The following is a 576,716-nucleotide window of genomic DNA, read 5'->3' as shown; positions in this document are numbered from 1 at the left end:
TGCCTTTATGCAAAGATTACACAAAATCAGATTATTTCTAGTTGTATGGGATCGGCCGCAACTTGATAACAGATTTCTAGAGTAGTGCAGGGTTTCTCAGCAGATTCTGGGGGACAACCACTGTTAACAAGCACATTACCCTCTGTACTGTTACATGAAGTTTTTGTTTTGTTTTGTGCCAGGTCTGAGGCTTGAATCAGGGCCTGGGTGCTGTGTCTGTTTTCTTCTTTGCGTTTCTTTTCTTGTTTCGTTTTCTTGTTTCTGTTGAACCCCAGTTTTTCTGGTACTTAACTGGAGTTAAAAGTCTCACAGACTTTGCTGCCTTGGGTGGCCTGGAACCGTGATCCTCAGACCTCAGCCACCTGAGCAGCAAGGATTCCAGGCTTGACTTGTGAAGCCTAAATTAATTTTGAAGTTCAATGAACTTCAGTAAAAGTTTATTTTTAACCAGACCCCACCAGAAAGTCACCCAGACCCCGAAAGTCACTCTGAACTAATTCTAAACCAGCAGAGATGGCAGCTTCAAAGAAAATAGCAAATTTCAGACAACTCCCTGTGTAAAAGCCACCCCTAGTGATTGAAGGCTCCAGGATAAGATAACCATTGTGATATCCCGACGAGCTGCCTTGCAGTTCTGCACGTATCCCCTAGCACAAGCCAATCAATTCATAGTACATCAACCCTTTCAGCTAGCCAATCACTTTCAGCTATTTGTCCCTGGTGTGTCATGACTTGCTCAAACTTGTGACTAAAGTTCCCAAAACCCTGTATGAAAGGTAGTCGGGACTCTCAACTTAGACCCACTGTGTTGGTGTCGGTTGTGAGTCCAGGCTCAAACTTGCAATAAAGACTCTTGTGCTCTTACATCAGATTCAGCTCCTTGGTGATCTTTGGGGACCCTGAAATCTGGGCACAACAGAGTCAGTTAGACAATGCGAAGGATGATGTAGCCAAGCAAAGAGAACTTTTGAGTGAGCATTCTCACACCACAGCCTTATGTTCAGGGACGTGGCTGTAAGGGACAATACAATTCTTACACTTAGTTCAGTTGTTTAATAAGGACTGCTAAAGTTCTATTTCTGCATCTCTACCAAGTAAGAATATTTCCAACAAAATCTATACTACAGGAATCTGTGACAAATTCAGTTGCTGTCAGTGCAGTTATGGTTGTAAAGCTTGCAGAGCTCTATCCTTGCTGGAGGTGTTGATGAGGTTGCCTGGTTTCCTTTTGTCCTGAGGGTGGAAACTCCACTGGTCCCAGCTCCATCTCTACTAGTGTAGACTCAGGCATGCTTTCCATGCCCTGGGCTCTCAGCAATTCTTAGTCCAAATAAATACTGGTACTGAAATGTCACTTCAACAACGTGTCATAAATCAGAGCTTTCAGAGAGACCTTTACAATGAAAAAAAAAAAAACCCAGAAGCCATAACATTGACTAGACTGAAGTTTCCTTATCAACATCCTTTCAATGGGAGTACTGACTGGCCTGGTTAAGTTAATAAGTGGGTAATGAGATGCGTAGATATCTGGTCAGTCATTCTTGGAGGTGGTGTGAGGGGATTCTGCATCATTTCAGCATTGCAGCAACTGATAGAGGAAAGCAGGTTTGTAGTCTCCAGCAAGTGTGAAACCCTGAGTTCAAACTCCAATACCTCAAAAAAATTGTACATAATCTAACTGGACATAATAACCATTACAGGACTCTAGGCATTCGCACACAGCAGACTAAGGGAGGGTACCCTTAGGGAGGAGCTCAGGTGTAACACAACCTCTGTGCACCTTGAAATATTATTTATCCATTGTTATTGATGGTGGTGGTGGTTAGTGATATTTCTTTTCTTTTTATTTTTTTTCCTTTAGCAGGGCAATGGAGGAGCAGAAAGGGAAGGAGGAAGTATGGTATCATACTATTCAGTAGACACTGTGGAAAATGACCTATATACTTGTGAGTAGAGATGGTAGGGGAAAACTGGGAGAAAGTGTAAGAGGGGATGACATTGCCCCCCCCAAAAAAGTAAACAAGAAATGTACTCATTACCTGACTTATGAAATTGTAGTCCTTCTGTATAATACCTTAACAATAAAATATTTTATATACATATAGAAAGCTCTGTTGTAAACCAAGCCCTAATTTGTTAATATCTGAAACTGATGACATACCAAGGATTAAAATTAATCTGATCTTACAAGTCAGGCATGGAATGGGAGTGATTTTCTTTGACAGTTGCAAAACCATCATAGCCCTCCAATCTCTGTCAGAAGAGGCTTGGATAGAAGCTGTTTTAATTTGGTGCTATGCTGTCTCCTCCCTCCCATTTAATTTTTCAAATTTGCTCAGTCATAAGTGGAATTTTAGACACATTCAAGATCTATAGATTATACTTATTCTTCCTCCTCTTACTTGTACTTCAGATAATTTTTTAAATGAATTTCATTAAAACTTTGACACGGTGTTGGGTACCACTGTACAAGTTAAACTCCAATCCCACAGAAGCGGAGTCCTCACTGATTGACAAATAAGACTGATACTTAAACATATGATCTTACAAATTCTAGGGCTTGTGTTTTGTAATGATCCATTCTGAAGTTGTAAAAATCCACTATTTGTAGTTAAGTGCTAAGATAATGTATGCTGACGCAGGCAGAAGAGTTAGAGATAGTCATGAAATAATTCCTTGTTTCTACACCTTTTTGAAATTTTTAAATATTTTTTGCCAGTCCTGGGCTTGAGCTCAGGGCCTGAACACTGTTCTTAGGCTTTCTCAAAGCTAGAGCTCTGCCACTTGAGCCACAGCACCACTTCTGGCTTTTTCTGTGTATGTGGTACCAAGGAACCAAACCCGCGTCTTTGTGCGTGGTAGGCAAGCACTCTACCACTAGGCCAAACTCCTGGCCTCTCAACACCTTTTAAATGAAAAAATTTTTCAGAGCATTGTCAATGATATTTCTGTCTACTTACAGACGTACACAAGTTATGAGGCTCAGCTATTTATCATTGTATAAAACATGACTCCCCTGATTTAGGTGGAGCAAACAATCTAGAGATGAATCCTGGATTATATATTCTGGTGGTTTAGCTTTGCATATTATTATCTGATATTTTATGACAATCCCATTTCCCTTCTGATCTCAGACTCCATCTTCTTCAAGAGAGAATGGTTAGGGGCTGGGAGTTTGGACTAGTGGTAGGGTGCTTGCCTAGCATGCACGAAGACCCTGATTTGATTCCTCGGTACCACATACATAGAAAAAAGCCAGAAATGGTGCTGAGGCTCAAGTGGTGGAGCTCTAACCTTGAGAAAGTCCAAGGACAGTGCTCAGGCCCTGAACTCAAGCCCACGACTGGCAAAAAAAAAAAGAGAGAGAGAGACAGAGAATGGTTAGTCTTCTATCTGCTCCCACCTTGGAAAAATGACCACTGGCCATGTAAACCGTTGCTGAGGGCACCCACCTATTGTGGGGATGGAGAAAACAGGATCCACCCAGGTCCATTAATTTCTGAAGTTCATTTTATAGACATGCTATGGGATAACATAAAAATAACTCCTCAAATTAGATTGTCAAGAGAGAACCTTGCTATGTTGTTCACCTCTCTTGCATTCCATGCATGAGTGGGTCCAGGGGCAAAGGAGAGTTGGTTATGGCCAAGAATACTCAATGACATTACAAGAATCTGCATGGCATATTAATGCCTGAGGAGGAACGTGGGGCACAAAGTGGAGGCTGTCTAGGGATTCATTATCTATGCAATGTACCCTGGAAATATCAAAGAGCAGAAAAATGCTGGTTAGGTGTTGGCCAATTCCCAACAAAAGGAAGGAAGGGGAAAAAGATCTATGAGCAGGGAGGTAGGCAGTGGGAAATGGGGGGACAGAGAGGGAGAGAGGAGAGAGAGAACACGGAAGAAAAGGAGGGGGAAACTGGGGAAGGAAGGGTGGAAGGAGGGAAGGAAGGGGGGAAGGAAGGAGAGAGGGAAGGAGCATTGGAAGAAGGAAGGAAAGCTATACATGGAGGAATATAGGACAAATAAATGGACCATTATTTAATTATTTAAAATTTAAATATGCCTGGTGAATATGCATGCCATATTCATTACACAAAATGTAGGTGAATTGTACTTGGATGCATTAGTATTTCTGAAAATTCATGTGATTATTAAAATCCCCATCAAAGTGAATATAAATAAAAGCATTTGCATTTGCAGCTTGTGTGGTAGAAACAAGAAGAAGATGTGGAGAAGGTCTCTTCTTCTGTTTTAATTGATGGGTTTTCTTTTTTGTTTTGATTAAATCATTTGTTTTACTTGTATTTTTTATTTTGGAGAAGATTTTTTTATTGCAATTAATAAAATTATACTTATATTCGCCAGATAGAAGGTGCATTACTTCACAAACATTTATACCCCTCCTCATGTTTTTGTCCCCATTTCCCTCCCCCTCCCCTTGATCATGTTTCCCCCTTCCCTATCCTATTTCACATAAACATATATACAAGGTAACAAGGTAAAAAAGGTAAGATACTGTAACAATATGAGAATAACCAAGGGATAACAAAAGAGATGAGAACTAACATAGTACATTAAGAACAACAATCACATTATATGGCTCTTGTTTCCATATCCTGCAAATCCTTTCATTTAGCCTCATCCTATTTGGCCTTATGTATCTAGGTTTTGCCCTGTTGTAAATCTCTGCTAGAAAAGGCCAAGGTTTCTACTGATTATGACAAATGAGGAAAACCATTGAGCCTATGTTCCTTTGAGTCTGCTTTACTTCACTTAATATGATTTTTTCCAATTCATTCCATTTCCTTACAAATGGGGCGATGTCATTCTTTCTGAATAGAATTCCATTGTGTATAAATACCACATCTTGTTGATCCACTCATCAACTGAGGGGCATCTGGGTTGGTTCCATATCTTTGCTATGGTAAGCAGTGCTGCAATGAGCATCGTTGTGCTAGTGGATTTAGTATGTCCTTGTTTCTGGATGGTTGGGTAAATGTCAAGTAGGGGAATTGCTGGGTCATAGGGGAGTTCTATGTTTAGCCTTTTGAGGCACTGCCACACTGCTTTCCATAGTGGTTGCACTCCCACCAACAGTGTAGTAGTGATCCCTCCTGGCCACATCCCCTCCAGCATATGTTGTTATTAGATTTCTTGATCCTGGCCATTCTAACTGGAGTGAGGTGGAATCTTAGAGTTGTTTTGATTTGCATGTCTTTTATCACTAGAGATATAGAGCATTTCTTTATGTGTTCATAGTCCATTCTTGTTTCTTCTTCAGAGAAGACTCTCTTTAAGTCTTTGGCCCATCTTTTAATGGGATGGTTGTTACTTTGGAGATTAGTTCTGGAGTGATTCAATTTTTTTGAGCTGTTGATATATTTTAGATATGAGGCCTTTGTGTGTTGCATGGTTAGTGAAGATCTTCTCACACTCTGTAGTCTTTCTAGTTAATTTGCTAGCTATGTCCTTTTCCATACAGAAGCTCTGCAGTTTAATGCAGTCCCACTTATCCAGACTTTCTTTGATTTGTTGTGTTTCTGGGTCCTTATTAAGAAAGTTTCGACCTGTGCCAAGGAGGTCTAGTGTATCTCCTATTCCTTCTTGTAAAGTTTTCAGAGTGTTGGCTTTTACCTTGAGGTCTTTGATCCATTTGGAGTTAATCCTGGCTCAGGGTGACAAAGAAGGATTCAATTTTAGTTCACTGCAGGTGCTTAACCAGTTCTGCCAGCACTACTTGTTGAAGAGGCTGTCTTTCTTCCATTCTATTTTTTGGCTCCCTTACGAACATTAGGTGGCCATAGGTCTGTGGGTTAATATCTGGGTCCTCAGTTCTATTCCACTGGTCTTTGGGTCTGTTTTTGTGCCAGTACCAAGCTGTTTTGGTCACTATAGCTCTGTAACAGAGTCTAAAGTTTGGTATTGAAATTCTTCCTGCGCTGTTTTTCTGCTAAGAATTGTTTTTGCTATACGGGGTCTTTTATTATTCCACAGGAAATTCTGGATTGCCTCTTCTATTTCTTTAAAGAATGACATTGGGATATTGATGGGTATTGCATTGAATTTTAGATAGCCCTGGACAAGCTTGCCATTTTCATGATGTTAAGGAGCATGGGAAGTTTTTCCATTTCCTCAGTTCTGTTTTAATTTCCTTTTCAGGGTTTTAAAGTTTTCATCACAAAGGTCCTTTACATTCTTAGTTGTTAATTCCTAGGTACTTTATTTTCTTTGAGGCTATTGCAAAAGGAGTTTGTTTCCTAATTGTTGCCTCGTTCCTCTCATTGTTGGCATATAGGAAGGTGGTTGATTTTTTGAGGGTTAATTTTATACCTTGTTACCTTGCCAAAGTTTTGGATCAGCTCAAGTAGCTTGGGAGTGGAGTTTATATGGTTCTTTAAATACAGAACCATGTCATCTGCAAAAAGGGAAAGTTTCACTTCCTCTTTCCCTATTTGGATCCCCTTTATGCTTGCTTCTTGCCTTATTGCTCTGGCTAGGAATTCTAATACTATGTTAAAGAGGAGTGGATAGAGTGGGCATCCTTGTCTCATTCCTGATTTTAGAGGAAATGGCTTTAGCTTTTCACCATTAAGTATAAAGCTAGCTGTGGGTTTGTCATACACAGCCTTTATTATACTGAGGAATGGTCCATGGATTCCTAGTTTCTCCAGTGCTTTTAGCATAAAGGGGTGTTGGATCCTGTCAAATGCCCTTTCTGCATCTACTGAGACAATCATGTGATTCTTGTCCTTGCTCCTGTTGATAGGTTGAATTATATTAATTGATTTGCGTATGTTGAACCAGCTTTGCCTCCCTGTGATGAATCCTGCTTTATCATAGTGTATAATTTTTTCATGAGTTGCTGAAGACGGTTGTCCATATTTTGTTGAGAATTTTTGCATCAATATTCATCAAAGAAATGGGTCTATAGTTCTCTTTCTTTGATGAATCTCTGGTTTGGGGATGAGGGTTATTGTGGCTTTGTAGAATGAGTTTGGCAAAGAGCCTTCGTTTTCAATTTCGTTGAAGAGCTTGAGGAGTATTGGTGTGAGCTCTGCTTTGAAGACCTTATAGAATTCAGCTGTGAATCCACCTGGCCCTGGGCTTTTCTTGGATGGAAGGTCTCTTATTGCCATTTCTATTTCAGTGCTTGAAATAGGTCTGTTTAGTTAGATTAGGTCTTCTTGGTTCAGTGTGTTAATATTGGCTAGAAATTCATCTATTTCTTCTAGATTCTCAAATTTGTTGGCATAAAGGTTTGAAAAGTATTCCCTCATGATGCTCTGGATCTTGGTAATTTCTATTGTGATATTAATTGATGTGTTTTTTTATCTTCTTTATGTAAGTGAAAATAATGCTTGATGAATCAAGACCCATGTTATAGATCAATTCTCTGACCTTACAAAACTTTCTGTGCAATTCGGATCTCATTGAATCAAAAATATATGTGACACATTTCAAGTTTTTCTTAGAGAAATCTAGGACAGTAGCCATCAAAGAGACAACTTCCAAATGTTTGATATATGTAGTTCTCTGCAAGAAATCTTAACTAAGTGTCCTGGTCACAAATATACAATTCAAAAATGTGGAGGCCAGGTGCCCATGGCACACTCCTAAACTCTTGCTCAGGAGGCTGAGCCCTGAAGAGTATAAATAATTCAAAGTTAGCCCAGCAAGAAAGTCTGCAAGACTCTTATCTCTAATGAACTGCCAAAAATCAGAAGTGTGGATCAAATGGTTGAATGCTAGGCTTGAGCCAAAAAGCTCAGGGACAGTACTCAGTCCCTGAGTTCAAGTCTCAGAACAGAGACAGACAGACAGACAGACAGACAGACACACACACAGACACAGACACACACACACACACACACACACACACACACACAAATCACGCAAATTTCATTCTTTCTAGCAACACTGAGAGCTGAGAGAAATTTATTGATGGGAATGTACTTCAAGACCCATGACACTTGATGACATTACAGTCCTGGATGGAGAGGAAACAGAAATAAGCTAGATAGGTTCCTTCCTTCCTTCTTTCCTTTCCCTTGTCTTTCCTTCCTTTTTCCTTCTCTCCTTCTCCTTCCTTCCTTCCTCTCTCTCTCTCTCTCTCTCTCTCCCTCTTTCTTCCTTTTTAAAACAATGCTTCAAACTTCAATTATTTGGGACAAAGACTGAGAGTAAGACTTGGAACCAGAGAACACTGCTTTTTGCAGTCACATTGCCCTAAGAAAAGCTAGGCCCAGATCCCATGTCTGACACTCAGTTGTCAGAAGCTATCTGGGATAAGTCCAACTCACAGAAATGAGGATTTAGTACAAATTTAGTGTATTTAGAAAAAGCCCAAGATTAAAGAGCAATCCTTTTTTTAATGAGCATATATGATGTGGTTATTCTGCACAAGGTACTGTCCAGGTACTTCCTGTTGATTAATTCAAATACACTTCACAATGGCCAAGACTAGGATTTTAAAGTTACCTGGACTACAATGCTTACAGTATATTATTGTACATATGCAATATGCACTACACACACAAAGTACAGCTTAATTCTCACTGCACTGATCTGCTAATTGCAAACAGCAGATGCTAATTTTGGTTTACTCAGTAAAACGGGGATTATATAAAAGATTTTTGTTGTTGTTGGTAAGAGAGATCATGGGGCTGAATGAACTGGGCGCTGTCCCTGAGCTATTTTGCTCTACCACTTTGAGCCACAGCTCCATTTCCACTTTTCTGGTGGTTAACTGGAGATAAGCATCTCCCTCCCAGGCTTTCCTGCCCTGGCTGGCTTCAAACTGTGACCCTTAGATTTGAGCCTCTTGAATAGCTAGGATTACAGGTGTGAGCCACCAGCACCTGGCTAAGATGGTTATCTCTGAGGTAAATGACAGAGGTATTTGGAAGGCTGGAGAATTGAACTTAAGTCTACAGTATCTGGAAAGATACTCATACCTTCTACAGTAATCTAATGAGATATGTTACTACTGTTGTCCTAAATTACATTTTGATCCACCACTATGTATATTAACGTTAGAAGCTTATAGGAGTGATTTCTACCATTCACAAAGTAATTGCACCTACAGTTACTAGCAGCGTACCACCAGTTCCAGAGAGAAGAGGGAGACACTGGGTGGTCTCTCTGTGCATTGCAAAGCTGGGTAGGAAGTCAGCGATCTAATCATTGTAGCACCCATCTGAGGAGATACTTCCTATTCTCTACTCATTTCTTAAATCACAAAGGAAGCCAAAGGTATGCATGATGCATTTCTATTCACAGCAAGACTGGTTTTCTTTTATTGAGTTCTTCCAACCATATTCTATTGTTTAAAATTGTGTGCCAGAGGTAGTGAGTACTCCGAGGAGATGCCTCTAAAATACCAGGATGTCAGGATGGGGCAGAAGAAGGTGACCTTGGATACAATGGAAACTGAGGGCTCAGTCCCTCCCATAGAGACTGCTGACGAAGGAAAAAGGGTTTCTCATAACAAGACAAAGGAATTCAGTCTTCCATCCTTTGACTATGGGCTGCCCTTGCACAGCAAAATCTTTGATAAATCAATTTCCTGTGGCCAAGAGGTAAGGAGTTACTATCATGTTTTTGTAAATGGCAAGGAAACTATCAATATATTGAAGACTAATTTCTAGTAAAATGTTACTAAGGAAGGATGACAGTAGCTCCTGGCTCTATCTGATATTATAAGAGTATGACATGAGGGCTGGGAGTTTGGCCTAGTGGTAGAGTGCTTGCCTAGCATGCACGAAGACCCGGGTTCGATTCCTCCGTACCACATACGTAGCAAAAAGCCAGAAGTGGTGCTGTGGCTCAAGTGGTAGAGCCCTAGCCTTGAAAAAAATCCAGGGACAGTGCTCAGGCCCTGAGCCCAAGCCCAGGACTGGCAAAAAAAAAAAAAGAGTATGACATGAGAAGGTATCAATGTGTGAGAAGTAATGTACCTACTATCTGGCAAATGTAACTGTAACCCCTCTATACATTACAAAAAAGAGACAGGAGTGTGGTTGTAGTCGTAGAGTATCCATATATCAAGAATAAGGTTTTAAGTTCAAACCCTTGTACTGACAAAAAAAAAAAACTTCTGATGTTATAAAACAAATGAATTTAGGTGCCAATATTTTGAATCAATAAATTCACAGAGAAGTCAGAAATTCTACCAGGTGCTTGCTCACTCAGGAGGCTGAGATCTAAGGATAGAGGTTTAGAGCCAACCTAAGGAGGAAAGTCTGTGAGACACTTATCTCAAATGAAGCATCAAAGGTGGGAAGTGGAGCTGTGGCTCAAGTGGTAGAGTACTATCCTTGAGCACAATATGCTCAAGGACAGCGCCAAGGTTCTGAGTTCAAACACCAAGACTGGAAAAAAAAATCATCTGAAATTCTTATTTCCCTGGGGGTGTAGAGAGGGTAAACCAGGAAATATGGTCGCAGAGTGGGCTCCGATTCCTTTGTGGAAATACTTTGTGCTTAGAACAGGTTTCTTCTTGTGGGCACAGGACCCAATTCTGCCAGCTGTTTTGGTAGTAGCTCCTATGTCTTATCTACAATACCTTTCTGGCATTTGAGTTTGTGCCTTATAAATCCCCCTGACCAAAGTTCTCTGACTCATGTCATGATTTAGTGTCCAGTTCAAACATTATCTCCATGAGGAACCTTTTCCTGCTCAAGCCAGGTAGATAGGATGATTTCTCCTCTAACACATCTGGATGATAAGGCACTCACCACACTTTCCTTATCTTTGCTGTTGAAACTTCTTCCTCACTCGGGGGAGGGGAGATTGAGAAGGCACAGAGAAGAATTATCTTTAGATATTTGTTCAATAAATGCCCTACATTGACTACTACTAATGCCCCTTGACAAGCTGATTTTTCACACTTGCTTGGAAATAGCTTTTTTCTACACAAGGGAAAAGCTTGCCTGCTTTTGGTTTAAACTGCAAAGTTTATTTTTGAAATTGGATTTCATTTCCTCCTGGAATTGTGGAATCTTTAACCTAGCAGAAAGGAATGATTGAAGTTTTCAATGGTAGAACTTCATAGTTGTTAGTGATTGTTACCAGGCATAAGTTGGAATGGACTTTTAGGTGCAAACTTACCAGTCAAGCTTTCCTTTGTTTAGAAATCAATGTTGTTGCGTTCTATAGTGCCTAAAGCTTACAACTTAAATTCTCATTGTAAATCAGTTTCAACACAACTGTTCTAGGCATTATTTTTTCAAATCACCTTGGAGGTAGATGTATTGTTTGCTTTCTTAGATTTAGTCTGGACTACTCAAAATAAGTGATAATTGAACATTTGGTAATAATCTTATTGTAGTGAACATAGTATTTATTTCAGGTTAACTTTTTCCAAAATATAGTCCCAGAATATTAGTTTCTTGAGATGTCTCCCAAAGAAGCCCATCTAGAAAACTGGATGAGAAACTTACAGGACACCATACTCAAACCGACTAAGCTTTGAAGCAAACTTAGTATCTGAATTGTTTCAAGGACATAAGACAGTCCTATTTCTTATGTCCTATGAATAGCATCATGAATGCAGTCTGTGAAGGAAGAAAATGGGAAGACCAACAGTCGATATGCAAAGTTTCCAAGTCAGCCTGCTCTAAGTCTCTAAATTTCTCAGAAGTCCTTTGTAGTGATTGCCATTTACTTCCTATTGGACAGAGCTGGGTTTCCTGATTTGGGGGGATGGGGTGGGGAAAGAAGAGTATAGCAGCAAAGACATTTGGGGAATGTAGTTTCTAGATAGATATGAATAGCCACTGTAGTTCAGTTTTGTTCCATAGAAATATAAAGAGTTATTGAGTTGGCAAATAGCTCTAGCTCATGCAACATCTGTTTCATTCAGACTGAACCTTGAGCCAGGAACATCATGTGAAATGGAAAAATTATAGCAAAAATAATTATATTAGGACAAAATAAATCCATTGGTTATTTCATTAATGGAATATGGAAATCACTGCCATCCTTTTGTGTTTGTTTAAATGAAATATTTAGGCTCAAGTTTTAGAAAATGGGCCTTGGAATGCTTCAAATTACCCAATTTTAAATGAATTCTGCTTTAGTAATGTTTAATAAAAGTGAATCTAAATCAGAAGAAAAACTTGTAGAGTGTAACAAGATTCACAATTCCTTTACAAAAACAGTAATGCACCAGTAACCACAAAGCAATAAAGAAAAATTAGAGAACTATATCACAGGGAAGAAATAATGGAAACCATTAAATACTCAAAAAGCAGAAAGCCACCAAGAAAAGATGGATGGCCTCACAAATTTTATCACAGTTTCCCAAAAAGATACAAGTAAAACCATTTATTGAAATTATTGATATAGACCCGTTATACCCCCCACCAGAAATGATAATCATTTCTCTCTTACTGAATCCAGAGAAAGCAAGAACACAGACAGTCTGCCAATAAAGTCTTTGGAAGGAGATTATAAATTACTTTCTGAAATGGAATGACGAGTCTACACATAACGCAGCACAAAGTCAAACTTAAATGACATTGTGGCTTTAGAAAAGCAGGGCAGAGCCTGTGACTATCAACAGTCCCTGTGCTAGGGTGAGGTAAAAGCAGAGCTGAATTCTCTAGTTTCTCAAAAGTAGATTAAGGGAGAAAAGATGACCAGCAGCAACAAGTTGTAGAGTTGTAGCTGGATAGATCACCAGCTACCATCATAAGCCCTTACAGTGAAGGGGAGAGTGCAGACTGCCTGGAATCGTACGTGTGGGATACTCCTTCTGTCTAAAGAAAAAAAAACTAATGAAAAGCTAATTAGTAGATCCTGTCTAGGGATGAAATGCCACTGGCATCTGATGATAGTCTATATTTTTCCCATTCAAAAAGGTGCACAGGTGCAAGGACATGCATACATGCTTCTCATGATGAAGTTTTGCTCCTTTTGGGTGGGGGGCATTTTTTGCCAGTCTTGCTGCCTGAACTCAGGTCCTGAGCTCTGTCCTTGAGCATTTTTTGCTCAAGGCTAGCATTCTACCACTTGAGCCACAGCACTACTTTTGGATTTTCTTTCTTTCTTTTTTTTTTTTGGCCAGTCCTGGGCTTGAGCTCAGGGCCTGAGCACTGTCCTTGGACTTTCTCAAGGCTAGAGATCTACCACTTGAGCCTCAGCACCATTTCTGGCTTTTTTCTATGAATGTGGTACTGAGGAATCAAACCTGGGTCTTCGTGCATGCTAGGCAAGCACTATACCACTAGGCCAAAGTCCCAGCCCTACTTTTGGATTTTCTGTGTATGTGGTACTGAGGCTGCCTCCTGAGTATCTATGATTACAGATATGAGCCATCTCTCCTGGCTTCTTGTTATATTCATTCATTTATTCTGTAATTTTTTTCTGTTTAAAAATTATACAAAATGTGAGTTTTGTCATTACATTTTCATACATGTATATTATGTGCTGTGATCACAGACTTTTTTTTCTTAAGGAATTACTAAGTCCAGGGCTCTGTCTAAACTTGGGAACAAAGACTCACACTTCTGCCATATAGTTAAAGATCTCCGAACCTAAAGGGAGAGAGAACCTAAGCAGCTAATTGCTCAGATGTTCAACGAAGAAAGAATTTCAGGGAGAGGCTGAAGAAAGGAGAGGGTGGAGTGCTCGGAGAACTATGAGGAGTTGGCCAGCTAGAACTTGAGATGGCCAGTTCCAGAGATGAGACCAGAGAGGGGAATGTGTTACAGGCAAGCATGGGTAAGGGTATAGACGAAGGATGTAAGTCTGCTCATTGTGGAGCCAGTGAAAAATCATACAGACAGAAGGGAATAAGTGGTTTTATCAACCAAAATAAATTCGTGTCCTAGACATGTTAGTTTCATGCCAATGCAGAGGAAAGACTGAGAGGGCAATTCGAGTAGAAAAGAAAAGCTAATGTGGGAATGACTGCAAGAACAGATGAGACTGAGGAAGAGGAGCTGGAGGGAGTAGGTATGAGGGGTTGGCAGGGGAGGACGTGGTGTGTGGGTAAGACAGAATGAAATGCCCTGGTTGAAGGAGAGAAGTTCCCATTTGGTGATGGAATTTGGTCTTCTGTCTCAGAAGAGAATTACAACAACAATCATCTTTTATATCCTCCCCCCCTCTCTTTCTCTCTTTTAATCATTCTGCATTTTGTCAAAGTGGAAAATGGAAGCACCGTCCAAGGCCAGGTTAACATTCCCTGTTGGGAGAACAGTAAATGCATTCTTGAACAAACTGTTTACAAGCCAAACAAACCCCATAATGGTTTGTTAGTAGAAGAAATTATGTGTTTATTTTAGGCCATTAGCATCTATTACTCAGTTAAATTGTGTTTGCTTTCTGTAAAACTGCAATGTTTCACTGGAGGAAAAGTTCAGCCTACATTTTTTACTTCAGTGTGCTCAGAACGGTTTACAGCATGAGCTAAGCAAACTAAAAATTAAAATTACCATAAGCAATGGGTTACTAAATGAATTTGACAGTTAAAGCTTCAGTTGCCAGCCAGAATTCAGTTTTTAGTAATATTTTGGGCTGTTTTTGCCCCTTTAAAATTGCTTTAAACAAGTTTTCATTCAAAGCCAGGCACTGGTGAATCACACCTATAATCCAAGCAGCTCAGGAGGATGAGATCTGAGGGCTGGGGTTTGAAGCCAGCCTAGGCAGGAAAGTCCAGAGACTCTTATCTCCCATTTATCCCCAGGAAACCAAAAGTGAAGCCATGGCTTAAAGTGGTAGAGCAAAAGAGCTCAGTGACAGCGTCTAGGTCCTGTGTTCAATTCACATAACAACAAAAGAAAGAACGAAAGAACAGGAAAGAAAAGAAGTTTTTGTTCAAAAGTTGTCTTTTTAGTCTCACTTTCTATGTGCTATTTCTCATCACGGACAGGGTTCTCTCAATTATACAACTACAAGAAAAATAGATTCTTTCTAACCTAATAACCTTTCCAGATACTAAGACAGGGAATAGGCAAATTGATACAGGCCCTTGAAACTAATATTTGAGACCAAATTTTAGAAGAAGCTGCCAATGAGGTCCTAAGTAGATGGGACCAGCTTCACCCAGTGTCTTTGCTGAGACTGAGACAGAAGAGGCCTAGTTTGAAACACTAGCAATTGCACCTAAAATCTCTTCTGGCCCAGCTATCCAACCCTGTGGTTTCTTCTGTGGAGATGGGCTATACATGCAAACATAAACTAAACTGCTCGAGATCCTTCAGCAGCCTGACAAAGATAGGGAGAGTAGACAAACAATTTCTAAAGTTTTATGATTGGATTTGGATATGGACCATGGGTGAAAGCAGCAAGAAGAAAGAAGAGCCAGAAATAGTAGACTGGCTATATTATTCCAGCTCACTGAAGGATTGAGAGGTAGAACATTATTCTAGCAAAGACAAAATGAACATTAAAATGTGCAAGCTGGGAATGGTGATACACAGCTAAGATTCCAATATCTTGAGAGGCTATGAGGATAAACTGTCTTCTATCAAAGAAGGTTGCTTTAAAGTTCCTGCTTTGGCTGGGTGGTTTGGCTCTTCTTAAGGAAAAGAGGCATACCTTTAGGATATCGAAGGATCTTTTGAAACATAGGGTTTTCTCTTACATTGGTTGCAAGATGAACTTAAGACACTCCTCAGAATGTACAAGAAATATGGGGGCAGGGAGTGTGGCCTGGTGGTACAGTGCTTGCCTAGCATGCATGAAACCCTGGGTTCAAGTCCTCTGTACCACATACACAGAAAAAGCCAGAAGTGGTGCTGTGGCTCAAGTCGTAGAGAACGAGCCTTGAGAAAGCTCAAAAACAGTGCCCAGGCCCTGAGTTCAAGCTCCAGGACTGGCAAAGAGAGAGAGGGGGGGAGACAGAAAAGAGAGAGAGAGGAGAGAGAGAGAGGAGAGAGAGCAAGAGAGAGAGAGAGAGGAGAGAGAGCAAGAGAGAGAGAGAGAGATTACAAGTTTAAGTGTTGTTAATGTTATTTCAAAGTCACCTTATGTAAAAACATCTTATCCTTTCCATACTAGCTAACCAGGGACAGATGGAGAACCTGAGCTCAACTAATTTGAGCAGAGGGTTGGCGCTGACTTGCCCTATCGTTGACTGGCTGCCCACCCTTCTGCAGAGGTAAACTTTGCCTTGCTGAGACAATTCTTCATTTTTTTGTCTATCATTGTGACTCCAGTGATTCTTGGAGAGTATATTTATAAGAGATGCTAAGATGAAATCATGAGTTTGGAACTAAGATGGGATGAGACCCTCCATCAAAATGATATTAGTGTTGTCCAGAGAAAAGGAACTAATAGCAGATAGATGGACTTGACCAAAACCCTTAGATTTAATGAGCTGCCAGAATGGGGAAGTGAGCATTCAAATTCCTCTCGGAAGGGATATCATCTGCCTATGTTTGTTTGTTTTTTTTTAACCAACATGCTGATCTGGTTTAAGATGACCTTAAAAGCCTTTCAAAGGACATAGCCAGGCTAGCTTCTCACAAGAATGAAAAAGACAATTTTTGAGCCTATGCATTGTTCCCAAGCTTATCCGTCCAGAATTATGCACTGGCTAATGATCATATTGCCTCACCAGTTACCATGATTCTGGGACGATCTCTCATCAGAGGGTGGCCGGAGGACACAGCACGTCACAGTGGGAAGCTCTTGACCTGCCTGCACTGGAGCCACTGGAGCCAGGACAGGCCCAGCAGGCAGGACGCAGAGTGGGAAGGTAATTATGGCTCCACAGTAGCTCAGCAGGATCCAGTGCCCAGCGCTGACTGGGTGGCGGGTGGCGGGGGAAGCCATGGCTTTTACTTTGCTACTCTGCCTGTGTGGCATTTCTCATCTTCCTGCTGTGTTCCTGAAAGGTCTCTCTGTCACACATCCCTCTCTGGTGGCTTTGATGATGCACACTCACAACTTAGGCCTTTGCTTCCAGTCAGCTTTGCCCTGCTTCTTGCAAGCGGGTATGCATCCTTTATCCCTGTGCCCTCGCTCTTCTCACTTTCTTGTGTGATGCCACACACGGCGGCAGATTACTTAAACTAGCCTGCCTTTTCCTCAGGCTGCAAAGCTCAGGCCTGACAGACCCCAGGCCAGCAACAGGGAGGCCACAAAGCCAGCCGAGCAGGGCTTTGAGGGCGATAATGAGACTCATTAGCATTCGCCAGTGGAAAATGGAACTCGCTTCATGTGTTCAGTTATCAAAGCATGGTGGAGGCTCCCTGAAAGAGAGGAAGAAGTGGCCTCCGGAATCATTTGCAGGTGTGAAAATGCTGCACACGGCATCTTTTCCTAATTAATATCAATTGTACATTCTGCAGTACCATCCCTCAGCTCTTCAGGGCTGCGCATGTATTTATTACCATCTTGTTTGAGAAGGAGGGCAGTGATTGACAACAGTTCTCTGTACAAATCCCAAGTGGTGTATAATTTGGTTTTCTAATTGTGCATGTTTGCGCAATCTGCTTCCTCCTCCAGTTAGACTGCTGAGTGGAAAGGCTTTGTCAGTGTGGGATTACATTTCTCAGGAAGGTCTTGGGTTGATATATGGCTCCAGTGAGAACCCTGGGGCATGTGCCACCTCGTGGGGGATCTCACACACATCAGCAGGTGGTTAGAAGCCACTGTAAATGCTGCAGTAGAAGGAACAATGGAAAGCTGGCAAAGAAAGGTGCCAGCCAAGAGTAGCTTCACAAACAAAGGTAACCCTCAAGGTGGGGCAGGAAGAATGAGTAAAAGTGTGGTAAACTAAGGTACTAGTGGAGAAATACAGCTAGAATGACATCTAGAAAACCTTGTAATATATATAATGAAGCGTACCAATGTGAAATCCAAGAACTGGAAATACGACGTTGTTATATTCTGCATGCAGTCATTTCTAATTTTTCCCATTTTTCTGTACCCTTTGTCATGTACATAAGCTTATTTGATTCATGGAAGGGAAAGAGAATCACAGAAGCAGCGAGAGAGAGAGAGGATGAACGAATGTAACAATGACACTCGACGTTATGTTGGAGATGAACTATACAGAGTGGGAAGGAGGGGAGTAGTGAGGAGTAAGCAGGAGAAAATGAGGGAGGGGGAACAGTGTTTAAAAAGAAATGTGCTCATTACCTTTCTGATATAACTGTAACCCCCCCCCCCCGTTCATCACCTTTACAATAAAGCAAGCAAGCAAACAAGCAAGCAAACCCTGGAATAGCAAAGCCTACTTGGGAAATGGTGGTCACACCATTATATCATCTTTATTATGTTATTTTCTCCATAGCCATTTCTTTTCTTTAAATCATATGGTACTTGATGTGTTAAATCTGAATGGTAAGTTTCCTGGTATTCATAGTGTCATCTAAGCCATGGCTTATAAGAAGATGTCACTTCTGGTTGGCGTTGAGTTTGGGGAAGATTTTTGTCTTTGAACTGTTAATCAGCTTTCCATTTCTAGAATGTCTGTTCACCATCATAAGGTAACAGATGAGTAAACTGACATCTTTGGGGCTCAGGAATGTCTCTGGGGGAATGGGAAGACAAAGAGATGTCACAGGGAGTTATTGTGCAGGTTCTTCTGCAATGTACATGGTGATAAGTAAGTTTGGAAAGCAAAAAATGTACCTCTCACAAAAATGTGGGGGAAAATGCCTGGAAGTTCTGGGAAGTTTAGCATATATACGTACCCTTACCTATTCCTTCAGAAGATTCACGGTAACAATCAGGAAAATACACACATGCCTTCATGACAAACTTTCAGACTGATCATCTGTGAGGCGCCAGGAGCACACATCATGTTGAAGACAAAGAACAATTAACCAGAGGGAAAGAACAGTTCACTGCTGGGTGGAAGAAGAGACTGAGCAGAGGGAAGAATGAATTTGGAAAATCTTACCTAAGGTCCAGCTTTGGATTTTCTGTGATACTAGTGCAGAGTTGGACATCTGAAACCTGTAATAGTACAGATCTCTACTTTTGCCATGATTTTTTTTTATCATAAGAAATTTAAGTATCATGGAAGCTCTAAAAAGTTAATCCTGACAGTTGTAACAGTCCTCCTCAGTAATTCTTAGGCCACAGATGTAAAGAATCAGCGTCTGAGTCTGCTGGCTAAACCTAGCCAGCAGGGCAATTAGTTCTTTCTGATCTGCTAAAGTCTCCAGGCCACCACAGAAGACAGTGGGAGACTCAGCCCTCTGAGGGGAGTCTTCCAAGTTTCTCTGGTTCCCCTGGTACCCTGGACAGTCCTGCTGAGGAACTCTCTATGTTGCCCAGCTACTGGCCGATGGGAAGGCGCCCCCTGGTGTCCATTACATTTTTTCTTGTATAGCGACAATAGGGCTTCTACTTCTTCCCTGGGGTGACAAGAAACATAAATTGATCATAAATTCGTTGAAGAAGAAAAATAGTAAGGGAAAAAAGTAACTAATTTATCTGATTTATGAGGATCATTAACAACCTACTAGGAATGTTCTGATTCAGTTGAGACAGTAAATTTTATGTGACAAGAATGACAACTGAGAAAAGTGAATGTTAGAACACACAGGAACAATGGCTTTGTTTCCTAGGCATTGTACATGTCGAAATTCTTGCCTTTCTCTCCCTTAACCTTCTCCCAGCGGAGAGCTCGAGTCCTACTCTTTTCCCCCTTCATTTCAACTGATGAGTGTCCCTCGATTGTTGAGGCTTTCTTTGGTTCCATTTTCTGTTTCCTTCCTCATCCAAAGCACTGACTGTGGGCTTGTGGGATTGGGTCTTCCATATTGGAGGACCACGATCTGCTTAGTTCTGGCTTCTCTTAGGTAAAAATGAGAAATCAATGAAAAAATCATGCAGAGGTTGCAAAGCTAAAGATTGTTTATTTGCATTCCATTTTTTTTGTTGTTGTTGGTGGTGGTGGTCATGGGACTTGAACTTGAGGCCTGGGCACTGTCCCTGAGCTCTCTTGCTCAAGTCTAGCACTCTACCACTTTGATTCACAGTGCCACATCTGGCTCCTTGATGCTTAATAGGAGATACGAGTCTCACAGTCTTTGCTTCCCTGGGTGGGCTTCAAATTCAGATCTCAGCCTTTTGAGGCGGATGGCATGAGCTATCAAGCCCTGATGTCCTTTCATTCCTATAGAGAACAGAACTGGACAGAAGCCTAAGGGATTTCAGTGATCAACTGTTCTAGCATTTCCCACAGAGAACACATGATGGTTCCCGAATGCCAAAAGAGGAACAATTTGTAATTTCAATAAGTAATGCTTTCATTAATTTGCAATATAAAGTTGTAAACAGTGCAAGGAAACCATCATTTCAAGGACAAGTGGGTGGCCTGGGAGTTTGGCCTAGTGGTAGCGTTCTTGCCTAGCATGCACGAAGACCCCGGTTCGATTCCTTGGTACCACATACATAGAAAAAAGCCGAAAATGGTGCTGAGGCTCAAGTGGTAGAGCTCTAGCCTTGAGAAAGTCCAAGGACAGTGCTCAGGCCCTGAGCTTAAACCCAGGACTGGCAAACAAAAAAAAAAAAAGAAAAAAGGATAACTGGGTAATCATGTACATGAATGTAACAATAATTCTAAGATTTGTGCACATTAGTCAAGTTTGGGAAAATGACTCCTATATTTTTCATTCAACAGCTAGGAAAACTGAAGCTTAGGAGATAAGAGACCAGGCCAGAGTCACACAGTGAATTCCTAGAAAACCCAAGGCTCAAATCCAGGCTAGTATACCGCAGTGTTATCTAAGTCATGACTGTTGACTCTATAACTTTAAAGTCTTATCTCAGCTACATGGGACCACTAACAGTAGAAACCATATTTACCACTCACTAAGTTCACTTTATATGTCAAAACACTGTTCTAAGTACTTTTTTTTTATTGTTGGGATAATGCATAGAGGGGTTACGTTATATTCACCAGATAGTAGGTGCATTACTTCTCACCCATTGATCCTCTTCTCGTGTTTTTGTACCCATTTCCCTCTCCATTCGCTCCCAATCATCTTGTTTTCCCCACTTCCCTTTCCTATTTCAAATAAACAAGTAAACATATATACAATATACCAGGTAGCAAAATCAGATACAGTAATAATATGAGATTAACCAAAGGGCAACAAAAGAGAAGAGAAATAACATAGTACTTTAAGAACAACAATCACACAAGATAAAGCTCTTGTCTAAGTACTTTTCATCCTGAGTGAACTGCTTTCCCTAATCAAATTATTTATGTATTTGTTTTGTTTTTAGTCAGTCATGGGACTTGAACTAGGGCTTGGGTACTGTTCCTGAGATTTGGTATTCAAGGCTAGGGCTCTACCACTTTGAGTCACACTGCCAATTCTCGTTTGGGGACGGTTAAGTGGACATGAGAATCTCATAGGCCCTGACACTGGAGACATTAGTAGTTCACACCTTTTCATCCTAGTTACTCAGGAGGCTGTGATCTGAGGATCAAGGGTCAAAGCTAGCCTAGGCAGGAAAGTCTGTGAAACTATCTTCACTTAACTACCAGAAAACCATAAGTGGAGCTATAGCTCAAATAGCAGAGTGCTAGCCTTGAGTAAAAAAGCTCAGAGATAGCACCCAGGCCCTGAGTTCAAGCCCCAGGACAGATCGACAGACCAATACACACATATACACATATGCATGTGTGCGCACACACAATTTTTTAATCAGTGCACATACCATGATGCCACTGAAATCTCAATGTAGTCTTTATATAATTTGATGCGTCAACTTATTTTAAAAGCAGCTTTATATTCTAATCTCCATGTTGCATATAAATATACTATCACACATAATTTGACAAAGTCCCTCAAAGAGGATTACATGGAGCTGGAAGTCAGTAGGGTAAATAAAATATGTTTTACACAAATGAATTTCTGAATTATGAAAAGCAGAGAGGATGAGATAGAGACATATGAAAAGTAAAAACAACCATACCATTAACAATGATAATAATGATGAGCAGTTATCTATGTGGGGGTTTAATATGACCTTATCTACCTTAAATATTTATGCACTGTGTAAATTTTCACAACAGTCCTTTGAGATTCTTTTTTTGGCTAGTCCTGGGGCTTGAACTCAGGGCCTGAGCACTGTCCTTGGGCTTTTTCAAGGCTAGAGCTCTACCACTTAAGCCACAGCACTATTGAGGAATCAAACCCAGATTTTCATGCACGCTAGGCAAGCACTCTACCACTAGGCCAAACTCCCAGTCTGATCCTTTGATATTCTTATTACCATTCTTATATAGGTGAAGACAGAGAGAGTCAGAAACATGACATAATGCATCTCCATAACCAGCTAATGGTCAGAGCCAGTGCATACCACCTTTCTCTTCCTGGGATCCCACAGAGCCTCTGGCATGTGAGGTTCTTTCATTCTGTTTTTGATTTGAGTCATGTTTGTTCATGACTCAACACACTGAAAGTGTTTCCTGCTTAGATGACCCTACATTCTTCAAGTTTGTTTGCCATGTCAAGAAACCCTCTGGGGGGCTCTCAACAGGAATATTTTTTAGAAACCTACAAAGAACAAGAAACAGCAACAGCAGCAATGGCAACAACAAAACTCCAACCAATCAACCCCCAAACACAAACCTAAGTGACAAGCCTGAAAGACTCTTCGCAGTAAAGGGCTCAGAAAGTGCCCTAGTCAAAGGGTAGAATCTCTGGAAAACATTAATAATCACCCACCATGATAACTTTGAAAGCAACCTACTAATTTTGATGTCTGACTCATTTGCTTAAAAATACCCAGCTTATATGTGTAAATCATAAGACCCCCCCAAACAGCCCTCTTGGTTAAAGCAATAATCCACTGTAGACTGAATTGAGAATTATTTCTTTGTAGTTCTGAAACTCCAGCCATGTTTTCCAGCATATGCTTTCAAAACAATAGAGATCAAGCTTGCTCTCGTTTCTACATGACAGTCCCTCACATCTAAAGCCAGCTTTCTTATTTTCTCTGTGTTATCTTTTTATAAGGTTAATCAAAGTTTTCTGCTGTTGTTGTTTAATGTCTCTCTTTCATGAACGATTAAGAGCATATTTCCTCCAGAGAGTTTTGGGGTCAGAGATAACTCCAGTCTAGTTCATTTCTGGCTTGAAAAACAAGGGCTGTGCAATGATAAAATACTATTTGGCCTGTTTTCTCTCTGCAAAGGCAGGCTTTAGGACGATGATAAATATTTGTCTAAACTCTGCAGCTGAGCCATATGCAAATTTGCATAATAGCACTCCAGGTGACGTGCTGCATAGTAATTACACATTACTTGTAACTTGACAAAGCTGGATTTTAGTAACACATTTAGGACCGAATGCCCTGTCAACAAGCCAGGGGCCCTCAGTTCATCTGCTTGTCACTTCAAATGGCATGAAAGAAGATGTCACAAGTGAGGGCAAAACTGAGCTGATTTATTATGTTTCTCCAAGGTCATAAAATGTGTCATTTCAAATAAAGACATGCTACTGATTCCTATGCCAGAGACTGTTTTAAACACTGTACATGTATGAACCCATTTAATGTATCTTAGCAAAGCAATTTCCAATGGATATTATTGCCTCCATTATACAGAGAAGGCAACTGAGACAGAGAAATTAAGACGTTCTTCTAGTCCTAAAACAAGTATAAATGTTGGATCTGAAGTTTCAATTTCAGGAGGCCTGGATTTTTTATTAACTACTGAGCCATATGGCCTCTGTGAGACTGAGATGTCAATTTCTTTCCTTTATTATAATTGAAGAAGTAGCATAAGCTTTACGCCCCAGTATAAGGAAGAAACTTGGGAACAGACTGTCTAAATTGGACAGCTTCTCCTCACACCCAGCTATTGGCCGCAACAGGTGTTTCTGGCCCAGAACTGCCAGCATTTGTCTTCAGTACAACAATAATCGTCTCCATTAAGCATCTGCCAAGACCAGAGCTCTGTGCAAAAAGCATGAACGTGGCTCTGAATCAGATGGTTTCCCAAAGGGTTCTGCCATGGTTTCAGTCATTAGTATACTGAGGAGTGACCCGGGCACCTTGTTGAAATACTAGTTCTTGTTTTGGCCCCGATGGTCTTGCTAATGCAGGTGTGAGTGTGGCCTATGTCTATATTTATGTGAACCAGTAAGCTACATGCTGCACTTTGAGAAATACTGATCTAATACAACAGATTAGAGGATTAGAAAATGGGGACCCTTTACTCAACTATGTTTCCTCCCCACTGACTTTTTTAATCCAAAGAAGCATCGAGTATTGTGAGCCTTTTCCAGTTCAAGGGATCAAGGGTGGGGAGCCAAGGTCTAGAGCTACGAAAGCCCAATTTATCATGGATGGTGGAAGATGGGAGACATGTGGTTTACTGGTCATTTAAAGTACCATTAATGACTAGAGATTTTGTTCTTTAAAATAACTAGCATACTTATGACATATGGTTTGTGTTTTTAGAGTGCTGTAAAAATTCACCATACATAGAATGGAGGACAGTAGTGATTATTATTTGCTCCAGGATAGGAGCTGCAGATGATATCTTTCATGACTGAGGCTACAAAATATTTGACCCAACTGCCAGTTGCTTTCTGTGGATGCCAATTCCATTCTGATTTGGCTCTAATGTGGAGGGAAAATTCCAGTGTATAAGGGTTTACTTCTGCTTAGAGACTCCTTCTATAAAGTTCTCCAAGAAAGAGGGCAAATCTTCAGATTGTGACCATCTGAGAACAAAGAGGTAGAAAACAGACTTTGCTTAGGGAGGCATTTTAAGCCTATAGGCTAAAAGCAGAATCTTTTAATTTGAAGTCTTGCAGTGTTGAAAAAGTTTGTTTCTGCCCCCTGAGCTAAAGCTAGTTTATGAAACAGCAGGGAAATAGAATTATCAGAAGATAAACTTAATAAGTTTGGCCTCAGGCCTCTTGCAAATACTCCCCCTTATTAATTACTTCGAAATGAAGTGGAGGCAGGTCTGTTTGCAGAGACTAAGTGAAAGTAGGCATGACCCCAACAAGGTCACTGCTTTGGAACGTCTTAGAGTGGAGGGCTTTGGATCACTGGAGAGGGAGATGGTCTGGGATAGAGGTCAAAGTTTATCTTGTACGTGGGTAGCTGGATTTCAGAATTAGGAATCATATCAAATCAAACATTTTAGCTGTGGTTACTAACCCATGAAATTGACTGGAAGTAAGCACACCAGACATCTGCCAGGTTCATGTGATTACTGTATTGTGAAAGAAATACCGATCCTGACTGAAAAGAGCCTGTGAATGTCAGTCCCTGAGGCCACTTGCAGTCTCACACCTAAAGCAACAGGAAGTAGATTATGTACATCTGTTTATCTTTTGGGAAATCTGATCCCCACCATTGGTCTTGAATCTGGTCAGGGAAGATGAATTTTCAGGGAACAGAACCAGGTCTACTACTACAGGCAGTGGCTATGAGCTGTCTTCCCAGGGGGCAGAATGTTGCTCTTTAGACAAACTGTGAAGACAGAATTGGCCACGGGGCAGAGGTATCTAATTCTCAGGGTTCTTGGCTTGGTAGGTGGGTAGGAATGACAGTCTTCACAAAATTCCTCATTTGCTCCGATGTGGATTTGTAGCAGCTATTTTCTTATTTTTCTTTCTAGTAAATACTGATTGGATATTTAAGACACTGAGTTTAAGCTATGGCAACATAGAATACAATGCCGTATCCTCTCGATGCCCAGCATCTGATATCCCTTTCAAGAAAGGGATGAATGACACCCACATGTTTGGGGCATGTGCTCAGTGAAAGGTGTAGATAGGAACTGAATAGCCAGAGCAGAAGATAATACATTTACTGGCTAGCCAGCATCTCTGTCTCCTCTCATTGTGGGCTTCTGTATTTAAATGCTTCCAGTCTTTTTCTGTTTGTTCTTGCATCCATTTGCTTCATGGAGAGTCTATCTCCAGAAGGATACAATTTGATAAAACTAAGCCAGTGCCAGCAAAGTCACGATCAGTGGCAATCATGAGTTCAGCACCAAGGCCAATTATGCAGCAAGAGCAGTAGCTTAGAGACTTCCAGAAAAACTCTTTCTCCCTGTAAAAGTGAAATGTGTAGACAAACCCTCCTCCTACATTGCCTAGCTTCTAGAAGTTTCTGTGGGAGAAGAGGCTCAGCTGCAGCATGCATCTGGCAATTCTCCTGGAACTGCAGGATGACGGGGCAGAAAGATGGATGAAGGGCGAGTCCCAGATGATGCAGTTTTGGAGTGAGGCTGGATCTGCCTTGTGTCTGGCTTCTTCCGGATAAGATATCGAATGGTGTTTAAGTTGCTAAGTGCGCTGTTACTGAAGGCATTCAGCATCTTACACAAATGACAGAGACAAGGTGCTCCTTGAAGACTAGGTATGGGGGAGGTGGTCTATATTTCTTCTGTGTTTAGCACTCCGTTTCCTAAGTCAAATAAACACGTGAATCTAAAGCTAGACTCTGTCCCTTAGAAGTTTAAACATGTTACTTAGCCTGCTTGTGTCAGCTTCTTGCTCTGTAAAAAGGCAGATAACAGAAACCTATTTGACAAGATTTCTCTATATACAAAAAGTATTCAACCAAAGCTTATTGCTCTTCACTATTGCTTCACTGCCGCATACCCCAGCACAGCCTGCAGTACAAGGGCTCAGGGAGCACACCAGCCCACTGATTTGAACATCGCTCTCCAGCACTAGACTAAAACACAAATGCTAATTCCTCCAGGATTTGCTGCGACAGAATCAGGCTGCTAAAGGGAAACAGGAGAAAGTTGTTGTTTTTTTTTTGTGACAGAGAACCTTCCCAAACAAGATATCTATCTATCTGGAGAGAGAGACAGAGAGAAAGACAGAGAGAAAGACAGAGAGGAGAGAGAGAGAGAGGAGAGAGAGGAGAGAGAGGAGAGAGAGAGAGAGAGGAGAGAGAGAGAGAGAGGAGAGAGACAGAGAGAGAGAGAGAGAGAGAGAGACAGAGAGAGAGACAGAGAGAGAGACAGAGAGAGAGGAGAGAGACAGAGAGAGAGACAGAGAGAGAGAGAGAGAGAGAGACAGAGAGAGAGAGAGAGAGAGAGAGAGAGAGGAGAGAGAGAGACAGAGAGAGAGACAGAGAGAAAGAGAGAGAGAGAGAGAGAGAGAGAGAGAGAGAGAGAGAGAGGGAGGGAGGGAGGGAGGGAGAGAGAGAGAGGAGAGAACAGCAGTTCCCAGGTAGCCCAATTGGAATGCACAGTTCTTGCTCGTCTGGCAGTTGAGAGAAGGCATGCCTGAACAGGGAGGCAGAGTTATTTTCATCAGGGGAACAGATCTAAATAAACAGCTGTGTTTATTTAGACCACCCAATCATTATTATTGCTATTCTGTCTGCTCAAGGGAACTGGCTATCTCTGCTTTTTTTCAGGATGGGATATGTTACGTGTTCATGGACCACACCAGGGATTCAAGTCCACTCAAGGATCAGAGATGAGATAGACAAAAGAGAAGATGGAAGCTGAGACAGAAGGGAAGGCGTGACCTTCTGAAAATATTATAAAATAAATCCTGATACAATAGGGGTGAAACAGGTGCTCTGGGTGAGGACCAGAGTTCTTTCTGGCCTAACACTTCTGGTGAGAAGGGAGGAACTGAGACCAGGCCACACCCCCTGGACAAAGCCACACCCCTTAGCCAGGTCAGGTCCTTTAGCCCACAAGTCTGGCTGGAAAGTTTGTAAATAAGACATGTTTTTTCTTCTTGTTGTTGTTTTAAATTGAGCCTAAAATAATATGAATTCTGTGTTCGCTTCACAGGGTGTTATCAGGAGATCTACTGCCAAGCCAGAAGGAAGGATTCATGTCTGCAGTAGTGGGGACATTGGTTTGAGAAATATCAAACTAGTTTGTGTTTCTAGACCACTGGTAACAAGCAACAGCAATCACCTCTAGTGGAGAGATTCTTCAGTCACACACTACAATGCAACCTAGGGAGCTTTGTGCACTGTTACCATGGAAGATCTTCTCTTCCCTTAAAAATGAACCCAGGAGTAATAGAAACAAGGATATCCTTACACCTTGTTTTGAGCATAATCTGTGAAGTGGCATTCAGTAAGGTCTGATAATATCAGGTATCTCCTTAGACTGGAACGTACTTCCTTTGCTATCAGCCATCCATGGCTTTGCAATGCCTTTTCGTATCTATAAAATAATTTAAGCACTATCTCTCTTCCCTGTTCCACTGCCATTTTCCCTTCTGTTTTTTGCATTTCAGGTGTGATATTACAATTTGCAATTCCTGGTAAGATAGGAACTCCCAGAGAGCAAACAGCAGAAAACTTGGTACCTGCTATCTTAAACAAATATGTTCTTTGGATAAGGAATAGTTAACTATCCCCTAAATCTCTCACTCTCCTCAGATTACTTTTAAAAACTCACCTGGTCCGGGGGCGGGGGGCTTACTCCCAGTCATCATGGGTTTTATAACCTCTTGGGAATTTAAATTTCCTCTGCTAAACCTGCATTCTTGTAAATAGACCCTTAGCTTTTACATCATTGCCAGGTTCTGGCTAAGGGTAATACTTCATTTTAATAAACTTTAATTGCTACATTAATCCAGTTCATTATCCGTGTGCATTGCCATTTACTGCTCTTTTAAAAATCTTTCCAGTGGAGTCTGTGTACACAGCTTGTAAACAAAGGCAGCTGTGGAATTTGTTCGGACTATTACCATTTGGGATGTGCCATCCAACTCTTGTTCCCAAATTAATTAGAGCAGATGAGACTGATTACTTTACAATTGACAGAGCTGGTGCCTATGCGATATGATACCAGAAAGTAGATCATTTCACTTTCAGAACAGCCTGTCTAATGCACCCTCATAAGTGTGCTTTCCAGGTCTGGGAGTGATCAATTATTCATAGCCAATTGTTTCCAGGGGATGATAGATCAAGTCCTGATAATATCACTCACATTAGAAATTCCCTTTCTCCTCCATGGAGCAACTTAAATCAGACACTGGGGACAGAGATTGCCAGGCAATTCTGCCTGGTTTCAAGCATCATCCAAGCTAGAAGCTACTATATGCATGCCTACCTTCAGGAGCAAGAACAGCAGAATTGTCTATTGAAGGTCAGTAAGGACAACCAACTCTTAAAAGGGATTGCAAAGTGTGTTTTGGACAGCAATCCTTATGAGAATACTCTTTAATGAAATTATTTAAAAAAAAATCAAAGAATCACAGAAATAAAACCTCCATAATAACAAATTTTCCTTCAGGCATGTTTAAATGATACTCTTAATAATAATTTAAACTAAAACTAGATTCAATATTTAGTGAGCATGTTTCTTCTTAACAATACACACACACACAAAATTCCCTAAACAGTACAGTATTCCCAGCCTTGAGTTTAATGTCAGACAGTTCTAGCCACATTCTAAATTCCTATGGGTACTTCTTAAAATATATTGAAAATGTCGTTTTATTGAATCATACTTCAGTTATTGAGATTGAACTGTCATTTGTTTCTCTTTCTTCCCTTTTTCTTTGATCAGATTATAGAGAGGGGGCTTGCTGAGCTGTAGTAGTAGGATTCTGAGCATGTGGGAGGCAGGAAGCAATGAGGAAAGCAGGACAGGGTTATTAAAAAGAAATATGGACTACTGGTTGTGCCATTTCAGAATCAAAATGATCCTTACTGGAGAAATGACAATACATACTGGTTCTGAGACTTTCACCTGGCCTCCAAGATGGCAGCCTGAGGTTCTCACATCGGCAATGCCTTGTGATTTTTGCTTTGCCTGCTGAATTGACTGTCTTCCTCTCTTCTTTCTGCCTCAAATATCATCACCTTGGCACTAAAGGAAATCAAGGAAAGTTTTATTTTTATGTGATTGGCTATTCGGTTGGTACTGATTAGTCAGTAACCAGGCAGTTGTTATAGATATTTTAAAGTACTAGAAATATGGAGAAGATGTAGATTGAAAAACTTTGAACATGTGTAATCAGTTCATACAGAAACAGCATACTTTCATGGCTTAGGAGAATCGCTTAAATGTAGAGGCTACCCCCAAAGAGGGTACAGAAGTCAAGTATGGGGACCAAAGAAGGTGAAGAGTTTCCCCCAAGTTTGATGCTGATGAAAGTAGGAAAGAAGGTTAACAACTAAGGAGAGATGTCCAAATGAAAGATTTTCAATGAGAAAAGAAACAAAAGTAAGTGGAATACATGAAAGAATGGGGGTTTGCTGAAAAATGTGCAAGGTGTGATGGGAAAACAAGATTTGATCTGGTTAGAAACAAAGGACATTTCCCTCATCTAATGGTAGCCATGTTTTATGAGACTTTTGTTCAATTCTTGCTAGCTGTACTTTAACAGATGACAACAGTCCCTAAAATAAACCCCATGTTATAAAGCTTTTAGAATCTCAGAATGTATTTTCCATTCACAGAGTGTTAATCGATATTGTTTATATCCATATTTATATGAAAAAATAACAGTGCTACAGAAGAAAAGTGTATGTCCAATTACAACGGCTTGTCTAAAGATTACACAACTGGTTTGCCTTGTAAATAAGCTGTATGCATTATGGCATCCAAGGTGTGTAAGATGCATCTTGAGAGATACTTTTCCAATTTTCCTTGCTAGCTATCCAGTTACTTGAAAACGTATTGGCTTACACTAGAGGCCTGTGCTCTACTCATGAACCTGCAGTTGGCTAGTGCTCTGGGGGGAAGCAGCTTGACTCTGCTGGAGTGAGCATGACCCTGCTGGGATCCAGCAGTAGCTGGAAACTGGAATTATCTTATGGTCTCCCACTCTGGGCCCAGTTGGGGATCTCATTCTGGGGCTGAGGCCAGAGCACCTGCACATGATTTCTCCATAAGGCTCCTTGGCTTTCTCAGAGTGTGCCAGTAGACTTCCAAGTACAAGCTTCTACTGCTACCAGAAAATGAGTTAGAAAAGGTTGAGGAATTTATTATGACTTGGCTTTGGAAGCTGGAGAGTGTTAAATTCTTCTATTTACAAAGATCTACTCAGATTCAAGAGGAAGATCTCATGGGAGAAATGTCAGAGATGGGCACTCTAGGGGTCTCAATCTTGGGAAAATAAAGTCTGCTGTCATATTAACTGTATATTACCCTCAAGAAGATGGAGAAAAGTAAGCATTTTGGGAATTTTTTCTACCTTTCAGCTCAGACATGGAATCTAAAATGAGAAAAGCAAAGCCCAGTGACTTGGACATTGGTGAAAAATGATGACAAAATGCCAAATGCTTACCAGTAGATCCCTCCCTGTCTCAGGTACCAAGTGATTAAGTCCTGCCATTTCTAGGCTTCTTACCAAAGAACCCCAAATAAATGTTAGTTCTGTTTTTAGAATTCACATTAATACATCCAAAAATCTCTCCTAACGTCATCTTTTTTATGTCTGGGAAATAATCAATTAAAGAATCAGATCTACTAGCATATGAGGTAGCACAGAGAGATCATCTTATGTTTTATAATTGACTAACAATAAATCCAATGTCTGTGAATGTGCCATGGCCCAAGGTATTGTTTGAGAGATAGCACAGAAAGACATGCACAGGAATTAAAACAAAAATGTTTCCAAGTTCTCACAGCTTATCATAGCGATATAATTAAATTGTATATAGGATTTATAATCTAAACAATCTATGTTCAGAACTTGACACATTCTAAGATGACATTAAAATGATCACAATTATGATAGTAGTAGTCAATAACTAATTGTATGCTAATAACTATAAATAACTGTTTTCATTATTCGCCATATTGATTTTGTATCAATAAAAATTTAAGACAGATTCTTTGCTGACTTTGCACATATGATTATATTTTTCCAGCAACTGAAAATTAGACATGGATGATCCTCTGTCAGTTCTGTTCCATAGTATGTAGTTGGGCTGTTATGAGAATCTGTTTGGTTTCATACAAATTCTTAGCTACTATACAAATTCCTCAAGTTTCCTTCATGTCCTCTATTTCATAGGGATATCGTCCTACCTTGAGGTAATATAAATGTGATCACCCATATGAAAACTTAGACCATCCCTGGTAGCACTCAACAAGGCCCATTTTACTTTCTCTTTAAGCATACAGGAACTCAGGCATAGTCGGAATGTTGCCGCACTCAAGCAACGCTTGAGCCTTACAGTTGTGTATCAGTGGAGTTAGCGAAGGCTGTCAGGGCCCTGGGTATTCATTTCCCCAGCTTGCTATTAGGCTGAAAAAACCAAAGAACTAGAAGACCAAACATCTTACCCAGAGTTACAGAGCTAGTAAGTGGCCGAGCTCAGATCTGAGACCAGTGATCTGCTAGCCCATGAGACTGCCCTGCCACTTCTTAAACAATGAATTGGATTGGGTATGGGGAGGAAGCTAATGGTTACCCTCAGAAAACTTGCCAACACTTCACGCTCTGTAATTGATACCAATAGAGCTTATATTGATAATTGAACCACTCAGTCATTTATTTAGTGATTATTAGTAGTGTGTATTTGTATGTATTTTCACAGGCCTGACCTTGAAATCTCATGGCCTCCGAGATGACTGTTAAGCTGGTAGGCAGTAACTCCCCCTGCGAGGGTTAATTATGACACCTAATAATACTCATGCTAGAAGCTCCTGCTTAGACTAATTACTCTCATCCATCTCTTTAGAGAAGTGTAAAATTCTCATTACTTAAATGATAAAACAACTAATCTTTCCTCCTTGTCCCTCTGAGATAATAAGATTGCCAAAACTGCTGCAGTTGAATGATGTTTGGAAGTAATTAATAATGCTACAAGAACCAACCACCTAGAATTCCAGTGATAGCCTGACACTGAGGGAGGATAGAACTTTCTAGAGTCAATGATAGGGAACACTGGGTGGGGGAGGGCGGTTACCTTGCTAACGGGATTCTTTTCTGCTTTGGCAGGACTTCACACTTAACTGCAGAAAGCCATGTTTGGTTACGTTACTAAATTCATGTCACCTGAAGCTGGCCTGTTTAATTTGATCATTTTATTCATTTATTTACAAATATACCTTAGCCCTGGGGATAAAATTATCATAGCAGATAGTAGATACCATTTCTCTTTCTCAGAGGCGAAGTCCAAAGGATGGACAACTAAAACAGGCAGTCCAGACATTTTAGGACTTGCAAAGCTTTCCTAAAGTGGCATGAGGGTCCAGTGGTGTGGCCGAGCAGTAGAGTACTCACGTAGCATGCATGAAGCCCTATGTTCAATTCCTCAGTACCACATACACAGAAAAAGCCAGAGTGATGCTGTAGTTCAAGTATTAGAATGCTAGCCTTGAGAAAGCCCAGGGATGATGCCCAGGCCCTGAGTTCAAGTCCAAGGACTAGCAAAAATAAATAAATTTTAAAAATGGCATGAGTTGTCCCATGACTTTCTTAAGTATCTGTTCCCAAACCATCACCCATAGATGCCATATGGCTTCGAGTCACTCAGCTTGCAGTTCCTGGGAAAGTGTTATTAATATGTGGTATATACCATGTCTGCTTGTTCATTGACATGACCATTTCAGGTCAGGATTCAGTTGACAGACACATCATACTTGTTACTTGAACAGAGAGATTTTAATATAAAGAATAGATTATACCAATCATTAGATATCAGTGAAGTATTGCTTGAAAAATACATCAAGAGCATGAGTGTATGGTATTCACTTGAATCTGGGAAGGTAGAAAGGGCAGAATATGTTAACTATCTTTCCAAGGTAGTGATTTAAATATAAGTTCCTTCTCTTGGTGATTATTCTCATAGATAAGTAGCCATGGAACTTAATTCTGATCAATGCAGTCAAATAACTGATGTCAAATATGGCAGAAATAGCTCAGTGATGAGATAATAGTTACGGGAACACTATTTAGAAATATGACTTTATTGAATAGTAAACCCACATTTTGTTTGTAAAATCCAAGGGCCTGGCCAGGTGAGGTGGTTCATACCTGTAATCCTAGCTACTCAGGAGGCTGAGATCTGAGGATTGCTGTTTAAAGCCAGCTGGGGCACTAAAATCTGTAAGACTCTTATCTCCAATTAACCCTTAGAAAACTGGAAGTGGCACTGTAGCTCAAGAGGTAGGGCAGTAGCCTTGAGCTGAAGAGCTCAGGGACAGCACCCAGGCCCAGAGTTCAATGACCGAAAAAAAAAAATCTGAGGGTCCTTTTCAAAAATGGACGAGGTCAAATTGATCACAAAGAGTAATCAAATGAGGGATGGCTCATGTATGGACATACTCATGTATGGACATACCTCAGTGGAACCCCTTTGGACAATTATGTTGTTAGTATATACTAACAATAGCAGTGGAAAAAACCAAACCAGAGATCATATTACATTCATGCTCCCTGCCCCATCCCACGCTGTCAACATCCTGTAAGCGGCAGAGGAGACCTGAGAGCTCAGATCTGTGTGCCTCTAACCAACACCTGCTAAAATGGAACTTGGAACAGCATGATTTTTTTTTTCATGCTCCATCTGCCTGTCCTAATTCGCCAATTCTTTTCTAGAGCTTCTAAGCAAGTTATATATATAAAAAAAGAGGCTTTACAAGTATTTGCACCCTTCCCTGAGGGTTAGAGCAGCAACTAACCAGGACTGCCCCCAAATCACAGAGACCAACCTGCTGAACTCACATGTGATGGCCCCAAGTTCCACAAAAGCTCACCTAGCACAGAGTCAGCATGGACAGTGCTGGTGTGATGCTGCCTCCGCCTTTGAAGCTCAGATCTTCAGTAGCAAGGACAGCCTGACAGGCCTTACAGCAAGTACCAGCTGTTTTGTGGATGGCTGCATGCTTTGGTAGCTCGCATTCTACTTTCCAATACTAAGGCCATTTTCATTTGATCCAGAATAAGACACCAAACCATTTTCTCTTAGGCACAAGGCTGTCATAAATGTCAAAATGAGTTAGAGGTTCTCAGTGTATTCTCTTACAAGCCTAAGATCTTTTTTTTTCCCTAGATTTTAAGCCCAGAATCCTACATGCATATTTCATAAAACATGATTTTTTTCTTTCTGACTTGCTTTTGAAAGTATGAACTCCTATACAATCGAACAGTTCAGCATTATCTACACAGTACATTTTTAAAATTTTTCTACTGAACTGTTTATATTATTCAATAGCCACCTGTTACCATTTAGGGAGCTTTGTGTAGGATACACACCAAGGGGTGGTGGTAGTAATGAAATGCATAAGTAAAATAATAAACTATAATTTGCATAAAAGCTAATTTGCTATACAGTAAATGCAATCTGCTTTGGTCCTATTGAAATATATTGTTCATTGTCTTGTGAAATCTTCTTGCAAAACTAATTTAAATTGTCTTGGAATAGAAATGACTTGAAGACTGTAAACAAGAATTAGCAATAAATGGGCAAATTGTAAGTAAGAGTGTTCAGCCACTGGAAATGAAAGCTGTCAGTTATCACTCTTGGAAGACTGGAGAAAGTGTTGTACAGTGAGAAAACAGAGAAGTCACATTTTGAGAGGTTGAATTTTGGAGTTCTTATTAAAAGGCTGGTGACTGTGTGGTGGACTCCTGTCTCAAACACCAGCAGCCAGCAAACACTGAGCCATGAAGGTCAGAGAGGAAAGAATGAGAACAATACCAATACACCAAATCATCTCCAATGCAGAGCTGATGTGGGATGCCATGGTGACTGAAGAGCCAGGAGACGCACTCATGGTGTACTAGTGCCTGAGCTTGTCCAAGCCTAAATAGGGTCAGATCAGGGGGCAAGGTCACAGGAAACTGAGTCCTATGCTCTGAATGGACAAGTTTAGTAACCTATTATCCAAGTCCCTACCCTCCTAGCTCATCTTGAGCTAGGCATCTACATTCAGTGAATGGTCCCTCTCACCTCTAGATCTTTTAGCACTGGAGAACTTCCTTCACTCAGCAAAAGGCACCAGGATGGCTGAAAGAGGTTTCATAGATTCAGCCTCCTTACTTCAAAGGTGGTAGGTTGAGACCAGGAAAGGAAGAAGTGTGTGTGTGTGTGTGTGTGTGTGTGTGTGTGTGTGTGTGTGTGTGTGTGTGTACTAGCAGTCACTGAAGCCAGTGGTTCTTAGCATTTTTCTTCCTCCATGCCCAGTTGAAATAAGGTTACTAAATCTAACCACTGTCAACTAGGCCATGTGATGGATGATAGGGAATTGGGGTTAACTGGTGCCATTTTGATTTTGTGGTAGAGGCAGGTGGTAGGTGTGCCTGAATTCCTAGAGGTGGGGGTGGGGACTTGGATGATAGGTTACTGAACTCCTCGGTCCTGTGCTTTGAACTCATGTGATTCTCAAGTGTCCTGTGACCCTGCTCCTATTTAGGCATGGAGCAGCTCAGGGTCAGTGTCTCATGTCTCCTGGCTCTTCTCTGGTCACCATGGAGTCTCACTTTAGCTCTTCGTTGGAGTTGATCTGGTTTGTTGGTATTCTTTTTCTGCTCTTTCTTTCCTCTTCTGCTCTCAAAGCTCAGTTTTCTGACTGTGTTAAGTGTATTTGAGGGGCTGCAGGTCATTGTGACAAGAATCCACCTATTGGCGCTGGCTTGCCACTAAAGACTCCCTATTCGACCTCTCAAAATGTGGCTTCTCTGTTTTCTGTGACTGAGTTCTCGTACAACACAACCACAAAGGTCATCGTTTTCTGTTTCCTTTTTAGAATACAGAATGAAAACCTTTTGCTCTGCCTGTCACATAGTCGGCTATAGACTTCCTCCACTCACACTAGCCTTACTCAACATCCAAAGCAGGCTTTGGTGCACCCTTCCTTTAGTGACCTGGCAGAAGAAAAGACATTCTATATTTCTAAATTATTCGTAAGTGGATACAACCCTCACCGGGAGACAATGAACTCAGAAGGCAGTCAGCAACCTATTTCAGGCGCTCAGGACTGTGATACGGACTGGAGGTCCAAACAAGGTATAACCAAAACTAAGACCAGGTTCATTGCAGCATCTGCCCTTGCCCTGACCTTCAAGAGAACTGTGGGTAGTGTCTGAACATTATAATTTTCAGAGCACTGACTCTCATTTTAGTAATTCAATGAAACCAATCAGGCAGCTCCGTGGTTAACAACTCTCCTTATAAACCCCAGCAGGGAATTTCCTGATCCTAGGCAGAATACAATGGCTATAAATTTGCACCATGAATTATAAAAGGCTGTAGAGATTTGAAACCAGCCTTTAACCACAGGAGAGCTAATTGTCTGCACACCTCTTTCTGCTTCCCTCTCCCCACCCCCTAGAGTATGGAAGCTAATTTAAATTGCTGATTAAAATGGCTATTTCTTTTCTAGTATTTGGGTGCTAATAACAACATCCTATAAGTTCCACCATTAGGAATGATGGAGTTGTCTAATCAAGGAAAGCCTTGTACTAGTACTGAAGACAGACCTTAATGATGAATCACTGAGACTGCCCAGGGCATGCTGGGAAGTCAGAGGCCAGAGGAGTGAGACCAGTTTCACCTTAAGAAAATAACCAACACTAGCCCAGGGAGAAATATGTTTATCTATTTTTCTTATTAACACCTGTTTTAAGAATAAAAGCCAGGAGCCTTCAAATACCTTTATGAATCTTGGAATATAATGAAAACGAAGTCTCAGATGCAAGAGTCCAGAAAGTCTGATGCTGTGTGCAGGTAACTTATTCAAAGTCAGATTATTCAATAAGACAAGTAGCAGCAACCCTTCAAACTCTATCTTTCTGTAACTCTCCCAGCAACAAGGTCAATCCAAAAGACCTTAACTGGTTCACATTTCTTTTTCTTCCTTTTCTTTTTTGCCAGTCCTGGGGTTTAACTTAGGGCCTGAGTACTGTCACAGTTTCTTTTGCTCAAGGCAAGCACTCTACCACTTGAGCCACAGTGCCACTTCTGCGTTTTTCTACATATGTGGTACTGAGAAATCAAACCCATGGTTTCAAGCATACTAGGCAAGTACTCTACCACTAAGCCACATTACCAATCCCTCATTTCTTTTTCCCTATGCAAGTAGAGTAACTTAAAGAGTTATCTTTATTTAAAGGCTTAAGTGTTCTTTAGGAATCCTGCCCACCCATTTGTAGTTTTTAGGCTAATAAAGTAGGAGAAGGAACACTGATTTCAATGACATGTCAATGGAATCATATTTCTAGCCTTTATTGTGCTAGATCACATCTCTTTTGGATGAATAAACAGCACCCATTTTTGTCACCCAGAACCATTGTGTCATGAGTAGGGGTCGCTAGACCCATGACTTCATGTATTCCCCAGGTCAGAAAGTTTAAGCCCACAGAGAGGAGCCACCATTTTGACTCCTAACTTCCATTTTGTGCACAGGGAACAGGAAATGCTTTTCTTCCTCTTTCTTTCTCTTCCCTCTCCTACTTCTCCCTATTTTATCCTGTTATACTAAAGCAATTCTTTGCTAAAACTCCCACCTTGTGAGACTCGTCTTGTGGAGAGACACCTTAAAATTCTTTTCATGTGTGGAATTCAAGTACCTGAGAGTCTGTAGGGGTAGTAGGAATCTCATCAACACCTCACCCCTCCCCTAGTGGCAATAGTAGCTACCTAAATCTTTTTTGACCAAAACCTGCTTTGTCACTTGAGACTAGCTGCAAGAGGTCAGAATGAAGAGGAACATTCCAGAGCAAAATTTAACCTTAGGGAAGATCTGGCCACACCAAGCCTTCTCCCTATCAATTTGTATAAAGGCTCTTCTCATTTGGTCATAATGGTGTTTTGTTCATTTTTCCTGGTGTTTCAAAGTATGTGGACCTAGAAGTTTAAGTCTAGAAAAGGCTTGTTTGCAGCATCTGAATAAGCAGGTCATGAAAGACAGAAAATATGGTCTCAGTGGGTCTCGGTCGGTCTCGGTCTCTCTCTCTCTCTCTCTCTCTCTCTCTCTCTCTCTCTCTCTCTCTCTTTTTCTCTCTCTCTCTCCTTCCTCTCTTTCCTCCTCTTTTCTTCCCCTCTCCCACAAAAACAACATTTAGATTTAATCTGCAGATCTCCACTATTCATGTCTAGCTGCTACCTATCAAAATGAACTTCACATTGATGATTTCTAGGTTTGTTTTAGTTCTAATACTTGTAAAATGAAAGAGGGTTCTATCAGAAAAGACAACCTAAAAATGTATTTAAGAAAAAAAGAAAGTCAAATGTCATGTATATATAAAAAAGATATAATGATCAGACATTAAAAATATCCTTGTAGGGAGAATGGGCTATAGGGGTAGAAGCTGCCAGGCGATAGAAGTGTGGAGTGGCACGCAGTGTGAAGGGAGCTGGGTGCTATCACTTCCATCTGGAATAGTGCCCAAGGGCCTACTGTTCCAGGCTTGGTCCCTGGCATGGGAAGTGGTGGTGCCTAGTGGAAGGAAGTTAAGTTATGTTGTTGGTGTGTGGGTGGGGGCAGGGCACCACCCTTGAAGGGGACAGTGGGGCTCATCATTTTTGTCACTACAGGGAATGGCTTACTCCATCACACAGGGCCACGATGAAGTGTGCCACAGGCCCTAGCGATGAGGCGTGTTGTCACAGATTGCAACCTCTTACTTGATTTATCTCAGGTTTTCATACAGTAATAGAACACATTGTTGTTTTTATCTTAAATGATAGCTTAGGGATAAAATCTTTCAAGGGTAACTTGGGACTTTGGCATACAATCTCTAATCTTACCAAGTCTATTTTCTTTTCAGTGCAGGGAATTGTACCCAATGCCTTACCAGTGCTAGGTAAGCACTTTACCACCAAGATACATCACAGCCCCCAAAGTCTTAATGGCCAAACACAAGAGCACATTAAAATGAAGCCAGAGCTGAAATGCACACCAGGAATCTGGACTTACCCCATATATGCTCCTTCCTTTCTTCCTATCTATCTATCTATCTAATCTATCTACATTATCTATCTATCTGTCTGTCTGTCTGTCTATCTAGTGCCCATCCTGAGCTTCAACTCAGGATCTGGGTGTTGTCCTTGAACATTTCTGTTCAAGGTTAATGCTCTACCACTTGAGAAACAGCTCCACTTCCAGGTTTTTTGGTGGTTAATTGAAGGTAAGAGTGCCACAAATTTCCCTGCCTCGGCTGACTTGTGATTCTCAGATTTCACACTCCTGTGTAGTTAGGAAAATAGGCATAAGCAACTGGTACCTCACTTGGCACCTGACCTGTGTTCTTAACCATATTTGTCTACTGAAAGTTGTGTAGTTGTCTAAGTTATAATAGTGGTTATGAAAGTTACAGACCCTGTTGAGCCCAATTATATGCCAAATGCTATAACTATCTTACAAAATTATGTATATTTAAACTCATAGAAATTCTAGAAAATAAATACCTACAATCAAAAGAAACAAAATTTTTAAGTCTTTCAAAATCTTTCTCAAGACACATCAGGTTTGATCATGCTTGAAGCCAAAGACCTCAGTGGTGCACTTTTTACTTTCTCTTCACTGCTGTCTTCAGTGACATGTGGAGGACAAGGAGCAGGTCTAGGAATAATTTAGATGCACCAGGTCCTTAAGAGAGCCTCATACATATCAGCTGACGAATCAATGCAGATTGACTTCACTGAAAAACAAGTCCTAAGAGAAATTTAAGGACCAGAATTTTCCTAGTGATTTAATGTAATACAAAATATTAGCACCATTTCCTACAATGATCAATGCATGGATGATGAGATTTAAAATTCCAAAATAGGGTCTAGGAGAACAGATGATGCCATTTCAAGCAGCATCTCCTTTTAGCAGATTGATTATTTAGAGATACTACAGAAGTAGAAGCTTTGAAAGGTTACTGGGCTGGCTTCAAACTATGGACTCTCCTCTCTCTGCACTCCAATTATCTGAGATTACAGATAAAAGTCACTGCACACCTGATCTCTGATAGAAACAATTTTAAACCATCTACATATAAGAATACAGTTTTAGAGTACATAAATAAGAGACTGACAGAACAATAAAGAGAAAAAGACATAGCTATTATCACAACAGGAAATTGTATACTTCTTACTCAGCATTTGGCGAATCAAACAAAGAGCACTCAGAAATTACTATTGGTTATTTGGTCAATGCAAAACTAACCTTGATCTCATGGTCTATAGTATATAAGCCACTACATTCAACAGAGGGTTTTATAGGAGTACTTCAGGATTTTGAAATATTTGGGCTTATTCTAATAACTTGTTATTGATTTCCAACTTAATTGCCTCATATTTAAAAAAGAATTAATCCTTTGAATTCATTGAGTTCCTTTATGGCTTAGCAGAAAGTCAATTTTCATAATTGCCCCATGTAAGCTTGAGAAGAATATCTGGAATAATTATACCCACCTCTAAGGAAAATTGAATAGTTCAGAAAGTTTTCCATAAGAGGCAAAGGAAAAATCTTAAATGTGCTGACATCATTTTAAGAAAGTAGAAAGGGAATAGAATAAAAAAATGTAGGAAGCATTTTCTTTCCTGCTAATGTCACAGATCAGAGGACTCCCATCATTCTTAGGCGAAATGTCTTCAAAGAAAAATTAACCTGAAAGAGCCTAATGCAATCATTTCCCTAATGTTTCTCCCACTCTCGACTGGTGGGTTAGATAATATAGCCTACTCATTCAGAAAGCTGAGGAAATGGGAGGGGATGGGAGGAGACTAATCTCATCCAGAGGTGAGTGGAAAGAATGGAGATTTAACACAAGCTCTGAAGGAAGATTGGGGATAATCTAGATAAAGAACCTGTGTCACACACCTGTGAATGTGTATATCTTCCCCAGGAAGAGACATTTGTTTCCTTATTTTTGGCTTCAGTGAAGTTGGAGGTTGGGTATGAGGAGACCCTGGTTCCTCATGGAACAACAGAACTGGCCAGCACTAACCTCTTTTCCTCAACAGCATGGCTTTACAAGACATTATTTTTTGCCTTTTACCAAGTCAAAAATATTTGTCTCATTAATCCCATGTTAGGGAGAAGAGGATGAAAATGAATAGATCAGTCAGGACTTTGTTTCCTAGCAGCTGATTATAATCATTCAGACACATACATCTGATTGAAACAGTCCTTGATTGTAGATGGGCCAGCTGAATCCTGCTGGCCTTGTAGAAATTAAATCAAATGTTTGATGCAGTGGAAAATGTAACCAACTAGGAAGCAGTGGACTTCAATTCTCCCTACCAATTCTTCTCTAATGAGCTACGGGACTTGAAGCATGTATTATGCATATATTTTTATGCATATGTTATAATGAAGGCTGTGATTGTTTAATCTATTAGTCCCTGGGGAAGTGGCCAACATTTCCATTTAATTCAAGCAGAGCTTCTTGTGCTTTGGGTATTGAGTAATTGAACAGCTAGTCTTGAACCCTAATTCTCACCATCTCTACCTTTGTAATCACTGGGTTTATACCAGGCTCAGCCTAATATAGATTTTTTTTTAAAATGGGGGGGGGGGAGGAATCCTATGGTGTATTACATGTGAACTAAGGCACATGTGACCTATGAATATCTGAGAGACAGAACTTTTTTCCCTGGGAGCTTGTGGTCAGATGGCCAGATATGAAGAACAGACATAATCACTGTTTTGTAGATGGATTCCATGGAAGAAAGGACTGTCCTTGGCTATCCTTTCTCTCAGGTCCACACCTAGGTCCCCAAATGATCAGATGCCTCTGTCTATGTCCCATCCACTCCTTAGACTGTCTTCTTCTGTCTTTTTTTTCCATCCCCACTCTTTCCTCTGCTGACTCCTCTTGCTTTCTTCTGCAACGTTAGAGTGATTGTGTTCATCCAATCACAAGCAAGCAAGGACTAGAAGATTTTGAACAGGCTTTGAATGACCTTGCAGAACAGAAGAGCACACAGCTGGAGAGGGTAAGAGGGGGAGAGGGGAGGAGAGGAGGTAGGGGAGGAGGGAGAGGGGGAAAAAGGGAGAGAGAATTGATGTGAGTCTTCATGTAGTCTTGAACTAACCATTTAACTTTGGACTTCATAAAAGGAATACCAAAATGGTAACTGTATCACATAATAACTCAAATCAGTCAATATGCAAATTACTTATTAGTTTAGATTTTATTTAAAAAATGAAAACAAAAATGACAAAATTTTAATGAGCTATCTCTACTGCCTGACCATTATTTTGGCTCTGTAGAGGGATGACTAAATTATGTTAGGCATTACCTTCAAATGAACAAATAGGGCTCTCTGTACTCTGTCTCTATTATAAATTCTTTTACAAGTCCTTTGTGCAAGCTCGATTCAAAGGTTGTAGTGATAATTTCTGCATCCCTGGTGTGACATATAGGTGATCTCAGAAGTTCCAGGAGAGGATACTATTTTTGTTCATGCATTTTAAATCCAGTAAGGTGGACAAAATCTTTCCCTTTTCCTTTCATATACTTGTAAATACATAGGAGAGAGGTTCTGGAATGAATTCCCCCACATCCCAGAGGGCTCTCTGGGCAAACATGACAGGGGCAATATGGCTTGAGTCTGGCTTAGCTGGCAACTGGGAGCTAAATCTCATCTCAGTTGTTCCTTAAATCAGTCTTCTATATCATTTCCTCAAAGGAATGAAATGGAGAAATGACGAGATTTCCAAGTTGACAATTGCATTAAGTGTGTTTTCATATTCTGCATGGTAAATGAGCATACAGATGGAGAAATAATCTATTTTTATATGAAAGTATCATTTCTATGCACTTTCACCTAAGGCACTACAATTGTTAAGCCAGAGGCATTCGTTGTGCAAACTCCCAAAGGAGGAACAGCCACTACAACGAATGTACTACGGCATCTGAAAACGTGCGGATCTTTAGAATTCAACCAATGTTCTCTGCTGGGCTATGATTATATGCATAATATTATTGCATTACATGGCTGGTAATCTTGCCTTTGGAAAATTGCCTTCATAGATTTCAGGAGGTAAATGAGTTTGTCTACAAAGTTCTATGGTTATTGAAAAGAACGCTGCCAGGCCCGCTTCCAAAGCCAATCCCACATTTAAGTGAGAGAAAATGACAACATCTTCCACAGCATAGAATAGCAATGAACAAGAAAAGGCTACAAAACTGTCGCTCCAAGGGACCTTCTTCTTTGGGGAAATTGCAGTGGCTCTTATGTATTAACAAGCCATCTCTTAGGAAGAGACACCCAGGATAAAACACCAATCCTTGCTGCCTAACAAAGGAAGGAAAAAAGTGTCATAGGACTTGAAAGGACTATCCTAGCAACTTCCCGTGGAATTGAATTTGAGATAAGATGGGTACGGCTCAGATCCAATGCACACATATTCTTTTTTCTACTGAACTCTCTTTGTATAAGTTAGTCTTAGAGCATAGAGTTCAAAGACAGCATTACACTACAGCCCAGTTTAGAAGAAGGGACTGTGCAAGAGACACTGAGATAACTTTATACACACACACACACACACACAATTATCCTATAGCTTTTGCCTTTTGCCAGACAAGGTTATATTTCTCAGTTTTGTCAGTTCACACCCAACGAGGCTTCCTGCATGATGAGCTAATGAGATCCCAGAAGAAATGAACACTGTAACTTCCTATGCAGTGTTGAAAATTGGTGGATTTTAAATTTCTTCCTTATCATATTGAACAATAACTTTGGGTGAATTGCTCACTCCATCTTAGGTGTCTTTCTGGAAATCTATTATAACGTAGATCCATGGCACCATCTGTGCCTATCCCTCCTCTTGCTTCCATACAAGGCTCTCCTCTGAGACCTCAGGGAAACTCTCCTATCAACAGAATTGTCCCTCGCCACTATTCTTAATACAGAGGAAAGAAAATGTGCATGGAACAGTCGTCAGTGCACATGTCTGCAATTCTCTAGGTCAGACATCTAACTTCCTTTTTTAAAAATTATATTTTATTGTTGGGATAATGTGTAGATGGGGTTACAGTTACATTTGTCAGGTGGTGGGTACATTATTTCCCAAACCTTGATACCCTTCTCATGTGTTTGTCCTCCTTTGCTGTTCCCCTCCCCCTCCTGACTTAGCTTCCCTGTAGATGACTTTGTGATTTATGAAATGACAAGGCTATAAAAAATGTGCCTACCATGCCACTGATAGGAGTCACTCAAAAGATAATGTCATACAACTCCTAGTGTTTTGACTCCTGTCTGTGAATGTTTCATCTAACAAATAGGAATTGGGAGCCTAACCTGCACAGGGCCCTGGACTTGGCATGGAAGCCACCCCTGGCACTATGGAACATGAGCCTATCCATACACTGGGGAACCTATTCAAACAATGTCACCTTCCCATGTGACATCTCCTCTGTGGTTGGTTTTATATGGTAGCCAGGCTAAGGCAAGGGAATCCAGGTATTTGTTCAAGCATTACTCTAGATGTTCCCATGAAGACATTATTTTTGGAAGGGGGGTGAGATTAACCTTCAAATCAGTAGACAATAAGTAGATTGTACTTCATAATATGGTTGGGCTTCCTCCAGTAGGTTGAAGTTCTTAAGAGAAGGCCCGACTCTGCCAACAGACCACAACATTTCTTCATCTCAGTAATTCCTTACATTGCCTACTCTGTAGGTTTTGGACCTGCCAGTTTCATCTGTCACATGACCGTGGTGGTTTAGGATGCTAGAAAAGGAGAAATTAGGGAGGGCTATCGAAGACATTTCTTTACTAAACTTGAAACTTTCTATATGTATTTGTTTTAAGGCAATTTTTTTCTCTAAATGAAATAAAGCGCATTTACATGAGCCACACAGAAATGTATTAAATACAGACAAAAGAATGGAACTTGGAAGTATGAGATGGTAATGTCGCATTACATCCAAATCCCTCTTGTTCTCTTTCTAGCCCTAGGGAATTGATGCTTCGGGAGGTAGTTGTTCTTAAGATTTCATGGATTATTCTGGGCATGGTAGCTCATACCTGTAATCCTAGCTACTTAGGAGGCTGAGATCTGAGGATCGAGGCTCAAAGCCAGCCCCAGCACTAAAGACTGTGAGACTCTTATGTCCAATTAATCACTAGAAAATGGGAAGTGAGGCTGATGCTCAATGGGTAGGGCGGTATGAGCTGAAGAGCTCAGGGACAGTGCCCAGGCCCAGAGTTCAAGCCCCATGATCCACAAAAAAAAATTCATAGATTATATATTTAAAGGTACTTTGTCAGACTTTATGTAAGAAATATAAAGTCCTTTATTTCAATTCTATTGTCAGGATTTTAACATCAAAAAAAGGTTAAACAACTCATATTATTGGTGATATTATTTCAGAATGTTCTTTTGAGAGAAAAGGAAAATTCAACAAGCCAAGATGATGTGTTATTTCAAAAAGTACCTGTGATTTTTTAAAAATTCAAAATAAGAGATGCTAATTCAACTTTCTCTGCATTTCATTTGAATATTACTCATCTATTGTGAATTTTGTGCTGAATTCCCAACCTGTTTTTCTATTAAGAATAAACTTTTTTTTTTTTGCCAGTCCTGGGGCTTGAACTCTGGGCCTCAGTGCTCTCCTTGGGCTTTCTCAAGGCTAGAGCTCTATCACTTGAGCCATAGCACCATTTCCCCACTTTTTTCTATGTATGTGGTACCGAGGAATTGAACCTGGGCCTTTGTGCATGGTAGACAAGCACTCTGCCACTAGGCCAAACTCCTGGCCCCTAAACTCTTTCTTTTGAGTCACTGAGTCTACACATTTTATAGTAGAAAAAGATCTTACTTACTTATATAGAGTAACTCAACTTTTTTCTCTAATGTTCCTTACTTAGTGTTGTTGATGACTGCATTAGTTTGTGTATGCAAATTGTGGTGATGTAATCCACAGCCTCTGGCTTAATATAATAATGGCTTCTTTCTCTTCAAGGAACATTCAGGATTGGTTGCTGGGGCTGGGGGTTTACTCTGCTCAGTCTTTCATCCAGTGTGTTCCTTCCCTCACACCCCCCTCACCATATAGGCATAAGGTGCTTGTCTTCTCTTAGCTTTAAGGAAAGCTGATAGATGGAGGATAGCTGGGTGACCAGGAAGAGAAGGGGACGATGTCTTCCTTGGGATGGAACTAGAGGGACAGACACAGAGAATAGTCCTGCAGGCTTGGGATGGCTGTGTATGTAAATGAGGAGATAAAATGCCTTTGGCTGAATGAGGGGGGGCACCAGGTCGTATAGTGTTCTAGACTGGCGGTACCAACAGGAAAGATTGCATTGCTAGGTTTGCTGAGGTTCTTCCCTGTTTTTTATGAAAAGAAAAGCAGGTAGAACCTATGCAGATTTAATAAACGGTTATAAATCTTGAATATCATTCTTTTTTCCATTAAGAAATTGCTTTTCTTCATGTCCTACCATCATTAGTATAGCCACTTTGGGGTTGATTAGATAATACTGGAAATGTGTGCAGTAGGTTCTTCAGCAGTGTGATGGAATTCTTCAGATGGCCTCTGAGTTTGCTGGGGATTAAGATGATATACCTGTTTCCTTTCTCTCAGAGGTGGTCAGCTGTCTTCTCTATGAAAGCTCTGCAATGTTTTGATATTCTATGAAGTATTGCTGGTTCTCGAATTGGGTTTGGGGTTGATGGAAATTCTTTGACATCCTTTCTTTTGCCAAGTCAGTCTGTCTGATAGATAAAGTTCCTTCCAGACAACTGATGTGAATTTACCTTTTTATCTGCTCTTTCCTACTATAACCCAAAAGGTCTGCTAGTTCATTATGGAGTCCAGTAGTATGCTGTAAATATTTAATGATCAGCAACCTGAAAGGGAAACAATGAAAAGCACTGATCTATGGAATTTGCTGGTCTCCAGGGCGTGAGTACTTCTTCTAAAGTGCATCTCAAGCTGTTAGCTGGACAGGGCAGAAAGCTGGGCTGGGAACACATTCTCATATTCTGTTCATACGGGCTGGAGCACACCACCAGTCCCTTTTCTTTTGCAAATGGACACTGCAGAAACTTTGGGACCCCCGCATCCCACAATTTAAGAGAGTTGCCACAGGCAATTATGAGGACAGAGCTCTGCCTAAGTCTAAACCAAGATGCACACCTGCTTTACCAGCACCCTCGATCTACCCAGCTATTCTGGCAGCCCAATTGAGGGATGAAGCTGTTTTGTCCCTCAGAGAAAGAGGAAAAGTGAGAAAAACAATTTCCTTCCTTCTTAAAGAAATACCTCTAAAATAAAAGAGAAATGAAATTCAAACAAAGGTTACCATTACTTTGGCTACTAGAATGACCATTAAAATACATTGCAAATTGTACCACTGTATATAAATGTTCAATTAAAAATAACTTTCTATGGACTAAGTTCCAAACCCTAATTATTTTCTTACAAGAAGTAGTTCATTTGAAATCTCCCATAAATTATCAGGTTTTAGCAGCAAGTCTATCATTAAGTCTGACCCAGACTTTACAGCTCCATTTGCTGGAAAACACCTTATAAATTAATTTCCTGACAACAATTTGTAGATGTAGGATGAACTTAAAATTTACATGCTGATTAGGGAATAATTAAATTGCAAATGCTGCAGAGAATGCAGAAATGAAAAGTCACAAATATGCTTAGTCTTCTTTAAAAAAATCCAGAATTACTCTTTTGTTCAAATAAACTTAGCTAAGGAGTTGAATATGTATGTTAATAGCAGGAATGATGCATGAAACCACAGCCATATCTTTGCCAGTCCAATCATTTTAGAGAAATAGGAATAAAGAATTGCAATTAATTGGCTCATATGTGATAGTGAAGTAGAGAAAATAATTCTTAGAAGCTAACTATAGTAATTTCTTTTCTAGGATTCCTTGGCTCTAAAAAGTTTGAATACCAATAAAGAACATTAAAGCTATGATCATTTCTATAGTTTGATGTTTAAATAACTCTTAATATTATTCTTTCTAGAATTTTTATATTCGGCTATATTGAAAAGCCTTTCACAAAGAGAAAAAGAAAGACTATTCATCTGTGTTCATTCCTTTGTGCTTTCATTTTCTTTTCAAAGCTTTAATTATTCTGTACTTAACGTTGATGTGATACTTAAGTTGATATGTCATTTTGATTGAGTCAGAGGCCAACTCTACTTGTCTGTGTGATGTTTTCCATGAGATTATTATTTGAATATGCAGACTAACTAAAGCAGATTGCCCTTCCTAAAGTGGATGAACCTCATCCAATCAGCTGAAAGTCTGAACAGGGCCAAAGGTTGACCCTTCTCTGAATAGGAGAGATACATTAAACAGAACTCTAAATATTCACACAGACACCAAAGGAGGATATTCTTAAGAAAGGATCACAAGGGCTCAATGGCCATGGGCATATAATAATATAAAATGATGCTCCAAGAAGCAGAAATAAGTTTTTTAGAAAATACTTTACTTTCTGTATTCCCTTTCCTTTCTGCCCCCACCCCAGTTATCATTAACTTTTATCCTACATGTAGCCACTAGGTTAAAAATGAACAATTTCACTTGAGAGAGAGAAGGGTCAGAAGGGGAAAAAATGGAGAAAAGGAAGGAAGAGTTGACACTGTCTGAAAAGATATATACTCATTACCTGATAGGTACTCATTACCTGACGTGGTAGCTGTAACCATTCTATAGATTGTCTTTATAAGAAAAATTAAATAAAAAGTAAAAAGAGTTTCTTCTTGTCTGGCTGCTTTGGAGTAGGGAATTGGACTTTTCTGCCTTTGGGCGTAGTTCTTCCTACGTCTCAATTTCACCAGCCTTCAAGTGTGGAATGATGTCAGAGGCTCTGAGTCTACAGCCTACTGCAAACCTGCGGTCCTTGGGACTGGTTAGCTTCTGTAATTATGTGGGCCAATCACCGTCAATCAGTTCCTCTCCCCACCTCTCTTTCACATACATACACTTCTTTTTCTAGAGAGCCTTGAGCCAGGTAATAATTCATAGGAAGTCTAATTAACTGCTCTTTCCATTCCCATGGTTTAACATACTTAATGTCATGACATTCCCCTTGATATCACATAAACTCTTATATGTATTGTAACTGATTTGCATATTCATATTATTCTATTCCATTAGTCATTATCTACCTATACTTGTATCTTAATTATCATTACTTAATATCTAGTAGTACACATTCATATCCATTTAAAAACTTCTCGTTTAGCATTCCTGGGGTTTGAACTAAAAACCAAATGCTTGCCGGGCAGTTGTTTTACAGCTCAGTCATGCCTTCAGGAATTTTTTTGTACTGCTTATTTCTAAGACTATATTGTTTAAGGTTTCTCATCATAACTAGGATGATAAGGGCTACTTACCATACCTTGTTTTTATTTGGGAAGGGGTTTCCTAAACTCTTCTGACCAGGCTGGCCTTGAAACACAATCCTCCCAATCTAACCATTCCAAGTAGCTCAAATTACAAAGGTAAGCCACCATTGTCCAGTTCAGTTTGAAAAGGTATATGGTACTACAATAAAGATTGGATCTGGGCTGTAGTTTGGCAAATATTATTCCTTGCTATCTAAAATAGGCAAAGACAGAAATCATGGGTTTTCCTTTTCCTTTTCTCTCCTTTCTTCCCTCCCTTCCTTTTTCCCCTCCCTTCCTCCCTTCTTCCCTCTCTCCTTCTCTGCCTTTTTTCTTCCTTGCCTGCTTCCTTGCTTGCTTGCCTGCCTGCCTGCCTGAGAATGTTTTTTTTTAATGAAATCTGTAGAAATAAAACACAAAATGAAGACACTGAAATTGGAGCTGCTTTGGCCAAGTAGGTGGATGGTAAAGATCCCATTTCCAGCCTCACCTAACCTTTGCCAGCTCTGAGATGGCAGTTTTGCTATTTCTCTTCTCTAAGTAGCCCCTGTAGAAAATCACCTTCCTTAGACTTTTACTTGTAGCCCCAAGGTATGATTTTATGCTGTGTTTTCACAAATCATGGCAATACTTTAAATGACATTGTTAATATCACAATTTACCTAATGCATTTTCAATGTCCTCTTTAATTCTTTCTAACCAGTGGAGAGGCACGATGAAAAGCCATTTATAAAACCTCCTAACTGAGTGGTTTATTTGCTTTCTAAATGATCTCGCATTTATAGTCAATCGTCATCAACAGATAACACATCAGAAGTAAACTTCAATTTCACATCGCAGAGGAGGTGATTCTGATGTGAATGCTGTTTATCATACAGAATATGATACTAAATCCAGTTTATGGAAAGATTATGCCATTTAATTTACTTTTAGAGAGAAAGATATGCTTTCCTGGGAAACTGCATTTGCTATTAGCAAAGTAATATCACTGTCGGGCTGTGTGGTTTCTAGGAAGTACGGATGTGCCGCATTGGCAAAAACATATCGGCTTCGGTTAGCATCTTTCTTTGTGGTAGACAAAGCATTGGGCTCATAAGTAGTTCAGGGCTAATTTCTGATGGTAGGTAGCTGTGTGGCTGTAAAGAGAGAGTCATGTAAACCTGCCAGGGGTTGCTAACATCTGGGAGCCATACCTAATAAAAGCCAGTGATGAAAGGGAGTTGCTTGCACTGTCCCTGGGAAGGTGAACATGGTGGCAGTTCGGCCATTCAACAGTGAGCAGGACACAGAGTGGTGTAAATGTGTGTACGTCTGTCTGGATGTCTGTGCATGACTGTACACGGCATGGGTGGTAGGGGTGCTAGATTCAAGATCCACTCAGTGAAACTTCATGATGCTTCAAGTAGGTGACAGAGGGCTCTCAGCTCTGAGAGCTCAGTGGAGTAGAACACCGCTCATGCCATCCTGACGCTGCGCGCTCCTGGGAACCAGGGATGAGACTTGTCCCTTCCTGCACCAGAGCTGTACACAGCAGCCCTTGTGAATTATCATCTCAAAGAGCTCACAGATTATCCAGGGCCATTGCAGGTCTCTCAGCTTTATCCGATTAAAATGACACGAAGTTCTGTGGCATGCAGTTAGCAGTGACCACCAGGGAGGAATTCTGTTGGCTACATGCAGGGAAATTTGTTTTTCTTTCAACTTTGAACCACTGTCTCTTGAGTATGGCAACATTTAATATCTGGCTGGTGAGATTATAAGGGTTATTATTCCTTTATATTAAAAGTAATAACTTTTGCCTGGGTGTTGATGGCCTATGCCTCTAATACTAGCTACTGAGTAGGGTGAGATCTGAGGATTAAATTTTGAAGCCAGCTCAGATAGGAAAGTCCATGAGACTCTTATCTGCAACTAGCCACCAAAAAGCTGGAAGTGGTACAGTGGCTCAAAATGTTAGAGGGCTAGCCTTGAGCAAGAGTTCAGAGGCAGTAGTATTCAGGCCCCGAGTTCAAACCCCACAACCAAAAACAGGTAATAACTTTAATATTGTATTTTAATAATCCCATTGTGTTGCCAAACCACAAAACTCTTGACATTTAGTTTTAGAAAATGACTACTACTTCTAAATATAAAATTCTCTGAATTTGTTATGGTTTGAATATGAAATGTCCCCCTGCCCAACTCAGGTGTTGAAGGTTTGGACCCCAATGCAATGTTTGGAAGTGGACTTCTGGGAAATGATTGGTTCTTGAGGGGTCTGACCCAATCAGTGGAATCCATTGATGGGCTCATAATTTCATGGCACTACTGGAAGGTGGTGCCAGCAGGTGGGTGCCATAGGTCACTGGGGGTGTGCCCTTGAAGGGTACACCTTTCCCAGGTCCTTTCCTCTCTCATTGCTTTTCTGGCTACATGGTCCCCACTCTGGTGCTCTGACTCACCAAAGCCTCAGAGCAATGAAGCCAGCTGACTACAGATGGAAACTCCTCCAGCTTTATGATAGCACTGAAACACTGTCTAACACAGCATTGAACCTGGGGCTGAAACAGCATTGCCACAGTGCAGAGAGTTTGTGCTGGGAGCCGTAGGAGAAGAAATGACAATGGCAAGCACTCATGTTTGGTCCAGAGGAAAGGCTATTGTTTCCATCTAGGAATCACTCAGTACTACCTTCCTTATCCTCCACCACAGGCCAAGCACTCTACAAGGCACTAAGGAGACAGAAAATGCATTTACAGATAAGCAAATTCAAGGATGTCATTCTCAGGAATGAGCTCAGGGACAACTCCCAGGCCCAGAGTTCAAGTCCTACGACGGACAAAACAACAACAACAACTAAGTTTCCTAGACTTGAGAAGGAGAGTTGACGAGAGGGCAAGACGGGAGGTGTGTCTTCGTATTTTCTTATTGGTTAGGATTTCAAAGGCAAGAGGGAGTTGGAGGTGTGGCTCAGTTAGTAAGAATGCTAGCCAATGAGCAAAAGAATCAGGTACTGAGTTTGAGTGCTGGTCTTAGACCACGGGGGGAAAAATAGGAAAGCCAGAAACTAGGACCCATGTCATTTCTGACTTCCTTTGAAAGATCCTTGGGGTAAGACAGCTGCGAAGTCCTCTCTCTGCCTACACTTTTCTTTATGTACGTGCTCAGAGTCTCAAAGCAGGGAAGTGCCTTGCCTAGAGCCCGCGTCCTCTGGAGAGATGCTCTGCTTTCCCGTGCTCTGGCTGGAGTCTGACTTCTTCTGTATTCTTTCATCAGCCTGTACCTCCAGCTTCTGGGCCATGCGTCCCCATGTGGCTTAAGAAAGCACTTAGGTCTCTTTGTTACCCAAACCCTCATCAGCTCTCTGACCACAGAAGCTATATCTGAGTCATAGCACATGAAGCCAAGATTCAGAGAGTCAAGGAAGGATATCTTTCAGTTCCTTGGAATGTCTTCAGAGAGCTTACAATAATGTCAACTTTAACTGAGACAAGGCTGGGGGGAAGTGGCTTAGGTAAGTCTCTAGGGAAAGAGTTGTACGTAAGTCACGGAGGCAGGCAACTCCATTCTCTTGCCTCATGCTTTTTGTTAGCTTGCAGATTTCCCCCATCCAGGAAGCATTCAGGCAATGATCATGGGGAGAATAGCTTATAATTGAATAGACATTTTTCATAAAGAAAGAGACAAAAAAAACCCTAGCGATGCTTATTGAGAAGTGAATAAAATAAGCCATCCCATTGTGTACACTGCTCTCTAATTTCAATAGCTCAGACCAAACAAAGCTCTTTGTCAGAATATAATAAAAACTGCAAATAAGCAACAGCAGTGTAGGAAGCCCTTGCAATGTCAGAAGGACACCGACTGCGAGGAAAAAAAATTCCAAGTTTCTTAGGCCATTCATCTAAATGACAACTCTAATCTCCTCTGAAAATCCTTACGCAAATAAAACCTTAAGTACACCAGTCTTCACATTTTATATGTGTTCTGAATCTCTGTAGGTCTATTCTCGATAGAAATGCTATTGAAATAAAATTTTCATATTAAGATTTATATATATAGTATTGGCAGCTCTCCTTTATCTGCGGTTTTTTTTTTTAACCTTCTGCAGTTTCAGTTGCCTGTAGTCAACGCTGGTCCAAAATATCTAGTGGGACATTTTAGGTCTCAACAATTCCTAGGTTTTTAAAACTGCAGGTTATTCTGAGTAGCACGACCTCTGTCTTGCCTGGGCACTGTTCACCTCTTGGTCACTTAGATTCTCCACTAACAGGTCAACTGTTGTGGTAACACAGGGCCTGTGTACAAGAAAATCTAGTCTCCTCAACAGTGGTCCTGAGATACAGCAGCAGTGATGCTTCTGCCAGAGGTGATTTGGATGCTCTGGAAAAGAATCTTTCTATACTTTCTATTTTTATTTAAAAAACCAAAAAACATTTCTATTATTATTATTATTATTATTATTATTATTATTATTATTATTGATTGGTCGGTTGTGGGGCTTGAACTTTGGTCCAAGGCACTGTCCCTGGGCTCCTTAGCTCAAGGCTAGTGCTCTACTACTTTGAGTCACAGGGCCACTGATGGTTTTCTGGGGTTAATTGGAGATAAGAGTTTCACAGACTTTCATGCCTAGGCTGGCTTTGAACCACAGTCTTCAGATCTCAGCCTCCTGAGTAGCTAGGTGTGAGCCACTGACACCTGGTTTATTATTTTTAATATTACTTTTATTTTATTTTATTATTGTTTATTTTTTATTATTGTTATGAAAGTCATATTTTTTTTGGCCAGTCCTGGGGCTTGAACTCAAGTCCTGGGCATTGTCCACGAGTTTCTTTTTTGTTTAAGGCTAGCACTGTGTACCACTTGAGCCACAACACCACTTCCTGCTTTTTTTTGTTTTTGCCAGTCCTGGGCTTGAGCTCAGAGCCTGAGCACTGTTCTGGACTTTCTCAAGGCTAGATCTCTACCACTTGAGCCTAAGCAGCACTTCCTGCTTTTTTCTATGCATGTGGTACCGAAGAATTGAACCTGGGTCTTCGTGCATGCTAGGCAAGCACTCTACCACTAGGCCAAACTCCCGGCCCCACTTCCTGCTTTTTCTATTTCTATGGTACTGAGGAATCAAACCTAGGGCTTCCTGCATGCTAGGCAAGCACTCTTACCCCACATTTTCTTTAAATGGAAAAGCCAAGGTTCTTCAACAAGGCTAGCTTAAAAAAATAGTATGCATACCTTGCTCCAGTTTATCAATAAGATAATCAAAAAGATATTTTAAGGAAGGGAGGAAGAGAGGTAAAAGGAAAGAGGGGGAAGGAAGAGGAAGAAAGTAAGACAGAGAGCTTATTCATGTATCTGTTATCATAATTTATTGTGAAGTTTGTTTTATTTCATGATTATTGTTGTGAATCCCTTATTGTATTGTGGTAAGTTAAACTTTACCACGGATATGGGTGACTGTGTGAGACAAAATAGTATGTGGGGTTCAGTGCAATCTGAAGCCATCTGCTGCTGACTTGGGGTCTAGGAAAACATTCCCTGTGTATAAGAGGGACTACTGGAGTAGTATATAATATTGTATCACTGAGAAGAGGTAAGCCTTATGGAAGATTCCCTATGTGTCAAGAACCTTCAGGGGCTAACTCACTAAATCCTCCCAACCCATTACCTCCATGCTAAGAACACCCCATTTTAAAGACTTAATATAAAACTTCCCATAACTTGTCAAGGAATATTGCTTATGTGTGCTAAAGACAGGATCTGAATTTAGGCCCAGCAGCAGACAATACAGCCATTTACATATTATGCTAAATTCTGAAATGTTCACATTGAAACAGACACATGATATTCCTCATGTTTTGTCAATATACCCAACATAGTATCAGTGTATAAGTGACACTGGAAAAACGAATGAGATATTTTCTGTGCTTTTTTACTCTAGTAAATCTTTGAAATCTAGTGCATTTACACCAGTAGAATGTCTTAATTTGGACTTGAAATATTTGACTTTTTGATTTTTAAGAATTTGTAATGGAAAATTTAGATTCAGAACCCAAATGGTTCCAAACATACTTGAATGTTTCTAATACTCTATTAGAATATTTATTTATAGATTATATTAAAAAATAGCTCCTCAGTCACACTAGCTATGTGTGTGTATGCATATGTGTATTTATTTTGGGGACCTAGTACAGTAGCTGAGTCCAAACTAGTGGCTTTGTGAGATTTTTACTTAATAGAGAAAACTACCATATGAATGGCTTGTTTTCAGCTAGATGGGGACTAAGCGTTGGATAGAAAGAATAATTTTGGGAATTTCTAGTGGAAGAATTGCTCTTGGAAGACTTGACCAAGATTTCTTACATATAATCAGGCTACAACCCTCTCCTCCTCAACCAGTCTGAATTTAGATAACCAGTTGGCTGGTTACCTGCTGGCTCACATTTGCAATCCTAGTTACTTAGGAGGCTGAGCTCTGAGGATCATGGTTGGAGGCTGGCTGGGGCAGGAAAGTGTGTGAGACTCTCATTTCTAGTAAACTACTAAAAAAAAAAATCAGAAGTGGCGCTGTGGCTCAAGTGACAGAGAGGTAGCCTTGAGCCAAGCAAGCTGAGGGACACTGCCCAAGATTGGCAAAAAGAAAAAGAAAAAGAAATATGTAAGAAAAAGATGACTCCAAGACATGTGAAAGGGTATCAATGTATGTGAATTAATGCACCTTCTATCTGGCAAATATCATGTAACCCTTTTATGAATTATAATAAAAATATATATATATAAAAGAAAAAGATGACTAAGTTGAAGACATCTTTATTCATTTCTATGTTGTTGGACACCTTGGATGATTCTACAGTTGACTACTGTACAGCACTGCAATAAATATGAGTGCAAGAAGAAGAAGGAGAAGGAGGATGAGGAGGAGGAAGAGGAAGAGGAAGAAAAGGACAAGAAGAAGAAGAAGGGGAAGAAGAAGAAAAAGTGCCGGGGCCAGCCGGCAGCAAACCAGGGTTCGCAGACTGGGATTCCTGAAATAGGGGCAAGGACTAGGAAAAATTAAGAGAGACAAACAGATGGAGTTCGGGAGGACTACAGCCCAAGTCAGCAGTCCAAGAAGGCTGTGAGCTCCAGACTGCCGCCTAAGACTGTCCTGTTTAAGTTCCGACCTTAAATACTCTTCTTAAAACTAGGGAACTGCCAGAGGCTACATTTGTGCGTTATTTGTGTACCCCCAACATACTATAAGTTTATAAGCTAAATCATATAAGGGGAAACAGGCATCTTTTGTCTTTCTGGGCCTTGCTTACTTCATTTAACATGGGAATTAGTTGTCTAATTCTTTCAAGCATTTATGTTCAGATTTGAATTCAAGAGTTTCTCTACCCAAAGACTGGGATTTAAAAAAAAAAAATCACTCCTCTTTTCCCAAGTGTTATCTGTTTAAAATCACTCCTCCTTTCTCTCATGTATGTGTTTGTTTGCTAATTTGGAGACAACAATTTTGACACCCTTCTCTTGGCCTCTTGTTGGCTGTGATTGAATTACAACTTGAATTTTGAGGCCTGATGCTAATTTGAAGCAACTCCATTGATACGCTTTTGATGTTAAATTAGCTTGTTTCAGCTTGTGGTTACGGTGATAGGGGCTTTTCTGCTGTGAGCTGCCTCTGGAATATGAATCAGGTATCTGAACTTTTATGAACTTATAGCAAGGTCATGTTTAACCACACCAGGAAAGAAACAACACATCAATTACCCTTGTGCAGTTTTTAAGCAAAGATGAATAGAGAACAGTTTTGTGGCATGAGTGACTTGAATCCCTGAATTGATCTCCATTACAACATTTGAAAGAGAGTTACAACTATGCATTCAGTAGAGGGACTACAAAATAACAGAGTGTTTGCCAATAACAGGCATTGTTTCGGGTTGAAGGGACCAGAATCAGTTCTGGAAAGGGAGATAGGATAAATTAGAGACATGGGAGATTTGCCTTGCCCTTGCCCTTGCCCTCTACAGCCCAGTCTGTCTCTACCTCTTGAAATAGGACACCACAGGCTCATCTCACGCCTATAATCCTAGCTACTCACGTTCAAAGCCAGCCTGGACAGGAGAGTCTGTGAGATAATTTTGTTTGTTTCTTTCTTTTTGTGCCAGTCCTGGGGCTTCAACTCAGGGCCTGCACATTGTCCTTCGGATTTTTCAAGGCTGGAGCTCAACCACTTGAGCCACAGCACCACTTGTGGCTTTTTCTATGTATGTGGGGCCTAGGAATTGAATCCTGGTCTTCGTGCATGCTAGGCAAGCACTCTACCACTCTTAACTCCAATTAATCACCAGAACACTGAAAGTATTAATGAAAACAGTTAAACCATTAAAGACAATTTTGTAAACATACTGGGTGGAGGATACCTGGAATAGAGCTTTTGTGAAAGAGGAAGAGGAGGAGACTGATAATTGCTTCCATCAGCATTTGGAGTAGATTCCTGACCCCGAGGCTCACTGGGGGCTCCAGGGAGATGCTACGGGAGCACTATGAACTAATAGAGTGGGTTTAGAGAGGACTGGTCTACCTCTGGCACTCCCTAGCTCTGGTTTTATAAATCTACTCATATTGCAAACTTGCATCTCCTATGCTAGTTCTGGTGCCTCCGGATGACCCAAGCACAGCCCAGCAGATCATGTCTTCTCTCATTGTAACATAAAGTGGCCATTGGTGACCTCTGCTTAGGTTCTCTGTTTATTATTGCCTTGCTTAAATGGCTACAGAGTTTCACATTGCATTTTTTGTGCTTAGTTTTTTATTTGTGGAGTTTACACTGGAGTTTACTCAGAGCCAAAGATTTGGTTCTGGGCACCATGGCTACAGAATATTGCTTTTACCAGCTGTTTTTTTCGATACTGGCTTCCTGTTTTTAGATTTATGTGAAACGAAAAACTCTCCAAATTATCTGAAAATAGCCACGATTTCTTTTGCAGACATTTATTGGCAATTGCACCTACACTATGAAAACAAAGTACCGAGAAATACTTCTATGATTCTTTTTATTGTTGACTTTGAGGTAAATGACTGCATTTGAAAATTATAATGGTACCAGTATAGTTAAACTGCAGAAATTATGTTTTTAAGAGTATCACTATCAGAAAGAAAGACATGGTAGAATAGAAGTCTTTCTATTTTTGTATGTTTTAATAATGGAGAGAACATTGGATTTTGAGTTAGATGACTTGAAATATTGATTCAGGACCTTGAACAAACAATTTGCTTTCTTTCAGTTTTAGTTTAGAGACTCGGTATGAAATTCAATAGAAAAAGCAGGTCGAATGTACTCTTTGAACTATAAACATATTTATGAGTAGACAGACATCCATCAGTTACTTTCACTGGTATGCACTGGTTGTGTTAGCATTCTCCGTTTAAAATTAGCAGGTCAGTTTTAGGAACGTGTGTGTGTGTGTGTGTGTGTGTGTGTGTGTGTGTGTGTACACTCTGGCTTCAACTCAGGCCTTGTGATCTCACTTGGCTTTTTCACTCAAAGCTGGAACTCAGCTATACCTCTATTTCTGGCAGTTAATTAGCAATAAGAATCTTACAGATTTTTCTGCCCAGGCAGGATAGAATTTTAATTGTGACCCTCAGATCTCAGCTTCCTGAGTATGAGGATTACAGGCGTGAACCACTATTGCCCAGTTAAAAATATATTTCTTTAACTCATGGTCTCAAATAATTTGCATACTGCCGGGGCCTACCGGCAGCAAATTGGGGTTCCTGAAATAGGGGGCAAGGACTGGAAAAAACAGAATAGAGACAAACACATCGGGTCCAGGAGGTCTGCAGCCCAGGCAAAAACTGCAGCGGCATTTATTATCAACTCAAAGCTTATATCCCTTCTTGAGACCAGGGCACTGCCAGGTGTTACATTCAGATGGTTAATCAGGGAACTGTTGGGGGTTACATTCATATGGTAAATCTCAGATCAATTGAACAGGAGAAGGCCAAAAAACAATAAGACAATCAAGCAATTATCTGATGCAAATCAAAGTACAGTTTGATTCCACTCTGGCTCCCAACAGCATACTAAGATGGACTCCAATCCCACATACTTAAATTACACAACTTGCTTCCTTGTTCCTGTTGCCCCCCATGTTCTCAGGTTTTGGAAGACTGTATTCAGTGATTTTCTAAATTGCATTACCTTATAATGTGTTTGATTTAATTCACCACAAATCAAACAGTGACATGTCTCCCCTCCCCAATGTCACAATAATTCATCCCTGCCTGACACAGGAGTTCCACACTATGAGCTGAATCCTTCTGTGTTAACAAAGATCTGGTGTCCTTCTCTCAAAGGACATTTAATAGCATATTATCGATGCTGAGAGTGTGAGGATATGAGACATATAGTCATATATTATTAGTTTATATTACATTATATAGGTTGTGTCAATTATATTCAAGCATATATATGTAGCCCCCGCCATGTGTTCCTAAAACTGACCTGCTAATTTTAAAGGGAGAATGCTAAGTAGTAATCTCAAAATCTCTGTTTGAAAGAAAAAGAGAAATGACAATTGGATAAAAGCAATACAAAAAATTTAGTAGCATTCAAAAAGTATTACTAAGGAAATTCTCTATTCCAGCATAGGTGGGAGCATAGAGTCTGGAGTTATTCAGATCTGGGTTTTATCAGAGTAATCCCAAGCAAATGATTAATTTCTTTTGTGAGCCTCAGCCTGTCATTTGTAAGATGGGCACACAAATAGCTTCTGAGTCGTAGGACTGCTGTGACAGTTACATTGATCTATACCTGTGGAGGAATAGCACAGAACATAGAACAACCATTTCTTTCCTGCTGTTGGGATGACACAATTATCATTGCAAAATGGTCTCTGCATAAGGTAAATACAGTTGCCTGTTCTGTCCTTGGGGCTCTACTGGCAACAAGGTAACATGAATAATTTCAGTCCTCAACTAGTTGACTCTTTGGAGGCAGAACCCCAGGGACACAAAAATTAAGTCACTTGCCTAAGAGACATAGGGCCAGCAAGGCATATTGAGACAATGCCAGGATGGCGACAGCTGTCCCCACTTTTGTAGTACTGGGTAGTATAGCCTGGGGGCTTTGCTTCTCCAGGTCATGCCCTTGAAGCAACTAGTGTGACATTATTCTTTTCCTCTTCCTCCTCCCCTCCTGGCTATGGGTGAATGGCTGATCCTTCACTGAGTTGGGGCACATAGTCATGCACTGACATCTCCATAGCTGTGAGCTAAGCCTTTTCTCTTTAAAAGGTTGTTTATCTCAGGTGTTTGCTAACAGAGATGGGAAGCTGACCAAGACGGCTTGACTCACGGAAAAATGTGTCTGTAAAGCATTTATTTGTGCCATGTCTGGTCTGATCAGCCTCCCTCCCTTTGGCCCATCACTTGCATGGTGATACAATAACTGTATCTCTTACATACAGCCTTCCAGATTGATCCCTTCACCTTTAGTTCGTAGGGATTTGCTTTGAAACCACACCAAGGTCAGATGTTATTGTCATTTCACAGACCAAACACCTGGGGGCGATCAAAGCACATCACACTAACTCCACTGATGCAATCAACACTCGAAGGAGCTGGGCTCACAGAAATTCTGATCCATATAACTCACATGTAGAGACCTTTCAATGGCATTGTGTGGCACACATATTTAGTATGATTATGAGAACATCAGCAGAGTTGCTGTTCAGTGCCAAAAGGCAGAAAAATGGCATCTCATAACTGTAAATTATTGCATAGGAAACAGAAGGTAGAGAATTGTCCTGCCAAGCGCCCTATGGTACTGGGTAATTCACAGGCTCCACTGAAGCCTGGCTTTCCTGCTCATGTAAAGCCTCGCGTGTTGCTCTGATGCATAAATCCCTATGACATCTCAAGTGCCAAGAATTCTTCTGGCCAGTGGTATTTGGGATTAGAAAACACTCTCATAGCAAAGCACTTATGAAAAGGAATAAACAAACGAGCAAGCAAACCAAGAAAGCAGTTTAGTTCATTCCTCCAGACACTGCTCAGAGACCCATCAAAGCCCGACTAGTAAGTAACTCTTCTTTGGGGATGTATTTTTCCATGAGCCCAAACCAATCTTCCTCCTTCTTTTACTCTAAAGCTTGGACCAAACATATCTCATTAATTTTCTGTGCTCCTCTGACTGTAAAGTATTCCTTACATCATCTCTTTTAGGTCTATAGTGTGTCCAAAGCAAGGGCATTTGGCTAAGTGTCTGGAGCTTAAGTTCATGGAAATGGATTCCTTCTCATCTTAGGTTAATAGAGCATCTGCCCTTGTCAATGGGGTTGCATGGATGGACCTTATTTTTTTTCTTGTTTTAAAGAGTAAACTTTTTTTCAGTTACAACAAGGCACATATATTCAATGAAATTTGATGAAGCGAACATCACCCACAGGAACAAATAACAAGCACGCCAGCAGACCAGGTTGAAGTGACACTTTATAATTTGTCGCACTGTCCTTGGGCTTTTTCAAGGCCAGCGCTCTATCACTTGAGCCACAGCACCATTTCCAGGTGTTTCTTTTTTTTGCGGGGGCGGGGGCTCTGTCAAGAGGCTTGGACTCTGGGCCTGGGCACTGTCTCTGAGCTCTTCAGCTCAAAGCTACTGCCCTACCCCTTGAGCCACAGCGCCACTTCCGATTTTCTGGAGGTTAACTGGAGATAAGAGTCTCACAGTCTTTCGTGCCCGGGCTGGCTTTAAACAGCAATCCTCAGATGTCAGCCTCCTGAGTAGCTAGCATTACAGGCGTGAGCCTCCACACCCAGCTATTTCAAGTTTTTTCTAGTTATATGGTACCAAGGAATCGAATCCAGGTCTTAGTGCATGCTAGAAAAGCACTCTACCACTAATCCAAACTCCCTGTGCCTATTTCTTATTTTTTAAATCTCTTATTATTCCAGTTATTTGTAGCCATTTCAAATCTCCATTGATTGGTGTTTGTGTGGGGAAATCTTTTTATAACCGTTCATAGCCCACATAGGAGTATCTTTGGATTTAAACAGAGTCTTTCATAGATTTGAACATGATTTTTTCCCCTATTTTCCAATCCCTACCTTTTTAATGGGGGGCTTAATCCATTTACATTTATAATTATCACTGATAAAATAAAAGGACCTTCTTCTAGCATTACTGTGCGTTTTCTGTATACCTCATGGTTTTTGTGGCTGGTGTAAATGAATTTGGGAGCTCAAAAAAGGAGAGCAAGATGAGTATTTACAAATTGTTGCCTACAAAATCATTATCTATAGTGTTCTATGCTTTGTCAATTATTATGAAAAAACCCTGACATTAATTTTTAAGCAAAATTACTTCAAAAGAATCCCGTGGCTCAGAACCCATAGATAACTCAGATACCTGAGCCTGTGGCTTCATACTTCATTATTCCTAGAAAAACTTAGGACTGAACCAGAGTATCTTCCATCCATGCACTCTCCAAGTATGTGATGTTACACACACACACACACACACACACACACACACACACACACACACACACGCTATTTCTATGGGGTTGAACAATAGACTCATTTTCTTATTTGGATGGAGACCTGTACTCTGCAGCAAGCATTCATTAATTATCTATTTTTGAGGATTCCTAATATGTTAGATTTTTTTCTATTACCTCCTCTACCTTTGGTCTTCATAATTTTTTCTGTAGTCATCTTTGATGTTTTTCAAAAGATCAAAAAGCCTTCCAATATTTCTGATCAAGTTTCTCTATTCTATTTCCAAAATCATTCCCCTTGTTAAAGGACCCTGAAGGATGTGAGGAAGAGTTTGCTTGAGCTATCCCAGAACACTACAGAGCCATCGCTCAGTTCTCCAGCCTCACACTGCATTTTCCTGATATAGTAAGAATACAACAACTGAAACACTTTTCTTTTTGATCATGGATATAAATCCTGCCCTGGAGAGGAGTAATGAGATCACATCAGTACATCTCTTGCATCAGAACAGCGGTTTCTAAACACACACACACACACACATGCACACACATACAAAATACGTATCTTAAAAATGTGTATAGACAGATGTACATATATATATATATATATATATATACATCCTTAAAAAGAAATGGGTAATCAGACTCCCAAAGCAGAACTATTCAGACTTAAGTTATAATAAATGGGAAGAATGTATGTCTGGAGTATAGTCTAGATCTTAAGTCTTCATTCCATAATTCTACCTACCAGGAGCCCTCCACTGTGAGCATACATTACTACAATAGTCAGAAGCTTAAAAAAATCCTGATTGTGGCCTGCAGACAACTAAAGTTGGATCCTTCTTTGTCACCCTGCATTAGGATTAACCCCAAATGGTCAAAGACCTCGAGGTAAAAGCAGATGCATTGAAAACCTTACAAGAAGGAAAAGGAGATACACTAGGTCTCCTTGGCACAGGTCGAAACTTCTCTTAATAAGGACCAAGAAACACAACAAATTAGAGAAAGTCTGGATAAATGGGACTGCATTAAACTGCAGAGCTTCTGTATAGAAAAGGACATAGCTAGCAAATTAACTAGGAAGCCTACAGAGTGGGAGAAGATCTTCACCAACCATACAACGGACAAAGGCCTCATAACTAAAATATATCAACAGCTCAAAAAATTGAATCACTCCAAAACTCATCTCTAAAGAAACAACCATCCCATTAAAAGATGGGCCAAAGACTTAGAGTCTTCTCTGAAGAAATACGAATGGCCTATAGACACATGAAGAAATGCTCGACATCTCTGGCCATAAAAGATATGCAAATCAAAACAACTCTAAGATTCCACCTCACTCCAGTTAGAATTTCCAGGATCAAGAAATCTAATAACAACAGATGCTGGAGGGGATGTGGCCAGGAGGGATCACTACTACACTGTTGGTGGGAGTGCAAACTCGTTCAACCACTATGGAAAGCAGTGTGGCAGTGCCTCAAAAGACTAAACATAGAACTCCCCTATGACCCAGCAATTCCACTACTTGGCATTTACCCAATCATCCAGAAACAAGGACATAATAAATCCACCAGCACAACAATGTTCATTGCAGCACTATTTACCATAGCAAAGATATGGAACCAACCTAGATGTCTCTCAATTGATGAGTGGATCAACAAGATGTGGTATTTGTACACAATGGAGTTCTATGCTGCTGTCAGAAAAAATGACATTGCCCCATTTGTAAGGAAATGTAAAGAATTGGAAAAAATCATATTAAGTGAAGTAAAGCAGACTCAAAGGAACATAGGCTCAATGATTTCCCTCATTTGTCATAATCAGTAGAAACCTTGGGCTCTCCTAGCAGAGATTTACAATAGAACAAAACCTAGATACACAAGGCCATATAATATGATGTTAAATGTAAGGACCTCCAGGATATAGAAACAAAAGCATATAATGAATGATTGTTGTCCTTAATGTACTATGTTATTTCTCATCTCTTGTGCTGTCCCTTGGCTATCTCATGTTGTTACAGTATTTCACCTTGCTATCTGATATATTGTATATATGCATATTTGGTTATTTGAAATCGGATAGGGAAGGGGGGAAAACAAGATGAAGGGCAGGGGTAGGAGGAAATAGGGACCAAGACATGAGAAAGGGTATCAATGTATGGGAAGTAATGCACCTTCTATCTGGTGAATATAATATAACACTTCTATTAATTACAATAAAAATATGGAGAAAAATCCTGATTGTGGGATTTCTGCAGACTAAGTTAGAACGTCTAGGGGACAGGACAGCGTTTTCACATTCCTCAAGTAAGTCCAAAGTGTAGACAGGATCTCTTATCCTCATAAAGAAGTGTGAGAAAGCCTGTGAGTCTGACTTTGATTTCCTGCTGTTGTAGACTTTCTCTACCATGTAGAAGAGCCAGAACTGACAGAAATACCTAGATGAGTATAATTCCTCTCCCTCTGCTGTTTGCCACAGATAATTGGGTTCAAACAATTAGTTTTCAAACCAGAAAAATATTTGCAGAGGTTAAAAATCATAAAAAAAATACAACATTCTATATGAATGTTTTGACCTTGACTGAATTATTTTTTTTTTCAGAGAGAACTACACTAGAGGTCAAAAGGAGGAGAAAAAAATAAAAACTATCTTTTGTTCTCTATTTTGAAAAGTTTAATGGTTAGAGGGGAAAAATCCATGGGGAATGCCTCATCCCTGTCATCATGTCTTTCTTCCAATGTATCAGGAAAGAACAAAGGGAATTAATTAACTGGCTCTCTGTAGCATCATTAGCAGAAAATGCTTCTTTGTCTGATTATGAGTCCTGAAGATCAAAATGTCACTCTTTCAAAAGATCAGAATTTAAAATACTTCTCTCTCCTCCCTTCACATACCTCATTTCAGAGATCTCTTTTCCTTGTTTGGTGTGTTTTTCAACAGGAACAATTTAATGGATTTAAATGGATTTAGATATTAAAAAAAAGAATCAACTGTGATGGAAAGTTGAAACATCGTAGAAACAGCCAAGGCACAAGCTAATAACAAACAAAACTTGGAAAGAAAAATAAAACAATTCCTACACAAAAGCAGAGTGAGTCTAGGAGATGAATAAACAGAAGAAAACAAAGATGGCATTATCCCAAAGGGAATTCAGTCCATTCTAATTGTCAAGCTCTTTTCCATATTTTGTTCTTTGGAATGAAATATTTTTCTCTTGTTTCTCTGTGTGTGATGCAAAGAAGCAATGGAGCTGGGAGGAGGCAGGGTGTGATTTTCATTCCTACTCAGTGGACTTGAATGATTGGTGACTGTTTCTCCCAGGTCATCCTTGGTACAGGCCATTCTGTGGATCTCATATCCACACTGGTGTGTTGAGGAAGAGAGGAATTAAGGAGAGATACTTAGTGTCCACATTCATATGAGAAAGTTTCTGTGAGAAAATTTTTTTCATGTGAAAGGTTCTCTGCTCCTCCCAATTCTAGCTTTTAGGTGCCATATAAAAATTGAAGTAAAAGTGACTTTTAAAAAAGTGCCTTGACTTTACACAACCGTTCTTCTTTTTAAACTTCAAGTGAACATATTGATGTCAATAATTAAATTTGCTTTCCAGTTGTCTTTACATTATTTTAGCCATTGGAGCTAATGTTGACATGTTAGAAATTTTGATCCTGAAAATGTTTCTACCTTGTGCTCTGAGGATGACTAAGAATCCCAACAATGAGCTCGTAGTTTAACAAAATAAATACTAGGAAGCTGAAGCATGTGTTGACTGGAAAGAGGACAATCAAAATGGGGAAGAGAGCAAGAGGACAGAGAGGGGATGGGTGAGTGAATATAATCATAAGTCAATGTATATGTGTGAAAATAGAAATAGGAAGCTTGGTAGGTTTGGGGGAAATGGAAAAACTAACATTGATCAAGATGCATTGTACACAGAAGAAAAAGTAACTTGATTTCTTCTTCTTCTTCTTCTTCTTCTTCTTCTTCTTCTTCTTCTTCTTCTTCTTCTTATTATTATTATTATTATTATTATTATTTAAGCTCTTTGCCTGACCATGGAAGCCTGCCTTCAGAATTTCACTAGATAAACTTCTCCTATCCACAGACCTAATATATCATCAGGTCAGGTACTAAACACACACACACACACACACACACACACACACACACACACACACACACACACGTGTTTAACTAAAAGCATGATTGCAAATTATGGCACAAGAAAAGCAAAAAAGTCTAATAAGAAATGTGAGATAATAAACACAAAAGTCCATGTGTTTGGGCTGTAGCAACTTGATCAATTTTTTTCCAATTCCATTTTTTTCTAAACTTATTCTTTTATTTAATTCAGCTCAATTTTAGTGTGAAGTACTTAAAACATCAGTATAAAGAAGACTTCTGTCTACTCAAGGTGGATGTTTTAATTTTAGTGGTATGAAGACAGCCCCCCCCCAAGATTTAATTTAGAATCATGCTATAGGGTTTGGGCGCACATCTAAATGTCTACACTGTTCCCCTATTCTTTCTTTTTTTCATATATTTTTTATTGTAATTAACAGAAGGTGCATTACTTCACAAACATTGATACCCTTTCTCATGTCATGGTCCCTATTTCCCGCACCCCTCCCCCCACTCATCTTGATTTCCCCCCTTCTGTATCCAATTTCAAATAACCAATTAAGCACATATAAAATATATCAGATAACAAGGTGAAATATTGTAACTATGAGATAACCAAGGGATGGCAAAAGAGATGAGAGATAACATAATACATTAAGGACAACAGTCACTCATTATATGGCTTTTGTTTCTATCTCCTGGAGGTCCTTTCATTTAGCCTCATCCTGTATGGACTTATGTATCTAGGTTTTGTTTATTGTAAATCTCTGCTAGGTCCAATTCCATTTTTAATGAAAACAAAGGAGATCAGAGTGTTCAACACATTCTGGTATTTGTCAGTACAACTTATCTGTGTTTGTTGCAGGTTTCCTATGGTCCATCCAAACAGTCCTACTTGAAACAACCAAAGATGTCCTTTCCTTTGCCCACTTTAGTGGTACTATGTTTCACCTGTCATGATGTAAGTTATTTATATTGTCAGGAAAATGACTTGTAAATATCCTCTCCCATTTTGAGGACTGTCGTTCTACTTTCTTGAGAGTATGGTATGAAGCAAAGTAGTGTCTAAGTTTGATAAAGTCCAATCTGTTAATTCTTTTCTCTTGGTTGTCCAGCTTTAGGTGTTATAGCTAAGAAATCACTATCTGATCTAAAGCCATAGATTTATACCTGCATTTTCATCTAGGAGCTATAAATATTAGCTGTTATATTTAGGTCTTCTTTTTCCTGCCAGTCTTGGGGCTTGAACTCAGGGCCTAGGCACTGTTCTTGGACACATTTTGCTCAAGACTTGAGCCAAAGTGCCACTTCTGGCTTTTTCTGTGTAGGTGAAATCAAGGAATTGAACCCAGGGATTTGTGTATACTAGGTGAGCACTCTACCACTAGGTTATACTCCAGCCCTAGGTTTTTTTTTTTAATCTATTTTGAATTAATTAATCTACATTCCTCTGTAAATAGTCATTTTCCCCAATACCATTTACTGAAGGTTTAGTCACTCTTGGTATTGTTATAGAAGAATATTTATTTCTACATCTCTGGCTTTATTTGCAAATCCTCAATTGTATTTCATTTATTTGTTTTTGCAGCAGTAACATACAATGATGATTATGATAATGAATTAGTAAAAGTTGGAAAGTGTGAGTTATCAGCTTTGTTTTCGTTGTTTTGTTTTCCCAAAGATTTCTGGTTACTCTTCATTCCTAAGACTGTTAGCATGAGTGGATCAACTTCTGCAAAAGAGTGATCAAGATTTTGGCTAGTTTTTCATCAAATCTGTAGATTAGTTTGGGGGAAAACGTCTGTCTTGCCAATGCCAGGTTTTTCAATCAATGGTTATGAGCTATCCTTCCATTCATTTACATTATCCTTGCACATATTCCCCCTAAGTATTTTGTTGTTTTGAAGCTATTATAAATGAAATTGCTTTTGTGATTTCATTTGCAGATTATACATTTCTAGTATATAGAATATTTTCTACATTGATTATGTATTCTGAACAGATGGCTGAAATTACCAGTTTTGACACTGTTGGTTTTTGTCATAATTTTCTGCGGTGTTGTCTCAAATGGAGGTCAGATTGCATTTCTTCCTTTCCAACTTGAATGGCTTATTTGATAAAACAGGCCACATAATGAAAATTCTCAGGAGTGAGGTCATAAAGGAGTTCCAACTTCATTCTACCATCTTCATGTCTATGAGACTGTTCACTTCTATCACTTGCTGTGGCCTCCTCCCCTCCCCCTGTCTCCCTCACCATTCACTGCTGGGACTGAACACAGGATGAGGAGCATGCTACTAATGCACATTGCAGGTAAGCTGTTTCACTAGCCCTGGGTTTTAAGGCTACTGTGGACTTGGAGACATTTTTTTTTTCTTTTAAAAAAGGAAACATGCTAAGCTAAAATGCCACAGATAATTCTGCTCTTTCTGATTCTGCTGCATTCTCTGTGGCTTGCAGAGAGCCTTTCTTAATTTGCAGTTTCCTGAAAAAGGAGATTCTCAGAATTTTTGTGAAGTTTCTCATTCTTTTATGAAGGAAAGAATTTTCAGGATAAGCACCGGCATTTTTATTAATGCTACCTTCCCTTAACAATTAAGCTTTCTCTGGAAACACTCATTCAAGCAAATTTATAAATATCTGTTAGTACATAGTATTTTCTCAACTGAGGAGGGTCAGAAATAATTCTCCCCCTTATCCTCAATAACACAGAATGCAGCCATAATGACAGATTATAATTTGAGAGGCACTGACAGTTTTTTCAGTGTTCAACCCTTTGTGCTATGGCCCCATCCCAATGAATTTCCTATAGGTAAACATACAGGAACCAACACTGGGCAGGGCCTAGATGTTAGTTAGAAATTCACAGTATCATAAAGCATTCCCTAAATCATTCATTCCTTCTTACATAAACCATTTGGTTCCTAAGATGATAAGACAGCAAATAAGGAAATGCAAGTGTGAATCACATCCTGCCTGATGCAGCCTTGGATAATAGCATCAATGGTGCAAAGATGAAACAGAAACAGTAAGGTGATAGTAAAGAAATAGATGAGTCTCGAAATTAAAAAAAAGTCCCAATTCTATGCCACGTAGTTTTGCCATCTTAATTACATTACATATTGTATTCTGGCTCATAGTCTTTCTTAGTCAGAAAGGATCAAATTGGGCCAAGGGTGTGACCTAGTGGTGGGGTGCTTGATTAGCATGCACAAAGCCCTGGGTTTGATTCTTTGGTTCCACATACACAGAAAAAGCCAGAAGTGGTGCTGTGGCTCAAGTGGTAAAGCACTAGCCTTGAGAAAGCTCAAGGACAGTGACCAGGCCCTGAGTTCAAGCTCCAGGACTGGCAAAAATAAAAATAAAAATAAAAGTAAAGAAGGATCAAGTAATGCTTGTACATGGGTTGCAATGTGTACAAGACATGCATGGTGCTAGCACACAGTTGGCATACAGGAAATGAGTGAATAGAAGAATCATGGAGGGCCTGAGAATGGGGGTCCACTAGGACTGAGGGAAGATGTGCCTTAGCTCTTCCAGCAATCTTAGCTTCCAGCTGGCTATCGCAGTGTTCAGTGAAGGAACTGACACCCAGTAGGTGTCTTTCAAAATATTTGGCCATTCTTGTTTCTCAAACCTTCAGCAAACAAGATCCTAGCCCCCTCCAACAGAAAGCGCTGAGGCATTTAACAGCGCTGTTGGGGACCTCTGCCTCATGCCTTGTCTAACTCCCTCTTGTTGAAGCTAGAAGCCATTTCCTCTGACTTGATTCCCCTCTGCACTGTGGCTGCTCCTACTGTGCTGGGCTGTTGTTAATTTCAAGTCCCTTTAATAATTAATATTAGATCTCACTCCAGCCAAGCTGACAGACAGGCTCCTCTGCCTCTTCTCTTGTTTTTTTAATTGGCTCCTTGTGAGCTAGAAACTGCACAGTGAAAATGACTTAAATACCAGGTTCCGGCTGGCATTTCCTTGTTGACTAAATTCAGCAAGCTTGGCTTTAGGAATGTTCCAGGAAGAACTGCAGAAGCAGTTTTGATTGAAGGGTCACAAACACTGCTAGTACCTGCGGCCTCCCCCCCCCACCCGCCAGATGTCTTTGTTATCACACCCACACAGGGATTAGCATAAGCAGGATAGAAGATAGCTGTTTCTAAGTGAAAAGATGGAGGGTTATTATTTGACAGTGGGAACTGCCAAAATTGTACCAACTTATAAATCAGGTCTAGCATTGCCTTCTCAGAAACAGCAAATAGTATAAAAATCAGTCTATCAGATCAGCTGAGTATTAATTTAATATCAATTTATATTTGGGTTTTGGCCATGGTACTATGGTCTAGAATCAAAGTTGGGGGATGATTGAACACAGTGAAGCAATGATGACAATCATATATCAACCATGAAATGCCATCCACATAGCTAAGAAGATGGGAGAGAATTAAAAGTAGAGAAAATTTTCATAAGCTAAAGCTTCTTCTTCGGGGTGTGTGTGTGTTAAACCATATTTCATCAACTCAGTGCTGAGAGAACTAGGTGCATGGTAAGAAAATGTTAAAAGTTCAAAGTTGAGGCTACACTTAAATGAATTTTTTGGAAGTCAGTTTAAATGTAACCTCGCCATCCATTTAAAAACAAACAAATATATTTTAGGTGATGGGGTTAAACATGGCTTTTCAAAAATGAAAAATATAAATTTTCCTGTGGCTTGAGTTAAAAGCAAATATCAATCAGACACGTGGGCTAATGTCTCATGATACAATGAAAGTAGCTGCAGAACATTTTTTTTTTTTTTTTGCCAGTCCTGGGCTTGAGCTCAGGGTCTGAGCACTGTCCTTGGACTTTCTCAAGGCTAGAGCTCTACCACTTGAGCCACAGCACCACTTCTGGCTTTTCTATGTATGTTGTACCAAGGAGTCAAACCCAGGTGCTTGTGCATGCTAGGCAAGCACTCTACCATTACACTGAACTTCAGGCCCACTGCAGAACGTTCTGATCTACCTTCAGACAACACATGTTATTCTATATTGATTCCCTGAATTAAGGTGGAAAGAAATAGGCTCCCACAGATGGCTCTACCACAAGAAAAAAAATGGAATAAAGTTTAGTCTATAATGAAAAGAGAAAGTCAATTGCCATAGTATGTGAAATATTACAAGTAGTAAAAGCTGTACTTCATATACATTTGCACAACTATAGTATAAATGTTCTCTGATCTCATTCCTGGCTTCTGTGTCAGTATGCTTTACTGAGACACTAACACTGTCTGGTAAAAAAGAAAAAAATCACAGAGGAAGACGTTCTTGGGGGAGGATCACAAAGGCACAATGCCTACGTGCCTCTCATCATTCAAAATAATAGTTACTGAAACGAACTCCAGGAAAATGGAAACAAGAGATTGCTTTTCTTGTTGCTGTTTTTGTTACTTTTGTAAAAAAAAAACTTTTGTCTTATTTACTCATTTTTCTGTCTTTAGGAGGAAAAAAGGTCACAGAAATGGAGGGGCCAAGGTGAACAAATGCGGCAGTGGCGCTCACCAGACACTACATTGAAAATGAAGTATACGACTTGTAGGTGGGAACAGGAAGGGAAACTGGGAGAGAATGAGGGAAGGGTGACATTGCCTGACTTATGTAACTAATTCCTCTAGATGTCACTTTTATAGTAACAATTAAAAATAATTTTTAAAACATGGCTCCCACACCTCCTCACTCCTCCATATCCTTTCCTCCCATGCACCATGCGGGTGGCTGCAGGTCAAGATGTCTCCTCGCAATGGAGCTTTATGACAGACAGAATTTTGTCTCTCAGTGATGTGCTACAGGAGACCCTGGAGGCTTTCAGGCCTCTCACTGCCACCCTCTTAGTCAGGATGTATCACACATCCAAGCCCAAAGCCACTGAGTGACAACACATTACTACTCCCAGGACTGGCACAGCAGCCCAGGGGTAGGATTTCAGACCACAGATAACATACTGGACATCTAGAGGTGGGGTATAGAACTGCAGAACATGGAGTCTGGGGAAACATGGTTTGAAGCTAGAAAAAAAAAAAAGAAAAGTTCATGAGATAATCTTCATCGAGAGCATAGCACATGTCTGCCATCCGAGCAATACAAGAAACTTAAACAGGAGGATGTCAGTCTAGGCTGGCATAAGCATCAATCATGACCCTTTGCTGGAAAGAAACCATCCGGTGCCCCCAAAGTCAGAGTCTCAAGTGGTAGAGCACCTGCCTAGCAAGCACGCAGCCCTGAGTGCAGACTCCAGTGCCACCCAGAAGAATGCAATACGAATGTGTTTCAATGAATATGTATTTAGTATGTAATGTGCCTGTAGTATATATTTAGTGCACAGTATGTTCATAATAAGCATTTAGTTTACAATATACATTCAGTATATGTCTTTCATATATAATATTTATTTAGCATGCAATATGATTCCATAACTATACTAAAATATTCATTGTGTATCTGAAAGATGCTATCTTTTGTTTGCTAAATTTGGTGATCTGATCAGGGATGGATAATCTTTCTGGAAAGAACTGGAAGGAAGTGGGGATTGTGAATCACCAGAAAATAACAATCTACTATTACCCTAGCTATTGCTCCACACTGTAATTACATAGCCCAGGGTGTCTGATTACTAGCTCTTCTCTGCCCCATGAATTTCCCTCCCTCTTAAACTAATCTAATCGAATGCCACCTGTCTTCATGTTCTTGCTGAAATTGCAATGGCTCCCAGGCCTCTACCTGACAATTTGGCTCCCCTAGAAATAATGCATACTTATAAACAAATAACCTGCATGACACCATAGAACATACAACCATATTTGTTTGTCACTTGGTCCCAAGCTGCAACTGGCTGACCTGCCATGTTCTCGAGCCCCTTTAAAAAGTTTGCCACTGACACTCTGGCCACTCTGGCAGGTATCCATTCTGAAAACAGCATGTGTGATGAGTGCTGGGTGCCAGGATCTGTCAGGCTGGGCTGGAGCCACAGGAAGAGAGAAGACTGTCCTCTCATGGTTGAGAGCAGGGACGGCTCTAAGTATACCCTAAGTCCCAAGAACCCTGCATGGGAATGTATGTCAGTTACTAGTCTTCACCTGTCTCACTGTGCTGGCTCAAATTCAGGACCAGGGACTTTATAAACACGTGCATTTGAGCAGATGCTGGACTAGACACTTTGTGGTAAACACAAAGTGCACAGTGATCTCGCTGCACCCATGTGGGACCCTACATTTTCAACATGCCGCCTGCTTCTTCATTGTACTCTTTGGCCAGTGTTTGTGTTTCCCATGCTCTCTTTTATCTCTGAAGCTCAAAAGATATTGATTCCATTTCCTGGCAGATTGTTTGCCAGCCCCAACCTTGTGGCAGACTTGGTGATCCATTCCCCAGAATTGATCGTCTTTGTTTCTCAGCGAGGAGCAGAGATGTGATGGAGAACTGACCTGAGGGTGATCTAATCACATGGTCTGTGGCTGGTTTCTGTGACCCACTTCTGGGAAATGTGACAGAGGAGAGGTTTTCTAAAAAGCTGCCAGGAAATGTTTTTTTTCTTTCTACTTAGAAAGACAAGTCATTGTTTCTATCTCAATCTGATTTTTTTTTTTTAAAGTACATAGTGGTGCCAGGAAGAGTGCTTGCCTAGCATGCACGAAGACCTGGGTTCTGTTCCTCGGTACCACATACATAGAAAAAGCCAGAAGTGGTGCTGTGGCTCAAGTGGTAGAGCTCTAGCCTTCAGAAAACCCAAGGACAGTGCCCTTCGCCCAAGCCTAGGACTGGCAAAAATATGTACTTAGTATGACAAATGCTATGGTCTCCGTAGCCAACTAGGAAGACTCAGAGATAGGACAAACCTGTGCTGTGCATAGTGGATAAGAGAAAAGTCAACAACCTTGTGTCCTTGTGATATCACGTGACCCATACATCAGTTGGCTCGGAGGCCCATCCTTGATTTTTGACACATAGTGAGTGACCTTTTTCCAGCCAGGTCAGTTTGTTTTCCTATTCCTTATGGAGGAAAGCATATCGCATGCCTAACTTTCCCACCTCTCCTTTCCTGTTTACTCCTGCTTAGTACTTCAGGATTGAGTCACAGTGTGAACTCCTTGGGGTTGTCTGAGTGTAGGCCAGGTGACCTATACTTCAGTTTTCACAGTCCTTAAGATGCTTTGTCATCGCTCATACTGAGCCTACTCCGGCTGTAGGAATTATTTTTGTATTTGTCCACCAGTAGTTTCTAGTTTTAAAACAGATACTTGCTAGAGTATTTTGCTGATGAGTCATCCATTCAGGCTCGGCTCGTCCTTGGCACCACGTTCATCCCTACAATTGGTTATGGTGATGGTAAGTACCATTGCTCTCTTTATCTACTCCATAGGCCACCCAACTGGGCCTTCTAAGTTCCCAGAGAATCTGCTGGCTTGCCTCTAACTGTACCTGAGACATTTATTTGGTTAGTCTAGCTTTCCCATCCGGCTTCCAGTTCTCATAGTTCTCTAACTTGTGTAGGCCTTCATCATTTTCGTTCTGCATGCCCCTTACCTCCAAAGAGTCAAGGCATCTGCTATTTGTATGACTGCTGAGGTGTTTGAAAAATAGAAAGTAACAAAATTCATATGGCTATTCCATTAAGCCTAATGCATATGAATGAGTTCAACCAGCTCAATTCCAGAGGATGGGAGCCCAGATGGAAAAACTGAAGACATAGTTGAACACACACACACACACACACACACACACACACACACACACACACACACACACACACACACACACGCCAGCCTGGATCTTTGTTACACGTAGAAATTAGAAGGCTCCTGTACGGTGACAGGCTGTCAGGCGGCAGTAGGTGAGATGAATGGCACGAAGAACTTTGCTCCGCTTCTCACAAGCTCTCTCTAGGATGACTATAATAGAGTTATCAGGATGGGATTGTGACAACAAATACCCACTGGGCTCCACTTCTGAATTTGTTTTAGTGAGGGAGAAAAATCACATGTGAAAACATTTGCAATTCCTGCAAAGCATGGAGGCTTAAGTACTAATACCACCCATGGCTTTACTCTCTCTCATAGGAAAACCAAAGCTTTTCTTTCTGCTTTGTGTTCTGCTTTGGTTCTACAAAAGACATATGCACAAAGAAGTTTATAATTTTGTGTTTTATCCTTTGATGAGGAGGGCAGGGCTATGATACAAGTAGGCTGTAGATCCAAAAGAGGTAAGCAGAAGAAAATGAAAAAGGAAAAGAACTCACGCACTTTTGTTCAGGTTAAATTCTGGGTGATGGTTTGACTCTATGTCCATCAGGAGGAGAAAACAGGTTTGTCCATATTGTGTACCTACGACCTGTAACACTCCAAATTCTCCCCTATTGCACAAAATATCCCTGTATGAGGATTTTCAAGTGAATTGGTTGATCACTGAAATGACTGTGGCAAACCTTTCAGACATTCCTGTGCTTAGCAAGAAGTTCTAAATGTCTGTTTTCATCTGTGTCCACTAGCCTTCACTAGTCTGCTTTGGCCAAGGTCATGTCCCTAAACCCTCTCTGAGTTTCAGTCCTACGGAATACTCTAAGTTGGAGGGAGTAAAGCAGCTTTCTTGGAGTTAAAGAACTCTTCCTCTATCTGTATCATCCAGCATGATAGCAGATGCTATGAAGAACCTCCTTCCCATACACAGTTGGCAACTCAAGGAGGCTTTTGTGGGTGACTGGTTATCTGGGCTCCTGAATTATTGGCCACAGGAGCAATGTCATTAGCCAGGAAAGGCCAGGTACCTAAGGAAGTTTCCAATGATACATTTGGAAATGGATAACTTGTGAACACCATTTTTCGGCCACAGTGACTTTTCTACTCATTGCTTTTACTTTTCTGTTTTTGAGCCAATATAATTTTGAGGATGAGTTTTTTTGTCGCCCCCTTTTCATTCTCAGCTTCTACAGTCTTGCCATGTAACCCAAAGTGACTGTAGGGTATAATGGGACAGAACATGCACTTGAGGGTTTAAAATCTGATTCCATAATCTATTTGTATGTGATCTGAGAGAAATTCCTCAGCCTGTGTTCAACCAGGACACCTACTCCCCAACTGTGACTATAAATGCCACAATAATAACAGTCGTGTTGGGTGCAGTCTCTTCCCTAGAGTACAGATACAACAAATAAAGTGATTAATATGTCACTACTGCATTAGTGATTTTTGCTCTTTTCATAAAGATAAGTGATATGGCAGGGTCCCCAATGTCCCACTCAGCATATAGGTGATGCCAAACAATTAATTTCAACTCATTTAAAAATACAAGAAAAATGATTGAAAGATGAAAAAGACATTTCTTGACCTGAAAAAGAGTAATTCTTTAATTTGAGATGGTCATGGTGGCACACATCTGAAATCTCAGCTACTTCGGAGGCAGAGATAGGAGGAGGTGCTTTGAGCCCAGCTCATATTAAGAAGTTAGCAAGAGTCCATCATAAAAAAGAAAAAAGCCAAGTATGGTATAGTCACAGATATTCAGGAATAGAGGTAAGAAGATCACAGTCCCAGGACATCCCAAGAAAAAGCACAAGCCCCTGTATGATAAACTATATGCAAAAGGGCTGAAGATGTAGCTCAGGTGGTAAAACACTTGCCTAGTGAGTACAAGCACCTGAGTTTCCAGCACCACAGAATCTGTGTATAAAACTTTGTGTTCCATACAGAAATCTGAAATTAGATCCTTATATATCACCCAGCACAAGAATAAATTACAATAATCTGAGTATATTACAGGAAAGGATAAAGAAAACATTAGGCTCCTTGGCTCAATACTTCCTATGTAAAGATCCAGGAACACAACAAATCAAAGACAGACTGGATAAATGGGATTGCATCATACTGAAGAGCTTCTGCATGGCAAAGGACATGGCTAGCAAGATAAATAGAAATCCCACTTATTGGAAGATTTTCACTAGCTATCCATCATTGGCCATATATCTAAAATATATTCAGAGTTCAAGAATTAACCTCTCCCCCCAAAACAAACCCTCAAAGAAACAACAGCCCCATTGATAAATGGGCTAAAAACTTAAAAAGAGACTCCTAGAAAAGAAATAAGAATGGCAACTAGACACATGATACATTCAACATCTGGCCATAAAAGAAATGCACTGAAAAACAACATTGAGGGTTCACCTCACCCCTTTTAGAATGGCCATTACCAACAGAACTAGTAACAGGTGTTGATGGTGATGTGTGTTGATGAAGCCAAACGGGAACCACCACACTGTTGGTGGGAATGCAAACTTGTTTACTCTAGAAAGCAGTATGGAAGTTTCTCAAAAGACTGTACATAGTGCCTCCCTTTGACCCAGCAATCCCACTCCTGGAAATTTACCAAAATGAACATAAACCAGTATGCACTAATGCCACTAGCACAACCATGTTCATTGCAGCATTATATACCATAGCTAAGATAGAGCATAAACCCAGATGCCCCTCAGTGAATGAATGGATCAGAAAATGTGGTATATATACACAATGGAATTCGCTGCATACATCAGAAAGAATAACATTGCCCCATTCATAAGGAAATGGAAAGACTTGGAAAAAATTAAGTGAAGCAAGTCAGACCCAAAGAAACATGGTTTCCCTCATTTGTAATAACTAGAATATGTCTGTAAATTGACAAATTAATCCAATGAATAGTAAAAGACAATTACACTTGGACATGATTAAACAGCACTGTAAGCATTCATACACTGAGAACTACGGAGAATATTCTTAGGAAAGGATCACAATGGCTCAATTACCTATGTGCAGATGACTATATAAAATGATGCTTATCGAAAAGTACCCCAAGAGGGTTTTTTTGGTGTTTTCTTTATTTGAAGTTATTTCTGTTTTTCCTTTGTTTTATTCCCTCTTGTTACTGTTTTTGATTTCTGTATTCATTGTCTAATATATAAGTTCATCTGATTTGGGGAAGGGAAAGGGAATCAGATTTGGTGGGATAAAGCATGAATCCATTCAACAGTGATACTCACTAAACACTACGTTGGAAATGAACTTTACCACTTGGGAGGAGGTATGGGAATTGGGGGAAGAGTGGGAGAAAGTGAGGGAGGAGGGAAATACAGTTCCAAAAGAAATGTACCCCTTACCCATGTAGCTGTTCATGTAGCTGTATACCTTTATAAAATTTAAATTAAAAAGAACTTCATGTGCAAGATGGATACTGTCATACCTAATTATCTTACTAATTACAATATCTTTTTACTTAGTCATTTTACTAATCAGAAAAAAATGTGCTGGTCTAGCATAATGACCCAGGAGCTTGTGAACAATGAAGCTTCCAAGGCCCTTTCTGAATAAGAACCTGCGTTTTAAGATCTCACTTGATTTCTAGACACAAATAATTTTGAGAAGCAATAGTCTGAAGTATGAATAGATACCTGGGTGATGCAAATACTGACTGAGGAACTCAGTCAATATTTATTTGGATAGTACAAAGTGGGGACTGACCAAAGCCTAAAGAACAGCCAGAAGCAGGCTGCATAGGCAATAATTGTAAGGGTCCAATAAACCAAGACAATCTAAACGACAGGAGCATCGGAAGATCTTCGTGAACTGGAAGTGGGTAGATGTGAGCAGTACTAGCACCTGAACATGGATGTCCCTGGTTGGCAGCTTGGATAAGGTGAAAGGCTAAGGCGTCAAATGGGACTGAATAAGAAGGACATAGATGACCAGGATCACAAGGGAATTATAGGGAAGTAATTGGGTTATCATTTCTGTCTGAGATCTACGTCGTCTCTGGAATTATCATGTACAGGTACACAGAAAGATTGTTTGGGCTGAGAGGAAAGAATATGGGACAGGCAGATTTCAGAAGACACAGCATGCTTTCAAACAAACAGATAGAGGGAGAGAAGAAATGAAGTCCTCTGAAACAGTGAAACATCTGTGGTGACACACGGACACTGAGGACATGCTCACCTCCACCCACAACATTACGTTTCCCCTCTAGAATTGCCCTTAACAATTGTGGAAAACTGCCTTAAAACCAATGGGGGTTTCTCCAGATGTTCACCACGACTACGAATGGCTCAAAGCCCCACACGGTTCTTCCAGGAAGAATATGGGATTACATCAGGCAAAATAGCCACAATAGCCTCCCACAACTCCCTCAGTGAACTGAGTTCACATGGTGCCACAATGAAGAACCCAGAATCTCAGTATTGATAAACATGCCTTTTTCTTTGTTGCATGGGTCTCACACCCTAGGCCTATCTCCTGAAAACTCAGAGAGGCCACATACCAACATCTACATAAAATACTTTGTGGTTCACAAGATTTCTTGTCAAAGATCTCCCTTATTTCTGAAAATAACAAAGCTTTGTCTTCACTATAAAGCAGCAGACACTCACAGTAAATTTCCTGAAGGTCCTATAATCCCATGCTGTTTTCCCTGCTCTTAGCTCCTGTTCAGAGACTCTTTCCACACATGCAAACTCAGGGTTATTTCCTCCAGCCCGAATGGAATGGCCTATATTAGGTTAAGTAATATGCTCTTTGTACAGAAATATTGCTTGTACTCACTTGCATGGAGCATCTAACAAAATTCAGAAATGGAGAGAAGAATTAAAGGTCTAGGGAAGGGGCTGGAGGTAGAGAAGATACTAGTCAAAGTCTATTAGGTTTTAGTTAAACTGGAGGAATGTTTGGAAGATTTTTGCATAGCGCAGTGGATATAGTTAATAGCGTCTATTTCAAAGAAGGCAAGGACAGCAGACTTTTTTTTAAAGGCTTGCACACCACCAAACAAAATAGGCATGTAAGGTGATAGATATGTTAAAGAGTTGGATTTAACCTTCTTTGAGTTATGCAGATACCAGAGCATCACATTGTACCACATAAATGCATTTGATTATTATTCCTCAATTAAGAAAAAAGAAAAAATATACAATGGTCATGTCATTTCTCCTACTTCAAAATAAATAATAAAGATACTAATATTTCTCCTGGAAACCATTGCTATTAGCTGTACTCTTTGTCCTTGAGGTTCTTTCAAGGGCATCCTGTATTGATTAGCATATGGCAACCACATAAGGTAAATTGCTAATTGAAAACAGCAATGCAGATAAAGTTTGTAACTCTTAAACTATATTATAGTAAATAAAATTTTTGCTTACCTGGAGTGATAGGACCACATTGTGCAGCCTCGGGGTGTCGGCAACTTAAACAGCAAGGCAATATCCACATACCTTGTATGACAATGAGAATCTCCATGCTAGTGGTGGACTGGCTGGAACCTGCTGATTAAGAGAAAAGAAGGATTCTCTTGAAAGTAACTTTTGAAACATACTATGCCATGAGACATTGTCTATTGTTGTTGGTGTTGGTGGTGGTGGCCATGGGGCTTGAAATCAAGGCCTGGGGGATATCCTTAAGGTCTATTACTTTGAACCACAGCTCTACTTATGGTTTTCTGGTGGTTAATTGGAGATGAGTCTCATGGACTTTCCTGCCTGGGTTGGCTTTGAAATAAGATCCTCAGATCTTAGCCTCCTGAGTAGATAGAATTACAAGTGCATGCTACCAGCACCTAGACTATAGTGTCTGTTTTTTTTTTAAATTCTCTTACCATACTTTGTACTAAAAGGAATTACTATGTGTGAATTAATAGCTGCCCATGTACTTAAAATATACACGAGAGGAATTTTATTAAAAACCACACAATTTTATGTAACCATCCACTGTATTCTTCACACCAAATGTTCTATAAGAAGTCAATTTTTAGTGGGGGATAAAACAGAATCAAACAAATATGCTTCAAGAACCTATTATGATTCAAAAGTTAGTTTAAGGGGCTAGGAGTGTAGACTAGTGGTAGAGTGCCTGCATAGCATGTACCAAGCCCTGGGTTCGATTCCTCAGTACCACATATGCAGAAAAAACCAGAAGTGGTGCTGTGGTAGAGCACTAGTCTTGAGAAAGGCTAAGGACAGTGCTCAGGCCCTGAGTTCAAGTCCCAGGACTAGCAAAAAAAATTTAGCCCCAAAAATAAAAATAGTAATATTCTTTCTTGACACAAGTGCTCCTAATATCATCATAAAATTTTGTTATATGTGATTATCACAGCATGCTATAAGCAGGCATTATCATGTCTCTGGGGAGGGGGAAGGTTCAGCTTTAACTGTGTAACTTACCTAAAACCAAAATTCAGGAAAGGGAAAATCGTACTGGGAAAAACAGCTACAATAAATTCTCCTTCCCAACTGAACTTTCTAAGATTCCACTGTGCCAGTCAGAACCAGGACGGGCAATAGGGGCCAATTCCTTTCCCAGATCTCTCTTCACTTTTGAATTTTGTTTTCAAACAGGTAAACTAAACTTAGTTAATATCTTACATTTTAGATACCTAAGCAAATGAGAAAAGTATTTTTCTCACCTTCAGGCTGGAGCTCCTGCATTCCCTCTGTTTGTCTCAATCATCATCAGACCATCAATGTCATGACAAGGTCAAGGTTGGGCTCAAGTAACCCAAAAATACCTATGACAAATCAGCTGACCAGCAGCTGGACACAATTCAGCAAAGGAAAACAAACTTCCTGGTGAGGAGACAGCTGGTAAGGACCAGTAAAGAAGCTGCTTCATTTCCCTCAATGTGTCTATCATGGAGTCTACTTCAGCTAAACAAAGACGCAGGGATAGGCCAGGTGCCTTTAGAACCTCTGGGCCACCCAAAGAAAGGAAGGGAGGTATTTGGAGAGTCCTAGAAAACCTGGTGGCTTAGATCCTGGCTCTGCAACCAGGGTCTTTATTTTTTAACCACATAGTAAATAAAAAATCCTAAAATAAGAATATGTGTGAGCTTTTGTATGGCAAAGGACATAGCTAGTAAACTAATTAGGAAGCCTACAGAGTGGGAGAAGATCTTCACCAACCAAACAACGGACAAAGGCCTCCTATCTCAAATATATCAACAGCTCAAAAAATTGAATCACTCCAAAACTAATCTCCAAAGTAACAACCATCCCATTAAAAGATGGGCCAAAGACTTAAAGAGAGTCTTCTCTGAAGAAGAAACAAAAATGGCCTATAGACACATGAAGAAATGCTCATCATCTCTGGTCATAAAAGAAATGCAAATCAAAACAACTCTAAGATTGTACCTCACTCCAGTTAGAATGGCCAGGATCAAGAAATCTAATAACAACAGATGCTGGAGGGGATGTGGCCAGGAGGGATCACTGCTACACTGCTGGTGGGAGTGCAAACTCATTCAGCCACTATGGAAAGCAGTATGGCAGTTCCTCAAAAGGCTAAACATAGAGCTCCCCTATGACCCAGCAATTCCATTACTTGGCATTTACCCAATCATCCAGAAACAAAGACGTACTAAATCCACCAGCACAACAATGTTCATTGCAGCATTATTCACCATAGCAAAGATATGGAACCAACCTAGATGTCCCTCAGTTGATGAGTGGATCAACAAGATGTGGTATTTATACACAATGGAATTCTATGCTGCTGTCAGAAAGAATGACATGGCCCCATTTGTTAGGAAATGGAAAGACTTAGATCATATTAAGTGAAGTAAGCCAGACTCAAAGGAACTTGGGCTCAATGGTTTCACTCACTTGTTATAATCAGTAGAAACCTTGGGCTCTCCTAGCAGAGATTTGCAATAGAGCAAAGCCTTGATACAAAAGGCCATATAGTAGGACGCTAAATGAAAGGATCTCTAGGATATAGAAACATAAGTCATATAATGAATGATTGTTGTTCTTAAGGTACTATGTTATTTCTCATCTCTTTTGCTGTCCCTTGGTTATCTCATATTGTTACAGTATCTCACTTTGTTACTTGATATATCGGATATATTTGTATTTGGTTATTTGAAATTGGATAGGGGAAAACAAGATGAGGGGTGGGGGTGGGGGGAAGGAAAATGGGACCAAGACATGTGAAATGGTATCAATGTATGGGAATTAATGCACCATCTATCTGGCAAATATCACAAATTTTAATTACAATAAAAATATATGAAAAAATAAAACGCTGATCATAAAAAAATAAAAAAGTAAGTGTATGTGTATGTTTGTATGTATAATATGAATTCTATGTCTTCAATGTGTTTATTATTATTTTTATTGTTGGGTTAATTCACAGAGGGGTTAAAGTTACATTTTATTTTTGTTTTATAATTTGTTTATTTGTATAGGAGTATATATTGTGAATAAATAACATAAACACACTCTAACACATTCACATATTTAGACATATCCATACTCACAGACAATCCTCAAGTAGAGAAAAATCTTAGTAATAGCTCATTTCTCCTATTTTACTCCTAAGTTAGCTAGATCCCCGAAAGCACAGCCCATTCACCAAGGTGGCATTGTTCGATGTAGATCTGGCGACAAGTAGGTTGGGTTTCTATAAGATAACTCACTTTATTTAACATTTATCCCAAGTTATTGTCAAAATGATTGATAGTGAATGGTTGGCTAGGAATGGATTTAGGGCCTCACAGAGGTACCAGTTGTAAGCTAGAATGAGCTCAGGCTTTCCGCTGTCTGAATCACTTTTAATCTCCCACATCCCCTAGGGCTGCAGTCTGTGGATAGGCCGTGTATTACCTAGGAAATTGCACCGATTTCCTAGTCCAGCCATCCAAAAATCAGTACTATAATGTGAAGAACAACTCAGAGAAGGCACCTCTCATTTGTTTCTTTGAAAGCTCATTTTCGGGATTTTGCTCTACTCAACTCAGACCTTGCAATCTACCCTGGTAACTGATCTTCATGTTTCCAAGACTATTAATAAGTGACTGTCTCCATCTATTGCACACGGTTACAAAATTGCTTAAAGGAAGAGGGTTAGAGTCTTTTTAAAACTGGTTTTTCTGATACTCATATAGGGAATTTAAAATCAGAAAAAAGATCTTCATAAAGATGTGTAAATGGTAAGTGGTTTGCTTCAGTACAAATTCCTGCGTGCAATGCTTACAATGTAAACACTGACTGACCCAAGGCACAGAGTGAGGACTTCCCTACGATGATGTTAACAAATGAGAAGGTGATAGAAAAGATGAATGGACAGGAATTTCAAATAGTTTTGGGGTTCAATCAGTCTTGTATTCCTCTTCTGAGTCACCAGTTACCAGACCTTAGTTAAATTTGTTTGTTCCCTTGGGCAAGTATGATGGTTTGTGTTCATATGTCCTTCCAAAATTCACACGTTAAAACATGGTACCATGACTGGAGGCATAGTTCAGGTAGTAGAGCACCATCCAATGGGTGAACGCATCAGATACCAACACCATGTCTGGGCCTCTCAAAACAAAACCACGCACAATAATATAAAAACACACACACACAGCTCCCCATCTGGTAGTATTGGAGTGGGACCTAAACAAGTTAACTTCAGTTCTGAGAGTCCCACCTCATTAGTAGGATCAGTTCCTTTATAAAAACAGGTACAGAAAACCCATCCCTCTTCCACCATCAGGTGAGGATAGCATAGAAAAAGAAAACAGCACTCAGCAGACACTTGATGTGGTCAGAATCCGATCTTGGTGCCATGTCTCAGAAATGTGAGAAAATTAGTTTCTGTTTTCTGTAAATTACCAAATCTAAGGTGTGTGTATATATATTTTACAGTAGCAAAACCAGAATGAAACAGCAACATGCTCTTAAAACAAATAGCTCTAACTAGATATAGCTCTAAATATCAGCTCCGCGGCTCTCCAATGTTTGACATACATCAAGCATTCTTGAGGACCTCAGACAACTTACCCTGTTCCTGGCCAGCTAGCACAGTGATACCAGAGGCTGGCCCCAGTCAATCACTGTGGGTATCTACTCTTGCTAGCTGGCCAGGAACAGAGTAAGTTGTCTGGGGTCCTCAAGAATGCTTGATGTAAGCCATGGAGGCAGAGGAAAAGAGTAAACATTTGGTGAGTTCCTACTTCGTTGCTTTAGTACTACTTCAAGACATGTTCACTGCTCCAGCATCATCCGTTTAGCAAGATGTAAGTCTGTAATTTGAATCTAGATACAACCCGGCTCAGTATATGGGGCTTGTGTACACTACTATCAGTGTATCAGTCAGTGTAAGACTCTTTAAGCCCTTTAGAATAGCATTTCTCCATGTACATATTCTGAGGAAATTACCAGAGATGCACACTGACATTACCGGTGTTCAGGGATGTGCCATTTACACTAACAGAAATTGGAAATGACAGTGGAAACCAGCAGAGAAACCACAAATTAATTATAATGTGGTTACCTGAAGGAATGTCACGCACAAAATAGAAACCTATGATAACTGGAAACATTTCATAATACTAAATATCAAAGCAGGACACAAAATTACAAAGCATAATAACTAATTTTAAAGTACACAGAGATGACCAGAAGGTGGTAAGTGCTCATTTTGGGTGATGAACTTAATTTTTTTGTGCATTTCAGTCATTTTCAGATTTTCTACTTAAAAAGCCAGCAATTACAGGACCTAGAGCTCACTCCATTTTTCCAAACAAAAGATAAGAAACACAGCCCCAGATTCTCCCCAAAGATGGAGCAGGGGAATTAAGAAAGTTCCAATTGAACCTTTTATTATGGCATAGTAATCTAAGGGCTGCAAGGGTTAAACAATTGTATCTTTTTAGCTTTAAATTCTACACCAAAAGCAGGAAGTAAAACTGAATCAACAGCTATTTTGGAAAATAATGCCATGAAATGTCTAAACTTTCCCCACCCATTTCCTTGGGAAATCAAAGCTTGTATGATACAATGGATTATTATTATTTTTTTTATAAATGGAATCAGTTAAGTTCAGACATCTCATTCTTGTGAAAAACTTTGGGGGAAAATGTCAAATATGAAATAGCTACATAAATGAGGGCCTTCTGGTTAAAATATATGGATTTTGTGAGGACTTGCATTTTGCTTAGTTACTATAATATTATAGACCATGGCTATATGGCTTAAACAATGATGTTCAAACTCAAGATTCTAGAAAGGTTTGACTTCCTGTGAGGTGTCTTTTCCTGGCTTGCCAATGGTCATTCTTTCTCTCCTCCCTCCTTCCCTCCTTCCCTCATTCTCTCCTCCTTCCTCCCTCCTCCCTCTCAAATTAGTAACTTCTGAGAAGGTCCCTGCTCTCGTTTTTCTAATCACATTCCAATTCCTTGCCAAAGTCCCTATTTATAACTATCACCACGCTGGAAGTCAGGGCTTCCATCTATGAATCCAGGGAAGAGTGAAATCGTTTGCTAGAGAACACCTGGGGTGGGTGATGAAAAGTGAGCCAGATTTGCAGGAAGAACGTTTCTTTCACTTGGATGGAGATGAAGGCAGCAATCTGTTCCTGCTCTTCCGCTAGCGACAAGGAAAGACTGTCCTCATTTTACAGAGAGAGTTATGTGCCGCCACAGTGCTCTGCAGCTCAGAGGTCCGCGTTCAGCTGAGCCCTGTGGCCTTTTGCACTTGTCAAAAGAGTACCTAGGGCCTGACGAAGAGGAACTGAGCACCTGGAAGGAGGACAACCGCAAAGTGAATTAATCAAGACCCGTTGTCAGTCCCACAACTAATTTGTAAGTGTCCTCTCTTCTTGAATAAATCATGAATGATATCCATTTGTATTCTAGGTAGCATCAGAGTTCTTCTATCCCCAAGAATTTGGAATAGACACTCTGAAGTTGATCATTTAAAAAGTGAAAAAAATATCATCTTTCTTCTTCCTGAAAGCAAATTGTAATTGTAATTAGCTAATACAGTTTTGCCTGTTTCCTTACCTAAAGCAACAATAATGAATGAGCAAATGACATCTCAGCTATTATCTCACATTTTATTTAGGAAGAAGAGAATTGAGTTTTACTTCTAGTTAGATGATTCAAGAGCTCACAAGACTTAAGTGTGTGTAACAATAGACTAAGGAAATACGTGTCCTCCTTGTATGAGTGGTGCCAAGGCCAAGATGCTTACACAGGGTCTGACATTAGCCACCATCTCATGCACCAGGATGCAGACATTGCCTGAGCCTGGAAGCAAGGCCTTAATGGGTTGTTCATGCAAATTCCATTTCTACCTTTATCTTTTATTGTGAATTACAGAACTTCTGTCTTTTTTATGATTTGTGTTTTCAATATTCAACTCTGAAAAATATCATAAGGAACAGGATGTGAATGACTGCACCAATATTTGAATTATGGTATTTGGGAAATGACCTTTCAGAATCTGTGCCTTCATTGAGCTTTCTATGGCTGCTCTTTTCTCTGTGACTGCCTGGCAGCCAGAGTTCCCCTGATGTCAAGACTCTGCCTTTTCTACATACCTACCTGCATGTGCACACCTGTGAATAGAACTGGGTGTCCTGCATTCTGACCACACAGAGTCAAATCCTGCCTCTGCCACTTAGCAGCTCTGTTACTCAGGATGATTTATTTCACTTGACTTTTCTAACTGGGGCTTCTTCTGTGGATGCTAGTGAGAGTGAACATCACCGAGTAAGGACTGAAGATGATTCTGTAGGCAAAGCACTTCCCACAGGTCACCTTCAAAAAATGCTCTTTGTGCTGGACTTCTGCCCAGACAGCCCTGACTTACACATACATATCTGACTTACTGTGCCCTAGATGTGTGAAAATGAGAAAGCTACTACCAAGATGTTCCAGTGCCTGCTGCCAAGGCCAGACATCCCACCAATCCCGCGGAGCCTTTAGCTGTCTCTAAGCCAATCACTGGCAGATGTATGACGTAGTTATATAACACCGCACTATTTGCCACTCCTAGATCTGCCTTGAATTCATACAATTGCAAACTGGAACAATCTAGGGCTTCTAGCGTTCCACACTTTGGTCAGTCTGCCTGAACATGATGCTCCTGGTGTATATGTCGGAAGAGAAATTATGCAAACTAGAAGAGGATAATAGACCACCTTTGGTGAGATATGCCACAGTGAACCACCATGTGTGGTCCAAGTTGATGAAAATCAGAAAACTCCAGTAAGTACCTGCTTCTCAAACCCAAAGACCATCATACAAGGCGAGATGCCTTGCCTTTATGTTGGGGTACAAGGTGAGATGCCTTGCTCTTTACATTGGGAAACAATCTGCCAGGGTTGTTTTGATCACACTCTCCTCTATCTTCTATTTATTTGGGAGGATAAAACACAACCTGAAAATATAGAAACCTTATGATTGTTTTTCTTTCCCCTGGCTCCCTGCCTTTACATAAACATGCCAAACACTTCAGGATCCTCTCTTTACAACTTTTTATCTGGCTGAAAGATAACGACTATGAAGAAAGCCTCTCTTCCCTTTTCCCAACCCTTACAGTCCGAGTGAGTTCCATGTCACAGCATTTGACTGTGGAATCTAATCCATTCTCGTTGTTTTCTCTTTGTAGTTCTAAAGCAGTGTCAGTTATAACAGCATTCCCTAGGCTTTCTACACAAATAATTCACATTTGCAACCAAACCCACAGACACTGCAGTGTGGTAATGCAAAGACTTCAATTTTGCAAGAGGCACTAAATTTAATCCCAGCCCATCAGGGGCCCGAAGCCTTTGCTTATAGTCCTTTGCAGAGAGACTGATTTAATTAAGATGTTTTATATCCCCTTTTCTACTTTAAAAAGAAGAAATTTAACATCTTTAATATTAAATAATTCTATCTTTCAGAAATGTATTTTTTTTTACCTGAAATAAAACAGATGGGCAGGTTTTAATTTACACAAAAATCAAGAGCATGCACCTTAGCTGCTAGGCTTGACTTTGTCTCAGAAAATTAGCAGAATGTAAATGAGCCAGCATCCGTGAAAAATCTCATTGATTGCTTCTCCCAGTTTTGCCTTAGACTCTTTAGGGCTCAGACATTCAACACTTTCAACCTCTGCATTATGTGCATGAAAATGACAGTGCCTTCTCCCCCCCCCCACCCAAATCACAATACCTAGAGAAGTTCACAAGGCATTTAATCAAGTCATGGGTCATTCTTTATTCAGGAGGCTTTGCCTTGACATGGTGAAAGCCAGAATGTGCTGTAAAGGTCCAAAATGAGGGTGGGTAACTGAGAATCTAAGGGACCAGGATAAGATTCCGGATTATGCAACCCCAAACAGCTTGGAGCCTTGAGACAGGTACTGAGAGGGGACAGTTTCTGTGACCAGAGCTCCTGATAGTCATTTTTAGTACCTGAGTTTTACGTCTAGATTTTCATGAGCTGGTGGAGATGCTTGCCTGTATCTCTAATACTTCCATGCCTTTGTTTCCTGAAATGTACCACGAGGAGAGGATGATAACAAAGATGATGATCCCCTTGTAAAGATTACTCAGCATGATTATGTATCAGTATGAACACATGGGCCTCAGCAAACTCACAATAAATATTAGCTGTCACCTTCTGACAGCACAGGATCACCGGCATGTGTTTGGTTTAGATCTCCATGCTGGTCAAATCCCCTATGTGGGGGCCGGTGGCGCTGTTGGAGGTGGTGGAAACTAGAATGTGGTCCTTGTTGGAGGAAGTTACATCACCAGAGACAGCTCTTGGGAGGGGGAAACCAGTCTTCTGCTCTTCCTCTCATGCCTGCCATGATAAGCAGCTTCCTCTACTGTGTGTTTTCCATTCTGATGACCTGCCCAAAGCTACAGGCCAAGCAGACATGGACTGAGCCCTCCGGAACTGGAAGTAGCATGAAACCTTTCTTCCTTTGAAGCTGTCTGCCTTAAGCGTTTTGTCATGGGGATGGGAGGTTACCAAAGACCTCCTTGTCTGCACTGTGCGTAGGGGCACATGTGCGCATGTGCCGGAGGACGTCTCTTCAAAATGTGTTCCAGGAATATGATCATCTTGTTAAGAGGATGAACTTTCAACCACATGAAGTTTATGGTATGCAAACCTCTCTACATACCTTTATATGCTTTCTGCTCTCCCAGCTTTAAGTCATTGTGCAAATATCACTTCAAAGTCTAGTTCTACTTCTGCTTGGAGTCTTCCCTGACATATGCTGATACAGAGTGATGGATTGATATCTAACCTTCTCCTCTATTACTCTCTCACTCATCTCTTTCTCCCTCCCCCTCCCTCCTGTCCCCTCTCCCTCCCTCTCTATTTTCTCTCCCTCCCTCTCTCCCTCCCTCTCTCCCTCCCTCCCTCTCTCTCTCTCTCCTTCCTTCCCTCCCTCCCTCCCTCCCTCTCTGTGTACTCAGGGACCCACACCCTCACTTAGTTTTAATTGCTCAAAACTGTTGCTCTACTACATAAACCACAACTCTTCATTTCTGGTTAATTGGAGATAATTTTCAGACTTTTCCGCCTGTGTTGGCTTGGAACTATGATCCTCAGATCTCAGCCTCTTAATTAACTAGGATTATGGGAATGAGTCACCAGGGCCTATCACTGTGCAAGCCTACATTACGTTTTACTTTTGTTTTCTATCTAACATTTATGGTGTCTTTATTTATTCTTACTTGGACTTGATATATTTTACCCAATAGTACAGAGTATGTAAATACCATCAAGGCAGAAATGTCATGATGTATTCCCTGTTATATCTTATAGCACCAACAAAAGTGTCCGAGAGACACAGTAGATAATAAATAATTGTGGAATGAATGAGAGCATGGTGCCATGGTCTCAGACTTTCAAGCTCATGTCCTTGGCATTCATATCCAGGAGACTGCTGTGAGGGGGGGTGGTAAATAGGCATTGCTCCCTCAGCTTTCTGGAGCACCAAATGGACAGCACATTACCTTTATCTTATTGTGCAGCTTGGCTGAAATGACTGAGTGGGGTTGTCATTCACTGATTAATAGTTCAAGCGTTCCTGGGGTGCAGACACACATTCAGTTTGTAAATTGTTCTGTGCTTACTCAAATTTTTCCTTAAACCATATAATCAGCAGCTACTTCATTCAAATGAAACAGTGGGAACTGTCAGCTTAATTATCCCCTGTAACCAATGGAACAAATTAACCCCCGTGATTCTGCTCCTTCCCACTGCATATTACTCTGCGTAATCTTCTAAAAATATGTAAGCCTGAACAACATGGGGTAACCCAGGGCCACAGGTTGCGATTTCCTACTCTCTCTGTCCCTGCAGTGTGGCATTCTTGGTCATCAGTCCTGAACACCGAGTGGGGTACAGGGTGGGTGTGAGCTGGTGCTGTCTAGAACACCATTTGCAGCATCTGGAGACGGCTTGGTGGGGGGGGGCAGGGAGGGCATCTCAAACACCCTAAGCCACAGATTCGTGCAGATGCAGCAGGCTAGCCTCATTGAAAGCAATCCATCCAGGTGTTAAAGGACATTCCAGCACTCTTTCCCACACAGCTCATCAGCTGTAGGGTAAGCAGCAGCAGAAGACTGGGAAGCAGAGAAAATGAATTTCCGGATCAACAGAGGACAGGAGAAAGCATAGTACCTATTTAGCAAAGATGATCTCCAGTGGTCAAAGAAAGGATTCCTGCTTCACTGGCTCACAAAAAAATTGTCTCAGAGGTGTCTGTACTGATGGGCTGGGGATGGATGGCTTGGAGTAGGGTTTAAAGAAGAACACTTTTCTGTCATGGATGGAGTGGGTGGAACCAGGTGAGTCAGGGGGTCATGAGAAGAGAGGCAGTGGTGGCAGTGATGGAAATGAGACGGTATGCAAAGGGACAGCACTCAGGTGATATTTACAGAACTGCATTTCCACTCCAGGAGCAGTGGTAAGGAAGCCGACGAGGCAAAGACAGGATGCCCAATTGGGAGCATTGAAGGACAGCGAGTGTTAAGATGTGATTAACCTCAGTTAATGCTCTACTTTGGCCTAGAACACTTAAAAAAATTCAGATACTGCTGGGCACGGTGGCTCATATCTCTAATCCTAGCTACTCAGGAGGCTGAGATGTGAGGACTGAGGTTCAAAGCCAGCTCAGGCACAAAAGACTGAGATTCTTTTTTTTTTTTTTTTTTTGGCCAGTCCTGGGCTTGAGCTCAGGGCCTGAGCACTGTCCTTGGACTTTCTCAAGGCTAGAGCTCTACTACTTGAGCCTCAGCACCACTTCTGGCTTTTATCTATGTATGTGGTACCGAGGAATCGAACCCGGGTCTTCATGCATGCTAGGCAAGCACTTTAACCAGTAGGCCAAACTCCCGGCCCCAAGACTGAGATTCTTATCTCCAAATAATCACTAGAAAATGGGAAGTGGGGCTGTGGCTCAGGGGTAGGGCTGTAGCCTTGAGCTGAAGAGCTCAGGGATAACACCCAGACCCAGGGGGTAAGGTGGAATCTTTGACCTGAAGAGCTCAGGGTCAGTGACCAGGCCGAGTTCAAGCCCCATGACCACCCTCCCCCATACACACAAAAATTCAGATACTAAAATGAAACTAGAAATTTGGGCCTCATACTAATGTTCCTGGAATTATGGGTTTAAGACCAGCCAAATTTCAAGATTCCATCTTGACCAATGACTGAGCACGGTAGTACATTGTATTGTCCTAGCAATGTGGTCAGGTATAAATAGGAACTAGAATTACAGTACAGTCTGGCCTGGGTATAAAGTAAGACCTTGTTTCAAAATGTAACTAATACAAAAAATGGCAGACAGAATGGTTCAAGTGGTAGAGTGGCTGCCTAGCCAAGTGCAAGGCACTGAGTTGAAACCACAGTAAAATAACAAAAAAGATGAGGGGAAGAAAAGAGCTTGTGAGACAGAAAGTTTCTAGTAGAAGGACAGATTCTGTTTTTCTTTTCTTTTTTTCTTCTGTTTTTAAACAGTCAGTGGGCTTGATCTCAGTGCCTGGGCACTGTCCCTGAACTCTTTTGCTCAAGGCTACTGCTCTACCACTTTGAACCATAGTGTTTTCTGATAGTTAATTGGATATTAATTTATAGACTTTTCTGCTTAGGCTGACTTTGAACCTCAATCCTCAGATCTCAGTCCCCTGAGTAGCTAGGATTACAGGTGTGAGCCACCAGCTCCTTGCTACAACAGATTCTTTTAAAGATGGTTGAAGAGTCACATGGACTCTCAAAGGCTGGGCTTAGGAGGGGGTCTGTGATGGAAACTCAGGATCAGAGCAGACAGTATCCTTCGTGATGAGGCCACATGAGGACATGGAGAAGAGAGATGACAGTAATAAGCTATAGGTGCTCGGGTTTGCCTGAGGCAGTGTACAGCAATGGTTTCTTCTAATGGGTGCCCTATCCACCACACTAAGCTAAGCAAGCTCCAGACTCCAACCTTGAAACCACCACATACCTGACCAAGGTCAAGACAAGTTTACCTCAGTTCATGTGAAATTTATATGGATGTCTTCACTTTCCAAAAATAATGAGAAGAGAAATAGGGCAAATATCATATAGGTAGGTGATTTCCTTCTATTGATTTTTGGAGATCTTGCTCTTTAAAATTACATGTCTCCCAAATGATTAAAATCAGCAGAAATGCTTATCATGCCTTTCTCACTTCATTTGAATTGCAATCATTATTAATATTAAATGGATTTAGATGCTCTTAGAACTCATAATTGACTTTTAATTAAGTGCCAAACTGTTTCCAACTGTCACACATCCCCTGAAGATTTCAGCACCACTTCTAATTCACTTCTGATCCTGGGAAGACCTGTGAAAGGATGCAGAATGCACCTGACTGCAGAACTGAAAGCAGGCTCTCCACCAACATTATTAAAGAAAACCAAAGTTCTTTTTGAAAAAGAATTTCTGTGGTATCTATTGGATTGTTATGCATGATATTTCTGGGAACCCAATAATTACTTTGGAGTCAAAGCTAAAGGTTTGGCTCAAAAGTCAGCTCTGAAGATAAAATTATTCATGGTGTTAAATGTTATTGTCCTGTATAGTAAGTCCTACGGACAAATATGAAGATATAATATACATTATACTCTATACACATATAACCAAGAATTATTTTGTAGTATACTTCTGGTTGCAAGAAGCTTGCACAATTGGTTGAGGAAATATAAAAGTGTGAGAACCAAGACAGCAGTGGGAACACAGATTTGCCTCTTCATGTCTTCAAAGACACTACACACTCCCCCTTTAGGCTGGGGTGCTGGGAAATCTCTTCACTTGAGTGTTCTCTTGATTTGCTTTTTCCTATTTCTGATCAATGTCCTCTTATTACAGAAGCCTTTCCTCTACTCCATATGGAATCAGTGGTTTCATTTTTCTTCATTAGTTGAAACGATTAATTGATGAGCACAATCTTTTTCTAAGTGTATAAATCAAGTTAGCATGCATTTGTGACTATTGTCTTCAATTTCAAATCTAAGCTCAGTATACTTATGATTTATGAATTTACACATTCCTTCATTCATTCAAGACATATTTATCACATTCCCACTCCGTCTTGGGCACTGAGGGACTACTGTTAAAAAGAATCTAAAATTCCCAAGATATCCTCATGAAACTAACTTGTAATGGGAAAAATGGGAAATACAGCAGAACAAACATGCCCATCACATTTATTAGATATTGTCAAGTAATGGTATAGCAAAGAACTTCAATACGTCTAAGCATCTATAGAGATGATGCATAATTCCTAGGGGTGAAGACAGCACCCACTTGACAGGATGCAGAATGGATGTAAGGATCCTGTCATGAAGATACCTGCAAGAACTGTGTTCCAGGAACAAGAACTACAGACCACAGTCCTTAAGTCTGGAGTACTATGAGGTGGGGGGAGGGAGGATGACAGAGGAGATGTCAGGTTTGTAGGTTTTTTAATTGCATATTTTATTTATTTTTCTTAAAATTATTCAATAATTTTTAAGTCTGACCCATTTTTGCCAGTCCCAGGGCTTGAACTCAGGGCCTAGGCACTATTTCTCGACATTTTGCTCAAGGCTAATGCACTAACACTTGAGCCACTGCTCCAGCTTTTTGCTGGTTAATTGGAGAAAACAGTCTCACAGATTTTATTGCCCAGGCTTACTGGAAACCATGATCCTCACATCTCAGCCTACTGAGCTGCTAGGATTTTGGCAAAAGATACCCATTCCTGGCCAAGTTTAAAGATTTTTAGCAGTTATAAAACCCCGTGTGAATTTTTTTTCTTTTTTTCATATACTTTTTATTGTGATTAATAGAAGGGTTACATTATATTTGCCAGATAGAAGGTGTATTGCTTCACATATATTGATACCCTTTCTCATGTCTTGGTCCCCAACTCCCCCCACCCCCTCCCCTCATCTTGTTTTCTCTCCTTCCCTATCCAATTTCAAGTAATCAAATACAAATATATCCAATATATCAGATAACAAAGTGAGATACTGTAACAATATGAGATAACCAAGGGACAGCAAAAGAGATGAAAGATAACATAGTACATTAAGAGCAACAATCACTCATTATATGGCTTTTGTTTCTATATCCTAGAGGTCCTTTCATTTAGCGTCATCCTATATGGCCTTATTTATCTAGGTTTTGCTCTATTGCAAATAGGCAACAATCAGGAAAGCAACTCCTTTTGCAATAACCTCAAAGAAAATAAAGTACCTAGGAATTAACTAAGAATGTAAAGGACCGTTTTGATGAAAACTTTAAAACCCTGAAAAAAAATTAAAGCAGAACTGAGGAAATGGGAAAACCTCCCATGTTCCTGGAAAGGAAGAATCAACATTGTGAAAATGACCATCTTGCCAAGGGCTATCTACAAATTCAACGCAATACCCAATGTCATTCTTTAAAGAAATAGAAGAGGCAATCCAAAATTTCATATGGAATAATAAAAGACCCTGTATAGCAAAAACACTTCTTAGCAGAAAGAACACCGCAGGAGGAATTGCAATACCAAACTTTAGACTCCATTACAGAGCTATAATTATCAAAACAGCTTGGTACTGGCACAAGAACAGGCCTGAAGACCAATGGAACTGAGGACCCAGATATTAAACTACAGACCTATCTAATCTTTGACAAGGGAGCCAAAAAAATAGAATGGAAGAAAGATAGCCTCTTCAACAAGTGGTGCTGGCAGAACTGGTTAAGCACCTGCAGAAAACTAAAATTGGATTCTTCTTTGTCACCCTGCACTAGAATTAACTCCAAATGGATCAAAGACCTCGAGGTAAAAACCAACACACTGAAAACTTTACAAGAAGGAATAGGAGATACACTAGGCCTCCTTGGCACAGGTCAAACTTTCTTAATAAGGACCAAGAATCACAACAAATCAGAGAAAGGCTGGATAAGTGGGACTGCATTAAACTGCAGAGCTTTTGTATGGCAAAGGACATAGCTAGTAAATTAATTAGGAAGCCTACAGAATGGGAGAAGATCTTCACCAACCACACAACGGACAAAGGCCTCATATCTAAAATATATCAACAACTCAAAAAATTGAATCACTCCAAAATTAATCTCCAAAGTAACAACCATCCCATTAAAAGATGGGTCAAAGACTTAAAGAGAGTCTTCTCTGAAGAAGAAATAAAAATGGCCTATAGACACATGAAGAAATGCTCAACATCTCTGGTCATAAAAGACATGCAAATCAAAACAACTCTAAGATTCCACCTCACTCCAGTTAGAATGGCCAGGATCAAGAAATCTAATAACAACAGATGCTGGAGGGGATGTGGCCAGGAGGGATCACTACTACACTGTTGGTGGGAGTGCAAACTCATTCAACCACTATGGAAAGCAGTATGGCAGTTCCTCAAAAGACTAAACATAGAGCTCCCCTATGACCCAGCAATTCCACTACTAGGCATTTACCCAATGTCCAGAAACAAGGACAGACTAAATCCACTAGCACAATGATGTTCATTGCAGCACTATTTACCATAGCAAAGATATGGAACCAACCTAGATGTCCCTCAGTTGATGAATGGATCAAGAAGATGTGGTGTTTATACACAATGGAATTCTATGCTGCTGTCAGAAAGAATGACATCGCCCCATTTGTTAGGAAATGTAAAGACTTAGAAAAAAATCATATTAAGTGAAGTAAGCCAGACTCAAAGGAACATAGGCTCAATGGTTTCCCTCATTTTTCATAATCAGGTTTGTAGGTTTTTGGTGAAGGCTATTTTCTTTTTGGTGCCTGTCCTGGGCTTGAACTCTGGGCCTGTGCTCTTTTGCTTAAGGCCGATGCTCTAGGACTTGAGTCACAGCTCCATTTCTGGCTTTAATTGGAAATAAGAGTCTCACAAACTTTCCTCCCCAGAGTAGCTTCAAACTATGACCCTCAGATCTCAGCCTCTTGAGTAGCTAGTATTACAGGTGTGAGCCAATGGCACCAGCAAGACTCTCTTTCTTCTAATTAAGATAGGAAAACATTAGAACCATTTTTCACAAGAAAAAAAGGTCCACATGTATGTAAAGAACTATGTTCATCTATTAAATTCTCTTCTAGAATGGTTCTATAGCAAATATTTTATCTGGAGCCTGTCAAATGCAGAAATGTTTTTTTTAGAAATTTCTAGGAATATTTTCCTTTAAACATTTGTTATCTCTAATTACTGAAGTTAATAGGAAAGGGGCAAGGAAAACACTGTTTTATGGATGCTTTTTTCCCGTGAGTTGTCATTGCATTGGGTGTCCTGGTATGAAAAGCACAGTGAGGGTTCACCTATTTGTCAAGTTTTAGTTTGGAGTAATTTTTTATATTAACAAAGTTGTAATTCTCTGCAATTTCCTACTTGAAACTTCTAAATAGAACAATAGCAATTTGGACAGATCAACTGTAAGCAGTTTGTACTTTACAATATATGTTTGAACTTTCACTTGCTGAGATGCATTATTTCCCAAACTAGCATTATTTCAGAATATTCTAAATTCCCTGAGATTTTGGTATTATTTTCTAATTGCACACAATGCACTCACTCATAGAGCTATATCTTGTTAAATCAGTATGGACCCAAACATTCTGTATCCCAGCTCAGTTTTGTTGTCTCTGCACCACTCCCTTCCCTCTAAACACAAGTAGGATTTATTTTTAGCTTACTTTTAAGTTTTTATGTTTTATTCTAGGGTCTGGATGCTGGCCCTCAGGTTTTTGCTCAAGGCTAGCACTCTACTAGTTGAGCCACAAGTTACACTTCCAGCATTTGGGTTGTTAACTGCAGATAAAAGTCATCTATCTGAGCTGGTTTCAGACCACAGTCCTCAGATCCCAGCCTCCTGAGACTAGAATGATGGGGTGTGAGCCACTGGTACCAGCCTAACTTACATTTAAATTTCCCTCCTCTATTTACATTTTAAAGATATTTGTAAAAATCAATTCATGAACCTGGTTAAGAGAGTCAAATTAGAAATGATATATAGTGACAAGGACGGGGGGGGGGGGTGGTCTCTTCTTTCCCAGGCCCAATATCTTTTCTGGGAAGAAACTCTACTGCAAAAATCTTTGTGTATGTTTCTATACACTTTAGGCCTTTATAAAAGAACAAATGAGTATTTTTTGTAAAGTTATTTTATGCAAGCAGTAAGGGTGTATACTTAGTATCGTTGAAATACTGTACATACCATTAGCCATCCCAATAACTTTTCTAAGTAGCCCTTGATGAATTGGTGGAACCTTGAGTTACCACGTAAGACAGTACTTGAGGGGACTCTTTTGGGTGTGACATCACCATTTGAAAAATGTATAAGGCAAATTTTGGCTTCACCTTTAAGTTTTGGTTTTTATTTGCTGTACATGCACTGACAAGTGCTATAAGGTTTGCTTTAAAAAGAAAAGAGGGGCTGGTAGTTTGCCCTACTGGCAGAGTGCTTGCCTAGCTGCACCAAGATCTGGGTTTGATTCCTTGGTACCACATACACAGAAAAAAGCTGGAAGTAGTGCTGTGGTCTAAGTGGCAGAGTGCTAGCCTTGAGGAAAAAACCTAAGGACTGTGCGCAGGCCCTGAGTTCAAGCCCCAGGACCAGGCGTGGTGGCAGGGGAAGCAAAAGAAAAAGAGCCCAACTCTCCATCTTTCATTTACATCTTCCCAGGGATAGTCATTTCTGTGAGATGATTTTATTTCTTGGAAAAACAATGTTTCGACTGCTACTTCATTTCCCTAATTTTTTTCCTTTTCCTTGGTGTTAATGATTTCTTTGCCTTTTTCAGCTATTTTTTACACAGTATTATTCCTTCAGCCAGAAACTGTTTGCCAGATATCTAATTCCTCCTCTCAAGATGTTCAGAAATGTCAGTTTTGTATTTTTTTTCCATTCCAAAAGAATCTCTCTTGACCTATTCCAATCTGACCTGGTTTCTTCCTGGGCTCCAGGCTCAACTGTCCTTCTGGTTTGTTTTTTTGTTTCTAAATAATAATCCAGAAGATTCTCTGCCTATGTGATATTCTTTTTCTCCTATAATTTATTTATATCTCTCATTTTATCATTTTCTTTTAATCGCTCAGTTTCTAGTACAGAATACATTTTGTGCTAACTTTCTATGAAAAAATTCAGGAAGACTTTTTTTCTTTGTTTTCTTTCATTTTGTGCTGGTCCTTGAGATTTAATATGCAAATCTAGTGCTTTACTACAGAGTTATTCTTCCACTTCTGGCTTTTTGGTAGCTAATTGGAGATAGGCGTCTCATGGACTTTCCTGCCCAGGCTGACTTTGAACCTGATCCTCCGCTCTCAGCCCCCTGAGTAGCTAGGATTAGAGGCATAACCACTGGTGCCCAATTCATTTTTTCACCTTAGTGTTCCTTAAAATTTTTGTATTCTATTCCCTATTCTGATTGTGTCTTTAGCTGGCTATTTCTAGATAGTAAAATATTTTCCTCAGAATTTAAAGGAATTTATCTATTGCTTTCTAGTGTTTACACATAATATTTACAAGTCTGAAGTCGTTCTGATTTTAATCTTTTATACGGAGTCTATGGTTTGATTTTAGGATGTTTGAGAGATTTTGCTATTTTCTTTGATGTTTGAGAACCCCATGGTCATAGGACTTGGTATCAATATATTTATCCATTAATCTAGGCAAAGAATAGATTCTTTCAACCTGAAAGCTCTTGTCCTTTGATATAGGAAGACAAACCCTTACATTTTAAATTTTTACATGGCATAAAACTATCTTACTGAACCAGGAACATGGCCTAGATAGTAGAGTGCTTGCCTAGCATGCATGAAGCCCTAGGTTTGATTTCTACATACCAGATACACAGAAAAACCTGGAAGTGGTGCTGTGGCTCAAGTGGTAGAATGCTAGCTTTGATAAAGCCCAGAGACAGTGCCCAGTCCCTGAGTTTAAGCCCCAGAACTGGCAAAGAAAGTATCTTATCTTCCTCTCTTCTGATACTCTTCCCTTTGTAGTTATTGTAGTAAGGATTTAGAAGGAAAATCAGAGGCCATATTCAATCTGTTTTCTGAATCTTGAAGATGCCATTCTACTTTTGCATAGTTTTTTCTCCCTACTCATAATATTTTATGGACAAATAATTCCAATATAATTTGACAAATATCATGCCTACTTATATTTTTGCTTTATGTTGCAGTTTCTCTTAAATATTAAAATGTGAGGTACAGATATAAAAGTGGTATTAAAAGATGATATTTTTCATATATTTTTATTGTAATTAATAGAAGGGTTACATTATATTCACCAGACAGAAGGTGCATTACTTCACAAACATTGATACCCTTTCTCATGTTTTGGCCCCCATTTCCCTCCCCCCACCCTACCCCTCCTTGTTCCCTCCCTTCCCTATCCGACTTCAACTAACCAAATAAGCATATATCCAATATATCCAATAACAATGTGAAATATTGTAACAATATGAGATAACCAAGGGACAGCAAAAGAGATGAAAGATAACATAGTACATTAAGGACAACAATCACTCATTATATGCCTTTTGTTTCTATATCCTGGAGGTCTTTTCATTTAGTGTCATCCTTTATAGCCTTATGTATCTAGGTTTTGCTCTATTGTAAATCTCTGCTAGGAGAGCCCAAGGTTTCTACTGGTTATGACAAATGAGGGAAACCATTGAGCCCATGTTCCTTTGAGTCTGGCTTACTTCATTTAATATGATTTTTTTCTAAGTCTTTCCATTTCCTTACAAGTGGGGCGATGTTGTTCTTTCTGACAGCAGCACAGAATTCCATTGTGTATAAATACCACGTCTTGTTGATCCACTCATCAACAGAGGGGCATCTGGGTTGGTACCATAAAAAGATGATAATTTGAAGCAACATTAATGAAATAATCATTTGAAAGGAGACTCAAAAATTTCCCAAATATTGCCTGGGTTTAACCATAACTCTTCCATAAAAAGTCTTTTGAATTAGACTCATGCATAGGAGAGGAAAATAAGGGGACGGTAATGGTTTACTACTGATTGAATATTTGAGCCCAACTATTCCAGTTGGATCTTAGCTAGTGGCTCACACCTGTAATTCTAACTACTCAGGAGGCTGAGATCTGAGGATTGCAGTTCAAAGCCAGAATGAGCAAGAAAGTCCATGACACTCTTATCTCCAGCAAAAAAAATGAGAGAAGTGGCACTAGGGCTCAAAATGGTAGAGTACTGGCCTTGAGCAAAAAAAAAAACCTCAGGACAGTGCCCAGGCCTTTTCAAGCTTCTTCATACAAATAGGTTGAACTTTAATAAGAGTCTAGGATACAGGGGAAATGTGGTCTTTCTCATTTAAGGGAGCTACTCCACTGACACTGATGGAAAGACACATCCTGACATACCACAATGGCAGAGGAGAGAAACAAGACAGACAAATGCTGAGAGATGCCAAGATCCACATCACTACCAGCTCTAAAAATAGTCCTAGGTTTATGGAGACACATGAAGGAATGCAGGAAAAGGCAGCAGAGTTGTTTCTCCTGCTTGGAGCTAGACCTGCACCCCTTTCCTTTACCTGAGCGAGACACAGCATGGAAATGCGAGCACTATTTGATTTTATCCCAATCAGAGCAGAAGTCGCTGTTCCTAGCCATGTCACCTCATCATAGCCCCACATATTTGGGCCACCACGTTTGCAGTCTTAGCATAGTGACAGTATAGACTTTTGGTTATGTCCCCATATGCCAAGTTTCTAAGTTTGATTAAGAATCAGGAAATTGCCTTCTGGGCCCTCTTTCTACTCAGTCATTCTTTATCATTCTCTCTCTCTCTCTCCCTTCCCTTTCTTTCTTTTTTTCTTTCTTTCTTTCTTTCTTTTATTGGTCATGCGGTTCAACAAGGCACTGTCCCTGAGCTCTTTTGCTCAAGTGCTTACTTTGATCCATCACAGTTCATTGGAGTTGAGTCTCATGCGCTTTGCTGCCAAGACTGTCTTGAAACCACACTCTTCCACTCTCAGCCTACTGAGTCACTAGGATTACAAGTATGAGCTACCAGCACGTGGCTCACTCAGTCATTTTCTTTTCCTATTTTTTTCCCTTTAAGCCTAATGAGACTCCTCCAATTTCTGGTCAGAGGCAAGAAGGCATGAGGGAAGAATGAACTTCATGTATGTATCTATCACAATGATATTTATACTTACAAGATGCTTTCAAAGGAGAAGGAAGAAGGTAGAAAGAAGAAAAGGTAGCAACTCTTTACTGAGCACCTAATTCATGCCAGGCACTGTGCATCTTGGTTTTGCAAAATGAAGTACTCAAAGGGACTTAAGTCATTCTGAACCTTGGCACGAATTAACCATTTTCTAGGAAAGAATCAATTTACTATTTGACAAAGATCAACCATCCCGAGCCCGAGGGAGAGAAAGTGGCAGAAGCGAGGGATGAACACCAAAGAAGCAGCTAACCAGTAGAGAATCTCTCCATATTATGTCCTATTGCCCTGACCTCCTCCTCCCAATAATTCTGTGGATACTCTTTCTAAAAGTAATAACACAAGTGAAAGGAAATCATTAGGCCAATATCAAAAGGAATCCCAATAGACAACTTCCAGAAAAAAACAAATGTAATTACCTAAATTGAAAAGAAAAGTTTCCTACCCTGAAATAATTACATGTGTACTTATAAATATCTACACTTAATTAGCTCCAATGTTCAACTCAAGTTTTATTATGTATTGTAGCTACTGAGTAAAACATTGTACTTCCTAATTAATTTTTTTCCCTTAAGAAATCTTGAAACTTATCTTGACATTTAAAAGCTGCCAAGCCAGAAAGAAGGATATTAATGGTGAAAACTGTCTTTTACCTTTAAAAGCTCACCCAACCTTAGACTGGATGCTGAGCTCAAAAACTGAATGCCTGAAAATATTCTTACAGCGAATGGGAATGACATGAAATTTTTCTTCAGCTAGAATCTTTTATTGGTTTGCATCTAGGGATGTGGGTAAGGGCTTAAGCGGAACCATCCCCGATTTCCATAGCTCCATTGATTTGCCTTCAGGCAGCAATTAGGACTCAATCACTTCATCTTAAAAAAAAAACCAAAACCAAAAAAACAGATCCAGTCTTTCCACCCCTTCAGGAAAGACAGCCCAATTCACCTTGAAAACAAAAATCCCAACAAACTCCCAAAACTCAGAAACCCTGGAAAGAAGCAGAACGCATGTTGTGAGAACACCCAGGAGGGCTAGCATCTCGTGGGCTCTCAAATAGTGTCCATTTCTTTCTTCTTTTCATCTGCAAGTTCACAAGCCATTTTTCATCATGTCACTGCTATAGACCTAAGCTAGGGAAAAACCCACCCATGTTATTAGGTTGAAGGTTAAGTTATTGTTTTCTTGAGACTTCCAAGTACAGTGACTTTATGCATACTGAAATGCAATTTGTGTGGCTGTGGCAGCTTGGATGCATGCAGTCTGAATTGGTGGAAAGTTCTCTTCCTTAATACCACTGCAACACAATAGCAGCTTGCCCAGGAGGCTTCTGGGAGCCCCTCTCTTACTCCATCTAATAACTTCAGGATTTCTCATGCTGCATTTAAAAGAATGATGGAAATTTGAAAAGGAGATTATAAATACATCTATCTAGCAAATTGAGCCCAAGTCTAGATGGTAGCATTTAATAGCAAGCATTTCTAATTTCTTCACTTGTCTTCACTAATATAGGTAACTCAACGGTAAGAGATAGGCATGTCCACTACATGCATACACACATGCATGTTCTTTCACTTTTCCCATCGAAGTCAACAGAGCTGACTTAATTGCAATTTAATAATATGTAATTCATGCATATTTTTCCTGAGATGTGGGCATTACACATAAAACTGCTGCTCTTTGCTATAGTACATTTCATTCATGGATAATTCCTGTTGTCAGAAAGTTCTATTCCAAATTAGGATATTCCTTCTTGTAATTTCTACCCAGTGAGCTTATCTTTGCCCTCAGAAATAAGAATAATCCTTTCGCTTCTGAGAATTAATCCTTTGCATAGACTAGCTCAGCATGTAAAACAAAAACATTCACAAGGACAGGCAAGGTCCTAGAAGAAACTCTTTGATACCAAAAGAAAAAGCTCAGGCAGGTGATCTCCTATGTGAATGGGACCAAAATAATAAAGGCTCTTCCAAAACCTACCTTACTAACCATTGAATCTACCATAATTCTTTAGTAAAAACCTTCCAGCCAGGTGGCTGCGGCTCATACCTGTAACTCTAGCTACTCAGGAGGCCGAGATCTGAGGATTCCAGTCAAGGCAAAGAAGTCTGTGAGACCTCTCTCCAATTAAGCTCTATACATGTTGGGAATGGAGCTATGGTTACAGTGTTAGAGCAACAGCTTTGAGCAAAAAAGCAGAGGAGCAGTGCTCAGGCCTTGAGTTCAAGTCCCAGGAATGAAACAAACAAACAAAAAAACCCAAGTTCAGTGAACTAAAAGCTTGGGCTCCTCTGAAAGAGTCCTTCTTCACTCCACTCAGTGGAGTTCAGTACATGTTTGACAGAATGGTCCTGTGCAGTGGAAGTGTCTGTGCCCTATGAGATAAGGTGTGTGAGTGCAGTATTCTTCCCGCCACAGAAGAGTTGTAACTGGTTGAAAGGTTCCCAAGTCTGAGGAGAATTACCTAAGAACTTATTTTTTTAATTCTGTCACTGGAGATGTACATATATGCTATATGCATAAATAAGAGTGCATATTCTTTCAGTTTCCCCATAGGACTATTTACAACAGACCCAAGGCTTTATAGCTTTCAAGGGTGATTCTCATGCACTTTGCCCATTTTAGGACCACAGCAAAGTTTGGATGTACCTAATGTCCTCCAGCTGAATGCATCAAAGGCGATGGAGAGAAAAGATCAGTAATAAGAAGATTTAACTGGCACCACCTTGGCCATGTTCTGGATTAAAGGAAATTGGGTTGAACTGGTGTCATCATGTATTTATGATAGAGAAAGGTGAAGTCATACCTCCCAGGTGATGGATGTGCCCGAATTCATACAGGCAGGGGCAGGAACTTGGACAAAGGGCTACTGGATCTGCCCATCTTGGATCAAGAACTCCCAAGCTCCCCGAGACACTGCCCCTTGACCTGACCCCTATTTAGGCCCAGACCAGCTTAGAAGCCATTGGTTAAGCCAGCTTAGAGCCATGTGCTATGCCTCCAGTCTCTTTTCTCCTGGCTCTCCCCTGGTCATTATGGCATCCTTTTTCAGCTCTCCGTTGGAACTTATCTGGTTTGTTAATATGGTTATTTCTTCTCCCTCAGTTTTCTAACAGTGTGAAGTGACCCAGAGGACCTGCTGGTATTCGAGACAAGAGTCCACCTGCAGCCCACAACTCTACAATGAAGGTTCCTGATTCCACCTCTCACAATATGACTTCTCTGTTTCCTACTGACTGAATGACAGTATAACAGAATGAGCCACGGACCTAATATTTGAATTCATGGGGGAAATCAATTAAGAGGTCAGCGACAGACATATAAAACAAGACTGAGAGGCTAGAATTTTGACTGGTCTTCATCAGTCTTGAAATGATGCTGATGATGGAGGCATGTAGAAGGCTGCAGACCCCAGCAGGCTTTTCCAAAGTAGACCTCAAGATTAGCAAGATGAGAACTTGAGTCTTTGCCTTTGCAAGGGCTGTGAAGGGAAACCAATTTCCTGGAGAGATGTGGAAGATGGTGAGAGGAAGCAATGTGAAGAACTCCTGTGACATAAATGAAGGAGGGAACCAAGAAGGAAGGCTGAGAAATGGGAATGAGCAGGAACAAGGCAGGCCACGGAAGGTGGGAGTGGATGAGTGGATCAGAGAAGTCTGCACTTTGGGGCCTAATTGGAGCAGTGAGTGGATGGAAGGGCACATTGGCAAGGATAGAACATTTGTTTTTGTCTGTGTTGTCTGAACTCTGAAAGCAGTCCCTCCCCTAAGCACTTAGTTCACACTTTCCCTTGATGAAGGCCCAGGAAGTGAAATGGGTTTCTCAGCTGTCCCACAAAGTCATTTGAAGGTATAAAGGACATCAGGCAGGTCTCTCTTGCTAGCACCAATCCCTAGTCCTGTCCCTGGATTTCAAAGGAAGTAGGTAATATTCCATTGAGCGGAATAATAAAGATGCCTTCAGCCCAGGTGTTTTGCATGGCCAAGATAAAAGGGAGACTGGAACACTGGTGTGAAAGATGCCAACTTTGCCTAGGGTTATTTAGCTGGTGATAACTCCAGACCTTTTGAGGAAAGGAGAAACTGTCTTTACATTCATTGAGCAATCACGGCAGTTAGCTCTTAAGGAGCCTTCATACAACCTGATCCTTTGGCAAACGAGGGAGCTGAGCATGAAGATGCTGCACAGCACATTGCATGAGGAGTTAACTGAATGTCATTTCTTTTCTTCTGCCTTAGCAGCTATAGGGTTGTTTAGGCAAATTCTTCCTGGGGGAGTCCACACGTTTCTCAAGGAGCTTTTGCTGTCTGACTGCTTGGCGCATGCCTCGTTATTCTTTCTGTAAGGTGATTAGCAGGCAGTGGGATTTCCATTACCTCCAAGGAGAAGTCTCATTTCCAGCCCTAGGTGGACCTGGTGAATTACAGTTGCTATTTACATCTCAAGATGGACTGACGGTTAAGGATGCGAGCTTGGGGTTGGAGCTGGTATTTAAGGTGTGCTGCTGGGAGCTATATTATCTGTATGAAGTTATCTACTCCCCTCTCTATAGTCAGTCTCACTCTATGAATTTGATGTGCTCTGATGTCTACATGCAAACGGAAGCAGCAGGGAAGGGTTCCAGGCTCTGGATTGAATAGGAGCCATGCGTCCACTCTACAGAGTTACAGTGAAAGTAGGGGAATGCAGGCACCATGCTCTCCCCCAGAGAAAGGGGTCCTGTAGCTGAAAGAACAGTGCACAACTGTGGTGCTCAGCCAGAGCTTGGTTCATACCAAGTACTACTGTTGCTTCCCTTAGAACTTACATAAGGCGTTACACATTAATTGATAGTTACCATTTTCCTAGAAATTGATGACTTTATCTGTAATTGTTTTCAAGCACTAATATTGAAACTGATTTCGATGGATAATGTGTATATATGTGCTGTGTATACATATATATATGAATGTGTATATATACGTATGTACACACATATATAAATATGTACATGCTGTGTGCAGCACCATCTAGCTATATAGCTTGTATACAATCAACAATGGAGAGAGAGACATACAAGTCAACAATTCCTTCCATGTACCCATTTCTCCCCTGAGAATGTTTTGATGACTCTGCAGAAAAGGATGAAAACCTGGGGGAAATCTAAATTGGGGAACAGGACCGAGGAGAGGCACCGCAGAGGTGGAGACAGAGTAACAGTTTTCCAGGGAGGGCAGAGGGGGCAATCATGTTCACAGCGAGCTCGGTGGCAAAGCGTTTGCCTTACACATTCCCAGGTTCCATTTGGTGGAGGCAGCCATGAGTGGTACTGGTTGTTCATTGTATATTTACAGAGATCATCAATCCCCTGGTGCCTTTAATCTTTACTGTGTAATGCAACCCTTTCTGCTATTTTTCACAGGATGGGAAAAGCATGCTAAATTATGCCAGCCTTCTGTGTAGGAATGAAGACAGTATTTTAACCAGCAGCAATCATTCTACCCTATTACTACTTGGCAAGAATCCTACTGAGGAACAGCCATTTGTATTTGTCTAATCAGGGCGGTGTGAACACACTGCAGACTGTGATGTGTTAAAATCACCTACGCCCTCTACCTTTCCCACTTAGACACTTAGCTTGAGATCAAGGTGAAGCCAGATTCAGAGACTGTCTGATCACATGAGGTATGTTTTGCAAAGTATAAAACAGCCAGACAGGAAATGGTGTTTGGTATTAGAAAGGCTTGTTTCAGTACTGCTGATATCTTTTACTAACTTGGGTGATGTGAGGATCGGTTTCTCATCTTGAAAGTGGAATACTATTTACAAGTTTCCCATTACTCAATTGTGAAGATTAACTGATATCATTAAAAATGAAGTAGTAAAGCAGTGGACATGTTACAGTTCCTCAGTACCTCCCTTGCAATCCTCTCTGTGCCCACGGACAGAACCGAGGAAGAATGAAGTCAACAGAAGCAGACACTGCATTGCTGTGTCTCATTTTGCTGTTCATCCACAGTGGTGGCAGCACTCAGGGTCCTCACAGGTTATCTTCATGCCTCTCTTGGCCATTGGCTTTTGGGTCTTGTTTCTATAAGCGGTATTGGGGTTTGAACACAGGGTTTCACAACTTCCCAGGTAGGTACACTACCACTGAGCCAAGCCTTCAGCTCCTTTTTTCTCCCTAGTGATTTCTAAGATAAGGTTCTTGCTTTCTTCCCAGTGTGAAAGTAGACCTTGATCTTCCTGTCTTCAGTGGATTGAGATTTCCTGTTCATAGTTAATGACAGTTGTCCATCATTGTTTCTAGCTATCAATTGAGAGTAGAAAGGTCGTGTCCAGGAGGCGGTGTGTGGGAGGAGCTGTTATGCTAGGAGTATACATTTCATTTACAAAAAATGATTTGAATTCTAAATACCCACTGTACATCATCATATCATTGCCAGTACTATATTGTACACTTTGCCATTTATTAAAAGACCTTATGTGGAATGTTCTTACCAGTTTCTCTCACTTCATTTTCTGTTGCCATAACAACAGTGACACACAAACTAGGAACTTAAAAAAAATAGAAGTCTATTTGGCTCAAGGTTCTGGAGAATGGGAAATCTGAGAAGATGGGGAGGGTTTGTGTTGTATTAAAGCAAGATAGAAGCAGAAGCAATCATGTACGAGGTAAAATAGAAAGCAGTCCTAACACATCCTTTTTACTGGGAACCACTTCCCATAACTAAACTGCTCCCACGGCAGGTCATTACCCCATTCACGAAGGCAGAGCTACTAACAGGACACCCTCATAACATCCTACCTTCCTCTCACCACTACCTTAAGATAAAAATTGCTCAGAGAAGTTGCCAGCGCTTAACAGTCAATAATCAAAAGAACAAATCTGTGCAAATGGCAGCACAACAGGCTGTTATGGAAGATCCTGAAGTCTCACAGAGACAGGCTTTTTGTTTATATTGCCAGTCCTGGGGCTTGAACTCAGGGCCCAAGCACTGTCCTAGGGCTTTCTCAAGGCCAGAGCTCTCCCATTTGAGCCACAGCAACATTTCTAGCTTTTTCTGTGTATATGGTATCAAATAACTGAACCCAGGTCTTTGTGCATACTAGGCAAGTACTTTACTACTAAGACACACTCCTGGCCCCTGCACATACTCTCAACAGTGAACTTCTTCCTTCTTGGAAAAACAAAACACAACTATTTCCTTCAGGGTGGTCATCTTAAAAAACAAAAAAACAAAAAAACCTTACAAAATGTATTGTACCCATCTAAATAAACAACTCTGCTTTAGTGTGCTTCTTAATGGCTCCTGGTCAAGTCTAATGAACACAATGGTCCCTGGTTTGGGGCCTAGCCAGGAATCTGCGGCTGCTGGCTTAAATGCTCAGTCCTTTATTATTGTTGGCTTCCAACCACTGTAACTGGTCCAGACATGTTGACCTAGGCTACCCATCATAGAACAGCCTATTACCAGCTCAGCCACTGCAGAAATTAGCATTGTCAGGAATGATTTAGTAACACATATATTTCTGTAGCCTTTGATTTTCATGAGAATACTCCATTCATTCTCTCAGGTACTTGCATAGTCAGCAGAAAGAAATCATTTAGAATTAGAGTAAAAATTAAAGAAATATTTCGAATGATTTACCTTTATGAAATAAATGTGATAATCCTTATAACAATTCAGTAACTTGACCAAAGTCATACAGTCATGAAAGGAAAGAAAGGCAAATTCCAGGTTTTGTGAATCTAGAGCTGACATCTCCATCCGAATCTTTAACATGGAGCAACGCTTTGTTAAAAGCGGAAAGAGGAAGAAAGTCATCAGAAAGGAGAGGAAGGAAGACACAATGTAGAGGCAGAAACAGCCACAGGAACAGCAGATAGAGGAGGAAGGTGAAAGACACAGAGAAAAGAAAGGAGAGAGGATAATATGAGTTCAGTGGCTTCAAATGGGCTGGAACATGGAAGAAGGAAGGAGGATTCACTGGCCAAAACCTTTTTCAGGGCTTTAAAGAGTGTCCCAACATAAACTGAGTTTCTTAAGTTAGCAAATTGATTACATTTTCCTGCATTGTATTTTTTTTTTCTTTTTGCCAGTTCTGAGACTTGATCTCAAGGCCTGATCACTGTCTCTGAGCTTCTTTTGCCCAAGGCTAGCACTCTACCACTTTTGGCCTTTTCTTTTTATGTGGTACTGAGGAACTCAAGGCTTCATGCATGCTAGGCAAGCACTCTATCACTAAGCCACATTCCCGGCCCTCCCCACATTTTTATGAGCATTAGTTGTACTAGGGGATTTCATTTTGATAATTGCGTATATGTGCACAATATACCTTGATCAGAATCCCTTCCTCCCATCATGTTCCTTCATTCTTCCCCTTACCAAACCAGTCTCTAACAACTTTCATTGTTATATTTGTTTTCCAGATGTACTTGAAATATTTCTACTACATTCTTCCTCCTTTACCACTCCATGTACTTTGTACCTTCCTACAACCCTCGCTAGTCCTGTCCAGCATTTATGTCATTCTCTTTCAGTATATGCTCTTTCAGTATATGTTAAGTGTCTAAAGCAGGTTCTGCACAGTATTTCACACTCCTATACTATACTTTATCAGATTGAGCCCTTCGCCTCCTCTCATTTTAAAGCACAAAACACAAAGATACAGATAATATAAGTAGCACAGAGTACATGGCAAGTACTTCTGGAAATATACAAGGAGCAGGTCATAGCAGTTTAAAGGAGATGTGCTGGATTTGAAGGGCCTTTTTGTCTTTGAAGGCCCACACCAGGATCCTGATGCATAGAGTAGTGTAGAACTAGACTTCCAGGATTCAAACATGGGCTCCATCATGTTCTTAGGCAACTTATCCTATCTCTGCATCCATTTACCGAGAGAGGATGATACCAAGAAAACCTCCATCCTAGGACTGCTAGGACTGCTTACAGCAACCAGGAGGGCACACAAGATAGTTAATCAATGCCCATCATGCAATAATCTTGAAATGAGCTGGTGGAAAAACAGTTCAGAGAAACATTCTAGGAATGTCACGGGAGATCATGATGCACAAGAACAGTGCACGGTATTGCTGAGAAGGTGACAATGGGCTGGGCTGTCCACAGAAGAGAAGACAGGCTGGGAGGAAGTCAAGATTTGAATGGCTGGCAGTGGAGGACCAAGTTCATCTAGAACGGAAATCAGACTGTGCAGAGCAGATAACCAGAATGACCAAGCATCTTCAGGATCATGGCTAGAGCTGTGAGCAGGCTCACCTGGGGCTGAAATACACTGGGAAGAGATATCAGGCACATAAACATCCGTGATATTACAGTCACTTGCCCTGGACTGTCAGTCCAAGCATTTTGTGTTGCATTTACTTAATCATGCCTGTGTAAGGGGAGGTGGGGGAAGAATAGAGAAGACCTTGTCAGAGGCCACTCACTGGAGAGAAAAATCAGGACTTTCAGGAGAGGACTGGTCCTGATTGAGAGGGAGAGGGAGAGAGAGGGAGAGAGAGGGAGAAAGAGGGAGGGAGAGGGAGAAAGAGGGAGGGGGAGAGGGAGAGGGAGGGGGAGAGGGAGAGGGAGAGGGAGAGGGAGAGGGAGAGGGAGAGGGAGAGGGAGAGGGAGAGAGAGAGAGAGAGAGAGAGAGAGAGAGAGAGAGAGAGAGAGAGAGAGAGAGAGAGAGAGAGAGAGACACATAGGGAGAGAGAGTGAGCAGTTCTGTTTGTATTTTTAGTTGGCAGGGGGTGGCTTATTATTGTTGGCCCCACAGATGTGCTTGGAAATTGTCAACCAATTAAAACTCACAACGTTAGCAAACCGGCGACTCATTTTCCCAAAAATGCACACTGACTGTGCTGTAAATGAGCTTGCTTTAGAGAGTTCAGTGAAGTATACAGATTCCAGTTACTGGTAATGACTTAAAATAAGGCAGTGAAAATGCCACAGCCACGTGTGGTTTTTACCCTTTGAGTTCTTGATGTGGCTCACTGAAAACTATAATTGAAATGATTGGTTGGGTTGCGACTGCCAAATTCTTTGTTCATGTGGAAAAAAGAGCAGGTACTGAGGTAGGAACTAGCTATGGGAAAGCTGGGACAGGGGACAGGCTGCTGAGGATGGGAAAGAGATTCTCTTGCTCCTGGATCCCTTATCACAATGAGGGGAGGGAAAATCCCTGAGGATTCTTCGCAGTCTGTTTCATAAAGACTAAATTTAGAGTCTTTGAAATTCAGCAAGTTTGTACTGTCACTGCATTCCATTATAAAATATGTTCACTTGAAGCCATGTTACCCAGCCCAACCTTGCAACACAATATTTACAATCACTGCAAGAAAAAGAAATCTAACTACTCCTCTATATCTATGCCAGTCCATAAATCCAAACCACAGCTGAAAGAGAAACTCAGCCCAGGAGATTTAAATAAAATTTCCAGAATAAAATAGAATATTGGAAGTGAAACAATAGAAAACTTAGATAAAAGATCATTCAAAAATATAGATATTGAGATGAATATCTTATCTATTTTTAATGTCCTCAGGTGTTAATTTGTTCAGGTACTGAAGTGGTTGTCATAGTTGAGAGGGGTGGCATTGCTGGCATCTGGCTTCTTGTGGGTAGAGGCAAGGGATAGAGATACCAAAAATTACGTCCTTCGAATTCAGGGCCCTTTCTCTAATAATGAGAGCAAGGTTTTAGAGAAAAGAAGATGAGGTTTATTCATTTTATCCATGCAAAATGAAGATTGTACACCGTTATTTTAGGGAAAAAAAAGTAGCCCAGCTGTCTAGTGTGAGGAGAGCATTACAGAAAGACCAGTGTGGACTACCTTGTATTCATGACGAGGCTGGATGTTAGCCTGATGGTAGCCTGGGGTTGCTTATGTCCCCAGTGCTGGCATTTGTGTCTGGAGTTGTAATCATTGCAATCCTGAGTATTTCTTCACTCCCATGGTCAGCAGGGGCAGGAGAGGATCTTGCTAAAATTTTGGCAAGGCTAGCCTTGAATCAGTCTTCCTACTCTCTATTTCCCAAATAACGTAGATTACAGTAAGAGTGCAACTTAAATTATTTGTGGTAAAAAGAAATGTGCACAGTTTTCTATGTCATTTAAGATGGGTTCACTGATGTATGCTATGAGGTGGAAATCAATCCAGGGATTCTTTCAGGTTAAAAAGTTTTACTGCTGGGCTGGGAATGTGGCTTAGTGGTATAGTGCTTGCCTCGCATGCACAAAGGCCTGGGTTCCATTCCTCAGTAGCACATACCCAGAAAGGCCAGAAGGGACACCATGGCTCAAGTGGTACTAGCACTTGCCAGTCTTGAGCAAAAGAAGGGACAGTGTCAAGGTCCTGAGTTCAAGCTCCAGAAAAAATACTACTAGTTGGTGGTGGTGGTTGTGCTGGTATTTGTTTTAACTTTGTGTTTTATTTTTTTTTAGGATGGGGAGAGAGAGAGAGAGAGAGAGAGAGAGAGAGAGAGAGAGAGAGAGAGAGAGAGAGAGAGAGAGAGAGAGACAGAGACAGAGACAGAGAGACAGAGACAGAGAGACAGAGAGAGAGAGACAGAGAGAGAGAGACAGAGAGAGAGAGAGAGAGCGAGCGCAAGAGTTAGGATGAACAAATGTAATCATGCTGTTCAGTATGTATTGTGGAAAATTAAACCATGCAACTTGTAGGCAGAGATAGATGAGGCAAACTGGGAGCAAGTGGAGGAGGGGGTGAATGGTCTGAAGAAAGTAATGTATTCATCACCTGACGTACGAAATAGTAATCCCTCTGTACAGCACCTTAATAATAACAGCAGTACAATTATATCAAAAATTGCTACTAACACTATTACAAGAATGACTCCCGTGTTTCCACTATTAGGCACCACTGACTGTTTCCTGAGAGTTCACATTATTGGCAAGCTTTCAAGGGGACTGACCTCAGTCATTTCTTTTTCTAGGCATCCCTAAAAGAGAAGGAATTGTTTATTAGCCTTCTGCTACCATTTTCCTATCATGTTTTCCTTAGATATCCTTTCAGCATTTTGTTTTAGTGCTGTTCTTTTTCTTTTAAAGTTATCTTTAAGTTGTACAATGGAGTTGCCGTTCAACAAAGCAGTTTATGAATGTGATGCATTCTGATCAATGTCATCTTCTAGCATTAGTGCTAATTTAAATGATGGAGCTCTACTAAATAACTCTTCTAATTATTTCATTGCTGGAGTATAGAAATACAATTTATTCTGAAATTGATTTTTTTCTTGGTAATCTGAAAAAAATTATTAATTTTAATAGCTTATCTATGGATTTTGTTAGATGCGCTGCTAACTTGTTATATGTACGAGAACATGCTTTTTTTCTCAGTTATTGTCTTTTCTTTTGCCAGTCCTGGGGACTGGACTCAGGGCCTGACCACTGTCCTTGGACATTCCTCAAGGCTAGCACTCTACCACTTGAGCCACAGCCCCACTTCTGGCTTTTTTGTGTGTGTACGTGATACCAAGGACTTGAACGTGGGCCTTTGTGCATGCTAGGCAAGCCCTCTACCACTAGGCCATGCTCCTGGTCCCTCAGTTATTCTTTCTTAAGTTTTATTTTTCTTGTCTCATTGGACTTGCTAGAGCCATCACAACAATTTTGAGTAGGTCAGATCAGTGTATGAATCCTTATGTCCTGATTGCAAAGAAAAATATTGCAGAATTGCACCATTGAAGTATGTATGATGTTTGCTCTGGGTCTTGTAGGTGGCATTTATTAGATTAAGGGAGTTATCTTCTTTTGCAAGTTGTGAGGCATTTTATAGTAAATGGATATTGAATTTTATTGAGTGACTTTTTGTATGCTTTTTCCCTCCTGTATTTCATTTATGTGGCACTAATACACTTCTGTGTACACGGATACATTTATTTTTTAATTTTTTTCCAGTTCTGGCTTGAACTCAGGGCCCAAGAACTGAGTTCTACAGCTAGAGATATACCACTTGAGCCACAGCACCACGTCCAGCTTTTTCTATGTATGTGGTACTGAGGAATGGAACCCAGGATTCTGGGTATGCTAGGCAAGCACTCTACCTCTAGGTCATGCTCCTGGCCCCTACATTGATACATTTTAAAACTGCATTGTTTAAAAAATGTTTGCCATTCAGTTTAAAATGCTGTAAACAACTTTACATTTAAGGAATCAATCCAGTAATCCAACTGCACTTCTGATATCATTTTTTTTTACATACTGGGCTCAACTTGCTAATATTTGGGTGTGTATATACATACATATATACATATATTTGTATCTGTCTTTATAAGTGAGTTTGGGCTGTGAATTTTCTCTCTTATATAATCCCTTATGAAGTTAATATAGCCTCATAAAATGAGTTGGGAAATATTCTTCCTGTTTAGTTTATGGTAGAATCTGTGCTCTAGTAGCAATTCCTTATTAAATGTTTACAACAAATATTTTGGCATGGTCTTAAATAAAACATTTGGGTTTCACAGACTCTTTTCCTAATGTAAAGTGAGTTTGGAGCTTCAGTGGAAATATGACTATACAAAGTGTCAGGAAGCAGATGATGATGATTACAGTAGCCCGTAGGAAAGCGTTTAGTGCACTGATGAAAAGAGGAAAGCATTCATATGCGAGTGCACACATTCTGAAATACCAGCCACATTTGACCATTGCATCATCTGCTATTTCCTATGCTAAGGTTGCGGCGTGAATTTGATGCTATAAAACACAGAGCCTTCAATAACCTCCAACTGACCCCAGAAACTTAAAGTACTTGTTTAACCTCAAAGAACCTAGCACAAGCCAACCCATTCTCAAGCCTAGAAACTTCCAAAGGAGTTCTACTCTGAGTGATGTTGGTGAGTATGACACCACTATGGGTTCTTTTCAGATGTCCTTCCTTCCTTTTCTTTCCTTGATGCTCCTGCTTGCCCTGCAGTAGCTGAGAAGGCTGGTGGGCATCACTACAAACCCAGATGTTGGTTAAGAATGGATCTTGCAAAATTATTTGCCCAGGCTGATCTGGCCCAAAAATCTTCCCATTCTTTACCTCCTAAGCAGCTCAGATTACAGGCATAAACCCTGGGAGTTTTTTTTTTTAATATTTATTGTTGCCAGTCCTGAGTTGAGCTCAGGCCCTGAGCACGGTCCTTGGCCTTTCCCAAGGTTGAGCTCTACCACTTGAGACTCAGCACCACTTCTGTTTTTTTCTCTGTATGTGGTACTGAGGAATCGAACTCCGGTTTTCATGCATGCTGGCTAGGCAAGCACTCTACCAGTAGGCCAAACTCCCAGCCCCAGTGGGATATTTAAAAAAAAATCTGGACTATCAGCTCAGTGGTTTCTTCTGATCATACTACTTTCAGTAAGCCATGATAGCACCCTTACTATACCAAGTATAGTGAAATTTAGCTATAATCCAAAGCATTAGACTCAACCCTTCTTTACAGGAGGGATTACTGCCTTGGTGACATTCTTCATATTTGTTATATATCCAGGAATCATCAATCAACCTAATAGAAAGCTGACCTTGACATGGGGCTCAAAGCAAGCGTGTACAGTGAGGTACAAGGGGAGAGGAACTCTCCAGTCTGTGTCTAAGGATGACAGTTTATATCTTCAATGGTATAAGAAAAAAAAATCCAAGTAAAGCAGTTCTTCTTCTTCTTCCCAGTTCTGAGGAATGCTCATTCCTACTGGCCTTGAGAAGAAAGGGGTTCATCACTTCTTCACTAGTGACAAAGTGAGAAACTCAAGAAAGCCAGTGACTTCCTGAGGGTTCCACAATAATCCTTTTTCATTTTGATATGCACCTAACCTTCGGCTGTACAATTTTGTGTTTTACCCTCTTATTAAACAAATTTTTCCAAATCACATTAGTTTAATAGGTGGGTTTGTTTGGTTCATCCTCCCTTTTGAGGGTCATGCCAGTAATTGGGAGAGGAAATAGAATGTAGAAGTAACTCGTCAATGTGCTGAGAGGTTCTCAGAAATGCTGGGGCCTTAAAGACTTACTCACAAAATATCAACCATGAAGACTTTAAAGAGTCTATGTGCAAATTTCAATTTTTCTCCACTAGACTTTCTTATCAAATGCTGCAGGAAACAACAAAAAGACAGTATTTATGGCTCATTAATAAAGATTGCTTTCTAAGAAGCAAGTCTTTTTTCACAGACGCATGAAGATGAGGAAATTTTTAATGAAACTATTGTACTGAATATGAGACTGATGTGCTCATCGGCAAGTGATTTCATTCTTAGCTGACATTTCTTTAAATCTGAATAATTCCTGAAGGTCTGTCTCCTCACAAATACATTTTCTGATTGGTAATAAATGACACTAGATATTTCCTTTTCAGCCCACAGACTGATCTGATCCTCTGTCTTATCTGTGACCTTGATTGGCATTACACAAATTCACATCTGGAGACTGCAAAAGAAATTGTCTGACACATCACCTGAGGAGATAAAGAGAAGAAACTGCTTGCTGTGGCTACAAGAGTCACTTGGGTAGTTTTAGGATAGGAGAAAAATAGGCTTCTCCCCAAAACCTATGTAACAGCTGTTAAAAACAAAACAAAATAAAACAAAACCTCCTGCTTACCAGTTTGTAAAATAGCCCAATTAAAAAAGGAAAGAAAACCAACTTTACTGGACTGGGGATGGAGTTCAGTGGTAGCACACCTGCCTTGTACGTAAAAAGCACTGAGTCCGATTTCCAGAAACACTTGTGCATGGGTGTGCACAGGCACACAAACATGCACAAGTACATACACTTTTAAAAATCTTTCAAAGATATTCAAATCGCTAAAGAAGAGTACATCCAGGCTAAAATCCACAACAGCAAAACCAAGGCTCACTGCAGCTGACATCTGACTACAGACCACCGGCTTGCTACCTGGAATACTTGAAGTTCTCCTCGTATTAGTGTCCTTTTCATGCGTTATCTCACTTAATCCTCACAGTCTTTACTATGTAAAGAAATCTGAGATTCTGATAAGTAACTCCATAGAACTGGGGCAGAAAATGGCAATACCAGAGCTTGAAGCCAGGCTTTCTGATTCCTTAAACCCAAGGCTTTTATCCACTGAGATATTCTTTGTTTGCTCCGGTAAAATCCAGGGACTCGAGCTTATGACAACTGTGCCTAAATGTAAAGTAAGTGTTGTTTTAGGTTTAAGGAATTCTGAAGGCAACATGGTGACACTTAGACCTGCAGTTTCCAGCCAGTGGTGCAGCAGTCAAAATTATTAGGCCTATGAAATTATATGAAAGTAGATTACAATGCATAGATGAGCACTTTTCAAGTGTATATGGTTCAAGATATCAGTTGATCTGAATATGATCATGACTCGATGGCGATGCTTAAGGAATGAAATCTAAATATAATGATTTAGTTATGTTCAGGCTCTCAAGGCAGACTGCCTAGGTTCAAATTCCAGGTCCGTCACTTTCTAGCTAACAGCCATGGTTAGATTATCCAGTTTCCATGTCTTATTCCTATTATGTGTCCAAGGAAGTTAACAGTAGAAAATCTATATCCTACTCAGGAGGCTGAGATATGGGGATCACAGTTTGAAACCAATCTAGGCAGGAAAGTCTATGAGACTGTTATCACCAATAAACTCAGAGAAAGCTGTGGCTCAAGTGGTAGAGTACTAGCCTTGAGCAAAAGAAGCTGAGGGAAGTGCCCAGGCCTGGAGTTCTAGCTCCAGGAATGGAGGGAAAAAGCAAAGAAGAAAATAAAATATCTATATCATAAAACTCTACTGAAGATACAGGAATTAAAATTTGGATAATAGTTAAAATACTTCCTAGTTTTTATAGGAAATACTATATATTTCCCAATAAAGTTTTCTATTTAAAAACAATACCAAATACATAAACTATCCTTAGGATATAGTAATTATACAAGCTACACATAGGAGATTTGCAATCCTTTTTTTGAATTACCCTGAAAATATTAATACTATCATAGGATAGATACACAGAGACATCTTGATAGATTGTTTCAGAGAACTGTTCCACACCCTTCTATAGTAACGTTTGTTTTTCACTATTCAGGTGTCTAGACATAGAGTAGACTCTAGATCTTCACGGGCAGGTGGATCCCAGGAGACTCCCACTGAGGAAAATCCACGCCTGCTCAGGACACAGTTTAGGACACTGTTCACTCATTGTTATACTGAAGATTTCGAGTCTTTTTTTTTTTTTTTGGCAATGCCACCAAAAAAATTTTACTTTATTTTTTTTCTTTTCTTTCTTTGTCTCTCTTGGAGCTTAAATTCAGGGCCTGAGCACTGTCTGTGAGCTTTTATGCTCTCAGTTGGTGCTCTACCCCTTGAACTATAGCTCCACTTCCAGCTTTTTGGTGGCTAGAGATAAGAGTCTCATGGACTCAGGCTGGGCTGCCCAGCCTGGCTTCAATCCTTGATTCTCAGATCTCAGCCTTTTCAGTAACAAGAATTACAGGCATGTGCCATCAGCGCCTGGCACACATTTGACTTTGCTTTGCTTTGTGGGTACCATTTGGAAGGGATTCTTTTTTCCTTCCAAAAGTTCAGGGGAGGAAGACACACAGCAGACCACAAGAGGATTTAAACACCAGTTGTAAAAAATGCAGGACTTAACACCAATGGAGCTGAGGAATGCGGGCAGGGATTTACATTTTCTGATTTGAAAATTCTTTTGACATTTATGGATTGATTGACTGTGCTTGGCCAAACAGCAAGTAATAAAGTTGCCAATGAATCAGGCTCTCTATGCAAAGTGAGCTCACACGCCACAGGAGTTTATATGCACACAAGGATCGAGCCTACAGTGCTGAATCAAATTCAATCATAAGCGACGCTACCTCCAGACGTGAGTGTTTCAGATAAAGGTAACACGATGGACAAAATTAAACATGATGGACCTACTTTAAACATAACTGAGAGTGAAAGAAGATTCAAGACATTGTATCTTTTTTACTGTTCCATTTTCATAATACAGAGAGTCAAAGACTTCTTTTAAAAATGTCATGAACCTGGTTAATATAATCTGATTCTTCCCTGCCACTACACATACACACACACACAAATAAATTGATCTTCTCACCAAGCAGATTGAACTCACATTCTACATTAATTGCTATTTTCTTTCTTTACATGGAAGCTGGTTTATGCTGAGAGGTCCTTGATAGGCCCCAGTATTTATTTGTATTCACAGCTTTTGCTGCAGTCTAGTAAAAGTCATGTCTTGGCAGGCTGAGGTAATTGCAGATGAAAAGGCTTTGAGAGTAATTCTTCCTTTGCTGGATAGAGAGGAAGGATACTGCTGGAGCTGGAGAGGTAGATTCCATTGTTGGCAATAAGGAAATAATTATGGGCTGGAAAAACAATTGGGTTGCTCCATGTCATGCAAGTTAGGGGACCTAGGATTTCCTAAGAAGTCTGCCACTTCTTACACTCATACACACACACACACACGCACACACACAACCTACATACACACCACACACATACACACACACACTCCCCACCTAAATTTGGTGAAGATCAAGGCAGCAGGTGGCTTAGATATTAGCATCCCCAAGCGTGAGAAGGCATCATTTTGCACAAGCCTGTCTTGGGCAGATGGAGAGTATCCTGTGGGATTGGCTTATGGCGCCCAGACAATAAGTGGGAACTCTATGAAGTGAGCCAAAGAAAATGCTAAGCATTTCCTACTTCCATTTCCTCTGACACCAAGGGACAATGCTCTCATCTTTGAGGCAGGAACGGAAAACAAAAACTCCATCTGACGTACTTTCTAGAAGAATGTCCTGTGTGTGTATGTGTGTGTGTTCGTGTGGGAGTGTGAAAGACTCCACAGGGAAGGTACCGCCAGATATGTTGATGTCCTTTAGGAGATTTATGTTACAGGCCTGCCATTTTCTGTGCCCAGAGAATGTTTACTTTTTCATAATTCATATACTACAAGGACATCAAAGACAGTGACTCTTTTCAAACAATTTCTTTAGGGTATCACCAGAGACCATCCTTTATTAGCACAGTGCTTTTCAGGACTGAGTGGGGCCCAGCATCTGGAGCCTTCGCTCTTGTGCAGTCGCTATAATTCCTCATTCCGCAGGCCTGGGTGGGGTCTGCCGCGAATGCCACAGCTGGGTGAAGCCATGGGAAACTCTGGTGCAGAGCGTTATGATGAAAGCACAGAGGTTTCATATATTTTTGCATGTTAGAACCACCCAAAATGCAGAATGTCTGGTGCCATCCTCAGAAACGCCAACTGTTTGGGTTAGCATCCATGGACAGGTAGTTACATATAATAATTACCACACCAGTGTCCCTTCTCTAAGTCTTCTAACACTTCTGGAAGCTAAAATATCCACACATGCGTGCTCATTGACTCATTTAGTATTGGAAAATACTTCTTCCTCTCTTTATGTAGAGAACTATGTAAAGTGCTTAGAATATAAAGCAGAACAAACTAGGCAGAGTCCTGCCCAAGTCATCTTAATGTCTAGTGGAAAACGCACAAGGGAGTATGCCTCACCCTTATCACTGCATTGTGATCAGCGGTGCCAAGCAAGTCTCTGGCTGGCGAGTTTGACCTAGCTCTGAGGGTCAGGAGAACCCTGAGAGGCTATGAGCTGTTGGCTGAACTTGACTCACTGCAACAGGGTATGCATGAGGAGGAAGACTCCCTCAGAGGGAACATAAGTGTGAAGGCCCTGAGTTCTGATGCTACAAGTCTAAAGCAGGGCCACTGGATGATATTAAAGAAAGCCAGGGCTACTAGGGAAGAGGCCATAAGCAAAAACATACTCTGATGGAATAAGACAGCAAGCCAGGAACCAGCTGTTTAGTTCATTCATTCATTCATTCAGTAAATTATGACAGAGTAACTTTTTTTTCTTTTTTTCTTTTTTGCCAGTCCTGGGTTTGAGCTCAGGGTCTGAGCACTGTCCTTGGACTTTATCAAGGCTAGAGCTCTACCACTTGAGCCTCAGCACCACTTTTGGCTTTTTCCTATGCATGTGGTACCGAGGAATTGAACCCAGGTCTTTGTGCATGCTAGGCTAGCACTCTACCACTAGGCCAAACTCCCGGCCCCGACAGAGTAATTCTTATGAACCAGCTCCTGCTTTAGGCACTGGGATTTGTCAGTGGAGTTTATAATCTTGTGGATAAAACAAGCAGAAAATATAAAGAAATAAGAAAAATGTGTGAATGTTTGATGGCTATCTCCACAGAGATAACACATAAATTAATTAGGTAAGTGGGGCAGGGAACATGTGTGAATTTTTATTTTTTTGTACTACATTCAGGCATTTGATTAACTATGTTGAGCAACAAGCAGAAGGTCCAGCAGAAGCACAGGAAACCCTGAGGGAAAGCATGCCTGATCCATTGGAGAAGAGCGTGCAAACTGCAGGCACTATGAGAAGGGGAAAGCAGCAGGAGGAAAGGTCAGGATGAGGGGAAAAGAGAAGTTGGCAGAGAAAAACTGAAAACATGACCCAACTACCTGCTGTCTACAAACTCACTACAAACACATTGATGGAGGAAGGTGCCTAATAAAAGAAAGAAAAACAACCCAAAATGCAAACACTGAAGGAAAGTATGACTGACTATATTCACATTAAATAAAGTCAACTTCAGAGCAAAGAAACCCACCAGAGACAAAAATGGATGCCATGAAATGACACTTGTCAACTCACAACAATAACAGAGGAATCCTACATTATGTATGCACTAAATAACAGCCATGTAAAACACACGAAGCAGAAAAGTAGTAGAATTAAAATCCTCTTATTCTATTAATTATGGATGGTTCAAGACAGATGTTTATTCACATTAACACAAATTAAGTGTGAGAAGACACAAATCAATGAAATCAGAGATACAAAGGGGATATTACAACAGATAACACTGAGGTTCAAAGGACAATTCAAGAGTGTTTTGAAAAATGATAGTCCAATAAACTGGAAAACCTTTAAAAATGGAATCAAAATAATCATACTAGCTCAAAAAAACCCCACAAAAGCCAGTCCCAGCAGAAAAGTCCCCGTAAGACTCTGATCTTTAATTAACCACTCAAAAACGAAGTGGAGCTGTGACTAAAAATGGTAGAGGGCTAGCCCTGAGCTAAAAGAGCTCAGGGCCCTAATTTCAAGCCCTGAAACTGCAAACAAAACCACCAAAGAACAGTACCAAAATAATTTACAACAAATAAAGTTGATTCAGTAATGTTGTAGGATTTTACAAAATCAATACACAAAAATCAGAAGCATTTTCACTCATAAGTAGTATATTACTTGCAAAGTATGAGAGTAATTTCAGTCTTAGTAAAAAATAGCAAAGTACAAAAATAACAAATTACCCCATAACAAATTGAATTAAGAAAGCAAAATACCTGTATAATAAAAAATGACACTAATGAAAAAAATTGAAGATACTAAAAATGTAAAGACCATATGGTCTTATAAATTCAATACAACTTCCAAATTCAATACAACCCTATGAAGAAACTAATGATGATTTTTACAGAAGTAGGAGAAAACAGGAACACATGACTCTAATAACTAAAGTAACTAACAAAAAAGGGAAAATCTAGAGCATCATAAAATCTGATATGAAGGCACTAACATCAAGGTACTATCATATAAATAGACAAATCAGTGAAACAGAATATAGGCTCTAGAAATAAACCCACACATTTATAGCCAATTGACTCATGACACAGGGGCCAAAAACACACAATAAAGAAAAGACAGTCTCTTCAATAAGAGCTACTGAGAAAACTGGGAATCTATACGTAGACAATTGAAACTTGACCCCTCTCACCTGGCACAAAAATCAACTCAAAATGGATCAAAGACCTAAATTTAAGGCCTGAAACTCTGTAATACTAGAAAAATAGAGAGGAGATACTTTAAGACAGCTGTGTAGGTGCCGATTTTTATATAATCCCGAAAGTACAAGAATCAAAAGCAAATAATACAATTACATCACACTGAAATGGTTCTGTACATCAAAGGTAATAATCAATAGAATGTAGACCTCAGATCTGGAGAAAATACTTTCCAAAGAACCTAATTATCAATGCTGAAACTATAAAATTACAAGAAAACAGTAGAAGTATTCTACTATATTAGTCTTAAAAACATTTCATGGTTATAGCCCCCTGAAAGCACAAGTGATTAAAGCAAAAAACAAGTAAATGCGATCAAATCAGGCTACAATACACTTTTCAACAATAAAGGGAAAAATGATGAAGCACCCAAAGACTGGGAGACAATATTTGCCAACTACTTATATGCTAGAGGGATTTTATAAAATTTACACAAAGAACTCAAGTATCTCAATAGCAAGGAAAAACTCAATAAAAATGCTATCATCGCTCTTCCTGTAAGCTGCCTGAGGTGACCTGTTGGCTAACTCTCTAGACCCAGAAAACACCACAAAATCATGCAAGTCAAGAGGCTCAGATCTTGGGTTCACTTTAAGAATACCAGAGAAACAGTCCAGGCCATCAAGGGTATGCATATCCAGAAAGCTACACAGTATCTGAAAGACATAATTCTGAAGAAGCAATGTGTGTTATTTCAGAGGTACAGTGGTGGAGCTGGCAGGTGTGTCCAGGACAAACAGTGGAGTTTGACACAGGGTTGGTGGCCCCAAAAGAGTGCTGAGTTTCTGCTACACATGCTTAAGAACGCAGAGAGTAAGGCTGACCTGAAGGGTTTAGATGCAGACTCCCTGGTCATTGAACACATCCAGGTGAGCAAAGCACCCAAGATGCGCCCGCCAAACTTACAGAGCCCGTGGTAGGATGAACCCATACATGAGCTTTCCTTGCCACACTGAGATGGTCCTTACTGAAAAGGAGCAAAGCGTTCCTCAACCAGAAGAGGAAACTGCACAGAAAAAGGTATCCCAAAAGAAACTGAAGAAACAAAAACTTATCGCATGAGAATAAATTTAGCATAAAATAAATGCAACTAAGTGGATGCTGGTTATTATTTTAAAATAAAACAAAAATGATATCAATACACAAGGTATGCATGCATAGAAAATATCACAATCTGATGCCCTTAATTTGAGCAATTAACATATTTATAATATTTCTTTTATTTGGAGAATTGATCTTTCAAAGAATAAAAGTAGAATGGTCATTGGCTACTAGTTTTGCTTTATGAAAAACTGGGTTGAGTGATGATACAGGAACAGCACTTCTGTTTATCTCTTCTTTCTTCTCTTCTTCCTCCTCTACCTTCTTCATCATCCTCTTCATCCTCCTTCTCCTCCTTCTCCCTCTCTTCCTTCTTCTTCTCTTCCTCCTCCCTCTCCCCCTCCTCCTCCTTCTCTTCCTCCTCCCCCTCCTCTCCCTCCTCCTCCTCCTCCTCCTTTTTCTTCATTATATCAGAGTTTAAACTCAGGGTCTCACAATTTCCCAGCTTGATGGCTTGGCTGGCATGGGTCATGGCTCCAACCTGGCTTTTTAATTTTCTCATCATTTGGAGACTGAGTTTTAGGAACTTCCCTTTGATCCTCTGAATCGCAGCCTCCTGAGTAGCAAGGATTACAGAGGCGAGCCACAGACACCTTGCTCGAACCATGTTCTCAATTACTTGTGAGAACAACAACACTTTGGGTCGTTATGGTCAGAGTTGATCATTATTAGAGATTAGTTGACCAGGGGATCACGGTTCTACACTAACATGGACAAAAAATTCCCAGGCTTCCTCTTGGCCCACTGGACAGGCTGGAGCATGCCTGGAATCCTGGCTACATGGGAGGCTGATAAGGAGAAGCTTGTAGTTCCAGGATAGCTCAGGAAACAAATAATGATGCTAAACTCGATTTTAAAGCCAAATCCAAAGGAACATAGGCCCCATGGTTTCCCTCATTTGTAATAATTAGTACACATCTAGGATTCTTCTAGCAGAGGATCACAATAGCTCAAAGGCTAAGTACCTATGGTCATATAGGATGAGACTAAACAAAATGAACTCTAGGATATGGAAACAAGAGGTTTATCTTTGTGATTGTTGTTCTCAATATACTATGTGCAGTTATTTCTTTTCTCTTTTTTCCCCATATGGTTATTCTCAGGACTTTGTTACCTGGTATATATATTTGAAATATAAAAGGGAAGAGGGGAAACAAGATCGGAAGGGGATGAGGGGAGATAAAGGAGGGCAAAAACATGAGAAGAGATATCAACGTAGGAGAAGGAATGCAGCCACTACCTGACTAATATAACTATAACCCCTCTATATCACCCTGACAATCAAATAAAATTTAAAAAAAATAAAGGAAGAAGTATGGTAATATACCCTGTCACCCGGCTATACTAGGAAGGCAGAAAACAGGAAGATTATGGATCAGGTGTGTACTTGAAGAAAAAGCAAGACCCTATATTAAAATAACCAGAAGACTGGGAATATGGCTCAGCAGAATATCTACCTACCAAGTGCAAGTCCCAAAGTTCAAACCCCAGTACTGCAGAAAACTTGTCCAGTAGGCATCTCTTAATAAAATATTTTTCAAAGAGTTACCAGAAGGGCTGGGAGTTTTGCCTAGTGGTAGAGTGCTTGCCTAGCATGCACCAATTGCTGGGTTTGATTCCTCAGTACCACATACATATAAAAAGGCTAGAAATGGTGCTGTGGCTCAAATGGTAGACCTCTAGCCTTGAGAAAGCCCAAGGACAGTGCTCATGCCTTGAGCCCAAGCCCAGGACTGGAAAAAAAAATAAGAGTTACCAGAAGTGATTGTAGCCAAGGACTTTTTTGGCCAATTCTGGGGCTTGAACTTAGGGCCTGGGCACTATCCCTGAGCTTTTCCTCAAGGCTAGCACAGCACCATTTCTGCCTTTTTCTGTTTATGTGGTGCTGAGGAATCAAACCCAAGGCTTCATGCATGTTAGGCAAGCACTTTACCACTAAGACACATTCCCAGCCAAGCCAGAGATTTTAATGGCATATAGAAAGTTATATTAAAGCTATAATCATAAACATGTCAGTTAACCTGAAATTGATTGAAAGTCAATTAATTTCTACAATCAACATTATTACTAGATAAAAGAAAAAAACACACTGTCCATAGTATACACAATCATAGTAAAAACAACATAGAAATCCAAAACAGCACATGATTTTGCTGTGGTTTCTGAAAGAATCAATAAAAGTAAGAAGCACTGAAACAGAAACCAAGTAATAGAAAGTCTTTTTTCTTGACTTTCTTCAGTTTGTAAAATGTACTTTACCATTCCTCACCTGGGAATTAAATCTGATGTCAAGCAGAATAGCTGTTAGGAAGAAGAAAGCACAGAAATGGTTTCTAAGAAAGAGCAAGTTTGTGTACACATGTGAAAACTATCTTGTAGGTGCCCAATTACAACAACTACAGCATATCAAAGTTACCAGACAACATGAACTTTCCCTATCTGTCTCAACAGGAGGGATTTGATTTGCTTGCCTAGTGATTACTGAAAACAACTTCTCCTTTCTCATGTTCTTTTCTCCTCTGTCCTCATCCATGCATATGCAAGAACACTCATCTACATACGTACATGCAGACACACATACACATACCCCCTATATCCCATATGGACAATTGCACCTTAGCAGTACATCAGTGAAAATTTCATTGCCTTAATGCTGCGTTGGTATAGCAGAGATAGGGATGGGTTTTCAGCTTCATCATAGTATTCATGACATTTACTCATTTATTAAAGTCAGAGAAGATTCAGACTTTCTCCAGCTGGGTTATAAAGAATTTATCCCAGGTGGGTGAATGCCTGCTGTAACCTAGCCAAGGTCAAAGAAAGAAAGAAATGTCACATCACTTAGGGCTGTGTAACATTAGACAGGTCTCAGACTGGAAGTCCCTCTAGTTCAACCTAAATTTACTTTTTTGTGGTGTTTAAGCTCAAATTTCCTCCTTTGCATCCTTTGGGGAGGTAGAGCAGCAGATGTTTATAAGCCACCAGACACAATGTCCCTTTATAGACTGAAGCCACAGCATTAAGTCATCTCTCGGTTGCTACTTCCTTGGGCTAAACAATGGAAGCTCCTTCTTGGATTTTATTCTTAGATCTGCTCTTTTAAAACTTTGTTTTCTTCTACTGACTGGCCATCACCTAATTGTTCATCCACAAACCGGATGGATTTGAGTTTTCAATACACTAAATAACATTGTAAAAGTGTCTTCTGGGATCTTGGAACCTCAAAGTATAGTCGAATTACCTTTAATTTGTTTTAAGGCAACATGGTGCCACTATTTGGGCCCCATGCATTTTCTACATACTTTCTGTAGGATTTGTACGGAGTTAATTTCCCATATTGTGTTTATCAATTCTGAGTTGGTCTTTCTTTTCTTTCCTTATTTCTAAAACACTTCAGTATTCTACTTCTCTATACCTTTCTCTGCCCCTTGTTATTGAATTTAGTTTATTTCTACACATTTTTCTTCTTCCTTGGCTTTGATAATTATTTCTAATTACAGTCAGAAATTGCTCAGATTTTTTGCACTTCTGCACATCTCAACATCTCACAACTCTTTTATTGGCCCTTTTGAAATCGTCATGGATTTGCCTGTGTGCTAGCCTTTCTTGGGGCAAGGCTTCTCATTTGGTGAGGGTTAACCACTGTCCTACACTCTCCCCTCCTACACTCACCTCTGCTCCCTAAAAGAAACCACGCAGATTAAGTAAGGGTATCCTTCCACTGAACATTCACCTTGGGCCAGGCACTGAGACAGGCATAATGTTAACTATGTTGAAGGGTTTGATTTCTAGTTTCTAGATGCTCAGAGCCTCTCCCTTATCCGAAGGGACTCATCTAGCTTGCTCTTCACAGAGGCTGAGCACAGCAGGGTTAACAGCTACAGATTAAAATTTAGATGATTATCTAAGATAGGATACTGTGAAACAAAAAAAGCTAGATTTTCACCTACTCCACCCCCTGGCAAATTTTAAATACATGCCTCTTTCCTGAGTCTGTTAACAACTACTACTGAAAAATAAACTTTGTAAGTTTCCTCCCCTTTACCCCCCCCAGGTCCTCCCTCCCGCCTTACGGGGGTGTTTAATAACATATTTTGAGTGGGAGGATAGTTCTAGGGGAAAAAACCAAATAATGCTAATAACAAATACTGGAGTCTCTATTTGATCATTAAGTATTGAAAAACAAAATGTAAGGGCCCGATAGTGTGGCCTAGTGGTAGAGTGCTTGCCTAACATGCACAAAGATCTGGGTTCAATTCCTCTGTACCACATACACAGTAAAAGCTGGAAGTGGTGCTGTGGCTCAAGTGGTAGAGCACTAGCCTAGAGAAAGTCCAAGGACAATGCTCTGGCCCTGTGTTCAAGCTCCAGGACTGGCAAAAAAGACAGACAATAGGATTAAAACCACACAGATACAATCATCTAATTTTCAATGAAGGAGCAAAAATCATACACTGAAGAAAACACAGCCATTTCACTTAAGGATGCTGTTCAAAGTGATTATCTACTTGCAGGAGAATAAAACTTGATCCCCTAAATTGCACAAAAATTCACTCTGATGGATCAAAATGTGCAAAATAAAGCTTGAAACTTTAAATCCTCGATGGGAAATCTCATGGAAGTTATAGACTCAGGTAATTGTTTTCTGAATAGGACTCCAATGGCCGGAAAACAAGAACAAGAATTGACAAATGGGATTACGTTAAATTAAAATGTTTCAATACAGCAAAAGAAACAATTATCATAACCAAGAAACAAACCCTAGGATGGGAGAAAATCTTCACCAGCTTTTCTACAGAAGCAGGATTAATATCCAGAATATCCAATCAGCTCAAAAAAAGATCAGACACAACAAATAATCCAATTAATAAATAGACTAGTGAATCAGACAGCTAGCAGAGTTTTTTGGGTTTTTTTCACTTATTTAGTTCCTTTCCTGTATCCTTCATTGTTCTCAGTAAAATCTTCCCCTTCTGCTCATTTATTCCAGAGTAATAAGTGCCTATGTCATTTCCTTCACTTCTCGCATGTCCTTTGGTTTGGGTTTTGCTTCTTTTTTTTTTTTGCCAGTCCTGCAGCTTGAACTCAGGGCCTGAGCACTGTCCTTGGGCTTTCTCAAGGCTAGAGCTCTACCACTTGAGCCACAGCACCACTTCTAGCTTTTTTCTATGTATGTGGTAATGAGGAATCGTGCATGTTAGGCAAGTACTCTACCACTGGGCCAAACTCCGGGGCCCTTGCTTCATTTTTATTTCACCTTTTTTTTTAATGTCTGGGGCACTAAACAGTGAAGATGTACAGATCTGCTACTAGAGGATTCAGGAATTTTGGTTATACAGTTGGCTAACAACAGAGGGAGCCAATTAAGAAAGTAGCCTATGTTTAATTCCTGAACCAAAATAGATACGTTTCTGCTACAACTGACCACGATTCTGCACACCCCAATACAAGAAAACAGATAGTCACATATCCCTTCATGCTCTGTGTATTTGGATTGCTCCTAATTCAAGTGTATTCTCTCTGGGTTAGTTTACATTCATGCTATGAGAGATGTGTGTGTGTGTTCTTTTTAGTAAAGGTCATATTTTAACAATGCAAGAATAACTTGAGGTTATTGATCCCTCACTCCAATTACTTTTCTAGTGTGCTTGCATTTTGCTTAACATTTTCAAAATATAAACTTAAATCATTTTCTCATTATAGAACTTACATTCATTTTGGGAGAACTAAAAAATCATAAAGACAAAATGACTACTTTTAACTTTACACTCAACTTAGCTACCATTTATTATCTATTGTCTTTCAATGTTTCCAATGTTTAGAAGGCACAGGAATGTATATTCGTAAAAACCAAAACACACACCCACACAACACACACACACACACACACACACACACACAAATAGTAAAATAATATGGGACAATTATGGAGCAAAATTTCCAGTTTTGCTTCAGTTTACTTGTTTTAACAGTAAAATATTAGGTATCTTAAGAATTTTACATGATTAAGGCTGCACCATGCCATTTCTTAAAGGCATATAATGTAACCAACCATACTTCACCCATTCTGTTATTTATCTTTTTTGCCAGTCCCAGGCTTAAGCTCAGGGTATGAGCACTGTCCTTGGGATTTCTCAAAGCTAGAGCTCTATCACTTGAGCCACAGCACCACTTCTGGATTTTTCTATGTATGTGGTACTGAGAAATCGAACCCAGGTCTTTGTGCATGCTAGCCAAACACTCTACCACTAGGCCAAACTCCCGGACCATGTTATTCTTTCTTATCACCCCTGAACATACCTACACCAACACATATACAAGCTCGCTCGCGCTCGCGCTCTCTCTCTCTCTCTCTCTCTCTCTCTCCTCTCTCCTTCTCTCTCTCTCCTCTCTCCTTCTCTCTCTCTCTCCTCTCTCTCTCCCCTCTCTTCCTCTCTCTCTTCCCCTCTCTTCCTCTCCCTCTCTCCTCTCTTCCTCTCCCTCTCTCCTCTCTTCCTCTCCCTCTCTCCTCTCGCCCCTCTCTTCCTCTCCCTCCCTCCCTCTCTCCCTCTCCCTCCCTATCTCCTTATCTCCCTCTCTCCCTTTCTCCCTCTCTCCCTAGCCCACCCTCCCTAGAAGATTTCTTTTCCATTGCCCAAGTCTTACAATAAGCCCATCTTTTCCAGTCTATGTCAAGAATCCAAGAATAAAATTGAACAGACCTCAGCACACAGATAGTTCCTGGGCTTTGTCTCCCTATGTACTGCAGGAACTCCTGTCTTTACCCATACCTACTAATCCATCTCCTTAGCTGCCTTTCAGGGGAGGCTGAGAAGGGTAAGACTCTCTTGATCTCAGAAATGAGTCCTGTATCAACTCAATTGGGTTGGGTACTGTGTACTTGAATCATGATTGAATTCCCTGAACTCTGTGAGGCCAACAGGGGCTTGAAGGAGAATCATCTTTCCCTTTAGGATAAATTCTTTCTCAGGAACCTCACTGAAGATGATTCCTTATGTAAACAGATCAAGTACCCTCTGTCCTCAAGAGTTCTACCTGGGCATTCTAGACATACCAGCCAATCCACACTCAATTTACCCCGGGGGCGGGGGGGGAAAGCTTTCAGAAGCAAAGTATTATGAAGCCAAAGAAAATAATTCCTTTTAAATTCCAGCAGATAAGTTTACCAAAAAAAATGGAGTGAAATCAGGCAGGGGCCCTGAAGCATTTTTACCAACTACAATGCATACAGTGCTCCTTCCCCACCCCGTTTTTAGAAATTAGTTGTTTGAACATCATCATAAATCATGAAAGGAAGAGGCACATTCACTAGGGGCACCTCAGGGAACAGTTCTTCCTTGAAGGATGCCTTTGCCTCTTCTTCCCGTGGTTTCTTCATTGCTTCAAACCCCTAAATCTCTCAAGCAGTGGTATTTGCCTGTCCTTTTACAAATATAGAAGGGGCTCTGATAATCAATCACTGTCCTTCCTGATTAATTACATTTTAGTTGGAATTCTCATCGTCCAGTCATCCCCTTGGCCTTATTGGTGAAAGAAAAACACATGTTGTTAAATCAAAAGAAGGCACTAGACAAGAGGTGTCATGTATAGCCTTGTGACTGAACTTTAAAATAACTTTGGTTCATGCAACTATCTTAAATCACAAGATCTAGTGCCTTGAACTGGTGCTTCCTGTGTTTTCCTAAGATTGGACTTAATTTCTACCTTGAGATCTATTTCTGTAGATCCTGTGCTTGTCTCTAGAGTAACCCAAGTCAAAGCAATGGTTTCTCTGTCATTTACAATTTAAATTTAGCCATGTTCAAGAATTCCTTTCTCTTTCCACAATAAACTTAGACTAAAATTTGACTACATTAGTAAGAGGAGGAAGAAAACTAGTTATCAAGTATCTTATCTTGGAATTTTAGTATAGCTGTATGGGTGTGTGGTAGTGCATGACTATGATCCTGGTGTTAGGGAGGTAGCAGTAAGAGGGTCATGAGTTCAAGTTCAGCTCCTCAAACTCTGCTTTGAATAATTATATTTTCCACTTTGATGAAAACTTTTAAGCTTAAAATTAAAAATAAGCTTAAAAACAGGAAGCTATGTGTTTTGTTTCCCCTTCTACTCACCACTGAACTATGTCTCCTAACCAACTACAGGGACTGGTGTAGGAGTAAGGCAAAGATAAATTCCACATTTTTGTGGTATTTATGTCATGTTAGTCTGATCAAAGCTTAGGAAGGCAACCTCCGTCAACGAGACTGCAATGTCTTTGGCTTTGCCCACAGCTTGCCCCAGATAGCATCTCAGAGGAAGGGATTGCTTGTCGTTTCTTCTTGGATAGCAAGGAAGCTTTTTAGAAAGGGGAAGGCTAGAATTCTTCTTTTGGGGACTTCCTTTAGGAGATGATGCTTTCATTGCATAGCACAGGCACAAGGGAGGGTCCCTGGACTTGTCTACAAGCCCTACCATTACCTATGCTCATGGGCCAGGTCCTATCCCTGTATTACTTCTGACTATAGGCCAAGGCTTTGCCTCACATCCTTCCACATTAAGATTCCCATATAACTTTGTCCTTTCTACATGTCATCATTTGGTAGATTTTTAAAAAATGGTCTAACTCTCCTCATCTGACTTTTAAGTATATTGCTCATATTCCTTCCATTATTTCTTCTGGTTATGGTAACTCTGACAAAGAATGATAATGGAAGGGGTACAGCAATTACATATTGATTTACATCTTTTGACTTACAGCAATTACATGTTGACTTATCTTCCTGTAGATGATGAATTCCTAGAGGCAGGGCCCATGTCTGAGTCTTCTAAGCATCCTATGTAGGGGGTCATACAGAACAGGTTTCAGTGACTGATAAGCAATGAATTATAAAAGCTAATGGCAATCTGCAATCATCTAAATAACTTAGCATTAATTACTAATTTGCTGCTAAATAGAAATATTGTTTAATCTTCTTCCAGATCAGGAATAAAAGACAGCACATCAAGAGACTTGAGACCCCTACAAAGATAAAAGCCAGATCCTTGCTTGAACTTGTCAAAACCTACAGACAGATGCAGTATTGTTTCCTAAGCTGCATTATTGTTTTTCTATAGCATATGAAATTGAAATACTGAATAGGTATTACGAATAAAATTCACTGTTTGTTGTGTATCTATTACTGAATTACACAGAATTCCAGGTAGAGACCAGAGCAATGAGTCAATTTGCTTGTGTTGTGATTTAATAAAAGAATTGTTAAGCATTTTGTAAATTTATGGATCTTTCTGAAGTCTGAGTTGTCTATTAACCTGAAGGTGAATAAACCAATACTTGCTTTATAAAGCCTTTATCTGATGCTATCTATATAGGGCAAGTTAGAGAAAGCACCTGATCGTTTCTAGGTAATGTAGAAACTATCTCTGACTGTGTTGTCTCTTCAATGGTTCCTGCGTTGATGATAAAGCTTGTGGCCACTGTGATCAGACTCAATTAAAAATAAGCCTAAGTTAAGGTTCTGTTCATAAGGCAGAATGACTAGCCTTTGACCCATTTTAAAATTGTAAAAACTGTGTTATTGAAAGTTCTTAGAAATCCTGACTCTTACTGTGCTATTTTTTACATTTAAATATTCATCACCTGTAATAATGAAAAGCTCAGGCTTGATGCCCAACAAGGCTAATGTCAATGTGAACTGATGAACTCCTTAAATAAACTCAGCAAAGTATCATTCATATTTCAAACGTTAATAAACACCACTGACCTTAACTAAGATGAAGTTAGATAATAATGTTACATATTAATGGCATTTCTCCACTAATGAAATTCGTTAGCATTATTCAGAGTTGGGATCCAAGTTCCACGTTTAATGATTTCAGTTCTACATAGCCAAGAAAATAAGCAGAAACAATGGATATTTGAGGGTATAATTGGTTTTGAAGTTTGTGCAAAAGTCAACCTTTGAAAATGAAGCCAAGTTATTCACAGCATCTGACTTGACTGACAGGATTTGTCTAATTTGACCTGCCAGCTGGCAATGACATTTAGATATTCCTGTCAGTATATCACATAGATGTTGTGGAGTCAGTGGCTTGAAGCCTGTGCTTTAATCCTAGCTCATCACTGTATCAGCTACTAGGCTTCAGCAATTAAGTATAATTTCTCTGTGCTATATTTTCCCGGTAGACTGGGAGGAATCTTCATTCTGTTGAAATTAAGATAACTGAAATGCTTTGTGTGTAGATAATCAATGCCCAATAAATAATTTGTAATAAGCATTTCTATTGAATATGAAAAAGCAAGAGTAGAGTTCACACAGGATCGATGATTCAAGGACAGTCATAGCTAAATGTGGAAGCTGGATAACATGATGAAATTAATCAAGATATATTGTATTCATAAACTGCTTTGTCAAAATGTTAACAAGTTTGGCAACTTCATTGTACACTATTTAAAGATAATTTAAAAAAATTAAAAAGAAATAAAAGAAGGGAATTTTTTAAGATCCAAGAAGATTTAATGTAAATATTTTCATGAAGGTAGCAGAAAAACAACCACTGATTGGGAATTACATATGCAAAAGAGAAAGAGTAATACCAAAATGTATTCTGTAAACATTTTCTGTGTCTAACACTATTCTGTCTGTAAATGGAAACATTCAGAGTCAGATTCTCTGTCTTCCCCCAACTGGCCTTCTTGTGCAAAGAATATACATTCCTTTCTTCAAAGCATTTCCTAATTTCTTAAGAATACATGAGCTTTTGCATGATAAAAGCATAAAACAGTAAAAACAAATAATTTCAACAAAGGACCTAAGATTTATTATCGCTAGGAGACTCAGTGGAGGAGGAGAAGGAATTCAGATTGGCCCCGTTAACATGTAGGACAATAAATCATAGGATAAGTCTCATATTCTTATCTAAAGAACAAGCATAAGTTACTTTAGCAGAGATGTTGTACTGTAGATGGAGGAAGCACCTTGGTGGCATGTATGAATTTGGAACTTCACAAGGAGAATGTGGAACAAAGTAAGTTGAACAATTTGGAGAAATCATGGAGTCCATGTAGATGACAGAGCAACAACTCAAATGAGAGGTGGTTCTTGAATGAGCCACAGAGGAATTTCTGAAAGTTAGAATACCTCTCATGCATTGAAACACAGCATAATTAGGTGAATTACCCAAGGTTATACCATTAACAATGAAAGCAGAATCCTGACATCCATCTGGTACTGTCTCCTTGATGGCCTGGCCAGTGGTTAAAACAATATCTTATCCTCCTCCTTTGTCAATTCTTATCTGAATGCTTGCAGTTGTTAGCCATTTTTCATATTCTACAGCAGATATCTTACCCGGTCCTCTAGTTTAAGTGTTACATTTATGGCAAGAAGCAGCAATTCTCAAGCATCCAAGGGGAATGAAAAACAAGGGGCTATTTCTCAAAAATGAGATGGTGCTTTGCAAAAATGAACTGACTTTATGATGCCATCTGGAAAATGCTTTTGTATTCCCGATACGGTGCACTGAGCATAACTTAAAGTTGACTAACCAGCTCTGAATTGCTCACTTCTGCGTCTTTACATATGGATGTAGCTTACAGGAATGAATGTTATTAGTCCTTGGACAAGACATCTGCTGTGGTTCCTCAGAAAAAAAGTATAATTCCTGAGTGAATTGCAACAGAGCATATTAGCTTTTGCATGAGCTTGATCAGGAACAAACTAGTATTTCCAAACTGACCTTTATCCATCCATCCACCCTTACTATCTCTTCTTCTTTTCAGTTGTTTCCAATGTTTAATATCAGTGATATGCAATGCACTGTGGTACACTCAGAAATAAGAATTTCAGATGGATTTGAACCCTAACACGTTCTATCATAATCAGACTACTTGCTGCTTGCAAAGGCAGATGGTCTCACAGTAACAACAGTCTTTTCACATAATTTACTGTAATTGGATATTCGAATTATGGATAGAGAAATTCTGTTCTTCAAATTTAGTAATAGACCCTGATTTTTCACATTACTAGACAAGATTTAGGGTCTCATAAATGGAAGAAACTTTCATTAATTTGGAGAGAAATTCAGCTGAACTTTGCTTTATAAAAAATGTTGCTAGTAAAATAGTCTCACACTTGCATGGAGGAACATTAATTTGGTGAAGAGAACAAATTGCTTTCAAACAATTAAAACCAGCAATTTATGGATAAACAACTGATAGGTTAAATACAAATCATTCTTCTCTATTTATTGAAGAAGCTTCCCAATTACTTTCCTTGACAACATTTAATTAACCGAACTTGAATTGCTTTATTTAATTGAAATTAATAGAACCAGGCTTTCTTTTAAAATTACTGTATTGAAATTGACTCTCTCATTTTGTTTCAAAATAGTGATAATTAGGAGCTTGATGCTGGTGTCTTATGTCTGCAATCTCAGCTACCTGAGAGGTGAAGACTGAGAGGATCATGGTGCAAGCCTAGCCGGGGTTAGACTCCTTCTCAACGAAGTGTTGTTCACTGTGATACTCCTCTGTTACCCTATCTATGACGAGAAGCCTGAAACAGACAGACTGTGGTCTAGGTGCACACGTGGGCAAGAAGGAAAACTAACCAACAAAAAGTAAGGCCACATGGATCAGTCACAGTACTTAACAATAAGTACTTAACAAATAAGTACTTGTAGTATTTAACAAGCACCAAGACCAGCACTCAAACCCCAGTATTGCCAAACAATAATTAACAAAAACTGCTATGAAAACCTAACATTTCCTTGACACTTGTAATGATAAACAGTCTGCTTTCGCATGAAGATTATTTGGCCTGTTACATAGACATTTTTCTCTCATTCTAATTCTATTTTGGGCATGGAGGAGTATCCCTAGCCATTCCACAGACAAGACAGAAAGTAAACACAGTGACTTTGGCTAAGAGTCAGCATTTCTTACAGAGAAGATTTGGTGGGGGAGAATAAAGGTTGAAATGCATATCTGAAATATTTGTTTTTCACACCGTGGGACTATGGCTGATAAAAAAAAATGACAGCCTGGTGATGAGTCAGTTTAGCATTATCTGAAAAGACCCAAATAAAGGGAAAACAGAATGTTTACAGTCTAAGATCTGCCTGGCTTCAGCATTCACAAATATACAAAACTTTTCCAAGCTTCACTTGTGGGTAAACTGCAGGTAATTATAGCTGTTTAGCAACTGTTAGATCACATTTATTGGGTGATTAATATGCACCAAACACTCTTCTAAGGACTTTATACAGATTATTTCATTTAATCCAATGGCTGAGCCTGTAAGGTAGTGTTATAACTCAATTTTACAAATGAAGAATCTAGATCACAAAGAAGTTAATTACTTTGCCTAAGGACATGTGCTACCAAGTAGAAAAGTTTGGGTTACTAAAGGGACAGCCAAATGCCAGACTTCACTTCCCAACTAGTACTGGAAATCAAAGAGAAGACTGAAGTGATTATATAAGAGCCAAGTAAGTGCCAGGGGGTGACAGTTCATGGATTTCTCCTAATTTCTTTATTTTTTTCCAGGCCTAGGACTTGAATTCAGGGCCTAGGCACTGTCCCTGAGCCTCTTTGTGCTCAAGACTAGTGTTTTACCACTTAAGCTTTAACACCACTTCTGAGTTGTTTATTGGAGATAAGAGTCTCATAGGAACTCTTCTACCTGGGCTGGCTTCAAATCATGATCCTCATATCTCAGCCTCCCGAGTAGCCAGGATTACAGGCATGAGTCACTTGTGCCTGGTTGATTTCTCCTTAATGTCTAATCTCTCTCAGCTTCCCTTCCTAACTCCTTTTCCCTAGTATAAAAGACTTGAGTGCTCTAGGGTCTCTCTCTCCTGACTCCTTGTCTTCTCCATCTGCACTTTCCCATCTGATTTCTTCTCCAAATCTATAATCATCCTCTCCTCTCTGGGTTGATGGCTTCTCCTGCCTACCCTATATCTAGCCCTGACAACTTTCAGGATTTTTGATTCATGTATATTGCTGCTTACCCATTTCTTTGAACTATGAACTTTGGGCTTTGTGCATGCTAGGCAAGTGTTCTACCCTTTTTTTTTAGTTTATTTTTAAGATAGTGTCTCGTATTCCACGCCTCCCAAAGCCTAGAATCATGATACTTTTATTTTCTCAGGTAGCTGGAATTAAAAGCGTGAACCACTGTGTCTTGTCATTTTATACCATGTTGTATTGCCATTTCAAAGTTATGGAGCCCAAAACAGCACAGTTGACTTTTCCCTCTCAAACCTGCTTTTCCCTATGATTTTATCTTCCCTATCCTCAATACTTAAGAGGAGTCTAAGATTTACCTTTCTTCAACAAACCCGCAAGTATTACAGGTCTGCTTTAGGGTGTTTTTTGTCACTGTGATAAAATAACTGATAAAAATAAAGGACAAAAGCTTTACTTTATTTTAGTGTTTTCAGTCCATGACTGGTTGGCTCTGTTTTGGCTGGACCATGATGAGACAGACAATCATAGTGGGAGAGCATGGTGGAGAGAAGATTCTCATCTTGTCACTGTCAATTACATGACATATCAGACACATACACACACACGCACACACACACACAAACACAAAACCACAGATGCTCCACAATAAAGTATTTGAATTTAGTGAATCTAAAAGACACAAAATTGATGTGCTAAAACAGTAATATTGCTATATGCCAATAGCCAAATGTCTAAATCAGAATTCAACAATCCCATGTACAATAGCTAAAGGGAAAGAAATAACTACTACAATGTTTTCACAGAGAGGTGAAAGATCTCAAAAAATTATTGATGTCTTAAAACATTGAAGAAATTGAAGTAGAAGATTGCCTAACTGTCCATCAGCTGATGGCTAAATAGAGAAAATTTATCTGGTGGAATGTTGTTAAGTTAGAAAAGGATAAAAAAAATTTTTTTTGCCAGTCCTGGGGTTTGAACTCAGAGCCTGGGCACTGTCCTTAAGCTTTTTCAAGGTTAGCACTTTGCCACTTGCTAGCACTTTGCCACTTGCACAACTTCTAGCTTTTTCTATGTATGTGGTACCAAGGAATTAAACCCAGGGCTTTGTGCATACTGGGTAAGCACTCTATTCCTAGGTCACACTCCCATCCTCAAATTCTTATCATTTTCAAACACACTGATGGAACTGGAGATCATTATATGGCACATAATAAGCCAGACACAAAAAGACAAAGGCTACATTTGTATGGAAATTTGATGTTGGCACAAAGACAGACACATGGACTGTGATTTAAGATTGCATTTTAATTTATAAGACTGGTGGAAGTTGAGAGTATAATGCTGATTATCAGTGGATGGGGTGGAATGGGCTGGGGAAGGAGGCAGAAAGACCCATTGATTAACTTTCCCCATCCTAAGTTATAGTTAGAGTGAAAACAAGAAGTTCTGTTGTGGTGCTAGTCAGTAGAACATCTATAGATAATAATTATATTACTTAAATGCCAAAAGAGCTAAAAGAGGATTTCAGACATGCTCACTTATCAAGAAATATGAACAAAGAAACAGTATATTCAATCTTATGTGAATACAATTTACACACATATCACTATATGATACTCCATTAGCATAAACTTATTTTTAATGTGTGCATTTTAGAGGTCAGTAGAATATATCTTGTGAGAATGGCAATCTTGTCATTTTTGTGGTTTCACTCTGATTCCAACACTTAGTATGTCGTGCTCAATAAAAGATATTCATTGAATTAACAAAGGCAGTAACTCATAGTGGCTGTCAGTAACAGTGTTTCTTAAGGTCAAGAGCCAGCTTGGATTTCCTGTATCTTTTGCCATGTTTATAACAGAACTGTCTGGACTTCTTCTGACTTCCCAGTTTCCAAAAGATACCCTAAGGGAAAAAAACACTGGATTTGCAGAAGCTGAATATCTAAACCTCTACATAGAAGACAGCAACCTTAGACTACAAGAGACACTGTGCAGATAATTATCATCAGAGGCAAGAAGGTGGTGATTAGCATCAAGTGACACTGGAAAGGCAAGCATGACAGCCTTTAGCCGACTCACAACCATAGTGGGCAATGGGAATGACAGACACCAACAGCAGATGAACTCTGCAGGCAAATATGAGAAACCAGAACTCAAGCAACAAGGGTCAACACCAACCTAGGCTCCATGCACAGGACAGTCAAGTCAGATGAGAGGCTTGATCCTTTTTGACTTTCACTGCATCATAATGCTGTCAGACATGAGAGCTGAGAGTCCATCTTTCTGCCTGCTGCTCCTGATCAATATGATAGATCTTTCCCTCAAAGGTCTGTCTGGATCCTATTATTCTGCCTCCAACACATGTGGAGTTAAATTAATGATGATGACTCACAGGCTTCAGAGCCTCTGTAAACTGTTCTCTCACCCTTCATATCAGAGCTCTATTGATTTCCTCCGTTAGGCACTGACTCAGTTATGACTATCCTTTTATAGGAAATAGATGAGTTAATCTCTCTTCCACCCACTGGATGAATGCAGTCAGAAAAAAACACTATTGTCCAACACCACACACCAATCCAAAATGGTCTGTCTGCCTGAGCACTAGACTCCTAACAGGGATATTTGTAGGATCATGTGGGTTTAGGTTTATGAATTCAGTCTCAGACTTCCTTGGTATTCGTTAGGTGAGGCTCAGGAAGTAACAGGAAATTTTGTTTGGACGTAACATCCATCAAGCAGGTATAAAAATTAAACTTACAGAACACTTAAACATAACCTGGTATAATTAACTGCAAATAAGCAAGAACCAGTTTAGCTTTGACAACTGATCCATCTTTGAATACACATGGCAGAAGATTCCTTAATCATGATTGGTCAAAAATGTTATTTCAGTCCTATTTTGAGCCACCAAAACCTGTAGTTTTGATGCTTCTTACGGGTGTGTCAGGGGACTGAATGGCTGTGTCTTGTCACTGTCATTTCAGTCATGCTGTTGGTGTCTTCTTTGTATACTTGTATCCCTCTTCCTCTGCCTGGGGATATTCTGGACCTTAATCAATACCTCACATAGTGAACACTGCTCATACTTCAGACTTTCACCTTCTCAGAGCCATGGCCTAATTCTTTGGAGTTTTATCGACTCAAGAAGTTTTTATGAATGCAACACGAGTGAACTTTTTGCCACACAGATCCTGAATCACCACTGAGTTAAGAATGCACTCAATTCTCCCAAGGCACACAGACGCACGCGTCATACGCCATCGAGGACGATCAATGGGGAACAATGATCCTCTTCACCTAAGTCTCATTTCTTCACATTTTAAAGCATGAGAACTCCAATTTATCCTCAAACACTTGGTATTTATGCAAAAAAAATTTTTTTAAAGATAGAGAACCAAAAGAATTAAAATCACATTTGGACGTGATAGAAAAAATCTTGAGTGCTTCCCCATTAAGGGAAATGACAGATTTGGAACTCATGAAGTGCCTTTGGAGATTGAGAGGCTGCGGTTAATACAATGCCATCTGCATATAAATTGGAATACATGGAAGAGAAAAGGTAGCTTTCCACTGAGGCCTGATGCAGTTATCAGAAAGTTTTAATGTCCTGTTTTCAGTGAGATATCACTTATAGTTAGGCATGGTGGCTCCAGCCTCTAATCCCAGCTATTTGGAAAATGAAGATGGAATTATGATGGTTTGTGACCATCCTGGGCATAAAATGTTGAGACTTCATCTCAAATAAAGACTGGGCATGGTGGCACATAATATCAAGCCGAGCCAAAGGGGAAGGACAATGGTTGACTGAATTGGGGCAGCTGAATATCACACTCCAGATAATTGGGAAGCATACATAGGAGAATCACAGGCTAGCCTGGCTCAGGGCAGAAAGCAAAGGCATATTTCAAAAATGACCAAGACTGGGCCGGGAGTTTGGCCTCGTGGTAGAGTGCTTGCCTAGCATGCACAAAGACCCGGGTTCAATTCCTCGGTACCACATGCATAGAAAAAAGCTGGAAGTGGTGCTGAGGCTCAAGTGGTAGAGCTCTAGCCTTGAGAAAGTTCAAGGACAGTGCTCAGGCTCTGAGCTCAAGCCCAGGACTGGCAAAAAAAAAAAAAGACCAAAACAAAAGGGGTTGATAGAGAGACTCAAGTGACAGAGTGCCTAGTTAGCAGCATTCTCCAAGGTCCCAAGTTCAAGACCCAGCAGTCCTCCCCATCCAAAAAAAGCCACACTCTATTTTAAAACTCCTTTAAATATTTAAGAAGAGAGTTTAATGTAAATGATTCTCATAGTGATTACATCATACCAAAATGTTCTTTTTCTCTGAAGGGTTTTTTTTTTAATGTTATGAATGGTAAGTAGGGACTTCAGAAGCTACCTCTATTTATACATCTGCTCAGCCAGTATGTGACTACACACTATAATCTGCTTCAACCACACTTGCCTCACCAGTAATTAAAAACCCCCAAATTCTGCCTTGCAAAATAGTTTCTCCGTGTGGTTTCCATAGTCTGAATCTAAGAAACCTATTTAAATGATTCTCAGGTGATTGGTCCTCACCATGGTTTTATTGTGGCATATCTATTTTATTAACAAAGAGAACTAATAATTACAAGATAGTGTAAAAAAATAACAGGGGAAGCTCAGAATTGAATAGTTTTAATACATGATTGATCTTCCTCTCTTATTCAATATGTTAAAAAATGAAGCTACTGCCTATAATCCTAGCTACTCAGGAGGCTGAGATCTAAGGATAGTGGATCAAAATCAGTCTAGGCAGGAAAGTCTATGAGACTCTTATGTCCAATTAACTACCAGACCACCAGAAGTGGAGCTGTATATCAAAGTGGTATACTTGCTATCCTTGAGGACAAAAGCTCAGGGACAGCACCTAGGCCCATGTTCAAACCCCACAAACAACAAAAAAACCGAACAAATAAAAAAAAGCTGCTACACTATCAGATTAACTATGTAAAACATGCAGAACACAATCCTTTCTTTTCCTGGTCACATATTGAATGTCATTTCCTGAAATCTATACACACTTTTAAAGTTTGTTTCTACTCTGTACTGTCTGGAAGAAAGGAACCTAGCAGTGTTCTCATCCATGCTATCTGTTGTGACTACTTACTATCTAATATCAGCATCAGCAAGGTCTCACACATCAACCCTCAGGAAAGGCTCCCCAGCCAGCCCCACCAGCCCTTTATCACTCCTAAGTCCCAAGGCAGTGCAATGGAGATGTTTTCCTATCACCTGAACTCGCTTCTTTGGTGAATTTCTAGGTATATCTCCTAGACTTTTCTTGTTACTCTCTGAATAGAGTTTCCTAGCTTCTTGCACAAGATAGGAATTATTTCATACCGGAATTCTCTGAGGACTCAGAGGAAGTGTGATAGTAAAATGGAAATGACAGCAGTGTGTCCGAGTGAGAGAACCCTTTAGGCTAGGAGTTCAAGCTGATGGGGAAAAGCGAATCCAAGCTCTTTCACAAAACAAAGAAACCTTAAAAGAAAAACAAACCAATGACCGAAAATCAGACTTGAGATAAACATTTTTATCCAACTTGCATTAAAGAATGATGTTTGCATATCTTCTTGCAGCACATTTTTAGTGACAAAACCCCCATGGCTTTTATTTCTAGTGACAATGATTGAAGATTTAAAGAGAAACTGTCTTCAGACTCAGTCCTTTCTTCTCTTCCTCACCTGTGGAAAAAGATAATGCTACATGCCAGGGAAAAGCCTCACAAGCTCTGCAAAGTTTCCTCAATTGAAGCTCAAATTGTCCAGCATTTGCTTTTAATCAAGGCTCACTTTATTTTCTCATTTAAAGAATCATTTTCCCATAAAAAGAAAATAAGTTGCACATAAAATTAATAAATAGTGCTCTTATCCCCAGCTCCTTCTTGCCTAAGGAACTATATAGTTTTTCAAGCATGATGCATGTTATTGATTAGTTCTCACTAACAAGGGGAAGGAATAAATGGATAGACATACCCCTTGGGCATCAACATTGAGGAATTGAGGATATTTTGATGAACATGTATAATCTACTTAATGAATAATCAAAATGTGCTCAGGTAGAAGCAGAGAGCAACTTTATTACTTTTCATAGTTCTTGTTCCATCATTATCTTCCCCTGGATGAAATTTTAGAAAGTTTCTATATTTCTATTAATAAATCATATTAAAAATCAAGGCAAAGGAAAAAATATTCCTACTTGAAGATTATAAATATGATTACCTGCTATTTCATCTAGTACTTCCTATCTTTATACTTGTGCATGTTGTGAATGGATATTGAATTTTCTCCTCTCTCTTTCCCTTTCTCTTCTACTCTCTTCTTCTTCACTTCTCCCCTTCCCTCTTCTCCTCCTCACTTCCCTTTCTCTTCTGTCTCTCTCTAGTACTAGGACCTCTAGCTCTTGGTTGGATTTCTCACTCAAGGTTGGCACTTTACCATTGAAGATATCCTCTATTTCCAGTTTTTTGCTGGTTAATTGCAGATAAGTATTTCAGAAACTTTTTAACCCAGGCTGGCTTTGGGCTGCAATCCTTAGATCTCAGCCTCCAGAGTAGTTAAGACTACAGGCATGAGCCACCAGTGCCCAGCTTTGGATTTTCTTATAATAAAACACCTCTCTCTAGACTATAAACTGTTTATTGGGTTTTAACTTCTTGCCTTTCCCATCTTGCACCTGACCAGGTAAAGGCATGGTCATCCCTGTCCTCTGATTGGTTCCTCCACTTCTGTCTTTTCACATCACCTCTGACTCCTTGGTATTGCAGGGAAAGGTGAGAGACAGCACATCAATCTTCCCTCTGGGAGTTTAGCTCTGGAGCACTGCACATATAGCAGAGGTACAAATACTTTGAGTCTTGAAGGTTTAGGGTGGATATCTGGCCTTTGAAGATCTTGTCCCTTGAGGTTTCTGAGGATGCAGCAGACTTCACATGATTTTTCCCATCAGCCTCTAGCCTTACCCAACATACCTGGGCCACATAGATGCCCTCTTCTGGGATCATCGATGCCTTTCGGTGTGGTGAAAACAAGACTGGAGAGGTGCAACAGCACTCCTGGATCTCTCTACTTTGTCCTCGCCTTGTCATTGTTTATGTCCTTGCAATGACTATTCCAGCATGGATTCATGATAGAGCTTTGATTCATGAGCTTCCGAACTAACTGACCATCCAGTGTTTGCTCCCTTAGCTTAGCTAGAACTTCATTTTGTAAGGCAGGATTACCTTAAATCTATGTTTTTGGCTTTGTATCTAAAAGAATCCATTTTTCTCTATGAGATATTCTTACATACTAGGTAATAAAAGGTAATTAACCTTTTTTTTGGTTTGGGGGTTCCAGTCTGGCATCCAGTTTTTCCACATTCTGATGTGCCATATGGCAGACATTGAAGGTGACTTCTGTAATTGATCTCTGCAGTAGATGATGGATCGTACGAGGTACGGCTACTTAGGATTCAGCTGAGGGTCACTGAGCTGTGCTCAAAGCATAGGTCCAGACAAATGAATGCTGGTGATTTCTGTTCTTTGTTGGAACTGATTAATGAGAAATGGGCCTGGGATAATATTTAATTTTGACCCAGAGCCTTACTTTTGGCTACAGACAATGCTGAGGCATTAGACTGGAGGCAATGAAGGCAGAAAGCATGAGAGAATTAGCTATCTATCTTCTTATATGTATATAAACACATATATGGTGTGTGTGTGAGAGAGAGAGAGCGCGACAAAGAGAGAGAGAGAGAGAGAGAGAGACAGAGAGAGAGACAGAGAGACAGAGAGAGACAGAGAGAGACAGAGAGAGAGACACAGAGAGAGAGAGACAGATAGAGACAGAGACAGAGACATAAAGACAGAGAGAGACACTCCATGAACCATAGAGGCTTGGAGAGAAGGGAGCTGTCTTCAGGAAGTCATAGCGAGATGTGAGGCCTAGGTCATTTTACTTTGACTCCAGATCACGTAACAGATTGAGGGGAAAAAAAACCCATGTCCCATTTATTCTTTAGATGGTAATTGTCTCCACACAAAGACAATGAAAGAGCCTGTACATAAACACACAGGGCAGTCACTTCCAGTCTTTGACAGGTGTGGAAACACATGGTGGAATCCCAACCTCCTGGCAGGAGTCAGGTTCTGATACAGAACCCAGAGGACAGAAGGAAGACATTATCTCGAGTCTCCAGGAAGACAGGGGCATCAATAAAACAGCATTTATTGGGAGAACACAAATAGGTGGCTTATGGCCAGGTACAATAAACACTTGAGGATTGAAAAGAGTCAATAAATGAGCAGAAGATCTGCCCTGGGTAGTGGGCAAGAAAAGCAAGGGAGGAAGTCCTGCATGAGATGGGTTGCCACAACAAAGCTGGAAATGTAGTATGCTCAGATGCAGGTCTCCATAACTGTGGACAACTCTGATTAAATGGATAAGGAAGACCTCATTGCTTAGTTTTCAAACTCCAAGAGTAGACTGATCCATTATTATGTATTGAGTAACTTACAGAATCATCTGGCTCAAATTTCCAGGATACCTGAACTTGCAGTGAGCCACGAAACTAGGAAGTAATGAGCCAAGAGTCATAGTTTTGCACGTCTTCTGATGGTGGCGTGCTGTGCCTGTTACTCAACTCAGCTTCAGATATAGCTACAAGCCTATGCCCCAGTGTGGTAGATGTTCAACAGTAAGGAAATCATCAGTATTAGTATTTGGCATCTGAGCCACTTTATCTGGGAAAGACACAATAGAATGAGGTTGAAATGGAGGCCTACACCTCCTTCTAAGAAAACCTTCTTTGTCTCCAATAGCACATAGTTTAATCATAGAACAAACACTGGAATGCCTAGAACATTTTAGACATATGTTGATTTTGTTCAACATATAAGATAGAATGATAGGAAAAAATAAACTTGGCTCCTCTTCCTATCTTTCTTAACTTGGATACTAAAACTTGAGGAGACACAACGTGAAACTGGGTATACCTCTAGATGTGCTTTTATCTCTGGAAAAGAAAGTCAGGTTGACAAGTGACCCAGGGGGGACCCAGAGGCTGGTGTTGGCTTGTTAATATTGGCTGTGTTCTTAGCTTTAAGTCAGGATGAAGCCAGGAATTGTGGGATCGTGAGATTGCTTAATTTGCCAGCTCTGTGTACCAGGGTGGAAAGTAGAAAAGGATTTGGACACAGCTCCATACAGGATAGAATTTATTTAACCATAGTGTCTGTTTCATTTTTATCAGAGAAACTAAGCTTAACTATAATATCTAAAGGGAAGAAGTTGGAACATCCAACTGAGCCAAAAATGCACACGCAAAGCTTCCCACAGCAGGGAGTGTATCTGCCACAGATGGACAGCCTTGAAGCGACTTCAAGCTGAGGTTGGGCAGTTTAGAACAGTGGAGAGAGGCAGAGAGAAAATGCACGGGTGCATGTAATCATCCAACAGAGGCAAAGGATAACAAGTGTTTCGTAAGTATGTTCTTCCCATAAATATTTCATTTTCCCAGGGTTTTGGCTTCGACTAGAAACACTGTAAAGAAAGCTAGCTACCATCCCCAGTAATATTACAAGGAAAAGTTTCACACAGAAACAGGCAAATGTTACCAGGGGTGTGTGGGGGCATACACCTGGGATCACAGTACTCAGGTGGGCAAAGTGGAGAATACTGATCTGAGGCTATCTTTGAACTGCACAGGGAGATGGACGTCTCAGAACCAAATGGCTGATTTTAACAGAATCCTGGGGGATCTATTTTTGCTACCTGTGAGACTGAGATGCAGGTGAAGAAAGATCTTGCATGGGAAGTAGCACTGTGGCTGAAGTGGTAGAGCACTAGCCTTGAGCTGAAAATCTCAGGGACAGCACCTCGGCTCAGAGTTCAATCCCCATGACCTACTCCTCCCCAAAAAAAGAAAAGAAAAAAAGATCTTGCATGGTGAAATGGCCTGAAGTTAAAGCAGAAATGTCCAATATCCTTATAAACTTTAAAGAGTCTGAATTGATTTTAAAGTCTTCTTACATACAGAGCACAGAGTATAAATAGCTTCAGTGAAAAACAATCTATCAAATGTTTACCAAATGACAAATTACAATTCTTAATTTTTCATTTTCTTGCTCCAGACTCATGGCTTGAATGCAGGGCCTGGGCACTGTCCCTGAGCTTCTTTTGCTCAAGGCCAGCACTGTAACACTTGAGCCACAGCTCCACTTCTGGCTTTTTCGGGGGGAGGGATAATTTATTGGTGATAAAGAGTCTCACAGACTGTCCTGCTCTGGCTGGCTTTAAACTGTGATTCCCCTCATCTCAGCCTACTGAGTGGCTAGGATTATATTCATGAACCACGGGTACCCAGCGCAAATTACCAAATTACAATTCCTAGCAATTTTTTTCAGTAGATAGGCATTAATGACTCTCAATCATTTCTAACCTCTGTATTTTAAACTTTGGCAGCTATTCTGAAGAGGTATCTGCATTCCTGAGTTTACTGTAACACTAATCATAAGAGCCAAGAAATGGAAACCATCTAAATGTCCGTCAGATGGTCAATGGATGAAGAAAACACTATGGATACTGAATGGGATGCTCTTCTGCTATAAACAGAATAAAACGTTGCCATTTGTGACAACATGGATTGGTGTGGAAATTATGCTAAGCAAAACAACCCAGATTCAAAAAGACAACTACTCATCTCACCTGTCTGTGTAATCTAAAAAGGTTGACCTCATAAAGGTTAAAGTAGAATGGTGGCTACAGCAGGCCAATAGAGGAGGAGTTGGGGGGGGAGGTGGAAAGGTTGATCAAGGAAAATCCAGTTATAGTTAAGTTGATGCAAAACAAATTTGGAATTACCTGATAGAGTAACTGCAGGTAACAATAATACTTTGTGCATTTGTAAAGACTGAAAGGATTTTGAAAGATTTCACCTACCTAAAATTCTTGAGGAAATAGATACATTTAACCTGATGGTTTCAGTTTTGTTTTTACAAATGTATAAATGTATTGAAATCCCATCTCCCTATTACACATTCCATTTTTATGTTATGGACTCCTCACAAATTTAATAAGCAATCCTATCCCTGAAACATTGGAAAATTATAAAGCAACAAGCAGTATATAATTCAAACGTGAGGTATAAATACAATATAGCATCTTAGGTCTTAGTTTTTCATAGTTGTGGCAATATACTTGACATGGACAATTAAAGGAAAGATTTATGTTGGACCCTCGTTGTGGTGATTTCTATAGATTGTCAGCTGACCCCATAGCTGTGGGCCTGAGGTTAGGGTAGGCATCACCTTAAGAGAATCAGGCAGAGCAAAGCAGCTCCCCTCATGGTGTATAGGAAGCAGAGAGAGACAGAGAGGAGCAAGGGACAAGATTCCCTTAAAGGCATAACCCTACTCATCTACTGACTCCAGAGAGGACCCCACTGGCCCTAAAATAGAGCCACCTCGGAGGTCCAAGTCTTCAGAAAAGCTTTAGGGACATTATTTAAAAAATAAGATATAGAATATTTTTTAAGAGAAGGGATTGATAGACAAGAAATAAAGGAAGATTTTTTATGCCAGGAGAGGGAACAGGGCCTTTCTGGACCTAAAGAAATCACAGCAACTGTTTGCATTCTTTTCCTTTTGTTGGTCAATATAAAAGTGTTTTGACTTTTCTTTTTAAACTGTACATGTGTTCTTATATATGCTGTTTTCTGTAGGAGTTATTTCAAACTCAAGAGAACCATCATAATAATTATAAAGATTAAGTATAGTTAATTTTCACAATAATGAGCAAATCTCCCAAAGAAAGAATTACATTATGAATTAGGGAAATGTCTGTCTCTATTGTCTCTTTATTTTATACCATTAAGATCATGATATATATTGTAAGGTTCTGTTTCTCATTTTTCTCTCTCAAATTTACCAATTCTTTCACATTATAACACTTTAATTATGGCCTATGATGTACTTAGTGTATAAATCATTATCCTTCTAAATCAAAATACATGGGCAAATTGTCTTCTAAATTGCTGTTCAGATTTTTTTCATAATTAACTTACTAATTTAGAAGCCAAAATTATTTTTTAACAGTCCTGGACCTTGAACTTAGGGCCTGAACACTGTCCTTGGGCTTTCTCAAGGCTAGAGCTCTACCACTTGAGCCACAGCACCACTTCCAGCTTTTTTCTATGTATGTGATATTAATGATTAGAACCTGGGTCTTCGTCCATGCTAGGCAAGCACTCTACCACTAGGCCAAACTCCCTGCCCAGAAGCTACAATATATTAGTTCCTTAAAGCCAAAGGAATTTATCTGAGGAAGTTTCTAATAATTAACGATTACTTCTTCAACAAGAACCATCACAAGTGCCAAGGTTCTAAGCATAACCAAATAAGTCTGTGGTTGTCATTGCTTGGCTTTCCATGTGATAATGTCCATGAGACAGTGGGTAGCCCCTGAGTGGTAAGCCTTCCCCAGCTTCCTTCTACATGACAAGCTTGCTCCTGTCCAAGGAAGGGGTGGTGGCAACAACTGCCTGTGCTTTTTTAGATTATGGAAGAGAATACATCACTGTCTCTAGTTGACTCAATGGTTTCTTTTGAGGCATAAAGATGGAAACAAATTTATAGCACTTTACTAAAATTGGATTTTAAGTTTTCTCAATGAGCTTGGAAAGGAAGCAATTAGAAAAACTCTTTGGAAATGTTTTTTATAAGAAGTTTTATAGAGCACATGAACATAAACATCAAGGTCCTGCCATATCCTGATTAGAAAGAGATCTGAGAGTTAAAGCCAGGAGGCAGACATCTCCACTACTGCTCTTCTACTGTCTGTCCTTTCCATACAAATTAACTGGTGAAATTTACACTGGCTGTAATACACCCACATTCAGCTGTTCAGACAGATACACGATGGTATTATACATCAGATATGAAAAGCCACAGAATAAACATGACTCATTATTTAAGAGTCTTAATGTTCTTCAGCCCCAAAATTTGGAGGTAGAAGTTTAGGAAGTTAAAATCTTTGTGGTAAAAGAAATAAAGATGTTATGAAAAGGTAGTCACAATTCCCAATAGTTATCCCTTCCTTCCTGCAGCAAAAAGTTGAGGCTTCATATCAATTTTACATTTGTAACCAACTTTCATTGGGCTGTCCGCAGACTCTATAAGATATTGTTTTTGGTTATGTCTTCCCATGCTTTGGTTAAAGAAGTTTGAGAAAAACTGTTCTTGCTTATTCCAGGACTAGAAGCGATCATTTCTTCAGCCAAGGCAAATATGGATTTGAAATAAAGCTAGAGCACTCCAGAGAGCTGGCTCTAATGGGAGGTTCACTAGCTAACTAACTACATTAGGAATCTTTCACTTCAGAAGTCTGTGCAGCCTGGGTGATAAATAATTAGGAGATAGAAGAGCAGCTTTTTACCGGCTATAAAAGCCATGGATGTGCTTCTATTAACTGAAGTGAGACCTTATCCTCAGGTATATATAATTCCATAGAGAGAAAATGAGTCTTTGAAGACAGCGCATAGCAAGCCAGGACATGTAATGTGTGAAGAGAGCAGTCAGCTTTATTTATATTGGGGAAATAGAAGAATTTAAGTGTCAAAGGTTATCACATGATAGGAGAGGGAAGATATAGCCAGCCAGCTATCCATCAGAAAACAGATAACAAAGTTGTTGATATCAATTGAACATTATATTGACTGAAAAGGCCCAGCTTCCTAAAATAGGAAAGCTGACAAAAGTGACTACCTACTTGTTCAAATTATTTAAGAAAAATGAAATATTCAATCTGCAACATCATAAAGGAGTTATGTAGAGAGATCGGTGGAAAATGGCGGTGGTTGAATGTGAGTCTTTCTGAGCTCTCGTCAAGATACCAGTTCTGGCATCGTAGGGGAAAGGTCATACCCAAAGATCAATCCTAAGCAAGCTTTAGCACCACAGAGATCTCAGTCGGAGAGGAACAAGGCAGAAAACCAGTGCAAGACAGTGTGGAGCCCCACCAGCCACTAGGAGCAGGCGTGGAGACAAAGCCTCTCTTCCTGACCTGAGCAGACAGCGCTTCTCGGCCGCACAGACCCGCCAGCTGCAGACAGACAGAGCCTGCGCGAGCCCAGAGCTGTCACCAGGCCATGGCGCGGACCTGCCAGCTTCAAGGAACCAAAAATCCAGCAATTTGTGCGTACCTACTAGGAGAAGTTTCCACGTCTGCTCGTGGAACGGCATTGGGAAGGAATCCCCTCTCCCACAAGCTGAGAGTAGCGCCATCTTGACTGCTGGCAAAGACCCGGCCAAACCACCTGGAGCCTGAGAAGTGGTGCTGGCAGCGCCGTCATTCAAAAGGGCAAAGGATTTCCCAGCGGCAGCTTACCCGGAAATCGGCCCAGCCAGCGGAAGTTCCCCCCCCCCCCCCCCCCCCCCCCCCCCCCCCCCCCCCCCCCCCCGCACTGGGCCACAGTCCTGGTAAACAAAGCCACTACTGACGCTCACTTTCTTTTTTTTTTTCTGGCCAATCAAGCAAACTGATCCAAAAAACCACAAAGCCAAATCACAAGAGAAAAAGATTTTTTCAAGTGTTTGGATCCCAAATTTAGTGGAGACACAAGTTTCCTATCCTGCCAACCCGCCCCCCCCCCCAAAAAAAAACCCTGAAGAATACCCCTTTTATTCCCTCTTTTTCTTTTTTCCTTTTTTTTCCATTTCTACCCTTTTTCATTGGCATTTTTATGTGTTTTTTTTTCATTTTACTTACACCTATTTTTTTTAATGTTATGATTCTTTTTTTTTCTTTTCCCGCATTACTTGTGTCATTGTGGCCATTCCTAGAAACATAATGACAGCACTGAGTACAGACTGGATACAAATGATACTTATATTGATAGTCACCTGCTTTTTAATCTGTTGGTTCTTAACCCTAGTATTTCTTGTCTAAGTTTTTTCTTTTTCTTTTTTTTCTTTGTTTTATTTTTACTTTCTAAAATTTTTATCACTGAACTCTTCTATATATACCTTCCTCTTTTCTCTATATATTCTTCTTATTACTCTTATTTTCGTAAGTTTTATCTTATTTTTTCTAAACTTTGTACTCAACTATTTAACCTTTCTATCACCTTAGGTCAGTAACCCCTATGTTATCCCTTTTCTGCATTACTATATTAATCTTACACTCCTACATTACTCTTTTCTTACCTCCCCTCTTGTCTTTCATACTATTTTTCTATCTCTGGTCCTCTGTTCATCCTTCAACTCTTATAATGCATGGATCTACAGTTGATGGTTGTTGAACAATACTGTATATCTAGGTGTTCAATTATACTCTAGGTTCAGGGGGACTTAAATACAATAGAGATTGGATTGAGGGGTTTATTGTTTTGGTCATAAAATGGTGATCAGTGGTGGTATTAGATTTGTCTGTAAGTGCACACAAAACAAGAGTGATTATACCAATCAAAAATTGTGAACATCTATTGTTAGGCCAGCTAAAGAGGTCTAGGTTGGTTGAATCTTAAAAATAGTATTTATGTTAGTATTAATCTTGCTCCCATTTTCAAATGGGAAGAACAGGAAACTCAAGAAAAATGTCAAATCAAGGAATAGCAATTGGAAGGAAAGGAGATGAAGAATAAAGTAGAAAGTTTTGATAGCAGGTTAGACAATGCAGAAGAGAGAATTTCTGGGGTTGAAGATAATTTAGTTGTTTAGAGAAAGATCAGAAAATGAGTCAAACCAAATCTAGGAAATATGAGAGAACGCTTCAGGAGGTCCAAAATACAATTAGGAAGCCTAATTTAAGGCTAATTGGTATTGAAGAGGGTCTGGAGAAAAGGTCAATGGTATTGGAAATATACTTCAGGGAATCATCTCAGAGAACTTCCCAAATATCCAAAAGGGCAGGCCCATCCAGATACAAGAAGCTTTTAAAACCCCAAACAGACCACTGCCACATTATAATCCATAAAGGATCAATAGAGACCAAAGAAAGGATGCTAAAAGCAGCCAGGGAGAAGAAAACAATCACCTACAAAGGAAAACCAATCACAGTAACCACAGATTTCTCAGCAGAGACAGTGCAAGCAAGAAGAGATTGGAAGGATATATGTCATGCCCTTAAGAGAAATAACTACCAACCAACAATACTGTACCCAGCTAAGCTCTCATTCATAACTGAGGGAACAATAAAAACCTTCCATTCCAAGGAAAAGTTGCAACATTACATAGCAACCAAACCAGCATTACAGAAAATTCTCAAAGGTGTTCTACACATTGAAAACCAACACAAATGAAATACTGACAAGGAAATGGCACCTAAAAATCATATCATCTAAGTACCACAAGAACTGTCAAGCCACAGGCCCTAATGAAAGCTTTTAAAAATGGCAGGAACTAATAATTTTCGATCCTAACTCTCAATATCAATGGATTTAACTCTCCAATTAAATGGCATAGACTGTCCAGTTGGATCAAAAAGCAAGATCCATGATTCTTCTGTCTTCAAGAGACACATCTTGCCCCCCAAAACAAATGTTTTTTGAAAGTGAGAGGTTGGAATAAAGTTTATCAAGCTAATGGCTCCCATAAGCAGGCTGGAGTTGCCATCCTCATATCAGATAAAATAGACTTCAAACTAAAATTAGTGAGAAAAGACAATGAAGGTTATTACATGCGAATAAAGGGATCTCTCTTCCAGAAGGACATAACCATACTAAATATCTATACACCAAATCCCAGAGCACTAAACTTCAACAAGCAAACTTTACTTTCACTGAAACCATACATAGATCAAAACACACTGATTGTTGGTGACTTTAACACACCACTCTTACCTATGGACAGATCAACCAGGCAAAAACTCAACAGAGAAACCTCAGAATTGAACAACTGTATAGACCAACTAGATCTAACAGACATCTGCAGATTATTCCACCCAGCAACAACACAATATATGTTTTTTTCAGCAGCACATGGAACATTCTCCAAAATAGACCACATTTTAGTGCATAAAACCAACCTGTGCAGATTCAGAAACACTGAAAATATTCCCTGCACTCTCTCAGACCACAAGGGCATCAAACTGGAACTGAACACCAATCTCCACCAACGAAAACCCTGTAACTCATGGAGATTGAACAACACATTGTTGAATCACCAATGGGTCGTCAAAGAGATCAGAACAGAAATTCTACAGTTTATGAAATTTAACAAAAATTACACAAAACACCAGCTCCTTTGGGACACAGCAAAGGCAGTACTCAGAGGAAAATTTATAGCTCTGAGTGCCTACAGTAACAAATTGGAAAAATTGCAAACCAACAAGTTAATGTCTCACCTTAAGCTCCTGGAAAAAGAGGAACAAACCAACCCTAATCCCAGTAGCAGGAAGTAAATTATTAAAATCAAAGCAGAATTTAATGAATTGGAGTCCAAAAAAACTATACAAAGAATGAACAAAACAAGGGGTTGGTTCTTTGAAAAAATTAAAAAAATTGACAGACCCTTAGCAAATCTTACCAAAAAAACAAGGGAGTACACCCAAATAAAATCACAGACAAGAATGGTAATATCATGAGAGAAATTACCAAGATTCAGAGCATCCTGAGGGAATACTTTTCAAACCTTTATGCCAACAAATTTGAGAATCTAGAAGAAATGTATGAGTTTCTAGCCAATATTAACATACCCACACTGAACCAAGAAGACCTAATCCAACTAAACAGGCCTATTTCAAGCACTGAAATAGAAATGGCAATAAGAGACCTTCCACCTAAGAAAAGCACAGGGCCAGATGGATTCACAGCTGAATTCTATAAGGTCTTCAAAGCAGAGCTCACACCAATACTTCTCAAGCTCTGCAATAAAATTGAAAACGAAGGCTCTTGGCCAAACTCATTCTACGAAGCCAATATAACCCTCATCCCCAAACCAGACAGAGATTCATCAAAGAAAGAGAACTATAGATCCATTTTTTTGATGAATATTGATGTAAAACACCTCAACAAAATACTGGCTATCCATCTTCAACAACTCATCAAAAACATTACACACTATGATCAAATAGGATTCATCACAGGGATGAAAAGCTGGTTCAACATATGCAAATCAATTAATATAATTCAACCCTTCAACAGGAGCAAAACAAGAATCACATGATTGTCTCAATAGATGCAGAAAAGGCATTTGACAAGGTCCAACACCCCTTTATGACAAACCCATATACTTAATGGCAAAATGCTAAAGCCATTCCCTCTAAGATCAGGAACGAGACAAGGATGCCCTCTTTCTCCACTTCTCTTTAACATAGTATTAGAATTCCTAGCCAGAGCAATAAAGCAAGAAACAAGCATAAAGGGGATCCAAATAGTGAAAGTGGAAGTGAAACTTTCCCTCTTTGCAGATGACATGATTCTGTATTTAAACAACCCCATAGACTCCACCCCCAAGCTGCTTGAGTTGATTCAAAACGTTGTCAAGGTAGCAGAGTATAAAATTAACCCTCAAAAATCAACTGCCTTCCTATATGCCAGCAGTGAGAGGAACGACACAACAATCAGGAAAGAAACTCCTTTTGCAGTAGCCTCAAAGAAAATAAAATACCTAGGAATTAACTAAGAATGTAAAGGACCTTTTTGATGAAAACTTTAAAACCCTAAAAAAAGGAAATTAAAGCAGAACTGAGGAAATGGAAAAACCTCCCATGCTCCTGGATTGGAAGAATCAACATCTTGAAAATTGCAATCTTGAAAATTGCAATCTTGCCATGGGCTATCTACAAATTCAATGCAATACCCATCAATATCCCAGCATCATCCTTTAAAGAAATAGATGAGGCAACTCAAAATTTCATAAGGAATAATAAAAGACCCCGCATAGCAAAAACAATTCTTAGCAGAAAGAATAGCACAGGAAGAATTTCAATACCAAACTTTAGATTCTATTATGGAGCTATAGTGACCAAAACAGCTTGGTACTGGTACCAGAACAGACCCAAAGATGAATGGAATAGAACTGAGGACCCAGATATTAACTCTCAGGCCTATGGCCACCTAATCTTTGATAAGGGAGCTAAAAAAAATAGAATGGAAGAAAGACAGCCTCTTCAACAAGTGGTGCTGGCAGAACTGGTTAAGCACCTGCAGAACTGAAGTTGAATCCTTCTTTGTCACCCTGCACCAGGATTAAATCAAAATGGGTGAAAGACCTGAAGGTAAAAGCAGATACACTGAAAACTTTATGAGAAGGAATAGGAGACACACTAGGTCTCCTTGGTACAGGTCAAAACTTTCTTAATAAGGACCCAGAAACACAACAAATCAAATAAAGTCTGGATAAGTGGGACTGCATTGAACTGCAGAGCTTGTGCATGGAAAAGGACATAGCTAGCAAATTAACTAGAAAGCCTACAGAGTGGGAGATCTTCACTAACCATACAATAGACAAAGGTCTTCTATCTAAAATATATCAATAGCTAAAAAAATTGAATCACTCCAAAACTAATCTCCAAAGTAAGAACCATCCCATTAAAAAATGGGCCAAAGACTTAAAAAGAGTCTTCTCTGAAGAACAAATAAAAATGGCCTATAGACACATGAAGAAATGCTCAACATCTCTGGTCATAAAAGAAATGCAAATCAAAACAACTCTAAGATTCCACCTCACTCCAGTTAGAATGGCCAGGATGAAGAAATCTAACAACAACAGATGCTGGAGGGGATGTGGCCAGGAGGGATCACTATTACACTATTGGTGGGAAGGCAAACTCTTTCAACCACTTTGGAAGACAGTATGGCAGTTCCTCAAAAGACTAAACATAGAACTCCCCTATGACCCAGCAATTCCACTACTTGGCATTTACCCAATTGTCCAAAAACAAGGGCATACTAAATCCACTAGCACAACAATGTTCATTGCAGCACTGCTTACCATAGCAAAGATATGATGAGTTGATCAACAAAATGTGGTATTTATACACAATGGAATTCTTTGCTGCTTTCAGAAAGAACGACATCGCCCCATTTGGAAGGAAATGGAAAGACTTAGAAAAAATCCTATTAAGTGAAGTAAGCCAGACTCAAAGGAACATAGGCTCACTGGTTTCCCTCGTTTGTCATAATCAGTACAAACCTTGGGCTCTTCTAGCAAAGATTTACAATAGAACAAAATCTAGAGACAATAGGCCATATAGTATGAAATGAAAGGGCCTCCAGGATAAGGAAACAAAAGCCATATAATGAGTGACTGTTGTCCTTAATGTACTATGTTATCTCTCATCTATTTTGCTGTCCCTTGGTTATCTCATATTGTTACAGTATTTCACCTTGTTACCTGATGTATTTTATATATGCTTAATTGGTTATTTGAAATTGGATAGGGAAGGGGGGAAATCAAGATGAGCAGGGGTGGGGGGGAAGGAGGGGAGGGAAATGGGGATGATGACATGAGAAAACCTATCAATGTTTGTGAATTAATGCACCTTCTATCTGGTGAATATAATGTAACCCTCCTATTAATTACAATAAAATATATGAAAAAATGTTGTATTCTCTGTACAAGTGCTGGCACTAAGGGCCTTATAACTCTTCTGTAGCTTTTTCATCCAAGACAGGTGTTTTACTACTTTTAGTCATACCTACCCTTCTGCCTTTTTGGTCATTAATTGGACATAAAAGTCATACTGGGTTGTCTTCAAACTGTAATATTCAGATCTCAGCATATCAAGGAGTTTGGATTACCTATGAGCCACAGGTACCTGGTACTGTCTTCATTTCTTCATTCATTAAATAACTATGCCTCCTTTTCCTGGGTATGCGAGCTTAAAGAACTTATCCTCCTTAGAGACTGCCCTCAATAAAGCAGCTATTACATTAATGTCAATAAGTATCATTGCTATTACTATTGTAAAAGGCAGAGAATACTGCTGCATGCCAAGTAACCTCAAAGGCTCACTGATCTGTGCAGAGAAAGCAGAAACTGTCAACATCCAAAAAGATACTAGGTGCCTGGAACAGATGCTTGGCTAGGACCCATCGAGACCATTCTCTAAAATCCCCCACAGTGGCCCATATACCATTGCACATGGGCCCACCGACAGCACAAACAACATGGTAGGTGCTCTCTTCTTGCCTTCTCAGTTCCCAAGCATCTGTCAAGAATCCCTTCTTTCTGCTGACCCTCAGAGAATTAGATATTCTTCCTCAAAGTTCCTGGATGTCTATCTCACAGTGGTTTCTCTTGACAAATTTTCCTTTACCAAACATACCTACTTGCCACCTGCAGCAGCCCCTATCCACTTCCTCCTAAGCAACATGGCTGGCCTTGTGGCACCTGAATGGAGAAAGCTAGGGCCAGCCATTCACTGCCTACAGACTTCTTGCATTTCATTTTCAATGATCCACTCAACAAAGGGCCCTTCATTGGCTCCCAAGAGTACTACTCAATCTAATGCCTAATGAGTATCTCTAGACCAAAGGGCCCAGCTCACTCGTGGCGCTGGGAGTTGGGGATGCACACTGGGTCAAATAAACTAGTGACCATGGGGATTTTGCTAATGGAGGAGGGAAGTTTCCATACCTGCTTGCTAGAAAAATGGCCTGCATATTTTATGAAAAGCATATTGAATTATGTATCCCTGATTACATAAGATTAAGGAGAAAGTCAGCTCCAAAGAAAATTCTGTTTATTAGCTATTAAGAATTTAGCTGACTAGATTCTTCATTTTTCTCTTTTATCTTTCCACATTCCCCCACCCCTGCCATAAAATGGCTCAGGGGTGTTCAGCTCTCAGCAGCTCAGCAAGACAGCAGCCATTCTCCTCTGTACAAAGAGGCCCTGTCTCTCAGAAGTGTTCATTTGCGATCTCTTTTTTGCTGTTTTCACATCAACCCTGAAGTTATCTTCCAGAAGAGTTTATATCCATTTTAATCTGCATCCTCTCTAGAGGAATCCCTGTGCTCTAATTAATGGCTCAAGCAATTGTGCTAAGAATAACAACTGCCTATCTGGCCAAGCTTTGTATTAACTATATAATGGCTGCTTGGGCTCTGTGTATTCACACATCAAGCTCTCTCTTCCAGATAATCAATATTCTGAGTCCAAGTGGGGTGGTGCCACACAGCCTGGCAATTTTGCTATAGTTATCATGCTGCAGTTATGTCAGCTCCCAGAGCGGGCAATCCAGGTCAAGCCTGCTGCCTCCAATTCTAACGGAGATTAAGATAGTGCCAAGTGACATTTTGAATGGCTGCAGGGAATTGGAACCAATTAAAGGAAAATCATGGCAAACCCAACATACTCCATAAGGCATATACTGGATCTACCTGTGTTCTCATTCTTTCTATACTTCAGCTTCCTGTAAGGAAATTCAACCACTTCCCACTTGTACAAATACAGGACATGCAGAAAGGAGATGAAGAACAAACCCTCAGAAGATAACAGGATTGACCAATGCTGTGCTAAGTGATATGGAAATACCCATAGTACCGATACAGCTACATCCTTTATTTAAAATTGTGATATTTTATTAAAGGTTTTCCTGGCATTTTGATACTTAAAAATAATATAAAGCTATGCTCTGTATCTTTGTCTCTACCAGTATTAAATGAACTCAATGTTTTTCACTTGTTCAGCTTCCTTTTTTGTTACTCTTTCAGCTTCCTTTTTTGGTTACTCATCTATCACTTGAGTCATGACTCCAGTTAGACATTTTTGCTAGTTAATTGGCAGTTGAACCTTACTTTTTCCTTCTGCCCTGCCTGGCTTTGAACCATAACCTATGTGATACTCAGCCTCTTAAGAAGCTAGGATTACAAACATGAGCCACCAATGCTAGGTTTAAAATATTATTTAATCCTGATCACAGATGTTTAATATCTGCTGGAATTGTTTGCCTACTATAAGGGCCTCAGCAATATTGGCCTTCTCATTAGAGGAGAAATTACCTTACATTTAATAGTGAGGGGAGAAAAAAGAACAAAGAAAATGCTGAAAGATTAAAAAATGACAAGCTTGGTTTCCATGAATTGGAAATCAAAGCTAATCAGATGTGATGTTTCCGCTGATTCGCACTTCTGCAGGGAGAGTCAGAATCATGCCAAGCTCGTCCTCAAGGCTCTTTAGTGTTTTCACCCAGAACTGTATTAGAAAGGCCTTCACCGTGATTTATTTGGGTCTCTTGCCATCTTGTTATGTCTTCTATAGAGCTATTTGAAACTTACCAGTTATTATTTTTGGGGTGTGGGGAAGTGGTCAGTACTCGCGTTTGAGCACAGGTAGTCACTCTAACGTTGGGCCTCATCTCAAGCATTTTTATTGCCTTGGATATTTTTGAAATAGAATCTCTCTTTCTGCTCAGACTGCACTTAAATCACAACCCTATTTTTTATTTCCCACTGTTTAGCTGAGGTGACAGGAGTGTGCCACTGAGATGGAGTTAGCAGACTTCACTGCTCCAGCTGGCTTGGAACTGTGATCCTCCTGATCTCAGCCTTCCACACCGGGGTGACGGGCAGGCACCGCTGTTGGTTGAGAAGGGATCTTATATATGCTGGACTCGTTTTGACTCCCCCCACCTGCATTTTGTTGTTGATCATGGGGCTTGAACTCTGGGCCTGGGTGCTGGCCCTGAGCTCTTCAGCTCAAGGCTAACACTCTACCGCTTGTGCCACAGCACTACTTCCTGCCTGGACTGGTTTTGACAAGCATTTCTCCTGATTTCTACTTTCCAGAGAGCTGAGATGACAGGTATGAGCCACTGGTGCTAGGGAAAATATGCATGCTATGAATGTATATGTTATGAATGGGGAGAACCAGCCAGACACCAGTGAATGGATGGCTTTATACTTACTTTCTGAACAAAGTCTTTATCCGAGAAGTTGTACGTTTTCCAGTTTTATCTTGAGATGCATGTTGGTTCAATGTTATGAAGCTATGTTTGGCAGGGAAATCACAGGCTTCTAACTAATGGGTCATGTGATATCAGACCAGTGAATCTCTAAACTCCATGAGCCTCTGATTTCTCTGGTGTAAATTGTAGGGTTAAGCATGTGCCATGCACATTTGGCTGGGATGTTCTCAAGGTAATGCACAGGCAGTTGCTTTGTTACATATCTACTACCCTATTCAGTGTATCAGTTCCTCCACTGATTTCCTGAAATGTACATCAGAATAGTCATCAAAAAGTACTAGTAGTATGTACTACATACATTATAATTAAGAAATACACTTGGGGATAGGAGTGTGGCCTAGTGGTAGAGTGCTTGCCTAGCATGAATGGACCCCTGGATTTTATTCCTTGGTACCACATACATAGAAAAAGCCAGAAATGGTACTAAAGCTCAAGTGGTAGAGCACTAGCCTTGAGAAAGCTCAAGGATAGTGTTCAGACTCTGAATTCAAGCACCAGGACTGGCAAAAATAAGAAAGTAATAGAAATGTACTTAGTAGCAGCAAATGTGTAAAACCATAAGTACTAGTTCTCACTAGCCTTCCCCTCTATTTAACAGAGCTATTTTTAGATCCAGGTGTCAACCAGTATCTGGCATCAACTCATTAACCTTGCCTTGCCCTTCTCAAATGTAGATTTTCATGAGGACCTTCAACCTAATCTGCCTGTCTCCACCTTTGATATAAATTCTCCCAGATCTCAACTCTACTTACTATTTCTCCACCTAGAAGACACACGACATATTTACAAATATAAATCCAACCTGGGACTAGCGGCTCATACATAGAATCCTAGTTATTCAGGAGGTTGAGATCTGCAGCTCAAGATTCAAAGCCAGCCTGGGCAGGAAAGTCTGTGAAACTTGTATGTCAAACTACTCAAAGATGCTGAAAGTAGAAGCTGTGTGCAAGTAGTACAGCACTGGCCTTGAGCTTTAGGCCCCTGTGTTCAAGCTCCAGGACTGGCACACATACACACACATACATACACACATAATATATATATATATATACACACACACGCACACACGCATATATGCAATCACCACCAATCTTCTGCTGAAAACCTTCCAAGTAACAACTCATTTTACATAAAAACCAAAGTTCTTAGGAAGACTCAAAGAGCTCCCCAAACCACTTCTACTTACTCCTCATCTGTCATCCATTTGCTTTCTACCTTTCTGCCCTGCTGTATCCTCCATGGTTCCTTGCCACTGTTTCACCTTTGCACAAATGACTTCAATTCTCAGTGCCTTGGTTTATTCATGTGTAAGATCACACATTAGTAACAACAATTCAAAAGATCCTTTGTAAGTCGATTCAACATGGCAAATCCTGAACCCTGTTTTCTGGAGACAGCTCTCAGCTCCTACTGGTCATTCTCAAGTCGTACTTGGTCCCTTTATATTTAAAACAGAAACAAGTGATCCTCTCACATACTGAATCCCTCTTATTTTTAATCTCTTTGGTATCAGAAAGGACACTGCTGATGAGGTCTCTCCATTTTTGCCAGCTCAAAGTCAACTGATTTCCATGCTAAATCTCTCAGCTGATGTCTCATCCCATGTATAAATCTGCCTGCACTAAACAAAGGGGATGATAAATAACATCAGGCTTGTGCCATGTGGCTGTAAGGCTCCTTGCTACCTTCTTAGAATTTTGCCTGCAAAAGTTTCGATGACATGATTATGGCTGTTGGCAGGTTATAAAATAGAATTCTCTAGGAGGAAATACTTCTAGCCCATAAAAAATTAAATAGGAGCCAGGCACTACAGAGGAGGCTGAGATAGGAGGATGGTGGTTCAAAGCTAGCCTGGGCAGAAAAGTCTGTGAAACTCTTCTCTCCAATTAACCACCAGAAAACTGGAAGTAGAACTGTGACCCCAAGTGGTAGCGCACTAGCCTTGAACAAAAGAGCTCAGGGACAGCGCTTAGACTCTGAATTTAAGCCTCAGAACCAACAGGAAAAAAAATTGATAAAATAAAATTGAAAAAGGATTTTGAGGCATTCCATGGAAGTAAAATACAATACATGTTCATAGCTTAGGGCACCTGGGAAAGGTAGGGGCAGGTCCTGAAAGGACTTCAATGACCCAACAGCCAAATGTGGAGAAGCATTTTGTTTTACTGCACTGTAATCAGAAAAGGAGAAAAACTTTTAAGCCAGACCACACAGTACTAGAACTATCTGCAGGGAAAGATCAAGCTCCTACAACAATTTGTTAAAACTGAAATCAGTTGCCAAAGGGCCTGTTCAGTCTCTGTGTCTGCAAGTTGTCTGAACTGGGATAAATGATCCTGTCTTTGAGGTGGCTTAGGCCAGGGTCCTGCAGGAAGCCAGATGGGAGAGAGAGAAGAGGTGGCATTCCTTTCTGCTTGCCCTGGGGATTCCGTGCCCAGGGAGGCAACCCACCTATTAAAGTTAGTGTTCACCACATGATCCTTGAGGAGGAAAAATAAAAGGTTAAACCAAGAGTCCTTGATTAAATCCAGTTAATATAAACACAGAAAAGCCTATGTGCTGCCAGCATTGCTTCTGGCAGTACCATCAGAAGGGCGGGGGAAGAAAAGAACTGTAATAGAATAGCAGCAGCAAAATGCTTCTGGGCCTCTCTTGTCCTCTCCTCCCCTACTAAATTGCATTTGGGAGAACTGCACAGTCCAGGAATGCTTTGCCCTGGACTGGAAAGGCATGTGCAGAGCTCAGTGCTCAGGAGATTAACGTTCCTGGATCAAAATGCTTGGCCAACTTGAAATCAATCTGTGGAGTTTGTTGTTTTCATTGCTGAACTGTGAAAAATAAGTTTAACAAATAGACTCCTAATTCTCCTGCTAACCATGATATTACAAAATTCTAGAGCTGTTTCAGGAAGCAGGGAGAAGTATTATGTTAGTCTATTTACATATTATTTTACATTTTTATATATGGGTTTTAACACTTTTTAATTTAATGTTTTATTATTTATTGCCAGTCCTGGGGCTTGAACTTAGGACTTGGGCATTGTCTGAGCATATTTTGCGCAAGGCTAGTAGTCTACCACTTGAGCCATAGTACCACTTCTGGCCTTTTCTGTGTATATGGTACTGAGGAATCAAAATGAGGGCTTCATGCATGTTAGGCAAGCATTCTGCCACTAAGCCACATTCCCAGCCCCCCTTTTTTTTAATGACTTGCTTTTGTGGTGGTTGTACTTGCTCAGCTTGCTTGTGGTGCTGGCACTCTAACACTTGAGCCATGCCTCCAGCCCAGCTTTTTGCTGGTATTTTCTTTTGGAGATGAAGTCTCACAGACTATTCTCCCTAGAGTGGCTTTTGGCCAGGACTCCGGAGAATTCAAACTTGTGAGGAGTTAGAATTACAGATGTGTGCTACCAGCACCTGGCTATTTCTGGGATTTTGAAAGAAGAGTTGTGTTTACTACCAACTTTTGCAAACATGATTTTCTCATCACAAGTCTTGAATAAATGCTTCTCCTTTTAGTGTGATAGTGAAAAAATGTTTGATAGCTCTGGATAACAGAAGAGGAGTTATTTTACTCAGCTTTTAGAGAGAATGGTATTGGACCATTAAGGAAATGGGAAAAACTTGGAAAAAATTATATTAAGTGAAGTCAGACCCAGAGAATCAAAGGTTGCATGGCTTTCTTAATTTGTGGCAAATAATGTACCCATAAATCTATAAGTAAACACACTGGGCAGTATGCAAATGGTTACAAATGTGTCATTCATAAACTGCCTTGCTATGTGGCACCTCTGCTGTACAACTATTTAAAGATAATAAAGTGTTAGGAGGGGGGAGGGTAATGGGTACCAAGACATGTGAAAGGGTATCAATGTATGTGAATTAATGCACCTTCTATCTGGCAAATATCATGTAACCCTTTTATTAATTACAATAAAAATATATTTTTAAAAAAGAGTAAAAATGAAAAAAAAATAAAGTGTTAGGAGACAGTTGGTTTGATATTCTGGGACTGTAATGTTTTAGACAAGGGGTCCTGAAAAAATAATCAGGATATCTTAATGTCTATAAAAATGTTTACATAGATCATCTCACTTGGGGGGAGATGGAGTGAGGAGTGGTTGAGAGTTGGTGCCCACCAAAGGCGCAACAGAAGGCACCTTTCAGTTGTCATCTCAGTTTCTCACCTTAGCTCTGCCGAGATGTTGTCTACATTACATAGATGATTACATAGACAATTTCAAGGAGCTTAATGCCTTCCAATGTCTGATCAATCTGTATAAGAAATTTAGGATATTTACCCAACCTTCTTTCCCTCAGATATTTTGGTTGGGAATAAAAAAAAAAAGGTATAATTGTGCAGTTGTCATCTAGTGGTCAATCCTACTTGAGTTATATAGGAAGAAAAATTAATATTAGGAAGACTGAGATGGGCTCAGTATGGGAAGAGAAGGAGTAACATATGGTCCTAGGAGCATATATAATGAACAGTGCATTCATTCACTCCTTCATTCAGTGCGTCCTTTTGTGGATTCTTTCTGAAAGTCTTGCACAGGAAGGAACTAAGTCTTCATCAGTCAGGGCCAGGCATCAGTGGCTCATGTCTGTAATTCTAGCTACTCCAGTGACTGAGATCTGATGATGTGGTTAAAAGCCAGCCTGGATAGGAAGTCCAGAAGTCTCTTATCTCCAATTAATCACAGAAAAAGCCCTAAATGGCCCTGTGGCTTAAGTGGTAGTATACTAGCCTTGAACAAAAGGAGCCCAGGGACAGCATCCAGGCCCAGAGTTCAAGCCCCAGGAATAGCAAAAACAAACAACACAACAATAAAAAGAAGCAGAAAACCTTTTGTTTTCTCTGAAGGAATGAATGAAGGGCTATTTGACTTAGCTGATAGAATAATGGGCCAGAATTTAGAGCAGGTAGACACACCTTCAGTGAGGTTGCTTCTCAACTATGTTGATAGGAGCATTTCCTTAGCAACAACTAAGTGCCTCAGGACAAATTTCATTTCCATTGTGCAGATAAGAAATCAGAGACTTGAGAAAGTCTGAGTGATTTACTCCAGTCACGGGAGATGAGGACTTCAATTCAGAGCCAGCACAAATTTCTCCATCACAGCTTCTCGCTATGTATGCCAGGCCTCCATCTACTTGATGGCTTGATGGATGGGGAAGGTCCCATTTACTGGCAGGTTCACTAAATGAAGCCTGCCATTTTGTGGATGAGGCTTGTCAAAGTAAATTTCTCTCGCCAAGATTACCCTTCGCAAACGTGATATCCTCTTCCCCAGACCCTGCTGAGGGCTCCTGGTCCCAGTCCAATCTTCCCAGTGAGGTTTATAAAGCCTTTCATCATGTCATCACCACCAATGGCTAAGTTTGTGCTCAGCCTTATGAAACTCCCTTTGATAGACCAGGTACCTGGTCTAACCACACCGGGGGATGGCCAGGATTTTCCTACTTTACCTTATCCGCCTCTGCTTACCTCCTACCTCTGGCCCTGGAGTGGCTGGGATTGCAGGTGTAATAGAATGAAGGATTTTTGGTCCAAGAGAATCTATGATTCCAGACTCTCAAATAACCTCAGTGCAGAATCTACTACAAAAAACACACCCCTCTTTACACATATGACTAGTGAATATTTGCTAAATATATGAATCAACAAATATGAAATGCATAAAATGCACCAGCTTTTAACTTTTCTTCATGTGGTTCTCAAATGTCACAGCTTTTCTGAGTTGTATTTCACAGCAAGGTTATGTCTTGACCTTGAGCAGACTTCACAAGTTGACTTCAGTTCCACAATTCCTAAATGGCTTCAAGGCCATTTAAAAAGTCCTCAAATCTTTGGTCTTAATTTTCAAAGTTCAAACTGGGAAACAGGCTCTGCAAACACAATTTACTTACAAAAATACAATGAGCAGACTATGTTGCATATACATGTAGGCAAGTATCAGAGTGAAATCTCACCTGTACAACTGACAAAAGCTAATAAAATTATAAAAACATAATACCAAACAACAACAAAAACCAGCTCAAAAACAAAGAATAGTTGGTGCTTATGGCTCACAACTATAATCCTAGCAACTCATGAGGCTGAGATCTGAGGATCACAGTTCAAAGCCAATCCAGGCCTGAAAAGTCTTTTCTCCAATAAACTCCCCTCCCCCAGCCAAAAAATAAAATAAAACCCAGAAGCTCAAAGTAGAGCTATTGTTCAAATAGTAGAGTACTAGAATTGAGCAAAAAATAGCTCAGGGACAGTACCCAGGCACTGAGTTCAAGTCTCAGGACAGGCAACAAACAAAACCAACAAAACAACACAAAAAAGAAGAAAACAATGAAGAGGATAGATAACCAGCTTTGTTTCCACCATGTAATTCAGCTTCTGCATTGCTTTGCTTTTAGAAATTTTCTTTAAGAAATTTGTAGCTGATGGTAATTCATATAAGTACTTCTGCCACTGAGTTCTTTAGTGAAAGTTATTTTGTTTTTCAATTCCAGGATGCTAAGTTTGGCTTTGGTGAACATAAGACAAACTGGGAAGTATTTAAAGGTCTTAAAGTTTCTAAATCCAAGCCTCCTTTGCTTTGTCCACTTGCCTTCACCTATCACTCCAATTTCATTCTTCCACTCAATGGCAGAATCCATGATGGTAGTGGTTTATTATTTGTGGTTACTGGTTGCTCCTGATGTCAGGCTAGGCTGTACATGCAGTATTCTCCTCTACTCTGAAATTGGCACTACAAGTTCCCTGTTTTACAAGAGATAAAACTCATACTTTCCTGAAGATATAACTGGCAAAAAATGTCCCACAGTGAATGGAATGGTAGAGCTGCAGGTCAGTCAATTTGCTGGATTCACAAAGGTGCTTTGTTATCCCAATTAATGTAACAGTAGACAGGTAAGCCAGTGTATTAATTGCCCTCGTGATATTTTTGTGTTAAAAGAAGACAAGTGGTAGGAAGCAGTGTAAATAGGAAATAAAGAATTTGTACTGATGTAGTTCCCAGTGTGAGTAACGCACTAGAGCAGAGAATATTTTCAAGTCCTAGGGAAGGCCTACCTAGAATCTTCCAAGTCACAAATCACACCATGTAAGGCATTTTCTGTGCTTTCTGTGACTGAAATGGGAATTAGGAGAGCCATATAAAAGCAGCCTTTATGTTATTATATAATTCTAGGCTTTCAGTTTCTCATCTGTAAAATGAATGGAGATAAGAACATCCCAGGAATTATCCCAGCCCATTTTTGAAGGTTCCCTTACGTTCTGAATGTGTCTAGTGAATGGATCTGAAGGTTATTTGGGAAACTCAAAGTATTAGTCCTTTCCCTTCAGAATTCCAGGAGCTTTTTGTTTGAGCCTCGTGTAAGTTTTCTCTGAAGTGAAAGCTAACCTGTAAAACATAATGTAGGTAATTTTTCAGTGAGAGTCATTACAACATTATAGCCCTGACACTAATAATTCATCATCCAACCTATTTTCCTAGGACTTGGTAAAGACTTGCGCTGTCTCCAGCCCTTTTCATCTTCAAAGCTCTTGCTAAAGCATCCAATTAATCTCCAAAACATCACTAAGGTAGGCACAATCTCAGTGCTGTCACTCCTGCTCTATCCCTCCATCTTTCCTTGTCAGTCATATTCTTAGAATGATGGGATTAGGGGAGACTGGGAAGGTTGGGCAGTTGAAAATCACTTCCCATGCTTGATTATCCCCAGGATTCTCCCCAAGCATTCATCAAGTCTTGGGGATAACTATAAGGTATCACCTCAGCCTAAGGGTGAAGAATTATGTACCCATGGAAATTGCTACCCTATAAAATCAGAATCCCAAGAAGCTAGGATGCAACATGAAGCCATACTTCCTCACACAACTGCTGACGGAACGCCTCAGCACTCTGGGCCCACAGAGCCTCTTCTGCAATGGGGAATTGGAAGGAAGTCAGTACAGTTTTAGGCCATGCTATTTCTTGGATGCAATGGGGTTCCTTGAAAGTAGTAATGAATTTGTTTTTCTTTTTGTGAGCCAGTCATCAAACACAAAAATATGAAGTAGTTATACAACAAGGAAGACATGAATAAAAAAAAGTACTCCCCTCCCTGAACGTCTATCTACTTTCCACTCCCTGGTCCTCATCACTGGCAGAACTTTTGCGTTTGTGTAAAATCACCATCCTTACCCAGTCTTTCCACCCGATTCCTGGACATATCTAGCAATGAACAACCCAGTTTGTTTGCCTACCATCTCCTACAATCCCCTACAACGCTCTCATTTCTTTATAAGATTCTAATTCCAAAGAAAGATTTAGGACTAAGGGCTTTGTTTCTCTTCTACCAATTGGGATTTTGTGGAAGGGGAGGTGAAGAAATAATTATTTTCCTATCTTATTGCTGGATTCTTTTGTATTTATTTCTTGCCAATAGCATGCTGGCTTTCCCTTCTTTCCAAGATGACTGTTAAAGAGTTATAACAAGTGCTTGAAGAACTGAAATAGAAAAGAAGTAACTACATAAACCCGTAGCTTGATTTCTGTGTTTTCACATAAGTAGAAATATTGGAAGTAGCAATGGATACTAATTTTTCCTCAGGTTTGCAAAATTGTGGCATCTGCTCAGTTGCATTAATTTTTTAGGTTTTTAGGTTGCATTAAGACATGCCCAAAATCCTGGGCTGCCAGGATAAATCAAAACAACATTATCTTCAAGTTTATGACACTGTAAATAATCCTTTCAAGAGTCTCTGGACAGATGCAATTTGGAAATGGCTGTCAATAAAGTCTGAAGAACAGATTTTTAAATTGGTAACAATGATACCCTAATAGAGTCTGGAGAGGTTGTGATCACAGTCAGAATAAACAAGCCATCACCGCTTGGTGGGTACTCTGTCCTGGGAAGGTTCTATTGCTCTTTAGAGATTGTTGCAGGCCCTTGCATTACTCCTGTCCCTCCTGGATTCCAAAGTAACTGAAGTGACTTTAGACAGAATAGCTTAGAACAGACCCACACACAAAATGGAGGCAACCATGCCAAACCTCCAAGAAGTAGGAGCGTTTACTGAAAGAGTCAAAATGGGCACGTAGAAATCTTACCTTCCAGTTTAATGGAAACACCATTGTGTTCTGCAGTGGAAATTTAATTATTCAGGCATTAAGAAATTCTGTGAGAGAACTTGGAAGGATAATACTGAAAAGATGTATCTGTGTATTTTTGTTCCTTCGATGATGTATTTTGGCTGAGGTCAGGAAGGCAAACAGAGCCCAATCAAGATCTTATCTGAAGCAAAACTGTCAAGCTACAGTGATATTTTGGCTTCCCTGAAGTTAGTCTGTCAACTCATAAACATGGTCTGATAAATGCCCCATATGTCTGAGAATCTCCTGTCTACTATCACATCGTCGCTCTAACATGGTCCATTCTCTAAGTTACCTCTCATGCAACATGGGACTTGGCATCTGTGAATGGACTAAGGTCAGGAAGCAGTGAGAAGCTAAGGGGTTGCTGTATGTCATTCACTACAAATTCACTCCTGAACGTTTTCTCCAAGTTCCTGCTTCTATCTAAAATGAGTAGAAATACGCATATCTGCCATGGCAATGTCTTACAATTCTTTTTCTGTATAAGCAGGTTGCTTTCAACTTGTGCTGTGTCCTGGGCGCGTGGTGAAAGTTGACTTTGTTGGTCTAGTGGCAGCAGGGTGTGGTTGTGGTATGTCTTGAGGGGAATAAATATCCATTTTTCAAGTCTACTGCTTTTTCTGTTTATGTAGTACTGAGGAATTTAACCCAGGTCTTCATGCATGGCAGGCAAGCACTCTCCCATCAAGCCACATTCACAGCCCCTTCCATAAAGATTTTCAAGCCAAGTTGGCTATCCCTTAGATAGAGAAAAATCTAATTCCTTTGGTGGGAAAAGCTCAATGTGACATGAGAATTCAAAACTCTCATCTTTATCTAAGTCCAACCAGATGTCCCCATTCTAAGCCTTATGAATCCATTCTTTTGAACCCAGGTCTTCATACATGCTAGGCAAGCACTCTACCACTAGGCCCCTCTCTGGCCCCAGTGAGTACCTTTCTAGTTGAAGATTGGATCCAGCTTCATCTAAGTTCAACCAGGTGTCCCCATTCTAAGCTTTATAAATCCATTCTTTCCTAATATAGGCTAAATTCCACATGCTTGTCTCATCAAGACTAACTGCTTAATTTAGCAACCATACCATTAAACATTTGCATTTTATTTTCAGTGGTTATAAGGAAGGTCCTTTGGAGACTATCATGGAAGCTCTTGGGTTCTTCGATAGTGACTTAATCTATGGATGAAAGGACCTGAGCATGCCATCATCTTTCTTAAGAACTCAAGTGTATTACAGCAAATCAATTCCAAATCATAGTCTTTGTAAGTCACTTCTGTAAGAGCTGAGACATTCATTCTACTTAGCACTACATCACAGTCAATTTCAAATTAGTGTTTGGTTAGCTATAATGCCCTGGATAACTGCTATTTAATTGCCCAATGTCAAGAAACTCAACACAGTGGGCACCGGTGGCCCACGCCCATAATCGCAGCTACTCAGGAGGCTGAGATCTGAGGTCTGTGGTTCACAGCCAGCTCAGGCAGGAAACCCTGAGATGCTCTCCAACTAACTACCAAAAATCCTGAAATAGAGCTGTGACTCAAAGAAATAGAGTGCTAGCCTTGAGCACAATAGCTCAGGAATGGTGCCCAGACACTGAGTTTAAGCCCAGGACTAGGGAAAAAGAAGAAAAAAAAAAAAGCTCAGCACTGCACCTCAGCCCAAGGGCATGATCAATTTCCCAAAGTCATCTTTATGGAACTATTTCCACAACCAATTCTTCATCATTTGACTTCTAAGTAGGGAGAAGAGTAATAGAAAACATTATCCACTCTAATAGGATAATTATAACACCATGAATAATAAATAAATATATAAAGGGATCGCCGAGGAATTCTTGAGGACTAAAAAGAGAGTACCTGAAGAAAGGAACACACTGGAAGACAGGTTCCCTTGCTGGCTAGGATTTCCACCTCATTGGAAATGTGTATCAGCTGACTTGTGAACAAGAGAACCTAATGGGGCAAGCAAGAGACTCTGCCACTACAGTCCAGTGGCTGAGGACAGGAGGCCAGTAATATGAGACCAGAGTGTCTGAGGTACACACTCAGAGGGGCAGCCAGGGTGGGTCTGGCTCAGTGACTGACAGCTCCTGCTGGAAAAGCAAGTCACTGAAGTTCCCACATGCAAATTGCTGGGAACTATGTGGGAGGAAGAGAAAGAAGCCAAAAAGCAATGCTGTAATACTCCTCTCCTATCAATTCCTCCCACCAGCAATGTTTAATTTATACTCTTCATAAAGGAAATGTTACTGAAGAATTTAGTTTCCATTATCACTGAATCAAGGAATAAATGGTGGATTTGGCATGGAGGAGCGATGAATTAATAACTGTCACAAATCTAGGTCTCAAACCTTTCTTACTTTAAGTCTGACAGAGCTCTCTCCTCCACTGTGACCCTGGTACAGGCCACAGACAACTCTAGACAATGACTGCTCTGGTCTTCTGAGCTTGATAACAAAAACATCTGGAAGGGGAGGTTGGTGAGAGAAGGTCCAACATATTAGCTTTTAATCTCTGTGTGTATGTGTGTATGTGTATGTGTGTGTGTGTGTGTGTAATTTCAGTAAATGATATGGAGACAAAAGCTGGTAACAGTTTGACTGCAATCTTAATTCTTTTTTCCAACTCTTGTATTATAACATAGATAATATAATCTGGGGAAAAAAAAACAACCTGAAGACATCTTTCCCATTTCTTCTGATTTGCAGGAGCAATAATTGGAATTTAGCCAGAAATATTGTTAAAATTACTTCATTCCCGGGTGGCCCATGGAAGCGTTATCAATTTAAAAAGAGGGATTTTCCTAATATTGGCTGTCTCTTTATGTAGGTCCCGTAGGACTGATGGGGTGTTTGCCCACACAAAATCTGCACTTGAGCTTGCTCTAACTCAAATTACTCATTAAAATGTAAAGGCATTGTTTGTGGTAGGTCATCCCTGACTCTGGGAAGTTGCTGCTGCTAAATTGGGTACTCATTTCAATTGCACACACACACATTTTCCCATTTCTGAGTCAATAAGCAATAGTATTTTGTAGTGATGGAAATCCTGGTTTTGGATTTCCAAGCTGAGCCCCTGCCATTTCAGTGAGTGAATTGTATAATTCTAGTGTGTGCCTGTTTAGTAGAGGGTGTCTGGCAGAGGTACTGCTGAAGATTAAAAAGCAAAACAACATATTGGATTCTTGGCTTTGCAGTGTGGCTTTATGATTGCAGTACCAATGTGGTTTAAACACATAGTCCTTCCCCTCACTTTTAACTTGTTCTAAATGACTCACATGATTGGTGTCAGTCAGGGTTCTTGATTTCAACCAGAAGGGAAGTGTTCACTAAGACCCAGAGTGATAAAGGATTCATGTTTTCTATTATAAGTGGAAGCTAGCATTTATACAAATGTACGAATACACTTTAGGGTGGCATGCAAGGGTACAAAAATGTATTAACCGAAATATGACAGATTCAGGAGAGGACTCAAATGGTGTAATTCCTTAGAAAGGCTAACTTATGGTCCAACAAAATAAACCAGGAAATGGGTACTCAAAATATGTGTGTGGGGAGGTGGGTGGAGGGGAACAAAAGGAGGAGAGCAGAGGAATAAAAAGAGGAAGGGAGGAAGACTGCAGCCATAAAATCCAATGCATATCCTGCAAAATAAGAAAGCCAGCGAAGGGTTAGGGCTTGGAGGGATGGGGGAGAATGATTAAAATGCATTGTATTCATAATCCACTTTGTTGAATGGCAGTTCTTTGGTATACCTACTTAACAATAATAAAAATGCATGAGAGAGAAACAGGGAGATAGAGAGGTAGGGAGGGAGATGAAGAGGAGAGGGAAGGAGAGAGATAGAGAGAGTGAGCGAGCTCTGGAAGCTGGCAGCAGACATTATAGCAAAGAGCACATAGCAAACATAGGTTGATCTGCTAGTGCAAAGACGATTCTGCCCGTTGGTGGGCGCCATGCCACCCACAGTGACAGGAAAGGAGTGTGCGTGGCTCAGTGAGGGCACGATCCCTTAGCAAGAAGCCATGTGTGCATTCCAAGACTGCAGGTGGTGTGGGCTACTAGGTTCTATCAGGTGCTAGCTAATGACAGTGGAGAATCAGCTGCTGACTGGACTGTCGCATCAACCCTGTTCATTCTACCACTCTATTAATGACTCAGAAGTAGAGAGGTTCCAGGAATTTTCCACTTAAATATATGTACAAAAGATCAGTTGAGATAAAAATGCAATTTCTAATCATTTATTCAGTCACGTATGCATCAAGCATGTACCTCATAATAAAGCCCAGATGTCTGCTTTGAGTCAAATGAATCCCTTGGTTCTCCTGTACATCCACACACAACCTTACCTCTTCATCGGTCTCATTCTTGCTTTCAGATTTATTTTTGGTCAGTCATGGGGCTTGAACTCTGGGCTGGGCTCTGTCCTTGAGCTCCTCAACTCAAGGCCAGTGCTCTACCACTTGATCCACAGCATCACTTTGCTTTCAGATTTTTTAAACAATTGTATAATAGGAGCAATAAATTCTCATGGACTTGAACTCAGGCCCTACAGCATACTAGGTCAAGCATTCCCCACTGAGCCAGAACTCCAGCCTTAAATCCAGCTCCTCAGCCTCTTGTGGATGTGGTTAGGGTTCCTCTTCCCCAGTTCCTTCTCTGTATCCTCTCCTGCTGCCCCCGCCATGGTCCCTTCATAGTTGACTTGAACCTGCATCCCAGGAATGGAGGGGAGGGGAGGGAAACAAGGTTGATCCAGACACACCGCCAGGACGACGTGGAGCAGCTCTGGCAGGAGATTTTAAATACAGGATGTTGCAGAAAGTATGTTTCATGAATTTATTTTTTGATCTCACTGGCTCCCTGGCCTCCATCATCGCAGCTGACTGAAACTCATGTTGGTTTAAGGAGCCTGTTGCTTCAAAGTGGCAACTGAAAGCCATCAACAAGGCAGTCATTGTATAGTAATAAGGACAGGGCTTCAGGTCAACATCCCTGAACTTTAACGACGTGAGCTGCTTTATTGCTATCTGGATCATGGGAACGTGTAATGGGCACACGTAAGCATTCACATGTTATGTGGCCACCCCTCTAGCTCCAGGATCAATAAAGGATGGATAATACCAGCATGTGTACTCTACACTCAAGTGCAGCTAACGTTGAAATCTGGCCCCACTACTTAAATAGCTATGCAACTCTTGGCAAATTATTTTATGAAAGCATTAATTTTTATAGATATCAATGGGACTATAGATCCCCCCATCAGTTTGTTCTAAGAATTAAAAGGTATGCACGCAAAGCTCAGGACAAGTGCTTGGCACAGAACAAGCACATGATTACAAAAAGTAGCTATTACACAGACACACATACCTAAAGCCTTGAATTATTAGCTTTGTTATCTTGACCACCCCGTATAATCTCTCTGAGCTATTACATCCTAGCTTTGTTTTCATGATTCAAGAGTATGTATCTAATACTTATGGAGCCATTATTTCCATATGGGAACTGGCATCATACAATGTTTAGTAGCATCTGGCATGTGGACTGGCATGTGGCATGTGGACTGGATGCAGTCATGCATATTTGAAATGCCAGCAGTTGGGAAGTCGAGGCAGGATTGTGAGTTCAAGGCGAGGCTGGACTATATTCTGAGACATTATCTCAAAAGGCAAAAAACAGAGATCACGGTTCACAGCAGCTGGTTAGAGAATTCTCAGAAGCAATGAAATTCACATTCATTTCACAAGCACATCTGATTAAAATGCCATTGGGGAAGTGGAGACCTTTCATTCTGAAATGATCCACACTCAAAACAAAAGGTTAAACAGCAAGTCACCACGCTGACTTTGCAATCAAAGGTAAGTTCAACCTGTCAGCCCATATTTATGAGGAAGAGAGGCAGCCGTGGCAGTTCTCTGACGGGAAGTTCATCTTGATCAAGAGACACTTTTCTATGGAACATTGAAAACCAGTACTTCAGAGCCTCTGGCACAGTTGAGCTCTTCCTCTAGGTGAGAGACGGCCCTCATCTTACCTAGATGTGCATGTTTGTACACACACACATACATACATACATACATATACATACACACACACACATATGCACATACACTGTGAGGGGGTCTGACAAGATGTTATGTTTCAGTCTCGAGGCCAAATTCCTTCTTTAGGAAACCTCCCTCAGTCTTTGCTTTGAAAACCTTTCAGCAAGGCCTGTGCCTTGCCGGGGCGTGGGTGTGGGTGTGGGTGTGGGTGGGGGGGGTCTTCTTTGGGTCAAGTCAGCTGTTTGTGCATGTTAATCCTATCCAGTTTCCTTTAGAGCCACAGGCTGCCAGAAATCCTGGTTTCCATTGGCTAGCCAAGGTCACACAAAATTGACCCTCACCATGAGACAAGAAGTGTCAAATGTTACTTAATTGGGGGTTCATAAAATGTAAAGGGAACAAGGAATATGACTTTTAACACTGGAAGTTTGTTTTTTAGGAAAACCAAGTAAAAACTCCTACCAGGATGAAGTGGGAACCTATAGAGGTTCTTGCGTCTAAGTGATTCCTGTGTGGGTGGTTCGGAGACTTCTGTTTTGAGAAGAGTGGAATTGCCTGTGGGCAGAGGAATGGCAGGCCGTTTCTAGTAAGCATGCTTCCTGATGGGCCCAGCTGTAGGCTCCTGTGCCACCAGCAGGGGCAAAAGCCTGAGATACTTCTTTCCCTTTTAGGTATTAATTTTATTATGACAATACAAGGTGGTGGCTCATTTTTTTCAATCTGCTTTTGTTTTAAAAAAAATTCAAATTGATGTCTTGCCTTCACCCTAACCCAAACAGGGAGAGAAATCAAAGCAACTGAGACCACAGAGGGCAAATCCTATATTCCCTACATCTGGATAAGGCAGATCTGAGGTTAGCACCCAGAGCTTGCCAAGAAAGCTCTCTACCACTTGAACCATGCCCACAGTGCCTCGATTTTCTTTTTAGATAGAATTGTTAATGTTTGGCCGAGACTGGTTTTAGACCCCATCCTCCTACCCATGCAACTGAGATCTAAGGCAAGAACTATCACACCAGGATTGCTGGTTGAGGGGACTTGAGGTTTTTATGCTAGACTGGCCTTAAACCATGATCCTCCCTTTTAGCTCCCTGATGCCTCTCAAATAGCTGGGATTAAAGGTATGGGTGATATACATTTGGCATCGATTCTCTAGAATGATTTGCTCCCAAGATTTCTTGGCTCTAGATACAAATAAGTTCCTGACAGTCTTTTTTTCCTACCAATTCTTCCAAATTGACAAAGCGTTTTTGAATCCCAGTGGGATTCTGGTGAGAACCCTCCGTCCACAGAAATCACAGTAATTCATCACAATGTCAGATGAATGCATCTGTCCTGTCATCACCTATAGAGTTCTGAGGGCTGGTCCACTTCAAGCACAGATCTCAAGTTTCAAGTGACAGAGTTGCTTTTGCTGCTGATAGTGCCAGTTTAGGTCCTCAGTTCAAGTTTACTGACCACATCTTAGGATCTGATCACCATTCTTGCACAGCATTGTATAGGCCTTGGTTTGCTGAAAACCAAGGAAAACTTGGCACTACAGATTTTCCTTAGATACTCAAGTTTACCCTGAAGCGTACCCACTAACATGGGGCCCTGGGTCACTGGTGCATCTTTCCTGCTCTCTCGCTGACTGGCTGGATCGCCACCTGTCTTATTGTCTGCCAGTATTGTGCTTGGCACCTAATTAGAGCTCAGGCTAGCAATACTGGCCTGGGTACCATTCATTTTACTCTGGGTTATTCTAATCTCTTCTCCAAGATCATATTAGTTCCAAGTCCAACTCTGTCTTTTCTCAGCTCAATCCTTTACAGAGCTTCTAAATCCAAAGAGAACGTGGCATTGCATAAATAATCAAATTCTGTGATAGTTCAACAAGATCAAAGTGTTAGATTATAAATTAAATATACTGAAAAGTCATATAAAATTTCAGTGAATGACCTGAGGAAAGGCAAATTTGCATAGTATTTTCTTGGAACATGGCAGCTCCTTCTTACTTCTCCCTCTGAAACAGAAAGGCAGAGATTGCTCCACACATCCTGGCTCTTAATTTTAAGGACTACTAGGTCCCTTCACACAGATCGCCCCGTCTAGACTATTCCATCTGCACAGATTTTGATAGTAAAATGGCATTTTGCTTTCCTGTGTGTTCATCATACTGGGCTAGTATCCTAGTGTGAGCTGCACTGTGAACTGCAAAACATTCTCCAATGTGTGATGTCATTATCATTTTGATTTCACATAAAAGAACCGAGTAGGGTCAATTTGCCCTTGATAATGGCCACTTGTCTCTCAGCAGTGTTTTGGCTGAGCCCCTGAACTCAATCCTCAGAGGGGAGGTGATAAAGTAACTTTCTACAGAGTTCTGGAGAGAGCACAGACTAAGGACACAGACAAGAGGTACCAAGAAAGGGGGCATTGTTAGAAATGCTATGAACTCTTTGGCAGGAAGCTATCACTTGAACACCGAGTTTCATTATCGCTTTACAATGTGCACCGAGGGAACACATTTGTACTGTCACCTTTGGGGGCAGAGAATAAGCGACCATTTTATCAGCACCTGTGATGCTCCACTGCAGAACTCTTCCCCCAGAAAAGCTGTTGCGTTTTGATAGACTATCAATCTTAGCTCTTGGGCAATTGGCTTCCACCTATGCTGATGTGGAAAATCAATCTTGATTCCCAGAAGGCAGAGCAACTGTTACCAAAGGTCGCACACAACAAAGGTAGGTGCTTATCCTCAGGAGTGCAGAGAGGACTTCTGCTGGCCTTGCGTGAATTTATCTCTCTGAGATGCCTGCAGCCTCTCTTCTGGCTAATTCAGGAGAGGAAAACTGGACTCCAGCCCACAGATGGTGGGGGCATCAAGCAGAAGGATTATCATTTTTTAAAGACTATAGCAGCGGCTAACTTGAACTTCAAAATATGCAAAATGAGGCTACCCCAAGTTTCTTATATATGTCATGGGTTCCCCTACAGCCAAATTCAGTACATTTCAGCTCTCTGGCTCATGCTGATTTCCAACAATAAGAGCCCACCATTGTATCACAGTACTTATATTAAACCAAGCCTCATCTTTCATTCCATCTAATTTCTGTCATTTCTCCTAACAGAACACTTCTCCCTATTTTTCTAGTTTTGCTTTCTCCTTGCTGAAATCTTAATCCAGTATTATACTTAGGATCATTGAAATAACTTACATAAATGATTAAAACATCAAAGGCAGGTGCCTGTGGCTGTCATCTCTAATCTTACCTACTCAGAAGCTGAGGTATGAGGATTGCAGTTCAAAGCCAGCCCAGGCTCGAAAGTCTGTGAACTCTTATCTCTAAGTATCAAAGAAACCCCAAAACGCCAGAAGTGGAGTTGTGGCTTAAATGGTAGAACACTAGCCTTATGCACAAAAAGCTCAAGGACAGTGCCCTAGCCCTAAGTTCTAGCCTCAGAATTAGTATGGACACATGCACATGCACACACACATACATACATTCACACACTCACACACACACACACACACACACACACATCTGATACCAAGGCTTGCTTGATGCCCATCAAAGTCCTATTTTTGTGCCAGGTATTTCCTCTTACATATCAAGAGGGATATATATATATATATTTGAGAAACTTTTCAAGGCTCAGAAAGGTCAATTACATTGTTCAAAGTGACACAGCTAACACTTGGCAGGTCAGAAGTTGATCTATAGAGACCAAAAGTCATTGTTATCCATCCTACAACAAGGATGTCCCTTCCTGGCTTCCCTATCGCTCTTTCCAACAAGTGCCACAAAATCTCTACCAGCTCCCCTACCCTCAAACTCTAAATTCTCGGTCTTCCATTAATATACACTCACACTAAAGTCTATGACTGTCTGATCAGGTTTCTTTAACAAAACATCTGCACATTGGGTGTCTTAACCAAGGGAACTTCATCTCTTCATAGTGGGGGGGGGGGAAGCAGGGTGATTTGGTGAGGGCTTTCCTCTTTCTTCCTCAATGCTTGCACACAGAGAGACTAGCTCTGTGTTCCTCTTTACTCGGACACTGATTCTATCAGATCACAGCTCAATCTCCTGATCTCATATCACAGTAACAAACTGCCATACAGATCCAATTTCCAACTATAGCACTGTCAGGAGATCAGACTTGGATGTTTGAGGTTCTAGAAGCCAAAAACCTTGAACCCAGAACATGAAGTAACATGAACAGCTGTATCCCTCTCCTCCCAGTAAAGATGCTTTCCAGCTGGGAAGCTGATCTACACACTCCCAGGACCTTGTCATGTTTCATGCATTTCGCTACTTCTCTAGCATTGTTTTCTTATCATCCTGCAGTTCTGGAAATAATTTCCCAGTGGTGTCCTATTCTGTAAACTCATTCTGTAAAGCCAAGCTTAGCCCCGCCTTTCTCTTAAGAGTTTTCTTTTTTCATGGTTCTCTCAATTCCCAGTGACTTTTTCTTACTCAGCACTATGGGAGCCTCTACTATCTACACACGTAGCTGGATACAGAGCACACAGATGGGCTCTCACCTTGGAGCCTTTCTAGGGCACGTCTTGCCCACCAAACTGCACTGCCCATAAAACATCTGTCTGGAAAACTCCATGCTTGCTGAGACAGTGTGGACTAGTGATTCCCTAAATGATGCATTTTGTATTCTTATGACTTTGCTCTTTCTGTGAAGGCATGTATTTCACAGACTATCATGAGGGCTCATGTATATCCAGTCTCTTGGCATTCTCTTTCCCAAACCTAATGCATCTTGACATTGCTCCTTTTCCTTCTATAAAAACCGCCTTCTTAGTTTATATCCTCTTTACCTCACATGTACACAGCATCTGGTATACAATCTCTCTCTTATTCACATCTCTCCGTGATGCTTTAATGCATGGTTTAGCTCTTTGTTTCAGACTGTCTGGTTCACAAACCGGGAAGTATGGAAGCCAATAGATGTTTTTTTTTTTTACCAGATTATGAATTCCTCATAACCTTTTGTGTGTTCACTGTCATATGAGCTGTGCTTCACAGAGATGTGTCACCTGGTTGCACAGCATTCCTGTCATTTCACTCTTCATCTCTAAGTTCTGTGATGTGCACATTGCTCATTTTAGCATCACATTTCTACTTGTCTGACTCATTGCTAAGATTAAGCTCAATTGTCAAGTTCTAAGTCTCAGTCATGCTTTGCTAAGCTCTTTCACACTTTGATTTTCTACTACAACCTCACTGTTTCAAGCAACCCTGATTCTATCTCTTACTTAAGAGACCCCACTCTGCCTCCTCATCTGGCTGTTCAAATCTCTGTTGTTTCAAGCATAAGGGTTGCATATGTGTGCAAAGCCAAAAACAATTCTAAACTATAGTGAAATGTGACAAGACAACACAGCAGTAAGAACCAAACAAAGAGGGCATGTTTTCTGTATGTTTCCTGATAACTCAATTAGGAAATGTCCTGATTGAGATTTGGCTTATAAATCCAGTCCTCACACCAGCCAGAGCAGTTATATTTTACATAAAGGTGCAGACACAAAGCAAGCACGTAGGACAGAAAGTATGCAGAACATTCCTTAGGCTATGCTGGAAAAATACACAACTTCCACTCCCCCCACCCATCAAGTTTCTCCTGTTTTGTTTTGTAATTGATAACCAGATGAAGTCATTGGCTTGAGTGTGGAACATTTTGTTTTATAAAGTAAATTAAAATAACTAGCATCATCTCACTCAGAAAATTCTCAAAGGATGACAGCCAGGTAAGCCATTAGCCAGGATCTAGCCAAATGAGAGGGCTGATTGGTGTCTGGAATGGTGGGCTTGTTCTACATTACAAGTGGCTCAAAGACTTGATTACTCCTTTTTTCCAGGGCACAGCATAGACCATGATGTGAGTCCCAACCAATACTCATGGTTCAATTCATGTGTGTCACCCAGGTGGTTGAGAAATCAAACCTCTCTGTGGTCCCTCCCTCTTTTCCCACCCCCACATCTCCAGGCACCTGCTTGGGGAGAGGGAGGAGGGGGACTCTCAGTCCTTGCTCACACTGTGTTCCTGATCACAGCAGGCAGGAGTTGCTGGGTAGTCAGGATGAGGGGTGTATTTGTTCTCATTTTCTGCCTTCAAATCCAGGATAAAGAACTAAAGGCTCATCCAATTAGACTCCTTAGAAAAGTGCTTGCTAAGGACAGAGGAATTCATGGAAACATTGTGCATGATAAAGCTCTTTAATAGCACCATTATTTTGTTGGTCTTGGTAAAAGCATATTACCCTCAGATGATAGATTAAAAGCCCATGGAATCTTTAAACTGCCAAATGCTGAGCAGTGTTCATGTTACAAACTTCCCCTTCAATTTCCATTTAGGTAATAATAAACATACATTTTTATCTGACCTCTATAAAGCTATCTCAAATTCACCAGCCAGGAATTCCCCTAAATTGACTTGGAAGCCATTTCTTTGGAATTTGGAACCATTTCTCTGTAGACATGGGGTAGGTCAGGGCAATTTGTCTCAGAAGCTCACACGGCCTTCATAAGCTGGAGAGATTAAAACTGAAAACCTCAAGCAGTACTAGACCTGGCCTTAATTTGAACAAAGACATGGTGTATAAGCTCCAAACCTTTATGTCTGAACCAGAAATTATGAAGAAACTGAGCTTAGGGGCAGGTGAGAGGATCTTTTAGGTCTAAACGACAGAACTAGAAAAGGCTTAAAAAGAAGCAGATGGAGTCAGGATCGTAGACTAGTGGTAGATTGCTCACCTAGCATGCATGAAATCCTGGGTTCCATTCCTCGGTGCCATGTACTCAGAAAAAGCCAGCAGTGGCACTGTGACTCAAGTGGCAGAGCACTAGCCTTGAGCAAAAAATGTTTAAGGACATTGCCCAGGTGCTGAGTTAAAAAACAACAAAAAACAAGAAGCAGCTGTGTTGCAGAGACACTATTACATAATAATATGTCAGGTGCTTAAAATTTCACCCTGAGAAGCATTCTCTTATTTCTTCTCTCTTCCTGCTTTCCCAAGTGTTTCCCCCATCCCCCCCCCTTTTTCTTTTTTTTAAAAAAATAGAGGATTTGAAAATTTCTCTCTGTGAATGAACGTAGCTATCTTTCTGGTATATTCTCTTTGATTTTATACAGAAATATTCTAATCTGCAAGTCATAATAAATTAAGTGGGCAGAGTAATATTTTAGTATTTAGAAGCTAACGTGAGTATTACAATTCTGCTTTCACTCACTAAAATGAGGAAGAATCTGGAGACATAGGCAGTTTTTACAGCAGCCCCTATTGCTGGAATATTTCTTTAAGCTAAATGCATTGGATACTAAATGAAAGTATAGGCAGTCCTGGGTAAACAACCAAAAGTCACATGCAGTGCCAAATGCTGCAGTGCCCACAGCAAAGGCAACTTGGCTGACTTGTTTTGAGGAACACTAGAGTTCCAGTAGAGCACACTGGGGATATGGAGGGGACTCTCAAATATTGCCTGTTCAATTCACAGGCTACCCCCTCTTTCTTTTATCACCTGGGTGATGGCGTAATGCCTGGTCATCTGCCTAGGTCGGGAAGTCCTAGGTGGGGAGTCCCTCATATTGAAAAACTTGTTTATACTGACAAGTGCCCTGTTGGTTGGGGCTCTTATGTGACCCACCTCCCGGATTTGCGGAGAGACCATTACTCTGGTGCTAGGAGCCCAGCTTTCTCCTCTGCACAGGAGTGGAGTGTGGTCTAGGCCCACGGAGAATCACAAATGCAATGTCCCTCCACAGCCCAAAACACATTTGAAGACTCACTCACCGACTCTGTGCAGGGACGCGATCACGGTTCAGGAGCGCATGTCTCCATCCCAGCTCCTGCCACGCAGAAAGATGAGTCCGGCAGCGAGAACCTAGGTGCGGCCTCTCGCAGGCAGGGGTGAGACTGAAGGAGCAAGAGCAAGACAGGAGACTGAGCGGAGGAGGCGGGCGCGGGAAACACTCTAATTTGAAGTGCCAACACCTGAATAGCTCATTTAAAGGAAAGCAGCTGGAAACCCGGAGCGCAGTCAGCTGGGCTCCAAGTTCTTTCCTCTGACCACAAGTTTGGACCTCCTGACACCCTGGCTTGGGGTGTCGAACCAGAAACCTGTGAAGGGTCACTGAGCCTCTCTGGCTGTTTTCAAATAGGATGCAAATCTCAAGAATTGCCTGCACCTGAGTAACGATGGGCAGGTGCGTCCAATCAGAGGCTCCGCGGGCCTGGCACTGTTCAGAATCCTCATCCTCCTGGAACGCCCATCGCTGAGACCTTGTGTAAAATGGAGATGGAACCCACAGCCTTGTCTACTTGTCTTTCCCATGATCTCACCTGTCCCTTCGGCCCCTGGCAGCGCTGTTCAGGGCATTCTTCTACAGGCCAAATCCAGTCTCATAGACATTTCAGCTTACTCTGCCTGGTAGGCTGGACAAAGCTCTCCTATGAATAAAGCCCTCTGTTCCTGACTGGCATGCACAAAGGAATTCTGGGAAAAGATTACTATTTTCATGACATGGTCCCCATTTCCCTCCCACTCTCCCCCCCGGCTTATCTTGATTTCCCCCCTTCTCTATCTAATTTCAAATAACCAATTAAGCACATATAAAATATATCAGATAACAAGGTGAAATATGTCATGAGAAAGAGTATCAGTGTTTGTGAAGTTATGCACCTTTTATCTGGTGAATATAATGTAACCCTTCTATTAATCACAATAAAAAATAGAAAAATTAAAAAAAATTACTATTTTCTGTCTTGCTCTGTGTCCACTGCTCAATTTTTTCTTTTTATCTTTTTATTTTTCTGGTGCCAATCCTGGGGCTTGAATTAATGAATTCATGACCTGAGTGCTGGCTGTCCCTGAGGATTTTGTTTGTTTGTTTCCCCCTCATTGCTGGGGCTCTATTACCTGAGCTACAGCTCCATTTCTGGCTTTGTATTTTTTTGGTAGACAATTGGAGATAAAAGTCTCAAGGACTTTCCAGCCCAGGCAGGCACCTGGCTTAAATAATATTTTAAAAAGTGCATATCCATTGGTTGTTTATACTGACCTACTCAGGTATGGAGTGGGAATGATTGGTAACTGCAAGAGATGTTGTAAGTCTCTCTCTCCTTTCCTCTTCCTCTCTCTTTTTCCTTCTTTTGTTCCCTCTCTCCCTCTTTCTCCCTCCCTTCCTTCTTCCCCTTAACCACATTCTCTCCTATTTTTTTCTTATGAAATCCCTACCAGTAAGTCCTCTACACTTGGGCCTTTGCTTTTAATTCTTCAAGAAATGTCTCACTAATCACCACAAATGACGGAAATACACCTGGCACATCTGATGACCATGGCAATAGACAGCCTATTGCCTTGGGGGAAAGACAGCTAGCCTGGGCTTCTGAGTAGAACAACTCTGATCTAATTCTGCCATTACTTAATGTGTGGCTTGAAACAAGTACCTAATCTCAGTTCCATTATCTGATATAGGGGTCCCAGTACCTTCTCCAACTATCTCTGTGTTATCTCCTGGATCCCATTAAACAACAGGTAAGGCTATGTCCTGAAAGCAAAAGCAAATAAGGAATTATAGTGTTGGCCATCAATATAAAATTATTCTGTGGTTTCTTGGCTTGTCCTGATGACAACTGCCATGTTGACTTTCAATATATGTTAGTGCCTTCTTCAAAGGCTACACTGACCTTTTGGATACACTTTTCTATTTCTTGGTTGACTGCATTCTCTGTGTCTTGCCCTACCAACAGTGATCATCTTCAGTCATAGTGTATGAACTCGACATCACATATCTTTGTTGAGTATATATTGTCATCAATTAATCAATGTTTGCTGACAACCCCCGATATGTACTAGACATCTAATTCTTGAGAATGCAAAGATGACCAAGTCTCAGTCCCTAAACTCCAGAAAGATTACAAGGTCCACAAAGTATTTTCTTCAGAGCTATAGCTGGGAATAGCTTCTTTATTTCCATGCACACTCTATTGGGTAGAAGCCAGAACACCATCCCAATGTTGCCATAAAGAGCTCTTCCCCTATGTCTAGAAGAAAGAAAAATGAGACACTGTGGTGAGCACTTAGCATTGTCTGTGTCAGATGACGGTCTAATAAAACTTCATATTGACTCTGGTATGAATAAAATATAAAGAAAGCAGATGGGCTGCAGCGATTTAACTATGTGGAGGGCTGGTGGTGGAGCTTGGGAGACTTCTGCATAGATGGACAGAGGAGAGCTAAGGGCACAGATGGATTGAGGAGTGGAAGGACATGTTCCATGGGAACCAGTGAGTACCGCTAGCTTAGTTATTGAAACTGCTGGGAACAGAGCAAATTTGAATTCTATAGTTCTACTATAAATGGCAAAGGATCAAACTTGAAAGGTTGATCTGGGGGCTGATTTCTAAGGTCCATACCACACTTTGAACCCATGTTTTCCCATGCCATGGGAAGCTAGTTAAGATTTTTTTCCATATATTTTTATTGTAATTAATAGAAGGGTTACATTATATTCACCAGATAGAAGGTGCATTACTTCACAAACACTGATACCCTTTCTCATGTCTTGGTCCCCATTTCCCTTCCCCCACCCCGCCCCCCATCTTATTTCCCTCTCTTCCCTATCCAATTTCAAATAACTAAATACACATATATACAATATATCAGATAGCTAGTTAAGATTTTTAATGAGGAACTTTGGAATTCAAGAACAAAGAAACTCCCTCTGGTGACTGAACACAGAAGAAATTGTAGAATGGAAGAGTAATTAAGAAATGAGCTGTACCCACAGGTTTCCAACGTAACTGCATGCTAGAATTTCACGAGAGGATTCATGTATTTTATTTGCAGTACAGGGTTTTGACTTCATCTTCCTCATTAGGAGGAAGCACAATTACTAATGTTCCCTCTGGAAGAGCTGACATGCACTTTCCTTTAATGGGGTCATCCAAGATGGGGGGATGATCTGGAAATTCCAGGAGCAGATGGGATCCAGATATTCTTGCAGTGTACTTTCCCTCTTGGATAACCCTAACCATTTTGTACTTGTACCCTTGTGCTTGTTCCTGCTAACCTGTTCTACTGACTGCACCATCACAGCCCTGGAGCTCACTGTTGGCTCCAAATGATTCCCAATATCCACGTTTACCATCTGGTCTGGAAGGTCTCTTCTCAGCAGCTACATCCAGCTATGAGTTGAGGGCATTCTGTCCTCCCAAGGGCAATGTCTCCAGTGACTTCACCAGCTTTAAAATGACAAAATCGCCTAAGTCATTATTATCTCATTCGGGAATCCAGCCTGCATGGGGCCACATGGTGTCATGTTTTGCCCTGTCCCCTTGGTACCAGGCTGATGATGCACCTGGCTGAGGGAATAGAAGACTTTGTTTTCTCCCTATGCAGTGCAGGGCACACAGTGTCCGCCTGGAACACCGGAAGGCATCTGAGAGTAAATATGCAAATGACCATTCGATCATGTCTAGGTCACAGATGTAGTTCTCTACCAACACAACAGTCTTTTGCCACTGTCTTTTCGGCTTTGCACACTCATTGCAAGTATGCTAGCTTGTGATTGTGTTTCTGTGGTGCATTTCCCATCTTGGAAACAGGAGAGGCTAGGGGAGAATTGCAGCCATAATATGGCCTGAGCTCAGGGCTCAGCTAGCTCAAGGCTGCTGCTGCATGCGGTGCGGGGAGATCAGCTGCAGTGCGGAGCCGCTGGGAAGGAGACTGCTGGCATTTTGATTCTGGTGATCCAGCATGTTATGGGTCTTCAAGTCCTGAGTCTTGAGAAAACATGAGTGGAATACAAAGAGGTGACATCACATTTAACATCTCTCACAATCTTTCAACATGGTTTTCAAGGCAAACACATTTCCATTTCACAGGAACACGAAGCTGTCAAGTGTGAAGTCTGGTGTTCTCATTTGCATATCAGTGTCAGCAAGCTTTCCCAGCCTCAGCTCTTCTGAACTCTGCAGTTTGGGGTAGAATAAAGAAAAGGCTGAGGGAGCTCTGTGCTTTTCCAGCTTTGTATACATTGTACTTGAAAGGTGCTGGCAAGTAGAGATTTTTTTTCCCCTTGGCCCTAAGCTTGGTATGACTGGAAATGAAATAGTAAGAGTTTACAGCAAGCACAACTATGGCTGTGGTTCACTTAGCACCCTTCCAAATCGCATTGGATTGTTTGATGGTAGTTGCCTCTAATTACTTTTTTGCTCTCATTTCAAATGCATATGTTACAGATTCAGTGATGTTAACTGCAAGAGACTTCCCAGATCCCCTAATTTAGGGTGTCTCCATTAATGACTCACCACCATCTGTGTGGCCAGGAAGCCAGTTTCCGCTGCCAACTCCTCCCTCCTCCCAGTGCCCTGGCTGACATTTGCCTCCTCTGCCAGCTGGAGGGGGGACTGGGTCAGCAGGGCCACGTCTCACCATCACATCTACCATGGCTGCCTGCCTCATGAATGAATAGCTCTGGGGACATGGGATGTCCACAGCTTTGATTACCAAAGCCCCATTGTCTTCTGATTGCTATTTTAAAGGGAAGAAAACTGAGGCCATAATGGGTTAGGCTCCCTTGAAGTTTTAGGAAAAGCTGGCAATAGAGTCAAGAGGGGTGTGTGTGTGTGTGTGTGTGTGTGTGTGTGTGTGTGTGTGTGTGTGTACACACATGCTCGTGCACATACGTCATTCCTGGGGCTTAAACTCAGGACCTGGGCACACAGCTGGGAACCACAGCTCCACTTTTGGCTTTTTGGTGGTTAACTGGAGATAGGAATCGCACGGGTCTCCTTGCCAGAACTGTCTTTGATCCATAATCATCAGATTTCAGAATTTCAGCCCCTAGAGTAGCTAGGGTTACCAGTGTGAGGCCCCAGAACCAGGCAGGTCTTTCACTTTTGACTGAGTGCTCACCCTGCATTCCACATAAAGTGGCCTTGGGCACTAAATGGGTTAGTCATTGCTCCAAGCCTGATGATACAGCAGTAACTGGGAAAGAGACGCATGGAGAAGTCTGCCTTCAGAGAACTTACACTCCTGTGACAAATGTGGATTGGAGACTTACCAGAAATGGTAAAGAGTGTTTTCCTCGTTGAAACAACTTTGTCCTCAAGTGTTCAATTAGACAAAAGAAAACAGGCCAGTATATGCTCTTCTATGGACACGCAAAATATCCAGTTAATGAGATTCAGTCTTAGAAACTCAAGTGTCAAGCTAGACCATGCTTTGATTCATTGCTTACCTAACTCTGTTGACTGAACCTGTTCTATTTACCACACAGTATATTAAACATTAGGAACTCAAAGATAAGAAAAGTCCCCTGCTGGAGAAGATGCAGAGAGGACTGGGTCATGTGAAAGAATGGGCTCTGAGGGTGGAGTGCTAAGACAGCACTATTGAAAGATCTGTCTAGTAGGTGGGGACAGAGCTGACCAAGAGGACTTCATGAGATATGGCATTCAGCGGGATGTTTTAAGCTATGGAGAGGCACTGTGTGTGTGAATCTCACTTCAAACCAGAAGAACAACATGATCAAACTCTGGGTGTCTTCACGGCCTTCAATGTGGATGTGAATTCTATTGTCCTACAATCACTGTATGTCTTCCTCAACTAAGGAACGTCTTCTCAAAAGTTCGAGTGATAGTGTGGCATGAGATTCAAAGGCGCAGGTCCCCCAATCAGATTCAGTTTCAGTTGCTGCACCTTTTTAGCTGTGGGGGTCTAAACTATTCTCTCTTCATTTTTCTCCTCTTTAAAATGAACACAGTGAAAGAACTGGTACAGAGCTAAGCGAATTCATGCTACAAAGTATTTGAACTGTTCCTCCTCAAGACATTGTAGCTATTATTGCTGGGTCATGGTGAGAGTTGTATTAAATGTTTTGTACTCTCATTCATACACTGTATTCACCACTGTGTCTTTTCCCTGATGCCTTGAAGGACAAGGCTCTATATGGAAGTCCTGGGTGGGTCAGTCTACTCTGTGGAGTAAAGGGAACACATGTTCTTTGTTGTTTGAAAATTGTGTATATCTACCTGCCACGGCAGGGGGGGGCTAAGGAATTATTCCCCTTCCCCTTTTCCACTTCGATTCACTATTTTGTCCAGCATCTACTTATGTCTAAAATCTCCTACTAAGATTAGGGTCATTGTCGGCTGTGGTCCTTAAAAGGAGGTCTGGGAAATGGTCTCCACTACTTCTTTTCCTCCCCAACCCTTCCAAAATGGGTTTTTGTTTGGTTTGATTTGGGCTTTGTTGTTGTTTTTTAAATCATTGAAAACAGCTTTCCAGAGAACCTAAAAATTAAGGTATTGTCTGTCTACTAGAACTCAGTTTTTTTCTTTTTTCTTTTGAAGTGAATTTGACCTCGATTTTATTGTCTTCATAACAAAAGATGGAACTTAGACATCATGATGGTACTGTCTTCATAATAAAAGTTGGAACTTAGAACAGGATCCCCTCCCCTTTCTCTTTTTATCTCCACCCAGTTCAAAGTGTTTGCATCTCTTAATAGCTAACATTCTCTTAGATCTGCAGTTGGGCTCAACACATTCAAGCCTGAGTATAAGCTTTGTAAGTCCTAGCTTTCTTCGGGAAAATTGGTTTAGTCTGACTGCTATAGCCACTCTCTTTTCTATCATAACGATGCTTTCTGTGGGCATATAGAGAATCCTTGCCCTTCTTGTACTGTGTTGCTTTGTTCGGCTGGTGCTTGCCACACTTCTTACAGAAAGTCCGGGGGGGGAGGGGGTTGGGAATGTTAACCATGATAACAGGAAGCCTACAGCGCCAAAGGAAGGAGGCCAGGCTCCAGCTCAGTTTTCTGACATGGCTCTACAACAAAACTCTGCTAATTGCTGGGTATGTCTTAGTTCAGGCTACTATGCTGGAATATCACAGAGAGGGTTGAAGACAGTTAAAAAATTATACTTCTCATGACAATGAAGGCTGAGAAGTTTCATTTCTTCAGACACATCCTGTCCTTCCTCAGAGGTCTCCCCAGTATTGCCATCCACCGTACCAGCTTAAGTTTTCATATGGCAACGTCTACCCCCACATATAAAATTATATAGTATTGACAATGTCTACTTCATATCTTATAGTTTTTATTAAGTAGAGCTACTTTTTCCTTAATTTTTAAGTTTTTCATAAGCCATCTACTTTTTTTTCCTTTTTAAAGGTATACATATTCACTTTTTTTTTTGCCAGTGAATTCCTTTTCCAGACAGCATTCTGAAACATCTGACAATGGGATTCTCTTTCTCTGGGCTATCCACTTCCTTGTATCCTAGGTGTTGAACCTTCAGATACTGATTCTTTTCAAATAAATTGAACATAATCATTGCCTCTCTATCAATTAAAGATTAGTTCTAGCTATATGAGGGGTAATACCAAATAAATTCAGAATTTGGGAAAGATTTAATAGCCTTTCATGAGGATTTTAAGTTCAATGTAAAAAAAGATTGGCTGGCTGTAAAAATACTGACAGTTAAACACAGTCATATTTCAACAGCAACACAGAAATTATATTCTTAAAGGAAACACTTTAACTGAAGAGATAACCTTGCTTTGTGCTTTCCTGAAAGTAACTAGTTTATTTTCCTTAAAAATAGTGAGTACTATCTCACAAAAGGATCGCAACTCTGTTTACAGGATGATTTTCAAGAGGGACCTTGTTTGAAACAGGGATGAATCACATTAACAGGTAGTAAAAATGATTAAAGGACTCACACATATTGTTTTATACTCCATAAGCCTAGTGGTTCTGGAGAGAGGTTTAAAATCATGTTTCATTGAACAGATAAACAACTTCAGTATTCAGCACACTTCTCCCATTTTCTAAGCTGTTCTTCCAGTTTTTAAGGGTGACCTTGAACACAAGTAGTTTAACAAAGAGATGATAAAATCAGATCTTCGCCTGTCTTACCCCATCCCTCTCCTTCCATCCCCCACAGGTGGAGGGATGTTGACATGGAATTACCTAGCAAGTGCAATGTCCTGGGTTTGATCCCCAAAACCAAAAAAAAGACAAAAAAAAATGTTAAGCTGGGTGCTGGTGGCTCAGTCCTGTAATCCTAGATATTCAGAAGGCTGAGATTTGAGGATCAGAACCCAGACCAGGTAGAAAACACCCCACGAAACTTTTTTATTTTTATTTTTGTTGGTTGTGGGGCTTGAACTCTAAACTCTTCAACTCTTCAGTGCCAATCCCCCTCCCCCTCCCCTTTCCCCTCCCCCTCCATCCCAGTGAAACTCAGCTTCAATTAACCACTAGAAAACCAGAAGTGGTGCTGTGGCTTAAAGTAGTAGAGCGCTAGTCTTGGGCTAAAGAGCTCAGGGATAGCACTCAGGCCATGAGTTCAAGTGCCATGATCACTATTATCAACAACAAAAAACACAGGTAAAAAATCCAAACAGAAAACAAAATGAAATTAAAAAGTCTAGCCACTGGGACTCCTAAGGTTTGATTTTTTTCATATATTTTTTTATTGTAATGAATAGAAGGGTTACATGATATTTGCCAGATAGAAGTTGCATTAATTAACTCCTATGTTTCAAGCCCCATTTTCTGATCTATTCGTGGGGTCACTGACACAAGATTTTTCATAAGCTCTTTGGCTTCTTTGCCTCCCAGTTCTGGGAGATGTTCAGGTGATTAATTCACCTTATGAATTTTAAAGTCTAGAGAGTAAAGATGGACCGTGGTGACAGGAGGAAGGCAGCTGCTAAGGAAGAGGCCACACAGGAAGAACCTCAGGTCCCCCGAGCCTCTGAGGCTACCTTATCTCTTGGTTCACTTCCTAGTCATCAATTAATCTCTCTTTAAAAATGATCTTTTTTCTATACAAAGGAGAGAAAATATAAGTATTCCTGCCAATTCAGTGGCATCTCAGAGTAGCTGAGAATCCAACTTCTAGAAGTTGTTAGAGACTATAATAGGGCTGGTATTTTTTTGAAGTATACAATACATATCCAGTACATATTCTGATGTGTGTTTGTATATAAATATGATGTATTATTTGGTATCAGGAATTTTTTAGCTTATTAGATTCAGAGAGTAAAACCTAATCATATTTATCTCAAAGTGTTTGAAATATGAAAAGAAAAAAATGCTCAAGAAATTATATCATAGAATTTATGAGTTTAGTCAAATTGAATCTGGAATGTATCAAATCTATATTAATTTTGAACAGCCTGCTATGGAGGATTTGCAAAGTTTAGAGTAATAAGCTGGGTTTATCCACACCTCCTTAATTTTTATCACTTTAATGACATTATTAGCTCACTGAAATATCAATTAATCAGGGAATATATTATGATGGTTCACTGGATTTTCTGGTTAATTACAGGTTAAGTAGAAAATGGTTTGTGCTTCAAGACTTACTGAAATCATTACTAAACTTTCTACTTTTTATTTTTGTCAGTTCTGGAGCTTGAACTTGGGCCCTGGGCACTATCCTTGAGCTTTCTCAAAGCTAGTACTCTACCACTTGAGCCATACTTCCCATGTATGTGGCATTGAAGAATTGCTAGGCAAGCATTATACCACTAGGCTGCAGTCCCAGCCTAAACTTTTTACTTTGTATGATATAATATATTCATTATTCAACCAATAAGGTTGAGAGAATGTTCTCCTGGGAGCTAGGCATGATACTGTATACTGGGGATACACACCCAGAAAGCTTCCTACCTTAAAGTCAGATATAACTCTGTTTTGTGATGCAGGGGGTAGGATGTTGGATGGAGTGGCTTATAGAATATGTTGGGGGAGTCCAATCCACAGGCCCCTGCTCAGCTCATAAATGAGGAAATGACTTTTTTCATATATTTTTATTGTAATTAATAGAAGAGTTACATTATATTCACCAGATAGAAGGTGCATTACTTCACAAACATCGATACCATAAGAAAGTACTTTTCAAAGAAAAAGAAATGCCATGCTTGAAGCAAAATTGTATTCAGGGACCTTGAAATAATTCAGCCTATCTGAAGCTGAAGGAAGACTAAGAATTGATAAGAGGTGAAAGGAAAAAGCTACATAATGTGGTGTTTGTCTTAATGACTGCAGGCCTTCTGTGGGTTAAGGAAGTGATCTAATCAAATGTATATCTTTGAGCAATGTTATAGGTAGTTTTGCAGGTGAAGGATGAGGGAAGGATAAAAACTGGAGGGAGAAGAAGATTGGAAGGATGTGGTAGTAAACTGGATAAAAGTCAAGAGGGCCTGGACTGGTAGGGATGAAAAGGTAGGACAGGAGAAATCTCTTAGAGATCAACAGTTTCCAAAGTGTGTCTAAGAAATAGGAATTCAAATGACCTGGTAACATCTCAGAAGCACTGAGTCAGAACACAGATGGGGTAGCTGCATCTTAAAGTCTAGGAATTAGAGCAACAAATTGGGTTGTAGGATTTCTAGTTGACTTCGTATTAGAAGAAAAGAAAATAGGTGCCTTGAGTATCTGGTTTCAAATGGAACCACCAGTGGCTGAGTCACTTCATTAAATATTTCTTAGGATCTCTACAGAAGCCTAGATAATTAGGAGACTGTGTATAATATAAAATACATTTACCAATAATCTCCTATTGAACGTATCAATTAGCCCCTATCCACAACATTCTACCAATGATCTCCAAAACATTGAATCCTGTGGTAATCTTTACATGGTACCACATGTCTGTAAGAGCTATGGAACGATGGAAGAGGTGATACAGTTTAGGATGCATTGTACTAATAAACTGACTGAATTGAAACATCTTTGAACAACTATTGAAAGATAATAAAAAGTTAAGAAAGGGAAGAATCAATACCCTTGGGGATAGAGCCCTGCAGTCTGTGTGCATCCATGTGATTATCTTCTTGGATAGATTTGTGCAGTCCGTGTGATTATCTTCATGGATGGATTTGATAGATTCTATTTGATAGATACTAACCTTTGGGAGCCTTGGATCTGATCTCACTACCCTCTTTCCAATCTACCCAGGCTCTTTCCATTGGCCAAACAAATTTGACACTGGAGGGAACAGGAACTACTTTCATTAAGATCAGCCTCCTAGGACCGAGAGTCAGGGAGAGGATGAGGGAGAAAGCATCTAGTAACCCAAAGGCAAACAAGACACTCAGCACAATCCCATCCTAATCAGTGTTCTGCAATCTCACTGCCCATCATGTTGGTTTCATGTTATCCACTGAGTTCTTCATAACAGCTGCCCTTGAGCCTCTTTTCTATCCTTATTATCTTTTTGGTTTACTCTCATCTCCTGACTTTAAAGACAATCTCCATGAACCACCAATCTGTCAAAACAGAGCTCATCAATGAGCCACAGCTTCTGTATTTGCAAACTTGCCTATGTTTACAGTAGGTATTACACAAATCAATAAGCAATGTCTTTGCACTCATTCAGAGTCATGTGTAAGGCTCTGAAAAGAGAAACATGCATTCTCAACAAAAGTCAAACACTATATTTTATTTCATCTTTTGTACAACAAACAAGGGTTGTAAGTAGAGATATTTAGTACTATTCTATTTATGTTTCTGTACCCTATTAGTTGCTCGATGAGGAAAGTATGCATTTGATCTCAAGTGATTCCCAAATTTACCAACTGGTAGGTAGATCTGGTGGGAAAGAGGAGTGTGGCAGCCACAGGGGAAACAGAAAACGCTACAAGACTAGAAGGAAGAAAAAGCATATGTGATTTCAACCAGAACAAGGCTGTGAAACATGAAGAGCCTTTGTAATGCACATGTTAGTGGAAAGGCAAGTTGTATCCAACAATGACATTGACATTTGATTTCTTGTCACTAAGTCTAACAGACAGTATCTAACATTTAAAATAATTAAAAAGTCAGATGATTCAGTAAAAAGTGAAAATTTCTTCTTTATAGACTAAGCCCCATTCTCCTTAAATATGATATCCTCTAGAGATTGGAAACTCTTCTATAGAAATGATATTTATTTTTAAAAGATACTGATTAATTTATACAAGTTAGAAATATAAGTTTACTAGCAAGAAAAACATCTTAAATTAAGCAGTAAGCTACATCTCCAGTGAGGTCTACTTTATTTGCAATTTCCCAATAGGCTATGTTAATTTTAAAGGCCAGTAGAATCTTTAACTTGAATATGAGCAAATGTCAACAATACCAGGGAATAAGTATCAATGTATGTGAATTAATGCACCTTCTATCTGGCAAATATCATGTAACCCTTTTACTAATTACAATAAAAAAATTAAAAAAAAGAAACATTTTTATCTTAAGCCATATAAGGTGTGATTATTGTCCTTAATATGCTTTGTTATCTCTCATCTCTTTTGCTGTTCCTTGGTTATCTCATATTGTTACAGTATTTTACCTTGTCATCTGATATATTATATATAGGTTTATTTGGTTATTTGAAATAGGATAGGGAAGGGGGGAAAACAAGATGAGGGGTGTGGGGGGGAGGGAGGGAAATGGGGACCAAAACATGAGACAGGGTATCAATATATGTGAACTAATACGCCTTCTGTTTGGTGAATATAATGTAGCCCTTCTATTAATTACAATAAAAATATATGAAAAAAGAATATTTTTATCTTTTAGCATATTTGACCAGGCCTATCAAACAAAAATGTGTTTCCTAGGATTTTAGGCATGAATACTAATCTATGAATTTTAATTTAATATTCTACCAGAGGCCCCTAGGAACATATGAACCATTTGGACATATGTTGATTTATTCTAAGAGTGAAACTAGACACATGCATACAAACACACATACATACATACACACTCAAATGAAGTAAAATTCATAATAGATTTGCACTAACATTCTGTTTATATATAGTTACTATGTTTTTCACAAAAAACTAAGTTTAGAAAATTACCTATTATGCACAAAATAATTCCATCTCTCCCCTATCTTATTCACTCACACGAGTGAATATTTCTCCTGGCAAAACTGATTTTTGTCACAGAATGCATAGAACTCTACTCCTGTTTCCTTAACAACTCGGTTCAAGTGGCAGAAATTCACTTAACACTTTACAATCAATCTCTATTAATGTCTAACCTTTTTATTCAATGTGCTATGCTAAGTTTTAAAGTCCATATTGACTATATTCTTCCGTTAAAAATATATTATTAAAATATTTTAAGCAGTTGTACATAGGAGATAGCATTTAACAAATCATTTCATGAACACAATTCATCTTCATTGATGTCCCCCCTTTTATCCTTGTCCCCAGCCCTCCCAACCCAAACTCTTCCCTCAATTTTCTTAATTTCATAAGGATATGCATGGACTGTTGTGACTGCATGCGAATCCCTTTCCTTTCATTTGTCTACCCCTTCCTTTGACTTCCCCCCAAAACCTTTCAAGTAGTCATTGTTCTTGATCTTTAAAAACAACAGAAGTTGAGCAAATGTCAATACAACACGTAAATTAAGAACAGTCATTCTGATACGTAAGCATCTCTAGTAGGATGATAATAATGATTCAACTAAAAGCAGCAGCAACATTTGTGGCAGCTAGAAGACCTCTCTTGTGTTCTGTACGCATTCACAAAAGGTAAGTTAAATGGTACAGAGTAGATGTGGTCCCATCATAGTCTCCCTGACCTAGCATTACCTGAGGTGTCAATCTGAAGGGAAGAAGGAGGAGGAAGGGCAAGTGGAAATGAGCCTAATGTTGATTTCAGATCCAAAAGAAAGGAGAGCATGGTAACACTGTGACATGGGAAGCATCAGAGGTGAATGCAATTCATTCAAAGTCCTGCAGGGAAAAATACAAATGCAGAAGTCAAAGGCAGAAACAAAATCACAAACATCCCATATCGCTGCATGCCTCCGAGAAACGAAGAGGCAGGAGTCCCCTCACTGGTAGCAGGTGTTCAGTTTCTCAGCTCTTAGGAAATGAAGCTCAGAAATCATCAGATCTTGGCATCCCCAAAGACTTGGAAGTATTTGTGAAAGTACTTTTATAATATTGTACACCTTTTACAATCACAATTGAGTATTAAATAATGGAGTCATTTTGTTCAAAAGCAATATTTATTTTTCATGAAGATAAGCGGCATATTACATTTGTTATAGAAAGAGCTACGAGAGGAAAAGGCTGCATGTTACTGATATGACGAAAAACATAAAAACTTTACTTCTGAAAGTGTTCTTCCCTGTAAGGACGCATTGCAAAAACACATTATTCCAGAGCTGTGCGCTGATGTGGATTTATTAGGGTTTGTTTTGAAATAAAATTTGTACAATGGCTTTTTTATGTCTTTGATGGCAATGAAACAAATTTATTAGCTACATGTGAGAAGTATGATAGATAACTGATAACCAAGGGAGAAGTTTTAATAAAACACCCAGAAAAGGAATGCAAAAGTGAGTGGATAATGTCTGCCTATTTTTCAGCTAATAAATACAAAATAAAGAGAGGGCTTCAACTGAGAACCACTCTGGTCATTGAAGTCTGGAAGCCTTATTGAAAGTTGGGTAGAACACTATTTTTTTCATATTTAGAGCCGTGGTGTGAACTGTACAAACCAGTCAGTGATGATGTGGTTCAGGAAATGATATTTTCACAGGAAACTTACAAGTGACCAGGAAGAGGAAGAGTGGTTTCTGATTACTAGCGTCTGCTGGGCTATTTCTGAGTGTGCTCCATCATTCTGGAGAATTAAACAATGGAGTATTTAATTTGAACACTCATCCTGAGTAAAAACACCAGATACTTTTAGAGAGGCTTTAGAAGGTACACATCACTAAGCACAAACATCTCATCTCTAAGAGCTGAGAAGCAATATGCTACTCAAGTGAAGTTAGCTTTGGATCTGAGAACATCAAACCTAGTCATTTAAGTGGTTTTGGGGCTGCACATCTGAACATCAAGAATTTTCCCAGCCCAGGTGAATACATCAGGCAAACAAACATGTTGTGGTTAGTAGAATCCCAGAAAGGGCAGAAATGTAGTTCCCACTGAACCCCAATGCTCTGCTGGTTTCCGTATTCCTCTTAAGCTTCTTGCTACGGAGAATGATGAATCACTTCCTACTTCACAGGAGTCAGTCTCTTTACGATAGACATGAAGGAGCCGGAGAGGAAAATTTCCTCTAAGTAACAATCATTAATGCAAACAATTTTCTAGAGGGAGATCATGGCCCAGCCTGGATTTCTAACTCAGAAGCTGAAAACTCTACATATTTGGAAAAGAGACCCCTGATATGAGTTCACCTGCTTTAGAAACAGGAATTCTGGATGGTGAGTGAGTATGTGATGAAGGACTTTACATCACTAAAATTTTGATCTATTACTGCACAAAAGCTGTCAGGCTATAAATAATCTCTTGTGACTTGCCAAATATAAAATGCTATTGTAAGTTCATGGATACATATGGAGGACACAGGAACACAAAGGCAAAATGCATGAAATGACCAGCACAGTTTGAAGAATTCAAACCCATTATTAAGTATGGACCCTACCAAATATCCCATCTAATTTCCAGTTACGTTACTATTTTAATGCTTTCTTCTTCTTTCTTGTTTTGTCTTTCTACTGTCCAAAAGCTTCTAGTGAATATCACCTTCAAAGACATATCCACAATCTCTAGAACATTCCTGAAAGGATTTGCTTTTGTGGAGAAATTTTTGGAAAGAAAAACCAAACACACACAATTCTGTTCCAATACATATATCATCTCTTAAAGGATCATAATAATGAGTCTTCTGAGGACTTTTTTAGAGATGACTATTAAATGAATTAGGATACATAAGAAGAAAACTTAAGTGACTTCAAAATTTCTATTATGTTATGGTGGCACCATTTTAGATAGACAATTGGTGATCCATGCTGGTAGGTACATAGTGCATCTTATGGGGAAAATGGCTGTGTATTTGTCTTTTTCCCAGAAACCATGCTTTTCCTTTTCTTTTTTATAATTAAGGCATATGCATAAGAGAAGCTCATCTTTTGATTTCTTATGTGCAAGATAGTCTCTCTAAGAGATCAAGATCCAAAGTGTTTTATGATTGAAAATTTTAAAAATAAACTTATCTTCTGAATTTCCTAATGATTCCTAATGATTGGTGTATTTGACACATTCCTTATTTTAGCAAAATATCAAAGGTGTAAATAATTGAACTCTTTGGTGTACCTAGTTATACATACTAAACAAACCATTGGATGTATTTACACACAGACATGGATATATAGAGGTATTTTGCATATCCTCATATACTATCATGAAATGCAATGCTATATTCTTGGATACAGAAGTTAATATACCTTTCTGCTTGCCATGACACTAACAAAGCTAGGTTGCCTTGGCAACCACTTGTACTTCATTGTATTGCAGGCAACTAACAAGTTTCAGCTGTTGAGAGAAAAAGGGTCCTTTACTGCATCCTCTTTAGACTGAAGTTTCTTTCATGCTTAATGTAAGGATGTTGGTGTTCTATTATCGAGGCGGTCTTGAGCTGCAGATGCAATCACATCGTTCATGGTGATCCAACTGGATGTCCACCAGAGACATGTTCTTAGCTCTGCCCCTCCTCTTGAAAGGGCCAGGCTCAAACCTCAAAACCTAAGACAAGAAGCAGAATTCCTGTTAGAAAACTCTTGGAATTTAATTCAGCTAGGTTATACCTACTCACTCCTTCCCTGGTAACTTTTTCTTAACCCTCTGACAGACTTGGTATCTCAGCAGGTTTTCTCAAAGGGTCTGATTCTCAATAGTCTTGATTTTTACCAAGAGCTGTGCCACATTATTACTCTTTTGATCAAAGCATGGCTTATAAATCATATTGTCTCCTAGACAAGGCAATTACATCAGTAGGAAGCCAGCACTGGATCCCAGTAAAGATTTTTGCCCTGTGTACAACCATATACAACCATTTTCCCCATAAGATGCACTATATACCTACCAGCATGGATCACCAATTGTCTATCTAAAATGGTGCCACCATAACATAATAGAAATTTTGAAGTCACTTAAGTTTTCTTCTTATGTATCCTAAATCATTTAATAGTCATCTCTAAAAAAGTCCCCAGAAGACTCATTATTATGATCATTAAGAGATGATGTATATATTGGAACAGAATTGTGTGTGTTTGCTTTTCCTTTCCAAAAATTTCTCCACAAAAGTAAATCCTTTCAGGAATGTTCTAGAGATTGTGGATATGTCTTTGAAGGTGATATTCACTGGAAGCTTTTGGACAGTAGAAAGACAAAATGAAAAAGAAGAGGTCATGAGTGGCCTTAAATAAATGACAATATATTCATTCCTGTTCTTACTTGTTTGTGAAAGTATATAATATCTTTGGAAATTCAAAACAGATTAAGCTTCCTACCATCTTTGCTTATAAGACCTCTGTGTCAATATCATTTCTTTGGTCAGTAAATATATCCTTCATTTAAAAACATTAGTAGTTCAACACCATTTATTAAATTTAAAGTACTGAGAGCAGAGTGACATTGGATTCTTCTGGCTCCTGTATTCTTTTCTGCTGGCTATCTGTAGAAAATATTAAAGGGTATTGTTCAACGAAGGCCTAAGTAACCAAGGCAATAAATAGTGTATTACATTTAGAGATTTCAAATAACCTTGTTCATGGCAGCTACAAAATCCCTACACAGGTAGTAGATCCCTTACCTATATCTTTGCTAGGAACTATATAAAATATAAAAAATATATAAAATATAAATTAGCCACTATTGTACAAGACAACCTGCACATCACCAGATTTAGAAAGGAGAAAGATTTCTAAGAAGCTGAGCATGGGATAAATCTGCTTTGTTTAAATAAGTCCATCATCAAGGCCTAACAGTTTCCGTGACTGGCATCTATAAAATCAGCACCCAGTGGATTTGCTTCTGCATTTGATGGCAAACAAAAGCATGTGCTTTGGAGGTGAAAGCAAAAGCCTGAACAGGTCCTGTAACTGGTTTGATTGTTCAGGGATTTTCCCTGTGTTTTATATTAAGCAATGTGAGCACAGTATATATGTGCTTTGCTGATAAGAAGAGAAAAATGAATTGGCAGACACTTTTCCCAGACAAGACAGGAAAGCACTATTGGAACGAAGTGGAAATTGGACTGCTTTACTGGTTGATCACAGCACTGATGTTCAAAGCTTTCAGACCATGTAATAGTCTTAGGTTCAGGTACACAACGTTGAAAGGAGGAAGAAAGCCAGGCTGACTTGAGGGAGCATGGGAAGTTAAAAGAAAAATGAAAAGCTTTTTATCAGAGGAAGCAAACTGGTGGGTTATAGGTTATCTGGTCAGCTTTAAAGGGAAGGAACCAATGAATTAATTATAATAGCTGAAAGAAACTTGCTAATAGGTACCATCAAAAAAAATCCTTTCTTATTTGCCAAGCTATGATTCACAGCTGCAAACACACATGGAAAGATAAAGGTACTGAGAAGAGGCAGTCAGCCATTTCTTAGCACCCTATGGGTGAAAAATGGAATTCAGTCTCCACCCTGAAAAAGTCATGTAAAGTTAGACAAAGTTGACTTCTACCACTGGGAGTGACTGAACCACTGGTGTCTTTTATACCACTCTACAAAACCAGAGATACTCAGTTCTGCAAATTACCATATCACCAAAGATATTTAACTACAGTTACTTGCCTTGTTGCCAATAAACCACTGAATGAATCCCTGACATAAGCTATTATACTAATAAAACAATCCCAAGCAGAAAAGCTATCTGCTGAATCGGTCTCTTGTTTATTGTGAATATAAAAAAGGTTGTTAAGGCCTTGTAACAGTTCCCAAATTAACGGTTGACACAGGAACACAAGTAGGTACTTGCACTGTATAAACCTGAATCACTAAGTGTTTATTTAAGACACTATCCAACCTCTAAAATAGGCGGCATTCATTGCATACACACAGGGTCTTCAGGGAAAAAAAAGAAACATGCTTCCTGCTTTTGCCTCTATTCACATTTCTTTTATGTGTAAAGACTTTACAAAAAAGAAACACAGAGTCAAGATTTTAAAGGGATGGCAGTGAATTCTTCTGCAACTTAAAGCATTTACTACAATTAAAAGCATTTGGGGAAGGGATAACCTATTTTCTACCTGGGTCACAATCCAGCCTGCAGTCTAAGCAGAGGCTGAGCACCATGACCAAAGGGGCGGATCCCAAGTCATAAGACACAGCACTCCTGGAGTAGCCGCTAGCCGTGCATGGCAGTTTCCATCTCCATAAGTTGAGATGAAATAAAATAGAAAAATTCAGTTTTCCCTTGTATTATGTGTATTTCCCTCAGTCAGCAGTCACAGTGAAGGTATGGAACATTCATTGTGTTACTGCAGGAAGTTCCACTGGATAGTGTAGGTGGCTAAAACATTGTGACAAAATTCTTGAGTGGAAGGACAGGAAAAATTCACTCCTATTTTTTTCTCTCTGCCACCTCCTAATTTTTTTTTTACCAGTCCTTGGCCTTGAACTCAGAGCCTGAGCACAGTTCTTGCACTTTCTCAAGACTAGAGCTCTAATACTTGAGCAATAGCACCACTTCTGGCTTTTTCTATGTATGTTATATCGAGGAATTGAACCTGGGGTCTTTGTGCATGCTAGGCAAGTACTCTACCACTAGGCCTAACTCCCCACCTTGCCTCCTAAGTTTTAATTGTTGACTAAGACTATGTCTGTACCCTGGGGAACTGAAGGGAAAATATTGATATAATTTGAAAAGGTTACCATACTTCCAGGGAATATCCATTTCCCTCTCCACTACTCATTGCCAAGAGAAGAAGAGAACTAAAATAACAGTATCCCATTAATAGTCTACAAGATATATTTTCTGAAGCCTGCCTAAAAAAATTCATTACCCAAAGGACCTTTCAAAATGGTGGAAGCTGCTCCATACACTTCTCTCCATCCAGCGCCTTGCTCCTCTGAAGTTGTAGGATTTTTTCACTTTCCCCTGAAGCAGGATAAACTATCCTTCTGTGATGGTGCCCTCCCTGCACCCAGAGGAAGGAAGCCCTTCTGTCTTCAAGGACCCTGGGATATGAAAGACGCCTGTGCATTGGCCTTGTGGTATTTCCTGTCTTACCTGCGGTTTGCATTCTGTCCTATCATATTTCTACCCATCAAATCATCAAACCTACCACAGAGAAAACACTCAGGATGAACTTTATTTCCTGAGGAAAAGCCTTGTGTCCTAGTAAATGTTTGAGCAAATTTAGATATTATTCTCTTATGAATCTGACTTTTGTTGTGGTGGCTTTAGAAATGAATCTACAGAAAAGATGTTTTCCCACAATTTTACCTAGATAGAACAATGGTTGAAAATGAGAAAAATGGGTTAAGAGGGAACTTACAAACCTTTGAGAACAGGAAGTAATAATGCATAGTGCTATTGCATTATCAAACCAGTCCCTGGCAGGAGAAGATGCCTGACCTGTAAAAGGGCATGGCATTAGCTTCATTCGGAGCTCTCTGATTTTCCAGATTTTAATTCCTCCCCATCACAGAGAAATATGTGTAGCAAAGCACGCAGGCTTGTTATGCGACAGGTTCTTGCTATTCCCTTAAGGGTGTCATCTCTCCTAGAAACTCATTTCACATATCATCAACTGCAACCGGGGGGCTGGAAAACTGCTTTTTCATCTTTCAGAGGTAAAGAGACAGAAACAGAAAGAAGAGAATAAAGGACCAGAAATTTTTCCTCATGAGATTAAGCTCAAGCAATGCTTCCCCCTTCCCCCACAGCTACACCCTGATGCTGTAGGTGGGCTACCAGGTGCAGCTGACTATGATAAGTTGATGCATTTCAAGGGAGTTTCAGGAGTCTAGGGAACTCTGGCTGGAGTGCTTGTGGCAGGTGTGCAGTGACTGACTGAGTAATCGATGCTGCTCTGTCTTCAATCTAGCATTCAGTAGAATGATTTTGTATAGAGCTTTGCATAGGCCTAAGATTAAAAATATTATGACATATATTTTAAAGAGATGCCTCAGGGTGTACTTTCCAGAGGATGGCAACATTTTAGACCCACTCACAACTGAACAAAGAGCTCAAGGTTTTCCCTTCTAGATACTAATTTTGAACAGAAACTTAGAAGCAGCGCTATTGTGCACAGAGACAAGAAAGGAACTAAAAGAAGAAAACTGGCTGGGTCCTTTGCTCTCCCTCAGAGGTAATTGAGAGGCAAGTTTAAGGCATATGATGAACTTTGCTATTTCCACTATAAGGAATTTAAAAACAAGCTGAAACTTCTGTCTGAGTGAAGAGTCAAGATAAAAATAAAGCACAAACACATCAAAGGCCTGCTCTCGGAGGTTATTCCCCAGTTAGTACCGGGTTGAGATCTTGGCATTTCCTGATTATTGCATTTTGCATTCATCCTTAGGGTACGACTCCATATTACAAAACTGAGGTTCTTCCAATCTAGAGTTCATCAGTTCATGCAAAAATAAAACACAATGAACATAGACGACAGCATTCTCTAGATATGGGAACAGCCTTCTTCCTTTGAAAACAGTGGGCCAGTGTAAGCAATTCTCATGGAGGTTTAAAAGATTATGTCCCAACATCTAAGGTGGGGGCATAGCAATCGTGGCGTGGCATGACCTTCGACCTTTCTCAGATCGAAAACATCAGTTTTGATGGACCATTTTCGATTATCCCCCAAGTTGCCTCTTATTAATGTTGCACTGTTTTCAGGAGAAAAAGAAACATTTTTGTCTCCTTTTGTGTTTTGGCAAGACCCAAAAGCCCTCCCCAAAGGTCAGTTTTACAGTGGTGGAGAATGTAATTTAGAACTATCTGGCTATTCCTTTGTTTTACTGGATATTGATAGGAAAGCAACTTGAACAATAGTTCCTAACAATAATGTTTTTGTGTGATGACATACATTTTTAAAAACTTTTTCTTGTCTTTTCCTTTTGGGTACTGGGGATTGAACCCTGGAAATTGCACTTGCTAGGCAAGTGCTTTGCCACTAAGCTACATCCCAACCTTATGACACATTTTTTTTGCCAGTCCTGGGGCTTGAACTCAGGACCTGAGCATTATCCTTGGGCTTTCTCAAGGCTAGTGATCTACCACTTGAGCCACTGCACCACTTCTGGCTTTTTCTGCTGCTGTGGTACCAAGGAATCAAACCCAGGGCTTCGTGCATGCTAGGCAAGCACTCTACCACTAGGCCACATTCACAGCCATATGACATACATTTAAAAAGGTATTTCTATATATTTCATGTTGTACAAGGCACATTTGGGATTCTTCACTGGGATTATTCTGTCAGATGCTTATTCAGAGCATCCCGGGAAGGGGTTACCCAGTGTATAATTCCTTAGCCTCGTTTGGCATATGTGAAAACTGAGTCTCTAACTTGAATGGCTGGCATCATTTACTTCTAAAATCAGCAAGAAATGGCAATGTCAGAAGTAGCAGCAACTCCTCTAAATCCTGTACTTTATCTTATATTCAACAAGCTGGTATAGATATCAACAGAAAAAGCACAGTATGCCTAATGATTAGAACACATAATCTGGAAGCAGCTGTAGCAAGTTCTAGCCCTGGCTCTGTCACCTACTGACAAGGTCGCGCTGTCACATCACACTGATGCTTTCGGAAAGTGACTGGTTCATGGATGGAGAGAAGCAGAAGAGGAAACATCCCTTAGACCACTGCTAAGTGAGGTACCGGTACTTACCACCAAGTGCAGCACCTAGTACACATTCGCATAAGTTGGCTTTCATTATTCTTCAAGCCTACTGTTTTTAAGTTTTGTCCCTTTATCTTCATATTTATTTATTTTTGCATAATAACAGCTAAAGTATTCAGGTGGCTTTATTTAGGAAAAGTAAATTCCCAAATTCTGAATTAAAGCAAACCCAAACCTTCTTTTTTAGGGACCATTTAAAGGTCTCTGATAGTTTTTATTCTGGTATCTTCACTATAGTTACTTTTACAAGAATGATTTCAGTGAATTAAAATTTGGCCCTTAGCAACTTTTTATAGTAATATAGACTTTCCTTCATATCCTATAAATAAATCCTACTGCGGGGCACAGGCGGCTCATACTTATAATCCCAGCCTCGCAGAAGGCTTAGATGTGAGCATTGTGGCTCAGGGCGAAGCCAGCCCAGGCAGGAAAGTCCACAAAACTCTTATCTCCAATTACACACACACACACACACACACACACACACACACACACACACACACACACACGAAGGAAGTTTAAAAAATGACTGCATTTTTCCTAAGAGCCTATATTCCAATGTTTCCTTACTTGGTATCCTGTGAGGAAGAAAACAAGGACCTTCTTCTTCAGGGTGGAATTACCCTTTCACCAGAACACTTCCCTTGAGGAGAATTCTAGTTTCCCAGTCATCCTACTGGCAAGGTGTCCTTGTGAAGCAGAGATATGGACACGCACACCCAATGGGACTGTGTCTACAGACTTCCACATAGACAACCGAGCTGACCCCCACCTCGGGAGAGTGGATACGGGGCACGGGATCTCAGGGTGACGTACCTCATGATACTTCTTCACAGTCTTCCCTGAATTGCACGTGCAGGACTTCCAGTTGCTGGCGCCTGTTCCACAGCCACAGTTTCCTCCACAGCGCTGCACGAGCAGGCAGCGTGGGAAGAAGACCACGTTGGTCAGCTTCAGCTCCTCTCTGAGGTTGACGGAGTAATTCCTGGGGGTGCAGCTGTAACGCTTGACGTCATCATTGAGCCTGTCCAGGTCCACTGTAGATACACACACACACACACACACACACACACACACACACACACACACACACAGCTGTGTCAGCAGATGCCACTGTGAGCAGTGATGCCCAGCCTGTGATCTCTGGGGTGCAGTGGGAAGAGTCTTGTTGGGACAATCTCAGCCCAACAGTGACATGGCAGCATCTCATGACTGCACCCCAAAGGTGAGAAATCTAATTTCTCTTTATACCTTACCTACCCTTCAAAAAGAACAATAAAAATCTTTGGTCAAAATTAATACCTTGGCTTACATTTTTCTGGTACCTATTTTTATTTTTCCACCGGGGGAAAATGTCTTAAGACAAGAAAATGAAACAGTTGGTAACTTAGAATAATTGTCTTTCATCTTAAAATACCACATAAATGGCTGCTTTATTCTAAATTAACCCTGAATCTAAGCCATTAAAAATACAACTTGGATTATATCAGAGATACATTAAAGACACTCACGCTAATCAGCAGACTTGACAATGGGATTATTTTGACAATATTGGGACTTGAACTCAGGGCTTGGGTACTGTCCCTGAGCTCTCTTGCTCAAGGCTAGTGTATCACTTTAAGCCACTACAGCACTACTTCCAGGTTTTGAGTGGCTAATTGGAAGTAATAGTCTCACAGGGATTTCTATACCCATGCTGGCTTTGAACCACAACCCTTAGATCTCAGTCTCTTGTGTAACTCGGATTTCAGGTATGAGCAACAATGGTAAATATTAAGAAGTCAGTTTCACTTAACTCTAAAGGCCACCAAAGCCTTCCTGGAAATGGGAGTGTCATGAGCACGGTGCACATCTGTGTGTCAGGTCCTAGGTGGCAGTATTTCACAGTGGCTAGATGCTTGACCTCGCTAAGAGCTAGAGATTTCTTATTGTGGCTTTGTCTCCATTCTGTTGCGAAGCTATTTAACAGCTCGGACTGTCTGTGGCCTCATGTATAACATAAATATTTGAAATGTTGAAAGAGTGTGGGGGGGGTACTCAATTAATGCTGGTTACTTTTACTCGTCTTGACTCTTGGGTCCCTCCACCTTCATTTTCCTTCCTTTTAAAGTTAATTGTTAATCTATATACATAATGTCAGTTTTTTTTTGGCTAAGTCCGATGTGAAAGATTATCAAGGAATGTGGTTAATGAGACCATTATGAGTTAATGACATATTCAAGTGGCAATTCTAAGATGTATTTACTTGAATGAAATTTGTATTGTTGTTATATAAATTATGTTTTAAAATAATGTTATCAAATCTACCCAACCATTCAGCCTATTTGACATGGGAAGCTTCTGGCTGGTGCCTACTTACAGGGATATGGTCTCACTAGATTACAGTGACAAGAATGCCCCGGGTCTGCATAGCTTCTACCACCAAGCAATTCCCTACACGCCACTCCAGGCCACTCCAGGAGGAATGCCACAGACACCAGGTCACTGTCATCCTATTTACCGTGGCTCTCATAAGTGCCATAGTCTTTTTTTCCCATATATTTTTATTGTAATTAATACAAGGATTACATTATATTCACCAGATAGAAGGTGCATTACTTCACAAACATTGATACCCTTTCTCATGTCTTGGTCCCCATTTCCCTCCCCCCATCCCCACCCCTCATCTTGTTTCCCCTCTTCCCTATCTGATTTCAAATAACCAAATACGCATATATCCAATATATTAGATAACAAGGTGAAATACTGTAACAATCTGAGATAACCAAGGGACAGCAAAAGAGATGAGAGATAACATAGTACATTAAGGACAACAATCACTCATTAAATGGCTTTTGTTTCTATATCCTGGAGGTCCTTTCATTTAGCATCATTCTACATGGCCTTATTATGACAAATGAGGGAAACCACTGAGACTATGTATGTTCCTTTGAGTCTGGCTTACTTCACTTAATATGATGTTTTCTAAGTCTTTCCATTTCCTTACAAATGGGGCAAGGTCATTCTTTCTGACATTGTGTATAAATACTACACCTTGTTGATCCACTCATCAACTGAGGGGCGTCTGGGTTGGTTCCATATCTTTGCTATGGTAAATAGTGCTGCAATGAACATCGTTGTGCTAGTGGATTTAGTTTGTCCTTGTTTCTGGACAATTGGGTAAATGCCAAGTAGTGGAATTGCTGGGTCATAGGGGAGCTCTATGTTTAGTCTTTTGAGGAACAGCCATACAGCTTTCCATAGTGTTTGAATGAGTTTGTACTCCCACCAACAGTGTAGTAGTGATCCCTTCTGGCCACATCCCTACCAGCATCTGTTGTTATTAGATTTTCTGATCCTGGCCATTCTAATTGGAATGAGGTGGAATCTTAGAGTTGTTTTGATTTGCATTTCTTTTATAAGTGCCATAGTCTTAAATCAAAGCTTTTTCAGAGCAAGGAATGGTCTCTGTTGACTCTGGTCAAAGGGCAGAAATCTCCCGAGTAAAATGCACAGAGGAAAACAATGGCAGGAAAAGGCACAAGTGTGGGATGAGCCCATTCATCTCTGATCATCAGAAAATAGCAGTGAGAGTAAGAAAGAGACCAGCCATAAGACCAGATGACCCCCTTCAGGAGAGCAGCCACTTAATAGCAGCCACACTAAGTGCCTCTTCACAAGTGTGGCTGTGTTTTGATTCTCAAGGGCAGAAGGTTTGTACCTATCTGTTATATGCTAAACCCGGGCCACTGTACAGACTGAATAAATGCTAAATAACCACTGCACATAATATATTGCTGTTTTTTTCTTCCTTTGTAAAGGCATGTCATAAGTTTAGCTATAATCAATCCAGATTTAAATTGAATGAACTCTGTCTTGGGAAAGGAACCATTTTATTGCTGCTAAAGCCCTGGAAAATAACTGCAAGCCAAGCAGGAAGGCTTACATAAATGGATTAAGAAGTGCAGCCATCATCTATTACAAGTGTCACCTTGAGATAAATACTGATGCTGGCCTGTGCATTACTGGGCTGGTGGACAGGGCTGAAGCAGCACGCCAGATCTGCTGCTTGTGATAAGGAGAAAGCATTTATTTAGCTCAGAGGCATTAAAAGGTAAAATTAGCAAGAAGGCACAGTGGTGCATGCATGCGGAGGCAGAGTGGGACGGAAGGATGTACCAGGACAAAGTTTCTGCTTCAATCAGCCCTCTGCTAGGCACTTTCATCTGTCACTATAGTTAATGATTCCTCTGCCTTTTAAGAGACTAGCCCAGGAGAAGAATGAATAGCCAGACAAGGATTATAATCTTTCTATCCTATCAAACAGAACAGGAGTGATGGGACTCGTACTGGTTAAAGAAATGCCAGTATCACAAGGTGCAGTTGGCTTTGCTATCGTGTATTGAACTGATGCTAGATTTTGAATGCTCACATTTGGCTTAGATAAAGCCAAATGAGAATATGTCTTTCCTACAGAAACTGTGTTAAACTACAAGGTTCTTCAATAAACCAAACAGGGCAAATATGCCTTTACTTAGTTATCCTTGAAACCAATTTCCTCACACTGTGTAAGTAGCTTCCTGACAAGCTCTGCTTGCTTCTGCTTCTTAGCTACCACAAAGAGATTCACAATACTGTCAGTTTTCTGCATCAATTCACCAGCTGGACGAAGGACTGCTGTGGATTCCAGCTGCCCCGCTGATCAGGGGATTGAACCACCAAGGCACTCCATTTAGAACTTGAACCAAAAGGTTCCTCAGACTGGAGGCAAGTGAATTCAAAGCACAATCACAGATATTCTGCAAGGGACTTTGGGTTTCCAGTCAGAGAAGAATGACTAGACAGCTCAGCAGAGCGGGGAGTCAGACGGGCTGAACAGCAATTAAGGCTTCTGGTGTTCTGGTTGGAAAGTGTCTGGTGTGAGGCTTCAGTGAAGGAGGCAGGCCAAGTCCAGCGGACTAAGGCTGAATATTACAGTTTCATCTCCAGTGTCCTTTTGGGGTTGTCTTGTTTCTTTTCCTAGACCTCTGATTGCACAATTAATCTTCTGTGGAGAACTGACTTCTTCTGGACACACTGGTCCAGTGTGAGATGCACACAGGTACACAGGAAGCAGCATTCTTTCTGCGGCCCTCCCTTGGTGTGTAAGCCCATCTTCAGGTTGTTTGGTCTGTGCTAATAACTCTGGGATTGAAGAGCCAGGGATCCAAGTAAAGAAAATATCTTGGATAAGAGCACAGGTGTGAGGACCTGAATGCATCCCCTATCTCAGTTTCTAGTTGATTGGGTCTTTGGTCTGGGAGGCACAGCCAGCTTAGTCTTCTTGATCCGCTCTATGAGATTACCAGTACTGGAACTGTGGAAAGTTCTTCTCCTGTAAGGACTGCATGAAATCTCATGAATTCTCTGAGCTGCTCTGATTTTTATACTTGAAGAAATGGAGCCTTTGGGAAGTTTAGGGAAAAAGTGGTCCACAGCTTCTCTTCTACTAATCTGTACAGTCCTTAATCATCTTTATCTCCCTTCACATAGTGCCTGACCTCCCAGCAAAGGACCGAATGAAGCTTAAGACCCTTTTGACTAAAACCATTTATCTTCAATAATTTGAGGCAGATATTAACAAAATAAACACATCATCATCTCAGTGTCAGATTTCTTAGAAAATATTAAGAACTCTGCCTCAATGCATCAAATAAAATGACTGATTTTTTCAGATCATAAAGAGGGAGAAACAGTTCTGACTAGTTCTGACTAGCAATGAGGAAATGGAAATTATCTGAGCATCTACTATGTACCCAGAGCGGTGGTGCGAAGTTTTCAAACAGTCAAGTCTCATTGGTCTTAACAACAAACCTTCATTTCAGCTATTACTGTTCTTGTCTTGCAAATGTGGAAATTGAGAGGTAAAGGTTCAAATAACTTAAAGTCACTTGACATGTAGATATTCAACAAGTATATGCTAGAAACCAGTGGATGACTGAATGAATATCTGGAGAGGGATTAGATCTGAAGGGAGGTGACACGTCAGGAGACAAGAGTTTCAAGAACTCTTGGAACTCCAGCCCTGGGGCAATGGGGGAAGGAAAAGAAGAAAACAAGTCAGAGGACTGTGAAGTTTTTCTCTCTCTCCTTTAAGATTAGTGTTTGAACACTGAGTTCCTTGCACATAGGCTTTGCAAAGCACAAAGAGAGCTATGGCTCACTCCTTCTGAAACAAATTCAGAATTTGCTGCTTCTTCTGTAAAAATGAGAACTAGAGTGCTCTGCTGCCAAGAAATCTATCAAGTTTACATGAGGTTAAGAATGTTTGAAACACAGGTCCACATCCTGGACTGGGAAGTTATATACCATATTATTGTTGCCTTGGGTAAGACAGAGAGTGCGGATAGCTTGCAAGAAGTAGCTGAGATTGGGAGGGCGTAGGGGAGGGATATGGGAACAAAAACATGAGAAGGGGTATAAATGTGTGAGATGTAATACACCTACTATCTGGTGAATGTAAATTTAACCCCTTTAATACATTACCCCGACAACAAAAAAATTAAATTAAAAAAAAAAAAAAGAAGTAGCTGGGAGTCTACAATGGATCATCATCAAGGAAAAAGAGATCAGAACCTTACTGACCTGAATACCAGAAGGCAATGGGTCATGAGTTCTCAGTATGGTTTCATTGGACTTAATATTATCCTTTGCAAATAAAGTCATTTCAGTATCAGCAGTTCCTGTATGAATGCATGCTGTAGGACCAGGGCAGTATCTTCTCAAATCCAACGGGGCAGAAGACACAGGAAGCACAATACTATTCCAAGCTGTGGAAAATTCATGTTCCTTTGCCTAGACACTAATAGCACTAAGAGACACTGTGTCTTTCCATTGCCAACTGGGTTTTTCTTGTTGACTTATATTCATGATATGCCTAGACCCGGATGGGAGGAATCATGTTGAGGCTGAGAGGGGTCTTCATACACACCTAACCTCATCTAGGAAAGTACAGGTGGCATCAACACCTGGAGAATGAAAAAGCAACTGAATGTATCCTTATCTCTTAGTGGAACTATTTCTCCAAATGTTGCTTGTGTCCTCATAGACATGTGTTTTCAGTAATGCATCCTTGCAGAGAGAGTTACAGGGTCATGAACAGTGGCTAGAGTCTTAAGGAAAAGAAAAAAAAAAGCAACAAAAAAACCCGAGATTAGTTGTGGGAACATTCAGTGAGCAAGATGGTGCCAGAGAGTTTAAGGGAAAAGAGGGTTCTAGAGAAGTTTTAGAACTTAGCAATTACTTTGTAAACTGTTAATAAGTGTACTGATTATGCAGATACTTACATATGACAGTATTTGGATGCTGCATATGAGGCTCTCCAGATTCTCGATTATTATCTCAAAACCTCATAGGGAGGAGGGTGGAGGAGCTAATCTTACCTTGGTGCAGAGCTTTGTAGGCAGCTCAAGTAATAGTACTAGCTATTACGCATTAAGATTCTACTAGGTATTAGAAACTCTGCTACTATTTAATCCTAACACATCTATGCAATATCGATATAATTATAGTCATTTTACAAAATGCAAAAAGATCGAGTATGTGACTTCTCCAAAGCTCCTGTTCTAATATTTGAGCCATAATTTTATCACAAGTTCACTTGACTATAGTCTGTGGGCTTTCCCCAATAATGTCTCTGTCTGAGTGTGTGTGTGTCTGCCTGCCTGCCTACCTGCCTGTCTGTCTGTCTTCCTACCTTTCCTCCCTCACTTCCTTGCTTTCTCTCTTCCTTCCTCTGTTCCTCCCTTCTTCTCTTCCTGTCTCCCTTCCAGCAGTACTGGAGTTTGAACTCAGGGCTTGCCACTCTACCACTCTCCACCACTCTCCCTATCAATCCTTGTTTGCATGTGTTGTTTTCCTGTTATTCTTTAGGCCTTGTCTATATTAGGGTGAGCTCCTTCTAACTGTGCTTTTCTCTGTTGCTGGGGAGTGATGGAAAGAATACATGAATGTAGCTGGCAATTGTGCTTTCCATTATAGTGGGCATGACAGGTGTGTGCCATCATTGTGCCCAGTCATTGATTAAGACAGAATCTCGTGAACTTTTATATCCCAAATCACTATCTCAGAATCACTGTCTCCTAACGAGTTCAGATTATAGGCAACCAATAACATTCTTCTTTCTTTGTATTTTCTTATCAAATTTATGGCGACCAATTTTAATACTGCTAAATCTTTGACTTGGTGCATACTACATGGTTCAGAAAACCCAATGACGCTGATTCTCTTCTAATAATAGAAATTAGAGAAGCAAATCCACTGTGATTTGATGTCCCCAATACTGTTTGTTTAATTTACTGAGAGGTAGCTGCAGTGGGCTGACCTAATTCATCGCTTCTGTCAGTCAAGCGCTTTTGGAAAATTCTCACCAATGTATCAAATAAGCAGATAGAGAAAGTTTGAAAGCCCTCAGTTTCCAAATAATGTTTATGCCTTAACACATTCAGATATTACTTCCTGAATTCTAAATCATTCTCATAAGAGGAAAAGTACACAATGCAGTGGCATGACAAAGGATCAGTAATACATGACTGATTTTTAAAAGAAGGTATTCTGAGCTAAAAGAATAATTCAAATATCTTGGTAAGAAACAATACTTCATTTGTTCTTCAGTTTTTTTATGTCAAATATTTACCTATAAATAATTTGCAAGCTAGAGTTAAGTGTTAATCTCCTACAGCAAAATAGGAGAGAAAGAGGATTGACCGAAGAGTCAGAATTGGATGAACAACTGTCTTATCTATGCATTAGAGGCTGCACATTATTATTAATTTCAAAGCTTATCATTGGTAATTAGTGTCAAGATATTTATTGCATTCAATAGTAAAACGTTGAATTTTAGAAAAGATGTTAATTTGGGCATTATCTAAAATTTTGTGGGGTCTTGTTTCATGGTACTGAGGTCTGAACTCAAGGCCTCACATTTGCTCAACAGGTTCCCTATCACTTGAGCCATAGCCTGTCAACTTTTGGGCTTTAGTTATTATTATTATTATTTTACTGTTGGGATAATGTATAGACAGGTTACAGTTACATTAGTCAGGTAGTAGTAGGTGTATTACTTCTTGCACGTTCATAGCCCTTCTTATGCTCTTATTATTATTTTAAAAGAGTCTCATGTTTATGTCCTGGTTGGCCTGGATTGGACTACAATCCGCCTGTTTATACTTCCCACATGTCTGGAATATACTCACACACCCCAGCTCCTAGCTTTTTATTGATTGAAATAAAATCTCACAAACTTTTTGCCTGGGCTGATTTCCAACTCCAAGCCTCCCAGCCTCAGCCTCATTAGAAGCCAGGATCACATACATATTTTTTTATTAATAGTTTAAGGTGATTAGTGTGACTCAATAATTTTGGTTTTTTTTTTCTTGCTGGTCTTGGAGCTTAAACTCAGGACCTGGGCACTGTCCCAGAGCCTCTTTGTGCTCAAAGCTACCACTCTTAACATTTGAGCCACAGAACCACTTCTGGCTTTTTCTGAGTAGTTTACTGGAGATAAGCATCCCACACAATTTTCTGCGTGGGCTGGCTTCGAACTGTGATCCTATTACAGGGGTGAACTATAGGCATCTAGAAATTTTGCTCATGGAACTTAAACTGTGAAATCAGCCTTTCTCTCCCTTTGTGTTGGATTTTTCTATGGCAAATGCACAATCATCTTTAGCCAAGTTCTCTTTGAATAAGCAAAGTACTGCATCTCCATTACATTGTTAATCTCCATAAAATTCTCAGTTAATGTTCAGGCTGGTCGTGCTCAGGGGTGATCACTTCTCTAGTATAAGTGTTGAGTTATGTGTTATGAACTTGATGAACTGTATGTTCTCCAAGTTCATTCTATACACTTTCAATGAGTTATAGCTTAAACTTGGTTAAACTATAGTGGCCACACAATGATTAGGTGGTAATTGTGCAACTTCTAGCAAGAACATCCACATAATTTTACCTAATTTTGTACAAATTTGTCATATCGATTATTATACCCATTAAAATTGCAATGGAAACTGAGTTGAAAGGATGTTTTCTTTTACTATGAATCTTTGATGTTTAAAGCATGAAGTTGAAATGAATGTAGAAGGTGGGTTAAGGAACTGTTATCTACAGATTTCGATTGGACACATGCTCCTCTCTTACTCCTCAGGAAACTGACAGGTAGAAATACTCATTTGTCACATTATCTTTAACTCAGAAGCTTTTACAGACAAGTTTGAGCTTATCTGCTACTTCTGAATTTCAAAAAGGGACTATCTCTATGGCCTTGAATAATCTGTCTTTCTCTCACCTCCCAATCTTCTACTCTCCACTTGCTTGTCATTTTTTACTTTCCTCTTGAATAGGACTAAAAACTTACTACCACCTATTCTCCCTTGCACCAAGGAAAAAGCAGAAGCATATTTCTGGCTTGTTATGTAAGCTTTTCAGCCAGTGTGTCTGTGCTACACAATTAATAAAACCATGTGATTGTATATTTACATTTAACTTTATTCTTTGAATTTTGACCCTTGGAATCATAAGAAATGTTCCCTTTTGATCTACCTGAGGAAAGTGTGTTCGATAGATTAACAAAGATAAGTTTTCTATACAGAATCATTCACATATCATCATACAGATGGTGCACTAGGGAGAATTTATTTAGAGATCCTATAAAGTTTATGTTTATCTGATGCCCAACAGTTTCCATTATCCCTAACTGATTTTCTGTTTTCAGTCTTTAGTCACTGGTACCTTCCTTCTACATCAGGCTACGAGCCATATGTCCATGTTTTCAAGTTCTAGAAGAGAAAACAGTAGCTGAAATATCAAACCTGATTTATCTTGCTTTGTGAAATACCCAGGCGGCTCGTCCTCAGTGAAGAGACAATTAAACCAGTGCACTGATACAAGTACAAGGACAGTGGGGATGTGGCAGTGTTAATAGAAATGGTACAAATCTGCTTCTGGACCATTTTAAACAAGATATTAAGAAATAAAACCTAAGCCAACAAAGGGGAGATATGATGTTTACTTTGCCACAAACATCAAGTAGAATGGTACCTTGAACGCTTTTGAAAGATTAAGTTTTCTCTCCCCCCTCCCCCCCTTTCTTTCTTTGTTGGCTATGGAGCTGGAACTCAGGGATGCTGTCCTTGAGCATTCCTGCTCAAGTCTAACACTCTACTACTTTGAGCTACAGCTCTGCTTCTTGTTTTCTGGTGATGACTGGAGAATGTGACTTATGGACTTTCCTGCCAGGGCTGGCTTTGAGCCCTGATCCTCAGAGCTCAGCCTTCTGAGTAGCTAGGATTAAAGGCATGAGCCACTAGTGCCCTGCCAAAGATATTCTCAACATAGCTACAGTCCTTGGTCATGTAGTAGGTTTCTGTAAACTTTAGAAATATACTAAACTTAGGGAGGTTAGCTCAGTGGCATATACAAGACCCTGGGTTTGATCCTGAGTACTACAAGAAAGACAGAATGAAGATTTAAAATTGCAGGATTAATATCTTGCTGAACATTCAAACTGTATTTCAAATGGTGTCAAATGCTAGAGACACAGGATGAACAATCTAACCCAGATGCTTTCAACTTTGGGTACTTCAAAAAAATCCATAAATAACATTACTATCTCAGCCCTACTTTCCAAAGATCCTGAACCAATACATCTAGTGATTTGTAGCTTTTCAGTATTTTCATGTCATTAAATATCTAGCTATAGTCAAGGCCCAACTTAGGATGTCCTGGAGCACATGCTTCTTAAGAGAAAATACAGGGCTAGAAGAACAGTGCAGCTAGACACAGAGTGTCGTGGTGTCTCTACTGGCCCTAACACTGCCTGAGCTGTGGGCATGCTGTGGAGACAGCACAAGGCACCAGGAAGTTCAAGCACAGAATCCACACTAGGGTATTTCAGAACTGTAGACTGACACAGATTGGGGTACCATGAACAACCCCCAGAGCGAATGCACATACATACATACATACACTCATACATACATACATACATACATACATACATACATACATACATACATACATAAACACACAAAATGAGGAGACAAAGACTTAGGATCAACTGACTTTCAAAACACAAAACTTGAAAGGGTTAGGATATGAATAGACTTCCTGTTTCTAACACAACATCATTTCTGGTATGGAAAACGGACTTCAGTGATTTTTTAAGTTTTAGTATTTCTAGAAAAGAGATATCAAGAAGAGCCGCTGTCATGACTAATATTAATGTGAGGAGTTACACTTTGCTCCTTGTTTGTCCTGTATCATTCTTAATATTATTTTCCTGGAGTTTATACAACATGTGAATATTTGACTTTCTTTCAAGTTGACCTGGTAGAGACCCAAATTCAGCAATGCCTTACAGAAAAGCAATTTCTTCATTGAACTGAATCCAGTTTGGGCCCTGGGGAGGTTAATTTTCAGTGTTGGTGACCTGGAGATGGCTGATCTCAGTAATGTCATGGCTTCTGTGACTCCTTTGTCCTCCCTTAGCTGGCCATTCTAAGTGTACAAGATTTATGACCTAAGCCATAAGCAGGAGGCCCAGGGAGAAGTTCATTAATTAGTTATTTGAGCTCAAACATTTTCACTGCTTGTGCTAAAGCAGCATATTTTCAGTTATTTTTAAGGTACTCTTGATATTACAAAGTGTACAAATTAGGCATAACTTAGCTAAACACCTTAACACATACGTGATGCGAGCCAGTCTTGGAGACTTGCTAAAAGCAAAGCTTAGTCAATAATTTGAGTTCCACGTTCATAAAAGCACTCTTATCCTAAGAACATTTTGTTCTGAATTATTCCTCTGATATTTTTAAGAGTTTCAGTCTTACTGCTTTTCATCAGTTGTTCTCTCTGCCTGACACTTTCCTCTCATTGTATTTTCTCCCAAGCTTTCAGTTAAACATACACTCTTGCATACTTCACACTATTCCATATCCTCCTTTCCTCTCCTTCAGGTCATGTGCCTTCTAAGCACATGAACCATCCAGAAACCAAGAGCATAAAAGATTGGGAATAAAAGATAATGTAAAATGAACAACAAATGGAGCAATTTGAATTCTTTCCAGAGTCTTATAACTACTAACAGAGGTCAGCAATGACAGTCATGGACTTAGCCAACTGTTATGTCTGTCAGAGGCATAGCAGATATTGCACAAGCACAAGGGCTGTAGGCCAAGGATATAGATGCTCATTTCTCTCCACTGTTAACGAGCCAGGCAGTATTTAGCATGTTAGTTATCCTGTGACTTTGGTTCCCTCTGTTGTCGGGGTTCATGATGCTTTGTCGGCCAAGAAGTAAGGAGCTGGTCCAGGTGCTTTCATAACATCTCCAGACTATGACAGATTGGACCAATCTTTTATTGATCATATACAAATGGCAAAGTCTGGGTTACATACAGAGCTGAATTTGAAAGTGATGTGGAAATAATGTGATAAAAGAGATCGACAGTAATGATCTGATTTGAGTAAGTCAAAAATATTAATAATCTTTATTATTCCTGTTGAGACTACCTATATAGAATCACCACACCTCTGTTTCTTACCTTTTGACTTGCGCCCATAGTAGAGTCTGCCTCGATATTGAGGAATGTCCACATACAAGTTTTCAAGATCGTCTTGCCATGACTCTGGATTGAAGTACTTGAGCAGATCTTCCACAGTGTCAAACTGTGCGACTGTTTTGTCCAGAGCATCCGCAGACAGAGTGGGATCCGTCACTGATGGAGAGTGATAGGATACCCCCTAAGAGTGACATACAGCTCAGTGTACTCAGAAAAAGCAATAGTCACACAATTCTATGCAGGCTTCTGATTACATCACCTGGGTAAATACCATGCAAAAGCAAATCTGATATCGTCTGCCCATATTCTTAAATGGGAGCAATTAATTAATAAAAGATCAGATAACCTATTTTAGAAATGAATGCCATGCCGACCATCAAACTTGCAGTCCATCTGAACTGCAAGAGATAGGCTGAGTAGAAATAGGAAAATGAACTCCACTCATTTCCTGGTTCAAGGTTCCAGATCATTCATATATCCACTGATAAAGGTGGGAATTAAAATTCTGAACTTCTTCCAAGCATGTTTTGAGAATTCAATCCATTCTTTCGCATAGCCTCTGTGTTCCCATTTACAGGTCACCTCGCATTGCAGATGTTGTTTGAACAGTGTTTAACTCTACTCTGGAGACATTTTGATCAAATTTGGCACTTTAACCAACTTATTTACTGTCAACAAGGATAATTAGCCATGAAACTGGCTCTCTTGACTTAAGAGTGCATGATTCACATGGGAAGCATACTAAAAGAAAAAAGCCTGCCTGTTGCTAGTGATCCCAGTTGCCATTAAAACAGTCTTAGAACATTTTTTCAGTGAGGAGCATGGCACCATTGATATATTGGAAAGGATTATATATTTTGCCATGGAAATAAAAATCTCCCCAGTAACGTTTCCAAGCACTTACCTCACTAACCCTTGCACAATCTAGAAGTAAATGAGCCATGATTCAAACATCTCTGTAAAAATTCATGACCCATTAACAAGGAAATAGAGAGCACACAGTCTCAAATGATTTCTAAATGCCATTAAAAGAAACTGCCAAACAAATAAGAGTTCCCCCACCCAAGGGCAAATATCTCCTGTCACTAGGAAAAGAGTGGAAATAAATGAAAACTTGCTTTTCTGAAACCTAATTGCAGAATCCTATTGAGAAAGAATATGCCTTTGTAGAGCCTCAGATAGCAAAGCTCACAAGTGAGAGTGTCACTCATGGGCCATGCTTTCTCCATTTAACCAATCATGGTCCAGAGGTAATTAAGCGATTCCGTGATTGCTTGTTCTCAGAGGACTGTTTCCTCTTCAGCAAGATGAAGGGACCTACAAGCATTAATTGACCACTGGTATAACTTACAGACAGTATTCAAATAAGCTCCGTAGAGTAAAGAAGAAAGAAAGATAGGAGATGGGGAGTAGGATGGGAGGCACAAGTAGAATGATGAATGGATCTCACCAGGTGTCCCTTTCCCTTTTCCCTTTCCTCTCTCCCCTCTCCTAGAAAACATATATCTAAAATTTAGCCAACCTTCTTAGAATAAGTAAACATGCTCTTCCTGACTACTTTCCTTCCATGCTCCCTGCACAGCACAAGTCTATGTTATGTTCTATATTCTGCATAGTTGTTACCAGATAATTATTTATCTCCTCATGTGTTCTTTGTTGGATATTTCTGAAGAGTTAGGGATTTGATTACAGTACAAGCCATGATAAATACATCCTCTACAGTCATCTTGGTGATAATGATATAGCTGCAGCCATATTTGTTCCTCTTGTTCTTAATAGGCCAGCTCTGTGATCTGTCTCTCTCACTCATGCTATCTTCCTCTATATGCTGACATTTTCCAAGTCCTCAAAGTCCTTTGAAACTTCAAAAATTAACAGCTTTTTGTGGAATATTCAGAAAGCTATCTTCAATTTGTCCACTTGAACTAGGACCAATGAATCAGTTCCATATGTTGTAAAGTCTTTTTGTGGGAATGATCTGCTGTGTCATTGACAAATATGTAAGTCTCTGTTTAGCTCAAGTTCCTACAATAGGCTTCTAGAAATTCCTGAAAACTGTTCTAAAAGAGAGGCTGTGTCATCTATTCCACCAAAAACATGAAAGAAATGAACGAACTCATCATGCCTGAGGTCTGGTCCTTCAGGGGTGGATCTTAGCTATTCTGTCAGTTTGATTCACTGGTAATCAAATCATACATTACTTACTGAGATAGGGCTTGTGACTGATTCCCAGTTGTTTTCTGAGGCCAATACAGGTTGGAAATCTTTCTAGAAGGAAAAGAAATATCCATAGGAGTTAGTCAATCATCTGTTCAACTTGTCATGCAGTTTCACCCAAATAAGCAACAGCAGACATTGGGCTTTCTTTCTGAACAGGTCACCAGTTGTCTTAAGCATCTTTCTTTAAGAACCATGCTCATTTCATTCCAGGTCTAGACCATTGCACTAGCATTTCTCTGTAAGTAAAGGCGAAGAGAGAATTTCAAATTTTAACTTGGCCTGCTACTGGTGTGTGACCTCAGGTAACCTCCTTATCTGTTCAAAATCATTGCCTTCCTCAACTGTCACAGGCTAGGATGTTTAAATTACGGAGCTGTTTCAAGAACTGAATGCAGTAATTATGTAATTATAACTGGTACTTAATACAGAACTTCGTACAGAGTAATAATAATAATTATCATTATTGATGTTCTTTGGTTTTAAAGTAGGTTTTATATCATGTTCAATGCTGCCTTTGGTTACTCCACAATATATCGGCAATCTTTTCAAAGATAAAACTAACTTCCAAAGGTTGTTCCTGATTCTATCAAAAAATGTCAAGAAGACTGGCAGGAAGAAGCAAGTGCCTGCGGTAGTGACAGTCTAGCCATTTGATACATCCAGTGAAGAATTGACCTGGCAAAGTCATCTCCGATGAGCTCAGAGCTGAAAGGATTGTGATAGTGGACCTCACAGAAAGACGTTTCTTCCTAAAGGCAAACCTGTCTAACATGTATGTGACTTTCATGATAATCACTCCAGTCAAAAAAAAAAAACTTAATGAGGAGAGCTGATTCTACCATTTTTTTTACAGGCCACAGATGGCTTCTTGTCCTTGCTAAAAAAATTACCTTGGTCATTTCTTGCAGCCTGACCAGTGAGTTGCAGATATTTTGCAATGATACAGAGAAATAATGAGCACTCAAGTCTGACAGCTTATTTACCCAAGTATACTCATGAAATGTGAACTAAGTATCAGCTCTACATTTCATTACCATTCTGAGGAGCTAGAAGAGTATTCGTTAATTGCTTGTGATGAGACTGGTTTTTATATAAATGTTTGAAGAAAATTGGAGCTATTTGCCAAGAGAGAACAGAGTGGGGTTCAAAAAATGAACCTGCATTTAAAACCAGCTACATGCCATTACTCTTATCTCATTCTCAGGAAGTTACAAGTCTTTGTACTCTGCAAGATGAAAAGGACTGTACTCTGTACATGAAAAGGGCTGATATTTATGTGGATCTTCAAAGCAGGTAAACAGGTGAGACTGGGGAAGAGGTGAAACACATGAGCCCATGTGTTTCACATAGAATAAACAAAAATCACTATATCTGATAGCAAAATGACATAAGAAACTCCTAGGTCATACAATTTGCATTTCACTTGTTCATGTACAATTTGTTAATTACCTATAATTTCAGAGCCTACTTTCTAAGCTGAGGTTGAATCATAAGGAAATAAGAAGCTATGTCTTCTTCAAGGAGTTCAAAATACAAACCAATTATTAAAAACTAGATTCAATAAATACATGCAGATGCCCTGATACCAGTCTTACCAGTATCATGGAAAGTGGCAGACAACTTAACCTGGGGAAGTTAAGAGGAGGGGTGGGGCTGGGAAATTTTCATATAAAAAAATAACATTATTTGAGTGAAGTCATGTAAGTAAATGTTTACTTCCAAGAAAAATGGAGTAAGAGAAAATTGCTCAGAAAATGCGAGAAGAAACAAGTCCCCAAAGATGATAATGAATCCTGTGAAATGTATCGGTACCAAGTGCCTACATAGCACATAGTTACAAATGCTCAGGAAGAAGTCCCCTGTATGAGAATGGCTCATGAGAAAGACTGGAACTGCGGCCCTCATATCATTGCAGCTGGCTTGGAGAAGGTTTGCCTAGGAAGAAAAGACAGAACTGTGTCCAAGGTGGGAGTCAGCACAACCATGGACAAGGCGTGGAGAAGGCCCTCCGAAGGACATCGTTATTTCAATATTATATTACAACTCATTAAATCCAGACCTTTTTATGCATAGACATGTAACAAAAGATCTATCAATCTACCTATCTCTATAGTATTAAAAACTCATATGTAAGTACCTAGAAAAACCCTACACAAAGCAATTCTAGTTTCTTCAGCGACTAGCTACCATAATACTATCCAGGAACAATAACAGAAATAAATGATGAAGGGCATCATTAAATCCCAAACAAAAAATTCTTTATCTTCTCTTCGTAACATGAATATTAGACTTTGAAAGAAGCCATCATTTGTTACTTCACATCTTGCCATCCTTCTAAATGACACATTTAAAAATGGTCTTATACATACAATATTCCCTACGACAATAGATACCAAACTCCCGAGGTTTTAGCCCTGAAAGAACTCAACAAGAAAGGAAATGTAACCATTTAGATTCTAAATATATCTTGTGCATGATCACCTCTCAGTCTTTCTACTGTAACTTTCCAAGTCAAAAATAGCTGCAATTTCTCCAGTTGCCCATTAGCTTTCATCCTAAAGTCCACATGCCTCTCAGCAGCCAGAATCATCTTTTGTAGCCTTAAATGAAATCATTTTTGGCTTCTGCTTAAAATTCTCCAATAACTTCCCATTGTTCTTTGTCTCTCTTTGTAAGGGCTGAATACTGCCTGCCTCTGTAGCTTCATGGTCTGCTTGCTATCAGGCTTTCATTTGATGTTCTGCATTTCTACCAGTTCCATTATGGCTGCACTGGTCTCGTTCCCTCAGATCCTGTGCTGCCCTTTTCCTCACCTTAGGGTTAATTCTAAGCTATTCCCTTGATTAGGATAAGTTTTCCTCAAATTTTCTAAGGATTGGCTCCTCCTGATTTAGTTGTTCCTTTAAATGGTAAGTATCTAGAGAATTTCCCTTGAGCATTCCACTTGAAATAGGCACACAGTTGATCAGTTTATCTCCTTAACTGCTTACTTTTATAAAGTTATTCCCTGAAAGGATCTTTTGTTTCTCTGGTTATTTTTTCTCCAGTTAGGAGGCAGAGACTTTGTTCCCTTGTTTTCTTCTCTAATTCAAGTTCCCAGCTAGGTTTTGGAACATCCTCTAAATTTTCTAGTTTCCAGTGTACACTCAGGAATGGCCCGAGTCCATTCTGATCAATTGATGTCTATGTCCTATTGTATCATGTAATTTAAAAATCACCCTGGGTAGACATTTACCCCATAATTTTTTTTGTCATATAAAAAGGTGAATTTATTGGGGAAGTAGATGGTGAACTGACCGGCCAGGGACACAGTGCAGACTCGGGAGCTGACGCTGTGACCCTGAGCAGCGCTCATGCTGGGTTTTTAAGGGCAAAACCCATGCGGTCGAACCTGGCCACACACAGGTGGCCAGTGGGATAGTTACATACACAGAGGGACCATAGCCAGTTCCAGCCACACACAGGTAGCCAATAGGCTTACAGCCCAGGGTTTGAATTTACCTATCACCTTAGTTGGAGTTGGAGCGCAAATTGGGAAGGTCTCCACACAAAGCAGGCCCACCCCCACTCAAGCGGATATCCCTCCTCATGGGGGGTGGGGAGAAGGTCAAGGTTGCCCCTCCCTGGAAGGGCAAAGGTGGCTGAGCGGTACCATTGTGGACCTTCCACAATGGGGCGGGGAACTCTTAGGAGCCAGTCCCTGCTCCCCTTAACACTCCCTGCTCCCCTTAACACTCCCCGCTTTTCTTTTAGCTTAGTCAAATCCTTGACTAGTTTGCCTTGGTACAAATGGTTACCCCATAATTTTTAAAGCTCCATGCTTGTGAAAGTCAAGAGTTCCTTTTTCATGGGTGCTTTTTTTTTTTTTTCTGCCAGTCTTGGGCTTTAGCTCAGGGCCTGAGCACCGTCCTTGGACTTTCTCAAGATAAGAGCTCTACCACTTGAGCCTCAGCACCACTTCCAGCCTTTTTTTTTTTTTTTTTAATGCAGGTGGTACTAAGGAATCGAACCCGGGTCTTCGTGCATGCTAGGCAAGCACTCTACCACTAGGCCAAACTCCCGCCCCTCATGGGTGCTTTTAACAAAAAAAGCTGCCTTTACCACTGCTTTAAGACATGTTAAAACAGAACAATGAATAATCATTTAAAATATATGAAAACATTCCAGTGTATGGAAAACACATTCACATGCTCGGTAATCCATGTCTAGTTTTTCTGAGGAGAGAACTCTTGGCTACCCCTAAGAATTTGGTATGTGCTTAGTTCTGGATTTCCTTATCTGCTGCTCTAGTACTACAGAACCGTCCATGCTGATGACTGATAACTTACATGTAGAGGATCCTAAAAATGCAGTGTTGGCACTGTACCTTATAGATGGCACCATGGGAGTTCAGTGATTTTCCTAGGTGAGCCATCTGAAACGCAGAGAGGCAAGTGAATTTGTCCAGCACTACAGCTCAATTAGCTTCTGGGCATCTTGTAGTCCTCTGCTCTTTATAACCCAGCAAATAATGCAACATGCCATTATCCAGTTGTAGGCATTTTAATCCACATTGCTTCACTCTAACTAATTTGTATCATTAAGCAAAATAATTTTTTAACTTACACGTTCACATTAACATAGCCACATTTTGGCATTAAAATCCTTATTTGATACGTTAAAATGAAATCCATTCCCTCATTCTCTGCATTTTACTATTTGGAATAGTTTTGAACCTATAGGAAAGATTCTCAGGTTATATAGTTTGGTTTATAAGAGAAGAGTCTTATTGACTAGAAAATTAGGGAGGTAAAATAAAATCTTGAAGTACTGCATGAAAATAAAAATAAATATTTATATGAGTGTAGTGAACATTTTAAGCATGAATTGTGTCAGAAAAAATTTAAAAATTTAAAAAGTCAGAATACCTCACATATATAAACATGTTGCATAAATCCTAAGGATACAAAAGCCAAAACTTAAAAATACCCTTTAACAGATATAACAGGTAATAAATAACATGACTAAATAAAATGAGATCAAAAGGCAATGAAAGTGCTCCATATCATATAGTTTTACTAGAAAAGTGCATGTATGTATGTATGTTTGAATACATATATATGTATGTATCTATCTTTCAAAATTAATACTAGCCCTGAATAACTTTATTTTCTTTTTGTTTCTATGCCCTAAAAATTTCATAATATGTAGTTTAATATGAAAATTTTAAAATTTTAAAACAGCAATAAAAACTATGTTATCATATTTTTTAAAAAAAATATTATTGGGATATGTATAGAGGGGTTACAGTTACATTTATAAGGTAGAAGGTGTAATACTTCTTGCATATTGATACCCCTTCTCATTGTTATCATGTTTAAAGCCTTATGCTTTGTTCTATTATATTATGAATTAAATGGTATTATCCATGTATTATCTATTAGAAAATTAAAGCCTCCTCATAAAAATGCGAGTCATCAATTACCCGAAGAAAGAACATAAAATACTCTAGAACAATGACCCTTGGCTCCATCAAATGCACCAAAGAATTTTACTGTCTTTAAAAACCACCATAAACTCTGGGTTACACAGGCACCAGTTTGTTAGGCTCTGTTTGACACAGACTGAAAAGATACACCAAGCAGAATTTTAATACATTGGTAATGAATGTTTTCAATAATCATCTTTGCTATGAAAGATTAAGATACAACTGAGAATTTCCATTTTCATAAAGGAAATTTCCAGCCATGCCTTTCTTGCCATTGGCTCCTTGGGCCTCGCTCCGAGAGAACATGTGGAACAGACAAACATGGCGAGCGCAAGTCAGTGCATGTTCAGCCAAGTGCCTCAATGGATGTCCAATGGCAAGTGATCCCTCTCTTGTTCTTCGACAGCAGATCCAGGGTTTGCTGTCTCCGGAGACAGCTGTTGTGGGGGCCATACTCCGAACATTTGGGATGATTAGCTGTACCACCTGCTCGTGGCTCTCACAGAGGATGGCTGTTCATTTTTATCCTAAGTGATTATGAAGAGATGAGCCATAAACTATTTATTGCTAGGGGATGTATTTTAATTTTACCATCACTTAAAACGTAGACATTACTTGAAAAAACCCTTTAAACCTTTAAACAAAATTATCTAAGCTCATGCTTAGAGGTGTTTCTTTTGCAATTTGAAATACAGAGGTGATTTGTTTGTATTCATAGGACAATATGTAACAAATACTCTGGTGACATTATTCTTCAGTGATTTCTTGGTCTGTTCACTCAAGGAAATTCAAGTAACTATATATGTATGCCTGTGCCCCGAGATCATTTCACGGGGGAGGTTCGTTAGAACAAGTCTCAGTCTCTGAATTTGTAGTACGAAATCCAAACAATACAGATAGAAATAAAAATACAACATACTGTCATACCGGTAGAATAAAGCCAGTGTTTAGAAACACAAGATCAAACTCTGATGTAACCAAACTCTTATTTGTTGTTGGTACACCATCAATCAAGCTTTTCTACTAATAATATTAGAATGGCCTTGGCAAGAGGCCAAATAGTTCTTCCAAAATATTTAACAAAAAAGAGACTAGATAAATCAGTAATTAACCAAAATCAAATATCACATTTCAAGTTGAAAGAATCTGCCAGTAAAATGTAATGAATTGTATTTCTTATACTTAGATCTGAGTCTTATGTTACTGGGAAAATATCATTAAATAAATATATCTTAAATGACAATGTCTTTCATAAATAAGATATGCTTATAGATTTTCACTGGTTTGAGGTAATTTTATCATGTCTATATCATAATTTTATCATGTACGGTTAAACAATAAAGTACAATGTTTTAATCTAGAACTCCTGATGCTAATGTTGTTGTTCTTATTTTTGTTTAACAAACTCATTTTTTGTGGTACTGGGGTTTGAATTTAGGGCTTTGTGCTTGCCAAGCACACCTCTTACGCCATCCCTCCAGCCCTTTTTCTTTATCTATTATTTACACAGGCCTCAAATGTATTCCTCTATCAGCCAGTACTATGGTCCTCCTATATGACCTTCCAATCTAGCTGGAGCAACAGTCTTTTACTACAAGGGCCAACTTTTCTTGGTTGAGATAGGATCTCCGGAATGTATTTCTTAGGCTGGCTCCTGATCTCTGCCTCCTGGGTAGCTGGAATAACTGTATGAGCCACTGTGCCTAGCCTAAGATATTGTTGGAAATATGCTACTGCAACTTTTAGCTGACAGAAACATTTGATACCTTAATCATTGGCAAAGATTATGGCGAATGCTAGCTACTTGGGTAAAGAAGAAAATTTCTTCCAGAAATCTGAGAAGAGATCATTAGAAGGAGGCCACAAGAATAATACTTGACAGGGCATTTATTTAAATAAGAAAATAAGCTGGGTGCAGTAGCTCACACCTGTAATCCTAGCTACGCAGGAGGCTGAGATCTGAGGATCATGATTCAAAGCCAGCCCAGGCACTAAAAATATTCCATGAGACTCTTATCTCCAATTTACCACCAGAAAACCAGAAGTGATGCTAGGGCTCAAGAGGTAGGGTGGTAGCCTTGAGCTGAAGAGCTCAGGGGCAACGCCAAAGCTCAGAGTTCTGATAGAAAGAAAGAAAAATACCCTGCAATTATTGTTTGTGTGACACATAAGAAAACAAAGATCCTAGTGAGGAGATGTGGATGGATATAAAGTTTGGTTAACATCTATATTTGCCGTATGTTGAGGTCCTATCATGGGTTGTGTAGGGAAATTAGCAAAATATAATAGCTTCTATTATGGTTTTGTTTTTGTTTAATTTACATCTAGGAAGTGCTATCACACATCTCTATAATATTGAGATGGTTGGTCAGATGTCAAGACTTACAAGAACCCTGATTATTTTGCAGTAATGGCTTCTACAGACAATGAATTTTTGTTGGGCTCTGTATGAAAACCTTTCTGTAGGTTTGCTTACTCATCATTTCCTATGGTAGCTTTAAAAAAAATAACAATTTATAGAGACACAATGCTTAAATGATTTTTCCTCAGTGAGCCTGGTTATTAAGAATCTCCACAGATACCTGAGCCTGAGGCTGAATCCACTCTGTCAGCTTTGCTGAGCTCTTATCCTTGTCATTTATAAGGAATCTATTTTATAGGACAAACAAATCACCCTTGATTTGTGTTAAGTACATGCTTTCATAAATTCCTTAACCGAATTTCAAAAAGAACATGTGGTTCAGTTCACCAGAAGCCTGAAAATGATTCAAGATTGTACTTTTGATATGAAGAAGCTAATCTTAAAGCCTATTTACACTAGCAAGCTAAAATGGATGGCTGGGGAAATTATTCTGCTAACTTAGGAAAACTGCAAATTTATAATGGAAAGAAGATGAAATACTGGCCTGGGTTAGTCATGCTTTCATTTCCTTGAAATTTTATTTCCTAAGCATAATGCCTAGTACTTAGTAAGCACTCTTTCTTTTCCTTTGTGTGCTTAATTTTTATTATTGGATTTGAGAAAACAAATGTTATTTTCTTCTTTTTTTGGTGGGGGTAGGGATACAGTAGAGGGGACTGAACTTGGGGTCTTTGCTTGTGTTAGGTAAGTGCTGTACTCTCAGCCCCAGGAAATCTTGTTTCATGCTCAAATTCAACAAACCTTGTTGTGACTGTGCTGAAATTCATACTCCTAAGAATTGTTAAAATTTTCTGGACTTGAGTGACATTATATAAAGAGATTATCTTTGCCATGGTCAAAAGCTAGTTGCATTATTAAAACTAATATTAGGGAAAATAGAAATTACAAACAACATGAAGATTAAAGCCAGTTACCAAAATCCCTTAGCTAAAATCATTATCTTCATAAACTCAAACCATTCCATTGCTAATTAAAAATTTTAAGATTTGACCTTAAAGAGAAAATACTATTTGTAGTCCAAAAAACACAAAAAACCCTAATAAACATAGCTTGCATAGGACCCAGAAGAAAAGGATTCATTAAATGCTATTCTCAATAAATGATGTTGCTAAGGTAAAAGGAAAAATCTTGTAAGCCAGTCATGGCTGGAGTCAACCAGAATGTATTCCAGTAGGTTTCCATTCTCTACACAATCAAATGTTGAAGAAGCAGAGGACTTGTGTTTCTTGACAAACTCCTTTCTACACATTCATTGTTTTCCTCCCACGCATTTATCTGAGCTAGCACTCAGTACAGCTGTCACTAGCACCAGAGGCTGTACTGAATGTGGAATATTCATCAGACCTGATAATATTCTAGAACTGCAAAAATGAAATTAACAATTGATTTAAAACTCCTTTGCTTGATCTGGTCATTTTTCCTTAGGAGATTTCTAGAATTATTTATGCGGTTAAACTAGAAACACTGAATATAAAGTTTGAAACAAAAATAATACACAGAATCCTGAAAATTAGTCCTCTGGTCAAAAAATGAGACTACTGTGTTTGTGGCCTTGATATTTTGGGGTCAATTTCCCTCTCAACTAGCAAGGAACATTCCCAGTTTCAGATCTCCAAAGCAGGCTTGGTGTCTGGTCCATTAACTTGAGCTTGATGGAGCTGAGTACCAAACACAGCTCAGGTCTCACAAATTCTCAAGTAACTTGCTTGACTGGTACTGTATCACTTAAGCCATGACTCTAGCCTTTTTGCTGATTGTTTTTGAGATGATTCTGTGATCATCATTCATGATCTCAGCCTCTGGAGTAGCAAGGCTTATGAGCCATGAAACTTTGCTTTTGTCCATTTCTATATGTTCAGCACAGTCTAGTCACTGGAAGAGGTCATACAGATCATAAGTTAAAAAGTTCTGTTCACTATTTGACTAAGATTCTTGAGTGACCAAAGTATGTCTCAACCAAAGTACTGGATTATCTAAATTAGTTCTGCTTCCCCATCAGCCATTCTCTTTTACCTGCACAATTTTCATGTCCCTTGATAGTTTATCATGGTCTCAATGACCTCATGTACATATAAAGAATCAAAATTTATGTCTCCAGTTCTGGTGACCGGGAAGTCGAAGATCAGAGTGCCTATACAATTGAGTTTGGTTGAGGATCCTCTTTCTGTTTGTGGATAGATAACTTGCATGAGAGGGAGAAATTATTTCTCTGGGTCTTCTCTCATAAGGGCACATCCTAACATGGGGGCTCCCTCTTCATGCTTCTAAGCCCCATTAGTAAATACCATCATATTCATCTATTTCTTTACTTGTTTCCATGTTTGTGTCAGTCCATTAGAATACAAGTTCCTTGAGAGTGGGGTGTTTTCTAGCTTTCTCACAGCTACAACAGGATCTGCTACCAAAAGTACAATTAAGTTCCGGTCAGTGATATAATGACAGTTCATTGGGTTACTTACTATAAAGACCAGATGAAATGATTCATTTAAAGCCATAGCTCATTAACTGCTACATTGCTGGTGTGCATAAATACCTGTGCAATTATAAATAATTCAGACTTATAGACAAAAGCACTTTGTCGGGGCCATAAGCAAAGTACTGTAGATCTGCTTAGGGAATAAGGACTTAATCCACTAACATAGGCTGGAGGGAAAGGATCAGAAATAGTTTTGGTATTGACCTCTGAATAATAGATAAGGGTAAGAAGGTGAGGAGGAGAATGTGTCATGTGAGGTATATGTGTGTGTCATGTGCTCAAAGGACAAAGAGAAACTGAGGCTGACCAGGAAGGAGTAGGGCAAATTAGAGGGTCTCTAATAAGCTTGGCTTTGTTGTTCCTATTTCTTTCCATTCATTTAGTGGATATTTATGGACTTGTACTATTTCTAGCTACATGTTCAAGGTGCTACAGAGAAAGGAAACAGTGTCAAGGTCACTGATGTCATGGCACTTCCTCCCAACAATCCTTTTTTTGCACATAGGAAATCAATCACCCCAAGTGTTGTCAGTGTCACCGGAAGATCCCATGCTTGTAGCCCAGGTTTCCGGACATATAATACAGCAGTGCATGAACACATTGGGGAACTGGTTATTTAATACAGCTATGTTGTCCACCTGTGCCTTGATTTGTTGCATAAAAAAACATACCAAAAGTTACGGCAAGAAGGAAGGAAGAGAAGGAGGAATAGACAGGGGGATGAAGGGAGAAAAGGAAGGGGGGAAGGAGAAAGAGAGGGAAGAAAGAGTGAGGAAGGAAGGAAAACTAGACATTTTTACTATTTGATTGTCTTGAACTTAAATTGGGTGATGGATTTTCTAGAAAACAAACAGTAAACCACAGATAGCTATCCTGAGGAATTAGAGTAGGAGGAAAGAAAAAGTGAAGACAACAAATGTAGTAGTACCTTTGGTTTGAGAAAATGTTTTTGAAATGTCCATAATCTTCTCAGGCAATGGGAGATAGTCTTCATTTTGGTAATCAAACCTTTGAAATGATAATAGCATTTCCCACTCAAGTATATTTAGTCCTATCTATCCCTCAGCAGGCTACAAAATTACCTTTTTTTTCTTCAGAGAAGAGTGAAAATACCTGGTCAGAGGATGCAATAGATGAGAATTCCTTAAGTACTTTATGATGACCCCTGAGGTTGGTCAGCAGGAACTGATTTGGTAGGATTACTAAAAGCTATCTCTCAACCTAGCAGGGATCATAAAGATGCTTGAATACATAAGGCCCTGGATAGTTTTCATCAGAAGATCTCTAAGTACAAGTCAATAAAAGCAAATCCCGTGCCTCCAAATGAAAAGCAGAGAAGCTAGGAATGCCCCAGGATTGGCTTGGTAGAAGGCATTGATAACCAAGGAGTTAAAGCATGTTTTAAAAAGTGGTTTGGAAGGTGGATATGGGGGATGGAAATGGGGACAAAAACATAAGAAGGGGTATCAATTTGTGAGAAGTAATGCACTTACTACCTGGCAAATATAACTGTAACCCCTCCAGCCGGGAGTTTGGTCTAGTGGTAGAGTATTTGCCTAGCATGCATGAAGACCCAGGTTCAATTCTTCGGTACCATATACATAGAAAAAAACTGGAAGTGGTGCTGGGACTCAAGTAGTATAGCTCTAGCCTTGAGAAAGTCCAAGGACAGTGCTCAGACTCTGAGCTCAAGCCCACGACTGGCAAAAAAACCAAAAAACAAAAAACCCAAAGAATATAATGATAAGAGCTCAAGCCCACGACTGGCAAAAAAACCAAAAAACAAAAAACCCAAAGAATATAATGATAAAAATAAAGATATAATGTTTTATTTCATAGATTAGTATGTATCCATGATATACAAACCCTTAGCCTAATTTTGATTATGTTCTAAAAACTAAGTGCCAGTGATTATATATAGAGATTCCCTTCTTGAACACTTGTTTGTTAAACATGTCATTTGAAATATGATGTAAAAATTAATGTTAATAAATTCTTTAATAAAAACAGTTAAAAAATGTAACCCCTCTATACATTACAATAAAAAAAATCTATGTACCTTGGCGAGTTTGCTGCCATCAGAAAGAATGCCATTGCCCTATTTGTAAGGAAATGGAAAGACTTAGAAAAAATCATATTAAGTGAAGTAAGCCAGACAGGCTCAATGGTTTCCCTCATTTGTCATAATTGGTATAAATCTTGGACACTACTAGCAGAGGTTTACAATAGGGCAAAACGTAGATATATAAAGCCATATAGGATGAGGCTAAATGAAAGGACTTCCAGGATATAGAAACAAAAGCCATATAAGGTGTGACTGTTGTTCTTAATGTACTATGTTATTTATCATCTCTTTTGTTGTCCCTTGGTTATTTCATATTGTTACAGTATCTTACCTTGTTATCTGATATATTGTATATGTTTGTTTATTTGAAATAGTATAGGAAAGGGGGAAAACATGATGATGGGAGGAGAGAAATGGGGACAAAAACATGAGAAGGGGTAGCAATGATTGTTAAGTAATGCACCTTCTATCTGGCAAATATAATGTAACCCTTCTATTAATTATAATAAAGAAAAAAGAGCTAGAAAAAATAAAAAAATACAATTTTTAAAAATTTCAAATATAACTGTAACCTCTCTATACATTACAATAAAAAATCTATATACCTTGGCAATTTTAAAAAACATATCAAATCCATGATGATGAATCATTATGGAAGAATCACTGATAGAAATTTTTCAGTCGATGACTTCTATTTTAAGGGTAAATTCTATATACAAGAGTGCCTTGGCTAACTAAAAAGAGCAGTGTGGAAAGAGCTGACATTTATCAAGATGTATTTTATTAACTGGCAACTGAACAACTACTTAAAGATAATAAAAATATTAATTTGATTTTTAATATTAATTTCAATGACATGAACTTGTTTTTCACTCAGTATAGAAAGTAATCATTTCTATTTTGACATATATGTTCTATAAAGAGGCGTGCATTTTCAGTATTAAGTTAACATTTATGAACTGGTTAAGTCTGCTATGGTCTTCAGAAATTTTCACTGAAAAATATCAGAACATTTATTCTAATGGCATGTAATAAAAACAAAGCCATGCCTTACCTTTGAACTTCTATAAATATAATCTTAATGTGTGTATATTTGATCAAATTATGTATATACATATATGATACAAACACATATGCAAGTATGTGTATAAGTATGTAGGTATATATCTGTATATCAATTTCAGTATTTTATTATACAATAATTTAAGTAGACTAAAATCCTTATACGGCACATTAAAAAAAGTGGTTTGGCCCAGATGCCCTTCAGTAGATGACTGGATCAAAAAGATGTAGTACTTATACACAATGGAATTCTATGCTGCCATCAGCAAGAATGAAATCGTCCCATTTGTAAGAAAATTGAAAGACTTGAAAAAAATCATATTAGGTGAAGTAAGCTGGACCCAAAGGATCATAGGCTCAATATTTTCCCTCATTTGTAATCATTGGTACACATCTAGGACTCTCCTAGCAGAGGAAGGATTGCAATAGCTTAAAGCCTAAGTGTATGAGGTCATATAGGATGAGATAAATGAAAGGATCTCTAGGATATGGAAACAAGAGCTTTAGCTTGGGGGATTGTTATTCTTAATGTACTATGTTATTCCTCTTCTCTTTTGTTGCCCTTTGGTTAATCTCATATTGTTACTGTATCTGACTTTGTTACCTGGTATATTGGATATATGTTTATTTATTTATTTGAAATAGAAAAAGGAAGGGGAGGGAAATAAGATGATTGGGAGGGGGTTGGGGAAGGCAAATGGGGACAAAAACATGAGACAGGGTATCCATGTGTGAGAAGTAATGCACCTACTACCCAGCGAATGTTACTGTATCCCCTCTATACATTTCCCTGACAATTAAAAAAAAAGTGGTTTGGGGACAGAATGTTCAGAAACAAATTCCACTGACCATGACTTTAGACATGCTTGAGACTTCTGGTGTGTAAATGGGAAAAACAGAAGAAAAGTCCACAAGACTCCATTTAAGGGAAGAAACAGCAACAGACTGCCTGCTTAACAAGCATAAGATCCTGAGCTCCAACATTATACTGCTAATAAAAAAATCTACCACCCCACCACCACCAAAACAACCCACCTACATCAGAAGTCTCAATCCAGACTAGTGTCTGGATTCCATTCCTGAGCTCTGCCTGCATTGATCTGAGGAAGTCGGGGGAATAGCCTAACGATTAAGATGACTCTTTACCAGCCATGTTCAAAGCATTATTTTAAAGCAATAATGAACACATGATACAGTACTACATTATATTTCCGTTTCCATAAAAGACTAAGTTAAAGTTCACACAAGAGTGGTTTATGATTATCAGAAGTGGTCAGCCAGGCAGCACTAGAAACTCTTAAATCCAACTGCTGTATAATCCTCTCTTGAATTGTATTCAAATTAGATGCCAAATTTTGAACAACATACTAGGCATTTCCATTTAAATGGAACACTTATATACAGTTATAATAATATAATCAGAATCAGAAACACTTGTCCACATGCAGAAAAGAATTTAGCAGCCATAAAGTAGAGGTTGTAGAGTCAGTGGCCTAGCTCCTACCTTTCTCTGCTCCAATTCTTACCTCAGGCCTCTCCATCTTTATGTGACAGTCCATGTGCCCTGGAGAGGTCTTCAGTGACCTCCTGTCAGTATGACTGACAGGCTCATAGGAAGCCCCTTCAGCCTTACAAACACCTGCACTGAGCAAAATGAAAAAAATGACCCTTCATTGGATTCTTGACATCCAGCTCAGGGGTTAGGATGTTCCCTCAGTGAGCAGACTACACAGGAAGCAGTGCGAGCATCTGTGGCTGTCTCAGGTTCCCCAGCTACAGCTTGACTAAGCAGGTAGACACCCTAAGTCTCCTTGCCATGTGCATCTCCCCCATCCTCAGAGAGAGAGCCAGGAAAACAAGGGCACAGATTTTATATCTCATTGTGAATGAGGCAGACAACTACACTATACCACTGAGTGTAAGAAAAGCAAAAAACTATGTAATTTAGCTCAAAATCTTCTAATTAGAATCATTTTATCTCCAGCTCTGTTTAGGAAGCTTCCTGATGTGTTATAGAGGAAAGAACCAGGGGCTGAATGGAAAAGGAGAGAGGAAGATAGTTCAAAAGATTAGCATGTATCTATGACAAAAAACCCTCAGCCTAATTATGTTCTAAAATCTAAGTGCCAGTGATTGTATATATAGATTCCCTTTTTGAATACTTGTTTGTTAAACATGTCATTTGCAGTATGATGTAAAAATCAATGTTAATAAATTTTTTTTGCCAGTCCTGGGCTTGAGCTCAGGGCCTGAGCACTGTCCTTGGACTTTCTCAAGGCTAGAGCTCTACCACTTGAGCCTCAGTACCACTTCTGGCTTTTTTCTATGTATGTGGTACCAAGGAATCAAACCCGGTCTTTGTGCATGCTAGGCAAGCACTCTACCACTAGGCCAAACTCCCAGCCCTGTTAATAAATTCTTTAAAAAAAATAGTGAATTTAACCAGTGTTAAGTGATGCTGACTAAGGATAGGTACACTTGGCACTTCCTGTGGTTTTATTTCTTTTTCCTCAGATGGGTTCGGTCAACCTCTACAGATATGTTCAATGCATATATTAGATTTTATCAGCATAAATAAAAGAAAAATATCCCCAATAATACTGTGTGTAGAGTGGAAGATACTATCTTATTTTAAGAGCAACAGTAGCAACAAAACACTATAAACTTTAAAAGAAGATAAGAATATAAGGTAACAAGAATCTCTGCTCTCAAGAGAACACTGCGTTATCTTCTGCCGACTTGGTAGTTTACTGATGGAATCTGAAGCTCATGATTTATTGTAAATGGTAAAGAATATTGCTTTTGGGAGCTCTTTTATCCTGGACTCCATATTCTCCTAAAAAATAAACAGGAAACTTTAAATTGGATTTCTGACAGTGCTTGAGTGTTTGCAGTCTGAAATCTATTAAGTAGATTAATTTTAAAATGGGGCACCATAACCACAGTATTACTTCTGAGATGCTACTGATTTGTTTTGTGATGCCTTTTCTCCCCCCTGAATCATTGCAGTCATAACCCCAACACACTTGCAGCCTTCACTGATGGATGGCTCTCCCTTTTCTGCTAGAACTAAGGTTTAACTCCCATCAGAAAAAAAAGGAAAGTAAGACTTCTCTCCAAGATACTAAATGAGAGTCCATTCTCTGCTAGGCAGAGCAAACATGGAAGTAAGAAACCTTTCAGTTTCTTTCTTGTGCTTGTAAACCTTGGAGATTTTTAATATGTGATCCATTCATATTCTCCCCAATCCAAAAGTTATAAAAAGGAATGCCACTCAGAGTTGGCCAGCATTATTGTTTCATAGGCATTCTTTTAGAAATATTGCAGGCATCACAGGCAATCTCATAGGTAGTCACTTCTGAAACTGAGGCTACTCACCTAACATTCATGCATTAGCTCTGCAGGGTTTCTTCCCTGTGTTCAAAAAAAAAAACCTATGACATCTGGGCACCTGCATTTGTCTCTGACTCTTGTCATTAATTTGGATGGCTACATGCCTTTGGTTTGTAGATTCTCTTTTGACTCTAATGTGCTCCCTCATATACTCTAGTTCAAGCCTTTCATGTGCCTGTGTGCTTGTGACTTCTGGGTCTGCCATTCCATCTCCCATCAATCCCACCAAATCCTTCAGATACTTGATCCCTCGGTGATGCACACTTGGAGATCTCATAGTCTGTCCCTAGAGCCCTCTCTTAACAATATTCTCCTGATGCCTAGCTCTGCTGTGGACTCCACCCTGCAGAATCCCTGGAGCAATCTCAATGTCAGCATGCCAACTCCTTCATCTCAGCTCCTTGGAAGGAAGTTACAAGCTCAGCACATTATGTTGCCTTTCTTTCCTGAGTCTTTGCCTCTCCTTTTGCTTGTTTGTCTCTTTCAATTTACAGAAAAATGTTTTTCTTTAGACACTAAAAAATATTTCCTTGATTCTAACCTCCTGTCTAGGCAGCATTTAAAAAAATGGTGGTCCCTTCATGTATAAGTTTTGAAACACCTTACTCTTCTCTTTGGTTGCAATTTTGATTCAGTCTTTATTCCCTAGCCGCATGGAATTTACTCTAGTCTGATGAAATGCCACTAAGATCTGTAACAGTCTCTGAATGGCCAAAGCCAGTGAACCCTCCTAGCCATTGCTTCATGTAACCTTTGTCTCAAATTTTACATCCTTGATGATTCTCTGGTTGACCATCTCTCCTCTTGGCTTTTGTGACGCTCTACTCTGCCTCTCTCTCTCTCCCTCTCTCTCTCTCTCTCTCTCTCTCTCTCTCTCTCTCTCTCTCTCTCTCTCTCTCTCTCTCATTTTCAACTATTTCTTCTCTGTATTCTTTGTTTTAATGCCTCTTCAAATAATGTTGACTAGGAATTCTGAGACTCTATACTTGGCACCTAAGTAGATTCATTGAGTTCTTTGGCTTGTACAATTATTTATACATGAATTATTCATGAGTGAATGCTCACTCTACATTCCGGACCAGGAAATCTTTATTGAGAAGCACATTAATCTGCCAAATTCCCTCTGGCTGCTTTTTCCCACTGAATGTCTTACAAGCTCCTCAAACCCAGAGTGTCCAAAATGTTACTCATCAATTTCCCAGCCAGACCTACTCCTTTCCTTGTGTCTCCTTTCCTAGAGAAATTCCATCACATTTACCTATGAGTCTGGGATACATCAGAAGTCATGCAGAAATATCCACCATTAGTCACTAAATCCATTCTATTATCCTTTCTTAAACCTTAACATCCAAGTTCTCAAACTTACATTTTGACTTGAGTTTATCACATCTCTTCTGGATTGCTCTGAAAGTCTCTTAAATGGTCGGTGTCCATTCTTGACTCACTGCTATCTTTTCTTCATTGACTTGCTATTGATCTTCAAGAGCCAAAGTAAAGCAGAAAACAATAAACTACCCATAACCCTTTGAAGACTCAGATCCCTCAGAGGATCTGAACAGTCTCAGTCCTTTGATAAATACATAAAAATATTTATAATTTGGCTCTTATCTTCTTCCTCAATACCATTTCCATGTAGACACTTAGTCCAGGGGATTCCAGAATGATTTCATAGGTTAATAGCACTCTTACATTTGCACAGGCTGTTTTCTTTTGCTGGGCACTTTCTCCTAGCTCTTTCCCATTCTGCTTCTAATTCTTTCTTATCATTTAGAACACAAATGCAATCACTTGCTCTGATGAGCATGATTAGATATGATAAAAATGTTCCCTTCCTCTATAGCACATAGGTTTTTTTTAACCTTTTTTCTTTTTCAGAGAGAAGCAAGAACAATACTCTGGTATGAACTCAAGGCTTTGTGCTTACTAGGTGGGTTCTCTGCTATTTCAGTGACACTTCAAGCCATCTTTACTCTGATTTTAAGATTAAGTATATATATATACATATATATGTGTATATATATGTGTGTGTGTGCATGTGTGAGTGTGTGTGGTATGTGTTTATATTGGCCTGGGTCATCCTGCACTCAACCTCCTATTTAAGTTTCCTACATAGCTAGGCTGAAAACTCTGTACCATAGAGATCTGATTTTCCTGTTGATTTAGGGCCCTATAAGTTTTTGTGCCTGGCTTGGAATCATGATTCTCATGATCTTAACCTCCTAAGAATCTGGGACTTAGTATGAGCCACTGGTGCCCAGACAAGACTTTTTACAAATTTACATTAAGTTTTAAGCTTCATTTTTTGTTTTGGTAACATTTTTTATTAGTATAAATTAGCTATATGGGAGATTCATGGTAATATTTTCTATACACATGCAATTTATCCTGATAAAATGTACCCCTACTATCACTTATCCTCATTATCTATCACCCATTTCTTAAAGTAACTTTAACTTTATACATATGCTTTTAAAACATAGAAAGTACTTGACTGTATGTGCTCTCATTTGTCCTTTCTATTGCTCTTACTCCCTTAACACCATACCCAATCCCCTTAAGATGCCTGCTGTACATTTATGTCATTCAATAACTTCAGTGTATATTAACCACATAAAGGGTTATACCATGGTGTTTAACACGCAGACACCAATACAGTATGTGGGATATAACAGATTCTCAATAATGCCTTGAAGAATAAATGGGGCTCTTGGGAAACACTGTGACACCTGTCATCCTTAATAAAATTCTTAATAAAAACCCACCATTGCCAGGTGCCAGTGGCTCATGCCCATAATCCTAGCTACTCACGAGGTTTAGAACTGATGTCACAGTTTAATGACAGCTTAGGTACAAAAGTTGGTGAGACGCTTAGCTCAAAAGACTATGCAGAAAAAGCAAGAAGTGGTGCTATTGCTCAAGTGGTAGAGCCCTAGACTTGAGCTCAAAGAAGCTGAAGGGACAGCACCCAGGCCCTGAGTTAAAACCCAGGACCAGCAGAAAACAAAAAAAACACACACAAAAATTTATCATCTGGGAATTTAATTAGTAATTTTAATTTATTTCCATGTGGCTAACTGAATTTATTTCATATCATTGAGTTCATGTGGGTTAATATTGTTTTTTATTCTCACACATTTCTAAATGTGTGACAATGGAAGGTTCTGTGAAACCACTCTCTTGTCAAAAAAAGAGACACAGCATTTTGTTTTATCTCAAAGGTATTTTACTTCCTGATAAACTGTTGAGATATCACCCTAACATGAACTCCAAGAAGGTCATGTAGCAGGTGACTAATGTGATCATTTCTTTATGATCATGTTCTTTGCTATATCACATATATATATACACGTATATACATATATATATTCCTTTGGGGGACTATGATATTGAAATTTAGATGCTGTAATGATCCTCTCCATCTCAGCTCTATTAACAGGATCAATATCTTTTAGTTTATGATAAAAATATAGTCTCTAATAGAAATTAAATCCCCCCACAAAATGACATGCTGTTGATAATCATATTAGTTCTAGGGATAGAGAAAAGTAAAACATAAATGATATTAAAATAGAAGGTCATCTTAGCAGATAGAGAATACAATTTTATTCACAAATAAAGACTTAGGAAAATGAAGAAACAATATGGAGAAGAATCTAATGTATATCCTACAAAAATAAGAAAAGGCTGGGCTCAGTGGCTCATATCTGTAATCCTAGCTACTTAGGAGGTTGAGATCTGTGGATCATGGTTCAAAGACAGCCCAAGCACTAAAGTCCCTGAGACTGTGATCTCCAATTAAGAACTAGAAAACCAGACGTATTGCTGTGGCTCAAGAGGTAGGGGGGTAGTCTTGAGCTGAATTGCTCAGGGACAACACCCAAGCCCATAGTTCATGTCCCACTACTGACAAAAAAAAAATCCTAAGAAGAGTGAGAGGAAGAGAAAGTAGGGCAAGAATGAGTGATAATGTTGACACAGAGACATTGATCAAGGTGTATTCTATTTATAAATTGCTTTGTTAAATGTCAACTCCATTGTACAACTACTTACAGAAAATAAAAAACGACTTAGGAATTAGAAAGTAGAGTTTCCTTGACATGGGTGATCATGTTGAGTCAGGGGGAAGATACAGAACTATTCAGAAAGGGTAAAATACTTGCCTTACAAAGTTTTTTTAAATAACTTGTGTAATGTATATGTATGGGGTACTTTTGGGAATAGATTTTCTGGAATATTCTAGAAAGCCTTTATATGAAAATGTAGTTATTAGAGTAGATATAGACCATCTGAAAGTTGAGAGATCACAGAAATTAGTGACACAGCTTCTGTAACAATCAATAATAGACATAAAGTGGCTATTATAAGCATATATACTGTGGTAGGGAGCAAATGAAACTTATAAAAAGATGTCTTGACTTTCTTGGTATCACTGAATTTAGAAATGTAACTGCTCTTTTAGAAATCTCAAAAGAAAAAAGTTCTGCTTTGAAATACAGCAAGTCATTAAAAGCTACAAGGGAAATGTTATGGTACCTCAGAGGCATCAAAAAAGGCACTGTAGTTTGAAAGTAGAAATCAATTGTTGACCAGTGCAATGCACTGATAAGATAAAAATCAGATTACCAAATCCTCCTGCAAGTACTTTAATATCAGATGTTGACAAATTTAAGAGATGTTACAGAAGAGTTGATTGATTAACAGGCTTGGTAGAAATGACTGAGTAGACAAGATTATAAAAGCTCATTGACTAAAAAATTAAGTTCTTGATGTACAAGTCAATGTAACATGTTTTTTGTTGTTGTCGTTGTTTTTTTAGAATGTGACTTTATGGATGTGATACAAATGTCTCAGATTTCAAAATACATCACCATGAAAGGGAAAGGATTGTTTATTATACTCCCTGGGGGCATCACTAAGAGTCAGGGCATGAAATTGAATAAGAGAAAATGTAGACTCCATATCTACAAAGTTTTCTCAAGAGTGCTATCTATTAAACTGTGGAATGGCCTTGCAAGGAAAGAAGTGGAAAAGTCATCCTCTAAGTCATTTCACACAAGAGTGGACAAAGTATTCAAAGATACACCTGTGGAAAGAAACCTATATGGTGGCTGAAAAGATGAGCATAACGAATGAACCCACAGGGCTTTCCGTCTTGGCCGTTAGCATCTATCTCTACTGTGCACATATAGTCATGTTACAGCTCGGAGTGTATACTAATCATTTTAATATTTCTTTTATTTTTATAAAAGACTTTAGAAGAGTGGAAAGGGGACACTGTTTAAAAAGAAATGTATTCATATGAAGCTATAACTCCTCTGTATATCATCTTTACAACAACAACAACAAAAACAATAACAACAACAAAAGAAGCTCAGAGACAATGCCCAGGCCCAGAGTTCAATGCCCAGGACCTGCACAAAAAACAAAACAATAACATAGTGTTTCAGTTTGTCCAGGAGGATTTTCAGTTCCAGTGGCTCACACCTATAATCTTTGTTACTCATGAGTCTAAGATCTGAGGATCTTAGTTCAAAGCCAGATAGGGCAGAAAAAGTCCAATCTTCAATTAATAACTCAAAAACTGGAAGTGGTGCTATGACTCAAAGTGGTAGAGTACTGGCTTTGAGCAAAAGAACTCAGGGACAACATCTAGGCCCTGAGTTCAAGCCCCATGGCCCAAGCGGAGTGGGATGGGGAGAACAATTATGTTTTGAATTGTAAGTCCAAAATGGGAGAGGAAGGATGTTAAAATTTATATTCACTAGGTTAAAATAATATCACAAATAAGGTAATCTATTTTAAGACCAGGAAAAAACCAGTTATAAAACACTAATGATGACCATAGCCAATAGAAAGGAATACATCTCCCTCTTTCTAAACGCAAAATATTTTATTTCCTAGCAACTAGTTTAGAGATTACGAAATAGGAAAATAATAATGTAGAAATTCAACTCTGAAGTTCTAAAGTATGGAATAAAGAGCTTTTACTGTTGTTGAAAAAAGAATTCATTTAGTTTGTAAATCTTTTGATTTTTGCCTAAAATATATTTTGTGAAGATCACATTCTAGTTTGTATTCTGAGTTCTAAAGGTAACTACTATGAGAAAAGGCAAAGAACAGAGTTAATATTTTATTCATCTTTATAATATTTCTTAAAATGTAAATATCTAGTTTCAAACTGGTAGCCTTTGAATGGTGATGAGAGAACTGAAACTTTCAGATTTTATTTTTGCTATAATTAAGAAATTTATTTTGCTATGTATTTATTTTTGCTAGGAATCTTTCCTTTAACCCTCACCATTACACAATTTCTTCAGACTTTATTGAAAATCATTATTTTACTTATGAGCATTTATTAATACCAATTTGCTTTTATATGACAGTTTATGAGAAATGAATTAAAGACAATGTTCATTAAAGGAACTTACACTTGGGGCTCTGTACACTGAAAACAGCTGCTTGATGGCATATTAAGCTTAGAAATAATGGATATATATAAAACAAAAACAAATAGCTAGATAAAAATTTATTTTAGATTTCAACTTCTGCTAGAGCACGAGAATCTAGCATTTTCTCTGTATACATTTTAATATTTCAGCCCATGTATAAGATTCACTTACCCCTAATAAAGAGTTCTCACATGGTAAAGTTTCCTACTCCAAAATGACCACATCAACAAACACTTTACTTGCAATATGGACCACACTCCAGATAATCATATCAACTTCACATGGTCTAGCCCACTTAAGTGACTGTTCACTATCGGCTAATAAGCACAGTACATGTTTACAGTGAAACCTGAGGAAGGACTAAAAGAGCAAAAAGTGGTGGAATGGGGGAAGGATTGTGGTTTGTACAGATTTCTCTCTACGTTGCCCTACTTTGAGGTTTTTCAAATTCCACCCAATTGACTCTTTGGGTGGCACAGTTTGCTGAGGTGGGGCAGCAGTGACCTGACCTACTCTGAATGTTGACTACAATTCCTCATCTCCACCCCGCAATGGATGCCAAGAACATCACTCTTTCTAGTCATCACAATCAAAAGGATATTTCTCGATATTATTCATTATCCTGGGGTGAGGAAGGAGAAAAATCACTAGTGGTACATGAGACTCTTACCTTCAACTAACCACTAAAAAGCTGTGGCTCAGGGGGTGAGCACTAGCCTCAAGAGAAAAAAGCTCAGAAACAGAGCCCTGGCCCTCAGTTCAAAGTTCAAACCCTAGGATTGTCATTGTCATGCACACACACAGATAGACACAGACAGACACAGACACAGATACACACACACACACACACACACACACACACACACACACACACACACACGCATGCACGCACGCACGCACGCACGCACACATAGTGGCTAAGGCCCAGTCCAAACAATAGAAGGCAGTCATCACCCAAACTGTGTGTGCTGAGGGGCCATTACTCCAAAGGTTATTCCATTAGTCTGATGTGACAAAATAGGTTGATACCGTATTGCATGTGCTTGGAGAAAAATCCCAAATCTCATCCCACTGCATGCTTCACAGAGAGAGACTTGTTGATGGCACTGAAAGTGAACCTTTTCTAAATAATGAAATTTAATTAATTAAAGGAAGGAACAATGATGTCTCTGGAATAACATTTAGTTTATTGAGGGAAGAAAATGGACAAGCTGTAAGGACACTACTGTTTTATTTTCCTTATTCCATGGACACAGCAAAGCATGAATATTGTCTTTCACATTGGACACCTGAGTACTTCCTCTCCTGATGGCCCTATACAGGCACTGTCTGATTTGAAGATGTTGCAGAATATAGAGCCTTAATTCAGAGGTCTTTTTTCCATAGGACTTAAATATGTTTAATAGACATAGAAGTGGCCACTGTACTGAACCACTTTGCGTTACTGAGATGTTGAGGAACTTAAGAAACAACACCCTGTTCACAGGGTGTTCACAGCCTGTTGGAACAAACACATGAAGTCATGTAGGAATTTAGACTGAGTAACTCTCCTTGCTCCCATCCTAAGTGATATCATTGTTTTTTAAGTGAGCCTAGTCTAGTGACAAAGTATTAACTGTTACAAAAACAGGTCCTTAGTGTCATGGAAGCCATGAAATGTGTAGCAAACACAGACTCGGGAATAGTACTGTGAGAGAAGCGGATGAACTCCAGGGCAATGCCTTCTGTATGAAGAATTCCTATCAAGGAAGTGCACTCTTAATGTTGGCATATCCAAATCAGCTCACATGCTTTTTAATACAATAGAATTCTCCACATGCTTTATCCGAAGACTGTCTGATTCAGTAATCTAGGCTCAGTTTTGCCATATAGAATTAAAATTATTGTAGATGATTGTTAAAAAAAATAGAATCCCGGGCTGGGAGTTTAGCCTAGAGGTAGAGTGCTTGCCTAGCATGCACGAAGACCAAGGTTCTATTCCTTGGTACCATATACATAGAAAAAAGCCAGAAATGTTGCTGTGGCTCAGGTGGTAGAGCTCTAGCCTTGAGAAAGCCCAAGGACAGTGCCCTGAGGTCAAGGCCCAAGACTGGCAAAAAAAATAAAAATAAAAAAATAGAATCCCTTTGATTATCACACCACTTTCCTGGAATTGTACAATCTGATGTCAACTATAGTCTGCAGTTGGGAGCCAAATTTCTCTTTAGTTCTGGGTTTTATTGCTTTGAAATAATTTTAATGCAAGTAGCTGAGAGATGAGTGCTACTCGAAACTGGTCTCAGCCAATGACATCTTGTTCCCTCTACTTGGAATGAAGTATTTTCCCACAAATCTGTTGGGTTTCTATCCTCAGCCCACTTCAGCTTTTCCTCAATACACCTCTTTCACCAACTCTCTTTGCTTTTCCAATCTAGATTATCCCACCTCTGTCTTCCTGACTGTCTAGAGGCAAGAAGATTTTAAGTCTTATCTGTATGCTCAGGATACAGGGTAGAACCTGGCAAAAATGTTTGCCAAGCAAGTGACTGGATTATTAGAGAACAAATTAGTAGTCCAGTGGACATGCAAGATCTGCTGTCCTTTTAATTTGAGTGAAGAACTTCTGGGCATTAGGGGAGGTGACATACAGGAGTGAAGGGCAAGTCTACAGATGATTGCCAGAGAAAACTAGTCATAGAAACCTGATCTGCCCCATTGTTTTGCCTGTGACTGATTTTCATAATGATTCCATGCATGCACAGACCTATATTTACACATATATTTCTTACACAAGGACCAGGCTTAGAAAAGGATCAGAAGAAAAATGGAATTATTACAGTTGCTCTTTATAACAATAACTTTAACTCAAAGCTAGGTAGTGGCCTTCAGAAATGTCTTGGCTAGCACTTTGTATTTATATTTTTTAACAATTAAAAATAACCTCTCATGGCTAAGTAAAATCATTCATGTTAATTATATTCATATTTCCTTTTTACTTTTATAAACATTTTTATTGTAGAGATTAAGATCCTAAGGAGTTTTAAGTATCTTTTTTTATTGTAAAAAATTCCTGGGAGTCCTTGAGACCTTAACAACTATACACATCAGAGATCTAGTTTATCTTTGAGCCAAATGAGTCTATTAACGTTTGTTTGCCTAGGGAATTTTTTTCATTTTAGAATGATATGGACACTGAACATCTTTGTGTGTCAGTGACACCAAGGAATTTTTCAAGTCCAAACTTAACTGTGAACACTGGAATCTTAAAATGTCATTAGTAGTTCAAAAGAGACTCATGGAAGAAAAGTACATTTAAGGTAGCAGAGCTGAATGAGCTATGATTTTAGCTTCCAGTCTGTTATACTTCTATCTAGTTAAGATTTTAGCTTCTGGTCTTCCTAGTATTGCCTCAGGGTTCTGTGTTTCTGACTGGGAGCTGGATTCACCCTGACTAGCTGTGCTTAGCTACAGGATCTTATTCTAAGGGTGTCCCTATTGTTCATCTGGATCCATGTAGTCTTTGGAGGATGTTAGATAGGTACACTGAAATCCTACCCTTCATGTAACAGTGTTAGGACATGGGATATCACACAAAGGGAGTTTTTGTGAATGGGATTAGTGCCCCTGAAAGAGCCACCCTCTTTCACCCTCTATCACCCTTTTTCCCACCCGAAGTCTGCCAATTGTAACTCAGATAAAAGTCCTCACCAGAGGCATGGTCAAACCTAGATCTCAGATTTCTAGACTCAAGAAATGTAAATCATTTTGATCACTTACAAGCTACTCATTATATGGTACTTTGTTACAATAGCCAGAACTAAGAAAGATACTTCATTGATTTGAATCATCCCAAAATTCTAATGTTATTTGTGATAATAGTCCTATCTTGCATTTACAGATTGTGTACCTAACCTATTATATAGTTTATAGGCAATCTTAAAGCAGCTTTATGATGCAGGGGGATCCTTCACAAATGAACAGCAGCTAGATCTGGGAAGAAATCGGTGGGAATATTCAAGAGAGGAATTATAGGTGGTCATTTCCCCCTTGTCCTTTCCTGTATATTTTAAGAAGCATCTGGCATGTGCGTATCTTATTTTTGCTTTGTAAATACTTAAAATTTATGAGAGATAGCAATCTGGATGCTCAACAGAAGAGCATTTATATATTTGAAGTATTAAGTACAACAGTATTTCTGGCATAAATATGACACTGGCAGGCAGAGGAAGACTTAGATTCTTGAAGAAATATATTTGGGATCTGCCAGGGACTACAGGTGGGGAGTCCGGAGGTGGTAGAGCCGTGAGGAAGAAGATTGGACTGAAGAATATACAGGGAAAGAAAGGAGGCCTGCATATCAATACTGGTCTGGGTTCCGAACATGAAAAATTCTGAGTATCAGACTAAGGTATTTGAAGAGTTTTCCTTAGGAAACTAGAAGTCATTCACTGTGTTTGTTGTTCAGCTGGAAAATGTAGTCACTGCTCTAACTTTAGTTGGCAGACATGTGCAGGACAGACTGCAATAAAAGTAAGGGAGATAGGAGGTGGATCAGTCAGGACATGATTAGCAGGATCCAGTCAGGCAGCAATGATTACTTGGTTATTTATTTATATAGTTTTCCCCTACACAAGTGCACACACACACACACACACACACACACACACACACAATTCCAACCCTTTCAATATCCCTTTTTGACGTATGTATGCATATAGTATGTATATATGTATATATATTGTATGTGTGTGTGGCGGGTCTGGGCCCAATTTTCAATCACAAGCAAAGGGTCACTTTGAATCTGTAGCTCAATTTTCTCATAGGTGAAAGCAAGTATCCTGAATAGGGGCCAGCCTTAATCTGTCACGTTCTTTTTGATAAAGAGAACATTAAGGACAGTTGTTTTCAAGGCTGGAGGAGTTCCAGCTACAGGATTGATTTCTGCTTCCTGATTGGCATCTCTCCAAAGTTCAAGGGATCTTTGACTTCCAGTCTATACAGGTGATTTCCCCAGAGCACACAGCAGGTAAGCTAGGTCTCTAAAGAACCAGAGTAGAGAGGACTGAGCTGCCAAGGAATGCTACGAAACGTGACTGCGAGAACACTATGATACAAAATCACTGTGCCCTAGGTCCATTTGGGCACCCAGTCCTGTGTTTGCATTCCCATTCAGAAAACTCTTCTTTCTGTATCACTGCCTCAACCCACAGGTAATTGCCATGTCAATTTGCTATTTCTCTATTCCCATCTTCATCTATCCTTGTCCTGTTTTCCATGTTTTCCTTCGACTGCCAGCTGCTGGCACTGATCATGGGAAGGGTCACATTTCTCACTTCCTCGGTTCACCAACAAAGCACTACTGCGTTTGGCACCAGCTTTTCTGCTTGTTTGTGTGGTGATTTTTGATCAAACCTGTGATCTTCCACACAGGCAGGGGAAAGCAGTATGTGCGGGTGACCTCAAGTCCTCTGGTCTGAATCTGCATTAGAGGAAGCACATCCCTACTCACTTTGGCTTTTTGTACTGGCTGAATTTCATTTCTAGTTTTACTAGGGAGTCCTGAGCTTTGGTGTCTCTTGGACCCACATTGATACAACTGTTTTTCTCCCTTTATGATCCTGCTTGAGTCAGTATTGCCATATGATCCAGCTGACCTTGAGCTCATGACTCTTCCATGTCAGCATCCCAACAGCTGGGATTAGAGGGCTGCATGACCACACCCATCTCACTATTTTGGTGTTCTTTTAGTTTCTTGTATTTGTCTTCTACAGGTTGGAATTTAAAAAATGGCAAATGGTTAGCACCCTCAACCTGCTCTTGCATTTTGTCTTTATTTAGGCAACACTCCTTGTGGGAGTGCTCCCCCCTTTCCCTGACTCAGCCCAAGAGCCCTCTTCTTGGTGAGGTTTGGTGTCTCTCTTCCTTTTGCTAGAAATACTCTACAAGCATTTTGTAATTGTGGACCTTTCTCCTACTTTTCAATTCTTACTATATTAAATGAATTGTAAACAACATTTGTTCAGTTAATAGCATGAAGGAGAATTTTTACTGAGAATCACTTGCAGTACTGGCTTGTCATTGGCCTATCTTAAATATGCAAGCCATTTTCTAATATAGGTAAACAGCTTAAATCTCCTTCATATTTCTCACTGGCTTTATCGACCACAAGATTAATACCTCCAAAAGTACATGTATAGATTATATGGAGGTAACATCTAACATTAGGTTATCTCACATCACCAATCTTTCTGATTCTCAAGGACAAAAGTTTACTTGTAACATGTCCATATAATTAAATGCTAGATAAACAGGATACTGGGTTTTCCAAGTGTCATTAAACACATCCCTCTCAAAGCTGGAAATGTGCTTACTCAGCACGTGGGAGTCATTTGCTCATGTGATTAGCAAATGGGGTTTATGAGGAAATTTAATTACAATAGTAAAGTACTATTTCAAACACTGCTGTGTTAGAAAGGACTTAGTCTACACACAAGGACACATTCCCATGCATAGGTAAGGTGCGTGTGGTTCTGACTCCATCTGTGGACCCACAGGCGCCTTTTTTTTTTTAATAATTTTTTATTGTAATTAATAAAAGGGTTACATGATATTTGCCAGATAGAAGGTGCATTAATTCACATACATTGATACCCTTTCACATATCTTGGTACCCATCACCCTCCCCCCTACCCACCACCCACCCCCCGTCCTGGTTTTTCCCCCTTCCCTATCAAATTTCAAATAACCAAATACAAATAAATTCAATATATCAGATGACAAAGTGAGATACTGTAACAATATGAGATACCCAAGAGACAGCAAAGGAGATGAAAGATAACATAGTACATTAAGGACAACAATCATTCATTATATGGCTTTTGTTTCAGTATCCTGGAGGTCCTTTCAATTAGCATCATACTATATGGCCTTATATATCAAGGTTTTGCTCTATTGCAGATCTCTGCTAGTAGAGCCTAAGGTTTCTACTGGTTATGACAAATGAAGGAAACCATTGAGCCTAAGTTCCTTTGAGTCTGGCTTACTTCACTTAATATGATTTTTTCTAAGTCCTTCCATTTCCTAACAAATGGGTCGATGTCATTTTTTCTGACAGCAGCATAGAATTCCATTGTGTACAAATACCACATCTTGTTGATCCACTCATCAACTGAGGGACATCTAGGTTGGTTCCATATCTTTGCTATGGTGAATAATGCTGCAATGAACATTGTTGTGCTAGTGGATTTAGTATGCCCTAGATTTTGGATGGTTGGGTAAATGCCAAGTAGTGGAATTGCTGGGGCATAGGGGAGTTCTATGTTTAGCCTTTTGAGGCACTGCCACACTGCTTTCCATAGTGGTTGAACGAGTTTGCACTCCCACCAACAGTGTAGTAGTGATCCCTCCTGGCCACATCCCCTCCAGCATCTGTTGTCATTCGTTTTCCTGATCCTGGCCATTCTAATTGGAGTGAGGTGGAATCTTAAGAGTTGTTTTGGTTTGCATTTCTTTTATGACCAGAGATGTTGAGCATTTCTTCATGTGTCTATAGGCCATTTTTGTTTCTTCTTCAGAGAAGACTCTTGAAGTCTTTGGCCCATTTTTTAATGGGATGGTTGTTACTTTTAGTTTTGGAGTGATTCAATTGTTTGAGTTGTTGATATATTTTAGATATGAGGCCTTTGTCTGTTGTTTGGTTGGTGAAGATCTTCTCCCACTCTGTAGGCTTCCTATTTAATTTACTAGCTATGTCCTTTGCCATACAAAAGCTCTGCAGTTTAATGCAGTCCCACTTATCCAGCCTTTCTCTGATTTGTTGTGATTCTTGGTCCTTATTAAGAAAGTTTGACCTGTGCCAAGGAGGCCTAGTGTGTCTCCTATTCCTTCTTGTAAAATTTTCAGAGTGTCGGGTTTTACCTCGAGGTCTTTGATCCATTTGGAGTTAATTCTAGTGACAAAGAGGGATCCAACTTTAGTTTTCTGCAGGTGCTTAACCAGTTCTGCCAGCACAACTTGTTGAAGAGGCTATCTTTCTTCCATTCTATTTTTTTTGGCTCCCTTGTCAAAGATTAGGTGGCCATAGGTCTGTGGTTTAATATCTGGGTCCTCAGTTCTATTGCATTGGTCTTCAGGCCTGTTCTTGTGCCAGTACCAAGCTGTTTTGATAATTATAGCCCTGTAATAGAGTCTAAAGTTTGGAATTGAAATTCCTCCAGAGCTGTTCTTTGTGCTAAGAAGTGTTTTTGCTATACGGGGTCTTTTATTATTCCATATGAAATTTTGGATTGTCTCTTCTATTTCTTGAAAGAATGCCATTGGGACATTGATGGGTATTGCGTTGAATTTGTAGATAGCCCTTGGTAAGATTGTCATTTTCACAATGTTGATTCTTCCAATCCAGGAGCATGGGAGCTTTTTCCATTTCCTTAGTTCTGCTTTAATTTCCTTTTTTAGGGTTTTAAAGTTTTCATCAAAAAGGTCCTTTACATTCTTAGTTAAGCTAATTCCTAGGTACTTTATTTCTTTGAGGCTATTGTGAAAGGAGTTTCTTTCCTGATTATTGCCTTGTTCCTCTCACTTTTGGCTTAAAGGAAGGCAGTTGATTTTTGAGGGTTAATTTTATAGCCTGCTACTCTTCCAAAGTTTTGAATCAGCTCAAGGAGCTTGGGGGTAGAGTCTATAGGATTCTTTAAATACAGAATCATGTCATCTGCAAAGAGGGATAGTTTTACTTCCTCTTTCCCTACTTGGACCCCCTTTATACTTGCTTCTTTCCTTATTGCACTGGCTAGGAATTCTAGTACTATGTTAAAGAGTAATGGAGAGAGTGGGCATCCTTGTCTCGTTTCTGATTTTAGAGGGAATGGCTTTAGATTTTCACCATTAAGTGTAATACTAGCAGTGGGTTTGTCATACACAGCCTTTATTATATTGAGGAATGTTCCATGGATTCCTAGTTTCTCCAGAGCTTTTAACATAAAGGGTTGTTGGATCTTGTCAAATGCCTTTTCCGCATCTATTGAGACAATCATGTGATTTTTGTCCTTGCTCCTGTTGATGTGTTGAATTATATTAATTGATTTGCGTATGTTGAACCAGCTTTGCCTCCCTGTGATGAATCCAGTTTGATCATATTGTATAATTTTTTTGATGAGTTGTTGTAGACGGTTGGCTAGTATTTTGTTGAGAAGTTTTGCATCAATGTTCATCAAATAAATAGTTCTATAGTTCTCTTTCTTTGATAAATCTCCCACAGGCGCCTTTCATAAGATGGAGAGGGAGGCTTCCCGGAATGCTATTGCCATGTAGACCTTCATGGTCATAATTTTCTTTGAAGGTGCGATGGTGACTTGCAGTTTTTAGTTTTCAGGGATGGCACATTGTGTAGGAGCTCTGTGGCCAAGGCTACCACTACCCCCTTTAAAAAATTACCTGAGGTTTACTGTCTCCCTTGGAGACAGAGGGTCAGCATAGCGACTGAATCTCTATGATATCGCAGCTCCCAATTCCCTCTTTTTCCTTTGCCAGTTTGCATGGGACACTTAGTTCAGCAGTAGAAGATTGAGCGACATTAAGCCTACTTAAATACCTTACACATTGTGCCTCATAATCTAATCCTAGCACTGATTCAAAGAATTAGGTTTTATTATTATTACTTCATCATTGTTCCTTTAAGCTGGATTTAAATTATCATCATTATCAGGGCTGTACCTACCAAATCCTAAATTCTACAATGTACATTTGTTCTTTTGCACAAAGTGCTTCCCTCAGCTATCACATATGCGGCAGATGCAAAGTAAAAAGCATGATACACTGCCACAAATGCATGACTAGACAGAGCAAAGCAGTATTATGGTCACTTCATCTACATAATTACTTTGTTTTAAGTACAGATTATTGACCCCAGGGCCGTGTTACATGCTAGATAAGTATTCTACCCCACAAGCTGTATCTCTGCCTTTTTTTTTTGTCAGTCCTGGGCTTGAGCTCAGGGCCTGAGCGCTGTCCTTGGACTTTCTCAAGGCTAGAGCTCTACCACTTGAGCCTCAGCACCACTTCCAGCTTTTTTCTATGTATGTGGTACCGAGGAGTTGAACCCGGTCTTCGTGCATGCTAAGCAAGCACTCTACCACTAGGCCAAACTCCTGGCCCCTGTATCTCTGCTTTTATTTTTGTTTTGAGACAGGGTCTTGCTGCCTTTGTTTAGAGTGGCTTCCATTTGTGATCCTCCTGCCTCAGCCTCCCTGAATTGATGGGATTACAGGTATGTAACATCTGGCCCAAACTACCTAACTTTTTTGTTTCTCCCTAGTCTCCTAACACTTTCTCACCTACACATTCTCCTCCACTGCTGCCCATCCCCACCAAAGAAGTCCAACTTCCTCTTAATTCCCCTCACTCATTTGCTTGGGAACCTAGCTAGTTCAAATAGGTGTGTGTTCACACACACACATGCACACACACACACACACGTATGTTTCAAAAAGAACAATCTGATGAAATAAACACATTCACTCTATCTCCCCAATGAGTGTACTAATCCATAAAGATAGTCCTAGTAATGAGTTACATTTTAGACTACTAAAGAAATGTTACATAAAAGCCATGTAACGAATGATTGTTGTCCTTAATGTACTATGTTATCTCTCATCTCTTTTGCTGTCCCTTGGGTATCTCATATTGTTACAGTATCTCACTTTATTATCTGATATATTGAATTTATTTGTATTTGGTTATTTGAAATTTGATAGGGAAGGGGGGAAAACCAAGATGGGTGGGGGGTGGGGGGGAGGGAAATGGGTACCAAGACATGTGAAAGGGTATCAATGTATGTGAATTAATGCACCTTCTATATGGCAAATATCATGTAACCCTTTTATTAATTACAATAAAAAAGAATAACTTTCTATCCTTTCTTATATAATACTATGAGACTGATTATAAGAAAGCATGCACTTAATAATATCTAAGTTTCCAGGCTTGCCAGACTGCCACACCTTCCACTCGGGGATATCAGAACTTATAATTCCCCATCTTGTCCTGCAGTATTATCGAGTGGCTGAGTGTTTCTCCATGCCCCTGTTTTTCTATCAACCTATTGTTTAATGTCTACGCGCACGTGTGTGCATGTGCGCGAACACTCACACACACACACACACAGCATCAAGACTGATTTTAGCTATGTTTACCGAAGTATTGAGCACTTAAAAAATAATGGATTGAGAAAAGGATAAGAAAACTTCTTCACACTCTCCAAAGAGTTGGCTGAGGTTCTGTTTCGCCCCCTTCTATCTCCCGCTCAACATCTGTATGCCAAGGCTAGAGTAACACTAATACAGAGAGGGTATCTTCTAATTTAGCTTTCTCTGTTATAGCCTTTTCTGTTTCTCAGCACTTCCTGTCTTTTGCTTAATACACTCATCTCTCCTCAGTTTGCATGGTGGTTCTTTCTAATATATCAAGTCTCAGTTACAATTTGCATCTGCTGATCTCGCTTCTTTTAGGGATTGCAGTGGGATGTTTTCTGGTCACTCTTCATCATGTTGCTCTCTTTTATCAGCCATCAGTGAGTTTCACATAATCTATGTTTGTGTAAACTCTGTACATCCCTCCTGCATGTTTCTGTTTCCTTGCATTACTATGAGGGTTTCTGAGGGCAGATTTGTGTATCTTCTGCCTGTCTTCCTCAGTGTTGTATCTTTGGAGTGATGGACATGCCTTGTCTGGTGAACAGGAGGCATTATGAAATAGCTCATACAGCTCCCTAGCTTCTCAGGATAATCTGCAGTGGGAATCAGCACACACACCTTGACAGTCACTGCTTTTTATTTAGGTCTGGCTGAAGTGGCCAGAATACTAGAGTATTCAGAATGTTCAATAACTTTCTGGTGAATGTGAAAAGCTGGATTGAGTTTTCACACATCTCATAGGAAAGTGAAGGAGTTCTTCTTTGCTATACTTTGCTGAGAATTCAACTGGGAAAATGAGAATGAATTGCCCACGCTTAAATTTGTTGGTGATAATTTTGTTCCCTCTCCCTCCAATTGGGAAGTTTTAAATGAGCAGAATTAGAATCTGAAAAACTATGCTCAACTCCTAGAATGTCTTAAGCCCATTCTCCTCTTCTTTCTCCCTCCATTTACTTCCTCTTCTACTTCCTCCTTTTTCTATTTTTTTGTCAGTTCTGGGTCTTGAGCTCAGGGCTTGAGTACTGTCCTTGGGCTTTCTCAAGGCTACAACTTTACCATTTGAGCCACAGCACTACATCTGGCTTTTTTCTATGTATATGTTACCAAGGAATCAAACCCGGGTCTTCGTGCATACTAGGCAAGTACTCTACCACTGGGCAAAATTCCTGGTCCCCCCTTTTCTATTTTTAAGTAGCTAATTTTATGCAAAACCATATATGTGAGCTTTAATCTCAATGGAAATCTTAACTGTACTATTTTAATTCTGCAGACATAGTTAAGCAATCTGTCTAATAAATTGTTTTTTTTTCTAAACAAAAATCAGGAAGTCTTAATATAAGGCATAAGAAAACTTTAATTTGCAAAATAAACCTGATCTTACTAATATGAGGATGTTTTTGAGTGGTTTTCAAGTTCCTTGGTTTATTTTTGTATTTTATAAAATTTACCTATTAAGAAAATACATATAATGGACCTAAGTACTAACTTTCATCTATTATGATGTATAATAAAATGTTTCGTACCCAAAAAATATTGAATTATGGGCAGGGTATGTGCATATGTGTATATACACACATACAACAAAAACTGGGTTATCTTCAGAAGCCCACCACATTTACTATCATTTGGAATATTGACAATCATACCAGTGACAATGATAACAATGATGGCAGAATGTATTTTTAGTAATCAGTACACTCTGGGCTTTAGCTTATAAAATGTATCTAGTTTAATTCTCAAAGCTATCTCATGTCAGATAGTACTGCCCTCATTTCATAGAAGAGAAAAAAGCCAGCAAAATGTAGAACTAAAATGCATGATGAAATCTGTTCTCTGTTTTCATTAGCTATTGGGTGGAGATTTCCCTGATAATATAGTTAGCGGTCTTCAAAACAAAGAAGAAGAAATATTTTCTAATCATAAAATCTTTCTTTTATTCCCCAACAAACAGTATCTCCAATAGTAGGACCTAATTTATTTAGATAATCACATCTAGCCAGTCTTTGGTAACATTATCCATCCTACTTAATTATGCATCCTGAAACTATCTATTCTCCCCAATGATGTGAAATTAGAAAAGAGGGCTTAGCAGGGGAGCAAGACAATGAAATTAGGCAATTCTTCTTAATAGTAATATTTTTTCAGAAAAGGGTCAATTCAACAAACAAAGTCAGGTGGAAGGCATTGTGCAGACTATATAAAGGAACAAGATACTTGTCCTACCCCTGTCCTCAAGAAAGTTATTACCATATATCTGGGGAAGATAGATGCATACATAATTGCTGATGGCATAAGGAGGATAATTACTATTATTTATTAAAGTAAGTACTGTGCTAAGAAAAAAAATCAACACCAATTCAAATAGTAAAGTGAAGGGTAAGAAATTTGTTCAGTTGCCTACTGTTAGTGGCTGGTGAGACCCATCTCTGATCTGAAGTATGCTTTATGTACAGGTCTGTCTATGTACCCATGTTGTTGTTCTGGGACAATACCATGACAGTTGCTAGGAGGAGGTAGATGATGGAATTTCAAGTTCATCAAACCCTGTTGAAGCATAAGAATCATTCCTAGCCAAACTGAACTATTTTAAATTATCCATCAGGTTCCCACAGTTTGTCATTGTAAGAATCAACTGGAAAATACACACTATGCTTTTCCAAAACCATATGATCATGGACATGTAGATTTAATTCCAGCATATGGCCCTGATACCTACTCCATCCGCCTTGAAGACACACTTGTGCCCCTCATGGTCACTAAGGCTGGAAGAGCGGGGATGTTCAATGAGAGATATGGAAGTGAAGAAAGGAGGTGAACTTGGCCTCTCCTAACCTGCTATTTTCCAAAGGCACTTTGACTCTCTGGAAACTATTCTTCAGCCCAATTTTCCCCAAAAGCCACCACTCCTTAAATAAGGGGGTTAAAAAACAGCTGCATCTGGCCTCCATAAATTAGTGGCATTCTCAAAATCACTATTTAAGTATATTCTACAAGGGTTTACCATTTTAATGCCTTTGCCTTCCTGCAATTTATCTATCCTACTTTTACTTTCAAGCTGCGTCTGCTGAATTTATAAATCTTTCACTAAAGTCTCCACATAAAGTAGAGAAATGAACAAAATAATTTTCTAAACACCATAGTCAAGACATACATGATAATCTATAACTATTAAGCAAGAGGAATAATTTTGCCAAAAAAACCCTCAATCTATATAACCTAAGCTCATTTTACCTCTTGACTAAAACCCCTTGGTCATAGTTGATCACAGTCAATGCCAGAAACCTAAGGGTGATTGTGGTGATGTGGATGCAATGTCATTTTTTTTTGCAGGTCCTGGGACTTGAACTCAGGGTCTATGCACTGTCCAAGATTGGACATTTTTTGCTCAAGGATAGTGCTCTGCCATTTGAGCCACAGAGCCACTTCTGGCCTTTTCTGTATGTGGTACGGAGGAATCGCACCTAGGGTTTTGTGCATGCTAGGTAAGCATTCCACCACTAGGCGACACTCCCAGCCCCTGCAATGTCTTTTGATTGAAGAGTAAAGACCAGTAGGAAAATATACAAACTTATTATGAATATGGCAATTCTTTAAGGCACAATGGAATGTACAGGTAGAGGTGAAATGTGTGTGTGTATGGCAGAGGCATAAGGTCAAAATAGTTCATATCCAGACTACAGGAACTAATAGACTACTTCACAATGAGTAGACTCACTGCTGTAAGTGCACCACAGTCCCTAATGCCTGAAGTTTTCTACCAAAGGAGTTACTTTGCTTTAATGACATTGTGCTACTGTTAAAGTGCTTCTGACGGACTTATGGGCCATTCTACTTAGTCATAACCAAAGCATCACAGAAAGCATATAAATTCATATCAATAGTGTTTGATAGTTCAAGGTTAAAAGATCTTTCACTTAGCCATTCATCACCATGCTAAGATGTCAAGACTGCTTTGTCCATGAACAACTGAGAACAGATGCATCACTGAACACAATGAAAGGTAAAGAAATGTGAAAAGCAAATGTTCACACTTCAGTTTCAGTATTGAGCATGAATGCATGAGTTTGCAATAATATAAATCATGCTTGATGGATTGTTTTCAAATTAAAACTGGAACCAATGTTACCATATATTATTTTCTTTTCATTTGCAATGTTCTGATGCAGAGCCCACTTAGTGTTTATAGTTCATTGTATGAAAAAAAATAAAAAAGAAGCATGATTTTTCCTATTCTACATGGAATTCTTAAGAAGAAAGTAAACAAAATATAACAATACAAGAGATTTATGCCATTTACTGTTCTGTGCTTGACCTTGGCATTGATACATGACATTAAGTGAATGACTGAGCTTTACTTCAGTAGAAATAAAGCTAAGAAATGGATGTAGCAAACGGGAAGCTTGCTCCTGCCTCTGTTGTGGGTCCTTATGATCTGAAGATACTGGCTAATCACAGGGCTCTATGATCACAACTTCAACAAAAACCATCAGGTCATTTCCCTGTGATGAAGTTTATTTTTATTTTTATTTTTTTGCCAGTCCTAGGGACCAAACTCAGGGCCTTGAGCACTGTCCTTGGGCTTTCCTCAAGGTTAGTGTTCTACCACTTGAGCCACAGAACCAATTAATTCTGGCCTTTTCTATGTATGTGGTACCAAGGAATCGAACCCAGGTCTTTGTGCATGCTAGACAAGCACTCTACTGCTAAGCCAAACTCCCGGCCCTGTGATGAAGTTTATAAGCAACATTTTTGAAACAAAACAGGGACTATTCATTTTTAGCTTCAATTCTAAAAAACTTTTTTCACTCACATACCTTCTGTTTGACTGTACCTGGCTTCAGTAGGATCCAAGTCATTTTGTAAATGCCTCAATATTTAATATTGAATATTCTGTCTTTCGAGATACATAGTCCAAAGACTGACTTATTAGATCCAAAGTGGTATTCATTGCGAACAAATCCTTTAATATTTTGTCCATAGGATAGGACTGAAAGAATTAATGGCCTTTGTTTACCCTCACACCAATGTATTTAATCCTAGAGAATGACATCTTTGTTTCATGGAACCAGTGTCTGCTTTTAATTATATGGTGGTTTTGCTACTTACCACAAAAGAATAATATATCTTGAATCCAGGTTTTGCCACAAAGTAGTCATCCGACTTGAATGTTATTTTAATTTGGTTTGTCCTCGATGTGATCCTTGGAGGAATTTCTTTGTGTCCACACCACCGACCTCTAACGACTGTACTGGTTTCTGATACATCTTCAACTTCCACAAAATCATATCTAGAGTAAGTTGGGTGCAAAGAAACATGCTTTAATTAAAGTCTAATATTCAGAATCTTACTGAGGTAAGTTAAAACATGATGTCTCATGACTTATCAACTGAAAACTACAGAAATGTTAGGAGTTTAGGATTATGGTATCCAAACTCAACTGTCAATCATCTAGTCTGAGAAAGCCCTCCTATACCCTCAATTAGGATGATTCTCAGATCATTAATAATCAAAATGGGTGACTTCTTGAGCATCTGGTATAGGATGTTATCATAGAAGAATTAGTAACTGCAATCTGTCTGGCATATTTTAGATACAGAACAAGTTACATACCCCCAAATTTTTCTTCATAAAGTTTTCAAACAAAATCCCATTTTGAGTTAATATAGCATACTCAGGGCTTCATAAGACAAACATGATTATATCCATTACAATCAGGATGAAAATCCTCATCAGAGGGAATACATGTCTTTTGGTGTGATTTGTTATATTCTCTTTTCAGTAACTGCATTTGGAAGGATTACATAAAAATATGACAGTTTTCATAAAGGAAAGCATATAACCTTTAAGGAGAGTTATCTGCTAACTGATATCCCAAATGTCTTGGGTAGTTACAAGGGGTGTGAGTATACTCAAGACCATCACCTCACTCAGCACTGGTCAGAGAAACAGACTCCCAGCAATGAAGAAAACAGAAAATGCATATGTATTCTGTGTAAACATTTAATATTCAAGTTCCCTCATGCCACCCCATCCAAACTCCTCTCATCCCACCACACCCCCTCATCCCTTCACCCAGTAAGGCATCTTCAGTGACAGCTATTTATATCTCTCAGGAATCATTTATTCTTTTTTCAAACTACTAAGGTCTTGAGACTACTATCTGCCATTCTGTTTCGGTCTTCAGTATCTCACTATGCATCTCTTAATTTTCCCTAAATGACTTTAAATGTGAAAGTTACAAGCATTCTGGGTGAGCAGTAGGTTTGCTGATTGAGAAGTGACAGAAATCTCGTATCTATCTTATCATTTTCTGTCAAGATACTATAAAGAATAAGCATAAGAAACATCAAATCTGAATATGAAGATGGACCATTTTGGATTGGGTAATTTTACCCAGATGTCCCAGAGTCCTTACTGCATTGGGAAGGGTAATATAAGGAGGAGGTGAGAAATAAAGATATTGTGGTTAAATTTCTTTGACAGTGATTTATGTGAGACTCATGTCTTATGCCTCAGTTTCCTTATGGGTAAAATAAATAGGCTTATATAATTTTGCCAGCTAGATATCTCTGGGGTGTCATGTAAATTATTTTATATTTATATGATGCTTAGGAGGTGAAAAACACTAACAAAGACTAATTATTCAATCAATAAAATATTACAATGAAAACATCAAGGAGGCTTTAGAACAGGTGGTAGCAAATCAATTACATTTCATTTTATACATAATATATAAATCATATTTATAGCATAAAGCTGAATAGTGTTGAAACTTTGTTAACAATACAATAGGCTATTTTTATTAAAAATACACATCAGTGTAATTTTATTTCTTGAGTCCAAAGTCAAGAGCATACCAGATAGTGGCTCTGTTACTCAAGTGGTAAGGCATTAATCTTGAAGATAAAGAGATTTAATGACAGCACCTAAGACTTGAGTTCAAGCCCTAGGATTGGCCAAAAACCAACCAAACAAACAAAACAGTTTTAGCTGGGTACTGCTGGCTTACACCTGTAACCCTACCTGAGATCTGATGATTGTGTTTTGAAGCTGGCCTAGGCTGAAAAGTCTGTGAGAGTCTTTACTTCCAATTTACCATGAGTAAAATGGAAGTGGTATTGTAGCTCAAGGTGGAAGAGTACTAGACCTGAGCGAAAAAGCTCAGGGACAACACTTAGGCCCTGAGTTCGAGATGCATGACTCAAAAAAACCCAACACACACTATTTCTTTCTCCTGGCCTCATCCTCAAGGAGTTCTGAGGCAAGTCTCTGATATGTTTCTCTTCTTCTGCCCATTCCTCTACCTCACTCTATAAATTCTGGGAACCAATTACATTTAATGAACAATCCAGAAATTATCCTGTCCTAACACATGATCAGAATCCAGTACATTGATGCATTTACTCCTGTGATTCTGTCATATCGTAAGAAAAAAATATATATATTTGGTCTTTGCCTTTGGTCTTTTCCTAAGTTCATCTGAATTTCTGAGAGATGAGATAAGGCATGTTTTCTTTTGTTACTCCTAATACACAATTTATGCTGGTTTGATTGACTCTTGATAGGTCCTACATAGGTTCACAAGTTCAAGGTACCGTTAGAGGGTTGGGACCTTCAGCCTCACCCCTGGACTTCTGGGGAAAGGGAAGGGGCTGGAGATTGAATGATTCCATCAATAATGCTTACATAATAAAACATCCCTATGTACCCCCAACTATGAGGATCAGAGAAGCTCTGGGTTCAACCTTGATGGCTGGCCTGTGACATCTGGAGAACAGTGCCCTACCCACTTACTTTGCTTTATTTAGTCCTTCTGTTTGGCGCATTCAGAGTTGTAACCTCTATAATATATAAATTAGTCATAGCTGGGCGGCTGGTGGCTCACGCCTGTAATCCTAATTACACAGGAGACTGAGATCTGAGTATCAAGGTACAAAGCCAGCCCGGGTACAAAAGGACCTGATACTCTTATCTCCAATGAACCTCTAGAAAATGGGAAGTGGGGCTTGGCTCAAGGGTATGGTGGTAGTCTTGAGCTGAAGAGCACAGGGACAGTGCCCAGGCTGAGTTCAAGCCCCATGAGCCACAAAAATAAATAAATAAACAAATTTATTTATTTCATAATAAGTAGTGTGCCTCCTTGAATTTCAAGTATTGCTAGAGAAAATCATTGAAGAAAGAGAAGGGATTGTATGTCCCTTGATTTATCATTGGCTAGTCAGAAATGGGAAGCTTGGGGCATGAAATTGACAGTCCATGGTGGGGAGTGTTGTAGGACTGAGCCCTGGCTAACACCGTCTAGGTACATGGGATCAGAATTGAATGGCACAGCAAGCTTCCCAGCAGGTGTTAGAATTTGGTGCAGGGAGCTTTCCCCCATGTTAGGTGTCACAGCATTCTGTGAGGTCCTGACATTGATACTCCTATGTCATCATCTTAAACTGTCTTTAATAGTGTGTTTCTTTTAAACTATGTTTTCTTTTTTTTTAGCACAGAAAATTAGTTTTTCTTTTCAAGGTTGAAAAGATGTGAGATCAGCCTTAGTTTATTCTCTTTGTAAATATTAACTGGCTCTCTCTGTGCATTTATTTATCTCAGCTTTCTGGCATACATTACCCTCTATGGTCCTAGAAAGTAATAGTCACTGCTGTTATTCTCCAAAAAATAGCAACATAATAAAAACTGTCAGCATAATACACATGCAACAATGGACGATCAAATCTGAGGCCCTTTTTATTATTCAAAGGAAAATAAACCTGCTGGAAGGATTTAGCAGTTCAGTAGTTCATTGGCAATGCAGAACAAGTGCATGCAGTAAAGTACAAAAAGGGGGAAAAATCCTCCTCGAGTCTTATACATGATAATTAGGCACATAAAATGCTGGGCCTGGACAACGCAAAGAACAGCAGCCTGGGCTTCCTCTGACAAATACGCTAAGGGATAATCAGGCCCAGCTTTCATCTTCCAAAGTGACCCAGGAAAGACAGGAAATAGACAAGTAGGCAGCATGCACACTTCGGGCTTGCCTCCCCTTCCTTCTCATGCATACCTGAGGCATAAAGCCCAAGTGGTTCAATGTCATCCCCAGCATGGTGGAAGTGAGGATGGCTATGGTGGGGATAGAGCTGAGTTGGGTTGTGTTCCCTTGGGTCATGACAGGCTTTGGCCAGTGTGGTAAGGCACAGCTCAGTGTGATGGGAATGTTATATCTGTCTACCTGTCCACAGAGGCTGCTCTGGGCTTGGAGATGTCACAGATATATGTGCACATTCCGCCCCACTTATGGAGTCAGGCAAGGTTAGCAGGCCCTATGCAGTGCAGTCTATTTGTCTGCTGGGGTAAACACAGGGTTTCTGATAAAGAAGGGACACATCTTACGTAGGTCCAAAGGAATGTTAGGTGGAATGCTTAAAATTCATCTGTCTTTTTTTTCACTTTTGAACAAATATCCTTTAATGGAATCTTTTTCTCACTTACCTACAGATATCATTTTCTGCCTCCTCTAATCCGAACTGATGGTCAAAAGCGAGCTGTATCCTGGTTTTCTCCTGGGAGTGGAGCCGCCAGGTCAGAAGCAGGTTCCTGGGGTAGCTGCTGGGGAATCGAGGGCTCTGCACGTGGCCGTTGCCTGTCACCTGGATGGTTTCATCTCTTCGGTACAAGTCTGTGAGGTGATTGCCCTCTGTTAGTAGTCACAACTTGTAGAAATTAGTATGTTGCTCCAATTACAGGAAAGCAAAAAAAGAACAATTTATAACACATCACATCACAAAGGGCTTCTGGACTTTTGTTTACAAATTTAAGAACAAATGGTAGCCTTTGTGTTAACAAAATGAGTCATATTTGTTTTTATCACTTACTCAAGAATTTCAAGCTGGCCCTCTTCACAACTTTTTTTTTTTACCAGTCCTAGGGTTTGAACTCAGGACCTGAACACTGTCCTTGGACTTTCCTCAAGGCTAGCACTCTACCTCTAGAGCCACAGCATCACTTCCAGCTTTTCTTTGCATGTGGTACTGAGGAATCAAACCCAGGTCTTCGTGCATGCTAGGTAAACACTCTACCACTAGGCCAAACTCCCAGCTCCTCTTCACAACTTTTGATGTGTAACATTTCCTGTTTGGGAGAATTTTATAATCACTTCTTTTTTTGTTTTTATTTTTGGAGAGCTGAGACGGACGCTAGGGCTTCATTCGTGTTTGGATATGGTCTAGGGAGCCACACCTCCAACCCTCTCAATCAGTCTTAACAAACAAAATTGACAGTTATTTTAGACTTTAGGTACATTAGATGGAAATTAAAATCAGCAAAGAATTTCAAACAGTATGACCACTTTCCCCTGTGTAATATTAATAAGGAAAACAATATATTACTCAGAATGTGTAAAACTATATTTCTAGTGACAAGTACTGAAGGTAATCAATAATGTTAAATGAATGAATGATTGGAAAGCAAATGAACAGATGAGTAGTGTTCAATGGTCATTTGTGTGATAGTCAAATGGCATTTTTCCAGCTAGTTTCTTTTCCACAACAATGACATTGTTTGCTATGTTTTTTTTGTTTTTGTTTTTGTTTTGTTTCTTTAAACAGGCCCATTTATTTTGCATTTTCTTGCTGTTGTATAATAAAGAATTCATTAGATTTTTGTCCTGGGTTCTTGGGAACAGTAACACTGAGATTTCTCAAGTGGTAGGACTATCTGTTGTCACTGTAGATTCCTTGGGAACAGAGTTCAGTTTATGCTAATGAGGTGGTTTACCGTGCGCCCCTAAGTAGTTTCAGTCTAAGGGCAGTTCATGCCAGAAATAACAGCATATGCTTAGAGTTAGGGCTTCTGGCCATGTGAAATCACCCTGATCTGCCAACTCTAGGGAGGTGACTGGGACAGCATACGCACTCCATTTTGTTGCCAATGTTTCAGTCAATTATATCTACACAGGAAAACTCAATAAAAACTCTGGATACCATAACCTTGAAAAGCTACCTGGTTTGAGGTAGACGGTGATGTATCAGGAAAGCATTGTATCATGAGGACACAGAAGTCTCATACGTGAAACTCTCCAGGCATTAATCCCTGTGTCTCTTTTGTTCCCTGGTCCTGATTTCTGTCATTTATAACAAAGCTTTACTGATAGGGATAGTACTTTGAGTCCTTTCAGTTGCTCTGGCCGATGATCAGACCTGAAATGTTTTGGAAACTGATTTGTAGTCAGATAATCCTAAGTGCAGGTGGCTTGATGACTCACTAACTTGCAACTAGGCCTGTGTCCTTAACCCATCTGATTTGACCTAGTTTAAGTAACCACTGTATTATACAAAATGCTCTCTTTTCCTGTCTCATATATTAGGAGATCTTTGCATTTTGCATTTTTAAGGCTCCACCATACACAGACTTCCAGCCACAGTCTATTTGTGTGCTCTCACAAAGGATTTACTGAGAGACCTATAATTCAGTAAGCCTGGCAGAGAGGCTGAACTGGTGGGTGGAAAGCATTGTAGGGTAGGGCTGCAAAGGGTGGCTCTTAAGGCTTCTAAAATGAGAGGGGGGAGGGGTTGGACAGGAACTGGCATGTGATACAAGCCCTCTTCTTTTCCTTGTTGTTGTGGATAAGGAAATGTAAGATGTTTTTAACTTGGTGTTTAGTATGTTGTAGCTTGATCAGCAAGATGTGGTGTAGGTGAATCCTAGGTGGAAAACCGGGGAGGGGGTAAACTGATGAGCTGATATCCATGTTCCTCACCTCAGCATGACAGTATTGGTTCTGTAATAAAGTCACTTCCGGCAAGCTCAGCAACCACACAACTTCATAGCAACTGACAAACATCATTTGCCATTTGACTTTTTCTCCCTCGACCTTTCATTGAAAGTGTAGTGGCGAAAGCCACTTGTCTGCTCATTTGGTTATAAAAGGGTCTTAGGGAAAAGATCTGACGGCTGCTTACTAGGTTGGTCAATGTGAGCTATCAATGAGGCAACACTGGACCGAAGACCCTTTGTATCTACAGGTACACAGTTCTTAGGGGACAGGTTGACCCAAATTGGCTCTTGCTTAGGATGCACAGAGCTTGGCACTACAGAGTACTATTTTGCCCAGAGTGCCACCCAAATCTCAGGTCTTTAACTTTTCCACTTTAATTAGATATATTATATGCCCTTTATGGCTAGGCAGGGTGACACCTGAAGAGGGCTCAGGCTTGAAAGGAAAATTGAAAACACCCAAAGCCAGGAGGGAGTGTCTGTACTTGATATGACTGGAAACAAGAAAGCTCTGAAATGGGTAGTGTTTGTCTGTGCATATACTTGAATGTATATAACATACATTTTGGAAGTATTCATACAGCAATACATTTATTTAAGTATGTATATTTGTGTATATATGTATATATATACATACATGTAACAATTCTATAAACAAGGTACCAATATCATTCTCCTTTCTCATGTATTGATTCTGGAGAACAAAGAAGTGAAGTAGCTTGCCCAGGGTCACAGAGCTGGTTATGGAAGCATAACACACACCCAGGTGATTTGGTCCCCCAGTTAATGCTCTAGACAGTGTTTTTCCTTCTGAGCATGAATTTTCTGGAGATAGTTTTAGATTCTTGGGTATCTGGAATACATATTAAGTTTTAGGTTACATTGTTTACGTATAAACTGTAGGCCAATTCAGGGCTACTGTTAGCGAAAGAGTTATACAGGGCCACACACTATTAAGTTAAACCTGAGATAACTACCAGAGTATTATATACAAAGCCACATTCCTGAATAAAAGCATTTACTTTAGTATTCCAGTCATAGCTAACATTTGTGGAGCAAATTATTATGTGCCAGACACTGAAAAAATGTCTTAAAGGCACTATGTCACTAAACTCTTGCAACTGTCTTCAGTTACCAATATTCTCCCTGTACAAAGGAAGTTCTGGGAGTTTGAGACACTTGTGGTTCTTGGCACAAAGTCATTGTACAGCTAGGATCTACATGGAGGCAGTCTACTTTAGAGAACATGACTTAACTAGAGCTCTGAATTGGTTAAAGGCTACAAAAAGAGGAAATACATCAGTTCTCATTGAGAAAGAATAGTTCCTGGGCATGTTTATATCACAAGATAGTAACATATTATTTTGCAACTTACTATAGAAGGAGGTGCTTAACCTCATAAACTATGAACTATGCATTTGACTTTAAAAAACTAAAGTGAAAAGAAGCTAAAACACATTTATCTTTTCTGCTCCCAATACCTTAAAAACCTCAGTTATTCCAATAAAAATATTCCAGAAACTTGTAAGAGTCACCTACTCATCTCTGAAATTAGACCCACTGCTTCCCATGGTGACAGTATCATTGGCATGACCAGGAGCCTGATCTAAATGCAAATTTCCTCTCCTATACTTAATAGAAATCTAATGAGTACAATGCCACCTGTATTAGCAGACTTTCCAAGCAACTTTGGATGCAGGCTAAGTCTCAGAAGCACTAACTATGTATACTTTGTACTATGAAACTCTTTTTTCATAGCGCATCTCTCCCGGTTCTGCCACTGCCTTGCTATAACTCTGTTCCTAATATCTGGTTTTCTATCTCATCCCTTTAACTGGTGACCTACTTTCGGATTGCCTTTCTCATTTTTTACTTTGGAAACATCTCTAGGATATTCTTGATAGCACCTAAATGGCCTCACACATGGGCTTCACCCCTTAGTTTAGTTCTTTTCATTCATGGAGAAGTCATCAATGGCCCCAATATATTTAGATGTTCATCACACACAAAATAATGCTTAGGGGAAGTGAAATAATTAGTAATGGCAGTACTTTATGATTTTTCTGCTAGAATATAATATTGTCTACAAGTATCACAGGTAAAGGGTAGGCTCTGATCTGTTCACATAGGATAAAAATCATGTGCTTTCATAGGCACAACAATGCAGGCTCCAGATCTATCGCCTCATAGAAACTTAGTGTGGCGCTACAGACACACACACTTTTCCCATTGTCTCCACAAGACCTCCAGAAACAAGCAAATTGAAGTCTCAAATGCCATACCCTTCCTCTATCATCCAAAAGCAAAGAACACTCATTCCATCAGAACTTTTCCAACTTGCAAAGAGATTATGACTAGAATTCATTTGTACATAGCAGTTTTCTGATCCAACAAATGTACCATAGAATGACGCAGAGGATAAGTCAACTATTATTCCCAATTCTGCTACTCAATTATCACAAGTAAGTTCAGTTTGTGCAAGATGAAATGCAAGTTATAGGAGGCCAGGAGTTTAGTCTAGTGGTAGAGTGCTTGCCTAGCATGCACAAAGATATGGGTTCGATTCCTCAGTATCACATACATAAGAAAAAGCTGGAAGTGGTGCTGTGGCCCAAGTGGTAGAGCACTAGCCTTGAAAAAAAAAGCCCAAGGACAGTGGTCAGGCTCTGAGTTTAAGCCCCAGGACTGAAATGCAAGTCATACATTTCTATTCTGCAAGTCAACCATAAAAACAAGTTGACAAAAATGGGAAGCAAATAACATGGTTTTGTTTCTGATTTTTTAAATTGTATTTTGTTGTTAGGATAAGGTATAGAGAAATTATAGTTACATCTGTCAGGTAGTGGGTACATTACTTCTCGAACCTTGATACCCCTTCTCATGTTTTTGTTCCCCTTTCCCACCACCCACCTCAGTCATCTTGTTTTCCCCTTCCCTTCCCTATATCAAATAAATAAGTGTGTATACCAGTGTATATATATAGTATACCAGGTAACAAAGTCAGATATAGTAACCTCATGAGATTACCCATAAATGGAAAAAAAGAGAAAAGAAATAACTTCACATAGTACATTAAGAACAACAATCACAAAAAAGATAAACCTTTTGTTTCCATAGGCTCCATGGCATCCCTCATTTGTAATAATTAGTATACATCTATGATTCTCCTAGGAGAGGATCACAATACCTCAAAACCTGTGTGCATATGGTCTTACAGGATGAGACTAAATGAAATGAACTCTAGGTTATGAAAACAAAATTCTTTCTGATTTTTAAAAGCATTACTTTTTTGTATTGAACTGTTCAAAAAAACTCAGTAGAGAAAAATGACCTGATTTGCTGCAAATCAAAAGAATAAAAGGCTGGTAGAGTACATGTAAAGCCCAAAACTTGAATTCAGCACCTACCTTTTTCTCATCTTACTAACTTTGCCTCTCACTGCATAGAACAGCATTAGGCACAGCATGCCATCTTCCTGGTATCTGTTTTCTAACCTAAAACTTTAGGAGTTAGGGAAATGTAGCTGTTTAGGCTTTTTTCCCCCTCAGGTATAAGATAATGTACCAGGTTTCTTTCAAATGACTGCCAGTGGTTTGACCATGGGTACAAGGCAAAATGAAAGAATAGTGGGACAATAGAATTTCAAGTCTAGAAATTTTACTGTGTTCGAGGAGTTTATCTAGAAAAATGGTATAGTGAAGATATGTAGGTTTGTTACCTACAGGAGATATACAAATGGATGATTTTGATGAAATGGTCAAACTTATTGTTTAGGATAAAATTTCCCACCAATTAAAAATTATTACTTCACATAATTATTCACTTAGCACATTAATTTTTTTGGACATGTTATGGAGTAATTAAAGTAAGCCTTTGACTTCAGAAGCAATGCACTTATAATTTGCTTCATTTTTTAAACTAAAGACTTCTCTCTAAGGATAGTTGTATGCAAGAGATAAAAAGAAATTTCCTCAACACTTTAATAGAAAAGTAGAAGAAATGATAATGTAGAATATTAAATTCCTGAGAGGAAAGTCTTGTTTGTGTATACTCAGTGTTTTACCAGTTGGGACATTTTGAGACACTCAGAAATAATCTGTTAAACACAACATGGATGGATGGCTATGTCAAACAATGTGTACTTAGAGGTTATTTTTTTAATTGAAAGGCAGAAAGAAGAAAGTAAGATAACAAAAGACAATTTAATCAAAACTAAAGTTGTAAAATGCCCCAGATATTTTTTCTAAGAAAATCAATTCCATTGTAGCCAGTGGGCATGACATTTGGACAAACTCAAATTTATTATGAACATTAAAAATTATTTTTGAGAGAGTTCCATTGAAATGATCCTGCTTGCTATCTGGTTTAGATATTAATTCTGAAATTAATTGCCTCTTATTATGAGATATCTCTAGTAATCTATGAGTTCTACCATGGCCAGGTCCTTTCACATGTTAAAAACTATGGTGCAATATAATTATACATTCCAAGACATGAAAGAAAGTAACTGTCTACTTGTTAATATTTCTAGCAAAGTTATCCTGCCTAATTAAAAGAGAAACAAAAACCTTCTATGATAAATAGAAACTATCAAACCAATACAACCAAAGACAGAATCCTACACACAGAAGAGGAAGAGAAATGCAGCCAAGAAATTCAAGGATATCAGATGAAATTTGTAAATAAGGATTTGAAAAGGAATAAACAAACCAGCCCATCAAAATCACAGGAAATACTATATACTTTTCAAATATTTCCTTCAATATTAACATTGAATTTTAATGTTCTCATTTCTCTGATGAAAAGACAGTTATCTGACCAGTGGTTGCTTAGTAAAAAGTTGGTGCTGGTGCTGGTGATTCTCATGTATAATCCTAGCTACTAGAGAGTCTGAGCCCTGAGAAATGTGATCAAAGTAAACCTGGGCAGGAAAGTCTGTGAGACTCTTAGCTCCAATTAACCACCAAAAAGCTAGAAGTACAGCTGTGCCTCCAGAGACAGAGTGTTAGCCCTGAGCACCCATGGACAATGCTTGGGCCCTGGGTTCAAGCTCAGGACTGTCAAAAAAAAAAAAAAGAAAAAAAGAATAGGATTTTATTCACAAAGTCAAACACTGGCCAGGCTGAGGATGAAAGAAGGGGAAACATTTTCTAAGCAGGCATAAAAAGCTTTACTCAGATATAATTAAATTACTTCAAATCAAACAGTAAAAAGAGACAAGGTTACTTCATATTAAAGTTAACAATGTGTTAACAGGAAAGAACAGTTGTTAACATTAGCACACCAGAAATTGGCACATCTGATTTCATTAAACAAATACTACTGGACTTACAAGCACAGATAGACTTCAACACAATAATGGTATGAGATTCAAGAGTTGAACAATATATATTCTTTTCAAGTGGTAGAGGGCTAGCCTTGAACACAAAGAGGCTCGGGGACAGTATTCAGGCCCTGAGCTCAATCCCTACAACCAAAAAAAAAAAAAAAACAAGAAGTCCATGGAACGTTTTCCACTATAGGTCATATTTAGGACATAAAGCAAGCCTTAGTAAATATAAGAACATTGACATAATCTCTTGTATTCTGTCAGACCACAATATAAGAAGTAATCAATAATGAAAGAAAATGGAGAATATATTCAAACACATGGTGACAGAACCATTAATTGTAAAGAAGTAAGAGTGAGAGATTCCTAGAATCTATTGAAAATGCAAACACAGCAAAGGCAGTGCCAAGTGGAAAATTGAGAGGTATGGCTGCATAGTTCAAGAAAGGAGGGGTATTGCAAATAAATTTACCAAGCTCCTAGAAAAACCAAGAGCAAGCCAAACCCCAATATAGCAGGTAAAAAGAACTAATAAAGCAGGAGATAAATAAAATGGAAATTCAAAGCAATATGAGGAATTACCAAAACAAAAAGATTGTTCTATGATAATTAAGATGGATAAATCTTTAGCAAACTGATCAAAAGGAGATAATACAATTAATTAATACAAGTAGAGCTGGGGAAGGGGATATCACAACAAATACCAATAAAATACAGAATGTGAGAAACTCTATGTTAGTCATTTGCCAAATAAAGAATATCTAGAGAACATGAAGAACTCAGAAAACTTAATAGTTAGCATAAGCCAGGAAAGAACTGCAAATCAAAACTGCACCAAGGTTCCTGGTCAGAATAATTACTATCAAGAAAATAAGTTGTGCTGAGCTGTAACTCAGTGGTAAAAGGCTTGCTTTTCAAGTGCAAGGTCCTATGTTTGATTCTCAGAACCAAACAGGAAAAGACAAAGAAGAAAACAACAGCAAAGGATGGTGATGCTGTAGGAAAAAAGAATGCTTGTACCATCATTGGTAGAAATGTTTAAGTGCAAGTACAATGGAAATTAGGCACAAAGATTCATTAGAAATCTAAAAATAGACCTACCTTCTGACCCTGCCATACTATTCAGGGACATATACCTGGAGGACTGAAAAAGAGAACAAAAGAGAGAAAGAAGCCTTGAAACCCATGTTTACGGCACTGCTCAGTAGTACAAGACATCTAGGAAGCTCAGTTTTATACTTTGCAAATGCTTCCTATTATTGTTGTTGTTTTTATATTATTATTCACCCTTCCAATGATTTTTGTCCTGTCCTTCAACCAAAAAAGGGCAGTAGAGAAGAATGTTCTAGGATGTCAAGTGGTGAGACATGCTGTAGTGTATTGTTGAATGGCACAAAGGAAACCTGAAAGAGGTGGTGAATAAAAAGAAAGTAGGACAAGAAATCATGAATTTCAAAATAGGGCAGTTTGTGGAATAGTGCCTAAAATACTCTAAATTGAGTTTCATTAGATAATTCTGTATGAATTATGTCCTAACTTAAAAGTACAAGATTGGAGTCTCACCATGTGAACTGGTAAAAGTGAAAATTAGAATTTAATAATGTTAGTTTAAAGATCAGCATGAAAACTCATTTGACATCTTTTCTCCCTCAGTGTTTGCTAAGTCTCTGAAGCTTGCAATCAATGAATTAAGTTCCTTTTGTGACTACCAATGGGACAATCTTAGCTTATCATGTTAATTGCATTGTTTGCCATAGCCAAGAATATGGAGTCAACCTTGATGCCCCTCAAGAGATAAGTGGATCAAGAGAATGTGGTTTCTACACACACACACACACACACACACACACACACACACACACACACACACACAAAGTTTCCATCAGAAAGAATGACATTATACCATTTGTAATGAAATGGAAAGACTTGGAAAAAATTATATTAAATGAAATAAGGCAGACCCACAGAATCACAGGTTGCGTGTTTCCCTCCTTTGTTGTAAATAGAATGTGTGCATAAATCAACAAGTAAACATACTGGATGGTAAAACATACAAAAGTACAGTTGGACAACAATAAATTACACAGGGCTCTAGACATTCAAACAGTGAGACCAATGGAGGAAATTTGTAGGAGAGGATCACAAAAGCTCAACAGCTATGTGTATATGACTATATAAAATGATGTTTATTGAAATGAACTCTAAGACATGGAAGCAAAAGGTTTTTTTTTGCTATTTTGCTTTGTTTTTTTTTTCTCCCTTGCTGCTATTTTTGTTTGATATATCTTTTGTATTATATGTAAGTTTCTGTTTGGGTAAGAGAAAGGAGAGAGCACAGAAATAAATGGTGGGACATAGAGGAAACAAATACAGTAGCGCTTACTAGATATGTTGAAAATGAACCATATAACTTGTGGGCGAGGAGAGTCAGGAGGAAAAATCTGAGAGAAAGTGAAAGAAGGGGTAAATAAGAAGGTTCAATAAAAAATGTGCTCCTTAATCAAAGACCTCGAGGTAAAAACCAACACACTGAAAACTTCACAAGAAGGAATAGGAGATACACTAGGCCTCCTTGGCACAGGTCGAAACTTTCTTAATAAGGACCAAGAATCACAACTAATCAGAGAAAGGCTGGATAAGTGGGACTGCATTAAACTGCAGAGCTTTTGTATGGCAAAGGACATAGCTAGTAAATTAAATAGGAAGCCTACAGAATGGGAGAAAATCAAAATGAGCAGGGGGAGGATGGGAGGGAAATGGGGACCATGTCATGAGAAAGGGTATCAATGTTTGTGAAGTAATGCACCTTCTGTCTGGTGAATACAATGTAACCCTTCTATTAATTACAATAAAATAAAAAAGAACAAAAAAGAAATGTGCTCCTTACCTGACATATATAACTGTAGACCTTGTCTATAATCACATTTACAGTAACAATAAAAAAAGAATTTTTGGGTAGCACCTTGTACATTCCCAGTGAAAACTCATTTTCCAATAGCTCATATTAACTTTCTTAAAACAGCATTTACCAGTGCTTAATCTATGGCCTACCTTTTTTTATTGTAATTGTAATATTGTAAATACAATATATAAGATAATAAGGTGAAATACTGTAACAATATGAGATAACCAAGCGACAACAAAAGAGATAAGAGATGACATAGTACATTAAGGACAACAATCACTCATTATATGGCTTTTGTTTCTATATCCTGGAGGTCCTTTCATTTAGTGTCATACTATATGGCCTTATGTATCTAGGTTTTGATCTATTGTAAATCTCTGCTAGGAGGGCCCAAGGTTTCTATGATTATAAGAAATGAGGGAAACTATTGAGCCTTGGTTCCTTTGAGTCTGGCTTACATCACTTAATATGATTTTTCTAAGTCTTTCCATGGCCTGCCTTTAATAACAAGTTGAGGAAACACAAGTCATTTATCTAGAATCCTCCATTTTGACTACCAACTTAATGTCTGAGCTACAGAGTTCAAAATCTCCACAGAAGCACATTCTCTCTTGATTGATCAATTCTTGAAGGTGAGCTGTCAAGAACTTGCTACCTGAGTCATACTACAATTCTGCACAGAGGGGCCATTCCATTTATCTGGCAGCACTCTATGTTTAATCAACCAACTGATCTTGTAGGGTAATTTTGGCTGTCAAGGAATAGAGGACCAAGCTGAAAAGTTATGTCAGCCACAAGGCAAACATGAACTGTTCCACAGGAAGTCAGAGACAAACACTTCAGGGTTTGGTTCATGCAAGGCACTGCCAGGCAAAAGTCTATTCTGCCTCAGGATGTGTTGAGTGCTCTCAAAACCTTCTAGCTTACTGTGTGGTGATAACCACATACACTGTAAAACACTATGTCCTTTTTCCCTTAAAGATTCATTTATTTCTTCATCCACATAACCAAAAATAAAAACTATAGAACAACTACTGCCCAAAGGAACAAAACATTTGCACAATCCTAAGATTTGGCAACTGTAGCTGAAGTTTCCAGTAACCTGCTTCATAAAATGGCTACAGTCAGTTGGGTGAAATATTCCACTTTTTATAGCTTGGCATATAATGAAGAATCTGCTCTAACTTTGACTTTGAGAATCTTTTGGAAAAAGGTATAGTTAAATAATCCAGATCTCTAGGAAGAAAACTGCTTTAAGATAAACAACAAACAAGCTTTCTGATCGGGGGACTATGTACATCTTTCTGAGCTAGAAACTTCTCCACTCTGATGCATGTCAGACAGAATGCTAGCCACCCTATCCCTGCAGGGAGATGTTGATCTCAAAATCTGCAATAATTTCTATTATTGGTTTTATAATTTAAATGACATTTCTTCTCTTTCACTGTATTTACCAAATACAGACTTTTTAGTCAACCCCAAAATGCTATTTCTTTGCAACATTTAAGAACAGTTGGTTTTGAGGGGGAGGAGAAGAAGGGGTGGATGGCAATGTTTTCTACTTTTTTACATAACAGCACATTATTGATCTATTTTTAAGAAACTGAAGAATTTCTCTTCTTTCTTATTTCACTATCAACCCCTTGTTAATAAATGTTATGTCTTTTATAAGAAACGTATTATGTAACTATTAAGTTTATGTAAGTATTAGGTACAGACCCATTTGTTCAGAATGTTTTTCTGACAATGGCATCTATTTACATTTATTTACTCTCAAGTGGAAGTTACAATGTTGTAAAAAAGCCAGCTACATCTTTTCTGATTTTTTTTTTTTGCCAGTCCTGGGCCTTGAGCTCAGAGACTGAGCACTGTCCTTGGACTTTCTCAAGGCTAGAACTCTACGACTTGAGCCACAGCACCAATTCTGTTTTTTTTTTCTCTGCATGTGGTACCAAGGAATTGAACCTGGGACTTCATGCATGCTAGGCAAGCACTCTACCACTAGGCCAAGCTCCCGGACCCCTTTTCTGAATTTTTTATAAAGCATTATTTTCTTGTTAGGTCGAAACATCAAATTCCAAATGAATTAACCACAACTGGTGTCTCTCTCTGACATTAGCTAAGACTTTAACATATGAACATGGTTCATTTAGTTAAAAATGGTGTATAGACATGGAAACTAAACATTGACTGTAAAGATTTCCCCCCAAATCTTTTGCTCTTCATAACCTTTTGTCAACTTAAACCTGTGCGCCAAATATATAATGGCTCCAAGGGAAAAGAACATTAAGGTTTCAAAACATCCACATTTTGACATTTATTGTCCTAAAGATGTTCACACCTTGAACCATAGAAAAAGACGGTTGAATGGGAAAAACAGGAGTTAGTGTGTAAACTAAGATGGTATACAGGGTGGAGGAGTGTGAATTGGTCAGCATACTTCATGTACAGCCTGTAATAATGGAACAATGATACATTCGAGGATTAGGCTGGGAAAAAGGATGAGAGAGTGATGGAGGTGAGTCTGATCAAGGTTCATTTTACGTATATATGGATATGTCAGAATGAATTTCTCTTGCACAACTATTAAGGCTAGTAAAAAGTTAAATGCTCGAAGAGCACTTTCGAAGGTGATATAGTACAATACACTTGATACTTCTGTTCTGTAGTTATCGCATCTCTAGTCATTTTGTACATGATCAATATGAATTTTCTTTACTCAGTCACAGTAAATTGACAAAATTGCATGAAGTCTAATATTTTGTAATATTTTCAAAACAATGAAAAATAAGAGATCCATAAAAATGTGCATACAAATTTCCTATCCACACAGATAAGTGTCAAATTTGTATAACTACTACTGAAATACTAACTGTATGAATTTGTGGGAAAAATATGGAACGCATCTTACCTACTTACACTATGCATTTGCCTTAGGATAATCAGTGACTGATGCTTTAAAGTGATTCTCCAAATTCACAGTAGGTGAGTTTCTTAGACTTAGAATTGCTCAGATCTCAACACAGGGATTTTTTTTAAAAACGCGAACCAATAGAAATAAAAGTTTCAAAATGGGAAACTGAACCTCAGTATACATAGCCTTAAAAATCTATTTCAAATTGATCATAAACTATAATTTTATGTATGTATACATATATGTATAATTGTACTAATATTGCCCTCCCATGGCAATGGTTGAACTGTGAAATCTGTAGAGATAGGAAACCTTGATCTGAGAGCCAAGATTTCTGACAAGATGGTGGAAAGTGCAAATCCAGTGTGATGATCTGTAAAAATTTCCATGCATTATTTGATATTCTAGAAGAAATGACCAAACACAACACAATGTAACTCTCCTCCCTTCCAAATTCCACAATGAATTCTTATTCTTCCTCAGAAGGGGATCAGAGAGAGGGATGTGAATGTAGCTTGCCTTTCCCTGGAATTGAAACAAAAGTAAGACTTGAGAGTTGTCCCTGGGGTGTGGTATGAAACAACCTGTTCTTTTCAGACAGAGGAGATCTGAGAAAACCCCCAAGGCACTGAAACAAAGACACCCCCTGCTAACCCTCCCTCAGCAGAGATGAGAAGCTGTCAAGCATTTATAGAACATAAATGTGGGCCTCCAGAGATGAGGCCAAGCAGAGCAATAGTGTCTGCTCATAAATTTGTAGTGTTGTTCATTCCCCAGTACTATCTCCCAGACAACGGACAACAGCAGTTAAGTCTATTAAATCACTTTTCTTATTTTTCCCTTTCCTCTTGGACTTTTTCGTATCACCTGAGTACTTGCAGGGTACCACACTGAGATGCCCTGTGTGTAAAGATAGTGTGTGATTGATGAGGCTGGGGTCAGCCGAGTTGGGTTCCTGATTTTCCTGTCATTGTTTTGCTTTTTCCTGTAATGTGTGGCCTTGGTTGTCACACTGACTATATGTAGACATCACACTGACTATTCAGCTCATGAATGTGTCATTTACATATGTGGTTCTGTGCAGTCCCTCAAAACAATGCTTTCTCTGTTCTCTCATTTGGATACAAATATGGAGGAAGTCTTCACCTTGGCTATGCCTTCAAAGGGTCAGAGACTAATAATCTCAGAAGTATGGCTCATATCTATCTATCTATCTGTCTGTCTGTCTGTCTGTCTGTCTGTCTGTCTGTGTGTGTGTGTGTGTGTTTATACACATACAAGAGTCCCATATAGGGGCCAGGAGTTTGGCCTAGTGGTTAAAGTGCTTGCCTAGCATGCATGAAGACCTGGGTTCGATTCCTCGGTACCACATACATAGAATAAAGCCGGAAGTGGTGCTGAGGCTCAAGTGGTAGAGCTCTAGCCTTGAGAAAGTCCAAGGACAGTGCTCAGGCCCTGAGCTCAAGCCCAGGACTGGCAAAAACAAAAACAAAAACAAAAACAAAACAAAAAAAGAGTCCCATATAGATATATACATACACATAAGATATATATATATATATATATACATACACACGTATGCACATATGATGCACTGGGAAAGGCAGGGTAAAAATACTTGAAATTTTCTTGGGATTTATTTTAAATGACACATTTATAGAGTATCTGTCATTTTAATGTAATTTATGTCATAATATATAGTTTGTAAATATATTCAAATTGAGTTTGAAAAATAATGTGCATCATCAAAAAAGATTGAGATTCCTAAGACACTCCAACTGTGTTATTAGGGTAGGACTAGTGACCTTGATCCAAGTCCCAGTTCTTTGCGAGACCTTATGAATGGCTGCTACCAACTGTCTAGTGCAAAACGTTATCCCTACTCATGACACCATCCAGTCCCGACGACTCCAGGTTTCACTCTTAGTCTTGGATGTGCTCATCTCTGTAACTTTCTTTGAAGTGCTTATGGAATGAGGCTTTTTGTTCTGCAGGTGACTGCGAAATCCTTGATGTCAGCTCCAACAGTAAAAGCAACCTTAAGGTGACTTAACAGGAAACACTTTTTCTTTGCTGGGAATAAGTCTTCTTGCTGTGTTCTTTTTCTGTTTCTCAATAGCTGTAAATATCTTATTAATAGGGATCTTGGCTATTTTCTCTTTAACCTTCAAGAACAACTTGCAGTACTGCTTCAGTACTTTTGAAGGACATGTCATCCTGATTTTTGATTCGGTAAGCAAGTCTGTTGTCTACTGTCCAGATCATCCTGGAGCGCAAAGATGAAGGATAGAGTGACAGCCCTCACAGCACAACTGCACTGCTCCAATTCACCCAGGAGTTGCAATTTAATCTCCATGTTTCCTTTAAGAATTACTAGTCCCAGCTTTTCCTTTTAGTAACTGTTTTTACCCATATGAGGAGAAAAACAACCAATTTGTTAGAGTGAATTGCTACCTACAAGACAAATACAAATTATTCACTGGATCTACAACTAAATCCTATGGAAAAGTGATTATTGTCATCATCACAATTTCACATAAAAAGATCATGAAACTCGGAGAAATTAATGTTTTGTCCAAGGGCATTCAGGTCAGAGACAAATACAGGAAATTTAAGCCCTCTTTCTGACTGCAAAGCTACAACAGGCTTTCTTTATCATTAATATGTATCCAGTTTAATATATATACGGGGGATGTGCTAAGTACTCTTTTTCCAAGAATATTTTGATAGAATATTGTTATTTTATACAAGGATAAAATAACACATACTCATTGTATTCTTGTCACTTATCATCAAAGATTCCTGTATTTTGTTGACTATTTTTGATCACAAGGGCAAATTGAAATTTTTGAAGAACTAATTTCAACAGTTTGGGGTGAACACTGGTTGCGATAGAGCCTATTATATTGAAAATGTAGCAGTATCAAATCTACTTCTTTTTACTAAATGAACTATAATATCTAGGATGGCTCGAGATATTTCAGATGAAAATTCCTCTCAATAAAGAGATGATCTTTCCTATAAGAAGGAGGGCAGAAACCTGAGGTAAATGCTAAATAAATTTGCCACATTTCAATTTCTACAAACACAACATAGCACTCCTACTTGATTTTGTCACTGTTTTCAAAATGGTTTGCTTATAACACAGATATTACTGCTTGCTTTAAACTTTCTATTAAAAAATAGCTCTAGGAGCCGGGAGTTTGGCCTAGTGGTTAAAGTGCTTGCCTAGCATGCATGAAGACCCCGGTTCGATTCCTCGGTACCACATACATAGAAAAAAACCAGAAGTGGTGTTGAGGCTCAAGTGGTAGAGCTCTGGCCTTGAGAAAGTCCAAGGACAGTGCTCAGACCCTGAGCTCAAGCTCAGGGCTGGCAAAAAAACAAAAAAAAATAAAAAATAGCTCTAGAGCCCAATTTTAATATGAAATATGCTTTGATAGAGCTTTACTCTTTGATGTCAATTTAATACTTGAGTATTTCACATAGTATAAATAGCAATTTATGATTGTGCTTAGATTATCAGATCCAGTGTCTCTTAGCCACAGGCTCAGGGGCCCATAATAGCTCTGTATTTTGGATGAAAAACATTGCTGGGAGTGTATGAAATAAAATCAAGGCTTTGTTTAAAGTAATAGTGCTTTGAAGCTTCCAAAAAAAAAGAAATGCAGAGGCATAAAATTCAAAAAACAGTTTTGTTAGGGTTGCCTGGGACACTTTGTTCCATTTCATTTATAGTTTGTAAAGAAAAAATCAATAATGTTATCTTTTTCTCCCTCAATGTCATAAATTGGGTCTCTGATTTTGAAAGCCAGCGTGTGTAGTGACTGATTATTTCTTTTACTCGGGGGGGGGTGGGGGGGCTTCAAAGAGAGACTTCAGTGAACAAGCTTCAGTGAATGATTTTTACCAATCCAAAGTAAACAAGAACCTCTCAGTGGTTAAGCACATGTTCTGAGTTGAGTGAAACAAAATATTCCTAAGTGGAGTGGAAAGGGGTAGTCGAACATAGTTGGATGAGAGAGCTGTACATCTCTAAGAACAGAAATGACACATGAAGACCTTCTCCAGCCATTCTAATCACACAATTGAAACACTGTGGACCTGCTTTAAGCTGGATGGTCTAGGAATTCCCTTGATATGTAGGCTTCTACATTTATTTCTTCTGGGAAAAATAGGAGGTGAATCCATTCATCATGTATTAATGATCTAAAAAATGGAACTTTTGTGTATCAGTCTTTGTTTTTCATTTTCACTGTTGGAATACAATTAGATTCTATAGACAGATGGGCTTCAGCCACACTAATTACCACAACAATCAATTAACTCAGATGCTATTTAGAATAGAGAAAGCTATGTAAACAACAATCTGGAAATTTTGTCTTTTATGAGACATTTGTAGAAATATCATCTATCATGCACATAATTCGTAAAATATCCAAATGACCATGTTCTCATGGTATAAATTAGACTTCTTTGTTTACCCCAGTCTTGCCAAGAAATGAAAACAGACAGTGTATCTCCATACATTGCCATATAATACCCACTGAAGCAGCGGCCTATAGCTGGAGGCACCTGGGTCTTGTGTTTGAGGTGAATGCATGCTATTTTTTTCCATGCCCTAATGTTATAGAAGGTGAGGTCTGGGGAGAATGGAAAGCTAGTTGTTTTAAGAGAGTGTTTTATTATATCATTGAGAGTATGTAGCACCCTTCACATTTTAAAGTTGACATATGACATCCAGTAATTGCATACATTCCTATTAAGTGTATCCAAAAGAACTTTTAAAGATCCCTGCCAAAGCCTCTACTCTCTTTTCCATGAAAATATTCCCTACAGGCTAGAGAATAGCAGAAGCTACAATGGAAGGGCATGGTTAGGAAATTCTTGTGTCACTAAAGCAGTGAAGGTGAACTGAGGAAGAATTGCCTAAATTCCAAAAATCTTTGTTGTATTTCAATCATTGGAAATAAATATAGCAAACCAATATCACCAAAATCTCAGGCCAATTATACGTATTTATATATTTATTTTTCTAATGTATTAGGGTATTTAAACTTCTAAGTCTGGTGATAATAAACCATTTCATTATTCAACATATTCACTAAACAACTATCTGTTGAACTACATACTCCTTCATGAATGCTCTTGCACAGCACATTTTGTGACTAGAAAGTAAGGAATAACATGGAAAAGTTATTGGCTTAACCTAAAGATGAGTTTGAAAAATTCTACATCTTTTCCCATGTTGCACTGAAAATCTCAAGTTATAATTTAATTGTATAATTAGTATTGATAACACTTGAAAGGTCCTATGAGACCATAGTTAAGGGAAGGAATTCTAGCAAGGCAACAAATAACCATGTCTAATGTATTTAGATATTGAATATATTTAATAATGATATTTATTTACATCTTTTTCAAAACATAAACTCCAAATGTATTGTTTCATAAAACAGCACTTTAAACATCAATTGACTCTTTAATGGAACCATCAGTTATCTCATTCTTTTTCTGTTGTTACATTAAGTTTTTAGAATGAGATAAATTACAAAAGCCATTACTGAAGGCTTACTCCCCAAAATAACTTCAGAGCTACTTACTTAACTAATATGAAATCAGTGCCATCTCTTCAATTTTCTGGGTATTTAGGCTATACAATGAGAATTGATTTTCTTAGTGATAGTCCTGAGACCTTCCAAGAATCTCACTTATCAAAGAAAGATTCAATTATGTTCTTATATTGCACTTACCCAGGATGGAAAGTCTGGAAATATATTTAAAGAACTCCACAAGAGAACTTTCAATAGCCTTTGGTTATCTAGATTAACACACCTGGACCATCCCTAACCCCCTTTCATCAATATCTTATGCTTACAGGGATTAATGGCACAAAACATTGCCTTTTCAGGAATATTTGTAGATGGTTACCAATGATCTCCTTATCTATTATATCCTCAAATGAGGGGTCAGTTAAAATTCTGAGTTAAGAGAATTATACTTATGGCATTTGAGACAGCAGTAGTGTGGAGAAAAATGGAAGGATGAAAAACACATAAAACAGAAGTACAGGATAGCCCTAGGAGACTGCCTGTCTTTTTAGACTTTAGGTGATTTTCAACAGAGGATGAAGGCCTGGGTGGACAGCTCGACCAGAGGGTCTGAGGATTCCTGACAGTTCTAATACACTATGATTTAAGGAGAGATGAGAATTAATTGGTAAGATCTTGAGGCGTTTTGATTTCTAGAAGGTGCTCATAGTAAAAAAAAAAAGTAAAAATGTAAAAAGTATATAAACACAAATTTCCACAAAACAGAGAAATACGGAAAGATAAAAAGCATCACATGAGCTTTAATTATGTTCCAGCAAGTGGAATATGGAAAAGAGATGTTAGGTTTTCTTAATATAAACTTCAGATTTTGGTTGGCCAAAAAAGTGCTTATCCTACCAGAATAATTTCATCTCATATTTAAAAAACAAAACAAAAACCCTAGTATTATCTCCTTAACTTAATGCAGTTTTAGGAACAAACTGTGCAAAGCTCCTTGGCAAATTAAAGACAGAAATACTGGGTTCCCAAGCTGTTCTTCAGCAGAGTACTTTGTGATGTCTGACGTCACAGTGGTTCTCAAACTCAGGAGAAACAATTATTGATTCCTGAGGACATGATCATCAGTATGCTAGGAACCACAGAAACAACTGCACAACTGAATTATTACAGCCAAAGAACTATTTTTATATCTGTAACTAGTGAAAATAGCTTAAAACAATTACTACTTTTTTACATACATTTAAGCCTTTATTTTAAATATGCAGCAATATATAGTAGGGATATATGACACACACAGATCTATTGAATATACAGACACGTAAGTGAATAGAGAAATCTATTAAACATGAAGATAAATGCATAGATACATAAAGGTAAAAATACCTCCCAATCCTCCATATACAGGAGCATGACACGTTTTCTACTTCCTTAGTTCTGCTTTAATTTCCTTTTTCAGGTGTTTGCTTTTCTGTAAAAAATATTCTGATCCAACCCCCTTCTTTTTAATAAAATCTTCAGTATCACAAACTGGCCTTTCGAGTTCAAGCTTTAACCATCTTATGCTTTTCTAAAACCCCATCCCTCTCAGACATAGAAAACTCCACTCTAATTCCATTCTAAGTCGTACTCTGAGTCCAATTCTTATTTTTTTTTCTTCCAGTCCTGGGGCTTGAACTCAGGGCACATGCACTGTCTTTGGATATGTTTTACTCAAGGCCAGCATTCTGCCACTTGAGCTGCAGCAACACTTCTGGCTTTTTCTGTGTATGTGGTTCCGGGGAATCAACCCAAATCTTTGTGCATGCTAGGTGAGCATGCTACCACTAGGCCACGCTCCCAGTCCTTGAGTCCAACTCTTTCTGGAAGTTTTTACTGCTCCACAACCCTTACCATTTTTTGTTCCCTTTTCAGGCTCTTGTGCCTCCTGTACCATGCAGCCTGGTAATGTGGTATGGTTTAAAAATCTCCCCAATTTCTATGCGTGCATGTTCTCCCTCAGATTGGAACACTTTTAACAACACATCCTGCATCTAACATCAGTCATGTCTGAATCCCCGGGACCCAGCACATGCCTCACATATACTTGGCATTCAAATAACATTTCTAATAAATAACAGGAGCATGGCAACCGTGCGATAATTAAAGCAATAAATAAGACACAATTTTTCATTTGAGAAAGGAACATGAGAAACAGGAGGCAAAATAACTTTGGGCAAATGCCTTTCCCTCTTCTAGGCAAACATGCAGGCCTTACAAGACACAGTAAACACGTCATGAAATATAGGAAAAATAATACAAACTTTAGGATTTCTCTTTAATTAAAGGAAAATAAAAGCCAAAACAAATATATGCCCTAATCTCTTCCATTTCCTTTTCCTTCTTCCATCAACCCTCTTCTTCCTGTTTCTAACTCTTTAGATCCATAAATGACATTTTATAAAGTAGACTAAAATAGCTTCCTTCTTTTTATACTACCACTAACATTCACATGCAATTGGGACTGGGAGTTTGGCCTAGTGGTAGAGTGCCTGCTTAGCATTCACGAAGACCTGGGTTCAATTCCTTGGTACCACATACATAGAAAAAAACTGGAAGTGGTGCTGAGGCTCAAGTGGAAGAGCTCTAGCCTTGAGAAAGTCCAAGGACAGTGCTCAGGCCCTGAGCTCAAGCCCAGGACTGGCAAAACAATTTACATACAAGTATTTCCTATTGCACTGAACATCTCATCTTTCTTTCCAAGTAACAGGCCTTGTGTAGAAAGGTTATCTGTGATTGCATGCCACCATTTGTCTGAATGAGTCTCACCACTGCTCATCCAGAAAATGTTCATCCTTCATAGCTTGAATGGTCTCCTCTTTGGAGAAATATCTTGCCAAACAGGTATCTGTACATGTACTTACCTTCAATATTGTGATTTTTCTATATGCCCATTTACTCCTCAGAATGTGAAATCCCCAAGGGCTGGCATCAAGTTCAACTATTCACATAACACTTACCATGGTGAAAGTAAGCTCTTGCTGTGTCACAAATAAGTAAAGGTATACAGAATGCCACTTCAAAATAAACAAAATGAATTTTGACATATTTAGGAGTACTTGAAATAATATTTTTCTTATCTGGTGTCAAGTGGGTCTTCAATGGCTTGTCTTGGAATCTAATAGTCTTGCTTGACTCTGTTTTCATGGGAACATGCCTTCTAAGTTCCAACAGCACATATGAAAAGGAACTTATGGCCTCTAAGTTCCATGTGCCTAGCGGCTGGCACTGAGGCTGGGAGGAAGCCTTGGGACTGGTGAGCAGTTAAGGCCCTCTGAGATCAACCCTGCAGGACATACCACGTGGGAGGAACAGTCAGGCCAACGAGAGCAACCAGCCCCAGTCAGCCAGTGAACCATCCATGCTCCCGGCCCACCTGGCTTTCCTGGGCCATGCTGATCACGGTGTACTGTGTACGGAGGGACCTCTCCGAGCGAACTTTCTCCCTCCAGGTCAACCCTGACTTCGAGCTCTGCAACTTCCGAGTCCTCTGTGAGATCGAGTCTGGAGTCCCTGCTGAGGAGAGTCAGATCATCTACATGGAGAGACTCCTTGTGGATGACCACTGCTCCCTGGGCTCCTACGGCCTCAAAGATGGAGATGTTGTTGTATTACTTCAGAAGGACAATATGGGACCCCGGCCTCCAGGAAGGGCTCTTCATCATCCTCATCATCATCGAGTTGATTTCAACGGGGTTGCCACACCTGGGACCTCAACGGCCCGGCAGCGGGCATCATCAGCCCAGCAATCCCATGGCTTGGCCTCTGGGGAGAAGGCAGCCTCTGCTCAAGGGCTGGGCAGCCCTGCCTTGATTCGCAGCATGCTGCTCTCCAATCCCCACGACCTGTCCCTGCTGAAAGAACGCAACCCAGTTCTGGCAGATGCTCTGCTCAGTGGAAACCTGGACACGTTTTCTCGGGTCTTGAGGGAGCAGCAACGAGAGATAGCCTTGAGAGAGCAGGAGAGGCTTCGCCTCTACACGGCTGACCCCTTCGATAGGGAAGCTCAGGCCAAAATAGAAGAAGAGATTCGGCAGCAGAATATTGAAGAAAACATGACCATTGCCATGGAGGAGGCCCCTGAGAGCTTCGGACAAGTGGCGATGCTCTATGTTAACTGCAAAGTGAGTGGTCTTCCTCTGAAGGCATTTGTTGACTCGGGTGCTCAAATGACAATCATGAGCCAGGCTTGTGCTGAGAGATGCAACATAATAAGGCTGATGGATCGACGCTGGGCTGGAGTTGCTAAAGGGGTGGGCATACAGAAGATTATGGGCCGCATCCATCTAGCGCAGATTCAGATTGAAGGTGATTTCTTACAATGTTCTTTCTCTATACTTGAAGAGCAGCCCATGGACATTCTTTTAGGGCTAGATATGCTCAGGAGACATCAGTGTTCCATAGATTTGAAGAAAAATGTGCTGGTGATTGGTACTACTGGCACACAGACTTCCTTCCTTCCCGAGGCAGAGGTACCCGGATGTGGTATGTTGATAAGTAGTAATGAGGAAGAAGAGTCTTCAAACAAGGAAGTAGCAGAAAAGATTAAACATCCCTTCATGGATTCAGGACGCAAAAAGCACTGAAGCAAAATTACAGCTATGTCATCATCTTCGAAAGAAACTCAAGTCCCAGGAAATATAAGAACAAACTCACTGGCAGTGTAATCATTAAACACATCCATAACAACTGAGTACTTGGATGGGTCAGTGTATAAATCAGATGGTTCTTGTGGGCCCCTTGTCCACTCCCACTGTTCAGAAACCACTGAACCTCAATAGGAAGGATGGCTCTGGAAACTGGTCAGCTTCTAGCTAATCCATGAGGAGGTAAGTCAGCCTCTTCTACAAGATTATAGGGAGACCTGTCCAAGCAATTGACATTTTGTAACAAAATGGCAAAAGCCAATGCTGCAGATCTCATAAGGCATCCATAGAAAACAATTTCATAAAAGCACTAAGATTTTTGATAGGTAGTTGAGCCAAGGTCTTCCTGTGTAACTGAGACCATCCTCAAACTCATGATTTTCCTGTCTGTCTCCTCAGTGCTAGGATTACATGTGTGCCACCATGCTGGGGCTAATATGCTTTATTTTAGATTATTATTATTATTATTATTATTATTATTATTATTATTTGCCAGTCCTGGGCTTGAGCTCAGGGCCTGAGCACTGTCCTTGGACTTTCTCAAGGCTAGAGCTCTACCACTTGAGCCACAGCACCATTTCTGGCTTTTTTCTATATATGTGGTACTGAGGAATCAAACCCGGGTCTTCATGAATGCTAGGTAAGCACTCTACCACTAGGCCAAACTCCCAGCCCCTTATATTATTTTATATTGGAGAAATATGTCTATTTTTACAGATTGTATTTTCTTTGGGAGAGGTATGAAATGGTGAGTCAGTTATAGCCTCAAACTGATTAATATTTACAAATATCTATTTGGGGAAGCATGAGAGTCCATTTCTTTATCTTTTACATCTTTCTTTCTCCTAATGTCATGTTCACCACAACCTATCCCTAATGGCCACTTTTGACATAGTTGAGAGTAGTTTTCTCCAATGTTATAAAATAATTTCCTATTTCCTACACTCAAAATGCAGTTATAAAACAAACAAGCAGTGAGTTAGACTTTCTTAAATCATGGTACCCTTTGGTAGCTTAGTGATTGTATGAGAGCAGGACGTAGGGCATCAGCAATCTCAGACTCTTATACCTACTTTGAAATTTCAATTAATGCTTATTACAAAAGTTTTAATTGATAAAATAAATTTGAAAATCCCATACTAGGAATAGCTATAAGGCCTCATTCAGAAATGTGATCCATTCTGAGACTAGTAACTGAAAGGATGGGTTATAACCCTTCATTAAAATATCTAACAAAATGGTCAAAGTATCTGAGACCATCAGATGCAGGGGAAACTGTTTCAGGACAATTAATTCTTCAAGACGTATCAAACCAGTAGATTCAATGTCAAGAAAATTATGCTCGGATCTTAGCTCTGAATTACTTAGATGAATCACTGATGAAGTGTTTCAAAGTGGGGAACCATTTTCAAGTGCTAAAATTACATTACAATCAAGGATATGCTTTAACTTACTCTATTTCCCAACAATAATTAAAGGTCACTGGAACATTTCCTAAACCCTAACAACAACAAATAGTCCTCTTTTCAGCCAGCTGCTGGTAGCTCACACCTGTAATCCTAGCTACTCAGGAGGCTAAGGTCTGAGGATCAAGGTTTGAAGGCAGCCTGGGCAGGAAAGTCTGTGTGACTCCTATTTCCATTCAACTATTTAGAAAAAGCCAGAAGTGTTGTTGTGGCTCAAGTGGTAGAGCACTAGCTCTGAGTACAAAGAGGTTCAGGGACAGCACCCAGGCCCTGAGTTCAAGCCCCAGGACAGCAAAGAAAAGTCCTCTTTTTTAACCTACAATTTGTTTTGATTCCTCATGGCACCAATCACCCACTTTCTGAATAGAGCCACTTCTTTCAGTCAAGACACCACTGGTTCACTTTTTGTTTTCATCCTTTTACTTGATTTTTTTTATTGTAAAGGGGATATACAGGTGGTTAGTTATATAAGTCAAGTAAAGTGTGCACTGTACGTTTTGGACAATGTTACTTCTTTCATCTCTCTTTGCCAGTTTTTCCCTCCCTTCCCCAATCTGTATAGTTTGTTTTCAACATAGTATCTAGTGAATACCACTGCTGAATTAGTTCACTCTCATGCCTAGCTAGTCTCTTATTACTTATAGTCTTTTCCATATTCACCTTCCCCAGTCTTATGTACATTTGCTTCAAGGCTGACATACAGTAGAAGTGCCAAAATGGTCAAATGGGCAGACTTCTTCACTATTTTGTTATCTCAGCGAGAAAACAAATACAATAAACAAACAAGACATACAGAGGAAAGCTAGGGATAAGAAAAGTACCCATGAATATATAGAAATTCTGACTTGAAAAACTCATGATTGATTTTTAGAAAAACACATACTTCATAGCATATTTTTTAATAGACTACTTTCAGGATGTCTACTCTATAAAAGCTAGTCTAAAAAAAGTCACAAAATCCTTCAAATAAAAGACAGTCCACATAATATCAGATGTGACCACTCACCCTGGCTTCTGAGAAAAACACACTTCTGAGGTAGCCTTGGTATTTTGAGACAAGTCCTGGGCATATCCCTGCCCCATTTTGAACTGAAATCTACTACTTCATAGCACTGAATAACTTGATCTTCATTCTTTCTCCTGCCAAGAACACAATATTTTTGGCAGGAAATCTTTTTTATTTATGAGATCAATGATATCCTAAATAATGCTTCTTTTGTAGGCTTTCACTAGATTCTTCCATTTTCTGCATAGGATAAATTAGATTCTTCTAAAAATTGGACATGTTCTTTGGCACATATTCCAAGTCTTAAAACTTTTGCTTGAGTAAATGGATAGTTAAATTAAGTGCACATTTATTGAATAGAAGGAATTGTCTCAAAGAAAAAAATCAATAAACTGTGAATGAAACCATGTTTTATTGATAATTTTAGAAATCATTGCCTTTAAGATCAGAAAGTATTTTAAAAATTAGCATGTTAAATTTAAAATCTTGATGCAATTCTGCATTACCTCAAAAGCTACTAATGAATTAAATTTCATCTGTATTTATTTTGATGGAAGGTAACACCTTTTTCTTATATTCAATGTAAATCAGTTACTTTATAAGATATTTTGCATATACTATAACTATCAATCCTTTGAATAAAATTTCAAATAGTTATCAATAGTTATCAATTTTTTTCATGAATGGTATGCATAATTCTGGTCTTAAATTCCCTTTGGGAAATTAAATTATTCAAATCATTCAAATTTTCAAAGGCTAGTACTAAGAAATATTTTTTACAACGCTGAATTTTACATTGGAATTTACATACATATTCACATAAATAATACATAAAATATGCAACATTATATACAAAAATATATACATACATTTACATAAAAAGAACTGAAAAAATAAATGATCCCCCAAATATCAGGAAATGAATTACTTTTCCCTAGTCTAGTTCTTTGGAAATTACATTTTGTTGCTTAAAATATCTCACATGTATATCCTAATCCTCAGCTCATAAAACCATGACTGATCTACTATATTCTCTAATTTGAGAAATAGCATATTGGAAACTACCAAAATACTACCAGTAATAATGATAGCAGAGTAGCAGAAACAATACTCTCAATATTTATTCATAGAATGCTCATGAAATATGCACAAAACAAAGATTTTATAAATATATAAATGAGTAAGTTCTAGGTCCAGAGTGCAAGATTAATATAACCTTGTGGTAGGATGAGAACAGAATTAAATAACCAAGAACAAACAGGATGGGCATGAAATTAGTAATATATTGGGTACAAAAGAAATAATCTTAACTTAGAGGACTTTTAAAAATAAGCAAGACAGTAAAGTCATTTTCAATAAACACAGAATGTTCATCACTGATACTGAAAAAAAATCTGGGAATTTACTTCCTGGAAAATGAACAAACCTTATTTTCTTTATTCATATCAAATATTCAGGCCGTTTAAAATAAGCCATTTAAAAAGTCCACTAGGCTATACATGTCACCTAATTTTCATTTCAACACCCAATTTACCTAAAAGAAAATAACTATTATGATAAGCACTTCATTTCAAGACTACAGTAATGCATTCTGCTGTAATACAGAAGAATGATAATGCTCACACTAAATAGAACATATGAGCTTAACCTCTTTCATAAAATTTCTACTGTTTCGAGGGAGATATCTGCACCCCAAAGAGAAAAGACAAATGGATGCTTACATGTATAAATTCGTCTTCACCACAGGTATTAAATGTTACTGATACAGTTACTAGAATACTATGCTTATTTTGGAAACTAATTATAAAAAGGTCTCTTGCTGACATACAACATCCCATAAAGAAATCCCTGACTAAATGATGAGGGTGAAAACTGGGAAAGTGTTGGTGAAATAAGTATTAATCAGTACTAGCAATTCCTAGTTATTCTCTGAGATTATGAAGAGTCCAGAAAACTAAGTCAGAGGAAGAAAGTTAAAGATGAGTAGAAAAGAAAGACAAAAAAACAGAGAATAAATCTAGGTTGATATGAAATGGTTTACCCTTTAAGTACTTTAAATGGTGGGTAAGAACAGGGCTAAGATGATGGTGGACTGGCTATGAACGCACAGTAATTTATTTGTCAATGACAAATTTTCTAAAAATGGAAAGATTTTTACTGCATCCACAGTGAAGCCTGACTCAAACTGGCCTTGAATCCCAGTTTGTTTCCACACCTGGGTCCATCTGTTAGAATTGCAGAACTTCTAAGGGTTTATATCTAAGGGAAAAAAAAATAGAACTTGGAGTCTTGCTGTGTATTTTGTGCTCTCCTCACAGGATCCACTTAATAGGCTATTGAGATGGGCACACCTGGGTGGCTTTGACTCATTTTGCTGCAGTGTATTTACTGAGATTGCTGGATCTTCTCTCTCTGTCTCTGTCTCTCTCTGTCTCTGTCTCTCTCTGTCTCTGTCTCTCTCTGTCTCTCTCTGTCTCTGTCTCTCTCTCTCTCTCTCTCTCTCTTTCCCTCCCTCTCTCTCTTTCTCTCAATCTCTCCCTCTTTTCCTCTCTCTCTCTTCCCCCACTCTCTCTTCCTAGCTTTCCTTCCTTTCCTTTTCTCTTTCTTCCTTTGCTTTCCTCTGCCTCTCTTTTTTTTCTCTCCCTCCCTTTCTCTTTCCTTCCCTAGTCTCTGTTTTACTACTAAGAATCCAGTTTTTCTATATTTCTTATCTGTAAGGCTTATAAGAACAATATTCTTTAAAAATAAAGGTATTTTCTTCTGTGTTGTAGTTCGTGGAGGCAATGTGATTATGTTTCATGTGAGGTGAACTGTACATTTTTCTACTGATAAAGAAGTGCTGTGTGTAAATAAAACAAATGGCAATACCTTTGTAAAGATATTCTTGGTTATAGGAATTGGTAAATAATTATTTAATTCAAAAATTCATACCATAAAGACAATCATCACTCTGAAAATCCTATCTATCAGAGCTTTACAACAAAGGTCTCTGACAATGAAGATGATAATTTAAAGTGGTATTCACTCTCATATTCCTTTTTTTTTTTTTGCCAGTCCTGGGGCTTGAACTCAGGGCCTGTGCAACTGTCCTTGGACTTTCTCAAGGCTAGAGCTCTACCACTCGAGCCACAGCACCACTTTCAGCTTTTTTGTCTATGTTTGTGGTAGCAAGGAATTGAACCTGGGTCTTCGTGCATGCTAGGCAAGCACTCTTACCATTAGGCCAAACTCCTGACTTCTGTATTTTCCCTTTTAAACTCATGTCAGGTATAGAGATATAAAATATCTCAGCCACAAGTGCTATTGTTTTGAATAACTATGTATGGCTAAAAGAATTAACTGTTTTAAGAGTTTTGTTCCTGTCTTTTTTATGTCTTAAAGTTCATTTCAAAATCATGATTTTATTTGATCACATGCATCGGGCCTTTGTGATCCTCTCTTAAGGTCTTATTGTGTGACTTCACTAGATACTATGTTGAAATTGAACTATAAACTTATAATTTGTGGGGGATGGAGGTTGAAAGGGAAAACCTGAGAGAAAAGAAGGGAAGAGGTGACATATTTCAAAAATATACTTATTACCAGATTTATGTACCTGTAACCCATCTATATCACTTTTATAATATAAATAAGTAGATTAGATTTTAAAATAATATTTATCAAAAAGAAAAAAATATGTAATTCTGTTTGGCACTAGATGCCTCAAACTTGTAATCCTAGCTAATCAGGAGACTGAGATCTGAGGATTGTGTTTTGAAGTCAACCTGGCCAGAAAAGTCTATGAGATTCTTCAGTTAATCACCAAAAAGCTAGAAGTGGAGAGCTAACTCCGAGCATAAAATAAAATCCCAGAGACAGTATCATGAGATTAAGCCCCAGGACCTACATACACATGCAAAACAAATCATATATATACATATATAATATGACATATATATCTACATATATACACACAGATATACACACTCATATATATATACTACATATATACACACATATATATGTACATATGCATATATATAATTTAGCGCTGAATAATAAAATACAGAATATGGGGTTGGGAAAACACTCCTGCTCCCCATGTGAGACACCAGAGCATGGCAGGATGTGTTTGTTCTCCCAAATCTTCATGACCACCTACTATATAACAGGCTCCAGTGGAGGCCCTGAGTTTCCTCAGTGATTTCTGGTCTGCACTGTTGCTGTGAACTCTCCGTAGACATACTGAATAATATACCACCTCCTCAAAGCTTGACTTGGCTTTTATATAAAAACGTGCAATGATTCATATTTAGATAGGCGTCTCTTTGTAAAACTGAGATAAATATATTCTGGGTTAACAACAAAACTGGTACTTACATGTGTTGATTTAAATGTAAACAAAGTAAAACTTAACATGTTTTTAATATAATTAAGTTGCCACATATTTCAGTAAGGACAATATAACTCAATATCAGGGATTGGTCTCATTTTAAAACTGATATCCCTCACTCTCAGGGAAATTATAACAGCTAAAAGCAGTATTAGAAGTCTATTTACAAATTTTTGTTCTCAAGTCTTGCATATATCCAGACAGGATGGAAATTTAATATGCCACAATGATCAATGACATACACTACCAATAATGTTCAAATATTCCAAGTGTATAAGAAATATACTCTTGTATACAAGAGTATACAAATATATCCTTGTATTCAAGATATGCAACCACTAAAAATTCACCCAACAAATATTTCTAGAATATTTATAAACTTTAAAAATTGCAAGAAAATATTTTTAAAGGAATGCTTTAAAAAACTTAGTGAATGAGAAAGCTAATGGGGTTGTATTTGATCAATGTATATAGTATACAAATGACTATGTCATTATGAAACCCAGTAAATACACACAAATTTTAAAAAGCAGTCTATGAATTTTTTCAAGAAAACTCATACTAGAGCCCAATTTTCTAATCTTCCTGGAAATTTTATGTACAATTAAAAAATTAAACCAATAAAATTGATATCAGATAATGGGGTGGAGAATACTCAAATATAATACTTAAATGACCCATGAATTTGGATTATCATGTAAAAGCATACACACACATACACACAAACACACACACACACACACACACACACACACACACACACACACACCCTAGTTGATAATTACAGATTACGTTAATCCTAAATCCTCTATTTGGAGGTTTTTAAGGAAATATTTGAACATATAAGCAGAAATTTCAAAAACAGCACAAATATTGCTTCCTTCTCTTGTGTCCATGGAGCTGAGATGTAATACACAGTATGTATGATAGAATGGCACAAAGGAAAGATGTAAACAGATTAATAGGTTTTTCAGAAAAAAGAGTCCACAGCCAGCAAATGATGCTTGCTTCCCATTGTATTCATATGAAGAAGTCATGGAGTGATGGAAGGCTGAGATGTAACCAACAGAATATAAAGAAGAGCAGGAGAAAGGAGAGGATTTGCAGAATGAAATGAACCAACAGACAGCAGGTGATAATCTAGAAATTGTAGGTTTGCTAGCTATCTGGTTAGGGATAGAAGGAAGCGTGGAGGCCCATGCATGACCTTTGATATCTCCATGATACATGTAAGAAATTTATGGATCAGTAGGCAAGAAGAGGAAGTTGTGAGCTAATTGTCATGTTGCCATGGCAAAGAGTTCTAAGAAGGTCTAGCACGGTAGCTACTGACACTGTGGAGAATAGCAAAATGGCAAAGCGAGACCTTTGCCTTTCCCTGGAAGGACAGCAAACCCTGTGCCAACGGGAGCTTTCACACTACTGTCATGAACAGAACACAAACACACAAGAGGGCATTTTTGTTACCAGTTGAGCCAACTCTGTAGGTCACTACTTAATAACATTATTTCTAGCCTACCTCATTCAAGAGTTTAAAATTAAATTATATTAAGAAGAATTTTATAGAAATATGTTGGAGCCAGCCCTATAGGCATCTATCAGAAATAATCTCATAAAGTTAAAACAACAGATGGGCAGTTAAAGTGAAACAGAAGCAAAGATATTCTCCATTCAAACACTGCCAAATGCCACACTTGGATTCTGAGATAGCAATAGAGAGCCATCTCATTGATATGCCATGGCAATAGGAGTTTATGTTCCCATATGGCTTGATCCGTCCTATCAACACCACAGTACATGGTGACTCCTAGGTATCTGTTCGGAAATTATCTTCATCAGTAAGTACAAGAATCAATAACAGTACTTGCTCTTTCATAGTATGTAGTCATTAATAAAGCAATCTCTTGAAATTCTGTGAAAAAATTACAATACCTTTCTCTACTACCTTAACCATTTTCAATTATTCAGACTAAAGTATATCAAACAATAAGGAAAAATCAAAAGAAGAACATGATGACATACTTTAATGTTTTTCCTATCTTTGGAAAGACAATTGAGAATAGTTCAGGAATGGTGAAGTGCTGTAAAAGAAACATGTGGACATTTCAGTTTTCTTCTGCAATATAACTTTCCACAGTTTTGGGAAGGTTTAAAAGCGTGGCAGTCAACAAAATGGATGTGTTAAAGTCCTTCAGCAGGTGTGAGAATTAGTTAGTGATTCTGTGTCCTTCAGTGGTGATGCCACAGATAGTGGGTGGAGGTGATGGATAGGATGAAATGCATTACATCCTGTCACAGTTAGTCGAATGATTACTGCATATAACTAAGGTAAATCTGGTATGTCTTTGATGGTGATTAAGGAAGTCATTGATTTATTTCAGTCTGCTAAAAATACAAATGAAGAGTACACGACTTTGAAAGGATTGTGGATATTCCTAGACTTCATATGTAACATTCTGTACTATTTCTCATGTAGGAACATCTTCTGTATTATATTTCATTTTAGTAGCATTACTTCATACTCTAAAAATCACAGGCATTCTGAAGCTCTATTCTTAACAGACTGTCTTCAGCCTGAAAGGAACTTACTAACTCAGATTCATTTGAGCAATTAGATTCAGATGAAAATTCAATTCTATATAGAAATGAATATTTGAGTTATTCTAGAAACAAGGATAATCAAAGGAATTCACTAGAATAAAGGTTCTAAGACTGATATTCATTCATTTTCTTGCTATTTTAGCCAATAAACCAGAAAGCTAGTTCGATGAACTCACCACAGATGATCTCAACACTTTCTATAACTTCTTGTTCTCTCTATGGAGTTCATATAAGTTATTCATATAAGTTCATATAACCCAGTATAATTGCAAGGTGAGTCAAGCCCTGCTGATAGCTCCAATAGATATGGATGTGTAATTTTTCAAGTGTTCTCAGCAACTATTTTTGTCTAACAGATCTTTGGAATTCCTAAACCTATCTTGTTTTCAGGCCCCAAGTACAACTGGAAAGTATGCTGAGATCTAAGTCTAATTAGTGGCAAGTAATTCATTTGCTCACTTTCCCTCAGGGACAACAAAATAGTGATACTCAAGGATGACAGAGTGATCATCTTCAAGTTTTCAAGTGAAAGCTTCAAATAATTGGAAGGAGAGAAATAATATCTATCATCTAGATGATAGATTTACTAAGTGTTTCATATATTCAAGCACATTTTTCCATTCTAACTCATATCTAAAGCTACCTAAGAATTAAATAACACTTAAATATTAGGGTCCCTGAGGAAACTGAGATATTAAGTGACCTGTCCAAGGACATCAAACAAGTGGTCTTCACTTAGGAATTTGGCATCAAAGTCTACATATTTAACCACTTAATACAATCACTCACTAATAGCACATACATGAATATGTAACACATAGCACATACATGAATCGGTAAAGGTGTTGTGTGTGTGGATAAGTATTAGGGCTGCAGTGGGGTGGAAAACAATGGAAAAGAGGATTTTAGTAAAGATAAGAGTCAAGGAGAGGATTCTGAGGAGGAAATAATTACAGAGAAATATTCATGATGAGAGAAAAGAATGCTTGCGAAATTCTAGGCAGAGTCTTTCAGGAAGAAGAAATAAAAATCCAGCAGCAAGAATAAAGAGTACCAAGGAAGAGTAAAAGGCTAGATTGAGTAAAGACTTTTAGTTCTAAATAAGGGGGTTGGAGTTCATAAGTATTCTAGAGAGCTATTTGGGAATCTCAAAGCAAGAAAAAATATTCAACTTAATTCTTAAACTTGTCTCTGATTCCTTCCGTATAAAACCAGAAAGGCCAAGAAATATAGTCTCTGGATTGTGTCGAGAAGGTGGAAGTAGAAAAGCAGCCTGAAGAAGAAAACAAAAAAATTAACTGATAAAACAGAAAGGAATTATAAAAATATACCTAAAGAAGAAAATATTTCAAGATGAATGGGTGGTTACCACATCAGTCACCAGGTCAAATATGGTGGGAGATTAGGACAGAACAGGGGGTTGAGCACGTATGGGAAGATAACTTTGAACAGGAATGCCTTTGTGGGGATTGTGGCCAAGAATCCTACCTGGCCTGAAGGGAGCTAAGGAACCAAGTGGAATGCAGTGGGTGGGAGAGAAAGCACAAATAACACTGTCAGAAAGAGTTCTTTTAGGGAAGCAGAGATGAAGGGGCATGAGAACATTTACTATAAAGGTAACTCATTCTGGGTTCATGTCAATGACTCTATGGGAAGGGGAAAGAGGAAACATGAGAGAACACAAAGGAAAGAAATTCAAGCAGCCAAATCCTTGTCCATAAGGGAGGAAGCATTCATGGCTTGTGAGAGGAAGGGAGACAGATGACTTGGGTATAAATGCCCCTGGCATGCTCCATGGAATGAAGACAAGAGAATGTTGTCTATCTTTTGCTTTCTTGGTCCAAGAAGAGGTAGTAGTTCAATGTTCAAAAAGTAATGTGACTATTACCTGATGAATGTAACTGCAACCCTTTTATACATCACCCCAACAATAAAATACACTTTACCAAAAAAGAGCAAGCAGTGCTGGACATTTGGCCTAGTGGTAGAGTGCCTGCCTAGCAAGCACAAAGATCCAGGTCTATTCCCTAGGACTGGCAAAAGAAAGAAGGAGGAGGAGGAGGAGGACAAGGAAGTAATATACTCTTTAGCTGGGTGCAGTGGCTCATGTCTGTAATAATAGCTACTTAGGAGGCTGAGATCGGAGGATCCCAGTTCAAAGCCAGCCCGGGTACTGAAGTCCATGAGACTCTTATCTCCAATTAATCACCAGAAAACTGGAAGTGGTGCTGTGGCTTCAGGAGTAGGGAAGTAGCCTTGAGCTGAAGAGCTCAGGGATAATGCCCAGGCCCAGAGTTCAAACCCCACAACCGACCAAAAAAAAAAAAAAGAGCAAGCAGTGGAGGGCAGTAAGGAAAACTGAAGGGCTTAAGGAAGCAGAGGCATGTAGGAAAAGCACTTGAACTTCAGATCAATCCTGAGGGCTCATTTGAGATTTAGAAAACAAAAAAATAAAATTTGCTGTACTGATGGAAAGACCACTAGCCTGTTTTTTTTGTTTGTTTCCCAGTTCTAAGGCTTGAACTCAAGGCCTAGGCACTGTCTCTGAGCCTCTTTTGCTCCTTAGCACTCTATACCTTGAACCACAGTGCAAGTTCCCGCATTTTTTGTTTATGTGATACTGAGGAATCAAACCCAGGGCTTTGAGCATGCTAGGCCATCACTCTACCACTAAGCCACATTCCCAGCTCCTGGTTGAAAAATCAGTTTTCCTATTTACTTGCCATGTGACTATGAGCAAGGACTCAAACCTCTCTGGATTTCAGTTTGTTCAGGTAAAGCAAGAAGGTCATGGTCATCAGGTAAAGCAAGAAGGTCATCCATACTTAGGACCAGGACCAATGTGGGGAAACACAGGCTGTCCTGGTGACTACTGGCACGTTAGGTTCAGGCACCATCAATGATCTTTAGGGTAGTTCAGCTTCCTGCTGAATTAATAACTGTTCTTCCCAATATCCAGCTGTACACAGCTCAGTAAGAAAGTTATGGACAGAGGACCATGACAAAGGCCTTTGAAATTTAAGACTCTACTTGCAACCTTGTATATCGATGTTTGGGGAAAGTAGCTCACATGGTAGGATATACCACACCTCCATCTAATCCTCATTCTTTTATATTAACATGTTTGGTAATCTGAAAACAGGTCACTAGCCAAATGAAAGAAACAGAGATTGAGGTTGCCCATGTTATTTCTTCAGGCCCTAGAGTACTAATGAGCAATAAAACAATTTGAAGATTATAGCCAAGGAAAGGAAGAGCCACATAGGTGATCCAGAAATGAAAAATTAGCCTTCTATGACTATGGGAACCACTAGCATTAGCTATCATACTAATTAAACCAAGTACTGCCAGCAACAGTGTCCAACAGTCATAAAGAAAGTTTGGGCCTCAGGTGTCACCAGTGCAATATTTGATAACATCTCACTATGATAACCAAGAAAAATTAATTTTAATTGCATTGACCACACAGCCTCCCACCTGAACTGAGAATTAGTTGACAAGGACAGGGCAATTACTGAAGGTAATATATCAACTTCTACTCAAATGATTAGCGGGGGTTCAGCAGGCATTGCTTGGAGTGACCTTTCTGGTTGACACCTTCATTAGTGATGTGTGAGGGGAAGACCAGCATGTGAATCATTTTCAAAGATTATTCTTCCCTGGTAATTGTTCCAAAAGCAAGCTCCCAGTAGGAAAGCAATAACTTAACTTGGTGCCTGGGAACAGTTAAAACTCTAGGCAGGCAAATGTCTTCTGAGATAACACAGACGGATGGGGAAAATTTTTAGGTGAAAGGTTTTAGTAGTAGGATGGTAACCTCTGAAATCCGTGAAAACACATCACTAATTTCATAGATCTCAAATAGTCTTTATTCAATATGAATGCCTACCAGATATTACAAGCAGTATTACTTCATGTATGTGATGTAAACAAACTATACAAATAGTCAATGTGGGTCTTTAAAAATGTGTTTGGAGCTGGGCGCAGTGGCTCACACCTGTAATCCTAACTACTCAGTAGGCTGAGATCTCAGGATCATGGTTCAAAGCCAGATTGAGCACTAAAGACTGTGAGATTCTTATTTCCAATTAACCACTAGAATATAGGAAGTAGGGCTTTGGCTCAAGGGGTAGGGTTGTAGCCTTGAGCTGAAGAGCTCAGGGAAAGCGCCCAGGCCATGAGTTCAAGCCCCATGACCCATACAAAATGTTTTGGGGACAAATTCTTAAAGTTGATTTAAAATTTATATACCACAAAATGGACCACTTGAAAGCTGAACAATTCATTACCAGTTAATTTATTCGTGATGTTTCTTGGCCATTGCATCTGTCTATTTTGAAAACATTCTAAACCTATTTAGCAACTGTTCTATATTCTTTGCCCCTTCTGGCCACAAATCTTTTCAGTTTAAAGCATTCTAGATATTTAATAAAAATAGAATCATATAATCTGTCACCTTTTGTGTTTGGTTTCTTTCTTTTAATATGTTTGCAAGACTCCTCTGCAGTGATGTATATGTCAGTACTGTACTCCCCTTCTTATGGCTAAAGCCAATGTGCTTTTCAAAGCATGACATGAACTGAGCTTCTAGTTCTGACTAACAAACCAGAAACATCTAACAATATCTAACCCATGCTGATGGATAAAACTGTGAAGGAAAGAAGGACAGAAACTGGCTCATTTCATTAATTTTACCAACAGGAATATTTTATAAAATTGAAGACGTTACCCTTAGAAAGCACCTTCTTTCCTTTCATATGACATTTATATCTTTACCAATGAAACACAATCACCAATTATCAATTGCTGATGAGACAGGTTTGGAATTCCCAGGCAAGCCAACTATGATGTTGAAGACGCTCAGCAAATGAATGAGTCTCATTCATTGAATGCATTTTAGTAGACATGAGAGACTGTCAACATTTTTGTCTAATTGGACATATATTGTTGACATGAGCAGAGGCAATTCTTTCTACATTTAGCATCAATTTTGTTGATTCTCAGTTACCATGAATCTGGTTCCTAACTAGTCCTAATTTAAGTAGGGTTGACAGAGGTTACTTTTGTATGATATGCCCAGAGTAGACTGAAGAAAGTCAGAAAAGGTCTCCCATCTCCCTTTTTCATCTCTAACATAACCTCCTTCCTTCCATGATAGCTCACTACTACAAAGACCCTGTTTGGTCTTTCTTTTAACTATGGATTATCTAGAATAATTATATTTTTATTCATTGCCAGAAGAGTGAAATCTTTTATAAGTAGAATTTCAGAATTCACTGACTTTTGATCTGTGATTTTTTTTAAAGTTAGACTTTCTCTATTACTGACCTAAATAATAATGACTTAATTGAACAGACACCTTCTGGGAACTGTACCTCTCTGAAAAACCCTAGTGCATTATACTGAAGTAAGCCATCAATCTCATCTAGTTTCTGGAGGACATATTTGAGAAGACAAAATAGGCTCATTTAATACTATAAGAATTTGAATACTAAAAATGAATACTAAAAAATCTGAGAATCCATTTACAATGTATAAATTCTCCTCTAAAGAGACATTGCTTTTTTTCTCTTGTATTTTGGATGGTTGAGCGAAATCCTATGCAAAACAAATGAAACTCAGTCTTCAGTGTGCTTGTCCTTTCATAAACATGTATTGAGGAAAATACAGAGTTCAAATTTCATGTGAGATGGCAATTGCTTCCCCAAGAAATTAATGATTTCCTGAAGAGCTTCTCCATTATAGTGACTCCACTTGGCATACTGTCATGGTTCGAATATAGCTTGGATACAGCTTGAGTTGCATCTCTGAAGGCTTTATGTGTTCTACTTCAGTTCTCACTGTGAGATATTCAGGATTAAATGTCAACTCCAATGTCAATACCTATTAGTGTATTTATGAGTGAGGCCTTTGGGAAGTGATTAAGATTAAGTCAGTCCTTAGGCTTGAGCCCTCATGACTAGAAACGAGCTGGAGGCTTTATGAAAGGGACAGATACTAGTCACTAGTCACGTGCTCATGCACACACACACACACACACACACACTCACGTGCTCATGCACACACACACACACACACACTATATATATATATATATATATATATATATATATATATGTGTGTGTGTGTGTTTCTTATCTCTTACCAGGTAGTGCCCTGCACTGACCAGTCCCTTGCAGGGTTATCACTTGATGCAGCTCCTTAATCTTGAACCTTCAAAACTGTGAGCCTAAATAAAGTAGTTTCTTTTGAAACTTACTCAATCTGTAATATTATCTTTTTAGCAACAGAACAAGGACAGAGAGGTATAATGCTCCTATAAAAACATACTACACAGCTGTAAGAGCTACAAATGACAAATTATTTATATCCTTTAGTATAACTGTCATCATATATAAAACCAAATTGCATTCACCATTTGGTGGCCTACTTGGTTGTTTGGAACATAGTTCACTATATCTGTGCCAGAATGTTCAGAGCAAGAAGTAAGCATACTCAGTGGGGAAAAAATCCACAAACACTTGCATAATTGAGAGAAATCAAATCAGATATAATGCTGAGACAAAAAACAACACATGCTCACTGTAAAGTTTGATGAATCTATAAAATCACATGGAAAAATGCCCCAAACTCCAGAGGCTTCCAAATTTCAGGACAGTCTTGGGTATGATGTTACTTTGCCACAAAGCAGGTTATAAAAAAAAGAGTTATAGTTTAGCAAAAGGCAGAACAGACATTTATGAAGGCAGAAGACTCATGAATTATAGAAAAATTAAGAGGGACAGCAAAAGAGGAGGTATGACATTTTTCACAGTGAGGTTTTGCAAGAAGCCTATAGCCTGAATCATTCCAACACACCATCAAGAGACACCCAGGTCAGTTTCCAAAGAGCTCCATTGAAATACTGCAGCAGTGATATTGGAAGACATGTAGCACATAGGTACTTCTTAGCTGGATTTTAATAATTGGGAAGTGATTTCTGTAAAAAAGGAAAATTTCATAATGCTGGGAAGTAAGTTTTGTTTAAATGAAAGTTGCACACTTATACAATAGCCTTTATAGTTGGGTTGCTCAAGGTCATCATTTCACCTTAATTCTGACCATTGTTGGTCAAAGAATGAATAAATCTTCATTTATTTTCCCCACCATGTATGTGGTCATTTAAGAGAACTAAAGCAACAACAGCAAGTGCATAGGTGAAATAATTAGGTAACATACATATATGAAAAATAAGGACCATAAGAATATGCATATGCTGATACACACCTGTCATCCTGGCTACACTGGGTAGCGAGAAATAGGAAGGTACTTGTAGCCTTGTATCTTTTCCTAATGGCAATATGCGCTCACAGACTAGTAGAGACTTGAATCAAAAGCGCATGGTTTTCAAGAAGAATGGTACAGTCCAACTGTGTTATAAATCACATTCTGACTATATCTAGAATCTTCTAGATCTGGATTTGATCCCAGGTGTCCAGGTAACAGTCCTTGACCAGTTGTCCCTGGAACATGGCTCAGTGCTGTTTTTGTAGCCACAAAAAAGGCCAATCCCTTCATCTGTTCTTAAGTCTACCATGTGGCCTGACTCTGTTTCCTACCTTCCTTACTGTATATAGTCAGGATTTTTCATAATACAGATAAAATACATGGAGCCACACCAAAAACATTATCAATCTGACATGAAATGTCAAATTTATGTTTGGGATTAAATCAGTTCCCTTTGTTAGACTGCAAGAATATCCAGGTTGGCAGGTGACTACCTGAGAATATCTTATATTGATTAAGTAAGCATATCCACCTACTTTTACATTCTCAAGTGACTAATTTAGAATTGATATAGAAAAAGAAGCAATTATTATGTGACTAAAACACTTTTTCAATATCTGTAGTAAATAGTTTCTTAATGGAAAAAACTATTGCTATCAACGGCCATGTTTGGAAATGCATGCATGTTAAAGGTAGATCAGAAAATGTCTCAAAACAATGTCTCGAATCAGAGTAATCACCATTATCCACAACACTTTTGTTAATGAATTCCCTGATCAGATATCCAGTCTTATTTACAGACACAAAATTATATTTTGTGAATCTCTTTCTTCTCTGATCAACAACAACAAATCTTCTAGTTTTGAACATTCATATTTTTGAGTAAGCAAAGTAGGGCAATTGTTCCATGCATTAGAAGGGACTAACAGATATGCATTCAATTATGCTGCTGCATATTACAGAATGAGAACAGGTCTTGAAGCCTTTGGGCAAATACAGGTATTCAGGAAATACAAATCTATGTCACCATTACTGTGAAAATAACAGTCCTTTCATGATTCATCATCTTCCTTTATATTCTCCTGATTTAAGTATGTGGAAAGAGCAAAGGACAGAAAGAGGGAGAAAGGGATAAGGAAAGAAGGAAAAGGAGAGGGAGAGAAAGAGGTAGTAGAGAGAGCTAGATTATAGCTAAGCAGAGGGGAAGAAGTAATAAGTCTGTGTTGCGCAACTGAGAGTTACACAACCTGACAGGCTCTCCAGCTTTATTATTAGAATGGATATTGTTTTCATCACTAAATCTGATCCCATAGAAGAGTATGACAATGGATCACTGATGGAAGGAGAGGAACAAAGTAAAACCAATTAAGAAAAATGTAAAATGTGGTGTAGTTGAAGTGATGTCATGCATACCTAGCAAGTGCAGAGATGATAAGTTCAAGCCCTAGTGCAAGGTTTTATGATAAGGGGTAGAACCAGAAATTGGGGCCTCACCTACTAAACTTTAAATCCTTCATTCTGAACCCACTGAGTCCATTCCCGTGGAAACCTTGAGACTGCCCACCTGAAGTCAGGACAATTTGAGTTGTACATCTTCAAATATTTATTCTTCCATACCAAACCACATAATTCAATTCTTCTCATAGTTCTGGGGATCAAATATGGACCATGCCTTGTGCTAGAGGCTGACAAACAAAGATGAGTGGGGTGAAAGGTGGTAGATCTAAGATCAAGTCTTGTAGATCTAAGATCAAGTCTTGTAGGGCAAAGATTCTGTTCTTCATTTACTTTTCTTTTTCTAGTAAAATGTCAATTAATTTATTTTTTCATTTTATTATCAGGGTGATATATAGGTAGAGAGTACTTTACTTCTTTTTTGATACTTTTATTGTAATTAATAAAAGGGTTACATGATATTTGCCAGATAGAAGATGCATTAATTCACATACATTGATACCCTTTCACATGCCTTGATCCCCATTACCCTTCCCCCCATCCCCATCTAGTTTTCCCCCCTTCCATATCCAATTTCAAATAACCAAATACAATTATATCCAATATATCAGATAACAAAGTGAGATACTGTAACAATATGAGATAACCAAAGGACAGCAAAAGAGCTGAGAGATAACATAGTACCTTAAGGACAACCATCACTCATTATATGGCTGTTGTTTCTATATCCTAGAGGTCCTTTCAGTTAGCGTCATATTATATGGCCTTATGTGTCAAGGTTTTGCTCTATTGCAAATCTCTTCTAGGAGAGCCCAAGGTTTCTACTCATTATGACAAATGAGGGAAACCATTGAGCCTATATTCCTTTCAGACTGCCTTACTTCACTTAATATGATTTTTTCTAAGTCTTTCCATTTCCTCACAAATGTTGTTCTTTCTGACAGCAGCACAGAATTCCATTGTGTACAAATACCACATCTTGCTGATCCATTCATCAACTGAAGAACATCTAGGTTGGTTACATATCTTTGCTATCATAAATAGTGCTGCAATGAACATTGTTGTGCTAGTGGATTTAGTATGTCCTTGTTTCTGGATGAGTGGGAAAATGCCAAGTAGTGGAATTGCTGGGTCATAGGGGAGCTCTATGTGTAGGCTTTTGAGGCATTGCCATACTGTTTTCCATAGTGGCTGAGTTTGCCCTTCCACCAACAGTGTAGTAGTGATTCCTCCTGGCCACATCCCCTCCAGCATCTTTGTTATTAGTTTTTCTGATCCTGGCCATTCTAACTGGAGTGAGCTGGAATCTTACGAGTTGTTTTGATTTACATTTCTTTTATGACCAGAGATGTTGAGAATTTCTTCATGTGTCTATAGGCCATTTTTGTTTCTTCTTCAGAGAAGACTCTCTGTAAATCTTTGGCCCATTTTTTAATGGGATGGTTGTTACTTTGGAGATTAGTTTTGGAGTGATTCAATTTTTTGAGCTGTTGATATATTTATTTTAGGTATGAGGCCTTTGTCCATTGTATGGTTGGTGAAGATCTTCTCCCACGCTGTAGGCTTCCTAATTAATTTACTAGCTATGTCCTTTGCCATACAAAAGCTCTGCAGTTTAATGCAGTCCCACTTATCCAGCCTTTCTCTTATTTGTTGTGATTCTTGGTCCTTATTAAGAAAGTTTCGACCTGTGCCAAGGAGGCCTAGTGTGTCTCCTATTCCTTCTTGTAAAGTTTTCAGTGTGTTGGCTTTTACCTCGAGGTCTTTGATCCATTTGGAGTTAATTCTAGTGCAGGGTGACAAAGAAGGATCCAACTTTAGTTTTCTGCAGGTGCTTAACCAGTTCTGCCAGCACCACTTGTTGAAGAGGCTATCTTTCTTCCATTCTTTTTTGGGGCTCCCTTGTGAAAGATTAGGTGGCCATAGGTATGTGGTTTAATATCTGGGTCCTCAGTTCTATTCCATTGGTCTTCAGGCCTGTTCTTGTGCCAGTACCAAGCTGTTTTGATAGTTATAGCTCTGTAATAGAGTCTAAAGTTTGGTATTAAAAGTCCTCCTGTGCTGTTCTTTCTGCTAAGAAGTGTTTTTGCTATACTGGGTCTTTTATTATTCCATATGAAATTTTGGATTGCCTCTTCTATTTCTTTAAAGAATGACATTGGGATATTGATGGGTATTGCGTTGAATTTGTCGACAGCCCTTGGCAAGATTGTCATTTTCACGATGTTGATTCTTCCAATCCAGGAGCAGGGGGGGTTTTCCATTTCCTCAGTTCTGCTTTAATTTCCTTTTTCAGGGTTTTAAAGTTTTCATCAAGAAGTTCCTTTACATCCTTGTTAAGGTAATTCCTAGGTACTTTATTTTCTTTGAGGCTATTGCAAAAGGAGTTGCTTTCCTGATTGTTGCCTCATTCCTCTCCCTGTTGATGTAGAGGAAGGCAGTTCATTTTTGAGGGTTAATTTTATACCCTGCTACCCTTCCAAAGTTTTGAATCAGCTCAAGGAGCTTGGAAGTAGAGTCTATGGGATTCTTTAAATACAGAATCATATCATCTGCAAAGAGGGATAGTTTTACTTCTTTTTTCCCTATCTGGATCCCCTTTATGCTTGCTTCTTGCCTTATTGCACTGGTTAGGAATTCTAATAGTATGTTAAAGAGGAGTGGAGAGAGTGGTCATCCTTGTCTCATTCCTGATTTTAAAGGGAATGGCTTTAGCTTTTCGCCGTTAAGTATAATGCTAGCTGTGTGTTTGCCATACACAGCCTTTATTATACTAAGGAATGTTGCATGGATTCCTGGTTTCTCCAGAGCTTTTAACATAAAGGGGTGTTGGACCTTGTCAAATGCCTCTTCTGCATCTATTGAGATAATCATGTGATTTTTGTCCTTGCTCCTGTTGATGTGTTGAATTATATTAATTGATTTGCATATGTTGAACAGGCTTGGCCTCCCTGTGATGAATCCTGTTTGATCATATTGTATAATTTTTTGATGAGTTGTTGTAGACGGTTGGCCAGTATTTTGTTGAGAAATTTTGCATCGATGTTCATCAAAGAAATAGGTCTATAGTTCTCTTTCTTTGATGAATCTCTGTCTGGTTTGGGGATGAGGGCTATACTGGCTTCATAGAATGAGTTTGGTAAAGAACATAATTTTCAATTTCGTTGAAGAGATTGAGGAGTATTGTTGTGAGCTCTGTTTTGAAAACTTAATAGAATTCAGCTGTGAATCCATGTGGCCCTGGGCTTTTCTTAGATGGAAGGTTTCTTATTGTCATTTCTATTTCAGTGCTTGAACTAGGCCTGTTTATTTGAATTAGGTTTTCTTGGTTCAGTGTGGGTATGTTAATATTGGCTAGGAATTCATTCATTTCTTCTAGATTCTCAAATTTGTTGGCGTAAAGGTTTGAGAAGTATTCCCTCATGATACTCTGGATCTTGGTAATTTCTGTCTGGATATTACCATTTTCGTCTGTGATTTTGTTTATTTTGGTATGCTCTCTTCTTTTTTTCATAAGATTTGCTAACGGTTTGTCAATTTTGTTAATTCTTTCAAAGAACCAACTCCTTGTTTTGTTGATTCTTTCTATAGTGTTTTTGGATTCCAAATCATTTAATTCTGCTTTGATTTTAATAATTTGCTTCCTTCTACTGGGATTAGGGTTGGTTTGTTGCTCTTTTTCCAGGAGTTTAAGGTGACACATTAACTTGTTGGTTTGTAATTTTTCCAATTTGTTATTGTAGGCACTCAGAGCTATAAATTATCCTCCGAGTCCTGCCTTTGCCGTGTCCCAAAGAAGCTGGTATTTTGTGTGCTCCTTATTGTTAAATTTAATAACCTGTTGGATTTCTATCTCCTCGATGACCCATTGGAGATGCGACAATGTGTTGTTCAATCTCAATGTGTTACAGGGTTTTCGTTGGTGGAGATGTGTGTTCAGTTCCAATTTGATGCCCTTATGGTTTGAGAGTGTGCAGGGAATTATTTCAGTGTTTCTGAATCTGTCCAGGTTTGTTTTATGGCCTAAGATGTGGTCTATTTTGGAAAATGTTCCATGTGCTGCTGAAAAAATAGTATATTTTGTTGTTGCTGGGGGAAATAATCTGCAGATGTCTGTTAGATCTAGTTGGTCTATATAGTTGTTCAGTTCTAAGGTTTCTCTGTTGAGTTTTTGTCTCGTTGATCTGTCCTTAGGTGAGAGTGGTGTGTTAAAGTCACCATCAATCAGTGTATTTAGATCTATGTATGGTTTCAGTGAAAGTAATGTTTGCTTGTTGAAGTTCAGTGCTCCGGGATTAGGTGTGTAGATATTTAGGATGGTTATGTCCTCCTGGAGGAAAGATCCCTTTAGTAGTATGTAGTACCCTTCTTTGTATTTTCTCATTAATTTTAGTTTGAAGTCTATTTTATCTGATATGAGGATGGCAACTCCAGCCTGTTTATGCGGGCCGTTAGATTGATAGAGTTTATTCCAACCTGTCATTTTCAAAAAATGTTTGTTTTTGGGGGGAAGATGTGTCTCTTGAAGACAGCAGAACGATGGCTCTTGCTTTTTGATCCAACTAGACAGCCTATGCCGTTTAATTGGAGAGTTAAGTCCATTGACATTGAGAGTTAGGATTGAGAGATATTTATTAGTTCCTACCAATGAAAAGCTTTCATTAGGATCTGTGTCTTGACAGTTCTTGTGGTACTTAGATGGTATGCTGTTTAGGTGCCATTTCTTTCCCTATATTGCATTTATTTTGGTTTTCTATGTATAGAACATCTTTGAGAATTCTCTGTAGTTTTGGTTTTGTTGCGACATATTATTGCAGCTTTTCCCTGGAATGGAATGTTTTTATTGATCCCTCAGTTATGAATGAGAGGTTAGCTGAGTACAGTATTCTTGGTTGGTAGTTTTTTGACTTTAGGGCATGACATATATGCTTCCAGTCACTTCTTGCTTGCATGGTCTCTGCTGAGAATTCTGGGGTTATTCTGATTGGTTTTCCTTTATAGGTTACTGAACCCTTTACCCTGGCTGCCTTTAGGATCCTTTTTTTGGTTTCTATTGATCCAGTTCGGATTACGATGTGGCGGTGAGATGTTCTTTTCTGGTCAGGTCTGTTTGGGGTTCTAAAAGCTTCTTGTATCTGGATGGGCCTACCCTTCTGGATATTTGGGAAATTCTCTAAGATGATTCCCTGAAGTATATTTCCATATCATTGACCTCTTTCTCCAGGCTCTCCTCAATACCAATTAGCCTTAAATTAGGCTTCCTAATTGTATCTTGGACCTCCTGAAGCGCTCTCTCATATTTCCTAGATTTGGATTGACTCATTTTCTGTTCTTTCTCTATAACAACTAAATTATCGTCAGCCCCAGAAATTCTCTCTTCTGCATTGACTAACCTGCTATCAAAGCTATCTACTTTATTATTCATCTCCCTTGCTTCTAATTGCTCATTTTTGATGCCTTGCATCTCTTCTTTTAGATCATGTATGCATTTCTTTAGCTCCTTGATTTCCATTTGAGTGGTTAGCTCAGTAGCTTTATTCTCTTTGGACATTTGCTGGAGTTCGGTCACCTTTTTGTTTTTGGATTCTATGAATTCATCCATTATTCTTTGAAAAACCTTTATTATGGCCTTCTTTATGGCTTCTCCTTTGTCATATATCACCCTTTTTATGGTTTCCGCTTGTTTAGCTATGGCTTCCTCCCTTATCTCTTTCTTTTATATTTTCACAGTTTTCATTAATGATGTTTATCAATTGCATTTGTATAGCACTTGGAAGACTCTCCTCTAGGTTTGCCAGTGACTGTTCCTTTGTCTGTTTATATTGGGTGGGGGATGTTATTCCTTGATTTGACATTTTTCTTGAGTTTCTTGTTAAATTGCTGGGTTCTCCGGTTCCGTGAAGCTGGCAGGTCCGTGCACGGCTGGGTGTCGACTCTGGGCTCGCGCAGGCTCTGTGTCGCTCTGTCTGCAGCAGCGGGTTGCGGCGCCAAGAAGCACTGCTGCTCTGATTCAGAAGAGCTGCTTTGTCTCCACGGCTGCTCCGCGTACTTTACTTCTTGAACACTGCTACCCCTTCCCAAGTTTTTCTCTCACTTTCCTTCCCCTCACCCCCTCCCAAATTGTAAAGATCATTTCTAAAATGTTATCTTGTGATTCTAGCTGTTACACTGGTTCATCCTTTAGCCTTTGTTTCATCATCTTGTTATTCCTCTTTCCTTCCCTGATTCAATTAAACAAATAAATGTATATACAATACACCAGGTACCAAAGTCAGATACAGCAACAACAGGGGATAAACCATGAGGGGGAAAAAGGGGGAGAAACCCAAAGAGTAAAGAAATAACTTTACATAGTACATTACAAACAGCAACCAGAAGGATATTTCTCTTGCTTCCCTATCCTGGAATTCATTTCGTTTAGCCTCATCCTATATGACCATAGGCATATAACTTCTGAGCTACTGCACTCCTCAGCTAGGAAAATCCTAGACACATACTAATGAGAGAAACCATGGATCCTGTTTCTTTGGGTCTGGCTTACTTCAGTGATTATGATTTTTTTCCACATCTTTCCATTTCCTTACAAATGAGGCAATGTTATTCTTTCTGATGGCAGCAGAGAATTTCATTGTGTATATACATCACATTTTTTGATCCATTCGTCCAGTGAGGAAGGGTTGGTTCCAATGCAGAGCTTCTATACAGCAAAGGACATAGCGAGCAACATAAATAGAAAGCCCATAGAGTGGGAGAAGATCTTTACTAGCTATGTAACAGACAAGGGCCTCATCTCTAAAATATACCTACAGCTCAAAAAATTAAATCTCTCAAAAACAAATCCTCAAAGAAACAACCATCCCATTAAAAGGTGGGCTAAAGACTTAAACAGAGACTTCTCTGGAAAGGAAATTCAAATGGCCAATAGACACATGAAGAAATGCTCTACATCTCTGGCCATTCAAGAAATGCAAATCAAAACAACTTTGAGATTCCACCTCACTCCAACTAGAATGGCCATGATCAAGAAATCTAATAACAACAGATGCTAGTGGGGATGTGGCCAAAAGGCCAACAGCTACTGCACTGTTGGTAAATGTAAACTTGTTTAATCACTCTGGAAAGTAGTATGGTGATTCCTCAAAAGACTAAACATATGGGGGTGGGGAGAGGGGAATGGGGACTAAGACATGAGAAAGGGTATCAAAGTATGTGAAGTAATGCACCTTCTATGTGGTGAATATAATGTAATCCCTTTATTAATTATAATAAAAATATATGGAAAAAAAGACTAAACATAGAGCTCCCCTATGACTCAGCAATCCCACTCCTGGATATTTACCCAAATGTCCAGAAACAAGGCCATACTAAACCTACCACCTAAACCATGTTTATTCATTTACTTTTTTCATAAATTTTATACTGATTATATAAATGAATAATTAATAAATGAAATTCTATGTGTATATTACTTCCACGGCCACTCTATAACCATATACACATTTTCAAATATTTGTCTAGAAACAAAAGAACTTAAAGGTATTTTAGGTTGTTGTAGGTATTTTAGAGGATATGACAGGTTTTTAATGGAATCAATCATGGCTTGTGATGTTTCTCAAGTATATTTGAAAATTTCTTTTCAACATGCAGGTATCTGCTAAATCTTTATTAATATAGACATTGTTCTGATAATATTAAGCATCCAGTTGAAAAGTATACTTTGCACATTTTCTTGTTCCAGACATATAAAGAAAGAAACTTCCTATAGGACTGAAATCAAATTAAATGCTCTAACACAAAGACTTTTAAATTCTATTCTAAATGTTACAAGTGTTCAAGCCTAGAAGAAAACAAGATCAGCCAGGTGCTCTGTTACTTTAGCAAGTCAGGAAAATTTCAAAGAATTTGAGATTCAAATAGAAAATTAAATTCTCTAGATATTTTGAAGGATAAATGGCCTCTGGTCATGCCCATAATCTAACTAGAACTAAATGAATTTCTAGGCTTTATTTTCCTGCAGTCTTCTGTCTCTGATCAAGAAGATGGTTTGGAAATAGAGTAGTTATGCTCATCTGGTATCTGCAGCCAGGACAGATAAGGGAAATGTATTAAACCTGAGTTAATTAAAATGCTTTTGCTTCCCTTCTTTGGTTGTTTCATGGGAATAAATGCTAATAAGATTGCAGAGGAGAGAAAATTATGTATGTGAAACTGCCATGAACATTGCAGTTAAATGAAAGAGAAGAGTGTGTTATCACACACACTCAATACATTCAAGAGTCAGTTTTTCTCCCACAGAATTGTTCTCAATATAGGAGATCAGAAAGCAGCTGCTAAAGTTCTGTTAATTTTTTTAGTCTTTGTTTTGTTTTTTTCATCCTGTTCTGTTTCTGTCCATTGTGTGTGTATTTTTTCTGAACAACTTGAAAGTAAGTTACATATATGTCACTCTTTTACCTCTAGATGTTTCTTGGAAACAAAAAATACCGTTATATAACATAGTCCAATCATTAAAATCAAGAAACTGACATTGATAAAATACTGTTACTTAATCTACAGATGCTACAAACCATTTTCAGTGTCTACATTGTTCCAATAATGTCCTTAAGAATATATGAGAACCCTAGAACATGACTTCAACTGTTATGTCTCTTTAGAACCTCTTAATCTGAAATTGTTCATGCCCTTTTCATCACTTTGTTATTTTTGAAGAGAACAGGCTAATTACTTCATAAGATAGCCATCAATCTGAATGTGTCTAATGTTTGCAATTATTAGAAAAACAGTTTGTAATAAAAAAAACAAAAACATTAGGCTGGGCACAGTCGAACTAAGGGAGTAGAATTAGGTGGAGTCTGGCTTGTGCAACTGATATTCACTCTCTGGTTCTCCCCCTCCCCCAAGGCCCTTCCCTCTCCCCCCGCCGCACACACACCATAAAACCCAGAAAAGCAGGATAAATGGGAATTGGAGAATGGAGGGAGGCAGGTAAAAGGAAAGCTAACAAGAGATAACAAGTTTAATGGTAAATTTGACAGGCCTAGGGGGACAGCCAAGCATAAAAGTCAATGACGTTATAATTGGAAATGGTTGAAGGAGTGAAGCTGTATATCCAGCGTATGTGGCACTTCAAAAATAAGTAGCTTCTCTGTAATTTTCTCATGAGCCCCATTCCAAGGTATTCCACTGAAATACCTACAAATGCATTTCCATGTTTCAATGAGAAAGCTACGTTGTTCTTGTCATTAGAGGTAAGTGTTCAATTATTTTAAAATGGATTTCCCAACCATTTTTTAATCATGTCCCCTTCAAAATGCTATCTAGGAGAAGGTGACCCTCACAGAGCTAGGGAAGAGGGACCCAGCTGACCTATGGTCTCTGTGGACATGCCTCCTGGAGCACTGGCCTTGTGGAATGCGTTTGTGACACTGATGGGCCTCAATGGCCTTGGATGTGGGTTTTCATCTGCCCTTGGGAACTATGCTCTTTGCCCTTGTTTCCCCTGTCCCCCAGTCTCAGTGGCTTCCTCTGCTGTCCTCAGGTCTGCACGGCCAGGCTGCACAGAGCTCCCCTGAATCCACATTGGTGGGTGGATGGAAGGCTGTGTACAGGGGAATTGTCATCAAGGGCTCCCCATGTGACTATATGAGCAGTGGCACTGATCCAACTACATAAGTGGCACTGCTTCTTCCATCAGAGATTTCCTACTGCTTCTGAGACATGAGAGACACTCTCTCTAGAGACCTACCAACCCTACCAATGCCATGTTTTAGCAACTCATCTCCTTTCTTCTGACATTACTCGCTCCTTCTCATGAACTAAACATTCTTTTCCTCTCTCCTTATAGCCTACATAGTTGCAGCCTACATTTGCCTCCTCTTAAGATAGTTTTCCTCTTTCCTCCCATGCATCATATTGTACAGGAAGTACAGAAAGAAAACAAACTCACCTATAAAGGGAGATAGTTTAGGAGGTATTTCAAATTTTAAATATTCTTATCATTCTCTAAGAACGTGTTAGTATTTTGATCCCTATTCCACGGGTGAAGAAAGGAAGACTCAGTAGGGCTTAGGACCATCCCACTCTTGCAGACCAGTACCAGGAATGAGATCAGATGTGCAGGTTTTCAAACTGAGCCAGTGCGGAGGTTCACACCTATCTTTCTGGCTACTTGGAAAGCTAAAGTAGAGAGGATTATGGTTCATGGCCAGTTCAGGCAAATGAAAAGTTGATGAGACTCCTTGATCTATACAATAGCTGGATGTAGGACACCATGCACCTGCAACCCTCACTACATGGAAAGTGTAAAGAAGTAGATTTAAATCCAGGCACATAAGGCAGGGCAGGAAGAAAGAGCCTGTCTGGAAAGTAAGTAGTAGGAAAAGGGTTGGAAATTTGGCTCCATAGAACACCAGCCTGGCAAGTGCAAGATCCCCACTTCAAGTCCTAGTATCCTCAAAATCAAATGGATTTATTTCAACTGCTTTTGGCTGAGGTTGATTGGCCGCTGGGGTGGGACACTGCTGGAAATGTTGATCTCTTCTCTGAACTGTATAGACAGTAGAAGGAGACATCACGACATCAGGAGGATTTTATCCCACACTTGCATGTGCTGCTCTACACAAATACAAAGATGGCCAGTGCCCCATAGTCTGAGCAGTTCAGTGAACAGCATCTCTCCTTTTGTTCTATTGATTACCACAGTTGCTTTTTTTTAACTCAGGCTGGCATATGCATGTCACGTTCACTCTACCACTGAGCTAAATCCCCAGCCCAAACTATATATTTCTCTTTTTTTCTGAATAATTTACTGTGTATCATACCTGTTTTAGCCTCTCAGCCTGAAAGTTCAGTAAGATCTCACCCCAAATGCTTGTTAATATCAGTGTATAATCACAGTTGACTAGGAAGGCAGTCCACCAAGTATTATTTCATGTTTCTAATGGCATTTTCTACACACACATGGAGAGTTTCTAAAGTATGTATTCTCATTAAATAAATTATTTGGTGTTTAGGCATTTAGCTGTTTACCAAGGAGAGAAGAAATATTATGCCATATTTTTATTCATTTTACATATTTTATGCATATTTAAATCTTAAACATCAGGACTAAAAGTAATACAGGCACAGGATTTAGCATTAGACAGGTTTAATTATACTTAAGGCTTCCATTGAACAATTGGCAGGTTAAGAAATGCATTTCTCACGATGTTCATTAAAATTGCCTTTGAATGTTGCTCTAAAAATAATTGGCTAAGTTGCTGTTTTCACTCTAATGGATAGCGTAATTCCATTTTTCTCAATTAAAGCAATAGCGAACAAATTAGGATATCTGAAATAGCCTCAACCAGTGAATTCAGATCAATAGAGACATGTTTGTTTGACAACCCAGGCTGCACTATCTAGGCAAATGAGAGAAGAGATCTGCCACAGTGTCTTCACTACCTCAGCAATGAAGGATGACAGCATTTACTTATGGAAAACATTGCACTATGCCATTTCTCCACCTCACTCAACTTCTAAAATATTCTAAATAATTATAAAATTATTAGCACTTTTAGTTTCTTGAACAGAAATACTAATTCTGGACTAAGAGATATTTTTGCTTTCTACTTAGTGGTTAATCCCCCTTATGTAAAGTAACAGAGCACCTGCAATCTGAAATTTTAATCTTTACACGAAAATGTACATATTTCTATTCCCACAAGTCAATTATCAATGGCAAAAGTATGTAGAGGATAAAACATGATTGAGTGGCATTTAGACAAACTACAAAGTTATATTTCTGAGTAGAGCTATAACCCTCTATAAATAGTCGGTTTTGTATATGCTCTGAAATAGATGTCATTCTCTCAATTCAAAGACAACAGTACTGTCAGTATCATCACCTATGCAGAAATTGATGAGTGAATACTACCTGTTAATCCTACAGTAATGGGGGCTGATGTGAAGGAAAATTGTTCTAGTGTTCTCTGTATAGAAAGAAGGGCCTTTTCTTGCCTGAATCATTAAACTTTCTTGTTAGTACTGTTCTGATCGCAAGACAGCATTTCCAAATATGATCAAGCATTATCACTTTTAAGTTTGTAGGTTTCCAAAGGTACAAACAAAAGAATAAGCATTACATAATGACATAGGCCAGGCAGAATATGATGTGTTAACCAGAAAAAAAGTAAGGCAATGTATAGTAACAATCTTTAAGTAATAATTATCCTCTAACTGAAGTAGAGGCTAAACATCACTCAGTAATTTAGTTATTCAGCCTGATCAGTTCAATCATTCATTGGACATTTTAAAGTATCCTCTCTAATCAGATACTGCTAGGAATATCACACAGACATAGACACAGCAGCTGTTTTAAAACAATCTTAGAGGCCACAGGGCTTTCAAACCTGAGGAGATTTCTATTGGTCATATTTAAGAAGGGAAGAAGGAAGGAGAGAAGAAGGGAATGGAGAAACAGAAGGTAGATTGAATAAAGCCAACTGAAGAAAAGAAAAGCAAATCTCTAGTAATCAAGGTAAACTATTTTGGCTCATTTGCAATCTCTGCAATCACAGTGCCCAACTAAAAAGTACTGAACTTGGTACTACAGGATTCAAAACATAACCTTGTCTTATGACATTTTATTGTTTAATTAGGAAACCAAGAATCATTCAAGGCAAAATTTGATTTAATTGATAAATGGGTGGTACATATAGTAAAGCACTATAGAAAACAATAGAAAGAGCGATCACTAGCATGTGGTAAATACAACACTATGACTAATACTTCTGTCAATAAAAGCAATAATGCCAAGGATTATATGAGTATGAAAAACCAAAGTAGCAAATCTTTAATGTATTAAAACCAATTACACTCTAAACTAAGATCAATGAGTTACAAATTGCAGAGCTGAACTTTTCATTTTGTGAGTTTCCCCTTCCCTGATAGAAAATACAAAGAAGTATGGCTGAAAAATGCTGCTTTCCAAATCATAAGCAAAAAATGATGCACATTACTGGACACAGACTCATTCATTCATTCATTCATTCCACTAAATACACGCAATAAAATATCACTGGGCCTTTTAAGTATGATAGTGGCAACACAAAGTGGAGATTAGGACAGAAAAAAGACCAGTCAATGCTATGGGCACTTCAGACAAGTCTGCTATTATTGCTAACATGTGATTAATCTCTTCATAGCCCCAGCCTTTGCCAAACCCAAAGTGGCACAGATATCAGCAAGGGAGAAATGAGGCCACATGAAGATCTATGTAACAAGGCATTCAATCTTGATTTTGAAACATACAAAGAGATTGGAGTCACTTCAGGTAAACCCCAAATACTAAATTGTATAGAAATTTTCAAAAAAGAAAAGAAAAAGTAAACATTTATAGGGAACGTATTCAAGACTTTTCAACATTGAGTATTGTTGAGCCTAATTTTAGATATTCAGAATTAGGCTGCCAACTTTTCCAAAAGACAGTTTTAAATGTTAAATGCTACTGACAATTTCTTACCAAATAAATATTTAAAATTGCTTTTTAAATTGATCTTTCCAATTTTCAGGCTAATCTAAATATGATTTTCTTTTAAATTTTCTTAGAAAGTTTGCTTAAATGATATTTCAAAAGTAGTAGCTGGATTAAAATATCTTCCAATAAAAAAATAGAAATCTTGATGTAATTTTGGTTAGTACAGAAGATATACTTACTTTGGATTTAAAATGTCTAGAAAATAAAACTAAGTTTAAGGTGCTGAACATTCACTGAGTATCTAGTTTGGCACGGATAACACAATTTGGTTCCATATTGGAGGCGAATACAAAATGATGCAGTAAGAGCCACTCAAGGTTCTAACTAGCCTCTTGGCTGGGATGATTACATGAGTAAGATCACCCAAGGACTCTTAAGGAGAAGTCTACATAGGAAAAACTGATGGCTCTTATAAACAAGCAGCACCAACAACTATCTACATGGGTGCACCTGTGTGGAGCCAAATCCTCATTTAATCTGTAGACAACTTAAGCCCTAAAGAACATTCTGATACTAACTTCTAGAAAGAACCATAGTCAAAATTGTCTCTGTAAGTCATCCTGGATTCTAAACCTATAAAAACTAAGACACAGGGCATTCTTCTTTCCATTTGTTTCTATGAACGCTTTATATTTTAAAGCATATTTAGACTGCAAAATCAAAGGGAAAAGTTCAGAGGTTTCCCATCCATCCCCGCTCTCACAGAAACCCAGTTAATTTCTTTTTTTATAATTTTTATTGTGATTAATAGAAGGGTTACATTATATTCACCATAGAAGGTGCATAACTTCACAAACATTGATACCCTTTCTCATGACATGGTCCGCATTTCCCTCCCACCCTCCCTTCGCTTATCTTGATTTCCCCCCTTCCCTATCCAATTTCAAACAACCAATTAAGCACATATAAAATATATCAGATAACAAGGTGAAAAATTGTAACAATATGTAACCAAGGGATGGCAAAAGAGATGAGCGATGACATAGTACATTAAGGACAGCAGTTACTCATTATATGGCTTTTGTTTCCTTATCCTGGAGGTCCTTTCATTTAGCGTCATACTATTTGGCCTAATGTCTCTAGATTTTGTTCTATTGCTAATCTCTGCTAGGAGAGCCCAAGGATTCTACTGATTATGACAAATGAGGGAAACTATTAGGCCTATGTTCCTTTGAGTCTGGCTTACTTCACTTAATATGATTTTTTCTAAGTCTTTCCATTCCTTACAAATGGGGCAATGTCATTCTTTCTGACAGTGTCATAGAATTCCATTGTGTACAAATACCACATCTTGTTGATCCAGTCATCAACTGAGGGACATCTGGGTTGGTTCCATATCTTTTCTATGGTAAATAGTGCAGCAATGAACATCGTTTTGCTAGTGGCTTTAGTATGTCCTTGTTTCTGGACGATTGGGTAAATGCCAAAAGTGGAATTGCTGGGTCATGGGGGACCTCTATGTTTAGGCTTTTGAGGAACTGCCATACTGCTTTCCATAGTGGTTGAATGAGTTTGCACTCCCACCAACAGTGTAGTAGTGATCCCTCCTGGCCACATCCCCACCAGCATCTGTTGTTATTAGTTTTCTTGATCATGGCCATTCTAATTGGAGTGAGGTGGAATCTTAGAGTTGTTTTGATTTACATTTCTTTTATGACTAGAGATGTGGAGTTTCTTCATGTGTCTATAGGCCATTTTTGTTTCTTCTTCAGAGAAGACTCTATGTAAATCTTTGGCCCATCTTTTAATGGGATGGTTGTTACTTTGGAGATTAGTTTTGGAGTGATTCAATTTTTTGAGCTGTTGATATATTTTAGATATGAGGCCTTTGTCCATTGTATGGTTAGTGAAGATCTTCTCCATTCTGTAGGTTTCCTAATTAATTCACTAGCTATGTCCTTTGCCATAGAGAAGCTCTGCAGTTTAATGCAGTCCCACTTATCTAGCCTTTCTCTGATTTGTTGTGTTTCTTGGTCCTTATTAAGAAAGTTTCGACCTGTGCCAAGGACGCCTAGTGTATTTCCTATTCCTTCTTGTAAAGTTTTCAGTGTGTCAGTGCTTACCTTGAGGTCTTTGATCCATCTGGAGTTAATTCCAGTGCAGGGTGAGAAACCCAGTTAATTTCATTAATATCTTCCCACAGACAAATCAGGTGGTATATCTATTACAATTGGGGGACCTGCATGATTCACTCATTGGTGAAACTATGGCCCTCTATCCAAGATCATAGTTTGCAGTTCCAATTCACTATAATGAATATGAGTTTGGACAAATGTCTAATAACACGTAATCATAACTACAGAAACACACAGGATATGTACACTGTCCTAGAAAATTATTTGTGATCTCTCTTCCTGTGAGTTCTGTCATCCAATGATTTTTTTGTTTTTGCCAGTCATGGTGCTTGGACTCGACTTGGGCATTGTCCCTGACCTCTTCAGCACAAGTCTACTGCCCCACAGTGTCACTTCCCGTTTTCTAGTGGTTAATTTGAGATAAGTCTCATGGTCTTTAGTGCTTGTTATGCCTTTGAGTAGCAATTCTCAGATCTTAGTCTCCAGAGTAGATAAGATTACAGGAGGGAGCCACCTGGCCCAACTTCCCATGAGTTTTTTTACTATCTTCAGAGATGTTGGCATGTCAGTCAGGTGGAATTCCATAGTCCATAGTCTTTTATGATTTACTTTTTTTTCCCTCAATACATAATACATATTTAAATTTGCATCATGTCTTTTTTCTTTTTTTTGCCAGTTCTGGGGATGCACTCAGGACTTGGGCACTGTCCTTCGGCTTTTTCAAGGCTAGAGCTCTACCACTTGAGCCACAGCACTGAAACACTTTGGGCTTTTCTTTCTTTTTTTTTATTTTCTTCTGTGTACCAAAGATTCAGTCCCAGGTTTTGTTCATGCTAGGCAAATACTCTACTGTTAGGCTATGCTACCAGTCCCACACCATGTCTTTTTATAAGTTGGCAGGTTATTTCATTTTATACTCACGACTGGTAAATGTCATCACCTAAACATATTATAACCTTTTTCACCACCCGAAAGTCATCTTGGTGGCTTCTGAGTTTCCATAGTCATGAGTAAATTTGTAAAGATTCCTCTCCAGTTTCTAGTGTCAGCCTGAATTTGGCACTTCTTTGGGTAATTATCAAGGGATTTCTAATTTTCTTAAGGCATTATCTTTTAGGATACCACTTTATACACAATAGATGTATGATATACAAGTTGATACAGGTGACAATTTTTTTTACTATTTTATGAGAAACACCAAAACAACACCTAAGCAAGTACTGGCATAATCCTAACAATATGTTGATAAGAGTTATATTGTCAAGCTTCTGTTGATAGAAAATTCATTGTTAATCTTGGTAAGAGATGAAGTTGTTTGTTTAATGTGACAGATTGAAAAATTCTCAGAATCCCTGCTCAGTTTGTTATTTAATGTCTTGGAAAAACAAATCATCAAAAGTTACTCTTCTTCCACCAAGAAACCTATAATTTTTTATCAACTCAAAATGAACTAAGAATCACAAAGAATACATAGTCCAGATGATCAAGTCTCTTCATCCAACGATAAAATTTCATGTTTACTGCTGCAATGTTGACATAAACAGTAAAAAAATACAGTTTAGTTTTGTAATTGCAGCTGTGGGGGAGGATATTCAGCTACGAAAAATGTGCAGACTAAGCCAAGTTTATAAGAGCAGTTCGATCAGCCACTGACACAGTGTTTTGCTTTTTCTCCAGAAACAGCAGGATGGATTGCCTTTGCTAAAGAAATATAATAATTCCTATCTACACTTAAGCATTTTAACCATTCCTCTTACCTAGTGTTTGTACCCATAAAGTTTTAAATTAATTCTATAATTCATTAGAATTTCACTTAAAATGACCTAGTTATTTGACAACTCTTGATTTAATAAAATATGAATATTGTTAATGATCTCATTTTAAATAAAGTAAAAAATCACAGTCATCACTTGTATTACACTCACTTTACAGAATTGTGGTTTAATTATGAGTAGCTCATACTTGCACATAACAATGTCTTTCACTCATACTTCCCCCATCAACCTATGTTGCCCCTTTCTCCTCCCATGGTCCTACCTCCTCCATTGTGGACCTTTTCTGTTTTCCTATCTTTCCTTTTAATCTAGATTTGGCATATGAGAGAAAAATGTATAATTGTCTTTCTGATTCTGGCTTTTTTCAATTACTTAGATATTAAAGAGGTTGCATTTTAAAGGAAAGACAGCCCACTGCAGAATCATAAACTGGAAGTGACATTTGATTCATACATTTGGAAAGATCAGTTCTCTGGATAATAAATGTCTATGGTGGATGGTAACAGGCAAAGATATGGTGGGGGAGTCTCTAGACAGGGGAGGGTTTGATCTGGAAGCTAGTTTATTTTGTGTATATATATATGTATATACATATACGCACATACATCTATATGTACATACACATCTATATGTACATACACATCTATATGTATATACACATATACATATATGTTCATATTTGTGTATATATACATATATGTGTATATCTATATGCATATACATACACACTTTCATGGCAAAACTGGTAGTTTAGAGTAGAAGGGTGTTGGTGAAAATGGCACTGAGGGAGTATACATCTTCATTGCTTACTGATTGAAGCAGATATGAGAGATAAAGGAAAAACAGAAGACAGGGATAATTTATATATTTTACCGGCGATCTGTTTTGTATGGAGAAAGCATAGAGGAACTCTTAACTTTCAGAGGATATTAGATAAAAACAAAACAGTGTAAGTTCCTTGTTTTTTTGTTGTTGTTAATGTTGTTTATTGTTTGTTTTCCCTTGCTTCTTCCAGAGCTGCCCTTAAATTGATGGTCTATAATCAAAGACATGTGGAACATAAAGGACTACTATATTCCATCTTTATTTCAGCATAAAAACGGAATATTTCTTATTAGTAGCATTTTTATAGGTTGGAATGTATATATGTTTAATGACTCCATTTTTCCTCTCCATGTCATGTTTTTTTTTTCTTTTTGTTGGTTGTTGGGCTTAAACTCTGGGCCTGAGCTCTGTTCCTGACCTCTTCAGCTCAAGGTTACAGCTCAATATTTGAGCCCCAGCACCACTTCCCATGTCATGATTTCTTAGTCAGAAATAAACATTGCCTCAATAGAGCAGAGTTTAGGCCAAAAGATATGAATGTCAGGTCAACATATCACCCAAAGTCTGTAATAAAATTCACTTTTTTTGGATACTCATTTTGCTCAATCCCTTTAGATAATACAACGCAAACAAAATTATTTTACTGAAGTGAAAACTGAGGCATATGCTCAGACCCAGATGTAAGCAAAGATGCCTCAGGAATGGAAAGAACAAACCACAGCGTCCTCCTATGTGCCAAGTAATGTTCTTATACCAGATTCCAGGTCACCAGAGAGACAGTACTTAAACCCTTCAAAGGTAAATTATAAACACAGATGTAGAATAATAGTCTTTACTTATAATGCAGTAACCATCGTTCCACTGGCTTGAGAAAGAACTATTTCCTTTTGTAAGTAGTCTGTTTTCTGCATCTTTTCAATATATCTGACATAGAGTCTATTCCTAATTTCTTTTATTATGACCACAGAGAACTCAAAGTCAAACTACTGCTGTTTGCTCAAGCTTGGTCAGATCTTAGATTCAGATTTCTCAAGGATAACTGATAACTTGTGGATTATTTTACCTCAAACACAAGGCAAACACTGAACACAAGAACAATTCATATAGATGATAAATGCTGGAGTTCCCTTGAGAGTCAAGGAAGTAGTTAAACTAGCTTTGGACGATTAGAAAGAAGAAAAAAAGAAGAGATTAGAGTGTCTTCTCTTCCCTTTTAAGAAATACTCGGAGCTCCAACCCCCATCATGTAATTACTGCACTGAAAAGCCAAATTATTCACAGCAACACTATTAACCAACAATGAATAATTAGCGACAACACCCCATCTTTCTAGATACAGAAGATTAAAACCTTTTAATGTAGCTTTAATGCTAGAAACTCTGAGTTAATACAAAGTACAAATACAATTAATTGTAAGAGTAAACTAATAATCATACATATAGAACTCCAATCAGGTCACAATATAGACTTTACCAAAAGCTCTGGCAAGAATCCCATCAGCTGACCCACCTTTCTAGCTGGGCAAGTTACTATTTCCCCCTCATAGCTTGGGAAGTGGATCACAAAAAGTCTGTAGGCTGGGCAGTCTTAGAAGTGTATGGACTTCCCATGAGATGCAACTTCCTAACATGAAAGAACTTCCATGAGATTCAACTTCCTCAACATGAAGAATGAATTTACCTCAAGATTACTTTAAATGAAAGCTTGCCATATAAGGGTGAAATAGAATCCATTTGTCACAATAATCCAACTTATTAGTGGCATGCCTACTACAATTACTACAATAGAGAAAAGAAAATAAACTGTATAGATTTGACAGGAATTTATCACTACTCCCTAGAAACAGATCTGCCAACTGACCTGTCTTAGATCTAGAGTATAGCAGAACAGTGCAATTCCCTCCTTATTCACAAAAGTCAACAACATAAAACCATTAATATCCTTATCAATCACATTTATAGTTTCCAGAAAACTCATTAAAGTGTCATCTCATCCTTAATAGACAGCTACTGAAGAAGATAGGAAGAAGAGCTCTTATTCATGGTACTTACTCTTTGTTTTCTTCAGTACACTGTCCTTGGCATCACATTAAGATAGCAACAATAGGCAATGAATCTTACAAAGACTGATTTTTCACATTTTGGTTTGTGGTTTCCATGACTATGAAATTTACAACCCAATTTCTGCAGTTGTAAGATCACTTTTAGTGCTTGGTAAATGTTTAATACTAGCATATGGGGGAATAATGCACTGTAGAAAAAAATGCCATTAATTGAAAAAAGAAACTCAGTGCTTTTTAAAAATATAATTCCTCAAGAAACATTTGCCTGCCCTGGAGAAAACTATCAAAATGGCCTATATGACTCTGGTTTGTTGTTGCTGCTGCTGTTTCATCTTGTGTTTCCACAAGAGTTCAGAGAGGCCTTCCCCCAGTTCTGCCTAGAGAATGTCACCTTATGGATCTTTTGGGTCTCTCACAGGAGTGGTCCCCACAGATGCTGCAGGACTCAATGTGTTCCCCATGCAGTTTACATTACAGCTTTGGGACAGTTGTAGCAACTTGGCATGCACCTAGCCTCTCTAAAGCCCTTCAGGCAAGCTACCAGGCCAGTGTTGAAATCCTATAGCATTCCCCAGGGCCCCTTAGCCAGCCAAGAAGTCAGTGTAATTTACAGAGCCGTATAGCCAATGCCTTAGGTGTAAAAAGAATGAGGCATTGTAAATTAGAGTCTCTGACAGTCTTTGGCCCAAACTATACTTGCTTTTATGTGTATAAGCACACAGTGGAAATGGTTGTACAAACAGTGTTTCAGCTTGAATATATCTAAAAATCATTCTGATAACTTATATGTCCCTTCTTAAAAATAAAATTCCTCTTTTTGGTGAGAATGGAAATCTGCATGGAGATTCCACAAAAAATAGGATTAGAATATGGTCCTGCTATTTTATTCCTGGGCATATTTCTGAAAGTATGTAAATCAGCAAAGAATATATACCTGCATACCTATGATTCTTTCAGTCCCATTCACAGAGCTAAACTATTGAATCAGCTAAGTGGCTATCAATATGTGAGTGGGACTATATATTCCATATATATATATATATATATAGTAGCATATTATTCAGTATTACAGAAGAATGGAATTATGTCATACACAGAACATTATGTTAAAAAAAGAAATCAGATTGAAAAAGATAATGTGACATGCTCTCTCATATGGGAAATATAGAGCATAAGAAATAATGATATATGAGTAAAATAGATGGCTTGGAGAGCAGGACCAGTCTAAGGGGGAAAGGGAGAAAAGAGGGAGGAGGGTGATTATGATGGAAGTATTTTATATACACACAAAAATATAGCGATAAAACATGTAAAATTGACTAAAAAGTAAAAAGGAGGAATGAGAAAGAGTAAAGGGGTGAATTTGATCAAAGCACATTATATCACCATGAAACTCCTTTGGACAATCAATACTTTGGTTTATTTTATGGGATAGGAGGAATAAAGATTCTAAATTATATACAAGGAAGAGGCATCATCCCTCCATGCAGCTCTTCTGCTTTTCTGTAGGAACTTCACAGAGCTAGCATTGCAGGAAATGTTTTATTTACTCAATGAGATGGTGCTAACAGCCTCTGGGGTGTGCGTTCCAACACAGATTGTGTTCTCTGCAGCAACTGGACTCTGAGATAGGCCCAACATGTTCACAGGACAGGTAGACAAAATATCCTTAGGGTGCCCATTTTCACAGCATATCGACAAGTTAAACATCTCAGTGGGTGCTAAGACTTACTTCTTATGAGTTATGTTTCATATACTTAGAACAGAGCCTCTACTGTTTATACAATAAATAATTATAATGACCATTGTATGATTAATGGCTTCATAATCTTGATCTTGGCTTCTTCCAAAACGTACACCTCACTGAGAAAGTGATCTACTATCCAGGGTCTTATAGGTGCAACAGACCATGGGTATTGAGTAAGCTGTCAGCAATAACTACACTTAGTTTTATCAGGAAGGAAACAAGTCTGGCTAGCAATAAAGAGGCTGACATTATGTAAGTGTCCCAGTAGATACTAAGCAAATCTTAGATTTAGGGTCTTGTTATGTATTCTCTACATATAATTCCATGTAATTTTAACATCAAACCTAAGGGATAAAAATAACTATTTTCGTGTTAGGATGAAGAAACTAAGGCTGAGAGAAAAAAACAGTTTCTAAGCTCAAAAGATTAACGAAGCTAAAGCTCAGAGAGAAAGATGACAACCTAAGATTACACAAGGATTTAACATCAGGGCCAGAATTCAGACCTCCAGATCTCTGACTCTATAAGACAAGGATTTTTCAACTACTTTATGTGGCCTCCCAATGGTTTCTGTAGCTTAAACTTTGCTGTGATTACTTCTTACCAGGCAATAACCAGAAACACTGTGGGCATCTCAACTCATTAAATACTCAGGAAAGCCTCATGAAAGAACTAATTTTATCACATTTATTTTTAAGGAGTTGTTTTCACAACCAGAGAAGACTGCAGAGTCAATCCCTTAATGTCTGCATTGTTTTGAATCTCCAAATTCAAAGATAGCAAAGCAGACTGGGAATTAAACTCATAACTTTTATAACGTCAAAGTCAACTCCAAAAATATTCAGACCAATCAATAGATTTTTTTCTAACAGATTAGAAAGTATCTAAGTTAAAGTTGAGATAATGAAGATATATCTCCAGAAAAAAGAAAAGTCTTACTTTGTTCCTCCTAAAAGTATGATATTGTATAGAACACATGAGTTATATGTACATACATATACAAGAAATTTAATTATGAGAAACAATTCTTCCGATAAAAAGATCAGAATCTATGGTGTTGGCTTTCCTAACATATACATCAATGTGATGACTTGCAAAAAAGTAAGGAAAAAAGTGAAATAACAGGATATAATAATATTGGGTCTTTAAAAATAATTCTCATTGTTTCTCTTGATTTTTTTTGATTGACCCAAGAAAAGAATGAGTCACTCCACAGGTAGGCTGAGAACATGACTAATGCTTTCCTGTGACATTAAAAAATAGCCTAGAAAAAGCAAATTCATTCTAGCACAGGATTGTAATATCTAGCACAGGATTGTAATATACTAAACAGTTTACTGCAGATCTTTTCCCACTTACTTTCTGAGTGAGTGGATTTTCTACACTGTGTACCTGCATTCATCTTGCTTTCAGCTCGCTAACACTTAAGTGCTTCTAAGTTCCACAAGCTCATAGTCCTAAGAGAATTTCCCTGTGCACTGAGACTTCTGGATGTGTACAAAATAAAAAAAAATTATTGATAAAATTTTAGGGAAAAGTTACAGAGTGGGGATGAGCATTTTGAATACTTAGCCTGGAGAATCAGGCATAAATATAGAGTCAGAGCATCTGGGTTCTCAGTTTCTCTTGAAAGGACAGACATATCTCTCCTACTTAGGTGCTAAAAAAAACCTGAGTGCTTTGTTGCAAGATTAATTCCTCTTGTGTCTACTCCAATAGTGTGAACACAAGTAGACAAAACTGCTCTTCTTTCTAATCATTTTTTACTTGTTTTCCTTGATTAATATTACCTATGATGGTTCTGTGGACTTGTTACCAATAGTGTGGTTTACTATTATTAGTAAGTTTCTTGTTTACTCTTGCAAATTTTTCAATTCCTCTAATTTCCACATTCCCTCACTTTTAGCCAATGACTGCTTTCTTCAATGAAAAAAATAGAAGCCGTAACACTTCACTTACCTCATCAACTTACATCACCAAATTATAAACTAAGAGGGTCTCCACACACCTTCACCTTTTCTTGTAATAACTGGCACCTCCCATGTTCTGAAGCTATTGCACAGATTTCTTTCCCCTTTCTACTCCAGCATCTCCATCTTTACAATACCTATTCCTTTAATCGCATAATCTCTTCCAATTTCTGCCCAACTTCTCAACTCTCTCTGGGAATAGGATGAAGAATAGTTTATCCATGCTTATGCTCCTTTCAATTCTTCACCTCATTCTAGACTTTCTCCTCCATCAACTCTTTGTATTTTAAACTTGTTAAATCTGAACCTCTCTACTTTCCAAGTAGCCAAGATTATAGACATAAGACACTACAGCTAGCTCCATGCCCCATGACATCATCTCGTACATGGGCAAATGTTAGCATTCTCCTTAATGGATTCCTTATTCCATTTTTACCACTCCAGTACATACTGCCAAGTGATACTCTTAAAACATACATCAAGTCTTCTGTGTTATTTTTAAAGCCCTTCAATAGATTTTCAACAATTTGACAACACAGAAAAACTTGTAAATATGTCCATAAATCAGCATTATTTGGCATCAACCTGGGTCATCTCCCTAGGTCTCTTACCCCCGGTTCATGGCATGCTCACTGGAACAGTGTTCTGGCTACTCAATGCCTCACAGTCTTCCATGCCTCATTGTTCTTTTCTCCATGTGGGATTTCCTGTCTAGAGATCTCCAGCTGGAGACCTCCACTGTTCTGTTCACTCCATTCACTTCTACTTTAGTTGAAATATTACATTCTCTGACAGTCTCTGACTAGCTAACTTAATCCCATCTGGAAAGTTCAGAATTCTTCCCTTTCAGTACCATTAATTTTTGTTTGTTCACCTTTTATTATTTTAGTGTCCCTCAAGTATGGCATCATGTCTATGATGGAAAGAGTTATATTTATATTTGCTCAATGTTTTAAACCCAGTATTAGGCACAGTCAACACAGGAAATACCCCAAAATGATGTATAATTTTTGAAACATTTTGATGATTTGTCCACCTCACTCAAGTGCACAGGCCTGTCAACCTTCACCTGTAAGGAGGAGGTAGGAGGGAAAAGTGCAAACTCCTGCTTTCAGTCATAGTGCACTTTGCCATTCATACCTAAAATTCCTATTCTAACATCTGTTTCCTGTCACACTGCCACTGACTGACTACCTTAGACACACAAAAACGATAAAGAAAACAAGAAAAGGGAGGAAAGGGAAAGGAGGGAGGGAAAAGAAGAAAGAGAAAGATAGAAAGTTTTAATTGAAGCACATTATGGTATGTAAGAAATATTCTCACCATTACACTTTAAAATTTGGCATATAAAACACCCTCTACAGAAAAACCTATCATCTCTGTAATGAATACTGCATATGCAATCTCCACTACTGTTAGTGTTTGGAAAGCCTAATATATAGCTCTAATATGCAGGAGGAAGCATCCTACCAACTCCAGGATCATATTTATCTCTTCATAGTTCACACTTGAAATGTTATCATTGCTATTGATAGATGAGGAGATAAAACTGTGTTAGCTCTTATTAATTTTGGAGATGATTCCACAGCCTCCCCTTTGAAGCCATAAGTCATTTAATAGTCCCTGAGTGGTCCAAAAGAATTAATACATTTTTCAGATATGTCTAAATGTATTCCCTAGAGCATTACTTAGGCAATTGCAGAATCTAGTATTAAGTTCTATATCTCCTGTTGTTAGTAGGATGACGTTTTCTGTGGTGTTTTCCTTGTGAAGGCAATAATTACAATCTAAAATTATTCATGAGATATTATCTGGAAAATAACTAAAACAAAAAGGCTCAAGTGGCAGAATATTAGCCTCAAAAGCACAAAGAATCTGAGTTCAAACTCCTCTACTGCCAAAATTTCTTAAAAATGAAGGAAAGAAAATTCAACATTGAAGATGATCTAAATAAGACTACACCATGAGTGGAAAATAATTCCACATTTGGACTTACTTGACTGATTAACCTGTACCAGGTTTGTCTAAATCCTCTGTTCCTACTGTAAACTGAATTGTGCTGCCTGTCTTCAGGACAGGGCACTCTCAAGCTTCATCTACTGTAATTCTAAGGTAAATTCCAGACATTTACAAGGATGGTCCAATTTAGAAGAAAAATCCCAACCATCCTCTCCAAAACCCCTAGATACATTTTTCATGCTGAAACATTACCCTCCTTCATTAGGAAATCCAATTGCTTCCTTAAAATATCCCCACAAATAGTTCAGTGGAAGAAAAAGGTTTTTATCACTGTCAACATGCATACCAAACTGCTACTTGAGAACAAGCTACATGAGCAATGTAAGATTTTTGAACTTGCAATGCACCGGAAAGTATCTGCCCAATGCCTCTTACTTGTTCACTGGACTAAGCATTTGTTTAGTACGGGGAAAGCAAAGATTAGACAAGGTGGCTATACCTACACAGTTCTCAGGCATCACTGCTGGCCCTGAGGCTGTTGGAGGTGCCAAAGCAACAGAGTTTTGGCACTGAGAGAGAAGGTGGACAGAATGGAAAGGGAAGAATGAGCTATCTGTGTACCATGCCCAAGGGAGAGACAGCTCCTTTCATTTACCCTTTGACTGCTGTGATGAGAAGCATTAGCACAAGCAAGTAAATCTAAGAGGCCATAAATAGTATACATGGACAGAAAGGTTTTACTTTTGTGATTTTTTTCATTTTATTTACTAAATGAAACAAGGAGAGAAATGAAGTATGTTTTACTGAAATGGGTAAGAAAGCAAAATTGTGGCATCTGTGCCCTCTTTCCAAAAACAAGAAGGAAACTTTTCTGTAAATTATAAAGCAATTTGTTTAAAACTATCATCTTAAAGCATCAGGAAGATGCTTAAAATTAAGTAAAAGAATAATTCTGTAGGTTCCCTCACAGTTTTCTCAAAGACAGCTCTCCCAGTAACACTGGAGATGGATGCATGAGCCTGTCTATTTGACAGAATTGGAACACAAGGCATTCAACTAATCCAAGTAACAATACCTAGCTATTTGCCAATAGAGTTGGAGCTGAATCTAGTTAGTCCTGACAGTAGGAAGGATCTGTGTTCTTAACTGAATTCCTTAATCTTATTCCTCAAGTCGCTTAGCCACATATACCACTATCATAAAAGTTGAAATGCAAGATAATAATAGATGACATTTAAGAGAAAGTGTCAGTCAATATGCTAAATTTGCATGCATGATGCATAGAAGTGACCCAGCATCCTATTTTGGAGTGCCCCATGATTGCAAGTCAAAGGATAAAGACATGGCTTAAGATCACCACAATTCCACTTGCCCAGGAACATCCAGAGCTATTAGCTGAGTTGGCAGCTGAGCCCTGGTCTCTTGTTCGAAGTCTATTTTCCATATGGAGTTATAGCAAGGAAAAGCTAAAATGATGTCTATAAATTCTGATTCTGATCCACCTTCTATGATAATACGTTTTGTTAGCAACTAGCTTTATGAAATTACATGAGTTAATGGACAAGTGTTGGCTAAATAAACACCTGTTGAATAAAGTCACCTCACTTAGACTCAGGAATCATGACAGGGAATGGGTCATAGATAAAAGGGACATAAACCTTATTTACCCATGTAAAAGAAAGTATTTGGCCAGTTCATTAGTTGTCATAAAACTATTTCAATATACAATAAGAAAACATGCTTGTATCTCCACTCATTCAAACTCTCTGGTGATAAATGTTTTCATATGCTCTAAATGCTTATTCATCTTTGCACATCATTTTTTTCAGTGTGGAGTCAGTGATACTCTGTAGCAAGGTGACAGCTCATATCATTCAACTGTGATAGGCAGTAATCTTTAAAATAACAGGAGGAAAATCGTGTTGCAGGGTGATGCAGGAGATGGACAGTAAAAGCAAATGAGGTTCAAAAACTCCTTTGTGAAAGAATTCCTAGAAAGTTTTGCGTTTTGCTAAAAAAAAAAAGACTTCATATCATACATCTTCAAAGGAAAAGTGAACTCAGGTTGGTTATATGTAAGTAGATGTCAGTATTATCGTAGAAAAAAAGAATTTGAGACAGGATGACAAAACAAACAACAACAAAAGCCCAGAAAATTCTTTCTGGTTGTCAGAAATTCTTGACACACTAATTACTTAAAAACATTATAATGTTTACAATACGAGTTATTTTAGAAGTACTGTTAAAACTTCACTTAAAAAATTAGAACAGCATCACAGGGAATTAAAAAAATACCTAAACCGCATTAGAAACAGACATTTGTGCTGAGAAGCGGCCACAAACATTGGCAGATGATTTGCAAGCATTCTGACAATGTGCCTTAGGAAACTATAGAATTTGGGATTTCCATGCAAGCCAGCTGTAAACACGATGAGGTAATTCCAATTTTTCAGCACTTTGGCATGGATTATTTACACAATTCCTCATGAGCAAACTAATTGGTAGCATATGCTCACATTTTTTCCCTCAAAAGAATGTGAATGTTCCCCAAGAAGCATATCTAAACACACAACAAATAACTTATGAAGTTACTCTATTTCCTCCCAACCCCCACAGACACAAAATCAGCCTCACTTCCAAGGGTGAGAGCAGAGATCTCTGTGTCTATTTCTAAAAATAGGAAGAAGTGATGCTAATACAGACCATATGCCCATTAGGACTCTGAATGAGATAAAAGCCCATACTCATTCAGCCATGCAGCAAATATTGGTCACGAATTCTGTGCAGTGGATTGTGTTGTCAACTGTGGAAAAAGATTGTTCTAGCCCTTACAAACTTGAGGTATACAGGTATAAATGAAACAAGCCCTCATTTTAAATTACTATACCCAAAATGTTAAAGTAACCCTCAATACCCATGTTTTTATAGTATAATCTCTTCCCCTGAAGTAGGACCTGTGGGAATGAGAAAATTCCCATGATTAGAATACAAAATATGGTAAAATTCAAAAAACATATGTTTGAAAATATAATTAAGCTTCCCTAGTCTGTTGACACTGAAGTCATCAAAAATGGAATAAATCAGATGAACTTTTCTATTTATTTATTTTTAAATTTATTTTTATTTTTTATTGCCGGGGTAATGTTTAGAGGGGTTACAGTTACATTTGCCAGGTAGTAGGTGCATTACTTCTCACACCCTGATACCCTTCTCATGTTTTTGTCCCCATTTCCCTCCTCCTCCCTCCTCCTAATCATCTTGTTTTCCCTCTTCCCTTTCCTATTTCAAATAAACAAATGAATCTATATTCAATGAACCAGGTAACAAAGACAGATACATAACAATATGAGATTAACCAAAGGGTAAAAAAAAAGAGAAGAGAAATAACAATCATACAAGGTAAAGCTCTTGTTTCCATATCCCAGAGATCCTTCTTTCATTTAGTCTCATCAACAAGTTCTATCTCTAGTTAAAAGACAAGATACTGGCTCATTGGTCTTGAAGCAGCAAATTGGCTCGCTGAGAGAGGTTATGGGCAGGGAAGAGTGGGTGGCTGGTTACTGAGGTTAGCAACCTTAGCTGATCTTTGGAGGAGGACTTTCTGCCTCAATGGAAACTGCAATCCCTGCTGACACTTTGATCTGCATGTAAGAGTGGAACCTATCCTGCTCTGAGCCACTGAGATAGTGAAATAATTGGGTTACTTTAAGCTGCTAAATTTGTGATAACTCATTATGCCAAGACTTAAACCAATATATGTCTTTGTAAGCTAAAATTCCACAGGAAAAATAATGTCTACTAAGTTTCTGAGAGAATGAAATCTTTTTCCACTATCACAAAATTCACCACTATCAGGTGGGTGCTGGTGGCTCACCTAATCATAGCTATTCAGGAGGCTGAGATTTGAGGATCATAGTTTAAAACCAGACTGAGCAGGAAAAATCTATGAGATTTATGTTCAATTAACCACCAAAAAGCCAGAAATGATAGGGTAAGTGATAGGGTAAATGATAGCCTAAGTGATAGGGTACCAGCCTTTCAGGAAAAGCTAAGGGATAGTACCCAGGCCCTGAGTTCAAGCCCCAGTACCAGCACACATATACAAAAAAATTCACCACTAAGAAGATATGGATTTATTAGCTGTGCAGCCTGGACAAGGAAATTCTGTCTTTCTACCTCAGCTTCATCAATTAACCATGATATTGTCTGTGAGGGCACAGAATTAGGATCAAAGCCCAGTCTCTATCACATAATAAGCTTTATAAAGTACTATAATTCATGTTAGTTACTAGTGTAATTACTACCAACTTTATTCATTTCATTAAGAGAAACATATCTATGTTGTTCATTCAATGATAAGGAGACCGTAAGAGTTTTAGGAAAGAGTCCAATAATAACAAAAATCTCAATGCAAGGTGTTTTCAAAGCAACTAGAATAGGAGGTATAAAATATGTTTTCCACCGATTAGACAGATTAACAAAAATGCTTCTTTATCTTAGTGCAAACAGTCTTGTCTAAAGAAATAGTTTGCCTCTTTCATGAGTAGAATTCTCCAGGAGAAAAAATAATCCCATAGTGGTTATTATTTCAAAACACAAGTATTTTAGGTACTTATAGCATTGAGTATAACTACACCAACAGCAGGAGCTGTGATAGACTTAAAGTTGGTTTCCCGCCTTTCTCTAGATCTCAAAATTTCCATGCCACAGAAACTAAAGTTTTGTAATTAAATAATTTTTGAAATAGGCCTATCATATATGATTTGTGTACCGATTATTTTTTTCTGCATGCAAAATAAACCCTAGTTTATGGATAATTTAGGCAGTATTAGATAAGAAAAAGCTCAGATTGGGTAAATGCTTTTTAAAAAGGAAGATGTGTGGAACAAAGAAGGGAAACTTTCAAATATTATCAAATACTATTATTTGATAATACCATATATGAAGATACTTACTAGTTTTTTCTTACTAGTTCAATTAATGAGATAACCTGCCGTAGAATTAGAATGATTAAATCATTGATATGACTTTAAAAGGTAATAAAATAAATTGGGAAACTAGCCCACACCTGTAAGCCAGGCTATTTAGGATGGTGCACTACCTAGGCTATCAGTTTAAAGTGAGCCCGGATGATTTGAAAAATTAATTTCATGGGAGAAAGTGTTCATATAAAGATGATAAAACTTCTTTAGAAATCAATGACATTGCTAACTTATTTTTCAAACATTAGGAAACCAAAATGAACTGAGAACATTTTTGGCTAGATGGTGACCCTATATCACAGAGACCAGGAGAAAGTAACAAAAGGACACAATATATATGAAAATAACCCAGGGTAAGAGGCCTTAGAGTACTACATCCACTAGTGAAAGCAAGAAGCAAAGATTGATGTGAGTTGTCAAAGACCACACACTCAGACTCAATTATTGCTTGTTGAATTCATGAATCTATCAACCAATACAACAAAAACTGAGAAGCTTATATTTATAGCAAGTACTAAGAATAAGGCAAGAGTAAACAATTCCTTCTATCAAGGAACTTAGAAGCCATTAGTCTAAAAAACAGAGGGTAAAAAGAATAATTAGAAGAAGGAATAGAGACACATTGTTGATTCTAATAGGATATACAAGACTGACCATGGGAGATGGTAGCACTAAATAAGCAGTATAGGGAAAAGGGTGCATGGAAGGCAAAGGGCAGGATTTTTAAAAGCACTCAGAGGTGACAAGGCCTCTTCAGGTAAGAAGTAAATAGCCCTTGGCTATCAGCCAATATGACTGCAACATATTTCTCTAGTCTAGCTTACCAGGGTTCTATACTTTTCCTTCACATTTGGAAAAGTTCTGATCCTTCATCTTGATTAAATGACAAGTAATTAGGTATGTACAAATATATTTTTAAGTAAAACCAGGTTATAATAAAAATAAAGAAAGCAAAGGAACACACCTACTTTAAGGATGTATATTCTAATCAAACCTAGAGAAAGCACCAAAGAAAGGGTCTTCAGAAACTAGCAGGCTGGAACGCTGCATGAAAGTGGGCCTTCCAGGTCAGAAACAGCAGCCCTTGGGAAATAAATGTTTGAGTCAAGGATATAATCGGTGTTTCTCAATTTTTTCTATGTTTGGCATTTCAATCATGAGTTGCAAAACTTTAAAACCAAAAGAATCCTAAGATGTTGCCAGTGGATGGATTCATGTACTACGGAGTACTTTGTATTGAGAAGTCCAAACCTTCAGGGCCCTTCCCTGGCCCCAGCTCTTTCCAAGGCCTCAAGAGACGCCCTAGTAATGAAATGACATAGTCATGTTTTGGTAAAGTTTGTGAAAGTAGGGTATTTTGAATCGAATCAAAACTGCTGACTGCTTTTCTATTCTTGTCATGTGCTAACACACTCCCTGACATGTCAGTGGAGGGGTGTGGGGGAGACAAGAGTGTGGGCAGGCACTACAAAATTCTGCCAAGGTTACTTTGATTTGAGGGAGCATTTAGTTTGGGTTAAATGGGTTTATTTCTATATTATTTTTTCCAGCTATTTTTGGCAGAGTCAAATAGTTGATAATTGGTCTGAGGTAGGAATGGTTTCTAGAAATGTTTCCATAACCTACTGTGTTGTCCTCAACCACTAATCTCAGAATGTGAACACTCCAAGCCAGATTCTACAGCCATGTCACAAGTCTTCTTGAGTCTGGTTTTGGAAAAAGAGAAGTGGGGTTTGCAATGTACGGAGCCAGCAATTGGACCATGGAAACATCCAAACCTGAAAGCTTAATTAGGAATGACATTTAATAAATACTTGCGACCACCTTAAAATTTATATGGTATTATTTAGAGTCATTTCTTCCTATGTCCATGATTGTGTATTTTCATATTCTGTCCAGAAAAAAAATGGTGCATGGCTAAACAAAATTTTGTGGGTATTTTTCCCTTTTATGGGATACTTGGAAAGGTTTCCCTTTGCATCACAGTTTTTTCTCAGCAGAACTAATAATTCTGTAAAATAGGAAAAATGAATTAATATGAATTGCAAAACCTATAGAAATGTAGTTCCATTTTTAGTCATTAAATTCAATGGACAGAAAATAACTCATAAATTATGCAATTTTTTCTTTTTTCTATGTATTTTTATTGTAATAAATAGAAAGGTTACATTATATTCACCAGATAGAAGGTGCATTACTTCACAAACATTGATACCCTTTCTCATGTCTTGGTCCCCATTTCCCTCCCTCTACCCCCACTCCTCATCTTGTTTTCCCCCTTCCCTATCCTATTTCAAAACCAAGTAAACATATATACAATATATCAGATAACAAGGTAAAATAGTGTAACCATATGAGATAATCAAGGGACAGCGGAGATGAGAGATAACATGGTACATTAAGGACAACAATCCCTCATTATATGGCTTTTGTGTCTATATCCTGGAGGTCCTTTCATTTAGCGTCATACTATATGGCCTTATGTGTCTAGGTTTTGCTCTATTATAAATCTCTGCTAGGAGAGCCCAAGGTTTCTACTGATTATGACAAATGAAGGAAACCATTGAGCCTATGTTCCTTTGAGTCTGGCTTACTTCACTTAATATGATTTTTTCTAAGTCTTTCCATTTCCTTACAAATGTGGCGATGTTGTTCTTTCTGACAGCAGCATAGAATTCCATTGTGTATAAATACCACCTCTTGTTGACCCACTCATCAACTGAGGGACATCTAGATTGGTTCCATATCTTTGCTATGGTGAATAATGCCGCAATGAACATTGTTGTGCTAGTGGATTTAGTATGCCCTAGTTTCTGGATGGTTGGGTAAATGCCAAGTAGTGGAATTGCTGGGTCACAGGGGAGCTCTATGTTTAGTCTTTTGAGGAACTGCCATACTACTTTCCATAGTGGTTGAATGAGTTTGCCCTCCCACCAACAGTGTAGTAGTGATCCCTCCTGGCCACATCCCTGCCAGCTTCTGTTGTTATTAAATCTCTAGATCATGAATTATGCTAAATTTTTGAAAGCAAGCTCTCACTAGAAGCTTCATCTCATCATAGGCCAGTTAAGTTCTTGACCCATTACTACTTTGCAAATCATAGTTTGAATAGCACTGTATAGTAACCTATTTCTCTGATAAGCACATAATGTTTTTGAAATAGGGCTATGTACTAAGCATTGATTTCTGCCCCATATATTTATATTAAACCCCAATATATTTCGGATAGACACTAATCTCAAGCTACCATTGAAGAGTTTTAGGCACACAAAATATAGCATGTAACCAGGGAAAACCAAGATTCTTCATTCTAGACTGTGCAATAGTTAAAATACAAGTTGCAGCTGGGTATCAGTGGTTAATGCGTATAATTCTAGCTATTCAAGATGCTGAGAGAGGAGGATGGTAGTTCAAAACCAGCCAGGGCAGAAAAAAATCCATGAGATTTTATCTCCAGTTAATCACCAAAATCCCGGAAATGGGGCTGTGACTCACTTGTAGTACACTAACCATTAGCAAGGAATCTCGGGGACAGTAGCCAGGCCTAAGTTCAAGCCCCAGTACCAACACACATACACACACACACACACACACACACACACACACACACACAACCAAGCTGCCATATAAGACTATTTGCTGATCAAATCTTGCAATAGAAAAGTAAACTAATGCTCAATGCCAGTGTTTAGATTATCAGTCCTGGAATGTGTATGCTTTGCCTGGATTCTGATGATTCTATATAAAAGAGAGGAAGGTAGAACCCAACAGCGATAGGTAGAAAGGAAGCTGACTCAAGAAACAGTTGCGATCAGTCTAATCTTGGACATGTGGAGGTTGTAGCCCGGATTCAGAACATTGCCTTTCCTACCCATTGCTCACAGCTGTGTTTACATTTTATTTAATCTCCACTGAGGTTAGCATCAATTTAACCCATCAGGGAGTGTGAACAGTTTTATTATTCTTTCTAATAGAAGGTTTTCCTAGAAATGTCCATGGTAGTGAACACTTTGAACACTTATTAAATATTATATCTTACTTGGGAAATTTGCAGCTTTTGTTTTAAATATATAAATAAGTAAAATAAATACTAACTCCAACAATTTAAAATACCAGGGGATATGAAAAATTATTGCTCTCTCCCTCTCTCTCTCTCTCTCTGTCTCTCTCTCTCACTCTCTCTCTCTCTCTCTTTCTCTCTCTTTCTCTCTCTGTATTTTGTATTCTGGGTGAGGTTTGAACTCAGGGACAGGGCATTGTCCCTAAGATTTTTGCTCAAGGTTAGCACTCTACCACTTAGGCCACAGCTCCACTTCCTGCTTCTTTAAAGTTAATTGGAGGTTAGAGTCTCAAAGACTTTTCTGCCCAGGCTGATTTCTAACTGAATCTTCAGATCTCAGCCTCCTAAGTATCTAGGATTACAGGTGTGAGCCACCAGTGACCCACCTTTTCCTCTTTTTATTGAAATAAGTTTATTCTGGAAACTTCTATAGTAGTGAGTATTTATTAAATAGTGTGTCTTACTTGTGGAAGTAAGAACAAAGACAGAGGAAGAGACCAGCAGTATAGCATTAGCTCAGAACTGCTACTGAAAAATGTCTTTTTCTTTCTGTAAAATAGCATCTCAAAAGAAGAATTTTATCTTCTAGGACTTGGTCTATACATGTAAAGCAAGTAGGTAACCAGACAATTCAAGAAAGAAGATTCATCAAATGTCTATTTAATTGTCTTAAATCACTGCTTTATTAGTCTGTTCAGACAAAACCTATGGGTACCCAGTGAAGAGTAAATAATGATTACATGCATCTATCATTAATAAGCATTCTATTAATGTTTCAACCTAGTAAACTGAGCCAATATTATCCTGAAGCATGAGTTCAACTAAGTAAATATGTTTTGTTTTGTTCTGTGTTTTTACGGGTCATGGGGCTTGAACTCTGCCTTGCGCTGTCCCTAAGCCCTTCAGCTCAAGGCTACCACCCTACCCTTGAGCCAAGCCTCACTTCCCATTTTTTTAGAGGTTAATTGGAGATAAGATCTCAGGTCCTTTTGTGCCCAGGTTGGCTTTGAACCTTGATCCTCAGATTTCAGCCTCCTGAGTAGTTAGGATTACAGGCATGAACAACCACGCTAGGCTAACTAAATATGTTTTAAGTGGCATTCCTTTGTATTTATTCTGAACTCAAAAATTCTAAAGAAAAATAAATGCAAGTAATGCTTACAAATTTAATGCTGACTTGGAAAGATTTTTCAAATTATATATAGAATGTGTAACCTCCCCATGGAGGTTACACTTCCTATGGACTTTTATATTCTTTTGCCGTTTCTATTTTATTTAGAGCAGTAACTGGATAGTAACTACAGATAATCAAGAAATGTAGTAAAAATATTCTTCTAATTGGCAAAGTCTCAACTGCTGTAGCTACTGATAAGACACAGAAAGAAGGGAATATTAAGCAGAAAAAAACCTATTTTTCTGTCATAATGAATTTATATGCTTGGTGAGATTTCCGAGAATACTGATAAGTTGTGGAAGTAGAGATGTCTAGGAAGCAGTTAGGCTGAAGTTCAGCTGAGGAGTGTGGTGATACCTGGGATGCATAAGGGTAAAGGGTATTACTTGAAGGAAGCGAGTTTAAACATCACCTCTACAGGTATACTCAGTGGGAAGGGACAAAACAAATCCTGGAGAACCAGCCTTATGTTTATCAACCATGTTTCCTTTTAAACAGGCTGAAGCCAAGTCCTTCCTCTTCCTCCACTCGTATCCCAAGGCAACAGAGAACTTTCGTGCTAGTTACCTCTAACTCAAACATAAGAGGGACAAAGGGCCAAGACAAAAAAAAATGCCAGTGTATTTCAAGAGTTCTCAAATGAGAGGGAAGAAAGGCTCAAGTTTGTGTATGCCTTGCTGAGACAATAGTGAGAGTATTTTCAAGAACTGGATTCTACCTGCAAACATGTAGGTAAGTTCTTATTCTGGAAGGGTCAACTGTGAGTGACCTGGGCAATAGGTGGTGGGTTCTCCTATACAGAAGAGATTAAGCAGACCGATTCTATAGCAGATATGAGAATCATAAATGCTCATGCTATACATTTGTTTCTGATTTGTTCAGATTAAGTTCATAGATTTATTGTACTTATCAGAGTTATTAGGAAAGGCATTAATGTTTGATAGATGATTATATCTTATTAATAAAACATAGTTTTTTGGTATGGTATTGGGATTGAACTCAGGACCTTGTGCTTGCTAAGCAGATTGTTCTAGCACTTGAGCCAAGGATCCAGTCTCTTTTGTATTGGTTACTTATCTTCATGATGGGGTCTTGCTTCATGCCTGGGCTGCAATCCTCCAATGTGTGCTTCCCACTGTCATTGGAGATGACAGGATCATTTCATTGATCCCAGATATTGGTTGGGATGGTGATTCTTGAGCTTTCATTCCTGGGCTTGCCTTGAACCTTGATCCTAAATATCTACCTCACCTCCCAGGTAGCTAGGCTTCAGCCACCTTGCTGTAGAAGAAAGGTTTTTGGCATTGGCTCTACTCCAATGCTGAAGAACTCTGCAAAAAATGTGTTCAGGTTTCCTGATCTGGAAAAGGCATTTTATATGCAAGCTCCCCTGCTTACATAAAGTATTAGCAATAAAGGATTTTAAGGAATCTACCTATACCAATAAAATCGTGGTTTACCTTCAAGGAGAACACAACGAAAGCATTTCTTTTAAATAAAATATGTCAAAAATACTAATTTTGCCTTCTTTAACTATTAAAATCGGTTATAGCTATAGTTTGGTTGTTTCTTCTGTTAAGTAGCAGAGGGAAGAAAAAGAGGTATAAGACTTGTACGATGTGAGAACCCTTACAGAAAATTGGAACAGGTATATCGTCTGCAGCCTGCCTTGAAGGCCAAAAAGCCACAGATGGTGATTGAACATTCTGCTTAAACCAGTAACTGACCTCTGTAAATTTTAGTGTCCTTCATTGATAATATGGCTAAATATATTTTTCCTATCAGACGAAATCATGAGAAGCCTTTACATAAAAGACAATACTCGTGGATCTTGCTTTTCATTCTTTCCATGCAAAATGGCTGAAAGGATTTCAATTTTAAGTAAAAAGCTTGTGAGATATCTCAGAAATTGAAATTGTTTGTAGGAAATCGTCAGGGATCTGTTTTTCTACAATAGTAATTATACATTGTATGTATTCAGGCCAAGGTTAAAAGAAAACCACATGACATCCCTGCTGAAGTTATTTGTTTACAGGCTTTTAGGAATGTCTTACTATTAGGAGCATTTTAAGAATCAAATTACATAGTAGTACTTTAATATATATTTACCAGTGTGTCTTTAGAAGTGCACAAACAACTCTTATGGCTTGATTTGCAAAGATCAAACTGTTTACAATCTTACTAACAAATTGGTGTTCAAGTTAGGTAGCTGACAAAACTGATGGTACTATTGTCAGCTGCAATGTTGTCATTGTATAGTTAAATGCAAGGTGCCCATTTCAGGACACCAGACCAACAATGATGACCACAGTATTATGGAGAGGGAGAATTAAGATCTCACTTGTACATATCGCATCGGGAAAACGAATGCCCAGGTGGTGGTGATGGCACTTCAGTGACCTGAGGGTGACTATCATGGTAGTAGAGGGAGCCTGGAGCAATCCCTTTCCACACTTCTGATGTTCCTCCCACCTGGAAATAGCTCAACAGTTTCACCACTCTGGCCTCTTGCTGATTTGCTGTTCTCTCCCAAAGAAAAGGTTAACTTAGCTTGTTCTCAATGAGTTTGGAATGAAAACCTGAGAATCCCAAGTCCTTGATGTGCTGCTGGGAGCACACAGACTGCAGACAGGAGATGTGAACTCAGCTCGACTCCTCCCTGTTGGCAGCTCCTTGGAGCAGACCACTGGGAAAGCATATGACTCAATCAAAGAGAACCTAAGACTAGGGAAGCAGGAAAGACATCCTCCATAGCAGCTACACTAATATTATTTTCTTGGCTCTTCTGCTTGTTTTTCAGTGGTTTCAACACCCTGTCAGAGAAGACAGATATGATTCATGGGGTCTCCTTAAACCCAAGTGTGATTCAATTGCTGTTCATCTGGGTTTTGAGGAGCAAATCCACCTTAGTTGAGTGCTTAAGTGCCAGGCATTATTCTGGATGCTACAAATGTAAAGATCAGTGAGATATAATTTTAGAAGGACTAAAGATAGTAAGAGAGATGCACACAAGCACAACACAAGTGCTACATGACTGGCATGCTCGTACTAATCCTGTGTAGAGTTATTCTCTCCTGGGGGTCTAGATGGACTGTCCATAGGCAGCAGCCACACAACCTTCCTCTTCTACCCACACTGCAATGAATGCAAGAAAAAGGACTATTTCTAGGAACAGCTGTGGGAACATTCTAATTTAGATGGGAAGCCATTTGAAAACTATATTGTCCTTGGAATAAGAAATCAGGTGTGCTCCCACAACTGTATGGGAAGCCTTGGTATCAGAGCAGTTGTGTTCTGACTCTGTTTTGTGGAAAATTGTGGAAAAGATGATCTAGAGACCCTCAAGGGCTCAGGCCCTCTAAGAGCAGGAACTTCTTTGTCCACCTCTAGAAATAACTCTGCTATTTCTGTTGTTCTACGAAGGAGTTTCTCAAAGGGAAACAGGCTAAAGATAGAGTTGCTATATAGGAACTTAAAACTGAGGTAAGTGGCAAGGCCATGACAGGATAAGCCACAGGCCCAGAAATACAGCTCACTAATGTGAGGCAAATTTTTGCTACAATTTGTGCAGTTCATGGCACTGTCTGAGTACCTTTGGAAACAGGGATGGCTTAATCCCACCCAAAGACTTTCTAATTTAATTAGTATGTGTGTGATATGGATTGAGACATTTCTGAAAGTTTCCAGATGACTGCAATGTGCAGCCAATTGGAGAACTGCTGACACAGAGGAAAAGACTAAAGTGACAAAGTTGGATCCACTTTTTGAAGGTTTTGAATTGGTGCTGTGTGGAAAATCTGAATTGTAATCTGGCTCTGACTCATATTTTTTATTATACTGTGATGAACTTTTGATTTATGGAAATATAATTACACAAAGCAGCCTTTAATATCACTTTTTCAGTCCGGGGACACATATATGAGTCTAGGCTTTGGTTGGTGGTTTTGTGAGCAATAAAACAAAGTTCAACTTAAATTTGTATCTATTAATGTGTGATGACCCAGAGCTCAAAACAAATTCAAGAATATGAAATCAATCAATGCTAAGGACAAGGTCAGGAATGCTCTGAAAACTTCAGAACAAATCAATAGACCTTCCCCTGATTCTTAGAGCACTGCTTTCTACCTCATAATTATTGTATTACTATTTTGTATTCACAGTAGTGTTAGTATTTCCCTAGATTCAGTATTTATGTCTCTCCTCATTCCTGTTACAAATTCCAAAGGGAAAGCTGTGAGCTCAGCATCCTGGCCTAATGCATCCAAGGCCACCTGAGTAGGGTCTTGGGGCTCTACCTATGCTCACTGAAAAAACATAGACACAAGTTTTCTATGTTGATCATATCTTAGTAAAGACTATATCACCTTGAACAAAGAGACTCAATGGTGTTCTACATAAAAACAAACTAGTCTATAACATTGCTGCATAAATTTAAAGTCTGTGTCCATATACAAGAAGAATATGAATGCTTTCCAAATGGATTACATATGTAGGTAATATACATGGAATTCTTGACATTTTGTGCTTAGCAAGTTTGCAATGAACAGCAGTGATTATTATTTTTACTGCTGCCGAGAGCATTTCTGTTCACAATTCTTAATTACAGTATTGCACTCAGAAATTAAATTATCCTCATGGTAACCTTGAACTGCCAAATTCATACCACTAGTGATTCAGCAGTTTCAAATGAATGCTGTAACCACATGTCTTACAAAAAGTGCTGCAAATGTTTTATGCATACATCTTGAAATTTTTGAAAGAAAATCTTCCTAGAGTCAAACTAGAAGAGACACCTAAAACTGCAAGGGATCTACTAGCCACACCAATACAATGTGGCACCCAGTTGAAATATTCAATGTTCCTAGAATTAAAGTCTTATGGTATCACTATCACCTCTTTTTCTGTCTCTGTTTTTGCCCTATCTTTCTCAGAGTTCAAATGCTTGTTATTTTACATGGATAGTACTGTGTGGTAGCTACTTAGATCTTTTGAACAACAGTTTGATGATAAGGAAGATTGAGTACTTCATGCAGACTTCATAGCATTTTGGTGACTTTTCCCCCTCACCTACAATCTCCTTTTGTGATCATCTGGAATCAAGAGTAGACCCATGGAAATTGAATATGTGTCTTCTTAGTAATGTGTCCAAAGTGTACTCATTTTCTTTTCTACTGATTAAACAGAGTATACAGGAAAAACTAAAGAATAAAACCTTGGGGGCCGGGAGTTTGGCCTAGTGGTTAAAGTGCTTGCCTAGCATGCATGAAGACCCGGGTTCGATTCCTTGGTACCACATACATAGAAAAAAGCTGGAAGTGGTGCTGAGGCTCAAGTGGTAGAGCTCTAGCCTTGAGAAAGTCCAAGGACAGTGCTCAGACCCTGAGCTCAAGCCCAGGACTGGCAAAAAAAAAGAATAAAACCTTGCCAAGAGCATTTTGGGGAGCACTTGACAGCATCATCAGGTCATTCTTCAAGGCAGCATAATGAAAATATCATCTTATTGGCACTAAATATCTACATGTAGAATATTATTCAGCCATAGAGAAAATTAAGTCCTATCATCTGCAGCAAAATACAGCAAAATGATTACATCAGCCAGACACAGAAAGACAAATACTACACATTCTCTCTCACATGCAAAAACTGTAACAGTTTTTATGAATATGGACTGGTTATTTTAGAGGCTGGGAAGGTGAGAATATGGAACATAAAGTTTGGATAACAAGTACCAAAACACAGTAAGTTCTCACATTCTACAGCACAACTGGGTACCTACAGTTCACACTAAATTGTTAAACATTATATAAATAACTAAGAGATAGGAGGAGCTTGATATCTCAACAAGAATAAGGAGACAGAAATATTAACTATCTTGTTTTAATCAAAACAAATATATATTTGAAACACATGTACATTTGAAATTGAACTCTAGGTACAATAGTTTATGAAATAATTCTAGTCAGATTTGAAGGATAGTGCCTGCCCAGGCAAAAAGTTTACAAGATCTACTTTAGCCAATAAAAAGCTAGACACAATAGTGTAAACTTGCTATCCCAACTACACAGGAAGGATCCACAAGCTGGCTTTGACAAAAAGACCAATTCTATTCTAAAAATGACAAAAGAAAATGGGGCTAAAGGTGTGACTTAACTGGTAGAACAACTACAAAGCAAGTATAAGGAGTCTCAGTGAAAAGCTTAGTATTCATTCCTTTATTTTATCATGAGATAATCAATACTTTCTGATAAAATAGGACTTGTGCTATGTTCATTTGTTCAAGTGTTGGCTAACTTGGTGTTTTAAGCATATTTAAGGTATGTCAGGCTGTTATGATGTTCCATAGGTGGGATAAGTATGTTAGATATGATCCATTTTTGACTTAGGATATTTTCAGCTTAGGACAGATTGATTAGGACATAACTACACTGTAAGTCAAGAAAGCTCTCTAAGTTGATCAGTTTCTTGGAGGTGGAAGGTGAGACATGACGGTAAGTGTTAGAGAAAGAAAGAAAAAAAATAGGCAACCCAACAACTCAGTCTAGGAGATGAGAAGGGCTGTGAGTGTGAACTGAGCTTAGACTGTAGGAATGAGAACAATGAGAGCAAGGAGGGGATGGGCTGCCCAGCAGAAAGCCATGGAAATCCACATGGATGGATGCACAGCAGGGAGATACATGAAACAAAATGACCATGTACATTCTCAATTCATTTTGAATCATTTATGTTTTTGAACTAAAACTTCAAGTGAGAGATGGCAATTCTTATCCTTCAAGTTCCATAGACCTCTGAGAGGGAACAGAAAAGCAGCATCGGTATCACCAGGAAATAGCAGAGACAGTGTAAAGAACAGGGTAAATGGTTGGGTGACTGGACAATGATCTGTCTCAAAGTGAATGAACAATGCTCACAGCCATGCTGAGGGCACTACAAAGCAGATAGAGGTGACTGGAGGAGTCATGAGGTCATTAGTTTACTCTTCTCTGAATAATCTGAGAGGGCATCTTAGCCAGGACAAGAGCCATGTCAGTTACATAGTTAACATCTCTGGCTGTTGAAATAAGTAAAGGAAAGGTAAAAAAAAAAATTCTGACATTAGCCATCAGACACTCAGCCTCTCTTTCCTTTTTGAGTAAAACTCGTATGTACACCCCTAGGGCCTGTGACCTAGCTGTTGCTCTTCCTCCAGATCATTTTGCTTGCTCATGGCTTACTTTTGCCATTCCAGCTTTGGCTCAAACATCTTCAGACAGATCCCACGTTAAACCTAAAGTGCCTCACCCTCCCTCATTTCCAGTAATTTCCCCGGTTTTTTGTCATCTTTTATTATTTTCCTAGACTTTCCAAATGTCTGATTTTTTCTTAGTACTTCCATGACCTTCATTCTAAAGATACATATTTTAATTATGGAAGAGAAGGTACGGAGATGATAACCAATAATCAGCTGGTGTACTTGTTCTAAGATATACATTTCTGTAATTTTGAAGTCTGCTTCTCATAAAGCTGTATTTTACCCCAAGAACCTATCCAAAGACAGATAGACCCCCTCTTCAAAGTAGTTGCTTTGCTATCCAGAGTGACATAGGAGGGAACAATAGCTCTAAAAGCAATTTCCCTATCCACTGACAACAATTGGCTTTTCCATTCTAGTAACTGTGCCTTGAAGGTTTGCTGCCACCAATGAGGAGAAATGCTCTCTAATATCTGTAGACAAAGGCATCAGCTCAGTGATTTCTTTTAAATATCCTAAATGGCAATGAACTAGGAAAAAAAGGAGGGAGCTATGTTTGTTGCTCTCCTATCGGATGAGTTAACCTCCAGGCTGAAATTCTCATTTGCAGAAACCTGGTAGAATGGAGATAAAACTAGCAAGTGGCAAGTTGATGGATCTTTGGTTGCATGTACCAGAGAAGTTCCACTTAACAAAAAAACCAAAACAAATAAACAACAAAACCAAACCAATGTTGCTTGTGCAGAAGTTTTAAAAACAGATACATGATATTTATCAAATTTTATAGAAGAATTTGGTTATTTTTCCAAACAACATTTCTTAACCTATATATACCTAGATAAATTTCAGGTATTGGTGTATGAATTGTGTGTAAGTTTTCTAGGTGTATCTACTCAAAGATTCATTATACAGCCACTTGGCCATTCAAATGAGAATCTCCAGCAAATGAGAATCTCAACGTAGATGTTATCTAATCAGAGAGATCACCAAGCACTTGAATGCCCTTCCCTCCCAGTTTCTGCTTTTGCAATCCATAGTCATTCAAGATATTTAAAAGAAAACATTGGGTCAGTGTGGATGCTTCTCTCTATAGAGGTTAGGGAGCATCTATCCTCATTGGTGGCAGCAAACTTTCCAGGTACAATTACTAGATCAGAAAAGGCAAGTCAACAAAGAAACTGCTTTTACAAGTATTGTCTCCTTCTACATCACTCTGGATGGCAAAGCAACAGCTTTAAGGTAGAACCTATCACGTTCTTTGTATAGATATTTTTGGGTACCTATTAGATTCTCAGAGCTGGAGATTATATACAATCATTAATCAGACTTTCATCTATGTTCTTACACATAGATATAAAATGCTCAAAATCTCAGTTTGGATTAACTGTAGCTTCTGCAACTTCTTTATCCAAGTGCTCTATCTTCATGGAGATTTCTTTTTGATGCCTACTTCTTTTATTTATCTTTCAATTTTATCATAATCATTATATTCTCTAACATGAGTAGAGTGGGCTTCTAAAAATCTTTCTATAAAGAAAGTAATCAGGGGCAGGGAGCATGGTCTATTGGTAGAGTGCTTCCCTAGCACATACTAAGCCCTGGGTTCAATTTCTTGGTATCACATACACATAAAAAGCTAGAAGTGGTTCTGTGACTCAAGTGGTAGAGTGCTAGCCTTGAGCAAAAGTGCTCAATAACAGTGCCCAGGCCCTGAGTTCAAGTCCCAGGCATAAACACAAAGGAAGTTAGGAAGCAAGGAAGCAAGGAAGCAAGGAAGCAAGGAAGCAAGGAAGGAAGGAAGCAAGGAAGCCAGGAAGGAAGGAAGGAAGGAAGGAAGGAAGGAAGGAAGGAAGGAAGGAAGGAAGGAAGGAAGGAAGGAAGGAAGGATTCATCTAGTTGGTACAGATTGTATACATTTTCACTTCCATATTTCAATTCTTTATTTGGAATATTTAAGCATTCAAGCTTTGGGCTTGGATTTACTAGAAGTAAAATTGGTTATCAGTTCAGTTTAATGAAATAATAAGAAAAGGGTGAGATTAGCATTATTGTGGAGGTCAACATTTTTGGAGGAAAAGAGCATTTAGTATAAAAAATGCCTCAGTGGACTAGCGATCACTGGTTCCAGACAAATACAAGTGTACAAATATCTTTGGGCATCTTTGTTCTATATTTCCTAATAAGGAAGGTATAATTAACATGAGAGCTTTAAAACTGTTCTTATCACTCTGTAAGCCTAAGTTTAGGGTCTGATAATGGAAGATATTGGTTATCACTCAGCTTTCCTGCCACAAAAGATCTTAAATTATCTTTGTGAATTAATCCCTGGATGGACAAAACAGCTAACATTATGAGTTATCATCTGGCTATTATCCTGGAAAGAGCTTTCTAAGAAAAAAAATGAAACATATCTAAAATTACATTTACAGGCTTCTCCTTAAAAGCCTGTCAGATTGAACATGTTTACCATTTTTGCTTCACAAAACCCATAAACCAGGTTAAGTTTAAAGACTTAAGTAATATCTAAAATCGACACACCTAGCAATAATAGCACATAGGAAGAAATAACAAAATAAATGCCACCTGAAGATTGTGATCTGGAACTTTCATATACAAAGGAATCAGAAAAATCAATGTTCACTACTGTAAGTGGTAAGGTACCGATGTTTGACTTATAAACTATGTACATGCATCACTTTGCAAGAAATTAAAATTACAGCATCAATGAATGAGGATCAGATTCAGTTTGAGTGTGACTTTTCACAAATATGCCTTTGTAGACAGTAAATAACAAGAAAATATGATTGTCATCACTTTTGGGTAAACTTTTATTGGGTTTTATTATGACATTTTCATAGCCTTTTAGTATATTTATCTCCCACTGTCCTCTCTTGTCCCTGTCCTCCTCTTACTAATCCCTCTCTTTTCTAAATATCCTTCCTGCTACTTCATATCCGCTTACCAAAAAAAAAATCTAGATTCCATGTATAGGAGGAATCATGTAAGGTCAGGTTCATTGTGTTTGGTATAATGATCTACAACTCCATCCATTTTTTTTGCCAGTCCTGGGCTTGAGCTCAGAGCCTGAGCACTGTCCTTGGACTTTCTCAAGGCTAGAGCTCTACCACTTGAGCCTCAGTACCACTTCCAGCTTTTTTCTATGTATGTGGTATGGAGGAATCGAACCCGGGTCTTCGTGCATGCTAGGCAAGCACTCTACCACTAGGCCAAACTCCCAGCCCAACTCCATCCATTTTTATGTAGGTGACATCACAAAATTTTCCTCCCTACCAAACTATGTACTTTGTAAACAATTTTTATTGTTATTATAAAGGCAATGTATAGAGGGGTTATGGTCACATAAGTCTGGTAAAGAGTATTTCTTTTTTGCTCTCTCCCACTATGTACTCAAGCATCTGAGTCATCTCCCTAACACAGTCCTAGTCACATTTATAATTATATATCATATAATTTTAGAACTAGAAAGAATGTGAGAATGTCCTTAAAGTCTGCCATGATACAGAATTTTCTAGAAGTAAACAGCTCATCAGCAGCTGTACACAGACTATCAAGAGTTCTTCTGTCCTGCCAGTCCTTGCTGCTCTATTGAACAGTAGGCATTCAAAATGGCCAACAAAAAATATTAACAGAATTGACAAAATTTTAATTGGACTTTTAATTGTAAGATAATTGTAAGATTTCTAAGCAGTTATAAGAATAACACAGAGAGATCCCACAAATCACTGGCTCCCTTCAAGCACTCTTACACTACCATGTAAGTGGGGGATGAGCTAGGATAGACAACTTGTGATGGAAAAGACTAAAAGGTAAAATGAGTAAAAGCAATGGACAATAAATTGGAAAAAGTGTGACCTAGGAAAAAGACTCTTGATAAGTGTTGAAACAACAGGTTTTTGTGGCTTTGGCCAGAACTGAACATAAGCTCCTGAGACAAACATCTCGTCTTGAACACTGGAGACTGAAGTCCAGTCTAAAGACCAGTATTTATATGTATAAGCCTTATTTTCAAGTGGATGTAGGCTAATCTAGTGATCTTTCACTATAAACCACAAAACCTTCACACCCAGTAATATCATCAGGGTCAGCTTAATATCCTCATAGTTAACAAAGAAAATCCTATTGAAATCTACTGTTAATGCTACAAATAGTGACAAAGTTTGAGGCTCTTAAGAATGTGCTCTGAACTAAAAGAGCAAAAGGATATATCAGAATAGACAACTACTCAAGCTGGTGTGCAAATTAAACCATTTGAATATCATGATAAATATAGCACAAAACTATAATGCCAATTAGCATTTTGTTTATCAGTCATTACCATAAAACAAAGAGCAAATATAACCACGCTACTTTAATAAGGTCATAATTAGAGGAAATTAGCTTAGCAGAAAATGCAAAGAATCAGTGGGCTTCACACATTAGTATTTGGGCTGAGACAACATTAAGAGATTAAGCTCACATGCCATCATTTAGTGCCTGAAAAAAATACTATAAATTTAATAATCCCTTATCCTCCCAATAATCCTCTGTGTGAGGAAGTGCTAAAGCAGACACTTTTTGAAACATAGTAAGATACAAGAATGTTGTTTTCCTTTTTCTTTCACTTTATGTCTAAAAGAAAAAGTCCTCAAGATTGTAAGTCTGAAGACATTCTCATTGTTGTCTTCCCTTCTTCCCTCAGGAAGCTTCACCCTTTGATGTTGAGAACTCCAATAGCAAGCTCTTTCTGGAGGTCACCCTGACATTTCTATTTCTCCATAGCCCTTTCTGGTTATCACACTCGTAAATGAAACAAAATGCTGGGACAAAGGGTGAACCAATTCAACCATGATACTCCCTACACACTACACTGGAAATGAACTTTACAACTTAGGAGGAGTTAGGTCAGGAGGGAGGAAAAGTGGGAGAAAATGAGGGATGGGGAAAATACTGTTTAAAAAGAAATGTACCCATTACCTTATTCATGTAACTACAACTCCTCTGAACATCGCCTTTACAATAAAATTGAAATTAAACAACAAAAAACAAAAGCAGTGATCACTCTCATCTCATCTCCTTGGTGTTCTTGTGTCCATTTCACCCCCAGTGATCCAGGCATCTGGAAATGTCTCCAGTGAAGTCTAAAGCCAAACAACACCAATTTCTGTTTGCTCAGTTTACTGCTAAACTTTCCTTTTTTTCCTACTCTCATAGCCATGAGATGGGTAGACTTTTGTGATATTTTAGCGGGACTTAATGAACAACAGAGGCTTAATAAATTGTGTATAACCAATCAGTTGGCCTTCAAGACTTTCGGGTTTTTGATTTAGCTAAATGAAACTTTGAGATGTGACTGATCATGATTTACAAAAATCTAAGTCCTTAGCACTTCTCTGTGAATGCAACAAGAAACGACTCCCATGAATTAATGATTTTACTAAAATCTAGAACATGAAGACTGCTCCTGTCCTAGGTCACTCAAGTGTGGAGAGTGTCTTCAGTGGTATTCAGTGTTATAATTCATCCAGGGACTGTGGAGAGGCTGTGTACTGCATCTCCTTTGTGGTTTCAACGACATTTGCACTCAGAGTTCTGAGTTAGGCCAGGATGCTTCATGAAGAGGGCTGTTTTCTCAAATAATTTCACCTGTCACATCTTTTCCATGATATTTCTCAGAAAGCTCACAGACAGATGACAGACTGCTTATTTTTAGGAATCTGTGTAAATATGGTTTGTAGTCTTAGGACATACAAAGAATAGGATATGACTATTAATAATTTATATGAAAAAGTATCATTTTCTCTATTAAACACACAACTTCAAAGTTCTACTTTGGGGAACATTTTATTAGCTGTAACTTTAAGGGCAGTTATAATTTCCTTCTTGGTATAGGCAGACTTTTAGCTTAGGAATTATTGGTGAGCTTGCTTTATGAAATCATTTGTTAAACATTAATATTTATGATAAAAACAACACTGAGTATCTCTGTCTCACCTACACGATTCTGTACATGCTATTGTAGAACAACATGATTAAAAATCGATCTTGAGCCAGTGCTTGAAGATTAAAGCAGGAATTATTTGCCTTTGGCCTCCATACTATAAAATCTGGCAACTGAAGTCTTGTTGAACCTATTTCAGTCCTTGGAGGCAATATTTACCTTAGGGTTGCTCAAATTCTTTGTTAAGTCTTACTATTTCACCACCTGGGTAAGAGGCTTCCCCTTGATGCTCTCTCATTCCGGTCCTCACAACATTTGATTGTGGTGAATATAATCTACTAGTCTTGGTAGTCTAAGGACCATATAGGCTATATTATATCAAGAATTGTGTTTCTTTTACTACCTTAATTCTATCAGATAATAGCACACAGTAGGACTCAGTAAAGCAAAATTTACTTTCAATGCTTTACTAAAAGCCAGAAAATGATTTACATTTTTTCTCTTGATTCCATTATAAAAGTGATTTGTTGATTTCCCAAATACAGCTAAGGTTATTTAAAACAGTTTAAAGCTCTGTTCTTTTTCTTAATACGAGTTTCTATTGTTTTTACACATGAAAGGTTTGAATGACAAATGAGAAATGGATTTCATTCCAGATTTCAATTGTATTTAGAGTCAGGTGTTTATACACAGTAAACAAACTGCTAAAAAAAAAAAAGTCAGGCTTCTAGTGAACAGGCTGTGAATTGGCTCCACCAAAACTTTCAGGATTCAGATGAAAAAATAACAACAAAAAGGGGGAAAATTTGCTATAATTTTCAAACTCTTACCACTACCTTTTATTTGATATGCTGAAAGTAATAGATATGTTTAGCATAGAAAAGTACAAGTTAAACACAACTTTGGAAGGAAAGAAGATATACTACTGATTCAACAGTGAGATGTGGTTAAAACCCCTTATTTCTCACTAATCTATACTGGGATAGGCCATTGCTATTCCTTCTGAGAGAAAGAAAACATTTATAGCAGTGTAGGAAGAGCACAGAGGCCAGCACTAGCATGCAGGAGACATAAAAACAACAACAAACAAATAGATAAAAACCTGTATTTAAAGTTGGACTCAACTACTTTGTACCCATGTTTTATCAACCATAATCAAGAAAATGGCCATGACTTATAACTACTTGTAGTATGACAAGTCCCAAATTCTACCACTTAAATTTACTCAAAAATATATGAAAATAACCTTAATGCAATAGTGAATTTGGTACACATATTTAAATATCCTATTGTTTACTAAGCTTCCCTTTCCCTGACATGGTGATAAATTTTACATACAGTACTTAATCTTTGCAATCACTTTGTAACAGAGGAGGTTTTGATGTTGATGTTTTCTCTCTGAGTCCTGAAAGAGGTTGAGTAATTTCTCAACTATATAATACCAGCAAGCAGTAGGGGCAAAATTTCAGCTGAGGCACTATTACACTCAATCATTATTCTCTACAGTCTTTCATCGGGCCAAATTTTCTTTTCAAGTTAATGAATTTAATTAACAACTGTTAGTTTAAACTAGATGGTACATAGTACAATGCATGCATTTCTTTAATTTATTATTTTGCCCAGGTACACAATGAAAACCCTCTTATTTTATATGCTTAAAATTGTATTGGAATCATTCATTAAAATGCCACTTGAAATGGGGAGCTCTGTGTTTCATTTCAGCTTAGAACATATAAATGTGCATTCCTGTGACCAAGTTTGATGAGGTACAAAGGCCTTTTCTCTGAGCATGTCTTATGCTGATAAAATGCTTTGCAATCACTTAACTAAGCCCCACTCATAATTTATCCAATCTTACTTTCTTGAAAGCACAGAACAACACAAAGACACGTAAGACATTTATATGTGAAGTCCTTCAGACTCAACTTCATTTTTACTGTCAACAGAACAGCTCAGATATCTCACTTATTCCTTAAGTTTAGGGTTTGAGTCATATCCCTTCCATTCTATGAGCCCACAATTCATGTGTTTGAATCCCTGATGTTCAATGTGATTACATTTGGAGATGGGAAATTTGGAAAGGCAGTTAAGGTTGAAAGAGGTTTATAATGGGGATCCTCCTATTCAACAGGATGAGTGTCCCTATATAACCAGACACCAAAGATCTCTCTTTCTGCATATCTAGAGAGGAACGACAGACCATGTGAATTCACAACTGGAAGAAAACCATCTGATCACTAGAAACAGTACTTCACCAGAACTTGGATTTACAGGCCCTATGATCTTGGATATCCTAGCCTCGCTCCATAACTGGGAGAAATAAGTATCTGTTATTGAATCCACTAACTCTGATATGTTTGATAACATTTTTAAACAACTTACCATTAAAGTTTGAACAAAGCTTTGAACTAAATAGCTATAGAGTCAGTAGCTCTATACTTCCATATTTTGCTATATCACAGAATATTTAGCTGAACTATGTAATGGTCAAAGAAGAAGACATGTGCATGGGGAAAAAACACATATGTATGTCCCAGAGTGGGAGCACAAATGTGGACCAAGGAAATAATAAATGGGCATCACAAGCCCTGAGGAACCAGTCACTGTGGATCTTTCATATTCCATTTCAGGTAGCTAATCCAGCTTTGAAAGGGATAGGGTTCCTGCTACATTACTTTGTTCATAAATCTCATTTTCACTTGTTTCCACAGTATTTCTGAGCAAAGCTCAGACGACAAGATAGGTACCTTAAAATCAAAGAATAATGCAGACGTTGTAGAGTCTGACACACAGATGGAATGAGTCTTAAAGACAAAGAACACCAAATTATAAATACTGAATTAGGCAGTAGGACTCTGTAGGGATCAATAGAAGAGACCTGAAGCTTAAGCTTCACTAGAACAACCTTAGGCTGACACTGTCATTTTCCTCCTGCTATGATTCTGAACTTCATCTGCAGTATATTCTGCTGATGTTCATTTCATCCTGTAGCAAATATTTACTGGGTACAGTCATTATTCAAGTAGCCACAGAATAATAGAAGCCAAGTATTTATCCTTCCATGGCTTAAATCCTCAGGAGAAGACAGAATACAAGCAAATACAAATATATGTAACAATTACAGGAAGAACTAAATGAGAATACTATATACCAGGTACTTGGGTACTAAAAATGTGACTGTTCTTTAAAAGTCATATCCTTGCTAAACAATGAAAAATGCCTTCTGAATAAAATGTTTTCAGCAACATGAGAGTCATGCTGTGTACTGACACAGAATTGTTGAAGGGATTCTAAAGGAGTTTCTTCCTTTAGACAGAACTTCCAGATTTAACAGTTGTTTTGAAAACTAGGCACAATGTGTGTGGATCTTCGTGCAATGAGACATCAAAATAGGCAACTTAGTTTAAGTTCTTAGCAAATAAAAGAAGTGAATCTTATACAATGAAAGTTTTATAGCCACCATTATATATGGAAGTCTTACAGAAAGAGTCTAATGAGGTGTTTCAACACTCAGTTAAAGAAATTTAAGACATCTTTATAAGACATTGTACTTGATTAAATAATACTTTCGCTTGCCTATCAACAAACATTTTTCATCAAAGAATCAACTAAAAGCTGTAGTGGTAGTACTGAGAATCTTAGCAAAAAAGTAATCCTATACAAAGCATTATAATTATAATTACATGCATATCATCATTACCTTTAAATTCTGACCAACATATCAAGTATAAGATCTGAAACTTATAAGTGTAATAGTTTTTTATATTTTTTATTGTGATTAATAGAAGGGTTACATTATATTCACCAGATAGAAGGTGCATAACTTCACAAACATAGATACCCTTTCTCATCATATGGTCCCCATTTCCCCTTCCCTCTCCCCCCCACTTATCTTGATTTCCCCCTTCCCTGTCCAATTTCAAATAACCAATTAAGCACATATAAATATATCAGATAACAAGGTGAAATATTGTAACAATATGAGATAACCAAGGGATAGCAAAAGAGATGAGAGATAACAGTACATTAAGGACAACAGTCACTCATTATATGGCTTTTGTTTCCTTATCCTGGAGGTCCTTACATTTAGTGTCATACTATTTGGCCTATGTTTCTAGATTTTGTTCTATTGTAAATCTCTGCTAGGAGAACCCAAGGTTTCCACTGATTATGACAAATGAGGGAGACTATTGTGCCTATGTTCCTTTGAGTCCTATTTGTTTGCTTTTTGTGCTGGCCTTGGGCTTGAACTTAGGGCCTTGAACTTTTACATTCAAGGCTAGTAAACTACCATTTAATCCAGCGTGGGGGAGGGGGAGAGAGATTAACCGAAGATAATCTCATGGACTTTGCTGCCCTAGATGGTTTCAAATCTTGATCTCAGAGCTCAGCCTCTCGAGTAGCTAGGATTACAGGCTTTAGCTACCCATGCCTGACTCAGAGTTTATATTTTGACTTCTAATTTTCTAGGCAATACTTTTCATAGAGCAGATTTTATTGTTAATAAATTCCAGGTCATCACTTATTCATCGGCATATTCATTCTTTTTTATTTTTCCTATGTGACTAATAGAAGCATTACAATAAAGTTCACTTGTATTATCATGTATTTAACAATGATGGCCTAGAATAACAAAAGTTGGATTCAATTTCAGCTAAGAGTCCTGAGCTCAGAAATTCAACTAGAATTCTTGAATTCTATCATATCCATAAGATTATTATGCATTAGCATACACAAGTATTTCATCCCCCATCTATCTCTTTCTTAGATGAGATACAGAGATGAGAACATCCTTGAGTATGCTTCTGCCATTGTATATACAGCATATTCTATCAGTCTATCCTTTGTACTACTACATACTCTCATAGTATTATTGTTATATGATTATCACAGATTGATTAGCAAAACAATTAGCCCATCATTTTCAAATTTCACTCTGAAATGAACACATAGTGAGCTTACAACAGGATTTCATGGAATAAGCAAATGAATAAATATGTGTTCCAAATAATGAATGACACATTGGGGTGAGAGTCAAGTTTTAAGAGTCAATTATAATAAAGTAGGATCAATTCTCTTAGCATAATCAAAAGAGTTAAGATTTGGATCTAATTTTTTCTGATTAGGAGGAAGGGTAGAAATGTGGCTTATTATAGAAAATTCCCAAAGGCACAAACTAAATGCATCATTGAACGAAATACAAAAGTATTAAATATCTTTACTAGGCTATAAATTTCATAAATGGTGGAGGTTGGCTCAACCAATTGGGCTGTTCAATTATTCATCTTTCATATCAATGACCTTGTATTTGTTTCTAGTGGCTGCTAAAACAAAATACCACAATCTTATTGGCCTATAAAACTACTCATTTTTTCTTCAATAGTTCAGGCATTTAGGGAGTCTGTGATTGATAGATTCAGTGAGTCAAGATCAAGCCATTGGTGGGGCCTTGCTCTCTCTGCAGCCTCTACAAAAGAGACAGAACCTGGCCTGTGCCAGCTCCTGGTGACTGCTGGAATCCCTTAGATTGTGGCTATATTAATCAAACCTCTGTCTCTGTAGTCACACTGACATTTCCTTTGCACTTCTTCTAGAAGGGCACATATGATTGCACATAAGTCCTATCTACATAATCCAGTGTTATCGCCTTTCATGATTCTAAACCAACCCACATCCACAAACTCATTGCCATACAAGGGAATTTTAATGGCTCCTGGATGAAGGTAGAGATCTTTGAGATTCTTTATTCTCCCTAGTATAGCCCTTGTTATGTGGCTTTCCAGTCTTCTCTAAAACAGTCTCTTAAAATGGCCAGTTTTATACACTACTTTGAAATGCTTGTTAAAGTTAAACAAATACATTGTTCATGTATAGCAATTATTAGATATGGATCTACAATTTTCAAAATTTTATGATCATGGGTAGGATGCCATTCAGCATCCTAGTAGCAAGCATTAGGAATTAAGCCTCATGGCTGTACAATTTCTTTTACATGCCCACCATTCTGTCCCATGTTGCCCCAGGACCACAAAAACTCACAGAGTTCTATGCAGATGGTTTCCCACTCAGGATATTATAATTATGCCTTTGTTCCTATGAGTAACTTATTTTTGATAAATTTATTAGCCTGGCTAGTAATGGAAGTGGCCAGCTACTTGGTCACATATCCAAAGAAAATCTGTCAACCAATGGCCAAACACATGCACTCACCATTTTGAAAATTATTGACAATTAGTTGATGTTTCTAAAGTGGAGTTTTATGTACTTTACATATACATGAAAGGAGACATGTAAAAAGGCTCATAATTACTTTACTGATAAACTAATATTAACATGTTTTACTCTTCTCTAATTTTGTTGATATCACACATGATGGGCAGTTGAATATTAATGAGAGAGTCACATTTTTCTTGAGTTTCTTTTTTTTAAAGAAAACTGTATTTGTATTTAGAATACATGAGTTCCTTAGTTTATGTCAAGAGGAGGAAAAAAAATATATAATGCTGATAGCTGTCTTTGTCTACTGCCATCCAGCGGTCAAATAATCATACTGCATGTCACACCTTAGAGAGTTAAGTCTTAGTGAGGTGGAAATTGAGTGAACATACTGATATGCATATTCCAGTAATATCTGGTTTAAGATCTAAGCAAACATAAGAGGAAATCAAGAAAGTACACATAAAGGCACTATTCTGTTCAGGTTTTAATTAATGTAAAAATTATAATAAGAGCAATAATAAATTTGTCATTCATCTTTAAAAAGACTCTGCTGAACATAGCCCAAGAAATATCATTTTATTCTTTGGAACTAAATACTAGGACATGTGATTTATGGTTGTAATCTTGATATTGAGAATCTTAATGTTGAGATTCTAAAAGTAAATGAACAAAACAACCCAAGACATACACTCTGGGCCACATAATTGTGACACTATATGATAATGACTTGGGTTGTATTTTTCAGAAGTTTATTTTCTCTGTTCAAATTAGAAGCTTCCACTAAGCAAAGACTGTGTCTTCCCAGTGCTTGTTGCTGCACTACAGCTCTTTCTCTGCATGTAGTCAGTATTTTATAAACACTTGCTGAATGAATAAATAGCATATATGTTTACTGCAGCTGGGTTTGGTGAAAAATGCTAAAATACAAGATGTAAGATAATAGAAAGTCTTTTGAGGCTTTTTAAAAAACTATTTAGATAAACTCTCCATATATTATAAATAAATTCCAAGTTGCTCTTACTCTATTCTGGTTCAGTTTTTTTTTAAATTAACAAATGCTTTAAGATCTTTTAATTATATGTTTATTTACTTTGTCAGTGTGGTTTAGTTATTAAGGCAAATATATACTAATTTTTATTCCATTTAATAAGAACTCTCTTGCTTAGTTTTATGTAAATAATGCAGTGTAACAAGCTTCTCTATAGACCACAAACAGAATGAAAATCTACAAATCTTTCCTTAAATTTGCAGAGTTCAGACTTACATTTAAGACTTGTTTCTTCTCTTATTTTTACCTCATGAAAATATTCAGATACTACAGTAAAGGGATCCATTTTAATCTGTGTTATGTGAAGAGTAATTTTGCTTTTTGGTGTGGTAGTTAAAAACCCTGCACATTTCACTCTCATAAATTAAAAATTAGATATGCTGATGCCTAAGGTAATGCTATTTTAGGATTGTATAACAAAGACATAGAAAAATATAACTAATCTTTTGATCCTAGTCACTGTTTCCAACAGACATGAAATCCCTTTGCCATGCTAAAAGTAGAGGAGAGATATGAGGTGTTATTATGTACACTCACAATCATGAATACTATTTCCTTTAAAAAACACATAGTTGACTGCTTAATGCTCACTGTGAAAGCATTCCATAGCTACATACTTTCACATGCCTTTTTACCTCTAGGCTTTTATTTCTACACAAACATTCCGAACTATCCTAACATGTCCCAAACTGATTTCCTATTTGTATAATCTTTTTACAATTTTTCTTTTATTTCCTATCTTATCAATGATGTAACAATAACCCAGACAATTAAGGCAGAAACCCAATAGTCAGTCTTGACTCAGAGCTTCAACACCCTTTCCTTTAGAATCTGATCATGAGAGACAGTTCAGGTGGCCAAAAAAATCTGTTGCAAAAGGACTGATCTTCTGACTCATGAATCCTTACTGAGCCGCTTCATACTAGCCATGGAAACAGACAGGCAAGATGCTCAGCCACCCCACTATAATTCAGTCAGCACACCTATACTGGTCAGCATACATGTGTCTGCAGATATCAGCTACATAGATGAAGTCCCACCATAGGCGTCCTGATAGGAATGGGAATAAATACCTAGATCTGTCTGGGAATAGAGCATTTCCTGCAGGGATAGGGAATCTTTTTCCTGCCAAGGACCATTTAGTTATGTATAACATCATTCTTAAGTGGGACATACAAAATTACCAATAAAAACAGACCTCTGCAGTCACCTGACGAGAAGCATACAAGGAAGATACGCCTGTCCCTGTAATGCGCAAAATGACTTCACCTACCCTACACAGCTCATAGTGCTGGATGTTACCTACTCATGGATCAGTATATTCACTGCACTCATCTGATCAGTATATTTACTGCACTCAACAAAAAGCTGTGGTGTACCTGTAACCACAAGAAGAAAAGGATTAACACTGCTAAGGAATTTACCTGTGAGTAAAAGACAACTTCCCATTTACATTTACTAAACTGGAGAATCTCAGTTCCAGTGGGACTACTCATGATAGACTTGAAGCACTCAAGAAAAGATGTTTAAAACTCAGTCAAGAGCAGAAGCAGAAAATTCAGACTTATACACAAGTAGTAATTAATACTTTAGATAATGAGATACTGCAGAGAGGATCAGTGAGATGACTGAGAAGCAAGATTGAAGTTCAAACCTAAGAAAACATGACAATATTTCTAAGGCAGACAGGAATAATAAGACAGCCCTTAATAATATAAGGAAAATAATACTATCTCTGTTCAATATTTATTTGTAAAACATAATATTTTATTCAAAAAATGGTTCAATTTTATAACTTACGTTATAACTTTTTTGTGAGTCCTTGGGCTTGAACTTAGGACCTAACTGCTATCCCCGAGCTTCCTTCTACTTAAGACTAGCACTTTACTACTTGAGCCACAGCTCCATTTCCAGCATTATGGAGCTAACAGTCTCATGGATTTTCCTGCCTGGGCTGGCTTCAAATTGCAGTACTCAGATCTCAGCTTAGACATGAGCCACAGGTCCCAGCATAATATATCATTTTCATATTCAAATGTTCTTTCTTTTGATGTTAATAAGATCCTTATAACACACTAAAACCTTCTAAATCTTCTTTCACTATCTGTAACAGTAACAGGGAAAGAACAAAACATAAAATAAATTTTAAGGCCTTCACTAATCTTTCTTCTCCAAAGACAAAAATGAGCACTGAGTTCATTTTGGCTTTAATTCCATCATTTCAAGCTGGTCATGTAGGAAAGTTAAGATAAAGAAGAAGCACTATCCAGTAAAGGGAAGAGAGCATTTCAAGAGATCATCACAAGAGGATTACAAATCATGGGACCTCACTCCCAAATGGTTCAATGGAGTAGGGGGGGGCTGGAAATAATTTCAAATTTCAGTGGGTGCAGGAAAGGAAATGGATCAGGGCCAAATATAGTTATGGGAAGATTCAGGAAGTTGAGAGGATAGCAAAAACATATAGTATATATTATGTGGGGTAATGCAAAGACACTTGAGCATGTTGGCTGAGAGGATGGAGGCAAATGCTTGAATAGAGAAGAGCAGTGGACCTTAGTGATCACTTAATAAGACTAACAGAGACAGACAGAATCATGGAAAGGATAGGCACGACACTTTCAGACACAGACTGGTCAGTATGCACTATCCTAGAGTTCAAGAACAGTGTTGTTCCCTTGACTGTGACAAAGTAAAAGTATTACCAGATTTATAGTGCTGTTGTTACTGATATTTAGCAACATTATTTCTTAATGAAACCAGCTATGAAATAATACAGATATTATTTACCTATTTACCTTTCCTCTCTCTCTTTCTCAGTATCTATCTATCTATCTATCTATCTATCTATCTATCTATCTATCTATCTATCTTCTATCAGTCATAACATAGAGCTTATCAAAAATCATTTGGTGCTGTGATTAGGGGTAACTCTTCTAGCCATGAGAGTAGACTTTGCATCTGTCACTGCTGAATTTGATCTTATTAGAATCAACACAGCACTGCAACCCCAAAACATGTGGATTCTCTGTAAAATGTTCTCTACAGGGCCACAGTCTGTGTTTGTATAAATAAAATTTAAGAGATTTTCATTAAAGTTTTATTAGCTTTTAAAAAGTCTCACAGCTATCCAAATAATTTATACAATTTATATGGCTACTTTTATGCTACAGTGGTGGAATTGAGTAATTACAACAGAGACCATCTGTCTTGCAAAGCCTAAAATAAGTACTGGCCCTCTACAAAATAGTCTACCAAAACATGTATCTAAACTGCCCTATTAACTATTCTTTCCAACTAAAATAAGCAGGTTTTGTTGAACTGTTTTCTGTGCCTTCATTTAAGTTATTATTCTGAACCCAATAAGGTCTAATCTAAAATGCCAATGTAAACTTTGTTTGCCTGCCTTTTGATGAATACAATTAGTTACTACTGAAGAGGTGGTAATAGTTTTTTTTTTCATTCAGGCTAAAATTGTTATTTTCCACAGGGTTTTCATTGTAAACATTGTCATTTTCTGGGATAGCTCTATATAGTCTTAAATTAATCTCTGGTAAATCCATCAGAGAAACAATATAAAAACTTTCCTTTATGGCTCAAGGACATTTATTATTGCTATTTTTGTTTGCCAGTCCTGGGGCTTGAATCAAGTCTTGGTTGCTGTCTTTGAGCCAACTTTGCTCAAGGCTAATGCTCTACTACTTGAGCTACAGTGACACTTCTGTCTCTTTCTTAGTAGTTTATTGGAGATAAGAGTCTCAGGGACTTTTCTGTCTGTGCTGAATTCAAACTATGATCCTCAGATATCAACCTTCTAAGTAGCTAGGATTACAGATATGAGCTATCTATGCCCAGCAATATTTATTTTAAAGGAAATACTTTACTAGGTTGTAATATAGTGCTTTCTTAGCAACACAGAGAAATAGATTGGAATTATTTTCACCTTAATGAGAAACCTAATCTAGCAACTTGCTTAAGTCTTATTAGAGCTTTTCAAGGATGGGAAGTACATAGCACATGAATGAAACTAGAATCAGTCTTTATGCTCCTAGCACAGAAACCTCAAAGCAAGAATGGTGAGATTATATAAAATAATGGGGTATAGTATAGTATTTTTATATATACTACAGAAACTTCATGACACACTGTGAAAGTAATTTTTGCTTTTAAGTGATTTTTATTGTCTGTTTAGGTTGTTTTCTATAGTAAGATTGCTTCAGCTAAATTCCATAAACACTGGCTGTTGCTATAATGTCCGGTGGAATACAGAATGTTTCAGCAATTTTGCCCCTTTGGTCTGTAAAGACTTACTCAGAACTAGCATAGCACATTCCACTCATATTCATAGCTGACAGCCAGAAAATTTTTATTAAGTACCATCAGTTTGGAGAATTCATCGATTTCAATTAAAAAAAATAGTCAGGAATCCTGAGCTGTAATCCTAGCTACTCATGAGACAGAAATCTGAGAAATTGTGGTTCAAAGTCAGCCTGAGTAGGAAAGTCAGTGAGACTTCAGAAAAGTCTTTATAAGAAAAGTATTTCTTCAGTAGGCTTATTCATTTATTTATGACTCATGTTTGGCACTGAAATATCGTATGTAGAGACAGAACTTTCTTATTGTAACATTTACCTTGTATTCATTCCCTTTTACTATTATATATTAACCCACTGTCTTTTTTCTGACCAAATTGTGCTTCTACATAAAATATTGCTCCCTTTTAAATTTCATTAATTGTGTAATGTAGGGATAGGAATGATTTAAAAGGTGTGTCTAGCAGTGGACAGGTCCTTTTACACTTGACTCAGAGCTCAGGTTGTGCTAATGAAAGCATGCCTGCCATGTCCAGCTTCAGATAGGTATCTGGGATGAGGAGACTGCAGAAGTATTAGGAAGGGTTAGACACTGGTATTTGGAAATTCTGCACTAAGGAAGCTACTCATGTCCTCCACTATTTTATTGCAAATGGAATGACTAAGTGTGTGCACACATTCCTTATACAGTGGACATGAAACATAACACACTCCTGGCTTCCTCATCAGGAACACCAGCATTGAGCCTTTAAACACAGAATGGTCATGTCAATAGTCTAATGTCATATTTCAATGGCTTTCCATTGTATTCAGTAATTTAGAGCTAAATTCCTTTACTTTTCTTCTCTAGGAATGCTAGTCTACCTGAATTTTCTCCTCTACATACAATTTATCTCTACTGTTATCTCTAATGGAAAACTCCACTTCTGACTCTAACTGACTCTAACTTCTTAACACATTCCTCAGTTTAGATGCTACTGCCTTCAGGGAAATAGTCACTCAGGACTATGTTAGGAGCTCCTTAGGGATTCCTGTAACTTAGTACATTTCCTCCATGTGAAAGCATTTATAAACTATGCTGTGCTTTCACACTTCCACTGAGAACGTTTTTCAAATAAATTTTGTTATTGGGGTTGGAGATATAACTCAGTGGTAGAGTGCTTGCTTAGAACAGGAAAAGACCTGGGTCCTGTCCTCAGCACAGGAAGAAAGAAAGAAAGAAAGAAAGAAAGAAAGAAAGAAAGAAAGAAAGAAAGAAAGAAAGAAAGAAAAGCAAGTAAGCAAGCAAGCTTGTGATGAACTCAAACACAGTACAGACAAATGTGTGAGGATGTTCTCCTGACAAAGAAGTGGGAAACTCAGAGCTACATGTTCAACAGACATGATACCGGTGCACTGAGTTAGATTTCTTTTCTTCAGTTTGCCCTCTGGTATTCATGCCTACTAGGCAGATGCTCTATCATTTGAGCCATAACTCCAGCTCTTTTTGATCTGATTATTTTTGAAATAGAGTCTTGAGCTTTTCTAGGGGTAGCATAGACCATGTTCCTCCTATTTATACTTCCTGTCATAGATGGGATGATAGACACTATGACCATGCCTAATTTTGGCTTGGAAACCACCATATTTCTCATATAAGTCACCATGAGAGCAGGCTGACTGGCATACTGTCTAGAATTTTCAGACTACGCGATGTATTTAGGAAGCCAAGTGCAGTTCTTATTAATAATCACCCTGGCCTACATATTTGTAGACAAATATCTCTATTTTTTCCACTGGACTATAGCTTCCAAGATGGTAGGAGCTTTGCATTGTGTCAGGTAGCTGAGCCTCTACCAAAAGATAGGGCAGATGTTACAGAAGGAAATAATAAATATATAACAACTACACTTAGAGCTTAGTTTCAGAGTTCAGGATAACTTCCTTTCATCTTTATAAGAAAGTCAAGATCAAGTAAGGAATGACATCAAAAGAAATAACTGAATAAGTCTAGATAAACTTAGTCACTTACTCGGTTCTGCTTTAAAAACATCTTGACCTTTTGTGAAAGATCAATGTCACACCTAAATGGTCAGTATAGACGGAAGCAGCTTGCAACTGAGTTAGCTGAAAGATTTTTCCTATTTTAAACAAAAAAATATATATATATATTCTGTTATTCAAAAACTGCCTTTTAACACTAACCAGATCAATTTCATAAAGAAAACTCAAGAGTAAGGAAGTGGCACTGTGGCTCAAGGAGTAGGACATTAGCCTTGAGCTGAAGAGCTCAGGGACAGTGCCCTGGCCCAGAGTTCAAGCCCCATGACCAACACATACACACACACACACACACACACACACACACACACACACACACACTAAAAAAAAAACATTAAAAAAAACTCAAGAGTATTTTCCAGAAAGAAGATGATTTACACTATGACTCAGCTCTCAAGGACAAAAGCAGAAATTCACATGTCCTTCCCAGCTTGGAATTATGGGCTGGGAAGCCACATGTGCTTAGTAGCCTGCACAAACAGTGTACTTAGGTTCTTGCTGGCCAGAATGACTGGCTCTGAAGGTTCAGTTCATTGTTTAACTCTATTGTTCTGAAATAATGTGATTATACTTTCATTTAATCAAGGGGAAAATCTTGTAGAAAAACTGCAGTGTCATTCAGTGACATTCATTAATTTAGAAACTAGTTTCCACTACTACACAGCACCCTAATACCTGGTGAAACCCTCTCTTTAAAGCAAAGCTCCATGAGCTGGGTAACAGTGGCTCAGACTATAATACTAGATATTCAGGAGGCTGAGAGCTAAGGACTGTGGTTCAAAGCCAGCCCAGGTAGGAATGTCTGTTAATCTCCAATTAACCACCAGAAAACTGAAAGTGGATTTGTGGCTCAAAGTGATACAGTGTTTCCTGGAGTGAAAAAGCTCAGAAACAGTGCCCAACCTCCTGAGTTCACGCCCCAGGACCATTCAATGTAAAAAAGAACCCCCATTAAATATCATCACCCAGTGTGGGCCAAGTCAATGACATGTTGCATTTAAAATAAGTAAGTAGTAGTGTCATTTAGTTGCTATCTTTACACTTGTGGACCCATGCTCTGAGTAGTAACATCTGTTGTGCCCCATTATTATTACCAAAGCATGGCTGCCAAGGCATGAAAATAAGAGAATGTAGCTGTTACTACTAGATCAAGAATTTTCTCTGCTCAGAAACAGGTACCAAAGTAATACCAGTATGAAACAAGATTGATGATGAATATAAGAATGTATAAACATTTCTGTAATTACTGAAAATTATATTTTATGCCTTCTTAGCTATAAAAGATATCATTTACTCCCAGAAGTAAGGGCAAGATTCAACCACCCTCATCCATTGGGCTGCCTTCAGTTATTCTGTCAGATGAAAAGGTCTCTTTGGAGATGTCAGTTTGTAGCAAGAAGAAATCATGACGAAAAATGAGCAGGAGATGACACAATACAGCCTCCTATTACAGTAGAAAACTTCATATCATTTCTTAGATACTCCTAATGATCTGGAGCCATTAAGTATAGTTTTTAGTGTCAGACTAGACAGAATTTCACACACTCTCCCTCATGCCCTCTTTACTGAACACCTACCAATATTGTTTCATTCTTCACTCCAACAGTGGTCAACAACCAACTTGGCTGCCATGAGTAATTGTATGACATTGAAGGTGAAGATAATTTTATAAACAGATTACAGTTTCTACAATGACTAGATTATCACAACTAATGTGTCGTTACTTTTTACCTTTTAATTTTTTGATAGCCAGAGTAGAACTTGAACTCAGGGCCCCACAATCTTTTGGCTCCCTTACTTGCCTCACACAGACCTGGTACTCTACCACTTGAGTCATAGCTTCACTTCTGGCTTTTTTTTGCTGGTGATTTGGAGATAAAGATCTCAAGGATTTGTCTACCCAGGCTGGCTTAAAGATTCTCATATTTCAGCCTCTTGAGTAGCTAGGAGGATAGGTGTGAGTCATTGGCAGCTTGTTTTAACATCTGAGAGCAAATACTTTAAAGGTCTTAACAATGTTTAGAGACTTTGATTTTTCATCTTTTCCTTGAAACTATTCCTTATCCATGATTAACTCATTTTTTTCTTTTAATTCTCTTGCTATGTATGTATGATGCATGAATGTATGTATGTCATGGAGCCTGAACTCAGGGCCCAGGCACTGTCCCTAAGCTCTTTTTTTCAAGGCTACTACTCTATCACTTTGAGCCAGAGCTCCACTTCCACACCGTCTTCATCTGATACTCAAAAGAGCAAGAAGAGTGTCTTCTTCAATGATCTTTAGGAAAATGTAGGGCTCAGTCTTACCACTGGGTGCATAACAGCCTGTCCTGTCTTTGAGAATGCATATGCTTTAAGAAAAAGCAGTCATTTCAACATTTCCAAAGCTATCTCCATTATAAGCATTATTACTATATGTAAAAAGAATTTTGCATCTACCTTTCTTTTCTGTCTAGCATGTAAAAGGAGATTGTTAGTCAGTAAAATATTGAGCAATCCAATCAAAATGCATGTGTACTGAGCAAGTGCAAACAACTTCACAATATAAAGAAATAAGTTATCTAGAAATGTGTTAAATTTTTTTGATTAAACAAAGCACTTATCATAAACTAGGCAGATGTATAGAGATTTTAACAATAAAATCTAAAATGGATGATCTCTCCAAAAGGAAAAAAACAGAGCAAAGTCCTAAAATGGCTTGTGTGGTTTAGTCAGAAGCCGGGGTTAATAGGCATTGGTTGCGTTTTCTATCCTTGACTTCTTGTAACTGATACTTGGAAGGCTAGGGATTACAAAATTATGGCTGTGAAGTCATGCAAATCATGAAGGGAATTTTACTCTATGCAGCAAAAGGGGCATATAAAGAACAAATATTAACAAGCTTACAAAATCTACCAGGAGAAGATCTTTACCTACTACAAACGTTATAGAGCAAAACAAATAAAAGTTTGATCTTGAGCCCAAATCTTTCCCCAAATTTAGTAAGAAGCAACTATGCTTTAACTAAAATGGAAGGCCATCAAAAATGCACTGCTGGACTATTTTATATAAAAACAAAGTTCCAAAGTTTCTGTGATTCTGCTATGTATTTTACCATTTCAAATGACCAAAGCACACTGAAATCTACACCCTACTTATCAGCAGAAAATATAACAAAGTTTCTATTTTTTCTTCTAAGTCCAAAAGTCTTTCAGTGAAATCTAAATTAAGAATATATCAAGAAAGACACTAAGTTCAATATTATAAGTTTTGACATTAATAACAGCTTAATGATCTTCTTGAAGAATCTGTTAGAACTTAACTCAATCAGGAGAGAAGAATCTAATGCAGAAAAAATAAAATCCACAACCTGTGGCAAGTTCAGGTACACAGCAGTAAGAGTGGCAATTGCTGAAGAGACCAGCCAAGAATGGAAACTAAATCAACTCCAGATGTTGATAGAGGCCCGAGAAGCAAATTAAGCAATTGAGTGGACCTAATGACCCAGATGTCCTCCAGATTAAAAGAACACAAACAAGCCTGCTTGAGACCTTTTTTAGACTGTCTGAGTCAGGAGGTATATTCTTTGCAAGCAGTTGCAAAAATCTTCCATGAAATCTGTGTCCTCCCAAGGTATAGAGAACAGCCTAGAAGCCTTGTCTCGTGAGTATCTAGGCCCTATAGCACTCCAATGAGGGGAAGTCACTTAAGAGACTAAAAAGGCAACAGTCTTTTAAAAATGTTAGTATATTGTTGCTTAAATATAACTGCATCACGGAAACTCATCGTTGTCCTCTGCCACCTCTGCCAAAATAAATTTTAAACAATAAATTACTCTATAGACACTTGCACCTCTCCCCAATGGCTGGTCTTTGCCAGCTGCCTGTCCAAAAGGTTAAAAGTCTGACCAAAGGGCTGCAACCTTTGCTAACTTCAGAGGCACAGAGTCCTGGAGTTACCAATAGTATTGAACCGAGATTTTTCCGAGCTGCAGCCCCCAGGAGGGGGCTTTCAGGACCGAGGACTGGAAGAAAACCTTTCCCTAGGAGGCACTCAAGGCAATGCACTCTGTCTGTGTGAAAGACTGAAAAAAACGGAGGGGGGCAGGGGGCAAGGAGAAGGGAGTAAAAGTGCAATGACAATAATCAAGGTGACTTTTTTAAACTGGAAAAAAAAAAAGTAAAAGGAGCCTCTTACCATCTCGCCTGAGGTTGGCCTTGCGCAAAGCTTTGAGGGATGCGCTTTGCGCGGCGGCCCAAGTGTCCCGATGGCTGCAGAAGTTGGCACAGACGAGAGTGCAGAGGAAGATGAGCCGGTGCATTTGGGATAAGCGACCTGGGGACCGCGTGGTTGTAAGGAAAACTCGTGGTCCGCTGCTGGCCTGCCGCTGCCGCCGTGCGCCCGCCTAGCTGCTCTGCTACAATGCAAGCTCGCTCCAAACTTCCTGCATGCTGAACTTTCCCAGCGCGTGTGCGTGCCGCACTTCCTAGTGGCGCCGAGTTGATAAATGGGGACGGGACAAACAACAGGTTGACGTTTGTTCGCCCCCTCCGGTGGCGGGCCGCCGCAGCACAGCACAGGCTGCAGAGGCGGCTGGCAGCGCCCCAGCTGCAGCGGCCCCTGGGCTGCGCAGCACTCCCGCTGGGGAGCAGTGATTTCTGCACCCTGTGGGCAGAGGCCCAGGAGCCTCCTCCTCCACTGAGCATGCCCAGTTGGACACGGGCGAGGGCTCTTCCCCATCACCCTAGGTTTTGCTTTTATTTGTGGGACCAGAGAGGGAGCAGGGAAAACCAGATGGCCCGAAGTGGGAGATGGTGGGAGAGGTGACTGGGGCATCCACCCACAAGCCATAGCTCCCTCTGTGGGAGGGGATCTGGAGTTGGGAGTGCTTATTTCTCCCTAACCCACATCTAATTCTACTGAGTCAAGATTTCTCTATACCTACAATGGCAAAATGTAATTGCAAATGCCAATCCGGAAGGAGTTGGTTCTGAGCTTTCCTTTGAGCTTCAGTCAATGCGAGCTGATCTGTGCCAAAGATAATTTCTCAGAGACAAAAGCAAGCAGCTCTTCCTACTTCCCAGAGCTGCAGCAAAGGGCCCATCTGATGATATGTAGAATAAGTCCAATAATAAATAGCCAGAGGGTTTTCCCATCTTCCACCCTCCACTCTGCACCCAAGGGCTTGACTGACCTGACCCAATGGAGGTGGGGCAAGGATGGTCCTGATCACGGTGAAGAAGTTGGGTGAGAGCCTTGTGTTCCTTCACCTCCACTGTCCTACAGGAAGAGAGCAGCACCTTTAAGATCCTCCCTTCTCACCTACCTGGAGCTGAGTACCCCAGAAGAGCAGCCTCCGCATTCCAGGACCTCTAGGCCCCTGTCTCCCCAAGGCAATGAACTGCATCTGGAAGAGGAATGAGTCAAGAGTCTGCTCACTAGATGAGTCACTCTGGACAGAACCTGGGCCTCTTCAGCCGCAATCTCTTTACTTAAGGGCACTGGCTTTAATTTGAATAATCGTGGTGAGAATTACATGGAATAATTTTAATAGATTGATTTGGCTGTAACTGAATCAAAATACAAACTTACATAATTTCTCTACTTACCAGTAACATCTAGAAGATAAAATTTCAGATCCTTCTTAAGGGCTTCAAGCTATGAAAGTCTAGGATACAAAAAGCAGGTACTATCTATCCACAAGGAATTGAAAGTCGTTAAGCAGGCAGGAGTTTCAGGAAAATATACCCTTGACAAGTTGATTATACACCTACCCTGAGTAGGACATGTGTTTCTTCAACACTCTGAAATATTAATGTGTTGGGTCTCTATTTAGAACTCACAGACTAAATCTGCTTTATGAAATCCATGTTTGGGGGTCCATGTTTGGGAGTCCGTTTCAATGCCAGTATTATTTTTTAAGTAAGTAAAAGGAAATACCCTAGCTTGGAAATTAAATCATCAGAGTTCATTAAAAATAATAAAACAATTTCATGAATATTGTTTCAGGAGTGTGTGTGCAAAATAAAAGTGTTCTGTGGTCTACAATGAAAAATTTGAAAACCACTGGAAAAAAACATCACCAAACATTGCCAACTCCAAAGAGAGACAGGAGGAAGAAAATCTAGTTTTGTGTTTAATTCTGTATTCATTCAGCAAGCATTAATTTAGCATGAGCCTTTTCTTTTGTTCCTTTCTCTACTCTTAAATATTCTTGTGAATGAATTAAGACAGAAGCAAGAAGCAAGAGAGAGAGAGAGAGAGAGAGAGAGAGAGAGAGAGAGAGAGAGAGAGAGAGAGAGTTTGCTTACAATTTCATTAGCATCTATTTGTTATACAGGAGGAATTTTGCTTGTCCACATATAGTTACAGTGCACTTCAATGAGACTCACTCTCTGTCATTCTCCCACATGCCTTCTCCATTCCCCAAAATTCTCAGCAAGCTTCATTGTCCCATTTCCATAGGTCTGTAGTAGTATATAAAGATTTTTTTTCATATTCCCCTTCCTCCCACTAGTACCCTGCCCTAGACAGAACTTAATTGTATGAAGTTTACAGTCTAATAGAGACCACAGTAAATATACAGATGACTACATTAGTGAGAGGAGATAAGGCAGATTTAAATGGGATAGGAGGAGTTAGTGTACAAGGTAATTGAAATATATGATACCATGTTTTTAGAGTTTGTAAATGCTCATTAAATTTCATACTTAGCTTCTAAAATGAAACTATAGGAAAAAATCAGAAAATTTACACGTCTTGTGTAATTAGAACAGTATCAGTTAAAACTGTTTTCACAATCTTAATTCTAATATAAAACACTGAAGTACTTATTCAAGGTAGTCTTATCCAAGGCACTAATACTGAACACCCTTCAAGGCATTGTGAATTCATGACATCAAATATCCAAACAGGGAATAATTAAAATATATCACATATAATCAACACAGTATTGACATTTAGTGTCAGGAAAATCCAAATTCAACAATAAAGCAAAACATTAGGAACCCAAGCCTAATTATTCTGTACTTTGTTCAGTATTAATTAGTAATACTTACAAAGTAGGTCAACTCTATCAACTAAGGTATTATTATACTCATGAAAGGCTTTTAATAAAAATATATTGAGAGAGATAAAGATCTAGTACAAAGACTAGGAATTATTTTCTTATTTATTTTTCATGTTTCTCTGACTTACCAAAACATTGAGATAGCCACTCTATTTTAAATGCTTATGTCGGTTAGAAGTGCATGAATACAATATTATTATTATTATTTAGTTTAATAATCAACTAGTATCTGTTTAACTACTTATATAACTTTAAAAAAGTGTTACTGCTTAGGAAAATAAAAGAAGTGATAATAATAATAAGATACACATATGAAGGGAATGTATCCCAAACAAATATTCTGGCAGCAAATTTGATTAAGAGGGAAGGTCAGAGTGTGAAACTATTTTTATTTTATTCTCTTTTCCTCATATTAATATAGCCCAAGAAATTTTCACATAATCTTGACTTCTTTCACTAGATCAAAAAAAGGAATGAAACAACACAAGCTTTTCAAAGCTTTCTCATCTCTCCAGTTAGTTCACCCCAATATTGAAATTTTTAAGCCAAAACTGAATCAATCATTCACTCACATGTCTTGAGAAACCATGGTCACTTCATGAAGCCTGCTTCATTCAGAAGGGTGTTCCTCTGCTGTTCATCTCTACGTATTACATCTCAGGAAACCACAGCACTGTACAGGATTCCCTAACTAGACTAATAGAGTATTCTGCCACTAGACTACTGAACTTGTTCAATGCTGAACCTGTGTGGGTTTTCAATCCTTCTCTACAAAATGGATGCAGTATATTAGCCCTTCAGAATTCTGAATGCTATTATTTTCAAAATCATGCTTCCATTAATCATAATTTTCATTATGTGCTACATATGATTTAAAAATCAAAACCAAGTACATTTTAAATAATTTTAGTTAGAAGGTATGATTATATATTTAAACAAAATGTATTTTGAAATCTCAGTAACTAATGAATAATAGTCAAATATCAACTCCATCTAACACTTTGACTTTCACTTTTTTCTTCATTTTAAGAAAGCAATTCAGCACATGTACAAAAATCTATGTAAGCACCTTGGTGGTATAAATAGATAAATGAAATACAATTATCTAAAATTATGTAAGCTTAGACAAAAGAAAATTATAAATGATTCTTTAAGACAAAGCATCAAATGATTTAAGTCTAATCAATGATTGGTTTCAAAGAACTGGATTAAATTTAGTTAGAAAATTAGAGGAAAGAATGTATGAATATTCTGGATGCCAAACAATAAAACTGAATATTCATAAGATGACTGATTATTGTAATTTTTTGAACACTTTCACATGACTTGAAAAGTTTGAAAGTCATACTTTCATTATTATGGAATACTTCATTGGATGTTTCTGCAAAACACACTATTAAGTTGTTTCATCAACAACTGAATCGCAAATTTAATAACTCATCTGATGATTTTTAACAATGAAAGTTACTTTGTAAAATCTTAAATATTTCAATAGACTTCATTGCCTCATGTCACATTTATCCCTTTATTCCAATATTACTAATACTGCAATCCTGCACAGCAATGTCAAATAGAAGTCACCAAGCTATAGTGGTGACACAGATTTTGAGCAGCAACTTCCAACAATTTGGAATTGGTTGCAGCTGAGTTTTTCAGCTTGGCCTTTTGACAATTAATAGGTCCAATCGGTTAATCAGGTAGCCTGTTCACCAAATTATTAGTTTTCCTTTCCTGCCTTGGAATGAATCAATGACTTAGCTTAATAAAATAAGATCTTGATCTCTAAATTCATGGTGTTAAAGAATCTCTCTCTATATATTTTTCTTCCTTCTTTATATTTTCTGTTTCCATTTATCCATTCTTCAGCTGCATTATCTAAATTTAGAATTTCAAAGATGAATATGCTGCCTATTCGGCAGGATTTCTTCCTTAATTGATCTGGGACATTGGCCAGTCTTTTTCAGAGTACTGCACTTTTATCTTTATAAGATTGGCTTATTTCCAGCTACTTTTACATTTCAAGTCCTTTTTTACCTTGATATGCAGATATTTCACAATGTTCTTTCTGAGAGAGGATTTTAATTTATTAAAGAAAATCGTTTTGTGTATTTATATTCTTTGGAATTCTACACTACACATTTATTCTTTTCAGTTGAGCTGATATTGACTTTATTAGTAAGACAATATTTAAAACTTGAATGGGTGTGCTTAGCCCTGAGTAATTTCTGATCCTTGTTTTCTCTGCAACAAATTTAACTCCTCTGATAATATTTCTCTTCTATGAATGAGTACTCCTCACCCATCCTGGGGCTTGAACTCAGTGCCTGGGCACTGTCTTCGAGCTTTCTCAAGGCTAGCATTCTACCCAGCATCACTTATGGATTTTTCTGTGTATATGGTATTGAGGAATCAAACCCAGGGCTTCATGCTAGCTGCTAGGCAAGCAATCTATCACTGGGCCCCTCTGCTGGCCCCAATGAGTATCTTTATAATTGGAGATTGGATCCGTCTTCTGTGTTCCAAAATATTTGGGGTTTCTTTTGACACTTAGCCTTGTAGTTAGTCTTTTAAAGGAACAAATGGTATCTGTAGAAGAGAAGTAGTATTTAACATGCTGGACAAAATGAATAATACAGTTTGACCTTTAATAAGCAACTTTCTGGTAGGACCAGATTATATCATAAGATGTTAACCCTAATTCCTTTCTTAGATTTTTTTTGAGGGTGATATGCTATTTCTGTTTTTCCCTGCTGTTTGTTTTTCTGGTGGTACTGGGGATTTGAATTCATGGCCTCTCAGTTGCTAGGTAGGCACTGTACCATATGAGCTAGTCTACAAGCCTATTTCTTTTTTTAAGACAGTAAAAGTCTCTCATTTGATAATTATAAACTTGCACAAAAAGGATAGACCATATTGACTAGATACATCAGCTAAAACTTAGTAGTGTTTTTCAGTATCACTGTACATCTTGATTACATAATTTTCATGTGACTGTAAAATTTCATATAATATAGTATCTTTCAAAGATTGTAACATATATTTCATGCTTAATGATTCAGCATAGGTCACTTTCAAGGCTATGCACAACTGTCTCTGATTCAAAGAGCTGCCATTTATGAAATCAACAGCTTCATACCTATGGTTCTTAGGAAGCCTGAAATAAGAAATATGCAAGCTTATTGACCTCAGGTAGAATAATTAAGAAGACAACATCTTAAGAATGGGCCCAGAAAATGGAAAACAATTAAATGGGATAAAAATTAAGTAGGAAAGAATTATAGGCCAGGCGTGGTGGCCCATGCCTGTAATCCTAACTACTCTGGAGGCTGAGATCTGAGGATCAAGGTTCAAAGGTACCCAAGGCACTAACCAACCTGAGACTCTTATCTCCAATTACTCACTAGAAAACAGAAGTGGGGCTATGGCTCAGAGGTAGGGTGGTAGGCTTGAGGTGAAGAGCTCAGGAACAATGCCTACCCCCAGGGATAGGTCTGTAGCCTCGGGCTGAAGAGCTCAGGGACAGACAGCACCCAGGTCCAGTGTTCAAGCCACATGACCCACAAAAAAAAAGAATTATAGGCAAGTATCAGGTTATTTCAAATTAGTGAAGTGAAATTAATCCATCTTTAAGTCACTTCAGAGACAGTATCTTAAGCAATATATCTCTAAAATCTAGCTGGATACCAAACCATATAAAGGAGAACGTGGAAAAGCTAACATGTACGTACACTAAGAAAGGATGGTGATAGTGAAGTACCAGCATGGAAACATGCCCTAAGAACTTAAGACAAGTTTATTTGTCTTTGGGAGGGTAAGGAAGGGCACAGAAATGGAAGGACAAAGAGTGGATAAATTCAGCACTCACTAGATACTATGCTGAAAACGAATTATTCAACTTGTGGGGGAGGAATGGGAGGGAAAAACTGGAAGAGAGTGAGGGAAGGGGTGACACTGTCCAAACAGAAATGTGCTCTTTACCTGACTGATATAACTGTAACTCCTCTAGACACCATCTTTGTAAAAACATTTTTTTAAGCTTGAGATGAGTGACGGTGATGGAAGGGTTTGCGATGGGGTGACAGGAACTGGGAGACATTCAAACCATGTTAAGAACATGAAGATTGAAACAGTAATAGGTAAGAATAAGCAAACTATTCTTCCTCTATCATGTATATAGAACTACTTGGAGGGATTTATAGGAGATGCATGGTAATTAGATACAATCTTAAGAAAGCTAACTTGTTCTATTTGACAGTGAGAATTATACTTGGGGCAGAAGTTATTTTTTTAACTCTTGAAAGTGTTGTAATAGGAACTGCATTCATATCAAGATTCCTGAGAAAGAAATTCTTCAATTACCGGAAGATTTTGAAAGGCAGCAAAAGTTTCTTCCTAATTCTGGGATTATGTGATTCTATTATCATATTTTCCTAAAACTGTTTAGTTTAGAAATGCTAGTCCAATCACCCCATTTGTTAGGAAATGGAAAGCCTTAGAACAAAATCATATTAAGTGAAGTAAGGCAGACTCAAAGGAACTTAGGCTCAATGGTTTCCGTCATTCGTCATAATCAGTGTAAACCTTGGGCTCTACTAGCAGAGATCTGCAATAGAGCAAAATCTTGATACATAAGGCCATATAGTATGAAGCTAATTGAAAGGATCTCCAGGATATTGAAACAAAGGCCATATAACAAATGATTGTTGTCCTTAATGTACTACGTTGTCTCTCATCTCCTTTGCTGTCCCTTGGTTATCTCCTATTGTTATAGTATCTCACTTTGTTATCTGATATATTGAATTTATTTGTATTTGGTTATTTGTATTTGAAATTTGATAGGGAAGGGGGGAAAACCAAGATGGGTAGGGGGTGTGGGGGGAGGGTAATGGGTACCAAGACATGTGAAAGGGTATCAATGTATGTGAATTAATGCACCTTCTATCTGGAAAATATCATGTAACCCATTTACTAATTACAATAAAAAAATTAAAAAAAAAGAAATGCTAGTCCAAACTGGAACTATTAGTTCAAAATTTGGAATTTGAAATACTTCTTACATTCTTTCCAAGTGTTCAATTATTGGGAGTGCTGTGTAGACCTCTCAAAGGCTCAGAAACATTCATACTTGGTCCTAATTCATATATAAGGATGGTGAAATGTTGAGAATATAAATATCTAAAATAATTTTCTTCTTAATCTAACCACCATCATTGAAAATGATTCCACATATATTTCCCTTAAAGTTGATGCAATTATTTCTAACACAATATTAATTTAACAAGATCAGGAAAGTTATTAAATTTATTTTGAAGTCAATAAAATGTGATATTTTATGCAGAAAGTATGGAAATATTAAGTCTAATAGTATCTGGCATCACTTTTCGAAATTCTGTTTCAAAAACAATTTATTTTTAACTTGCTGACACTACAATGAGACAGGAACAATTTCAGAGCAGCCAAGGTAGATTCCAAGGTTATTATGAAAACTCCATGCATTCTGTTCTCTGGGAGACTTGTAGGTTATTGTTCTGAGTCAATATGGTCACTCTGCAGATAATCAAATGAAATACCTCATTCTCTATTAAATAGTAAATTTAAGGTGGAGTAATAAGTGATAGGAAAATTTGTTTAAAAAGAAGAAACTGTGAGATTACACAAGGTTACTAACAAGTTTCTATAACGTTCTATACCTCTAAGAAGTGGTTGTTTTGTTCTTTTTCACTAATAATATTTATAGTTTTGCTTATATACTCTTCATTTGTATTATAAAAATAAAAGGAAAAATATGAAAGAAATATCATTTAGCCTTCTTCTACCTTTGCTGTTGTTGACTGCAGATAGCCCCCATATATATATATATAGATAGATAGATAGATAGATAGATAGATAGATAGATAGATGTAATTGTACTGCATAATAGAAAGCAAATAAGTTTGTCCTTAAATAAAATTCTATCAGCTTAAGATTCACCATAGTGGATAACTAAGATCTGTCTGTATTAAAAATCCCATTTTCATAAATTTGGAATAACACATAACAAAGGGAGAAACAGCAAATGTAGGCTAACCACAAAGGGTATTTCTCAAAGGGTATTCTTCCAAATGCAAATTTTGTAATTTGTTTCTGTATCAAAGGATTTTAAGAACTGTTACATAATTCATTGTTATTGGACACCTGAAATATATATCAATATATTACATGTTTCAGCAAAATTATATTAAGGAATCTTTTGCTTGTTCAAGCATCTCTGTTTATTCAACACTTACTTGAAAGGTGTTAAACTGGAAGCACCCAAACTAGAAGCTGAGAATTACACGATCAGAATTTGGAGAGAATACTGAAAAATTAAACTATGCTTGAAGAAGAAAAATAATGAAATTTCTTGAGACTATTTTCTTGCTATATGTAACTGTGTTAGTTATGTAGTGCTAGAGTTTTAAAATATCATCACTGACATTTCTCAAAGGACTCAATAGCACTTTACCATGTAGTTTTTGATGTAGTGGCACAGAGGTATGGGTGTTCAAACATAATTTGCAGGAATTCATAGAGACAAAGAAGAGACTGGAAGATTCATGATTAAAGCACCGATGTGTTGCCTAAAGAATCTGTAATTTAATTGATTTTTTTTCAGTATGTTGGATGACACAACTGCTGGTGTCAGTAACACTGACAAAAAATTATTGCTATATGAAACAGACATTACATGATCAATTATTGTTTGAAATCAGGTTTGAAAACATAAGTTTTCTTTCTTATACTCTGATGAGATTTCTGTTTATTTTGGAACACTGGATGATTAAAGCCGCTTCTAGATTTTTCATTTTCTCATTCTTTCTTATCACTGTCAGTTGTGTTATAGTACAGTAAATATTACATTCAATACTGTTAAAATTACTTCAAAAATACATACATTATTTTCAAAATTATTACATATTTTCCTTTTACAAATCAGCAATTTTAACCTTTTTTTCTTTTCACAGGAAGTTGTTAAAATGAAAATCTCATCATATATTAAAGAAGTTCAGCTTTAGAACAATATTACTATAAAATCCATCTTTATCTCTAGGGAAGGTAATGAATTAATTTTAGTGCCTTCATAATCCAGTCTCTCACCCTCCTCCCTTTTCTAATAAAAATTTAGAGAGACTATTGTGATGCTCAAGCTGCCTCTGAAGAACAAGGCTTTATAAAATTGATCCTTACTAGATTTGTGGGTGAATTATCATGGAAAAAAGATATTTATTGTAGAATCATGAACATTAAAATACTTATTGGCAATTAGAAATTTGAGCAATGTAGGAATTTAGCATCAGCAAGAACATCATTAATTTATTAAATATTAAGTCATCATGATAGTTTCTCTGTTTTCTAGCACTTTTCCCATTAATGTCAGGTAGCATATTTTCAGTCTTTATGATTAAAAGTAAAACAAAGATATAATCAAGAGAAGGATCCAGAATCCTTCTGGATCTGTTTCAACTTAAAATTTCATCTTTATTATACTATTATTTTCTACCGAACAATAATTTGCAGTGAAAAGCTTGGCACAAATGTTAGTTCCTTTTCACTATGCAAATAACCTTGTCAGATTAATGAGCCAATAATTCCATTTTGAAACGATGAGATTCTCCAATTTTCTGCTGACATTTGCAATTACTAGTAATACTAGATTATCTGTTACTGTTTTTTTAATGAAGTTGGAATTTGAGATTTGCTTAACTACTAAAATAGAATAAGTACAAGAAAGAAACAGAGAGCCCTTTGAAGTTAAATGGCATAGGAAGTACTTTAAGTACTTCTACTCAAGGAAGCGTTAAGGGAAGTATAAACATAAGGGTAGGTTTTTAAATCCACTACTGACAAATTAAAGAACCCAAGTAGATGTACAAGAAGGCAACTGCAGGATGTTGGTGCAGCATAAGTAAGATCTGAGAGTGTTTAAGGATGAGAAAACATGTAATCATCTCAGACAACTTGCTCAAATATTGCTTTCTTCTACATAAAATAGAAGAATAGTATGTGGTCATATAGGAGGTACTAAGTAGATGGAATCATTTTTATTGTAAAATACCATTGGAATAGAAAACAGATTATTTAGTTTGGTTACCTAATGTCAACTGATAAATTTAGGGGATTCGAGATATTGAGAAATGTAAAGGAGACAATAAAGTAAATACTTGAGTGGAATCAAAAGATTCTACCTGATGATGAAATAGAATTTTAAGACTGCCAGCATCTCAAGAATACTAATTGTGTTCATTGGTTCAACAAAAGATTCAACATTAAAACATTTATATATTTGCGATGTAAAATACTTCTCTGAATGCTAGAGAAAGAGCAAAAGCAAAGCACTTATTAGACAGGCATTCAAAAATGGTGACACTGATATAATGTCTACAAGTTAGAATAAATAGGATAATAGAACAAATAGAAAATTAAGAAAAAAGAGGGAAGTAAGAAACACACCATATACATATTGGATAGAATAACTTTCCAGGTAGTGCCAAAAAGCAGCTGTTCTGGGAATGTGCCAACATGTTCAGGTGACAGTGTATATGATGTGTGTGTGTTGTGTGTGTGTGTGTGTGTGTGTGTGTGTGTGTGTGTGTGTGTGTGTGATAGAGAGATAGAGAGAGAGAGAGAGAGAGAGAGAGAGAGAGAGAGAGAGAGAGAGAGAGAGAGAGAGAGAGAGAGAGAGAGAGGCTGTTATAGAAGGAATAATAGAAATAGTGGCAAAAAAAAGGAAGAGGGTACTGCTGGGCAGATTGTAGGAAGCACCTGAATCCCAAGGTACTTAGGCTTTGTTGTGCAATGAGGAACCATTGATTCTGAAGAGTGAATATTATTTGAAATAGTTTAACAAGCTCATATTAGCTGTTGCAGCAAGAGAATTAAAAAAATTAGAGATAGGGAAATGAATGCAAGGAAGATGGTCAGCAAGAGTCATTGAGTATAAACATGGGTTCACATTAGAAATAAAAATTTAAGTAATGCAAATGGGACTCAGATGCAGAATTCAATAGAAAAAGAAGACTTTAAGGTAATTGTAACAATTCTGATCTAAAGGATCAGAAGAACGGAAGAGCTTGAAGGAGAATTAGGTTTTGAGAAGGTATTGAATTCACAGTTCAGGGAAGGGAACATTTGCGATGGTTTTTATACAGCAATGTGAAGATGTAAAGTAGGCAGTTGACTACCCAAGCCATTCAATGATTAAGACCACTTACAGATTGATGTTTTTAGTTAAAAATGACTGGTATCCAAGGATTGAATGTTGTGTGCATAACAATGTCAAATGTTTGGGAAGATAAATTGGCAGTAACAAAGACACCTGAGAAGTAGCCTGAAATATGAGAGGAAAACCAGGGAAATACGTTCTAGAAGCTGAATGAAGAGGTTTCAGTACAAAATATAATAATAAAAGCAAAGTGGCAGGGGCACACAATGTCACAAACTGAAGAAAAGGACTAATTTATTAGAAAATGTTAGAGAATGGTGGGACAAAGGGTGAACTCAGTAGACACTGAGTATTGAAATGTTGAGTTGAAAATGTACTGCAGAACTTGTAGGTAAGGGGAGCAGAAGGGAAAAATCTGGGATTAAACGAGGGAAGAGGTGATGCTGTTCAAAAAGAGGTATACTCAATACTTGACTCATGTAACTGTAACCCCTTTGTATATTATCTTTACAATAAAAATGCTTAAAGAGAAAAAGGGGGACATGGATGGTATCCTCAGAAATAGGAAGACAGAAAGAGCAGGAACCCATAGTACTTTATGATACCTCCTGCTTCAGAATCACTTACTATTTTCATAATAGCATGCTTTTGAAAGCTCCATACATGATTCTTATGAGAATTACTATATTGTTCCTTTTAAAGTAAAACATGGAACTAGATTCTCAGATGTGCAAGGGTGCAACTGCAAGCTTGTGAGAATGAGGTAAATTCAGCATCTGTGGGTGATCAAAGAATAGGATTAGATTACAGTCATGCAGAGAAGAAATGGATTGCTTTACTTTCAAACTTAATATCCCTTTCTGCCAAACATATTAGAAAACTCAAATGGATGGCATTTATTTTTCCATTTCTCTTTCATACTCTGTGGGGGAAGAATTGCAAATTGAAATTTGCAAGGCCTCCCACAGGTTTGCCTGTGCCTCTGAGGTACACTTAGTCAACAAGGAGCAGAAACCATCATTACCTTGCTCATTATTCCACTGAAACAGTGACTTTGCCTGTCAAAAAGAATCTACTTTTCTTCTGGTACACTGCCCACCCCCCCCCCACACACATTTCTGGTAGCTGTAAAACCTATGCTAGGATTTCATGTGGGGCTTGTAGGTATCCATTGTAATTCCCTTTTACTTTAATCTTAGGTTGTGAGTGATCTTGACTATACAGTGTTGGTCAAGAAATACTGAGGGCCCACGAAACAGCAATTATGCAGAGGAGCATTAAAACCATAAGAGTTGTTATAGTTTGGTGAATTGTAATTATACTTGGAAAAACTGGAAGAGATGTAGTGGATCCATGTGCACATTAGACAATAAGGAATATGGAAACCTCAATGTTTATTTTGGACTTCCTTATTCCAAATACTGTCATTAGTGTTTTATATTTGTCAGATTACTATGTCTACACAATTCCATGGGTAAGTGTTATTCCTAACCTTGAAAATGAAGATATTAAAGTTGATTGGGCCAAGATAAATAGATGGCAAAATAGGATTTTCATTGAAATGGTGATTTCTATGTTTATGTACGCTATAACATTCAAACTAATTTACCTTTCACTGTTACACCTGGAATTGTATTGTACTAAACATATTGATTTACGATATTATGTGGTGTACCACTCATGTGTTTACAAATATCGGTGAGACAGGTGCATTTATGGAAAAATCATGAGACTCTACCAGAAAAATAAACTAAAAGTAAAAGAACTTGGGAGCTACTAAAGTGATAGAGTACTTACCTAGTAGTATAAGGCTCCTAATATAATACCCACTAAAAAAAAACTAACAAATTCAAAGTAGTGGAAAAGTTTGCTTTTGCTATTCATCACAGTCATATTTTTACCTAAAAAATTCAGTTATGTCAAGTTTCTTCTCAAAGGAGATGTTTCTAGTGGTCAGAAAAATAGTTGAATGTAAGAGGATAATGGGAAAAAGAGCACTTAATTATACAAAATTGATTGTCCTTAAGACCTGAATTCTTCTCCCCATAGTCTACTAAGGATAAAACAATTATAAAGAACATCAACATAATTCAATATCACTGATCAGGAATAATATGAATTTCAATATAGCATAGTATTAAGCTAAATTCTTTTAGCATGCTTAAATGAAGAATGAGTAAGTCCATTGTAAGCAACCATGCAGAAATATCCAGAGATATATTCAACCATAAAAATATCACTCCATAAAATGAAAATGAAGCACTTGTCTGGTCCTGATAATTGTAGTATTTAACATACCAGAGAATCAGGGATTCAACTTGGATGAATATAAATTATTTATGCCTAATTCATTTAGAGTTTCCAAACTACAAGCTTCTCCTTAAAAACTATAGTTTCTCAGAATGGAAAAAAGTATATCACTTTCAAAGTTATATGTCTCACAATACTTTTTAATAGACTTCCATGTCTGCAGTTTGCATAAACAACTCTAGTATTACACTCTGAAGTAATTCTGCAGTTTTCTAGAATTTACTGAGAAGTTGCTAGTCATGAAACATAGCCACTGCTATTTGCTTCAGAGAAGTTCATTCCTCCACATCAAATCACAGAAACAAAATACCAGGCTCTTGATAAGCTCAAAACCTTTCATAAATTACAAATCATTTAAGTTCATAAAACCATATAATCAAAACATGTATTACGAAGTTATCTTGACTTCTTTACTGTGATCATATTTAGATGCCTGTAATTCCAATGTAAATCAAGAACAGATTAGAATGAATTGATTCTGAGACACTGAAGCAACAAATCATCAATGAGAGTTCCTTGAAGATGTTCCCTGGAAAATGCATTATGTACTTGCTGCCATTAAGATTCCCAACAAACAATAATCAAAACCATACTGATGGATCTTTACTGACTCAGTTTCTCAGAAATTTCCTTGTCTCATTTTATCTTAGATAGGTAAAACTCTTCAACATGGCCAGCATTGGGCAAAGCAGAACTGACAGAGCTTAATGAAGGAAGAGGAGGCCTGTAATTAATGTGTGATTCCTCGTGGAAATACAAATTTCTTCCTCAGAAAGACTGACATATAATACTGAGGTTTCTTGATAAAATGAAAAAATTGAGGTCCAGTTCCCTTGCTCTTGTTGGTACCAACAAGTTGTTGGTACCAACTAAGTTCTGATTCAGATTTGATTATTTCTCTCTATCAATTCCTATGTATAGTCTGAATATTAACTACATAATATCAACTCTTGAACATGCATGCAGGGTTTCTCTTTTTAAATATGAACTAACTGGGTGGCAAGGATTAACCTTTCACTGTCCCTATTATCATCTTTCCCTTAATTTATTTGCCTTGGGATGGATTCACAAAGAACAAAAATCTATGTCTCACAGATGTGAAGGCTAGACAGCCAGCAGAGAGCTGGTGTCTATGAGGACTGACTCTCTGCTTCCAGCTCATCCTGTGATTTCTGGAGGAGATTAATACTATCCTCCTAGAGGTAAAGAGCAGGAGAGAAGTATCATTTCTACATGTTTATTTCAGAAAAAATGTATATTTTAAATGTGTTGATTTACACATGATCATGTGAAGACAGGGTAATACAGGGTGAGATTATTTATTTGTTAATGTTTATTAACACAGCTATATGAACCTGATGTCAGAAGCTATATTCATTCAAGTATTGGCAGGCTGCCTCAACGCACCAGCCCAGTGATTGCAGTTGATCCCTAAGCATCTGAGGTGAGAAACTGGAAAGTTCACATTTGGGATGGTGGAAATAAGCTCTAGCTTTGACTTTTTTCCCCTTTAGCTTGTTAACTGAGTATGTGGCCCATGTCCGTGAGCCATTCTAGGTAACAATTTCTGTGCTGTGCCAAATAATTGGGCATGTGTAAGCACTTTGAAAACTACAAACCTCTAGTCAAATATTAATACTCCCTTTCAGGATCCAAGTAAAAGAACAATGGTGAAGGAGACTCTATCTGGTCCCATTCCAATGCTCTTATGCAGACATCATCTATAATGGATAACCTGTTGTCTTCAAATCATTAGAAGGATCGAACACTATAATTATACCTATGACTTGCTGTGAACTCACTTATTGCAGCATTTAATCTTGTGTTGTTCAACAGAAGGGATTTAAAATCTTGAGCTCATTTTCCAAAGTTAATGAAATTGTTCTAAGAGGAAAAGAATATCCAGGGTGATGTCTCCTCTAGTCTAGTTCTTTGTGTTCTCAAAGTCAAAACTGTTTGTTTCTAGCTAGATTGTGAGACTGTTTCAGTGCTAAATATACAGTGCCTTGGTTGGTTAGCATAGATTTAATCTTGCCTTCACAGCAGCCTAAGAAGTTCAAACACATGGTGTCATTTCTAGAATTTACCTCCTTACAAGGCAAATCTTATTTAAACACGATGGAGAGTATTTTCAGCTAGGATTCTTTTGAATACTGAAGACAATGGCATCCTTACCCTGCTGATTTCTTTCGTTAAAAGCTGAGTTTAAATGAAACAGATTTTGTAGTCAAGGTTTGAAGGGAGAATGCTCAAGTGGCAACAGAGCAAAACTTTTTTTTTTGAAAACAACATGAATTTGTTTTATTCTGGGCTCTCAGTTTAATTACTTATTTCAATTCAACAAATGTTGGTCAAAATAATAAAATGAATTCCCTAATTTTCATTAAAGAATGGCATAAAAATTGAAGTATAATACTCAAAATACAGAGATAATATCTGACTTATCTGATACTAGTGTCAAACATACTGGAACACTGAACAGAAAACAATCTACGTAAGAATTCTTCCTGTATCCTGTCACTTGAGAGAAAAATGCATGCATCAGAGCAAAACTTTTTAAAGGTTTTAAAGGATCAATATGTTTGGGAAGAAGGGCAACAAAGGGGGCCACAGGAAAGGAAGGAGGAAGGATGAACAAACGTGGTCACTATATTTAATGTACATTATGTAAGACTTGAACTGTATAAGTTGAGGTTGGGGATGGGAGGTAGGAAATGAAGGAGAGGAGGGAAGGGGCACTCTGATCATAACCTGAAATGAGGAATTGTAACCTCTTTGTATAACCACTTAAGAAAAAAATCATAAAGAAAATAAGCAATCACCTGGTATTTTTACTATAGATTTTATATGTTTGAGTAAGTTAAGATATGCGAATGTATACATTTATGGTACCATTGTCTACAGTTTAAAAAGAAAACTTTTAAGATTTATGATGTGAACATTTGCTTGTGACTGGACTTAGTGAGTGGTTAAAACAAGCCAATATTTAAGACATTTAAATTTTATTTCTAATGCTACTATGACCCAGGGCTGTACAGAGCAGAAAACCTAAAGCTTGACATGGTGCCTCTGGCACAGAGGGTGCCCATTCTGTGAGGTCCACCATGACCCCGGGGGATGGGGTGCTTGCAGACGCTTACCAGAGGGCACCGAAGGCCATCATCCTCCACTCCTGTCAGTGCTGCAGAAATTGTCTCAGGATGACTTACTAGCAGGCTTGGGAGTCAACCTTGAGCAAAGTCCAAATTTTCATTTTTATCTTTCTCATTCTGGCGGCTCAGACTGCAGTCTGGTATAATACAGTCTCTTAAGGTTTATTCTTCTAATGAAAGCATGCAAAGAATTCCTGGAAATATTTTCCATCCATCCCATCCCTCTCCCGCATTCAACAGTTCTTTACAACAGAGGTGAATCTATTTTTGTTTTGTTCTAATGTACATTTTCTGTTTAACATAGACATAGAAGAAATAATTTCTCCTTCCCAAGAGCATATTACTTTTAAAGGCAGAAATAATTCATTCCTGTAAAAAGCATAGAATCTTTGAGCTGAGGGGGGAAAAAGCACTAGATTTTCTTTTTTTTCATTTTAGCCTGGGGATTTCTAAAACTATGGGCCTATGGATGACCTTTTGATTTTAAATAGCATCATTGTTGTTTAGTTATTCAAATATGTGGGTGGTGATGTGGATGGTGGAGTAATATTTTTATTGGCGAAAAAACTGACGAAATTCTAAGATTTGTCTACCACTATATTGCTGTTTATTATTTCTGTATGACCTGTGCCTCCCTGGTAACAATAAAGCAAAAAATAAATAGAAAAATATCCTCAATTAATATAGCCAAAACAGTCAAATTAACTCTAATTTAATTCAAAATTCAACATACAGAGTGAACTAGAAGAAAAAAAAGAAATTCCAAAGAAGAGCAGAGAAATCATGCTTTCAGCTTAAAATGCTTCCGTGAATTCTTTTTTTTTTGCTTATAATGAAATTGAAGTCTGGAAATAAGACCAATGTATTATACCATTTGGACCCCGTCTTCCAGCTCAACTGTAAACATTTCCTCTGTTCCCAACATTCTAGTCACTCTGGTTTCCTTTGTTTAGAGTGAACATCAGGCTCTTCCTCATCTAGGACCTCTCACAGGCTGTTCTCTATAGGTTGTCAGATTTAGTTTGCAATATTTTGGTGTCTATTTAGAGGCTCTGTCAAGTATGATGTCATTAAATACACCACTGTGACAGTATAGAGGGGTTTTCTCCATGCATCATGAAAAAACTGAGAAATGGACTAAGGAATTAGCAAAAGTGGTATGTGTATTGCATCCTTTAAAGTCTGTTTTGAATAAGAATGGAATGAGAAAGGAAGGAATAAAGGTATGAATTAAGGCACTTACAATGAGAAAAGAGCAGATGGAAGTGAATCTTTACAGGGCTGACATGGCTTTGAGTTTCATTACTTTGCGTCGTGTTTTGTTTCCTCACTACACACCAACCATTCATGGCAATGACTCTTGACTCTCAGACCAATTTTCCTGTATAAGAATTCAAGATATATGCTCAACATCTCTGGTGATAAAAGAAATGGAAATCAAAACAACACTAAGATTCCACCTCACTCCAGTTAGAATGGCCAGGATCAGGAAAACTAATAACAACAGATGCTGGAGGGGATGTGGCCAGGAGGGATCACTACTACACTGTCGGTGGGAGTGCAAATTCGTTCAACCACTATGGAAAGCAGTACGGCAGTGCCTCAAAAGGCTAAACATACAACTTCCCTATGACCCAGCAATTCCACTACTTGGCATTTACTCAACCATCCAGAAACTAAGGCATACTAAATCCACTAGCACATCAATGTTCATTGCAGCATTATTCACCATAGCAAAGATATGGAACCAACCTAGATGTCCCTCAGTTGATGAATGGATCCACAAGATGTGGTATTTGTACACAATGGAATTCTATGCTGCTGTCAGAAAAAGTGACATCGACCCATTTGTTAGTAAATGGAAAGACTTAGAAAAAATCATATTAAGCGAAGTAAGCCAGACTCAAAGGAACTTAGGCTCAATGGTTTCCCTCATTCATCATAACCAGTAGAAACGTTGGGCTCTAATAGCAAAGATTTGCAACAGAGCAAAATCTTGATACAAAAGGCCATATAGTATGAAGCTAATTGAATGGACCTCTAGGATATTGAAACAAAAGCCATATAATAATGAATGCTGTCCTTAAGGTGCTATGTTATCTCTCATCTCTTTTGCTGTTCCCTTGTTAGCTCATATTGTCACAATATCTCACTTTGTTATCTGTTATATTGGATACATTTGTATTTGGTTACTTGAAACTGGACAGGGAAGGGGGGGTGGGAAGGAGGGTAATGGGGACCAAGACATGTGGAAGGGTATCAATGTATGTGAATTAATGCACCTTCTATCTGGCAAATATCATGTAACCCTTTATTAAATACAATAAAAAATATTAAAAAAAGAATTCAAGATATGAAGCTCCAGATGCTGTACTTTTAATAAAGACACTAGATGGTTCTAACATGGATTATAGTTTGAATTGCCTTTTCCATTTTTTTCCCTTTTCTTTCCAGTATTTCTCTGTCTCCTCTTCAACATGATTCCAATTCCTTGTTTACCCAGCTTTTTGATCAACTGTGTCACTGTATTAAAAACATTCCTGTGGGTCAGGAGTTTGGTCTAGTAGTTGAGTGCTTGCCTAGCATGTACGAAGATCCAGGTTCGATTCTTCGGGACCACATACATAGAAAAATTGGAAATGGTGTTATAGCTCAAGTGGTAGAGTGCTAGCCTTGATGAAAGCCCAAGGACACTGCTGAGCTTAAGCCCCAGGGCTGGCAAACACACACACACACACACACACACACACACACACACACACACACACTCACTCACACACACACACACGAAAAACAACTCACTTGTCATCAATGCTTCAACATTCAACCCATCATCCTTTTGTTGCATCCTGTTGTAAAATACTGGATCAATGTCATCATGTCATCAGCTTTGGCCTGTTTCTACACCTCATCTCAGAAGCTGTTTAAGGGATTGTCAGTAGAGAGGATAGAATTTACTAATAAGGTATTGCCATAAACTCACCTGGAGTCTATGAAATCTTTTTATGTGTATCCTTACTTGTATTTAAATTTTTATGCAAAGATTCAATTTTTAGCTTCCTCCTTTCTGCCACCCTCTGTCTTTTCTGTTTTAAAAGTGTTATACTTGTGCATGACCCTGAAATTCTGCCCACAATAATACTCCTGCCTTACTTTCCTAACTCATTGTTACTTTTCATATTTAGCTTAAATGCTTCCTCTGTATGAAGTTTTCTCAACCTCCTCAAGTAGACTTAAATACTCTGTCCTTTGCAGTTCTACCAAAATTTCTTACCCAACACCGTATTTATCATCCAACCTGAAGATATTTTGGAAAACCAAAGGATGATCGAGGAAATGCCATTGATCCAATTAGCTTAGATTAGAATTTTCTGATAACTTGAAATGTGTGCTTCTTCTCTTGATGACTCTTACTCATGTGTTTACTGGTTTAGTTTTGTAAATATCCTAACTGATGACGCTATATGCATCATTCCACCTCTAATTCCAAGCATATCCTCTAATTGGCCAAATGATAAATTCATTCAGTTGAATCCATAATTCACATCTAAGTGAGAACAAGAACATCAGTTCAGGTATCCCATGGTCAGACTGGTAAGGTTTCATTAGTTTGTGCCTATCCATACTTCTGCCTTTCCCCTCTCTCTGGCACATTACTCATTCTTTTCAGTCTTCAGCATTCTGTTTGGTTATTTGCACTTAAGCTGGAGATTTCAAGCTGAAAACGATATAATAGAGATCGCTCTTAAATGTCAAATAAAAATGCTTCTCTCCTGAGAGTTTTCTTAAGATTTAGTATTTTCTTACTTTTGTTCTCCTTCCGTAGATATTTTAGAGGATCAAAGATTTTTTTTCTCTGTCAAAGTTGGTGTATTTGGAAATCTTTCTTTTCTTTGAAGCAAGATTTTTCTGAAATATAATGTTGGTATTGTCTCATAGTGTCTTAGCGATCATGCAAATTCAGTGAATAATTAAGAAATAAGTGAAATTAGGAAATAACTGAAACGGCTTACTTTTTTTTCCTTTGGATGATACTGCATTCTCATACCTGCACCAAAAAGTAAGGCACTAGGGTAAATTCAGAGAATTCATGACTCCTGCCCTTGTGAGTTTATAAGGCACCAAACAGTTTCACATAACAACAGCTTAAACCAGTTACCTCAGAACACTGCTTTAATCTGTCAGTACTTATTCTTCATATATTTATTCTTCTTTCAATCTTTGCCTCTTCCACTTTAAAATATATGTATTACCTGAACTACTCTCTAAATGTTAGATCAGTCTGAACTAACACTCCTGGTACTAAAAAGAAAGTCTCTATTAGCTGATGGCTTAAGTACTCATATGGAAAGACAATACACTACATTAGTGATGTATCAACTGGGGCAAAGAGGAGGCATATGAGGAAGATTTCCAAGAGGCATAAGGAAATTTTGGGGAATGATGGATTCATTCATTGTTATGATCATTGCATTGGCTTCACATACAGATACTTAAGTCCATGTATCAATAAATCTGTTAAAATATATCTGCTTAAGCAAGATGAACATTTATTTTTCTCTCGTGTTTATGTTTGCTCTATGTATTATGACATAGAAATACCATTTTGTGGCCAGGATCATATCCTAGTGGTACAGTGCTTGCCTCGCATGCATGAAACAGTGGGTTCAGTTCCTCAGTACCACATACCTGAATTCAAGCCCCAGATCTGGCAAAAATAAATAAATAAATACCATTTTGTATATTTTTTGTTTCTTCATTGTTATCTTGAAAAATTGTTATTTTCATCTCCATAGTAAATTGTTGGTCTCTTCATTTTCCTATAGCACCATTCCTTATTCCAGAAGATTCAAGCTTTAGAGAAGATGACATAGCTGGGATTGAGGGCAATGTAATGTGTTCAACTTGTACTTTTGCCACAGTAAACTGCATCTGAATGTTTTTAACTGTGATGGTAGCTTAATGCATTTCCTCTCTCAGCTAATTATTTTTTAAATTGAAACCTTACAATGAAAACTTCTAGTAGTTAAATCAAGAATTGCCCCCCAAAAAGAGTATAAACTGAGCCTCACAAGCTTCAGCAGGTAATCATTCTAATGCAATTCTCTATAGACATTACCTGTCAGTTTATGAGTAAAATGCATCTTGATACCTGTTTTATTACTTTCCTCTATCCCACTTCCCAACACCACCCATACCTTCAATCATAATATCAATATGAACTGATGTTATCACTGTATTATCTACCCCAACTGATCTTTAACAATCTAAATCATATTTTCCTAATTAACCTGAATTTTGTTATTATCTCCTGTGTCTAATGTATTGTTAATCAACAGACACTAATTGCCTGATAAGAGGGTACAACTTCAATAGCCTAAAAAGTATTACTGATGGAGTTAAAAGTTATCATGATACTAATAAAAAATTTAATAGTATATACAGTAAAAACAAGAAAAAGAAAAAAATTGCCAGGTTATTTTTCCATGAAAAACACCTGATTGTGGATATTTTATGTTTGTATCCCATATGTAAAATATATTCAACCCCAGCATGAAAGTATCATTGAAAACTGTAGAATGAAAATATCATTGACAATATATAAGTGAATGAGAATAGGTTTGTTCTAATCAAACTGTATTGGTGATGGGCCAAAACTACTTACAGTCAGTAAATTACTGATTCCAGATCAGATACTAATTGTAAGTCAATACAGTATATATTAGAATACGCTGGTATTTTGCTCATGTTAGGTCTGCCTGGGAGAAATGATTCCTTCCCTTGGCTCTCTCTGTGCACCCTGAAATCACCACTCAGCACTGTAACATTGGCAAACGGCATGTCTGGAGGCAGCGGGAGGTCCCCCACTCTGAAGTATTTCCCCGTCCTCTAAGCTCATGTCTGGTATATAATATCTCTGCCATATAATATCTCGTTTCCAGCCAAAAGCTGTCTTCCTCCACTTGACTCCATCTTGTGCAGTTGGAGGTCTGCTTGCTCTCTCCCCCCCCTCTCTCTTCCCCCCCCCCTTATCTCTCTCCCCTCACTTCTCTTGAACAGTGTGGAGCTTCCTTTTGGCAAATCCTACAGTTCTCTCTTGATGTGAAACACAAATGACTTTCATTTATGTGTGCACCATTTGTAGTTACTAAAGAATCCTATAGAAATTGGGACTGTAAGAATTCATGTTAGCTGCTGCCTTGAGTCATTCTACTTATGTAACTGTAAATTTTAAACTTGATTTGTAGATTTTTAAACATAACCACACAATAATATATTAAGCATTCTTTTAAATACCAAGAATAGCAAAATATAAACTAATTCATACATGAAATTAAATATTCTAAGAGTCTGAAATGGCATGGTTTGTCTTTCTTTCTGGGGTAGGGGTAAGTTGAATTTTGCTCTGTGGCTCAGGCTTACCTAGAGCTCACACTTCTTCTTTTCCATACATTTTTTTATTGTAATTAATAGAAGGGTTACATTATATTCACCAGATAGAAGGTGCATTAATTCATGAACACTGATATCCTTTCTCATGTTTTGGTTCCCATTTCCCTTCCCCCAGCCCCGCCCCTCATCTTGTTTTCTCCCCTTCCCTATCCTATTTCAAATAACCAAATAAACATATATACAATATATCAGATAACAATGTAAAATACTGCAACAATATGAGATAACAAGGGATAGTAAAAGAGATGAGGGGTAACACAGTACATTAAGGACTATATCCTGGAGGTCCTTTCATTTAGCGTCATCCTACATGGCCTTATGTATCTAGGTTTTGTAGAGCTCACACTTCCACGGTTTCCATCTCTTGATATATGGATGATAGGTGTGTGCCACCTTGTCTGGCTGTCTTCTTGTTTATTTTAAATTTATATTTTACTGATATATAAAAATATAACAAGTGGCATTTGTGGGTTATCATGTGATGTCTTATATATGTATACAATGCATAATATTGAAATCAGAGTAAACATTTTTATTTCCTCAAAACAATCATATTTCTGCCCCCACTCACTGGTCCTCGGGCTTGAACTCAGGACCTGGGTGCTGTCTCTGAGTCTCTCTGGGCTCAAGCTTAATGGTCTACCACTTGAGTCACAGCACCACTTCTGGCTTTTTTGAATAGTTTATTGGAGATGAGAGTCTTATGGACTTTCCTGCCCTGGGCTGGCTTTGAACCACAATCTTCAAATCTCAGCCTCCTGAACAGCTAGAATTACAGGCACAAGCTATTTGTGCCCAGTATCATTTCTTTATGGTGATAGTCTAATGCTCTACCATTTTTGAGCCATAGCTTCACTTCAAATTTTTTGGTAGTTAATTGGATATGAGAGTCCCAGGGATATTCTAGATTGACTTTGAACTGTGATCCTCAGATCTCAGCCTCCTGAGTAGTTAGGGTTTAGGCATGAGTCATCAGTGTTGGGCAATCTTTCATATTTTTAGTGCATCCTTTATTCTATACTGAAACATGCTTTAATGGTATACTGCAATATTTCAGAAGCATGCACTGATCAAATCAGGGCAACTTTCTCCTTTCCTATCACTCCTTTCTTGGAGCTTTTCAATGCATCTATTCTAGATTTTCATGAAGTACATAGCAGGCTATTGAGAACTATGGTCATCTCTCTGTTCTGTAGAACAAAGAGCTTTATTCAAATCCAATTATCCAAATTTCTCTTATTCATACTTCTTTTTTTCACAAGAGCACAGATTTACTTTATTTAATTTTCATTAAACTCTGTAGGGGTACAGCATCACACGGATTCTGTGTCCAATGGCCTTAGCAGGAAGATTGCTGCGGAATTTGGCCCGAACCATGCCACTGTTTCCATGGGCAGGAGTTACCTTTCCCCAGATTACTCTGGTTTTGTTAGGTTTGCCACCAGGAGTCACTGTGTCATATTTTGCTTTGTATACATAAGCACATCTCTTGCCCAAGTAGAAATTGGTATCACCTCAAACATAAACACCTTCAATTTTAAGGAAAGCTGTGTGCTCCCTTTGGTTCCAAAGACCTCGCTTATAGCCAGAAAAAATGGTCTTGCAACACAGCCTTCCGGACATGTTGTCTTTTAGAAGTCCTGTTCCCAGCAGGCCTCCACAGGCTCCAAGATAGCAGAGAGAGGAAGCTTATTTATACTTTTAGCTTTGTTTTTAACTCAGTCTACATTGCTTCTGTGCTTTCTTATATTCTGCATACCCTATACTGTGTGTTCTCAGTAGCTCATCATGTATTGAAATGTGTCTTTTCATGCCTCTCCCTCCTCCTTCATGTCCCTCCCTCCTACTCTCCACTCCTTTTTCCTCCTCTTGTCATTTACTATTGCCATTACTCCAAATTAGAAGATTCTTCCTCTTACCTTAGTTTGGGCCAATACCCAATTATCTTTTCAGACTTGAGGCAAATGAAATATATTCTCCAAAGATTCTATCACTGACAGTCCCCTGGCCTCTAAAAGCCAGGGGACTTTTCTTATCACACAGAATTTGTTATTCTCCCACTGATTAGCTGCACATGCAGCCAATGATGAAAGGAGAATGTCATTGACAAGTAGAATAGTAATGGTTAATTTTCATATTTATTCCACATACAATAGTGCTGGCACATAGTGCAAACACACTAACAGTGCTGCATAAATGAATGAACAATTTACTTGAAAACATGCTGTGGGGATGTGGTGTCTGAGGAATACATATGGAATGGAGGCTGAAATGTTTATTAAACTGCTTCATTAAATCTGACAAATTCTACATGTGTTGTTATTCTTTATTAAAAGGGGTTAAAACCTCAATGATTAATATATAACATGGAGAATTTGTGACTTTACCAAATTAGAACTCAATATGTACAGTAACTTTGCTTTGCTGTTTAAAAACTCATTAGTGGTTTCTCATTTCATGTCAGAATGATGACCAAGCTCTTTAGCGGAATGAAGCTGATCAATGGTTGAACATCAGTATTAGCTGAAAAGCTATTGGAAAATGCTCATGTATAAGCTCCAACCTAGACCCAAGTGCTTCCAACACATATCCCAGGCTGAGTAACACTTAGCATGACATACAGTTATGTTTATGATGGTTGAAAACTTTGAATTTTAATCTGTTGGGAACCAATTGTGTCTGTCACATGTCTTTAAAGAGTTACTGATTGCTGAGAAGCCACCTAGCAGGTATGGGGTAAGTGCAAGATAAATGGACCAGTTATTGCAGTAAGTTATAATGATAATGGTCAATGATTCTAGAAAATTGTTTTTTTGCCTAGTTCTCACTTATCTGTATAATTCAACTAATGGGATGAACATATTTTCAGAGCAGTATAGGAAATATTAATGTCATTGTACATATATGACACATTTGTCATGCCATATGTTGCTTTTCAATTGAAGGATCTCATGGAAACTAAACATCAAAAGCTTTTGCTGTAATTATGCCTGACTTTTAAACATCTCACATTTATAATCTGATAGCCACTGACATAAACTTTTATGGTTCATTTTAGAGCATGTAAAATTTAATATGATTCTGAATAATCACTTTCACTTAAAATTTCAGTAGTGAATATGCATATAAGTTAAAGTTTATTAAGGAGGTAAATGCATAATGAACAGGGAGCAAAATAAAACACTACTGAATTAAGAAATATTTTATTACACATTTCGTTAGGCTTCATAGTGATGCATAATTTGTGTGCACTGATGCTTTCAGAATGCCTTCTCATTTCTTGAAGGCCTGTCAAAATGTGTCATCTAGATTCTTCTGGTTCTTTTCTCCACACCTCTAATATATCCCTCTGGATCAATGGATATACAACCTATATAATCATTAATCAACTATCTTACCAAGTATCTGCTTTGTGTGCTACACTGTATGGATCCTGACACTGGCAAAATTAGATTAATCTTAATTGAAAATAAAATACAGATGTCATAGTCTGATAACTTCATGCACTTAATATTTTTTGAGTCTTTGCATGATTTAAAGCATATACTAGAAGTTTGGAGGCTTAAAACTGAATGTAGCATGACAAGAAAAACCTTTCACCAAATAACATATGATAAAACAGTTAAATCAAGTATGTGAATCAGTTGTCCATAAAATCCAAAGAGTTATTCATCACAAAGCCAGCACAGATCAAATACGATGGGCATATAAAGAAGGAAAGAGTACCCCAGCTAAGTATTGAAGGGACCTGGAGATACTTCATGAAGCTGAAATCCTGAAGGAAATGAACCAAGCAATGAGATAGAAAAAGTACAACATTAAAGAATAACTAAGAGAAATTCTAATAAAAATGTGTGACTCAAATCACAATCACTTAAAGAACTGTACCTCTATTTTAGAAATTAATACAACAGTTATTTCTGACATGTCTGGCATGTCAAGAAAAGTGACTTTCTCACTACAAAATAGATGTCCTTTAAAACAAGATGTGTTGAGAATTAAGAAAAGCCAGCTCTTTTATTCCAGGTTTCAACTGCCAAGTCTGAACTATGCTCACATGTAGTTTTTGACCATAACCTAGTAATTCTTATGCAGTTATAATGATTTTCCATTTTTGAGTACATGCTTATCTTTTCATTTCTAAGTACTCTTCTGTCTACATTTGTTGTCTAATTCCAGATACTCTTCTGTTTGTTCTTGGACTAGCTAGCTAGCTCTATTAGTAGCAATGAGCTAGAGAGCTGTGTTTGTAGTGAGGTGATGGCTTCCTGGTAATCACAGTAGCAATTTTTAACCATCTTTCTATGTGTCAACACTTTACAAGGAATTTGAAATAACTATTGAATTATTACATTAGCCAAGTAAAGTAAATACTGACATTTGTCTCAATTTAGAAAGAACACTGAGATTCTGACAGCACAAACGACTTTTATCAAAGTCATACAATTATCACATGGCTAAACACAACTTAATATCAAAATTCAGAAAAATTCAAACCTTTTATCACATTGTACTATTTCTTAGAAGAGTTAAAACTCTCCTCAAAGCTCCACTCATTTGCCTTATTTCATTTTCATGTTGCCATGCTAATGGTGCTCACCTTTCCTCATGGATACAAGACTTGGACTTGTTGCTATGATCATTCTATCTGAGTTCAGCAACCCCTAAGCAGTATGTCTGAACCAGGCTTGAAGGAAATAAGGGATTGGGACAAAGTCAAAACCTTTCTCAAACAAGCAGTCAGCAGTAACAACAAATTGATGACCTAGATAGTCGCAAACTGTACTATTCCTGTGAAATTAGTAATTAAATGATACCCTGGGACTGAGAGAACTCAGGTGAAATCTGAGATGTGAAGGAAGGGTACAATGTACAGTCCACAAAGCAGAGTCCTGGCCCACTGGATAAACAGCAAATGATTACCAAATTCCAGTACTTGGCTTTTCTGGGCACAGAACAGTAATTTTTCATATAACAGAACCGATTTATACCTGTAGAGAATGTTAATATGGAAATATGATAGCAAAAAAAGCTAAGTCATCATGAATCTAGCAAAAGAACGACTATGGCTTGGCATGAAGTAGGTAATAGAAAATGAGAGGAATCAGAGAGATTGTGTAGCCAGCAGTCTGCCTACATGGATTCCAGCTTTATTGAGTTAATGTATTCTGGGTCAATATACAAAATAGGGTGTTTGGTAAGAGCTTTTTTTTCTGCTACTTTTTTTCACTTCCACTGCCTTCATACAAGTGTTTTAAGTACAACTCAATTCTACAACAGTCTTTTTTTCTGTCTTTAAAAAAAATTGTTGGGGTAATGTATAAAGGGGTTATAGTTACATTTGCCAGGTAGTAGGTGCATTACTTCTCACACATTGATACCCCTTGACAAGGATGTACATTTCTAATTCACTTCTGAAGTAGTTTATGAGGCTTTTAGATTTAACATAGTTTAGGAAAAATACAGTAAAATAATATAGAACCAAAATAAATGAAATATACCATTAAGAAAATACTTTAGCTTTTGAAGGCAATCTGGCAATAGAGTAATCAGGAAGACATCAGTGGTTCCATGTTAAAGAAGAACTCTAAATTAATGGAGGAAAGAACCCATTTCATAGTGAAATTTTACTGAACTACTAAGTTAACAAGAACTTGTGAATTCATTGTGGTCAGTTCTAAATTCATGTGTTATTCAAGGTAGATGGATAATGGAGAACCAGTTTTAAAAAAAGTGTTTTAATTCCTAGTAAATAATGCTACACAACGGCTAATTGTTTTAGTTGAAGAGATGAGGTATTGCCATGTTGTCTAACATGTCTTCAAACTTATGAACTGAAGGGACCCTCTTGCAGCTGAGACTGACTATAGGTGTGCCAACAGTGCCAAGCACTAAAAAAACTTTTAATAAAACAACAATGGGTACTCAATATGAACATATTCATATTCCATATTAAATATAGAAAATATTTTAAGTGTTTGAGCATAAAACTGAGCTACCATAAAATGTCATTTTCTGAGAGGATACATGTAGAGCAATTTAAAGTGTAGTTCACTCGTCAGGCAATAACTGGGACCATAGTGAGATGTTATGTTTACCGTAAAACACAAAGAAAATGGCTGCATGATGCCTATGATCCATTTCCTCAGAAGGACCTCAAGTCCCCCCTGCAGACCTCCAGGCTGGCAGCAGTGAACGTTAGGCTAATGGAAAAATATTAACAAACTGCTTATGTGTATATGTCTTATCCTTTTTCCATTCTTTCCCCAGGTTATGGTATATAGTTTGAAATTTTATAGTGATGTTGATGTTGTAGGGCCGTCAAAACTTCAAAAGTTATATCATGAATACTGGCAAGACAGCACTTTTATACCAATGTGACCCATATTATCCATACATGCATTGCCTATGGAACTCTCTGAAAATGAATTGCAGGCAATGGGAATTCCATACCATGTCTGATTACCACTGGATGTGGTAATCAACCTATATACCAGAGAGATATATTTTATGCCCAGCTTGAGAATTATTTCTTGGTCTTAGAAAGAGGTAAGTTGAAACCGAATATAAGTAAAAGCTAAAAGTAATATTATTTATTAAAACCATTATTTACAATAATGAACAATATCAGATTCCAATAATACATGCAAAGAAATCTTTTGTTCTATATGTTTACTGTTGCACAACTCATTAGTAGTAAGGAGCTGGAATAAAATCTTCAAATGAGTGCCATTGTCTGTATTTGAATCGAGTTTTAGTCATCTTTTTCTACTGATTAAACAGAAGAAAGTGTATTAAAAATGGGCTTATGTAAAAAATAAGATCAAAAGGAGTATATACAAAATAGGATCATGTAAATATGAGACTGTCAAAATAATTTTTTTGTCTAGGACAAAAAAGAATGTACAAATGTTTGGGCTAGATAGAAATACTAAAGTTGCTAAATCTTTTAAGTCAAAAAATCCAGAAAAAATGAAAACTAAAGGATAGTAATTGAAACAAATTAATTCAAATTATATATTAAATATGCCATATGTTCTTAGCACTGAGCTTACATCATCACTTGTCTCTATCAGTTATTTAGATTATTTGGTTTTAAGGGTTCCAAATTTTTACAGTTTTACAAACTTAGGTGAAACACTGAAAAGTTGAACTTACCCTTGAATTTCATGGAGAAATTCAAAACTACTATAGAAAACCATAATGATAGAAACAAAATAATAATGACTGTAACAAAAGCAACAATAATGGTGACACAAATGACAACTTTTCTTAGGCACTGTGTTTGTTTCTCTTGAAACTATGACAGACTGGGAAAACTATTCAAGTATTTCTTTATCAAGTAAGTATACTTAAATGTAATAAGAATTAAAGTAAAGATGCTCAAGCTTGTACCATTTCCATTTCTTCATTAGTAACTACAGTTTCTGCACTCTCATATTCTTTTTTTTGATATCATTGCACCATTTAGTCTCAAAATGTTAATCAACTCTATAATGCACTCTCATATTCTTAGCTTTTAGGATGCATTTTATGCATTAGTGAATATTGGTGAATCCATTCCAATGCCTGGTAGCCAGGTCAGAAAGGTTAAAAGCCAGATGGAGATGTAGTGAGACACAAAATCAAGGTTAGTGTAAAGAAAATCATTTGGGATGATAGCTGTGTGGCTCAGTTTATTGGTGATCTTCCTTTTAGTGTACAGTGAGCTAGACATTATTTAAAGCAGTCATTGAGTTGACAATTGGAACACTTACTGCTTCTTTTCCTCTTGAAAGTCTTTTTTTGCCAAAAATTAAGGAGAACACTTGTTTTTTCACAAAGACAAAGAAGTATAGTATTTCTTGAAGCATTTTCAGAAATAAAATGTACATAATGTAACATTAACGCACTGAGTTTCCATGGCCACCTTACTCTGCTCCTACCCTTAGTCTCTAGTCAACACGGATGCGTTATTTTTTAATGGGATGGTGCTTTTAAATAAAATGCATATATTTTGTTGTTCATCCATTAATTAGATTAACAAATACTTTAAGGCTTCCTTTGGTATAGGCACTGAGCCAGTTCCTGAAACCGGGTGGTAAACCAACAGACCTGCTGCTCTGCTGGAATTATAGCAGCTGTAACCTGATTATCTCCAATTATCTACTCAAAAACTGAAAGTGGCTTGTAGCTAAAGGTAAAGCCTAACCTTGAGCAAAAAGAGGTTCAGGGACAATGCTCAGGTCCTGATTTCAAGCCCTACAACCAACCAAAAAATTGAGCATACTTTTGCTCACTAATGAATACGATTATTGCATTGTGACATGGGTAGATTATGAGATGCCTGGAGCACTTACGAGCTCTCTGTACCTAATGGGAGATATTAATAATAAAACTGGTAAAAACGAGCACATCTTGATGGATCATGGTTGAGGAATCCACAGCCATTAGTCCTGGTTTGACCTGAATTCAGTGTATCCAAGAGCAAGTTACTGCGTTTTATCCATGGGAAATCCAATGGATCACTATGACTGTCTCAACTTAAGTTCCCCACAAATAGATTCTGAGAAAAGTCTGGTATGAGTAGTTAATTTGGGATATTATTCCTGGAAATATAATAAAGTGGGTGGACAAATTGTCAGAGAAGAGGGTAAGGTCAACAAGTGGGTTGAGTTCTATCTACTAGGTTACTTCTGTCTCTAAGGGAAAACTAGAGGATGGTCATGAAATATACTCCAAAGTTATCTATGAAAGGGTGGAATTGTTGGCATATTTTTCTCTAAGTTCCTCATATATCATTAATTTGATGGTTGCCTGTAAAGATATTAATTTTCTGGCACTTCTAGCTTGCTCTGTGGTTTGAAGTCAGCCCAAGCAGGGAAGTCCAAGAGTCTCTTATTGCCAGTTAATCATCAAGCTTTAAGTAGAGCTGTGGCTCAAGTAGTAGAGTGCTGGCCTTGAACAAAAAAATTTCAGGGACAATTGCCTAGACTCTCAATTTAACTCTTACGACTGACATTGAAAGAAAAGAGAGAGAAAAAAAGAGAGAAAGTGGGGAGGGAGGGAAGGAGGGATGGAGGGAAGGAGGAGGGAGGGTGAGAGGAAGGAAGGAAGAAGGGAGGGAGGAAAAAAGGGAGGGAAGGAAGGAAGGAGGAAAGTTTAAAAATAGCTTAATCCTGAATTGATTCAGCAAATACCTTATTCACAATCTAGGTGACCACCTTCATGAATAAAATACTTACTAAATATGGGAAGGAAAGGGATAGTGTGGGCCTGAGCAAAGTTCAGGTTCAGCTAGGCTATGCAAATGTCCAGTTCTACAGTTCCACCAACAGAGGAAAAGTTAGCAGCGTTCCATGGATACTGCCCTGACTAGAATGATACCAGAAAGAAAATAAAATCTTGATGATGTGTGAGGATGTAGAACAGCACAAGGTGGTAAGGCAAGTTCAATTTTTTCTTTTGCCAGTCATGGACTTGAGCTCAGGGCCTGAGCACTGTCCTTGGACTTTCTCAAGGCTCTACCACTTGAGCCTCAGCACCATTTCCAGCTTTTTTTCTGTGTATGTGGTACCGAGGAATCGAACCCAGGTCTTCGTGCATGCTTGGCAAGCATGCTACCACTAGGCCAAACTCCCGGCCCAAGTTCAATATTTTTATCTTTCAAAAAAACTGAATGAAAGGAAAGTTATTTAAAAGAAAGAAAGGAACAAAACAAAACAATGGAAAGTGTTATTATCCTGGAAAGCCAATCCATTGTAATAAGAGATGGATTTAAATTTTCTGCCTTTGAATGCAGGGTGCAGGCTTTTACAGATTAGAGTATTAGAGTTTTATATTGATATATAATATGGCTCTGAAAATGAGGAGGCTTTTCAACAAATGACCCCAGAGTTTTTACTACTTAGCATTATTGACCAGCCAAAAATCATCCCAGTCATCATCCTTTCAAAATAATAGCCTTTGCATTAAATATCTTCTCTTCTCATCTTTTTCCTTCCTGTTATTTTGCTATTGTTAATATACACCATTAGTTTACATATTTTAGTCCTGCTATAATAAATATTGTAGGGATTGCAATTTCTTAATTCATTAGTAAATGCCAGTATAATTATTGTGAGACATATAACTTCATTATTTAACAATACTTTGACCCACTAGACACTGTCATTCATTCATTTATCTTCCAAATATTAAGGTAGAAAATAAATGCCAGTGGCTCACACCTATAATCCTAGCTACTAAGGAATCTGAGATCTGAGGATTTAAGTTCAAAGCCAGCCCAGAAACGAAAGCCCATGAGACTCTTATTTCCAATTAATCACCAGAAAACTGAAAGTGACACTGTGGCTCAAATGGTAGAGCATTAGTCTTGAGCTGAACAGCAAAGGCCCAGAGTTCAAGTCCCGAGACCAACAACAACAACAAAAATTTGAACAAAAGAAAGAAAGAAAAGAAATGAAAGCAAAATGAACTCCAGGATATGGAAACACGATGTTTGGTTGTTGTTTTTATGTAAAGTTAGTTCTTTTTTTCTTTTTCCCCTGTGGTTTATTCCATTGTCACTGTATCTAGTTTTGGTACCTGGTGTATTATATATATATATATATATATATATTTATTTATTTATTTCAATTAAGCAAGGGAAGGGGAACAACAACAAAATGGTGAGACAAAGTACAAAGAGTGAATGAACCAAGGTAACAGAGATACACACAAGACAATATGTTGGAAATGAACTCTACAACTTGGAGAGGGAGTGAAGTGGGAGAAAAATGTGAGAGGGATAACAATTTGTGACAAGAAATGTACTTACTACTGTACCTAACTGGAACCCCTCTGTACATCACCCTGACAATAAAATTAAATTTAAAAGAAAAGAAATGATAATTGAAGTACTGGTTTCCACAATTGGATTGAAGCCAGTTCTACTGTGTTGACTACAAAGTAGACTGACAGGTTTTCATCTAAAGATGACCAAGAAACCATATGGAACTCACATTAGAATCTTCCAGACTGCCTCAAGGATTAATGTTATATGACCTCTTTTTAGCTTTGCTATGGATTACTAGATTATCTGATAGACATGGAGAGAGAAAATGTAGAATTAAATTTTATTATACATTGAACTTGATTAATTATAAAGTAATAAAGAGCTAGGTATAGTGTTTTATGTCTGTTATCCCAGCATCTAGGAGACAGAAGCAAGAGGATCATGGATTTAAAGGCAGTCTGAGCTACATCACAAATTATAGGCTGGTGTGTGTTAGCTACTGAGACAGAGGAAAATAGTAAACATCAAAGATAAAAATATATACAGTATACAAAATATTTTATGGAATGTTTCTATTCCACATATGACATAAATATTATTATTTTAAAAGGTTATAAATGATTATAAACTTGCTAAATCTTCACATAGAAAGAGCAAGGCCTCTTTCTGACATTCAATTACCTTCTCATATACATACATAGTACATTATTTGGGTAGAAGTATAGAACTAAACTGTCAAGATTTCTTGTTCAAATTGAAATGGCTGATATATACTTCAGTCAATGCATATTCATTCATTATTAAACCACACACTATGGTTAAGTTGTTTGCTATTTATTGATGTAATCTCTGCTAGTTTCATGCAGAACTCTCCATTATAATCTACTGATGCTTCCAATTATATGAATGTCTTATAATCATTATGTTGGTAAGGGTGCAAACAAAACAACATGTAAATGTAAGGTTATCTCCTATCTGATGTTATAATGGCATTTAGTTAAACTGTACAACAACACACTCTAGACCCTATAGAGGGGGCAAATTGATGGTTGTTAGGAGTTGAAGGTGGAGTGTTGGTGTCTGTTTAAAAAGAGGCATAAAGGAATTTGAGATGATCAAAGTGTTGTGTATTGGGACTACAATGGGGTCAGAGTACAAATTTATCACCAGTTATTGCAATGTTCAAATGAAATACTACATATATGCACTTCATGTTTATTAAAACATGTATTCCACATCGATAATAGTTATTTCATTATTTCAAAACTTGTTTGTAACTAGTCTGTCTTGTTATAAAAGCTAGGCACTGCTAGGCACAGTGGTTCACACCTTTAATCCTAGCTATTCAGGAGGCTAAGATGTGAGGATCAACGTTCAAAGACGGCCTTGGCACAAAAGGACCTGATACTCTTATCTTCAATTAACCTCTAGAAAATGGGAAGTGGGGCCCGGCTTAAGGCGCAATTCAAGCCCCTTGACCCACAAAAAAAAAAAAAAAAAAGCTAAATCTGTTTGCTGCTCTGTGTGGAAATTTTAGAACACACAGAAAATAATGAAAGTATGAGAGAAGTTACATTCCTTTCAGACAAAGATTCAGCTTGGCCATACAGGATAGCAAGTCTAGACATTTTTTTCCCCTTCTGCCTTCACTATACGTTTGTTTTTGCACTCTCTCACTCAGTCTTAATTTTCTGGAAGGAGAGGTTTTTCTGATATCTCCTAAGGATATCCTTTAGGTAATCCACCTTGGGAAGATAAAGGCAAGCCAAAGTTTTCAAGCTTAGTATATGTTTCCCTCTTTCATTAGAAAAATATAAATGAAGAGATGAGATGTAATTTAAAGAATTCAATGTGGGAAAATTTAGATTTACTCTTTCTAGAATTCCCTATTTCAGATCATGAATTATAAGATTATCTGTTGAATCTCCTGACCTTCAATTCTCTGGGTAGACTTGAATCTCTTTCGCTAAACTTTGTTCTTGTTCTTGTACTGGTGTCATGGGCATGGCCTCTTGGAATTGGTGACTGAATTTGGTCTATGCCTTTACCAGTTCTCACAGTTGCATCCCCTTTCACCTTCAATTTGTTACAGATACAAAAATAAAACACAAGCCCACCAGTATCCTCCTGACATTTGTGTGGATGATTCCTGAGCCATTCTTCCATTCTTACCATGGGAGTAGAATACCACCTTTCTTTAGTCTTTTAGTATTTGGGAAATTTCTACTGAACTGTAAATTTAAATTTTCAATGCCTCCATTGCTTTCAGATATCGTTTTATCCTTAACTGCCATCACTGACCCCAACTCTTAGCCAGGAAACTTTTGGCAGTAACCCTTTAGATTTACATTCTTAGTGCCTTGGGATAAAATTCTGACTCAGTGATGTTATTGCCATCTTACTTCACTTTTACACCTTTAATTGCTTTCTTAGCCTGAACTCTGGTTTTATCAGCTTCAGGCTTTCCTCAGGGAAAGAAAGCACAGCTCTATGGAGAAGTCTCTAACACTTCACTTCATCAGTGATTCTTATCTCTGAATTTAAGATAACATAACATAGCAGCAGGCAGCTTACCTAGCTTTCTGGATACTTCTCAGCTAATTAAAATTTGGCTTGTTTTTAATGAAATACATTATTTGTAAATCCTGTTTTCCAATCACCTCAGATACTAATACAGAAGTAATCATCTTTATAATGGGACAAAAACAAAATGAAAAAAACTGTGTGAGGTTTTGTAACTACTGTTCAAGATCAGGTCAAATTTTACTTCCAGAGAACTGACCTTTAAGATTAGGTTTTGTGCTTTCTTCTTTCATCTTTATGGACAGAGTAACTTTTAAACAATGACAGACAACAGTTTTCTAATGGTTGTGTAAGCAAGCAAGTGTTCTATGGGATATATATTTATATATATGAGCTACTGAAAGAGGATTATACAGGAAATAGACAACAGTTCTTAGAGAAATACAGGCTAATTATCATACATCCTATTTGCAGTACAATGTTCAAAGTCTTGCCAAAACAAATTAGGAGGTTTTCACATCACTTCTGCAACAATTTCAACTTTGTTTTGCATTTCTGAAAATATAACCAGTGAACACAACTTCAGTGAAGTGCAAAATTGATTTTTAGTGATGCAATTAAGTTTTAAAAATTAAGTTAAATAATGACATGCAGGTAAGAAATAACAAATGAGACAAAGCAAACAGCAATTGCTCATAAAATAAAGAAAATAAGGCATGTAAAACATGTTACCTTATGTGAGTGTTATTTGCTTGTTTGAGATCTAAGGTTGTTCATATAAATGATACTACTCCATAACTTGCTTTTATTTTGACCTTCAAAAATGTTTGTCAATTACTTCCTATCTCCTAAAGTAACTCCAGTTACTTTAGCCAGTTCTGGGGCTTGAACTCTGGGCCTACACACTATTCCTGGACTTTCTTAAGGCTAGTGCTCTACCACTTGGTAAAGTCACAGCATCATTTCCATCTTTTTTTCTGCGTATGTGGTACCGAGGAATGGAATCAAGCGGTTGTTAAGGTTGTCTTCAAAGTGTTTGAAAGCGCAATCTCAGTGGTGCATCAGTACACGATACAGTTCTTCCCTGATCATCAAAGCTTTGAAACCCCAAATTCCTCAAAACCATTCTGAACAAGTTGTACATGTCATGTGAAGTGCTTGGTGTGCCTTTGGGATTATGACTAGCAGTACACCTTTACACTAACCAAGGAAACATTGCTGAATGTAACTGGAGATTATAATGTCTTTCAGGTTAATAGCAGGACACTGATTATTGGTAATTGAGGGCAGGGTATAGTATTGCATTGTATACTATAACCATCTTTGAATCTTCTGGAGATTGTCTTCTTTCCTTGTAAACTCCATGGTTTAACTAAAGAAATGGATTAACTAGAGGAGATTCTGTTCTCCAAAAGGTTTATGTTCTACCAGGGAATGTGTGTTGTGTGGACGTACACACAATATTTCTTCTATAAGTTTCTTTTGGTACATAGGTTTCCTTCTTCTCAGTGGACCTCCTTTGTGGAGGGAATAAAAGCTCCAGTCAGGAGAAGATGGTGGGCTACATGCCAAAGAGAATCGAAGTGCTTATTTCACTGTTGTTATTTCAGCAAATCACTCATTACACAGGATGTTGTCACACACCACTGTCAGCCTGAGTCTTCCTTTCCACTTGGGAACATCTGGGTGATTTTTTCCCAGATAAGGCACTTGGAAGTAAGCTAACAACAACAGAGACTCCCCGTCATCCTTCAAGTGCTCACAGGACACTGCAAGAACACCAACATGGACCAGGAGGCCAAAACCTGCCCTGGGTGTGAGGTTGTTCATGTACATGGGAGTCATCTTATTCCAGAGGTTTCCAGTTTTTTCTCTTCTTCCTGTCCCCTATGGGCATGGGTACCATTATTTGTACAAATTTTAACCATACGTTTGTTTTGCTATGGTGTTTTGAGTTCTTCATGATGAGAATATTACATTAGCTTATCTTCAATGTGGCCATGATCTTTAATTTTGGCCTTTAACCAAAAGCTTTGTTTTATAGTTCCTTTCCTGAATCCGGAATTGCATTTTTAAAAACTTGCCAAAATTTGAGTCGAATTTAAAACTCTAATTTAAGGGACATAGAACTGGCTTTGGATTGGTTGAGTATATGTTATGCAGATAACCATGAGATTTAATAAAAGGCTTTGTTGGTTGAACTATAACAAGAAATTTAGAAGTACACAGTCCAAAGGTAGTGCTTTGGTGCAGCATATGCTTTCTTTGATTCTCTTCATTTCTCATTTCTGCTGTGCAGATTTCTAGTGTGTAGATTTGTTTTCATCATTGCCATGTTTGTCTGATATGTTTTGATCTCTAATGGGAATTTCCAACTATAACTAATTATTTTGTTCTTGAACAGAATTTCCTCTGAATTGTTATTCATTTCCTTGACTTCTAGATATGGTAGTTTCAGGGTGCTATTCAAAATGTAGACATCATTTATCCGATTTGATTGAGATTAAAGCTGGTCTATTATTTTAAAGTTTTCTTTGTAATAAATCATAGTCATTATATATTACTTCTTGAAATGATTTCCAGTTTTCCATTATGTCCATATAGATAAAACATAAAATTTACCATTTTAATGAATATACAACTTGGTAGAATTAATTATAATCACATTATTGTACCACCATTTCAAGTATCCAATTCCAGAACTCTTCCACTTTCCTAAACAGAATATCTGTACCTAATAAATAATAATTTACATCTTTTCCAATTCTACCTCTAATAATTACATTCTAAAATAGGTCTCCGTGAATTTTTCAGGGTATCTCATACAAGTGGTATTAGTGAATGTATTTACAATGCTTTTATGTTTAGCTCATGTCAGTTATTATAATGTCTTCATAGTTCATATATATTGGAGCATGTATCAGATTTTTAACATTTAAGCTGAATAATATTCTATTATCTCTGTTTATAATATTTTGTTAATTCTGGCATAATCTCATGAACATAGGCATTGTTTCTTCTTTTAGCTATTGTGAGTAGTGTTGCTTTGGGCCTAGGTGTAAATGTTTCTTTTTGATCCCTGACCTTCAATTAATTTGGGTAAATAGTTAAAAACTGAATTGCTAAATCATCTGAAAATTCCATGTTTAACTCTCTGAGAAGATACTTTCATTGTGTCCAGTTACTAAACTGTGTGATGTATTTCTTTTCCAATTATAAAACTTGGATTTGTGTGTGTGTGTGTGTGTGTGTGTGTGTGTGTGTGTGTGTGTGTGTGTGGTCAGCGGGGCTTGAATTCTAGGCCTGGGCATTGTCCCTGAGCTCTTCAGCTCAAGGCTACTGCCCTACCCCTTCAGTCACAGCACCACTTCCAGTTTTCTGATGGTTAATTGGAAATAAGCCTGGCTGGCTTTGTACCTCATTCCTCAGATCTCAGTCTCCTGAGTAGCTAGGATTACAGGCATGAGCCCACTGTGCCTGGCAAAACTTGGATTGTTTTTGAGCAATTTATTCTCTCATCATAGAATACAGAACTGGTTGGTTGAAAATATGATTGATAAATTTGAGGTATCTACTTAGTATATCTCTTGCATTAAGACATTAAGCCATACACTGTTAGTGAATATATGTAAGAAAATGTCACAAATGCATTATGTGTAGAAATTGAGTCGTTATTTTAAGAGATCCCTATCTTGAGAATGTAATGTTTTGCTTCTAATCTAATACTAGCTATCAGTACATAGCTATGCCCCATGGAAGATTGAAGGCTTTTACTTTATAATGAAAGAAAAAAATTCTTCTTCCCATAATCACATACTGTGGAGACTAGGGTTATAGGTCTAACTATAAATTTTGTACTTCTGTGTCTCCTTTTGCATTGCTTAACACATACACATACTCAGAAACACACACACAGACATACAGACACACAGACACACACACACACACAGAGCCTTTCTTTACTTACTGAAGAAAAGAACAGGATTAAATGCATCTTTGATCTTCCCAGGTCACCAATTAGTGAATTTAAAATAAAATGGCTGATTGTCTCGAAAAGCAATGCAAATCTCAACTAAAGTATATGAGGCTTTTAAGTCAACATCCAATGAATTAATTCCTGTTGACATATACACTATGAAAAATTTTAAAAAGTAATTGTTGGGACAGTATATTGGTAGTTTTGTGTTTTTTTTTTGCCAGTCCTGGGGCTTGAACTCAGGGCCTGGGCACTGGCCTTTTCTGTGTATGTGGTACCAAGCAACAGAACCCAGAGCTTTGTGCATGATAGGCAAAGCACTCCACCACTAGGCCATATTCTCAGCCCCTTATTGTTTAGTTTTATACTGCTCATGTGAGTGATTGGTCAAGAGTATTTTAAAAAATAGGAGTTTTTCTAAAGTAAGCTATCCTGTGCTTTTTAGAATTAGCAAAGGTTTTAGGGAATAACTATGATAGGAATATGCATTTCAGTTGAACAAGGTACAATATACAAAGAAATGCTTATTACTTCATTGAAATAGTTTCCATCATTTAGTTGTGAAGCTGAAAGACAGGGAATAAGGACTCCCATTGTAAAATCAATACCATCAAACATTAATTCACACCTGTTAACTAGAGTGAATTGGCTTACAGACAGTACCAGGTGTTCCTTTATTTATTGCTTGAAGTAACAGAAATAGATTGTTTACTGTCCTTCAAGTAATTTGATGTAAAATTGACCTATGGACAATCTCTTTATTTTTTCCTCTTCAATTTGTAAAATCTGCACATTTTCATAAATAAAGCTAAGTAATTTTCTCCCCAAAGTATTAAAAAGCAAGCACTAAATAGCTGTTTATAGTGTTCATAGTTCTATCTGTCTGTCTATCTATCTACCTATCTATCTATTTTTTTTGTGGGACATGGGGCTTGAACTTGGCCTGGGCACTGTCCCTGTGATCTTCAGCTCAAGGCTACTACCATACCCTTGAGCCAAGCACACTTCCCATTTTCTAGATGTTAACTGAGGATGAGTCTCAGGTCCTTTTGTGCCTGGGCTGACTTTGAACCTTGATCTCAGATCTCAGTCTCCTGAGTAGCTAGGATTACAGGTGTAAGCCACTGCGCCCAGCTATAATTTTTAAGAATAAAACCAAGTTGAGTATCTAAAACTCTGTCTTGATCTGAGTTTCTTGACTATATTGCAGCCAGATTTATAAATTGTGAGTAAAATTGAATTTGCATTTGTCTTCAGAAAAATCTGATCTAATGCACTTGAATCTGGATAGAAAATATGGTAAGAATACCAATCACTTTTCTTCTAAGATAGTATTTACTTACTGTTGCAGAACTAAAAGGTGCTAGATAGATGTTTAATTGGGGTGGATCAAAAGACAACACAGTATTGGAATAGGAAGGTATAAAAGATATGAAATGGTTCTAGGATGAAATTAAACAAGCTATTGAAAAGGATCCAAATTAGGAGATGATACTTTCACCCAAGAATAAAATGCACCCTAATCAATTTCAGCCCTCCATCAGTTTTCCTTACATCCTCTCCTTCTTTACACCCTCTCCATCTTCGGGAAGTTTCAAGGTTTACATGTTCTATTTCCATACTTGCATACAATGCAACCTCAATCATCTTCACCTTCCTTTACCCTATGCTCAGCCCCTCCAAAAAGCTCATATTACTAGAGAAATTAACACTACTTTCAGTTTATATTTTTCCATTTGGTAGCCTTGTTAATTTTCTCCCTATCTGTTCATGGACTTATAATCTTATTATATCAACATACTGTATTTTGCAAACAGTTAATTTATTCTGTCTTTATCAAAACCATGTGAAATTATTTGCAGTAGTATCATCTACTTTTAAGAAAGGAGAGAGGATGGGAGTTTTGCCTAGTGGGAATGCTTGCCTAGCATGAATGAAGACCCAAGTTTGATTCCTCGGTACCACATACACAGAAAAAATAAAAGCTGGAAATAGTGCTGTGGCTCAAATGGTAGAGCACTAGCCTTGAGAAAGTCCAAGGACAGTGCTCAGGTCCTGAGTTCAAGCCCCAGGACTGGCAAAAAAATTTAAAAAGAAAGGAGAAAAATAGAAGTTCTGAAGAATAATGTCATTGTTTAGACTGACTGTGAGTTATAGCAAGGCACATCTCATACTGATGCCTACTGCTTCTCTTTATGGCACAGTGGCAGCAGATACACATGGAAAGTTCAGTTTGATTTTTCCTTTCAGAAAAAAAAGTGATAACATGTTACAGGGCTGTTGACTTAGAATTCAAGCACACATTTGATAGAATACAAGACAGTAGGAGATTCATGTAGATTTACTGTGATGATGATCTGCTCCATGGATGTAGAGTCCCTTTCCACACAGCTTATATCTCCATTTCAATCTGTTTCTAATGTACTTTATTTTGCTTCAAATAAATATGTATGCACATGCATTTTCATAGTACTAGTATTTGAACTCAAGACCTTGAGCTTGTTGGACAAGTGTTCTACTGCATAAATCATGCCCCCAATGCTTTTGGCTTTAGTTATTTTTTGGATAATGTCTCATGTATTTATCCTGAACATGACTATCAGCATTTCCCCCTTGGCTGGGATTAGAGTCATGATTCACCAAAGTCAGCTTGTTCTTTCAGATAGGATCTTGCTACCTTTACTCCAGGCTATCCTCCAACAGTGATCCTATTTCTGCCTCCTATACATTCTCTTCCTGGGAGCTTTTTCCCTAGTATTTCCTGATTAAATAGTTCCCTAAGGATATGTATTTCAGTGTTTGGCTAAAAACTCCAGGAGCACTCCTATGAAAGTTTCTTGAACCCATTTTGTAATCTCGAGTACTCTGCTCCATAAATTCCAGTGCCTTAGAAACCTAAAACTCTGATTTCTCTTTTGAATTCACTGCAGCCACTGTATTATGTTTGAACAATCTCCCTGTATATCAGTCTAGCATGTGGCTGCAGGCAAAAGCAGGAGATATTGTGGAAGTGACTTTGCTTTTTCTTTATTCTTTCTAGGTTACCATTCTGTACTCCAGGCTATAAAACAACTGGAAACATTTTCTTCATAAACTTGGCTCGGTTTTACAGTTATTTGTAGTTTAAGCACAGTTCATTATGGATAACAGGAGAAGAAAAACGCAAGTTTTAAAATGAATTGCTCAAGTTCTGTCTTGAAACATATTCCCAGCTCATTTTACATTTCTAGCATTATTCTTATTTTTCCTTTCTTTGGCCCTAAGAGAACATCATTTTTCTTTACCTGGGATAGAGCTTTTCAATACATTGAGAATAGCTATTCTGAATATAGTTTTGCTTGAGTGATTTACACAGACTCTAACAGGTGACACCATCTCTTCAGAATTGAGCAGAGACATATTATTGTTTATGAAAGATAATTATTTTCTCAGATTTTCTTTTATATAAAGGATTAGCATGGTAAAAAATAAGTATTGAAATTTCTGAGAAGTTTTAAAAACTAATCATTAAATCCAATATAACATTTATGAGCACGTCCTAGAAAAATAGAAGAGGTAAATGGTGCGAAGCAAGATGTCGCCGAAACAGTAGGGACCCAGCCTAGCTCTCTCCCACAAAAAGAGAGAATCAGGGAATCCTATGAACCAACTACCTTAAGAAATCCACAACTACAAATTCAAGAAGCAATGGAGAAATACACAAACCTGAAAAGAAACACAGATAAAGCTTATATCCAATGTTCTCAAAGAATCCTAAGGCGAGGACCCCTCCCCCACCCCTCACTGCTGGCTGCAAGCTGTGAAAGCAGTGGCAGAGGGCGCCAGGCCAGGAAGCCCCAAACTCCAGCAAGCAGCGGAATCCAGATACAGGAATCCCACACAGACCGGGCACAAAAGTGTTGGCGGAGATCAGAGGGAAGGCGACTGACACTCCAACACCGCGGAGCAGCTCACAGCCAAATCCCAAAAAGAGAGTAGTAGAGTGGGTTCCCCCAAACTCATCAGGAAAGCAGAGCTGGCGGTGAGCAACAGAACTTAACCCAGACAACCCCCCCCCCCCCCCCCCCCCCCCCCCCCCCCCCCCGCCCACGAAAGACTGGCAAGTGCAGGGGGGGCGGGGCAAGGAATTCAGAACACTGTCCCTTCCCCCAACAGCCCCTGGAGGCTGACAGTCAGCAATGGAACTAATCTGGCTGAGACTCACACTTATATACAGATTCCCAGAACCACCAGCCCCAAACCAAGTAAAGACCGCCACCTACCGACCACAGAGTGAACCTACAACAACAGTCTCTGTTCCAAAGTAGCAGAAATTGCAACGACAAAACCCAAAATATATAAATAATCAAAGTCCCACACAAATCCCAAAAGGAAATAAGAGTGATGGGACAAGAGAGATGTCACCATCCAAAGAAATGACACCTAAAGAGACATGAAACATGACTCTGTTCAAGGAGATGATTGCAGACATCACTAAAGAGATCAAAGCAGAATTCCAAAAACAATTCCAGAAACATAATGCAGGAAATCACCAAGGATCTTCTCGATCTCAAAAGAAAAACAGAAAAAAATTATAATTCTCTAAAAGATTAATATCCTCAGAGCAGACATGATCAGCTCAGTGTCCACAATGCAAACCAAAATGGAAGGATTAAGCAACAGATTGATTGAGATGGAGAATAAGAAATCAGGAATGGAAGATAAAACACAAGAGCTGGAACAGAGAATCATCAGTCTGAAGAAATCAGTCAGAATTCACCAGAGAACTCCAGGACCTGGTAGACACAGCCAAGAAATCTAATCTTTGTATAATAGGAATCAAAAAGGGGAGGAGTTTCAAAATAAGGGAATGCAACACTTATTCACCAAGATCATAGCATTGAACTTCCCCAACCTCAAAAGGGAAAATACATTATTGAAGGCTTCAGAACTCCAAGCTGGCAAGATCCTAGAAGGAACTTGTCTAGACACATCATAGTAAAAACATTAGACCCGAATACTAAGGAGCTGATCTGAAATGCCACAAAAACAAAGAAAGACCTATATTACAATGGAAAAAAGAATTAGAATAACTGAAGATTACTCCATGCAAACCCTAAGTGCAAGAAAAGCTTAGAAAAATATCATTCATACCCTGAAGACCAACAGCTGCCTGCAAGAAAAGCTTAGAAAAATATTCATGCCCTGAAGACCAACAACTGTCAACCCAGACTGATATATCCAGCTAAACTAGAATTTAGATTTGAGGGAAAAACAAGAATATTTCATTCCGAAGAGAAGCTATAAGAATACACACACACTAAACCAGCATTACAAAAATATTAAATAATCAAGAAAGAATTGACGAGCAGAAGAACTCCCACCAAGAAGCTATCACCTACAAATCACTAAACACAAAGAGGGAAAAAAGAGTAAAAATAAATAATGACAAAGAACATTAACCACTTCTCCATAATTTTCCTATATGTGAACGGGCTGAACAATCCAATCAAAAGACAAAGAATAACAGACTGGATTAAGAAAAAACCCATCAATATGTTGCCTCCAAGAGACCCACCTCACTGCCAAAGACAGAAACAAACTCCAAGTGAAAGGATGGAAACACTCCAACGCATCAGGCAAAAAAGCTGGAGTAGCACTCTTAATCTCTGACAAAATTAACTTCTCAGTAAAATCAATACATAAAGATAAAGATGGCCACTACATATTAGTAAAGGGTACAATTAATAATCAGAATATTACAGTTATAAACATTTACTCCCCCAACACGGGAGCACCTAAATTCATCAAGCAAACTCTCTTAGAATTATAGAACAAGATAGACTCAAACACAGTCATAGTGGAAGACTTTAATACGCCACTCTCACCAACTGACAGGTCAACTCAACAAAATATAAGCAAAGACACCACCAACTTAAATGACACCATAGCCCAGCTGGGCTTAACAGATATACACAGAGTCTTCCACCCAACGGCAAAACTTTTTACATTTTTCTCAGCAGCACATGGAACACACTCCAAAATAGATCATATAATAGTTCATATAGAAAACTTAAACAGATTTAAGAAGACTGATATAATCCCATGCATTCTTTCTGATCACAGTAGAATCAGACTACTTCTAAACAACACAGTAAAAGGTAGAAACATTCAAACATTTGGAAGCTGAACAACACACTTCTGAATAACTCCTGGGTTACAGAACAAATCAAAAAAGAATTTCAAAATTTTCTTGAATATCAAGATACATCACAAAGGAACTTATGGGACACAGCAAAGGCAGTTATAAGGGGCAAATTTATCACACTAGAAGCCCATATTAAAAAGACATAAGAAGAGAAGAAGAAATTGAAGCATCTAGAGGAGCAAGAAAAAGTTAATTCTAAAACAACTAGAAGGACAGAAATAACAAAAATAAAATCGGAAATATCAGAGATTGAAATAAGGTCTACCATACATAAAATTAATACATCAAAAAGTTGGTTCTTTGAAAGAGTCAACAAAATTGACAGACTCCTGGCAAGATTAATCACAAAAAGGAGAGGAGAGACTCAAATAAACAAGATTAGATATCCTGTGGGAACAATCACAACCGATATCCAAGAAATTCAGTCCATTATGAATAAGTACTGAGAGGGCCTATATTCAAAGAAACAAGAAAATCTAGTAGAAATGGATGACTTCTTAAACAAATATAGGCTAACCACACTGAATAATGAAGAAGTAAACAAATTGAACAAACCAATTTCATACAATGAAATAGCGAAGCAATCAGGGAAATGCCAAGCAAAAAGAGTCCAGGTCCAGATGGTTTCACTGCGGAATACTACAAGACTTTTAAAGATAAAGTAACACCTACACTCTTGAAACTCTTCTGAGAAATAGAAGCAGAAGGAGCAATATCAAACTCATTTTATGATGCTAATATTACACTCATCCCCAAACCAGGGAAAGACACAACAAAAAAGAGAACTACAGACCTACCTCTCTAATGAACACAGACACAAAACTCCTCAATAAAATACTAGCCAACAGAATCCAGAAACAAATTTATAAAATTATACACTATTATCAAGTAGGCTTCCTCCCACAGATGCAAGACTGGTTTAACATTCCCAAATCAATCAATGTAATATATCAATAGAACTAAGGATAAGAATCATATGACAATTTCTCTGGATGCAGAGAAGGCATTTGACAAAGTACAACACCCATTCATGTTGAAAGCACCAGAAAAATTAGGAATGAGAGGTACATTCCTTAAAATAATTAAAGGCATATATGACAAACCTACAGCCAGTATTATACTAAATGGTGAAAGCCTGGAACCTTAAAATCAGAAACTAGACAGGGATGTCCAGTCTCTGCACTTCTCTTCAATATAGTGCTGGAATCCTTAGCCAGAGTGATAAGGCAAGAGAAGAACATCAAAGGGATCCACATAGGGAAAAGAAATTAAACTATCCCTATTCGCAGATGACATGATCCTCTACTTGAGTGACCCAATAAGCTCCACTCCCAAACTCCTAGAATTAATAAACAACTTTAGCAAAGTGGCAGGATACAAAATTAACCTGCAAAAGTCAGTAGCCTTCTTGTACGCCAACAGTACACAAACAGAAGACAAAATCAAGAAAATGATCCCATTTGTAAAAGCCCCTAAAAGAATAAAATACTTAGGAATTAATCAAAGATGTAAAGGAATTATTTAATGAAAAATATAAAAGCCTAACAAAAGAAATTAAAGAGGACACCAGGAAATGAAAAGACATCCCATGCTCATGGGTAAGGAGAAACAATATAGTGAAAATGGCTATACTGCCAAAATTGATATACAAATTCTATGCAATCCACATCAAAAATCCCAAAGACATTCTTTACTGAAATAGAAGATATAATCCAAAGGTTCATATGGAACAAGGAAAGTCCTAGAATAGCCAAAACAATTCTAGGCAAAAAGAGCAATGCAGGTGGTATTATAATACCAGACTTCAAACTCTACTACAGAGCCATAGTAACAAAAACAACATGGTATTGGCACAAAAATAGACCAGAAGATCAATGGAACAGAATAGACAATCCAGAAATAAAACCACATACCTATAGTCAACTTGTATTTGACAAAGGAGTCAAAGATATACAGTGGAACAAACACAGCCTATTTAATTATTGGTGCTGGCAAAACTGGGCAGCCACATGCAGAAAACTAAAAATTGACCCTAGCCTTTCGCCATGCACAAGAATTAACTAAATGTCAGACCAGAAACCTTGAAACTGCTACACGATAGAGTTGGAGAGACACTGGAACTCACAGGCACAGGCAAAAAGTTTCTGAACAGAATTCCAGGGTCACAACAAATGGAGAGAGACACGATAAATGGGACTACCTAAAAATAAAAAGTTTCTGCACAGATAAAATCATAGCCACTAAAGTAGAAAGACAGCCAACCAACTGGGAAAAGATATTTACCAATAATACACCTGACAAATGCTTAATATTCAGTATCTACAGGGAACTCAAAAAACTAATCCCCCCCAAACCCAACAAACCATTCACTAAATGGGCAAGGGAACTAAAGAGAGATGTATCAAAAGAAGAGGTTAAAATAGAAAAGCATATGAGAAAATGCTCATCATCCACGGTCATAAAGAAAATGCAAATAAAAACAACCCTAAGATACCACCTTACCCCAATAAGAATGGCCAAGATTTTGAACTCAGACAATGACAGATGGTGGCGGGGTTGTGGAGAAAAAGGAACCCTACTGCACTGCTGGTGGAATTGTAAGCAAGTTCAGGAGTGTGGAGGTTTCTTAATGAACTGAAAATAGACATTCCCTTTGATCCTGCCATACTAATCCTTGGCATCTATCTTGAACACCATAACCCAAGATATGATAAGGACACCTGCTCAGCTATGTTCATCTCTGCACTATTCACAGTAACCAGATGATGGAAACAATCCAGATGCCCTACTGCAGATGAATGGATACAAAAAATGTGGCACACACACACACACACACACAATGGAATTCTACATATTCAACAGACAAGATAAAATAATGGCGGATGAATCTAGAGCTAATCATGTTGAGTGAGACAAGTCAAGACCAAAGGAACAAAAGGCACATGGTATCCTTAATATGTACCTATTAGAACCCAACAGTACAAGAGTGAGGATTCATTTTTCACATATCCAATGCTATGGACAAGTTATAGGAAATATAAACACAAGTACATAGACATATAAATTTATGACTTTATAGACATAGTATTTTATTACATAGATTAATATGTATTTATGATATACAAACCCTCAGCCTAATTTTAATTATATTCTAAAATCTAACTGCCAGTGATTGCATATAGCGATTCCTTTCTTGAATACTCATATGCTAAACATGTCATTTGAAATATAAACTAAAAATCAATATTAATAAATTCTTTAATAAATAAAAAAATTAAAAGGGGTTAATGGGCTGGAGTTAGGTATTAGGTTAGGTTTTAGCATAGATTGACTGGCATTTTTTATTTCATTGCAGTGTGATTTATTATTTTTTTTTGCCTTTCTTTCCTTATCCTGAAGGTCCTTACATTTATTTATTTATTTATTTTTTATTGTAATTAGTGAAAGGGTTACATGATATTTGCCAGATAGAAGGTGCATTAATTCACATACATTGATACCCTTTCACATGTCTTGGTACCCATTTCCCTCCCCCCCCAAACCCCCCACCCGTCTTGGTTTTCCCCCCTTCCCTATCAAATTTCAAATATCCAAATACAAATAAATTTAATATATCAGATAACAAAGTGAGATACTATAACAATAGGAGATAACCAAGGGAATGCAAAGGAGATGAGAGACAACATAGTACATTAAGGACAACAATCATTCATTATATGGCTTTTGTTTCAATATCCTGGAGGTCCTTTCAATTAGCTTCACATTATATGGCCTTATGTATCAAGATTTTGCTCTATTGCAGATCTCTGCTACTAGAGCCCAAGGTTTCTACTGATTATGACGAATGAGGGAAACCATTGAGCCTAAGTTCCCTTGAATCTGGTTTACTTCACTTAATATGATTTTTTCTAAGTCTTTCCATTTCCTCACAAATGGGGCGATGTCATTCTTTCTGACAGCAGCATAGAATTCCATTGTGTACAAATACCACAACTTGTTGATCCACTCATCAACTGAGGGACATCTAGGTTGGTTCCATATCTTTGCTATGGTGAATAGTGCTGCAATGAACATTGTTGTGCTAGTGGATTTAGTATGTCCTTGTTTCTGGATGGCTGAGTAAAAGCCAAGTAGTGGAATTGCTGGGTCATAGGGGAGCTCTATGTTTAGCCTTTTGAGGCACTGCCACACTGCTTTCCATAGTGGTTGAACGAGTTGGCACTCCCACCAACAGTGTAGTAGTGATCCCTCCTGGCCACATCCCCTCCAGCATCTGTTATTATTCGTTTTCCTGATCCTGGCCATTTTAACTGGAGTGAGGTGGAATCTTAGAGTTGTTTTGATTTGCATTTCTTTTATGACCAGAGATGTTGAGCATTTCTTCATGTGTCTATAGGCCATTTTTGTTTCTTCTTCAGAGAAGACTCTCTTTAAGTCTTTGGCCCATTTTTTAATGGGATGGTTGTTACTTAGGAGGTTAGTTTTGGAGTGATTCAATTTTTTGAGTTGTTGATATATTTTAGATATGAGGCCTTTGTCCGTTGTTTGGTTGGTGAAGATTTTCTCCCACTCTGTAGGCTTCCTAATTAATTTACTAGCTATGTCTTTTGCCATACAAAAGCTCTGCAGTTTAATGCAGTCCCACTTATCCAGCCTTTCTCTGATTTGTTGTGATTCTTGGTCCTTATTAAGCAAGTTTCGACCTGTGCCAAGGAGGCCTAGTGTATCTCCTATTCCTTCCTGTAACGTTTTCAGTGTGTCAGCTTTTACCTCCAGGTCTTTGATCCATTTGGAGTTAATTCTAGTGCAAGGTGACAAAGAAGGATCCAACTTTAGTTTTCTGCAGGTGCTTAACCAGTTCTGCCAGCACAACTTGTTGAAGAGGCTGTCTTTCTTCCATTCTATTTTTTTGGCTCCCTTGTCAAAGATTAGGTGGCCATAGGTCTGTGGTTTAATATCTGGGTCTTCAGTTCTATTCCACTGGTCTTCAGGCCTGTTCCTGTGCTAGTACCCAGCTGTTTTGATAATTATAGCTCTGTAATAGAGTCTAAAGTTTGGAATTGAAATTCCTCCGGGGCTGTTCTTTCTGCTAAGAAGTGTTTTTGTGATACGGGGTCTTTTATTATTCCATATGAAATTTTGGATTGCCTCTTCTATTTCTTTAAAGAATGACATTGGGATATTGATGGGTATTGCGTTGAATTTGTAGATAGCTCTTGGCAAGATTGTCATTTTCACAATGTTGATTCTTCCAATCCAGGAGCATGGGAGCTTTTTCCATTTCCTTAGTTCTGCTTTAATTTCCTTTTTTAGGGTTTTAAAGTTTTCGTCAAAAAGGTACTTTACATTCTTAGTTAAGCTAATTCCTAGGTACTTTATTTTCTTTGAGGCTATTGTGAAAGGAGTTTCTTTCCTGATTATTGCCTTGTTCCTCTCACTGCTGGCGTAAAGGAAGGCAGTTGATTTTTGAGGGTTGATTTTATAACCTGCTACTCTTCCAAAGCTTTGAATCAGCTCAAGGAGCTTGGGCGTAGAGTCTATAGGATTCTTTAAATACAGAATCATGTCATCTGCAAAGAGGAATAGTTTTATTTCCTCTTTCCCTACTTGGATCCCCTTTATGCTTGCTTCTTGCCTTATTGCACTGGCTAGGAATTCTAGTACTATGTTAAAGAGTAGTGGAGAGAGTGGGCATCCTTGTCGCGTTCCTGATTTTAGAGGGAATGGCTTTAGATTTTCACCATTAAGTGTAATACTAGCAGTAGGTTTCTCATACGCAGCCTTTATTACATTGAGGAATGTTCCATGGATTCCTAGTTTCTCCAGAGCTTTTAACATAAAGCGGTATTGGATCTTGTCAAATGCCTTTTCCGCGTCTATTGAGACAATCATGTGATTTTTGTCCTTGCTCCTGTTGATGTGTTGAATTATATGAATTGATTTGCGTATGTTGAACCAGCTTTGCCCCCCCATGATGAATCCAGTTTGATCATAGTGTATAATTTTTTTGATGAGTTGTTGTAGACGATTGGCCAGTATTTTGTTGAGAAGTTTTGCATCAATGTTCATCAAAGATATAGGTCTATAGTTCTCTTTCTTTGATGAATCTCTGTCTGATTTGGTGATGAGGGTTATACTGGCTTCATAGAATGAGTTTGGTAAGGAACCTTCATTTTCAGTTTCGTTGAAGAGCTTGAGGAGTATTGGTGTGAGCTCTGCTTTGAAGACCTTATAGAATTCAGCTGTGAATCCATCTGGCCCTGGGCTTCTCTTAGGTGGAAGTTCTCTAATTGCCATTTCTATTTCAGAGCTTGAAATAGGCCTGTTGAGTGGCTTAGTTCTTCTTGGTTCAGTGTGGGTATGTTAATATTGGCTAGGAATTCATCCATTTCATCTAGGTTCTCAAATTTGTTGGCATAAAGGTTTGAGAAGTATTCCCTCATGATATTCTGGATCTTGGTAATTTCTGTCGTGATATTACCATTTTCATCTGCGATTTTGTTTATTTCGATATGCTCTCTTCTTTTTTTGGTAAGATTTGCTAAGGGCTTGTCAATTTTGTTAATTCTTTCAAAGAACCAACTCCTTGTTTTCTTGATTCTTTCTATAGTTTTTTTGGATTCCAAATCATTTAATTCTGCTTTGATTTTAATTATTTGCTTTCTTCTACTGGGATTAGGGTTGGTTTGTTGCTCTTTTTCCAGGAGCTTAAGGTGAGACATTAACTTGTTGGTTTGCAATTTTTCCAACTTGTTGTTTTAGGCACTCAGCGCTATAAATTTTCCTCTGAGTACTGCCTTTGCTGTGTCCCAAAGGAGTTGGTATTTTGTGTGCTCCTTACTGTTAAATTTCAGAAACTGTTGGATTTCTGTTCTGATCTCTTCGATGACCCATTGGTGATTCAACAATGTGTTGTTCAGTCTCCATGAGTTACAGGGTTTTCGTTGGTGGAGATGTGTGTTCAGTTCCAATTTGATGCCTTTGTGGTCTGAGAGTGTGCATGGAATAATTTCAGTGTTTCTGAATTTGTTCAGGTTTGTTTTATGGCCTAAGATGTGATCTATTTTGGAAAATGTTCCATGTGCTGCTGAGAAAAACGTATATTGTGTTGTTGCTGGGTGGAATATTCTGCAGATGTCTGTTAGATCTAGTTGGTATATATAGTTGTTCCGTTCTAAGGTTTCTCTGTTGAGTTTTTGCCTTGTTGATTTGTCCATAGGTGAGAGTGGTGTGTTAAAGTCACCGACAATCACTGTATTTCGATCTATGTATGGTTTCAGTGTAAGTAAAGTTTGCTTGATGAAGTTCAGAGCTCCGGGATTGGGTGTGTAAATATTTAGGATCGTTATGTCTTCTTGGAGGAAAGATCCCTTTAGTAGTATGTAGTAACCTTCTTTGTCTTTTCTTACTAATTTTAGTTTGAAGTCTATTTTATCTGATATGAGGATGGCAACTCCAGCCTGTTTATGGGGGCCGTTAGCTTGATAGAGTTTATTCCAACCTCTCACTTTCAAAAGATGATTGTTTTTTTGGGTAAGATGTGTCTCTTGAAGACAGCAGAACGATGGCTCTTGCTTTTTGATCCAACTAGACAGCCTATGCCGTTTAATTGGAGAGTTAAGTCCATTGATATTGAGAGTTAGGATTGAGAGATATTTATTAGTTCCTACCATTTTTAAAAGCTTTTATTAGTCCCTGTGTCTTGACAGTTCTTGTGGTCCTTAGATGGTATGCTGTTTAGGTGCCATTTCTTTCCCTATATTGCATTTATTTTGGTTTTCTATGTATAGAACATCTTTGAGAATTCTCTGTAGTGTTAGGTTTTAGCATAGATTGACTGGCATTTTTAAACTACAGATTAAACAGAAAAATTGGTAGTCTGTAAATTTTGTGAGTGTGTATGAAGTTCATGTTATATCAATTTGTGATATTATCTTTTAATGAGTGGTCTAACTGAACTGGTAGTGAGTCTGCACTGGAGAATGTGATACTGGAGAAATCACCAGCAAATGTCTGCATCTCAACAAATCTGAAACAAGGCACATGACAACAATAACGTGTAAAGAAAAGAGTAACATTCAAGTACATTGTGGTACAGAGCAGATGAAATTAAGAGAATCAGCTTTTAGCTCACGGTATTCATCCAAAACTGGTCTGCTAGCTTAGGTGTTTTGTTAGGCCGATGATTTACTACTTGGGCAAGTCCCCAGCCCTGTTTGTTTTGTCAGTTAGTGTATGTCATGTGAATTCATCTCTCCAGACACAAGCATAGCCTTTTCATTTTGTCCATATCCAAGAATACCAGCTGTAGTCTAGGTATAGCATAACGAATTTAATTCAAAAGTTCAGAAAGAAATGAGGTATAACCAAACTCATAATATTAAGAAAATGTCTTTATGATTAATAATATTAATTTTCTGAAAACATTTCAGAATTATATTCATACCACCAGACATTTATGGATAAATGAATATAACTTTCAAAAATTTATGAGAGAACAGACAGAAACTGTTAATGTGCATAATCTTTTATCCTTGTAGACACAATTTAGTGAGACAAATATACCTCAAATACACCATATAAGAAACAGTATAAAATTCATATAGTTAATACTTCGGATAATTTTTCAAGTGAGATAGTTAAAGCATATTTGGAATAGGTCACTTACATTGTTGTCGAGTTGATGGAGTGGCAAAGAAAGCAAGATATGGAGAGTTGTGTAGATACTGTAATTATGAGTATTTGGGGAAGTAATGATCTCTTCACAGTCTCCGATCCTTCATCTGAAAATTCACACAAAAGAAAGAGAAGTGAATGATTACCTGTATTTCCAAGGTTCATCAAACACTATGCAGCTCTGCCTTCCTTTTGCATTATTGTAACCAACATGCAGTAAACAATAAAATAATAAAAATTAACAAAGCTCTAATGAAATAAGATTTTAATAAAACAATTTGTTACTCTGTATAAATGTAGACGTCTGTGTAAAAAAGCCACATTCTTGAGAAGAAACAGAATAGGAAAAGAGGAGGAAAAGGGAATCCAAAAAGGAAAAGAACATTGTCTAGGTAAGTTAAATTTCTTCCCAAAGTTTAGTTACTTACAACATCCCAGGTGTTTTTGTTTGTTTCTTTTACTTCTGGGACATCTAGAAATACAAATTGTTAGCATATATAAAAAGTAGAGTTATAAACAGTCATTTCATTGTTTCTCACAATTTGTGTGAGTTAATATTTAAAAAATACAACTTGGTTAGGTGGTACTGACTGGGTTTGCCCAACATTTTGCATCTAGACAGGAGTAGGCAAAGATGGTAGGGAAGTGGAACAGCTGACGTCCCTAGCCCCAAGCCCCAGGGATTCAGGATGCTGGATGTCCTTATATAAGGGGCTCCATCTTCCTCATGGAATGGCAGCTTTATGAATCTACTGTGCACCTACTATTTTGGGCCTCCTCTCCAAGTATTTTACTGAGAATAATGGAAACTATGTCACCCTTTAATATAGCCAATTATGGCTCTTAGTTACCTTAGTCACTAATAGATTTTTTTTTAAATTTTTGGTCAGTTGTGAGGTCTGGGTGCTGTCCCTGAATTCTTTTGTTCAATGCTCGCACTCTACCACTTTGAATCACACTGTCACTTCCAGTTTTCTGGTGGTTAACTGGAGAGTCTCATGGACTTTCTTTTCTGGACTGGCTTTGAACTGTGATCCTCAGATCTCATTCTCTTGAGTAGCTAGTATTACAAGCATGAGCCACTAAGTGCCTGCTTGACTAACAGATTTTTTAAGAGAGTTAAGACCATTGTAGATTCAAATTGAGAAGAATTTAAATCTAGAGATAAAGCAAAATTATAAAAGAACCCAGAATGAAAGATGGTATCTTTGTTGCCTTTGTTCAATATAGTCTGCTCTATGAGGAAAGTCAGATTTGACAACAAAACATAAAATCCTTATCAAAGAATGAATAAATATTTAACTAATTAAAATAGAAAGTCATAATAAGGGCTATATTTTAAATATTCTGATATTTTGTTCATTTGTTTGTTAAAATGCACAACTCCTCCAGAAAAATGCAGTCCACTCAGGTCTGCATGTATGAATGTTGAAATAAAAATTTCTATAAAATTTAAGTATGAATAAATGCTATCTTACATTTTTGCTGTGGAATATTCATATGGAAACATCTAGAGAAAAGTTTAAAAAATAAGATTCTAAGCTTGATGAAAAACACCAGAACTAGAGAATTAGCTTTGGGAAGTGTTCTAAGCAAGATGTCCTTGAACTTTTACAAGGAGTCCAGTTCTTTTTCCAGTCCAGTTTTAATTTTCATTGATACAGCAATGTTTGGAAAAGGATATCTGCATGAATGGGTTTAGTCTGTAGTTAGTTATGTCTGGCTATACGGATGCACTCTACTTTAGCTAACTTACCTTTCTTTTTCCCATCTAGAGTGCCATGATCTGAAAGAAGTTATGTTGATTTGTAGTAAAAGGGTACGTGCAGGCTCAAGACCAGTTCTTCTGACTATCAGGACACAGACATGCCCATCACATTACTGCAGCTATCCAAAGTACGTTTTAATGAAATACAGCCTTGCCTTGCATTTTGGCACTGTTCAATATTGCGGACCTTGGCCTCATTATTAATACTTATAGGCCTATGTTGTCATCCGTAAAATTGGGAAAAATAAAACATGGAAGAAATTATATGAGATTGTAAATATAAAATATAATACTATACTTGGTAGAAAGAAGTTAACTAATAAAAATGGGAAATTTTGTGGTACAGTCTGGTTATTAGGATGATATCATAAGAATGTTTAATCTGAATATTCAGGTATTATGACAATGATATTTTTGTCAAATATGAGTTAATTCATGAATTGAGAAACTTTGCCTAAAGCAATACAAAGAAATTTTCCAGATTTTGCATTAAACTATTAGGTTTTATGCCTGTATTCACTACTACCTAAGTGAAATATTGAACGACTTTTATAAAAGGAACATTTTGTTTCCCTGGAGTTAGTACAAATTCTGTAAGAAACTCAATATAATACTTTGCCTATATAATTGTTTTAATTCTTTAAAATTATTGTAGTACTTTTTAAAGGCTTCCTTTGAACTTAAGCTCATCTCTTCTCATGCTCATGGTACATGTTATGTACACAAAAAGATCAGATACTTCTGCCATGTAATACTATGCTGAAAGGTTTTTAAAAATCTCTTGGTTTGCACTTGACACTCAAACGTTCTGTCTCCTCGCTCAATCACTTGATTAATACAGATCACTTTCCCTAGCAAAATTCATTTTTTAGGTTACATAAAACATTGGTTCTTAGAAACCTTTTTGGGAAAAGTTAACCAAGTTTAAATATCACTTTAAACTTTCTAGTGAAGATGTATTTATATACAATGGAATTCTGTATTGCTATCAGAAAGAATGACATTGCCCTATTCATAAGGAAATGGAAAGTCTTGAAAAAAATCATATTAACTGAAGTATTCCAGGCTCCATATTTTACCTCATTAGTAATAATTAGTACACATCCAAGGTTCTCTTAGCAGAGGATCACAAGAGCTCAAAGCTACTTACATATGTTCACATAGGAACTACGCCAAATGAACTCTGGGATATGGAAACAAGAAATTTATCTTTGTGACAATTGCTCTTAATGTGCTATGTGAAGTTCTTTCTTTTCTTTCTTTCCCATTATGGTTTATCTCATGTTACTGTATGTGACTTTATTACCTGGTATAGTGTATATACATTTATTCATTTGAAATAGGAAAGGGAAAGGGAAAAACAAGATGATTGGGAGGAGGTGGAGAGAGGGAAAGTGGGACAAAAACATGAGAAGGGCTATCATTTTTAAGGAAGTAATGCACCCACTACCTGAAAATTGTAACTGTACCCCTCTCTATATGTTACTCCGACAATAAAATACAATAAAAATCAAAACAAAAAACCCTTCTAGGCCTTCATATGTGGATTCTAAATAGCTAGGCGATTTTATTTCACTAAATAGACTCATAAAATAGATGGAAAGATGATATTTTGCCTTCCAATGATGACCTGAATAATGTCTCAGTGGAATTTCCCTGAGGCATACTCCTTTGCTAAAGTAGAACACTGTCTTATTCTCTATTTTCTCCCACCATTTACCAGTTCTTTAAAATGATTACTCATTGTACTTATCAATCAAATCAGGGTTGTGTCTACTCAGCTCTAGAAGCAACCAACTCCCTTTCTACCCCTATCTTAGTACAGAATAGAACTGAATATATAGTATCATAAAGAAACGAAAAATTACAATAGTGATTAATAGTGCAAATGCCACAATGAAGTCATGAGGTAATTTTCTATTCATTTTATACATAAATTGAATATATATTATAAATGTAATTATATAATTCTAACTTCACAGCAATTTAATATTTTCCATGTTACTTAGATTTTTATTGTAATATAAAAGGGGTTACAATTATATTCACCAGATAGAGGGTATATTACTTCTCACATATTGATAATCGTTCTCATGTTTTTGTCCCCATCTCCCTCCTTCATCCCCTCCTAATCATCTTGCTTCCCCCTTCCCTTTCCTATTTCCAATAAACAAATAAATGTATATACAATATACCAGGCAACAAAGTCAGATACTGTAACAATATGAGATTAACCAAAGGGCAAAAAAAAGACAAGAGAGGGCCAGGAGTTGGCCTAGTGACAGAGTGCTTGCCTGGCATGCACGAAGACCCAGACTCAATTCCTTGGTACCATATGCTTAGAAAAAAAAAGCCAGAAGTGGTGCTGAGAAAGTCCAAAGACAGTGCTTATGCCCTGAGTTCAAGCCCAGGACTGGCAAAAAAAAGACAAGAGAAATAACATAGTACATTAAGAACAACAATCACATAATTTAAAGCCTTAGATCTATATTCTATAAAATACTGTTGACAATAGTATTTTAATATCATCTTTGATAGATGGTAAGCTATTCAATTTTGCACTGGGTGGCTCGAACTATAGTTTCATTATTAAGAGTTTGAAAAGTTTTTCTAATCACAGCTAATTATTGATGAAATGACATAAATTTTTAGGATAATTGTCCAGTTTTGAAAACCTTCTTTCAAACACAGCCTTGTTACTTATCTTTGTATCAGAATTTCAACTGACCATAGGTGATAAGGTTTCTGATGCATCTGGCTGAAACCCACATTTTTATTTCTCTTATCATAATTAAATCTATTACTATCTTGTCTTACTCTTATCCCTGTCACTCCAAGACTACTGGTATAACGGAAGGTCTTATGGAAAGGAAATGACATTACAAAAAGAGAGTGGTCTCACCAAGAAATGTCATACTTTGGAAAATCTGCTACTTGCAATGTGAATATCTTCTGAGGCTTTCCCAAGGCTTTGAAAGAAAATTGTGCAAGCAAAAGGTCTTGAAGCTCAGTCTTGGTTTCCCTGTCAAATTATCTTAGGTACCCTTCTTGGGCTTTGGGCCAGATGACTACTGATCCCTGAAGCCTTCTTCAGTGACAAGACAAATAAGCATAACCCCACAGTTGATTAAAGCCACAGTTATATAAGCATGGCCCCACAGTTGATATATAAGCCACAGTTGATTTAAAAAAGTGCTTTCTAATTATTTTTTGACAGTGCTGGTTCACACTAGCTATGCAGGTTCTTCTTACCATTGAACAATGCCTCTTTTACTTGTTCTGTCTTATTTATACAAGTAAGTGTAATGACAGCTGAATAACTGATCATTAAAAATACTTTCTGGGGCCGGGAGTTTAGCCTAATGGTAGAGTGCTTGCCTAGCATGCGTGAAGACCCGGGTTCAATACCTTGGTACCACATACATAGAAAAAAAAAGTCAGAAATGGTGCTGTGGCTCAAGTGGTAGAGCTCTAGTCTTGAAAAAGTCAAAGGATAGTGCTCAGGCCCTGAGTTCAAAGCCCAGGACTGGCAAAAAAATATTTTCTGGCAATGGAAGTGATAGTATTGTTAGGAGTTAGGTCCTGAAGCAGCCAATTTCTTAGTACATGAAAATGTGCATCTAATCTTGCTACCAACTGTAGATACATAAAACCAGAGACAAATAGTACATATAAAGAGACAGCACATTTTCTGCTGAAGTGGCTAATCACCAATGAATTAGCAAAAACTGTAAGTGTATTAGTAAGAGTATGAAAGCCTGTTTTCCAAATGGATTCCATTTAGCCATTCATATTATAAGATAGGAATGCCTCAGGAAATAAATATACTTCTTCAGCTTCCTTTCATATTTTTTAAGATAATAAAGATCTGTCAAATACTTATGAAACCCATTAGTTCACTTTGAAATACTGCCATACAAATAATTAAATATAGTATCTGTAGATGTCTAATTTTGTGATCCCAACAGAAGTGCCTTAAGTAATAATTTAGTGCTAAGTACCTAGTTAAACCAAATTAAAAATCCATTTCAAATTAAAACCTAGATCTACTACAATACTGTAAAAGCAAAAACAATGTTGTGGAAATAGGAGCATGAAATGCTTCCCAGAGCAGAGGGTACAATTCAGCAGATTCATATCCGGGCACATCTTTTGCATTCCTGTTATTCAATTAGTATCTTTTCATTGTGAATACACTACATTGCATTAGTCTATGCACTTATAGAGTCATATATCCTGTTTCATATGTTTCTCCATTTCTCTTCATAACCCATATTGCCTAAGAAAGTGGTGATTATAGATCTGATATCGCAGCCTTAAATGGTGACTGTGGCTCTGTTATCACAGGATGTACTTTAGAAAGATTTTCTGCTCTTTTTTCCACTTGTAAAGGGAAGACTTTCTCCCAACCCTAAGAGTGAGACATCATGGCATTTAGAATGAATCAAAGACAAGTCCCTGGTTTGCTCTTAGATAAAATAGTCTCTTAAACTTTAGTTTAATTGCTAACTGAGGAAAGCAATTCAATCTATTTATGTACAATTCTTGGGAAGATATAATCAGAAATATGCACTTACATGAAATGTGAACCGAGACAATGACATGAAATTATATGGAGGTAGAACTACTGATTATATGATTAATTACAATGATTGCATGATGTTTAATCCCCCATCATTTCCCTTAATTTTCAGATCTTCCTCCAGTAGGTATTGTCAATATTGTATTAGATGTGATTGTAGTTGCATTCAGCACTATGAGCCTTCAGCAATATAACCAGGAACTGAAAACAGCTGCTTAAACCCTAGACTTGTTCCAATGCACTACAGACATATGCTCACCAAGAATTTATCATCCAGTTAAGGATGGGAAGCTGGGCAGGTGGCAGGAAGCAGAGGTCGTGCCTGTGAGATTTGAAGCATCTGGGGCATATGCTTTGCTTTAAGGAAAGTTAAACTTATCCAAACCATAAGATATGGAAAATGTCAATTAGAGTTTAGTAATATGTGTGTACTTACAGGACTTTCTAAGCCATTTAAGGGGATAGTTCTCTTTATATAAAATTATTTGCATCTATAAATTGATATCACTGTTGCCACTGGCTTATTTATATACTATTGTTTATAGGTTATTATTTTCTTAAAATCAGAATACAGAATGGTGACAGCATCAGGTACAGATGGTTATATTAGTTTCTTTTGTTGCTATAACAAATTATCATGCATTTTGTGGCTGAAAACAATGTAAACTTTTTATAATATATTCCTTGACATTACAAGTCTCCAGTCAGTTTCACTAATCTATGGACATGGTGTTAAAAGAGCTGGGTCTTCTCAAAGGAAGTCTTTCAAATGAATTTACTCTTTCATACCTTTGAACTTCTAGATGAATGTGGTCTGGCCAATACTTAAGATGTTCACAAGGCATCTTTCCTACCCTATAAACTTATAATGCTATTCCTGGATAGGCATTTACTCAATAAAATAGAAGAAGTTTACCGTAAGTCCACCAGCAAACCTTGTTCATTATAGCAGTATTCACCATAGCTAAGATATGGAATCAGCTCAAATGCCCCCAGTGGACATATGACTCAAGAAAATGAAGTATATATACACAATAGAATCTTACTCATCTATTGGCAAGAATGATATTGTTCCATTCATAAGGAAATGGAAAGACCTGAAAAATTATATTATGTGAAATAAACCAGACATGACACCAAAGCTTGCTTGTTTTCCCGCATTTGTGGTAGACAGAATGTACCAATAAATCTCTTAAATAAACACACTGGGCAGTATTCAAGTGGTTACACATGAGTTAACTGAAGTATAATAAACTCAAATAACATAATCTTTTGGAAAAACCAGGTCAAAGCCCAACAAAATCAGTACCAGAAAATGGGTACAAGCAAGTTGGGGTGTGGGATTAAGGGGAGAGGAGTAGATAAATGAACTGGGGAACAGGGGATTGGGGAGAACAAAGTCAAGAATTTATTGTTTATACCATAAAGTTAATAAAAATAAGGGAAGGTGAGAATCAAAGGAGGACGAGGATGTTGAAGGAAATAATAATAATCAAGATGAATTGTATTAATTAAACCACTGGATTGCATGTTATCTCCTACGTACAGCTACTTAAAAATATAATATTTCTTAAAAGTATTTGAATTCCTTTCAAAGGTGCCAATCTCTTCTACAAGCACTCTTTATCTAGCCCTAACTTCATTCAACCTTTGGTGATGGAACTCCAAGTTTTTCAGATCTTTGTGCTCAAATTTTGTTTCCACTCCTCAATGAAAAATTGGCTAAAAGCAGCCAGCAAAGAGCCACAACTTGAATTCTGGACTGCCTTGGAATTTTATCTGCCAGCGGAACTATTCTATAACATTTGAAGTCTGTATCTTTCCAAATATTAGAACATAGAGAAAATGTTGAGAATTTCTTTACTAGAATGTAACATGAACTGTCTCTAGTTTATTTCTGAACAGTCTTTGTTCACATCCACAACCTAAATCCAAGGATTCACATTTTTCTCAGTTTTGTCTACCCAGTCTGGCTTGAAACAACCACCTTCATATCACAGTCTCTATATCATACCATAGTGGCTAAGCTAACTAGAAATGTTTTCTTCTTGGTGTGCTAATCAGTCTTACTCAGTGGTGTGCCATTAGTTCTTAAGTGAATACTTCATTCTCTCTACTGCTTAAAGCTTATAAGGACATGTATTTACTGGAAAACATGAAGTTAAGTAGAGTAATTGCAATTTTATTCAGCTAGATTCACCTCACGACCTTTTATATCTATAATATTAACCTGAGGAGAAGGGAAGCAATCATTCTGTTAGTCTACACTAAGAGTGTAGCAGAAAACAAAATTGGCTGTTCATACTAAGTCAAGTGCTGTTTAAGAGCTAAAAAGAAACAGTGAAAATATCATAAATATATATGTATATACATATACATAAATATAATTTTTACTTATGAACTCAAGGCATGCACACTGTCCTTGAGCCTCTTTATGCTCAAGGCTAGCACTCTACCAATTTAGCCAGAGTGCCACTCTTGGTATTTTCTTTTCTGAGTAGTTTAGTGGAGATTAGAGTCTCTTGGACTTTCCTGCCCAGGCTGGCTTCAAATCATGATTTTCAGATCTCAGCCTCTTGAGTAGCTAGAATGACAGGTGTGAGCCACCTGTGCCCAGCTCCTAAGTGTATTTTTGTAGCACCTACCCTAAACAATGCAACCTAAGGGAAGCCAGTCTATGGAAAGATTAAATTACTGTTTTAAAGCCAAAGTGCTTTTGGCTTTCCTCTTTCCAAGCATAAAATATTTCTTAGGGAGTATTCTCTTCCTTCTACTGTCTTTTAGTCCTCTCTTTTTTCTATTTTTATTATAATTAATAGAAGGGTTACATTATATACACCAGATAGAAGGTGCATTACTTCACAAACATTGATACCCTTTCTCATGACATGGTCCCCATTTCCCTTCCCCACCCCCGCTCATCTTGATTTCCCCCTTCCCTATCCAATTTCAAATAACCAATTAAGCACATATAAAATATATCTTTTTCATCTCTTAAATTTGGAATCTTCAAGAAAAAATCCAAGGAAATCTCATTAATTAATAAAAATGAAGTGTTAAAAATTACTCTTGGTGATTATGAATATCTTCAACTTCATGCAAAAATCCCTGCTGATGTCAAACACATAAGGAGGCTATTATGATACTTGAGCAATTCTGATACTAACAGATGACTGGGAAATTAAAATATACACATTGACATGCAACACACAAAATTAAATTTCCCTTAAAAATATGAAATTTCAATATCACATTTCTTTTGGATCTTGTAGTTGTGGTAATGAAACTCAGGGAAATAAAATGATGAATAAACTCCAAAAATGATGGAACAAAGCATTTCTTATACCTTGTTATTCGTGAAAGCCTAACACATGTCACTCTAAGAGTATATTTGCTAAAGATTAAGCTCATCTTTCATAGATTGTGAACTATGAGCCTTTTTTTTGATACAGCTGGTTGAACAGCCTCCTTTCTGTCATTGTTTTGCTTGTCATAGATGCTTGTTAAACTATTTTCAACAGGCAAACACTAACATTAAACTAAGGTAAAATATAGGTCAAGTAAGTTAAACATCAATTTTAGGCTTTATAGCATTAATTCTTTGCATATTATTATATAAAATCTAGTATTATTCAGAAAACTGTGTTGCTTGCTTTATTGAGTCTGTCTTAACCCTAGTACTGATGGATAGATAATATTTTAATTTTTGCTAAGAGATGGAGTAGACTTTAACATTAAATAGGCTAACTAAATAAAAATACAGTAAGATTTGTTTATATGTTGGTAAAGTGGATCACATTTTAGTATGTAAAATACTGTTAATATGTCTTAAGTCACTTAAATTGTTATACTATTCATTAAAAAGAATATTTTTTGAATATTATGTTTTTAATGTTAAAGAATGAGAAGTTTCAGTATTTATTATTTAACATTCAAGCAGTATATTGTATTAGAAATAGATTCATGAACTCAAGTATCTGGGTGTTAATTCAATTCAGCTATGTGATCAGTAAGCCTAATTATTCTTAATATAAAATAGAAATAATACTTATTATAGTTCAGCAATTTCACAAAGGCTATTTATTGAACCAACCATATATTATCATGTGTTATGAAAACCTTTTTTCCATGCACTTACAATTGCTTTAGAGTATAAAGATAAGACATGAGAAATATCTGCTTGGTTTGAAGAATTGCAGCTAGTTCCCAAGAATCAAAGTCAAGTAGAATTGGTAAGATAAAATTGTCAACTATGGCCTGAAAGGCCATCTGACACTCTAAAATTGTGAGTTGATGACTGGTTCAATTTAATATCATATATTTAGTAGAAATTATTTGTATTTATTATTATAGCAGACACTAAAGTGGTTTTAACTCCTTTTGTCATGGAGTTTATACTATGGCTATTTCTTCGGAATGCTTTATTTCCAGAAAACAATGCAAGAAGATAAAATATGATAATGATTATTACAGTAATGGGTTTATAATCAAAGAGAATCATGATTGAATGTCTGCTACAGTAAATATCAAACAAATAAGAATAACTGACAAGTTCCAAAAAGCTTTATTGAAAGTCCTCTCCAGAATACAAGTAGGAATGCAATTATCAATCCTTAGATAAAGTTCTAAAATCTTTATTTTTTTTAAATTTTTTATTGTAATTAGTAAAAGGGTTACATGATATTTGCCAGATAGAAGGTGCATTAATTCACATACATTGATACCCTTTCTAAAATCTTTATTATCTATTTCTTTTTCAAATTCACACGCAACCCAAATTTATTTTTCATGACACTATCCTTCACTCTCAGTCTCATAAACATTCCTTTCTGACACAGAACACAGACAAGTCTCTTCTGATTTTCTTTTCGTTTTCAACTCCCACCATTTTATTATGAACCTCTATTTTACACTTCCCTCTTATATTTTCCTTCTCACTCTCAAACTTAACCATTTTTACTTGGATAATTAACATACATATATTATTAATATCTTCTTATAGATTCCTATTTGTATGTTATTATCCATACAAATATTTTTAGTGTCTTCTTATCAATCCCTAAAGTTTTTTTTTATCTATTACCGAAATAACTTATAGACTATATAAACCTAAGGAGACAACCTAAGTGGTTGTATGGTATTTTCTCCCAAATTGTCCTGAGTCACTGTGATTAACCTCCTGTCTGATAAATTTGGACCTGCCTTGTTTCACCTATCAGGATAAATGAAGATAGGATAAGATTTAATCAAGTTATATGGCCTTCCTGAATGGTTTTTATGTGATTGCTGATAAATTATTCTGAAAAATGGGGATGAAATCAGTCTGTGCCACTGTGTTTACTACCACGGTATCTTTGTCCATTCTGCTTAGAAGTTTTGCAAGAAAATTATTTTCCATTAGCATTTGTTTTCAAATTTTCATAAATTCTATTTGCAATAAAAGGTGCATATTTACTGGGTAAACTAAAGAAGTAATTCAATTTAATCCCACAGATGTAATACAACAAAACTATTTCTCTTCTATTTACCTATATATATCAGGTTTAATTCATTCAATATTTTGCATGAAAGCTTTTATTTTAAGGACTTTTACATCTAAGGACTAAAATTACAACTAATAAGTGCTAAGTGTGTTACATGGGCATAGAAGAAATGGCCACTATCTCATGCTAGTGATAGAAATAACATGCATGCTGCAAATTTCTGCAGAAATCTGCCTTCGTGCAAGAAAATTATAGTTATTTTCATTCAATTATTACTTGGATCTGTTGAAACCTGGAAAAGTTCACCCATACCAGTGTGAACTGAATCAAGTTTTCACATTATTATGTTGAACTCTTCACCTGAATTATCTCAGGGCTATATGTGGAAATAATGCATTTAGAGGGGTGATTAAGTTAGAATGAGGAGACATAACTGGCCTGATCCAATTTGACCAATTTTCTTCAACAAGAGGAAATTTAAGTGTATGGACAGACAGCAGGGATATATGAAAGCACAGAAAAGAGCCTGTGTGAAGATTTAGTGGGAAAGTGAGCATGTGTAAGCCATTAAGAAAGGTTTCAAGAGACATTAATCTGCCAACACTCTAACTTTTGATTTTTAGCTCCTTGAATTGTAGTATTTTATTTTGGCAGTCTTAGAAGACTAATAATTTTCTTATAGAATAGTAAAAAAGCAGAAACAAAATGAAACAATAACAAAAAAGAATTTATGAATATTCTTGAATCCATCAAAAGCTGAGGCCACAAGAAATTTACCTTGATTAGTATCAAAGAAAGATAGTGGCTAATATAATGAGTGATTGTTGTCCTTAATGTATTATGTTATCTCTCATATCTTTTGCTGTCCCTTGAATATCTCATATTGCTACAGTATTTCATCTTGTTATCTGATATATTGTATATATGCGTATTTGGTTATTTGAAATTGGATAGGGAAGGGGGGAAACAAGATGAGGGGCGGGGGTGGTAGGAGGGAAATGGGGACCAAGACATGAGAAAGAGTATCAATATATGTGAAGTAATGAACCCTCTATCTGGTGAAAATAATATAACCCTTCTATTAACTACAATACAAAATACATTAAAAAAAAGAAAGACAGTGGCTAGGATCACTAGCTCATTTAGTGTGTATACAAGAAAGAAATTGGAACTTAAAAATGTAAAACTTGGGGGAGCAGATGATGGCGTCGAGACAATAGGGATGCTGCCTAGCTCTCACAAAAAGAAAGAACCAGGGAGTCCCATGAGCCAATTACCTTAAGAAATCCACAACAACAAACTCAAGAAGCAACGGAGAAGGACTCAAACCGGAAAAGAAATTCAGATAAAGCTTCCGGAAAAGAAATCCAGATAAAGCTTACATCCAACTTTCTCAAAGAATTTGGAACGCGAGGACCCTTCCTCCACCCCTCGCCACTGGCTCTGAGCCAGGAAAAGCCACAGCTCTGGGCCGGGCAGCCCTGACTGCTGCAGAAACCAGCATAGGACCAGGCCAGCAAGCCTCAGAAGCAGCAGAACCCAGATGCGGAACCAGAACAGCAAGCAGCGGAACCCAGACGCGGACCACAGGTGGTGGCCGAGATCCCAGGGAAGTGAATGATTCTCCAACACCATGCAGCACCCACAGAGGAACGCAGAGGCGTGAGTAGCGCAGTGGGTCCCCAAACTCATCAGGAAAGCAGGGCTGGTGCCAAGCAATAGAACTTAACTCAGACTCCCTCCACTCCGCCCGAGAGAAAGACCAGCAGGAGCAGGGGGGCAAGGAATTTAGAATCCTGTCCCTTCCCTCAACAGCTCGCTCCCCCAGGCCATTGACTGGCAACTGACAGGCGGGCGGTGCTAAGACCCAGCACCCCACCAAGAGAGGCTGAGGTGTCTCAGCTCCCACCCATGCCCACCAGGTTCCTCTCCCAGGCCTCTGACTGGAGACTGACAGGCAGACTGATGCTAGGACCCAGCACCCCACCAGGGGAGGCAGAGGTGTCCCAGCTCCCACCTTCCCACCAGATTCCTCTGCCAGGCCACTGGGTCTGGAGAGTGGGGGCCACTGAGACCCTGCCTTACAACAGCGGGTGGGGTGTGCGGGGAAAATAGGAGCCAGCATCTGTCCCCCTCAAATCTTGAGCCAGGCATCCTGCAGCTGGGAATCCTGAGCAAGATAGGACCGAGGGACCCCCCCCCACAGTCACAGACTCTCTGACAAAGCAGCAGGGAACTGAAGGACCATGCTCTCCTTCTGAGAATCAGAAAGGCACTGCTTCACTCATGGAGCCCACATCTTCAGCTGGGCCCCGCCCCTGGAACAGAGCACACAGCTGCTGGTTCTGCTGAGAGCCCCTGGAAACTCCCAAACCCTAGACCCTTGGCCAGGGGTCCGCCCCTAGAAGCAGCACAGAAAAACCAACCATCCAGCACGCTGAGACTGAAGCTCGCAGATCCATCCCACGGCCCACTGTGAAGCCACTGGTTGGGCTGAGAGCTAGTCGTGCAGTAGCAGACAGCCTCTGGGAACCAACTGAACACCTGCAAAAACTGCAAACTCTGACCTAGTCAGCAGAGGAATCAATTTGGCCAAGAACCACAGGTATTCACATATTCCCAGAACCACGGGTCCCAATCCAAGTAAAGACCGCTACCTACTGACCACAGAGCGAACTACAACAACAGTTCTCGATTCCGAGGAGAGTGCAAAGACGAATTACGACATACATAAATAATCAAAGTCCCACGCAAAGCCCAAAAGGTAACAAGAGTGAAGGGACGAGAGAGATGTCACCATCCCAAGAAATGACACCTGAAGAGACACGACACGAAACATGACCCTATTCAAGGAGATGATTGTGAACATGACTAAAGAGATTAAAACAGAACTCCAAAAACAATTCCAGGAACATAAGCAGGAAATCTCCAAAGAGCTCCTCGAATTCAAAAGAGAAATGGAAGAATAGATTAATACCCTCACAGCAGACATGATCAACTCAGTGTCCACACTTCAAGCAAAAATGGAGGCATTAAGCAGCAGATTGACGGAGATGGAGAAACGGAAGATAAAGCACAAGAGCTGAAACAGAGAATCACCACCTTGGAAAAATCAGTCAGAATCTACCAGAGAGAGCTCCAGGAACTGGCAGATGGAGCAAAGAAGTCTAATCTTCGTATAATAGGGATTGAGGAGGCGGCCAAATTTCAGGACAAAGGTATGCAAATTTTATTCACCAAAATCATAGCAGAGAACTTCCCCAACTTCAAAAGGGAAAATACTCACATTATTGAAGGTTTCAGGACTCCAAACAGGCAAGATCCTAGAAGGAAGTCATCTAGACATATCATAGTAAAGACACTAGACCCGAATACCAAGGAATTGATCTTAAATGCTGCAAAAACAAAGAAGGAGCTATATTATAATGGGAAGAAATTTCAAATTACAGCAGATCTCTCCATGCAAACCCTAAATGCAAGAAAAGCTTGGAAAAACATCACTGATATCCTGAAGACCAACAACTGCCAACCCAGACTGATATATCCAGCAAAACTACATTTGAGGGAGAAACAAGAATATTTCACTCCAAAGAGAAGCTTTATGAATACATGCACACTAAACCAGCGTTACAAAGAATACTAATTAATCGAGAACAAATTGTAGAACATCAAGAAACCCCATCAAGAAGGAAACATCTATAATTCACAAAACACAAAAGGGGAAAAAAGAGAGAGAAAGAAACCTAGAAGTAAAAATAAATAACGACAATGGACATTGACCACTTCTCCATAATCTCCCTAAATGTGAACGGGCTGAACAATCCAATCAAAAGACACAGAGCAGCAGACTGGATTAAGAAACACCACCCATCCATATGTTGCCTCCAAGAGACACACCTCACTGCCAAAGACAGAAACAAATTCCAAATGAAAGGATGGAAACGAATTTTCCACTCCAATGCACCATGCAAAAAAGCAGGAGTAGCAAACTTAATCTCCGACAAAAGTAACTTCTCAGTAAAATCAGTACATAAAGATAGAGACAGCCATTATATATTAGTAAAGGGTACAATCCATGCCCATAATATTACAGTTATAAACATCTACTCCCCCAACACGGGAGCACCGAAATTCGTCAAACAAACTCTTTTAGAATTACAGAACAAGATAGACCCAAACACAATCATTGTGGGAGACCTCAATACACCACTCTCAACAAATGACAGGTCAACTCAACAAAAGTTAAGCAAATACACCATTGACTTATAAATGACACCACAACCCAGCTGGGCTTAACAGATATACACAGAGTCTTCCACCCAACGGTGAAATTTTTTACATTTTTCTCAGCAGCACATGGAACACAATCCAAAAGAGATCATATAATAGTTCATACAGAAAACTTAAGCAGATACAAGAGGTCTGATATAATCCCATGCATCCTCTCAGACCACAGTGGAGTCAGACTAATCTGAACAATGCAGTCAAAGTCAAAAAACATTCAATCACATGGAAACTGAACAACACACTTCTGAATAACTCCTGGGTAACAGATCAGATCAGAAATGAAATTAAAAACTTCCTTGAATGTAATGATAATCAAGAAACATCACAAAGGAATTTATGGGACACAGCAAAGGCAGTTCTAAGAGGCAAATTTATCGCACTAGGAGCGCATATTAAAAAGACAGAAGAAGAGCACGTAAATAACCTTAAAAAAACCTGAAACACCTAGAGGAGCAAAAAAAAGTTAATTCTAAGACAGGTAGAAGAACAGAAATAACAAAAATAAAATCAGAAATTTCAGAGATTGAAATAAGATCTACTATACACAAAATTGATAAATCAAAAAGTTGGTTCTTTGAAATAGTCAACAAAATTGACAGACCCCTGGCAAGATTAATCAAAAAACGGAAAAGGGAGACTCAAATAAACAAGATTAGAGACCTCACGGGAACAATCACAACTGATTCCTAAGAAATCCAGTCCATAATGAATAGGTACTACCAGGGCCTATATTCAAAGAAACAAGAAAATCTAGTAGAAGTGGATGACTCCTTAAATAAATATAGGCTACCCACACTGAACAACGATGAGGTAAACAAACTGAACAGACGAAATTACAACGAAATTGTGGAAGCAATCAGGGAAATGCCAACCAAAAAAAGCCCAGGTCCAGATGGATTCACTGTGGAATTCTACAAGACGTTTAAAGATGAAATAACACCTATACTCTTGAAACTCTTCCAAGAAATAGAAACAGAAGGAGCAATACCAAACTCATTTTATGAAGCTAATATTACTCTCATCCCCAAACCAGGGAAAGATCCAACAAAAAAAGAAAACTACAGACCTATCTCTTTAATGAACACAGACACAAAACTCCTCAATAAAATATTAGCCAACAGAATCCAGAAACAAATTTAAAAAATCATACACTATGATCAAGTGGGCTTCATCCCACAAATGCAAGGCTCGTTTAACATTCGCAAATCACTCAATGTAATACATCATATCAATAGAGTTAAGGATAAGAATCATATGGTAATTTCTTTGGATGTGGAGAAGGCATTTGACAAAATACAACATCCATTCATGTTGAAAGCACTAGAAAAAATAGGAATAAGAGGGACATTCCTCAAAATAGTAAAAGCCATATATGAAAAACCTACAGCCAATATTATACTAAATGGTGAAAGACTGGAACCATTCACTTTAAAATCAGGAACTAGACAGGGATGCCCACTCTCTCCACTTCTCTTCAATATAGTGCTGGAACCCTTAGCCAGAGCAATAAGGCAAGAAAAGGACATCAAAGGGATCCACATAGGGAAAGAAGAAATTAAACTATCCTTATTCGCAGACTTGAGTGACCCAACAAAATCCACTCCCAAACTTCTAGAATTAATAAACCACTTTAGCAAAGTGGCAGGAAACAAAATCAATCTTCAGAAGTCAGTAGCCTTCTTGTATACCAACAATACACAAACAGAAGGCCAAATCAAGAAAATGATCCCATTCACAATAGCCCCCAGAAGAATAAAATACTTAGGAATATACTTAACCAAAGAAGCAAAGGAATTATTTAATGAAAACTATAAAAGCCTAATGAAAGAAATTAGAGGACACTAGGAAATGGAAAGACATCCCATGCTCATGGCTAGGGAGAATCAACATAGTGAAAATGGCTATACTGCCAAATTGATATACAAATTCAATGCAATCCCCATCAAAATCCCAAAGACATTCTTTACGGAAATAGAAGATATAATCCAAAGATTCATATGGAACAAGAAAAGACCTAGAATAGCCAAAACAATTCTAGGCAAAAAGAGCAATGCTGATGGTATTACAATACCACCAGCTCTACTATAGAGCCATAATAACAAAAACTGCTTGGTATTGGCACAAAAACAGACCAGAAGTTCAGTGGAACAGAATAGAAGACCCAGAAATAGAACCACATACCTATAGGCAACTTGTATTTGACAATGGAGCCAAAGATATACAATGGAACAAACAAAGTCTATTCAATTATTGGTGCTGGCAAAACTGGGCAGCCACATGCACAAAACTAAAAATTGACCCTAGCCTTTTGCCATGCACAAGCATTATCTCAAAGTGGATAGAAGACCTCAACATCAGACTGGAAACCGTGAAACTGCTACATGATAAACTAGGAGAGACACTGGAACTCATGGGCACAGGCAACAGATTCCTGAACAGAATCCCAGGGTCCCAACAGATTGGAGAGAGACTCGATAAATGGGACTACCTAAAAATAAAAAGTTTCTGCACAGATAAAATCATAGTTGCAAAAGTAGAGAGATAGCCAACCAACTGGGAAAAAATATTCACCAACAATACATCTGACAAATATTTAATATCTAGTATCTCCAGGGAACTCAAGAAACTAATCCCCCGAAAACCCAATAAACCATTCAGTAAATGGGCAAGGGAACGAAAGAGAGACCTATCAGAAGAAGAGATTAAAATGGCAGAAAAGCATATGAGAAAATGTTCATCATCTATGGTCATAAAGGAAATGCAAATAAAAACAACCCTAAGATACCACCTTACCCCAACAAGAATGGCCAAGATCTTGAACTCAGACAATGACAGTTGCTGGCACGGTTGTGGAGAAAAAGGAACCCTACTACATTGCTGGTCGGAATGTAGACTAGTTCAGCCACTCTGGAAAGCAGTGTGGAGGTTCCTTAAAGAACTGAAAATAGACCTTCCCTCTGATCCCGCCATTCCACTTCTGGGCATCTATCTTGAACAGCATGACCCAGGATATTATAAAGACACCTGCTCAGCTATTTCATCTCTGCACTATTCACAATAGCCAGGTGATGGAAACAATGCACATGCCCTACTGATGAATGGATACAGAAAATGTAGTATATATACACAATGGAATTCTACATAGACAACAGACAAGATAAAATAATGGCATTTGCAGGGAAGTGGATGAATCTAGAGCGAATCATGTTGAGTGAGACAAGTCAAGACCTAAGGAACAAAAGGCGCATGGTATCATTAATATGCGGCTATTAAATCCAAAGAGTACAAGAGCGAGGACTCAATAACTGCATACCCAAAGCTACGGACATGGTAATGGAAATACAAACATAACTATATAGACATAAAACCTATGACTCTATAGACATAATGTTTTATTTCATAAATTGATATGTTTCTATGACATACAAACCCTTAGCCTAATTTTGATTAAGTTCTAAATACTAAGTCCCAGAGATTGTAATTAGAGATCCTCTCCTTGAACATTTGTTTGTTAAACTTGTCATTTAAAATATGATGTAAACATAAGCCATATAATGAATGATTGTTGTTCTTAAGGTACTATGTTATCTCTCATCACTTCTGCTGTCCCTTGGTTATCTCATATTGTTACACTATCTCACTTTGTTACCTGATAATATTGGATATCTGAAATTGGATAGGGAACGGGGGAAAACAAGATGGGGGGGATGGGGGGAGGGAAATGGGGACCAAGACATGTGAAAGGGTATCAATGTATGGGAATTAATGCACCATCTATCTGTCAAATATCATGTAACCCTTCTATTAATTACAATAAAAATATATGGAAAAAATGTAAAACTTCATTTTTTTGTAACAATACCAAAATAAATGAAATATTTTGGCATACATCTAACAAATTCCGCATAAAACCAGTAGATATTTCATCAGTAATCAAGCAGTGTAAAACACACCAATTAAAATTCTCTACTTTTAAAGAGTATGGGAGCCTGGTAGAAACAGAAAGTTGGTACTTTGCCAGCTCACAAGCTGCTGGACAGGTCATATCAAAGGGAGAGAGAAAGGGCTTAATGAATAGCAAACTCCTTTTTTATGTTTTCCTGTGATCATTTTTTAATTTTATTTTTTAATTTTTATTTATTATTTATTTTTATTTATTTATTTATTTATTTTTATTTATTTTATTTTCCTGTGATCAAGTTTTATTTAGAAATAAAATTAGGGTTCTTTTCCTGGTTACAAAGGATGAGTCTTGAATGCATTCTAAGATTTGCCATCCTAAACATTTGGAAGGAATCACGCTTTGAGTTGTGTATATGTATATTGAGTTTGAATAGGCTGAATGTATATGGTGGTCATTCAAGGGGTCAGAAGGCCCGTTGTTAAGTGGGGTAAAAGGAAATGTGTTTGAATCATTGGCAAATGTGAGGATTTGTGATGTTTAAATATGTATAAATATGTGCAAATGAGCACATGCACACACTCCATGTGTGTGTCTGTCTTTCAGTCTTTGTTAATATAAGGTTTATTTACTTCCATTCAATTCTTAAATTGAAAAAAGGAATAGACAGAGTGAAATGCATGGTCTTCTAGTTAATTCAGTTCTAATTTACAAAATACTCGTGCTCTTGGTCAGTAATGGATTGCTACAAGTTGGGAATTTCATAATTATTTAATGTGAATGGTTTATTTTTTGAAACTTGGATAGGTGCCAGAGCTATGCCTTACCTACTTCTTTTCTATTTTGCCTTCCTTAAGCAAAATCCTGAGAACATAGCAAGCCTACATTTAAATAATGAATACATAGTCTGAGTTAATGGTGGAAAAATATTATATAATTAGAGGACTCAACATGATTGGTATTTTGAGAATGATGAAAGAAGGGCTTAAAATAGCATGAAGAATATTTCTTAGGCATCTAAATTTTTGCTAATTAGATGCATACATTTATTTGTGCACAAAATTAAAAAGACTAGTAAAATTAGTACAGTACATTTTGTTCAATTTGGTCTGTAAATTTGCATCACCTAAAAATCAATAGAAAATTTAGTTTCAATTTAATAGGGGAGTAGATGAGATACAATTTAATTTTAACAAAAGTATAAGTAGTATTTGAAGAGGCCTATGCTACTACATGTTCTCTAGATGATCCTTACTGTTTCTTGTGAACCCATTTTGAGGCATGGCCTATATTTGAATTTGAGCTCTGTTACTTATCCACTATATGTGATCCTGGACTGACTAACAAAACTCTCTGTGCCTCAGTTTCCATTTCACAAATGGGGATATTAAAAGCACCTGCGTTAGTTGTAATGACTACGTGGATCTGTATGTGCATGTGCGAAGCATACAGTGAAGATTCATCCATGAATTAAATTCTCGAAAGATTTGTCAAGATAAGTTCACACATTCCTTAGTGTTCCTCCAAGAAATTATTACAAATACACACTCTTAAAATATCCAGTTTTATGACTTGAGTTCTGTAGTTTATAATGTTGTTCTGATACAGGTTTCAGGAGGTTAAAATGAAGTGAATGAGGTGTTATCTGGCTGCATTGCTTTCCATGTAGACTCCAGGTAGGATCTGGTGCTTTATGCATTTGTGTTATGGGCAGAACTCACTTCTCATTTTTTTCCATATATTTTTATTGTAATTAATAGAAGGTTACCTTATATTCACCAGATAGAAGGTAAATTACTTCACATACATTGATACCCTTTTTCATGTCTTGGTCCCCATTTCCCTCCCCCTACCTCCATCCGTCATCTTGTTTTACCCCTTCCATATCTGATTTCAAATAACCAAATAAACATATATACAACATATCAGATAACAAGGTGAAATACTGTAACAATATGAGATATCCAAGGGACAGCAAAAGAGATGAGAGATAACATAGTACATTAAGGACAACAATCACTCATAATATGGCTTTTGTTTCTATATCCTGGAGGGCCTCTCATTTCATACTATATGGCCTTATGTATCTAGGTTTTGTTCTCTTGTAAATCTCTGTTAGGAAAGCCCAAGGATTCTACTGATTATGACAAATGAGGGAAAGCATTGAGCTTATGTTCCTTTGAGTCTGGCTTTCTTCACTTAATATGATTTTCAGAACTCACTTCGTGTGGCTTATGATCTAAGCCTCTGTGTTCTTCCTGGCTGTATGCAGAGGGCTGTTTTCAGTTTCTTAAAGCTGCTGCATTTCTTGGCTCATGCTCTCCTTCTTAAGCTTCAAAGTGAAATTGAGGTGTCTTCATGTGACATACTTCCTGATCTTGTATCCCAACCAGGGTAGGTTCTTCATTTAAAATTTTAGATGACTAGAATAGGTACTCCAGAATCTTTTTTGTTGCAAAATCCTTATACTTAATTATAGCTTCGAAGTTCCTTTATCAAACTGAGTAAGAGTCACAGGTTCTGGAGAATGAACATTCTCCAAATGTCCACATCTGTGGCACAATTGAGGTCAAGGATAAGATTTAAACCATCAGAAATCATGGTATCTGTCAATGAAGGGAAATGTTACCTTAAGCTTTTCCCTGGAGGAATGTTTATTAAATGTCCTCTTGGGTACAGTACAGTATTTTTGTAAGATAACAACATAAAATTAAAAATAAATGCATATGTTGGATCTATGACTTCTGTCAAATAAAAATGGCAAAGTAGATTCAATTTGATTTCTTGAGAAAAGATTATTTTTACCCTTAATATGTTAATGTGTCTTGTGATTTTCCAAGAGGAAGAGAGTACATCATCATTGCATTTGCTTATAGATATTTGTTTTATTTGATAAAGGAATATAAAATCCCTTTTAGGAGTAATGGTCTCGGTACTTTGTATGCTACTAAGGCATTTGGCCAAATAGAATCAAGAAACTTTCCCATTGTTTGGGAGGCAGATTTATAATGAATGATGCTTTCTTCTCATTTAAAAATGATGTGTTATCCATAATTCCCCTCTAAAATTTGCTATTTCTTTCAAAAACAGAAGATACATTTTCATACAATTATGATATTTAGTTTATTTAGGAGCATTTGTACTGGATAGGCACAGACAGATTCTGTCATTGGCTAAATAATAATAATAATATCTAGTATTTTATGTGTGTTTAATATGTCAGTTACTGTGAGAAAGAATTATTACATTTATTCTTAATGACTGTGATTATGAGGTGAATACTATAATCATGAAGACCCTGAGATTTAACAAAACACAATGTATATACACTGAGACTCTTAATTGAGACATTTTGGGACCAAGTCACATAAATGTCACCAAAGGACCTTGTGCAAGAGCCAGAGGGTCTAGAATGGCATCTTCTAGAACAGGCATTGGAAGTGGGTTTCCCTTTATGCTTAAGGAAATAAGAACTACAAATATAAAGGAGTCTTGGCTAATAAACACAGATGGCAATGAAGTTGTTGAGTGAGAATATATAGTCCCTATGGAAGAGTAAAAGTTGCTGTGTTTTTGAGTAGGCACTCTGACTCAAGGATAAGAATGCCAACTCTGGGGAGTGTGGTTCATTAAGCTTCCATTGCTTGATTAAAACACCTCCTGAAGTTTTCAGATTTCCTTTGATTTGATTTTATATTAGCTAAGCAACCTTCTGATCTTAATTTGCTTTCCTGCAGAAGCTTACCTAACAAGCAGTGTAGGTTCACTCTAGCTGACAGGAACATTTCTCATAGTGAATTAATAAATTGTCACTCAGATGTATAAAGCAGCCTCTCCTCAGTTGGGTCAGAGTGAATCATCAGACTTTATCCCCTCTACATGAACTAATGGATGAGGACTCGGAGGCCCCGGAGGTGAATAGAGAGCAGATTTGACATCCAGATCAGAACATGCTCATTAGGTCACTAATTAATTCCTCAGCAAATGATGGAACTTTCTACATGCCAAACACTGCTCCTCTGAAAGATCCCAACCCAAGATCCTCTGAAAGAATAGGAAAAAGTGTACCTTGTTTCAGAAAACTTACAGTTAGGGAAAGAAAAGGAGAATAATTACAAAAAAAGTACAGAAATATAGACAGACAGAATATAAATAAAAGATATAAAAAACATCATGTAGTGATTGGTGTTTCCAAGAAAATTAAATTGAGTAACAAGACAGAGCACAACTAGGTGGTAAATTTTTAAGACAGAGTACAGAAGTGGCTAAAATAATGGTCCACGAGCATGAGGTGAAATGTATCTCCATTACTTAATAGTATTTGAATTTGAACAGGTTTCTTAGCCTCTCTGGAGCTTACTATCTATAAAAATGGAGTTGGTACTTGTAAGAATGCTAATAATGTTTGCAGTACATTCTGAGTTGTAATTTATATGTTTCAAAGATGCTTACATTATATGGTCAGCATTCTTCCTATTTGAATGGATTTTTCATCATGTATTTTGTCTGTAAAATAATTACTTAGGCGTTAATTCTGAATTTTTGTCACACGGGCCACTCTATTTTTATGTTAAAATGCATGCATTTACATCTGGATCACGAATATGCTGTGTGTTTATGATTTATCACTGTCTATCTAAGACAGGGATTGGTTGGATTTCTATACTGTACTCATTTTTCTCTGGAGTGCTGCCGATATGGATTGAATAATATAGTTTTTGAAAGACTTCCAACTGGATAAGGTCAGGTTGGCACAAATCTGTTCAACATGTTTGACAGTGAGTCAAGGTGATTTTGTATATACCTTAAATCACCAGACCTTGGAACTAGTCTTGTTCTATCTAGTTATTCCAGAGGAAATTTAATATCTAAAAGCTGTTCCAATTTGCTGATATATTCAGATCTTCTCTAAGGATAATTCAGCTTCTAAACTGTTTATTCAATTCTGGTTTTCTTTACACTTAATATAACTGAGGCTAGAGGTTAATTTATTTTTTCTCCTCAATAATACCTAGTAACAATAAAGTAACTTTAATAATATCCTTTTTTTATTTTGCCATTAGGGATGGAACTTGCAACTGAAGCACTCTATCACTTGAGCCACTATCAGCTCTTTGTTTTTTATTTATTTATGATAAGGATTCAATAACTTTGCCTAAGCTGGCCTTGAACTTCAGATCTGGCTTCTGCCTAGCAAGTACTTGGCATAACAGGAATATGTAAAAATGAACAACTTACTGATAGTTTTTGTATTACTATTTGTAGAAGGCCTGTTACCATTATGAGATTTTTCAAGCGTCTAAACATTTCCAAGATTATACAAATATATTCTTAATATACACGAAGATATATCTTTAATTCAATATTCTCAGGGGTATATGGTCTAAGGAAGAGTGTTGGGAATACATTGTGTCTTGAGTTTTCTTCACTCGGAACTTATTAGTGGTAAAAATCATATTAGTGATTAATTTACTTGCTATCTTTCTTCAGAGATTGATAGGTTATAAGAGCTAAATTAAAAAAAATCTTTTTCTAGTGCTGGGGCTTGAACTCAGGGCCTGAGCATAGTCCTTGGGTTTTTGCAAGGCTAGAGCTCTACCACTGAACCACAGCACCACTTCTGGCTTTTTCCTCTGATAACGAGGAATCGAACCCAGGTCTTCGTGCATGCTAGACAAGCATTCTACCACTAGGCCAAACTATGGCCCCAAGAGCTAAATTTTATTAACATCTTGTTCTCTCAAGGAGGAACTGAAATTACAGACAAGTTTCAATTGGAACATGAAATAGGAAAGAATATTCAATTAAAGGCAATGGCTACATAAAGTGTCAGTCCTGGGCACTAAACTCGGCCTAGGCACAGTCTTTTGACTTTCTCAAGCCTAGGGCTTACCACTTGAGCCACAGCACCAGCACCACTTCCAACTTTTTCTGTGTATGTGATTGAACCAGGGCTTCGGGCATGTTAGGCAAGTACTCTACTACTAGGCCACGCTCCTGGCCCATCATCTTTATGAAAGTAATGTAAAGTCTAAATAATGACCCATTCTCCAACATCCAGGATCACTGATGTAAGAAATAAACCTTGGAATATATACTCACTATTATGGATAAGCAAACAAGCAGACAATTTGGGTAAAGTAGGTAGGTGAGATAAAAAGCCGTGTGGCTTGTAAAAGTAGATGTAACAATTTCTCTGTCACATGCCAGTGGGAATGATCTGGGTGGACCTGTCATCTGCGCTCACATGAAGCTCAAATCGACCCTTATTCCACATGTTTTAAGTCTCTGAAGGCTCTTTACTAATGTCATATCAGATGGACCTGAAGATAGCAATGTGATTTGCTGTTTTAAAATATGCATGCTTGTGTGTACAAATACTTGTACACAAAGGGACATGCATGCATTCATCTCCACTATAAGCAAGGCACCATATGGGGGGGCCCAGTGACATGAAATGTCAGGGTATTAAAAAGCTATATGCTTCATTTAGGTGTAAAACACAGCTGCTTGACTTCTGACGGGGACTATTACCATGCTTGAAAGTCTGTTTTAATTTCTGGTTTGATTCAGAGCCCAGTTTTAAATGTTTACCACAACTTGAATGTCCTTAATAGCCTAAATCTCCATAGAAGACACAGATTTGCCTCCAATGAGACAGTATAACATGGCTCCAACATTGTTCTCTCTTCTATCTCTCTGAAGCACATCCCTTCTCAAGATAGTCAAGAAAACTTATAGAATTCTAGTAGTAATAATTTTATCAGACTAGTGATTGTGGCAGAAGGGAAGATGATAGGTTGGTAATTTTGACTTAGTTTTTCCTTGTATAGGTCATCATAGCAATATGGAACTGGATTAAAACAAGGTATTATTTCTTCATGAAATCTTTATGTTGGCTTAGTTATAAATTCTTACCATGTTGCCAAAGTACCTGTTTTCTAACCAATCTAATGCAATTTGGAAAATGATTCCTATTATTCTGATTTATATGAAAATTCTCAAATTCTGTGTACTAAGTGGTATTCTTTGGGCTAGAATCTCTATGATTGCTTAGGTTCTGAAACTTGAATTTCTCTCTATATAAATCAACAATGGATTGAAATACAAAAGACAGTGGCAATTAGTTTCTATAAATGTGGCTAATAAGCAGCTTGCTTTAGGCTGACTTGAATCCTCCTTGCTGCTCTTCCTAGGAATCTGCAGACAAAAGTTACGAAATAATCCAGTGGGTTCCAAGTGCTTTCTATAGATGATACTGAAAATAACTCTTGTCTTTGAAATAAGAATTCAGAGTAGGTAGTTAACTTACTTCTGTGCTTTACTATCCCATTTGCCTGATCATTTTTTTTTGTCTGTCATGGGGCTTGAGCTCAGGGCCTGGTTACTATCCCTGAGCCTTTTTTGCTCAAGGCTACTCTTCTACTTTCATCCAGAGCTCACATTGCAGTTTCTTGATGGTTAATTGAACATAAGTTTCAGAGAAGTTACTGTCTGGGATGGTTTTGAACTGTGAGCCTCAGATCTCACCCTCCTGAGTACCTAGGATTACAGACATGAGCCACAGGCGCCCAGCCCACCTTATATTTACACTGTGGAAAATGGAGGCCAAGGCTCCACATTGTATCATTAGTATATTCCCAGCATTTCTAGTGTTTACTGCTTTCTCTCTGACTAAGCTTTCACTTAAGATATGAGGAACAGTAGAAAGCTCTATTTTAGAAACTCAGAATCAAATATTCAAGTCATTGAGCCAACAAAAATCTGAGTCAAAAGGTAGACAGATTCTTAAGTCATGATGTCTACTGATTACAAATAACTCCACACCTAATTTCAGATATCCAGCAAATATTTATAGAACATTTAGGAAGACTAAGGATTAACAGAAGCTTAAGAATACTAAATTATCACTAGTGTTATCATGTGTCCATAATATGTAAGAATTGTTTTAGATACTTTGTGACAAGCAACATTTACTCTGGGTTTATCCTGGTTGTACATATGGCACTTGATTTCAAGAGGTTCTTGGCCTGAAAGGACAAGACTCCCACACAGGGCACAGGCACTACATAAATTCACAGATGCTACAGCGATTAGTAGGAGCAACAGTAGACAATAGTACCATCTAGACTGGGCTTGGAAGGGCAGGCATAGCCTACAGAAACTCTTAGTTAAAAAATAGTAATGCATAGCATTCTAATCTAAGATACCATCTCCTCAAACTCCATTAGTGAAAAAAAAGGACACAGGAAAGAGAACAGGTAGATAAATAGAATCTTACGATAACAGATAAAAATCAAATAACTCTTCTGTGGACAAAGATTATGTGTACATTCTGGGAAACTACAGAAAACATAATGTCTCTGTCTTGAGAACCTTATTTTCTAGAAGAAAGTGGTAGGACCCAACCCATAGAATGACTCACATTGTCTACCTCTTGAGATTAATGTTTGTGTAATCCTTCCCACCTGAATATATGATATACCAAATCACTTCTAATAATCGAATATGGCAAAATTGATGAGATGTCACTTTAGAGATTAGGTGACCAAAAGCATGTGAATTCCATTTTACATGCCACACTTAATTTCTTAATTTCTGTGAGTAAAAACAGCATCTATGAACTAAGCTACCCATGTGGCAAGCAACTGGCTAGTGAGGACCTTAGGTCAACCAGAAGTCATTTGAGTGAGATGACAATGATTCATCTCCAAGTTATGCTTTGAAATAATCAAAGCAGAACTGCTGGAATCCTAATTATAGTCCAGAGAGATCTCTGAATTAGAACCATCCAAAGCAAAGCCTTGATCCTATCTCACAAAACTTTAGAGATAGCATAAAGTTGATAAGTTTTGGTGTTTTTTGTTACACAAGCATATATAACAAAAGGGAAAGCAAAATCAAACTATTTCTCTGCTATGCATACATCTGATAAATTGGAAGAACAATTATTCAGGATAAAGAGGACCATTGAGTCCACTATTACACATATCACTACATAATATGTTTTCAATGATATTTGCTATGAAGACGAATTGGGATAGCATGTACTGTGAAAAAGTTACAAGTATGTCTATGTGTTTAGTTTTAATTTAGTTTTTGTGGAACTGGTGTTTAAACTCAGATCTTCACTCTAGCTAGGCAGGTGCTTGAGCTACATTTTCTGCACTTTTGTCTTTAATTTTTCAATAGAATATTTCTGCCAGCTAAGGAATGTGATATTCCTACCTATACCTTTCATACACCTGGGATGACAGACATGATATTCCTATCTATACCCATCATGCATCTGGAATAACAGACATATACTATCTCACCCAACTTCTCTGTGAAGATGAGGATTCACTACTGTTTTGTTTTGTTTTTGCTTGCCTATTGTGGGCCTTGAACTCTGGGACTGGGTACTACCCCTAAGCCTCTCTGTAGCTCAAAGCAGGTACTCTACCATTTGATTCACAACTTTTGTACCTGGATTGACTTTGTACCAGTTTTCCCCATCTCTGCCTGTTGTATACCTGAGACTGAAGACATATGTTCCATGATGCTTGGCCCCAATTTTAATTTTCCTTTTTTTATACTGTAATATATAGAGGGATCACAGTTACATTCGCCAGAGAGAGGGTACATCACTTCTCATACATTGACACCCCCTCTCATGTTTTTTCACCATTTCTCTTCCCCCAGCCCCTCCAAATCATCCTGTTTTCCCCTTTCTCTTTCCTATTTCGAATAAACAAATAAACGTATATACAATATACCAGGTAACAAAGTCAGATGCTATAACAATATGAGATTAACCAAACGGCAACTAAAGAGAAGGGAAATAACATAGTACATTAAGAACAACAATCACATAATACAAAGCTATTATTTCCATATCCTGAAGATCCTTTCATTTAGCCTCATCCTATATGGCCTTATGTATCTAGGTTTTGAGCTATTGTAATCCTCTGCTAGGAGAGTCCTGGGTTCATACTAATTATTACAAATGAGGGAAACCACTGAGCCTATGTTCCTTTGGGTCTGGCTTACTTCACTTAATATGATTTTTTCCAAGTCTTTCCATTTCTTTACAAATGGGGCAATGCCATTCTTTCTGATGACAACATAGAATTCCCCAATTTTAATTTTCAAGTTAGAAAAGTAACAAAGTTTTCATGTTCATGGAGAAATGGTGGGACTTTGAGATCTATCCCTCTACTATGTGAAAAAATAACATTTAGCAGATAGTAAATTGGAAATGGAAGACAGAATCTGATAAATGAGAGATATGAAATAGGAATCAGGTTTACACCATAGATCTAGGAATCTCCTTTTCTTAGGGGGAGGAAAATCTCAACCAATATTCCCATGAGGTCATCTTGATAGGGAAATAAATGATGACATACATTGAGTAGTAGAAGATGTGCAAAGGTCAATATGGTATTAAAGAAAGAATTGTTTGGTTTTCCATAAACATTCATTAATTTCCATTGTGTTACATCTACATCATCTGAGAAAGTTTATTCCTTAATCATTATTCTATAAAAAGTCACTCAGATTTCTTTCTCTAAAGAAACTTATCTTAGCTCACACATCCTTTAGTAGCTGCTAATGAAACAGAACAGTCCAATCTATTTACAGAACTGAATGTTCTTAGAATTTTGTGTTTCCTTACCATTCCAGACAGAAAGTAGATTTACTTCCCTCTCCTGAACTCATGAATAATTTTGGAAAGTTGTGTAAATCTAGACATATATTTAATGTCAATGGGAAAGCATCATTAAAAGGAAACTTGTGGGGAGGGAAATGGGAGAAAAATGAGGGAGGGGATAACAATGGTCAACAAGAAATGTATTCACTACATTAGGTATATAACTGTAACCCCCTATACATCATCTTGTCAATCTTGTAGCCCATTTTTCTGTCAAGACAAAAAACTTTAAAATAGCCATGCTGTGGTATAATCTATAACTTTATTTTACTGCTGATCTGAGGCTTGAATTCTGGGCCTGGGTACTGCTCCTGAGCTTCCTTTTGCTCAAGGCCAGCATTCTGTCACTTGAGCTACAGCACCATTTCTGGCTTTTCTTTCTAAGTAGTTTATTGGAGATAACTAGTCTCTCAGACTTTCTTGTCTAGGCTAGCTTTGATCCTTAGATCTCAGCTTCCTGACTAACTGAAATTGTATACCAGCACCTACCCAGCAAACTAATATTTTTAGGTGAGGGTATTGGGTTTTGTACTCAAGACTTCAAGCTTATAAGACAGGTGTTATACCATTTAAGTCACACTTGCAGCCCAATGTGAATTTAATTTTTTTGCCACTCCTGGGGCTTGAACTCAGGGCCAAAGCACTGTCATTGCACTTTCTCAAGGCTAGAGCTCTATCACTTGAGCCACAGCACCACTTCCAGCTTTTTCTATGTATATGTTACTGAGGAATTGAACCTGGGTCTTTGTGCATTCTAGTCAAGCACTCTACCACTAGGCCAAACTCCAGGCCCCTTTGAATTTAATTTTAACATTAGCATTTGAGAGAAATATTAGAAAAGTCATGGAGTCAGAAGAGAACTTATATAGCCTCCCTCCTGATTTCTCATTCAGAAAGATAAAGGAGTTTCTTGCTTTATTGTTTCAGTTGCCCAGTAATTTTAGTAAGTTTTGAGATATGAGTATTTGCAGGGAAAAGAATGCCTCAAGTTTTTTTTCTTACTTCTGAAACATAGTCTCCCTCACATTCAAGCTTGGTCCAGTAAATTCAGGGCCACATAAATTCAAATGGTTAGTCATAGCTTTATTTATTTATTTTTTCTCAAGTAAGCTAACATGATTTTAAAAAAATTTCTTCAAGTTAATAAAAGGGTTAAATCATTGAAGCTTCTTAAGCACTAATATTTTTAACTTGCTAACATAATTATAAAATGTTCTGTGGATGCTTTTAGAAATATTTTAAGTTTTTGTATAAGAACACAGAAAAAAGATAAAAAACGATCCTTAAAAACATTAGGCATGGCCCAGATCTCCAAGGCAACAGAACATCTGGCTGACTAGAATGAAACCGAGTCTGTGTTGTCCTACTCAAAAATAGCTGCAAAGCAGAACAAATAAGTATCTTTTACAAAGAGGTTGCAATATTCTTAACTCATAATTACACCAAAATGAATGGATATAATAGAAAATAAGCAAGATTTAGAAGAAAGAAAAGCCAGGCAATGATAGAAATTCACAACCTAGTTTTCAGAAAAGCTTACAGTGCTGACTTCCTGTGTCTGCAAGAAAAGATAGCACAAGTATTGATGCCTTCCAAATAGTGTAATGCTCTCGTGCCTCATCAATCCAAGTATATTTAATTATGTATCATTTGTTTCCTTTCTCTCAAGGGAGAAATCATGAATTTCCTTCACCTCAGACTACAATTAGGAAGCTACTATTCTCTACTGAAAAACACACAAAAAAATAACTGCCCACCATTAAGTGTGAATAAGAAAAAACATACCTCGGGAAACTGAGTAATTGAGATCTAAGGGCATGCAATGAAGCTATTTTAAGCATAATGAGTATTATAAGCAGATATTTTGCAAGATGTCTTGGAAGGAACAAATCTTAGGGCAAACATTAATAAAGTAAAAAGGAGCTTCTGTTAGTGCTAGGTAGAGGTTGAGAAAATCTGAAGATGGAACTTGGATCTCTATCTAATGGCAGAATCCAATTTTAGTGAAGTCAACTTGATATAAAGAAGCAGAAGGGAAGAAAGAAAGACAGTCATACTTGAGCTGTATGACTACTATTGCTGTACTGTCAATCACAGTGGCAACAGTGATTGACACTGTTGTTAATGCTGGGAGTCACTTCAGAATGAATGAGTTATTTTACATGCATTAATAATTTAAGTAAAGGAGAAAGAATTTATACAGAGAGACTAAACATTCAACCTTGTAATAATGCCATTAAGTAAGAAAACAAAGCAATCAATGAATATTGTTAAACTAAAATATAATCCAGGATAGATTATATTGATTATACTGGCCAAGAATTTCACACAATTCTTCAAATAATCCATTTATATTTTATTATCTTTAAGTAATTGTACAAAAGTTTCAATTCAACATGCCAATTATGGGTACCACACATCGTGAAAAGGGTTATCTCGCCCATCATTCTCCTTACCCTATCTTTTCTACTTTTATTAATGAACTTGGTCTAATTATTAGCATTATTAGCATACTTTTAGTGAGTAGCTTTTTAGAAAACTATTAGAATTATTTGAAGCATATTTATAGGTAGCTTATATATCTTTTGTAAAGTTACTATCACAAAATTTTCTATTCCAACATATTGACATTCATCTTCATATATCTGGTAGACTCTTCTTTCTGATAAAGTCAAAGGAGATTATTTGATTAAGCAAGAATTATACTTACTTGGCCAGAAGTTTGGCCTAGTGGTAGAGTGTTTGCCTAACACGCAAAAAGACCGGTTTGATTCCTCAGTACCACATAGAAAAAAGCTGGAAGTGGTGCTGCGGCTCACGTGGTAGAGCTCTATCCTTGAGAAATCCCAAGAAATCCCTGAGTTCAAGCCCCAAGACTGGCAAAAAAGAATTATAATTACTTATAGTGATCAACAAATGTATTTGTCAGTTTTAAAAAATAAGTACCTAGGAGTTAGTGCTCTTATTTTCTTAATCTGTATGCACTTACATCCTTAATGTTTTTAAAAATAAATTTAATTGTATTTCCCAAAACTCTATCCTATTTGTATAGTCTTTAATACAACCTATGACCCACTACATCTCTAGATAAATGTTAAACTTTGATATGGCTATGTACTTATAGGTGTTTTTAAAATGCTGCTCTTAATGTAAATGGTATTGATGAAAAATTCATTGTTCTTATTCCTCAATATAATAAAGGCTGTGTATGACAAACCCACTGCTAGTATTACACTTAATGGTGAAAAGCTAAAGCCATTCCTTCTAAAATTAGGAACGAGACAAGGATGCCCACTCTCTCCACTCCTGTTTAACATTGTATTAGAATTCCTAGCCAGTGCAATAAGGCAAGAAGCAAGCATAAAAGGGATCCCAGTAGGGAAAGAAGAAGTAAAACTATCCCTCTTTGCAGATGACATGATTCTGTATTTAAAGAATCCTATAGACTCTACTCCCAAGCTCCTTGAGCTGATTCAAAACTTTGAAAGGGTAGCAGGCTATAAAATTAACCCTCAAAAATCAACTGCCTTCCTCTACGCCAACAGTGAGAGGAACGAGGCAATAATCAGGAAAGAAACTCCTTTCCCAATAGCCTCAAGGCAAATAAAGTACCTAGGAATTAGCATAACTAAGAATGTAAAGGACCTTTTTGATGAAAACTTTAAAACCCTGGAAAAGGAAATTAAAGCAGAATTAAGGAAATGGAAAAACCGCCCATGCTCCTGGATTGGAAGAATCAACATTGTGAAAATGACAATCTTGCCAAGGGCTATCTACAAATTCAACACAATACCCATCAATATCCCAATGGCATTCTTTAAAGAAATAGAAGAGGCAATCCAAAATTTCATATGGAATAATAAAAGACCCTGTATCGCAAAAACACTTCTTAGCAGAAAGAACAGCGCCAGAGGAATTTCAATTCTGAACTTAAGACTCTATTACAGAGCTATAATTATCAAAACAGCTTGGTGCTGGCACAAGAACAGGCCAATGGAATAGAACTGAGGACCCAGATATTAAACCACAGACCTATGGCCACCTAATCTTTGACAAGGGAGCCAAAAAAATAGAATGGAAGAAAGACAGCCTCTTCAACAAGTTGTGCTGGCAGAACTGGTTTAGCACCTGCAGAAAACTAAAGTTGGATCCTTCTTTGTCACCCTGCACTAGAATTAACTCCAAATGCATCAAAGACCTGGAGGTAAAAGTAGGTACACTGAAAACTTTACAAGAAGGAATAGGAGATACACTAGGCCTCCTTGGCACAGGTCGAAACTTTCTTAATAAGGACCAAGAATCACAACAAATCAGAGAAAGGCTGGATAAGTAGGACTGCATTAAACTGCAGAGCTTTTGTATGGCAAAGGACATAGCTAGTAAATTAGGAAGCCCAGAGAGTGGGAGAAGATCTTCACCAACCAAACAACGGACAAAGGCCTCATATCTAATATATATCAACAGCTCAAAAAATTGAATCACTCCAAAATTAATCTCCAAAGTAACAACCATCCCATTAAAAAATGGGCCAAAGACTTAAAGAGAGTCTTCTCTGAAGAAGAAACAAAAATGGCCTATAGACACATAAAGAAATGCTCAACATCTCTGGTCATAAAAGAAATGCAAATCAAAACAACCCTAAGATTCCACCTCACTTCAGTTAGAATGGCCACGATAAGGAAAACAAATAACAACAGATGCTGGAGGGGATGTGGCCAGGAGGGATCACTACTACACTGTTGGTGGGAGTGCAAACTCGTTCAACCACTATGGAAAGCAATATGGCAGTGCCTCAAAAGGCTAAACATAGAGCTCCCCTATGATCCAGTAATTCCATTACTTGGCATTTACCCAACCATCCAGAAACTAGGGCATACTAAATCCACTAGCACAACAATGTTCACTGCAGCATTATTCACCATAGCAAAAATATGGAACCAACCTAGATGTCCCACAGTTGATGAGTGGATCAACAAGTTGTGGTATTTGTACACAATGGAATTCTATGCTGCTGTCAGAAAGAATGACATCGCCCCATTTGTTAGGAAATGGAAAGTCTTAGAAAAAATCCTATTAAGTGAAGTAAGCCAGACTCCAAGGAACTTAGGCTCAATCGTTTCCCTCATTTGTCATAATCAGTAGAAACCTTGGGCTCTACTAGTAGAGATCTGCAATAGAGAAAAACCTTGATACATAAGGCCATATAGTATGAAGCTAATTGAAAAGACCTCCAGGATATAGAAACAAAAGCCATATAATGAGTGATTGTTGTCCTTAAGGTACTATGTTATCTCTCATCTCTTTTGCTGTCCCTTGGTTATCTAATATTGTTACAATATCTCACTTTGTTATCTGATATATTGGATTTATTTGTATTTGGTTATTTGAAATTGGATAGGGAAGGGGGGAAAACCAAGATGGGAGTGGTGGTGGAGGGGAGGGTAATGGGGACCAAGACATGTGAAAGGGTTTCAATGTATGTGAATTAATGCACCTTCTATCTGGCAAATATCATGTAACCCTTTTACTAATTACAATAAAAAATAAAATAAAATAAAAAAATAAAAATAAAAAAAGAAAAATTCATTGTTCTTATTGTAAGGAATTATTAATATAGAGTTTCTCTCCTAACCAAAGTTAGAAAAGGAAAGAAATACCTAGTAAAAAATTAAAATAAACAGGAGTCCCTACATATTATTAGAGAATGTTAAAAATTAAATATAACTAATATGTAATATAATATAACATACACATATTTATTCAGGAGTAAAACCAGAAACATATAACAAAAATATCTACTCTTGTGTTCCTGCAAGCCATGAATAAGGATATTTTAGTGTATTTTAGCAGGCAGCGTCTGGAATCTTTGGAAAGATAGGTTTTCTCCAATCATCTTCCCTAATTTATGGTTTCTTTGCAACACTGTCTTTATGCCAGGAGTCTCAGTTTCCCTTGTATTATTCAGGTACAACTTGCTACAGTATAAATTGCCAAAAAATGTTTGTGCAGCCCATAAAATTAATGAATCACCTTGAAAAAAGGGGAGACAGAACAGCCGTTTGCTAGATCAATCAATCTTTTACCTGAATGTTGAAAATTGGAACTTCTTTGATAGGTTCTAAATTGAAACATAACTCAATGAAGAAATGAAGAGGTCTCCTGTTCAGGAGTCCTGCTGATAAGGTCTTTTTTTTCTTACTAGGCATAACCCAAAGAAATCTGCTTCTGTTTGTTCAGGGAGATGTTCTGGAATCTCAACTTCTCAGACATAGTTTTTTTGGGCATACTTTCCTAGGAAGCCCTAATGATCAAAAGTAATTTCTCTGTCTGTTCTTCACCAGTACCCATTCTTACTATTTTACTCTCCTAGGTAGGAATCTAACTTAAAATCTCATTTCTTTCAGGCGAAGGTTTAATCTCTAATTTGATGCAATATTGAGACATGGCAGAACCTTTATGAAGATGTGCCTAGTAGATGTGAGTTAGGTCTTGAAGACATGTCCCTTCAAGAGGATACAGGGCCCTGTAGTATGTCTTCCTATTTTTTCTCTTTCCCTGCCCCCTTCCTGTCTCTCTCTCTCTCTGTCTAGGCACAATGAAGGGAAAACCATACATATCCTATCATGATATCACTAACTATAGGGCCAAGAGGCAATGGACTGGAAATTTTGTAGCTGTAGCCAAAACTCAATTGCTGCTCCCTTTTTTGCCAGTCCTGGGGCTTGAACTCAGGGCCTGGGCCCTGTCTTTGAGCTTTCTCAAGGCCAGCACTTTACCACTTGATCCACATGACCACTTCTGGCTTTTTCTATGTATATGGTACCAAGGAATTTGAACCCTGGTCTTTATGCTTGTTAGGCAAGCATTCTATCACTAGGCCAAACTCCTGGCCAAGTGTTGCTCCATTTAAGTTAATTTTTAAGGTATTTTGTCACTTTGTCACAGTAATGGAAGTTGAATAGCATACAGACTTTCCTTTCCATATGAAAGTAGAAAGTTTCTACTATAGAGTCCAGCAAATAGCTATAATCTAGGGGACAATATGTAGGGAAGAAATCTATTGCTAATACGTTTCACAATTTTTTTGCATGTCAAGGGGCTTGAACTCAAGGCCTAAGTGCCATTCCTGGGATTTTTAAAAAAAATTAAGACCAGCACTCTACCACTTCTGGCACAGATCCATTTCCAGTTTTTGAGTAGTTAATTGAAGATAAGAGTCTCATTGGGACTTTTCTGCTCTGGCTGGCTTCAAACAGCAATCCTCATATCTCATCCTCCTGAATAGCTAGAATTATAGGCTTGAGATACCAGCACCTGGTTTCATATACTTTTATAAGGCAAAATTTGATGGTGAATATTTTTCTACCTTTCAGAAAATGACATGTCACTCTGACGGGTTTGCTGTTAGTATGATCTTTTTCCTGTGAAATATATGTAGAGATGTTTGTGGTTGGTGTAACACAGGAAGACAGTATAATAGTATTACTCCAGAGCTGATCTCTCTTCAAGTTTTGGAAAGCCTGAGGTCCTTTTACTCCTTAACTGTATATTGTATCTAAATGAAATAAATATATCAGTTAGCACTGATATTAAGCCTAATTACCTTCTAATAAGCTGTTCATTAAGGCTGAAAGGAGAAATACACTCAGAGTCTAGTATACCACTGAACCTATACAGGGCATTTTGTATGATTATTATGTTGCACAGAGATTTCTATGAAGAAACATCACAGCTAGGTGCTGGAGGCTCATCTCTGTAATCCTAGCTGCTCAGGAGGCCAAGATCTGAGGATCATGGTTTGAAGTCATGCCAGATAAGAAAGTCTGTAAAACTCTTATCTTCTGTAAACTATTCAGAAAAAGCCAGAAATGTCTCTCTGGCTCAAGTGGTAGAGCACTAGCTTGAGCACAAAGAGACTCAAGGACGGCACCTAGGCCCAGGATAGGCAAAAAAATCAAGCAAACAAACAAAATGAAAATATCTACAGAAGTCACAATTTCAATTGCTTTTAACCAAATACAACAAGTTGAAGAATATTGTTAATTACTTCTGCTGTTTCTTTCTTGTGGTATACTGGAGCCTCATATTTGCTTTGCTGGTGTTCTACATGAGCCATGTTTCTAGCTCATGATTTTGCTGGTTATTATAGAGACAGAGTCTAACTTTGTACCTGGGCTGGCTTTATATTACAATCCTCCATATTTCAGCTCCCTCATAGCTAGCATTATAGATTGAGTTACCACATAGTAGGCATTTGAATATATTTCTTTCTAAGCAAAATATTGTACTAACACAACATTTATCAGATTACCCAAAAGAAACCAGAAAGATAGCATACATTCTAAATTCAGTAAGTTTACTTTGTCTTTCAAGGAGATTAGGTTCATTTTTTTTCCATAGTTTTTTAAAAATTTTATTGTCAAGGTGATATATAAGGGGTTACAGTTATATTTGTGAAGTAGTGAGTACATTACTTCTTGAACATTGTTATCCCTTTCCATGTTTTTCTCTACCTTTTCCTCCCCTGATCCCCTTCCAACTTCTAAAGTTCATTTCCAACATATTATCCTGCGAATATCACTGTTACACTGGTTCACCCTTTGTCATTTGTCTCATCATCTTGTTTTTCCTCCTTCCTTTCTCTGATTCAAATAAACAAATAGATGTATGTATAGTATACCAGGTACCAAAGTCAGACACAACAACAAAAGGGGATAAACCATAATGGGAGTGGGGTAGGGAAAGGAGCAACAGAAAAGAAAAAGGAAAAAAACAAATGAGTAAAGAAATAACTTCACATAGTTTGTTGAAAACAACAACCACAAGGATAAATATCTTGTTTCCCTATCCTGGAGTTAATTTTGCTTAGGCTCATTCTATATGGCCATATACAGTTTCTGAGCTATTGTGCTCCTCTGTTAGGAAAATTCTACATGCATTCTTTAGTCTTCATATTCACCTTCACATATAGTAGGGGTCTTTTTCTGATTAAATTCTCTGTATCAGTACTGACTTTGATTTTGAGTACCCTAAACCACCTGCCTCTTTCTTTGTCCCATTTTTGCCTTGTCTCTCCAACTAAATTGTCCTAAAAGCCTATTTTCTAAGAACATTTCAACTTATTTAATGACCTTGGTTTTTGATGACATTTTGATAATGACAGAAAAAAAAAGAAAACAAACTATAGCAAGGAGTATTTCATTCTTCCACATCCTAGATTTAGTATTAGGAGATGTTTGAGGGTCAATGAAGCCATGAGAAATTGAGATAAAAGGAGGAACATTAGGAAAGAGGGAGGCAAGGGGAGAGAGGAGAGATCCCAGAAAGTGCTACATACATGGGAAGCATTATTAATGTTTGACAACATAAGATCATTAATCCTTGGCTAGAATTCCAGAATGTTTTAATTTAAGAGGAAAGAAAAGAAAGAAAATGTGCACTCCCACACCACATTGAAGAAAGTATTACTTCATTCCTTTCTGGATCCTTCAAGTCTATCAATTTATTTGCCTGGTAAATGGGAGGTCCTCAATAGTCACTTAATGCATTATTTTATAAAAAGGTCTGTATTTTTTCTATTATTTCCTCAAAGCCACTAAGGCAAAAATTTAATTTTGTACTGTCACTGTTATTCTTTTACTATGGTTTATACTAAAAAGTAGAGGTCAGTAAAATTGTTTTCAAACAACATTTAGTTACTACTCATGTTTGGAATTTGGTTTCACAGTGCTTCTCCTTTGCTGATGCTTATTTGGTAGTAGAAAATGTTTATCAACAGCTATTAGATACAAGCTTGAGGAATAACATCTAAAAATTATCTAGTTTACTATTCTGAAAACTTTTTGTGACTACCATACATACTTCCTAAAACTATAATAGTCATTGTTTCTAGGTATATGAATAAATGATGAACACAGATAATAGTATTTTGCATTTATTTTCACAACTAAATCTCACAATTTTCATGTGAGAGGCTATTTGGCTTGATTTAGAATGAGGACTGATATTATTCCTTATCTTTTTGATTATATTCATCTTCCCACTAAAAGTCTTTTTTTTGCTGGCAGTTCTTTCACACTTCAAAATAGAGTTTGTACTGAATGCCTTAAGGACAGTTACACTAGTAGAGATAAACTAAAACAAAATAAAGATCCTAAACAACTGTCTGAACTTGCATTATTTCCAAGGGCAAATTCTTCTCAGTTATTGTATTGATTTAATTTGCATACAAATTGCTCAGGATTTTGGTGATGTATTTTCACTTGAATGATTTGCTATCAAGTAGGGAATGAATAGATGACATGTGCAGATTCAAGCATTGAGCTGAATTTTAAAACATTCATTGGTTTAATAAAACTATATTTAAAACAAAATTGAACAAAAAATATATGAATGTGAGTTTAAGATGACATCTTAAATACCAGAGAATTGCCTGGTTTTGTGTCTTTGTTTGGGAGTTAATTTTATTTAGCTAAAAGATCCATATGTTTTGGTATGAAATTTTTTATTTTGTTGAGCTTATAACTTTGTTTTTCCAGTACTGGGGCTTGAACTCAGGACCTGGGCACTGTCTTTGAGCTTTCTCAAGGCCAGCACTTTACCACTTGACCCACATGACCACTTCTGGCTTTTTCTGTGTATGTGGTACTGAGGAATCGAACCCTTGGATTTGTGCATGCTACGCAGGCAGTCTACCACTGAGCCATATTCCTGGCCAAGCTTTGAATTTTTAACTTGAAAATAATCCTTACAAAAAATTTTAAACCAGAAGTAGTTATTTTGCTTTATATTCACCATATGAAGCAAAAGGTACCATTAAATATCTAATAATTGTAATATGCATTTAATTTATGTCCTAGCTCTCATTCTTATCATATGAATGCTTAAAGCAAATGTAGGAAAATCTTTCATTATTTTGTCATTCCTGTCAATTGTTGAACCTACCTTGGAACCTAAAGAAAGTTTTACTATTTATTAACATTTACAGTGTCATCTGTCACCACCCTGTGCCAAATTTTCTGTATTTAGTAATTGATTTTGGCTTTTCTAGGGAAGGAAAATATAAATTTCCTAAAGCAGATACTCTCATATTGCATATATTTTTATTATTCCCTTTTTCCTCTAAGGTAAACATTATTGATGGATATGTGTTCATAAATGAACTGGACAAAAGGCTTCTCCTCATGGGACTGTACTATTTTATTTACCAAAGTGTTGAGGAAATATACTAAAGGAAAATGTCTCTACTTTATGATGTGGCAGATGGCAACAAGCACAGTGCTAACTGTTTAACAGGTGCTCAAATATTTTATAAATGAATAAAAAGAGGAAACATGCTTAAATGAGGAAAGCAAGGAGGCACAAGGGAAATCTACTGGGCCTGACCGTGTAATGACAAAATGAAAACTCAAGTCTTTCTTCTTCCAAGATTTCAGATTCAACTAAAAGATAAAATAAAAGATGATATTCAGTGGTTAGTTGTTGGAAATATGAAAAATCACAAAATGAATGTTGCTTATTTGCAAACAACATGGCACCTATAACTGCACCGGGAATCTTCAATGACTTCTTTGTGATAGTCACCAGTATTGCTATTTTTGCCAAAGTACAAAATGGTTTTGTCAGTCAGACTAGAATCAAATCTAGATCTGTCATATGGGCATATTCTGCAAAGATCGCTTCCTTTCTTCATGTAACATCTGGGCTAATATTTTATAATATGACTTGCAATTATATCAAATATACTACTAAGCGAATACTTTTGAGTAGATCTAGTCTCTCATCCTACTGATTTCTTCAGAACTGGAAGTTAAGTTTAAGTTAAGTCTTGTTTCTTTTTTTTTTTTTTTGCCAGTCTTGGTTCCTGAACTCAGGGCCTGGGCACTGTCTTTTTTGCTCTAGGCTAGCACTCTGCCACTTGAGTCACAGCACCACTTCTGGCTTTTTCTCTGTGTATGTGGTTCCAGGGAATTGAACCCAGGGCTTCATGAATGCTAGGCAAGCATACTACCACTAGGCCACACTCCTGGCCCAATGTTAATCTTACACAAGCTCTGAGGCCAAAAGGGAGAATAAGGTAAACAACACTTATATGAACCACAAGATGTGATGAACATTTGAAAAAACGACTGAATTCAATGAGTGTTAAAAGAGCCATGTGAGCTTAAGGATTTACAAAATTATAAGCATAGCATAAGTTAGCAAGAAATATTGCCTCATGTTTTATAAATTGATACAACTTTTCTTGAATAATAAAAAAATTGAGACTGAGATAATTTTATTATTTTTTTTCACAACACTTAGAATTGTTATCTAAATCATCATTCTGAAATGCTTTCTAAATCATTGAGGAAGAATGAAGATACAAGCAGAAAATAAGCTTTCAGGTTTCACACACAAATGGATAAACTTTTTTCTCTGGTCTCATGTAATCACTTTATATGCAGAAAAAACAATTATCTCAATACACAGCAAGTTCACTAACTCAGGGAATGAGTGAAGAACTTTGGTAACTATATGTATTATTGAAATAAATAAAAATAGTACACATGCAGTACAGTGAACAAAATGAATTTTAGTCAGAAGAAAATACTTTTCAACTTGTGAAAACAATATACATTTCCTCAAAACACATATTTATTGCTTTGTTCTATTGCATTCAGATTTTAGTTTAAATTTTGTAATAATTCTGTAATATTGGAAAATCCCTTTTCTTGAAGATAGACATTAGATTTCAATTCAAAGACACTAGTAATTGTCAAGCATGGTCAGAAACACAGAAACTTACATTTTTCCCCTTGAATTTGAACTTAGGATCTCATATTTACTCCACTGGAACTATACTACTTTTATCATGTCTCAAGGCCTGCTTTTTGCTGGTTAATTTCAAGATGGAATTTTGTAGACATTCTTTCTGGGACAGCTTCAAACCTAGATAATCTGGATCTAGTCTTCCTAAGTAGAGACCATTATAAGAGTGAACAAACAACTGGGGCCGGGAGTTTGGCCTAGTGGTTAAAGTGCTTGCCTAGCATGCATGAAGACCCGGGTTCGATTCCTCGGTACCACATACATAGAAAAAAGCTGGAAGTGGTGCTGAGGCTCAAGTGGTAGAGCTCTAGCCTTGAGAAAGTCCAAGGAGTACTCAGGCCCTGAGCTCAAGCCCAGGACTGGCAAAAAAAAAAAAAAAAAAAAAAAAAGAGTGAACAACTACCAGCCAGCAACCTCTCAAGATCAGAGTCTCCAACTTATTATTAAACTCCTTCTAAAATATAGACCTATAAAATACATGAAAATGTATTGATTTTGAAAATAAAAGTTTCAAAATTATATATTACATTCTATTGCTATTTTCACTGTGATTGAATTTCTGCTTATAAGGAAAAATTCTGTGCATAAGCAAAAGAAGTATTTAGACTTCTACAATTTTCATAGCAGCAGAAGATGAGGACATTTAGTTTATTTGAAATAAATATATATTTTCTATTAACAATACACGAAGTAAGAGGAAACCAATATAAATATTAGAATTGATCTTAGAAGTCCTCCCTATGAATAAAATTGCAGTGGTTTCCATTGCTTACTGAACAAAGGTAAGCAGAATTAGATTTATTAAATTTCAAAACAATTAACAGAATCCCACTACACCTGAACTAAAACTCCATAGCATATATAAAATTGTCTCAATGGAGTAATAACCCTAACTGCACAGAGAGCAACAAATCTGACTGGTTTTTAGTTCCTGTCAGATGAGATATGTCATCACAAATATTTTATCTGTTATACACACATTGTATTTTCAGAACCCAATAACTCTGGAAGATTTTCCAGATCTATCTGTTCAATGAATATAATCACAGAAAACTCTGCCTAAGCTTTTTCCATTAGTCTACATCAATTTCAATTAGAGAATTAGCAACCATTTATTTACTACCTGCTATGCCTGTGCAAAAAATTATATGAGTAAGAATGTGATAATAATTTTTTCCTAAAGCATCTCTAAGATCTCACCTCACTGAGTGCATTATTTAAGCCACAGGGAAGTATTTTGTTCACTGATCTTGTTGCATTTGAGTGTGTTTATATATATATATATATACATATGCTATATACATGTATCCTATATATAGCATGTATATCTTAGTTTCTCTATGAAACATATACTCTTTTACTTTATTTTGGTTTGTTTTATGAGTTGTCCCATAATTAGCCATTTATTAAAAGGAGAGACATATAACAGTGTCTTAGACTCTCAATGGCCCCATATGAGCATTTCCTACATGGTCAGAAAATTATGTGAAGACACAAGTAAAGATAAAACTTGAGACAATACATAGGAAATAGTTAATAGATAGTTATGTGTGCCAAGTATCCAGAACTTAAAGGCAAGATACTCAGCTTTTTACTGAGATGTCTGAAAAATGTACAAATTTTTGAAGATCTCCCAGGAACTAGGCTCACACCTGAAATTTTAGCTCCTCTAGTGGCTGTGATCCAGAGGAATGAGGTTCAAAGTCATCCTGGACATAATACCATTAGACTCCATTTCCAAAATAATGAGACAAAAGGCAGGATCATGTGTGGTTCAAGTGGTAGAGTATCAGTTGAGTAAGTATTAGGCCCTGAGATTAAACTCCAGTGTCAAAAAACGGAATGAAACAAAAATACTAAAATGTGAAGTTTTTAATATGCTGAGAAGGGAGAGAACAGAGATTAAAGGAAAGGAAATATTTTAGAGATGTATTTCAGAAAACTATCTTTAAATAATATTCTTAGTTTACACAATATTACTAAATTTCTCTATAAATTGCCCCTGTTTATTTTGATAAATCTCATTTTTGTCTTCAAGGCCCAGTTATTTAGTTTTCTTATAAAGCTTTATGTAAGCTCGATACCACTGATTATCAGTTCTTCAGAAACTATACCTGATTATTATGGGTATACCAAAGAAAAATTAATCCTTGTGTCATAAGACATTCAAAATCCATAGTAAAATCATACAAATGAATACCATTATTATAGTATTCACGATGTGATAGTATAGCTGGACCAACGATAAGAAGAGGTATTCTGTGGCTATATTAATAAGGAATGAAGGATCATATTCTTTAAGCCAAACCTAGATGTAAGATGGGTATGGAATAGCAAGTATTCAATATTTGACAGCCTTTTAGGTAGCAGGACCACCTAATGACTGGTCAGGCTCAAATAATGTGTCAAAGTGAAGGAAATTATAGAAAGAGATCAAGAATTAAGGATTGTCATGCATGACTGCCTACAAGGCGAAAAGGGACTTTTTCTAGCTACTGGAATGCAGTGTAGGTAAAAGACAAAGTGTTGTTCTTTACATTATTAGAAGAAAATTCAGAGTACAACTGTTGTAGAGTCTCAGTAAATGGCCATTGGATCTTACTGCCTTACTCATATTAGAGAGTAATTCATTGGCTTGTTTATAAAACAAATGTATTATTACTAAACACGTGGATAGTACTTAAGTGGGTAGGTGTGGTGGGGGGAGTTGGTACTAAGGACAGAACTCAGTGTCTGAGACTGTCCCTTAGCATTTTTTGCTCAAGGTTAATACTCTGCCACTTGAGCCACAGCTACATTTCTAACTTTTTGGTAGCTAAATGGAGATAACATTGCATGGACTTTTCTACCTGAGCCGACTTAACCATGGGCCACAGATCTGAATCTCCTGAGTATCTAGAATTACAAGTATGAACCATTGGTGCCTCGCTAGAAAATAGTATTAAAAAATGTTCACTTATACAGAGCTCTACAGATCACAATCCTTAAAGTGAAAGACTTACCTATGAACAATTCCCGTGGGACATAGTGTCTCAGTTATATGGAACTTAAATAGAAGAGCCAGTAAACTGCCCTTTCTCCTTCTCCTTCTTCTGATCTTTAACAGCTAGCAATGCATGCCCATATGCCTGTGAGAAAGGAAAATATAAAATTTAGCTTTCTAAAGCATGGCACCAGTCGCTCATGCCTATAATCCTGGCTACTCGTGAAGACTGAACTCTAAAAATGGCCATTTTAAGCCAACCCAGACAGGCAAGTCTTTTACTTTCTTGTAACTTTCATTTATATTCTTATAAGAATACTTTTTATTATCTTTAAGTACTTGTACACAGGAGTCGCCATTCAACAAAGCAGTTTATGGATGCAATGAGCCTGTGAAATTTTTAACTCAATGAGCCACCAGAAAGTCAGAAACGAGGCTGTGGCTCAAGTGCTAGTCTTCAGGAAAGAGCGAGATGGAGGGAGGGAGGGAAGGGCGCACACACGCGTGCGCACACACACACACCCTTAGTTCTCTGAACCGAGGGCGTTTCTAGACCATTTCTCAGGGCGTTAAGAGAACGGTCTGGAAACCAGGGCGCTTCCTAGGAGAAAACACCAGAGAACAGCACGCATTCTCTACCTTGCCTTGGCACCCATTTTGAATGCGAACTGAACTTCCTGCGAGCAGCAGAGCCCGGCTCAGTCAGCATTAGTTTCCACCTGTCTTCGATGGGCTCAAGCCGTCCCCACACAGAGAACGAACCTCGGCCTTGCTACCTGGCCTTCCGGAACATTCGAGCATGGCCTGGAATTTAAGACCGCGCCCATGCTTCCCCAGTGTTCACGCCAACTACGCAAGGCTGCGCCCGCAAGGCATGACGGCCCGCGAGACTCGACGCTTCATGTGGCTCGACGCCCCAAGAGATTCAACACCTCACGAGACTCGACGCCCCACAAGACTCGACGCCCCAAGAGACTCGACGCCTCGTGAGCCTCGACGCCCCGTGAGCCTCGACGCCCCAGGACATCTCGCGAGACTTGACGCCCCACGAGACTCGATGCTTCATGAAGCGCGATGCCTCACGAGACTCGACACCTGACGAGACTGTATCTCGCGAGAAGTCATGGCCCGTGAGGAAATGCCTCGTGAGAGGCCATTGCACTTGAGTCTCCCCGAGGGCGCTTCACTTCCTACTCCTGAGCCCACCCCGGAGGACTTGCCTTGCCTTCCTGACACATCCCGTCCCCCATGTCCAGAAACTGTAAGTGTTTGACCCTATTTTGTCTTCCTGTCAGGTGGGGTTTGTTTCTGAGGGAATGGCCACAGCAGGCTGGGATTCCCGCTGGTGAAGGAGAAGACCGGGCCAGACCGAGGGTGTCAAGTAAGCACCGATCAGTCAGCACAGGCGCAGGAGACGCTTCGAAGGGCGCCAAGTGCTTGCCCCGGGAGAGTGGCTCTCGAGTAGGTTTGGACAGCCAGTTAAGTGTTCGTGCATGCCACTAAGAGATGGCCACGAGAGAGCAAGGTGTCCAGGGCTGGAAAACTGGCCTCTGCATCTTACTTTTGTTTTTTGTTTCTTTTGTTTTTTTGTTCTGTTTTTTTTTTCTTTAGTTGTTCAAAGTGGTTGCCATTCAACAAAGCCATTTTATGAGTAGACTATATCGTGATCAATGTCATCATGGCTTTCTCTTTCCTTGAATCACGGTTTAGCTGGAGGCTATCAGGACTGTAGTTCCTTTCCTTTCCCCATCCACTCTTCCTCATCACCTTTTTTCCTTTTCCTTTTGTCAGCCCAGGGGATTGAACTCAGGGTCAGGACACTGTCCCTGGGCCTCCCCTCCGCCCCCACCCTTCCAGGTAAGCACTTGAGCCATACTTCCACTTTCAGGTTTTTGATAATTAATTGGAGATAAGAGTCTCATGGACTTGTGCTTTCTAGGATGGCTTCAGCCTCCTGAGTAGCTAGAATTACAGGTGTGAGCTACTGGCACACAATGGTAGGTTCCTTTCTTACTGTTTGCTTTAGATGCTGTGGCTTGAACTCAAGATCTCTGAAAACACCAAGCAAACTGTAGTCATATCTGTGACGTACTCTGGGGGCTGTGGCAGTATGAGGGATAGAAGGCAGAACTGTGACTCAAGTGCTTTATTTAGGAACTAGTCCTGGTACCAGAGCAACATAGTGAGGCTCCAGTATCTTAAAATAATAAAAAGGGGAATTTGAAGGAAACAACCTATGAGGCAGGCAAAGAAAATTTACGGGCAAAAGCTAGAACAAAGTAATCGCAGAGTTTATGGAAGGCTTAGGCCTACTTAAGTTTCCACTAGCCAGTGTAAGAAAACATCACTGAACACATGAATTTCAATAAGAGACTCTCAAATGAGTCATACCAAAGTTGTGAGATTCACTTATTTTAGAATGAAGATATTCGACAACCACTTGTACCAAATCCTAAAAGTAATCTTTTCTTTGGTTAGGTAGGTCTGAAAGTAACTGAAGTGCCTGCCATAACAAAATTCATTCTACAAATATGTAAATATCATAATGAAATCCCTTTGTTCAATCAATTTATATTCAATTACAAAGAATAAAGATTATTTATACTTAATTACAAAAAATAAAGATTACAGAACTGAAAACACTCATGTTAAATAATTTACAATGTATGGAATCATAAACAAAAAACTTGAAATTTATAAGGCACAAAAATGTAATCCATGGCCTGGAAAATTATCTTGCACAGTAAAAAAGTGATTGTCACCTTAGATAAGTATGACTGTGCCACAGTACTGTGAAGTATATGTAACTACGTAATCTCAATAAAGAAATTTTTTTGGGAAAAAATCCCTATGCACTTACAGTAGCCTTCATAAGGAAATAAATTTAAGGCCCCCCGATTTAGAAAGAAAGAAACGAAAGAAAGAAAGAAAATTATCTTTCACTACAAACTAGAAATGGTTGGATTCAGCAGGTAAGGATCCTTATTGCATATTGTTCAGGGACTAAAAAGAAAAAAAAACTTAATGAAGAGAGAAGTTGAAGTTACAATAGGATTTTAAATACTTGTAATTATTTAGTGAAGTTTTCTTTGGAAACTTCTGAATGTGAAATGATGTTATTTGGAAATAGCCATACTTTTAATATTTTGTTTCATTCATCATTTTCAAATGGCATTGGTTTTTCTTACCTCACTGCATGGGACTGAACCTCCATTATAATACTGAAGATCTATATCCTCATCTTTCTAATCTTAGAGGAGAAACATTTCAACTTTACTATAAAATGGGTAACATTTATTGTGTGCTTTTCAAAGGTACTCCATCAGGTTTAGGTTTCTTTTACACTTGTAGATATTGTAAATGATAAAACGGACTCACTTTTGACTACTTTTTGTGACTCTGTTGAGAGGATCAATATGATAGATCTTGTTTCATGAATATGATGTTTTATATTATGATACTCGATGTTAATAAATCTAAACATTCTTGTGATCAATCCTATTTAGTGATGCATATATTACATTGGTATATCACCTGTTATATATAGTATCCTATCTTTTTCTTTTTTTTATGTCAGTAGTGGGGCTTGAACTGAAGACCTGGGTGCTATTCCTGAGCTCTTTAACTCAAGGCTGACACTCTACCACTTGGATCTACAGCACTACTTTCAGATTTTGAGTGGTTATTTGGAGATAAGAGTCTCACAGGGACCTTTTGGCCCATGCTGGCTTTGAACTGTGATCCTCAGATCTCAGCCACTTGAGTAATTAGGATTATAGGTATAAGCTAACAGAGCCTAGATTGGTTTACTTTCTTTTGTGAAGTATTTTTTACACCCGTAATCATAAGGGATATTTGTAGTTTTTTAAATCTCTTGTAATGAATTTACTTCAGTAATAACTTCATAGACTGGAGAAGGATGTGCTTCCTATTGTATTGAATTGTTTTGGAAGAGTTTATAAGTGTTTCATTGTGTTTTTCTTTAAATATATGGTAAGATTTTCCATGGAACTTAAAATTATTTTAACATATGAAGTTGAAAGAAAAGTTTTTGCTTCATCTGGATAAAGGATGGGAAAAAAAAACAAAGTAAAGGTAAAGTTAGAAAATCTCAAGTCAAGTCTAACTACAAAAAATGGTCCATAGAAGAGATGTGCTTAATTTGTCTCATACTGTGCTTCTGATTATCCTCATGAATACTTAGTAGAGTATACATGAGAAGTAGTGGGAGAATTGCTCATTGTCATTTTGTTTGAGGCTCCTAGGGATCATAAACAGTCTTGATAGCTTAAACTGAGACTTTCAAGAACTGATTGAAAATTTCAAATCTTATCTGCATCTGCAGTGGCTCTTTTTGTGCTTTGCCAGTGGTTTAACTTTCCTTGAATTCTAATCTCCTCAAAGGGCTTGCTATACTTATATTTGTATATTATATTTGCTAGTTTTTCTTGAGGTATCAGCTATGTAATGTACATTGAAAATATGTTTTTGTTTTGTTCTCATTGACATCATAAGTGATATTCTTTTGTGGCTTCCTATATGCTAGGTGAAAATAGAACTCAGCTTTTTAAGATTCTTACATACTTAGTTATTACTATAGATCGGATTAAACATTTTCTGGTTTCCAGGTAAGAGGTTGCTTATAAGTAACTATATGTTGTATCCCTTGCCACTATTTTTTTACCAAAACACATGTTTATCCATCTATTCATGCCACTGTGTGTAATTTCTACATGACAACTTAATCTACATTTTAGCTGATATTTATTCTGTCAGAAAAAATAGTTATAAACTCTTTTTATGAGTCATGATGACATTCAGCACTGGGGGAATCACAAAAATACAGGAGTGTAAGGAAATACTGAGCAGTTTTTATGCAGAATAGTCTAATGCTAATTATTAGTCAAGTGGTGGGTATTATATACGTCCTCCACCATATTTTGGTCTAAAATGGAAGCAGCCTGTCTTGCAAAGTTGGTTCATTGCCCTATTATGTTTTTAAAATTTCTATAATTTCAATTGCTAGACAGTTCCATCTTGGTTTTCCCCCCTTCCCTATCCAATTTCAAATAACCAAATACAAATATATCCAATATATCAGATAACAAAGTGAGCTACCGTAACAAGATGATATAACCAAGGGACAGCAAAAGAGATGAGAGATAATTAAATCTGTCTGCAGCTTTAAGACTAGACTCAGGGGTCTTCAGTGTTGAGTATCAACATTAATAATTTAAAAAAATTAGGATTAAAGGAGAGAATAAACATAAGGCTGCTGATATATTTTAATAACACCAAGAAATGACACCAGTGATATTGATGATGATAACTGTTAATTTTAATATTACTGTAATTATCATTTATTGATTGATTTAATTTCTGCATGTCTGTGGGTGTACATGAATACATACATGTTCTGGTACTGGGTTTTGAGAACCTTGTGTTCTCATTCGGCTTTTCCTGCTCACAACTGGTACTTTACCTCCTGAAGTATTCTCCAGTCCAGGTTTTATGATGGATAACTGGAGATAAGAATCTCTCAGACTGTTTTGCCCAGGTTGATTGGAATTATGATCCTCAAATCTCAACCTTTGGAGTAATTAAGATTATAAGTATGAGCAGTCCATACCAGGCTTAATACTGCTATGATTATTTTTCTTCAGTTTCAAGTTTCACAAAGCCATGACCTTCATTTATATACAGTACTATCTAAACTATTTCTATCATAATGCTATCAATACATTGCTTTTGTTCATTTATTTCTTTTCAAGATCAATGAGTTTGTAAATTCTTATGGAGACAAAGGCCAGTCACTATTAACATTATTTCTTCAGTATGCTGCTGATTCATCTGTCTTGTGTCTGCTGATGTACTTGAGAATATCCCAGCATGTCCTCTCCTTTTGAATACACTTTAATTCAAAATGAAGGAAAGACTATTGCTAGTTCAATTAGATTAGCCTAGCACAGCCCTTGAGCTTAATATTTGGATTAACACTGGCACTTTTGCCATTTCAATCTTTCTTTGGCTCCTTCTGCTATGTATGATTTCAAGATGAGAATTCCCTTTGGACTTTTGGCTGAAGGCATTTGTCAGTTTCAATTTATTATTTCCTCAATATTTGCTCACTGCAGAGCACACCACTTTGGAAGAGCATGTACATCTTTGTAAATGCAAGATAAATATGATGACTGAATATACATTTAGGAAAGTAAAAATACAAGAGAACTATTTTAAAGTTTATACAATCATGCATGGATCCATCTTATGTGTGTTGCCATTTGAATTTCTAGCAGGTGTATTGCCTGTGTCATTCCATTGTGAAACAGCATCAGCCTAGGAAGGCATCTGCTCTCCAGGTGTTTTATTCAACATTGCCTGCCTATCACATCATCTAAATAGAAAATTGAAAAGTTGTGTATCTTCTAATACATAAACCCTGGAACTCTATGTAAAGGAAAATAGACAAAAATGGCTAAGAAAGTATCTCAGTAATTTATGTTATAACATGTTGTATCTTGGTAAAATTTTCTTGTACTTTCATTTTTAAAAATGTTCAAGTTTTCCAGTGACTACTATTTAAATGTGTCATCAGTTTCATGCTTATGAGGAGGAAGCTATTTAATTTCATAGCAATCCTGTTAAAATTTTGAACCATAAGACACATTATTGTAGTCTATAATATGGCCCTTGACTATAGCCTGGTAGTATGGAGAATAGTTAGAATGAGAAATTTGACCACTTGGGTTTACTTGGAGAGCATTAATTAGGTCATTAAAGTGTAGCCTTTTTATTTGTATTAGTCTTACAAAAGAGGTTGCATAAATATTCTCACCCCTTCAACCAGGTGAGGACATGTAACAATAAATATCATGTGTAACACAGAAAGTGAGCTCTTCACACCAAATTTGTTGATGCCTTGGTCTTGAACTTTCAGGGTTTCAGGTGGTAAGAAATCAATTTCTATTGTTTATACCCTTCATTTGATCACAATAGCCTGAGCAGATCAAAATAGCTTTTTACATAAATGAAATGAACTGTTCTCCCTTCCAGGTGGCACCCAAGCAAAAGTTGAAAGGTGTTAACAACAGGAGGGCATAGAAATAAACGTTTATAACGCATCATGTTTCTATCCCAATGAGAAATTTATCCTTTCAATGATTTTATTTTGAAATAAAAGCTTGCCCTGTAGGAAAATGTAACTAAAATACGTAGAAAGTATTTCTAAAGAACACATGAAAGAAGTTCTTTAAAACCAAAATTTGAAGACTGTAGGAAGTATAGAGCCTAGGTTGGAGTGCTATGGGATTCAGAACCTCCTTGGAATGAAAGATTCTCAATGAATCCATAGTAAATAAATAGTTAATACATAGCTTTTTCATTAGGAGAAGTCACTTGTTAAGCTTCTCCTTCCCGAGTAGATATATTCAGGTACAGCTCAGAAGATTCCATTTGAATATCTTTTTCAGCACATGGTAGCCACAGTTGTACAGATGCTCCTATAGATTATGAGTTACAATTAATTAATTCACTTGTTAATGGATTTATATTTTCTCACTGCAAAAGTTAATTTAGTGGCTATGTCAGGAAAGTAATTATTTTTGGTTCTGCCTTTAGGTCAGTTAACCTCTTTTTGACTGTTCCCTCATCTGAAAATAATCCATGATATTTTTTCCATATTTCTTTACTCAATTCTCTGATTTTTTATTATGCTTAACAAGAATCCCCAAGAAAGCCTTGCTGTGAATAAAACATTATATGAAGAAGGAGGCTATATAAATGCAGTGTAATAAGAATATAAATGCAAAACAATAATTATCCCAGAGTTCTGGCATTTTACTACCAGTGGTGACATTGGCGGGAAGGTGATTCACAGAAGCACTAGGGCCCTGATTAAGGCAATAATGAGAGCAACTTAGAAGAAACAAGGCTAAGTAAACACAGCATGAAGAAACAATAACTAAACACTGACAGGCTATTTAAAAGTCAAAGCTACAAGCGAAGAATGAGTGTGATTTCTAAGAATGGAGTCCATAGTTGGATAAAAAAAAAAACAAACATTTTTAGAAGAAAAGGTCAAACCCTAAAGTCTAGAGATCTCTGAATTGTGCAATTTTTTCATGGATCTTTGGAGAACTTGCAGAATTCCATAGAGCAATTTGTCCTCAATAGGACTGTCTTTGATAATATACCTCCTTCTTTATATCATCAGCTTAGAGGACATCCCTAATGAAGGCGCCCAACTCTTGACTTTGGGTAAATAAACAGGCTCTGTTTGAGACTATAGTCTTAAGAGCAAATCCCTTTTTACTCTCATGTGCTCAGCTGTTTCTTTTCCCTTGGTTACCCTCTTCCCTGTTTCCCTCAATCTAGAAATATAACTTTAGTGGAGTTTTAAACCATCTTGGGTGAGAGAGAAAGAGAGAGGGGGGGGAGAGGGAGGGAGAGAGGGAGAGGGAGAGGTAGATAGATATGGAGAGGAAGATTCCATTAGTTCATCCATTAATTCTCCCAAAACTACGTGGAATTTTGTGAATGAAAAAGAAGCTCAAGGAACTAGCAAGTCTCATATACCCATTTCTCCCAACACAACTTAGTATGTTTAAGAAAAGATGTTGGGCGTGGTGGCTCACATCTGTATTCCTAGCTTACTCAGGAGGATGAGATCTAAGGATGGAGGTTTATAGAAAGCCTGAGCACTAAAATTCATGAAACTCTTATCTCCAGTTATCCACCAACAAACTGAAAGTGGCTTCGTAGCTCAAGGGATAAGGCCACTGCCTTGAGTTGAAGAGCTCAGGGACAGTGCCCAGGCCCAGAGTTCAAGTCCCATGACCAACCAAAAAAAAAAAGAAAGAAAAGATGATCAAATGATTAATTGGATGAGTTTTTTTCCTAATCTCATTTTATACTCCATTATAAAACATGGTCATGGTCAGCAATCATACAAATGTTTTATTTCCTCTCCAATATTGTCATTCTTGCATTTTAGTAACTTAACTAGAAAGTATCCTGAAGTATATCTAGTGTGACTGGTGTGTTCTTGTTCTCTCAACTTTATTTTTCAGTTTTCATTTTTCGTTGTTTCAGTGAGCATTTTTTGTTAATTTTTCCTGTAAGTGTGTAAGTGATAATGGGATTTGAACTCAGGGACCACTGAAGTAATGCACATATCCTTTGTTGATTTAGTTATTTTCCAAGTACTCGTCTTTGGACTGAGATCCTCCTACTTAGGCTGAGATCACAGGTGTGGGTACCCACACTAGGTTTTGTTGTTGATTTGGGATGTTATTAACTTTTTGCCCAGGCTTGCCTGCTCAAACTATGGTCTTGATATCTGCCATCTAATTAGGTGGGCTTACAGTTGTGGGGCCCGATACCAGCATGATTTCTGAACTGTAATATTTATTTAAGTTATGCTTAATCTGCTGGTTTTAGCTATCATTCTAATTGCTTTCTGTTTGTCTCTGAAATTTCTGAGATTAGCTTGTTTTCCATATCACTAATTTGACTTTTAGAAAGTCCATGTTTTTCTTTTTATTTCTGACTTACTAGGTGGGAAATAAGTTGTTTTCTTTCCTCAACCTTTTCACTTTGGTCACAACTTGTTAGTTCTACATTATTACCTTTCTTCTCTTGTGATATCTTTTAAATTCATATTTTGAGAATTATCTGAATGAAGCAGTTGCTAAAATCCTATTCCTTTTGTTTGAATTGTATTTTCTTCCAGATTGATTCCTCATTTGTCTTTTGACTCTTATTTTATTTTGATTTATTAGTTCTTGTTGCCTCTGCTCATATGTAATTGCCCTGCCATTTATTTTTATTTTGCCTGTTCTAAATCTAGCTGCTCTATCTCTGAATCATGTTTCCTCTGATAAAAATTATAGGCAGATTCTCCTTGACACCATTCCCATATGAACTGTGATGCATTTATCACTCTATTTTTTCTGCAGTAGGAGAAGGCTGGGTGATGTTTTCCAAAGATTTTATTTGTGCATGTGTGTGTGTGTGTGTGTGTGTGTGTGTGTGTGTGTGTGTGTGTGTGTGTGTGTGTGTGTGTGTGGCTATATCAGTGGGAAGAGGAAGTGTTGAGATGTCTGATCTCTCCCCATGAGATCTTGTTAGGGGTCATCTGACAAAGAATTTTTAAATGAAGCATAAAGTTAACAGTTGTACAGACTCTAGTCCTGGTTATCACTTTTGTTCCTGAGATTTGAATACGCAGAAGTTTCAGCTTTTTAGAAGACTGCATCATTTATTTGTTTATTGTACTATATTTTCTCTATTGGGTTGTACCTATAAATTGTACAAAATTGTTGAAATTTTAAAATTCTGTGAATTAAAATCATTTGCTTAGCACTATTTCTAAAAGTAGGAGGGAGACTAGTTAAATGCAACATATTCCAGTTATACTATTTCTTACATTATTGAAAAGTAACTTTGGCCTGAGGTTTCTTCTTTTTTTATGGAAGTGTTTCTCTTTTAAAGAGTTTATTATAGATATAAACCCTATAATGTGGTTACCTCTACAAATTTTTAAATCCATCTTCCATTGGCAAAGGTAAACATTTACTTAAACACTGTAAAACTTCGCATAGAAGAAAGAACTGTGCATTTTGCTCCAATTAAATGTGGGTGGCCCCAAATCAATCATATCATACACCCACAAATTTTTCCGAAAATTATTAGTCTAAAAAAGATAATGTACAAAAATGCCAAAAATCTTGAGGTTTCTTCTTTTACTTATGTAATTGCTTTATCTATACACAGAAATTTATATTTTAGTGAAGTTCTGTAAGTGTAATTTATATTGTTATCTCTAGAAACATTAGTTGAATCAAGGAAGGAAAAGGGACAAACAAGTTGGTGAGACAAAGGACAAAGGATGAACCAGTGTAATAAAAACATTCACAAGACAATATGTTGTAAATGAACTTTACAACTTGGGAGGGGGTAGGGAGAGAGTAAGTGGGAGAAAACATGAGAAAAGGTAATAGTGGTCATGAAGTAATGTAGTCACTACCTTAAAAATGTAACTGTAACCCCTCTATCACTCTGACAAAATTTTAAAAAAGTTTTTTTTAGCTATTTTTCATTTGTATACTATAGCTTCAGATCTGATCTATTGAAAAACTCTGTTACTGGACATCATATATCAAGACTCCAAAAATTTATAATAATACAAAGAATGCTTTTGAGGTTAATTAGCAGGATCCACCATTCTCTTGGGCACTAGAGCAGCTGTTGAGCATTGTCAGAATACTGTCAAATAATGATAATTAAAGTCTTTCTTGTAATCACCGCTTTTAATGTCTTTTCTCCTTTAAATAAGCTTAGGAGGTGGTAGCCAGGGTGATCTGACTCTATTGACAGCTGTTAGATCCTTCCTTAGTACCCTGGATGCCTTGAGTGAAGGGCCCTCAGCCAAACAGACAGATGGATTTTACTCATGCCAGCACCAAGTGGCCCTTTGAGAAAGGTACTTGATGACCACAGCTGCTTGTATCTAGAGCTAGCAACAATAGGCTGCTACTCAACCTAGAGCTATAAGCTTCTGAGTATAGCAGTCTAGCTCCTATGACTTAGGCACTTGAGAGCTCCAACACTGGAAGGAAGGGCTGTTTGCCTGCCCATGAGTGAAAGGACCCTAGTTAGGTGTTGGAAGACACTTCTAGTTGAAACATAAGCAGTGTGGAATCCAGAGAACTTTTTTTTTTGATAGCAGTACAGGACTTCATGCTTTTGCTTGGCTCTTTGTTCATGATTGAGGTCTACTACTTGAACTACCCAATTAAAGTAGTATCATTGATAAAGATGCATTGTACTCCTAAACTGATATGTTGAATTGAAACCCAATTTTACAATTATTTATCAATAATATAAATAAAAGAATAAGTTGATTCAAACACACAGTGTTAATAATAGGACTTGAGCTATGATATGAGCTTAATAAATAATAGGTTTTTTTAAAAAAAATATAATTTTCTGTTAAAAATTAAATCCATAAAGGAAAACAGTAAAAGGTGGCTTGCTTTTTTGTGCAAATATGGAAAGTGTAAGGTCCCTCTGTGGTACGATGACTCCGAAAATATTTACCTATGATAAGAAATATAGTGTGACTCCTTATTTCTAAAAAAATCTCGTCATGATCTCCCAGAAAAAAAGCAGCTTTTTAAAAATTTTTGAAAATTGTGTGAATAAAGAAAAATTCCTTGTTTTTTTTTCTATGAACTCTGCTCAAAACTTTAGGACTACAGTCTGAAGCCTGTCTCTCACATTAAGTTCTCCTGATTTCAAGACTTACTCACTTTCACAGACATTAGTTTAAGCCATTGAAATTTTTACCAACTTCACAGATTGGGCTTTGCTCAACAAAGAGACCTACTGGATGTTTCAGTTTACTGAGATTTAATTTCATGGTCCACTAGGAAGAAGATTCTTTGATGTTATTCCTAGTAGCCATTGGAACAGGGTGAAACAGCGTGAACAGAGCAATACAGAGATTTATGTTGACTTGTAATTTCTAATAGCTTGTACTTTGTGTTAAATAATAAGATATTTCCTCATAGAACAATTTTAATCACAAAAGCATAATTTTATGATAGTTTTCCATTCCTTGATTGTATTGAATTTACATTATTTGTCCCAGTAATAATGAGAATTGAGAATGTAGAAATTTAAAAATTCTCCCCTCCTTTCCTCTATTCCTTCCTATCATACATGAATTTGGATTTTTAAAAATGAAATATTTATGCATGTGTGCATGTGCATGTGTGTGTGTGTGTGTGTGTGTATTTATTTTTTTCCTGTTTGTTCTAGGGCTTGAACTCAGGGCCTGCGAGCTATCCCTGAGCTATTTTGGTCAAGGCTAGACTCCGTCATTTTGAACCATGGCTCCAATTCTGGCTTTTTGGTGGATAATTGAAAAGAAAAGAGTTCCATGGACTTTACTGACTGGGCTGGCCTTGAATCGTGGATCTCAGCTTCCTAAGTAGCTAGGGTTACAGGTATGAACCACCAGGACCTTATATATATATATGTATGTATATATTGTGATTTATGTTTCCTGGGGCTTGAATTTATAGCCTTGAACTTAAGGCTCTGGCCCTGAACTTCTTTCTTGAACATTTTTTGTTCAAGAACAATTTTTGTTGAAGGCTAATTCTCTAACACTTGAACCACAGCTCCACATCTGTTTTTTTTAGTGATTAAAATTGCAGATAAGGATGTCATGGACTTCTCTGCCCTGATTGGTTTTGAACCATGATTCTCAGATCTCAGCCTATGGAGATCTCATTTAGTCACATAATCACTCATTTAGAAGGATTACTTCTTAGAATTGTCCTATTGTTTAACTGGAGCTTTCATCCTCCAAGCAACATAAATGGGGAAATAGTAATGGAATCCATGATTACTTTTAAATTATATAATACAGAGCAAAACTAATCCACATACAGAAAAGAAAGGTTTGAGTATATCTTTGGTATTTTCATTTATTCAAGTGAATAAATGAGAAATTATGAAACACCAAGTATGCCAAAAGTGTGGTAGATAGGAATTCTGTGTATTTGTACATGTAGTACATGTAGGTAGGCATTCATGTTCACAAATAAGGGATAGGTATTGGTAAGTAAATACCTTTGATTGGGCAATATATGGAGTACAGCTGGTAAAACAAATGACTTAGGACACATGTATTACCAACATTCTAAGGTAGTTCATCTTTCATTAGAGAAAGTACATCTAGGGAAATTTCTTCAATAGTACTTAATTAGAGCATCTGATCCCTATACACAATAAGGAGCTGTAGATGAAAGTTTGCCATTCAGCTACTGCTTGGTCTTGGTTTGCTTATATGGTTCATTGCAGTTTTACTGCTTCTAGTTTATAGTAAGTACTGTGCTGACTTAGCATAGAGATCTTTCCACTCTTGAATTTCATTATTTCAAGTGTTTGGTAAGCTTTCACATATGTTTGGCCTGATATCTGACTGAGCTTGCATTTCTAGAGCATAGTCATAAGCAATCAGCAGTCCTAAGATGACTGTCTTAGGAAGATCCTTACAGCTCAGTGATCTGGAAAAATTTCATGGAGGACTAGGAGTGTATTGTAAGACCAGATATCAGGATTCTTGTGGTTTCTCATGCATTCCTGAATGAAATAAATTGCACATAATATAAATTGCATATAATATAACCTTGCATCAAGCTTTCTGGAGGTTATTACTCACTGTAATCAATGTTAGCAGGCCACATATCATATTTCAAATTCAATAAACAGAAAAGCATTATCGAAATATAAGATTTCAAATTATAGCTTGTATTATCTCAATAAAACTAACAGTCATCTGAGGCCACAGACAGCCTGCTTATTTAAGAAATACTGCTAATTTCATTTTCTCTTCCTACTGCTTTAACTAAAGTCCAGTTGAAACCAATGCAGAGTACTTTAGCTTGACACAATTTGGAGTACCAATCTTACTCCTAATGTTGTTTGTAACACTGTATGTGGATTTCCCTGAGTTTTATGATGTTTCTTTTTCTGGGCCTGGGCACTGGCCCTGAGCTCTTTAGCTCAAGGCTTCCGTCTTACTCCTTGAGCCACAGCTCTACTCCTGTTTTCTAGTTGTTAATTTGAGATAAGTCTCATGTTCTTTAGTGTCTGGGATGGCTTTGAACCATGGTCCTCAGATCTCAGCCTCCTGAGTAGCTAGGATTGTAGGCGTGAACCACCATGCCTGGCATGATGTTTCTTTAATACTGAGAATCATACAGTCCTGGCTGTTGGGAATAATCTTTCAACTTCAACAATGATTCTTATCTGCAGGATCCTTTAAAAAGCATAAAGCTTAGGCGTATCCTTTAGACTAAAAGTTGATTCTTTTTGCTAGTCTTGAGCAGAAACCAAGGGCAGTGCACAAGCGAAAGAAAGAAAAAAACTGGGCTTGGTGGCTTACACCTGTAATCCTAGCTACTCAGGAGGCTGAGATCTGAGGATCAGGGTGCAAAACCAGCCTGAGCACAAAAGGACCTGAGATTCTTATCTCCAATTAACCTCTAGAGAACAGGAAGTGGGGTATGGCTCAAGGGTAGGGCAGTAGCCTTCAGCTGAAGTGCTCAGGGACAGCACCCAGGCCTAGTTCAAGCCCCATGACCCACAAAAAGAGAAAAAAAAAAAGAAAGCAAATAGGCGCTCTTTAGCTCTTTACTTGACTGCCCACTCCTGCTTGAGCTCGAACTTCATCTATACTTGCTTACATTAGAAATCAAGAGAAGTACTTTGGTTTGCCTCTCCTAATTCATGCTCCAACATTTTTGTGGGGTTTTATGAGGGGGAGGGGTCAGTCTAATTTTTTTTTGAGAAAGACTTTTGATGATTACAGGATGATTTCAGTTTTTGAAAACATTACTCATTAGTTACTATAATATATTGAATAAATAAATTTGTTATTACCTCCTTACTAGTTGACAACTTGATTTTTGTAAATTTCTACCCGTATGAAATTGAAACTAGAGAAATATTAGAATATTATTGGCTTAGTAAAGTCTGAAATTACTACTGATAATTCATGTTTTGATAAACTGATAGACATTCTATCTACATCAAAAATTTATTGAAATGGCGAATACAGAAATGTACGATGTAAAGTTCTTTCTTTCTTTCTTTCTTTTCCCCCTTATGGTTTATCCCCTGTTGTTACTGTATATAACTTTGGTACCTGGTATATTGTATATATGTTCATTTGTTTATTTGAATTATGTAAGGCAAGGCAAGGCAAACAAGATGATGAGACTAAAGACAAAGGGTGAATCAAGGTAAAAGTGATTTTCACAAAACTATATTGGAAATGAACTTTGCAACTCGGGAAGGGGTAGGAAGAGGGAAAGTGGGAAAAAAATATGGGAAGAAGTAACAATGTTGAAGAAATAATTTACTCACTGTCATATGAATGTAATCCTCTGAACATCACCATGATAATACAATTTAAAAATGCAATAACTTATTTTATTTTTTCATATATTTTTATTGTAATTAATAGAAGGGATACATTATATTCACCAGATAGAATGTGCATTACTTCACAAACATTGATACCCTTTCTCATGTTTTGGTCCCCATTTCCCTTCCCCCCCACCCCTCATCTTGTTTTCCCCTTTCCCTAGCCTATTTCAAATAACCAAATAAACATATAATATATCAGATAACAATATGAGATAACCAAGGGACAGCAAAAGAGATGAGAGATAACATAGTACATTAAGGACAACAATCACTCATTATATGGCTCTTGTTTCTAATCCTAGAGGTTTTGCAGAATCAATCAATCTATCTATCTATCTATCTATCTATCTATCTATCTATACATACATACATACATATGATTCCTACACCCCTTGTTTTGATGCAGTATTCACAAATTATTAGCAATTGACCTAACTGTTGAGACCCTTGGTACCATCTCTGGATGTTATTGCTCAAGGCTAGCACTCTACCAGTTAAACCACAACTGCACTTCTGGCATTTATTTTGCCAGTTGTGGGCTTGAGCATTTTCCTTGGACTTTTCTCAAGGCTAGAGCTCTACTATTTGATCCACAGCACCACTTCTAGCTTTTTTCTATGTATGTGGTACTGAGGAATAAAACCTGGGTCTTCATGCATACTAGGCAAGTACTCTACCACTAGGCCAAACTCCTGGCCCCACTTCTAGCATTTTTGGCGCATAATAGAAGAAAAAGTCTCACAGGCTTTCCAGGCTGCCTGGGCTGTTTTCAAAAACAATACTCAGATCTCAGCCTCCTGAGTGTCAAAACTGTAGGAGTGAGACATCAACACCCTGTTAAAGAATCATTTTAGTCTCTGCAATACGTGATATTTGTATGAAAGTTTTTTCCAAGTTGAAAAATCTTGAAAATATATGTTTAGGGGTAGAAGTATGGTAACACTCAGCTATTTAATTATTTTAATGTAAACTTTGATAATGTTGTTTAACTCTGAATAATATATTTAATTGATGAAACATGTTGGCTGTATTTTTGTGGGAGCTTATGGAGACAATGTTCCATGAATTTCTCTGGGTCAACTGGCTTGAAACTTTAATCCTTTGGAACTCAGTGTCCTGTGTCCTAAGATTTGCAGGTATTAACCACAGAGGTAAAAATTAGGCAGGTTTTGCCGTTTAGTATTCTTTTGGCTGGTGTAATTTGTGAGTGTCAAGTTTTAGCCATTTTATTCTTTTTTCCCCATTAATTACAATAAAAAAAGAATGGAATAGCTTATTTTAAAGATTTAAAAAAACTTTTGGAAAATACCTTCCTTTTCTGAAAGGAAGTTCTGAAGTTCTGTTCATTGAGTTCTCCTAGTTTAAGCATTTACTCAGAAGTAAATTCAGACAAGAAAGCACACTCTTATTCCTAGTTCTGTAGCTGTAGGGATAGCTAGATAGGTAGGTTCCTTTTATGTGTACCTTTTATATTTGAACTGATAGTGTGAATGGAAATTCCATTCTTCTAAATCAAAGAGTTTTTTCTTTTGTGTAATGTTACTGTTTCTTTACAGCTTGAAGAATCAGTTGTAGAAAGTATATAACTCCCAAGAGCAGACTGTAAAAGGTAAAATACAATTTTTCTAGGTTACCTGTTTCTTGGATGTACAAAATTGGAGTAGATTTGATCTCTAGGGCAAAAACTGAATTTCATAGCATTCCCTGACTTAATGTGCCTTATTCAGCTTTTTAAAAATAGGCAATAGATATACTGCTAGTCATTTCTTTGTCTCTTTTAAAAGCCATTGGGAAATTGGGATAATATTAAATAGATTATGAAAGATTTTCAAAATAGGATTGAAGAAATTTTTTTCTAATTGCATTTCCATGGGAAAACCTCAGAAAAATGATGCTCACATAAACATGCATTTGTTGTAAAGTTTGAAAAATCCCTCATCTAAAATACTTGGAACCAGCAATATGTCAATAGATTGTGGATTATTTCTCAAATGCTTACCATGTACACAAGGAGATGTTTTACATGTTGTACGTGTGTGTATGTGTGTGTGTGCAAGTGTGTGTGTGTGTGTGTGTGTGTGTGTGTGTGTGTGTGTGTCTGTAAGTGAAAAATAACCTATACCTTTTGTTATGAACTACTAGGTGGTAAGAATTAAAGCTAGCAGAAGAGTTTCATAGTTTGTTGAATGTGACATTAGCTTAAGACATCTGCTCTGTTTAGTATGTGCAGTGCTCAGTATCTTTTATCCTGCACTATCAGTTGAGTCTCTGATCACCCTTAATAACTGCTTTCCTAGCCCGCTAAACGTCATGCCTGTCAATGAGTCATAGTTGCAGTCTTATTCCAAATTTGAATGAGTTGAAGGATATTTTTAAGAACATTTTGTCCATTTGTTACAGTATCTCACTTTGTTATCTGATATATTGGATATATTTGTATTTGGTTATTTGAAATTGGATAGGGAAGGGGGGAAAACCAAGATGGGGAGGTGGGTGGGAGGGTAATGGGGACCAAGACAAGTGAAAGGGTATCAATGTATGTGAATTAATGCACCTTCTATCTGGCAAATATCATGTAACCCTTTTATTAATTACAATAAAAAATATTAAAAAAAAGAACATTTTGTCCAGAAAGGGGAGATGAGGGAGCATAGTGGAGGAGGAGAGTCAAAAAAAGATACGTTGTAAGATATCTGGACATGTCAAAATAAAATTCCCTAGTATAGCTAACATACTAATAAAAGTCAATAAATACATTTGGGAAGCATAGAAAAACAAGAAAAAAATCAACATGCCTTAATTAACTGAAATATTATTTTTCCATCATATTGTTTTTTATTTTACATATTGAATCAGTGAGAAAGCTAGATATGAAGATATTAGTATTTTCCCATGTTGGTAGTTTTTTTTCTATGTTAACATCTTGAATTATCATAAAAATTGTTTTGTCTTATACTATCTGTCCTACCAAAATGCAATTTAGTTGTTTACTGTTTTTATACTGTTGGGCAAAAATGTAAGGCTTTTTGCTGGCCAGACTCTGTTCTATCCCTAGTCCTTGAAGTACTTTTAAAAAAAGTTTACTTATATTTTTATTTAATTTTTTTTCTTTGTGTGTTATGGGGCTTGAACTCTGGGCCTGGGTGCTGTCCCTGAACTCTTTAGCTTTCAACTCAAGGGTAGTATTCTTCCACTTGAGCCACGGTGCCACTTCAGGTTTTGTGGTGGTTAATTGGAGATAAAAGTCTCATGGACTTTGTGCATTGGCTGGCTTTGAACCAGGATCCTCAGATTTCAGTCTCTTGAGTAGCAAGAATTACAGGTATGAATCCACTGGTTCCCAGCTAGTGGTTTTCCATTATTTCTTTATCTCCTAGATGCCTTTTATGCCTGAGATAATTTATTATTTATTCTAGTGATTATTTTACTGTGGAGACCTAAATCTTAAAAGATAAATAATAGAGATTTCTTTGGGAATGGAAAAAATTCTAGTCTTCCTACGAATGAGGAAAGAAGAAATAAAGTCTGGGATATAAAATCAGTTACAAAGCAAAATAATATACTGGATAATACATTTTACAAGAATACTTTGATGACTTTATAAGGATATTCCTGGTTCATAGATTTTATAGACCCACATCTGCTGTTTCTGGAAATAACCACCTACTTCAAAATGTACCATACATTATATATTATTATTATTATTATTATTATTATTATTATCTCCTATCAAATTGTTTTGAGTTTAAGGAAGAAAAACACAAGGATGAAAAGAAAAGAGCTAAATTACAAAAGTGATTTTTCTTCTCAAAGAGAATAGGAAATGCCTGTGAGAAGTTACAGGATTAGTGGTGGGAAATATAAAAGGTGAATCTAATATTAACTCCCACTTATGTTACCCTACTCTTTGTTCCTTCTGCTTCATTTGGACCATAAAGACTGTCCAAAATTCAGATACTAAATAGCTTGTCTCAAGGTACTAGCCAAACATATTTTCAACATTTTATTACTAATAAATACAGTGGTATAGAATAGGCAATAGTAATCATAACTTATTATGTAGTCATGATGTTGTAGACATTGTAACAATTGTGGTATTTTTAAATCATTTTATTTGGTTATCACAGAAATTCTGTGACGCTTTTTTTTCTCAAGTGAAGAAACAGGCCTATAAAGATAAAGCATATAGCCAAAGTGGTATACTTATGAGCTCTAGACCTGGGATTTGAATTCAAGTTTGTAATTTGCCTGAGGCCACATAATCAATAACATATGTGGTTCAGGTTTAATTTACTAGAACTTTTTTTTAATAGTTTACTCAGAATCTCTATAGGCATACTTTTGCTTTGAAACCTGTAATAAGTCATCATAAATGATTTACATTATTCCTGTATGTCCTTTAGTTTTCTATTTTCTCTCAGAGCCACTTAAGTGCTCTCACTTTTCATGACTTTCTTCATATTACCTCCGCATGGTGAGTGTGAGCATTTGATGCTACTTCTCTTCTTTTCTGTTAATACTCAGGTGGTTGCTGACACTCAGGATCTCTGACACAACCGTTTGCCTGAAACTTTGGATGCTTGGAAGATATTTGTGTTATTGACAGAGCAACCAAATGATGGTTTCTTCTTTTGTCTCCATGTTCAACCAAGAATAAAATAAATTTACTTTTTCCAATGTAGGTGATAATTACTTTCAAATATATTTTTGTATAAACAAGGTGCAAAAAATCACTGATTATATCAGGGAGGAACTTATCATAGGGTAGGGGAAGGAGTTGCAATAATTTGGCATTTTTGCCTTATTTTATGTGAAGAATATATACAAAAATAGCAATCTTTCAGATTTAATTGTGACAGTAACAATAAAATTGTTGATCTAGGTATTGGCAGTATATTAACCACTTTAAAAATATTAGCTCTATTGATGCTTAAAATGGGCAGTATATGAGGCAGTGTTATTGCCTTAAATACACAAATTGAATATCGGAGATCATTTATTTATAAACTACAAAACAAAAATTTACACACAAGTCAACCTGTCTCTGAGTTCATGTTCCTAACAGAAAATACAGGCTCTTGGAAATGGAGCTGTGGCTCAAGTGTTAGAGTATTAGCCTTGAGCAAAAAGCTCAGGAACTAACAATTTGCTGAGTTCAAGTCCTAAGACTTAACATACACACACACACACACACACACACACACACACACACACACACACACACACACACACACGTACAGATTCTGTTCCTTCTATAAAGTATTCAAACATATAACATTGGTGATATCGTTCATAAATAAATGAATTCTGCAGTTGCTGATTTCGGAAAATAAACTGTTAATTAACATCTTATTGATGGCTTGTGACTTTACAGACATTTTTCAGAGAATAACTTAAAACCAAATTTTGAATGACAAAAAAATACACTGATAAAGTGGCACTTCAAAAACCGATTGCATTGACATAATAGAAAATAAAAAAAACAGAATGTAAAATCATAAAGAAATTGAACTTAGCATCAAAGGAATACTAAAGAGGACTTCCAGAGCACCATTAAGATTTTATTAGACCACAGTGATCTGTTTTGGAACTCTTTGAAGTTAAATATCCCCAAAGAATCGTAGAAGTTTGCAGCTTAGATTCCAGAATAAAACTGCTTCGGGCCTCTAATCATCTATTTATACAGATTTTTGAAATGCAGAAGAAACATTTTATTTGGGTATTATATATATATATGTCTTAGAATAAACAACAGGAAATTCATAGATTATTTTATAACCAATTTGATCGTAATCAGATAAAATTGAAACCTCAAAAATAGAAACATGTAAACAATACTCGATAGCACAGTTTATTGCTTATTTGGCCTTGGGCACATAACTCATATCTTAGTTTAGAAGTTCATTTTTTAAAGGTTTTTATCATGAATCTAGGGTAGTAATCCCTACCTACCAGAATGGATAAAAATAGAGTAATAGTAATAATTCCCAATGCTGATTAGCTTTTTGATGGTCACACAGCATGTCATCATATGTCCTCACTAATATAAAGTATGATGTTTTTCAGATTCAAAATTCAGTTATAAAAACATTTTGCAAATGCAATTGAACCCAAAGAGAACTCATAAGTATTATCATTATTTTAGAATTTTTCCTTAAGAACTGTTTTGTATCTTAATATAATGCATTATTGAGAGGCATATTATATTCTTTAGTTATTTAATTAGTTTAAGCATATTTTGATTTTAAAAGTTTGAAAATTTTGGAAATAAAAATGAAGTAGTAGAAGACCCATATTATAGATAGGTTTATCTGAGTTAGGGAATGAAAGGGGAACAACAAATTGGTGAGACAAAATACAAAAGATGAACCAGTGAAGCAGTAATACTAACAAAATAATATGTTGGAAATGAACATTACAACTCTGGTGGGAGGATTGGGGGAGAGGGAAAGAGGGAGAGAAACGGGAAGCAAGTAACAGTTTGAGAAGAAACGTACCCACTACCTTACATATGTAACTGTAACCCCTCTGTACATCACCTTGACAATAAAATTAAATTTTAAAAATCTGATGTTTTTGCCATTTAGGGCTTGACCTCAGGGCCTGAGCATTGTCCTTGAGCTTTATCAAGGATAGTACTCTACCACTTGAGACACAATACCATTTCTGGCTTTTTCTGTGTATGTGGTAGTAAGGAATTGAATCCAGGGCGTTGAGCATGCTAGGCAAACACTTATCACTAGGTCATGCTCCCAGCTCAAAAATATGAATAGTTCTTAAACACATTCATTTTCTTCATATATTTTCAAAAGGTTAACTAATATGTGACTAACTATAGAGTAGAAACAATTATGGACTAAATTGTAGTGTTTTTGGTTCGAATTTTTATAATTTAGTGGTTATTTTTCAGTTGACATAGTTAATGGCAATATAAGAACTTGAATATGGCCCCTTTTCTGAAAGTTTGTACAATCCTCATGATGGTTTTCTTGCTTCCTCATTCCAAATAAGGTTAAATTTCTTTGACATATTTTATGAAATTTCATTTAATTTTTTTTTCTGGATCATTTTATGTTGCCCCTAGGTTGATGAAGGAACATTTCAATAGATGTGTCATTTGGTTAGTTCATTTTCTTGTATTCATCAGCTAGATAATTATAGTTTTCATTTACATAGCTTAGTCATGTTCCAGCCTTCTTAAAACTAAAGTTTATCCTGTAAAATCTCTTGAGATTGTTGACTATGCATAAAAATTCCCATTTGTTTTTTTCCTGTTTTTTCCTCAGGTATTTGTACAACTTATCTCTGTGTGTATGTGTGTGTGCGCGCCAGTATTGGCACATGAACCCAGGCGTGGATCCTGTACTATCTTTTTGCTCAAGACTAGTACTCTACTACTTGAGCCCCAACTTCACTTACTGCATTTTTAGTGTCAAATTGATTACAAAATTTCCATGGACTGGCTTCAAACCATAATCCATAGAGTTCAGTCTCCTGAGTGTCTAGATTGCAGTTGTGAACCATGGACACCTGGCTGACCTTCCTTTATTAGAATATATATAAACAGTTCTCCATTAAAATTGACTTGACCAAACTGAACTTTTCCTCAAAAAACAAAAACAAAAACAAAACAGAAAAAAAGTTTGCCTATGCCTTGAGCTCAAGTATTCTTATCAAGCTAGTAAATCCTCTTTCTACAGCCAAATGCAATCTTCTTTCTGGAAATGAAATCAACAAACTCTATCGGAAATGAAAGGGTACATCTCTGAGCTCATTTATATGTTTCATATTCTATATAGTTACTTTGCTTAGTAATGGAAGTGAGATATCTGAAAGTGTAATCACTTTGATATTTCATCAACTCAATATTACTCACATTTTTGTTGATTTTACTTGTCAAGTAAATAGCATTTTTAGACATTTATGTATAAGGCATACCACAATGAGTTACAGGTGCTTTTCTTGATATGAAGAATTATACTTTTACTAATGGAATGAAAGAGCCAATTAGATATTACAGTGTTTAAAGTTGGATCTTCACAAAATGTAATATTACTTATACTATTGTTTATTTGAAATATTTAGCTAATTAAATAAATCACACCACTTTTTCAGTGCTATTTTGTATCTCTTCTTGAATAATTCTCAGGAACTTGATTAAGTGTACCAGTCTAGAACTGTTTTGTTGCCCTCACTTTTTTTTTTATCATCGTATTAGTATTAATACAGCCTGGTATAGAAATACCTAAGAAGTTAACACATCAAAGTGAAGAGCATAGAAATACAAGGCATGATACAGCATCTCTCTCCTTGTGTGATACTGCATGTAGAATGCATAGTCAAATATTCAACCATTGCTCCAAAACAAAATTCACACTTAAATACTTACTTCCGAATTTCTTGCTCTATGATGTAGCCAGTATAGAGTCAAAGTTATATTGACATCAAAGCTAAGATAGAGTTTGAATTCCAGTTCTATTTTGTATTTAACATTTGAATTGCACATAGTGTTTAGTATGAATTGACACTAACATAAACGTGAAACTTCACCTTTATTTTTTGAAAAAAAAAAAACCTTGTTAAAATGAGCAATGGATACTGTAACAATATGAGATAACCAAGGGACAGCAAAAGAGATGAGAGATAACACAGTACCTTAAGGACAACCATCATTCATTATATGGCTTTTGTTTCTATATCCTAGAGGTCTTTTTATTTAGCGTCATACTATATGGCCTTATGTATCAAGTTTTGGCTCTATTGCAAATCTCTGCTAGGAGAGCCCAAGGTTTCTACTGATTATGACAAATGAGGGAAACCATTGAGCCTAAGTTCCTTTGAGTATGGCATGGATAGGGAAGTGGGGAAAACAAGATGAGGGGTGGAGGTGGGGGGAGGGAAATGGAGACCAAGAGATATTAAAGGGTATCAATATATGTGAATTAATGCACCTTCTATCTGGCAAATATCATGTAACCCTTCTATTAATTACAATAAAAAATATATGAAAAAATGAGCAATGGATAATATTATCAGTTGCTAGTTAACACATGGAGATTTATTTGAAAAGTTTGGCTTGAGATGCAGTTAAAGTGTTGGAGTGCTAGCCTGGCAATCATAAAGTTCTGAGTTCAGTTTTCAGTACTGCCAAAAATTATAGCAGTTGAACAATTCTTTTTTTTGAATATGGATACATTTGGCAGAGGACTTGCCTGGAAAGCTGGACACCCTGAGTTCAATCCCTGGTACTGAAGAAAAAGAGGAAATTGTTTTATCATATATATGGTTATAGTATTATTATTATTAATATAACAAAATATTTTCTAGTATCAATGTAGGCAGAATTTTTTAGCTATTTTCAAAATTCAGCCTGGACATCATAAAGAGCTTAAATATTCTGTCTTGTAAAATATCAAGATATTATTTGAAAGTCTCCATTGGCCCAGCAGGTAAAATCCCATTGGGCCATTTTATGTCCAATTTTTAGGACAGAGTAATGGGCCTTGTCCATATTCTGTATCACTGTCCTTCATAGTAGTTAATCTAAGCATATTTCCAGAAGTGTTCCAGTTAGTCAGAGGTTTAAAAAATAATTGTAAAGCTCCCTAATTTAACTGCAATCATTAATTGGCAAAGAAAGATGGTGGTAATCAAATTATCAAAATTTGAAGTGCATACAAAGCATCTTAAAATATTTTATAAATTCATCTGAAGCATTATAGTGAAGATTCCCTATTGAAATCTAAATTTCTCTTACTTTGATTATAATCCTTTATTATGCGCGGCTGCTTGCAGTCTGTATAACACCACTTTAAAAGACAGCATATTTCATTGGAAGTATTTTAGTCTGAAATTTCTAAACTATCAATCTCTTCATTTTTCACATCATTTGGTTACATTTATGAATCACTTAAAATGTTAAGCTTAGGTTACTATGATCTAATATGAAATAAATCATCAGTAAAATATTTTCTTCTAATTCGTGCTTTTTTTTTATAGTCCTAGGGCTTGAACTCAAGCTTGGGTGTTGTATTTTATCTTCTTTTTCTCTACCACTTGAGCCACAGCTACACTTCCAGGTTTTTGGTGGTCAATTGGAGATAGGAATTCAATGTATCATCCTGCCTAAGCTGGTTTTGAGCTATAATCCTCAGATATCAGCTTCATGAGTAGCTAGGATTATAGGCAAGAGCCACTTGGACTTGCCCATAATTCATGTTTTTAAAAAAAATTTGATTAAATAATATCTGGTCAGGAAACACCAAGAACTACTTTCATTAGCTTGATTAAGATTTAAATAAAATACTGAGCCATTGTATTTTTCCTACTAAGAAAAAAAGCTAGGACCTTAACTAAATATTCATTGAGGTCAATGTATCAGATGAAAAAAATATGATTATCTCTTGGCTTCTCATTAGTAGTTAGCCTGCCTCCTCCCGCCCCTCTCTCTCTCCTGCCCTCCCCCCTTTCCCCCACCCCCTGCCGGCCACTCCTGGGGCTTGAACTCAGGGTCTGAACACTGTCCTTGGACTTTCTGAAGGCTTGCACTCTACCACTTGAGCTACAGCAGCACTTTTTTTTTTTCCTGTGTTGTATAAGTGGTGTTGAGAAATCACACCCAGGGCTTCATGCATGCTAGGCAAGGACTCCATCATTAGGCCAAACTCCAAGCTACTTTCTCTCTTTTTTTTTTGCCAGTCCTGGGCTTAAGCTCAGGGCCTGAGGACTGTCCTTGGACTTTCTCAAGGCTAGAAATCTACCACTTGAGCCTCAGCACCACTTCTGGTTTTTTCAAAGTATATGGTACCAAGGAATCGAACCTGGGTCTTCGTGCATGGTAGGCAAGCACTCTGCCACTAGGCCGAACTCCCAGCCCTACTTTCTCTCTTTAAAGGCCAAAATGTAAAATAGGTGAGTCTTACCTGAGAGTGGTGGCTTATGTTTGTAATCTTAGCACTGAGGATGTAGATACAGAATTACTTGAAGTTTGAAGTCAGCATGGGTTACTAGCAGAATGCTATTTAAAGAAATACATTGAGTATTTCTCTTTAACAAATTACCTATGTTTGACATTTGATCCTGAAACAAGATTTATGAAGAAAGATCTGATTGTTCAGAGAGCCATAATGCCAGTTTGAGAAACAGCGCCATTTTTTCTAGCTTTTTTTTTTTTTTTTATTTCAGGCTAGACCCTGAGATAAGAAATGAACTGCTGTAAAATTCCATGTTGATTTGAGGGAGAAACTGGAATCCGATCCCAAAGCACTCTTAAATCCAGTTACTTGCCTCTGTTTTGTTACTTCAACTGGTCTTTCTTTCTTTTCTTTTCTTTTTTTTTTTTTAAACACAGGAGCAAGAGCTTGTGTGTATATAAAGAGAGCAGGGTTTGAAAGTATTTATTTTATTTCCTTTAAATTCTTTCATGGAGTTCTTTGATGTTATAACTTTACAGAACTATTACTGAAGTAATTTTTGAAATTTGGGTGATAAAGCAGAAGCCGAGCAGAGAAAAGAATTGTAATAGGATTATAAAACTATGAACACATGAATATGTGAGATGTTTAGACATCTAAAGTGGGAAACAAAACTTGTGGGATAGTAAAACAAGTTTTTGTATGCTCCTTATTTGACCTTTGCTTCCCTCTTAAAGCTTTCCATATCTCACAGCTGCTTTATCTACTTCTTTGAAATCCAAGAATTGATTTTCTGTGTTCATTTCTGCAGTATGTTACAGCATGGATACAGAAATTTTAATGGCCAAGTTGATGATATAAGGAAGTAGGATATTTGGGAGGTTCCCTTAGGAAGAATTCAGATCATGAGATCCCTGCCCATGGGAAGTGCATTCAGTGCCTTTCTAAGAGCCAGGCCTGAGATCAGACCCTTTCTTCTCTCATCATGGGAGGACACAAAGGAATCACCACTCAAGTAAAGCATGTGAATGGTGAAATAGGCCTTCACTGGGCACTGAAGCTTTTGATGTCTTGATCTTGGCTTTTCTACACTCAAGAACTGTGAGAAATAGCCTTATATTGTTTATGAGCTATATTGTTTGCAAGTTTGTTAGTGTAATCTGAATTAATTAAGAGAATCTCATTAAAACTCTGTTGGATAGCTTCTACCTTTTATAAGTCCTGCTCTCTGATATGTGAAGGATATGTACAATAGGGGAGGCTCTAAACTGTAGACAATAATCTATGAAACCTAATCTCAAACTTCAGGACTTGTGCTAAGTGAAGTCATTATATCACAAATATTTTATAAAGCATTAAAATATTTAAACCTATTCATCTTTAAATTTTATACTTCATTATCAGCTTAATTTTCAAGGAAACTAAATAGCATTCCTTGGTCCAGCAATCATTTTTATTATGTTATTCTAATTATTTTCATTACAAACCTGGTAACATGTATTTTATTATTTGAAACCCTTTCAAATATTAGCACAAAGAAAGTGTACTTTACTATTTTAATTAATGTGCTTGTCACATTCTGAATAATCTAATACTCTTAAGGGGTATGAAATATTAGGAACATAAATAAGTATAATATTCAGTGTTGCATTTCATTAGATATCAGAAAATAACTGGAAAAGAAAATTTCCATAAGTTAATGTGCTGAATTTTAAGGTCATTTTTAAGCAAAAGCCTGTTATTTCCATCTTAAAAATTCCTTTGATGGAATAGTTTGGTTAGATTTTAGTAAGAACCAAGTAGGAACATTAAAAGTTAATCAAGAACGTGTGTGTGTGTGTGTGTGTGTGTGTGTGTGTGTGCATGTGCATGTATGTGCATACATATATCAATGTTTATCCTTATGCCTTAGAATTATCCTCTATTCAACATGAGAGGTATCTTTTTTCTTAAATGAATTTAGAGTATATTTTGTACTATGAAGGCATTCTGTTGACTATTAAAATATTTTCAATGAACTTGTTGAAATGTTTGCTGTTTTATTGGATTGCTTCTCTTATGATGAATTTCTTTCTATTCTGGATTAAATATTTGGACCATTTTAAATGTATATACACACATATATGTATCTGTATTATGTGTGAATATGTCTGTAGTAATATACGTGCACATAAATATATGCATATGCACATATATGCACATGTGTGCATATGAATAGATCGAGCCAAATATATCGCTATATATTTTTATTATTTATTTTGTTTTGCCAGTCCTGGGCCTGAGCACTGTCCTTGGACTTTCTCACGGCTAGAGCTCTACCACTTTAGCCTCAGCACCACTTCCAGCTTTTTTCTATGTATGTGGTACCAAGGAATCAAACCCGGGTCTTCGTGCATGCTAAGCAAGCACTCTAAGACTAGACCAAATTCCTTGCCCAGCTATATATTTTTTTATATCACAGCTTTCTTTTTTTCTTTTTTTAATATTTTTTTATTGTAATTAATAAAAGGGTTACATGATGTTTGCCAGATAGAAGGTGCATTAATTCACATACATTGATACCCTTTCACATGTCTTGGTCCCCATTACCTTTCCCCCCAACTCCCCATCTTGGTTTTCCCCCCTTCCCTATCCAATTTCAAATAGCCAAATACAAATATATCTAATATATCAGATAACAAAGTGAGATACTGTAACAATATGATATAACCAAGGGATAGCAAAAGGGATGAGAGATAACATAGTACATTAAGGACAACAATCATTCATTATATAGCTTTTGTTTCAGTATCCTGGAGGTCCTTTCAATTAGCTTCATACTATATGGCCTTAGTATCAAGGTTTTGCTTTACTGCAAATCTCTGCTAGGAGAGCCCAAGGTATCCCCTGATTATGACAAATGAGGAAAACCATTGAGCCTAAGTTCCTTTAAATCTGGCTTACTTCACTTAATATGATTTTTTCTAAGTCTTTCCATTTCTTAACAAATGGGGCGATGTCATTCTTTCTGACAGCAGCATAGAATTCCATTGTGTACAAATACCACATCTTGTTGATCCACTCATCAACTGAGGGACATCTAGGTTGGTTCCATATCTTTGCTATGGTGAATAATGCCGCAATGAACATTGTTGTGCTAGTGGATTTAGTATGCCCTAGTTTCTGGATGGTTGGGTAAGTGCCAAGTAGTGGAATTGCTGGGTCATAGGGGAGCTCTATGTTTAGCCTTTTGAGGCACTGCCACACTGCTTTCCATAGTGGTTGAACGAGTTTGCACTCCCACCAACAGTGTAGTAATGATCCCTCCTGGCCACATCCCCTCCAGCATCTGTTGTTATTAGTTTTCTTGATCCTGGCCATTCTGATTGGAGTGAGGTGGAATCTTAGAGTTGTTTTGATTTGCATTTCTTTTATGACCAGAGATGTGGAGCATTTCTTCATGTGTCTATAGGCCATTTTTGTTTCTTCTTCAGAGAAGACTCTCTTTAAGTCTTTGGCCCATCTTTTAATGGGATGGTTGTTACTTTGGAGATTAGTTTTGGATTGATCCAGTTTTTTGAGCTGTTGATATATTTTAGATATGAGGCCTTTGTCCGTTGTATGGTTGGTGAAGATCTTCTCCCACTCTGTAGGCTTCCTAATTTATTTACTAGCTATGTCTTTTGCCATACAAAAGCTCTGCAGTTTAATGCAGTCCCACTTATCCAGCCTTTCTCTGATTTGTTGTGATTCTTGGTCCTTATTAAGAAAGTTTCGACCTATGCCAAGGAGGCCTAGTATATCTCCTATTCCTTCTTGTAAAGTTTTCAGTGTGTCAGCTTTTACCTCCAGGTCTTTGATCCATTTAGAGTTAATTCTAGTGCAGGGTGACAAAGAAGGATCCAACTTTAGTTATATCACAATTTTCATACAGTGTTTGAATTAATTTTGAAATTTTTTATGAGTTTACTCACTATAGAATCTTCTTCTATGTATAAATCCTACTGTTTCTTTAAAACTATAAAATGTCCAACTTTCCTTACAAAAGAGGTGTGTCATACCTATTTTGTTGTTGTCTCTTGAAAACAAGAGCTTCATCTTGTGTGATTGTTGTTCTTAATTACTGTGTAAAGGGAACGGGGGAAACAAGATGATTGGGAGGGGGGTAAAGGGAGAGCAATAGGGACAAAAACATGAGAAGGGATATCATTGTGTGAGAAGTCATGCACCTACTATCTGGCAAATGTAACTGTAACCCCTCTATACATTACCCCAGCAATAAAAAATTAAATTTTAAAAAAGATTTATTTGTATCTCAAGTTACCTGTAAATTCATTATTATCGTAAACTCTCACAGTTATGCTGTAGAGGTGAATTATAAGCAATTTTTAAATTGCTCTTTGTATACACATACATAGAAAACTAAAATTTCAAATTGTGGTCATTATCAATCCTCTGATGAAAATTTTAACTACACATTACATTTTACTAGTACATTGGTGTTCATGAAGAATTACATTTTTTTATTATTATAACAATTCCTATTAGCCACATTGCAAAGAAATCTAGTTTTTTTTCTATCTTGGAAGGGTATTTACCATCTCTTTTCTCTGTTCTCTATTTCTCTCTCCCCCTTCATCCCTCCTTTCTTTCTTCCCTTCTTCCCTTTCTTCTAACTTTCTGTCTCTCTATTTCACTCTGTCTTTTCCTTTCTCCAGTCTTTCTCTTTAGGGCTCTCTCAATCAGAACCCTCTCTTTTATAGTGAAGTAGAGATAAGTGATTAAGTATACGTAGGCATGGAACATATGTGTAATTCAGCGTTCAGGAGGCTTGTTGAGGCTGATGCTTATGAGTTTTAAGCCTTCTTCACCTGTATATAGTTATGCATGTATACATTTAATAGATGTATCTATAACTGTGTATAGTTAGACAGGAGCTTAAAATAAATAAAATAAGCGCCATTTACCTCACATAAAATATCAAATTTATAATTTTTACGTTACAATGTTGTTTATCATTTCATTTTGACTAACATTTACTGTAAGTATCAATGAAGTTCGGTGTAATATTTCCATATGTGCATACAGTGTGCATTGATTATATTCAATCTCCCTTTGTCTAGCACTGGCACTTCCCCTTCTACAATGTTATTGATAGCGGTTTTTCCTTTGGAAATCCTAACCTTGTCTTAATTGAAATTGGAAGTAATAACATTGTAAAAGAGGAGAAACTGGGGCCGGGAGTTTGGCCTAGTGGTAGAGTGCTTGCCTAGCATGCATGAAGACCCGAGTTCGATTCCTCAGTACCACGTACATAGAAAAAAGCCAGAAATGGAGCTGAGGCTCAAGTGGTAGAGCTCTAACCTTGAAAAAGTCCAAGGACAGTGCTCAGGCCCTGAGCTCAAGCCCATGACTGGCAAAAAAAGAGGAGAAACTGTAGAATTGGCTCTTATTTATTGGATAACCTCAAAGAAGACATTAGGATTGTGTATGTGCCTGTGCCTGTGCCTCTGTGTGTGTGTGTGTGTGTGTGTGTGTGTGTGTGTGTGTGTGTGTAAGTTTTTGAGAGAAATGGAGAGGCAGGAGAGACCATATAAATTGAAATAAAAGATTTCGACTCATCAGTCAGATTTCAAAGTGTCAGTTGAATGTTCTGATTCATTAAATATTTGTGCACTGTTATTTATAATGAACACAGCCTTTGCAGCAGTGGTATAAAATATCAGTGCAATTCTTTAAAGATTATCTTTTCAGGAACGAGGGTGAATAACTGTGTAACATATTACAAGAGAGCTCCATAGAGAAACTCAATGAAAGTTAATGACCAATAGGGAAACTACCCAAAGGGAGCTGTGCAGGTGGTAGGGGGATGGAAATGAAACAAAGAAGCCTTTTGGAGATGCTGTATTTCAGGGGGAATGATTCAGGGAGTATGATAGAGAGGACATTGATTGGAATATATAGAGATATAAAAATGAAATCTCTCCACAATAACTGATAAGCCAATAAAATTAATTTTTAATGTTGAAGAGTTTTTATCCAGGGAAGACTCTGAGAAGTCTTGCATAGTTTTATATTATGGAAAATATTTAAATGAAAGAAATTTAGTTGACTTTGTAGAGTTGATACACATTTAATCCTCCAGGTATATTCATGTCTATTGTAAACACAAATGAGGGAAAGAAAATGAAGTAAGCATCATCCCAAATAAGTTTCTCCTCTGTGACCCTACTTATTTGTTGGCATAAGGACACCTTTTATTGGAATGTTTATATATGTGAACCCCTTCAATTTAAGGCTGATTTATAATTTCAAATCTTTTTAAATTAATGTCATGTGTTGCAGGTAGATACACAGATTTGATGAGTAGCATTACAAGTTTACTCATCTGAATTAACTAGGTATACTTGCTGTCTCTACTTAGTGATCATAAAATCTGTCTGCACATTATTGTCCCCTGAAGAGCAATGTTAAGGTGTCATGCCTTGATATTCTGCAGTTATCCTGCTATGGGACCTATGTAATTTTAGGAAAGTCCTCAAGTGTGTCTACATGAACTGATACAGCAGCATTTTTTTAAAAGAAGATTGCATTAAAGACAGAAACATCAAAAGCAGCTGTCTGCCTGCCATTCAAAATACTTCTTATTTTAATATTTCTGTTGAATTGCAATAGTATTTCACTTGGGAAAACAAGAGGCTTCATTTAAGTCTAAGCCTATTTTGGTGAGGTAAATGAGATTAAATTTACACTTATTTCAAAAATACAGAGAAAGACTATATAACTCTGGAGAAATAATGCACAGAAAAAGACAAGTACGGGGGGAGGGTAATGGGTACCAAGACATGTGAAAGGGTATCAATGTATGTGAATTAATGCACCTTCTATGTGGCAAATATCATGTAACCCTTTTACTAATTACAATAAAAAAAAAGACAGGTACATCAAGAAAGGGGAAATCTCTAAGATTTTATTGGATAATACAAGTAAAAAATTTAAATCTAAACATTTAATGACTATGCATTCTTTTGTTTCTTCAAATTTCCTTTATAAGTATCAAAAATTAGATATGTTATTGAAGGATTTCTTCATAAAAGTTTTATTTCTATTACCCAATCATACCATTTAAAACTATGCTTTTACATATTTAATCTCTTAAAATAGAATGAACTCATACATTTCTTTTTATAGAATTATGGATAAGGGAGTAAAAACACATTCATTTCTAAAGAGGACTACTGTCTAAGCATTCATTCCTGAATTAACAGTTCCATTAAAAACACACCAATCAAGACAGGCATAATACTTAAAAAATTAAGCATAACAGAAACATTTTCCAAGTGTGATGTTGGTAATCTACTCAGATTATATTGTGTAATTTTTCTTAATGTTTCATCAAAGTTATATTTATGAAGCAAGATCAATACTCTCAAGTTCTCTTTGTAAAAGTATTGCCTCAAATTCTCTTTTAAAAATATTGTTTGCCCAATTTTAGGCAAAAAGAGCAATGCTAGTGGTATTACAATACCAGACTTCAAACTCTACTACAGAGCCATAATAACAAAAACTGCTTGGTATTGGTACAAAAATAGACCAGAAGATCAATGGAACAGAATAGAAGATCCAGAAACAGAACCACATACCTATAGTCCACTTGTATTTGACAGAGGAGCCAAAGATATACAGTGGAACAGACATAGCCTATTCAATTATTGGTGCTGGCAAAACTGGGAAGCCACATGCAAAAAACTAAAAATTGACCCTAGATTTCACAATGCACAAGAATTAACTCAAAGTGGATCAGAGATCTCAATGTCAGACCAGAAACCATGAAACTAGTAAATGATAGAGTAGGAGAGACACTGGAAGTCATAGGCACAGGCAAAAGATTCCTGAACAGAATCCCAGGGTCACAACAGATTGGAGAGAGACTCGATAAATAGGACTACCTAAAAATAAAAAGTTTCTGTACAGATAAAAACATAGCCACAAAAGTAGAGAGACAGCCAACCAACTGGGAAAAGATATTTACCAATAATATATCTGACAAATGCTTAATATCCAGTATCTACAGGGAACTCAAGCAACTAATCCCCCCAAACCCAACAAACCATTCACTAAATGGGAAAGGGAACTAGAGAGAAGTATCAAAAGAAGAGATTAAAATGGCAGAAAAGCATATGAGAAAATGCTCATAATCCATGGTCATAAAGGAAATGTAAAAAAAAAAAAAAAACAACCCTAAGATACCACCTTACACCGACAAGAATGGCCAAGATTTTGAACTCAGACAATGACAGATAGTGGCGGGGTTGTGGAGAAAAAGGAACCTTACTTCGCTGCTGGTGGGACTGTAAACTAGTTCAGCCACTCTGGAAAGCAATGTGGAGGTTTCTTAAAGTACTGAAAATTGACCTTCCCTACGATCCTGCCATACCACTTCTGGGCATCTACCCTGAACATCATAACCCAAGATATGATAAGGACACCTGCTCAGCTATGTTCATCTCAGCACTATTCACAATAGCCGGTGATGGAAACAATCCAGATGCCCCACTGCAGATGAATGGATACAGAAAATTATATATATATATATATGCAATGGAATAGTTAATTTTTTCTGGTATTCAGAGACCTGAATCTTTATTTTGGGCCCCTTCTTTTTTTAAAAGAATTTATTAACGTTGATTTTTACACCATATTTTAAATGACAAGTTTAGCATACAAATGTTCAAGGAGGAAATCTCTATTTACAATCACTGGGACTTAGTATTTAGAACTTAATTACAATTAGGCTAAGGGTTTGTATGTCATGGAAACATATTAATTTATGAAATAAAACATTATGTCTATAGAGTCATAGGTTTTTATGTCTATATAGTTATGTTTATATTTCCATTATCATGTCCATAGCTTTGGGTATGTAGTTATTGAGTCCTCGCTCTTGTACTCTATGGATTTAATAGCCACATATTAAGGATACCATGTGCCTTTTGATCCTTACTTCTTGACTTGACTCACTCAACATGATTCGCTCTAGATTCATACAGTTCCCTGTGAATGCCATTATTTTATCTTGTCTGTTGGCTATGTAGAATTCCATTGTGTATATATGCCACATTTTCTGTATCCATTCATCTGCAGTAGGGCATGTGGATTGTTTCCATCGCTTGGCAATTGGGAATAGTGCAGAGATGAACATAGCTGAGCAGGTGTCCTTATCATATCTTGGGTCATGATGTTTAGGATAGATGCCCAGAAATGGTATGGCGGGATTGAAGGGAAGGTCTATTTTCAGTTCTCTAAGAAACCTCCACACTGCTTTCCAGAGTGGCTGAACTAGTTTACAATCCCACCAGCAATGTAGTAGGGTTCCTTTGTCTCCACAACCCCGCCAGCAACTGTCATTTTCTGAGTTCAAAGTCTTAGTCATTCTTGTTGGGGTAAGGTGGTATCTTAGGGTTGTTTTTATTTGCACTTCCCTTATGACATAGATGATGAATATTTTCTCATATGCTTTTCTGTCATTTTAATCTCTTCTTTTAATACTTCTCTCTTTAGTTCCCTTGCCCATTCAGTGAATGTTTTGTTGGGTTTGGGGGGGATTAGTTTCTTGAGTTCCCTGTAGTTACTGGATATTAAGCATTTGTCAGATGTATTATTGGTAAATATCTTTTCCCAGTTGGTTGGCTGTCTCTCTACTTTTGTGGCTATGTTTTTTTTATCTGTGCAGAAACTTTTTATTTTTATGTAGTCCCATTTATCAAGTCTCTCTCCAATCTGTTGTGACACTGGGATTCTGTTCAGGAATCTTTTGCCTGTGCCTATGACTTCCAGTGTCTCTCCTATTTTATCATGTAGCAGTTTCACGGTTTCCGGTCTGACGTTGATGTCAGATGAGTTAATGCTTGTACATGGCAAAAGGCTAGGGTCAATTTTTAGTTTTCTCTATGTGGCTTCCCAGTTTTGCCAGCACCAATAATTGAATAGGCTGTGTTTGTTCCATTGTATATCTTTGGCTCCTTTGTCAAATACAAGTTGACTGTAGGTATGTGGTTCTATTTCTGGGTCTTCTATTCTGTTCCACTGATCTTCTGGTCTGTTTTTGTGCCAATACCAAGCAGTTTTTGTTATTATAGCTCTATAGTAGAGTTTGAAGTCTGGCATTGTAATACCACTAGCATTGCTCTTTTTGCCTAGAATTTTTTGGCTATTCTAGGTCTTTTCTTGTTCCATATGAATCTTTGGATTATATCTTCTATTTCTGTAAAGAATGTCTTTGGGATTTTGATGGGGATTGCATTGAATTTGTATATCAATTTTGGCAATATAGCCATTTTCACTATGTTGGTTCTCCCTAGCCATACGCATGGGATGTCTTTCCATTTCCTAGTATCCTCTTTAATTTCTTTCATTAGGCTTTTATAGTTTTCATTGAATAATTCCTTTGCTTCTTTGGTTAAGTATATTCCTAAGTATTTTATTCTTTTGGGGGCTATTGTGAATGGGATCATTTTCTTGATTTGGCCTTCTGTTTGTGTATTGTTGGTATACAAGAAGGCTACTGACTTCTGAAGGCTAATTTTGTATCCTGCCACTTTGCTAAAGTAGTTTATTAATTCTAGAAGTTTGGGAGTGGATTTTGTTGGGTCACTCAAGTAGAGGATCATGTCATCTGCGAATAGGGATAGTTTAATTTCTTCTTTCCCTATGTGGATCCCTTTGATGTCCTTTTCTTGCCTTATTGCTCTGGCTAAGGGTTCAAACACTATACTGAAGAGAAGTGGAGAGAGATGGCCTCCCTGTCTAGTTCCTGATTTTAAAGTGAATGTTCCAGTTTTTACCATTTAGTATAATATTGGCTGAAGGTTTTTCACATATGGCTTTCACTATTTTGAGGAATATACCTCTTATTCCTATTTTTTCTAGTGTTTTCAACATGAATGGATGCTATATTTTGTCAAATGAGTTTGGTATTGCTCCTTCTGTTTCTATTTCTCGGAAGAGTTTCAAGAGTATAGGTGTTATTTCATCTTTAAACGTCTTGTAGAATTCCGCAGTGAATCAATCTGGGCCTGGGCTCTTTTTGGTTGGCATTTCCCTGATTGCTTCCACAATTTCATTGTAAGAGATTGGTTTGTTCAATTTGTTTACCTCATTGTTGTTCAGTGTGGGTAGCCTATATTTATTTAAGAAATCATCCATTTCTACTAGATTTTCTTGTTTCTTTGAATATAGGCCCTGGTAGTACCTATTCCTTATGGACTGAAATTCTTGGGAATCAGTTGTGATTGTTCCGTGGGGTCTCTAATCTTGTTTATTTGAGTCTCCCCTTTCCTTTTTTTGATTAATCTTGCCAGGGGTCTGTCTATTTTGTTGACTCTTTCAAAGAATCAGCTTTTTGATTTATCAATTTTGTGTATAGTAGATCTTATTTCAGTCTCTAGACAGAAACAAATTCCAAGAGAAAGGATGGAAACGAATTTTCCACTCCAATGCACCATGCAAAAAAGCAGGAGTAGCAATCTTAATCTCTGACAAAATTAACTTCTCAGTAAAATCAGTACATAAAGATAGAGACGACCATTATATATTAGTAAAGGGTACAATCCATGCGCATAATATTACAGTTATAAACATTTACTCCCCCAACACGGGAACACCCAAATTCGTCAAACAAACTCTCTTAGAATTACAGAACAAGACAGACTCAAACACAATCATAGTGGGAGACCTCAATACACCACTCTCAAGAAATGACAGGTCAACTCAACAAAAATTAAGCAAAGATATCATCGACTTAAACGACACCATAACCCAGCTGGGCTTAACAGATATACACAGAGTCTTCCACCCAACGTGAAACTTTTTATATTTTTCTCAGCAGCACATGGAACACACTCCAAAATAGATCATATAATAGTTCATACAGAAAACTTAAGCAGATACAAGAGAACTGATATAATCCCATGCCTTCTATCAGACCACAATGGAGCCAGACTTATTCTGAACAACACAGTCAAAGTCAAAAAATATTCAATCACTTGGAAACTGAACAACACACTTCTGAATAACTCCTGGGTAAGAGATCAAACCAGAAATGAAATTAAAAACTTCCTTGAATGTAATGACAATCAAGAAACATCACAAAGGAACTTTTGGGACACAGCAAAGGCAGTTCTGAGAGGCAAATTTATCACACTAGGAGCGCATATTAAAAAGATGGAAGAAGAGCATGTAAATAACCTAAAAAAAAACAAACACCTAGAAGAGCAAGAAAAAGTTAATTCTAAAACAATTAGAAGGACAGAAATAACAAAAATAAAATCAGAATAATTAATTTTTTAAGTGTCATTGGAGAGTCAGAGGCATGGCTCAAGTTGGAGAGTATAAGTTTTGGGGGCCAAGGTCATGAGTTCAAATGCCTGTACCACAAACAAAAAGACATTGGGACTCATACTTTTCATGTGTGATGATGATACAAAGAGAAATATCTTAATTTTGACGTATGGACTCTGTTCAGAAAAAAATCAAGATTTACTTTAATATTGTATCTTAATCACTGAAACAGTGGAGCAACCATTTACACTGTCCAATGTCAAAGTTATATTACATTCTATTCCATAATGTTATCTAGATTGCTATTTTTTCTTTCAGCATTTTTCCTTATGAAGGATAAAATTGTTGGAATCAAATTTTTTCAAATGAAAATGTCCTTCCAGATAGCATAGCACATTTTGTAGAAAAATACAAAAATGATGTGACAAGAAGTAAAAAAAAGATGATACAAAAGAGGCCATTCAGAAAACTGAAAGTTGATCTCCACTGAAGACTTCTTTGAAAGAAACTAATTCTGATGTTGGCAGCTGTCTACCACTTATCCATTAGAATATAGAGTAGAGTGTACCTATGCAATTTTCAATGAAATATATCTTCTTTTTTGTGTGTCAGTTCTGGGGCTTGAACTCAGGTCCTGAGTGCTGTCCCTGAGCCTCTTTGTGCTCAAAACTAGCACTTTATCACTTGAGCCACAGTGCCACTTCTGTTTTTTTCTAATTGGTTTATTGGAGATAAGAGTCTAAGAGTACTCAGACATTTCAGCCCAGGCTGGCTTTGAACTGTGATTCTCAGATCTCAGACTCTTGTGTAGCTGGTATTATAGACATGAAACACGGGCACCTGGCTGAAATATAGCTTTATATGGGGAAAAAAATCAACACATTTTTTGTCCTGAAAGTAGGTGAAAATATAGTAATTATTCTGTGTTATTCTAGGTTTCAAGGGCTCTCTGAGGAAGAGAGAGTTTTATTAAAGAATTTTTTTGACTCAGTCAATTTCTGATGTATAATGGGGAGGTAGGAAACAATTTAGGCAGTATGGGCTATTCTGGACAATATATGATATGTGATCTCTGAAACAGTGAATGATAGATATGCTTGTGGAATGAAAAAGATATTATATGTTAACTAGAGGTTAATCCACTTAGACATTGTTATTGTTTCTGTTTATATTATGGATATGTACTTGAATAATATTTTGCTTTCTTGCTTTTCTCTTTTTTAAACTACAGATGATGAATTTTTCAAGAGTTCTCGATAAAATGCCTTATAAGATAATCGCTAATACTTACTTCAAGGATACTTTTTTTTTCTGTGTGCTCTCCGGAAGTGATTTATGTAGTATAACTCATTATAGGGAAGTAGACTTTTTCCTTGATGTAGTTACAAAAATTTCTAGTAGGATATGATTAAAATTGAATTCAATACTTGAGATTGATACTTAAGTGTCTAAATGTACCATCTGATACTTTCATAATACTTAATTTTTATAAAACTTCATACATGTAGATAGTGTTAGAAAATTAGGCTGCCAAAATATACAGTTGATTGTATTCAATAAATTCTTTAAAAGACCAATGATGGTTTGTTACTCTATGGTAGCATTTGTTTATTGGAGCATATGTATTTGCCACTATTCTTGAGAATTCCAGTTAGTGATTAGTAGTTCATACAGGTGTTATTCATTATAAATGACAGAAATCAATTATTACTAATGTAAAAAGCAAAAGACACCTGATACAATCATATTAAGTAGGTCATGGAATGTACCTGAATATTAGAAAGGTAAGTTCATCATATACAAGATCCTGTGTCTTATTATGCATCATTAATTGTCCTGAAGGTGGTATTCTTGGAATAAATAAGTAATCTCTGAAAAGTAGCTAAAAGATAAACCTTTGTTTTGTGCGCAGTCTGAAGTTCATTCTTATCTTATTTTCAGCAGCTCTGCCCACCTGTTTGGCAAACTGCTATGTGAGATATCATGCCTCCTCACACATCCAGTACACTCTGGTTCTAACTCTCAATGGATAGATTCGTCACACATTTTATTTACTGCCTGAAACAAACGGACATGCAAAACAATGGAAGAATTTCTCAGAAGAGAACTGAGGTACAGTGGCTCAAGCCTGTATCTACATATGCAGAGAGTGAAGGTGGAATTATAGTAAGTAATTATAATAGTTTATAGTAACTTAATTCTTCCCTAGGCAAATGCAGAAGACCCTATGTGAAAAATAAAGCAAAAAGGACTAGGGAGGTAGCTCAAGTGATTGAGCATTTGTGTAGCAATTATGAGACATTTGAGTTCAAACCACAGAATTCAGGGGTGGGAGGGAGGAAGAAGGAGAGAGGACATGCATTGAAACCATAAATTTTCTTCTGTCTTGCCTCTTATTTTGTTGGATTTTTTTTTGAGGGGGGAGAAGGCCTTTTTAAATGGGCATTCAATCTCATAGTTTCACTTACTCTAGGACTTGGTTCTAAAACTATCCCTTATATATTTTGCACTATCAATATTGTTATCTATTCCTGTTGTATAAACATCTGTGAGAGTCTTGGAAATAAGGAAAATGATCTTTTGATTTTCAAACTATGAGACTATGTACTATTTCATTTCTCTATACTGTTGTGCCAAACTCTAAAAAAATCTGTCTGTATTTATAGTTCCTGTTCCAGCTTTTTGTTTCTTTTGCTTTCATCAGTTGCAGAAATGGTTCTCTTCTCACAAAATATTATTTCCTTATTTCTTAATTACCCCCATATTATCTAATTGAAACACTAATAATGTGTTCTCATTTTACTCAAATCACTCGTAACATTTGACAAAGACGATTAGTTACTGGCTCATTCCACACATTCCTTCATTTGACTTTGCTTTTTACTGCTTTCCTGACCAATGTCTGTATTTTTCCTTGATTTTTTTCTTGTCAGTTCCCAAATATTGGAATACCATGACAGTAGTCCTTTCTATTTATTCCCACTTCCTGGGAGTTCTTGTCTAGTTTCAGAACTTACCATACTGTAACAGAAGAAGTTTTTTTCCATATATTTTTTATTGTAATTAATAGAAGGGTTACATTCGCCAAATGGAAGGTGCATTACTTCACATACATTGATACCTTTCTCATGTCTTGGTCCCCATTTCCCTCCCCCCATACCACCCTCATCTTATTTTCCCCCCTTTCCTATCCAATTTCAAATAACCAAATACAAATATATCCAATATATCAGAAAACAAAGTGAAATACTGTAACAATATGAGATAACCAAGGAACAGCAAAAGAGATGAGAGATAACATAGCACATTAAGGACAACAATCACTCATTATATGGCTTTTGTTTCTATATCCTAGAGGTCCTTTCATTTAGCGTCATACTGTATGGCCTATGTATCTAGGTTTTGCTCTATTGTAAATCTCTGCTAGAAGAGTCCAAGGTTTCTACTGATTATGGCAAATGAGGGAAACCATTGAGCCTATGTTCCTTTGAGTTTGGCTTACTTCACCTAATATGATTTTTTCTAAGTCTTTCCATTTCCTGACAAATGGGGAGATGTCGTTCTTTCTGACAGCAGCATAGAATTCCATTGTGTATAAATACCATATCTTGTTGATCCATTTATCAACTGAGGGACATCTGGATTGGTTCCATATCTTTGCTATGGTAAATAGTGCTGCAGTGAACATCCTTGTGCTAGTGGATTTAGTATGCCCTAGTTTCTGGATGGTTGGGTAAATGCCAAGTAGTGGAATTGCTGGGTCATAGAGGAGCTCTATGTTTAGTCTTTGGAGGAAGTGCCATACTGCTTTCCATAGTGGTTGAAAGAGTTTGCACTCCCACCAACAGTGTAGTACTGATCCCTTGGCCACATCCCCTCCAGCATCTGTTGTTATTAGTTTTCTTGATCCTGGCCATTCTAACTGGAGTGAGGTAGAATCTTAGAGTTGTTTTGATTTGCATTTCTTTTATGACCAGAGATGAGCATTTCTTCATGTGTCTATAGGCTATTCTTATTTCTTCTTCAAAGAAGAGTCTCTTTAAGTCTTTGGCCCATCTTTTGATGGGATGGTGGTTACTTTGGAGATTAGTTTTGGAGTGATTCAATTTTTTGAGCTGTAGATATATTTTAGATATGAGGCCTCCCTCTTTGCAGATGACATGATTCTCTATTTAAAGAACCCTATAGACTCCACTCCCAAGCTCCTTGAGCTGATTCAAAAGTTTAGAAAGGTAGCAGGATATAAAATTAACCCTCAAAAATCAACTGCCTTCCTCTGTGCCAACAGTGAGAGGAATGAGGCAATAATCAGGAAAGCAACTCCTTTTGCAATAGCCTCAAAGAAAATAAAGTACCTAGGAATTAACTTAACTAAGAATGTAAAGGACCTTTTTGATGAAAACTTTAAAACCCTGAAGAAGGAAATTAAAGCAGAACTGAGAAAATGGAAAAACCTCCCATGCTCCTGGGTTGGAAGAATGAACATCGTGAAAATGATAATCTTGCCAAGGGCTATCTACAAATTCAACGCAATACCCATTAATATCCCAATGTCATTCTTTAAAGAAATAGAAAAGGCAATCCAAGGTCATCAAGAAGAGGTGACCTATGGCCACCTAATCTTTGACAAGGGAGCCAAAAAAATAGAATGGAAGAAAGATAGCCTCCAACAAGTGGTGCTGGCAGAACTGGTTAAGCACCTGCAGAAAACTAAAGTTGGATCCTTCTTTGTCACCCTGCACTAGAATTAACTCCAAATGGATCAAAGACCTGGAGGTAAAAGCCAACACACTGAAAACGCCAAAAGAAGGAATAGGAGAAACTTTCTTAATAAGGACCAATAAACACAGCAAATCAGAGAAAGTCTGGATAAGTGGGACTGCATTAAACTGGAGAGCTTCTGTTTGGCAAAGGACATAGACAGTAAATTAATTAGGAAGCCTACAGAATGGGAGAAGATCTTCACTAACCATACAACGGACAAAGTTTTTTTTTTATTGTTAAGGTAGTATTTAGAGGGGTTACAGGTACATTCCTCAGGTAATGGTTACATTACTTCTTGAACATTGATACCATTTCCATTGCTTTTCTCCCACTTTCCTTCTCCCTATGCCAACAATCATCTTGTTTTTCTCCTTCCTTTTCTATTTCAAATAGACAAAAATCTCTTATTGTTATAATAAAAGTGATGTACAAAGGTGTTAAGAATACAATGAGGAATATAAGAATACTTTTTTGGGCAACCTCACTCCTTTGAACTAGGTTTTTGTCTACTAATTTCTAGCCACAAACAGCTGCTCTTTCCAGACCTTTTAGTTTTACTTCATTCTATCATTAGCTCAAGTCCATCTCCTTACATTTTCTTGATTTCTTTCTTTCACACCACTAAATTCACTAATGAAAAATGTATTGCAAGAAAGCAGTTGCATTACTGCTACATGTGACTAAGACTTCATCTTCTACTTCAAGGTTTCAGTAACTTTCTGGGATGATTTTTTTTGTTTCTTTCCTTGCCTCAATACAGAACATTTTCTACATGGAAATATAAAATACCTTTGTAAACTAGGATCTACTGTTTCTCAGTTCAAAATATTCCAGTAGCTTCTTATGTCTCACCAAATGAATTAATGTCCTGAATGACTGAATAGCCTCCTAAGAATTTTTGTTCACTCTTAACACTTTGACTTGTGTGTTGTCATTTTCTCCACTATTCACTATATTCTAGTAAAACTTACTTCCTTACTCTCTCATAATGTGCTGTCCTCCCTTCAACAATAGAGTCATTATATGTGCTTATGTCTTGGAACATCCTAGTTTCCTTCCATCCCACAGCATTCATCTCTAAGATTTTCTTGTTCCAATAAAAATCTGATTTTTATCCAATTAGTTTCCCAGATGAACATAGCTAAAATTTGCCTACTTTAATCTTGGCCTTTTGTTCTCTAACTTTGATTCTTTCTTCTTAAAGGTAACTGCTTAATATAGAGAAGATAAACTTCAGTTAGTCTAGTATTATTTCTTGCTGCTGCTTCTGCATCAGCACCTATCACAGTGGATAATTATTTAGTGAATAGTGCTGAATAGCCAACACTTTTTCTGTAGACGATATCTAATATTGTTTTGCAAGCTCTCATTGTTTTCAACTGGACTACTACCAAAAGAAATTGGGGCTTCAAAATTATCTTTCCACAAGCTGTGTGATCCTCTTGACCTTGCCTCCATGTCTGCCTTGACGAAAGATTTTCTTTATTGTAATTTGAATGTACAGTTTAGATGATTAGTTTCAGGATTTTTGAAGCATGGTTGGGTTGAATCAATATTGTTTTGTTTTCAAGGAAAATTTAAGGTTTTCTCTGTAATTTTATACACTTTCTTACTTAATTTGTTAAATAGTTGCTAGTATAGTCATCATTAATTTGCCCAAGAGCATCTTAAGTGAACAGATGATTTAAGGAATTAATTGATAATCATTATGAGTGGGAGATCAAGAAAATGCTTATTAGATCCCAATAGTATGAGATATATTACACATTACATTGGAGAAAGATAAAACAAATGTGAGGAAAGTATGTGAAAATTAACATTCTCACAAATAAACTATGAAAGTATGAAGTTCTATAGCAATTTAAGTATACGTACTAAAAGCCGGGAGCAGTGGCTCATGCCAGTAATCCTAGCTACTTCAGGAGGCTGAGATCTGGGGATCCAGGTTCAAAGTCAGCCCGGGCACAAAAGGACCTGCGACTATTTTTTAAATTTAATTTAATTTTTTAATTCATATATATTTTTATTGTGATTAATAGAAGGGTTACATTATATTCACCAGATAGAAGGTGCATAACTTCACAAACATTGGTATCCTTTCTCATGTTTTGGTCCCCATTTCCCTCTCCCCACCCCCACCCCTCATCTTGTTTTCCCCCCTTCCCTATCCAATTTCAAATAACCAATTAAACACATACAAAATATATGAGATAACAAGGTGGAAAATTGTAACAATATGAGACAACCAAGGGATGACAAAAGAAATGAGAGATAACATCGTACCTTAAGGACAATAGTCACTCATTATATGACTTTTGTTTCCTTATTCTGGAGGTTCTTACATTTAGTATGGCACTATTTGGCCTAATGTCTCAAGATTTTGTTCTATTGTAAATCTCTGCTAGGAGAGCCCGAGGTTTCTATTGATTATGACAAATGAGGGCCTATTGGGCCTATGTTCCTTTGAGACTGGCTTACTTCACTTAATATGATTTTTTCTAAGTCTTTCCATTTCCTGACGAATGGGGAGATGTCCTTCTTTCTGACAGCAGCATAGAATTACCTTATGTATAAATACCACACCTTGTTGATCCACTGATCAACTGAGCGATGTCTAGGTTGGTTCCATATCTTTGTTATGGTAAATAGTGCTGCAATGAACATCATTGTGCGAGTGGATTTAGTATGCTCTTGTTTCTGGATGATTGGGTAAATGCCAAGTAGTAGAATTACTGGGACTGGGTTTAGTCTTTTGAGGAACTGCCATAATGCTTTCCGTAGTGGTTGAACGAGTTTGCACTCCCACCAACAGTGTAGTAGTGATGCCTCCTGGCCACATCCCCTCCAGTATCTGTTATTAGTTTTCTTGATCCTGGCCATTCTAACTGGAGTGAGGTGGAAAATTAGAGTTGTTTTGATTTGCATTTCTTTTATGGCCAGAGATGTGGAGCATTTCTTCATGTGTCTATAGGCCCATTTCTTCTTCAGAGAAGACTCTCTTTAAGTCTTTGGCCCATCTTTTAATGGGATGAGTAGTTTTGGAGTGATTCAATTTTTTGAGCTGTTGATATATTTTAGATATGAGGCCTTTTGGACCTGAGACTCTTATCTCCAGTTAATCTCTAGAAAATGGGAAGTAGGGCTTGGGTCAAGGCTAGGAATGTAGTCTTGAGGTGAAGAGCTCAGGAATAACACCCAGGCCGATTGGTAAGGCAGTAGCCTTGAACTGAAGAGCTCAGGGACATCATCTAATCCAAGATCAAGCCCCATGACCTACAAAAAATTTTTAAGAAAATAAATAAAATTTTTAGTGTATATGTGTTTGGTAATTTTTTTTTGCCAGTCCTGGGCTTGAGCTAAGGGCCTGAGTCCTGTCCTTGGATTTTCTCAAGGCTAGAGCTCTACCACTAGAGCCTCAGCACCACTTCCAGCTTTTTGCTGTGTATGTGGTACCGAGGAATCGAACCCGGGCCTTCGTGCATGCCAGGCAAGCACTTTAACCACTAGGCCAAACTCCCGGCCCCTGTGTTTGGTAATTTTAAAGAATATATTAAAAGTACAAAGTATTATGAAGAACTTTCTAGGTATTTAAGGGAATATATTATTTTTTCCTTTTTTCCATATATTTTTATTGTAATTAATAGGAGAGTTAGTTATAGTCACCAGATAGAAGGTGCATTACTTCACAAATATTGATACACTTTCTCATGCCTTGGTCTGATTTCCCTCCCCCCACCCTCGCCCCTCATCTTGTTTTCCCCCTTACCTATCCTATTTCAAATAACCAAATAAGCATACATACAATATATCCGATAATAAGGTGAAATATTGTAACAATATGAGATAACCAAGGGATAGGAAAAGAGATGAGAGATAAGAGTACATCAATATTTCTGATGGAACAATAAATACTTTCAATTTTTAATTTTGATAATATAAAATTAACTAAAGTTGTCATAAATTTACTTAGCTTGTCACATCACTTTATTTTTCTCTACTGGATTTTTATGTGCTTTAATGTATAGTACTATTCTCCTGAAAAAGTGGCTACAAAGTAACTTACACTTTTAAGTTTAAATCACTTTGAAACTTAACTGTGAAAGGTATTTATTTTTCTCACATATTTACATGATGTACAGGGTCAGTAATCTTCAGGATATGTTCCTCAATGTGACAAAATTAAAATGAACTCTGGCATTAATAAGAAGCTTGTTTTCAGAATCCCTGTCATCTTTTTTTTTTCTCTTTTAATCAACTTATTTCCTGCTGTATCAAGTTCTTTTCCTTGCCAGTGGAGTTCTTGACTCAGGGACATCTTTTCTTAGTGGCCCAGATTTGTTTGTTAGATTTATTAGGAACACTGTGGACTCACCGAATATGATCACTGATGGAATGAGCATGCTCATTGCCAGGAGTCCTGTTTATGATGTGAACTCTTTAATAAAACAAATGCTAAAACAATATGACATTCTTTTTCAGTCAGCAACTAAAGGAAAATTCAGTAAGATTCATGAGAAAGGATAGCTGAGAGTGAATTTTAGGTAATGCTGAGGACATTTGAGTGTCAGAGCTTCTTATTTTTGTTCTTTGTTGCAGGTATGACATCTCTGTGTAAGAGTTACAAGTCTTAGCCAAATAATTCTCTAATGGAAATCTGAATTGCTATGTTATTTCTTCTTTAAATACTCTTTTTTTCTATAAAGAAGTATCCACAATCATGATAGTAATGTTACTGTGCTTACATATCTAATTCTCAAAGCATGATAAAATAATGCCTTTCAGGAGGCATGATAAAGGGACTTCTCTAGACACATTCAGGTCTGTAGACACATTCACTATCCTTTTATTGGAACCAAGGCTCATACTGTATTATACCTTTTGTGTTATTGTCTCTGTTTTAATATATTCTATTGATTTTTGTTGCTGTCACAGACAGCAGTGTCTGTGATAAAGGAACCCTAGCCTGTGGAAGAAGATATAAGGCACAATTAGTATTATTTGTAAAATTAAACTTATCTTGTGTAGCTATTGTGCGTCATTTAGTAGACAGAATAAAACATGAGGAAAAGCCAGTTAAAGGAATATTATTTAGGGACTGGGAGTGTGGTAGAGTGCTTGCCTAGCATTCACAAAGCCCTAGATTTGATTCCTCGGTACAGCATACACAGAAAAATCATGAAGTTGGGCAGTGGCTCAAGTGGTAGAGCACTAGCATTGACAAAGCTCAAAGACAATGCTCATACCATGAATTTGAGCCTGAGGACTGGCAAAAAAAAGTAATATTATTTAACCTAATAAGCAAATTATATTGAATCAGAAGAAATGAGATATTTGAAGAAAATTCTTAAGGGATAGATAAGATTTTCAGATGAATTTATGATGTCAAAGGCTACATTAATAAACTAAAATTAGTAATTTGTGATAATATATGTAGTTACTCTATATTTACTATATTTAATTGTAATAAACCCTATACACAACAAACTATATATTATTTAGCTTAACAATGCTATTTAATATTTTATTTTCATATTTGTAGTAACATCACTTACTTGTATAATGAAGTTTAATTTTGTCACATCTATATGTGCATGCATTGTACCTTAGACTGTCACTGTCTTTCGTCCTTCCTCCTTGTTTCCCATATCCATCCCAGTGGAGTTCATCATTCTATTTTCAAATATATTCAATTTATTTGAATAATATTCACCCTCTTTTATTCTCTTCATTCAACCACTCCCTTTACACTAGTACCCACACTAATAACAGGGTCTATTTAGCATCCCTGTCATTTATTTTTTGACTATACTGAACCATTCAGAGTTTTCACTGTGGTATAAGTATGGAAAAACTTAAAAACTCTACCAATGCTATACAAAGCATAAAGTATGTGTGATGATGCAAGCATTGCAGCATATAATAATTTCCAGAATATTTTTGGAAATAGTCAACTCTCATTCTTATCAGTGCAAAGCAAATCCCTCTACAAATGGTAGTGAGAAGATTAAGGTATTTTTTACAGCAGAAACTACTGTGGAATGTGTTGCCCAATGCACTGAATGCTAAAAGGACTTACAGAGAAACTTAGTGATATGTCTTTCAAGTTCTAGGAGGCAAGATAAGGGAGATGTGCAACATATATTGAATAGAAGGTATGTCTTACGTGTCAGTGAATTATTATAGCAGTTACTGAGGATGGTTCTAAAAATCTCCTTTTTATGGATAAAAAAATTATGGCTCAGAGAAGCTCAGTAAATGTTAAAAAGCTTTGCAGCAGGATGTTCTCATTGCCCATCCCGTGTCTAGGACTTGTCAGTGTGATCTTTTAATACAACTTCAAATATCTACGTTTGCCTTAAAGGCTTTTGTGCCCAACACAGATTCCAGGCTTTAAACTTCTGATGGCAAATTTCAACCAGTGACTCTTAGCCAAAGCCTTTGGTTTCTATTTTCTTCACAAAAACATCTAAGGCACTCATTTAGCACTATTGCTCAAAATTTTCATGATGTGTTAACTAATTTCCACTCACTGTTATACAAGTTTAATTATGCACTCTTTATTCCATGTTTGTCTATTTCTTCTACCAGCACTGCCTCACTATATCGTCATTACTGTATTTCTCAAATACATTATTTGTACACAGTTATTTCTTTTGACTTCTTGAGAAACTTGTAGGTTTCCCAGTAGGGTTAGTATTCACACTCCATGTTGAAGAGCTCAGGGTCAGGGCCCTGGCCCAGGAGTAGGGCAGTAGTAGCCTTCAGCTGAAGAGCTCAGAGATAGCACCCAAGCCAAGTCCAGGTCCCATGATGGACAAAAACAAAGAAGCAACAACAAATAATGTCTGTCAGTCTTGACTACTCCATACCTTCTGGAACAGAAAGAATTAGAAGTAGCAGTGGTCTTAAAGAATGAGGAATTTGCTACTGACACATTTCTCTCACATTTTCCATAATTGTCTGTTACTGTTAGTGTCAGGAATTAATATTTTTCCACAGTGATGGGTCTCATTCTGTTAGAATCTCTGATACTATTGACTTGGAATTGTTTCCCACTTTGCTTCTAATTCTGTACTAGCAACAAATTGAGAAAATTTTACAGGTGTTACAAATTAGAAAACTTTTCATTTTCTAATCACTACATGCAACCTACCACTTTATTCTTTTCTTTTATATTGTTTCACTCATTTCTATTATTGTTTTCCCCAGCTTCTCATGAAGATCTATCTACTAGGCAAGAGTTGCAAGTTAGTTTAAAGGGTATATTTGTGATATTGTACACTACTCTCAGTGACTAAAATTTTAGTTGTCTTTAAAAATTTTCATTAAATCTCCATCAAAAATATTAATATTATCTCAGTTTTATAGCAGGAATGGGGCTTCAAAATAATAAGTTACAGAACATCATAGAATGATTAGAGAGGGTTTCTAATTTAGAAGTCTATGATCTTAATATAGTATTCTCTGTGTAGTAGTGTGATAGTGCTGAGAAGAAAGGATGACTTGATCTTCATTGTCTAGATAGAGATAAATCTCCTTTACCATTTTTTTTATTGTCGGGATAATGTATTGAGGGGTTCCAGTTACATTTGTCAGGTAGTAGGTGCAATACTTCTCACACATTGATACACCTTCTCATATTTTTGTCCCATTTCGTTCCCCCACTCCCTCCCAATCATCTTGTTTTTCCCCCTTCCCTTTCCTATTTCATGTAAACAAATAAACATATATACAATATACGAGGTAACAAAGTCAGATACAGTAACAATATGAGATTAACCATAAGGGCAAAAAAAGGAAAAGAAATAACAGTGTATTAAGAACAACAATCACATAATACAAAGCTCTTATTTCCACATCCTAGAGCTCCAGAAAAAAAATAGCATCACCCCATTTATAAGTAAATGGAAAGACTTGGGAAAAGATCATATTAAGTGAAATAAACCAGACCCAAAGGAACATAAGCTCAGTGGTTTCCCTCATTTGTAATGATTAGTACACATCTAAGACTGTCCTACCAGAGGATACAATAGCTCAAAACATAAGGTTATATAGGATGAAACTAAATGAAAGGAACTCTAGGATATAAGTCTCCTTTGCCTCTTCAAGAGACTATTTACTTTATCCCCCTTGGTGGATGATTCTCTTGTCTTTCTATGCTGTTAGGAGAGGAAGGAAGGGCTTGGGTGTTTGAGAAAGTCTACACTTCAAGTAAAAATGGGACATATCCAAGATGGTATGGGCAAAGCTCAATTGTCTTCTCTTGTGTCCAGCATCTGGCACATAACTGATACTAAAAGGATATAAATTGAAAGGGGGCAGTTAAGTTATAGGAGATGTTCAGAATTTGAGACTTAAGACAAAAGTATGCTGTGCATCCTTTCACACAAGCAAATACATTACCAAAATGGGATTTTTTAGCTCTGTTTGGATGACAATTAGAAAAAACAGATTATGGAAATAGGCATTAATATGAAAACTGTAATTGCTTGAGTGGCTACAGGAAGATACAGAATTATGGAAGGAATTGGTCATGTGGACAGTAATAAACCTCTATATGAATTTCTTATTAAATTATACCCCAAGGCAAAGACAATATAACTTAACCTTTGAAAGTATTAAGAAACTAATTAAGAAGGATTATATCTCTAATATCCAGCTTTAGCCAGATGTAAAAGCAATCTGGGATAATATAGATTAATTTATGTTTTCTTTTACTTCCTCCAACTCTCCACCATCTCTGCCATAACATAATATTTTGCCACTTTATACTCCTAAAACCATGGATGACATTTTCTTTTTGTCTTATTTTCCATTGGACAAGTCACTACTTGAGAAGTTCAGGTAAAAATACATTAAGAAGCCGGTGCAGTGACTCCCGCCGGTAATACTAACTACTAAGGAGGCTGAGATATGAGGATCAAGGTTCAAAGCCAGTCTGGGCACAAAAGAACCTGAAACTCTTATCTTTAATTAATCTCTAGAAAATGCAAAATGGGGCTTGGCTCAAGGGTAGGGCAGTAGCCTAGAACTGAAGAGCTCAGGGACAGCATCCAGGCCAAGTTCAAGCCCCATGACTCACAAAAACAAAAAAATACATTAAGTGACAGATAGTTTTGTGGTCATAGAAATGACAATATTGAGCTTCACAGATATGTGTCTGTAGCTCTTCATTTCTTACTACCATTGTGAGAAAATATACCATTTTTTTTACTGCTTTACTTGGCAGAAAACTTTTACCTTTCAGTTTTCCAAACTAGCTGCCATATCCCTCTGATGTCTTCATTATTTGTCTTTGTTTGAATTCATGTAGCACTACAGATCCATTTTTATATTTATAAGACATAGAATTGGGGCCGGGAGTTTGGCCTAGTGGTTAAAGTGCTTGCCTAGCATGCACAAAGGCCCAGGTTCGATTCCTTGGTACCACATACATAGAAAAAAGCCGGAAGTGGTGCTGAGGCTCAAGTGGTACAGCTCTAGCTCAAGTGGTACAGCTCTAGCCTTGAGAAAGTCCAAGGACAGTGGTCAAGCCCTGAGCTCAAGCCCAGGACTGGCAAAACAAACAAACAAACAAACAAACAAAAGACATAGAATTATAAGTAGTTTTGACTAAATGATCCTATATTAACTATATACATATGCTTATGTGTTCATATATACATACAACTTCTGTATACCTAATACTTCAAAAGTTTCTAGTACTTGCTTTTAAATGAGAAATACTATGCAACACTATCAGTAATACTGTTAAGTAAATTTTCTCCTCAGATAAAAAACCTTTTATGATTCATATCACTTGAGATGGTTAGCAATAGGGATTTTGGTTAGTAATCATCATCACTATTTCCCAAAAACTTTCATTATAACATTTACCATATTTCATTAGGCTGCCTTATTTACACACTGATATCCTATTCTTAGACATTCACCTGCTGCAGAGCCTGGTTGTCAGGGTCCTTCGTCCCCGGTCCCTCTCTACTACTAGGAGGATGGGGGAAAAACACACCCCGAACAGGCCAAGCCTCGAGAGGAAGGGGCCCACTGTCCTCCTGCACTCGGCCTTCTTACCCCGGAGCACGAACAAAGACGCCACGCAGCTTCATCAAGGCAGGAAGATCTCTCTCCCTTTATTCCCTAAATCCCTTCTCCTTATATTGGGTGAGAGAGCCTATCAGTATACAAGATGGATAGGACAAGGAGGTCCACGTGTTTTATCCCTACTACAAGCCTCAGCAGAAAGTTATTAGACATGGCGTTACTCGGCCCCCAAGATCTCCCCCGTTTTTATCTTAAAAAAGACAAAACTTAGGATATGTGGGGCTACCACCATATTAGATCGGCTGTGCCTGCCTTAGGTGTCTCCAAGCTCATTAGTCTTCTTACCCGTCATGGGATCACCAAGCCCTTTTTACTTGGCTCCTGTCTTAGGTCGATAGGCTAATAGCTGGGCCTTTCCCGTCTTTGACTACCAGCTGTCTATGTAAGCAAACCAGACTTGAGGGGGATGCACCTATTTCCATGGGAGCAAACGCCTGTCGCATTAGCATTCACTTTCTGCGTTGACTTTGTATTATTTTAGGCAAGCAATATTAGACATTTTACAATTATAGCACACAAAAACAAATCCAAACTGATCAATCCTGCCCATCTTTGATCAGGTCCTAAAATAGTCTCTAGTAAAGATAACCAATCATTTAAAGTTCAACATATATCTGATTAACAATAATTATTTGTGTACATAGAGAAATCATTAAGTTGTCTAACTAAACCTTAGACAGATTAATCGCTTATATGGCAGTTCCATCAAGCAAAATCTGGAACAAGCAGCTATACAAAAGGTGCTCATCACCTGCTCCAGAATATTCAGTTGTTCTCAAAATAAATCAATTCATTGATCAAGCATAACAATTCCAGTCCTCACATGCCAATCAGTGGCTTCTGAGATCTACAACACAGTATTCATTCTCTGTAGAAACTGCAGTGGCAAGGGCAATCCTCGCAGCAGTAACGGCATCTGCAGATGTGGCAATGGCCACCACCACGGTCAGGAAAATACCAAAGTCTTTTTTACTGATGAGCAGGAAAGCATTCTCCTCTGCCTGTACAGGCAATGGTGTATACTGAGGGGCTCTGACTACAATAGCCAGAGAAAACAGGGAAGCATTCCAAAATTAACTAGAACAACATTATTAATAGAGATTAAAACCAATAGAAAAACAAAGACTATCACATAAGCAAACTGTATCATAGCCAAGCAATAGAAGAATTAGAAATACTGAAGAAGTATTGATTAGAGGAAGTGGCCAAGACTGTTCAAGTCCCAGCAGCATGATCATGATCCTCAGAGATGTTGATAGGGTTGTCACTGCCGTGTGGATTCACTCAGGGAATCACACTCGTAGAAGAGTCCATCTTGACCGACATGCTTCCGAGGAGCCTCCACTGTCTGACGTATCAGTCTCTCTGGCACCCAAATGGGACTGTCAGCATCCTGTGGAAAAACACAAACACTTCCTTGCCCCCACTTGAGGACAGGGTCTGGTCCTTTCCAGTTTCCAGAGAGAATATCTTTCCACAATACTAAAGGTTTATGACTTCTAGAAGGATTAAAATGTCTATCTCCTGCAGAACGTCCTTCAGCATCAAGAGTTAGAAAGTTTAAAGTAAAAAGAGCTATAGCAAGTCTATCCTTGGGAATCTTCCAATCTCTCCCTTTTTGCTTTAAACTACTGTTCAAAAATGACTCTGGTCCCTTCATTTTAAGGGGGTTATGGGCGAAGATCCATTTTCTGTAACTTCTTCAAGCTGACTCAGGGGCGTCGTCTCTATATTTTGCCAGGGACCCTAAAAAGCTTTAGCCTGTTGTCAACTATTCTGAACCTGAAAACAGGCTTTCTAAATCACTACCACTCAATTCTTTCTCAAGTATTTTTCCAAGCGTCTCTGAGCTTCTTTTCACCTGTTGTTAAGCTGTTTCTTTGGGCGAAAGTAAGCACTCCTGAATAAGTTGCCACATAGGAAATGTTCCTCGGGGGAGGTCTCCCTGTTTCAGTGCTTTCTCCAAATCTAATTTATGTAAATCCCATTGTGGCACATTAAGAAGTCCTTCCTTTAAAAACCAAAAACTTACTTTTGCTATCATATCCACATAAGCCTCAACCGTGGCTTCTTTTACTGCAGTACCATTAGCTTTAAATAAATCTTTTATAACTCTAACCATTCGGATCTTAGAAACATCTGAACCCATTATTCCGGCTTTTTTTTAATCAAAATCCCTTTCACACACACATTCGCGGTCGTTCCAGTCTGAACCCATTCGGTTCTATTCTAAAATATCAGTAGTTCCGGTCTGAACCCATCTGGTCCTATTTCAAAATATCCTTGCCCTTATACTGCTCTGGCCAGAGACTCCCGCGAGGTTCCTCCCTACCATACTCGAAGTGACCTGCGCTTCGGAGGTTATCTGGGAATAATCTGTTAAAATTTTTTTAGCTGCAGCTTCTTTTTGCGTTGCCTTCTTTATGGGTTCTTTCAGGTTTCTCTGTATTTTCAGTCTTTTCTGTAGTCTTAGCTTTGGGAGAACCTTTTGGCTTTTCTTAAACACTCTCGTGCTCTTTCATGCCTCTTTTGTGCCCCTTTCGTGCCCCTTTCATGCCCCACGTTGGGTGGCAGTATGTCGGGGTCCTTCATCCCCTGTCCTTCTCTACTAGTAGGGGGATGGGGGAAAAACACACCCCGAACAGGCCAAGCCTCAAGAGGAAGGGGCCCACTGTCCTCCCCCACTCAGCCTTCTTATCCCGGAGCACGAACAGAAACGCCACGCAGCTTCAAGGCAGGAAGATCTCTCTCCCTTTATTCCCTAAATCCCTCCTCCTTATATTGGGTGAGGGAGCCTATCAGTATACAAGATGGACAGGACAAAGAGGTCCACGTGTTTTATCTCTACTACAAGCCTCAGCAGAAAGTTATTAGACATGGCGTTACTTGGCCCCCAACACCTGGTATCATTTGTACATGTGTGATGTGCAAACCATAAATGATAGTTGAAGCACAGTCTGCAGTATGGGGAGCTGAGCCTACTGGAAGACACAGAATCATAGAATTGTAGCTCTTATTGATAGGTTAATGTCATTGTGTCAGAGTGGGTTAGTTTCCACAAGAGTTAGAAAACAGTAGTCCCTGTGATTCATGTCTCTCACACATGCTTGCTTGCCCTAACAACACAGGTAGTACCATGCCATGTAAAAGCCCTTACCATATATCTGCACCATGGTCCAACCTTTTCAGCCTTCTTAATCATAAAAGAAACTTCTTTTCTTCCTGTCATTTTTATGTTAAAATAAACAGATTAAGAAGCCTGTCATTGCTTTTATATTGCCTCTACTATGATGGTTGACATGTGGGAAGAACAAGTGAAACTCATTAATGCAATTAAATTTCTTGCATACATTTTCTTTGTTAATCAAAACCGAAATAGAAAAAAAATAAAAACAAGAATGTAAAAATTTTTCAAGATATTTTTGTTAACCTGAGAGGAAAATGAATACTCCCTAAAGCAAGCTGGCATCTAAAAAGACACTGTCAATTGTCATGTTCAGGACAGCTTCTATTGTCTCTCTGAGATCAGTGTCCTACAGTCAGCCATATCCTTTTGAAACATTAGCTTTTATGCTGGAAACTGAAATTTGCTCTCATGCTTTAAAATGAACATCTAAGGCACCATTAGAAGAATAGCCAATTTCCTGAGCAAGATCAACAAATGCAGACAGAACAGAGGTGAGAGGGAAGAACAGCAGAGAATTTCGGCCGCTGTTTTGTATCCAGTGTGTTGTCTTTTCTTTTGTTTTTGGATTAAGATAAAGCATGTTCTTGGACAGCAATGACACATGGCAGGACTCTTTTAGATACTGATCTTATTATAATTCTGTCCCTAGTTGGGAAAAACACTCGAAGGAGCCTTGTTGGCATGTTCTGACAGGCACTTAGTGCACTGAAATTACCTAGTAGTGTAGATTTCAGTTTTTGTGCCCTCTTACCTCACTTCATGTAAAAACGAAGAAACTTTTCATAGCTGGTAGGCAAAGGGAGTTAAAGTAGCTTTTTAACTTCCCAGTAATAGCTTTTTGCATGTGTTCAATGGTTTTTATTATTTTTTCCATCCAGATGTCTCATTTTCTGCTGCAGATGCTTCTAACTGTATCCCTTTAAAATGGAAACAAAATGCCAGCAATAGCCAATAACATTATGCATAGCTCCCTACTTAGTGTCCAGAGTCATAGAATACTGTAGAAATTGCTTGGAAGCCAATTGCTTTGAGTCATAATAATATTTGGTAATAAATGAACATTGGTTTTATGCTGAGCATCATTATGAATGGTTTGAATATAATGCCTTGGTTAAAATCTCACAGTAGTAGGTTGGTAGTACTATTATCCTCATATCACAGATGCAGAAACTGAGGAACTTTTTTTCTTAAGTCATCTGTCCTTTCTTCCTTTAAATAAAGGAAGGTATTTAGAAAAGTCTGGGGGCTGGGAGTGTGGCCTAGAAGTAGAGTGTTTGCCTACCATGCACAAAGCCTTGGGTTCAATTCTTTGTTACCACACACACAGAAAAAGCCAGAAATAGTGCTGTTACTCAAGTGGTAGAGTGCTAGCCTTGAGAAATCTCAGAGACAGTGCTCAGTGCCCTAAGTTCAAGCCCTAAGACTGGCAAAAAAAGAAAAGAAAATTCCAAATACTTGAATACAAACACATTTCGGTGTGTCAGATACCACGTCAGACATTAGATTTATTTTTATCTTTGATTTCTTCTCAAAAATTTTATTAAGTATTCAGTTTGTAGACAATTTGAAACATAAAAGGATGGTTTGCTGCCTGAAAATAGAAATATAAAATGTTCTCTAATAATTACATTGCTCACATGTAGATTAAATAATACATTAGCATATATAATTAGCTCTATTTTTAAAATTTCTTAATATGTGTACTGAAGAATTTTTAATTATATGCATGACTTGTATGTAGTTCTGAATATATGTCATTTGAACAGTATTCCTCTTGATTTTCCTCTTCATCCTGTGCCTTATGAATATTTTGGATAATATGCACAGTAGTACAAATATGTGGTCAGTGACATCAAGGCAGTTCACTTAGCTCATGGAAAAATATACTCCAAAACGTCATATGACAAGAATGTTTTTGGTTGGTAGCAAATAAGATATACTTCAGTATGGGGCTTCAATTAGACTTTTAATGTGACTTAAGTCTGTGTTTGTACAGTGGTTTGAATTACCCTGTATTACCATATCGCCAAGTTTTAAGTAATACTTCCACAATCATTTTAAGGCAGTTCTAAAATATTAAGAAAGAATATCAGATTAATAATAGACATTGTAATTTATAAGAAGAATGTCCTTTGGAAAAAAAAAACAACCTCAAGGAGTTACACTTTTAATGTAACTTCTTATGTCTATAAAGTAAACCTTTCCTTCATGCAACTGTGTGAAGGTGACTATAATAGAATCAGAAGTTATCTATACTCAATAAAGCTATCATACAATAGACTTTCACAGTTTAGTTTAATTGTGAATGAAGTAGTCATTGCCAAGGATTAGGGAATGACTATAGACAGCTTAGAAATATCAGAAACATATCCTCAGGAAGGAAGGAGAATAAGTGAAGAAATTAGAATCCTTGTAATGAGAAAGAAGGAGGCAGAGGTGGATGGAGATGGATGTTAAGAAAATTTTAACTTCTAAAGTTCATTAAAAACTTGTATGTGTGTGCTGGTGCTTGGACTTGTATCTAGAGTCTGGGCACTGTCTCTGAATGTATTTGCTTCAGGCCAGTTCTCTACCATTTGAGTCACACTTCCATTTTGGCTTTTTGCTGCTTAGGGAAGAGGCTGTTATGGAGTTTTCTGCCAAGGCTGGCTTTGAACCACAATTCTCAGATCTCAACTTCCTGAGCATTTAGAATTATCAGTATAATCCATGGGCGCTTGGCAATAAAAACTTTTTCTAATAAATGTTTTGAACTTTAAATTCCTAATGTCTTATTCCTCAAGGTAAATTAATTTCAGATATATGGTTCCTGAAATAGGAAATTCCTGTTTTGTCTTTTCTCATAAAGCATATTTTTCCAGGTCTCTAATAAACTTGTTTTAGCAGCAAACTCAGCCCATTTAATTATTTTTCAGGTAATTCTTTGCATTATTTTTCCTGAGGCTGATGTCAGATTATGAGACAAGTTTTTTTTTTAATTAAAAAATTTTTTTTATCAATTTTAAAAAAAATTTAAATTTTTTGTTGGTCATGGGACTGAACCTGGACGTTATCCCTGGGCTCTTCAGTTCAAGGCTACTTCCTTACCCCTGGGCCTAAGTGCTGTCCCTGAGCCTCTTCAGCTCAAGGCTACAGCCCTACCCCTTGAGCCACAGCCCCATTTCCTATTTTCTAGTGGTTAATTGGAGATAAGAGTCTCCAGATCTTTAGTGTCCAGACTGGCTATGAACTGTGATCCTCAGATCTCAGCCTCCTGAGTAGCTAAGGTTACAGGCATAAGCCACAGGGCTAGGATTAAGGCTTTTATTTCTATTTTTAGTTGGTCATGGGGCTTGAACTCAGGGCCTAGTGCTGTTCTTTCATTCAAGACTAGCAACTCTACCACAGCACCATTTCTGGGGGTTTTTTTTGGTGATTAATTGGAGATAGGAGTCTTATGGCCTTTCCTGCCTGGACTGGATTTGAACTGTGATGCTCAGATCTCAGCCTCCTGAGTAGTTAGGATTACAGGCATGAGTCATCATCATCTGGCTGAGAGAAATTTTTGAGCCAGGTAACTCTTGCGTTCATGCCAATTTTACCCATTTGCTACTCTTTAACTTTGTTCATATTAATGATCTTATTTGCCTTTGTTTTCATTTTCTGTAAAATGAGCATGAGGATACTTTCCTCAGGAAGGTCTTGTGAGTTAGGCATAATGAATATCTAGCATATAGCAGTTACTTGATAAACATTAGCATTTATCTGAATAAAATGTCATCACTCATTATTGTAGGCCAGGAACATATCAAGCTCTGTTTTGGCATTTGTGGTCAGCAATTCCTAGAATATTGTTTATTAGAAATGGATGTTTACCCGGACTACTTAGGCTTACCGAGCCAAAATCTGATTGACAATCAAATCACCATATCCAGATTTTCATTGTTGCAGAATTTTTGATGCAACAAATACATAAATATTTTATGTATACATAAAATATTTATGTATTTGTTGTAGAATTCGATTAAATGAATGAATGACGTTGAGAATAATTTTATCATTAATCTTGTCTTTGATCTGTCTGCTTTCATTAAAAAGCACTACTTTTGAAATTGGTATGTTGTGTAATATCATCAGCCAGGAAGTTTTCTCATTGAGGAACATTAAAATTCTCCTTTTATTTAGATGTGGTTTGAATGTGTCTCCAAATGTTTCATGTTTGACACATGGTTCGTACAGGGAGGTCCTTACATCATCTGCGGTCAGGGCCTCTGAATCCAGGACAGTAGACCTTACAGGTAGGCCCTCTGAGATCTAGAGAGAGCCTATTGTTCTAAGAGTGAATCTGATCTTTGAATGCTGCTGTCTGGATGGTATGTGCTCTCTTTCTTCCTCCTGCTCTCCCTCCACTGTTATTAGCTAGGGGTAATGTAGTTGAGGAAGTTAGTACCTCACCAGAAAGTTCACAGTTCCCTTTTGGATTTTCAAAGTTTCAGTTAACTAAACTTTTTTTTGTGTGTTTATGAAGTTAGCCTGAAATAGGCATACCATCTTAATAAGAAATAGTCATGCTTTTTGAACAATACTAATATTTACCTTTCTTTAAAAGACATACGAACTCTTTTCTGCACAAGATCTAAGAGTTAGGTCAGGTAGTGCAAATTAAGCAAACTGAACTCCAAATTAATCACTTTGGTAACACAATAGCTGTTTAGATTGTATGCACATTTCCCTGAGATAATATAACCCATGTTTTGTTTTTGTAATATAATGTGTTAACAATTAAGGGAAACTGTCAGAGAAATATAGTACTGTGCAAGGATGAAGAACATTTTCCTTAGAGTTCAACCGTCATATGTAGTAATTTGCTTTTAGTTTTTATCCCAAAAGCACTGCTCTGCATCATGTCTTGCTTAGCATCCCTACAGAGTTGAACCAAGAACTAAAATCTCTTTGAATGTAATTGAAGGCTTGGGTTCTGATTTAGCTCTACAGGACTTGACTAGTAAAGCCAGAAGCAGGTCATTTATTTATATTGGCATTATGTGATCACTGGGGAAATAGCTATTACTCAGCAGGACGGCTCTTAGAGAAGTGAGGATATTTACAATTTGAAGTCGGCTTTATTTTTTCTTCATTAGTCACATATACAGCATAGAAGCATATTCTTCCAAATTGAAAGTCTGCATTAACTGAAATACCATTACACAAACAACTAATACATTCTCATCCTAGTATCAACTCCAGTAATTATTAGTTGTGCATCTTTAGAGAAAGAACCTTATTTAAGCTTTAAAGAAACTAGATTCAATAATACTTTTCAGAGAGAATATCTTTGATAATAGATATTGCTCTTAAGATGCACTCCTCTTCAAAGAATGAAAATATTTGTCACTATAATTGCAAAACAGAGTACCACAAGTCTGTTTAACGTGAGCATTGAGTGTAGAAGTGTATGTTTGCTCATGGGCTCTTAGAGAAAACATCTGTAGTACTTTTCAGATTCTGGCATGGCTCTGTGGACACTGAAGCTCTGGAAGAATATGACAAGCATGCCATTTGCCATCTGACCAGAGAGTGACTGTTTGGAGGGATGCACAATATCACATACAGATTTTTCATTTGTGAAATGAAAGAATTTACTGCACGTTTCTTAAATTTTAATGAAACAAACATATACACAAAATAAATAAATACAATGTACATGTACACATGGGACAAATTATCATTGGTTTGACTAAACCTGTAAATTGCTTTATATTCAAGATAATTATAAACAAATCTAAACCAGTGTTTAACTACTACTTTGGAGGCAATGCAACACACATGGAAAATTTAAGAAACATAAAACACAGCTTAAGTTTTTAAGGGTAGTATAGCTATTCTGGAAAAGAATTATTTTAAAGGTGTAATTTTATAAATCTGAAAGGTTTTGACAGCTTCTGTAGATTTATTTTTTCATATTCTTCCAAAATTGAATTCTACCAAATGCTATACATATTCTTGAAGAAAATGTGACTTGCCACAGCAAAGTGTGTTTGTTTACCCTATCATTTCAGAGAGCATATCTCCCTACAAACATGTCCGTGCAAGTTAATTTACTTTTCCCATGTATTTCTAGGTATTATTATCCAAAATTTGATGCAGCCCTATGAATACTTTTTGGGACACATAATTATTTTGAAGGTATTAGCCATGTTTCAAATAAATATTTTGCAAATGAAGTAAGATAGGCATTGTATAAAATTCCATCTTTCTAGCCTTGTTATTTTAATCTATAGTTGGGTAATATGTAGAGCTGTTTTGTTTCCGTAAACATTGCCTTATGGTTTTATTTTTAAAACTGCATCTTTAAGTCACGATGAAACAGATGGAAGCTTCATTGTTTTAACAAACAGGGACAAACTGAGATTCAGGGCAAACCCCAGAATCATGGTCTTTACCAGGAACTGAAGACTCTTTCAAAAAACCCTTTTTCTTCTGCTTTGAAGCAATGCAGTCAGATTCCTAGATTTACTTGATGAAACAGTAGTTGTTTTTCCTTTTCTGCTTCTTTAGCACAAAAGCAAATCATTACCATCGCTCAGATCCAAAACATTTATTCTAGTTTAACTGATGAGGGATGGATTTTTTACGGGTTGGAATTTTCATAATTTCAATTTCATAATGAGCCTTACAAAATAGGAGGCAGGCTGGAGAAACTGAGAAGGCCAGGAAGATGACTATACTCACTTGGGGAAACTATGCTGGTAAGGAATGGGAAGCCCAATGCCAAATGTTTTAGATCCAGGACTGCACACTGTTTTGTAAGGGTGTTTTTCATTACCAGAGCCCGAGTGTGAAAAAGCTTCCTGCCTCTGAGAAACACAAAGAGAATCTCACCATTGTCTACAATACACATTGAAGTAAATCATATCTCTTCACCACCTTACTTTGTATCTCAGCTGAATCAGGTTCAAAGCCCTCTTTATTTCTCTGAGGACAAAGAAGACAATTACAATCTTTTCTTAGCTAGGGCTATTTAAAATTTAGACTTTGTAGATAATTTTTTCTTTGGCTGAAAATGAAAGTTGCTGGAAGATTTCCCAGTTTGAATACTGTTCTAAAAATATATAAAGTGATATTCTATGCTGTCAGAACTAACACAATATTTTAACCTCTAGTAAATAATAGAAAGGACCACTAAAGAGTTCTATTCTGCTCTATCATGCATCAGGTATTATTAGCAAGGCAGTAGTTTGGGGTTCTGACATGTCCAAGTTAAGATACCTGTAAAATACTATCAAATGAAAAGCAGATGAAACATATACCCATATCTTGTTTTGAGGATAGTTTTCTTGGGGCTGGGAGTGTGGCCTAGTGGTAGAGTACTCGCCCTGGGTTTGATTCTTTAGTACCACATACAACGGAAAAAGCCGGAAGTGGTGCTGTGGCTCAAGTGATAGAGATCTAGCCTTGAGAAAGCCCAAGGACAGTGCCCAGGCCCTGAGTTCAAGCTCCAGTATTTGAAAAAAATTTTAAAAAAGATAGTCTTAAGTATTATTTAATTTTCTCTTGGGCTATCTTGATAACTGATCATACCTAAAATGGTTTGAACCAAAGATTCCTATTTATTGAGCCTATGTTACTGTTAGAACAGAATAGAAAGTCAGGATTTCTACAACTATGAAACTCATTGCTTTTAAGATTTTATTCATTCATTTATTTTCTGTTGGAAAGAAAAAGGCTTGCTTAATAACTTCATGATAAAAGTCAGATTTTGTTTCTGAATTCACAGTTGCTTTTGGTCATCATGTGAATTCTCCCTGCCAGATCTTTGCCCAGATGATCAGAGTTCTTCTCTCCATTTGTTCGAGTCATATGAGGAATCAATAATGGTTATGACAACTTTCAGGGAGTGGGTCGTATAACCCACTCCCTGTCTTATTTTCTCTTGTCTTCTACATTGTTGTAGTGTTGAGTGCTTTTCCGTTTTGAAGTAACTCACAATCTTAAAAAAATAAAATGAACAAATATCAGAGCTATTATGTTAGTGACAGTTTAAAATTTTTTGTATGTGGGGGATCATCCAATATTGCAGAGGAAAATTTGGTTGACTTACCTGGGACAGTGGGGTGTGGGCATACTTTGGAAGTTATTTGAATGGGAATCTGAGGAATTAGAAAAGGTGATTCATACCTTTGTTCCAATAGAACAGTCTCAGAATGCTTTATAGAATGATGAAAGGAGCTTTTACTTGTCCAAAAAAGAAGCATTACATAGAAAAAAAAACATTACTTGTGTCTAAGTGAGACAGTTTCAAGTTTGGGAGCACTTAAAAATTATTTGATAAATAGATTGAAACAAAGCAGCTAGATACCTAATCTATCTTTTATAGTGTGAGTTGCAGGGATCTGCATTTCTAATAAATAAGCACTCTAGATAATTATTTTGGGGCCCCTTCCAGTGATAATACTCTGAGAAAGAGATTAATGAATTCAGTAGTTTTTTTTTTTACAAGAAGTGGAGGATGAGGAAAGAAAATTGTCCCTGGAGGTAGACTTGGCACAAGTTGGCTTTCCTACAATTTTTTTTTGTAGAATGAAATACTGTTAATCATTGTGCTTCATCCATGTAACGTTTTGAAGAGTATATGAAGATTAGAAACAGTGTATTTGTAATCATTCCTTGAGTACAGTTAGTACTTAGACATTTCAGCAATATTACTTGACAGAGTTATTTAAAGAAGCAATAGAACAGAGACAACATTGTGGTTCAGATATGCATAATATATGTCTGTAGTGTAGATGCATAAGAACATCCAGTCTTATTTCTGGATACCAGTGTTGGAGAATTAAATGGGATGTAAGAAAAGGAATATCTTTTTTTATTGTAATTAGTAAAAGGGTTACATGATATTTGCCAGATGGAAGGTGCATTAATTCACATACACTGATACCCTTTCACATGCCTTGGTACCCGTTTCCCTTCCCCCCCACACCCCCCACCCGTCTTGGTTTTCCCCCCTTCCCTATCAAATTTCAAATATTCAAATACAAATAAATTCAATATATCAGATAACAAAGTGAGATACTATACCAATATAAGATAACCAAGGGACAGCAAAGGAGATGAGAGACAACATAGTACATTAAGAACAACAATCATTCATTGTATGGCTTTTATTTCACTGTCCTGGAGGTCGAAAAGGAATATCTTAATGAGAAAAGCAGGTGATTCCTTTCCAGAAACAGGCAAAAAGAAAAGAGAATTAGAGTCCAATGTAACCCCATTGTCCGTTTCTGTGTATTGACATCCTGGAAACAAATGAATATATTTTAAGTAGTAGTACTCCAAGCTTTTCTTGTAAGAATAAAAACAAGTTTGTCTCTTTTCAGTACCATAAGACCTTCAATCTCATATTTTGCTGAGAACATAGAGTAATATCTGAATTTTTATGTGTTTACTCCACTTTTATGCATTCTGTATTCATTATCTTTTGATTTTTGAAGATTTCTTTATGCTTGCTTCTTTTGAGATAAAAATTACCTCTCTACTAAATTAATCAGTCTCTTTTATATTTCATCATCATGTTAAACGTAACCTTCTGGTCCCAATTCCTGACTGAACTTTTCTTCTTGAAGTTGATTTTATTCAAATGTTGCAATTATTATCCAAATTACTTGGATTTAAAATTCGGATATAATTTTGCCTCTCCCTTGACTTAAAAAGCTATTTCCAAAATGTATCTTTTATATACTTTTATCTCAAACTCAAGAGTGTCTATCTGGTATTACAGTTTCACTACTATGTCTGGCTTGGAATAGGCTTTTTAAATTTACTGTTATAAATATGTTCTTTAAAAGTTGAACATTAATCTAATTAGCATGATATTCAAAGTTCTTAGAGTACAAAAATGTTTGGAGATGTTTTCCAGACATAGTATATTATGTAAGGCTCACATAGGATTAATACAAATAGCAGTTATTACTTGATGTCTTCATTATTTATGCCTTCTTTAGAATTCATCTAACAGTGTATTTTATGACCCATACCAGATCACGTTTCCTATCTTAAGTCTGCATTCATAAACATCAGACATAATTTAATTTTCAGAGTAATTCCTTATTTAGTTATGTAAACTACTTGCTGTGCAGTAAACCCGATCACAAAATGGAATGTCAGTGACAAAAAGATCTCCGCAGGGTAACATATATCTATGTTAAGGGCCCTTCAAACTGGCCATGGCAATCTGGCAAAAAAAAAAAAAAAAAACCCAAAGACAAAAAACAAAAACTCATTGGCCAATGAAAAAGGAAAGCATGAACAAATAAGAAACAATATGACCTTTATTTCAAATTAGCCGCCCCAAACCCAGAGGTAAAGCTGTAAATCAAAGTGGTAGAGTGCCAGTCTTGAACACAGAAGCTTAGTGATAATGCCCACGCCCTGAGTTTAAGCTCCAGGAGGCAACACACACACAAAGTCTTTGTATGGCAATGCCTGTTATTAAAGGGGTGCTTTAAACATACTTTAAATATTTGCTTTATGAACGCTAATAAGGTTTTTATATAAGATGTACCATAACAATTTTAATATTCCCTACAGGTACTTAAAAGTGAGTGCTAACTGTAGTTTTTGAAATCAGTTTAGCTTGGGATATTTTTATATAGAAGTTAGGAAGTTTTTTAGTGTTTCATAAATGAAGGATATAATCATGAGCCTGCTGAAAACAATTAAATGCAGTGTAAGGAATGACTGATCAAAATGTGTTGGAAACAGAAATTGACATGTTAAACTGAAACCCTTGAACAGCTATTTAAAGAAAATAAGAACAAACCAAAATCACTCAAATTAATGTAATAATTCCACCATTATAAGTGTACTATTCATGCAATGAATGTAGAGTATCTTCTAGTGTTTCATAAAACCTGTAGAAATACATTCTTCCCAATGAGCCTTTTCTATTTGAACAACAGCTTAAACTATTTATAGTCTTCTACTATAACTTGTTTTTTTATGTTAACTAAACAGTACTGTTGATTATTTAACTTAGGTTTAATTTGGATTGTATTTTTCTCCTGCTTGAAAGGCTTGTGTTCACTGAAGTTGATACGTTCAGCACCTTTATTATTTTTATAACAATTTTTATACCATTGAATAGCTCCAAAAATAAATAAAAGTTGAACAGAAAGAAAGGAAGAAAGAAAGAAAGAAAGAAGAAAAGAAAGAAAGAAAGAAAGAAAGAGACAAACAGGAAATGGGGCTGTGGCCACCGAAGCGGAGCAGTAGCCTTGAGCTGAAGAGCTCAGGGACAGCGCCCAGGTCCAGAGTTCAAGCCCCATGACCCACAGAAAAAAAATATATTGAGAATAGAAATCCATAAATTTTGAATAGCATTCCATTTATTGAGATTTTAATTTCTTTTTATTAATAGTTGACTTTTGTGTATGTAACTATTTCTCATTTTGATGCTTTTACAAATGTGTTTTAACTTTGATATATTTATAACCAGTTTTATTAATCTCATTGCTGTTGTAAAAAAATAAATCCCTCGAAAATTAGCAATAAAAATGTCTTTATCTCTACTGTTCTGGAGGAATGAACTCCCTCTCCCTAATATCATAATAAATGCTTTTATTAAATGGTCCCAATTTCTATTGAGCCACAAATTGGGTCTAGTGATCTCTTGAGCTATAGCACTTTTGAATATTGTCATGAATTGATTAAAATAACTTTGCTATTGAAAATACAAACTGTTGCTTTTTCAGATACAAATTGGAGTAGATTTAATTACAAAAGATTTCCAAGGAAATGTAAAGTCTACACAACACAAAGATAAAGAAGAAAATCAAAATTTAGAGAACTAATTTGGCAATTTACAATTTTCAATTTCCCTATAGAAAAATTACTAACTAGAGACCCACCTCCCAGTATCTGTGCTTTTTAACTGAAGTATCAAATTTTCAGATTCTGGTTGGTTTAATTTAGAGCAGCATCCACTTCAGCTATTGCCAGAATAAACACCAATTTACACAGATGAATATGAGACCTCTCCATATGCACTGGAGTAATGCCTAAGAGAAGCAAATGAATGTTTTTTTTTAAATACTAATCACTTTACAAGGAATGTCTCCTCTATTGCTGGGTAGTAGCAAATTCTGTGAAACTTGGGCCATTTGAAGGTTGTTTTTCTCATTGAGACCTATCTTGATCATGTTGGGATATTATGGCCCTTTTCCCAGGGAATTCTTGGAATACCCGAATATTATATGAAATGTTAACTTATTTTCTGTGCTGTGTCTGTGATATCATATCACCCATAATGTATGTTAGCCCTTTCAGGGAAAGTTCTCTTGCTTCACTTATCTCTGTATCATGCCTTCATATAGCAAGTACAGCCACATCTGCTTTAGAGTCTGTTCTCAGGGAATGGTTTATACTGAAATGAATTGAAGACAATATACTTTAAAGTTTTATCTTAATCCAGTTCACTTCTTTTTCTTCTTGATACCACTTGGATCATTGTCTATAAGGTTTTGTGATACATCATTAGAATTTATTCTATTTAGGACATACTTCCCATCTTCTCTTTGTAATTCTGGATTTTCTTCTTAATCTCCTATGTTTTCAGCTCACCATGGTTTTAAGTTTATACATATACAGTTTTTACATCTAGAGTTGGAAGTGAAATAGTTTATTTTAAAAGCAATTACACTGCTTGATATTTAATTATCTAAGAAACTGATCTGTATTTCTGTTGTATTTTAAAGTCTGAGGTGCAAATTCTACCTGATGTTCTTTCTTTGGGGCAGATTTACGTAGATGTTATATGTTGTTCACATTTTGATGAGATTTAAATTAATTATACTATTTAAAAATGCCCCATTGTATGGTGTGTTGGAAGAATTTCCACGTTTCCTAAGTTCAATTTGGAGACATCCCAAAAATGATGAAACCTGCTGTTATACAACACAAAACTAATGCTGTAATTTAATAAAATATGTCACACTGTGAGCCAGGCATAATTAATAAAATACATTACTGAGACTTGGCTGCATAAATAATCACGAGAGTAAGCATTTTGTATTTGTTAGTAAGCATTTGTATGAGACAAATTTGCATTCAACCAAACTGAATGTACCTGAGTTTGGCTTGGTGGATAGAAATAAATGAAGTCACACCAGGAATAGTTTGGTTATCGCCATATTTTTGTGTTCCCAGTTAAAACACAGGAAAAAATTCAAAGGGGAAAAAGAAGTTGATGTGCAGAACTAACTCATAATTTGTCAATTCTACATTAAAGAGCTTTGGAAACTTATCTGGTGATAGAATTGAGCTGATAAAACATGTCTTTTAACAGTTTCAAGATATATGAGCAATATGTGGCAAGATAAATGAACAATATATACTCAGTAAATTATTCTTAAAAATTAGTGTTAATATGCACATATGTACATGTTTGAGTAGTACAAAGTTCTCTGTTAGGTACAGCACTCTCTACATACACAGTAAATTATTCCATTAAATGTTTTGACATTAAATAAATCCCCTCTGTTAACACATGGAAACCTGGAGTTACTATAGAAAGAGATGATGGGGGATAAGGGGAAAACCCCCATAAATGAAAACTGTGATCTTTTCTCTTCAACTCTCTTGCTTTCTCCTGTATGTACTTAATGTTCTGAGACTGAAATTTCTGAAATGCTCTGTAGGGCTAATTTTTCTGTCAGTATCCCAGTGAATTAAAATCGAGTAAACACTATCAGGCTCCATTCAGTTTTTCAAGAACTCATGATTCTAATCACTAGTCTCTAAGTATTATATATTGTTTGTACAAAATAGCATTGCTTTGGCTTCAGATTATCGGTTCAGTGACAGCTGCAATGAATATTTCTTCTGCTATTCAGTGTCAGGTGCATCCTTACAGCTTTCCTGTTTTCCCTTTGTGAATGCTAATTATCTCTCTCTTCTCATCTTAATATTTGTGCTGAAACATGTATATTACACAGACTATTATGAAACAAGGCACCTGTTTTATTATGTTAGGTTTATCCTCGTACATTTTGTCACCTTTTCCTCTGCAAAGTCACCACTGAAAGAATTAAATCCATTTGTCTTCTTCCCTGTGAATTCTAGACCAGTCAATGCTAGTGCAGTTAACAAACCCTAGGATTTCACTGACTTAATGTAATTAGTATATATTTTTCACCCACCTAAAGTACAAAGTCAGAAATCTTGGCTGTTAGAGACTTGCTTAGCAGTAATACAGAAATTTAAGTTCTTCATATCAACTTCATTATGTGACTTCCAAGGTTGTTGGTAGTTGTTTAGGTCTCAATCAGCCAAATCGGAAAGAACAGTGAAAAGAACACAAAGAAAGTTTTATAGGCCATCCCATACATAATCAATTTTTGTGAATTCGTTTTGCAAAATTCAGTCACATGACTTTATTTACAAATAAAAAATGGTAAATCTTGTTCAGTGATATGTCCTCATAAGAGGAAGAAGGTTTGGTGAGCAGTGAGCTGGGCCATGGTGGTATGAATCCCTTAGACTTGTCTCTGGTTGTCAAGTAGCAGAGATACGTGCTGACCATGGACATTTGGTTGCAAGAAAACTGTTCCGTGTGAGTTAGTATAAAGCATAATATTGAGATAATAGAAAGACAATCCACTCACATTTTATACTGTCAATTCTTTCTGGATCTAAAATGACTTCTCATTTCATTGTACATTGTATGAAGTAGCCACAGTGAAATAAAAATCATGGCCATATATATTGCAAAATGTTCTTAGCTGTGACAAGGAATTCAGGCTCAGGTCATTAATTTGTTTAATAAAATTGTAATGAGCACATAAGGCACACTAGGCATTATTGTTTAGATATAATACAAAAGTAGTGGTGAGGAATTTGTTAGCCTATTAAAAGAGAACATTGATTCGGTAGACATTCAAATAATTAAAAGTTTTATTTTAGCCAACACGAAATTTTAAGTTTATGGATTTTTGTGGTTAATATATCTGACCAGATTAAGTATCTGAAAAAATTTGCTTTTTTTTCCAGTCCTGGCTTGAACTCAGGGCCTGAGCACTGTCCTTAGGCTTTTTCAGGGCTAGATCTCTACCACTTCAGTCATAGCACCATTTCCAGCTTTTTTCTATGTATGTGGTGCCGAGGAATTGAACCCAGGTCTTCATACATGCTAGGCAAGCACTCTACCACTAGGCCAAACTCCCAGCCTGAAAAAATGGCTTTTACATTAAAAAACACTTTAACAATACAATTGCTGTGTCCTTAGGTATAAATGAAACAAGTAGATATTGGGCATAAATTTAAGGGGAAAAAAACTATGAAAAATGTGGTAAAATGCTTAAATTTAATTATGGCCATTTCTCTTATGACTATCATTTAAATAGAGCTTGTTTAGTGACATAGAGCTGTTACAAAAATCTAAGTTATAAAATGAAAAATTGCATGTATATATGATGTAAGCATAGCTTATATATGCACATGTATGTGCATATCAGTGGATATATTTGTGGAATGTTTTGAGAATCCTTATTTCTTTTACCAAGTCAGGATAGAAATGGGAATTTCTCTTTATGTGAGGAATTTAGTATTTATAAATGAAGCATGAATTATCTTATTAAGCTAATGTACTTTTTTTTTTTTGCCAGTCCTGCATCTTGAGCTCAGGACCTGTGCACTGTCCATTAGCTTCTTATTGCCCAGGGCTAGTACTCTGCCATATGAGTCACAGCTCCACTTTGGGCTTTTTCTGTTTGTGTAATACTGAGGAATGGAACCTAGGGTTTCATGTATCTAGGCAAGTACTCTGACACACAGTATAGTGCGTGTGTGTGTGTGTGTGTGTGTGTGTGTGTGTGTGTGTGTGTGTATTCCTCACCAAAGCAGGGATAAAATAGAAGTAAGAAGTAGCTATTGCCAGGTGTTAGACTGCAAACAAGCTGCAGAACATGGCTGTGCAATTTTTGTAGTAGGTAAAATACTCCATCTGAAATGAATAACTTTCTCCTTTTTTACTAGTGAATTCCCTTAAAAATGCATATGTGCATATAGAGCGTTTGAGTGAACCATTGACTAACACAATGGAACAGTGAACTGAGTTATGAAATTATAGGATTATTACAGCTATAAAGATGGTTCCCATTCTTATTAGAGAATTCCCTTAAAGTGCATACGTGCATATAGAGGTTTTGATTGAATCATTGACTAAAACAATGGAACAGTGAGCTGAGTTATGAAACAATAGGGTTCTTACAGCTATAAAAAAACAGCTTGGTACTGGCACAAGAACAGGCCTGAAGACCAGTGGAATAGAACTGAACCCAGATATTAAACCACAGATCGATGGCCACCTAATCTTTGACAAAGGAGCCAAAAAAATAGAATGGAAGAAAGATAGCTTCTTCAACAAGTGGTGCAGGCAGAACTGGTTAAGCAGCCGCAGAAAACTAAAGTTGGATCCTTCTTTGTCACCCTGAACTCCAAATGGATCAAAGACCTGGAGGTAAAAGCCGACACACTGAAAACTTTATAAGAAGGAATAGGAGATACACTAGGCCTCCTTGGCACAGGTAGAAACTTTATTAATAAGGACCAAGAATCACAACAAATCAGAGAAAGGCTGGATAAGTGGGACTGCATTAAATTGCAGAGCTTTTGTATGGCAAAGGACATAGCTAGTAAACTAATTAGGAAGCCTACAGAGTGGGAGAAGATCTTCACCAACCAAACAACAGACAAAGGCCTCATCCTTTTCTGTCTCCTGGGTATCTCATATTGTTACAGTATCTCACTTTGTTATCTGATATATTGAATTTATTTGTATTTGGTTATTTGAAATTTGATAGGGAAGGGGGGAAAACCAAAACGGGGGGTGGGTGGTGGGTGGGGGGGTAGGGTGATGGGTACCAAGACATGTGAAAGGGTATCAATGTATGTGAATTAATGCACCTTCTATCTGGCAAATATCATGTAACCCTTTTATTAATTACAATAAAAAATTATAAAAAAATTGAATCACTCCAAAACTAATCTCCAAAGTAACAACCATCCCATTAAAAGATGGGCCAAAGACTTACAGAAAAAACAGAAATGGCCTATAGACAGATGAAGAAATGCTCAACATCTCTGGTCATAAAAGAAATGCAAATCAAAACAACTCTAAGATTCCACCTCACTCCAGTTAGAATGGCCAGGATCAAGAAAACTAATAACAACAGATGCTGGAGGGGATGTGGCCAGGAGGGATCAGTACTACACTGTTGGTGGGAGTGCAAACTCCTTCAATCACTATGGAAAGCAGTATGGCAGTTCCTCAAAAGGCTAAACATAAAGCTCCCCTATGACCCAGCAATTCCACTACTTGGCATTTACCCAATCATCCAGAAACAAGGACATACTAAATCCACTAGCACAAGGATGTTCATTGCAGCACTATTTACCATAGCAAAGATATGGAACCAACCTAGATGTCCCTCAGTTGATGAGTGGATCAACAAGATGTGGTATTTGTACACAATGGAATTCTATGCTGCTGTCAGAAAAAAACAACATCTCCCCATTTGTTAGGAAATGGAAAGACTTAGAAGAAAATCATATTAAGTGAAGTAAGTCAGACTCAAAGGAACTTAGGCTCAATAGTTTCCCTCATTTGTCATAATAGTAGAAACCTTGGGCTCTCCTAGCAGAGATTTGCAATAGAGCAAAACCTTGATACATAAGGCCATATAGTATGATGCTAAATGAAAGGATCTCTAGGATATAGAAACAAAAGCCATATAATGAATGAATATTGTCCTTAAGGTACTATGTTATCTCTCATCTCTTTTGCTGTCCCTTGGTTATCTCATATTGTTACAGTATCTCACTTTGTTATCTGATATATTGGATATATTTGTATTTGGTTATTTGAAATTGGATAGGGAAAGGGGGAAAACAAGATGGGGGGGGGAAATGGGGACCAAGACATGTGAAAGGGTATCAATGTATGTGAATTAATGCACCTTCTATCGGGCAAATATCGTGTAACTCTTCTATTAATTACAATGAAAATATGTGAAAAAAATGGGTCACATTTTGACTAATGGCCACAGAGATGTCTTGGAGTCACAGTTGGCCAGACGATAAGGAGCTCCAAGAATTCAATGTAAATTTTATGATCATTAGGAAATTCATTACAATAGTAATTCCCTTTATATAATAGACAACACAGTGGGAGCATTTAACATGTTTATTGTATTCAGTTTCTATGGCAATATTTTAAATATCTTGAATGTCATTATTCACATAAACTGAATTACAGGAAGAAAACATTAAATCTAGAATATCATATTTAAACTCTATGTCTGGAGCCTGATGTGATGCTGATAGGAGTAAAAAGAAAAGTTAACATGATAAACAGAAGAGAGTGGGGATTTTAGCCGTTAGATGAGGTCTTGTGTGTTCAGCTTTTTGAGCTCTTATTCTTGATAGATAAAGAAGCATGAGAAACAAATGACTGAAGTTATGAAGTATACTGAGAACCAAGCATTTTCTTTGTTTTATCTTACTATCTTTAAGTAATGGTACAAAGGGGCTTCAATTCAACATTATGTTTGCAGATACAATGTACTATATCAATGCAGAATCAAGCATTTTATCAAAAACATTTATTTTGGCATATACATGGGAAGAATATTGCAGCCTTCATGTAGCCATACATTGTATTTAGATTAAAATGTTCTTCAGCTTTGTATAGTATTTTAAACCAGTTACTATGAGTGCATTTCAGTCAGGGAGTCGCAGCTAAGAACAATAATGATTGTCATTTAGCAGATTGCCTTTTAACTACTTCTAAATCTGATTTTCTGAGATGCTTCCCAAGATCTTCAATCACTTGCAGAATCATTGGGCCCTTGCTAAAAGTAAATACACTAAAACATCAAACCTATTTTTGTATCTATACTTAATTATCATAGTTTTACAAATTCACAGTCTCTCGTGTCACTAATATGTTTTTATCTGCATTATAGTTCTTTATCAAGTAGCAAAAGAAGGCTGATCTTCACTTGGACCTAGTTGTTACTCTTAGAAGACATAATGTACTCCCTGAGAGATGTCCCAAAGGAAGTCATGTTTCAAGGAATATTATCCAATAACCTTTCCATTGTTTTCCACAAAGGCCAGAATTCAACTTGTCATTTTGTTGTTTGGCAAGTTTGGGTGAAAATGTAGGCAGAAAATCACTCAGGGACTTCGCACAAGGCCTGGACAACCTGGTTCTCATCAGTGGCCTGAACATGCAGGCATTTCCCCTGTGGAAAGTATTTTCAGTCAAAATAAATAATCACATTCCTAAGGAAGAAAATAGAAGAAAAAAAAGATACTGGCTTTGTAGTTGGCCAAGCTTGTTATGTAGTCCCAAAGGCAGAATAAAATTAGTAATTTAAAAATTCTTTCTATTTTGCTATTAGCTTAATATTTTTTGTACTTTGTTTTCAGAATAGTTCAGTGTTAGATTTACTTTTAGAAGATTGTAGCACTGATTAAATTACTAGCAGTAATATTCCTTTATACATTAAAAATACCTGGCTTCATTTGTTATTTGTCAGCGTTTTGACTTTGGGTTTTTGAGGTATAAGGTCATTAGATGTGTATGAGTATTAACTTCAAGGAAAATTTACATAATGTTGGAGCTGTTTGATAGGAAAATGGCCACTTTAAAAACAATCCCTACTAAACATTGCTTATACAAACATGGTTTTGTTCTAACTTAGAATTTGTTTTGTAGTATTCCTATTGTTTCTCTTAGGACTTGAGTGATTCAAGATGTATACAGGCAAAGCTAAAGAAAGAATACTAAGAATCAGTAGTACATAATCAAGTTGTCCTAATAATATGCTCATTTAATATACTCTCTACTGAGTAGAAATGCCAAGTAACTACCAAATCCATTGGTTATGTTATGCTCATAATAATGTGATTGTCCATAATCTTTAAAACAATACCTTAGAAGTTTCCCAGAAACTTGTGAAAAACTTTGGTAACTAAGATATATACGTTTTAAATTCAGTTCATTTCAATTATACTCAATTTATTTCTGCATGTTCTCTGATTGTATTTGATTAATTGTAAATTATTATTTCCCTTTGTTTCCTTCACCATGCTAGAGACACCGAGTTCATAATCTTACATTAACCAGGAAAGTATTCTCTCACTTGAAATGCTCTAGTCGTTTTTGAATTTTTAGTTTAGTTTTTTTTTCCAGATGGACACTAAACATTTTACGTATCTGGCTCCCAACTATGTTTTTCCTTTCTCCACCTCTCAAGTAGCTGGTACCAAATTGATGTGTCAGCATGCCTCATTGGTATTTGTGATAGTGTTCTATTAAGTTTTACCTAGGAGCAGCTAGTATGATTGTGAACAACCATACTGAATCTGAACTGACTGACCATTCTTAACTAAATCTTTGAAATCAGGTAACAATCATTCCAGTTAAATCAGCCCTTCTACATAAAACAACAGTGAACTACCAAAGAAATAATATAATGATTATCTAAAGTGACAAGCAAGAATACAAATGCATGACAACGAAAATGAAGTTGGTAGTCAAAATAAATAATTTATCTCATCTCTTAGTCTGAAGGAAGTATCTAGTAAGCATAATGAGGACCAGCCAAAATTGCCCTACCTTTTTAGTCACAGCACCACTTCAGTTTCTCTAATGATTATTTGGAGGTAAGAGTCTCTCTCGTACTTTAGTGCCCAGGCTGGCTTTGAACTGCAATCCTCAGATCTCAGCTCCTGAGTAGCTAGGATTACAGGTGTGAACCACTGCAACTGGCTAACTTCTAGCTATTTTTAGCATTAAAATCACAAGGTAGATTTGGTACAACAGATAATGTTTCAAATACCATTACATGAACATTAATCAAAAGTAGGTGAAGACTTATTTAGGAACTACCAGTATTACCTGACTGCGCTACTTCCTGATAAGTAACTCTTAGTGAAAGTTTACAGCAGTTCTTTCAAAAGAAGTGCCAGAGGTAAATCCAGGAGGCTTTATTAATGCTACTCCCAGACCCTTGCCCAACTTGAAAGATCTAGATTCACCAACAGACAATCATAGATTAAATTTTTGACATCTGTTAGCTCTGGCAAAATTATTTCATTTTAGAATTTCTATCAACAGTTCATGAAAATGAAGCCAATTGTTAACACTCTGCAAAAACTGCAGACCTCTAAATAATGGCAACTCATATTTGCACTTCAATCAAAATACAGTTGGAGGACATTGAAGCTTACAGTTACCCTGATTCTTACTGCTGGGCAACTTGGCTCTGAGTTATTTTTATACTCTATACAGGGCCCATTGCTAAAACTACTGAGATGAAGTTTCTAAGGCTATTATATTGGAATACATTGAAGTTTGAAACAGAATGATAATGTGTCAGCTCATGTAAAAAAGTTTTTAATCTGACTCTTATTTAAACTAAACAATTTTAATTCATTTACTTAGATGTGAGAATTTAATTACTGTATTTCTTTGATCTTACTGTGCAACAGTAGTTTAGAGGTGTTAATAATTCCCTTCTTTCTGAATTTATTGTGATTTGTAGAGCATGGAACAGAAAATGCTGACTAAAACTTAACTACCTGCTAGTTTCCCATTTGACTTTTAAATAACATACACAGATGTATTTAATAGGCTTAGTGAGATCTCTTAAATACTATTTTGTCACAAATGCATTTATTGTGTGCATTTCAGAGTAAGGTTTAGTCTTTTAACATGAGAAAATTCTTTGATTGCAAAATAGTCTGCATTTTTTATGTTATGAGATTTGAACAGGTTTCTGGATCAATAATTCCAAGCCATTTATGAGTTGGTATTTGTAAACTTTAAAAATAAAAAACTTACTAAACAATTATATTATTCTTTTGATATTTTGCAAGAGGATGCTATCCAAGACACAGTATTTTCCTATTATTGATACTCTTCTATACAATGAATGAATATTTAACTTAGTAGAAAATAATTCCAGCTTCATTTTTTTCAAAGGCAATGCCAAGGATCATTTGCAACCATATATCAGTTTGTACAGTGAATCATGATATAACTCATCATAGTGTTGACCACAGAAAGGAATAGTATTACCTAGTATTTCCTGAATTAAAAAAATACACTCCTGATTTGGTAAAAAAAAAAAAAACTAAATGATTTTGTTTTAGTTAGTGATTATTTTCATTCAGCGATTCAGTTCTTGATATATCTGTTCTTTTTCTTGTTAATATAAGTGACTAGTGAGGTGATTTATTTGTATAATTGAGTAGTCTGAGTACAGTCTATAAACAACATATAATTACTGATCTATTTATTAATAGGCTGTTGTAGTAATTTATATATATTAAAGCAATAATTTTGGAGTCAGAATTCTAACAATCTGTTATTAAGGGGAAAATCCTCAGATGCATATTCACCTATATTAATGAAATTAACTCATAGATCACATTATATGAGCTTAGAATTCTGCACAGGGAGTAGTCTGTTAGTTAAACAGCCTAACTGGTATGTAAATATACTGATTATTGATTTTCTAGTCAATTCTTTGTACACATATGTATCTGAGTCAGAGAAGACAGTGGTAAAAATACTTCTGGCTGGGAGTTTGGCCCAGTGGTAGAGTGCTTGCCAAGCACGCACAAAGACCAGAGATGGGTTGCTCTTACCACATACAAAGAAAAAAAAAGCCAGAAGTGGTGCTGTGGCTCAAGTCGTAGAGTGCTAGCTTTGAGGAAAAAGCCCAAGGGCAGTGCGCAGGCCCTGAGTTCAAGACCCAGGACTGGTAAAAAAAAAAAGTACTTCAATACAATTTACACTTCCAACGGGAAGATGTGCAGAAGAAAAGAAAATGTATTATATTGACTGAAATGTATTTTTCCCTTCTTTAGGAATTCATTTTTTAAATTGCAATATATATTAAGTACCTAGGTTAATGCTGTTTTAATATGAAAACATTTCAAAATTTCTAGAAAGATCTCAGGGATTAAAAAAATCAGTGAAGCCTGTTTTTCATGTTTAGAGTTACATGTATATCTACATGTAAATCTACACCAACATGTAGGCTAGAGAAGAAGCACATTAGTGTGTATAGTATTCACTGAGAAAAGCCTATCTGACAATATTTTCACCTGTTTCACATTGTTAATAAAAAAGACAGTAATGGTATTCTTCTGAAAAAAAAGTCTTTTGCATAGTCTCATACAAATAACATTTGTGCTTATGTTTGTTTTTTGTTTTATATTTATACCTCCATGTAGGTACACTAACAGTTATCACAGTGGCAATGGAAATACTCCCTAGAACATTAACATAAGGAAAATCACATTTCAGATATCAAACTTGAGAATTAAAAGGAACATTGCAAAAGTGAACTTGTTGGCCAATGCTTGTAACCCTAGCTACTCAGGAAGCTGATATTTGAGAGTCATGGTTCAAAGCCAGTCATGCAGAAAAATCTGAGAATCTGATGTTTAGTTAACCCGCAAAAGAGCTGGAATTGAAGCTGTGCCTCAAGTGATAGAGCTTCAGCCTTGATCAAGAAAGCTAAAGAAAAGTGCCCTGCCTCTGATTTCCAGCCTTGCACAAAAAGAAAACAAGTACAAATATTTCTTTTGTAATATAATTATAATCACAAGTTGTGTGATTCATTAGATTACTGTATGATTTCCCTTCTATTTTCTGGAAAAAATTCTCAACATTTATTGAAAATTCATATTCCTAAGTTTAAAGATGAATTAGATGCTGTAAGAGGCAGAGGGAAAACTTAAAAATGTATTTCCACTAAGGAGAAGATAATTACGTCTGAGCACTGGCCTTGGGCTTTCTCAAGGCCAGAGCTCTACCACTTGAGCCTCAGCACCACTTCCGGCTTTTTTCTATGTATGTGGTACCGAGGAATCGAACCCGGGTCTTCATGCATGGTAGGCAAGCACTTTAACCACTAGGCCAAACTCCCAGCCCCAGAACTTGACAGTTTTAACTCAACAGCCCTTTGCCTATAATACATAAAGCCACAGCTTTATTTTCTCTTTGCCTTCCTCAATTCTATTACACATTTTTCCTACTTTAAAAAGCTGCTTTAATTTTATTATATCCAAATATTTCCATATTTCAAACTGACATCTTTATTCTGATACCATAACACCCTGTAGGAGGCTCACTCAACTCTGGTCGTCTTCATCCTTAGGTTTTTTTTTTTTTCTATTACCCAGTACAAAACAAAAAAAACCCTTAAAAATAATGATAATGTTCCTTTGTTAGATACATTGTCAACTAGATTTGGGAAGGCATTATTCGCAGTGCTTGCATTGGTTTAGAATATAGAGTTTTAAGAGCCTCTAATACCATGTTAAAGTATTTCAATAGAATCTTAGTAATAATAAAAAATGATAATGATGATGGTGGTGGTAGTGGGGGTGATGATGATGATGATGATGATGAAGTTTCATTTTAAGACATAAATTCTTTGTAGTATTTTACTTTCACAATAACTTTATGAGGCTGGTACTATGATTATTAGTTTCCAGAAAATTTTACTTGTGATTGCATCATTAAAAAATAATTAAACTAATATTAGCACTAATCCTCGTGTGCCATATAATTACCCTTTTTCAGTTGTGTGGCAGGCATATGTAACATGTCTTGCATATAATATTTGTATATAAAGACAATGTGAGACAGGCTCACACCTGCAATCCTAGGCTGAGATATGAGGATTGCAGGTCTAAGTCAGACAGAGAGACTCTTATCTCCAGTTAATCACTAGAAAACTGGAAATGGGGCTGTGGCTCAAGGGCTAGAGTGGTAACCTTGAGATGAAAAGCTCAGGGTCACATCCAGAGTTCAGCCCCCTGACCACAAAAAAAAAAAAGACAATGTAAACAGGTATCAGTCCTAAGTGGATCAATCATTTCTTTCTTTCTCAAACTTCTGTTTCTCTTTGTGACTGAATTCATTGTGTGAGACATTTTTTCCTCTATGGCATAGGCTTAAAAATTGAGACATAGGAATATTATAGATATTGCTAGAGTTACACTAAAGTGGTATCCGTCCATACTATCTTGCTTATTTATATTATATAAAATTTAGAATTTATTATTAGATATGCAATAATGCATAAGTGTAAACATCCAAAAGATACAAGACAATTTTGGTTGAAAGGCTTTGTATTAATATACTCATATGTACACATACACACAATCTTTATCTAGTTATTACGTGAGCCACTATTAAAGTTTTATCGATTATTCAGGTATTCATTCCAGTGAAAATGCCTTTCTTGTTCCAAATGTACTAAAATTGAGTGTTTTTTTTGACAGAATACTCCTCTTGATGATTAGAAGAATATATAAAACAGTCACAATGCACAAATGACTACCAATACCATCTGATAATTGAGTGGAAGTTTTCAAAGGAAATATCAATTCACTGTCAAAACTTTGGTATATCACATATGGTAAGAAGTAATGAAAGGAATCTGTCTTCTGCTACTATGAATAAAATGTGAAAAGTCAGACAAAATCATACAGACTACCATAGCCACCTAGTCATTCCCATACACTTATTTTTCCCCATAAACAATGGCTTACTCCTCTTACCTTATTTTGGAGAAAGGAAAAGAGAACTGCCAGATATATTTATACCAGGTATCTAGGCTGTAGACTTCCATTCAACATGCCTAGCATCTGTCTTTCTCCTTAGAGTTCAGCCCTAGTAACCTATCCTCGTGTTGGTTCCTCTTATTGTTCTTTTTTTTTTTTTTTTTTTTTTGCCAGTCCTGGGCTTGAGCTCAGGGCCTGAGCACTGTCCTTGGACTTTCTCAAGGCTAGAGCTCTACCACTTGAGCCTCAGCACCACTTCCGGCTTTTTTCTATATGTGGTACCAACGAATCGATCTTCGTGCATGCTAGGCAAGCACTCTGCCACTAGGCCAAACTCCCAGCCCCCTTGCTCTTACTGTTACACACAAACACAGAAAGATGGGAAAATAGGCATTTATAGTATAAACCAAATCAGGATCAAATGTGTGTAATGTATTATGTATTATCATGTGTTAAGTGTATGTGATATTTCCTTTTCAAACTCACTTTTAGCCAAACTCTTAGATGGTGATTACACAATTTTTTGAAGAAACCCTTAGCAGCAGATACTGTTTTGTTAAACAATATTTACGCCCCATAAAATGTTAGGCTTTTTCCCCCAATCCTAAATTTATTTTTCAGTTGATGGCATATTGATAAAATTAAGAATATATACAGCTCAATTTCCATGTAATCTTCAAAACATTTAACATGTTTTATATTTTCTTACAATGCAGAGAATTACACAAATATCACCTTAGATTTTGTAAGGGTGACTATTATTTACGGAAGAACCTAGGAAAAACAAAGGAGGAAATGGCACTGTGGCTCAAGGGGTAGGACAACAGCCTTGAGCTGAATTGCTCAGGAATAACACCCAGGCCCAGAATTCTAGCCCTACGACCGACTAAAACAAAGCAAAACTAAGGAAACGAAAGTTAGATAAAAGTGACACTTGGAATTAGAAGATAACGTACATCACATGTGTTGTATAAACTGGGAAAAATAAATCATAAATTTCCCTTTAAATAAATTTTTACAAAATATATCTTTTATTATATTTTATACAACTTTTGATTTTATTTCTGTGTAAGTTCTACATTGTAATATTAGCTCCAAGATGTATGAGTCGAGGTCTCTTTAAATTTTTCCTCAGCTCTCGATTTTTGCCCATTTGAAGCCTAAATAAAAAAAAGTAATTAAAAGTCGTTAAATTAATGAGTGACACAGAGAAGTAATACTTACTCAAGGTCACAAAATAATAAAAGTTAAAGCCAGAACCAGACCTAGCACCTTTCCTCTTCCTATTCTTGGGGTTCTTCAATGTATGGTAAGGCTGAGTTCTTACGCCTATTCTGAGTAAATATCTTATACACAGGGCTTCAACAATTGCTTCAGAAAAAGAGAAATAGCAAAGATATACTACTGGGGATTGTGTACTTTTATGTTTAACTCAAAAGGTCATTGGATATTTATGTTAAGTACACAAATCTCAAGACAGTGACCAAAGAAAAACAGTTCTAATTCTTATTTCCCTGAGTATGGAACTTTTAAAATAATAATAAACATTTTTTACATGATTGATAACTGCTTACTTTTTTACCATAATGTCAGAGCTACTTTCTGAAACTCCTTTATCAGGAGGTTCTGAGTTAGAAATTGTCAAAATGTATAGGAATTTGTTTCAACCTCTGTTGAAGAAATAATTCAAGAATGTTCACTTCATATTCATTTTAATAAAGAAAAGACTAATGACCCTTTTCATAAAGGAGGAATGGATGGATTCAAGTTCTAAGGATAGTTCCTTTACTTTAGGAGCACTAGCATAATAAATTGTCATTCGCCATATAATGAATGATTGCTGTCTTTAAGGTGCTATGTTATCTCTCATCTCTTTTGCTGTTCCTTTGTTATCTCATATTGTCACAATATCTCACTTTGTTGTCTGATATATTGGATACATTTGTATTTGGTTATTTGAAATTGGACAGGGAAAGGGGGAAAACCAAGAGGGGTGGTGGAAGGGAGGGTAATGGGGACCAAGACATGTGGAAGGATATCAATGTATGTGAATTAATGCACCTTCTATCTGGCAAATATCATGTAACCCTTTTATTAAATACAATAAAAATACTAAAAAAATAAATTGGCATTCTCTCCAAGAAAATTTCTACTTGAGCAAGTTTTATCAATGGACCTGTTACAATGCTAAAATGGGAGCTATTGCTATTTGTTTTTTTATTTTTTTAAATCTAATTATTTTGAATCCTTGTAGTATCAGCAAAAATTTCAATACTCCTAAAGAAATTTCTATGTAACAGTTTTATCTTTAATTTATGTACTTCTAGGGACTTTGCCATGTGCTCACTAAGAGATATTTAATTCAGGCCTTGAAAACCACAGCTCATCTTTTTTTTCGATAATTTTCTGAAAGACACCCAATAGACACTTCAGAGACCAAATTTGAGTCTTTCCCAACATTTCAAAGTGATAATGAAACTTTACTGTAAATGTTTTAATTATGGCTGTTATCGGTCGATTCCCTTCATACAAATTCTTTATCCCCTAGAATCCTTGCTTATATGTACAACAACTTGATTATCTTCTTTAAGTACCATGCCACCAGTGTCTGACTTTGACCAGTAAGAGTTGTTATTATTAGTTTAATTGACCTCTTAAGGCTATTGAAAAATACTGTTAAATTCTAAAGCTCTTCACAGTTTATCTGCTGGAATTAAAAACATAAAATTGAGTCTTAGTAAAGAACCAAGTGGAGGAAGGAAAAAAATGTACTGGCCTTGCCCTCTGAAATTTCAGAAATGTCCGCCATATCTGCAGATAATTGTTGACATAAAGAGTAGCAAGAGTGGAGATAGGACATATGTCCATAAGGATATCAATGAAGAGCTTAGAATGTAGCCATGATTGGATATGAGAGGTTAAAAGTTCTTGCATACAATTAATATATTTCTTTTTTAATTTATTTTTTGGTGCCTGACCTGGGGCTTGAACTTAGGGTCTATCCCTGTGGTTTTGTGCTGAAGGCTACCTCTAGTACACTACCACTTTACCACAGCTCCACTTGGGTGTTTGTGGATTCATTGGAGATAAGAGTCTTAGGGACTTTCCTGTCTAGGCTGGCTTCAAGCCATGAGCCTCAGATCTTAACCTTCTGAGTATATAGGAAAGTGGACATGAACCACTGATTCTTGGCCAGTCAATGTATTTGTATGCATTACAGTCTAGGATTTCATGGAGTGTGTAATAACTGCTCAGGATCACTAACAATATGACATAAATTAACAATTTCTCATTTTTAATTGGCTCTCATAGAATGTATTTCTCTTGCTTATATATTGATAACAATATTAGTACTACTTTTGTAGCAATCATTTTGAAAATGAAAAAAATGGAAATATGAAAATGAAGTGTGACTGAAGTACCAGTTGAACTCCATGCCAAAGATAGATTGTGATGTGGGATTTGGTTCATCTTTTTCTCACTGGTACCAAAGTAAAGCAAGATATTGAAAAGATAAAATTTCCAAGCAACACTAAAGTTTCTGCAATCCAAATAAATTTTATACCATATTAATAGAATTAATTTGCCATTTGTAAATTCATAGTTCTATAGAAATTTGGATTTCACTTCAGAAAAGGGTAAAAATACTGATTCAGTTAGATCATTGATAAAGATTTTGAGCTCAATGACCTTATGGTAAAATCACACTCAGAATTTTTCAGTCCACAACATCTGAACTCCCTAACAAGTTGTATTTTCAAACAAAATTTGAAGTTAGAAAGACAGCTGAGATATTTCACTTTTTTCAAATCTACTCCTATAAGTTGTCAAATTTACATCTAACTTTTTAGTTTAATTTTAGGCTTCTGTATGAATACATTTATCAATCTAAACCTTTCACCTTAGGATCACCAAAATAAAATACTTGTCTCTTGTAAACTTTTTACTTATTTCAGTGGTTAATACAATCTAAAGAAACTGAGAATTTGATCTTAAAAGCTATAATGTCTACCAGAGCATTTTGCATAGTTATCTTTGATGACAAGTTTGTTACCTTGCAATTCATAAGCTATTTCTTACTTTATATGTATGTGTGCTAAACCTTTGCTGTTGACACCAATATTTTTTTAAATTTTTGTTGGTGGTGGGACTTAACTCGGCCTGAGAGCATTGTCCTGGATCTCTTCAGCTCAAGGCTACCACTCTACGCTTTGAGGCAGAGCACCACTTCCGGTTTTCTAGTGGTTAATTGGAGATAGAATTCTCATGGACTTCAGTGCATGGGCTGGCTTTGAACTATGATCCTCAGATTTCAGCCTCCTGAGTAGCTAGGATTCCAGGCGTGAGCCACCATGCCCAGCCTGTCAAGAGTTTTATATTTCCTAAAGGAAATCCTTCTTAAAGGATATGTCTTGTTAAAAGATAATTTCTGTAATATTTGTTCAAGATCAAAAAGGACTACAGTATCTGTTAATTATAGGAATATAGTAACCATTCTGAAAAGATAAGTAATTCCATTGCCTACATTATTCACTTTACCAACCTTTTCTATATTCAAAGGATATTAGAGGGTGTAGCTGTAGGATATTTGAGCATATCAATTATTGTCAACACATCATAGTCACTACATAAGAATCACTGAGAGATGAAACTAAATCAAGCCAAATGGATATTTCACAATGTTTAGATATTTGAAGTTAGTTGTATGTAATCGAATGGATAATATTAACATAGTGGAAAACATAGTTGACATGATCATCTCAAATTAGTACATGGAAACATGACACTTACTCTGAAACACAAGTTTTCAGTTAGGAGGAAATTGCTAAGACTGACTGCATCTGTACTCAAAAATAATTCAACTGTTCCTGAATAAACTACCTACGTTGGCAGGAATTGATTCCAGAGTCAGTTATCTCTTAATCAGATATATGGGAAACAGCACATATTTAAATCCATAATGGAAAATAGATGCATGAGAAAAGAGTGGAACAACAGTTGTAAAGAAAATAAAGTTACTATACAACACACTGAAGATGATGAGTAAGCACTGTTATTAAAGGATCTTCAAAGATTAATGACGTATCTAATTGAATTTGATATTTAAAATGAAGCTTATTTTATTGTGCTATATAAATGTCAATTCTGCAAAACATTATTTAAAACAAGATATGACTTACAGAGATGCTCATATTTAATGACGTAAAGGAGTTGAGGCATACTGCTTTATCATAGAGTATTGGGCAGCTGAATTTTAAAAATTCAACTGAAAATCACTTCTTTATCATTAGTTAAAAGCTTATAATTAGGCTGGGAGTTTGGCCTAGTGGGAGAGTCTAGTGGTAGAGTGCTTGCATAGCATTCACAAAGACCTGGGTTCAGTTCCTCAGTATCACATACATTTAAAAAAAGCTGGAAGCAGTGCTGTGGCTCAGGTGGTAGAGCTCTAGCCTAGAAAGCCCAAGCACAGTGAGTGCTCAGGTCCTGAGTTCAAGGACTGGAGCTGACAAAAAAAGCTTATAATTTTGCTCATTTTATAGATTACAAATTTGGACATTTCAGAAGTTATATATTTAAGTGAATCTTCATTTGTTCAGACATCTCAACTGGCATTTCTATGGCTTTCCTTAACTTTTTCCACAATCTATCTTTTTATATACATTTCTATAAGTTTTTGTCTTAAACTTCTTGCTTTCTGTTTATAGGGTATTCTTCTCTTCCAAATTTGATTTATGATTGGACTAAATGCCTTCTCTTTATTCTAAATACCTACCATTAATTCTTTTCTATTCCAGTTACAGTGATTCTTCTTTCTTAAATTGTTTCCTACTTCCCAATAAGTATGTGGTTCCCCATTTAACCCTAATTACAGACATCTGCAGGAGGTTGCAGCTTACAAGTGCTTTTTGAGAATAATTTTCTGTGTCTCACTGTGTGGCAAAATAGACATAGTGTCTAGTTATTGGTGACCAATCAGGCAGACATTTCAGTGATAAGTGACCATTTTTCCAAGATCAGAACAATTGAACTGGCAATATTTCTTCTGTATCCACAGGATGAATTTTGAGAGCTCATGTAGCATTCAGGTAATGATTTAAAGGGGCAAATTCTGTGTTTATTTAAATGGCAACTCATTTGGGAAAGGTGTGGCTGGATGTTCCACTCATATAAGAAATATTTTTGTTATCTTAATAACCAAGTCACTAAGTTCTCTTTCTGTAATATTTGGCTGCATTTTGTTTCTGTGTCAGAGATCTTTGCTACCTTTGAACATTTTTCAAATCTCATGAACTTTAGAATCCATTGTTCAACTGTCATGGTATATTCCTCAAAATTTTTATGTTAAACTTGGGAGTTTATAAATAAACCATAAAATCATTTTGTGAGCTTTTGTTGTTGGTCTTTTGGGTAGTTTGTATTATTTCTAATTGAAGGAAACCGATGTATTATGTTTCAAGTATAAAAGTTTGCTAAACAGCAAGAGTTCTCTTTGTGAGATATCTCAAAACTGATTGTGAGGGAAAACCCAAATTTGATACCATAGATTCAATGCTGTGAACATATATTATCTTTCACCTGTATTATCTATATTTGAGCAGTCACTGAACTTTCTGGTTGAGATGAGAATTTCATTATTTTTGATGAGTCTTTCAAGTCCACTCAGGATATTGAGGGCTAACGATCTGTTCATTGTGATGACTTGATTATGCATTTGAAAATTTTGGTTTGGAAATGTATTACTATTACAAAAGTAAAACTGATTTGGGACAGGCAAAATTTCCATAAGATATTACAGGATATTTGTTAGAAATAATGACTCTACCTCCCATCCAAGAAAAGCCCAGGGCCAGATGGATTCACAGTTGAATTCTATAAGGTATTCAAAGCAGAGCTCACACCAATACTCCTCAAGCTCTTCAACGAAACTGAAAACTAAGGCTCTTTGCCAAACTTATTCTACGAAGCCACTATAACCCTCATCCCAAAACCAGACAGAGATTCATCAAAAAAAGAGAATACAGACCCATTTCCTTGATGAATATTGATGTAAAACTTCTCAACAAAATATTGGCCAACTGTCTTCAGCAATTCATCAAAAAAATTGTACATATGATCAAACAGTATTCATCATAGAGATGCAAAGCTAGTTCAGCATACACAAGTAACTTAATATAATTCAACACATTAATAGGAGGAAGGACAAGAATCACAGGATTGTCTCAATAGATGCAGAAAAGGCATTTGACAAGATCCAACACCCCTTTATGCTAAAAACTCTGGAGAAACTAGGAATCCATGGAACATTCCTCAGTATAATAAAGGCTCTGTATGACAAACCCACAGCTAGCATTATACTTAATGGTGAAAAGCTAAAGCCATTTCCTCTAAAATCAGGAACAAGAAAAGGATGCCCACTCTCTCCACTCCTCTTTAACAGAGTATTAGAATCCCTAGCCAGAGCAATAAGGCAAGTGAAAGCATAAAGGGCATCCAAATAAGGAAAGAGGAAGTGAAACGTTCTCTCTTTGCACATGACATGATTCTGTATTTAAAGAACCCTATAGACTCCACTCCCAAGCTCCTTGAGCTGATTCAAAACATTGGCAAGGTAGCAAGGTATGAACTTAACCCTCAACCTTGCTATATGCCCACAATGAGAGGAAACATGCAACAATCAGGAAAGAAACTCCTTTTGCATTAGCCTCAAAGAAAATAAACTACTTAGGAATTAAATAAGAATATAAAAAACCTTTTTGATGAAAACTTTAAAACCATGAAAAAGGAAGTTAAAGAAAAACTGAGGAAATGGAAAAACTGCCCATGCTCCTGGATTGGAAGAATTAACATTGTGAAAATGGCAATCTTGCCAAGGGCTATCTACAAATTCAATGCATCAATATCCCAATGTCATCTTTAAAGAAAAAGAAGAGGCAATCCAAAATTTCATATGGAATAATAAAAAACCTTGTATAGCAAAAACAATTCTTAACAGAAAGAACAGTGCAGGAGGAATTTCAATACCAAACTTTAGACTCTATTACAGAGCAATAATTATCAAAACAGCTTGGTACTGGCACAAGAACAGGCCTGAAGACCAATGGAATAGAGCTGAGGACCCAGATATTAAACCACAGACCTATGGCCACCTAATCTTTGATAAGGAAGCCAAAAAAATAGAATGGAAGAAAGACAGCCTCTTCAACAAGTGGTGCTGGCAGAACTGGTTAAGCACTGGAATACAATAAAGTTGGATCCTTCTTTGTCACCCTGCAGTAGAATTAACTCCAAGTGGATTGAAGACCTCGAGGTAAAAGCAGATACACTGAAAACTTTTTAAGAAGGAATAGGAGATACACTAGGTCTCCTTGGCTCAGGTCGAAACTCTCGTAATAAAGACCAAGAAACACAACAAATCAGAGAAAGGCTGGATAAGTGGGACTGCATTAAACTGCAGAGATTCTGTATGGCAAAGGACATAGCTAGCAAATTAATAACTAGAAAGCCTGCAGAGTAGGAGAAGATCTTCACTAACCATACAACAGAAGACGGCCTCATATCTAAAATATATCAATAGCTCAAAAAATTAAATCACTCCAAACTAATCTCCAAAGTAACAACTATCCCATTAAAAGATGGGCCAAAGACTTAAAGAGAGTCTTCTCTAAAGAAGAAATAAGAATGGCCTATAGACACATGAAGAAATGCTCTGACATCTCTGGCCATAAAATAAATGCAAATCAGAACAACTCTTAAGATTCCACCTCACTCCAGTAAGAATGGCCCTGATCAAGAAATCTAATAACAACAGATGCTATAGGGGATGTGGCCAGGAGGGATCACTACTACACTGTTGGTGGGAGTGCAAACTTGTTCAACTACTATGGAATGCAGTATGGCAGTTCCTCCAAAGACTAAACATAGAGCTCCCCTATGACCCAGCAATTCCACTACTTGGCCTTTACCCAATCATCCAGAAACAGGGACATACTAAATCCACTAGCACAGCAATGTTCATTGCAGCACTATTTTCCATAGCAAAGATATGGAACCAACCCAGATGCCGCTCAGTTGATGAGTGGATCAACAAGATGTGGTATTTATGGAATTCAGAATGACATCTCCTCATTTTTTAGGAAATGAAAAGACTTAGGAAAAATCCTATTAAGGGAAGTAAGCCAGACTCAAAGGAACTTAGGCTCAATGGTTTCCCTCATTTGTCATAATCAGTAGAAACCTTGGGCTCTCATAGCAGAGATTTGCAATAGAGCAAAACCTAGATACATAAGGCCATACAGTATGACGCTAAATGAAAGGATCTCTAGGATATAGAAACAAAAGCCATATAATGAGTGATTGTTGTCCTTAATGTACTATGTTATCTCTCATCTCTTTTGCTGTCCCTTGGTTATCTCATATTGTTACAGTAGTTTACCTTGTTATTTGATATTGTATATAAGCTTCTTTGTTTATTTGAAATCGGATAGGGAAGGGGGAAAAACAAGATGAGAGGTGGAGGTGGGAAGAGGGAAATGGGGACCAAGACATGAGAAAGGGTATCAATATTTGTGAAGTAATTCACCTTCTATCTGGTGACTGTAATATAACGCTTCTACCAATTACAATAAAATATATGAAAAAAAGTTATACCCAAAGTTAATGGAAGTACCAGGTATAACATGAGTTTGCTCTGTTTCTTTTTTCACACTGTCTTCCTACTTCATTCCAGTCTACTTCAATTTACTTCTTGTAGTGTTTTGGTCAGTCTTTCTTCTCTATATACTCTAAAACCCATCATTATAACTCAGGATTAATTATATAACTTCTCCTCCTTAAAATACATGTATGTCTTATTTTTGGATTCTCTTAAAACTTTATAATCTGACACTCAAATAGCATATAGGCCCAAGGCCTGTCTATTAGCATCTCATTTGTGGTATCAAATTTCTTTTTCATATTAAAAAATACTGTAAATTATACAATGAGATTTCTTTTTGATATTTCTATGTACGAATGTAGTATACATTGCTCTCATATCCTCTGAAACTCTTTTTATGTCTCTCTTTTCTGCTTTTTAAGCCTTTCATGTTTTCATAAATCCATATTTATAATCTTAATGTGTCCAACCAGTTTAGCTCTCCTGTCTTTAGTAAATTACATTTAGAGAAAATGATAGTATCTTACCTTTCTTCCCAGTGTTTATCTAGTGACTGATACACAGAAGATGTTCAGTACCTGTATGATTAAATCAATGTTTGTGAAAATACCCAACACACATTAGAAGTACAAATCAATAAGGCTAGTTAAATTGGTTAGCTGAGTATTGTCAGGAGTTACAGTTGAAAAAAATATCAGACCAATATTTGTTTTAGAATTGTAGGGTTTCTCTTGTCTTTGGTAGAAATTATTTGATTTAATGATTAATTTTATTCTAGACTCATATTCAAATTAGTTGTTATTCCTAAGGACAAAACTACAGTGAATGATACCTTTCTAGAGCAAAGAACAGTAATACCCCAAACATGTTTCAGATACAGATATTAGAGTTTGCTCTCATGATAGCATACCTCAATAATAAAATTGTATTTGAATTCTGTTCTCCTCTACAAATGACAGATTCCCACAACTGATTCTCATAGTACATATTCATGGATATGTTTTCATTGGAAAATTTGGAGAGTGATAAAAATGATTCCATTTTCAGTGTTAGGTAGTGATAATTTCTTTTTCATCTTTAACGCAGTAAATCATAAAAAGTTTAATAAAACAAGCTATAAAATAGTAAATTTTATATTAAAATATTGTTGTAAATTAATATTCAAAGATCCACTGTATTGTTGCAAATATCTTGATCTAGAAAGAAAAAAAAATCCAAGCAAGCCTGGTACTGGTGACTGTACCTAAATTCTAGTTACTAGGCTGGCTGAGAACCAAGGAACCATCCTGAATAGACAAGTCCTCAAGACTGTCATCCCTAATTAACCAACAAAAATTCAGGACTGAACTCAGCTGTGGGTAAGATTGCCTTGAGTTCAAGCCTTGAATTCACGCTCAAGTTATTGACACAAGACCAAAAACAAAAGCAAAAGAGAAAAGAAATCCAAGAAGATACTTTAGTTTGTATGTATATATTTACATGCACACATATATACATACATTACATGCATGCAACATACATATATACATATACATTTAGTTTACTTATAAATTAATATAAGTACCACTTCATCCAAACCATAACATTCCATGTATAAAATACATGAAATCAAGTTCACAGATGTCAAGCTCATTGGTTTCTCATATTTCATTAAGTTGAAGACGTCACAGTTTCTTAAAAGAACTACAACTTGTGGCTTTTGTAGTATACTTCATTTTTTAGTAGTTTCCTCACCGCGTCTCCCATTTGTGTATGGCATCTCTTTCCTCCTCAGTGCGTGGCTGCTGCTAACATAATTTTTGTTGGAGCCCTACACATATTTACTGTGTAGCCTGTACTGTGCAAGTACTTTCGTCATTATAATGTGATTATTTCACAGTGGTGCCATTTTTCTATGGTGATGCAAGATTGAATCTGCTCAGCAGTATTGCAAATA

The 576,716-nt window shown here is 37.8% G+C and overlaps 2 protein-coding genes, 1 long non-coding RNA gene and 2 pseudogenes across 4 annotated transcripts; 1 reads left to right on the top strand and 4 right to left on the bottom strand.

Annotated features, from left to right (window-relative positions):
- Window positions 1–194,485: 194,485 nt before the first annotated feature.
- Window positions 194,486–194,998, bottom strand: LOC150045642 (large ribosomal subunit protein eL42-like; annotated as a pseudogene).
- A 7,278-nt stretch (window positions 194,999–202,276) lies between these two features.
- Pdgfd (platelet derived growth factor D) lies at window positions 202,277–379,959 on the bottom strand. Of its 2 annotated transcripts, none has more exons than XM_090319604.1 (7): window positions 379,616–379,959; window positions 270,678–270,882; window positions 266,307–266,487; window positions 226,684–226,746; window positions 224,461–224,659; window positions 211,718–211,938; window positions 202,277–204,792 (listed from the first exon to the last, which is right to left on the bottom strand). In XM_090319604.1, the coding sequence occupies exons 1-7, from the start codon at window positions 379,737–379,739 to the stop codon at window positions 204,667–204,669; spliced, it is 1,119 nt and encodes a 372-aa protein (XP_090175730.1). In that variant the 5' UTR covers window positions 379,740–379,959; the 3' UTR covers window positions 202,277–204,666. The 2 variants fall into 2 exon arrangements, with proteins under 2 accessions (XP_090175730.1, XP_090175731.1); XM_090319605.1 differs by having other exon boundaries at window positions 270,678–270,864.
- Window positions 292,907–294,389, top strand: Ddi1 (DDI proteasomal shuttling factor 1). The gene has a single exon (XM_090319814.1). The coding sequence runs from the start codon at window positions 293,089–293,091 to the stop codon at window positions 294,280–294,282; it is 1,194 nt and encodes a 397-aa protein (XP_090175940.1). The 5' UTR covers window positions 292,907–293,088; the 3' UTR covers window positions 294,283–294,389.
- Window positions 379,960–380,630: 671 nt separating the features above from the next.
- LOC150045638 (uncharacterized) lies at window positions 380,631–483,003 on the bottom strand. Its single transcript, XR_016532876.1, has 4 exons — window positions 482,848–483,003; window positions 482,228–482,353; window positions 435,694–435,808; window positions 380,631–380,698 (listed from the first exon to the last, which is right to left on the bottom strand). It is a non-coding gene; the product is annotated as an uncharacterized LOC150045638 (long non-coding RNA).
- Window positions 404,839–405,253, bottom strand: LOC150045639 (large ribosomal subunit protein eL33 pseudogene; annotated as a pseudogene).
- Window positions 483,004–576,716: the final 93,713 nt, after the last annotated feature.

Source organism: Megascapheus bottae, chromosome 27 (assembly GCF_031878675.1).
Source record: "Megascapheus bottae isolate mThoBot1 chromosome 27, mThoBot2.hap1, whole genome shotgun sequence".
Classification (NCBI taxonomy): domain Eukaryota; kingdom Metazoa; phylum Chordata; class Mammalia; order Rodentia; family Geomyidae; genus Megascapheus; species Megascapheus bottae.
Note: the sequence above shows the minus strand (reverse complement) of the source record. Positions and strands in the feature narration are given on the sequence as shown.

Bases quoted from the DNA above. Each gene is read 5' to 3' on its own strand.
- Ddi1 (XM_090319814.1), top strand. From the start codon at position 293,089: ATGCTGATCACGGTGTACTGTGTACGGAGGGACCTCTCCGAGCGAACT.
- Pdgfd (XM_090319604.1), bottom strand. From the start codon at position 379,739: ATGCACCGGCTCATCTTCCTCTGCACTCTCGTCTGTGCCAACTTCTGC. The intron at 266,488-270,677 runs GTAAGTGAGAAA...AACTTACTCTAG, and splicing joins GCAGAAAATGATATCTGTAG to ATATGATTTTGTGGAAGTTG. The intron at 204,793-211,717 runs GTACGTCACCCT...TTCTTGTCTTAG, and splicing joins CTGTGAAGAAGTATCATGAG to GTTTTGAGGTTTGAGCCTGG.